Genomic DNA, 481,569 nt, shown 5'->3' with positions numbered 1-481,569 from the left:
GCAATGAAGTTGCAAACTGTTTTGCACTGTTTTGCAATGAAGTTCTACAGTAGCCTCAGCAGCACTGTAGGTGAGCACCATGGTGTAGCCAGATGACATTTGTCTTCTGTCCTCCTCTAGGTACATTGACTTCAATACAAAACCTAGGCTTACACTAATTATGACAACTTCTGGAGGACATCCTCTAACCTATCAGAGCTCTTGCAGCATGAACTGACAATGTTGTCCACCCAATCAAAATCAAAAGATCCAAGAACGAATCTAGTACTGAAAGCATAAACTACAGCTAGCTAGCACTGCAGTGCATAAAATTGGGGAGTAGTTGACTCAAAGAGAGAGAAAGACAATAGTTGAACCGTTTTGAACAAATTCATTTTTCCAAAATTAAGGAGAAGCAAGAGAGTGAGTGAGAGAGATAGAGAGAGCTGGAGAGATAGATGTATTTGGTAGAATTTTTTAAAAACTTTCACTTGCGAATGCAGCTATCTAGTTTAGCCTACTCAAACACCCGGCTCAAACAGAGAGGGGTGCTATGTAAGCTATCTGGCTATGGCTATCCAACACTGGAACTCTTCCAAGTCAAGGTAAGCTTTTGGTTTTATTAATTTATTGCCACTGAGGCCCACCAGTGTAACAAATAAACTGCTTTCTGACTGTACACTGTACCGCATGATTGTAGCTAACGGGTTTACTAACGTGTTAGTTCTAGTAGCTGTCTTGACTATGACGTGACAACAATGTAGGCTGTGCGTAGCAATTATAGCGGTCATGATATGAAGGTTTGGCTGGGTGGGTACGGGGAAAATGTGAGCATCAATCATGTAGTAGCCTAAACCTATTGACGTTACATTGAGCTGGGTAATTGGACTATGAATGACAGTCATCCAATATGCTGTAATAGAAATAAAGCCATGCTCATAAAAAAAATAATCCTCCCTGTCACTGTCACTGACACACACACACACACACACACACACACACACAATACACACTGCCTTTTCTCATTCCTGTTTGCTACCTAAACATTTCTGATATCCACAAGATGGTGCTGTTGAATGTGATTATTTATGTATGTAGAAATGGTAAAGCTATAGTGGTGAATGCTGAACCATCAGGTTTTGGCTTCGTACCGGCATGTCATATTAACCTGTGGTTCTGTATACATGCATGCTGAGAGGTAGACTGGGTGTCTGAATCTTTGTTACTACTCATAAAAATGTCCACAAATTCAACATACAAATACAGTTCTCACTAAAAGTTAGGTTTTTCATCCAGTTGGTGACAGTTTTTCATGTGAATATTCTCTATTCCGCATAAAGACTGATTGCGTGATGATTTAGTGCACATAAAATGGACTTCGTCGTTTACATTTTCATGTACTGAATGAAAATCTGTAGTTCAATGTTTTTCCATCGCATTTTCAACTCCACTGATAGTTTTGTCGTGAAATAGTAAATGTGCCCACTCTGGTTTTGGCACATTCTCTCTAGCCAACATCTCGCCCGGCTCGCAGATTTGGTGCAGGTAGGCCAGCCAACATGATGAGATTATTATGGCTAAAGTGGCGGCAGGTAGCCTAGCGGTTATAGCGTTGGGCCAGTAACCAAAAGGTTGCTGGCCTTACCTTGTCAACTCTGCCGTTCTGCTCCCGGGCGCCGAAGACGTGGATGCCCCCTGCACCGCTCTGATTCAGGGGTTGGGTTAAACGCGGAAGACACATTTCAGTTGAAGGTATTCAGTTGTACAACTGACTAGGTATCCCCTAAAACTAGATTATTTTTTATTTGTCAAACGGCAGCCATGATCAATCATCATGTCACCAGAATAAGACCCTCGCCCCCATTTATTGGAAACTGAGCATCAAAGCTCATCACCCTGCACTTTCACTACCCTATCAAAATAATTACAATGTATTGTATCTATAGTCTAATAAACTGCATACTCTCCCGAGTCGTAGTGGGACGACCACACAATATCTTATCGCGTGACTTTAAATTTACTTCGATATGATGGTTGTTTTATCAATATTTGCGCACCGACATTTCTCGAATAATTAATTTTACTGACTAATAGTCCCACCTTGTCTAACGTTTTGTTTTGTCACATTGGAAAGTTTACCGACAAAATGTGCTGTTTCCATAAGCCCTGTCGTGATATTTTTTTATTCGACATACACTAAGTACATAAAACATTAAGCACACCTGCACTTTCCATGACATAGACTGACCAGGTGAATACAGGTGAAATCTGTACTCCCTTTTTAAGTGAAATATTGAGTGTTATACAATGGGTTGGTCTAATCCTGAATGCTGATTGGTGAGAAATGCATTCCAGCCGGTGTCTATTCCACAAATTGGTTACATTTAAAAATAAAAAAAATCATATGATGGTTTACCTGAATAATGTCACGTGGATAAACCTTGAAGCTCATAAGCTAGCAAGCTCTACCACTCTAGTTTACTAGAATTGACTCACCAGCTAAGGTCATTTAGTAGTTCTAGCAATGGCAAACCAAATGTCAATCTATAGAGTGTGTGTCAGAAAATAATTTGGATCAATCTACCGATATATTCCAGAATGAGACATTAACAGGTGGCGCCAGGATAGAAACAACCGCAATCACAACCGCCAATGCCATGTTGATCCAGGCATGCTTGCCTACCCCACCGTCTCCTCTCCTCTGGAAGTGTTGCAACCCCTGGAGTTGGATCCCACTCTGTGTGTGGGTTTTTGTTTCGATGGCGCTTCAGTCATGCCAGGGAACAGATGAGGGGTACATGTCCTACTGAAGCAAACATTTAAGCAAGCGGTATACGTGCATTGCAACTCCCACCGTTTGAATTTGGTTCTGTGCACCGTGGCAAAAGTGTCGGGACATGTCAGTACTTTTTTTTGACACAGTAAACCAGCTACACACATTTATGAGTGGATCCCACAGACATGCTCTTATTCATAGAAGTACAGAAAGAGTTGCTTCCCGATAGACCATGTCTCGAGCTAGAAAGATCCACGGATGTACGTTGGAGTTCAAAATCAGGGTCAGTGAGTAAAGTGCTGTTACTGCTAGATGTCATTTTAGAAGTTCTTGCAGATTTTTAAGAGGCTTGTGGACAAACCAAATTAGAAGCCGATGCCCTCTTACAACAAATCCAGAACAAGAAGTTTTTATTCCTGTTTTGCTACGAAGGGATTACAAAGCTCTACATTATCTGTGACGGACTGTATTGTTTTAATTGAAATCCTCAAAAGCAGCTTTTCTATGTTCAGAGATAACTCAGGGAGACTTTGATAAAGTTCTCAAGGTAACTGAAGAGGTGATGATTAAGCATGATATTAATAATTGGGATGTGAGAGCATCACGGCAGCGAAAACTGCCTGTAAAATTGGCAGACAGTGTAGTCACAACTTCATTAGGGAAAACATCCAGCATCAAAGAGTGACAGTGACCTGAGGCAATTTTGGAACAATATTCTAGACAGACAGATTACTGAGTTAAACTCAAGAGTTCAAGAAGACACATATGGGATCATGCAAGAGGCCAGAGATGGGACAAAGTCATTGTTTTACAAGTCACAAGTAAGTCTCAAGTCTTAGCACTCAAGTCCCAAGTCAAGACAGGCAAGTCTCAAGTCCTAAACTTTGAGTTTCGAGTCCTAAACAAGTCATAATGTGCTCTTCACCAAATGTAATACCATTTCATATTTAACAAGAGTAATAATATATTACATTTACTCAAATCATAAATGCTTTTAAAATTATATATATTTATTACTTTCCAAATAAACTTTATATTTCCATGGAAGTACATGGGCAGTCATGAGAAAGACACATCAATATGACAACAAAAACTAAATATTGTAGTGCTCTCTCTCTTGCTCTCCAGATATACTCTAGACACGTAAAACAATCCTGCCATAAAGTTACAATCATTTATTAAAAGGTACATCAAACAACTGACACTGAACTTCAAGTAGGCCAACCATTTGAACGCCGGCCTGAATGTCTGAGAAAAAAATACAGATCCCAAAGATTGGAGATAAAACCTGAACATGGAGACTACGTGTGTGTGTGTAATGCATAAACAGTTTCATTTTTTTCTCTTATCTCAGGGCCCTATGATGCATTGCATTTTCAAAAGACCAAATTAGCTAAAAGTCAGTCAGTCATTTGTGCACGATGAGGCCACAGAATGATGCCACCATGGCTGAAGACACGCTCCACCGGAGCACTGGAGGCAGGCACTGCCAACTCGGATGGCCATTCGGGACAGCGAAGGAAGAGCCTTCCTGTTCATTGCCCAGAACAAGAGGGCATTCTGTCCTTCGCATATGTCAAGGTAGTGACTTAGCGGTAGTGCTGGAGTGGTATCAACAGCTTTCTTCTGCCTCTTACAGTATGCTGCAAACAGCCCTTCTTCTTGTCCAAGACTATGGTCCTCTCGCACTTCCTCATCAACAAGAGGCACAGCTTGCTCAGTCCCTGCAGCATCTTGCAGAAGCAGTTCTGGCAAAACATGTAAAAGCATAGCAGAAACAAAAAGGCCGGTATTAGAGCATTGGTGATGTAGTGGGTTAAACTGAATAATTATTATTGTTGCAGTCATTTGGATTAAATTATGAGAAAAAGTTACATTAAACTCAATATTTACCTTTCACTCTTTGTGCCACCTCCTCCTTGACCAGCACATGGTGCTCCACCCACATCAGAGAAAAATCCGGATCCAAGGCAGCTGCTTTGAGGTGGACTGGATCTGAAAAGGGGGCAGTGATTCCATCTTGTGTCCTGGCCATCTTCACATTGATGAAGATTCCAAGAAATCTTTTGTTCAGGGATGCCTGGAGACTTCTGACCAGGCCGCTCAGGAAATGGACTTGAGGCTTCCGCTGCTCCAGGTGGTGATTCAGGGACAGGACCGAGGGAACAACAGAACTGACTATGACTATCTTCACCCCCGTGTCATATCTGTTGCTTCTCCAATTGGCCTCAGGATGTCCACCAACTCCTTCAACTTACTCCACTCCCGTACTGTGAACAACAACTCCTTGTGCCCAGCCTTTTCTAGAACATGACTGAGCTTTAGATGGTCACATTGGTATAACTGCCTTCACTTGTCTCAGTGTTGAGTTCCATCTTGTGTTGACAGCAGCAGGGATGCCTCTTTCCCAAAATTCAGCCTCAAACACCTCTTTGAATGTTGTGCTTGTATGTAATAATGAGCTGATTTTTGATAACTTTGAAAGAGGAGTCACCACTTTTGTTTCTTTCAAGCCATCTCCCACCACCAGCTGGAGAGTGTGAGCAAAACACTGCAAGCGCTGCTTTTTTGCAATAGCAGCATTCCCTGTTTGCTGGTCTTCCCGGGTTAGGTCATTCCAGAGCTCTGGGTCATCAAGGTGATCTTCGTCATGTACTTCATCTTCTTGTTCAATTGGGAAGCACACCATGAAGGCTTTTCTCATGTTGGGAGCATTGTCACTAATGATATAGTCTAATTTATCTTTAACGCTGTACTCACCACATATGGCTTCAAATTGCTCACAGATTCTTTTGGCCGCGTGTGGGCCTTTGAAGCGGAGACAGGCCAAGAGATTGGACTTGAGCTGTATCCTCTCTCCATACAGTGCACAGTGACACCAAGGAACCCCGTCATCCTTTGGTCAGACCAAATGTTCACTGTGACTGAAACATGGTCTGTGTTGCTCAACTGAGATTTCAGTTTTGAACGTCTCTCTGTAGCGAGGTTCTCAACTTTTGATGTCAATGTTCTACGACACACTGGGCTGTACTTACTGTCAACCACTGACAGAATGTGACGAAAACTATTGTTTTCCACAATATACAGAGTCAAGTTGCAATCGATAACCAGGTCGGACAGTATTGCATGGTTGATAGCTTTCTGCTGTGGATGATTCATGCTGTACTGCCCTACACGGGTCTCCATGAACTGTGAGATTGGAGATTGTTGTGGTTCACTTGTGACACTTTTGTTCATCTGGTAATGTTCAAATCTGTAAGCATATAAAAAAATAATTGAGCGGGGCAGTAGCACAATCTTGCCTGGTCTCAATCTTGGGTGCAATGACCAAGTTCCCACACTGGCTGACTGTGTGGAGGCTCATTGATTTAACGTTATGTTAGCCTACATGTTATACTAGCAAAGTTATATATAGCTGTCGGCTATATTAGCCACGACTTACCGTTCTTTGTGCAGCTTCAAATGTAGAACAAAGTTGGAAGTTGTTGCACCTCCATCTGTAATTTTCTTCCCGCTTGTTTTGCAAGTTGCAATCCGTTTTTTTGTTGACTACAGCGTATTCTGTATATCCGAAAATAATAATTTGGGTATTATCTTTCCAATGGCTCAATCTGAATTCACCCGCTGACGTTCCTTTTTCTCCACTGGCACAATTTGATTGGCTGCTGTCCGATTCAAATTTTAATCCGTTAAATGAAGAGTTGATGCGCTGCACACTTTTTTTAATAGCATCATTTTTAATATTTGGGCTTGGGGAGGGTATCAAGTCAGGTCGAGTCATAAGGCTCAAGTCAAGTCACGAGTCAGTGGTGTTAAAGTCAAAGTCGAGTTGCAAGTCATCATATTTGTGACTCGAGTCCACATCTCTGCAAGCGGCAGCCTCCTTTTCCAAAGAATCCCAAACCTGCGGCCTTAAAGAGCAGCTGAAGATCACAGGCGATCATTATGCAATATAAATTGAGGATGCTGAATTCACTGTTTTTATTCAGCAGTTGAGTCGCAAAATGAACATGGGAAAGAGTGACTTTTCCTCCATAATGAGTAAACTTGACAGCTGCCCTGATTATATTTTCCTTAATATAAACTCTCTGTTAAGGATCATTGTCACACTTCCAATGACATGCAGTGTGGAGAGACTTTTCTCAACAACAACTAGGATAAAAAAATTGTCTTCGCACATCAATGACAAGCGCCCGGCTGAACCACTTCAGTTTGCTGTCTTTTGAGCGTGAACTGACAGATACATTGGATTATGATGAAATCATCACCACATTCAACTCAAAGCCTCACCGTCTGCGCCTTGTGATATAGGTCACGCCTTATGATACGTCTACTGAAGGTAAGGTACCTTTTTATAGTACTACTGCTTGTCATGGTATAAATGGTAACATCAAATATAGGCTTGTTTGCCCATCGAGATTAAAGTGTGCCTGAAGATGAGTTTTATGTTGTTGGCAACTGGTCTAAAGTTACTGTCTTATTTTAATATGCTGGGATAGGTCATTATTTGAATATGTAACGAGGTTGCTCCAAGTACTATGCACTAGTATAAAACGATTGTATTACAAAATAATATACGATGCACATCACAAAATAAATGTAATAAACAAGTAGAAAAAATGCCTTAACAAAGTTTTCTAGGCCTACCCCCCCCCCCAAAAAAATTCTGGCTATGCCCCTGGTTTGGAGGATATATTGGCACTGGTGTTGTTAGGCCTGAGTCAAAGCCAATATATCCTCCAAACACCGGCTTCTCGGGCATTATCACTTAAGTGTAAACGGGATGTGCTGATGAAGCAGCTGTAGCTGTATAGGTAATTATGGAAGCCAATCCCCCCTCCCAAAAAAATGTATTAAAAATAAAAAACAGAAATACCTTATTTACATAAGTATTTGGACCCTTTGCTATGAGACTCGAAGTAGAGTTCAGGTGCATCTTGTTTCTATTGATAATCCTCGAGATGTTTCTACAACTTGACTGGAGTCCACCTGTGGTAAATTCAATTGATTGGACATGATTTAGAAAGGCACACACCTGTCTATATGAGGTCCCACAGTTGACAGTGGATGTCAGAGCAAAAACTAAGCCATGAGATCGAGGGAATTGTCCATAGAGCCCCGAGACGTAGAGCCTCGACACCGGTGCACCCACAAATTGACTCTGTACCGGTACCCCCTTTATATAGCCCCACTATTGTTATTTTAATAATTAGTTATTCTTATCTCTTACTTTTTTTTAGGTATTTTCTTAAAACGGCATTGTTGATTAAGGGCTTGTAAGTTAAGCGCTTACATTTCACTGTAAGGTCTACTATACCTGTTGTGTTCGGGCACATGTGACAAATACAATTTGATTTGATTTGATTCTAGACAGGATTGTGTCGGGGCACAGATCTGGGGAAGGGTACAAAAACATTTCTGCAGCATTGCAGAATGGAAGAAGTTTGGAACTACCAAGACTTTACCTAGAGCTGTCTGCTCGGCCTAACTGAGCAATCAGGGGAAAAGGGCTTTGGTCAGGAAGGTGACCAAGAACCAGATGGTCACTCTGACAGAGCTCTAGAGTTCCTCTGTGGATATGGGAGAACCTTCAAGAAGGACAACCATCTCTACAGCACTCCACCAATCAGGCCTTTATGGTAGAGTGGCCAGACAGAAGCCACTCTTCAGTAAAAGGCACCTAAAGACTCTCAGACCATGAGAAACAATATTCTCTTGTCTGATGAAACCAAGTTCGAACTCTTTGGCCCCGATGGTCACTCTGACAGAGCGCCAGAGTTCCTCTGTGGAGATGGGAGAACCTTCACTCAACCAATCAGGCCTTTATGGTAGGGTGGCCAGACGGAAGCCAGTCCTCATTAAAAGGCACAGTTTGCCAAAAAGCACCTAAAGCACTCTCAGACCATGAGAAACAAGATTCTCTGGTCTGATGAAACCAAGATTGAACTCTTTGGCCTAAATGCCAAGTGTCACGTCTGGATGAAACCTGGCACCATCCCTACTGTGAAGCATGGTTGTGGCAGCATCATGCTGTGGGGGATGCTTTTCAGCGTCATGGACTGGGAGACTAGTCAGGATCGAGGGAAAGATGAACGGAGCAAAGTACAGAGAGATCCTTGATGAAAACCTGCTCCAGAGCACTCAGGACCTCAGACTGGGGCGAAGGTTCCCCTTTCAACAGGACAACGGCCCTAAGGACACAGCCAAGACAACGCAAGAGTGGCTTCGGGACAAGTCTCTGAATGTCCTTGAGAGGCCCAGCCAGAGTCCGGACTTGAACCCGAACATCTCTGGAGAGACCTGAAAATAGCTGTGCAGCAACGCTCCCCATCCAACCTGACATAGCTTGAGAGGATCTGCAGAGAAGAATGGGAGAAACTCCCCCAAATACACGTGTGCCAAGCTTGTAATGTCATTCCCAAGAAGACTCGAGACGGTAATCACCGCCAAAGGTGCTTCAACAAAATACTGAGTAAAGGGTTTGAATACTTACGTATATATGATATTTCCGTTTTTTATTTGTAATAAATTAGCAAACATTTCTAAAATCCTGTTTTTGCTTTTTTGTTATGGGGTATTGTGTGTAGATTGATGAGGGGAAAAAACTATTTAAGCAATTTTAGAATAAGTCTGTAACCTACCAAAATGTAGGTTACGTCGTAGGAGTTGGGACGGTTTTATGACTTAACGACTGGTCGTAAACTTTCTCTCTCTTACCTTTGCAGAATGGAGAAGTTAAAAATCCCTTTGTTACAACAGAGAGAGAATTTGCCAATAAAACTCCAACATCCAAAAGCGGATAATGAAACAATATTTCTAACGTAAAGAGTGTGGGAAATGGTTGGTGGGGATCCAAACATGTCAAAAGTGTATTATTTTGTGATATCATTAAGGATGGTATACTAAATAACTATGAGGATGTACACATTCTAGTTATCAGGTTTGCATCTAAATGTTGCATAAAATAAATGATTAAGTACAAGAAACTTTTGTGAAGATAAAATGTGATTTTAGCCTTCTAAATGAGAATTGTTTTTCAGTAAGCAAGCCCATGCGAGCACAGATTTTGTATCAACATGATGGAATGCTCCCTTTTTACCCAAGCATTAAAGGACTCATAGCGAAATTTACATTAGACCAGCATGACCGACAGCTTGAGCTGAATTTTACAAAATGTTGGGAACCTATGAAAACGAGACCAAAACATGCCGGGTTGCTGCCGGTGTGTAAAGTGGTCCTAGCTGCACCCTGAATAATCAACCATTGAGACCAGACAGCGTGGAGCGGTGGCTACATGGCTGGAAATGGTTGAAACTACAAGACCAGAAAATGGTAAGACCCTCTGAAACTCTCGATGAGTGATGAAGGTGAAGACTAGACTAAAACATGCACCGCCTGCAGCTCTGCATGTAACGAAGAAGCCTACAACTAGGGACATTGTGACCTTTGGTGGACAATCAGAGACTTACATCGAACCACTTCCATAGACGGATCGAGTTCAACAGAGAGACATCCACGTGTAAATATATACATTGCAATTATTTTCAAATGAGCAGTCAAAGTATTCATATTCCCATGAGCATAGCTTCCACATGTATGTATGATAAGCCCACTCTCTTTGTCTCTCCTTCTTTTTCTTTCCCCTCCCTTTCCATACCCCCTTTCCATCATTCCCCACCCCCTTTCCATTTCTACGTGAGAACTGAAATGGTCTATTCATTATTTTTTCATTTTAGTAGACAATTATATCCAGAGCAACTTACAGTAGTGAGCACATACATTTTTATACTGGTCCCTCATGGGAATCAAACCCACAAACCTAGCATTAGCAAGCACCATGCTCTTCCAACTGAGCCACATCATCACATCACATCATCAATTCATGTATTGTACTTTTTTGTGCCTTGTTTTTCCTCATGGTGATGGAAAGTCTACAGGTACAAACCTAGATGACCAACCTATGTACAATACTTCAATGTACATTTACATTAAATGGTTTGTAAGGATGGTAAATTAATACTGCACAAAAAGTGGTTGTTTTCCATGTGATTTGATCAAGAAAAATATTTTATTTGATGTGGATGTATGGTGTCTTTGCCCATGACTTTGCACCTTTTGATGTAAATGTTTGAGGACAATTTTTTTATTTTTCTTTCGGTCTGCTTTTGGTCCGCTAATACTGCTGCAGCACCCTCAGCACTCCTACTTCCCGCGCCTATGGCCCCATGGTGGCGGTGGGGTTATGCTATGGGCAGGAATAAGCTACGGACAACTATACACAATTCACAGAGAAACCGCGACAAGATCCTGAGGCCCATTGTCGTGCCATTCATCTTCCCCCATCACCTCATGTTTCAACATGATAGTGCACGGCCCCATGTTACAAGGATCTGTACACAATTCCTGGAAGCTGAAAATGTCCCAGTTCTTCCATGGCCTGCATACTCACCAGACATGTCCGCAAGTCCAGAACAGACTATGGAAAGCGCAAAGTACTACATAGAGCCGTGACTACACGGAACTCTATTCCACATCAAGTAAATCATGCAAGCAGTAAAATTAGATTAACAAAACAGATAAAAAAACACTTTATAGAACAGCTGGGACTGTGAAGCAACACAAACATAGGCACAGACGAATGCACACACACACAATAAAATACGCACTATACACACACGCACACATGTATTATATGCTGTATATATGTGGTAGTTGTGGAGTAGTGGCCTGAAATCTGTGTTGTGTGTTGTGAAAAGTGTGTTGTGAAATCTGTGAATGTATTGAAATGTTTTTAAAATTGTATAAACTGCCTTAATTTTGACGGACCCCAGGAAGAGTATCTTATGCCTTGGCAGCAGCTAATGAGGATCCATTATAAATACAAATACATCTCTTGAGAATGTTTGGGATGCTCTGGATCAACATGTATGACAGCGTGGTCCAGTTCCCGCCAATATCCAGCAACTTCGCTCAGCCATTGAAGAGGAGTGGGACAATATTCCACAGGCCTCAATCAACAGCCTGATCAACTCTATGCGAAGGAGGTGTGTTGCGCTACATGAGGCAAATGGTGGGCACACCAGATACTGACTGGTGTTCTGATGCACGCTCCACCTTTTTCAAAAGTTATCTTTGACCAACAGATGCATATCTGTATTCTCAGTCATGTGAAATGCATAGGGCATTAGGGCCTAATGAATTTATTTGGACTGACTGATTTCCTTATATGAACTGTAACTCTGATATGAAGTAAACTCTGAAATGGTTGCATGTTGCGTTTATATTTTTGTTCAGTATACATGTAATTAGAAAAATTGTATTGAATTAACTCTTCTTGTGATTAGGATCAGCACTGCTGCTCAAAATACCTCTCTTTCTTGCCTCGTAGGAAACTATAAAAGTCTTCAATCCCGCCTACACACATTTGACATGCACAATTGAACTGATGATTTCTTCAAAATGAAACAATGCCAGCATATTGTTACCTTAACAACCTTTCTCTACAGTCCAACACACAGCAAACCACTCGAAACCGGAGTTATAATTTACATGAAGTGGATATTATGCACTTTGTAGTCGGACTACAGATTATTCTCAATTCATTAATGAAAGTAAATTTAGGCTGACAAACTCACACGCACACACACACACACACACACACACAGCCACACACACACACACACACACACACACACACACACACACACACACACACACACACACACACACACACACACACACACACACACACACACACACACACACACACACACACATAAATACAATATAAAGTTGAAGTCGGAAGTTTACATACACTCGTTTTTCAACCTCTCCACAAATCTCTTGTTAACAAACTATAGTTTTGGCAAGTTGTCAAAATAGTAGACCTCCACAAGTCTGGTTCATACTTGGGAGCAATTTCCAAACGCCTGAAAGTACCACGTTCATCTGTAAAAACAATAGTATGCAAGTGTAAACCCCATGGGACCACGCAGCCGTCATACCGACCAGGAAGAAGATGCGTTCTGTCTCTTAGAGATGAACGTACTTTGGTGCGAAGAGTGCAAATCAATCCCAGAACAACAGCAAAGGACCTTGTGAAGATGCTGAAGAAAACAGGTACAAAAGTATCTATATCCACAGTAAAACAAGTTATATATTGACATAACCTGAATGGCCACTCAGTATGGAAGAAACCACTGCAACAAAACCGCCATAACAAAGCCAGACTACGGTTTGCAACTGCACATGGGGACAAAGATCGTACTTTTTGGGAAAAACGTCCTCTGGTCTGATGAAACAAAAATAGAACTGTTTGGCCATAATGACCATTGTTATGTGGAGGAAATAGGGGTAGGCTTGCAAGCCAAAGAACACCATCCCAACCGTGAAGCACAGGGGTGGCAGCATCATGGTGTGGGGGTGCTTTGCTGCAGGAGGGTTGGTGCACTTCACAAAATAAAAGGCATCATGAGGTAGGAAAATTATGTGGATATATTGAAGCAACATCTCAAGACATCTGTCAGGAAGTTAAAGCTTGGTTGCAAATGGGTCTTCCAAATGGACAATGACCCCAAGGATACTTCAAAAGTTGTGGCAAAATGGCTTAAGGACAACAAAGTCAAGGTATTGGAGTGGCCATCACAAAGCCCTGACCTCAATCCTATAGAACATTTGTGGGCAGAACTGAAAAAGCGTGTGCGAGCAAGGAGGCCTACAAACCTGACTCAGTTACACCAGCTCTGTCAGGAGGAATGGACCAAAATTCACCCAACTTATTGTGGGAAGGTTGTGGAATGCTACCCAAAACATTTGACCCAAGTTAAACTATTTAAAGGCAATGCTACCAAATACTAATTGAATAAACTTCTGGCCCACTGGGAATGTGATGAAAGAAATTAAAGCTGAAATAAATAATTATCTCTACTATTATTCTGATATTTCACATTTTTAAAATAAAGTGGTGATCCCAACTGACCTAAAACAGCGATTTTTCTTTACTGGGTTAAATGTCAGGAATTGTGAAAAACTGAGTTGAAATGTTTTTGGCTATGGTGTATGTAGACTTCCGACTTCAACTGTATATATCAAACCAAATGTTTCTGGTCACATACACATATTTTGCAGATGTTATTGCGGGCGTAGCAATGTGCTAGCTCCAACAGTGTAGTAGTATCTAACAATTCACAACAATACACAGCAATCTAAAAGTAAAAGAATGGAATTAAGAAATATATAAATATTAGGATGAGCAATGTCGGAGTGGCATTGACTAAAATACAGTAGAATAGAACGTAGTATATACATATGAAATGTGTAAAGCAGTATGTAAACATTATTACAGTTTTTTACCTATACTTAAGATACTTTTTCTAAACTTTAAACTCTTAACACAGCAACACACCTACATCACACAAATAGTTAATTTTCTGCTCAAATCCACATTTTGTTCATTAAATACCAACTACATTTCAAAATGCAAAAAAACTTTTTCTACATACACTAACTCTATCAAAACACGGCAAACCTGACTCAATATCTAATAATTCTGTCAAAACATTAGCACATGTTTTCTATCCAAGAGGAACATATAGTCAATCATAGCACAACGACTTTCAAAATGCTAACAGTTGAAGGCATTACAAAAACTTTTCAACGTTTCAATTCTACCTGCATACAATATACAATATGAAATCCATTGTTTTTATAATTCAGTTTCCTTTGACTGTAAACCACTCTAAATTTGTTGAGTGTCGAATGTGTGCATTTTTGGGAACATACTATCTAAAAGTGAATGAGTCATCTTTACTTTACAGAATGTACAGTAGAAAAAAATTGTGAGGCTAATGACAGAATTGCTGCAGTAAAAGCTTTATTAGCAACATGAAATTGCTGCCAGTGATCAACAAAAAACACACCATACATGGCCTTTGGTTCCAAATGTGTAAAAATGAAACACAATTATAGTAAAAAAAGGGGAAAATGCACAGTCCTGTTCTAATCTATACAATCTTCAGCATTATGGCCACATGTTCTCATCCCCATCACATCTCATGTCGTCTCTCGCTTTGCACCTTGGATAGAAACGCTTGGCACGCCTTATCCACCCCTGGCAGTCTTCAGCTGAGATGTCTCTGCAGCCGGCATCCGTTTCATCCAGGAGGGACATTTGGTCATGTGGCCGATGTTCGTACACTTTCTACCTTCAGGTTGAAAAAAGGCGAGTAGGGGGGAGGGAAAGGGAAACCCTTCTTAGGTGAGCTGCAAACCAGTTTGTGATTGCATGTGAATGGTGGAATGCTTCATTGTCCCCATGTAATCACAAATGTCCTAATGTTTCCTCCCACCTGTTCCCTTGCTGCTTCTGGCACCAGTTGTTGGTGGAGGTCATCTAAAAACAAAAGAAGGCGCTCAGTGTTGTTGGGATCAATCTGGCATTTCTGCAGGACCAAACCAGCACTCGAGATGGCAGCACACATTGTGATATTTACTCCTCTCTGACCCGACACGTCAACGGTGGCCCTTTTCCTGATGATGTTTCTGCCCCGCCGACGTGTTTTCGCCAAACCCTGCCTCGTCTACATAAATGATTTCACGTGGGGTCTGATTAGCATCCAACTCCATGACTCTCTGCAAGAAATCAAACACAGTATGTGTAAATGCTTTTCAGTATGTCCTACTGTATTTTTTTGAATTTTTATTTAACTAGGCAAGTCAGTTAAGAACAAATTCTTATTTTCAATGACAGCCTAGGAACAGTGGGTTAACTGCAGAACAACTACCTTGTCAGCTCAGGGGTTTGAACTTGCAACCTTCCGGTTACTAGTCCACCCCTCTAACCACTACGCTACGCTGGTCTAACTACTCCTCTGCCTGGTCCAGCTACTCCTCTCCCTGGTCCAACTACTCCTCTGCCTGGTCCAGCTACTCCTCTCCCTGGTCCAACTATTCCTCTCCCTTGTTTAGACATTTTTCTCTCTCTGCTCCTCTGTTGTTCTGTATCCACAACACCTGGCTATGTCTCCGATTGAGATTGGAATCAGCTGTAGTTGGTCTGTTTTACACAACTTACAGTAAATCAGCTATTTCTCAATTTTTCAATGACCTTTTCATTCAAAAATGCTTATCAGCTGTTTCAATACAACTTTTGAGCTGCTGTTGTTGCAGAAGTAGGTTATTTATACTATATTTAAGGTTTTGAATATTGGCTCTTCATTTCTGGCATGCTGTGTGCAAGCAATTGTAAATAAGACAAGAAAGATCCATAATTCTGGTATTGGGTAAGCTTGTATGTAAAGACAATTCAAGCATTTTAGAAACGTGTTAATTGACTGCATATTCTGTGAAAACAACATGAATTGTGTTAATGCTATGGTCCACAGCAGACGGATGTTGTGCTAATTGTGTTTAGAGTTTTGAAAATGTGACTACAAATTGGACAAAAGGATGACAGCGAATGTAAAAGACTGTAACGTGACTAGTGTTCCATTATTAAAGTGACCAGTGATTCCATGTCTATGTAATGGGGTAGAGCTTCTAAGGTGCATTGTTGAATAACCGGGTGGTAGCCAGCTAGTGATAGCTATTTAACACTCTGATGGCCTTGAGATAGAAGCGGTTTCTCAGTCTCTCGGTCCCAGCTTTGATGCACCTGTACTGACCTCACCGTCTTGAATGGTAGCGGGGTGAACAGGCAGTGGCTGGGGTGGTTGTTGTCCTTGATGATCTTTTTGACCTTCCTGTGACATCGGGTGCTGTAGGTGTCCTGGAGGGCAGGTAGTTTGCCCCCCGGTGATGTATTGGGCAGACCTCACCACCCTCTGGAGAGCTCTGCGGTTGCGAGCCGTACCAGTTGCCGTACCAGGCGGTGATACAGCCCGACAGGATGCTCTCAATTGTGTTTCTGTAAAAGTTTGTGAGGGTCTTAGGGGCCAAGCCACATTTCTTCAGCCTGAGGAGGCGCTGTTGCGCCTTCTTCACCACACTGCCTGTGTGGGTGGACTTTTTCAGATTGTCAGTGATGTGTACGCTGAGCAACTTGCAGCTTTCCTGAGTGGCGCAGAGATCTAAGGCACTGCATCTCAGTGCTAGAAGCGCCACTACAGACCCTGGTTCGATCCCGGGCTGTCTATGAACCAATTGCACAGGGCAGGGTTCAGACCCAGGGCTCAAGCTTAATGATGAGCTTGAAGGGTACTATGATGTTGAAGGCTGAGCTATAGTCAATGAACAGCATTCTTATGTAGGTGTTCCTCTTGTCTATTCAATGTATTTGACCTATACTGGCAGGGTCTACAGACAATCACAGATTACAAAGGGAAAACAAGCCACATCGCAGACACTGACATCTTTCTGTGACATCGGGGATAGAGCAGTGTGATGGCGAATGCATTGTTTGTGGATCTATTGTGGCGGTATGCAAATTTGAAGTTGATCTAGGGTGTAACGGTAAAGAAGAGATGATATGATCCTTAACTGGCCTCTCAAAGCACTACATGATGCCAAAAGTGAGTGTTAAGGGGCGATAGTCATTTAGTTCATTCACCTTTGCTTTCTTTGGTACAGGGACAATGGTGGACATCTTGAAGCAAGTGGGGACAGCAGACTGGGATAGGGAGATATCGAATATGTCTGTAAACACTCCAGCCAGCTTGTATGCTCATGCTCTGAGGATGAGGGTAGGGATGCTGTCTGGGCTGGCAGCCTTGCCAGGGTTAACACGCTTAAATGTCTTACTCACGTCGGCCACAGAGAATGAGAGTCCACAGTCCTTGGGAGCAGGCCTGTGTTATCCACAAAGCGGACAAAGAAGATGTTCAGCTTGTCCGGGAGCAAGACGTTGGTGTCTGCGACGTGGCTGGTTTTCCCTTTGTAATCCGTGATTGTCTGTAGACCCTGCCAGTGTAGGTCAAATACATTGAATCCAACACGCAGAGAACCATTCCATACTAAAGTTATATAAATGTCTATCAAAACTATCAATCCATAAAGTTAATATTATTTTGTCTCACAACAGATTATTTTGAAATCATTAAGTACATTTTGGCAGACAAACACAAGCATGCACACATACACACACAGAATGTGTAATTAACTATACATACCTGGAAGGTTATTGCTGTGCTCTTCTCTGAATCATGGATAGACGGAAATCACCACGCAATCTCCATTTTTTTTGATGGTATCTAGACATTTTGAGAATGTGTGTGTGTGCATGTGTGTATATGTTTGTTAGCCCATATGTAATTATGGAAGCCTATTCCCACCACATGGTTTTTTAATGTCGATATTTTAAAAATGTATACTATCTCCAAATTTCGAGATACTAAGTAAAAATGTCAAGATACGAAAGTAACATCTTTGAGATACTATCTAAAAATGTTAAGATACTACTTCGAAATGTCTAGATTACGTGAGTAAAAATGTAGAGATTCTATCTCCACATTTCTAGATACTAAGTCAACATTTTATGATACTATTTCAAAATATTTCTAGATACTAAGTTTATGTTTCGAGATGTATAAGTCACAATTCCGTGATACTACATCAAAATGTCGATATACCAAATAGAAATGATGAGATACTAAGTCAACATTTTGTGATACTATCTCAACATTTTGAGAAACAAAGTCAACATTCTTAGATATGTAAGTAAAAATGTCAAGATACTATCTAAAAAATGTTAGATACTAAATCGAAATGTCTAGATACGTAAGTTAAAATTTCTAGATACTATCTTAACATCTCTAGATACTAATTCAACATTTTGTGATACTATCTCAAAGTTTAGAGATACTAAGTAAACATTTAGAGATACTTAAGTCAACATTTTTAGATACTATCTAAAAATGTCTAGATACAAATCGAAATCTCTAGTTACGTCAGTCAAAATTTCTCAATACTATCTAAAGATTTTGAGATACTAAGTCAATATTTTTAGATAGTAGAACATACTTAAAGGATATGTTTCTTCATTTGTAACATTGTATGATTTCAGAGGTGGCACCACAGGTCCAAGATGTGGTGGGGGAGGAGGGGGTTCCTGGGACCCAGAGTTTTTCATGATCTGGTAGTTAGCCTCTCCTCGGGGACTGCCAGCAGGTTCATGTATTTGATCTATTCCAGAACGAGCACATCTGACTCATTGATTAAGTGAATCATGTGAACTAGTGAAACCTCTGGGGGTCTCAGAGGAGAGAAAGTTTGAGAACCACCGGGCTAACCTAGCCAGGTAAAACTCTGGACTCTAGTTGGAAGGTATGACAAAGTAATAAGTCAGCTGTAAAATGGTTTCATATAGGCTATGATGGGACCAAATGTTTTCTAATCAGGCCATATGGTTTAAAATAAATAGACAACAACTGCAATTGGACAATAGAACTAACAGGGCTGAGTTTGCTTTATGCAGGGTTGCATCGTGTAATTAAAAAGTGACTTAACGTATGTCATCACTATTGTGTTGATTGATTCATTTCAATGTCTAGGTTGCCTAGCCACTCAAAGTTTGAATATAAACCCAATTTGATCACATTCATATTTTCTCTTAACACAAATAAATAGGCCTATTTTAGGCTCTAAGTACATACAATAGCTTAGGCTCTAAATACAGGACGTTACTGCTTCGTTTCCCCTGGCCAGGGGGGGATCAGAGTGCATATCAGAGTGCTTCTCTAGGCTACCTGCAGTTGTGTTTGTTATCAGTAGGCTACAGTTGATCAGACTGAAGCACAGATTAATTGTGCACGAGTTGACAAATTATGAGGCAAATCAGTCTAAACAACAGTGCTTTGTCCCTATTTTCAATGCTTTTGTGTCAATATTTTTTATTAAACCAAATCAAAAGTGTTGGGGCATTGCAACATGGATAGATGGAAATCGCCACATAATGTTACAAATGAAGACACATATCCTATATGTATGTTTTACTATCTCGAAATGTCAAGTTAGTATCTTGAAATTCTGCGTTAGTGTCTCAATTTTGACTTATCTCGAAATGTTTGGATTGCATAAACTTTTTTTTTTAAAGGTGCGGGAAAGGGCTTCCATAGGTAATAGAGGGCCGCCTAAACAAACATACACTATTTCCGTTTTTGCGACTTGGAAAGACTAAAGCTCCTGATGCAATAGTAGCTGACATGTATGACCATTGAAAGCATGACATATTGTACTCCACCAAATAGATGAATATTATTACTCCACTTAGGTAAAGTGACAGCATTACAATGGCAATCAAAACCAAACAAAGTACGAATAAATCAAACAGTAAACAACCTGTGTGATTTCAACATGATTTAATATACAGCCATTCGCAAGGGTCCCATAAAATTATTTATTTGATTTCATCATATGCACATTGATGCCCTGGCTATTCATGGCATGGAATCACTATCAAAATCCATCAGCTTGCAAACAGAAAAAAAAGGCATTAAATAAACGTAGGATTTATAACTGATGTTGGAGAAGACATCTGTGGGCAGTTCAGCAATGGTTCAGACTGATGGTTGAAATCTCTTTGACCTCCTGCGGTTAGTATTTTCGTTTGCTCTTGAAGGTCACCAAGCTCAGACCATTGTCTAAGTCATTTTTTTTTTTACAATCTTGGTATTTCGGCTATAACGCAATGAGACAGATAGAGGGTGCTATATTAAAAAACAAAGCAGACAAATAGGATGAATTCTCTAGGGTGGAGCCAGGATAGAAGCAGCAAAGCAACTTATGCTGAGAAGAGGAAGCTTCTTTAAGACTATTCTCTTCTCATTTTGCAAAACTAAAGAAATGAAATAGATACAAATGCAAATATCTCTCAGGTGATCCCAGTTCCATTCCATTTCTACAATACAGTCAGTCAAAACTACGATCGGTTCCCAAAGCACCACACTGAGTCCATCTGTAACCTTTAGAGAGCAGGTCATCCTCAAGGAGACAACTCAATAGTAATCTGAAAACAATATGGCCGACAGGGAGGAAAGAAGGCATGAGAAGCAGGGGAGGATTTCAGGAGAGAAGTCGAAAAAAAGTTGATGAGGGCTTCTTGTTTTTACCAAATAGAATTAGCAAAGTAACAGGCAGAAATCAAGAGACAGCAACTAGAGTCACAGAATACAACTCAAACAAATATTGTATCAAACATTTCAAATATTCATATTTAATTGGCCTCAAACAATGACAATACCTTCAAACATTATTGATTTGCTTAAATATACTGTAAAATGTTTAAAGCTCACAGAGAATGTGTTCAGTCGGTCTTTACAGAATTGTGCTGCAATGAGAAATGTCCCCCTTTCCCATGAAGTATCCCAGGTCAGAATCATTTCATGTGGATTCACTCACATACTCATACACCATTAACATCGCAAAGGAATTATCATTAATGTTTATAGAAGATATGAAAACTGTACATAATAACAATACCTTGAACATTAAAAACAAGGTTTTTGAATGTATTACTTATCTCAGAAAAGGAGACATTTTTCAAGTAAGAAAATGATGACTGGAGCGACTCCTTTTTTTCCCTTTTTTCCTTATGGCTGAACGGAAAAAAATAAAACATTTAACCGCCAATGAAAGTAGTCCGTGAGAAATGATTGTGTTCAGTTTTTTTTTTTTTTTTTTTTTAAATCAGTGTTTTGTCTAAATGAGTCTTCATGCAGATAAAAAAAAGCTCAAATAAATAAATAAAAATGGTGCCATCAAGCCAGTTGCTGAATATCAGTCTACCAGATATCACTTGTGAGTTCCCTTCCAGATAGAGGGACGAATGTGCTGTTCAAGTGGATCTCCTGCTTGCTCTTTCCCATCGTGTTGTTCTGATTCACCTGTCCGTTGAGCAGCGTCATGGGGATATTGCAGTACATGTGACGGTTACTCAAGGTGGCTATCTGCAAGGGGGAACCGGGCATCTTATACTCATAACTACGGGTGCAGTAGTGTCTCATCTGGGGGTGGCCGGCCTGGTTAAAGTCTGGGATCTCGGCATGGTGGGCGGGCGCCAGCGAGGCAGACGTGGTCGTCATGGCGATGGTGGAGACCGTCTGCAGGTCGCCGAACAGGCCCTGCTCTCCGGAGTCAAGCACCTGCCGGCGAGACAGCATCTCCTTCCTCTTTACCGGCATCTCGTAAATCACCTGCTTCCAAAACTTGGACTTGAGCTCGTTGCTCTTAGGGCCCCTCCACTTGATGATGGTGAGCACTTTAATGGTGTTCTTCAGGGCCTCCACCTCTTGGTAGTTGATGACGCTCTTGAGGTCAGCACACTCAATCATAATGACCTTGATCTCCCCTGTCACCAGCATGCTGTGGAGCCGTGTCTCCAGCTGGAAGATGCTCCAGCCACGCTTGGCCACAAACTCAGGAGTCAACACGATGATCAGCCGCCTGCTTTGCTCCACACTTCGCGCCAGGTCCTCAATGTAGACTGGAGAAGAGAGAGAGACATACAAAGAGAAATAGGGACAGAGAGAGAGAGAGAGAGAGAGAGAGAGAGAGAGAGAGAGAGAGAGAGAGAGAGAGAGAGAGAGAAAGAAACAGAGATACAGAGAGAGAGAGAGAGAGAGAGAGAGAGATACAGAGAGAGAGAGAGAGAGAGAGAGAGAGAGAGAGAGAGAGAGAGAGAGAGAGAGAGAGAGAGAGAGAGAGAGAGAGGAAGAAAGAAAGAAACAGAGATACAGAGAGAGGGAGAAATACAGAATGATACAGAGAAAGGGAAAGAAAGAGAGAGCATGTCAAAAAATAGCATGTAACAAAACATTCATATTTGTCCATTTAGAATTGAGATAACAGCAGCATGAAGCTGCAGGTCTAAGACAACACCCCGAGACATTACAAAACACAGAAGCAACCAACACTCTGATCTACGTCACATTACACCCCCTATAACTATTCCCACTATAGCGCCAAACAGACAACATCAGGACAACACCACACTTTAAAAAAACATCATTTCAGTCAATATAGGCTTCTCACTACCCGGACGTATTAATCCTAAACCTGTACGTGAGAATATTCCAATAGCAATGTCATTAGCCTGTTGAAAAGCAGGCAAAACATGTACACTGCTAAATAGAGGGTGGCTATGAGTCATATAAAACAGGAAGTTGAAGGGTGAGAGAGAGACAGAGAGAGAGAGAGAGAGAGAGATGTAAAGAGGTAAATTCCATATTAGCTCTAAGCGGACGGCTGGCTCAGGCTGGGTAATGGTCCAGAGTGTCCTGCCTTCCCCCGCAGGGGCCCTGTCTTTTACACCTGCACGTGTCACATCACACATTGGCACTCCTCTACCTCAACCGTCCACCCCACTGCTACACACACATTGCTCCACACACCACACCACACCCTTAAACCCCAAGTCTTCCTTCCTGACACCCAACACCACCCCAGGCACCCGCGCCACCACACGACTTGTGCCCCACCTCCATATCCTACTATAAACGCACATTCCTATACGTACGACGATTAGCATGAACGTCAACATAAAGCCTAATCCCAATAATAGCATTATAACAGAGATCATGAGAAAGAAAAAATGAAAATAAACAAAACACTTGATACATCATCTTTTTATTGTTGGGCCAAACTAAGCAACCTAAAGTAGGAGTGCTGATCCAGGATCTGTCAATGTAATCCTATTCACTATGATCTATGGTAAAACTGATACTAGATCAGCACTCCTACTCTGAAATGCTTTGTGGACACGGGCCCAGATCTCCAACTTCCTTTACACAGCACAGTATCCAGACTGTGGTTAATGGAGCATGTATTTAAGAATAAACCCCTGAATATAGAAGGCTATTAAAAAAAAACACCACACTTCCCCTCAGGCAGCACACAATTGCATTATCTAGTCTAAAGAGTGAGTTAAGTCTGATGTAATTCCAACTAAATGTTACTCGGACCCAATTTACATTTGAATGATCATCCTCTACACCCACGCAGCTTAATCGATGTGGCTTACCATGAAAAGATGACATATACAAGATTGTCTTGTATTAGGCTATTCACTTAGAAATGCTTTTTTTTATGGGGGGAATGGGATCTCCCCTCGCACATATTAAGAGGCAGCGACCTCAGCTGAAGAATGTGCTGTGTGGGGGACTTTGTTCAAAGTAATCTACCACACACATTATGTGGCAGTGGCACCGGAGCTAAAGGAGCTTGAGACTGTCTATCAACCTTTTTTTCTGGCTTATGATGAAAGATAGCGTGTCAGACCTTTTTCAATATGGAGGTATTAGCGGCCGCCTGAAAATAGTACTCTGAGCACAGGGAGCACCAAAGCAAGCCTTCGCAAATGAGATCCTTTCTCCTTACTTGTGTATAAAACTTTAGCAATATGTAGTGGAGAAATAATGAGGCCAATGTTAAATAAAGGATACACTTAGCGGGGGTAGCAGCTCAACCCTTTGTTATGTGTTGTTTTTCCTGCAGGGCCCCAAGTCTCGTCTAGTATGGATATTGAGATAATGTTGTGTTTTTCATGGACATATCCCTAATAGATTCAACCATAAATATGGATTGGGGGTAATGTTCAGACTGCGAATACAGAGGCACCATACTGAGAGAGCTCAAAAAGGGTCAGATAGATTCATATCTCTACAATGTTACATTAACATCCATTGATATTAATTTAATAGACATTCAGATGTTTAATTGGCAATGAAATATGTATAAATATGTTAACCTTGCGATGTTGGTGGATTTGATTTGAAATGCTCTTCCTTTCATTTCTTGCCAGTTCCTAACCAAATTAATGATGGAAGAGCAACAACACATTGCAATTTCACGGTCAATTTGCTCTGCATAAATAGTACAATTTGTATGGGCGGGACTGAGCTAGAGTGCTATTTTAAAAAATGTCTCTCCCCGTTTTTCATATGCTGATGATTACATAAATCAATTAATATCTCTCTCTCTCTCTCTCTCTCTCTCTCTCTCTCTCTAAATGAGGCATTTAAACACGTTGTTATTTGGTCGTGTTGGCCTGATCTGTAAGTGCGTTGGTACTAATGATGGCAGCCTGCCTCTCAAGGAACTGAACACTTCTCTATAATTCATTACCTATGCAGCACTATCAATACACCCTACTGAGCCCCATGGTGTGCCAGCGAGCAAACACACTTAGAAAGCAGTTTATTTATGTAAGCATGGCTTTGACCAGCCTAAGGAGTTTTTGATTTATTTTGAATTCACTGCATGTTAAATTATGCAAGGAATGGACATTAGTTTGCAATATATTTGTAGTGCAAGGTGGGAATATAATTGAATATAATATAATAATTTTTTGGAAAGTATTCAGACCCCTTGACTTCATCCACATTTTGTTACGTTACAGCCTTATTCGAAAATGATTTAAATACATTTTCCACCCTAATCAATCTACACACAATACCCTATAATGACAAATTGAAAACAGGTTTTTAGAAATTTGTGCGAATGTTTTAAAAATAAAAAACTATAATAATAAAATAAAAATGCTTTATTTACATAGGTGCATCCTGTTTCCATTGATCATCCTTCAGATGTTTCTACAACTTGATTGGAGTCCACCGGTGGTAAATTTCATTGATTGGACATGATTTGGAAAGGCACACACCTGTCGATGTAAGGTCCCACAGTTGACAGTGCATGTCAGAGCAAACACCAAGCCATGAGGTCAAAGGAATTGTCCATAGAGCTCCGAAGGCAGGATTGTGTCGAGGCACAGATCTGAGGAAGGGTACGAAAAACTATCTGCAGCATTGAAGGTCCCCAAGAACACAGTGGCCTCCCTCATTCTTAAATGGAAGAAGTTTGGAACCACCCGGACTCTTCCTAGAGCTGGCTGCCCGGCCAAACTAAGCAATCGGAGGAGAAGGGCCTTGGTTAGGGAGATGACCAAGAACCCGATGGTCACTCTGACAGAGCGCCAGAGTTCCTCTGTGGAGATGGGAAAACTCCACTCAATCAATCAAGCCTTTATGGTAGGGTGGACAGACGGAAGCCAGTCCTCAGTAAAAGGCACAGTTTTCCAAAAGGTACCTAAAGCACTCTCAGACCATGAGAAACAAGATTCTCTGGTCTGATGAAACCAAGATTGAACTCTTTGGCCTGAATGCCAAGCGTCAGGTCTGGAGGAAACCTGGCACCATCCCTACGGCGAAGCATGGTTGTGGCAGCATCATGCTGTGGGGGATGCTTTTCAGCGTCATGGACTAGGAGACTAGTCAGGATCGAGGGAAAGATGAACGGAGCAAAGTACAGAGAGATCCTTGATGAAAACCTGCTCCAGAGCGCTCAGGACCTCAGACTGGGGTGAACGTTCACCTTCCAACAGGACAACGACCCAAACCACAGCCAAGACAACGCAGGACTGGCTTCAGGACAAGTCTCTGAATGTCCTTGAGTCGCCCGGCCAGAGTCCAGACTTGAACTCTACCGAACATCTCAAATCAAATCAAATCAAATCAAATTTTATTTGTCACATACACATGGTTAGCAGATGTTAATGCGAGTGTAGCGAAATGCTTGTGCTTCTAGTTCCGACAATGCAGTAATAACAAGTAATCTAACTAACAATTCCAAAACTACTGTCTTGTACACAGTGTAAGGGGATAAAGAATATGTACATAAGGATATATGAATGAGTGATGGTACAGAGCAGCATAGGCAAGATACAGTAGATGGTATCGGGTACGGTATGTACAAATGAGATGAGTATGTAAACAAAGTGGCATAGTATAGTATAAAGTGGCTAGTGATACATGTATTACATAAGGATACCGTCGATGATATAGAGTACAGTATATACGTATGCATATGAGATGAATAATGTAGGGTAAGTAACATTTATATAAGGTAGCATTGTTTAAAGTGGCTAGTGATATATTTACATCATTTCCCATCAATTCCCATTATTAAAGTGGCTGGAGTTGAGTCAGTGTCAGTGTCAGTGTGTTGGCAGCAGCCACTCAGTGTTAGTGGTGGCTGTTTAACAGTCTGATGGCCTTGAGATAGAAGCTGTTTTTCAGTCTCTCGGTCCCAGCTTTGATGCACCTGTACTGACCTCGCCTTCTGGATGATAGCGGGGTGAACAGGCAGTGGCTCGGGTGGTTGATGTCCTTGATGATCTTTATGGCCTTCCTGTGACATCGGGTGGTGTAGGTGTCCTGGAGGGCAGGTAGTTTGCCCCCGGTGATGTGTTGTGCAGACCTCACTACCCTCTGGAGAGCCTTACGGTTGAGGGCGGTGCAGTTGCCATACCAGGCGGTGATACAGCCCGCCAGGATGCTCTCGATTGTGCATCTGTAGAAGTTTGTGAGTGCTTTTGGTGACAAGCCGAATTTCTTCAGCCTCCTGAGGTTGAAGAGGCGCTGCTGCGCCTTCTTCACGATGCTGTCTGTGTGAGTGGACCAATTCAGTTTGTCTGTGATGTGTATGCCGAGGAACTTAAAACTTGCTACCCTCTCCACTACTGTTCCATCGATGTGGATAGGGGGGTGTTCCCTCTGCTGTTTCCTGAAGTCCACAATCATCTCCTTAGTTTTGTTGACGTTGAGTGTGAGGTTGTTTTCCTGACTGGGGTGAACGTTCACCTTCCAACAGGACAACGACCCAAACCACATCTCTGGAGAGAACATCTCTGGAGAGACCTGAAAATAGCGGTGCAGCGACGCTCCTCATCCAACCAGACAGAGCTTTAGAGGATCTGCAGAGAAGAATGGGAGAAACTCCCCAAATACAGGTGTGCAAAGCATGTAGCGTCATACCCAATAAGACTCGAGGCTGTAATTGCTGCCAAAGGTGCTTCAACAAAGTACTGAGTACTTGTGTATTTTTTTAAAGATACATTTGGAAACATTTCTAAAAATCTCATTATGGGGTATTGTGCGCAGATTGATGAGGGAGGAAAACGATTAAATCCATTTTAGAATAACGCTGTAACGTAACAAAATGTGGAAAAGTCAAGGGGTCCGAATACTTTCCGAATGCACTGTACATCAAGCTTATGTAATGTACTGGTAAACCATACATACAGTTGCTGAATTACAGTTCCTCGCTGCTTTTACCATACATGTAACTATTTTACACCAATTACACTCCCAAATAAGATGCCAACACCAATAAACGGTACAGTAGCTGCCTTGTGGAGATGGGAGATCCATCATTGACAGATAACACAGTATATGCAGGCCCTCAAAGCACACCACAACACACACCACCCTTATATTGGCGATGACAGAACAAATACAGCCACGGCAAAGGAGATTAAGATGTGCGTCTGTCTTGATTCTTCTTGACAGTCAAATGAATTCTGGGCAGTGGGTGGAAGCCTTCCCACTAGGGACAGAGTTGTGGAGATGGAGAGAGGGAGGGATGGGTGGATGGATGGATGGATAGATAGAGGGAGGGAGGAAGGAAGAGAGTGAGAGAGAGCGAGATGGATAGAGGTAGACCTAGATCACAAAGAGATGCCCTCCCATGACGGATATAGATGGGGGGGGGGGGGGGGCGAAGGGATGGGAGGGATCACTCACTGCTGTGACTGCTAGGGATGAGGTCCCGGTCGGGGATGAAGAGCTTGTATCCGTAGTGTTTCTCCAGAACATCTGGGAGGATCTCCAGAGCAAACTGCTCCTCTTCACTGGAGCCCCTGTTCATCGAATCCAGCTCCACTTTGGTGTAGGACAAATATGCATCATACTCCTTGTTGTCTGTGGGTGAAGAGACAAAGACAAAGAGACAGTTTTCTGTTACCAAATGAGAATTCTAGATGAATATGAGTATGACATGACATAGTTGTTTAACAACAAAAATGCTGTATGTCTCTATTGTGAATGTATAGCAAGGGGATCTATCCTAGAAAGTGACAACCATGTCATATAAATGTGAAACTTAAATCCTAAAACAAAGAAGTGTGGATACAGACAACTATGGGATAAGTGGCCAGAATGGTAAGTAATTCTGTGTCACTAAAATAAGGAGCATCAGCTCTAGTTCTCATGAATTTCAAACAGATACTTTTTTCTCTCGCATGAATCCTTAATACGGTGAGAATACCGCTTTTGTTACAGTCTCCGGGGGCGCTGAGAGCTGTGACTGACCTTTTCCCTGCTCTGAGAATCTCACTGGGTGGGCTATAGGCCCAGAACTGGTCGCGTAGGACACACCCAGCCCAGCCCCAGGTGACACACACTCACCGTCCTCTGTCTCGTCGCTCCCAAAGTGCCTCCGGTAGCAGAGCATGATCTCCACATTGTAGCACTTGTAGATGGCCGTGAAGAAGCCCAGAAGAAGCAGGATGGCCCCTAGTCCACCAGCCAGCTCTAGCCTGTACATGTCTGGTACAGGAGATAGAGACAGAACAGAAAGATAGATATGATACATGTCTGGTAGAGAACAAATATAAACATACAGAGAGTGATATATGAAGAGTCTGAGGAGAAACAGAGAAATAAGACACTTACTGCCACAACATACTAACATTACTCAAGACATTTTCCCCTACCACAATTCCTCTGTATCTTTCTACTAAAGAGTGTTTTCGTTGCAATGTCAACAGAAGCTTACGTTCACAGGTCTTGGGGGCCTATAGGGTTCAATTAAGTCATTTCCAAGTGTTCTGTGAGGAAATACTGCATGCAGAACCAAGCATTCATCTGAATTGAGTTCAATTGAACTGTCATATATATTCTTTATGAGAAACACAGCAGAAAGACAGAGATATGAGAACATTTCTTCGTTCTATGCTTTCACACGCAATATTGAAGGTGTGTGCGTGCGTACGTGTGTATGAAAGGGGGCCGAGGGGGTGCAAAACTAGCTATAATCGTTCATGTTTGCTCTGCTGCCATTCACCAAATATGAGCCATAAATCTTAGCTGCAGTCACTCCAGATGATAGCAGCATAATTTCTCATCCTGCATCTGTCAGACATTACACTATCTGTCGGGCCACTCGTCACTGACACACAGCACTCGGGTACTTGGTAGGTTGGTGTGTGAACGCACTCATCTGTGAAATCATAAACCCTTTAAGAAGAGAGGGATGATGGGTCGGTGTGCCATTTCCTTATACATTCTGTTTTTATCAAAACAGGTATATGTCCTATTGAGCTAAACCACTTCAGCAATCTGGGCCTATATTCATACAGCATCTCAGAGCAGAAGTGTTGATATAGGATCTATAGGCTAAACTGATCCTAGATCAGCGCTCCTACTCTGAGATGCTTTATGAACAGGGGCCCTGTAGTCATCCCTGTGAAACCACAATTCAGCTGCAGTTGAACAATACAAGGAGGTTCCATGCCATTCACTACAAGCATTACTCTAACATCCCACACGTATACAACACAGATCAATACTGTGAGTAGAGCCCTCAATGTTTATGCTTGATTATAATGTGCTCCTCCATTATGTTGCATGTGTTCTGTCATGTGTTCTATGGGCCGTGATGATTAGTGTTTAGCCCAGTGAGCAGTGGCCAGTAGAGGTCTCTGTAGCCTCACTCCAAGACCAGACAGTGTAGAACACAGGACCACTCATTCCTTCTCATGGAGAAACCTGAACTGAACTAAACTGATGTCCAAAGTAATAGTACAGTTCTGTACTTCCTACTAATACTTAAATACTGAATATTCATGACACTCATTTGCTGAGCAATATTTCAAAACTGGAGCGGTAAGGATTTCTCATGTTTTATGGGGAATTAAATATTTATGGACCAAATATTTGGATGCATTTTTTACCCCAACACTGATCTACTTGTCTGATCTAGTCTGTGCTGCCCTACATGCTATTTGTTTACATATTTTCCTCAATTTTAATGGCTATCAAAATTATACAGTACACTGTATGCTGACGAACCTAAAGTTAATAGGTACAAATTACGCTGTTTTCCTCATTCATGGCTATATGAATGTGCTCGAGGGTCTGAAATGCATTTTTGAATGAATTGTTTTCCTTGTGAAACGAGACACTTAAGCCACAACAATGCCTTGAGATGATGACTCAGCTCTTTGGGAGGTTAGGAGGGCATTTGGGATGAATCTTTCATGAAATATTGTAACATAAAATACATAAGTATTATATTTGATTCCATTAGACTAATTTTGCCCTTTTGTGACCTGCTACAATACTATGTTGGTGCATACGAAGCAGACAATTCACAGTTGTAGTTTTTCATTGTGCTGAGGCTATGAAACATACATTTGCTCTCAGCCAAAATCTAGTTTACAATGCACTTATAAAGCTGTGACTCAAGCATATCTGCCTTTCCAAGACAAAGAGAAACGGGGATCAAAGTCTGCTGTCTGCAAACTCATGCTCTTTCAGTACTCATGGTTTTCACTACCTACCTAGCAACATGCATCTCCATACGATCGCTTCCTAAATGTATTTCTCCAAATATACATCTCAGTTTAGCCAGGTTCCTTACCTTTACCCTCATTGAATGATACATATAGAATGACACAGTATTATTAGACAAATTTGGCAGGAGGAAATGGGGTTTTAATTAGTCACTGCCCAAATGGGAAACGGAGATAATGCTCTCACCCCTAATTGACTGTTACTTGCACGAATACTATGTGACAATGGTACCCCCTGTCTCCTCTGACCAATCTTAGGCTGAGTCTGAACTAAATTAACTGCTTAGCATGAGTCAGAGGTTGTGCTCCTCCCTACGCATAATCAGAGAAAGAGAGGGAGGGAGGGAGGGAGGGAGAAAGTGGGGGCAGAGAGAAAGAAAAAGGGGGAGGGAAGAAGGAAGGGAGAGAGTGAGAAAGAGAGGGAGAGAGCAAGAGCGGGAGAGGGAAAAGGAGAGTGAGGGGGGGGGGGTGAGAAATGCAGAAAAATAGTAAAAGAGAGATAGAAAGGCAGATAAAGACAGAGATATAAAGGCAGATAAAGACAGAGATAGAGAGATAGGGAGAGGGACACTGTCAGTGTCTCTCAGTGATCCTTGGGTGTTTACCCTCCTCTACTTAACCACTCCTCTGGAAGGACAGAACCAGAAGAAGGAAGGTCGTCATTAGTTGTGGCTTTAATCACCTGTCCCATTAGAAGAGACACAGCGGGACACCCCCCTCCAGGAGGGGATGGCGAGGGAGGTGGGATGGCGCTGAGGCCTGACGTTGCACCGCCGCACCCCTCCCCAGGGAGACATTACCCATAATCTGTTAGCCTAAAGTGTTGCTGTCATAGCAGCAGCTTAGGCAGAAGCAGCAGTTTTGAGGCCAAGCATACCTTTCTTCTGCAGGATGGCGCTGCCACTCCTCCGCCCGATATGATTCTCCACAAAGCAGGTGTAGTTGCCCAGGTCCGTCTCCTCCACCGCATCAAAGGTTAGGGACAGCTCCACCTCTTTCTCCCCTAGATACTCCTTCAACACCCTGTGTAGAGGAGGAGGAGGACGAGAGAGAGACAGACCTCAGGGGTGGTGCCATAGCCCGGAGCATAGAAGATCCTACTTAGATCCTACTTAGCAGGACTCTGCCCCGGAGTCCTGCTGTTGACTTTTGCCATTAGAGTCGAGCTGGAGAGCACGCACGCACGCACGCACGCACGCACGCACACACGCACACACACACACACACACACACAGCATGCAGATGCCAGCGAGCATGCGGTCTGTGTATATGTGTACATATACACACACTAGTGCTGTTATTGTGAAGTGAAATCCTCTAGGAGTAACAACGGCTCAGCCGCGAAGTGGTAGGCCACTCAAGCTCACAGAACGGGACCGCCAAGTGCTGAAGCACATACAAATTGTCTGTCCTCGGTTGCAACACTCACTACCGAGTTCCAAACTGCCTCTGGGAGCAACGTCAGCACTAGAACTGTTAGGAGCTTTATGAAATGGGTTTCCATGTCCGAGCAGGCGCACACAAGCCTAAGATCACCATGCACAATGCTAAGCATCGGCTGGAATGGTGTAAAGCTCACGCCATTGGAGCAGTGGAGACACGTTCTCTGGAGTGATGAATCACGCTTCACCAGGTGGCAGTCCGATGGATGAATATGGGTTTGGCAGATGCCAGGAGAACGCTACCTGCCCGAATGCATAGTGCCAACTGTAAAGTTTGTTGGAGGAGGAATAATGGTCTTGGGCTGTTTTTCATAGTTCGGTCTAGGTCTCTTAGTTCCAGTGAAGGTACATCTTAACGCTACAGCATACAATGACATTATAGACGATTCTGTGCTTCCAACTTTGTGCAACAGTTTGGGGAAGGCCCTTTCCTGTTTTAGCATGACAATACTCAAAGCAAAGCAAGGTCCATAAAGAAATGGTTTGTCGAGATCGGTGTAAAAGAACTTGACTGGCCTGCACAGAGCCCTGATCTCAAATCCATCGAACACCTTTGGGATGAATTGCGAGCCAGGCCTAATCGCCCAACATCAGCCCCCGACCTCACTAATGCTATTGTGGCTGAATGTAAGTCCCCACACCAATGTTCCAACATTTGATGAAAAGTCTTCCTAGAAGCAGCAAAGGGTGGACCCACTCCATATGATTTTGCCCATGATTTTGGAATGAGATGTTCGAAAAGCAGGTGTCCACATACATTTAAACTACATTTTTCACAATTCTTGACATTCTTGACATCCTAGTAAAAATTCAATTTCATAGGTCAGTTAGGATCACCACTTTATTGTAAGAATGTGAAATGTCAGAATAATAGTAGAGAGAATGATTTATTTCAGCTTTTATTTCTTTCATCACATTCCCAGTGGGTCAGACGTTTACATACACTCAATTAGTATTTGGTAGCATTGCCTTTAAATTGAAGCTTAAATCAGAAGCTTCTAAAGTCATGACATCATTTTCTGGAATTTTCCAAGTTGTTTAAAGGCAATGTCAACTTAGTGAATGTAAACTGGAATTGTGATACAGTGAAATATAAGTGAAATAATCTGTCTGTAAACAATTGTTGGAACAATTACTTGTGTCATGCACAAAGTAGATGTCCTAACCGACTTGCCAAAACTATGGTTTGTTAATAAGAAATTTGTGGAGTGGTTGAAAAACAAGTTTTAATGACTCCAACCTAAGTGTGTGTAAACTTCCGACTGTATGTATGTATGTTTGTTTGTTTGTATGTGCGTATCCTTATGCTTCACCCTCCCACCCCTCACCCTTTCTAGCCTCATCTCGCAGCCTGGGTTGGCCTGTGTCACGTGGTCTTGTATGTTTATCCAGGGAGAGCTGGGAGGCTGGCGGCCTGACGGCCCAGGCCTGGCTGATGGGGCGTTCTATGGCAACTTGCTTGCTGTGCGGAGGGGAGGTTGGAGGGTCTGTCAGGCTTGGATTGACTTGTGGTGCTGCCGGTCCGCAGGATGGCGAACGGGGGTTATTCGTGGTAATCCCCGTCTCGGGCCAAATCCATGGCCCATTGCCAGCAGATTGATGTGTCTCGGCAGTGCGGGGGCTGAGCTGTCACGGCTCAGGGAGGAGGGAGGTACGGGGGAGTGAGGGAGGGATGGGGGAGTGAGGGACAGGGGCCATGTGGGCGACACTGCGGCATCCGAACCTGTACATCTATGTTAGGAAGGAGGACGTGCTTCTAGTGGGGGAAAGGAGGCGATGGTGTAATTAGTGGTGGTGTTAGTGAGCCTGCTGCCTGGCAGTGTTCCTCCGCTTGGCTGGAGGAAAACAAAACCGGAGCAGAGGAGACATGGTCAGTCTGCGGCGTTAAAAAAAACTCTCCCCCACAGGAGCACTTCAACTCCTCCACCCCAAAATACAGAGCAGCTCTTTGCAGTGTCAGTGGGAACGACTGATGTGATGCTCGGCTCTGACAGGCGATTTGTGCAGTGTGAGAGGTCATTCTGAATGACGAGCCACTTGCTAAAACTCTCCAGAATATTCACAGTCGGACACACGCATACGTTTACGCACATCCTCACAAACACCCACGAGCACACAGGCACACACGTGCAGACAAAGACAGACAGAGACACATGTGCATGCCCGTGCGCGAGCACGCACACACAAAACACACACATGCACACTCTCTCTCTCTCCATCTCTCTCTCCCTCTGTCTCAGATTGCATTGGAGCGCTGAAAGAAACTGGGTCAGAGCATTTTACTGCACTAACCTGACCCGGACTTCTTTGTATGAATTCCCAAACATATTTATCCTGAAAACTGGCACAGCCTTTGTTCTTAGGGTTTATTAGACCCTCTTAAATAAGCAGCCTTTCCTACTCTCCCTTCTTAGTCATAATTCTGGGCCGTTCACCAATATTGAGGCAGACGGAAAATTACAGTCTGCCTGTCAACAAATTATAACTCTTCACTGTATCTCCTCTGTCTCAACCCCCTTTGACCATTCAAGTGCTTTTATCTGCTTTTCATAATTAATTTCAGTATCTTCCCGCTCTCATCTGTACAGCTGTAGACATCCAGCCTTGTTTGGTTAGTAAGAGAGAAAAATTGGTTGGTTTTGTTTTGGTCGTGTGTGGTGGCAGTTACAGGCATTGTTCCTAGCCAGTCCAGGGAGAAGACACTGGATGTTGATAGGAGCGGGAGCCAGGAGTAACGTTAGATAGCAGATGTCTAATTGTAGAGGTGGGCTCTGGTGTGGAGGAGTCAGTTCAGTTGTTTTGAAATCCATTGTGTACTTTATGACTCTGAAATGCTTCTCTCTACTCCAGGCTGGGGAGTTGAGAGACTTTTATTTGTAATTTAGTAGTATTGGTTCAATTTACACGACAGCTTTATGTGGTAATTACTAGCTTCCTTCTCTTTGTGGAGATCAACGTTTCCAACAAGAGGAGGAGCTCTCACTCTTACCACTTTCAATGGTAGCAGTCTGCTTTTGTTAAATTAATGTTACATGATTTCTCATTGTACGAGTGAAGATTTTGCTTCTGCCCCTTTAGACTGTAGTACAAATCCTGGGGCTGATATTGAAGCAGAACTCCCCCCTGCCGATGGAGGTATTATAAGCTGTCAGTCATAGTTAATACCTCACACTGGACAGCACAGGATGTGGCCGCTGGCACATCACACTCCTAATGACTCCTGATGATGTTTCACACCCACAAGACATTACTCCACAGACCTAAAGGGGATAATATTGGGGAGGATGTTTTTTTTCCTTCCTACAAGTAACACTGTCAGTCACATCCACTCTAGTATCTGTATGTAAGCAGAAACTACAATGTCCACCATCAGAAAAATAAAAACAGGAAAAGTTTGCAGTGATAGATACAGTACCTGACTTCACTTTCTTTAATGTGGCCTGCCAGCTCCTCCACAAACTTCTCCCCTTTCATCCAGTAGATGATAGGTCTGGACTCCCCGCTGTAGCCGAAGAAGGCCTTACAGTCCAGACTGAGGGGCATACCTGGAATGACAAGGAAGGAAGGACAGCAACATACTGGTCAGCGTTTATTTGAGAGGACTGAGGAAAGCACACACAGGTACACACACAGGTACACACACACACACAGGTACACACACACAGGTACACACACACACACACACACACACACACACACACACACACACACACACACACACACACACACACACACACACACACACACACACACACACACACACACACACAGGGCCGTAACAAGGGTTTGAGTTTAAATGAGGCCCGGAAAGGGGGCAGGGGATTTTCTGAAAGTTGTAGCTCATTTACTGCATTTCTATACAACTAAAACAGTTCAGAAAATGCTATTTGGAGAACAGCAAAAAAATGCTAAAATTACCCCAGCCATTATCACCTTGGCTGCTGTAGGTTCATTCACCTCAGTTGATCTACAAACACATAGCCTATTATCTGTACAATTGTAATGGCATACCCCTGAAAGGGGGAAAATATGATAAATGATTCACACTGCCACATGGCATCAGCGAATGTTCAGTCAGTTGTAATGATGTTTTGCATAAAATCATAAACTCTTTACATAATATCTATTTTCTCAAAATACAAAGTGTTCACGTTTGTATTCCTAGGCATGATTAATCAAGCTCCGCACAAACAGACATCAATGGAGCACACAGAGGTTATACGGACATGCCTGGTGCCCAAACTGATGACGTATGTCGCATAGCGAGAATAGAATTGAGACCAATGTATTCGGTTCAGTCAGTTGACCTGATGCGCCCTTTCCAGCTAGTTTATGTTTGTGGCTAGAAACTTGAGTTAGAATTTGAAACTTATCTGCCGAAGTTGGGACTTTTTTTCATACCGGTCTTGACGGCATCCCTAGCCGCGTACTCAGAGCATGCGCAGACCAGCTGGCTGGTGTGTTTATGGATATATTCAATCTCTCCCTATCCCAGTCTGCTGTTCCCAACGCTTCAAGATGGCCAACACCATTGTTCCTGTACGCAAGAAGGCAAAGGTACCTGAACTAAATGACTATCGCCACATAGCACTCACTTCTGTCATTATGAAGTGCTTTGAGAGGCTAGTCAAGGATCAAATCACTTCCACCTTACCTGTCACCCTAGACCCACTTAAAATGTACTTACCACCCCAATAGGTTCACAAACGATGCAATCGCCATAACACTGCACACTGCCCTATCCCATCTGGACAAGAGGAATATCTATGTAAGAATGTTGTTCACTTACTATAGCTCAGCATTCAACACCATAGTACCCTCCAAGCTCATCATTAAGCTTGAGGCCCTGGGTCGCAACCCCGCCATGTGGAATTGGGTCCTGGACTTCCTGACTGGCCGCTCCCAAGTGGTGAAGGTACGAAACAACATCTCCACTTCGCTGATCCTCAACACTGGGGCCCCAAAAGGGTGCGTTCTCAGCCCCCTCCTGTATTCCCTGTTCACCCATGACCGCTTGGCCATGCACTCCTCCAACACAATCATCAAGTTTGCACACGACACAACAGTAGTAGGCTTGATTACCAACAATTACGAGACAGCCTACAGGGAGGTGTCAGTGTGGTGTCAGCAAAACAACCTCTCACTCAACGTCAACAAAACAAAGGACTTGATAGTGGACTTCAGGAAACAGCAGAGGGAGCACCCCCCTATCTACATCGACGGCACAGTGGTGGAGAAGGTGGAAACTGAAATGGTCCACTCACACAGACAGTGTGGAGCAGGCGCAACAGCACCTCTTCAACCTCAGGAGGCTGAAGAAATATAGCTTGTCATCTAAAACCCTCACAAACTTTTACAGATGCACAATTGAGAGCATCCTGTCGGGCTGTATCACCACTTGGTACGGAAACTGCACTGCCCGCAACTGCAAGGCTCTCCAGAGGGTAGTGAGGTCTGCACAACGCATCACCGGGGGCAAACTACCTGCCCTCCAGCACACCTACAGCACCTGATCTCACAGGAAGGCCAAAAAGATCATCAAGGACAACAACCACCCGAGCCACTGCCTGTTCACCCCACTACCATCCAGAACGAGAAGTCAGTACAGGTGCATCAAAGCTGGGACCAAGAGACTGAAAAACAGCTTCTATCTCAAGGCCATCAGTCTGTTAAACAGCCATCACTAACACAGAGAGGCTGCTGCCTATATACAGACTTGAAATCACTGGTCACTTTAATAATGCCACTTTAATAATGTTTACATATTTTGCATTATTCATCTCATATGCATATACTGTATTTTATACCATCAAGACGAGGACATTCTGTGTTCTAGGAGAGTCCTAGGCAACGTAGATAGTCATTCAGTTTTAAACGGTTCTTTTAAGCTTTGAGAATCTCATTTCATGGTTCTAATGAAGTGAAATGCATTTCATTTTTGTTGCCTATGCCACTTTGTCATTGCTCATCCATATATTTATGCAATTGTTGCAATGCCCATTACTAGCCTGTTCAACCTCTCTTTCGTATCGTCTGAGATCCCCAAAGATTGGAAAGCTGCCGCGGTCATCCCCCTCTTCAAAGGGGGAGACACTCTAGAACCAAACTGTTACAGACCTATATCTATCCTATCCTGCCTTTCTAAGGTCTTCAAAAGCCAAGTTAACAAACAGATCACCGACCATTTCGAATCCCACCGTACCTTCTCCGCTATGCAATCTGGTTTCCGAGCTGGTCATGGGTGCACCTCAGCCACGCTCAAGGTCCTAAACAATATCATAACCGCCATCGATAAGAGACAATACTAGGCAGCTGTATTCATCAACCTGGCCAAGGCTTTCGACTCTGTCAATCCCCACATTCATATCGGCAGACTCAACAGCCTTGCTTTCTCAAATTACTGCCTCGCCTGGTACACCAACTACTTCTCAGACAGAGTTCAGTGTGTCAAATCGGAGGGCCTGTTGTCCCGACCTCTGGCAGTCTCTATGGGGGTGCCACAGGGTTCAATTCTCGGGCTGACTCTTTTCTCTGTATATATCAATGATGTCGCGCTTGCTGCTGGTGATTTTCTGATCCACCTCTATGCACACAATTCTGTATACTTCTGGCCCTTCTTTGGACAAGCTTCAATGCCATACAACTCTCCTTCCGTGGCCTCCAACTGCTCTTAAATGCAAGTAAAACAAAATGCATGCTCTTCAACCGATCGCTGCCCGCACCTGCCCGCCCGTCCAGCATCACTATTCTGACTTAGAATATGTGGACAACTACAAATACCTAGGTGCCTGGTTAGACTGTAAACTCTCCTTCCAGACTCACATTAAGCATCCCCAATCCAAAATTAAATCTAGAATCGGCTTCCTATTTCACAACAAAGCATCCTTCACTCATGTTGTCAAACATACCCTCGTAAAACTGACTATCCTGCCGATCCTTGACTTCAGCGATTTCATTTACAAAATAGCCTCCAACACTCTACTCAGCAAATTGGATGCAGTCTATCACAGTGACATCCGTTCTGTCACCAAAGCCCCATATACTACTCACCACTGCGACCTGTATGCTCTCGTTGGCTGGCCCTCGCTTCATATTCATCGCCAAACCCACTGGCTCCAGGTCATCTATAAGTCTTTGCTAGGTTAAGTCCCACCTTATCTCAGCTCACTGTTCACCATAGAGGCACCCACCCGTAGCACGCGCTCCAGCAGGTATATTTCACTGGTCACCCACAAAGCCAATTCCTACTTTGGCCACCTTTCCTTCCAGTTCTCTGATGCCAATGACTGGAACGAATTGCAAAAATCACTGAAGCTGGAGACTCATATCTCCCTCTCTAACTTTAAGCACCAGCGGTCAGAGCAGCTCACAGATCACTGCTCCTGTACATAGCCCATCTGTAAATAGCCCATCCAACTACCTCCTCCCCATACTGTTATTTCTTTTTTTGCTCCTTTGCACCCCAGTATCTCTACTTGCACATTCATCTTCTGCACATCTATCACTCCAGTGTTTAATTGCTCAATTGTAATTATTATCCACTATGGTCTATTTATTGCCTTATCTTACCCCATTTGCACACACTATACATAGACTTGTTCTATTGTGTTATTGACTGTACGTTTGTTTATTCCATGTGTAACTCTGTGTTGTTGTTTGTGTCGCACTGCTTTGCTTTATCTTGGCCAGGTCGCAGTTGTAAATGAGAACTTGTTCTCAACTGGCCTACCTGGTTAAATAAAGGTGAAATCCTTTTAATTTAAAAAGAATTATGTATATACTCTTATTCCATTCCTTTACTTACATGTGTGTCTATTAGGTAGTTGTTGTGGAATTGTTAGATTACATGTTAGATATTGCTGCACTGTTGGAACGAGAAGCACAAGCATTTCGCTACACTCGCAATAACATCTGCTAACCATGTGTATGTGACCAATAAAATTTGATTTGATTTTCTGTGAACATCACTACAATAAGTGTGCTTTAGTTGTCACCCAGGCCTGATATTGGCTACACTATCTAGCTACTTCACCTTTACTGCACAGCATGTGGGAGTAAAGGACACTGTGCCAAGTGTGTTTGTGTTGGCAGCTTGCGAAGCAAAATCTACCCATTGAGCAATATTGTCTGCTTTGTTGTTTGTTGCTTTGTTGCATTGAAGGTCCCCAAGAACAGTGGCCTCCAGCATTCTTAAATGGAAGAAGTTGGGAACCAACAAGGCTCTTCCTAGAGCTGGCCGCCTGGTCAAACTGAGCAATCAGGGGAGAAGGGCATTGGTCAGGGAGGTGACCAAGAACCCGCTGATCACTCTGACAGAGCGCCAGAGTTCTCCTGTGGAGATGGGAGAACCTTCCATAAGGACAACTATCTCTGCAGCACTTCAGGCCTTTATCGAAGAGTGGCCAGACGGAAGCCACTGCTCAAAAAAAGGGACATTATTGCCCGCTTGGAGTTTGCCAAAAGGCACCTTCTGTAAAGAACTCTGGCCATGAGAAACAAGATTCTCTGGTCTGATAAAACCCAGATTGAACTCTTTGGCCTGAATGCCTAGTGTTAAGTCTGGAGGAAACCTGCCACCGTCAATATGGTAAAGCATGGTGGTGACAGCATCACGCTATGGGGGATGCTTTTCAGCATTATGGACTGGGAGACTAGTCAGGATCAAGGGAAAGATGAACGGAGCAAAGTACAGAGAGATCCTTGATGAAAACCTGCTCCAGAGCGCTCAGGACCTCAGACTGGGGCGAAGGTTCCCCTTTCAACAGGACAACGACCCTAAGCACACAGCCAAGACAATGCAGGAGAGGCTTCGGGACAAGTCTCTGAATGTCCTTGAGTGGCCCAGCCAGAGCCCGGACTTGAACCCGATCAAACATCTCTGGAGACACCTGAAAATAGCTGTGCAGCAACGCTCCCCATCCAACCTGACAGAGCTTGAGAGGATCTGCAGAGAAGAACTGGAGAAGCTCCCCAAATACAGTTGTGCCAAGCTTGTAGCTTCATACCAAAGAAGACTCGAGGCTGTAATCGCTGCCAAAGGGGCTTCAACAAAGTACTACAGTAAGTACTTATGTAAATGTGATTAAAAAAATGTATATACATTTGGAAAAATTGATAGAAACCTGTTTTTGATATGTCATTATGGGGTATTGTATGTAGATTGATGAGGGAAAAAAACAATTGAATAATTTTTAGAATAAGGCTGTAACGTAACAATGTAGAAAACATCAAGGGGTCTGAATACTTTCTATAAACTACTATTTTTTTGAGGGGGGGGGGGGGGGGGGGTGTCTGTAGACACAACAGGAGTCGCAGCACGGTTTTAAAATTACCTCATGTTTCAACCCCTCGGGATGTGCCATGAGAGGGCCTTGTGACCTTGTGAACATAATGAACAAACCACTTTTCATGTTTCCACTTGTTCGGAAAAAGGCGAAATTAGAACTCAGTCAGATCAAGAATATGAACGATTTGTACAACGCTGGGAGCAATATTTAGTTAACCAGTAATTTATTTTCTTTATTGTGTACAAAATATATATTTGGATTATTATATTTTCTTTTTCAGTGTCCTCATATGTAGTTACGGCCCTACACACACACACACACACACGCACCCACTTACACATACACTCCAAATTCCATCCCAAACTCCCTCAAAACCACAGCCCATCTAAAACATTGTCAACTTCACTGAACAAATATATAAATGCAACATGAAACAATTTCAATGATTTGACTGACTTACAGTTCATATAAGGAAATCAGTCAATTTAAATACATTTATTAGGCCGTAATGTATAGATTTCACATGACTGGCAATACAGATATGGGTCTGTTGGTCACAGATACAATATATACACAAAAGTATGTGGACACCCCTTCAAATTTGTGGATTTGGCTATTTCAGCCACACCTGTTGCTGGCAGGTGTATAAAATCGAGCACACAGCCATGCAATTCTCATAGACAAACATTAGAATGGCCTTACTGAAGAGCTCAATGACTTTCACTTTGGCACCGTTATAGGATGCCACCTTTCCAACAAGTCATTTAGTCCAATTTTTGACCTGCTAGAGCTGCCCCGGTCAACTGTAAGCACTGTTATTGTGAAGTGGAAATGTCTAGGAGCAACAAGTGCGTAGCGCGTAAGAATCATCTGTAGCACTCACTACCGAGTTCCAAACTGCCTCTGGAAGCAACGTCAGCACAAGAACTGTTCGTCAGGAGCTTCATGAAGTGGGTTTCCATGGCCGAGCAGCCGCACACAAGCCTAAGATCATCATGGGCAATACCAAGCATTGGCCGGTGTGGTGGAAAGCTTGTCCCCATTGGACTCTGGAGCAGTAGAAACGCGTTCTCTGGAGTGATGAATCACACTTCTCCATCTGCCAGTCCGACAGATGAATATCTGAATTTGGCGAGATAGGTGTGGAAGAACTTGATTAGCCTGAAAAGAGCCCTGACTTCAACTCAACACCTTTGGGATGAATTGTAACGCTGACTGCGAGCCAGGCCTAATCGCCCAACATCAGTGCCCGACCTCACTAATGTTAGTGGCTGAATGGAAGCAAGTCCCCGCAGACATATTCCAACATCTAGTGGAAAGCCTTCCCAGAAGAGTTGAGGCTGTTAGAGCAGCAAATGGGGGACCAACTCCATTTTAATGCCCATAATTTTGGAATGAGATGTTCGACGAGCAGATGTCCACATACTTTTGGTTGTGTAGTGTACCTTAAAAGGTTATGGTGTGGATCAGAAAACCAGCCAGTATCTGGTGTGACGATAATTTGCCTCACATATCTCCTTCGCATAGAGTTGATCAGGCTGTTGATTGTGGCCTGTGGAATGTTGTTGACCCAGAGCATCCCAAACATGCTCAATGGGTGAAATGTCTGGTGAGTATACAGGCCATGGAAGAACTAGGACATTTGCAGCTTCCAGGAATTATGTGACAAGGGGACATGGGGCTGTCCATTATCATGCTGAAACATGATGTGATGGGCCTCAGGATCTCGTCACGCTATCTCGGTGCATTCAAATTGCCATTGATAAAATGCAATTGTGTTTGTTGCCCATACCATAACCCCACCGCCAACATGTGGCACTCTGTTCATAACGTTGACAGCAAACCGCTCACCTACACTATGCCATAAACAGTTTGTGCTGAAAATCCTTGGTTGTGCAGTTTCATCAGTTTCATCAGGTGTCCGGGTGGCTGGTCTCAGATGATCCCGCAGGGGAAGAAGCCGGATGTGGAGCTCCTGAGCTGGCGTGGTTACACGTGACCTGCGGTTGTGAGGCCGGTTGGACGTACTGCCAAATTCTCTAAAACGTTGATGGAGGCTGCTTATGGTAGAGAAATTAAAATTCAATTCTGTGGCAACCGCTCTGGTGGACATTCCTGCAGTCAGTATGCCAATTGAATGCTTCCTTAAACTTGATACATCTGTGGCATTGTGTTGTATGACAAATCTGCACCTTTTAGAGTGGCTTTGTATTGTCCCCAGCACAAGGTGCACCTTTGTAATGATTGAGCTGTTTAATCAACTTCTTGATATGCCACACTTGTCAGTACAATGGATTATCTTGGCAAAGGAGAAATGCTGACTAACAAGGATGTAAACTAATTTCTGCACATTTGAGATATGGACAACATTTGTGCATTTCAAACATTTCTGTGATCTTTTATTTCAGCTCATGAAACTTGAGACTAACACTTTACATGTTGCATTTTATATTTTTGTTCAGTGTAAAGCCACTACCCATTGCAAATAACCCACCGCATTCCCCCATCCTAGCAACACATGATGGTGGGTCAGCAACATCACAGGCTGGGTGTGTGATCAGTTGGAGAAGTAGTTTAGTTTATTGAGTGCAGGCTAAGTGCCCCCTGGCATCACAGAGAAAAATCTGCTGCATCCATCCAGCCCAGGGGTGTCTACAGAAACACAGGCCGTCGGTTGGTTCCAAACACCATGTGTATGACAATCTACAGTAATCCCTGGTTCCCGACTGTCAGCCTGTGCTGGATGTTAGCGTGGTGGCACTGCCAGAAATCAAAGGCTAAGATTAGGCTACTCGGATGATCCAAGAAAACAAGCTTTTGTAGTAAAATAAATGATTTTAACCATCGGTCTACACCTGCCTGTCCCCTCCACCACCCGTCAGTCAACCCCCCTCCCCCCAGGCTGTTTGAGGAAGCATCACTTTGGGTTTTGCAACTTTGTTTTCGGCAGCGGAGTGTGTGTGTGTGTGTGTGAGTGTGTTTTCTCTCCCCATGTTCACAAAGCTATAGGCAAATGAGGTGTGGCAGGTTAGTCTTTGCCGATGGCTCCGAAGGTTTTACAAGGTAGCAAAAGCGGTCACAGGTCAAGTCGTTTGAATAAACATCAGAATCAACATGACTTTGTGATGTAGAAGTGACAGCTCCGAGAGAGGTCTGGAGACTGATGATCTGTGCAGCTATCTGGAACCTGTCGTTAATGGCAACCATAACCATGAACAACCCTTAAAAACAATTATCTCTCTCTCTCTCACCCTGCATTGTGAACTAACCATGTGAGGCCCATTTTGCTTCAGAGAATGAGGGAATATTTGAAAATGTGCCATTTCCATATGTTTGAAATGGTGCTCTGTTTTTGCTGTGGTATTGTTGCATGGGAACAATTCCTCTGTATTTCTTCTGTGTTTCTGCCACTCTCTCCAGGTGGACAAAGCCACATCTCCTGTACCTCCAGATGTGCTGATTAAATGCAAATATTTTTGAAAGGCTCATTTGACTACTCAACAGCTTTACTAACAAATACGATAAAGGATCCTCTCAGTTTGCCTCCCAAATGGCACCCTATTCCCTATAGGGCCCCTGGGGCTCTGGTCAAAAGTAGTGCACTATGTAGGAAATAGGTCGCCATTTGGGATGTAGCCTCAGACTGACATTAGAGGAAATATTACAGAGAGGTTTTAAAAGAGGATAGTTAGGAAGAATCAAGCCAGTGAAAGAGGATGAGTGGGACCCCAGCAGTGAACACATCACACAATGGGCTCTGCTGATATTCACTGCGGCACTTACAGTGCCTTGCGAAAGTATTCGGCCCCCTTGAACTTTGCGACCTTTTGCCACATTTCAGGCTTCAAACATAAAGATATAAAACTGTATTTTTTTGTGAAGAATCAACAACAAGTGGGACACAATCATGAAGTGGAACGACATTTATTGGATATTTCAAACTTTTTTAACAAATCAAAAACTGAAAAATTGGGCGTGCAAAATTATTCAGCCCCTTTCAGTGCAGCAAACTCTCTCCAGAAGTTCAGTGAGGATCTCTGAATGATCCAATGTTGACCTAAATGACTAATGATGATAAATACAATCCACCTGTGTGTAATCAAGTCTCCGTATAAATGCACCTGCACTGTGATAGTCTCAGAGGTCTGTTAAAAGCGCAGAGAGCATCATGAAGAACAAGGAACACAACAGGCAGGTCCGAGATACTGTTGTGAAGAAGTTTAAAGCCGGATTTGGATACAAAAAGATTTCCCAAGCTTTAAACATCCCAAGGAGCACTGTGCAAGCGATAATATTGAAATGGAAGGAGTATCAGACCACTGCAAATCTACCAAGACCTGGCCGTCCCTCTAAGACTGATCAGAGATGCAGCCAAGAGGCCCATGATCATTCTGGATGAACTGCAGAGATCTACAGCTGAGGTGGGAGACTCTGTCCATAGGACAACAATCAGTCATATATTGCACAAATCTGGCCTTTATGGAAGAGTGGCAAGAAGAAAGCCATTTCTTAAAGATATCCATAAAAAGTGTCGTTTAAAGTTTGCCACAAGCCACCTGGGAGACACACCAAACATGTGGAAGAAGGTGCTCTGGTCAGATGAAACCAAAATTGAACTTTTTGGCAACAATGCAAAACGTTATGTTTGGCGTAAAAGCAACACAGCTGAACACACCATCCCCACTGTCAAACATGGTGGTGGCAGCATCATGGTTTGGGCCTGCTTTTCTTCAGCAGGGACAGGGAAGATGGTTAAAATTGATGGGAAGATGGATGGAGCCAAATACAGGACCATTCTGGAAGAAAACCTGATGGAGTCTGCAAAAGACCTGAGACTGGGACGGAGATTTGTCTTCCAACAAGACAATGATCCAAAACATAAAGCAAAATCTACAATGGAATGGTTCAAAAATAAACATATCCAGGTGTTAGAATGGCCAAGTCAAAGTCCAGACCTGAATCCAATCGAGAATCTGTGGAAAGAACTGAAAACTGCTGTTCACAAATGCTCTCCATCCAACCTCACTGAGCTCGAGCTGTTTTGCAAGGAGGAATGGGAAAAGAATTCAGTCTCTCGATGTGCAAAACTGATAGAGACATACCCCAAGCGACTTACAGCTGTAATCGCAGCTAAAGGTGGCGCTACAAAGTATTAACTTAAGGGGGCTGAATAATTTTGCACGCCCAATTTTTCAGTTTTTGATTTGTTAAAAAAGTTTGAAATATCCAATAAATGTCGTTCCACTTCATGATTGTGTCCCACTTGTTGTTGATTCTTCACAAAAAAAATGCAGTTTTATATCTTTATGTTTGAAGCCTGAAATGTGGCAAAAGGTCTAAAAGTTCAAGGGGGCCGAATACTTTCGCAAGGCACTGTACAAGGCGGGAGATGATTAGTTACTTACAACATTATGGAATTTACTCTTATTTTGTCTGATGGGCAAACAACAGTCAAAGTATAGGGCACTCTAAGAAAAAAGGGTTCCAAACGGGTTCTGCACCAGTACCCAAGGGAGAACACTTTTTCCATTCCAGCTATAACTCTTTTGGGTTCCATGTAGAACCCTCTGTGGAAAGGGTTCTTTATGGAACCCAAAAGGGTTCTACCTGGAACCAAAAGGGTTTCTTTAAATGGTTCTCCTATGGGGACTGCTAATGAACCCTTTTTGGTTCTAGATAGTACCGTTTTGGTTCCAGGTAGAATAAAGAGTGTAAGACCAAATCATTTATAATCACTGTAGAGCACACATTTATGCTACTTATTTATTTGATTGTGAGAATAGAGGTGTGGATGCTAAACATGATGAAGTGCTTTGAAGTACAATACTGATAGAGGAATGAACATCCTGCCAAGACGTGCTGCTGCCAACAAATCCAAACAAGCCCTTTTCATTGTGTTCTTTCAGTGTGTGGGAAGATCTGTTCAACTGCAGCTTCCTAAAAATTGAAAAGTAATATAGCACTGTTGTCGATGGTACAGTAGATGGCAAAGGGTGTGGAATGAATGGATACATTTGCAATATTTTTCAATCTTTACCATCACGAAGCAACTATTTCAGATAATTGAAATTTGATATTTTAAATAAAATCCTGGAGGAATGGATAGAGAAGATCACAATGGCTGCAACACCTCTTAATCACCTTGGTTAATGAGCAGACCCACTAATTCCACCTCTAAATATTTTGCCACCACATTAGCTAAATTGAATCCTGGGGAGTGCCCTGTTAACGCCGAAGAATAAATTATTGGGGCTGGGCGGTGTGCCTAGAAAACGTTTGCCAATGGAGCGATTCTAACACACTAAGACGAGGTTGATGATTTTAATAACCGTAACAGGGTGAGAACACGGCGGTCAAATCCTCTAGGCCCTTCCATGGACCACAACGCACAATAATTGCAAACACATCAGGCTATTTAACCGCTGGGTCCTCTACGTATTCTAGAACAATATCCATTCCAAAATGGAACCCTCTTTATACTGTACTACTGCATTGATGACTGTCTGCCTCATGCATGGGCCACTATGAGCACTATGAGCACACAATAGCATAAGCACAGCAGGTCTTTAATCAAACACTGCACAGTGCAGCTGTGTTTCAGGTCTCGCAGGCGCCAACCAACTCATATTTTTTAATATTTTTTTGACAGGATTTTGTAAAGTCTAATTCTCCCCTTAAGGTAGCCTTTGCCACTCCAATATTCTATCTGAGAGAGAGAGAGAGAGAGAGAGAGAGAGAGAGAGAGAGAGAGAGAGAGAGAGAGAGAGAGAGAGAGAGAGAGAGAGAGAGAGAATGAATGAATGAATTGTGCAACTCTTGTCTCCCTCTGCAATTATTTTTGCCCATGTAACAATCTGTCACAATGCCGAGGTGTTAAAATTCAACCGCTGTTAACAACCAGTCCTTATTTGAAATGGGGAGTCATGCCGAGAGAGAGAGGATGAAGACCGCTGATGGTGCCAATACCTCCAAGATGACTCATTAATACAATCTGTTGATGACTGCAATCTGCATAATCATTGCTATCAATATAATGATGAGATATTAACATCCAATTTAATGGCCTTGGCCGCATTAAATGCTAAATTAAGACAGACCATTTTATTGCTCGTCGTGGACCTTAGTGCAGTGACGCTCATAATGTTCACTGTAATGTTTTCTCTCTGCATACTGTAACATAAAACTGTTTATTGATCAGTTCTATGATGTCTATGTCCGAGTATCTTTTTTGCATTTGAGTACCATTTTACATAGAGGGATACTAAGGATAGCTTTACTGCATTTTTAGCATATAGTCAGTAAAAATTGCTGCCATATACACTGAGCGTACAAAACATTAAGAACACCTGCTCATGTCACTTGTTAAATCCACTTCAATCAGTGTAGATGAAGGGGAGGAGAAAGGTTAAAGAAGGATATTTAAACCTTGAGACAATTGAGACATGGATTGTGTATGTGTGCCATTCAGACGGCGAATGGGCAAGACCAAATATTTAAGTGCCTTTGAACAGGGTATGGTAGTAGGTGCCAGGTGCACCGGTTTGTGTCAAGAACCACAACGCTGCTGGGTTTCCCTGTGGAGCACTTTCGATACCTTGTAGAGTCCATGCCCCGACGAATTGAGGCTGTTCTGAATATTAGAAAGGTGTTCCTAATGTTTGGTATACTCAGTGTGCATCTTGTTGAGAGAGATTTATGACTTGTGAGTATATATCCACCATACTGAACATGCCCTCTGGTGCACTGTAATCTGACATGATTTACTGGCTGCCATTCCCAGCCATTTCCCTGACAACAACCTCACACAACTGTACATGCAATTAAATGCCTGGATGTATTTTTCCCCATTAGCCCCCGACAGTTTCACTTTGACTCTATGCAGTGGGTGGTCTACTGCAGGATTGAATGGTGGTTCAGAAAAACAAGGGCACCATGGCGACCGGAGTGGGGGTGGGTTGGTGTACTGTACAGCAAGAGGAGGAGATATTGGTATCAGAGCAACGTAGGGGGTGAAACTCGCTCATCCTGTAATGTATCAGCCCAGGTAAGGCAGTGTCATGTCAGGGACGACCTTGGCTTCATTTGACAGTGGTGATGTGGGGATGTGGCCGAGTCAACAGTCCAAGTCAACAGCCTGGATATATCAGAACGGCACTGTAAGCTCATCTACCTCTCCTGCTGTCCTTGCATGTCAGTCACTACCTTTACAACCCCAGCTCCTTTAGCCTCGGCCCCGGAGGATCGTCTTTGCAAACTAATCAAAAGGGACTTTTTCATCTTGAATTAGCTGTGATTAGTCTAGAGGGCCACTTGGCCTGATTAGAGAGATGGAGGAGGGCTGTGATAGGATATCAAGTGGGCCATGTTGTGTCAGTAGTCAGTCGATGTGTCCCAAATAGCACCCTATTATCTTTAATAGTGCACTACTTTTGACCAGGGCCCATTGTGCGCTTTCAAGGGAATGGGGTGCTATTTGGGATGCAATCAGTGTGTTTTGGGTGTTGTCCATACATAGTCGATAATGGACCTGTGTCTGAATGTATCAAATATAAGATATTGGCCTTACATAACTTAATAGTGATGAGTTGAGGGTCGGTAACGTCATATGACCTCTTCTTTACCTGACAGTACGACTACAATCAGTAGTCCTGTGCTTATCAGAGCAGGAAGCTGAATGTAATACATAATGGAATTGCTGTCATTCGGAAAACCATATCTAGAGACACTTTCAAAAAATAAACATTTCCGAATTGTATTATTATAACTTTTTTTTTCTCACCTTTATTTAACCAGGTAGGCAAGTTGAGAACAAGTTCTCATTTACAATTGCGACCTGGCCATAAATAAACAGGCATATGGCGGATAGTAGTCAGTTAGGGAGGAGAGCAGACTTTGTTAGTCAGAGGGCTCAGGGATGGGTGTGCTGTGTGCATGTGAAGGGCACGGCCGGGTTAAGGGGCATGGTGGGGGAACTACCCGGCTATCCTAACCCTGAGCCCCCAGATGGCCGTGAGGCACCTGAATGACTGAGTCAGTCCAGAGTCACAGGAGGCATGGCCAAGCAGACAGACAGGTGCCTACAAACAGCTGAGATCAGTGTCTCCCCGCCTGGCTGCCTTTCTGACACTGGGACCATGGGACAAGAGGGAAGGACTGGGCGGAGGAACTCAAATGTATCTCAGATGAACATGTTAAAAATGAATTTTAATCAATCTGCCACAACACCATAACAGAAGCATCATAACATAATGGATTTTGGTACACTTTTTAAACAAGATAGTTTATTTATACTGCAGGCATATCTATAGGGAAATGCAGGTAGAGAGGGGGATGAGTAAGATAACTAAAATTGACTTTGGCAAATGTTGTTTTGGTCTCTCCCTTAACAGGCAGAATGCTGTGCATCTGTTCACTTAGGGCCATTGATTAGCTGATAGTACCCAAAGTCAAACATGAAAGCAGCCAGCAGCAAAAACCACTGCTCAGAGCAATAGACCCATCCCAGCAGTATCACCCTCCCTTCCATCCACACGTTCGGCTCTGACAATCAATTGTGCAGGATTTGGCATGCTGAAATCAACATCTGCCTCGGTTGGAATCTGACTGCCCGTCCTCCCCACACAGTATCCTATAGAGCGGCTCACACAGCTCTCACACAGCTCACTCATACTAGACGAGACGGGTCCACAGACAAGCAGACAACGGGGGAAATTAACGAAGACCAGTCACCACTCACAAGCCTCATTAGCATAATTGTTATGACACCGCGGAGGGAAAAAAGTAGTGAATCTCCCAACCTAAATATGTTCAAGCCAAGTAATTAAAAGGGAAAATCCTCTCAGGCATTTGGAGATGTTTGTTCACACAATCGGTTGATAAACTCAACACTTTCAAATTATTTTCCCTAGAAAAAGTCTTATTAGTTGAGGTTGCAGGATGAAACGATCACATCTAAGGAATAGGGCATCTTTTAACGAGCAAGATAATAATCCTAGACACGTAATACATATTACTACATCCTAACGTGTTCAATATCAACATATTTGACATACTACTACATACAATAACGTGAAATAAACCTTGGTTTGAGGTTAAATGGGCCAATTTAGCAAATTATTCCACTTAAAATATAATTTCCTCCAAAGTGCAAGTGGTTGGGATTTAATCCTCTCTGAGACCATATTTGAATAATTGGTGGGACCATAATTCATAAGTGCAAAAATGTCTGATATGAAATGAGAGCCAGCCAGAAGAGAAATGCCTGAGTGTCTGGGAGACAGTCTGGGAGCGAGAGAGAGAAATAAACATTAATCTGAGAGAGAGAGAAAGAGAGAATATAAATAATCTAATGTTGAGCCAACAGTTACCAGATATGTGACTACAGAGGGTTTCTGTGGAAGTAAATTGATTTGCCCAACAACGATTACTTAATGCATTAATTCTGCAGTTCTGCAATTGTACTTCTGGAGAGTGTGAGGAGAGAGGTTGCCAAACAGTTGGGGATATGCAGGGAGTTTTGGCAAATGACGAATAGTGGGGACCGGCTGGTGCTGCAACTCTGGTGTAGTAGCCCAGATTCTCCTGGTGACTTGCTCATGAAATAAAAGTTAAATTGCTAATATTCATGCTCTATCACTTAGAGAAAACCCTCTTTAACCCTTAGAGAGACAGAGAGTGTGAGACATAGAGAGCGAGAGAGAGAGAGAGAGAGAGAGAGAGAGAGAGAGAGCGAGAAAGAGAGTGAGAAAGAAAGAAAAAGAGAGAGGGACACCGGGCATAATAATTGTTTAATAGTGCTTATTTTTCTAATTACATCTCATGCATACACTCATGATAAGAAAGAAACACATATTTAGAATAACGGACTACTGTGATTACAGTCCTATGCAGGTGAATCTCTTGCAGTCGATGATAAAAACACAAACCTGTCGGCAGGATAAACAGCCTGCCCACATTGCCCCGGCTGGGATGCTGATGAAAGGATGACGCAGAGGGAGATGAGAGCTGCGAGGTCAGTGATATGGATAATGTTGTAAACGGGGTCATGAGTTTACAGCCGGGTCGACCTGAGTTAGGACTTCAAACAGAACAGCAATGTGATACGAGGCCATGCAGCAGGCAGACGGCAGACAATGCATGGCTTGAGGCATATGTGTCTAGCGTTGTGGATTAGGGTCAACCAGGGGTGAGATGGCATTGATTTGAACGAGCATTGCTCAGAAAGGCACATCTCTAATTTAACACACAACACAAACAGAGCCTCCAGTGCCTCTGTTTACAGTACTCCAACAGGCGCTGGTGGTGAGAGGCTTTTGCCGTTGACAAACTGGGCCAACAGAAGTGGGACATTCGAGCACTCTCTGTACGTTTTCCTACATATTTTTGTATACTTGGTTTGTGTTTTTTTTTTTTTGCGGAGAAGCTCTCTCCCCCACAATCTGACCGTGGCATATGTGCAGAGAGCTAGAGAGCGGTGCAGTAAACAGCCTCCTAGGCAGCCAGGAAGCAAACATCTGAGATGCAAAGTCACCATCTGCACGGGCGGCTGCAGCTGTGCTCGCTGCCTGCTGTGGCGCTCAGCACATTACCCTCAGCTGCACCATCACAACCCCAGCCCCAGACCTCAGCCCCCCTCACCCCTACCTCAGACCGCTGAGTCACAGGGGCCACAGGGGTCAAAATAGGGGAGTTTTATTTTTATGTTTGCTTTGGGGAGGGTTGTGTTTTTATTGCAACACAATGTGATGAATAATTGCCGTCTTATCGGCTCTTAACCAACCATGCTATTCCCCCACCCCCCCCGCGTTGTTCATAACTTGTTTTGTACATAATGTTGCTGCTAATGTCTCTTAAGACCAAAAAGAGATTGTGGACATCAGAACTGCGATTACTCACCTCAGATTAGACAAAGAGTTTTTAATTCAATGAGTCGGACAAGAGGGATATACTACAGACACCCAACAAGGCCCCGATTTCCGTCATTCGCTTGAGAAGGAAAATAAGATTTTGTGGAAAAATATCAGGGTGCCTTGTGAGGATCAGGCGACAAGTGGCTAATCTGCCTTTGCCTTCCGTCCTGCTAGCTAGCGTTCAATCGCTGGAAAATAAATGGGACGAACTGAAAGCACATATATATCCTACCAACGGGACATAAAAAACTGTAATATCTTATGTTTCACCGAGTCGTGGTTGAACAACGACATTAAGAACATGCAGCTGGCGGGTTACACTCTATCGGCAGGATAAAACAGTGGCCTCTGGTAAGACACGGGGCGGGGGCCTATGCATGTAAACATCAGTTGGTGCATGATATCTAAGGAAGTCTCAAGGTTTTGCTCGCCTGAGGTAGTGTGGTCTACAGCTTATCATGAGATACTCTATCTACCTAGAGGATTTTCATCTGAATCTTCCGTAGCTGCTGGCACTAAAACCGCACTCAATGAGCTGTATATGGCCATAAGCAAACAGGAAAACGCTCATCCAGAGGCGGAGGTCCTAGTGGCCGGGACTTTAATGCAGGGAAACTTAACCCTTGTGTTGTCATAAGTGACACTCCACTATGTTTAAAAGCAGAGAAAAAACCCTAAATTATTTTTTTTCAACTAGAAATTTGAATGACTTTTCCTAGAGTGACTTCAACATTAGAAAAAGTGAAACATCGCCTTTGTTCATATTTCTATGAAAGCTGTACACCACCAGGGTACAAAGATTGCCTTAGGGTCATTCTTGACCCTGCAGTTATAAAATAATCGACACACCACAAAAACACACACACACACACACACACACACACACACAAGAAATTGAGATTGTGTGCTACTGATTGAGCTCAGACAGAACTAAAACTTTCTTGTTTTCAAGTTCACTGACAAATTAAAAACAATTTCAGACAAAATAAACAACATTTCTGACAAAATAAAAATGTTTTGAAAGCATTGTTTTCTAATGGGGAATGCAGTCAGAGGCTATAAAGGTGCTGCAGATGACAGTCCCCCCAGTTCTCTCTTTGCTGAAGCCCCGAGGTCACATTTCAGTGCCCAACAGGTCGTAGATCAGATTTTTCAGATGTTCAGGAGGAACAAGAGAACAATGATTTAGAAGAGGAGGAGAAAGGCACTTGTAACCCCACACATACAAAGAAGGGAGCGCATCTTCTGCACAGCAGCCTCTGCAGAGCTTGTGAAAGCTGTTCAGGGGGCTGAATCTTGTCCTGATTCTCCTGAGGCTGCAGGCGGGGCAGGAAAGAGGAGGAGATGCCAATGGTTCAAAAAATGGGAGAAGACTAGTATTCTGTAGTTGAACTCATTGTACAGAATATAAGAAGAATCCCTTCTATGTTGCTAAAAAAGACTGTTATTGTTTCCCTTCAATAAAATGCATTCAAAACTACTTTCTGCACATTTCTGCTACTTTATTAGGCCATACAAGTGCTATCTCTTGCAAAAAAAATATGTTTACACCTATGTAGTACCTTTTGCAATAATAATAATAAAATAAAAACTTTACTTTAGTAAAGGAAACTCTTATGAAAGGTGTGTTGTAATAAAAACGAGTGGTGTCCACTGATTAAATGCAGTCATTGTGAAGAGGGAAAACCCAGATATTCACAAAGTCCGTGATGAATGACAGTTTGTTTCTTCATGCAAAATAGATTTGGGGTTTAAAATTAAATGTAGCTGCTTTATTTTAGGGGTTTAGTGAACGCGGGTCATTTGACCCTCAGGACAAGGGGAGTGTACAGAATGTTAAGACTACACAAGAGTTAAATCAGTTTTACCTAATTTCTATCAGCATGTTAAATGTGCAACCAGAGGGAAAACAATTCCAGACCACCTTTACCCCACACACAGAGACGTGTACAAAGCTCTCCCTCGCCGTCCATTTGGCAAATCTGACCATAATTCTATCCTCATGATTCCTGCTTACAAGAAAAAATTAAAGCACGAAGCACCAGTGACTCGGTCTATAAAACTGAGGTCAGATGAAGCAGATGCTAAACTACAAGACTGTTTTGCTAGCACAGACTGGAATATGTTCCGGGATTCTTCCGATGGTATTGAGGAGTACACCACATCAGTCACTGGCTTTATCAATAAGTCCACTGAGGACATCGTGCCCACAGTTACTACGTACATACCCCAACCAGAAGCCATAGATTACAGGCAACATTCGCACTGAGCTAAAGGGTAGAGCTGCCACTTTCAAGGAGCGGGACTCTAACTCGGAAGCTTATAAAAAATCCCGCAATGGCCTCCGACGAACCATCAAACAGGCAAAGCGTCAACACAGGGACTAAGATCGAATCATACTACACCGGGTCCGATGCTCGTCGGATGTGGCAGAGCTTGCAAACTATTACAGACTACAAAGGGAAGCACAGCCGAGAGCTGCCCAGTGACACGAGCCTACCAGACGAGCTAAATAACTAATAACATGCACGAGAGCATCAGCTGTTCCGGGCGACTGTGTGATCACGCTCTCCGTAGCCAATGTGTGTAAGACCTTTAAATAGGTCAACATTCACAAATCCGCAGGACCAGACGGAGTACCAGAACATGTACTCCGAGCATGCGCTGACAAAGTGTCTTTACTGATATTTTCAACCTCTCCATGTCTGAGTCTGTAATAACAACATGTTTCAAGCAGACCACCATAGTCCCTGTGCCCATGAACACTAAGGTAACCTGCCTAAATGACTACAGAACCGTAGCACTCACGTCTGTAGCCATGAAGTGCTTTGAAAGGCTCACATCAACACCATTATCCCTGAAACCCCAAACCCACTCCAATTTGCACACCGCCCCAACAAATCCACAGATGATGCAATCTCTATCACTGCCCTTTCACACCTGGACAAAAGAAACACCTATGTGAGAATGCTATTCATTGACTACAGCTCAGCGTTCAACACCATATTGCCCTCAAAGCTCATCACTAAGCTAAGGACCCTGGGACTAAACACCTCCCTGAATCCTGGACTTCCTGACGGGCCACCCCCAGGTGGGGTAGATAACAACACATCCGCCACGCCGATCCTCAACACGGGAGCCCCTCAGGGGTGTGTGCTCAGTCCCCTCCTGTACTCCCTGTTCACACATGACTGCACGGCCAGACACGTGATAAAGACAAAGGAGGTGATCGTGGACTACAGGAAAAGGAGGACCGAGCACACCCCCATTCTCATCAACGGGGCTGTAGTGGAGCAGATTGAGAGCTTCAAGTTCTTGGCGTCCACATCACCAACAAACTAATATGATCCAAGGACACCAAGACAGCCGCGAAGAGGGCATGACAAACCTATTCCCCCTCAGGAGACTGAAAAGATTTGGCATGGGTCCTCTGATCCTCAAAAGGTTTTACAGCTGCACCATCGAGAGCATCACTGCCTGGTATGGCAACTGCTCTGCCTCCGACCGCAAGGGGGTAGGATGACAGAGGGTAGTGAGTACGTCCCAGTACACCACCGGGGCCAAGCTTCCTGTCATCCAGGACCTCTATACCAGGCGGTGTCAGAGGAAGTCCCTAAAAATAGTCAAAGACTCCAGCCACCCTAGTCATAGACTGTTTTCACGGCAAGCAGTACCGGATCACCAAGTCTAGGTCCAAGAGACTTCTAAACAGCTTCTACCCCCCAAGCCATAAGATTCCCGAACATCTAATCAAATGGCACTTTTTTAGTTGGTATTTTCTTAAAACTGCAATGTTGGTTAAGGGCTTGTAAGTAAGCATTTCACTGTAAGGTCTACTGTACTGTAAGGTCTGTTGTATTCGGAGCATTTGACAAATAACATTTGATTTGATTTGAGTTGTGGACTACTCTTGACAGTTTATACGGTCTAGAAAGGGACAGTAGCAGGCCAGTCTGACTGTATTTTTACTTTTACTGAGATGCCCTGTCTGTTGTGGATCATCATTATCACAGGTCGTCCTATAATACACACCTAGATCCTAATGCTTCAAACCATGATATTGAAACACCCGAGGTCGGCATAGACTGTGCCACAAAAGCATGCTGAAGTGGCAAAGTCAATATCCACGTTTATAAATACAGGGTCACTACAGTTATTGTTATTGTATTGCGACCTGTCCCTTAGACTTTATTATCATTTTACACAATGCTGTATGCATGTTTGAAGAAAGAAAAGTATATTTCTATATGTGACTCATTTCAGGAAACTAGGCGCGTCACTACTTCACAGGAGAGGCATTTAAACTTTTTTTTATCAAAATGCGTTTTTTGGCAGAAATGCCGTCTGAAACATGTGAATGTGCCTTAATAAACTTGTATGCAATCTGTAAACACGAATAAAATGCAGGAACCTTCCCGCTAGTGGTTGATTGGCTGAGATAATGGATGGGCTGGACATGCCGAGAGATGAGTTCGGATTGGTCTGCCATTTAGCACGCTTCTGACTATAACATGATCAGGTCTAGGTAAAGATGTTGTCAGCTATATGATTTGGTCATTATTTGAACTGGCTAGCCAACTAACTTAACATTAGATAGCTAGCTAACAAGATAGAAACAAACCAAAACATTGTTTAGAAAGTTGCTTTTAGTTGCCTGGTTTGCTAGATTAACATATACTAAATTCATTTTTAAACAGGTGGGTTTACTGGTGTTAAAATACACTAGTTATGCTATGTTGGATCACCAGGCAGCTGATGTCATGCAGCATGTAGTTTCTGTGGTTATACTTTTTCATAACAACAATGTGAAGTTTGATGTCAGATGACACTCAAATTGGTAAACCTGGCACCTACTACCATACCCCATTCAAAGCCATATTTGTCACACCCTGATCTGTTTCACCTGTCTTTGTGATTATCTCCACCCCCCTCCAGGTGTCGCCCATCTTCCCCATTATCCCCTGTGTATTTATACCTGTGTTCTCTGTTCGTCTGTAACCAGCTCGTCTTGTTTGTCAAGTCACCCAGCGTTTTTGCCTCAGCTCTTGCTTTCCCAGTTTCTCTTTTTCTCGCCCTCCTGGTTTTGACCCTTGCCTGTCCTGACTATGAGCCCGCCTGCCTGGCTGCTCTTTTTGCCCGTGACTCTGCCTGCAGTCCGGTACTGTTGCTCTGGTTTACTGACCCCTGCCTGCCTTGACCTATCTATTGCCTGCTCCTGTTGGATTATTAAACCATTGTTCATTCGAAGTTGTCTGCATCTGGGTCTTACTTTCATACCTGATAATATTTCAATATTTTGTCTTGCCCATTCACCACCTGAATGGCATACATACACAATCATTGTTTCAATCCTTCTTTAACTTTTCTCCTCCCCTTCATCTACACTGATTGAAGTGGGTTTAACAAGTGACATCAATAAGGGATCATAGCTTGTTATGTCATGGAAAGAGCAGGTGTTCCTAATGATTTGGACACTCAGTGTAAATTTCCACACTATGAGGTTGGAATAATACTGTGAAATTGTGAAAATCATTATAATGCCCTTTTAGTATAAGAGCTGTTTGAAAAGACTGCCTGAAATTTCAGCCTCTTTTGGTGGGATGGAGTTTTGTTATTAATTAATAGACCAAAAAGAAAGAGTTCCAAACCTCTCTGCAAACAACAGCTTGTTTTCAGTTTTTCCCTCCCCACTCAGACCACTCCCAAACAGTCCTAGAAAAAATATTCCTTGAGAAATTGCTCTTTGCTCTTTGCTTGTTTATTCTTTTTCAAATTTGATTGAAAATAATTGTTACACAGAAATTATTTAATATTGAGAAAAAAATTGCTGCATTGGTCCTTTAGTTTTGTTTATTAATTTGACCATTTTAAAAAACAAGCATACATAAAACATAATCCATACATGCACATGAGTAAAATCATCGAGGATAACACACAAAGCCTGGGACTTATTTTCATTGTGGCCCTCTTGAGATATGATGGCTAGGCAAGATCGAACACAGTTAAACACAGTATGGCATTGAGATAATAAAACATAAAAACAAAGAAGCAGAACATCTTTCTCATCATTGCAGTTACATCGTAGGGGTTATTCATATGGGCACAGAAGACATCAAACATATTTTTATTTTATTTTTAAAGCTGCCCAGAGAGGACGTCGTTTTTACGGACAGAGGCAACTCATTCCATTCTGAGGCTCCAGTTTACAAGAAAGTACCTTTCCCAGCATTACTCCTGAACCTGTATAAGCACACATCAACAACACCTGATCTGGTGCTGTGATTGTGTGTATCCCTAACACGGGGAAACTAATCAGTTAGATATCTGGGCCATAAATACTCCTGTAAACCAAACCTAGTCTAATCGGGGACACCCTAGCCTCAACAGGCAGCCAGTTTGGTTCCTGAAAGCAGCTCCTGCCTATGTGAGTACATGGACTCACCTCCAATACTACCCTGAACAGCTTATTCTGGGCTATCTGGAGCTTCCCCTTCATAAGCTTAGATATGCCCCCAAACCAGGAAGTACTAGCATAGTCAAATGGCATTGAATGAGGGCAGTGACTAGCACTTTCATGGAGTCCTCATAAAGCAGCATCGACTTTCCAGCCAAAAACGTAGTTCTGGCATTAACCTTCCCTAGCACTTTATTGGCCATTCTCACACCTCCCAGGCTTCCATCAAGGATACTTCCCAGGTAGCTATCAGAGGTTTACGTAGTCAGCACCTCACCCCCTAACTCCACTCTGATTTCAGAGGACCTACTCAATTTTGGTCTGGATCCAAAAATAATTGCCTCAGTTTTCCCTAAATGCAGAGATAGCTTATTATCTCCAATATATTTTCTAATGTTAGTAAGCTCTGTGCTAAGGATGCTCTCCAACAGAATTTTACTTTTGCGAGACACCAGAGTCATTCGCATAATGGAAAAATGGCAAGGACAAGCATCTTTCATATCGTTAATATACAGTAACAACAGTAGAGGCCAAAGCACACTCCCCTGCGGAACGCCACAACTCATTGGTTTTGCCTGAGACAGTGAACCAGTAACCTTTACTACTTTCTCCCTACCTGATAAATATGACTTTACCCAGCCTAGAGGGATACTGCTTAACCCCAGTGCCTCCATTTTGGAGATTAGGAGACAGTGGTTAACTGTATCAAAGGCCCTTTGTAGGTCGAGCAGTACCATTTCACAGAGATGTCCCTCATCAATCTCTTTCATGATGAAGTCAGTCAAGTCAAGTAGACATGAATCAGTTGAGTATGTTTTTCTAAAACCAGACTGAAAATCATATATTAGACTTTGTTTGTTGACATATTCATAAATTTGCTCATGTATAACTCTCTCCAGGATCTTTGATGTTATACTGAGCATAGATACAGGCCTATAATTCCCAGGGTCAGACTATGACCCTTTCTTATACAGAGGTATAACTTTAGCTTGTTTCATGTCCCTGGGAAATGTACCTTGTTCAAGAGAAAAATTAACGATATGCGTAATACAATTTGCTCGGCAGAATCTATAAACCTTGCAGGAATATTATCAAGGCCTGCGGCTTTGGAGCATTTAAGCTCTTCTAGCATGCTGACTATTTTGTCTGTTGCTACCCTTGCAAAGGAAAAAGAGTTTGGCTCCCCTAACTCGGCATAATACTTCTTGACTTGGTTGTTTCCATACAAACCAGAACTGGTGGGCAGCTTGCTAACCAGCTTGCTGACAACAGAAGTAAAACAAGAGTTGAATTCATTGGCAACCTCTGCTTTTTCATATACCATCTCCCATACTGTTTAGTTTGTTTTTAGTAGTACTGCTACAGCCTAGTTCCTTAACTGATTTCCACTGCTTTTTAGGGTAATTTTTGTTCTCAATGATTTTCTCAGCAAAGTAACCCCTATTAGCTTCATCCATCCTGCTCTGTGCTTCATTTCTGTGACGTTTATATAGGACAAAATCAGGCTGCTCTTGAGAGTTCTTACATTTCAGGCCTTATTCCCTGCTTGGATAGATTCTAGAATCTCATGATTAAACCAAGGGCTAGATCTCTGCTTTACCCTAACCAGTCTAATTGGAGCCATCACATTCACCACATCAAGGAATCTACATTTAAAGGTTTCCTAAGCACTGTCTACCCCTACACTATCCAACACACGTGACCAGTCAATTTTACCCACTTGCTCCCTAAACATTTCAACACAGTAGTTTTTGAGTCCTCTGATTCTAACGGTTTTGTGACACTTAAATATATCTTTAAAAACCATCCTTCCGCAAAATGTAATAAAATGATCACTGATTCCATATACTATTACTCCACTCTGTGATATTCTGGATTGATCAGACACCAATAATAAGTCAATCATACTTTGCACTGTTTCACATACCCTGGTGGGATCTTTTATAATTTTGGTCAGAGCAAGTGATCTACAGAAGTGCATAAATACATTGTGGATTGGGCTATCCTTTTTGCAGACATCAGTATTGAAATCCCCCAATAACATTATTTCCTTCACCAGGGAATCATTACAGTTTGACAACACAATTTCAAGATCTTCATAGAATGCATTCTGATTGGGCAGCCTGTAACACACCCCCATCAAAATCGGCTTGGTTTTTGGAAGGCAGATATCCAGCCAGACAATCTCCAAATCAATGCTTAAATCCGATCTGACGTTAAAAGCAATGTCCGATCTTACAAACGCACCCCCCCCCCCCCACCGTTCCGATTCCGATCCTTCCTGACAACAGAGTAATTGCCTATCTCAATTTCTGAGTCACAAACAGATGAATCCAACCATGTCTCAATAAAACATAAGACACCCACCTCTGATGAGATACGCCTGTTGGTTTGCAAATCAACCTTCGGTAGTAAGCTTTGGACTTTTTAAGTCCACAAAATGTACACCCTTCTTGCCAAAGGCCTCACTGAATTCCCGATCCACTTGTAACTCGCCTCCCACTGCACTACCATCTTCCCTCTGCACTGCCTCCGGTGGCCTCTCTGCCACCATGGAGCAACCCCTCCCCAGTGGCTGCGCGCGTTCCAAACATACCAAAGCTTTGCTGTTACTCTTTATCCAATGTTCGCAAGAGGAGCATGGGTGCATAGGCCGTTTAATGGTGTTTGTGATAAACTGAGGTCCAGGGCATTGATGGATATCACCCGATAAGAAAAGGCATAGAGTTATAAGATCTCCACCATTAATTTGAGATTTCAGACTGGCTTCGATGATCGTTTTGGTTTGTGCCAAGGTGCTATGAAAGTTAGGTATATAACATTCTTTCCAATCCGAAGTGCTTGATGCCATCAAAAGTGTTTGCATGACTGAGAAGTTGCTGAGAATTTACCGTTCTTTCATCTAAATTGCAGATGCAATTATTTCCAGTGATATTTAAAACAAACACAAAGTAAAAGTGCTGCCACCATGCAGAACGTGCCGGTCGCCATATTCTATATCATGAACCCATGACAGTTGAAGTCGGAAGTTTACATACACTTTAGCCAAATACATTTAAACTCAGTTTTTCACAATTCTTGATATTTAATCCAAGTAAAAATTCCCCGTCTTAGGTCAGTTAGGATCACCACTTCATTTTAAGAATGTGAAATGTCAGAATAATAGTAGAGAGAATTATTTATTGCAGCTTTTATTTCTTTCATCACATCCTCAGTGGGTCAGAAGTTTACATACACTCGATTAGTATTTGGTAGCATTGCCTTTAAATTGTTTAACTTGGGTCAAATGTTTCAGGTAGCCTTCCACAAGCTTCCCACAATAAGTTGGGTAAATTGTCCCATTCCTCCTGACAGAGCTGGTGTAACTGAGTCAGGTTGGTAGGCCTCCTTGCTCGCACACACTTTTTCAGTTCTGCCCACAAACTTTCTATAGGATTGAAGTCAGGGCTTTGTGATGGCCACTCCAATACCTTGACTTTGTTGTCCTTAAGCCATTTTGCCACAACTTTGGAAGTATGCTTGGGTCATTGTCCATTTGGAAGACCGATTTGCGCCCAAGCTTTAACTTCCTGACCGTCTTGAGATGTTGCTTCAATATATCCACATAATTTTCCTACCTCATGATGCCATCTATTTTGTGAAGTGCACCAGTCCCTCCTGCAGCAAAGCACCCCCACAACATGATGCTGCCACCCCTGTTCTTCACGGTTGGGATGGTGTTCTTTGGCTTGCAAGCCTTCCCCTTTTTCCTCCAAACATAACGATGGACATTATGGCCAAAAAGTCATATTTTTCTTCCATCAGACCAGAGGACATTTCTCCAAAAAGTATGATCTTTGTCCCCATGCATAGTCTGGCTTTTTTTTATGGCAGTTTTGGAGCAGTGGCTTCTTCCTTGCTGAGTGGCCATTCAGGTTATGTCAATATTGGACTCCAAAGTACGTTCATCTGTAGGAGCCAGAATGCGACTCCTTCCTAAGCGGTATGACGGCTGCGTGTTCCAATGGTGTTTATACTTGCATACTATTGTTTGTAGAGATGAACGTTGTACATTCAGGCATTTGGAAATTGAACCAGACTTGTGGAGGTCTACTATTTGTTTTCTGAGGTCTTGGCTGATTTATTTTGATTTTCCCATGATGTCAAGCAAAGAGGCACTGAGTTTGAAGGTAGGCCTTGAAATACATCCACAGGTACACCTCCAATTGACTCAAATTATGTCAATTAACCTATCAGAAGTTTCTAAAGCCATTACATCATTTTCTGGAATTTTCCAAGCTGTTTAAAGGCACAGTCAACTTAGTGAATGTAAACTTCTGACCCACTGGAATTGTGATACAGTTAATTATCAGTGAAATAATCGTCTGTAAACAATTGTTGGAAAAATGACTTGTGTCATGCACAAAGTAGATATCTTAACCGACTTGCTAAAACTATAGTTTGTTAACAAGAAATTTGTGGATTGGTTGAAAAATTTGTTTTAATGCCTCCAACCTAAGTGTATGTAAACTTCCGACTTCAACTGTATATTGTGGTAACATGGACTCTTAACAACGTGATTAACCTTTAATCATATTATAAGTAAATCCAAGACATTTGTATGGCTATTATTAATTCCCTGGACTTATTATTTATTGTCAGTGGGCAGGAGGGTTTCATCTCTCCCTCTCCTAACATCAAGCTTATTTTATTACAGAAACAAACAGATATCATTGCTTTGTTTGATTACCATGATTGGCAAACATAAACCCCGGATCAGAGGATAAACAGAGTTTTTTTTAAATCAAAGATGGCCTTACTAAAATAAGTGACACCATTGAAATAAAGATACTTTTCAGAGGTTTCACACACTTAAGGTACGGTACCAGAACCTCAAAAACACCCTAAACTATTTTAGGAGAGAACAGATAATCAACAGTTTATTATCTCTGGAAATGGATACAGTCAATATCCTGTATAACAGGAAATTAAGCTGCCATGGTTTGGAGCAATTCCTCGTATCTGTTAAACTAAACCAGGATGGGTGGGAGGTTGATATTTAGAAAACTTCCAGCGTTCCAGTTTGCTGTCTAAAGAAAGTCCACTACCATCTCCGTGTTGAGTCCAATCTTGGCAGACATCTAATTAACATGTACTTGATGGGTAACTTAAAAATGATGGGGTTCATGACCAACGTTAAAAAAATATTACATTCGATTCAACCTTATCTCCAATTTGTGCACAGGTTAATTACCTTCCCAGCCTTTTGGGCTATTTCAAACGCACAACTACCCAGATGAACAAAATGAAGAATCATTATGAATGGTATTAAATTGACAGTTTAGTCATTTAGCAGACACTCTTAACCAGAGCAACTTACAGTTGCATTCAAGATAGCTAGGTGGGACAACCACAAAAAAAGTCATAGTAAGTACATTTTTCCTCAATCAAGTAGCTATCAGCAAAATCAGAGTTAGTAAGGAACATTTTAAAAAAAAAGTCAAGTGAGAGTGTTAGAGGTTGCTGTGAGAAGGGGGTGCGAGGGGTGGGTGGGGGGGTGCTGTGTGATAATCTAAGATACTCTTTGAAGGGGTAGGGTTTCAGATGTTTTTTTAAAGATGGGCATGGACTCTGCTGTCCTAGCTTTAGGGGGAAGTTGGTTCCACCATTGGGGTTACAGGACAGAGATGAGCTTGGACTAGGCTGAGCGGGAGCTGCACTCACATATGGGTGGAAGGGCCAAGACACCAGAGCTGGCAGAACGGAGGGCTCGGTTTTGGGTGTAGGGTTTGAGCATCCCTTGAAGGTATGGATGGGCAGTTCCTCTTGCTGCTCTGTAAGCAGTAGTGGATGCGAGCTTTGACTGGAAGCCAGTGGAGTGTGCGGAGGAGCAGGGTGACATGGGAGAACTTGGGAAGTTTGAACACCAGGTGGGCTGCAACATTCTGGATAAATTGCAGAGGTTTGATGGCACAAGCGGGGAGCCCAGCCAACGGTGAGTTGCAGTAGTCCAGACGGGAGATGACAAAGGCCTGGATTAGGACCTGCGCCACTTCCTGTGTGAAGTAGGGTCGTACTCTACGGATGTTTTAGAGCATGAACCTGCAGGAGTGAGTCGCTGCCTTGATGCTTGCAGAAGACGACAGGATGTTGTCCAGGGTCACACCAAGGTTCTTTGCTCTCTGGGAGGCAGACACTGTGGAGTTGACAACTCCATCTTGAGTAGCTCTATCTTGTCTAGGTTGAGCATGATGTGGTGGGCCCACATCAAAGCTGAGATATCAGCCAGGCACATAGAGATGCATGTCACCACCTAGCTGTCAGAAGGGGGTTTAGAGAAAAGTATTTAAGTCATCCGAATAACAATGATAGGAAAGACCATGTCAGGATATGACGAAGCAGAGTGCCCTGCTGTCAAGAGAGAAGAGGACAGGGCCTACAACCGAGCCCTGGGGGACACAAGTCATCGGAGTATGTGGTGCAGACACAGATCCTCTCAATTAAACCTGGTTGGAGCGGCCTGCCAGGAGGATGCAAACCAAAAGTTTGCAGAGCCTGAGACGCCCATCCATGAGAGGGTGGAGAGGAGGATCAGATGGTTCACGGTGTCGAAGGCAGAGTCAGAGAGTCAGGTTTGGCAGTGAGGAAAGCCTCTGTGACACAGAGATGAGCAGTCTCGGTTGAGTGACCCGTCTTGAAACCTGAATGGTTAGGGTCAAGAAGGTCATTCTGAGAGAGATTGCGAGCGAGTTAGTTAGCGATAGCAAGGGATACTAGTCTGTAGTTTTTGACGTTACAGGAGTCGAGTGTTAGTTTCTTGAGGAGGGGACCGACTCTGAGATTTTTAAGTCAGAAGGGAGACAGCCAGTAGTCAGGGATGAGTTGATGAGGGAAGTGAGGAATTGGAGAAGGTCTCCAGAAATGGTCTGGAGAAGGGAGGAGAGGATGGGGTTGGGTGTGCAGGTTTTCGGAGGGCCGGACCTCACTAGGTCGCAAGATTTCATCTGGAGAGGTCAAGGTGTAGGGTAGTTCTGTGTGAATGGAACCAGTGGACTCAATAGGCTGAATGAATGGGAAGCAGATGTCGTCAACCTTCTTTTCAAGGTGGTTGACAAAGTCGTTCACAGAGATGAAGGAGGGAGGGTGTGGAGGACTAAGAAGGAAGGAAAAGGTGAAAAGGAGTTGCCTAGGGTTAGAGGCAGAAGCTTGCCATGTAGAGTGATAGAAAGTGGCTTTCGCAGAAGATATAGAGGAAAATAAGGTAGAGAGGAAGAGTGGAAGGATGATAGGTCCTCTGATAGGTGCCTGCAGCCCTGTAAGCTCGCAATGAGTCACTCACCCATGGAAAAGGAGGGGAGGGCCGACAGTGAGAGTCATAGGATGCGTAAAGGGAGGAGAGTAGGGTTGAAGAGGAAGAAAAGGGAGACAGGAGAAAGAAGGATTTAGCAGAAGGGAGAGATGATAGGATAGAAGAGGAGATAGTGGGAGAGAGAGAGCGAAGATTGAGATGGCGCATGACCATTTGGGTAGGGGCTGAGTGGCTAGGGCTAGAGGAAAGGGAGACAGAAAAGGAAACAAAGTAGTGATCAGAGACCAGGAGGGGGATTGCAGTGAGATTAGTAGGCAAACAGCCTCTAGTAAAGATGAGGTCAAGCATATTTCCTTCCTTGTGAGTGGGAGGGGACTGGGAAAGGGTGAGGTCAAAAGAGGCAAGGAGGGAAAGAAATTATTTGAAGGCAGAAGTCGGGAGGTTGAAGTCGCCAAGTATGAAGAGCAGTGAGCCATCATCCCGAAATGAGCTTACGAAGCTGTCAAAGCTCATTGAGGAACTCTCTAAGGGCACATGGTGGGCGATAGATGACAACAATGAGTGGACAAGTGACAGTGACAGCATGGAATTCAAATGAGGAGATGGACAGGTGAAAGAGGGAGAAAAGAGAAAATCTCCACCTAGGAGAAATGAGTAGCCCTGTGCCACCACTGCGACGACCAGTGTATATCTTGATACAGCATGAGTCACTACTGGGGTGTCACTGTAGATTCATAATTATGAGATAGAGTGAGTAAGGAAACTAGGGCATAAACTTAGAATAGCTATAGGACTGCAACAGATGGAGGGCAAAGCGATTTTATTGGGTAGCAGTGGTTGATTGACAACTCTCATCAGGTCTGACCACTGCAGGGTAATAGAAGCTTCTGTCCTCCATTATTGTCTGGTATATCCAGTCTATGAATGCAGGGGAAAAGTGGTGCAAGAAACAAGACAAAACATGTCACTTTGTAAAGATGTACAGTATGGAATGGTCAGACTGCACTTATGGGACCCAACAGTAAGTACTGAGAAACTCCTTGACCTCAGGTTGACTCCAGAGAGACTTACTTCATGGAAATGTATGTCAGAAGTACAGGTCTGACAGTGGAAGTGAGAGAGAGAGGGAACAGGGCTATGCAGATCTGTATGAATTAACCTTCAAACTATCGTGACTGAAAAGAGGGGCGGATTTAGGTCAAAATTCCATGTGGCAATCTAGAATTAAAACTATTCTGTGGCTGTCTGAAGTTCAGAGGTGACATTCTGAACACATTGGGTCAAGACTAATCTTCTTATTCACAATCACATCATGCGCCTCCTAGGGGCCTGCCAGGGATTTAATTTTAATACAAATCTAATTTCACTCAATTTCCTTTGGTTTTGGAAGAGATTGGTGCGGAATTTTAAACTTTGATAGGGTCCCTGCCATGTGCTGAAAAAGGAGAGTGCACTGCATGTGTGAGCTATTCATTCAAAATCAATGTTGCATAAGCAACTGTGAGGTTATACTATGGTGTTTTCATACCACTATATTACTGCTTCAAACATGATCCATCGTCTCTGTTGGGAATAGATAAACACACAAACCCCTCAACAAGAAATATGAATATATATCAAATACACTCACACTAGAGTACCTTTCCAGGTCAGAGATGCCAAAGGTGACATGCACCTTTCATTAGGAACGGTTTATGCCACAAAGTACTCATTGTTTATGTCAGACATGATCTATGGAAAGAACATTTGTGGTTACCACATGTTACACAAAACTGCCCCATCGAGGTCATACAGTGTGGCAAAAAAGTATTTAGTCAGCCACCAATTGTGCAAGTTCTCCCACTTAAAAAGATGAGAGAGGCCTGTAATTTTCATCATAGGTACCCTTCAACTATGACAGACAAAATGAGAAAATAAAATCTAGAAAATCACATTGTAAGATTTTTTATTAATTTATTTGCAAATTATGGTGGAAAATAAGTATTTGGTCACCTACAGACAAGCAAGATTTCTGGCTCTCACAGACCTCTTCTTTAAGAGGCTCTTCTGTCCTCCACTCGTTACCTGTATTAATGGCACCTGTTTGAACTTGTTATCAGTATAAAAGACACCTGTCCACAACCTCAAACAGTCACACTCCAAACTCCACTATGGCCAAGACCAAAGAGCTGTCAAAGGACACCAGAAACAAAATTGTAGACCTGCACCAGGCTGGGAAGACTGAATCTGCAATAGGTAAGCAGCTTGGTTTGAAGAAATCAACTGTGGGAGCAATTATTAGGAAACGGAAGACATACAAGACCACTGATAATCTCCCTCGATATGGGGTTCCACGCAAGATCTCCCCCCGTGGGGTCAAAATGATCACAAGAACGGTGAGCAAAAATCCCAGAACCACACGGTGGGACCTAGTGAATGACCTGCAGAGAGCTGGGACCAAAGTAACAAAGCCTACCATCAGTAACACACTACGCCGCCAGGGACTCAAATCCTGCAGTGCCAGATGTGTCCCCCTGCTTAAGCCAGTACATGTCCAGGCCCGCCTGAAGTTTGCTAGAGAGCATTTGGATGATCCAGAAGAAGATTGGAAGAATGTCATATGGTCAGATCAAACGAAAATATAACTTTTTGGTAAAAACTCAACTCGTCTTGTTTGGAGGACAAAGAATGCTGAGTTGCATGCAAAGAACACCATACCTACTGTGAAGCATGGGGGTGGCAACATCATGCTTTGGGGCTGTTTTTCTGCAAAGGGACACGGACGACTGATCCGTGTAAAGGAAAGAATGAATGGGGCCATGTATCGTGAGATTTTGAGTAATAACCTCCTTCCATCAGCAAGGGCATTGAAGATGAAACGTGGCTGGGTCTTTCAGCATGACAATGATCCCAAACACACTGCCTGGGCAACGAAGGAGTGGCTTCGTTAGAAGCATTTCAAGGTCCTGGAGTGGCCTAGCCAGTCTCCAGATCTCAACCCCATAGAAAATCTTTGGAGGGAGTTGAAAGTCTGTGTTGCCCAGCAACAGCCCCAAAACATCACTGCTCTAGAGGAGATCTGCGTGGAGGAATGGGCCAAAATACCAGCAACAGTGTGTGAAAAACTTGTGAAAACTTACAGAAAACGTTTGACCTCTGTCATTACCAACAAAGGGTATATAACAAAGTATTGGGATAAACTTTTGTTATTGACGAAATACTTATTTTCCACTATAATTTGCAAAGAAATCATTAAAAATCCTACAATGTGATTTTCTGGATTTTTTTCCTCTAATATTGTCTGTCATAATTGAAGTGTACTTATGATGAAAATTACAGGCCTCTCTCATCTTTTTAAGTGGGAGAACTTGCACAATTGGTGGCTGACTAAATACTTTTTTTGCCCCACTGTATCTGTCGAAACAGAACACACCTGACCTTCTCCTCTAAACGTTCACTCCTGAACTAGTGCTATGCAGTTCGTGAACGACTCATTCTTTTTGAATGATTCTTTTTACTGACTTGAGAGCCATGATTCCTTTTCTGAGTGACTCGTTCATTTTAGTCATTCGTTTGACCTGCTGGCCGCAATGAATTCTACAGCAGGATTAATACGTGCTCCTCCGTTGACTCAGAAGAAGTGCTCCGAGCAACAACTGTCTGTCATATATGCAAAATAGATCATGCTGCAGTTAGCATAGAGAAGAAAAATACATGTTCAGAACTGATAATTGATCGCATGGTGCAAGAATGAATGCAATTAATTGATTGTTGAATGTTATGATGGACACAGCTTTGTAAAACCAAAAGATACAGTTTAACCTCAACAAACTCGAACTTCGGAACGAATCATTTAGGGTGCTGCAGTTTTCAAATTATATTGTGCTTATCACCCTCATGGCAGTCAAGCAAGGCATTCCGCCAAGAGTCATTCACAATCTAGTCCGTTTGCGTCCACAACTAGACCTCGTTTCAAATGTACACTCTTAGACAAGGGTTCCAAAAGGGTTCTTCGGCTGTCCCCATAGGAGAACCTTTTTTGGTTCCAGGTAAAACCATTTTTGGTTCCAGGTGGAACCCGTTTGGGTTCCATGTAGAATGCTGGGTTCTACATGGAACCCAAAAGGGTTCGGCCTGCAACCAAAAAGGGTTTTTCAAAAGGATTTTCCTTGGGTGCAGCCAAAGAACCCTTTAAAATCACTTCTGGGTTCTACATGGAACCCCAAAAGGTTCGACCTGCAACCCAAAAGGGTTTTCCTTTGGGGACAGCTAAAGAACCCTTTAAGGTTCTAGATAGCACCTTTTTTTCTAAGAGTGTACCAAGAAATGCTCTTATTTGTATGCTTAGCTATTGACAAATGCATATTGTATTGAATGTTATGATGGACAAAATGAACCAAAACATACACACTTTCACAAGTCTCACTCACAAATGACAGCTCCAAAAAGCCCCTTATGGTGAACGACATGTGAACGAGAGGCTTGTAGAATGATGACTATTTCGAGTTTTCAGTTCATCGTTAGCCGGTAGGAAGTCCTGCGTGCTCCGGGCATTACTGACTCAAATGAACGAAATGAGTCGAAAGATTTGTTCATTTGACTGAACAAGTTGAAAAGGTCTGAGTCAGTAAAAAGAGCTGAACGTCCCATCGCTATCCTGAGTGCCACAATTCTTAAAGTGTAAAAACAACCAGACCACACACTGACACCACTAGAGGTCATACATGAAGCTAGCTGTACAGTATATAACTGATTAGTTGGTGACTTGGCATAGTCTTGGTGAGATGTCAAAATGTAGTCAAAGCTTCAATGTAAAAAAAATTATCAAATAATGCGGATACTGATTAACTGATTAATTCAAACCTTTAGGAAAAATATGGGTTTGTCACCACAGTACTAGTTTTTTTTAAGCATTTTTTTTCCACACATTCTGTAAAGTTCTGTATGATTAAAAAAATATATTTTGTAACGTTGCCTGTGGATACCGTAGCTACGTGTCATACTGTACCGCAGAGCTCACAGAAAGGTCATTAACATTAGGCCTTAAAAGGGCACACAAGCTCCTCATCCACAGCAGTATGTTGAATTTGACTTCACACACACTGATAATTGGATAAGCCTGCCAGACCTGCAGTCCACAATAACAAGTATATTTGGTCCTGCCCAATACATACACATATCTAATTTCACCCTATCATCAGAGAGCAACAAATGAGTCTGGATGAACGCTAAAAGGGGGTCTTTGAGCGTTCATCTAGTGCCATATCCTTGTAAAGACTTCCTAGTACTACAGATTCAAGGCAAAAGGTATCATGCAATTTCAATAAGGGATTTATTCATGACTAGGCTAGGCACAAAGAGCCTTTTCTGCAGCTTTCAACGTAAAAAAAAAAAGGGTCAGCATTTGCATTTTAAAAGAACACCTGTGATAGGCATAAATGTGTTGTGAAACAAACCGTGCAAATGGCTTGACATTTTCATTTCACTTGTCGTCCTTTCAAAGGGAGCTGTTGGAGCAGCACAATCAACTGCTGCAATGCACTGGCCTGTCAGGTGGATGTGTCACCTGGCCTGCGCTGTGCTGTGATGTAACCTAGCTCCCAGCAGCCTATAGAGGGATGTGTGTGTTAATACAGAGGCTAGCTTCCTGTTTCTGGTACTCTGGCCATGCCACAGGGTTACCTTTGACCCCAGGACCAGCCCATGCCCAGTGCCCATTCCCTTAGCGCCAACCGTTTTTATTTAATATCCACTTACTCTCTGGAACAGTGACCAAAAAGTTGATTCCTTTCCCACAGGGTGACAGAGAGAGGTAATTCCATTCCATTATCTCGGTTCTTTTCAGCACAGGATAGAGTTAGACCGATAGGATGTTTGACAATTTGGGACAGATTTTCCTCTGTAGATAGGGGACCTGGGGGATGGTGAGTGACCCTGGTCATATATTTATTTTCATTTTTTAACATTTTTAAATCAGCCAGATACAATCATACACATAAGAACATCAACTTACAGACTCACACATCTCATCTGCCCAGACCCACATGCTCACTCCCTCATCCCTGGTGCTTGCATTATGATTTGCTTTATAGTTGGACTGGTCTTTGAGGCCAGATGCATCGCAAACTGAGTTCTAGAGAAGTAGTGTGTGTGTTTGTGGTGGGGTGAGAGGGATAGAATGAGGTGGGACGAGGGTCTGATTTAGACACATCTGCACGTGTTAAGAGGTTAATGGCACTAATTTACATAAAAACATTGTTGAACTAGTTAAACGGGAAGATAAATTAATACTAAACATATTCATAGACAACATGGTACATAATGAATATGATATCTGGTCTCAAGACAGTGCTTTGTGTGCTGTATCAAACCGATAAAAGACAGCAGGGAATTTCAAAATATCTGTCCACAGAGGTGATTTTCACAAGATCCTTTACCCCATGTCAATGACTGTGATAGCTAGCTATCTCCCATCCATACACAACACACACTACCGCCTCCGCACTCTAGATGAGCGGCTGTATACTTAGCAGGCAGCACACGCAACATGAAAGGACTTGGAAGGTTGGACTTTTATACACATCCCTAATAGAGCTCTCATGGCTGCTCTCTGTGCTGCAGAGGAGAGGAGAGAAGCTCCTGTCAAGGACAAGTCATTATACCACTAATTAGCTGCCTTTATTATTATTTTACTACTGATGATCTGACTTGTGCATCTGCATGCTAACAACAGACACAGAGAGAGCCAAGCCTAGCCTGGCGATGTGGTCTAGCAACCAGGAGAAAAACATTTATATAGGATACCAAATAATTTCGTTTTTCTGATGTTAACAGGGTAATTACTGTCTTTATCAAGGCTTTGAAGACAGTGGCTTAATTAAGGACGAAAAGGAAGTTAATTCTGACTGAAACGAGGTTTGAGGTTCATTTGCTAGTTTGAGGTTCATACTCAACCATTATGGACTATGATCATGGCCAGTACATCTGTTCTATATTGTGAGGACTATCATATTTCATTTGATCAATGTTAGCAAACTGCCATGTCAAGTTAATCTTTGACTGACTAGTAACGAGTCATGAGGAATGGGACCTCCTTGGGCTTTTGTACACCAGATTGGCAATCTTTAATTATAAAAAGATCAAGAAATATTCCCCCTGCAATTAGAATGACACTGTGATATCCAGTTGGTCATTCCCCCTGCCTTCCTACCTTGTTATTGTAAACAAAAAAAATCTGCAGACCTTTCGGAAGCAATCACAAGTGACAGTTTTATTGGCAAGTATATTTTGGGAAACAGAATGACATGAAAGTTGAGAACAAAACAGAACAAAAGGATCAGCGAAATGGCAGAACGGAAATTGCAAATGTGGATTTTGGAATGAAACGTGCATGATGATCACTGTCTTTGTTCTTTCTTGGCTTGGTAAAAATGTTTTATACTCATACATATTTGATATACAGTACCTGTCAAAAGTTTGGACACACCTACTCATTCCAGGGTTTATCTTTATTTTTACTATTTTCTACAATGTAGAATAATAGTGAAGACATCAAAACTAGGAAACAACACATATGGAATCATGTAGTAGCCAAAAAAGTGTTAAACAAATAAAAATATATGTTATATTTGAGATTCTTCAAAGAAGCCAACCTTTGCCTTGATGACAGCTTTGGAATGCATTTCAATTAACTTTTGTTAAAAGTTCAGTTGTGGAATTTCTTTCCTTCTTAATGCATTTGAGCCAATCAGTTATGTTGTGACAAGGTAGGGGTGGTATACAGAAGAAAGCCCTATTTCGGAAAAGACCAAGTCCATATCATGGCAAGAACAGCTCAAATAAGCAAAGAGAAACGACAGTCCATTACTTTAAGACATGAAGGTCAGTCAAACCGGAAAATTCTAAGAACTTTGAAAGTTTCTTCAAGTGCAGTCGCAATAACCATCAAGCGTTCTGATGAAACTAGCTCTCATGAGAACCGCCACAGGAAAGGAAGAGCCAGAGTTACCTCTACTGCAGAGGACAAGTTCATTAGAGGTACCAGCCTCAGAAATTGCAGCCCAAATAAATGCTTCACAGAGTTCAAGTAACAGACACATCCCAACATCAACTGTTCAGAGGAGACTGTGTGAATCAGGCCTTCATGGTTGAATTGCTGCAAAGAAACCACTACTAAAGGACACCAATATGAAGAAGAGACTTGCTTGGACCAAGAAACACGAGCAATGGACATTAGAGCGGTGAAAATCTGTTCTTGGGTCTGATGAGTCCTAATTTGAGATTTTTGGTTCCAACCGGCGTGTGAGACGCAGAGTAGGTATGAGAAGGTGTGGGGGTGCTATGCTGGTGACAGTAATGTCAGTAATTTATTTAGAATTCAAGGAGTGATGGAGTGCTGCATCAGATGACCTGGCCTCCACAATCACCCGACCTCAACCCAATTGAGATGGTTAGGGATTAGTTCGACCACAGAGTGAAGGAAAAGCAGCCAACAAGTGCTCAGCATATGTGGGAACTCCTTCAAGACTTTTGGAAAAGCATTCCAGGTGAAGCTGGTTGACAGAATTCCAAGAGTGTGCAACACTGTCATCAAGGCAAAGGGTGGCTACTTTAAAGAATCTAAAATCAAAAATATATTTGGATTTGTATAACACTTCTTTGGTTACTACATGATTCCAAATGTGTTATTTCATAGTTTTGATGTATTCACTATTATTCTACAATGTAGAAAAATAGTAAAAATAAAGAAAAACCCTTGAATGAGTAGGTGTGTCCAAACTTTTGATTGGTACTCTAAATCATACTACTGTGTACTATACACATTGTTTGAAACAAATAAAGTAAATATGCCATATATAGCAACTTCAAAGGTAACCTGGCATTAAAAGTACATCATTGCTCTAACAAACCATCACGAATTAGCTTGCTTTTTATTCTGAGAGTTGTGTCAAAGGAATTAATGTTTCTTAATATTAGGCTCTGTTAATGTACTTCAGCTCCAAGAAGAGGTAGAATGACCTACTGCCAGAAGCTAAGACCTTTATAAATGTGTACTACATACTGTATGGTGCGTACAGTGTAAGCATGGGAATAAACACACAGCAAACACATCATAAAACAATAAGCTGAAGACAAAGCTATTCCTACTGCCATAATACCCTGCGGTTGATCAATGTTAAGTATTACAACTTGATTCTGTAGTTCTCAGATACACACAACACACAGCGGGATTCTGTACCCCACCCCACTGACTCCTCTCCTCCTCTTACTCTCCCCCTCACTCAAGGTTGCAAACACAGCTAATTAACATATTTATGAGTCTTGCAACCAACTCTGATGACAAATTATAGTGAGAGAGATATGTTCCTACACAGAGCGCAATCGCTCTGCCGTTACTCTATCATTCTGACACCCAGCTCTCTCTGCGCTCAACGGGATGGGCCTCCAACTCTGTTTCCTGTCACTCTCTGGATATTTATATCAAGCATAAATACCCAGACACTGATGGAGTGCCAATCCACCCCTCCGCATTACAGAGACATATTTGTCTTCCTATGTGTCACAAATTCCAAGAAACTGAAGAGCCAAGCAGAAGCAGGAGATGCTGGAGCCATGCTTGGTGCACTGTGGGGGAACTGAATGCATTCACATAATTGGATTGGCCTACGTGAGGATGACACTGCCCGTTTGTCACCGACCCTGTGATTAGATCAAGGTGAATATGTGGGAATGTGGCGTTCATTCAACAGTGGTATTTATGGTCTGCCATTTTGGGTTATTGCACACCTGAGGTCAAGACAAACTACAGATGTAGGATCTTAATTTGATCATCCTGTTGTTGCAGGAAATGCAAACTTGTAATGTATTCTAAGTTTAAAAATGCTTCTAAAGTTTGTAATTTGCACTTTTATTTTACTTGATTTGCCCTAACTAAAAATGTATCAGCCCCTACAAAAAGGTCCATTCATTTTAATCCACACAATAATTCACATTTCCTGTTGCTGCAGGATAAATATTTTTTCCTGCTCTGAAAAACTAGTCAAATTAAGATCCTACATCTATATACAGTATGAGGATTTTGCTCATGATATGACATTAATGCACAAAAAATAGGCACTTTTTGAGATGAATAATGTGCTTTCCTGGAACATCGTGCTAACAATACCCCCCCACCCTCCTCCTGCAGTGTATCCATCTAGCCAGGCGCCTCAGTGTACTCTCAGGCGTTCTGTCTTAATATGGCCTCTCCTCTCCTCCTCCTCTGCTGGAAAAGTCTTCGTGGCGTGGGGCTGTCTATGAAGAGTAGGCAGAACCCCAGACAGAGCAGAGACACAGCGGAGCAACGCTCTCCTCTCCTTGGTCCTCTCCTTTATCGTGTCACTCCTCTCAGATGCTCCGGTGGCTAATCAGGCGCCCTGTGGCTAATAATAGGCCCTTCTCGTGTAAAGGGTACGGGGGAGCTGATTTCCATGGAGCTATTAAATCTTCTCTGCACTTAGCGTCTCCTCAGCTAATAAACACTGACAGCTGTGGCCTAATGGTCCAGCCTCCAGAACTCACCACAGTGCCTGCCGCACAACAATTAATTACCAATTTTGTGGGGCTACAGGTTCTTGTCAAGGAGCCCTTTCCTTTTTCAGGGGACGCTGCTGTTTTGCCCATTTGAGGAGGAGCAGTTAACAGCTCACATTTAATTTGATGAGATGCGGATTGGATATCATATAGAAGGACTTAATTCAATCTGTTAGGTCTCTTGAGCCATAAGCATATTCACATTCACGTCATAAATGTTTTATATGGATTACAAGGTGTAATGGTAAGGGACAGGTTGATCAAATCTACATCCATATTTATTCCAGCTTTTGTTAATTTCAACACTCTCAATATTTGTTAGTCTATGAGTATAACAAAACTGTGTGTCAGTTAGAGATAGTGTCACTCTTCCTACTTTTTTGTTGTTGCAGATAAAGCAACAATGACAACAAGACTGGTTATAGTCATGGCTCACAAAGCTGTAAATATATTTTTGTTATTAGGGTGCCTATTTCAGTACAAATGACCAGTTCCTTAGCTTCAGAGGGAGAACGGATCCTTGAGAAAGACATTACTTTAGCAACACCCAAGGTTTATACTTTCTCTCCTTCAAGCAGCCCAGACCATTCCCTGTTCCCTATCTATTCATCATTCAAACAAACATCTTAACATAAAAAGGGCTTTTTTCATATCAAATACATAGCGTCGATATGAAATCCTTGTACCCATCATTGCTGTTGATTTAAAAAAAAAAAAACAACATAAGAGAAATTGACAATATTGTAGGAGGAAGTCGTGTTTACACTTTACGAACAATTCTTAACATACAGTGCGTTCACTCATACGGCAATGCCTTTGGAGAAAACGCCCACCACACACACACCCTGCCAGAGATATTTTTTTTTCCTGTATCAGGCGTAGTTAGGGGTTCTTTCTCCAGACGCCCAGGCACTCGATAAATCCTGATGCGCATGGATGCAATGCCTGTGACAGAAGGTGTGACATCCATTGTAGGGCGCAGGGGGCTTGCTGGATGAGAGAGATTTATGCTGTGTTATACAGACTGCTCACTCTATTAAGTTTAATTGGGTTGGGGCTGCCCGACTCTTCATCCTATCAGAAATATAATAACCGCGCAGAGAAAGGTAACGATTGAGAATGGCAAAGCAGTAAAGATATTTATTCCATAGGAAGAACTGCAATAAATGTCCTGGGGTTGTAAAGCAAGGCAAATAAGGTCCAGTTTTTGTATTATCCAGAAAGCTAGTATGCACTGATTGGGTAACAGGGTTGTTCTTAAACTGGGAAAAATACACATAATTTGTAAAACAGCTTGGATTCAGCCTGTTTTCGTCTAGCAAGACTACTGAACAATGAGGGTAATTGGTGTACCAAGTGCCAATCACCCACAGAACACCTTGGCCTAGAGCAGAGTATACAATTACTGTATCTGTAAAGCAAGGCTAACAAAAGTCCAAATGAAGTAACTTCTCATGGAAACCGTAAAATTACATGCAACAATGTAGTAGAACTGAATAGTGTTCACAATATGGCAGAACTGAATGTGAACACTGCACAAGGTAGTAGAGTGCTAAGCCAACCCATCATATTGTTGCCAGTTGTTAGGTGAAGTGTATTATTTAAATACTGAACAGTGAAGAAGAGGAAGGAGGAGGAGAAGAAGAAGAAGACAAAGACATCTCCTTGGCTCTGCAGGAGCTCGGAAACTCCATCTCTTCAGCTGTCTCCTCCCAGTCTCTGTGTTGATGCATGTGGAATAATGGCCTATAATTTACCCCAACTTGACAGCTTAAATATGCCTTCCTCGCACTTGTTTTGTTATTGTCAACTGGTCCTGAGCTCCAGAATAAGATTTGAAGAGTGTTTGTATGTCTCGCAGGCAGGGCTTTTTACATGGTAAGTGCCGAAAGCACATTGTAGTATGAATATGTGGTTGAAACGTTCCAGTAAAATGTTTTAAATTAAGTGTAATTTTGACACAATCATTGTATGGACACAGATTTGAAAGAATTGTGTTGTTTCACGCTGATAACAGTGGATTTTGGCCCTTTTATTAAAATGTTCTAGCCTACATTGTACAAGGTGCAGGAGAATGAGCTGAGAGGCTACGGCCGGGCACCTCCCCCAGGTTAGAACAAGCTCATAATTAAATATGGAAACAAGGGTCAGGGGAATACTGCATGCCAGTGGTAATGCTGTGTCCTGTTTTGATCTCTCTGAACATTTGCCTGCCTTGTGTGTTATACTTTCTCTTAGCCCCCAGATGTATGTATTGCAAATGCCCCCTCAGGCATATTTGGCTGATTGCAGCAACACTTTTTAATGGGGTTGACTCAGGCATTAGAATGCAGTGTTGGTGATCACTCTGCTGCTTTACAGTAGAGGACATTCCAACAAACAGAGCTCCAAAACTATATATTGACACAGCAATGGCAATGTATCCCCATCCAAAAGGCACTGCAGTAAAATGCATTTTGAAGAACAGGCCAGCCCGGTTGGAGAGAAAGCAGCAAGGAGCCCCTGACTATTGCAGTCTATAATTACACTTGTCTGCTCTATGGAGAGGAGACCGTTAGCACTGGCTCCCATGGGGAAGACTTACCCGGTTGGACATCTATAACACTGGCCTGTCTCTCAGTGGGGAACAGGACCTTCGGGGGTCTGGTTGTGAGGAGAGCTGTAAAAGAACAAGCACACATTGAGAGATAGGACAGACAGTAGGGGGAAAATAAACATATTGTTGTGTAGGCGATTACACAGCTTCTCATACTGAGCGATGTTGAGAGGATCAGTAATCCATGCAAATAGAATGTAGCTGTTTCAGTGCCGGCATAACTCTTCCACAAACATCATTTACAATTATCATTATATTATATACTGTAATCAGTTAGCTTGTGGGAACACCAGCAATTTGCTGAGGAGTGCTGAGTTGTATCATTCTAAAATGCAGATGCACGCACACACACACACACACATTTTTCAGTTTGAGGACACTAGAAAGGGGAAATGTGTAAATTAGAACCACTTCAGACCTCAAGAGACGTGTATTACCAGGACAGTTAGCAGAGTGTGGGATACAGAAGTGAGCTGAATAATCGTGGGCCACTTTGATCATGTAAAAACTCGGTAGATTAATTACATAAAATCATCTAGAGATATGCTCTAAAAACACTGAAAGTATTTGATCTCCTGGAGTTTAGTTAAGAGTGGTGAAGTGGTTTCTGTGCTTTAGAATATCCTGACAAAGGTAAATTAAAGCAGACACAGTATTTAAACGCTGGGTGCACACATGAGTGAGAGAACTTTGTGGTATAGGGCTAGCTATATTTGACCGGAAACATCGCAGCAGCAAGCTTTCATGTTTACAGTTTGAGAGACACACTTGGATAGAACTGTATTGGTGCTAGAACTGCCTGACACGCTCATTATATCTGTGAGTTTTAAAATGCTTGTTTTCTATGTATTTAGCTGCATAATCTATTTTTCTAGAGCATTAAAGCCAACATAAAGAAACCAACTTGTTAAAAAGAATCATTCGGAACTTTTCAAGCCATTTTCTAACGGTCAGAATATTAGCTACGAATGTAATCCTTGTACAATACAAGACAAACTTGCTGTGAGAAAAGTTCAAATTGCAGTTGCCCTGTACATAAAAATGGTCATAATGAATATAATGTGCAGAGTCAGCGAAAATATTGACACTGCATTCACTGTATACACAAACACTAATGATATAAACAGCAATGAGGTTAGTTTGTTCTGCATATCTGGCAGTGCACAGTTTACTCTGCCCATTCACTGGGAGAAAAGGGGCCAAAACCCTCAGAGCAACCTTCAATTCAAGGAGAGAGAAGAAAATTGTATGTTATGAACATTTTTATCTTTTTGGCCCCCACTTAATTTTCTCTCCATTGTATGAGGAGCGGCGGTAGCGGGAGTGAGGGATGAAGCTGGGACCCCTCATCCATCTTGGGGGGACAGCTGGAGCTTTAGCATGCAAATGAAAGCTATCATTCTTGTCAAGCAAAGAGCCAGAGAGAGCCCACACGCCTGCAGACCCACAGCCACTTAATATTCTCCACCCGGCAGGACCACCCTCGATGGGTGCCGACCCTTCCCGGCCCCTTTGCAGCCCCTGTAGGTCACCTACGGCCGGACCCCTATCTGCGGCACCACCTTGCTCCTGAGAGAGCAGCCCCCTCAGCTCAGGGGCCCTCTCTCCATAGAGAGAGAGATAACACTCACTTGGACACACAAATGAAGTATTAACATTTTGTATGTTGCCATGCTTGGCCTTATTGATAATACTCCTCAAAGGGAACACATCAAACACAGTGTGGCTATGGTATGGTCATGTTCTGTACATATCAAACACAGTGTGGCTATGGTATGGGAATGTCCTGTACATATCAACACAGTGTGGCTATGGTATGGGAATGTTCTGTACATATCAACACAGTGTGGCTATGGTATGGGAATGTTCTGTACATATCAACACAGTGTGGCTATGGTATGGGAATGTTCTGTACATATCAACACAGTGTGGCTATGGTATGGGAATGTTCTGTACATATCAACACAGTGTGGCTATGGTATGGGAATGTCCTGTACATATCAACACAAGTGTGGCTATGGTATGGGAATGTCCTGTACATATCAACACAGTGTGGCTATGGTATGGGAATGTTCTGTACATATCAACACAGTGTGGCTATGGTATGGGAATGTTCTGTACATATCAACACAGTCAACTCTTTAGTTACCACTGCAGTTTGAAACTTCACACCTGCATATTCCTAAGCAGAATTCTGCTCTGGAACTTGAAAGTAAGCAACCCTGAGATGATCATTCCTCTCCCTGACAAGTACTTAGCCTGGTTTGCTTTTAAATGTGGGGTAAAATTCTCAAATATTACGGTAATCTTAAAGATCTTCAAAATAATTTCCCCCCCGGCTGCACAATTTTACACTCTGTCCGTTTCCCCTCATGAATTTTCAGAGCCCCTGTTGCAATATTCAGTATACTTGACTTGTGTGTGTTTGTATCCACTTTGCTAATGCACTACAGAGGGAAATGCTGAGCTTTCATGTAGTTTAAATGGATTCAGAGTCAAATTTGCATTGGAAATAACACTACTGGAGCAGGGTGTGAAATGTTCCTTCAGAGTAGTAACATGTGTGATGTTTTCGATTGGTCTTCTGAAAACATGACAAAACAAGACAGTAAGTGTGTTGTCACAAATGCTTATTACGTACGTGAAGTGGTCAAACAATATCGGATATCTCAAAGCACACCTCTAGCCGTTCAAAGGCAGTTATACGCGTACAGCTGGACAAGCATAGATTTTTTGCCCTGCAATACAACTCAAGGCATTGACTGATGTCACTGTGAGAAAAAAGGCAAGCACTTAAAATGATTTCAATGGGCTATTAACAAGGAAGAGACTGATTTGGCCTTGTTTTGAAGATTGCTCATTAAGAAATGCTAGCGTCATGACTGAAGCCAAACGGGAGTTGTCTTGGGGGTGTTGTTAGATGTGGGTGTTTTATGTTCACATATCGTGCCCTGGCAGTTACTGTTGTTTGTCCCTCCAGAGCCACCGTAGCAACAACATAGCCACTACCACTTCCTAAAAATAGAACTGAATCGAAGACAAATCAAGAAATGTGTCATTAATGTAGATGTTTTTGCAGAGGTGGTCATAATCATGCAATTCTTTCCATCTAGCTAAAGTGCAGTATTTCTCAAGGGGAAAAAAACGAGTCACTGCATACAAATGTATCTAGTCGGGAAAGTCTGGCTGTGCGTTCAGGACTGATTTCTGAGAACAATTACATGTCTATAACTTCATAATCTGCAAGCTGTCAAACTATCGTAAATAAAGCACAAGCTACACGACTAGTTTAGTTAAAAGAACAAACCTTTCGACTCATTTCGTTCATTTGAGTCAGTAACGCACAGACCTTGCAGGACCCCCTACCAGCGAACGATGAACACTAAAACCTCGATAGAGTCATAGTTCTACAAGCCTCTCGTTCACAATAGGAGGCTTATTGGAGCTGTCATTTGTGACCGAGTCTTGTAAAAGTCTACTTTAAACAATGCATATTTGTTGACTGATAGGCATACAAATATGACTATTTCTTGATACATTTGAAAAGAGGTCTAGTTGTGGCCGGAATCGGACTAGATTGTGAACGACCCTTATTGCTTGACTGCTGTGAGAGGGATAAGCATCGTATTGCCGCTGAGCCGGAGTAGCGTATATCAATCCTACTGTAGGACACATTGCCGCCAGCTGGTCAGTTGAACGACTAAAATGAACAAGTCTGTCAGAAAAACAAATCATGACTTTCGAGTCTGTAAAAAGAGAGTTGTTCAAAAATAACTAATCGTTCGCGAACTTCACATCATTAACTAGCAAGCACATTTATCAGTCAGCCAGGCCACAATCAGCTTATCAAGTCACTGGCGAGTGGCGATGTGTGTGCTTCGGTGCCGTTTAGTTTTTTTTACAACTTTCTCACTATCTTGATTAAGAAACATTATAAAATAAATAATGTTTTGAAAATATTGTTTTACACTAATACAATCGCTCAGGTAGAGATTTTCTTTAACAAGTAATATCATTTTTTCCCTCTCAAATAGATAGGTGTCAAAATTATTGCCACCCCTAAAGATTCTTATAAATAAAATCAAACAAAATGAAATCTGCATTAACATTCTACTTTTGAAATGAATCTCAGTTTAAGGAACTGTATTGTGGCCTTACATGGCTTTACACACATATAAAATCCTTTTGTCATCCATCACCATGGAATTTGGCAAGGAACTCACAAACAAAAAAAAGAGACAAAATGGTTGTTGACCTTCATAAACCAGGCAATGGGTACAAAAAACATGAAAAAGGCATAGGCTTCAGATATGTAGGTAACCTCACTGTTTAGCCACCCCCTGGAAAGATCCGTATGTTTCTTTACCCCTTACTTTACGCACACATTTTTGTGGTCACCATCCCTTCAAATTTCTCACTGTCAATCGTGAACGATGAATGACTTTTCCTGGTGAAATATCCATCCAGTATCTGCCTGCTAACTATTTGATTTATATCAGTTTCATGGGAAGATGCATTTAGATCTTCTTAGTTATGTACAGTGTTGTTTTCAAATGATGTACAGTGAGCACAGTTTTGAGCAAATGGTGTTAACAAACTTTAGCATACCTGTGATTTGTTTCAATCAAAGCACATATTGTGCATAGTGGGGAGCGCTGTTGGGTTGTGGTCACATGAGGAAAAAAATATGACCTTTTGCTCCATCATCCTAAAATAAGTGGTGTTTTTTCTCTTACAGTAACATTGTACTATGCTATTATATTTGTTCTGTTATGTCGAATGCTATCATTATGTGATCTTGCAGAAATGTATTCAGATTTGATCTAACTTTATTAAACGAGCACCATTCGCCAGAGCAGCCTATTCTCTATGACTAAAATAGAGACTGTATGTAAAGTAAAGAATCCCGCACATGTGCAGAATCATCGGGACCTTTAGCTGTCAGGAAGAAAGGTCCAGAAAAGTCTGCAGCCAAGCCGAAAAAACAAATATACCACTTACCACTTTTAGGGCGACAATGTATATTGTCCCCACGCACAGTGAGAAGATGGTTCGGAGGCACAGAAAAATCCAAGGGCCAAAGTTGGAGAATTACAGAACTTGGTCGCATCTTCAGGTCACCACGTCTCCAAATGTACAATTAGACGCTAGCTAGTTCCATGCCAATAGGCTCTTTGGGAGCATCCAACAAATGTAAAACGGCTGGAGTTTTGCTTAAGGGCATTGGCACTTGGATTGGAACCAGTGCTATTGTCAGATGACAGGAAGATAAACGCTCTTTGGCCACGCACACCAGTGGTGGATTTGGGGTAGAAAAAAGGATGCATGTGCAGAAAATAACCTCAGACACAATATATATAAAAGTATATGGACACCCCTTCAAATTACTGGGTCCGGCTATTTCAGTCACACCTGTTGCTTACAGGTGTATAAAAATTGAGCACACAGCCATGCAATCTCCATAGACAAACATTGGCAGTAAAAATGGCCTTACTGAAGAGCTCAGTGACTTTCAACATGGCACCTTCATAGGATGCCACCTTTTCCTGCTATAAGTGCTGTTATTTTGAAGTGGAAATGTCTAGAAGCAACAACGGCCGCTCCTAGACGTTGCTGGTAACACTGTCAGTGATATATTTAGAATTCAAGGTACACTTAACCAGCATGGTTACCACAGCATTCTGCAGCGATACGCCACCCCAACTGGTTTGCTCTTAGTGGGACTATCATTTGTTTTCAACAGGACAATCACCCAACACACCTCAAGGCTGTGTAAGGGCTATTTGACCAAGAAGGAGAGTAATGGAGTACTGCATCAGAAGACCTAGCCATCACAATCACCTGACCTCAACCCAATTGAGGTGGTTTGGGATGAGTTGGACTGCAGTGTGAAGGAATGTGCTCAGCATATGTGGGAACTCCTTCAAGACTGTTGGAAAAGCACTCCAGGTGAAGCTGGTTGAGAGATTGCCAAGAGTGTGCATAGTTGTCATCAAGGCAAAGGGTGGCTACTTTGAAGAATCTCAAATATAAAATATATTTAGATTAGTTGAACACTTTTTTGGTTACTACATTATTCCATATGTGTTTTTTCATAGTTGTGATGTCTTCACTGTTATTCTACAATGTGGAAAATAGTACAAATAAAGAAAAACCCTTGAATGGACTGGTACTGTAGCTCAGTATTTATTTTATACAGTCTTTTTTGCTCATCTTTATCAAGAGTTCATTATAATTGCAGGTGGAGCAATTGTTGTTAGTCATATACTAATGATACTGTACTTTGCCTACGTTACTAAGGGAAAAGTGTAACAATTTAATAAAAACATTAGTAAACATTTTCAACATGCCACCAAACGAATGCTACCTGCTATTTTACCTGCTATTCTATCGACTACATTACAAGAATACAGTTGTATCGATCAATAGGGGAACTAGTACGCTATAGTGATGCGATCATGAGATTTAAAATCAGCTGCAATGAAACTCGTATGTTATAATGTATTCAAATCAAATGCACAAAGATCGCAGGCGAAGGACACAGCATTTGAACATGTAATGCATAGAACACTTTGTACTGAGAATCAAGGACACACGTTTAGATGTGAGCAAAATGTGTTTGAAGAGTAAACCATACCTAACCAAAGAGCTAAAATTATGCTAATGCCTTTAGACTACACATTTCTGACACAATGGCACTCAAGAGGATGCTAAGACTGCCGTTGAGGAGAGGGACTATTACAAAGTGGAACCTTGCCGGATCTGTACGTATGTCAACTCATGCAATAGCAGCAATGAACAGTGTGACTGTGTTTCAGTGCACTTTCAAATTACACACAGCTCTGACTAGCCTACCACATGCAACATTAACACAATCTCTTCTCACACTCTGTCTTAGCTCCAAAACAAAACGTGTCTGCATACAGCTCATTGTTTTACACAGTATTCAACATTATATTGACCTATGGTGTTACCTAATCTGCTTCTATTGTATTTTTAGCAGTGGCAGGGGGAATACTTTGAAACAGTTACAATGTTTCTGTCTTTGTCAGGTTATACAATCTGATAGGCTGGGATTTTACATCCACAGAGATCTGGAGAGCAGGATACTTACTGTATGTGCTTGTTTGATACCATCTTGCTACAGACATCAAAACACAGCAATGGACAAAGGACGACTTCTCGCAAATATGTCTACAAAGGTAACATTGTGCTTCTTGAAAGCTCTTTTCCGCACGAACATTTCTATAAAGTTCAACTGCTTTATAGATACACTTTACTTACTTGCCCGTGCTTCCAACAATGTTCTGGAATCGTGTGTGGGTCTTCTATCTACTTTTTCCCGGATCTATTATTTAGACAATGGTTGATTATAAGCTCTGGGCATCTAGAGAAACTTGGCTAAAGCTCAACATCTCTTCAAAAGTTTTGATTCAAAGCTATTACGATTTTTGTGGTCACCTGCTTCAGGCGAGGTACGACGATCACCCTCGATGAGTCGACATTGAAATGAAGCCCTTATCAACTTATAGAAGTGACATTAAATAAATAAAAAATCTGATTCTCCAACCCCTCCAGTTATCCCGAATAATGACTTTATCTCCATTTGTGAGAGTGGCCCCTGGTCTCCTGTTGGACTGGTCTGCGGGGAGGCCTTCTGTGTGGAATGAGATAGTAATGAGGCCATTCCAGGTACTAGGGGGAACTGGATACTTGACAGCTGGGCATAGCACTCAAACTCCATTACACAAAGCTTATGCTCATTGCTCCTCACCACAGCCTCAAATTGCAGTCCGAATCAGCTGTATTCAATGTCATTACCCTACAAATGTAAACACAAACTACAGATAATAGACACGATTACACTGCACAAAATAAAACAAATCTGAAGTGATACTTAGGGTCATTGTGTGAGAGAACTGCATGGTCTCAAACACAGAGTGAAGTAGCAGCAGCATCCAACCCACAACAAACTCAGCACCTCCACAACAAAAGTAGAATGCATTGCCTCCACAGAAAGAGGTCTTCTTAATTTATTATTTTGATTAAAAAAACTCACCACGACAAGAGGGGTCCTTGCAGAGTATTCCTCAAGTGTAAAAATATTCCAAGCAGAAGTGATCAATGCTTTTAATGTGACTCGGAGTGATCGGAGTAATCTTTCTGAGGTTAAACGTTTCTTGGTTTGGGTGTTTGATCTGATGCAAAGTCCTGCTTGCAGGCTATCTGCCATATCATTATTATCTGGGTCAAATAGCTAGTGATCAAAAGATGCTTATTGATCCTAAAAATCATTACCTTGGAGGATTAGGAGCCTTGTGGGACTAAGCTGGTGTTGTCTCACAGTAAGCTGTCGGGGAATTAGCTGTGGCTAAGCAAACAATGGAGAGAAAAAGAACATCTGACCACAGAGCAAAATCCGCACAATAGGGATCGGTTATCTTAACTCAACCAGATAGATGATCACACAAAGTTACATCTATTTTACAATACAGCACAAATTAGTGTGGATATGATTTACATTGCAGTACAGTAAAGAGGCTACAATATTTATGTGTAGCTTATGTAGGCCCTGAGTGTTTCTGGACCAATTGACCTGACTGAGATAAACTCTGGCCCTTAGATATGATCACCCACAGATCACCTGTTACATGTTTATTGAAGCTCTATGTTACATACTACGAATGCTCAAAATAATCAATAAAGCTTTATTTGGCAAGACATTAGGTTGAGTGCATGCATGGGGAGGGCAATGAATTGGCAAGCACACCTTAGGGACATCCTAACGACTAACTGAAGACACCACTAACAATTGTATACACTGAGTGTACAAGACATTCGGAATAGCTTCCTAATATTGAGTTGCACCCCCTTTTGCCCTCAGAACAGCCTCAATTCATCAGGGCATGGACTCTACAAGGTGTCGAAAGCGTTGTTGGCCCATGTTGACTCCAATGCTTCCCACAGTTGGGTCAAGTTGGCTGGATGTCCTTTGGGTGGTGGACCATTCTTTTTAAATTTTTTAAATTTCACCTTTATTTAACCAGGTAGGCTAGTTGAGAACAAGTTCTCATTTACAACTGCGACCTGGCCAAGATAAAGCATAGCAGTGTGAACAGACAACACAACAGAGTTACACATGGAGTAAACAATAAACAAGTCAATAACACAGTAGAAAAAGAAAAAAAAAGAGTCTATATACATTGTGTGCAAAAGGCATGAGGAGGTAGGCGAATAACTACAATTTAGCAGATTAACACTGGAGTGATAAATGATCAGATGGTCATGTGCAGGAAGATGTACTGGTGTGCAAAAGAGCAGAAAAGTAAATAAATAAAAACAGTAAGGTGATGAGGTAGGTAAATTGGGTGGGCTATTTACCGATAGACTATGTACAGCTGGAGCGATCGGTTAGCTGCTCAGATAGCAGATGTTTAAAGTTGGTAAGGGAGATAAAAGTCTCCAACTTCAGCGATTTTTGCAATTCGTTCCAGTCACAGGCAGCAGAGAACTGGAACGAAAGGCGGCCAAATGATGTGTTGGCTTTAGGGATGGTCAGTGAGATACACCTGCTGGAGCGAGTGCTACGGGTGGGTGTTGCCATCGTGACCAGTGAACTGAGATAAGGCGGAGCTTTACCTAGCATGGACTTGTAGATGACCTGGAGCCAGTGGGTCTGGCGACGAATATGTAGCGAGGACCAGCCGACTAGAGCATACAGGTCGCAGTGGTGGGTGGTATAAGGTGCTTTAGTAACAAAACGGATGGCACTGTGATAAACTGCATCCAGTTTGCTGAGTAGATTACATATACAGGAAACTGTTGAGCATGAAAAACCCAGCTGCTTAGCAGTTCTTGAGAAACTCAAATCGGTGTGCCTGGCACCTACTACCATACCCTGTTTCAAAGGCACTTAAATATTTAGTCTTGCCCATTCACCTTCAGAATGGCACACATACACAATCCATGTCTCAATTGTCTCAATTGGATTCACCTGTTAAGTCTGTGTCATGGAAAGAGCATGTTTTGTACACTCAGTGTATATCTGACAATTCCATGTATTCTTTTCCCTACAGTCCTCTACCTGTAGCTCAATATCACTGTGGATAAAACAGAAGGGGCTGTCATGCTCATGTCTCCATAAGCATCGTTTTTGTGAGCACTTAGTTTGAGAGTTTGAAAGCAAGAGGTGGGAAGCATATACCTTCAACGAGCTAGTTGAAGTACTGTAGGCTAGTGCCGGATTTCACAGTGATGAAGGGAGAGAGGATAATGGAAGCTTGACCAGACAAATTTAGCTGAGCTCAACAGGTAAGCTTGAGGGTACTGTATGTTGTTTACTCTTTCAATTAATCTCTCCCTCTCTGGCTCTGAAATAATTGAACATTTCTCTCTGAAATAATTGAAGATCTGGTGTCCTAACAAGTCCAATTTATATTTATTTAACCTGTAAAACATTCATATTCATTTTAATTCTGGTCTGTGTAATTAGGAATCTATTTTGGGTTAGCCATCACTAAATGTCATACAAAGTTTGAGCAACATTATTTAGGCCTACATTTCATAAAACAAAAAAAATGATGTGCTTGTCTTAGCATTTTTAACAGCAACTCTTACTAGGGACAATCAATGCTCATTATAAACAACAAACAACCAAAGTGTATTCAATGGCTAGACTATCATGAACTATATTACACAACATTTCCTCTTCCCCTTTCATATTACTTCTATGCACCAAATCATTTCATGCACAAATCTATTTTGGACCAGGCAATGCGATAAAATATTCACCTACCTCACAAGTAAGCTGATGATGCAGTTTCTAGGCACTTCATGTGCATGTTTTAGTGCAGGTTGATGACCATGCCACTAATGCATTTGATGAGAAGATGACTAATGAGTGATGAGCACTGAAAACCCACTTCAAATGCTGTTGGAGAGCCTGAGGCTGAAACCAAACTACAACTTTCAAAGCAGGATATTAGGGGAGAACAACGGCAAAGGCGTAGGAGCCTTTGCCATGTCGCCCCAATGTTAGAACATGCACTGTTTTCTTAAACACAACTGGAAGGATCCATAAAGAATTACTGTGGGAATAAATATCACTGAATGATGAATGAAGCAATCAATTTGTTGCTTACTGAAACTCCAAGTCATCCAATTTGGAGCAATAGCGGATTTGGAGCAATAGCCTACCCGCATGTAGCCAACTATTTCAGCACCGTTTCGCATTCCTTTGAGACAAGTGTGGGGACTGTGTCTCGATAAATCAATGTCAGATTTTTCTTTTCACTGAATCTCTGTTTGGATATTGGTTGGGCTACAAATTAGGCTGTGGAAACGTTAGCTGAGGTGAGTGCTGCTCATGATCATCTTGTCTTGCTGACTCTTTTATTAGCACTGATCAGAACATTTAGCCTTTATGTTACTTAACAAATTGATTATTTTGCTCTTCACTCGCAGTCGTTTAGTAGCCTAGTCCTACTCCCGACCAAAAGCCTGTGGCTTGTCTTATTCAATCAATGTGATTTTGTTTCACTGAATCTCAGTCTGTATATTTGGTTAATTCTCTGTCTGGGCAAATAAGTGGAGATGGTATCATCTATTTCTTTGCTCATCTATCACTAATCAGAAACATTTAGCATGCATTATACAACAGGTGGGTCTAATCCTGAATGCTGATTGGTTAAAACCACAGTCCAGCTGGTGTCTATTCCACAAGTTACCACCGGCTAAATCTATGACGTTAAATTGCCTATTTACTCTGTTCCAAGTGACTGCGCAATCCACTGTCTCATCAGCCCAGCCAGGTAATTTATAAACTTGATTTCCACTATAAAAATAATTTAGACATTATCTCACATTTCTTTTAGACTAACATTTCATTTTTAACATCGGAGATTTGAATAAACCTTGCTGTCTGTCTCTCCGACATTTGCAACATTGTTTCAATATTCAAATTAGATTTTTCCATCTGTCCCATATTAGTGAACGTGTTCGGGATGAGACAGACAATTAGGCGGCTTTTCTCAACCAGTCGAAATCTCGAATCAGCAATAATATTTATGGATATATACAAAGAACTATCAATATAAAAATTGGTAAAACGAAACGAAGTGCAGCTAGTTTGAAGTCTTTCCAGCTCCAGTTTGAAGTTATTGTGTTAGCTGTGTTGTAGGCTAACTCCTCTGAACAACTGTTGTCCTGATGAGAGAGCACATTTTCCATGTCATGTGAAATTGCGCATCATTAGCTCATTGTTATGTATGTGTCCAAATAAATGTCACTAGAAAACAGCTTAAACAAATGCAAATGCAGCTACTTCGTTGCTATTCTGGCCGCACTGTTTGACGTGACTGTAAGTCAGCTGTAGTTGGCTAGCTAGCAAGAAAGGGATACGAACGTTACCAGCAGCCAGTATGGTAATAGAACATTTAGAACGAATGACTGGGTCGCGTCCAAAGATACAGAACAAAAAAACTGAACGACTGGATCGCGTCTCTGGCAACCGAACTGATAGAAAGAACGACCAGCCTTCTTGGGTAGCAACCCTAGATTTGTGTCGGGACTATATATTGTAGAAGGATGAAATAGTATAAATTAATTCATCTAAATATTTATTTTTATGAAAATACTTCAATCATTATTTGAATATGTTGGTAACCCGTTGTATAAAAGTGATAATGCCTGAGAAGCCAGTCTCGGGCCTAACAACACCTGTGACAATACATCCTCCTAACACTGGCTTCTCTGGCTTTTTTTTATTTATTTATTTTTTTTTTTATTTATTTTTTACCTTTATTTAACCAGGCAAGTCAGTTAAGAACAAATTCTTATTTTCAATGACGGCCTGGGAACAGCGGGTTAACTGCCTGTTCAGGGGCAGAACGACAGATTTGTACCTTGTCAGCTCGGGGGTTTGAACTCGCAACCTTCCGGTTACTAGTCCAACGCTCTAACCACTAGGCTACCCTGTCGCCCCCCATTATTGATTTCATGTGTATGGCGCAGCCATGTTGCCTATAGGCTGCACAGATCAGTAACATAATCAAACTCAAAATATGCTATTGTATTTCTAAGCTTTCAGCTTAGATGTGTTTAACTTCATCACAGTGATTTATGGGTGATGAAGGTTCGTTCCATGTTTAAATACTTTGTTTGGTGTTGTCATGAGAGAGTGACAGCCATTGAACAGACAGACATGCAGAGAGGGAGAAAGAGGCGACAGTTAATAATGGAAACACCCGAAAGAAGCCATCAGACTGTTTCATCAGAGCTTGCGATGGGAAAAGATTTAGCTGCTGTGCTCATAAAGTACACCAAACAGCAGGCTCCCTTATCGTGCAGTCGCATTAGTACCCGGCCCCTAAATAATTCCACCAGGAACTGGGAACTTCACAGGCGTTCCTGGCGACAGACACATTACGCTCCGCACACATTCATCTTGAGAGTTACCTGATAACAATTGCTACTGAGGAAACCCAAATATGCAATGTCTTTACATTCACCCGAACACTTTGTCATTATAGTGGGTAAGGAATTCAGCAAACATTTCTTTCCTCTGCCGGGGTCGCTTCGCCACCATTCTGTGAACCCCTGACTGTGGAGGAATGAAATGCTGGCACATAGAGGCACAACATAATCATAGCTCTCATCATCGGTTCTCTAATATAAATGTATCCTGCAAGAGAAAAACTTATCTTCCTCTGTGCTACGGATTAACTTTCCTTTCAGACCTCTACAGGAGCAAAAACACAGAACTTGTGGCCTCCTGAGTGGCGCAGCGATCTAAGACACTGCATCGCAGTGTTGCAGCATCACTACAGCCTGGCGTTTGATCCTGACACAACCGGCCGTGACCGGGAGTCCCATAGGGCGGCGCACAATTTGCCCAGCGTCATTCGGGGGGTGGGGGGGCTTCGAAGGACACATGACTCGACCTTCGCCTCTCCCGAGCCCGTTGGGGAGTTGCAGCGATGAGACAAGAGCGTAATATCACGAAAAGATCGTAAAACAAAAAAAAACGTACTGTTAGTAAGCTACCTTTCCCATCACCACTAGAGGCCATAAACTTACTACAGAATGTGCCTACTATTCATTGAACAAAATTCTATTTTCTTGAAAGTTGGAGAAGAGACCAGAGACCACCCTGCTGTCACTGGTCTAACAGGCCCCATGTTAGTGCTTGGCTGTGTGGAGACTGAGGACGGCTGTGTGGAGACTGGGGTTGATAGGATGTTAGGGCTGGAGAGTACAGATGGCTGTGTGACAGTCTGAGGGCAGTAGGTCTTGTCAGTCAGTGTGACAGGCCTATCTCTCAGCCTGCCCATGGAGCACAGCGGCACACAGACGTCCACTGGGAAGCCACTACTGAAGTAGACAGGCCCGTAGGGACCACTGTCTGGGGAGAGAGGAAAGAGGGAACACTGACAGTCAGGGTAAAACAATAAAATGTACTGGAGATTGTTTACTATTTCTCTACAAAGTTTAAACTGATCTCAGTTGGTCTGTAGCATGTGATTGTTGGCAGCCAACTTTACTTCATTTTTAAAATAACACAGAAGAGGTTTGAAGAGCTGAAGCTCTGGAGCCGATAAAACATCCCATTGGTCACATTGAAGTAGCATCAGGCTGTGGAGGATGATGGCAGAGGATCAGTCCTACAACTGTATGTATTAACATTTCCTCATTTAGCACACACTCTTATCTTAAGTCATATGTACTAGCCAATCGGAAGAGCCTAGTCGTGAAAGGTCCTGGTCATGTCCCTACAGAAGCTATAGAGACATAGCGACTGTCCTCAGCTAGCTCCAGGTGGAGAGGGGAGCTGGGCTGGGCTGTGGAGAGCAGATGGGAGGTAACAGCAGGGAGGTTCCCACTTCTCTCTGTATGGGCCTTACAAAATGGTTACATTAGAACAGGGGGAAAAACAGACTTGGACAGTGGCTATTTTCCCTTTAGGCGAGTCTAGGCTACCCCCCACCCCTGTGGAGCCCATGTATAGGGTGACTAGTTGTCTGGTGGAAGCCTGTGCCAAAACCTGGCTTGGTACTTCTGTCTCTCAACTTCTGCCTCCAGAGCATACTGTACCTATCACACCTATCACTAGATACAGAGACAATGGAGACTCTGTTGGAGACGCCACAGCTCCTTCTGGCAGGCGAGGCGGTGATGTCTTCTTCAGCTAGAGCAGCTAAACGTGGTTATCTTTGGGCAGGGAGCTGTGCTCTACGTCAGAGCTGAGACAGAGTGGGAACACGGTTCCTTTTCCTGAAAATGTGCAATATTAGCTGCACAGGAATAAAAGTATGCTTAGGCAACATCCTTCTCTGACTAGACACAGGATGTGCCTCCCTCTTTTTGTGGAGATCTATAGAAGAGGGCGTGAAGTCAGTGCACTTGTGCTCACTCATGCAGAACGAGCTTTGATGCACTCTAATGTTGGAGAGGATGTTTTATAGAGCAGATGATTAGACACATATGCTCTGTCAAAAAACAATGACATCACAAGAGAGGAGACTAGGTGTTTGGTAGGAAATCGAGACTAATTAACCATAAAAAATCTGTCAATGTTAATGATAAACATAAAACATTTTTGGGGTTCCGTTTTGATTTAGATTTATAGCCTGAGAAAACCTTAACATTGACCCTTGTTTGATTTGCCCTCAAGCCTAAATGGAATAACACAAGAGCACAAAACACAATCCCTAGGGAGTGAAACATGAAAATAATACAACATTCAATCGAGTAACCTTTTGAAACAAATATACATGAAACTATTCAATGCTTTTTACAGCACAACATTGATTCCTGCTGATGGAATAATGAAAATGCATCAATACTGTAAACGTCTGAGTCAAACACATGAATTATAGTGTGGGGACCGATCATTTAATGAGCATTGATTTAATTCTATATTCTCTTACTTGTGTCAAACAAACGTTTGAATAATCTACAGCTATGTATCATAAAATAGGAAAGTTGTTATTACTGCAGAGCACTGAAGTCATCAATCAACTTATTGCTTTTCCCATTGGACTTGTAGCTGTGAGGAGTTGTGCCTCTGTGAGATGATAGATACTGTAACCTTGTTATTTGGCACCCAGGTTTATCCTTATTACATTAGCCTGCACTTCCTTTGCAAAGTATGGCTTCCAGAGCAGCGCCAATGAAACCATAAATATGGGATTGAAACAAATGACCCTGTGTTGAATGGTGGTCGGAGGGTGTGATTTCACACAACCAGCTCTGTTTGCTTCGTTACAGAGCTTTAGGATGGCTTGCAACTGGCCTAAACCCAACCTCATTCAATGAGCTGATGCTGCCATGGCAGGGGCACTCCTCACACATAGAGAGAGAGAGAGAGAGAGAGAGAGAGAGAGAGAGAGAGAGAGAGAGAGAGAGAGAGAGAGAGAGAGAGAGAGATAGAGAGAGAGAGAGAGAGAGATGGCAGCATCAGCTCATTGAATGAGGTTGAGAGAGAGAGAGAGAGAGAGAGAGAGAGAGAGAGAGAGGGAGCGAAAGAGAGAGAGAGAGAGAATAAGCAAAATAAACTATGAAGGCATAGAAAGTCCCTGTTGTTCCCGTATGAACACCAGCAGATGACAGTGTGCCTCCTCTCCTCAGGAAACAGACAGGAGTAATTTTTTTAATCATAAAATTACAAGTGTAATGATATAAGATTAATACCTCACTTCCCCCGTGCCACTAAGTGAGAAATGGGATGGCAGCGGCAGGGTCATTAGTTGAGTGTTATCATCACATTCCAGTTCCAACAGAGGGGTAAGTGAGTCACACGACAGGAAAGGACACTCATCAATGGCTGGCCTGGCTCCTTCTAATCAAAGTTCTATATAGGCCAAGGACCAAGTAATGGGCAAACACACCTCAAACCGCCCACTGGTAAAGTTATTGTACAAGTCTTTGTAGCACACTGATAATAGAAACAGTAGTTAGAGTACAGTACAACATGTTTACAGTATAAGTGAACTTGTTCTAACCTCATTCTAGCCTCCAGAGCAGACTGCTTGCCTCTCTCTCAGCCTCTGGGCCTTGTTGTTAACCTGAGCTTCTCTGGTAAAGAACATCCACACTGTATACATGAATAGAAAAGTATTAGCCTGTGTTGTCTCAGGGCCAAATAACAAATGTAAATGGAATCCCCCAGAGGTCGGAGAGATTTGATTCTTGCTACCCTTGCTCATGTGAACTCTGAAAGGACAAAGAAAACACCTCCCTCCCTCCCTGTTCTGTTGCAAAGGGCCGGGGCTGTTTCTGCTGTAGGAGGTGGTTTATCTCCAGATCCAATATTCTTGACCATATTGAGTGAGTGTCTTCTCCAGACATGCTGAGGTGGCAAAATGGCAGCTTTATGGACCTGTCACAAGGGGTGCAATTTCTTCTCCAGGAACACGCCCATATAGCTCCTCGACCTGACGCCCAGCTAGCCGAACACCAGGCCTCCATGAATAGACACACACATAAACATCCCCTCACACACACAAACAACAACCCTCATCCAGCAAATACCCAAATAGGCATGAACACATACACACTGAAAGAGCCAAGGTCCAGGGGTAAACTCTGTAACCCTCAAATTGCAATGAACAATACCCTATCAATATTCTGTGAAGCCAAACAAACTGATAGACCAACACTTCATGGTCCACCCGGGACAATGATAAAAGAAACAACAACGCAGTGCCACTGTGCATTAAAAAAAAATATGGAGAGGACATCACAACCTTCTGATGGTTTTTACACACACACACACACACACACACACACACACACACACACACACACACACACACACACTCCTCACTGTCAACAACAAACAAACAACAACTTACTCTGTGCACACACAACCATGCTATCCATACCACAGTGGAGCACACAAAATGCAAATACCAGCACATGAACTGCACATTACTGTGGTTCGATGTTTCACAATATCAAACAGACAGTCTCTTTAACCTTTGTTTTAACTTGTGTGAGTGTTTGCTGGCCCTCTTTAGCAGAGCATGATCATGCTTAATTCATTATATTTAACCCAAGTGAGTGATCTCAGGATGAGTGTGGGATTCCTTTTTGGATCAAAATGAAAGAGAGAGATCAAGTAATTAATAAATTGAAGACAGTGCACTCCGAGTCAACCCGTTTGGATGAGGAGATGAAACGATATCGAATTAAGGCTTGGATCTGTGTTTCAGCTGACAGGTCTGGTGGATATATAATGCTAGTTCTTCCCGAGTAGAAATCAAATGGAGAAGGGCAGATACAATTGGGCAGAATACAATTGACACTTAGGCAAATTGCCCTGGACTTCCTCGTAGATAATTCTTCACCTTTTGGTTTCGAAACCCACTATTGTTCAAGACAGGAAATCACTGATTATTATTTTGTCAATTGAAAGTACTGAAGAAATGCAGATAAAAGTGTGTCATTTAGCCTACATGGCAAGTAGGCATCCACATGAATGTTCCGCAAACTGTCACGACTTCCACCGAAGTCGGTTCCTCTCCTTGTTCGGGTGGCGTTCGGCGTCACCGATCTTCTAGCCATCGTCGATCCACTTTTCATTTTCCATTTCATTTGTCGTGTTCCTACACACCTGGTTCTCATTTCCCTCATTAAGTGTTGTGTATTTAACCCTCTGTTCCCCCCATGTCTTTGTGTGGAATTGTTTGTTGTAAGTGCTTGTGCACATGGTTACTGGTGCGTGTCAGGTTTTGTACCCATATTGGTATTTTCTTTATGCCGTTGGTTTTTGAAATTAAACTGGCCCGGCTATTACCTAGTTCTGCTCTCCTGCGTCTGACTTCCCTGCCACCAGTTACGCACCCCTTACACAAACGAAACATCTTGTAGTTTAATATCCATAACTAAGCAATGAATATCCAACTTTTTAAAATCTTTACAACAATAATTTCTGGCACAAAATAGCAAGCTCACAGTTACTGTAAACATCATGTTTCTTAGCAACTCACCATCTCTTGAATCAGACAAACCAAGGGTTACCTGATTAGGCCCCGTCCATGTCAGTCTGTTCCCATAACTGACACCACTGACAGCTAATGACAATGGCTTAACGATAATAACAAATGACGTCAGCCTGACATTTCAGCCCAATTGTCAATCATCTGATTGTTTTTTCTGCAATATGTAATTCATAATGATCCCGCTCCCGTATCCCTCCTGGCCTGTGGAAGCGGAGGTGCCTTGCCCTTTAAATCAGGCGGACATATGGCATCCTGCACCTGGCTGACAGAGTTCACCCCTAACAGATTGGATCTCGATATGGTCCAAGGATAGGTGAAGTACCATTTTACCATCTCACTGATACTAAGCCTCCACACCCACACCTATTATACTGACCAGATTTCAGCCACCTAGAGTACACAAGGATGGGATGATGTGTGTGAGTGTGCATGTGTTATGAGAACAATAGTTAGACACCTCCACATTCGTCCTTGTGGTTGAAACCACTTTCAGTCTATTATGAATTCATAGACTAGCGGAAGGGCTACATTTCCCAACATAATTCCATTTACCTAAATATATTAGTATTTTATCTCACTTGTAAATTCAGACAGCAAAAAATAAAGTATTGGACAATGGAGTTGTTTCTCCTTCATCAAATAGAGAGAATAGTTACCTGCAGACAGCTGTCAACAATATGGAAGTAATCTACAGTATCTCTAAACACCTTGTTTATGAGACAGAAATTATACCCTTCCTGCTTTCCAAAATGACTGAGGACTGTAACGCCAAGTGATGAAATGAAGTCAACAGTGTTTTTTTTGCAAGATTATAGACTGAAGCTGGGAGGCGAAACACTATTTATCATTATTTGAAATGCACAGAATATGCTTCTTATTATTACAATTTTCAACTAAGCAGCACCCATCCCTTCTGAGAGCGCTCTGTCCCCATCCAAGGCACCAGATTAATTCATTGACTGCTGTTTGAGAAAGTTGATTGGCATTTTGCCGTGAAAGAGCAGTCCAGCCAAAACACTGTGAAAATGCAGTGAAGTATTAAATATTTCCCCCCCAAAATTATTTAAAATGTATAAAGTCCATCCATATGTATGGTATTGACCCTGGGTCAATGTTATGCAAACCTTACCAAGGTCAGAAGGCAACACAAAATTATCATTTGGCACATCGTTTTGCACAGATCCTAGGCTAAATGTTTGAAGAGAAGATCAAATATGGTACTGATAATTACAGTCATGTCAGTTTGCCAGGTGATCATTTTTTAAATACACAGAATGTAGTCCATGGTGTCCCATACATACACTGACACGCACACTCACTGCACACGCACACTCACTGCGCGCACACTCACTGCGTGCACACTCACTGCGCACACACACACACACACACACACACACACACACACACACACCATAGCAAGCCTAAGTAGACATTTTATTGCTGCACATTTTGAAAGCCCATTACAGGACTTTAATAGAGGTCACTTAACTTTACTTATGTGGATAATTCCATTCCAGGCAACATTGTACTGAGGTTAAAAGTGGTAATTAAGTAATAATAATTTCAATAATTGGGTAAATGAAAAGATATAAAAGGGCCTGAGTGGATTTGTAAATTAGACAGACAATTAACTTTAACACTGTTTATAATAGCCCAGAATACACTATGGACAGCCGTGGACAGAGTACTTGGTGGACATGGCTTCGTGGTGTATTAGTGAGGAATTACGAGAGCCTTGCACATGCCTTTAACTTATTCGTCATATGATTTGTGTCACACTGCAAACCCCTTGCACCAATCATGTTGTCAACAACAAGCAGGCGTTTGCTGCTGAATGACCAGGACTGTGGCCTACATGCTCTGCTTCAGAGCACTGTGAGACCATGATTGGCAGGTACATAATGCGACATGGCTGTGAAATAGCTGTGGAGAACATCAAATCAAATCAAATCAATGTTTATTGGTCGCGTACACAGATTTGCAGATGTTATACTTGTGTTTCTAGCTCTGACAGTGCAGTAATACCTTGCAATAATAATATATATTTTTTAAACAATACACACAATCCAGAAAAATTAAGAAATATCAGAATGAGCAACGTCAAAGATCAGTGCATTCAGAAAGAATTCAGACCCCTTGACTTTTTCCACATTTTGTCACGTTAAAGTCTTATTCTAAAATGTATTAAATTGTTTCCCCCCCCTCATCAATCTACACACAATACCCCACAATGACAAAGCACTTTTTTTTTTTTTTTACGTTTGCAAATGTACCCCCCAAAAACGGAAATTACATTTAAATAAGTATTCAGACCCTTTAATCAGTACTTTGTTGAAGCACCTTTGGCAGCGATTACAGCCTTGAGTCTTCTTGGGTATGAGGCTACAAGCTTGGCACACCTGTATTTGGGGAGTTTCTCCCATTCTTCTATGCAGATCCTCTCAATCTCTGTCAGGTTGGTTGGGGAGCTTCGCTGCACAGCTATTTTCAGGCCCCTCCATAGATGTTCGAAAAGGTTCAAGTCCGGGCTCTGGCTGGAGTAGAACATATCCTGTTGGAAGGTGATCCTTCACCCCAGTCTGAGGTCCTGAGCACTCTGGAGCAGGTTTTCATCAAGGATCGTTCTGCTCTTTGCTCCGTTCATTTTCCCCTCGATCCTGACTAGTCTCTCATTTCCTGCTGCTGACAAAAATCGCCACAGCATGATGCTGCCATCACCATGCTTCACCGTAGGGATGGTGCCAGGTTTCCTCCAGACGTGACGCTTGGCATTCAGGCGAAAGAATTCAATCTTGGTTTCATCAGATTAGATAATTTCTTCCACCTCCTGAAGTTGCAGAGCCACTGTTGCACCTTCTTCACCAGGCTGTTTGTGTGAAGGGACCATTTCATGTTGTCAGTAATGTGCATGCCGAGGAACTTGAAGCGTTTGACCCTCTCCACTGCGGCCCGTCGCTGTGGATGGGGGTGTGTTCTCTCTGCTGTCTCCTGTAGACCATGGTCAGTTCCTTCGTTTTGTTGACGTTGAGGGAGAGGTTATTTTCCTCACACCACTCCGCCAGGGCTCTCCCCTCCTCCCTCTAGGCTGTCTCATCGTTGTTGGTAATCAGACCTACCACTGAGCACACACCCCTGTGGAGCACCCGTGTTGAGGATCAGCATGGCAGAGGTGTTGTTGCCTACCTTCACCACTTGGGGTCGACCCATCAGGAAGTCCAGGACCAAGTTGCACAGGGAGGGGTTCAGACCCAGAGCCCTGAACTTAGTGATAAGCTTGGAGGGCACTATGTTGTTGAAGGCTGAGCTGAAGTTGACGAACAGCATTCTTACACAGGTATTTCTCTTGTACAGTTGGGATAGGGCAGGGTGCAATGCAATGGCAACTGCTTTGCCCGTGGATCTGTTGGGGCGGTATGGCAATTGTCGTGGGTCTAGAAAAGGGGTTCCCAGACATGTTTGGCCCACGACCTCATTTTGATATCTGAAAATGATTGCGACCCCAACCATGTAAAAAAGATAACGTATTTAAGAGCCAATGTTGACTTTTTTATTTGAGGCTATGGCAGTCAATTTGGGGCGGCAGGTTGCCTAGTGGTTGGAGCGTTGGGCCAGTAACCGATAGCTTGCTAGGTCGAATCCCCGAGCTGACAAGGTAAAAATCGGCCATTCTGCCCCTGAACAAGGCAGCTAACCCATTGTTCTTAGACCGTCATTGTAAATAAGAATTTGTTCTTAACTGACTTGCCTAGTTAAATAAAGTTTAAATAAAATTCAATTGAAAAACATTCTAACAGTATTTCCGGTTGTCTTCTCAACTCATCATCACATACTATTAATGTGGGGCTATGACAGTCAATTGCAAATACAGTGCCTTGCGAAAGTATTCGGCCCCCTTGAACTTTGCGACCTTTTGCCACATTTCAGGCTTCAAACAAAGATATAAAACTGTATTTTTTTGTGAAGAATCAACAACAAGTGGGACACAATCATGAAGTGGAACGACATTTATTGGATATTTCAAACTTTTTTAACAAATCAAAAACGGAAAAATTGGGCGTGCAAAATTATTCAGCCCCTTTACTTTCAGTGCAGCAAACTCTCTCCAGAAGTTCAGTGAGGATCTCTGAATGATCCAATGTTGACCTAAATGACTAATGATGATAAATACAATCCACCTGTGTGTAATCAAGTCTCCGTATAAATGCACCTGCACTGTGATAGTCTCAGAGGTCCGTTAAAAGCGCAGAGAGCATCATGAAGAACAAGGAACACACCAGGCAGGTCCGAGATACTGTTGTGAAGAAGTTTAAAGCCGGATTTGGATACAAAAATATTTCCCAAGCTTTAAACATCCCAAGGAGCAGTGTGCAAGCGATAATATTGAAATGGAAGGAGTATCAGACCACTGCAAATCTACCAAGACCTGGCCGTCCCTCTAAACTTTCAGCTCATACAAGGAGAAGACTGATCAGAGATGCAGCCAAGAGGCCCATGATCACTCTGGATGAACTGCAGAGATCTACAGCTGAGGTGGGAGACTCTGTCCATAGGACAACAATCAGTCGTATATTGCACAAATCTGGCCTTTATGGAAGAGTGGCAAGAAGAAAGCCATTTCTTAAAGATATCCATAAAAAGTGCCGTTTAAAGTTTGCCACAAGCCACCTGGGAGACACACCAAACATGTGGAAGAAGGTGCTCTGGTCAGGTGAAACCAAAATGGAACTTTTTGGCAACAATGCAAGATGTTATGTTTGGCGTAAAAGCAACACAGCTCATCACCCTGAACACACCATCCCCACTGTCAAACATGGTGGTGGCAGCATCATGGTTTGGGCCTGCTTTTCTTCAGCAGGGACAGGGAAGATGGTTAAAATTGATGGGAAGATGGATGGAGCCAAATACAGGACCATTCTGGAAGAAAACCTGATGGAGTCTGCAAAAGACCTGAGACTGGGACGGAGATTTGTCTTCCAACAAGACAATGATCCAAAACATAAAGCAAAATCTACAATGGAATGGTTCAAAAATAAACATATCCAGGTGTTAGAATGGCCAAGTCAAAGTCCAGACCTGAATCCAATCGAGAATCTGTGGAAAGAACTGAAAACTGCTGTTCACAAATGCTCTCCATCCAACCTCACTGAGCTCGAGCTGCTTTGCATATAGGAATGGGAAAAAATGTCTGTCTCTCGATGTGCAAAACTGATAGAGACATACCCCAAGCGACTTACAGCTGTAATCGCAGCAAAAGGTGGCGCTACAAAGTATTAACTTAAGGGGGATGAATCATTTTGCACGCCCAATTTTTCTGTTTTTGATTTGTTAAAAAAAAGTTTGAAATATCCAATAAATGTCGTTCCACTTCATGATTGTGTCCCACTTGTTGTTGATTCTTCACAAAAAAATACAGTTTTATATCTTTATGTTTGAAGCCTGAAATGTGGCAAAAGGTCGCAAAGTTCAAGGGGGCCGAATACTTTCGCAAGGCACTGTAAGTCTGACAATGTATCTTATCTCACTACCACTAATGAGACGGGTGCAGCTCATCTCTGCGGTCACATCCAACCAGGTTCGATATTTGGTTTTAATGCAGACCAGAGCACTGCTGGTGTACTCAAGACAACTGGGAACTCTGAAAAATACGATGTTACATTATGAGGTCAGTGATATTCCGGTCAGAAAGTCAGAGCTCTAGAAAGTTCCCGAGTTGGAATTCCAAGTTGGACGACTGATCAAAGTGATTTTTCCCAGTCGGACCACACGAAGTCGGAGATTTCCAATTCCCTTGTTGTTTTGAAGACAGCATTAATACTCAGGGGGAGACGGCAGGGTATTTCCTTTGAGTCAGGAACCAAAACTCCTCAGTAGTGACCCGTAAATGGTTTTGGTCACATGACAGCTCTATCAGCTGTTCGATTTCACTTACTGGCATGTCAACTGAGCCAGGAACACAGTCAAACGGATTGGGAAGTAGGCCCCAAATTGCTCTTCCAAGCGATGGAGGTGAGCAGTCATCACTTATGTGGGACACTTACTGATGCTATTTTCTGTTTCCGTCACTCATCTGTAGAATTTTTTTGTATTTCCCCTGCATGCTTGCGTTCAGTTCGTTCAGTTTCCCAAGATACATTTTCTTTTCATTACACAGAAAGTCAACCAAGTCTGCTTTTTTACATCCATTGTGAATGACAACAGTTCCTCTCTCAATGCAGAACATTTTTCCAACACTCCCACCACCAAGCCTCAATGTGAAATAGAACATTGTCACGCTCTGATCCCATATCTGCACATAGTTTTGCAAACAGGCATGTACACAGTGGATGTGGTTTGATGTAGTTTATACAATCCAAGTTACCTGCTGAAGTATATCTCAGAGTTCTGTGCTCAGCTCTTTTGCCTTCAGTTGCTCTCGGTGTATCATGCAATGTGTCCATATGGCAGAGGGAGACACATTCATAACTCGAGTGCAGAGGCCTGCACGCTGTCCCGCCATAGATGGAGCCCCATCTGTGCAAAAGCCCACCATTCAATATAGCCACGCAGGAGACTGAACATTCCCTGTGCCATTGCATACTCGGGAATTGTGAGACAGAACAACATGTGCTTGTAAATAGCATCCCCCAACATGTATAGTGAACAAAAGTGAATGCAATGGGCATCTCGGGCCTCACAGCTAACGTCCATTTGGAGTGCATAAACTGGGGAGTTTTTGAGTCGTGCAGTCAGTTTCCTCTTGATTGCTAGCAATAGCATAAATTATTGTTTAAGAGTGTTATCTGACAAAGGTATTGATGAGAGTTTCTGTGCCTCTGCAATAGTGTGTGCTTTCATAGCGTATCAGGTCAAGCCATTCACTGTTCACACGTGTAATGGTCAAGTGCCCTCTCTGGTTGGATTTTATTTTTTAGAGTTGAATAATTTCCATTCAGATTTTTAAGGTTAACCACATTACAATGATTTTTAAATAAAAATATAATATTTTATATACAGTACCAGTCAAAAGTTTGGACACACCTACTCATTCAAGGGATTTTCTTTATTTTTACTATTTTCTATATTGTAGAATAATAGTGAAGACATAAACACTATGAAATAACACATATGGAATCATGTAGTAAGCAAAAAAGTGCTAAACTAATACAAATATATTTTAGATTCTTCAAAGTAGCCACCCTTTGCCTTGATGACAGCTTTGCACACTCTTGTCATTCTCTCAACCAGCTTCACCTGTAATACTTTTCCAACAGTCTTGAAGGAGTTCCCACATATGCTGAGCGCTTGCTGGCTGCTTTTCCTTCATTCTACGGTCCAACTCATCCAAACAATCTCAATTGGGTTGAGGTCGGGTGATTTTGGAGGCCAGGTCATCCGATGCAGCACTCCATCACTCTCCTTCTTGGTCAAATAGTCTTATGTAGTCTGGAGGTGTGTTGGGTCATTGTCCTGTTGAAAAACAAATGATAGTCCCACTAAGCACAAACCAGATGGGATGGCATATTGCTACAGAATGCTGTGGTAGCCATGCTGGTTAAGTGTGCCTTGAATTCGAAATAAATCACCAACATTGTCACCAGCAAAGCACCCCCACACCATCACACGTCCTCCTCCAAACTTCAGGGTGGGAACCACATTTGGACTCATCAGACCAAAGGACAGATTTCCACCTGTCTAACGCCCATTGCTTGTGTTTCTTGGTCCAAGCAAGTCTCTTCTTCTTATTGGTGTCCTTTAGTAGTCGTTTCTTTGCAGCAATTCGACCATGAAGGCCAGATTCATGCAGTATCCTCTGAACAGTTGATGTTGAGATGTGTCTGTTACTTGAACTCTGTGAAGCATTTATTTGGGCTGCAATCTTTAAAAAAAATGTATTTCACCTTTATTTAACTAGGTAGGCCAGTTGAGAACAAGTTAAAGCAAAGCAGTGCGACAAAAACAACAACACAGAGTTACACGTAAACAAACGTACAGTCAATAACACAGAAGAAAACATCTATGTACAGTGTGTGCAAATGTAGAAGAGTAGGGAGGTAAGGCAATAAATAGGCCATAGAGGCGAAATAATTACAATTTAGCATTAACAATGGTGTGATAGATGTGCACATGATGTTGTGCAAGTAGAGATACTGGGGTGCAAAATAGCAAAAAGATAAATAACAATATGGGGATGAGGTAGTTGGGTGTGCTATTTACAGATGGGCTGTGTACAGGTACAGTGATCGGTAAGCTGCTCTGACAGCTGATGCTTAAAGTTTAAAGTTATTTAAATGATGCTGATGCTTAAAGTTTCAGTGATTTTTGCAATACGTTCCAGTCATTGGTAGCAGAGAACTGGAAGGATAGGCGGCCAAAGGAAGTGTTGGCTTTGGGGATGACCAGTGAAATATACCTGCTGGAGCGCGTGCTACGGGTGGTGTTGCTATGATGACCAGTGAGCTGAGGTAAGGCGGGTCGTTACCTAGTATGGACTTATAGATGACCTGGAGCCAGTGGGTTTAGCGATGAATATGTAGTGAGGGCCAGACAACGAGAGCATACAGGTCGCAGTGGTGGGTAGTATATGGGGCTTTGGTGACAAAACGGATGGCACTGTGATAGACTACATCAGGTTTGCTGAGTAGAGTGTTGGAGACTATTTTGTAAATGACATCGCCGAAGTCAAGGATCGGTAGGATAGTCAGTTTTACGGGGGTATGTTTGGCAGCATGAGTGAATGAGGCTTTGTTGCGAAATAGGAAGCCATTTTCTAGATGTAATTTTAGATTGGAGATGCTTAATGTGAGTCTGGAAGAAGAGTTAACAGTCTAACCAGACACCTAGGTATTTGGAGTTGTCCTCATATTCTAAGTCAGAATCATCCAGAGGTGTGATGCTAGTCGGGCGGGAGGATGCGAGGAGCAATCGATTGAAGAGCATGTACTTAGTTTTACTTGCATTTAAAAGTAGTTGGAGGCCTCGTAAGGAGAGCTGTATGGCAATGAAGCTTGTTTGGTGGTTTGTTAGCACAGTGTCCAAAGAAGGGCCAGATGTATACAGAATGGTGTCGTCTGCGTAGACGTGGATCAGAAAAACACCAGCAGCAAGAGCGACATCATTGATATATACAGAGAAAAGAGCCGCCCTCCGATTTGACACACTGTACTCTATCTGAGAAGTAGTTGGTGAACCAGGCAAGGCAGTCAGAAGGTGTTTAGATCGCCCGGGACCGAGGCATCGGTGTCTGAGACGTGGCTGGCTTTCCCTTTATAATTTCTTGAGCCCCTGCCACATAAGCCTGTGTCTGAGCCATTGAATTCTGATTCCACTTTGTCCCTAAACTGTTGTTTTGCCTCCTTGATTTCTTTATGGAGGTTGTGCTGGTCTGTTTGTACACGTCCATGTACCCAGTCACCTTGCCATGGTTAAGTGTGGTGGTTTGCGCTTTTAGTTTTGCGCAAATGCTGCCATCTATCCACGGTTTTTGGTTTGGATAAATTCTAATCGTCACAGGGGGCACAAAATCCTCTATGCACTTCCTGATTAACCCCTTCACTGAGTCAGTGTATACGTTGATACTATTTGCAGTGGCGTCCCGGAACATTTCCCAGTTCGCGTGATCAAAACAATCTTGAAGCATAGATTCCAGTTGGTCAGACCAACGTTGAACAGTCCTTACCATGGGAGCTTTAAGTATATCTATAGGTGGGGAGGAACAGTATGGAGGGGAATATGGGGGAGGGTCATGTAGCCATCCTGGAAGGGAGAGTAGCAATGATCCAGGGTCTTTGTTGCGCATGTAGCACAGGAGATGTGTTGATCTAATTGTTTGTAGTGTTTTCCTCAGATTTAATTTATTATAGTCCCCAACTACAATAAATGTGGCCTCAGGCTATGCGGTTTCCAGTTTGCACATAGTCCAGTGTAGTTCCATGAGAGCCATTGCGGTGTCAGCTTGAGTGGGAATATACACGCCAGTAAAGATGACCAAAGAACATTTTCTCAGGAGGTAATTTGGTTGGCATTTGATAGTGAGGTATTCCAGATCGGGAGAACAAAAATTATTGAGTTCCTGTACATTACCACAATCACACCATGAGTTGTTAATCATGAAATAAACCCCTTCGTTTTTCTATTTCCCGAAGAGTTCTTTCTTCCTCTTCGCGCAATGGACGGAGAACCCCACTGGCTGAATGGATGGGGGCAGAATATCTGGAGAGAGACATGAGTTCGTAAAACAGAGTATGTTACAGTCCCTGATGTCTCTCTGGAAGGGGATTCTCGCCCTGAGCTCGTCTACTTCCTTGCCCTCAACATTGTAATGGAGCCGAGGTGAGAGCCCGCTCGCTCTGTGATGATGTATAAAAACAAGGGCCTTTTTTCCTTCATGCAGTCGCTGAGTGGCAAAAGTAAAGTTTTTGGCACGTGCTGGCGGCTTCACGCAGTGTCACGTTTAATGAGTTTATTCAGATTATGTACAAAATCAGTAATTGCTTGTGAAAGGTGTCTAATTGACTGCGATTCCTCCCTGAAAGAGGCCCATCAAAGGGGCCCATCTGCAGCCATTTCCATCATCCGTTTGGGCCACGGTTCAAAGGAGCTGGACTCAAAGCACACATGCTCACTCCGCTCTGGCCACAATACAGAGGGACATTTTGTTAGCACTTGAAGTGAATATGAGTGAGTAAATCAATGGTGGGACAGAATATGGAGCATCCGACCACGGCGAATGAAATATAAAACTGAAATCAATTAAACCACATCAAGGGAGTTCGCCACATCTGTGCTGGGGTCGTGTTATGTTGGAATTTGGAAAGTTCTCCAAAATAACTTATTTGTTGGTGACACACTGGGAAACATTCAAACCCAAACGTCTAGCATCTGCCATGCATTTATTTTCTCTAAATCGGTCTGCCACCTTTGCATTACTAATCAAGACAGCGCTCTATGTGCAAAGTTCCCAGTGAGGAATACTCTATCTAAAGAGCCAGCTCATGTGGAGAGAGTGTGAAGCGTCTGAACCACCACGAAACAGGGACTATTTTTCCTCAAGCTCACTGTTCAACTCTCTCCACATTCTGTTGGGTGGCCATGGAAACACATTTTTTTCAATACAGGCTTTTTTAAATAGTGTGGATTTTATTGATTTTTTATATTGATTTTTTTGCTTTACAACTGGGATGAAAGAGCAGGATGACATCAACTCTGTGTTTAATGGCATAATCTTCTAGCTCATTAAAGTCTAATGTGTAATTGGCAATACAGCTGAATGAATTTACAAATCTGAAATGACCCACGAGAAGCTTGAATGGAGACTCTCCGTCGGAAGAAAAATAAACGAAAGGTTTTAATAATATTAATTTCCTCCGCAACCTTTTTAAGTCACCCTGTGGTTCTGTGGGACTACAAATAAGGGCTTCAGGCGTTCAAAGTCCTTTTCAAATGCTTTCATATATTCGTCCCATTATGAGTAGCCTTTATAGCAGCTGCAGCTCTGTCTTATCCCTACAAGTTTAACTGTTTAAATTATCGTATGAAGTGTTTCTAAAATGTCAAGTACTGCCTTGAGTACGCTGCAGAGTAATGAAACAGTAAACATGCTGTCTGTCTCTAGAAATGTTAACTGCCGTTATGATAGCTAAAGGACTGAAGTGTCTCACTCTAAAATACATTCATTTCCACAAACTCATTATCATTGTCTAGTTCATACAGTATCCTCAGTCCAGTTTGAGCCTACAGTACTCATGACTGGTTTCAACAGAATCAAAGGAAAACATCTCCAATGGCAGACAAACCAATACATGCTGAGAAATTGCTTAAACTTTACAAGTATAAACACATCGTTTTGATTCAATATCAGAAATTAGATTCTAGCCATACAATTCCTTAAGCGGTTGACTCTCTGTGTCGCTCTATTATAATACCCGTGCATGTGTTTGCTTTCAAGACACTGACAAGGTAAGCAATGTGGCGAGTCCTAAATGATCATGCTTCATCTTTCTAATCAATGTGGCCTATTTGTGCCTGTCACCTCTCAGCCAAATTGATTTACTGTGTACAACTTCATCACACAGATGACATTTCCTTTGTGCCTCAGCAGCAGGGGAGGAGGCATTACGTAGCCTCCCATTCAATCAGCTGGCATCACAGTGCATCTGAAATGGCACGCTAACTTTTGACCTGTAGAAAGTAGTGCACTATATAGGCATTAGGGTACCATTTCAGACACACTGTGTGTGACCCTTAATGCCAGCTGATTGAATGGGAGGTCATATTGTAATGCCTCCTCCTCTGCTGCTGAGGCACAAAGGAACCGTCATCTGTTGGATGAAATTGTACACTGTAAATCAATATGGCTGAGACACAGACAGAGTCAACAGTACCACAATAGCCTTATCCACACAAGGGCTAGACTGCAGTACAATACAGTGGCATCCAGGCTAGAGGAAACGTCTGTAGGCCCTTCAGCACCATGTAACTGAGCAAATCCTTTTTGTCAGCTGAGCCCCATTAACTCCAACACATGCCTGTGGGATTGTTATGTGGCACTGCACATTTGAACAACTTTCAATAATTCTCTCTTACCATTAAAAATTTGACATTGTGCGTTGTCCTAGTGCTATACAACCCGGCAGCTCCCTCCCTCCTGTTGGGCTTGTCCTCTATGGTGACTCTCTGGTCCAGACCATGCATCACAGAATGACCTAAAGTACCCGGGTCAGCTCATGGAAAAGCAATAAACGGAACGTTCCACTTCCATGTTCCTCTCTCTAGTGTATCTCACCCTTGTCTGTAGTTTCTCGTTGCAGAGAACGCAGCTAGTCAAGACTGCTGTTGTTGTTGATTTTTTTAAATTTCACCTTTATTTAACCAGGTAGGCTAGTTGAGAACAAGTTCTCATTTGCAACTGCGACCTGGCCAAGATAAATCAAAGCAGTGTGACAGACAACAACACAGAGTTACACATGGAGTAAACAATAAACAAGCCAGTAACACAATAAACAAAGCAATGACACAGTAGAAAAAAGAAAGTCTATATACAGTGTGTGCAAAAGGCATGAGGAGGTAGGCAATAAATAGGCCATAGGAGCAAATAGTTACAATTTAGCAGATTAACACTGGAGTGATAAATGAACAGATGATGATGTGCAAGTAGAGATATTGGTGTGCAAAAGTGCAGAAAAGTAAATAAATAAAAACAGAATGGGGATGAGGTAGGTAGATTGGGTGGGCTATTTACAGATGGACTATGTATAGCTGCAGTGATCGGTTAGCTGCTCAGATAGTTGATGTTTAAAGTTGGTGAGGGAAATAAAAGTCATCAACATGCTGTAGGCTGGGAGGGAGGGTTGAGTGACACATGGACCACCTTCATTCATTGGATACATTATTTATTACATGATGGAAAACCTTTCAATGTAAAAATTGCATCCGTGAATCCTTTCCTATACATTTCAGAGTTACGCAATGCTAACCAAAAGTCTCTAAAAGTGTTTTATTATTCTTCTGAAACGTGCGTAATCTCAAAAAGGAGATGTTTACCCTGATGTCAAGAAATATAAATATTTATTTTTCATCTCAACACTGTGATGTCTGAAAGTATGTCTGTCATGGAGGACTTAGTCTCTGTGTCATCATCCCCTGACACAAAAGCATGATGCGAGTTGGCCCTCTGGTAAAGTAGGCAGCCGTCTCGTCTGGGGGCCTAATATCAGGGAGGGAGGGTTGCACTCATGTGGGTTGAGAGTCAGAGTCAGACGAGGCTGTGAATGAGCTGAAAGGGTGACATAGTCAAAACAATATTGGACTGGGCCTGAAAACGGGAGTAGCAAAGCAATCGCAGCAGAATATTGGAACATTTGATTGTCGCTGCAGATTGGACAACCTGAAGGGATGCTGTTCAACATATGCTATATCTACATACAAAAGCTATTTCAATGGGAGAAACAAAGGGCTTTTCCCAGTGTACTTCAACCAAAGGAAACCCCCATTGGCCCGAATACAGTCTGAAAAAATACTTTGGAATCGAGAAACAGCTCCCCAAAACATCTCTCTGTCTAGAGACAAAGGAACAGCAGCCTCCCTCAGCCTGTAATGTATTTACAGATCATAAGACTCAATCATTATTATGTACGCTCCCGGTTTCTTTTATCACCCGCCAAATTAAAAGGAGAGAAACTATTAGCTTTTTCAATAAAGTTGCTTGAATAATCCCACACTTCATTACTTTCTTGTCGATTCACATTCCCCTACCTGCTTCATTGGCATGAATGGATTCAAGGAGCAATTTCCAAGACAATGGGCTTGTTGAGAATGTGATGGATGTCAGTGTTATTAATTATCCAGCTCATTACGAGGTGAGAATACATTTTTTATTTATTTTTTATCTGGACACCGTCAGGGCCGATACAATGAGGTCACAGCAGGCCTCTCCTCCTCTTCCAGTTTACTGCTTTTCTTAAATAGCCTGTCATGTCCTCACTCTGCCACTAACCCAGCTAACAATTCTAGGGAGAGGCATATTTTTTTGTAATGTTACCCGTAATGTTTGAGTGTCTAGTTTTCCTTTAGTTAGGGGAACATTCTATCTATGTTAGCAAAAACATTGAGAACCTTTTTTAGCATGTTTTGGGTTTAAAGTTAGGAGAAAATTCCTTTATTGTCAAACATAACTTATCTACAATGTGGTTACAGTGTTCTCTCAGAATGTACAACATTAATGTTTACGTTTTATGGGACATTGCAAGAACATTCATGTGTCCAGTTTTCTGAGGGTTAGGAGAATATTCCATCAACGTCCCACCAAACATACACAGGACATGGTTGCCATGTTCTCACAATAAACAGTGCATTCGGAAAGTATACAGACTCCTTGACTTTTTCCACATTTTGTCATGTTACAGCCTTATTCTAAAATTGATTAATCAATCCCCTCATCAATCTACACACCATACCACATAATGACAAAGCAAAAACATTTTTGCAAAATGTCATGAAATATCATATTTACATTAATTTAAATAATTATATGGTTAATCATTGTAATGTTGTAATCATTTCGATTTTTAAGATGAACCACATTATAATGATTTTCAGATAAAATACGATATTTATATATATTTATTTATTATTATTATTTGTTTTATTCTCCCACAACCCTACTTTCATATCAGGCAATCCCTAGTTTGGGAACTGCTGGTATAAAGTGGAGGTGATATGGTCCTTAACTAGTCTCTCAAAGCACTTCACACTTCATGAGTGTAATGGCGTCGAAGGTTGGCTGACATTTTATGGGCTCTTAACCAGCCGTGCTATTTTGAAAGTTTTTCGCAATGTTTGTAACTTATTTTGTACATAATGTTGCTGCTACTGTCTTTTATGACCGAAAAGAGCTTGTGGACATCAGAACAGCAATTACTCACCTGGAACTGGACAAATCATTTTTCTTTAATGAGACAGACAAGAGGGATTTACCCATGACACCCGATGAGGCCATCATCCCCGTCATTCGCAAGAGAAAAAGACAGAGATATCGCGGAAGGAGATTGTAGTGCTTTGTAAGGATCCGGCAACTAGTGGCTAAAATGTCTTTGCCATCGGTACTATTGGCCAACGTACAATTACTGGATAATAAAGTGGACAAACTAGAAGCACGTATATCCTACTAACGGGACATTAATAACTGTAATATCTTATGTTTCACCGAGCCTTGGCTGAACGACAACATGAATAACATACAGCTGATGGGTTACACACTATATCGGCAGGATAGAACAGCAGCCTCTGGTAAGACAAGGGGTGTCAGTCTATGTATATTTGTAAACAACAGCTGGTGCACGATATCTAAGGAAGTATCAAGGTTTTGATCTTCTGAGGTAGAGTATCTGATGATAAGCTGTAGACCACACAATCTACCAAGAGAGTTTTCATCTATATTCTTCGTAGCTGTCTATTTACCACCCCAAACTGATGCTGGCACTAGGACTGCACTCACTGAGCTGTATACCTCCATAAGCAAACCCGAAAACGATCATCCAGAGGCGGCGCTCCTAGTAGCCGGGGACTTTAAAGCAGGGAAAATTAAATCAGTTTTACCTCATTTCTACCAACATGTTAAATGTGCAACCAGAGGGGAAAAAAACTCTACACCACCTTTACTACACACACATAGACGCGTACAAAGCTCTCCCTCGCCATCCATTTGACAAAACTGACCATAATTCTATCCTCCTGATTAATGCTTACAAGCAAAAACTAAAGCAGGATGCACCATTGACTTAGTCAATAAAAAAGTGGTCAGATGAAGCAGATGCTAAGCTACAGGACTGTTTTGCTAGCACAGACTGGAATATGTTCCTGGATTCTTGGCATTGAGGAGTACACCACATCAGTCAATGGCTTCATCAATAAGTGCATCGATGACGTCGTCCCCACGGTCACTGTACATACCCCAACCAGAAGCCATGGATTACATGCAACACTGAGCTAAAGGGTAGAGCTGATGCTTTCAAGGAGCGGGACTCTAATCCGGAAGCTTATAAGAAATCCCGCTATGCCCTCCGACGAACCATCAAACAGGCAAAGCATCAATACAGGACTAAGATCGAATCGTACTACACCGGCCGCTAGTCGGATGAGGCAGGGCTTGCAAACTACTACAGGCTACAAAGCGAAGCCCAGCCGCAAGCTGCCCAGTGACACAAGCCTACCAGACAAGCTAAATTATTTCAATGCTCGCTTCGAGGCAAGTAACACTGAAAGATGCATGAGAGCATAAGCTGTTCCGGAAGACTGTGTGATCACGCTCTCCGTAGCCGATGTAAGACCTTAAAACAGGACAACATTCACAAGGCCGCAGGACCAGACAGAGTACCAGGACGTGTACTTCGAGCATGCGCTGACCAACTGGCAAGTCTTTACTGTCAACTGTCTTTACTGCCATTTTCAACCTCTCCCTGTCTGAGTCTGTAATACCAACATATTTAAAGCAGACCACCATAGTCCCTGTGCCCAAGAACTCTAAGGTAACCTGCCTATATGAGTCCTGACCCGTAGCACTCACGTCTGTAGCCATAAAGTGTTCTGAAAGGCTGGTCATGGCACACACCAACACTATTATCCCAGAAATCCTAGACACACTCCAATTTGCATACTGCCCAAATAAAACAACAGAAGATGCAATCTCTGTTGCACTCCATACTGCCCTTTCACACCTGGACAAAAGGAACACCTATGTGAGAATGCTATTCATTGACTACAGCTCAGCGTTCAACATCATAGTGCCCTCAAAGCACATCACTAAGCTAAGGACCCTGGGACTAAACACCTCCCTCTGCAACTGGATCCTGAACTTTCTGACGGGCCACCGCCAGGTGGTAAGGGTAGGTAACACCACATCTGCCAAGCTGATCCTCAACACAATGGCCCCTAACGGGTGCGTGTTCAGTCCCCTCCCGTAAGTCCCTGTTCACTCATGACTGGATGGCCAGGCACGACTCCATCATTACGTTTGCAGATGACACAACAGTGGTAGGCCTGATCACGGACAACAACGAGACAGCCTATAGGGAGGAGGTCGGAGACCTGGTCGTTTGGTGCCAGAACAACAACCTCTCCCGCAACGTGTTCAAGACAAAGTGGATGATTGTGCACTACAGGAAAAGGAGGACAGAGCACACCCCCTTTCTCATCGACTGTAGTGGAGCAGGTTGAGAGTTTCAAGTTCCTTGGTGTCCACATCACCAGCAAACTAACATGGTCCAAGACAGTCATGAAGAGGGCACAACAAACCTATTCCCCCTCAGGAGACTGAAAAGATTTGCCATGGGTCCTCAGGTCCTCAAAGGTTTCTACAGCTGTACCATCGACAGGTTGCATCTAACTGGTTGCATCACTGCCTGGTATGGTAACTGCTCGGCCTCAGACCGCAAGGCACTACAAAGGGTAGTGCATACGGTCCAGTACATGACTAGGGCCAAACTTCCTGCCACCTAGGTCCTCTATACCAGGCGGTGTCAGAGGAAGGCCCTAAAAAGTGTGATAGACTCCACCCACCCTAGTCAAAGACTGTTCTCTCTCTGCTACCGCACTGCAAGCGGTACCGAGCGCCAAGTCTAGGTCCAAGAGGCTTCTAAACAGCTTCTACCACTAAGCCATAAGACTCCTGAACATCTAATCAAATGGCTACCCAGACTATTTGCATTGCCCCCCGCCTCTTTTATGCTGCTGCTACTACTCTCTGTTTATTATCTATGCATAGTCACTTTAATAACTCTACCTATATGTACATATTACCTCAATTATCTCGACTAACCGGTGCCCCCGCACATTAACTCTGTACCGGTACCCCCTGTATATAGCCTGACTATTGTTATTTTACTGCTGCTCTTTAATTATTTGTTACTTTTATTTAAAAATAATTTGTAGCAAATGGGGATAATAGACTGGGATATAGAGAGATTGAATATGTCTGTAGAGCAAGTGCAGACCAACATCCCACCAAACATACACAGGACATTATGACAAAGCAAAAACAGGTCTGAAATATCAAATTTACATACAGTAATAGGGTTTTTCTTAATTTTTACTATTTTCTACATTGTAGAATAATAGTGAAGACATCAAAACTATGAAATAACACACATGGAATCATGTAGTATCCAAAAAAGTGTTAAACAAATCAAAAAACATATTTGAGATTCTTCAAAGTAGTCACCCTTTGCCTTGATTACAGCTTTGCATACTTTTGGCATTCTCTCATTCAGCCTCTATGGACAATTCTTTGACCTCATGGCTTGTTTTTGCTTTGATATGCACTGTCAACTGTGGGACCTTATACAGATAGGTTTGTTGCCTTTCCAAATCATGTCCAATCAATTAAATTTATCAGAGGTGGACTCCAATCAAGTTGTAGAAACATCTCAAGGATGATCAAAGGAAACAGGATGCACCTAAGCTCAATTTTGAGTCTCAAAGCAAAGGGTTTGAACACTTATGTAAATCAGGTATGTTTTCATTTTTATATTTGCTTGTTTTTGCTTTGCCATTAAGGGATATTGTGTGTAGATTTATGAGGATTACATTTTTTTTAATCCATTTTGGAATATGGCTGTGACGTTAACAAAATGTGGAAAAGGGGAAGGGGTCTGAATATTTTCCGAATGCACTGTAAGATATTAATGTTCTAGGCACGCTTCATGAGAACGTTGCAAGAACATTCCGGTGTCCAGCTTTCTGAGGGTTAGGAGAATATTCCATCAACGTCACATAAAACATACACAGAGCATGATTGCCATGTTCTCAGAATGTAAGATACTGAAGTTCTAAACACTTTTCATGGGAATGTTGCAAGAAGATTTCTGTGTATCGGTTGTCAGGGCATCACCCGTTGGTCCCAAATAAATCTTCTCCCACTCTCCAAACATGAATTACACATCACTCATTGTTTCTGTTGCCAAGCCCATCAAGGCCTTGATTGCTGAACCACTGACCCATTCACAGCTCCTATGTCTGTTGGAAAGTTTAGGGTTACACTCACAGTGATTTTAACATAGTGTTTTCAACTTTTCAATGTACATATTTGACACACATGATTACATTGTGTTCATTGTATCCCTTAGTCAACATGTTCTCATCTGGGATTTGATCTTGCCAAATCATTATTTGGCAACTGTTACAACACACTACAACACATTAACCATGTTTCCATACACAGTTTTTACGGGAGTAAAGTCATACCGTATTTAAAAAAATGATGGACACGAGATTTCAGTACAATTTTACAAATGCTGACAGATAATTTGATCGTTCGACATGGTGGGATTTTTTTGTGTCTGTAAAATGTATTATGCGAGAAATGGCGGTGGAAACGCATTTATACGTAAATGTTGTTTTAATAACTATCATGTCGAAGTAAACTTGGAGTCATGCGATGACATGGTGTGTAGTCCTCCGACTACAATTTTTCAGTTAAATAGGCTACAAACTAAATACTGTACTGTAAATTACGATGAACTTCACAGGGTGGTGAAATTGCAAGGTATGCGCTTGGTTCTCCTTTACAATAAATGCTGAGGATCTTATTCTGGTGGCAGTATGATCGATGCTTGACTGCAGTTTGACAAATAAAAATTCATAATAATCTCATTCTTGTAGACTAACCTTCCCGCAGGGTCTACCCACACCATATCTGCGAGCTGCTATTTATATATTTTTTTATATTTATATAAATATATATTTAACGCAGGTGTTTTTGTGTCAAACCTATCGGTAAAGTTGAAAATGTGATGGAAACATTGAACATAAAACAAATATTCGGTACATGAAAACTAAAGCAAAAAAGTACACTTTGTGTGCATTATGTCATCACACAGATATTCATTTGCAAGAATTCAGTTTGGTGGAAACACAGCACTGGTGGGAAATTCACATATTTTCTTTATTCCGTTTTTAGAATATTTGCATGAAAATCTGTCTCCAATTGGATGGAAACCTAGCTATTGAAAAATGGGAATCGGTGGAATTCTAGATAGCTGAGCATATCAAAACTATTTTTTTAATAAGAATAAGAGTAAGAGTAATAAGAGTTTTTTGACTAAGGGGTCTGGCAGAATGCCATGAGCTGAATCGGGCATTGTGCATTTGAATTACTGTAATAAACGCACAAATAAAAAGGAGGTATTTGGACATAAAGATTAACTTTATCGAACAAAACACACATTTATTGTCTAACATGGAGTCCTGGGAGTGCCATCCGGTGAAGATCATCAAAGGTTAGTGATTAATTTTAACGCTATTTCTGTCTTCTCCTTCTTTGGAAAATGGCTGTATGTTTTTCTGTGGCTAGGCGCTGACCTAACATAATCGCAAGGTGTGCTTTCGCCGTAAAGCCTTTTTGTAATCAAACACTGTGGCTGGATTAACGAGAAGTTTATCTTTAAAATGGTGTATAATACTTGTATGTTTGAGGAATTTTAATTACGAGATTTCTGTTGTTTAGAATTTTTTGCCCTGCAATTTCACTGGATAGCGTCCCATATATCCCAGAGAAGTTAACATACAGTTTATTGCTAAGAATGTGAGAGTAGGGTGACTCCCCTAGGGGGTCTCGAACCAAGGCCATCAGCATCAATGATGAACGCCATAACATAACATTCAGGCATATCATTAAAACAAGTTAATATGCCCCACCAACATCAGACAACTATACAAAAGGCCCTTACATTTCTGAAATAAATGTAAAAAATCTACAATGAGAGATTAATCAGATTAATTGATACCTGACACGGAAATGGTGGTGTAGCAGGAAGAACGGCGTACTGTGAATCAAGAGGTTTTGAGTTCAAATTTCAGGTGAGGACATGTTGAATAATAATTTTGGTCTAAATGAACATGCACAATGTAATCATGTGTGTCAAATATGTAAGTTGAAAACATTGTGTCTTAAAAGTACTGTGTGTGAGTATATCTAACCTTGCCAGCAGACAAAGAGCTATGAATGGATCAGTGGTTTGCCAATCAGGGCCTTGATTGGCTCGGCAACAGTAACACAACATGATGTAGGAAACAAAGATGTTCTTGCAATCTTCCCATGAAACGTGTCTAGAACATTAATATCTTATATTATGAGAACATGGCAAACATGTTCTGTGAATGTTTGGTGGGACGATGATAGAATATTCTCCTAACCCACAGAACATGGTAATCACGATTTTGGGTAATTTCTATTTGACATTAAGGGAATGGTCTCTTGGAAAAATTCATTCTACATCACGGGAACATTCCTATGAAAATGTTAGTTAATGATCTAATGAGACTCCTAAGGGAACGTTCTCTAAAGTTGTGGGAACTTTTGTTGTTAGCTGGAAAGACACTCCTCTTTGGCCTAGGGCTCCCCACAGTTGATTTCTAACTTAGTCTGCCCATTGCCTGATGTGGCACCACCACCAACCCACCCCTCTGACTGCCCCCCTGTAACACTATTACCTTGGTAATCCCTGGATCAGGGCTGAAAGTGAAAGAAAACAAAACAAGTCCCTTTATGATGAGAGTCCTTTTAGTGCAGAATTAGCAGATGATTGCAGCTTTAATAATCCACTTATTTATAAAAGTCCTCAGTGCAGTGATTAAGCCTGGCCTCAAAGTTACTTTCCCATTAGTGGAGCGAGGCAGGGGCTAGGGCTGGGGAGGAAGACTGGGGCTGAGGCTGGGGCTGGAGCTGGGGAGGGACGCTGGGGCTGAGGCTGGAGTTGGAGCTGGGGAGGGAAGCTGAGGCTGGGTATGGAGCTGGGGCAAGGGCCAGAGCTGGGTAGGGAGGCTACTGCTGGGGCTGCTGATGGGGCTGGGGAGTTAGGCTGGGGGTTATCGGTGTCCTCCTGCTAGGAGTGAGGGCTGAATGCAGTCTCAGCAGTGCAGGGAGGCCTACCTCCATATGGCCCTGCTGGAGCTTCGCACCCACAGCAAGCAGGGCTAGAGCCCTAGCAGGGGGATACATGGAGGATTCTGTGCCTTCCTGACGGTCATGCTACAGCACATACAGTAGGAGGGGGAGGTTCATGTAACAGTGATGGGAATCCTCCTTTCATGGGAGATTCTGTGGTTTATCAGTTTGTTTCTTGTTTCCCTCCCTCTCCTCTGGCAGAAACACACAGTGACCAATGGTGAGGATCAAAGAGGAATCCTGAGCTCCATGAGATACACGAGACACCTCTGAGGGGGTTGAGGGTTCATTAAATCCTCCTCATGTCCCCCTCCCACCACCACAGAGTGGGTTCCAGTGACAGTGCCTTCGTTATCCCGTGGCCTCACCTCTGCACCCCCAGCTCAGGGCCAGCAACGTCCTACATGCAGCGAATGGTAATGTGGGAATCTGTCAATAAGCTCATAGTCACAGCCGGCTAGACTGAGGGGCCAGCCCAGAGACTGGTGCCCTATTGAAGAACCCCAAGTAGGCAAAGTGACACAAAACTAATGAAGAGATTGAGACTGTGGAGAAACTTCTCCAGGCCACCACGAAGATAAAGAGGCAATCAATATGCACACACTATTATCTTATTGAGCTTAAATTGATGCAAATCTAAGATTGAATCAGGAAAGCAGACGCTTTCATTATTTGTGGACTACTGAATAATACAGGACGACCACAGTCACTAAACCCACACAGAGACACAGGAAAGGTTTAATATATTGATAGCCCAGGACAACAAGATAATTAATTGAATGAGCACTTTTCTCAGCCACAATTATGTGGAACCTGATGACAGGGTGAAATACCATGTACATATCTTCCCAGAAGACTGAGCATTGCTCTTATCATTATCTCAAGCTAGTCCAACTGAATAATTACCCAATGCCATCAGCCATATGAAATCCTAGTAGCCTCCAGTGATCCCTTGCTGAATATTTCAGATTGATCCGGGTGTGTATTGATGGATTTGGTGAGGTAAATATCTCTACTTCAGGGTCTCACCAGCTGTGAGATGAGCACTTCACACTAATTAATTATTAAAAAGGAAGAGATGACAAATGAAAAGGGGAATTAAAGTTTAAACAAAAACTGTAGAGATGGGATGTTAGCTCTCTGAGCAAACCTGCCTTCTCCTCACAATGGCTGAAAAAAAACTACAATGAACTACAGAAGTGTACCGGATACGCTAAAACGGCTAGCTTACCCAGCTTTATAGCCAACACTAACAGCTGATAAGGAAACGATGACAATGAAATGATGAGAATGGTCATGACACAACTTAGCACACATTCGAGAGATGGAGATAGAGAGCTGTTATTTCAACCAAAGTTTCTACACTGTAGTTGAGATAAGAATAAATTAAATCAGATTGTTGGTCATCTGCTGGGCCAGCATTATTAATATATTTTCATAAGCGATCAGTTTAGGGTGACAATGGTTTAAAGGGATAGTTCACCCAAATTACAAAATTATATTTTGATGTCCTTACTTTTTAAAAAGGTTTTTACCCCCTTTTTTGTGATGTCCAATTGGTAGTTACGATCTTGTCTCATCGCTGCAACTCCCCAATGGTCTTGGGAGAGGCAAAGGTCAAGAGTCATGCGTACTCCGAAACATGGCCGGAAAAAGCCACGCTGATTCTTAACACACTGTTTGCTTAACACAGAAGCCACACCGTCCCACTGGCAACCTGTCACGTTCTGATCTTAGTTCTTTTATTATGTCTTTGTTTTAGCATTGGTCAGGGTGTGAGTTGGGTGGGTTGTCTATGTTAGTTTTTCTAGGATTTGCTATTTCTGTATTTGGCCTGGTATGGTTCTCAATCAGAGGCAGCTGTCAATCGTTGTCCCTGATTGAGAACCATATTTAGGGAGCCTGTTTTCTATTGTGTTTGGTGGGTGATTATTTTCTGTTTTGTGGTATTCACTAAACAGGACTGTTTCGTTTGTTCGTTCTTCCTAGTTGTTATTTTGTTTAGTGTTCAGTTTTGATTATATTAAAAATCATGAACACTTACCACGCTGCACCTTGGTCCTCACCTTATTCCACCGACGACGGCCATTACACAACCAAGGAAATCGCCCCGGGCTAAAACCTCCCCTAACCCGGATGACGCTAATATCGAATATTGAATGGAATTTGTGCCACAAATGCTAAAATGTTAGCATGTGGAAACAGTGCCAGGGAAACTAAACCAAACCAAAGCATGGATTGCTGTCATACCTTGTCCATAGACTGCTTAAAGGGTAATGAAACCAACGTGCCATTTTGTTTTTGGTTGAACTATCCCTTTAAGAACATAAGCTGAAAGTATTGACGGAGCTCTGATTATAATAAAGGTTACTTCAGGATTTCTTGAAAAAAACATTGCTGAGGCCAACTGGGAACATTTCCGTTTCTCTATTTCTTCCTGAGCAATATTTTCTTTCTGAGCAAACTAGCCAGACCCAACACTATTATTCAGTAGTATCCAAATGTACTGGATTCCTTGTTCATATGAATACATTTGTTGTTACATAATTCAACGTACATCCCATACAATAGACCTACCACAGATATTTATGAGTGGTACAGGACGGCAATAACCCAGTCACAGGCATTAAGGAAGAAGCATATTAACTTGTTGATTTCCAGTATAATGTCGTGTGTGGAGGATTGGTGGTGGAGTGAGAATGTGCTGACTCATGGGCGATCCCGCCTGCCCTGCTACACTCCTCCGCCTGCCCGGCCTGGCTTGTGGGGAGAAGGTTGCATGCCCCCCTGATAAATCACACTGTCATTGCACATCAGTGTATATCAATCTGTGCTCCAAAGCTCCCCCATTTAGAGAATTGCTGAAGTGTTACTGCAGTGACATTGGGGATGACACTGCAGCATAATGGGACTATTTTCCCCTCATTCTCTCACTCCTCTCTGTACCCCACCAATACCATGCCCAAATCCAACACAATGCCACAGAAGAAAAGTTAATCTGCTGTTTCTCTCCGGCAGCCAAAACAGGAAATACTGAGACATTGTCTCCTGAGCCCTCTGGGATGGGACCTACCTTGTTATTGCCAACATATGCTCCCAGGATATTGTTTGTGTGCATGGGGGGTAAATCCCTGCATTACCAGAACATTCTGTTAACTTTAAATGTTGTTGTCGCCGTCTTCACTATTTGTGGGAAATATGGAGTTACTGTATGATGGCTAATGTGCAGGCTGTTCATTATGCAGTATATTGTACATTCTGAGTGTTTGATTCAGTGAGTTGAGTGATATGCTGTCCCCCAAGTTATAGGGAAAATCAAAGATGGCGTCTTGCCTCTACACAAGAAATGATCTCAAAACGCTGTGATCTTCCAGTGGAACCGGACCAAACTGAAATGGTGACCCCCTTGGCTTGGGTATAGAAACTCCGTCTGTTTGGGCACTCAGCTATGCTGTCGGTAATGAGCGATCAGGCAGGCCATTGAAGGAGTGTAATGGGACGTACAGATGGATGTAAATGTCCACATTACAGCTAGTAAGTCTCTTAGAGCAGCACCACAGAACATTACTCTAACGGCAGCAGGCTCTGCACTAGCCTTCCATCACTGTGACAAATGAGCACAACATAGTGGCTGGATACTTTCCTGCTCCCAACAGCCAACAAGATCCTCTCTAGGATTTTAGAGTGTACCACTATAGCCCTGTTTTGCTATGGACTGGCTATAAATTGACATTTAGATGAAATGTGGTCTTTATTATTATTATTGTTACATGCTTCAAAGCAAGTGGAAGTTAACTGCAGATAATAACGTAGCTATATTAGATCCATAGAGTAGTACAACACTTACAACTTAATTGTGATATGAAAATGTACTTTGATAGAGCATGTATTTTTTCTATTCAATGCAGTATCTCTTGGCAATAGTAACAGAGCAGCTATGATTTTGGGGTTATTGTGCTCTGCAGAGAAAGATAACATTGTCTTCTTCTCTCAGAATGTGGAGGAGAAGTAAGGGGGTGTGGAATCAAGCTGTCAGAGCGAGCTGTCTGTGTCTGTCTGTACAGCAGGCAGGGAGGCAGGCAGGGAGACATGGGGCTGTGGTCTGTTACACTATGAGGCTCTAGGATTGGAAGAGAAAAGAGAGTCAGTCCTCATGGTGCCCGATTGAGGAAAAAGTGGTTATAATCAAGCGTGGCAGTCAAAGGTAATAACAAGGTCAGTGAATTGTGAAAATCAATAGGGAATTAATCAATATAAGTAAATACCACAGTTTCGAGCAGATTGTTTCATTTTTTTAAATACAGGACCGTTCTGACTCATATGCAACACCAAAGGCTCTATTAATGTAAAAAATGCAATTTCACAAACATGTTGAAAATGTCCAATAGCAAACCCCCAAATATCTTTTGTCACCCAATATACAGCAAAACATTGATCATGTGGACTGGGACATGTTCCGGGTAGCCTCAGAAAATAATATTGACGTATACGCTGATTCGGGGAGTGAGTTTATAAGGAAGTGTATAGGAGATGTTGTACCTATTGTGACTATTATAACCTACCCTAACCAGAAACTGCGGATAGATGGCGGCATTCGCGCAAAACTGAAAGCGCAAAGCACCGCATTTACCATGGAAAGGTGAGTGGGAATATGGCAATCAAACAAGTGAAAAGTCAGTATAGAGACAAAGTGGAGTCGCAATTCAACGGCTCAGACACGAGACATACAGTATGTGATAGGGTATATAGACAATCACGGACTACAAAAGGAAAACCAGCCACTTCACGGACGCCGACGTCTTGCTTCCAGTCAAACTAAACACTTCTTTGCCCGCTTTGAGCATAATACAGTGCCACTGACGCGGCCCGCTACCAAGGACTGTGGGCTCTCCTTCTCCGTGGCTGACGTGAGTAAGACATTTAAACGCATTAACCCTCGCAAGGCTGCCGGCCCAGACGGCACCCCTAGCCGCACGCGCAGACCAGCTGGCCAGTGTATTTATGGACATATTCAATCTCTCTCTATCCCAGTCTGCTGTCCCCACATGCTCCAAGACGGCCACCAGTATTCCTGTTACCAAGTATGCAAAGGTAACTGAACTAAACGACTATCGCCCCGTAGCACTCACTTCTGTCATCATGAAGTACTTTGAGAGACTAGTCAATGATCACATCTCCTCCACCTTACCTGTCACCCTAGACCCACTTCAATTTGCTTACCGCCCCGCCCCGATAGGTCCACAGACTATGCAATCGCCATCACACTGCACACTGCCCTATCCCATCTGGACAAGAGGAATACCTATGTAAGAATGCTGTTCATTGACTATAGCTCAGCATTCAACACCATAGTATCCTCCAAGCTCATCATTAAGCTTGAGGCTCTGGGTCTCAACCCCGCCCTGTGCAATTGGGTCCTAGACTTCCTGACAGGCCGCCTCCAGAGGGTGAAGGTAGGAAACAACATCTCCACTTCGCTGAACCTCAACACTGGGGCCCCACAAGGGTGCGTGCTCAGCCCCCTCCTGTACTCCCTGTTCACCCATGACAGCATGGTCATGCAAGACTCCAACTCAATCATCACAACAGTAGTAGGCTTGATTACCAACAACGACGTAACAGCGTACAGGGAGGAGGTAAGGGCACTCGAAGTGTGGTGTCAGAAAAACAACCTCTAACTCAATGTCAACAAAACAAAGGAGATGATCGTGGACTTCAGGAAACAGCAGAGGTAGCACCCCCTATCCACATCGATGGGACAGTAGTGGAGAAGGTGGAAAGTTCCTCTGCGTTTACATCACGGACAAACTGAAAATGGTCCACCCACACAGACAGTGTGGAGGCGGAATAAATTTGGCTTGTCACCTTAAACCCTCACAAACTTTTACAGATGCACAATTGAAATGTATTGGCTGTATCACCGCCTGCTACGGCAACTGCACCATCCACAACCGCAACGCATCACCAGGGGGAAACTACCTGCCCTCCAGGACACCTACATCACCCAATATCACAGGAAGGCCAAAAATATCATCAAGGACAACAACCACCCGAGCCACTGCCTGTTCACCCTGCTACCATCCAGAAGGTGAGGTCAGTACAGGTGCATCAAAGCTGGGACCGAGAGACTGAAAAACAGCTTCTATCTCAAGGCCATCAGACTGTTAAACAGCCATCACTAACACAGCAAGGCTGCTGCCTACATACAGTCTTGAAATCATTGGCCACTTCAACAAATGGATCACTAGTCACTTTAATAATGCAACTTTAATGATGTTTACATACTGTATCTTGCATTACTCATCTCATACTGTATGTATAAACTGTATTTTAAACCATCTATTGCATCTTGCTTATGCCGCTCTGTAATTTCTCATCCATATATTTATATTTATATATTCTTATTACATTCCTCTACTTAGATTTGTGTGTATCAGGTAGTTGTTGTGGAATTGTTAGATTACATGTTAGATATTGCTGCACAGTCGGAACTAGAAGCACAAGCATTTCGCTACACTTGCAATAACATCTGCTAACCATGTGTATGTGACCATTACAATTGGATTTGATTTGAAAACCAGACAGAATTAGAAAGGAAACTGTCTTTTCAATTATACAAATCTAACACAGGTCCTGCCAGACCCCGCTTGTCAAAAACAAAAGATGATAAAGTTGGAAGTGAGGCTGCCATAATGATATTCAGGTCATCAAGCTCATCCAAAGTTCCTAAATTATAACGAGAGCTGCGCTGAGGATGACAGAGCTCTAATTCACTACCTTGTCATGCTAAATAATATAGACGTAAAATCAATACCAATATGCTGTTTAAAAGCTTGAAGTCAACCACCAGGTCGCTGGCAACACCAGACACACAATACTGCGAGGCTACAATTAGGCTGTATTGATTAACCAATTATCCCTCAGTGGACCACTATGGATGGTAATGATCTATTAATACTAATTTCATTATTCAACTGTTCGTCAACAATATTAAAGAGTCCCCCTTTTTAATAATGCTGTATTCATTAGAATTGTCACCAGATCTGGAGTGACTGGGCCTTTCTTTCTGCTTATCGTGACACAATGTGAATCCTAATGAAAAGAAAAAGAAGCAAGGAAAGAGAAAGAGAAGAAGAAAGAGACGCAGGAGGGGTCCAAGGCCGATGCTGCACTGTGTCAAACCATAGACTCCCTCAGTGACTCAGTTTATTCAGTGTTAAAAAAACACTGCGATGGCCTCTGGATTTAAACACGGTAGGAGTTTACTAATTCTACTTTGGATAGGGTGCACTCTCAGATTGCAACACCACATTAGCGTTACACACTCTTATCTATTATCTCTTCCGATTTGCATATTTGCAGTGAGACATCAAAGTTCGTGTAATGCAGCTCTTATGACTGAATTGATATGTGTAGACAGATTTGCATATCTGCTCTGTTTCCTCTCCTAAGATGATCTTTTGAGAGTAAAAGAAAAAAAAAACTATTCTCAGGAGGAAATGTCTCTAGGTGACATAATGCAATTAGCTTGACCAGTGACTGAGAGTGTTTCCTGTCGATGGACAAATGAGCCTATTCATGCTTCTAATTTTCCAACTCACTGAGCGAATCAAATTGAAGAGTCCCCACTGTGCTGCTTCCATCGGTAATCACTGGGTATCAACTCACCTTCAAATAATACATCTCTCCTGACCCGGATAGAGGTCTCTGATAACTTTCTATACCAGGTTTATTAGAGCTGTTAACACAGACAATGAGCGCTCACTTCAACTTCCTTTGTCACCTCACCTGACACCTATTCATATGAGACATCCATTAGAGCGGGCGTTTAAGAGGTGCCTCCAGAGTAAAAGTCCTCCAATGGTACTGTTCAGAATGTTAATGGGTAAACTTGAGATAATATAAGGTATTGGGATTCAACTAAAGTAAGTAGGCCTATAGTGTTAATGCTACTCAGTATGGCTCTGTGTAAAAGCCCAAGTCTAATTTAGTCAAATCTCATGTTTGCAACAGTTTCTGAATTTCACATAACTCTTTCAGTCAAATCTGCTAAAGGTGTAATATATAATGCACTCACAAAGGCAGTTGCTTGGGGACAAGGTTTAGGGACATGCCCTAAACTATATTGCCCAGTACAGTGGTATGTCCCTCACAAATGTGTGTGTGTAATGTGTGTGTAATGTGTGTGTGTGTGTGTGTGTGTGTGTGTGTAGTGTGTGTGTGTGTGTGTGCGCGCGAGAAAGGAGAGAAAAGGTAACCCCCTCTGGCAAGAGAGAGTGACAGGCAATCGATTCCTCTCGACGCCAGCCCTGTCATGCCTCATCTGGGGAAGACGCCTGGCCGTCGTGTGTGTCCTGACAAGGTGTGGACTTATTTAACATGAAACCCAAGTATTCCAGAGCTTTTGACTCTGCTGAAACAAATGTGTTTATAGTCCGGTGGCGTCACTTGGCATATGAAGACAAACAGGACACGCTGGTGTCTAGGGACAGGCCATACATCCTGCTCTTTCCCTTTAGCTTATTATCAAACACCCTTCTCCTCTCCTCTCTCCTCCCCTGTCCTCCTCTCCACGACTGCAGTCTCGCCCTCCTCTCGTCTCCTCAGCAGGAACAACGCGTAGCTGCACTACTTTAGGACCCGTGACCACACGCATTTAGATATGGGACCACTTCAATCTGCTTTAGCAGTAGGCTTAACTCCTAATTGAATGTATCTGCTTCACCTGCTTGCAATGTGATCTATCCAAGGTTTGACCGCAGTGTTTTGGGTTGTATGTGTCCGGTTATTCAATCTTAATGCATTTTCAGTGTCGAAACAAGTCAAATCCATTTTGGGTATCATTTGATATGCATATGCTGGTTTACAGATATGTGACACAGCTCAGATTCCCTGAGTAAAGGAGGGAGGATAATCACAGGTAATGTACTGTACTACAGACATACTTCACAAGCATTTAAATGTTTCAACGTTTACAGCCATTTATAAACATTTATAGTATATAAATATAGCAATCACAAATATTTCTAAACTGCAATATACTTTAAATACAGTTCATTGGAAGTATTTAAAATGGTTTAGTGCATATATTTTATAAACGGCATATATGCCCTACATCTTTTCGGCTGTTTTCAGTGGTATCTGTATAGGTACCATTGACAATAATTTCCCTTACCACAGAAATATAAATTTAGTTTAGAATCATGCACGTCTTATTTTTGTTCTGTAAGCTTCTTAATATTTGATGGACTAACCTTTCCTTGAGGACATTCAAGCACCATTTGTAAAAAAAAATCATACTCTCTCTGACGCACATAGTTTTCTGTTGCCAGAAAACCACTTAATATTACTTTTTTTGGGGAGGCAATTCTATCTGCTGGATTGAACTGCTCCTTACTCTTAACATGTTTGGTAAATTAATGGGCTCATATTTTCCCCCAAAAGACCCAAAGGATACTTTTTCTTGTTCTCCATTTCACTTCTCCTAAGAAAATAAAAAAAAGTAGTCACGCTGATCTTGGGAAAGAGCAGGACAAAGCCCATGTGAACACAGACAATTTCATGATGAATTATGAGGTAATAAAATAAATAGGTCATGGGGTTTCCACATGGGTAAAAAGGTAGCCAAGAGGCTCGAGTCTAAAGGCAGAACTCGCAGGCCTAGCTGAGAAGGAGGGAGCCAGGAAGAGAGGATTCAGGATTCATGCACGGCACATCATCTCTCCCATTGTTGACTTAACCGGCTGCGGAAGGTGTTACCATATTTGAATGAGTTTCGGAGACGCATGACCGTGGTAACTCACCTCTCACAGTAACTGTTAAATTTAGCCTGAACGCAATGTTCTTTCATAAGAGGAATTTTACTTTGAAATGCATTTTGAAATATTTATGACCAGGGTGCTGACTATGGAGAGGGAGAAGAGGCTTTTCTTGGTCATTCTGGTTTTTGGGCACAAATCTGAGCCTTTGCCAAGGTTTAGCCTCCTCTACACTCTGCGTGAGTTCAGTACTGTATTGCTACTATACTGCAGGCCATTCAGTAGCAGATTGTCCCTACAGGCTCCTTCCAAGGACTTATCGTTGGCTCTGTTGTTGCCTCTTACCATGTCACATGAGGATAGTGAAATACATTTTATTCATTTAGCAGATGCTCTTATCCAGCAATAAGGGTTAAGTGCATTGCTCAAGGGCACATTGACAAATCTTTCACTTAGTCAGCTCGGGATTCAAACCAGCGACCTTTCGGTTACTGGCCCAATGCTCTTAACTGCTAAGCTACCTGCCGCTCGTTGAATACTGAAATAAACAAAGGTGTCATACAATGCTACAGTAATACAAGTCATATGGACCCAAACACGGTAGCTTAAAACAGTTCCTGACCAGCAACCCCATTAATATCCCTCCTCTAAGAAAGTAGGCAAGCCCCCTGCACCCTGGAAGCCTGAGTGTCCTGATTGACCTCTCTGTGTGCTTAAAGCTAACTAACCCAGGCCTTGTCTAACCCTGGCTTGGCTCACCACCCAACCAGCAGCCTACTAACATGGCATCTGATCCTACGGGTCAGCGCCCCAGGCAGGCTGTAAACCATGTGGAATCCAGCTCCAACATTACACCACTCACTGGAACTAGCCCGCCTAGCGCTTAGCTTAGCAGAAGGCATGTGAGTAAGTGAACAAACAATGGCTCAGTTAACCGACAAGACAAGCATATTCTTCAAATATCAGTGAAGCAGATGTCTTTCATTTTAGCAGATAATATTAGCCTCTGTTCTTGCTTTGTAATGCTAGCTCATTGAATACTGTTGTTTAGTGAAGCATAGTACTGTGTCTGTTTTGGTCCCTGAGTTGCATGTAAAATAATGTGTGTGTGTGTCTGTCTGTCTCTCTTTCTGAGTGTGTGTGTGTGTGTGTGTGTGTGTGTGTGTGTGTGTGTGTGTGTGTGTGTGTGTGTGTGTGTGTGTGTGTGTGTGTCTGTTGAGAGTTAGAATAGTACAATACACAAGGTGCAATTTAGAAAATTGCATCAGTAGTTTTCGTCTTGTTATGCCACTCACAGACAGTCACTCAATTAGCCCATGTCAGCAAAAGAAAAATAGATTGGTCAATTTGTCTAGTTAATCTAGCCAGCTATCTAAACTTGTAGTAATCGTGGCTGAATTACCGACCGGGCACGCACGGAACGTGCCCAGGGGCCCTGACCTCCAGGGGGCCCCCATTGATTTTGTTAGTCACTCTCGTTCAGATATAAACCTCATGAATGATATGGCAAACTGTTGATTTCCGCCTAAATAGACATACCCAAAACCCAATTGTTTTTCATGAGATGGCAATAAACAATAACTGGTAATGCTGCATAGTTTCAAAAAGGTCTGGAACTCACATTTCTGGTAAAAAAAAATAGTTATACATTGCTGAGGTATACTCACTGTTGAGGACACAAGCTCAAGTCATAATACAAATATTATGAAAATATAAAAAATCATCAGATTTTTTTCCTATTCAACAAAAGTGGGTCAATATAGTTTTAATTATAAATGACTTACTTTCAGAGTTCAACTTTTAACTGTCAAATAAATATGATCATACTTAGTGACGGTACAATATTGGGCACCATTTCATATAAATGACAGAGACTTTTCTGCCCAACGTTCTCTGAGCTGCCCCGAGACACCATTCAAATATGTGCAGACACGTTACAACTTCAGCTTTAAAGACAAAGTGATCTCGTCCGCCGGTGACCAAAAGAAGGTGGCGCTGTTCAAATTCTATGAAATGATTTGATATGTTTCCCTGATGAGAGCTATAAATCCAACATTACAGCGAGATGAAACTACTATCGTTGCATCCACAAGACTCTCCTGTTCCATATGCGCTTCTGCAAGCACAGCTATGAGTTTCACAGGCACAGGATATCTCACAGCTGCGGATTGCAACAGCATACAGTATATGAATCAGGGACAGGTAGCGCTTTTAGGGAGTTGTTGTGCAATTGATGTTGTGCCGTTCACAGTCGGAACCTGGCCAGAACCGCTCCAAGTCCCCTATACAAAAGGGACTTAAATATGGGAAAATGTGTAGAAAAGCAGCAATGTAGGTATACAACTGCAACAACAACAAGACGGTCCAATAAAGAAAATATATTTGTTTACCTTTTGTTAATAAAATACTTTATCTGCTTAGAGAGCCCTCTGTATGTATTAAATTATAGTTTTTAATCCCAGTGCTGAGTTAATCGTTGTTAGTTGCTTTTCCTTCAGTCTGTAGTCCAACTCATCCCAATTGGGTTTAGGTCGCATTTAAATCTTTATTTAACTAGGCAAGGCAGTTAAGAACAAATTCTTATTTACAATGATGGCCATCCAGGGAACAGCCTTGTTCAGGGGCAGAACGACAGATTTCTTGTCAGCTCAGGGATTTGATCCAGCAACCTTTTGGTTACAGGCCCAAAGCTCTAACCACTGCCGCTACTTGTGTAGCTAATAGGCTATGTGTTTGTAGATCGACTGAGGTGAATGAAGTTACAGCAATCAATGTGATAATGTCTGGAGTAATTTTCTCTTGTTTTTGCTGTTCTTCAAATAGCATTTCAGAGGTTTTTACAGCCCTGTGTGTATGTGTGTTGCAGTTTGCATGGTGTTAGAACTGTCTTTCACTCTGTATTGTCTGGTTAAGGCTCCTATCTGTTTCAGTTTCATTGCTGTATGTCTGTGGTGGACTCGTAGCTGGGTGTAGTTTCCGTGTGTTTCTGTTCTGTTTGTAGTGTAGCTACAGTCAGAGTCAGTGCTGCCTGCCTAGTGCAGTCTTGGGGCTCCAGCAGATTGGCTCCGCTCTGTTTCAGAGGGGGGCTAAGCAGGCAGGCAGGCAGGCAGGCAGGGTGAATGAGCTGGGGGGTTGATTTCACACTGCAGTTGGCAGCTGCTCTTCCTGCAGTCAAGACCCAGCACACACCCCAAGGGTCAGACTCACTGGCCTGGAATCCCAGCCTGCCTGCTTGCCTGCCTGCTGCATGACAGAGGCAGCAGAGGAGGAACAAGCCCAAAATGTGAATAAATAAATCCATCTCACGTCACAGTGGTTGCCAGCGTTTACACTGAAGGCTGATGCATCACAGACACACAGTGACGCTCCACTATGCTCCTGTGATAAATGGTGTGTCTCCGCAGTGCATCCGGTTTACAGCCGGTCGCACAGTGTTTTATCTTTGAGAGGAATGGGCATGAGAATATTAAGTGTAAGAGTGCAAAAGTGCAAAAGTGCATCCTGCGTTTGGACGTTGATGTACATTTTTTACGTTTTACGTTTACGTTCTGCGTTTCACGGCAGCTAATTTCAGATCACGTCATTCTGAATGATGATCGTGGCCAGCTGTCAAACGCGTTTTAGCATTGTGCACATATAATACAAACATTCACACAACAATATCAAACAAAATCATACTATACATGTAATCAGACATATACATACAGTATGTGCACACCCACATGATATGAGGGGCTCACCTGTGACTTTGAGCTCTGTGGTCCTTCTCACCACCCGGCTGCCATACTTGAGCTCACAGGTGTAGTTCCCCCCGTCGTCCTCCTGCACCTCAGGGAACCAGATGTTGGTGGTGTTCACCATGATGGAGCTCCGCCATGTCTTCTTCTCACACTCCTAGACAGACAGGACACCACGTCAACAGCACACCATGTTATATCATGTCACTTTCAACTCTTTTTAGTTTAGTTTAATAAGATACCCATTAGTCCACCAGAGCTAACCTTCATGGGTTCATATACAAAGACTAGCACTGCATCCCAAATGGCATCCTATTCCCTATACAGTGCACTAATTTCAACCAGAGCCCTATGGGAATTTTCTGAGAATAAGGGTTGTTACCTTATACCAGGTCATCTGGGGCTGCTTGTAAGGGGCGAGGTAATCCTCGATGTCGGGGCAGTTGATCATCTTGCTTTTAGTGATCTCGGCTTTCTCCAGGTGGCGTATTTTACTGTTGAAGCACAGGCCCTCGTCGTTCTCCTCCACCGCCAAGGACATGGACACCTTCATGCAGTAGGTGGAGTTTCTGCAGGCAGGGAGCATAACACAGGAGGCTTTATGTTTCCCCAAGTTCACCTCTAGCCAACAGTCATCACACACACAAAAGCACACATCGATTTCTCCAGGGGGTTTCATCTGTAAACCAGCAGAGATCTTAAACACTGCCATTCATTCCATCAATGCCTCCCTGCCTACCTGTGATGATGTGAAGTGGGGGCTCTTTTTACTTTTTTAGTTTCCAGTTAACCACATCAAGAACAATGGGCAAGTTGAACATGGAGGTTACCTGAATGAAATAGTTCAAAATGCTTCAATTAGTAAAGAGATGTGGCTCCCCCTGAAGTGGCAAGAGCACATGCTGTATGGAGAATGAATTAGCATATTATTTCAATAGGCACCAGCCAGAAGTACAAGTCTCCTTCAGGGAGGCATGTGTCAGGGCAAGTGACACCCAGTTCTGCACGCAGCTTCTGCCATGGTTACCACACAAGGCTACAGTACGTAGAGAGTGACTGCTGCATCCCCCTCCAATTGAAAATGCATGAGGGACTTCAGGCATAGGATTGCCCTGCAGTGGCATTGTGTGTCAGCCTCTCAAACGCTAAGGCTCCCTGAACCTCCACTAGTGAATACAGTCTGTTTGATGCAAAGATTTAACATTTCGGCATGAACCATTTAGTTGGTTTTAGACTGGGACATCAGACGGATTTGTGTGTGTGTGTGTGTGTGTGTGTGTGTGTGTGTGTGTGTGTGTGTGTGTGTGTAGATTGTCTGACATATCCGCTGTTTTGTGTGTGTAGAATTCCTGGCTGCGGTCCCAGGCAATAGAGATAGAGAGTACAGCTGTCCTGGGCTACTTTATTTACTCGAAGAGAAAATGAACTATGACTAAAATACTGTTCACAAGGGCGCTCACTGTGTCTGGTGACAACAGTCTCATATCGTGACAAATAATGGACAAACAGAGGACAGATGTGTGAAGTCACTTAGGACAAAATGAGGAGGCTATTCTCACTGGTCTGTTACTGACAATTAGCTGGAAGTTAATCACACTGCATAACTATTGTGCAAGCCTGATCCGACTGCTTCCACTGCATTAATAATTAATCACTCTCCTCCTGCAATTACGTTCATATGAAAATGCTCAGGTTACAGCTCGCCAATTTAATTATATGCTCAATAAAGAGGTATTTCGGTGTTTTTCGCGGTTCATGTTTACGTCTGTTAATGTGAGCTTCAAATTAATTTTACAATGAATCTAACACGCCAACTTTCAAGATGCTGCCCACCCAGCTGAGTCCGTCCGTCCGTCTCATGGGTCAGTATGCTCGGGCTATTAACACTCTTGAGACATGAATGAATAAGCATTGAGAACTTCCATTAGCCTGCATGACTTCCTTCCAAGCTGATTTTACATGTAATTTCCCCTACACAGGTTTCTGTGTGAGCCGGGGCACAGAGAGCCAAACTGTGTACATGCTCTCATAGCAGAGGTCAACCGGGCTTCAGGCTCTATCCACAGTGGATCTCAGTAAATGACCATAACACATTAACGGTGCTAAGTAGTTTCCTATATCGCTGGAGGACCAGAGGTCAAAGTAGGAGCCCTTAATTGCAGCAATCTGATCTTGGAGCTCTATGGGGTAAACATCCATAGACGACCGAGAAAGTGACTGAGGCCCTGCTGCAGGCAGGTCGGCCATGTTGTTCTGTTCTGCTGCTTTGTCTCAGAACCACCTGAGAAAGTACATGGCCTGCGAACAAACATCTGGAAGAGGCTTGTCTGTGGAGATCACTTGCGATTTGTGTCTCAGCAGCAGTGACATCACAGCTCCCAGCCCTGGAGGAGAAGACATACAGTACACAGGACAGCTCTCCAGGGCACCCTGCCACGGGCATTCCACTCACACAGGGAGAGGATAAGGAGGAAGTTGAAGGTGAAATCGTATGATTAATTCACTGATAATGAACCTTATTCTCTGCCTTTCCTCCACAAGCCCTAGCTCTCATGTAACACTCTCTGTGGATGGAAGATGGGCCTAGGTGGACCCAAGGGCCAATTAAACTGACTGACAAAAGTGTTGCTCTATGAGCGTCATAGAAATGAGTACTGTCTGCCACTGTGATTTGACCTGTTTTCATTATGGATTGTCTGCTGAGATGGCCTATACCACAGAGAGCAGAATCATGGCACTTAACACAAATTTTTCATAGAGATTAAACATTATATTTAATTAGAAGGCACTAGTCCATCCATTTGTCGATGACGGAAAAGGAATAAAAGTGAATTATGTAGTTTAGTTTGAAATGGTTGATCCTATTGGTATGAATTATGATGCATTGCTAAAGCTTTCTGAGCTTATGAATGGTTTTATCGGGTCCCCAGATGCTATTGCAAGTCTCTAAAACTCTATATGGGGAAACTTTCCTATGCAATCTCCCGCCTCGCTTGCACTGGAGTTTGAAAATGACACAGTAAACTCTTTGAACTTAATAAAGGGGCTTAATAAAGATGGATTTCAGAGAGGGAGAATTTTACATGCAACAGTTTGAATCTAAATGTAGGCCAATTCCATTGATCAAAATGGGGTAGAAATTCTATTTCTACCATTTCCACGTAAGAGAGGGAAGAAGAGGGAAATTTAATAACGTTTTAAATAGGTGTGCTAAATATTTCACAGAGAGCATGAACCACCAATTTCATTTCAATAGAAACCACTCTAAGAATGAACCATGATGGCCCGACTCCTTTAGCTATTAAACCTCCGATGTAAATGACCTTTAAAAAATATATATTTTTTAAACCCTCTCGCTCTCTCTCTCTTTCGTACGACACACCGAGCAGAAACAAAATGCTACAAGGAAATGAAAAACAGCCTTGGAAACAAACAGGTCAATGTGGAAAAGAATCAGAACACCTTAACACAACAAACAATGACGTTTCTGTTGACTCATGGGCCATTGTTTGTGATAAAACCTTCCAGATCACCAATCTGCAGTGGTTGGTCAGCCTGGATCAATGGGGTTTGTGGGATGTTCAAGGTTAAATGGGTGCGTGGGTTAAAAGGGTTAATAAGTCGGCCCCTATGGGGCTGCTATGTAGAGCAGCACATCAAAGATAAGAGGATTTTCTCCCGTCTCAAACCTGCTTACTGTGTGGTTGTCACGCACGCACACACACACACGCACACACGCACGCACACACGTACGTACGCACGCACGCACGCACGCACACACAGTAGTGTTCTTATACAGAGGGGGCAATAGTCCATGACCATCATTGTGGGGAGTCTCTAGAAAGACAGCTTTTCATCAGACACGCTGGAAAGAGAGAATGAGTCCAACCACACATCTCAGACGTCAAAACATTTCAAAAATATTTTTCCTCAAAATGCCAATTAGGAAGTATAATTAGGGGGTTAGGACAAGGACAGAGGGCAGTGGTCCAGCAAAAGACAACACTTTCACTCACCAATCTCTGGAGACCTGACCAGTTAATGGCATGGACACCCCAGTATTTCAGATGACAGGAAAAGTGTTCAGACAGGGGGAATAAAGTGGGTGAGATTACCCCGTCCCGATGAACACAGAACACAAGGCTTCACACCATGTAGTAAAGGTGCTGTGCACCATGACAAGCGGGTGGTCGTTCTTGCTAGCTATCTATCTACCCGCAGCCAGAGTCAAGGTGACTCCTCTGCTGGAGAGATAACATGCTATATGTGACCCGTTTCAAGAAACTAGGCATATGTTGCACGTCACTACTTCACAGGAGAGGCATTTGAAAGCCTTTTAAAATATTTGTACCAAAATGCGTTTTTTTGTTGTTGCAGAAATGCCTTCTGGAACATGTGAACTTTCTTATGCCTTAATAACAAATGTGTATGCCATCTGTAAATACAAATCAAATTGTTAAATGATGAGCCTAGTTAATTTAGCCACGAAAAAAGCCAGGAACCTTCCCACTAGCCCTGATTGGATGGGCTGGACATGCCAAGAGATGAGTTCAGATAACGTGAGTTGCTCAGTATATGAAGATAATTCTGGCTACTGCAGATTTTTGAAAGATATAACGTTGGACTGTTCTCAACATCATGGCTGCCCTGAACAGCTGAGCTGTAGAGGTTCATTCGTAGATTCCTTCGTAAATCATGTACCATTTTCTAGCTCTGAGTCTCTACTTATCCAACTTATCCAATGTAAAAAAAAAAAAAAAATTAAAATGTTGTTACATAAGACTGAATCGAGGCAGTGAGTCATATATGATGTTCTGCATGTCAGAGGCTTACAAATGAACATCTCAGCCACCCTGCCTAGCTGCCTCTCTGTGAGAATCTCTGTCTGTCTGACTGAACAAAAAAAGAACAATAATTTTTTGGGGGAATCTGTCTGAGAAAATAACTACATGGTTTTAGTTCTCAATAATACTGTCTCAGAAGGTATTTTTCTGGAGTCTAACATTCATTCACAAGAGAGATTATTGAAAAATAATGATTTTCTTATGTTTGGATTGATTAAAAAAATAAAATACTATCTACCTTAAGCGCAGTATCATATTGTGAAGCTTCACATTTCAAAACGATTACTCCTCGTCTAGTATGTTGGAACACAGTATTTTAACAGTGACTGTTTAAGTCTCGACCAGTAGTAATGTATTTACTGAAAACCTTCTGCTCAACCATTGTTTATAAGTTTAGTAAGACACACATAGATAAAACAAAGACATCTTAAGTAAGATTCGCTTAGATGTGACTCCATGAAAGCCAAACCGATCACTCTCCATTCCCTCTTTGTAGACATTTAGAAAAATAGTCTCAGCCCACAACAAATATACATTAGGTTTTGAGAGAGCTTAAAAGTTGATTCATGTCAAAGCTAAAGCCTGTGTGTTTAATATTTGAAAAGAACTGGCAGGCGTGGTAGCGTGGATTCAGACTGTGCCAAGCACCTAAGCGCCTTTCTCTCTGGCTCTCTCTCTAACGGGGTCCTAGATGGCTAGATTAATAGAAAGGTTAAAAACCTGGACCGCTTTGTAAGAAGAGGTCTGTGACACCCGGGCGATTGTAGAGAGGAGAATTATCTTATGAGGGGAGAAAAAGACAGGTGGCACAGATTACTCTTCAGACCTCTGGGGGAATAGCCTAGCTCAGGCTTGGCCACAGTTTAGTGAGAACACAGAAAAAAAACATGAGGCAGCCAGCCTGGCCGTACACAGTGGAAGATAATGAATATAAAAGTGCTCGGGAGTCTTTCAAGAGGCATCACTCAGACACTGGCAACGTGTTGTATTTTTCCTCGCCATAAAGTTATTGAACAAAGATAAATGCGTATCCATTGTTAGGGGGAAGGTGTGAAATGCTTCTACCTCCTTCAGTGCTGCTCAGACTAGCCTCGCTGGAGAGAATGAGAAATAAAGGGGTGGGGAATCTGTCTCTTGCGGCGCATTAGCCGGGCAGATTGCATCGACTCGTTCACTACAGCTTAACATGCCATGTTGGTGCTGTGTGTTTCACTGGCATGCAGGCATGATTAGTCATTGTTCATGTTCTAATAAAACAGAGGGCATTGCTGGAACTCTATATATCAAGGCTTTGATGGCAGGGCTAGTGTGTGTGTACGTGTACAAGTGTGTGTGTGTGTGTTTGTTTGTTTGTTTGTTTGCATGCATGTATGTATGTATGTATGTATGTATGTATGTATGTATGTATGTATGTATGAATGTATATGTGTGTGTGTGTGTGTGTGTGTGTAGTTTATGTGTATACGTGTGTGTGTGTGTGTGTGTGTGTGTGTGTGTGTGTGTGTGTGTGTGTGTGTGTGTGTGTGTGTGTGTGTGTGTGTGTAGTTTATGTGTATACGTATGTTTCTGTGTGTATATACAGTATGTGTGTCTTTGTGTGTATGTACAGTAGGTATGCATATGTGTTTTATTCCAAGTGGTCTTTGTAGGTGGCCTGGGCATTATCCTGAGTATTATCCCTCCTATGATTCCTCCATTCCAGAGCAATCCTGTCATTTCAGGCATAGCAGCCTCTGCAAATGTTATTTTACAACAATTCTCTCAGAAGCGTGTCACAGCTCCTGCACAGCTCCCCCATTTCACAGAGAGTACCTACCTACCTGCTTCTCTGTATGCTGATCATATTTTTTAACATTTATTATTATTAGGAGCTCCAATTGTATTCTTGGATATTATTCAAAAAAGCAGCATGGGAATCATCCAAAGGCCAAAACACCACTTATTTGGATTCCTGCTTCTTTGGCTCCAGGGATCAATCACCATTAATGGAAATAAAAACATGCAAAGAGACTCGTCTTCTCTTTTCACCTTGAACGCCTTTCACAGACAGTTAATTCAATTCGGAGGATATTGAGATGACTTCATAGAGATACAGCACTGTATAGATTACATTCAATAAGACATAGCACAGGGACAGGCTATTTCAATTTCAAGTGTTTTTTTTCTTCTTCTTCTCCTTCCAAATCTGTCGTTCCCAAGGCAAAAAAGAAAGTTCAGCTTGATGACTCTCTAGCTAGCTAACACATTGGAATGCATTGCACTTGGCTGTCTGAGCTGTGGCAGCTATGTCCAACTGGGTGGGAAAGTAAGTATAATAAGAGGCCCAGTGAAAGTGACAGGATCCTGCTCCTAATTAGACTGTCAGCATAGCGTGAGGGGAATAAAGTGCTGCACTTCTTTCCAGAGGAAAAAAACCTTATTATTGGCCAGGAAGAAGCATCAGCTTTGTCAGAGAGGAGCTGGATTATCATCTGTGGAAAGAGGATTTTTTTTGCTGAAACCTCTGTAAGATAATTGAGTAAGATATCCTAATTTCTTATTCCTCGACGAGGTACCTATCTTCTAGTAGCTAAGAAGCATGAAAATATATTTTTCCCTAGATGTTAGAAAGAGACCTTGTTGTTTGATGTCATAATCCCAGGAGGGAACTCCAACAACAGAACTCCTCGCATGGGACCTACACGAAAATGATTGATTTGATGTTAACTATTGTGGCAGAGCCTATTCTTTTGTCGAACGCCAGTTACGTGTTCCACAACACAAGTCAACCACAGTTCAGTGTTCCTGTCGAGCCTTGCAGGGGTGAACCAACCTCACAAGGCCAGTCATGCATTCCTCCACCAGGAAACTGAACATGGCATGCGATGAGGATGAGGATCCCTTCCGCCTCCTTATGCCGTGTGCCATCTCAGGGCTTGCTTGGCTGTTGTCGCGGTGTGTGTGCAAAGAGGGGGCTGTTTAGCATTACAATAGACACACTGACACACTACAGTAGCCTTGGAAAGTAGATGTAAAGTAGGTAAATAGGTCAATTAGGGCCTCTCAAACTACTGTACTGTTTGTGGGTGGGACCACGGGGGCCAGGATCCGTCATAATCTGTTACCCAATGAATTCCATTCCTGAAAAAGTTAGGCTGCCAATGGACTGTGAATGATTGGGGGGGGGGGGAAATGGTGTTTGTTTGGTTGAGGGTTAAGAAAAGCTTAAACGTTTGATTAAACTCCTCAGAGACGGAGTGACTAAATAAACCCACCTCAGGACACAGGTGTAGAAGCCGTTGTCCTCCAGCTCGGCTGAGCGGAACCAGATGGAGTCATCCTCCTTGCTGAGCCGATGGCCCGAGAAGATGATAGGCTCCTCCGAGTCCCCTTTGTTTTTGTACCAGATGAGCCGGAGCTTGGCGCTCTGGGCCATGGAGTAGTTGGTCCTGATGTAGCTGTAGAACAGGGCGCACTTCACCCTCACTGGTTCCCCTGCTAGGACCCGGTACCTCTTCAGGTCCACCGACCAATCAATGCAGCCATCCACTATGGAGGAGGAAGTTGTACATGGTTAGGAACTGATGGTTTGTGGAGTATGCTGTGGTACGCACACTAAAACACGGAACTAAGAGCCTAATCCTTATCCTACATATTGGAGCAATGCAAACCCAGCAGCATAATGGATCTATAGACAATGGAAGCTACTATACTGTCGGGGTAAAAATTCAAATGAAGCCTAAATAATTCACACTAGTTCCATGCATTTGGATGATTGTCATCTTATCACACGTTAATCTCCTCCATTTGGATTTTCATTTGCATCCACAAATCGCAGCTCTCTAGCTAGACTTCAAAGGCATTTCATGTTCTACTCTGTAATATGCAGCCTCTCTCGCCTCTCTCCATTGTCATCCATAGGTGAGGAGTGGTAAAAAAAATAGGGAAAAAAGTAACAACAGGAACCTGTAATGACAAGTCAATCAAGATTGCCTTTAATGGTGGTGAGCTTTTGAACCCGTGACACATGGTGAAACAATAGCATATGACAAGGAGAGGCAGGGAAGGTCATAGCCACTGTCACACTAATGCAGGGTTATTTAGGATACACCAGTTAGCAGCAAAGGAACTGCTGTTGTAGAAAGGCAAATAAGGCCTCGAGGCAAGGCAAAGAAGGCAATATACTTGAAAACACAGTTCATTTTCAAATAATGTTTAACTCTACTGTAAAAATGTTTACCTGTACTGTATATCTATGGACAAAAATTACTAGTGAATTGCCTAAAACAGAATGCTACACTCCCCATTGCGTGACTACTGTGCAGTATGTGCTTTCACGTTCCAAACCCCAAATGCCAGGTCAGCCAGTGACATGGCTGGACAACACATTCAAGACATGAAGTCAGTCTTTTTGTCATCAGTCATAATGGCCATTGACTCAGAGGAATAAAAATAAGGAGGTAAACTAGAAGAGAAAAGTAAGGTATCCCTCATTTTATGCTGGCAGCACCAATCGACACAGAAACGTAGTTGCTAATCAATGCAGTGCAGAAGTATGTTCATACAGACTTCAGGCAATACATCTCCACGCTCTCTGTGTCCCATAAAAATGTTATACATTCAAAATCTGTCCACTATCATTTGCGTTGAGGTCTCCTACCACCAACGCCGATTTACCATATAGATTTTGTTATTTACATTTTACTCTGATCATTTTTCTCACGCCAGGTTGGAAATTAATTACAGACATAGCCAGGAAATAAAAATTGATGTGGGGAAGTGGCATCAATCAAATGAGGATGGGGTGATGGCTCCAAACGGCAGGCTGGAGCCAAGGGGAGGGGTTACGATGGGAGGTGATGTTCCCGGGGTTTATTCGTGAGAGCTCAGACGTGTGGAGGATGAGATGCAAGAAAAGCAGAAGCAGCACACATTAGTTCGGTCTGCTAGGTTAATGTGTTGTCTTTCAGACAAAAGGCACAGCGAACCATCGCTGAGTGCACAGGTTACAGATTACGTAAACAGGCGCCGGAGAAGCAGCCATATGTTGCCCGGGGTCATAGCCGCAATGCACTTTTCTGGATGATTCAATCATTGTTGCCTTCTTGTGTTTGCCACTGTGGCAGGGTTTAGGAGGGGAGCTATTAATTGCGACGACAAGGCCTAACACGGCCAGATATATCATTCCAGTCAGCTGCTGCACCGGATCCCTATTTGCACAGTGCCACCTTTAATATTTGCATATGGATGTGGCCCAAATTTGAGTCCGAAAATAACTTAGAATTAAGTATGAGTGAAGAAGTAAGGAAAGGGCAGTAATCAGAAAGATAGCTGCAAAACCTTAGCAGCCCACTGGTGTGGACAGAGTGGACTTATGTTATATAATAACCCAATGTCCTGAAACTGTCCATGAACTTTCTCCCCTTTTCAAGTCAAGCAACCGAAAAACTGAAATATATCCCTGCTAAAAAAAAGTGAACAAAGGCAGCGGACGAAATGGAATAATGAAATAAAGAGGCTGTCATCCAGTACATGAGGTGTTAAGTTGCTGGTCGTCAGCCCTCACAGTTACTAAGCCCAACACAGAACCAAAACGCATTGTAAAATCCTGTGTAGATCTCAGCACCTGCTGCAATAATAATAGCTTGACCTGGCTGCTGCACACTGGCCAAGTCTATCATGAAGCAGTATAGCAATTTCAGCCATGACAGCTGAGAGGAGGAAAAAAGTCAATGTCAGAGCTATAGCCCACAAAATACTTTGTGCTGATGTGCAATTTCAGTCCCCGACTTGCATTTGATAGCTTGTTTATTATTTTCTTGAAAAATGTGAATGACTAGCTTTCAGTGGACACGTATCTTTACACAGGTATAAAATGGGGACCAGGGGTAGCAGCCATTTCAATATGAACCCAGAAATGAGTTACACTCCGGCGCAGACAAAACCAATCTTATCAGAGGGAAATAAATATGGAGATGTGGGGAGGGTTATGGCCCACTCTCTGTTATTGAGCTGGAAAGGCAGTTTATCAACCCACAACTTAGGACATTTTAAATAAATCGACTTGACCACAGAGGCCCGTCGAGACCACAAAACGGATTTGAATTTATTTGCCATGTCAAACACCTAAACACTCTGTAGGGATATTTGATAGGGTATTACACTGTTTTGTTTTCCCAGGCTCTCTCATTTTAATATGGCTAAGGCACATTATTATACAGCACATTACTCAGTAATGCAGAGGGACTAGTGAGTTAAATAATGCCACAGCGTATTGTGTCTAGGATACTACCGTACAGAGGGAAAAGACTTGTTGTCCACAGTTATATAATCTCTTCATTAAATTACTGATCTCCAGCACATTGAAGTAACAGCCTAAATTTGAAAATGTTATTAGTTGTATGACTAGTGAATTGCATAAAAATACGACAGCGATATAATGTATGTAGGGTATATGTATTTCTCAACAAAAAAAAAGACGCATACTATTTAAGGGCTTTTTGATCCTTGTAAATGTAAAATGAGTATTGTAGTCCATAAAATGATTAACCTGCAACTTTGTCAAACCATTACTTAGGATGTGAAGAAAGCAGGACACAGCCAACATGTCTCGATCAAGGAGCTAGCGGTGCAGGAGGCATAAAGGAGAGACGGGGAGCCCCGGGGAGACGGCAGGATGTCGAGGGAGAGAAACAGTGGACGTCAAAGACACGTCAAATCGCTGTGTACTCAACCCAACATGATAATCACGCCCTGCTACATCCGCTGGGACGGAGTGGCTTGTTGAGCTTTGTTGCTCTTTCAAATGTCTGCCAATCAGGCGTGCATGTGTGTGAGCTTTGTTTGTCTGACTGAATATAATTAGCCAACATGACAGAATGCTGTTGAATATGTGAAACTAAAACATATAAAAACATTTCACACTTGAGGAGTGTGCCACTCTAAGCTATTATTTTTAATGATCCGCTATGTCACGGTCGATAGGAAAATCAAAAGCCATTCCAATTGTGATTTCTATGTAGATAGCCAACCTTCGTTCTACCTGCTCAAATGCCTTTTCATTTGAGCTTGCTATAAGAGGTGTAGAACAGAAATCAGGTCAAAATAACACAATCAGACGATAATGATACTGAAATAGAAAGGCAATCATGTCGCAGAGAGGAGAAGAAAAAAAAAGCGACATCTTCTGAAGAGGTCCGTAATGAGAAAGAATGAGTTTCATTTCAGTTTTGGTCGGAAACAATTACCCTGTTCATTTACATCAATAATCAGGGAATAATGGCTGGAAATAAAACAAGGATGGAGGGGAAACCAAACATTTCCTTCCCCTGTTTGTCTTGGTTATTTGAGTGAATCCCGCAGTCCATTACCAGAGCATCAATACATAACTGTTCCAGAGTCAGCAGCCGGCAAAAAAAGACAAAGCGAGGGTAGAGAAAGCTAGGGAGGACGAGAACAAGATATTTAAATCACCCTGCAAGACAACTGATGAATGTCTCTATAACTGGCAGCTTAAGACTGCTTAATTAACAAATGCTGTAATAATCAAATGCACACTATAGACAGTAATTGCCTGGAGTTGATTTCTGTTGACAGAAATAGATTTGCATTGTATTTCACCCAACATGCTGTTTTTCATTCTGCTGGGCATGCCTGTTCTAAAGAGGAACCACACAGACAAAGGCATAAAGACATCTAACTCCAGCTTATGTCCTTAGTGTCATTCTGCTCTGCACTCAGATAGCAGGATGTGTAATAACGATAATAACACAGTAAGCCTACATAATATAATCTGTTGTTATTACGCTACCGAAATGTCGACATGCAGATGCCTTAAGATAGATGTCTTCATTAAGATTCCTTGATAGAGTTAGGATTATTATCATCAGGTTTTTTTTTTCCTTCAGAATAAAATGTATTTCTGTTAAATGGCTTAAATACAGGGGTTACAGAGTTTATTTGAGGCCATGTGTACATCCTTACTGTATTATTGTACTTACTTTGATCAATGGCGAGGCCTCTGAATGTACTAATCCCTCTCACCTGGGACAATAAAACAACCGGTGGAAAAGGAAAGGGATTGTTATGTCCACGAACAGGGAGCCCTGGCTTTTACGAGCTCAGTCACCTCAATCCACAAACTTCATCAGACATTGCCTTTCTAAAACCATTGTCCTCTGAGGAACTCAATCCCTCCTGTGTTTTGTGTGTTCAAACCCCATTTGTCACAGTGGCGCTGGAGTGTGGTGGAGTAGCCTGGGCATTTGTCACAGTGGCGCTGGAGTGTGGTGGAGTAGCCTGGGCATTTGTCACAGTGGCGCTGGAGTGTGGTGGAGTAGCCTGGGCATTTGTCACAGTGGCGCTGGAGTGTGGTGGAGTAGCCTGGGCATTTGTCACAGTGGCGCTGGAGTGTGGTGGAGTAGCCTGGGCATTTGTCACAGTGGCGCTGGAGTGTGGTGGAGTAGCCTGGGCATTTGTCACAGTGGCGCTGGAGTGTGGTGGAGTAGCCTGGGCATTTGTCACAGTGGCGCTGGAGTGTGGTGGAGTAGCCTGGGCATTTGTCAGTTCTAAGGTGCGTGGCTGCATTCCGCCGTATACCCTCCTCCCTCCACACTCCACCCTCTCCCCATCCTCCTCCGTTTCCGGCCCCAGTGCGTATGGCTGGCTGGCAGCCAGCATAGCTCCTTGTGCAGGTTGCTTTACTTTGCTTGTCATTAATAAAGAGAAGTGGCCCTGCACCTGTCCACTGACAGGGCCCCCACAGAGACCGGAGCCTCAGAGAAAGAGAGAGTTCCGAATACACTGGGCTGCTTAATGAACTAGTTCAAACCACATTGTCATATTGCTGTTGGACAGCCTGCCATTTCCTCCTTGGTTACTGACGTTTCCTCTCCTCGCCGTGCATCACTGTTCGAGTGACATTTTTCTCTGACAGTCAATCAAGTCTAACTGAGGGAGCCCTACTGTAGCAGTGAGGTTGGAGACCCAAGGATAGGAGCTCAGTGAGGATTCAGCTCAGCTGGGCAGATGGCAATGCTAATCATTTACACTACCTGTTTAAGTTGAAAGACCTTTAATTTACAACACAGTTGATGGGGGATTTGGTCTCTCTCTTAGAATTTACTGGGAAACTAAATCAGGATGTATGGCTACTGTACAATTATTGAAACAGCAGAATTTATTTCCCCCCTCCTACTCTCTCTACTGTAACATAAACAGTGGAACCTAAAGTGAACTCTATAACTAACCTCACTTTGAAAATGCTTAACACTAGCAAAAACCCCTCCCAGAATCGATAGCATACATTATGCCTATGTGCACATCTTAATCTATCTAAAATCCCCCTGACACTATGTCAATATACTAACCATTTGAACGATAACAAGGGATTAATGTTGATTCCCTCATCACGTCCCTCCCCCATCCTCACCAAGGCTGACATAACCTTTACACTTTACATGGCTAACATCCAAAAGATCTTAAATACTGTATGCCGCTGGGAGAGAAGAGCGAGTCATAGTTATACCATCAACTACATCAAGTTGCATCACAGTCCAGAAACAGAGGGAAAGGCTTCTGCCCTATGGGACATTCTGGCTCGGACTAGGCTTACTTATTTATACCATCTACAGTAATTAGGATAACATACAATGTGCCAACACACAGTCAATACTGTACCATCTGTCTATTTATGAAGAGCATTAACTGGTTCCCTGATGAAACCGCTCACTCACAGACATAATTCTGCTGTCTAATAACGATGGAATAATGAAATAATCCTGTTTTTTTTAATAGAAAGATTCAAGGTCTCCATAAAGCTGGTTTATGTTCATCACTGTAATGATGTACCGTAGTAGATTAATACAATACATTCTTTAAGCCCTTTGAGAACTTAAATAAAAGTCTTAGATCCTGAACAGAGTGAAGAGAGGCCAACGATTATCAAGCGAAGGCCACCTGACATCAAATATATTTACTGGGAATTTAGCAAGAACATTCAAGCTAGTCATCCGACCAGCCTTTTAATCTACGTCGTACACATCCAGGTCTTCCAAGTGCACAGAATTAGTCACACTGCTCTAAACTTCATCTAAATCCAGGCGCGTGTGTGTGTGGGTGTGCGTGTGTTTGTCAATGCCATACTTTTAAAGCGGGTGTTGTCCAAGAAGTAGGGAGGCACAGAGCAATAATATCACAAGTTGGCAGCAGAAGCACAGCTAGTCGTGTCACCTTGCTACCTGCTGCTTGTCTGGGCTGCAGCATTCTCTCGCTGACCCACCTCACAACACACTACCTGCTCAATGCCAGGCCAGCCAGGTAATAGAACGAAATGATTCATAACTTTATTAAAGGGTATGAAATATCAAGGAGTTTCTGTCTACTGTATCGTTGATCTCATAACATTAGTTCATCACTCTGAAATGGTGAGCATTAAAACCCCAATAAAATCATGTAAATATAGTCTACCTTGGAAAATCCAATTGCATTACCTTAATTTGAGTCATTATTCAATTATAAAAATCATTCAAGGGCTTATTGTGAACACTGATGATATTGATATTGTTATGGACACCAATAACACATACACCAAAATTGATAGAAATGTGAAAATAATACATATTCAGCTAACAAGTGACCTGAGATGAAGTGAAACTAGCATTGATGTAAAAACAACAGCATGAGGATATGTTGAATTTCTGAGCAGAATATAGCCTGGTACTCTGAGAATTTGTTTTGGCTGCTACTGTCACGTGCTGAATGTGTGGTTCCATGGTGTCATGCTTCAATGTCCTCATTAGCTAGCCGCTTCTCATGAGACATTTGATTTTCTGTTGGAGCCGGAGCTGGCACCGGTGCCAGAGACACTCCGAAAGATCCCTTTCATATGTGGCCAGCCCTCATAATTCAAGGACAATTTAACATTGCCCCACAGACACAGTCACAACTCCAACCAACATGTCCTGCAGAAAAACTTCTGACGTGTTTTATCATTATTAACCAGCTAACCTTGACCACCTGTCGGAGAAAAAGGTTTGACGCCCCAAGAAATGCAGCTAGTTCCTTTATTTACATCAACCACAGATCACAATCAACCACGTTCGGTCATTCCATAGACCACAGGGAGAAACAGATCATACGAAGTTGAATTATGCTCATTATTTAACGACTGAGAATGAGTTTTAATTCATAAATAAAAAAAATCATTTAATTCATAAATATGCTTCAATGTACTGTACCTTTCTGTACCTTTCTGATCGAATGCCTGTAGGAATGTAAGACTGGACTCTAGCCTCTCTGCCTCTCTCACCAACGGTTGTATTTACATTTTTCATTTCTCCCAGCTATGTACCGTAGTATTATCTATCTATTTAGTGGTGAACCATAATGTGAGTATCGGCACCTGTTTCCGTTCCTTTACAAGTTAATGAGGAAACGAGTTGGCCTAATTACCAAATCTCCCTGCGGATGTTCTCCAGTTTACACTGATCAAAACAAATAACTCTCCTGTTCTGTTCCCTCTCCGGATCACTCAGAGGCCTTTAAGTAACCCAGCCACAGCTCTCACTTTGACGTTGTTATTTCAAACACAGTAGATCTATTTAATTGCATGTGTTCTCTCTAATTCGAACAACAAGCCTGTTATGGAGGAATGATTGCATAGCTCAGTATTGCATCTGAGCTGCCAGAGTGTGCTGCTCTCTTTCTTTTTCACCCATAGCTCAATAACCACAAAAGGCCTGTGTTGGTAAATGAATATGGTGGGTAATATACAGCATAGCATTACAGCAAAAAGTGAATTGCAACACATTGACTGCCATTGCACTGTGGCAATTACCAAAGGTGTTTGGGATGTGCAAGGCTGACGGCTTTCGGCTGTTAGGGAGCACTGTTTATACCAGGAGGACAGCACATGTCATACTGATGACACCCACTGTGGTGATGGGGGAGCATGGGGCATAGAGAAAGAGAGAAGGATGAAGAGAGGGAGGAGGAGGGAGGGAAAAAGAGAGAGGGGGTGAAGAGGGAACGAGAAAGAACGAGAAGAGTACGGAGAGCAATAAGAGAAGGAGACAAAGAGGAAGGCAGATATAGATGGACTGTAGGAGGAAAGACTTGACAAATGGGGAAAGAAGGAAGAGGGAAAGAGAGAGAAGGGACCAGAAGGCAAGCGAGAGAGAGATGTTTGAGAGGCCCGTCCAGAGAAGGGAAGTCAAAGGGGGTGAGCGGAGGAGAGGAGAGGAGTCTCAGAGGGCAGCTCTGAGTGGGAACAGATGGACTGGTTCCAACTCCTCATCAGCATCAGACCTCTGTGGCGTTCTCCCCAAACCTCACAGCTGACATCTCGGGCCTGGCCGTGTCTCTGTCCGCGCCGAGCGCTGCAGCCTGCAGACATGGCTGCCTGGGTCCCTCTGTGAGGCTGTGCTGTTGCTGTGGCTCTGACAGAGAGCAATCAGCCCAGTCAGCCTTCAGGGGAGATTAGCTCCACATTGCAGCCCTATGGCTGGACAGGACCCACTGTACACAGCCCAGTCACAATGAAATCCACCTGGAAACAGGATACACATACTGCCTACTAGCCGTGACCACAGTGTGTTCTAGCTAACTGTCAACGTGGGTAACATGCATCACCATCTGCTTGGTGAAACGGTGTTGCAATACAAGGTAAGCATTGGTTTATAGAAAATAGGGTTTACCTGATAACATCCAAATGTGATGGAAGCACAGTAGCACAATCTCTTCAGCCAACAGTAAATGTAATTATAGAGTATGGAGAAGTTGTGGCTTTTGCAGACAGAGGAGCTTACGCACTATATAGGGGGAAAAAGAGACTCTTAATTTCCGATGGGATCTGAGTGACTGGGAGACTTGCATACGGTGCAGTTAGGATCAGATAACTTTTCTACTCTCTCAGCTGGAAACCTTGCGTCATCAGGCTTTTGTGGAGCAGAGAGCATGGATGGCTGAAAGGTTTTGTCAGCTATCAGATAAGGCTGCAGCTGTATCTCAGGCTGTCGTTCAGCATCAATAAAAGATTCACTTCCTCCATACAGCCCAGCAGCCTCCAGAGCCAGGGACCGGGCGATGTTGCCACAGAGACCCAGGTTCATAAAAGGAACCCAGTGTTGGGTTCAGAGAGAGGAGGGCCGTTTTATTTATCTGCCTTGATGTGTCAAGTGCCCTGGCTCTTTCTAGTAGCGATCTGTGTAATCCTATACAACAGCAAGGTTGACCTACAGTAACAGCAAGGTGACCTACCTCACTAGCGTACATCAGAACCTGGCCACGGCTCAGTCACACAGAAAGACATGGTGGAGTGTAAAAAGTCCACGGGAATGGGAGTCATAAGGGAAGCCAGAGGGCAGCAGCCGTAACGCTCCACATACGCTGTACATTCGCAAATGTGCTGAGACAAAGGAAGATTAAATCACAATCAAAAGTGGAGAAGACTGAGCTACCTTCGGTATCCCATGAAATTATGCTTTTGCAACAGAGGTTTCAGTAAATTGACAGATGTATCTGTCAATACTAGAGGCTGTGCTTCTTGTCTCCAATCATTCTGAAACAATATTTGAGGAGCTATTGAGCATGTTTGATAAGTAAAACAGATGTGGCAGACCATATTTGAATTACCTTAATATATCATCACCAAAAATCAGGAAAGGATTAACAGAGGAACATGGGAACAATGGTTTTAGTATTCCAGTTTGACTGTGAGCAGACTGGCCGTGCTGTAGTGTGCTGCCTGTGTCCCTGGTCCTCTGCGGCAGCAGCAGCAGCAGCAGCAGCGGTAGTGTGGAGCGGCTCGGAGCGGCGCTTTGCTCCGTGGCATGCCCTGCGGGACTGGAGCACACAGACTGGCTCTGGACGCATCGGTCACATGGGAGCCTGGCCCAACAAGAACATCCATCTTGACTGGCACCTGGTCTCAGGGAGAGTGCCCCGCCACACAGACAGAGAGGCCGGTAATGGTCTGTGGGCTGAGCACTGGCAGGAAACAGCACAGGGACCCGGGGAATAGGGAAGCCAAGACCAGGGTGCACACAGCATCTTAAGAGATACCGCATGGCTACTCTTTTATCCACCGTCCAGCCATAGCTTGTGTCTGCACGAGCAGATGTGAAAAATTGTCATATCGCATACTGTATCTGCTTGTTAGGAGTGTGTCTCGCTCTGTGATTGTAATAATACCAATACTCTGGTTGCATAACTGCATCCTTTGTTCAGCTATGTACTGTAGTTGCAATCTACATTTTGGATAGCATAATGTCTCTGGGCAATGCAGTAGTGATTCACTGATAAAACAGTGTGCAAAGTTGTTAGCTGCAGCTACAGAAGGACTATGCTGATCTAAAATCCATTTACTCGGCTGCATTAAGGCCCTCCACTCCTGATGAAAAGGACTTTCATTAGGCGTTGAATTAGGTATGAGGCACTTATAGCACCTCACAAAAAAAGCCTTCTGCTTGAATAAGCGTAACTTCATGAACTGTATAAGCAAAGCAAGCAAGTGTAAAACAACTACAATAGGGCTGACTTAAAGTTACATGGCCATCTCATAATCTGCTCTGTGTTCATGAAATATGCATACAAGGGAAAATCAAATGACTTCCTGGCTTCCGTGGAACAGTGCTTACTTTGCATAGCCCATTGCCAAAGACCCATTTACCTGATCAAAGCACAAGCAGGAGTGTTTACCACAGCTGACTATGACGAATAAAAGAGGACAAAAAGGAGCCAAAGAAAAATCTAACCCCCCCCCCCCCGACAAGTAATCTATATTAACTCCATCGACAAGGGTAAAGTCAGAGAAACAACAATCCACAATGCAATTGCTTGCTCTACTATGTTTGTATAGGAGTGTGGATGAGTGGTAACTAGCAGAATGTTGCATTAGTCCATTATGAGTTTCCACTGGTCAGCTGTTGCCATAAAGGTGTGATAATACACTCTGATTGAGGATGACAGAAATTAGTGTAGCCATAATACGACCATAATATAATATTCAGTCTCTCCATTATCATGTGAATGCTATGCCCATAAGCGTATTCGATGGGTCTAGCCAAGGTAGCAAGCCTTGCATCACCACTCGGAATACTATAAGTTACTGTACATGTGTCCAAGATAACTGCTATGCTATTAGTAAGAGGCTAAGAGACAATGAGCTAATATCTCGTGATCAATGTCCTAGCATTAACTTATTGACTTAACCTTAGCTCAGAGTGTCATAGCTAGATACCAAGCATATAGTAAAGCTCTCTCCCCCCCCCCCCCCCCCCCCCTTACCAATCAGTTACCAACCCTTAGTGAACTTCTGGCAAAAATTGTGCTTGACCAGATACAATGCTATTTCACAGTAAACAAATTGACAGACTTTCAGAACACATATACAGTGGTTCATCCTTTTAAAAGTTGCAGCGTACTGCGGACTACCGTTCAGTCATGAGGTGCCACAAAGAGGGACTTGGGAAAATTGCAGTTGGCTCAGAACAGGGCAGCACGACTGGCCCTTAAAAGTACACGGAGAGCTTAATGACATGCATGTCAATCTCTCATGGCTCAAAGTGGAAGAGAGATGGACTTCCTCATTACTTGTTTTTGTAAGAGGTGTTGACAAGCTGAAGGTACCGAGCTGTCTGTTTAAAATACTAGCACACAGCTCGGACACCCATGCAAGACATGCCACCAGGGGTCTCTTCATAGTCTCCAAGTCCAGAACAGACTATGGGAGGTGCACCGTACTACATAGAGCCATGACTACATGTAACTCTATTCCACATCAAGTAACTGATGCAAGCAGTAGAATCAGTAAAAATACACATTATGGAACAGCGGGGACTGTGAAGTAACACAAACACAAACATAGGCACAGACACATGCATACAGCACACACACATGATAACATACACATATGTACACATGGATTTTGCTTGGAGATATGTGATAGTGGAGTATGGGCCTGAGGGCACACACTTAGTGTGTTGTGATTCTGTAATGAATCTATTGTAATGTTTTTAAAATTGTATAACTGCTTTAATTTTGCCGGACCCCAGGAAGAGTAGCTGCTGGGCCCCAGCAAGAGTAGCTGTCGGGTCCCAGGAAGAGTAGCTGCCGGACCCCAGGAAGAGTAGCTGCCGGACCCCAGGAAGAGTAGCTGCCGGGCCCCAGGAAGAGTAGCTGCGGGGCCCCAGGAAGAGTAGCTGCCGGGCCCCAGGAAGAGTAGCTGCCGGGCCCCAGGAAGAGTAGCTGCCAGGCCCCAGGAAGAGTAGCTGCCGGACCCCAGGAAGAGTAGCTGCCAGGCCCCAGGAAGAGTAGCTGCCGGGCCCCAGGAAGAGTAGCTGCCGGGCCCCAGGAAGAGTAGCTGCCGGGCCCCAGGAAGAGTAGCTGCCGGGCCCCAGGAAGAGTAGCTGCCAGGCCCCAGGAAGAGTAGCTGCCGGGCCCCAGGAAGAGTAGCTGCCGGGCCCCAGGAAGAGTAGCTGCCGGGCCCCAGGAAGAGTAGCTGCCAGGCCCCAGGAAGGGTAGCTGCTGGGATCCATAATAAATACAAATATATTCTATGTCTAGTGTGAATAACATTTACCATTAGACCTTCCAATAATACTTCCATTTAAAAGTAATCAGATTTACTAAAGTTAAGCAATAAGAAATGCGATTAGCAAATGGTACATACCAGAAGTCTTCAATGTCACAAAATATCTAAAAGTATAAAAGACACTATAGTGTAACGGAATGCTACATCAGGGGATTGGTTTACAATGACTCCATGAGCAAAGTTTCTACCGATCTTCTATTCTCACCAGTGGGCCAAATTTCAGTATCTCCCATCGTCGATTTAACATCACTTTGTTCGGCCAAAACATGAAACAAAATGCATAAAACACCACACGCATTCTTTAACCTCTCTTATCTAAATGATAGGCACGCACATCTGTGTCGCTCCCTCTTTGAACTGACCGCCGTCCGACGGACAGAATAACACAGGAATTCTGTGAAAAGAAACAATGAAATAGGACATATCACAACTCTTGAAACAATCCAATCACAACCATTTAATTCATACAATCTTGCGAATTGAATTATTCATCTGTTTTCACACCCCGACGATGTCCGTGTTCCCAGGGTTCTATGTTAAAGTCCCGCCCTGGAGAAAGCCATGGATAAGGTGTGTTTGACTTTTGTGATATCCTTCATATGGTCAGCCATCCAGACAATGCCATAAATCGTGATAGAGTACTCACGCTGGGCCTTGGCGCATGCAAGTCGCTAGACGCATCTTCATCACTGGCCTCCATCATCATTCACATTTGTTCATTCTATTCTTCCACTACACCCTGGAGTTACTATATGCTAATAGTCAGGTGACGAGGGTCTTTGTTTCCTTTGTAGCGTCTGCTCATTGCTTCTCAGGGGTAGAGAGGCTCGGCTCTGCGTTATGCAGCACTGACACAGCCCGTGGCGCCACGAAAGGCCATCCACAATGGCCCGTGAACAGGTGTTAAATGAAATCGAGACAAATGCTGAGGAGACCTGTGCTTGACACCTATCCATCATCAGTGGCGCGTGTGGCAAAAGCCAGTTCAACAATTCGCCCACCGGAGACACCTGTGTCGTCAGGGTTACCGAGCTGAGTGGCCCCGCAGCCCCCACGCCTATTATTGATGTCCCAGTCGTATCACAGAGCCATGTGTGCCCATCATAGGGGGGCAATGATAAACAACAATGTTGTACGTTCTTAATTATCGTCCCCTGTGCTGTATTAAAATGTAATTTGGTCCTAATAAAAGTAATATCCTGTAGGTCAGACAATAAGGAGATCACCTGATAGCATCCCTTTTTCCAGGGAAGCGTGAGCCTCTGCCGACGACAACCTCATTACGGATTATAATGAATCAAGTACACAGCAGGACACAATTGCATTTGTATAGTGCTATTTGATCAGAATGATGTGTGGATCTCTACCCTGCATTGTACCAAATAAAGCGGCTAGTGCCATGTCTTTACTATCATTAAATGTGAAGACTGCTATTTTATCAAATCAATTCTCTGTGTGTAATCATTATTACGTGATTAAACTAATCATGTCAACTTAATTAACTAGGAAGTCGGGGCACCAGAGAAAATGTTGAATTACAGGGCTATTATTTTCCTGAATATAACTCTTAAGATATTTTAATATCTGATCGATTAGTCATTCTCATTCATGTATTATTATTACCTTGTTAGTCTCATTCCAAACATCGTAAAATTCTTGGTTGTCTGCACGAACCCTAGCATAAATTATGAATCAGCGACATACAAATTGGCTTAATTATTTATTTACTAACTAACTAATAAAATCACAGAAATACATGAAAACACACACAATTAGTTCATACATTGGGTTGCTACATGATACAAAGAAAAAGTCCCTAGCGGACGAAACCAATATGACGGCTTGGTAGACAAAGAAAAGGGGTGTGGCAGTTCAAGAGCGGGAAAGGCAAAATGGATTCATTACACACAGTCTATAATTATATTAATTTAAATGCTAATCCTTTGCACATGTATGGCCACTCATTCGAGAATAATTGCAATGTATATATATTTACGCCAGCATGTCATTGTTGTCTTCTCTGTTGGAATCCTCAATAGTTCTGTAAGGTTCATCAGAGTCTCTGGTTAGTCACAAAGTAACAAAGTATTTTGTGGTTGAAGGTGGTTAGAATGGATACTTCAGAGTACCATTCCTAAATGTTCTCATAGATGCTTCGGCGGTTGTCGGTATTCTCATTCTAGGTTTACGTAAATAAAGCTACAGACTAGTAGTTCGTGTTGTCTAGAATTAGCTCCGTCTGTAGTGAATCGATAGTCTCAGAGTTAAACCATTTCCAGCCATGTAGCCAATGCTCCACATGGCATGGTTTTCTAGTCTTATGGTTTGCCTGGTCTTAACCATTCGAGACGTCCGGCTTACCGTGGGTCTCTTTGGCTCATTGTAGTTTAAACCACTTCACACACCAGCGTCACCCGGCATATTTTGGTCTAACGTGAATTTCTTCAGGAGTGGGTTTTATCATTTGTCGAAGAAGGGGCGGTTCTATGAAGGCTAATGTAATGTCTGTGTTCACCTGGTGTGGATTTACTGACTTGGTTAACTTTATATGAAAACCCATATTTTCTCATTTAGAAGGTTAACATCATATTACATATTTTCACAAATAGTTTCATATTTAATCACATACGTTTCACAATATTTAGATGTAAACCTGACAGCTGGGAAATGTACACTGTAAGAGATACCGTTATGCGTGTTTCCTGTCCTTCATGATATTACCAAATGAAAAACACACAACGTGACTGTCCCTTAAGTGTCCACGGACCATTCCCACATTCTCAAAAGTAGAAATATTGTTTAATTCTCCCCTTTTGGGGATTTAGGAGTTTGGCCAAGTCTTTATTTGTTCTCTCTAGGCTTTCTACCTCCATACTGCATGGCAGTTTCTACCCGGTATTTATGACCTGAGGTACTAAACCTGGTTTAAGAGAGAGAGTAAGAGGGGGTGAGCCACGATTTACACCCAGAAAGGGCCACGTCATGACACTAGTGTTTGACATCATGTTGAGTCATCTAAATTAGTAATCTAAGGCAGGTAATATATTTATATAGTAGGCTATATATTGTACAGTTTATGTAACCACATTAACCCTATATTTATAGATTAATGCACTCAGTCCATGGCCACTGCCCCGATAGTCCCATATTTCCAGACATGCCACTTTATTGTCTTATGAGAATCAGAGGCATGAAGATGCCTAAATGGTTGGGGGCGAGAATACTGCCATGAACCAGGTTTCTCTAAAGGTGTAATTTGTTTAAGCCAATTGATCTCATTGTCAATTTTAAAAGTCAGCAAGACAAAGAAGCTGACATGGACTACAGGAAACGGAGGGCTGAGCACACCCCCATCCACATTTATGGGGCAGTAGTGGAGCCCCAAGGAAATATCATGGTCCACACACACCAATACAGTCTTGACGAGAGCAAAACAATGCATCTTCCCCCTCAGGAGGCTGAAAAGATTTGGCACGGGCCCTCAAACCCTCAAAAAGTTATACAGCTGCACCATTGAGAGCATCTTCACTGGCTGCATCACCTCTTGGTATGGCAACAGCTTGGCATCCGACTGCAAGGCACTACAAAGAGTAGTGCGTATGGCCCAGTACAAGAGTAGTGCGTATGGCCCATTACATTTAGATGCAGAGGAGCATCTAAATTCACTCTATGCAGCCCGGAGAGGCAAACTTGAAGTGTGGACATGCAAAATTCATTAAATAAAAGTCCTTCTTGTTGATGGAGGAAACATTGAAACTGTGGATGAGAGTCTTGAAGCATTTGATGCTGTTCTCAATGAGAAAGCTCAACTGAATGTTAGGATGGAAAAAATGGCACTGGAAACGGACATAGCAGCATATAATGCCAAACTGAATGTCCTGGAGAGTGTTGAGTCAACTTCTGCTGTGGCAGCCCATTTTCTAAGCCAAGAAGATGGAATGAACTCTTATTTTGAGAACCAGGAACCTGAGGTCTATGAGGAATCTGAACCATCACCTGTTGAGTTTGCTACATTAGGAGCAGTTCCAAAGACCCCACTACAAAGAGTTTTACAACAACCGACCACAAAGCCATCAAAACCTATTCAGAAAACGGTCATAAACCACGCCCTTCAGCAGCCAACAGCAAGGTCTAGCAATCAACACAGAATCAACACTGCGGGTATCAGCCATAATACCAGCCATGATAACCTCTCTACTGTGTCATGGTCACGGTTCCTCCTGCAGGCAGAGGAGGGTCGTTAGTGGTTGGAGTCACCTGGACTCAGGGTATTTAAACGGCTTCACTAATCACTCTCTCTCTCTGCTCCTCCTGGTATGATCCTGTTTTGTTTGTCCCTTTGTAGTTTTGCATAGTTTTCACTCAGTCATTCACACACACAGAATCACGCATCCCTGCACTTTACAAACACCTTACATTATGATACTTTCACACCTCATTCCTTTTTCTTTGTTTAAAGTTAATAGTTTGGTTTATAATAAAGAACCATTTTGATTGGCCTATACCTGTTGTTCGTGTCCCCTCATTTTTGCCACAGGCTATGAGCCGGCCTGTGACAACTATCATGCAAAGGCAGATTGAAATTGCTGACCGCCTTGTACTACAGCACAAACAGGCCACACTCCCTGTTAGGGAGATACCTATGTTTGACGGTGATCCTCTAAACTTTATGCCATTCATGCGTGCATTTGAGCATGGTATAGAAGATAAGACAAGCAGTCACCAGGATATTACCTGGAACAGTACACCTCTGGTCAGCCCAAGGATCTGGTCCGTAGTTGTCTGCATATGGAAGCCAGAAGAGGCTATGCAGAGGCTAAGAGGTTGTTAAAGGAACACTTTGGCAATGAAATCAAAGTTGCTTACATGGAAAAAGATGGAAAGGGACTGGGTGGCTATGCACTCTATCTTAGAGGTTGCTGTAACACTATGCAAGACCTACAGAACATGGAAGAGCTTAATCTTCCCTCCAACATAAAGTTGATCATGTCAAAACTTCCCTACAAACTAAGGGAAAAATGGAGGTCTACGGCATGTGATATTTTTGAGAGAAACCACCTGAGGGCCCAGTTCAGTGACCTTGTGACATTCATCGCAAAACAGGTCAAAATACTGCAGGATCCGTTGTATGGAGATATTCAAGATCCCCTGACCAACAGAACTTTTTTTTAAACCAAAACAGATGCTGACTTTAAACAGCAGTTCAAGTCCAAGAGTAGGGGAAGCAGCTTTGCCGCTGTAGTGGCAGATTGTGACTCTGAAAAACCTCTAAAAGAACAAACATTCAAAGTCAAGAAACCAGGCACCTACCCTTCTGATGCTCCCAGTATCTCATCTGTATTTTGTGCTGGTGAGCATTTCTTGGTCTACTGCCAACAGGTGAAGGCACAGCCACACGAAGCCAAGGTTGAGTTTCTGAGATCAAAAGACCTTTGTTTTGGCTGTTTGATGAGAGGACACTTAAGCAAAGAATGTAAAAGAAGGATGACCTGTCAGAGCTGTCAAAGAAAGCACCCCACTATCCTGCACATTGAAGGAAGAGAGAGATTTAGATCTCTGAAGGCAGCTACGAGGGGTGGAACAGTAAAGCGGGAGGAGACTGTCAGCAGTGCTCTTGTTTCACTGGAAGCTGGTGAAGATACCGGGGCAGGTACAGATTGTGCACTTGTAATTGTGCCAGTTCAAGTAAAGATGGCAAATGGAAGCAAGTCTGCATTAACCTATGGGTTTCTCGATTCTGGTAGCTCAGCAACATTTTGGACGGAGAGACTCATGAGGCAGTTGCAAGCTAAAGGCAGTGAGACTGAAATTCTGCTACGCACAATGGGGCAGGAGAGTCCTATCAAGAGCTTTGAGATATCTGGATTAGAGATTGGCAATGTGGAAGGCGACACATTTCTTGCATTACCAAAGGTCTACACCCAAAATAAGATCCCAGTGACAAGAGAGAATATTCCCACTCAGAAACATCTCAAAAGGTGGCCATACCTGAAAGAGGTGTGGTTGAAGGAAATTGATGCCGACGTCGAACTCCTGATTGGCGTAAATGCTCCAAAGGCAATGGAACCCTGGAAAATCATAAATAGTCAAGGCAGTGAAAACCCTCTTTGGATGGGTGATGAACGGTCCTCTTAACAGTTGTACCATGTCAGAAGAATCTGGGCATCCTACGGTGATAGTCAATCGTATCTCAATGGCCAACCTGGGGTTTCTTCTTGTAAATCAGTACAACCATGACTTCCCTGAGAGAGAGTATGAAGAGAAAAGTGAGATGTCAGCTGAGGATCGTAGGTTTATGGAGATCATATCAAGCTCCATAACCCTCAAAGACCATCACTACTACTTACCGTTGCCCTTTCCCAACAAAGATGTAGTCCTGCCAAACAATCATGACATGGCAAAGCAGCGGGCTCTAAATATTATCAGGAAGTTCAAGAAGGACAAAGATTACGCTGCAGAGTACAAAGGCTTCATGGAAGAGATGATAACAAAAAGCTACGCCGAGAAGGTACCACAAGAACAGCTCCTCAGAGAGAAAGGCAAGGTATGGTACATACCACACCATGACATTCACCATAAGCGCAAAGGAACGATACGAGTGGTGTTTGACTGTTCATCATCCTATAAAGGTACATCTCTTAACAGTGAACTCCTTCAAGGCCCTGACCTGGCAAACACGCTTAAAGGAGTCTTGCTAAGATTTCGGCAAGAGCACATCGCCATGATGGCAAACATCGAAGGAATGTTCCATCAAGTACGTGTCCATGAAGATTACTTAGACTTCCTGTGATTCCTATGGTGCCCGGATGGTGATATTAACAAAAGATTGGAGGAGTACAGAATGACGATACATATTTTAGGTGCTATATCCTCTCCAAGTTGTGCAAACTTTGCACTGTGAAAGACTGCAGAAGACAACTGTGAGAGGAATGATGACAAGGTGATTCAAACAGTCAAGTCCAACTTCTATGTTGATGACTGCCTCAAGTCAGTGGCCACAGAAGAACAAGCCATAGCTCTCACAAAAAACCTCAGGGGTGTGGGCTCTCAGGGTGGGTTCAAATTGACCAAGTGGGTCAGCAACAGCCACACTCTGCTAGCTTCTATCCCTGATGAACACAAAATCAAGCAGATAAAATAATTGGACCTGGACAAATAAAAGCTGCCTGTTGAAAGAGCACTTGGAATCCGATGGAACATTGAAAGTGAGAACAAGAACAGACCCCTTACAAGAAGAGATATTCTCTCAACTGTCAGCTCTATTTATGATCCATTAGGTTTCCTCGCCCCATTTGTATTAAAGGAAAAGCAAATTCTTCAAGTGCTCTGCAAGCTAAAGTGTGGATGGGACGAAGTCATCCCTGAAGAACACTCTATTTCATGGAAGAGATGGCTCTCAGAGCTGGACCAGCTCTCCAGATTCCAGATAGACAGGTGTATGATGCCTGAGAACTTTGGTCAAGTCAAGACCGAACAGATGCATCACTTCAGTGATGCAAGTGAACAAGGTTATGGCAAGGCAAGCTACCTTAGGTTCACAAACGGTATGGAAACTAGGGAAATCAAGGGTGACATCACTCAAGCAGATGACGATCCCCAGACTGGAACTTGCTGCAGCAACATTGGCAGTGCGAGAGGACAGGATGTTAAGACTGGAGCTCCAGATTGAACTTGAGGAGTCAACTTTCTGGACAGACAGCCAGTCTGTGCTAAAATACATCCGCAACGATACCAAGAGATTCCATACCTTTGTGGCTAATAGGGTTGCTATGATCCGTGACCTATCAAAAGCAAAACAGTGGAGGTATTTTAACTCCAAACACAACCCAGCTGATGATGCCTCAAGAGGATTACATGTTTAAATTTTTCTGAACTCAAAGAGATGGCGCAAAGGACCAGAAACTCAATGGGCGAAAGTCCCCGAGGAGCTTGGCTCCATCCCTCCGGATGATCCAGAGGTGAGAAAAGACGTAATTGTAAACAGTACAAGTGTGGAAGAAAAGAGTCCAACCAGCAAACTATGCAACATGGAACAGCTTGAAGAAAGCAGTTGCCTGGATGCTGAAACTGAAGAGACTTCTTCTACAGTTAAGCCAGAAAAGGAAATTCTCTCACAAACGGATCCAAGATCAGATCAGAGTCTGACAAACTCACTGAAAGAAGAAATTGCCAAGTTCAAACTGACGTTTGGAAAAGAAAGTATATCTGTGGATGACCTAGATGAAGCAGAAAAGGTCATCATTCGATTTGAGCAACGACAGCACATTAAACAAGAAATTGCACTAGTTGTGAAAGGAAAACAATGTGCCAAGAGAAGCGGCTCAATCTGTAAGCTTGATCCAATTGTTGACAATGGCATTCTGAGAGTGGGAGGAAGGTTAAGCAAAGCTGCTATGCCTATGGAATTAAATAATCCTATGATCCTGCCCAAAGACTACTACATCTCCAGACTGATCTTACTCCACATCCATGAGCAGGTTGGCCACTCTGAGAGAGGTCACATGCTTTCTAGACTTTGCCAGCGATATTGGATACCCTGTGCCAACTCCTTAGCAAGGAAGATCCTTAAGAGCTGTGTCTTCTGCAGGCAGATGCAAGCTAGAGCTGGAGAACAGAAGATGGCCGACCTTCCACAAGATCGGGTGTCACCTGATTTGCCGCCTTTCACCCATGGGGGCATAGATTACTTCGGCCCCATAGAGGTGAAGCGAGGCCACGTTCATGTGAAGCGGTATGGTGTGATCTTTACTTGCCTTGTGAGTCGAGCTGTCCATCTAGAAGTTGCTAGTTATCTGGATACTGATTCCTGCATCAATGCCCTGCGCAGGTTCATCTGTCAAAATATCCTCTATTCAGTCCTTAAAGAGCAAGTACTGGATGATGAGGCTTTGCAGACAGCCTTGTGTGAAGTTGAGGCGATTATGAACGACAGACCAATCACTCCTGTAACAAATGACCCGAATGATCTAGAACCCCTGACTCCGAACCATCTGCTTAATCTGAAAGTTAAGCCAGTCCTGCCACCAGGACTATTCCAGAGAAGCAACCTATACTCACAAAGGAGACGGAAGCAAGTACAATATATCACTGACCACTTCTGGAAGAGATGGATAAGGGAGTATCTTCCACTTATGCAGGAGTGGAACAAGTGGAACAAAACTAAGAGAAACTTCAGTCCTGGTGACCTTGTGGTCATCGTCAAAAACACCGCCCCAAGGAACTCTTGGCTAATGGGGCGTGTGGTGGAGGCTTTGCCAGGGGCCAAAGGTCTTGTCAAGAGCGTCATGGTTAAGACTAAGAACAATATCTTACAGAGACCTATGTTTTGTGTATTGGCTCTACGTTTGAATATGAAGTAATTGTTGTGCATTCAGTGCAGTTAACAATTAGGGGCCGGTATGTTAGAGCCGATTTGGACATATTTGTATAAAAGACTGAACATACTGAGCTCCATGTACATTTGTGTAAATATATTAAATATTAATGTACATGATGAAATATTAGGTACGTACCTTTATGATTTATATTTACCTGATTGAGGTATATTCATTTGTTGTTAGTGTAACTTAGTTCCCCCCCCCCTCTTGCCCATTCATTGTACTGTGGTAAGTGTGTTAGGATAAAGGCAGGAAGTTGGGCCTTTTGGGGGAAGGAGTCCTTGCAAGATGTGGGAGCGATATAGTTTTTTGACCATACAGACAGGTCATATTATGTATTTTCCATATCAAGTAATCTATGCTTTAAGTTGATTGGAGAATAATTTCTTCGTTAGATATAAGAATAATAAACATTTTTGTTGCACCATATCCCTGGATGTCATTGAATGTTTGGCCGTTTGGAAACCTTGAGTGTGGACTGTATGCGTACCAAACAACCCCACTTCAGGCTTGGGTAGTAGCTATGGTAAAGAGGAAAGGAAGCCACTACACTTATATAGTGATCTACTTTTGAACTGAGCTCTATTCTCTACATAGTGTTCTACTTTTGACCAGAGCCCTATGGACCCTAGTCAAAGGTTGTGCACTATATAGGGAATAGGGTGCCATCTGGGACACTGTCCCAGTCCCTCTGTGCCATCAGCAGCACTGTCCAGCAGGTCATTAACATATAGTCAGTGATTCTCTGAGCCAATCATCCAGCTCCACCATGCCATACTGACTCACTATGAAGTCGCCCCACTGTGGGAGCAAGATTGATATTTCCTCAACCCAAAACACTTCAATAGAACATAAAAACAGATCATTCCCTCGCCCGGCTTGGCATGCCGAGGACTCGTCAAGACATGGACTCCACTTGGTCCAGATCCAAGACGGAGTTGATTTGGTGGGGGGCTTTGTTCATTTCACTCCCTGTGTGTGTGGCTGGCTGGATGGTTGAAGCCTAGCATGTCACAGCACCTGAATATGTGCTGACAAGTCTTGGCTCTTGGCTCTGCTCCACTAGGCTGGGTTGGTGCTGGCTGTGCCTGGGTGTTCAGCTCCATCTACAGTAATCGATGTGTGGATTGGTGGGTGACCAATCCACAGCAGACACAGTTACAGCTAGCTCCTCCAAAGAACGGAATGAAGATTGGCTACAGGTGTGAAGCAATGTGATGCTCCAACTAAACACATTTCCCCCCTCGTTTCCTAAGCTTCTTTTCACCTCAATGTATGACCAATCGCCCTCTTCAACAATATGGACTATACCCACTCTATTTTCAACATGCGCATTCAATTGGCTGTGGAAGAATGAGTATTTATATTCCACTATTGCAGTTTTCCTATTGCAGAGGTATTGCAATATACCTCGCTAAGCAGCCAGAGATGTCAAGGTATTCAGGCAGCTCATCCATTGGAATGACAGAAAGACAGTGCCATCTTTTGACACCGATTTAGAGGTTTGCAGTCAGGGGCTTCGCCTAACACTCCTCTGTCCATCCATTGAACCCTGAGCTGCTCCTTAGTGACCTATACACTGTAATAGGTGTCTTGGCTGCCACATGTCATGGAGGCACATGTCACAGGGTGACACAAAAGCAGCCACTGCAAACAGGACAGAGATTATTTTTAGCCATGTCTTTGTCTGGGTTGGTGAGCAGAGCCGGAGGGTAACAGACTGCAAAACGCATCATCAAGATGATGTGGCAAGTGACACTTTGTCCAATATCTTGAAAACTTGACTGCTGACATGCAAAACATTGGGACTGTATTAACAGTGGACTAATGAAGAAAATACCAAAAGATCGTTTTTGAGTGGATTTATTTCTTTAACGCTCCTTATTAGGTATTTATGAGTTAATTCAGTTTAGTTAGCGTAGTCTGTAGCACTCTAACCTACAATGGATCACTGTCGTATTATGTTCATGTATTGTTTTTCTTGAATTTAAATGCATTATTCTTTTTCATTCTGATGCTGATATTTCCTTTTGAAAGCCAGGTGCTGAACAGAAAATTTGCGCCACATTTACATTCAGGAGAGCCTGTCTGTAGAGCAGTAATATTATTCCTTCTCCCTCTTCTATTTTTAATGGTTTTATAGTACTTATCCAGCGATCTCATATTTCAAAGAATGCTTACACACACAGGAGATAATCTAATGCTGAATGAAATGCTACATAAAATATGCAAGGAGAAGTGTGAAAAGTCAATTTTAGAATATGTGCATTTTACATTGAGGCTGGGCTGGAGGCAGTTGGGAGAGAGAAAGCTTTGGACTGCCATCTCCATCTCTACTAGGTGAGATGGCTCTCAGAAGAACTCACAGGTGAGCTGACATTTGCAGAGGGCAGAGATGCCCCCCCTTATGTGAACCTCTTATTGGTTAACGACGCTACATCCATACGGGCAGAACGAGAGAAAGCAGCAGCATTGCCACTCGCTCACTAATTGCTTCCTAGTTTCACTGGTGGAGGGCTGGAAGGAAGATATTGCAGTGTAATGGGATAATATTTGATTGGTAGTGCCTTCAGAAAGTATTCATACCCCTTGACTTATACCACATTTTGTTATGTTACAGCCTGTATTCAAATTGGATGAAATATATTTATTTTCTCACCCATCTACACAAGACTATAGAAATGTTTGCAAATGTATTGAAAATGAAATACAGGACTAGAATAAGTATTCACACCCCTGAGTCAATACTTTGTAGAAGCACCTTTGGCAGCGATTACAGCTGTGAGTCTTTCTGGGTAAGTCTCTAAGAGCTTCTTCAAGAATTCTTCAAGCTCTCTCAAATTGGTTGTTGATAATTGATAGACAACCATTTTCAGGATTTTCAAGAAGATTTAAGTCAAAACTCTAACTCGGCCTCTCAGGAACATTCAAGGTCTTATTCGTAAGAAACTCCAATGTAGATTTAGCCTTGTGTTTAAAGGTTATTGTCCTGCTAAAAGGTGAATTAATCTCCCAGTGTCTGGTGGAAAGCAGACTGATCCAGGTTTTCCTCTAGGATTTTGCCTATGCTTAGCTCCAACCCCTTTTTTCTTTCTTTCCGATAAGATCCCCAGTCCTTAACGATCACTAGCATTCCCAAAACATGATGCAGCCACCACTATGCTTGAAAATATGGAGAGTGGTACTCAGTAATGTGTTGTATTGGATTTGCCCCAAACATAGCACTTTGTATTCAGGACAATTTTTTACAATATTACTTTAGCGCCTTGTTGCAAACAGGATGCATGTTTTGGAATATTTGTATTCTGTACAGGCTTCCTTCTTTTCACTCTGTCAATTAGGTTATTATTGTTGAGTAAATATAATGTTGATGATCCATCTTCAGTTTTCTCCTATCACGGCCATTAAACTCTGTAACTGCTTGAAAATCACCATTGGCCCCATGGTGAAATTGTTGAGTGGTTTTCATCCTCTCTGGCAACTGAGTTAGGCAGGACGCATGTATCTTTGCAGTGACTCGGTGTATTGATACACCATCCAAAGAAGTGTAATTAATAACTTCACCATGCTCAAAGGGATATTCAATGTCTGCTTTTTTTCAATATTACCCATCTACCAATAGGTGCCCTTCTTTGCGAGGCATTGGAAAACCTACCTGGTCTTTGTGGTTGAATCTGTGTTTGAAATTCACTGCTTGACTGAGGGACCTTGCAGATAATTATATGTGTGGAGTACAGAGATGAGGTAGTTATTCAACAATCATGTTAAACACTATTATTGCACACGTAGTGACTCTATGCAACTTATTATGTGACTTTTTTTTAGGCTTGCCGTAACAAAGATGTTGAATACTTATTGACTCAAGATATTTCAGCTTTTCATGTATAATTAATTTGTACAAATTCAGAAAAACATAATTCCACTTTGACATTATGGAGTATTGTGTGTAGGCCAGTGGCAAAAAAAATCTACATTTAATCAATTTTAAATTCAGGCTGTAACACAACAAAATGTGGAAAATGTCAAGGGGTGTGAACACTTTCTGAAGGCACGGTATATTATTTATACCTCACATGTGACCTGTAATAAGACTATGTAATGTGTATGTTAACAAAGTCTATTAAATTAATTATCTGACTCCATAAAGATGATTTAACAATATGCAAGAGGCTATAGTTGAGTTACAGTAATTGAAAGGTCAAGAAATGTCTGAGAGTATTCTATATCAAAGGCATTGTAAAATGAATGAAATCACAAACAAGGCATACAGGTTCAGTTACAAAGCATTAACAAGCATTACAATGAATTATTCTAGGCATGATCGGAGAGGGAGAGAGCGAGAGAGCGAGAGAGAGAGTAGTCATAGCCTGAAAGGCCATGCCCCAAGAGTCCCTGGGGTGGAGAAGAGAAAGAGAGAGAGAGTGTATCTCACCAGCGCAGGTCAGGAACAATGAGAAAGATGATAAACCTAAAACCCTTTGGGCATGAGTTGTTAGGATTCAAAATCTGAGTTACAGAATTACTGTAAAGTTAACCTCCAATAAGATACTGTGTCAGACCTACAGGACGTTATCACAACAGAACATCTGCATTAAAGAGGTGTGGGGAATGGCAAGAGCAACACAAAGACGGCTGAATTCCTGACAAGACAATAAAACCTCTTGCGTACAGTTGATCAGAGTCACTGACAGTTGATCTTCTGAGTCAACAAGAACAGAGAGACCTGTTAAACTATGAAACTATGAAGGAGCAAAAGGTTATGTAAGGTATCATGCAAAATTGAGGTGCATTAACCATGCCAAGGTTTAACAAGGCTATCATAGTGGTGTTATGTTACCTACTGTGCATTCAGAAAGTATTCAGACCCCTTGACTTTTTCCACATTTTGTTATGTTACCTTATGCCATATTCTAAAATTGATTAAATAGTTTTTATCCCAAATCAATCTACACACAATATCCCATAATGACAAAGAAAAAACAGGTTTTTATAACTGTTTGCAAATTATTGTAACATAAAAACTGAAATATTACATTTACATAAGTATTCAGACCCTTTACTCAGTACTTTGTTGAAGCACCTTTGGCAGCGATTACAGCTTTGAGTCTTCTTGGGTTTGACGCTACAAGCTTAGCACACCTGTATTTGAGGGGTTTCTCCCATTCCTCTCTGCAGATCCTCTCAAGCTCTGTCAGGTTAGATGGGGAGCATTGCTGCACTCCTATTTTCAGGTCTCTCCAGAGATGTTCGATTGGGCTCAAGTCCGGGCTCTGGCTGGGTAACTCAAGGACATTTAGAGACTTGTCCAGAAACCACTCCGGCGTTATCTTGGCTGTGTGCTTAGGGTCATTGTCCTGTTGGAAGGTGAATCTTCGCCCCAGTCTGAGGTCTTGAGCACTCTGGAGCAGGTTTTCATCAAGGATCTTGCTGTACTTAGATCTGTTAATCTTTCCCTTGATACTGACTAGTCTCCCAGTCCCTGCTGCTGAAAAACATCCCCACAGCATGATGCCGCCATCACCATGCTTCACCATAGGGATGGTGCCAGGTTTCCTCCAGACATGACGCTTGGCATTCAGGACAAAGTGTTCAATCTTGGTTTCATCAGACCAGAGAATCTTGTTTATCATGGTCTGAGAGTCCTTTATGTGCCTTTTGGCAAACTCCAAGCGGGCTGTCATGTGCCTTTTACTGAGGAGTGGCTTCCGTCTGGCCACTCTACCATATAGGCCTGATTGGTGGTGTCCTGCAGAGATGGTTGTCCCATCTCCACAGAGAGCTCTGTCAGAGTGACCATCAGGTTTTTGGTCACCTACCTGACCAAGTCCCTTCTCCTCCGATTGCTCAGTTTGGCCGGGCTGCCAGCTCTAAGAAGAGACTTACTGGTTCCAAACATCTTCAATTGAAGAATTATGGAGGCCACTGTGTTCTTGGGGACATTGAATGCTGCAGACATTTTTGGTACCTTTCCCCAGATATGTGCCTCGACACAATCCTGTCTCGGAGCTCTACAGACAAATCCTTCGACCTCATGGCTTGGTGTTTGCTCTGACATGCACGGTCAAATGTGGGACCTTATACAGACAGGTGTGTGCCTTTCCAAATCATGTCCAATCAATATAATCTACCACGTGGATTCCAATCAAGTTGTAGAAACATCTCAAGGATGATCAATGGAAACAGGATGCACCTGAGCTGAATTTTGTGTCTCATAGCAAAGGGTCTGAATACTTATGTAAATAAAGTATCTTGTTATTTTTTTATACATTTACAGTTTTCACTTTGTTATTATGGGGTATTGTGTGTAGAATGAAGAGGAAAAAATATATTTTAATCCATTTTAGAATAAGGCTGTAATGTAACAAAAAGTGGATAAAGGGAAGGTGTCTCAATACATTCCGAATGCACTGTAATTAGGGGTTGGTTCCCAGCGAAGCAGTGAAGCCTATTGTTATTGTCTGAATTTGACTTTTTTTCTTCTGGACATGGTCAAATAACTCAAGCATAGATTGGTAACTATTTTTCTAATTTGGCACAGAGGAAACTAGGCGCCATTAGTAACTTGGTCAAAAAGATTGACACCGGTTGGCAGTGTTGGGGAAGCTACCCTGAAAATATAGTTCTATATCGTAGAGCTCCGCCCCATAGGGGAGCACTGCTCCTAGTGGTTTACCCCGCTGCCTAGGCAGCGAATAGCCTGAGAGAAATTTATGCACACACCTGCAGCCAATGGGAGGGGTGGTTTCAGGGAGGATACCCCTTTAGAAGACGTCATGTCTATGTTAGCCTCAGGTTCTGAGGCGTAAGACGACGACGGCGGCCCGAGGTTGAAATTACACATCCTTGTACGAGGCAAATGCCTCTCTGCGCTCTGATTTTACAGGGTTCATTGAGCGGGACGCGAGCCGTCTGGAGATTACATTGCCCCCCATTCCCTCCATTCCGGAAGTGGATGTGATAGTGGGCAGTCCCTACTCCAGATCAAGCTGGCTGTGCCTTTGGCACCGACCATGCCCTCGCTCGCTAACTATGTGGAGGGTGCATAGGAGACGCCTTTAACGGCCAGAGCGCCGGCGAAGACGTACACCCCACTCACCAGAGTGGACGGAAAAAGGACCTCAGGAGATCCCTAGGCACGAGGACACACTAGCTGTGTACCTCGTCCCAGGTTCGAGCTCTGGCTGTCATCCAAGAAACCCACACTACCTAAGACCAAGGACCAGCTCACAGCACAGCTGGTGGAGAAGTCCTACGCTCTAGGCGTACAAGCTATAGCAGCAGCTAATAATATTGCCCTCCTGGCAGCCGCTCTATCCCTGTCTCACCACGGATAGGACTGAGCTGTCAAGAGAGGAGATAGAGGAAGCGTAGAATATTTCCGGCGCCATCCTCCATCTCACACAGGCGTCGGCTGTATGTGCGGCGAGGTCTATGGCAAATTTGGTGGTTGTGGAGCAACACCTCTGGCTGTCTTTGACGGCTATGAAGGAAACCAACAAAGTCGCCCTATTGAATGCCCCCATCTCTGACAGCGGTCTCTGCGGAACCCCCGTCAAAGATGCCACGGTGCGTTTCGGGAAGATTGAGGAGGAGAAGAATTAGCTATCTAGACACCTGGTGGTGTCTAGAGCAGCTTCAAAGGAACCCCCTCGCTCCACCGTCTCCAGTAGACCCGGGTCTACTGCCAGACGGAGAGCCCGTCGAGCAGCAGCACCTGGTGTACCAAGGCCGGGCCACGTCCCTGCGACAGCACCAGAGAAGACAGCGGCTCGACCGACGAGAGAGGTTTTCATTTCGTCGCCCTGGCAGCCGAGAGGCAGTCAGAAGAGACGACGACCATGACAGGACGAGGGGGAGAGGATGGAAGAGAGCGCAGTACTTCTTGTGACAGCACCCACTGTTCATCCCCCACCCCTGCAAAGGGATGGAGGAGCCAATGCGTCCTTTGTTAATAAAGAATGTGTTCCATCTGACTGTCACAAGAGAACCTCTTTTCCATAACAAAACTGAGACTGCTTCCTTCTCTCTCTCTCTATCTCTCTCTTCCTCTCATCACTCTGCGTGTAGCACAGCCCACTATGAGTACGTAGCTGAGCACACACAGAAGGACGTTGTGAGTGGGAATGACATGAGGAAAGCAAGACGCTCTGAATGAGCTGTCATGCTATACCTCATAAAAACCCTACACTACATACTCGTAGGAGCGAAGTAGCTAAGGGGTTGTAGAGCAGCCTGCGTACACAGCCCCATGTTGGGCCGATTACGCAATCGCTGTTGGGAGACGGCATACTAAATCAGGCAGACGCTTCAGTTAGTGTAGCTCCGACCCGTGCTACATTCACGGAGGGCTGGAACCACAAGGTTACACGTATAACCGAAGTGTCGGTGCCCCCGCTTCTCACAGAACGTGTCAATATTCCCTCCCCCTTTCGAAGGGGGCCCATCCTGGGCTGCCCTACCGCTTCAGTGTCAGGGGACAGCGTCGGCTGTCGGTACCACAGCTTCGCACTTTCCCGCTCACAGAGCATTATTTAGAGTGGCAGCGAAGCTGCACCCTTTCCTCCTGGCTAAGCTGGACGCTGGAGAAGGGTTATGCCATCCAACTCCACCGAACTCCTCCCCCGTTTTCGGGTCTGATGGAGACGGCAATGAAGACGCCAGAGAAAGTCGCCGCTCTTGTGAAAGAGATTATGGAACTTTTGGCGAAGGAGGCGGTCACAGTAGTTCCCCAGGAGCAAAGGAACAGCGGGCTATATTCACCCTACTTCCTAGAGTCAAAAAAAAACCTGGGGTATTGAGGCCAATATTGGATTTAAGCACTCTCAATGAGAGCGTAGCCAAACGGCCCTTCCGAATGCTCACAATAAAATATCTGTTGGAATGTATCCACAACAAGGACTTTGTAGACCTCAAGGATGCATATTGCATATGTGCCGATACATCTGCGTCACAGGAAGTTTCTGCGTTTCGCCTTTCAAGGGGTGGCATATGAGTATGCAAGGATGCCATTCGGGTACGCCCTGGCACCTCGCACCTTTTCCAAATGTGTGGAGGCGGCATTGAAACTGTTGCATCATCAAGGGATAAGGCTACTAGCCTACCTAGATGACCTACTGGTTCTAGCCCCATCAGCAGAGCTGGCAATGGCACACATGACAGTGATTCATCTCACACGTCTTGCGTTCTCTGGATTGTCTACCTGGGGTTACAGCTAGACACTATGACTATAAAGGCTTGCATTTCGGATCCTCGACGGGCTGCCCTGTTGCTAGCCCCACAAAGGTTTTATCCGAATCACATGGTGACGGCGCATTCCGTCATGACACTTTTGGGTCTCATGTCGTCTGCCCAGTCTGTGGTTCCACTGGGACTTCTGCACATGCGCAGAACACAGCGATGGTTTGTCCAACTACGACTGGACCCAGTGAGAGGACTGTTGTCGGCTGTTGGTATTTCCCCTCTCGCTCAGAGCGGACCTGAACTATTGGAGAGACCCATGCGTTTTGACGCAAGGGGTCCCAATAAGCAGTGTCATCCTACATTCCAGTGTATACAGACGCTTGTCTGACTGGATGAGGAGGGGCATGTCAGGCTCGGGCAGTCCCTCGGGACGCCACATCAACCTTCTGGAACTGGAGACAGTCCTACTGGTTCTTACCCACTTCATGTCTACCTTACGTCGTGTGCTGGTCTGTTCGGACAACCTAACCACAATAGCCTATATAAATCGCCAAGAATTGTGGCTGTGGGCTCACGAGCACCTTCGCTCGTTGACAGCAGCAAACATTCCAGACTATCAGAACGTCGGAGCAGACCTCATGTCTCGAGGGGGTCACCGAAACGACGAGCGACAGCTGTGCCTCGACATTATTCTCCAAATATGGGAACAGTTCGGGAGAACCAAGGTGGACCTGTTCGTGTCACCTGTGAGCGCTCAATGTCCCCTATGGTTTTCTCTACGAGCCCAGGACAAATTGCCACTAGGGATAGATGTTTTTGTGCACCGGTAACCAGATGTTCTCCTGTATGCATTTCCACCGCTGTCCTGCATTCTCCCACTGCTAGCCCCTCCATTATATTCACCAAACACTCAAGTGGCCGCTCTAACAATTAAAATAAATGTCTTCAAAAATAGAAGGCATTAAGCCTGGGTACCAGTCTCTTTAGCTAATCCACTCACTGTACTCCATGTCAAGAGTGGCCTATCTGCCATCTTCAAATATGAACATTCTATCATTAATGAGCTCAAGGAGAACAGAGGATTTTATCCTGATTCGATAACCCTCAAAGCTATCTTCCAATCCAAACGATTATGCAAATTTTGGAACTTTTTCTCCACAGAAAACGTTAGGTTTCCGGTTGCTAAGCAACCCTTTTTTGTTTGTCCAGACAAAACCAGTCTGTCAAAAGTTGCTAGCTCATGTCTAAACTCTCAAAGTAAATACATACTGCAATTCCAAACACAAAATGTCTTAGTTGCCTAACTAACAATTACATGTTTCTTTTTTACTTTGTTATCAATTCACATTTTGTCAACACCACATTTTGTCATGGAAAACATTAATTTTATTTACAACAACAAATGAGCAACTCCGCCATAAATCCAGTGCATATTTAACGTTGAGATTTCCGAAAGGCCTGTCTCTTTGGCAATGACAAGGAGTAGCAAGGAGTTGAACGTAAACTACAGAGACTGGTATTGTTGCCGCGTTAACATGCTATTTGGAACTAGGAAACTCTGACATTTCTGACTTGCTGATTCGTTCCTAATTCCAACTAGCACGTGAACACAGCATCAGATTGATGGTGTTCGATTAATCTCGCCCAGGCGCCAGTGTAGGTGTATTTTGCACGGACTGAAAGTTGACTACATTCGATTTGATACCGGCTGCCTCCCGGGCATCGAAGTCGCCTCAAAAGTGACATAATTAAGCATATGTAGTATTTGGTAGGCTTCTGTGTTTTTCCATGCAAAAGTGAATGCTTTTCATAAAAAACACTTTATATTGAATTCCCAATGAAAACTAGTGAGAAAATTTCAAGATATAATTTATGAAAAAGAGATATTTGCATTCATGACAGTAAATGTCATTCCTGTTCATCATGTTAAGTTTGTACACTGCAAATATCCCTTTTTCATCAATATTTTTGCACATTACTCATTTTAATATTAAATTAATAACATTATTATTTAAATACAGCATATTATAACAAAGTGGTAACTTTCCCAACCTTGGGACATGCATAGGTAGTCATACTCCTGGGTAAGCCTCACAAAAGCCACAATGCTGAACATACAGATAACTGATTAACCGGGATGTAATTTACACTCATAGGTTGCCACCCCAAAAAAATATTTTAACGCCACGCTCCCACTAAACCACGCTTATGCTCAATAACCCAACATCAATAATCCAACAACCCAACTGAGTGACCAAACTTGTGTAGGCTCAGCCCTACTTTACGTGCTATTTGTCACCTGGAGCTGCATGGAAAATGATCCAGGAAAACAAGGAAAGCACGAAGGACAATTCAAAAGGACTAGTCAGCCCTTCCCACTCTGCCTTGTATGTGAATCCATTCATTGTACAATGTTAATTAAATATCTGCCTTTTTATATAGACAATTCTCAGACCAATTCTTGCTAGTCACTCAAATCATTGCCTAATGCTTACTTGTATATTTTGTATTATCTTTATGGAGTCAAAAAAACATTTGAATAGGCTAATTGCTTAGTCTTATGAAGAGTCCCATGTGATGTGTATATATAATATACTGTATATACACATATGAAATATTACTGCCTACTACAGTAAGTGGTGAACCTGATCATTAGGAACTTGTGGATTATATTGATAAAGTTGGCGGTACAGTAAATGGCGACTTCCGACTTGTCGTATTTTCTGGATACTTTGGACTAAATTTGAGTTTATTCCATTAGATTCTCCGATATATAACGAATACGTAGCTTACATGATGGTGAATATGCAAGCAATTTATATTTTTGAGTTAGAAATCGACTCATATTAATGATTTGATCAAAAAAGGCAAGAATGGTCTTACATTTGATTCGATGGAGGATTAAATTCTTCATTATTGGCAACATAAGAACATGCATAAGAAGAAAATCAGAAAAATATGTTCATTCTAGAGCTAGTTGTGTTTTTACTTTGGAAAATGAATTGCGACACACCAAACTATGAAAATGCTTGAAAATGCTTGATATGACTGTGTAGTTCCAGAAGAAATCAGAGTGCAAAATAGGCTAATTTCTTTGTCTTATTATGAGTCGCATGTGAGGTATATACTATTGAAGTACCGATATGACATTTTTGTCCGATACCGATATCCAATATTTTCCTTGCCCCCTAAAAAAATATACAGATACCGATAACCAAAATGTTAATTTTTAGCGTCCTTTTAAGCATTCTAGTACAGTTAAATAGTTAACAAACACACACACGGACGCAGTGGTCTAAGGCACTGCATCCCAGTGGAAGAGGCATCATTACAGTCCCTGGTTCAAATCCAGGCTGTATTACATCCGGCCGTGATTGGGAGTCCCATAGGGCGGCGCACAATTGACCCAGCGTCGTCCGGGTTGGGCCGTCATTGTAAATAAGAATTTGTTCTTAACGGACTTGCCTAGTTAAATAAAGGTTACACACACACACACCACACTGACCAAAAAGTTATTTTGTTGGCATTTACGCATGTCCCTGTTACCAGTAAAACATAATCAAAACCTATTTCTTTCACTTACTTGCTGTGCTGTTTCGTTGTTCATTTGTTCAGTCGTTTCATTCTCAACCAGGATTATTTCATCCTGTCAAGCAGTGAAGTTTCAGCTCTGTCTGTCCGTGGCCTCTCTTCCTCGGTGCGCACTGTCACTGTGTCCGTTTCCATCTTGTCCGGCTGCGTATGTAACATTTCACGTAAACCCTCTTTCTTGTCTGCATCAAAGTAGCGGTCCTTGTACATAGCATCGAGCATGGTGGCGACACAGTAAAGAGAGAATACCACTGAATCACTTGTTCACAGCCTGTGTCTGCAGTTTTGTTGAGCAGGCGTTTCCATGCCATGACAAAGGGTATCACGTCTGCTGTGGGCGCAGTTGATGAGCTCATTTCTCGAGTCAGTTGTTCGAATGGAGCTAGCTAATGTGTTCAGGTTTCCAAGTTTCAAACAAGTTCTCAAATGCCATTGAAATGGCAGCAGCGGTATCCTCGACGACCCTCTGTGCTGTCAGACTCAGCATGCTCATGGGTTTGATATTGCTGGTCCAAATGTCAGTTGTGAAGCTAATAGCAGTGACACTATTACTGTGTAACTCCGGTACATCTGAAAAATAGCGCACTTGGTAGTGTGTACCGGTGCTCGACCATTCGGCAAAGGCCAACATCACCCACGACAGAGATTGATTGTCAAGGGAAATGAATTCCATTATCTTGGCGTTAATGGATTTCACTTTTGAGATGTCTTGCTGAAATTCTCTTACTCTTTCAAATGACTGCTTTGACTTGTTGACTGCTCGGTCCACACAGCAGACATTGTGGGCTAGGTTAGGAATGCTGTGTTGCACGTGTAGCGCTACATTTTACGTGGCATCATTACGTCATGTACCTACGTTATATAGGTATGCACGTCAGCTTTGACATCGGTTTTGCACATCGGCGTTAAACTAGACATAACGGGCCGATGCCGATGTTGGCATTTTTAGCTAATATCGGCCGATTCCAATATGTTCACCGATATATAGTGCATCACTAGTATACAGTATAGTATATACACATATCAAATATTAGTGCGCACCAATGGCTGGGTCAAAATAAACCAATATGTGTTCTGTCCAATATTTACCCAAATTGGGTTGTTTTTAAGCAAGCATTTTTGTAGCGATCTGTGTGTTTTGGTAATAATGTGTGTTTGTTTGGACGTTTGTTTGGGTAATCGTCTGTGTGTTTGAGTAATACTACCAAATAGGATTTCATTAGGTAGAGGTACATAAGCCTTTCTAATAAACATACTAAAGAGGAACCCCATTTGGAGGGTCAACAGTTTACTAATTAACTAGCAAATGGGCCTGTAAGTGGCACGAGTTCCAGGGAATCTCTCTTCATTAGACTAAACCATTCAGCAGCTCTCCAAAGCCACGTATGTTATTGCTCCCTTCCCTACCTCCCCAATAACATGCAACAAAATATGTCACTTTTGCTGATGGGGGACATCTATTGAGGCGGTGTGCCTGGGCCTTTTCTGATTGTCAGCAGGTTTGAAGAGGCTGAATTTATAGTTGGCCAACTACAGGAGAAGGCAGGGTGGCACAGTGAAATAATGCCACTGGGTCTCTGGAGTTCACAGCAACAACTGGGACGTTGACAAGTGTATATCTCACTCGCTTGCCTAAATATACAGACAGTACATGTTGCCATTTAGCCACTGCAAAATATATCTCGCATTCATTCATTTTTCTTGCAGAAATATTCCAGATTTGAAAAACAGGTTTAAACAGTGTATGTTTGCAAGAAAATACTAAATTGTGCATTGGAATATCTGCACTGATTCACATTCTATGAATAATCACATGCAACTTTTCAGTCACTTGTACCTAATAAGTAAAAGTGTTATGCACTTTATATACAAAGAAGTGAATGTCATTTTCTTCGGCATGAAAGGCGTGTGCCATAGAACTACACAGAGTAGGTTCACATTGCATTCCAACCCACATCCTTTCAAAGAGCCTCCACAAGCCTCTACCAAAGTATTTTGTTTGTTCTGATGAATTAACTTTTTCTATCTCCTGTTGAATGTTTTACTCATAAATAAAAATGTCCTTGATAATATGCACACTTAAAGAAGAGTCCATCAATAAAAAGCCGCACATAAACAAGCAAACTCTCACAAAGGTGGTCTGAAAAATTCAACATCAAGACATAATCCCACATCAATGAGACAACAATAGGATAAAACACATCGCTTTAATTATGTCGCTAAGATAAATGTCTCAAACATTGACACAGACACAAATTATTTAAAGTTTATTTTCCCAATAATGCCGAAGTGATGGCATGTTTGAGTCAGTCCTGGTTGTTCTGCTTTGATTTCTAAAGAGAACCCTGTCTTCCCTGCTGGGGAGGCCTTCACTAGAGATGTTCCATACGAGTGTGATTAAGTCACATCCTTACTGAGGTAAATGAGGAATTAACTCCTCAGTCCTGTTAGGAGGAGAATTGTGTTTGATACATATTCGAATCATCATTAAGAAGTGTAAACAGGCTGCCTGCTGCAGAAGTGTTGGCTGCCATCTACCTCGAGGCGTATGTCTCAGAGCCACAACAGATGGCCAGCATCACACACTTGAAAAGAAACTCCACAAATAAGCCTTTTTGCCTTTTCTTTCTATTTTCCCCGTATCTCTTAACAGGGGTAAAAAAAAAAAAAAAATGAATAGACAGGCTTTCGCAAGAGTATTTACCATTCCTTAACAGAAAATACATTATAATACCCAGGGAGAATGTTTGTTTGTAGAACACAAATCTGAACCCACCGAGAATCATACATCTTTTCTAATCTAGAAGAAACCTATGACTTAATCTGAGGTCCATCTATGAATTGCTTCCTGTCTCTCATGGATCCAGAAAATAGATTATTAGAACACAATGTAAAACCAAAATAATTTACGCATACAGGGAGGAACAATTAAAAAGCTGCAAGTAACACGACCTGGAATACAGTGCAACCTGGAAATCTCACCGTGAAAAAAAACCTCAAATTGGATTTCAGTGCAAAAAGAAATGATTTGATGAAAGTCATACTGAGCTAAGCCTTGGCGCGTACATAGAGAACAGGACTTAGAGTTTCCAGATGAGTGAATTAGGGTTGTGTTCATTTACTTCTGACATGACAAAAAAAAGGTGTTTAGCAGAGGAGCCCTGCAGTGGGGTATTTTGAGGTAAATTTGGGAACAGCCAGGGCAATCTATCAGCCAGAGTCAAGGTAAAGCAGCATGTAGGCACTTTCGAGGTCCATCATTTCCTGGTTGAAAAAGTAATTCAAGAAGTCGTCAAGGTTGTTGAGGTTTAACGAGGTTAAAAGGCAGATCATCATCATGACAGCCAAGCCAATGCTCTTTAATCTTTAATATATTGGCTGAGCACAAGACAACACCTCTCTCTCATCTCATCAAATCAGCTTGTCATCAACATTAGATAATGACCTTACTGTAAATCATCTGAAGGAGGGTACACAGCTAAGAGAAGAGGGCTTTAGAACAGCTTATCCTCACAAACAAATATTTGGAAACTATCAAACTGGAAACTAACTATAAAAAGCCTGTTTGAGCACCTTGCTGAAATGAGCTCTAAATAATGAACATTAATAATGAACATTCTATATCAACATTACGTCACGCTCATAATTATTCATCATGCATGACAGCTCATGACAAAAAAAGTATGCAAAAAAAAAGTATGTGGACACCAGTGGTGGTCAGTGCAAGTTTCAGATTAGGGAGGACACATTTTTTTTTCATGAGCAAGGCCTTATTTCTATTACAGCATATTGGATGACTGTCATTCATATTCCATTCACCCAGTTAAATGTGACAGCGATAGGTTTAGGCTACTACATGATACTAACAATTCCCCTCTACCCATTATGAGGTTACTACAACTTAGCCTATGAATGAAAGTTTACAATGTAGCTGAACAGAGGTTGAGAGACAAACCTGATGTGACAGTGACACCTCAACAGACAGTGACATTCAATACAACCTTGCACACTCTTGCCTGCATCTAGCTGATATTGTGTTTAATCATTAGTACAACAGTTGCAAACGGTAATTTCTATTGAACAAATTCAGGTATGTTTATCCTGTTTTGTTCCGTTTGCTTCGGGTTTCAACAGAATAGGCTGAATGAATACACCCCTGATCACACGTTGTATTGCTTCTCGCATCTACGTTATGTGGACTACTCCTTTCACCTCTTCCCTTCGCTTGTGGACTTCAATGCACAACACAATAGCTGTATGTAAACAGGCAAAATAAACTTTCGAAGCCAAACTGCTACACACATCTTACATCATTGTCACCATATTAGCTAAAATAATGTTATAGTCAGCATAGCTAATATAACTAACATGTTAGTAAACCTGCTACAATCATGCAGTAACATCACAGTGTACAGTCAGCGAGCAGTTACACCAGCGGGCCCCGGTGGAAATTAATTAGTATAACCAAAAGCTTACCTTGACTTGGAAGAGTTCCAGTGTTGTGTTGAATAGTCATAGCCAGCTTGCTAACATACTGTAGCATCCCTCTGTTTGAGCAGGGTGTTTCAGTAGGCTAAACTAGCTAGCTGCATTTGCTTGCTAAGTAAGTGAAACTGAAAGTTTAGCACTGGCTACACCATGGTGCTAAATCTCTCTCTCTATTTCTCTCTTGCTTCTCCTTCATTTCGGAAGAAATTAATTTGTTCAAAACTGTTCAACTATTTTATTTCTCTCTTTGAGTCAACTACTCACCACATTTGAAGCAATACAGTGTTAGCTAGTTGTAGTTCATGCTTTCAGTACTAGATTAATTATCTGATCTTTTGATTGGGTGGACAATATGTCAGTTCATGTTGCAAGAGCTCTGATAGATTGGAGGACGTCCTCCGGAAGTTGTCATAATTACTGTGTAAGTCTATGGAAGGGGGTGAGAACCATGAGCCTCCTAGGTTTTGTATTGAAGACAATGGACTCAGAGGAGAACGGAAGCTAGCTGTCCTCTGGCTACATCATGGTGAGACCCTAGTGCTGTTGAGGCTACTGTAGAACCTCTTTGCAAAATAGTGTGTTTTAATCAATTATTTGGTGACGTGATTATATTCAGTATAGTTTATCTAAAAATGATACCTTTTTAAATGCTTTAAAAGTCAATGTTTATATAATTCACTGAGGAGGATGGTCCTCCCCTTCCTCCTCTGAGAAGCCTCCACTGGTGTCCACCCAAATCAGTGGATTTGGCTATTTCAGCCACACCTGTTGCTGAAAGGTGTATACAATCGAGCACACAACCATGCAATCTCCATTGACAAGCATTGGTAGTAGAAGGGCCCATACTGAAGAACTCAATGACTTTCACCGTGCCACAATCATAGGATGCCACCTTTCCAACAAGTCAGTTCATGAACTTTCTGCCCTGCTAGAGCTGCCCTGGTCAACTGTAAGTTCTGTTATTGTGAAGTGGAAGCGTATAGGAGCAACAACGGCTCAGCCATGAAGTGGTAAGCCACACAAGCTCACAGAACGGGACCGGCGATTGCTGAGGCGAGTAACACATAAAAATGGTCTGTCCTCGGTTGCAACAGTCCCTAGTGAGTTCCAAACTGCCTCTGGAAGCAACGTCAGCACAAGAACTGCACGAAATGGGTTTCCATGGCAGAGCAGCCACACACAAGCCTAAGATCACCATGTGCAATGCCAAGTGTCGGCTGGAGTGGTGTAAAGCTTGCCGCCATTAGACTCTGGAGCAGTGGAAACGAGTTCTCTGGAGAGATGAATCGCCATCTGGCAGTCCCCTGGACGGATCTGGGTTTGGAGGAAGCCAGGAGAATGCTACCTGCCTGAATACATAGTGCCAACTGTAAAGTTTGGTGGAGGAGTAATAATGGTCTGGGGCTGTTTTAAATGGTTCAGGCGAAGCCCCTTAGTTCCAGTGAAGGGAAATCTTAACGCTACAGCATACATTGACGTTCTAGACGATTCTGTGCTTCCAACTTTGTGGCAGAAAATGGTTTGTCGAGATCGGTGTGAAAGAACTTGACTAGCCTGGACAAATGCCTTTGGGATGAATTTGAACGCAGGTCTAATCGCCCAAAAGACCCGTAGCACTCACGTCCATAGCCACGAAGTGCTTTGAAAGGTTGGTCATGGCTCACATCAACACCATTATCAGAGAAAACCCTAGACCCACTTAAATTTGCTTACCGCCCTAATAGGTCCACAAATGATGCAATCGCCATAACACTGCACACTGCCCTATCCCATCTGGACAAGAGGAATACCTAAGTAAGAATGTTGTTCATTAAAAATAGCTCAGCATTCAACACCATAGTACCCTCCTGGGATCCTGGGACTAAACACCTCTCTCTGCAACTGGATCCTGGACTTCCTGACGGGCCGCCCCCAGGTGGTGAGGGTAGGTAGCAACACATCTGCCACGCTGATCCTCAACACTGGAGCTCCACAGGGGTGCGTGCTCAATCCCCTCCTGTACTCCCTGTTCACCTTCGACTGCATGGCCAGGCACAACTTCAACACCATCATTAAGTTTGCAGACGACACAGTGGTAGGCCTGATCACCGACAATGACGAGATAACCTATAGGGAGGTCAGAGACCTGGCCGGGTGGTGCCAAAATAACAACCCATCCCTCAACATAACCAATACTAAGGAGATGATTGTGGACTACAGGAAAAGGAGGACCGAGCACGCACCCATTCTCATCGACAGGGCTGTAGTGGAGCAGGTTGAGAGCTTCAAGTTCCTTGGTGTCCACGTCAACAACAAACTAGAATGGTTCAAACACACCAAGACAGTTGTGAAGAGGGCACGACAAAGCCTATCCCCCCTCAGGAAACTAAAAAGATTTGGCATGGGTCCTGAGATCCTCAAAAGGTTCTACAGCTGCAACATCGAGAGCACTGCCTTGTACTGCAATTGCTCGGCCTCTGACCGCAAGGCACTACAGAGGGTAGTGTGTATGGCCCAGTACACCACAAGTGCTAAGCTGCCTGCCATCCAGGACCTTTACACCAGGTGATGTCAGAGGAATGCCCTAAAAATTGTCAAAGACCCCAGCCATAGACTGTTCTCTCTACTACCGTATGTCAAGCGGTACCAGAGTGCCAAGTCTAGGACAAAAAGGCTTCTCAACAGTTTTTACCCCCAAGCTATAAGACTCCTGAACAGCTAATCAAATGGCTATTTGCATTGTGTGCCCCCCCCAACCTCTCTTTTTACGCTGCTGCTACTCTCTGTTTATCATATAAGCATAATCACTTTAACTATACATCCATGTACATACTACCTCAATTGGGCCGACCAACCAGTGCTCCCGCACATTGGCTAACCGGGCTATCTGCATTGTGTCCCGCCACCTGCCACCCACCAACCTCTCTTTTATGCTACTGCTACTCTCTGTTCATCGTATGTGAAGTCACTTTAACCATATCTACATGTACACACTACCTCAATCAGCCTGACTAACCGGTGTCTGTATGTAGCCTCGCTACGTTTATAGCCTCGCTACTGTATATAGCCTGTCTTTTTACTGTTGTTTAATTTCTTTACTTACCTATTGTTCACCTAACACCTTTTTTTGCACTATTGGTTAGAGCCTGTAAGTAAGCATTTAACTGTTTCACCTGTTGTATTCAGCGCACGTGACAAATACACTTTTTTTATTTGATAATCAGTGCCCGACCTCACAGCTCTTGTGGCTGAATGGAAGCAAGTCCGCGCAGCAATGTTCCAAAATCTAGTGGATAGACTTCCCAGAAGAGTGGAGGGAGGCTGTTATAGCAGAAAAGGGGGGACCAACTACATGCCCATGATTTTGGAATGAGATGTTTGACGAGCAGGTGTCCATATACTTTTGGCCATGCTTCAATGCCATACAACTCTCCTTCCGTGGCCTCCAACTGCTCTTAAACGCAGAGAAAACAAAATGCATGCTATTCAACCGATCCTTGCCCGCACCTGCTCGCCCGTCCAGCATCACTACTCTGGACGGCTCTGACTTAAAATACGTGGACAACTACAAATACCTAGGTGTCTGGTTTGACTGTAAACTCTCCTTCCAGACTCACATTAAGCATATCCAATCCAAAATTAAATCTAGAATTGGCTTCCTATATCGCAACAAAGCATCCTTCACTCATGCTGCCAAACATACCCTCGTAAATCTGACCATCCTACCGATCCTCGACTTCGGTGATGTCATCTATAAAATAGCCTCCAACACTCTACTCAACAAACTGGATGCAGTCTATCACAGTGTCATCCATTTTGTCACCAAAGCCCCATACACTACCCACCATTGCGACCAGTACGCTCTCATTGGCTGGCCCTCGCTTCATACTCGTCGCCAAACGCACTGGCTACAGGTTATCTATTAGTCTCTGCTAGGTAAAGCCCCGCCTTATCTCAGCTCACTGGTCACCATAGCAGCACCCACTCATAGCACGCGCTCCAGCAGGTATATATCTCACTGGTCACCATCAAAGCCAATTCCTCCTTTGGTCGTCTTTCCTTCCAGTTCTCTGCTGCCAATGACTGGAACGAACTGCAAAAATCTCTGAAGTTGGAGACTCATATCTCCCTCACTAGCTTTAAGCACCAGCTGTCAGAGCAGCTCACATATCATTGCACCTGTACATAGCCCATCTGTAAACAGCCCATCTATCTATCTACCTCCTCCCCATTCTGTATTTATGTATATATCTTGCTCCTTTGCACCCCAGTATCTCTACTTGCACATTCATCTTCTGCACATCTACCATTCCAGTGTTTCAATTGCTATATTGTAATTTACTTCGCCACCATGGCCTATTTATTGCCTTAACTCCCTTATCTTATCTCATTTGCACTCACTGTACATAGACATTTTGTTTTCTTTTGGTCCGCTGTATTATTGACTTTGTTTTGTTTATTCCATGTGTAACTCTGTGTTGTTGTATGTGTCGAATTGCTCTGCTTTATCTTGGCCAGGTCGCAGTTGCAAATGAGAACTTGTTCTCAACTAGCCTACCTGGTTAAATAAAGGTAAAATGAAAAAAAATAAAAAATAAAATGTAGTGTATGTGTAGTAAAAATTGCTAAAAAGCCCTTCTCAACCGGAACAGATAGACCAACACCTCAGTAGATGCAAACACACATGTATTTTCTGCCAACATTCTAGTGCCAGAGAAATTCCAGTATTCATGTATTCAAAAGACCATGACCGGATGAGTTAGGTCACATGACACAACCATACAGTAAACATGTGGCCAACCCCGGCTCACCATGGACAGGATGGCAGCAGGTCAGTGCCCTTAAGCGAGAGGACTGCTGGCGCAAGGCGAAGCTATGCCACCGGTGGAGTCAAGGAGTGCAGGCTGTACCCCCACTGATAAGGTCAGACAGGGTAAAGCTGACTCACTGGTCTGAAGTGGCAGCTTATCACTGGGAATGTTCATTGAAGTTGACAATTTAACCAGTGGAGGTACCGGACTTAAAAGGTGCAATTTGCAGAAATCGATCCGCCATTTCCTGGTTGCTAAAATTCTTATAGTTTGCCTAATTTCAGTTTATGTGACAAAGGAAACCGCACACTGCTCTTGATAGTATCACTGATCTTTAATAAGCTTACGTATCGGCCTCACGGCCTTCGTCAGAGCTTTTTTAAATTAGCACGTTCCACGCATGGAAAGGGGTTGGAGGCGAAGGAAAAACAAAGTGCTACCAAATATAACAATATGCATTTCAGAAATATTAGAATAAAGTGTGTAAATAAGACGCATTGAACACGTCTGTAAAACCACAATGAGGACATAGCAAGTTTACATTAATCATTGGGTACATTGTTCGAAAAACATCAGAGTAATCTTAAATAGGGACATAATTCATGTTCAAATTCACAACATAACATACATAGGCATTTCATCATTAAGTCCTTTAGGAAATAATGTCTGGAGGGTGAAAATCCCAAAACATTCTCTTTTACTCAGTGTTATTATCTAATTGTAGAAATGTGCATAGAAATTAGTGAACATAAAAGTTCAATCAGGAGAAACGACAGGGACTATCCAGTCGCAGTACATTTTAATGACCTAAAGCATGACATTTCTACCTTTAGATTTACATTTTCATTTACATTTTCTTAAGGCTTATATTATCATATGTGCTGTGCTGTTCATTATGTTCATTGTCAACAGTGAAAACAAGCGTTTACTTCAATACCGTATTACTCCCCAGTGTGATTTGTTAATTGCAATTCCATCATATTCTACCTATCATCATTTCACTGCAGGTTTCTGGCAAGTGCACAGGAAAGAATTATACTGGTAAATAGATGTTGTCGATTTATTTCAGATTAAAGAATGGCTCGGAATTAGGACAAGAAACTGATGAAGTCCTTTGTGGTAAGGAGATGTCTTTTTGTTTCATTGAATTAATTGGACGCCAAGAAATCTATTTAATGAAGGAAAAAGACGTGGGAGTCATCCTACATCAAAACAACCCTTTGAAAATAGCTGACATATTCTGGTATAACTTCTTACGTTTTCTACCAATCACCAAGAAAGAAGCAATTTCCTTTAATAGTTATTTATATTTTCCTTGGCATTCTATGACAAGATGTAAGATCAGTGTTAGAAGTTTAGTTTAGACTTCTCTGCTATTTCTTTGAGATTCAAAAACTCAAGACATTTACAGTTCACAATGTGACGCGTTTAATTCTGTACCTCTAAGTTACACACCTTTTTATCTGAAACCCAAACCTAAGGCATCACTGCCCTCATCACTGTGCTATCACGAAGTTCGGGCTAAATGTAAAAAGAAGATCACAAAACGAAAGTTTCTCTAACTTCTGACCACTGTTCCAATTCAGCCCGTTCTGAGGTTAAAGGGGGTGAGATGCTAAGGGAACCTGCCATTGTCAGAGCCTGTGCCAAATTTAAGGGCGCACTGGAGTTCTTCATAATCTTTAGTGAAGGGCAGTGAGGGGACAGCTGAGCCCAGATAACCCAACAGCACCTCTCCTCACGTGGGCTAGAATGTAATCTCTTTCCCCATTAGCCAGTTGTGATTTCAGACAGTCACTTTACCTGACAGTGAGCTCTGAAGTTCATTATTATGTTGAAGCAATTATTCAGCATGGAGAGGGAATGTATACTGGCTGGCTGTCGCCAAGGTCTTGTCACACATCATTGAGAATGGTAGTTACTCAAAGTGTTGAGAGCCTGATCTGTCCAGTTCGCTATGTCCAAAGGCAATAAGTGTTACCACTGGGGTCCAATTTGTGCCCTCGCTGTCATAGTCTTGCTTGTGTATGTATTTTCTACAAAAGAAATCACTCATGAGAATAACACTGGCGTCTTTTCTATGGATCAATATATTACCAGTGTTTACTTTGGACTACAGCAAAGTACTACAGCCTTTGAGCAAGTATAGCTACTTCCTATTTTCAAGCAAACCAAGGTGTGCAGAAAATCCCTAGAGTGCTAACACATTTTAAACATTAACTTCCATAATTTGTGAGATGAGCTTTGGTTATGAGGTTGCTATCAGAAATTGGTTGCAGATCACATCAAAATGTTAAGTCTACTTAACAGAATGAATACAGGCGAGCAGCCCCTGAAGTGTTTTCAGAGTGATTAAAAACAAAACTTCTCATGTTGGACTCTGAGGGAGATAGGCATACCCTGCAGACCTCAGACAACTCCTCAGTCTTTCATGCTTTAATTGTTACGATATCCCTCTGTAAGCATGGCAGATGTTTTCCTCAAAACAACAAGGAAACTATAATTATTACAAATCTGGCATGTGCTGCCCATTTTCATTGCTATTCCAAATAAGACGGAGGCAATTATCATGTGGAAAAACCCAGGCGCAGACACAGACACTGACTCACAGCACAGTACAGAAGTATACTTATCTCAGATCTGACTATTCCCAGCATTACTACAATTGTTTATTTCAGTAAAGGATGCCATTTAGAGGATGTGCTGGGAGGTTTCATAATCAGACAAATGGCTCCATACCTAGGGGATTACACATGGCTGAAATTATGGCAATGATGATGAAATTACAACACTCATTAGGATTTATTTCAGTCCAAGCAGTGGTGAACCTAGTATTTGGTGGGTGCATGCATACCCCCCTTCCCCCTCCACCCATTAAATCTTCTAGCAGGTAACCTACTGTATGCCTCCCTTTCACTTCCCGCTGAAGGTACCTTACTGTATTAGCGCTAGATGATGGACAGCTAGGTTTGAACGCCTGGCTTCCTAGCGGGGCAGCGCACAATAGGCAGTCCCTGACACATTAGCTTCTGAACATCAAGAAAATGTCTCTATTTCAGAAAGTTAAGCTGCCCACAAGCCAAAACGTCTGCGGTGCACAGAGTGGTGTCAATACAATAGGCTTATAGTGGCACTACAATGAAGTGAATCTGTGCAACTGTGTAGTGCCCAGTGTTAAAGCACTATGGAGGTTTAAAAAAAAAATAAGACATCCACTACACAGTGGATGTCACAGACAAGACACAGACAAGTGGAACAGGCCAAGTCATGGCTGCTCTGAATTTTGGCTTCGATGCTGTTTTAACTAGACAAGTGTGGGGCAGGGAGACACACTAGCATTTTCCAGATGGCCGGACCCTCCGTCCCTGAAAGTTGGATGCCTTTGCCATGTCACTATGTAAAAGTCAGCCTGTTCCACAACTGGAGATAAGGCTAACGCCATGATATAATTAACCAGCACACATTTTCATAGAATCTTGATAAAGATTTTCGTAGAAACTTGACTCTTGATTTCTTGATGATGTATAGAAGTGTCAATGGCAGTCACCATATACATATTTTCTTTATACTGGGAATTATAGGTTGCAGTGGTGCTTATCGACCCAATGGTATCTATGCAACGATTTATCACTATTTCTCTGGTTGATGTGGCATTGTGTGTACAGCACGTAGTCAATGATCTATAACTGGTGAAAAGTCAGTAATCCATATTTGTCCCTATCTACTCAATTTATTCACTGATCTGAAGAAGGTGACTATTATGTGGAACGCATATCAACACGGGATGTACAAATGCAGTAATTTCAGCAAACAAACAGAAACAAAAACACATCTGGATACAGGTTGAATGGGAGGATTAATTGCTGCCTGTATACTGTAGGTTACATTATGTACAGTGGGGAGAACAAGTATTTGATACACTGCCGATTTTGCAGGTTTTCCTACTTACAAAGCATGTCTGTCATTTTTATCATAGATACACTTCAACCGTGAGAGACGGAATCTAAAACAAAAATCCAGGAAATCACATTGTAAGTAATTCATTTGCATTTTGTTGCATGACATAAGTATTTGATCACCTACCAACCAGTAAGAATTCCGGCTCTCACAGACCTGTTAGTTTTTCTTTAAGAAGCCCTTCTGTTCTCCACTCATTACCTGTATTAACTGCACCTGTTTGAACTTGTTAACTGCATAAAAGACACCTGTCCACACACTCAATCAAACAGACTCCAACCTCTCCACAATGGCCAAGACTAGAGAGCTGTGTAAGGACATCAGGGATAAAATTGTAGACCTGCACAAGGCTGGGATGGGCTACAGGACAATAGGCAAGCAGCTTGGTGAGAAGGCAACAACTGTTGGCGCAATTATTAGAAAATGGAAGAAGTTCAAGATGACGGTCAATCACCCTCGGTCTGGGGTTCCATGCAAGATCTCACTTCGTGGGGCATCAATGATCATGAGGAAGGTGAGGGATCAGCCCAGAACTACACGGCAGGACCTGGTCAATGACCTGAAGAGCGCTGGGGCCACAGTCTCAAAGAAAACCATTAGTAACACACTACGCCGTCATGGATTAAAATCCTGCAGTGCACGCAAGGTCCCCCTGCTCAAGCCAGCGCATGTCCAGGCCCGTCTGAAGTTTGCCAATGACCATCTGGATGATCCAGAGGAGGAATGGGAAAAGGTCATGTGGTCTGATGAGACAAAAATAGAGCTTTTTGGTCTAAACTCCACTCGCCGTGTTTGGAGGAAGAAGAAGGATGAGTACAACCCCAAGAATACCATCCCAACCGTGAAGTATGGAGGTGGAAACATCATTCTTTGGGGATGCTTTTCTGCAAAGGGGACAGAACGACTACACCGTATTGAGGGGAGGATGGATGGGTTCATGTATCGCGAGATCTTGGCCAACAACCTCCTTCCCTCAGTAAGAGCATTGAAGATGGGTCGTAGCTGGGTCTTCCAGCATGACAACGACCCTAAACACACAGCCAGGGCAACTAAGGAGTGGCTCCGTAAGAAGCATCTCAAGGTCCTGGAGTGGCCTAGCCAGTCTCCAGACCTGAACCCAATAGAAAATCTTTGGAGGGAGCTGAAAGTCCGTATTGCCCAGCGACAGCCCCGAAACCTGAAGGATCTGGAGAATGTCTGTATGGAGGAGTGGGCCAAAATCCCTGCTGCAGTGTGTGCAAACCTGGTCAAGAACTACAGGGAACGTATGATCTCTGAAACTGCAAACAAAGGTTTCTGTACCAAATAGTAAGTTCTGCTTTTCTGATGTATCAAAAAATTATGCAATGAAATGCTAATTAATTATTTAAAAATCATACAATGTGATCTTCTGGATTTTTGTTTTAGATTCCGTCTCTCACAGTTGAAGTGTACCTATGATAAAAAATGACAGACCTCTACATGCTTTGTAAGTTGGAAAACCTGCAAAATCGGCAGTGTATCAAATACTTGTTCTCCCCACTGTATATAGTTTTGTATTTGTATAGTCCATCTATACAAATACTCTACAGACTATCAGTAACATGTGAACTAAGTAGCTATTAACACTAACCTTAACCCTTATCCTAAACCTAAACGTATCCCTGACCATAACCCTTACCCTAACCCAGTCGTCAGTCAAGATCACTTTCTGAATCAAAATCCAATCCGAGATCTACCGCTCAGATTCTTTTTTTCTTTTAAACATGACTTCAAAAACTTAAGCCTACGCCACATGAATCCATTCAAAATATTTCTGTAGGCTATAGGCCCATTACATTATCACCACATATGGGCTATTCTTGAATTGCCCTGCCAATGTTGTTCTTCTCTGACCATTTTGAAATTATAATATATAATAGATCATTTGTTGTATTACTTGTGAGGCACAGCTTTTTACTGGACTGATGGCCTGTATCTGATGGTCAGTCTGAAGGGAGGGAGCAGCAGTGAGGCTCCCTCTCACCCAACTCATTGCCCCTCCTCTCTCCCTCCCTACGCTGAGAAAAGGGGACACGGTCTTGCAGTTGATGGCAAAACTTAAGTTACTTCGGCATTACTTCTGCATCATGCACCAATTCATGTTGTTACTCCTATGACCAGAGAAAGTGAAATATTCCTTTACATTAAAAAAAGCAACACAAATAATAACAATGCAAGCTTATCGAAACATGTTGCTCTACTCATTCATTGCCGCTGCAGTGCTGGATGTAGCATGAGTAGAAGTAGGGAGATCGTACATTTTATGGCATATAAAACTGTTGAACAAAATGTTGACAGTGCTGAATAACAACATAACATCATTTTATTCATAAAAACAGCAGCTCTTTTCTCTCTGGGCAGAGTTCCTCCTTCAGACACATGAAATGTTTCAAAATGGGAACAATTTGCCTTCCCGACGCTAAGGCTAATGAATCAAGTGCACCTAACGCCAACAGAGCAAAACAAATTACAAAAACAGGCTTTATTTATCATTGTTTTTTTTACAGAAATGTTTGATGATCGACTAGGAATGGCTTGGAGATCGACCAGTTGATCACGATCAACCGGTTGGTGACAACTGCCCTTAACCTTATTCTAAGCCTAACCCTAACCTTAGCAAGCAGTTGCTTGTCAACAGATACTTGTAGTTTGTTGATAGTATGTCCATCTGTAGAGCATCTACAGATGGACAACCCGGACTAAATAAATTGTGAACTTTTTATTAGACATTTATTTTTTTTACCAATTATGCCTTTGCAGAAAATATTAATCCAATCTGCCTAATTTCAGAGGATTTCAATGGTAAACTTTAGGATAGTGTAGGATGCACAAACAAAAACAAAATCCCTGAAGAACCATCTCATACCTTTGAACCCAATACCCACTGTTCAGAGCTAGCTACTGTACTGGAGGTTTGAAAAAGCACAAAACAGCTTCTCTCCCCCCCCCCCCCCCCTTCTCTTTCCACCCACAATGATCATGGCAACGCTGCATATTGTTTCAGAAGGACTGTGTGTGTCAGTCAGTCTTCAATCTCTTGCTCTCTTCTTTCCCTAATTCAGGGAGACATCCCGGAGCATTTTCAGCTGTGTGCTCAAATCCTGGGGGTGGACCAATCAAAATAACATTCTATGTTCCCTCCAACAGCTTGTAATTGTGTTCAATAGAGATGGGCTGCAGGCTGAATTTCATGCTTACAAGCAAACAGCACACGTGACCCCACTTTCCAGCAGAATTATTAATATTCCTCAGAACTAGGGATTGTTTAAAGGTAGGGGATATGACTGGCATATTGAGATTTAAGATCAATCAGGTAAACAGATTTACTCCCTCCTGAACAATTAGGAGAAAAGAGAGGAGCATATAAAATTTCCAACTGCTCAGTACTGAACTATCACATTCAATTCAATAAAAAAATATATCTGTACAGCAATAGATGAGAGAAATATATAATCATTGATTGTGCTTCAATATTATGTAAACTGACATTTTCAGGTAATAAAAAGGGAGGAAGAAAAATGTCATCTTTATAAATGCTTGGTCAACTGTGAATTGCACTGTGAAAAGTCTATTACTTATGGTGTTACTTAAAAAGTATAGAATTCCCCGAAAGCTCAATATTCAACTTAATGTCAGTGATAGAAACGGAACATGATTTGTAAACTGCTTCAAAAAATGATCTATGGACATAAATGCCACTTTTGCTCTCAAACGGACGGGGCTGACTGAGGGGCCAGCAGAAAAAAAGTGACACATTTAAAAGCCATGTTGTCTGTTATTCCTTTAGGAAGGAAGCGTGTGACAGGCCCATATTGGTTACTCCATGAACTAAAAACGATAGAGCATCATTTGACGGAGCATTCAGAGGTGCTCTTCAAAACGAACCCGCTCCCACTGTCACTCTTGTTGCCAATTACCTCTATGAACTGGGAGGCAAAGACGTTGGCTAATGTCATGTGAAGCACTGCCTCTCTACCAGTTTGCACCGTCATTCAGTGTCATGTTAAATGTAATTGAAAGGGAAAAGGATGGCATTAATAATATAGGCATCTGCTCTTTCCCTCTCCCATTAGTGTCAACATGTTCATTTAAAGAAGTCAGAGAGAGAGAGAGAGAGAGAGAGAGAGAGAGAGAGAGAGAGAGAGAGAGAGAGAGAGAGAGAGAGAGAGAGAGAGAGAGAGAGAGAGAGAGAGAGAGAGAGAGAGAGAGAGAGAGAGAGAGAGAGAGAGAGAGAGAGAGAGAGAGAGAGAGAGAGAGAGAGAGAGAGAGAGAGAGAGAGAGAGAGAGACTAGGACACACAGTACACAATAGGCTAGAACACACACACTACACACTATATGATGCCGAGGCACCTTTGGAAATTACCATGAGTTGTGGTAACATCCATGAAATAAATATGGGCTCCCTTTGACGAGGAGGGTATGGTTTTATAATGTCCATCATAGGCTACCTTTTCTGCTGACAACATGCTCTTTGCCCTGTACCTGTTTAACGAATTCTGTCAGAAAAGAAACCACAGCTCAACACTGGAGTAGATAAGGCCGTATTCTGTATATACCATATACCGGGGTTTTGGAAATAGCCATGGGAATGGTTTTTCAATACTGTCAATACCGTTGAAACTATTCCTTTGAAGTCTTTCAATACATTTGAATATTTGTAGCTACTTTTAAGTGAAAACCTGCAGTCAACTTGCGCAATATGTCAGGAGATAAAGCAGATCGGGTTCTTCATTTCACTTGTCACATTATTTTACATATTGAAGCTTAATGTTGTTCCCCAGAACAGTTGAGCCAGTCACGTGTGTGGGTTTGTAAATAGCACAAGAGAAGCGGGAGCAGGTGAGTCCAGCTGTGTATGGACAGGGGTCGCGTTTTATATTGAAAGTCAACAGTTCTTTATTGCTTCAATACAGTGATCAAGGACGTGCAACTATAATATTCCTTCACAGAAAAGACATTCGCGCAACACATTCGGAAGGAAAATAGCTTCATTGTCATCAGATGACAACACAAGTGCAACGCTATTTGGCTGGCAGCCACACAAGTAAATGAGCTCACAATGAAAAAGCAAGGTATTCTTTACAAAAACAACGTAAGGCCATCAAATGTCTAATGTTTATCATAGAAAGATAATTATTAAAGATAATCTTGTATTTTACCAGAGAAAAGTAGGCTGGCCAAACCAAGAAAAGTACCCCCAAAAAAGTACAGGAGAAAAGTAGTTACACATCAGTCAGATCGCTGTCTGCTGATAGAATTCCCGTTCGTGAATTCTCATCTGGGTGGAGAAGGGCAACTGAAGCATGAAATTATTCTGATGCCAGGCAGAAATTACAATAAGAACCATTTTATATCTGCATTTACAAAACGCAGCAAGATATTTCTTATGCCTTTTTATCTTTTTTTCCTGTGTGAAAAATGCCTCATTCTGCATTAATGCGACCTCTAAATGTAACTGGCTAGTTAATCTAAGTAAGTGGCTGAATGAATAAGGTGATGGGGCAACATATTGTGTTGGCTTTCTGCTGTGTTTGAGAAGTCAAAGCCCTTTGGATGAGTTATTTGTACAGCTTCCTCTTTCTTGAATTCCTTGCATTTTCCTCCTCCCCCCTCTTCTCTAAGCAGATCAGGCAGGCCCGTTGACTCCACACAGACAGCGTGTAGCCTACACATGCTGCTCCAGAAGCAGTACTGTTCCTCCTTCAGACAAGCATGCATCAAAACATTCTTAATTTGCACAATGTCTCTCGTTCAAATTCGCTTGTAAATGTCCAAACTCACCAAAAATGACATTCAGAAGCTCCTACCAATATATGTATAACTTTATGAGCTGGATTGTCTGTCTTTGAAATGTGTTGATTTTCGTTTGAGCTCGTTAGCATATTTAGCTAGCAGCTGCTATTACTTTTTCAAATTTTGTTAGCATTTTGGCACCACCATTGTGTACTAGGCCGGTAATACCGTATAGAGGTGAGAGAAGGACCGTATGAAAATCTTGATACCTCCCACCCTAGTGTCAACTATCCAATGAGAGTGTGTGTCTCTCCATATGGTTCTGGTTTAAAGTGCACTATTTAGGGAATAGGGTGCCATTTAGGATGTATCCTGTGTGAGCTGGGATCATCTGATCTCTACCTTCAAATAAACCTGTTAACTAGCCTATTTTAATGAGATGCTTATGTAACAGATGTCCAGCAAAGACAAGAAGAAAACAGGTCTTGGTGTAACAGATGTGATCGTACTTTGTAACTCTCTTGCGTAGTGTTTTTAAAGAAAGTACTGTCCAGCCAGAGATCCCAGTTGATTGGTGTTTATTCTGACGATAGACATAAGGAAGCACATTAGATGTGCAGGACACCAGTATGTGTAGCTGTAGATTCGTGATTCATCTGACTGCATGGAAATAACTGTGAATTAGCAGGGTGGCTAATGAGATCATTACAATTAGAGCATGCTAGCCAACTCGCTCTTAAAGCAATACAAAAGCACACCACAGAATGCCCCCGATATATAAAAGGTACTGTACACAAACACATAAATAGACATACAGTTGAAGTCGGAAGTTTACATACACCTTAGCCAAATACATTTAAACTCAGTTTTTCACAATTCCTGACATTTAATACTAGTAAAAATCCCCTGTCTTAGGTCAGATAGGATCACCACTTTATTTTAATAATGTGAAATGTCAGAATAATCGTAGAGAGAATGATTTATTTCTGCTTTATTTAATTCATCACATTCCCAGGGGGTCAGAAGTTTACATACACTCAATTTGAATTTGGTAGCACTGCCTTTAAATAGTTTAACTTGGGTCAAAAGTTTCGGGTAGCCTTCCACAAGCTTCCCACAAAAAGTTGGGTGAATTTTGTCCCATTCCTCCTGACAGAGCTGGTGTAACTGAGTCAGGTTTGTAGGCCTCCTTGCTCGCACATGCTTTTTCAGTTCTGTCCACACATTTTCTATAGGCTTGAGGCCAGTGCTTCATGATGGCCACTCCAATACCTTGACTTTGTTGTCCTTAAGCCATTTTGCCACAACTTTGGAAGTATGCTTGGGGTCATTGTCCATTTGGAAGACCCATTTGCGACCAAGCTTTAACTTCCTGACTGATGTCTTGAGATGTTGCTTCAATATATACACGTAATTTTCCCACCTCATGATGACATCTATTTGTGAAGTGCACCAGTCCCATCTACAGCAAAGTACCCCCACAACATGATGCTGCCACCCCTGTGCTTCATGGTTGGGATGGTGTTCTTCGGCTTGCAAGCCTCCTCCTTTTTCCTCCAAACATAACAATGGTCATTATGGCCAAACAGTTCTATTATGTTTCACACCATAGGACATTTCTCCAAAAAGTACGATCTTTATGGCGGTTTTGGTTGCTTCTTCCTTGTTGATCAGTCTTTCAGGTTATGTCTATAAAGGACTTGTTTTACTGTGGATATAGATACATTTGTACCTGTTTCCTCCAGCATCTTCACAAGGTCCTTTGCTGTTGCTCTGGGATTGATTTGCACTTTTCGCACCAAAATACGTTAATCTCTAGGAGACAGAATGCGTCTCCTTCTTGAGTGGTATGACGAATGCGTGGTCACATGGTGTTTATACTTGCATACTATTGTTTGTACAGATAAACATGGTACCTTCAGGTGTTCGGAAATTGCTCCCAAGGATGAACCGGACATTTGGAGGTCAACATTTTTTTCTGGGGTCTTGACTGATTTCTTTTGATTTTCCCATGATGTCAAGCAAAGAGCCACTGAGTTTGAAGGTAGGCCTTGAAATACATCCACAGGTACACCTCCAATTGACTCAAATGATGTCAATAAGCCTATAAGAAGCTTCTAAAGCTATGACATCCTTTTCTGGAATCTTCCAAGCTGTTTAAATGCACAGTCAACTTAGTGTATGTAAACTTCTGACCAACTAGAAGTGTGACACAGTGAATTCTAAGTTTAATATTCTGTCTGTAAACAATTGTTGGAAAACAATTAAGTAGATGTAACGCACAAAGTAGATGTCCTAACCGACTTACCAAACCTCTTTGGGCTAGGGGGCAGTGTTCGGAAGTTTGGATAGTCTGATATGTCCAAAGTAAACTGCCTGTTACTCAGGCCCAGAAGCTAGGATATGCATATAATTGGTTGTATTTGATAGAAATCACTTTGAAGTTTCTAAAATTGTTAAAATAATGTCTGTAAGTATAACATAACTGATATGGCAGGCGAAATCCATTCGGAAAATGTGTTTTTTGAGCTCCGAGACCATTCCTATATTGGATTTTGAATTTCCAACCTAAAAGCACCCAGATTGCAGTACCTATGACTTCCACTGGATGTCAACAGTCTTTATAAAAGGTTTTAGGCTTGTTACTAAAAAATTAACAAGCAATTTTAGTTTTACCAAGGTGTCCCTCATTAGGACTCAAGTCTTGTGAGGCGCGTGAATGAGGGCGCACACTTTGTTATTTATTGAACATACTACATTCCGTCTTAAATTTTAAAGTTAATTTACATATTAGGGTACATGAGGACTGATTAGAAACGTTGTTTGACTAGTTTGGACAAGGTTTACCGGTAACTTTTGGGAATCCTTTGTCTGCATGCCAAATAAACAGACTTTTTTGGGATATAAAGAAGGACTTTATTGAACAAAACAACCATTTGTTGTGTAGCTGGGACCCTTGGGTTTGCAAACAGAGGAATATTTTTAAAGGTAAGTGATTTATTTTGTCTATATTTCTGTGACACCTCTGCTGGTTTGAAAAATGTGTTTAATGCTGGTGTACGCGGGGCACTGTCCTCAGACAATCAAATGCTATGCTTTTGCCGTAAAGCCTATTGTAAATTGGACAAAGCGGTTCGATTACCAAGATTCTAAGCTAAAGAATGATGTATGACATTTGTATTTTCATGAATGTATTTTGAATTTCGCGCTCTGCAATTTCACCGAATGTTATCGTAGTAGCACGCGAGCGGGACACCTGGCCCAAAGTTAAAGGCACAGTCAACTTAGTGTATGTAAACTTCTGACCCACTAGAATTGTGATCCCGTGAATTATAAGTGAAATAATCTGTCTGTAAACAATTGTTGTAAAAATTACTTGTGTCACGCACAAAGTAGTCCTAACCGACTTGCCAAAACTATAGTTTCTTAACAAGATATTTGTGGAGTGGTTGAAAAACAAGTTTTAATGACTTCAACCTAAGTGTCACGACTCCGACCGAAGGTGGCTCCCCTTCCCGTTTGGGTGGCGCTCGGCGGTCGTCATCGCCGGCCTACTAGCTGCCACTGATTATTTTCTCCCCTCCTTATGTGTTTATTGATTACACCTGTTTTGAGTTGGTTGTAATTAGTTGGGCTTTATTAGTCTGTCGGCCCGCCCGTTTCTTTGTGTGGGAATGATTATTGTAACCCTGGTGTTTGTTACAGACGAACGTGTTGGTGTATGTTCGTATATAGTGCTGGACTGTTTTCGTTCCCCATGTCTGGGGCATTTTGGTTTTGAGCACCCAGTGTTTAGTGGGGTGGCCGTGGTTCACCGTGTGTGCATTAAAAGAGCACTATATTGAACTCTCTGTTTTCCCTGCGCCTGACTTCATACTCACGACACCCAGTACGTTACACTAAGTGTATGTAAACTTCCGACTTCCACTGTATATACATTGCCTTCAGAAAGTATTTAGACCCCTTGACTTTTTCCACATTTTGTTACGTTAAGTCTTATTCTAAAATGGATTTAAAAAACAATTCTCAGTAATCTACACACACATTTTTGGAAATGCATTAAAAATAATTGAAAACAGAAATACCTTATTTACATAAGTATTCAGATCCTTTGCTATGGGACTTGAAATTGAGCTTAGGTGCATCCTGTTTGGTCATCCTTGAGATGTTTCTACAACTTGATTGGAGTCCACCTGTGGTACAGTCAATTGGTTGGACATGATTTGGAAAGGCGCACACATGTGTATATATAAGGTTCCACAGTTGACAGGTTGAAGGAATTGTCTTTAGAGCTCCGAGACAGGATTGTGTCGAGACACCGATCTGGGAAAGGGTTCCAAAAAATGTCTGCAGCATTGAAGGTCCCATGAACACAGTGGCCTCCATCATTCTTAAATGGGAGAAGTTTGGAACCACCAAGACTCTTCCTAGAGCTGGCCGCCCGGCCAAACTGAGCAATCGGGGGAGAAGGGCCATGATCAGGGAGGTGACCAAGAACCCAATGGTCACTCTGACAGATCTCCAGAGTTCCTGCGTGGAAATGGAATCCCCTTCCAGAAGGACAACCATCTTTGCAGCACTCCACCAATCAGGCCTTTATGGTAGAGTGGCCAGACAGAAGCCACTCCTCAGTAAAAGGCACATGACAGCCCACTTGGAGTTGCCAAAACGCACCTAAAGAGAGAAAGAAACAAGATTCTCGGGTCTGCTGAAACCAAGTTGGAACACTTTGGCCTGAATGCCAAGCAAGATTACACTCTTTGGTCTTAATGCCAAGCGTCACGTCTGGAGGAAACCTGCTACCATCCCTACATTGAAGCATGGTGGTGTCAGTATCATGCTGTGGGGATGTTTTTCAGCAGAAGGGACCTGGAGATTAGTCAGGATCGAGGCAAGTATGACAGGAGCAGGACCTCAGACTGGGGCGAAGGCTCACCTTCCAACAGGACAACGACCCCTAAGCACACAGCCAAGACAAGAGTGGCTTCGGGACAAGTCTCTGAATGTCCTTGAGTTACACAGCCAGAGCCCGGACTTGAAGCCGATCGAACATCTCTGGAGAGACCTGGAAATAGCTGTGCAGCAATGCTCCCCATCCAACCTGACAGAGCTTGAGAAGATCTGCAGAGAAGAATGGGAGAAATTCCACAAATACAGGTATGCCAAGCTTGTAACGCCACACCCAAGAAGACTCGATGCTGTAATCACTGCCAAAGGTGCTTCAACAAAGTACCGAGTAAAGGGTCTGAATATTTATGTAAATGTGATAGTTCTTTTTTTAATTTTTTTTTATAAATTTGCGTTTCTAACCTGTTTTTGCTTTGTAATTGTGGGGTATTGTGTGTAGACTGATGAGGGGAAAAAAACAATTGAATCAATTTTAGAATAAGTCTGTAACGTTACAAAATGTGGAAAAAGTCAATGGGTCTGAATACTTTCCAAATGCACTGTAAGTGCAGCCACATGGGAAAAAAATGTGTTTAACCATGACAGAGAGGTGGGGGTTTTCATTTCATTTGGAATAAACATGTATTTTCATATTTACTACTGTATCTGTATAAACTGCGTTTTAAACAAATAGAATAATAGTTACATTTGCATTATTTATACCCCCCCCCCCCCCCCCCCCTCCCAAAGTTAGACTTTTGTTGCATTTAGGGGAGCTCATGTGTCCCTCGGGGCAGCTGAGACCCCCTCGCTTCCCAGTAATTCTCACACTGGACTGGAGTCATTTAGGCCTTTCATAAGCCAACTAAGGACACATTGTTGAATGTTTGGACAAGGCCTCTTGTGGAGCTGATCGCTAGTTCCAGGATGTCACCACAAGGACTCATCAACCTCTACTGGGACTATATAAAACATGGTTGCTATCAACTGAGGTCAAATGTCATCATCATTGTTGAGCGAAAGTATTAATGGGTAAATTTCCATGGCATGCATGTTTGATAAGGTAGTGAGGGCATGCAGTGTAACATTCAGCATTGGGGCCATAGGATGACCCTCCCTCAGGATTCACTGTTGACCCCAGTGCATTTTGAAGACCACCAACATGCTTTATTGATTCCACATCCCCATTGATTCCCCACCTAGCTCCTCGCTGCTATCCTGCTCTGAATGACCAAAATCCACATTGAAACAACCACATCTAAAGAGCACTATTTAGGCCAGACAAAATTGATTCACCGTTTAACAGATGTTCTCCCCAGAAAATTGTAGGCGAGTGAGCAAAAAAATAAAAATAACACTGCCGTTCCAAAGTTTGGGGTCACATAGAAATGTCCTTGTTTTGAAAGAAAAGCACTTTTTTTTAAATCAGAAATACAGTGTAGACATTGTTAATGTTGTAAATGACTATTGTAGCTGTAAACTCCTGGATGCTGGCCTTGTAGGCAAAAAAAAAGCCATATCCCAGACTGGCCAATAAAAAGAAAAGATTAAGATGGGAAAAAGAACACAGACACTGGACAGAGGAACTCTGCCTAAAAAGCCAGCATCCCGGAGTCGCCTCTTCACCGTTTCTCAAACTAGACACTCTAATGTACTTGTACTAAATAATTGTAATCAAATTAAAATGTTGATGCATAATAATGAGTTCATTACCTGAATACATCTCTATAGCCTAGGCGTTAACAAAAGTATCATACAAATATTATTAGGCCTCTCATAGGCCTTGTAGGTAGAGGGTCAATCAAGTTAGGTCTGCCAAACTAATGTAGCATTGGAAAAAAAACACATAAATCCATCCATAGAGTATAACCTTTCATCATCATCCCCAAAAAATGTTGTTTATAACATGCACAATAAGAAGCATCAATCTATATAGAGCAAGCGTGACTAAATTTGAGCCCAGTAACTTTGCTCACCGCATCCTCCTTCGATTGTCTCTTCTGGCTGCCACGAAAAGTCCCCACCTGCTGTGTGTGCCACTGGCGATGTACTGTACTTTGCTGGACATGCTAGCTGTTCTTGGCGGCGCATCATCACTTCAAACGCATTTCGTCGTGGTTATCGGTTGGCCTACTACTACCGGTGGTACCGGTAAAACGTAAGTTATGAATCGCAAATCCCCATACAGCTGACACACTTCGATTTCATCAATCATTTTGACTTCAATTTGGTAGTCCAAAATACTATCATCTTGCACTGCATCTTTGCTGATGAATACCCTGATCTCTGGCCAGTCAATTGGTTAAATTACATTGTTGTTTCGAATTTTAATCGCTTCTAATATATCTGAAAATGATGCAATAACCATGAATTTAACCGATTGTTTGTTATAATGAGGGACGTCCCACGTTTAACCTGGACACATACATAGTAGGAATTTGCGCTAGCTTCAGCCATGACAGCATGAGATAGAAACGAAACGACTGCACATTGCCTGCAGGTGCGAGCGTGTGTGTTTCACTGTCCAATCCGAGGCTCAAGTATGTTCTGAGCGCGTGATCTGAGGCTGTTTGGTCTCTTGGGCATTAACTTTGGAAAGCCTCAAAGGAGCAGACAGTGTCTTATAAACAAAGAGCTGCATATATTTGCCAAAAAAGAACACATCTGATTTTTTTTTTCGGGGTTTGGAGAAAAGTGATGCGGGGCATCCGTTAAACAGTAATTCAACTTTGTCCGGCCGTACCTTTTTTTGCAGTTTCCCCGACATACTCTCCAAACAAATGTTGGGGTACAAAGTAATCACATCTGATACTTTAAAATAACTGCCATACCAGTTATAACTGTTTTATATTATCCTTAGTTTAACTGTGTGTTGGTTAGTTGTTTGGTTATATAGTTTTCTATTTTGAAGCTACATTGGGGGTTGCAGGGAGTGGTTGTGGGTCATCAGCCATGCCAGTCTCCTCCCTGTTCCCCCTGCAGCTGAACCATGGTCTCATTCTGCTGGCTGCAGAGCCCAGGGAGAGTATAGCAGCCATGGGGAAAGGGCTTCAGGATTAGAAGCAGGATTTTAGCCTGTGGAGATAAGTCTGCTCCCTACTCATTTGGAGCAGGGAGTTTTGAAGAGGAAAGAGAGGAAAGAATGCCATGTTGCACAGCCAGAGGGAGTTATTGGGCCTGAGTTTAGTGTAGTGTGCTGTACATGTATGGGAGAGACAAGAGCATGGAGCATATAGGGTACTGAGGAAAACAGGGAAGCCTTTCAGAGTTTGTGCAACAGGCAATAGAGATACCCATGTGCTCAAATATTAATTGAATGTTGAAATGGGAGACAAAACAGAGCCACCACTGAAATGGAAGACATGTACCCTGACTAGCGTGTGTAGGCCTCATTATGCTCTCTAGGACTAGAAAGGAGACAATTATATTGCTGTTTATTTTCTTGAGTTTGACATCAAAACATCACAAATATAATTGATCATTTAGCACTTATTTAAGATTTTCAAGAGGTCTGAATCTGTATTTCCAATCATACATATTACAACAACATTGAAGGAAGAAAAACCTGGTAGCTATAACACTCAGTCCAGCTGAAAGCTGCGACAGCATCTGCGTGTGGCAGGAGGGAAGCTCAAAGCTGCGACACTGATGTATGACCAGGCTAGAGCTTCCTGTAACTATCCTAACAACTGACTCAACTGACTGAGGGAGGGAAGGGACTTCTCTTGGCAGTAACCACTGGACCAAGCATTGATCATGTCATTGTTGGCCACCGAGTGCCACCTCTCTCGACAATAGCCCAATTCTTTGCCCTCCTATCGCTCATTGGCTCACATCAGAAACACTGAGCACGCTGTAATGGAGAAACAAACCACTTCCCAAATCAAGTGTGACTCTGACCTGCATCTTGGGGAAAAGGAGGAACAGTAATTCATTCCCTGCTCCCTAATTAATTATCACCCAGATTGCTTATTGATTTCTTTTATTCACTCCGATGGCTTATGAAACACATTCTATTCACACAAAATGCTGATGGGAGTGCAAAATGTGGGAGAGCAGAGCTCAGAGAGACTACAGTGCATTCAGAAAGTATTCAGACCCATTTACTTTTTCCACAATTTGTTACGTTACAGCCTTCTTCTAAAACGTATTACATATTTTTCCCCCTCATCAATCTACAATACCCCATAATGACAAAGGGAAAACAGGTTTGTAGAAATTTTTGCAATTTTATTACAAATAAAAACAGAAATACCTTATTTACATAAGTATTCAGACCCTTTGCTATGAAACTCAAAATTGAGCTCAGGTGCATCCTGTTTCCATTGATCATCCTTGAGATGTTTCTACAACTTGATTGGAGTTTACCTGTGGTAAATTCAATTGACTGGACATGATTTGAAAAGGCACACACCTGTCTAGATAAGTTCCCACATTTGACAGTGCATGTTAGAGCAAACACCAAGCCATGAGGTCGAAGGAATTGTCCGTAGAGGACCGAGACAGGATTATGTCGAGGCACAGATCTGGGAAAGGGTACCTAAAAAAATTCTGCACCATTGAAATTCCCCAAGGACACAGTGGCCTCCATCATTCTTAAATGGAAGAAGTTTGGAACCACAAAGACTCTTCCTAGAGCTGGCAACCCAGGAATAGCTTCGGGACAAGTCTCTGAATGTCCTTGAGGGGCCCAGCCAGAGCCTGGACTTGAACCCAATCAAACATCTCTGGAGAGACCTGAAAATAGCTGTGCAGCGACGCTCCCCATCCATCCTGACAGAGCTTGAGAGGATCTGCAGAGAAGAATGGGAGAAACTCCCCAAATACAGGTGTGCCAAGCTTATAGCGTCATACCCAAGAAGAGATTTGAGGCAGTAATCACTGCCAAAGGTTCTTCAACAAAGTACTGACTAAAGGGTTTGAATACTTATGTAAATGTAATATTTCAGTTTTGTTTAATACATTTGCAAAAATGTCTAAAAATTATGGGGTGTGTGTAGATTGATGAGGGGAAAATACTATTTCATCCATTTTAGAATAAGGCTGTAACGTAAAAAGTCAACGGATCTGAATACTTTCCAAATGCACTATATATCCAGGAGGTAATAAGTCACTTTGAGACTGTTGCTCCTGTTGGAAAACCTAGCTGGAAGATTAGTTCATGCTGAAATATAGCACAGGTCTGCCATCTTTGTTGGTTTGAATATCAACTATTGTCACACCCTGATCTGTTTCACCTGTCTTTGTGATTGTCTCCACCCCCCTCCAGGTGTCGCCCATCTTCCCCATGATCCCCAGTGTATTTATACCTGTGTTCTCTGTTTGACTGTTGCCAGTTAGTTTTGTTCATCAAGCCTACCAGCGTTTTTCCCCTTGCTCCTTTCTCTAAAGTTTTCCCGGTTTTGACCATTCTATCTGCCCCGACCCTGAGACTGCCTGCCGTTCTGTACCATTCTGACTTTGTTTCGGACCTGTCCTTGACCTGTCATTTTGCCAGCCCCTGTTTTTGTAATAACCTTTTGTTACTTCGATACTGTCTGCATCTGGGTCTTCTCATGTAACATGATAACTATTGCATAACCAACAATATACAAGGACAGAAGAGTAATTTTTGCCTAATTCATAGGCACACAAAATGCACAGGTTCCAGTCTAGTACAGAGTTCACAAAATGGTAGAACATCAAAATATGCCGAGGAGAGTATTATCGCAGTGGAAATACATCTGGATTAATATTCAGATTTCCCTAGACAGCCATCTGAAAAGGTCCAAATCTGTGTACTGTATACTGTAAGTATGTGTATACATTGTAGCAGCCCTAATCCACTTGGTCTTTATTACAATGTTGACGATGCTAAATGGGATTTGATCTGCTTGATATGGGTCAGCAGTACTCTGACAAAGCAAACAAAAGATCCGAGAGACTTCTCAGAGGGATAGCGTGCATAGCTGATCAATATCTGTGTGTAGGCTAACCAGTGTCTGCAACCAACCAGCACACACACACATGTTAATTTCTTATTCACTTGAGTCAGAGAAGGGAATGAAGATATAATCCTCACCACAGTGAAAGTCTTAGTATTCATAATTGATATCTTCTGTTTGGCCTGCATCATAACAGGCATGTGGGTTAACCTGAGGTAAAACCTAACACAGCACTCCAAATCTGAATTTAGAATAGAAGCACAATGACAGATAATTGTCATCATTTCAGAAAAAGCTGGCATTTTAAATATTTTCCTGTGGAAAGTTCAACCTTTTACTTCTCCGATTTGGTACCAACAGCATAATGAGATGACCGCAAAATAATTGCTAAAGTTTCGATAGTGGAAAAAGTGGGCATCTTTGAACCAGCATGCCAACTGACGAAAGCCTTTGCCTCCCGGGCAATCTATGAAACGATGTCATCTTGTAACAAATTATTTTGGTTCTGCCTGATTTTGGAGTGTGCAGAGGCATGAAGATTTAATAAAGTGTTTCTTCTTCAGCCCTCGGGAAACCACATACCTAACCTAGCAATAACCTACCAAATCACCCAAAACAGAAGTTTATCTTTTAGCACTCCAAATCTATGAAAAGTAACATAACTGTCTTTAAAAAACTGTGACAAACATCAGAAGCAGTAAACAGTACCAGCAACAGCAGTAGTAACAGTACCAGTAACAGCAGTAGTAACAGTACCAGTAAGAGCAGTAGTAACAGTACCAGTAACAGCAGTAGTAACAGTACCAGTAACAGCAGTAGTAACAGTACCAGTAACAGCAGTAGTAACAGTACCAGTAACAGCAGTAGTAACAGTACCAGTAACAGCAGTAGTAACAGTACCAGTAACAGCAGTAGTAACAGTAACAGCAGTAGTAACAGTACCAGTAACAGCAGTAGTAACAGTACCAGTAACAGCAGTAGTAACAGTACCAGTAACAGCAGTAGTAACAGTACCAGTAACAGCAGTAGTAACAGTACCAGTAACAGCAGTAGTAACAGTACCAGTAACAGCAGTAGTAACAGTACCAGTAACAGCAGTAGTAACAGTAACAGCAGTAGTAACAGTACCAGTAACAGCAGTAGTAACAGTACCAGTAACAGCAGTAGTAACAGTAACAGCAGTAGTAACAGTACCAGTAACAGCAGTAGTAACAGTACCAGTAACAGCAGTAGTAACAGTACCAGTAACAGCAGTAGTAACAGTACCAGTAACAGCAGTAGTAACAGTACCAGTAACAGCAGTAGTATCATAATCATTTCAAAAGGATAAACATCATTAGTAGTTTTCATGATAATCTCAAAATACCTTCACTTTGGGCTGAAAACAATTATTTTCATAATCACATGAAAATCATTATGAAGAGTGACATGAACGTATATTATTATTTTTAAGAATGTTCTTTAATGGTCTCATTAATTCGCTAAATCATGTTCAGGTAAATGAACTGTGTTACTTGCCTGGTATCCTCCAATCCATTGCACTGTGCATTAGAGTACAGTAGCTCCCTACTAGAACACCAGTACCTGTGCTGTCTGACTCAAACTAGACTGACTATTTATTCAATTTAAGTAATCTCCTCAATGGCATGACGTGGTTGCACTTTTCCATTATGCTTACTAATCTTTTCGTGTAACAGATGTTGGGTTGTTTGATGTCAACATTTGACTCAATCACTCTAAACCACTACAAATGTGTTCAGTAGGACAAAAGGGTCATATTGAAAGCCTTCCCCTTTAGATTTCTTATAATGGCCATTTTTTTCCGCAAACATCCTTTCTGAATTGCACGGCAGGTAGCCTAGCGGTTATGAGCCGTAGGCCAGTAACCAAAAGGTCGCTGGTTTGAGTCCCTGAGCCAGGAGGGGGGCAAAATCAGACGTTCTGCCCTTGAGCAAGGCAGTTAACCCCCAACAACTGCTCCCCAGGCGCCGATGACATGGACGTTGATTAAGGCCTCCTGATTTAAAGGGGTTGGGTTAAATGCAGAAGACCTATTTCGGTTTAATGCATTCAGTTGTGCAACCCCTTTCTCTGGAATTAAAAGTAATCCAATAAATAATCATCTATTTTTTCAAAAGTATCTGTACCCCCCCCCCCCCCCCCCCCCTAGTAAGTACACTGCCACTGCCGCAACCATAATAATGAAAGGGTCAAAGAGTTCAACATATGCATAAAGATGTCCTTTTATAAAACTCATTCCCTTAAGTTTGACAAGAGATAGAACTGAATGAACAGAATAAAAATGTGTCAGTGAGTTGGGAGAGGAGGAAATGGCTGACTCACTGTGATGATCTGGTATATAATCACATTTACGTTCAAAGGAATGAGACAATTAAATGGCTATGTGAAATAAATATGAAGTGATTCAATGTGCATACTGTATACATCATCTTAACAGTGGAGCGGAAAAGGCATTATGCTCCGTCACTTCCCTTATATTTGTATTACACTATTTGGTGTAATATACAATGCAATTACATAAACATACAAATTGGCTCCTAGTTCAATAGAGTGTCTGCTATATATACTTAAATTATTTTATTAGCACGTAATTCAACACAACTCACCATCCCATTCTATTTTACTCTTGGAAGAGCTATAGGATTTAGCTAGTTAATATATTTTATACCTTGACAAAGGTCTATGCTGTTGTTTGGGTTTAGTTTGAGTGTGAATACTGTGTGCACTGTGCATGCACTCAAGTACAGTGAGATCAATAATATGCACAGCCAATGGACAGGCTTGGAAGGGTCTACCAATGCAACAGGGAGTAAGTAGCCTACTGCTGCAAATGTGTGTTTATGGATGTGTGTGATTTGAAAAGGCAAGGCATGATCAATATTCAATAAAGTAAAAAGCAAGTGTGTATCATCTTGTGCATTAAATATAAATGAGTCCTATCAACAATTTTAAATGAATAAGTACATTGTTATTTTGAAACAATACTGGCCTACCACCAATACTCACTGACCATTTAGGGTTCACTAGTAGGGGGTCCATTAAATCAAAACCTCACCCATTTAGGTTTCACTAGTAGGGTCCATTAAATCAAAACCTGGCCCATTTAGGGTTCACTAGTAGGGGGTCCATTAAATCAAAACCTGGCCCATTTAGGGTTCACTAGTAGGGGTCCATTAAATCAAAACCTGGCCCATTTAGGGTTCACTAATAGGGGGTTCATTAAATCAAAACCTGGCCCATTTAGGGTTCACTAATAGGGGGTCCATTAAATCAAAACCTGGCCCATTTAGGGTTCACTAGTAGGGGGTCCATTAAATCAAAACCTGGCCCATTTAGGGTTCACTAATAGGGGGTTCATTAAATCAAAACCTGGCCCATTTAGGGTTCACTAATAGGGGGTTCATTAAATCAAAACCTGGCCCATTTTGGGCTCACTAGTAGGGGGTCCATTAAATCAAAACCTGTATCCAGATGATTCTGGATAATGGCAAAATGCAAGGCAGAATGCATGTTAGGCTTTATATCAATACAATAATATTCACTAAGTGAACCATAAGGACACTAACTAGATATAAATTCACATATGCTATCTCACTACTGGCCTCACCCCAGTGTCTACATGCTGTGATACGCCTGACTGAATAGGCCCTTTTACTCTGTTTACTTTGAATTTTCTCAAGTCTGGAGAGAGTGCTCAGAAAGAAGTTGGCAGCTTGTTAATGAGGAACTAATGAGTAGCCTTTAGCCTTGATTTTCCTCAGCGAAGGACAACACATTTCAAAATATCAAATAACAAAATACATGCTTCCATTGACAGGCCAGTAGGTATAGGCACTGGGGCCTACTCAGGACATATTTATGGTTCATTGAGGCCTCTGATGTATTTTCAATGATCTATGTAGTAATTCTTGCTCTTTGGGACTTTTTCTCCTTCAATTGGAGCTGGATGTGACGACAACAAACAATCAAGACTGCTACTGTACGTCTTTTCAAGGACAGGGAAACAATCAAGTCATTTTTATTGCATGTTAAAGTCAAATAGAAAATCAATGTGCCCTTTGAAAGAACATACTACATTTGTATGTCTACTTCAACCCATATAGTCATAAAAGGACTCAATGGGGATTATATGCAAAAAGGCTGTTCTTAATTTGACAAAGCAAGGATGACACATGCAACTTTCATGTGGTCTTTGCTTACATTATTTAAGTGTGTTCGGTGGCACTTATGGTCAGGCTATTCTGTACTCTACAATATGTACAGTGAATATACCGTATATAAAAAAAAGTGTCTAAATTGTTCGTTCCCAGAGAGACAGTGTGTGAAGTCTCTATTTTGCAGAAACAACACTCTAAATGGCCTCAGTGTTTGTGTAACAGCCACCAGCAATGTTGCTGCTCCTTAGAAAATTGTTCAAATCCAATGGAAATAATGTTTTCCTCTGACAATAACCACCTTTTTTTTTGTATCGACAACCTACATCTTGGGTTTGATCCTGTTATTCCACACCATCTAAAAGTACAACATCTACAAAACGGTTTAGGGAAAAAAAGTCTTAAACTGAAGGGAAAAAAAGTCTTAAACTGAATGAAATGTTCGGGGAAAGAGGTCATAGTCAGAGCCACGTTAATACCTATTAGCCATATTACACAACTAATCCTGACAACAGGAATCTGTTAACATCACGAGTCAAGGTGCAAAAGAGATAACCCTGTTCTTATCATTCAATCCTAAATGTGATATGCTAAATATTTAGCTCTTTTCTTATCAAAGACACGTTGATGAAAAAAACATGCTATTTTTGTAATACAGAGCAGAGTAACAGAAATAGATACATTATGAATAACGTTTGAGAGTTTTGTTATAACATTGTTTGCTTCAGGGTCAAACTCGTAGTGTAAATAATTTGACACTTCTGTCAAAATCTGAAACGCTGAAGGATCATCATCATTGCTCATGTCAAACAAAGAGAAAGGTCACACGGTACACTGGAGCTTATTGGCAGATATGGATATGAGTGATAGTGTGTCTAAGCTAATCTATTTTCAAAAAAGATCATAATATTGGTATTATCTCCCTCTTATGTAGTTCTAAGACATAATTACCATTTCACCCGTTTCATTAGCTTACCCCAAACATCTTCAAGGAAAGCAGTCATTTTTATTCAAGTGAACCGCCTATATTTCCCTATCTTAAAGCATGGGCTCTTTTTGTTTAAGCTTTATCCATTTCTAATGCAAGCCATAGCTCTTCTAATGCAATTAGAGTCCCAAGTCCTTCCAGAGCAATTAAAACATGCGAGGAGGAAAGGTTAAACAACCTAGCATATTTCCTTCCCTTTTGAGTGGAAAAACTACTGAACTAGTGAACTGCTTGAGATAGCACCGCAGGGCAGGCAATGTGGAAGGAGGGAGTCAGAGAGGGAGCTGAACGGAGCTCTCAGCTCAGGAGGGAGGCGCCGCTGTTTACCAGTTAGAGTCAGTGATTCACTGCACAATTCACAGGATGGGATGTGGAGGGGTCAGGCAAAGATTTGAGATATTTCTAGGCAGTGACCCAGAGGGAGAGAGAGCACAATTCATTATCAGAGAGAAGAAGAATAGCAGATACAACGACGTGCTGAATATACTCCGAGGCACTGAATGATTATAATTTCACAGGAAAATATATGTGATTTCAAAAGTAGAAATGTTGAGCGTATTTTTTTCCAGACATCTTGGATGCATGTAGGCTACGCAGTGGCACATTATGTACAAACATATTTTCGGGGCATCACACAATGTCAGAAACAATGCCTGACTATGGAACTCCGTTTGGGTCTCTGCATGTCAAAAAAGATACATGTTAAATAACACTATTTGAAGCGTCAAATAAGCTTACTGACCAATCAGGACTTGAATATGACTGCACGTCACTTTATATTTTAACACATGCATATATTTTTATGTAGTGATTACACTATCACTTGCATTTCTTTAGAATACCTGCTGCTTTAACGGTAAAATGGCTGTATGAAAAAGTCCTAATTTAAGTAAACTAAATTAAAATCTCCGTGTTCACCGTTATAAACAGGTCATATAATCAGGCTGTAAATTCTTAAAAGCATAATATGCACACATTAGATTTTCTCTATGTTTTAATCTAAATGTATATTTAAACCCACAAAAATGAGTTAAGTACTCAATTTGATTTATTACCAGACACAACTCACTACTGCTAGGAAGACATCACAGGTGCCAGAGGAAAACATTACCTCCATCAAAGGGGTAAAAAAGGTGAAGAACTAAGTTGGTTTGTAGAAAGCAAATGGAATTGTAATACTGTTTATTTGAAGGAAAACCTTTTTGGATCCCTGAAATATATAGGCTGCCTTCACCAAAGAAGCAGTAGTCTAGTAATAAAGAAAAACATGTTGTATAACTTGGTTGTTACTCTGTGAAAAACAACAACTCTGAGTCTTTCAATTCTTCACGCAATCTCTCAATCCTCACCTACCCGTGGAGTTATCTTAACAGAAATCTGCAGAGAACCTAGAGATTTAGAGAAACCTAAATAGAAAAAACACCTGTTTTCAGGAACTAACAGCATCTTGGAGGCTTCTTTGTACTTGGATGAATCTGTAACTCAGAGAGTCTGTTTTTCGAAGGAGAGAAATGCCTGTCCTTCTCCAGTACAATCACAGTGAGTGTTAACGCTTTGAGTTTCATATTTCTATTTCATGCTATGGGTACACTTTTAAAAACAAGGTTGATGGGATGGGATTATGTCTAATAAAAGTAGCTTTAAAAGGCAGCTTTAAATCTATCGATGCACTCTCTTCACATGGCGCTTCATCCACCAGGAGTATGAGGCACACTGGCACTTTCTAATGCCTTCAAGTAAACATGACACGGTTCGTGTAGTTGTAGTTGTCTACTCAATAAGCGCCGCTCAGGAGTGGATATTACTTATGTAAGAGTTCTTTGAAAAAGAAGAAACTTGAGCCAAGAACAGTGCTTTTAGCATAATCCACATCAAGCAGAATGAACGCCCAATCTTATTAGATCCAAGACTGCACTGATCTCCAAACTGAAGTTGTGTGCAATCTGGCCCATTAATTAATGTAAAGCAAAGCATCTGAGGTGAACCCTCACGGGACTCTTACTGAAAAATACATCTTAACTCACAGTAGGTCAAACATGTTGGCAATCTTGCATGATTCACTATTTATTATAAAATAAGTTGAAATTGAAAAATGATTGTGGTGTTCACACATGTATCTGTTTGATTTACAACAGCACATGTCCAAGAAAGAAAAACGAAATCTAAACTGAATGCGATTTTTCAGTTTAAAGACCAAATTGTAAAAAAATCTAATTAATGTGGTTGGAGGCAAGTGATTCTCATTAATACTGGTAATTTATCTCACCTGTGGTAAGTTACTTAAAAAAAGCACCTTTATTTAACCAGGTAGGCCAGTTGAGAACAAGTTCCAATTTACAACTGCGACCTGGCCAAGATAAAGCAAAGCAGTGCAACAAAAAGAACAACACAGAGTTCCACATAAACAAATGTAGTCAATAACACAATATAAAAATCTATGTACAGTGTGTGCAAATGTAGAAGAGTAGGGAGGTAAAGGCAATAAATAGGCCACAGAGTCAAAATAATGACAATTTAGCATTAATACTGGAGTGATAGATGTGCAGATGATGATGTGCAAGTAGAGATACTGGGGTGCAAAAGAGCAAGAATATAAATAACAATATGGTGATGAGGTAGTTGGGTGTGCTATTTACAGATTGGCTGTGTACAGGTACAGTGATCGGTAAGCTGCTCTGACAGCTGATGCTTAAAGTTAGAGAGGGAGAAATAAGTCTCCAGCTTCAGTGATTTTTGCAATTCGTTCCAGTCATTGGCAGCAGAGAACTGGAAGGAAAGGCGGCCAAAGGAAGTGTAGGCTTTAGGGATGACCAGTATTCCTGCTGGAGCGCGTGCTACGGGTGGGTGTTGCTATGGTGTTAAGCATATCCCAGTTTAGGTCACCTAACAGTATAAACTCTGAAGATAGATGGGGGGCAATCAATTCACACATGGTGTCCAGGGCACAGCTGGGGTCTGAGGGGGGTCTATAACAAGCAGGAATGGTGAGAGGCTTGTTTCTGGAAAGGTAGATTTTTAAAGTAGAAGCTCAAATTGTTTGGGCACAGACCTGGATAGTATGACAGAACTCTGCAGGCTATATTTGCAGTAGATTTCAACTCCGCCCCCTTTGGCAGTTCTATTTTTGTTGGAAAATGTTGTAGTTGGGGATGGAAATTTCAGGATTTTTGGTGTCCTTCCTAAGCCAGGATTCAGACACAAGCAGTGAATAAAACAAACTTAGGGAGGAGGCTTCTGATGTTAACATGCATGAAACCAAGGCTTTCACGATTACAGAAGCCAACAAAACAAATGAGGGCGGCTGGGGAATGGGAGTGGTGTTGGGGGCTGCAGAGCCTGGGTTAACCTCTACATCTCCAGAGGAACAGAGGAGGAGTAGGATAAGGGTACGGCTAAAGTCTGTAAGAACTGGTCGTCTAGTGCGTTTGGAATAGAGCGTAAAAGGAGCAGATTTTTGGGCGTGGAAGATTAGATTCAAGGCATAAAGTACAAACACAGCTATGGTAGGATGTGAGTACAGTGGAGGTAAACCTACATGGTAAACATAGCCATTCAACCAGTTTTTAAAAGAGGAAACATTCCATTCCATTGTGAATCCCAAAGGTGCCAACATTTTTGACAGCATCTGTTGGTGATGTGAATATCTTAATGATGGAATTATAAAGGCAAATTGTCATCACTTCCATTATTTTGCACTACACAGGCAAAGTAGCTGAAAGTTAGGAAATTGAAGAACTTTGAAGTTCCAGTGATGATCTAATTGGTCTGCTTATTAGCCATATGGGTGGTGGCATTTAGCGGGACCCTGATTAAATGAGGCCTGCAGGTACACTTTCGATGTACATTTCAACATAGCAGTTAACCTCTCAGCGTTTTATTTTGTGGCTTTTATCAAGGCTTGTTTTATGAGTTCATAACGTTTAGCCCTAGGCACTGGAGCTCTATTTACTAGTGAAGTACACGACATGTGTCTTGTTTCTGTGCGTTTCCATAGCATCTTCAGATATGTTTTTACAGACGCACTATCTATGGCGTGGTAAGCTACAATGAATCTGTAAATGACATACATAAAAACAATGACACAGAAATGAGAAAAATATTGCAGATGTTTGCCCTGATGACCTATTGACAAGAGGCGACCCAAGGAAATCCCTTTCATCAGGCTATACAGAGTGTGGTGAAACATAACAGTATAAGGACAAGACGGATCCAGTCTTTTCTCACTGTGCAGAAGATGAGGCCAGAGAGAACATTGCACTATGAAATCTTTCTAGGGGCCAAGCAGCCACTAGCTTAAGTGGGACTGCCCACAGGGCCACAGACTCATATACTCCACACAGAAGAGACTCAAGCTATTTACAGGACACTGACACACAAGACAAAGAGCACAGTGGCTAAAATATTTTTAGCAGCCCGCCAAGAAATGCCCAAATCGGTCCTTTGTAATACGCCTGATGACTGCTTATTCCCTAGCTGCAGAGTTTAGCGCAACCCACTCTAAACCGCTCCACTCACTGGAAGAAATGTAACTAATCTGACACTGAACTGTTTTTCATTCCTCTTCTCGTGTTCAATTCAATCTTATTGCAACAAAAATGTATTGGGTTGATAGCGGATGTTATGCATAATTTTCTTTCTGTGATAATATTTATCTGTCTATAGGGTAGTCGTATTACGAATATCACAGACAGACATTCTTAACATAGTCAGCCCCCAGAATACCTTAGCATAATATGACAAATTTTGTTCAGACATTTTTGCATCATAAGGGATTGTTATGTTCGTAATTAAAATATTCAATCTGGGACTGAAAGGAAATGGGTCTGTTTGTTTAAAGCCCTCATGCAGTCTTTTTACTTTTATTTCTAAATCATTTATTTAAAACTTTATTTCTAATAAATCACTGTGTATGTTTATTTTTTAATATAACTGCATTCCCCAGTAAGAACATTATACCAACGGACAAGCATGATGGTGGTAGTGTGATGGTTTGGGGATGGACCTATATAATTTTCAATAATATAATCTATAGTGGCCTGGAAATACGATGGCATTGCTAAATTAAGCAAGTAATTAACATAAACTCACGTAAACTCGTACATTGCCTTGGTCTGTACAATTGCCCTTATTTTAGCGCCCCAAAAGCGCAATACTACCAGATCAACTGTAATGTCAATACCATTGTAAAGCACAATTTCTCCCCTTTCCAACAAAATCAATTACATGACCTAAACGCTGCCCGTTTCTGCATAATTCAAGCAGGCAATGAGCCCGTTGGGTCTTTTTAAAAATGGCGGGTGGGGAAGCGAAACTAATGCGTGATAGTGAGAAGGAGAGATGTTGTGTGGGAAAATTGCTTTTTTTCACTCGATCTGTCCAACTTATCACATTATTGCCTCTAAAATGTAAATAAAACAATATAAAGAGTTTATATAATGTGTCATTACATACCTATTTGAAGGTTTGTGTCGAATTTGAATCTGGTTTTTATGGCGGTGCTAAAGTGATCTTAGAATGATGATCGCATGCAATGATGACAAAAAAAAATGACTAGGTATCTCCCCTTACCCCCGTCACTGTCCATTTCTTGTTTTTAAAGGATGATAGAAGTGCTACACCTGGTGGAGAGAGATTGTAAGACAGAAATAGTTGCTTTATTTTATATGTTACGACGACATGACACGTCAAGATGTAACGGAGAGCCAGTTTTTTCAACTTTTCTCCAATACCATAGAGCCATTACCATGTCGATCAACGCTTGAATAGAAACGTAGTTCACACCCCCGATTTTGACGTCAACACAGTCGCTACAATCCCATTAGTTTTCTTTATAGCCTCGTTTGAATGTTGCGGTTCCGCACATTTGTACGCAATGAAGTGAGTTTACGTTAGTAGGAAACAACTAGCTAAAATCTGGTCCTGTCCCTTAATGTGAGCTAGCTAGCTAAAGTTATACTCCATCGAAAGTCTGGCAACATCACACGTCATTGTTGTTATTCAGCACATGGAGGCTCAGAGAATGCCATTGAGTAGCTAGTTTAATGTTAATTTGGGCATCGGTTTTCAAGAGAACGCTTTGTCGCAATATTGTGATGAAGCACGCAAACAAAGAATATAATTTCCTTTTACTTATAATAGAAAAATAACTATCTAAACACTTACTTTAGGAATGGTTGCTGCTGCTGCCGATTTCAAGATCCATGCGATGCTTGGTGGAGCAGCTGGGAAATCTATGTTTATCTAGCTTGATTTGAAATGTAGTCCAATGCAAAGTGTGCTGTGCAGGAAATTTGTCTGAACTTCTCTGACAGTTGGTTATGAAAAATGTATCACAAATCAGACAAAGTGATTGTTCGGATGGAATATAGTGCAAAAGCAGCATTTGGGCGGGACCAGCACCAAAACTTGGAGGGAATATTTAAATAAACAATGAACGTTAATTGGTTTCTAATAATCAGATCGAAGGGGGACGTTATGTGTCGGGCCAAAATTACATCCCACCCAAACAGGCTGAAATTCCAGTTTTTTTTTCTCTCAAACAGCCCTTACACAAAAAGGGCATTATCATAATTTTCATGACAGAACTATCTAGTATGGAACTATCATTACAAAAAACAAATGTTTAATGGCACTGCCCCTTTAACTTCAGACATCCATACTCCAGGCTGGCTGCAGTTCCTATGTGTCCTCTGTTTTGCAGGGACACAACAACAATACTATTCTATTATCATGCATGAGGCAGGTGCATAACAGCAGACTGGCTCGGCAGGGGTCCGCCACTGCATTTCCGCAGAATCCTCAAGCACTTTTCCCATCCTCCATTTCAAAGCTAATGCTCCAACAGAACCCGATTCAAACACATTGATTTGCAACAAGGAGCCAAATATGTGTGTTGTGGCTGTGCAGCAACGTGGTTCCCCTCTGTTTCAGGGGAAGCAGAGCCAACACAGTCTGTAACAACTGGAATGGGAGGTCTAAGTTGGGTCGAATGGCTGTGTGGGAATATTTTTGCATAATCACAGGATTGTGTGGAGCTCTCTGGAGGAGTAAAGGGAACAGCGGGAGCTGGACTGGAGTGTAGCCTGTCTTGCAGCACCTGACGGAGGCACAGTGAGCCACACATACGCCGTCCCTACAGGGAGTCCCCATTCCCTCCCGCCCATGCAGGCCCCACATCCACCTCCTTTCCCATGTGGGCTCTGTGAAGTTTTCATTTTCCCTTAAGGTCCTCTGTCACGATACGCTTACCTCCGCAATCTGGGGACTTTCCCAGGAGGCCCCCACACAGCCAGCTTCAAATCATGTGATGTGACAATTTAACAAGGCCCTGCCTTGTAGAGATACCGCTGCTCTTGGATGAGGAGCCAGCCCACAGGTAGCTAGGCACTACAGGTATTTAAGATGGGACCAGATTTAGGATAGAAACCTCTCCGGTAAGTGGATGGAAGAAGAACATGCAACGCCATGCTCTGGTAAGATGGAATTTTCGTGGGCTTAGATTGCTAATAAGATAAGTTTTCCTGATGTGAAGAACCATGCTTGAGGAAGGTGATGTCACATTGGTATATTCTCTCTAAATACAGTATACAGATGTTTGGTTGGTAAAATACTACGTACAGTACTGTAACGTCAAAAGACAGTATTTTTGTATTTTTAGACAAAGGTTAAATACAACAAATCTGCGCTCGCTGGCTACCTTGAACCCCAATCAATTAAAAACAGGCTATTCTATTTACAAACAAACAAACCGACGATTGCCACAGCCTGCAGCCCTGTGGCGAGTCACTGATGATGTCACAGCGCCTGGCTAACCTTGGCCGAGGCATGTGGCGTAGGGAAGTGCCATCTCAGCACAGCGCTGACAGCCATCAATTCTCGTGCCCTGATGAGAGCAGAGACCTGACTGGGGTGAGCCTGAGCAGCATAGACAGTCCTGACACAAATTCTCTCCGTCAGGCACTCCTGCCCCTGCTGGCACATGGGTGTCTGCTGGCATTGGGGTGATCTGGGAACGCTTACGGAAAACTCCCAGGAATAGGGATGCTCCATTCTAACACCAAAGATAAGATAGTGGAGGACCTTCCACTTCCCTAAATGGACAACCCAAGCACAAACTCTGGGAAAAACAATCAAAGGAATGTTGCATTGAAAACTGAAGAACACCACTATACCCCCAAAACCACTATACCCCCAAAACCACTATACCAATTTCTGTTGTTATTTATCAAATAACAAGTAGTTACAATACAAAAACACAAAACAAATCAACTAAGATCTCATCCTGATTAACTTTGGAACAAAACGTAGTCGCAGATTAACCTACGCCTAAAATAAGAATGTCTCTTGACAGGAAAAATCCAAGCTGCACATTTTCATGCATACTGTACATCACGAACTAGTCCTCAGAGATCCAAGCTGCGAGTTACAGATGTCATGGGGCTGCTACCACGCACAGCGCTGTGCTTCCTGCTTATTAAAGAGCTGTATTAAGCTCCATGTTCCTCACAAGCCCTTATCCCTGATGACTCTTAATTAGAATCAAGCCTCCTGTTGAGTAGGTCTCCCGTGAAACACTTACTGAGCTGCTTCAGTGCAGATCTGCTACAATATCACACAGTAACACACTGATGCTGCTACTAGTGAGAACTTATGTGTAATCTTCTGTTCTCACCTTGCAACGTATACGTCAGCTGACCAAACCCCCTGGGAGCGAGAAAGGTCTGGGAGAGGTCATTGTGGGGCCAGGCTGATTTCCATAGAATAATGCCCTCCAACGTAAACGTCAGCGTTTATGGACCACGGGCACTTCTGACTCACGGCAGGAGGTAGCTAGCTAACCGTGTGAACAAATAATGTACGCTCTCTTTCCAGAGATTTTTCTGTCATTGAAATAATATGGTGGGCTGTCTTAGTCCAAACAGTGTAAAAAATAATGTATATACACTGCTCAAAAAAATAAAGGGAACACTTAAACAACACAATGTAACTCCAAGTTAATCACACTTCTGTGAAATCAAACTGTCCACTTAGGAAGCAACACTGATTGACAATAAATTTCACATGCTGTTGTGCAAATGGAATAGACAACAGGTGGGAATTATAGGCAATTAGCAAGACACCCCCAATAAAGGAGTGGTTCTGCAGGTGGTGACCACAGACCACTTCTCAGTTCCTATGCTTCCTGGCTGATGTTTTGGTCACTTTTGAATGCTGGCGGTGCTTTCACTCTAGTGGTAGCATGAGACGGAGTCTACAACCCACACAAGTGGCTCAGGTAGTGCAGCTCATCCAGGATGGCACATCAATGCAAGCTGTGGCAAGAAGGTTTGCTGTGTCTGTCAGCGTAGTGTCCAGAGCATGGAGGCGCTACCAGGAGACAGGCCAGTACATCAGGAGACGTGGAGGAGGCCGTAGGAGGGCAACAACCCAGCAGCAGGACCACTACCTCCGCCTTTGTGCAAGGAGGAGCAGGAGGAGCACTGTCAGAGCCCTGCAAAATGACCCCCAGCAGGCCACAAATGTGCATGTGTCTGCTCAAACGGTCAGAAACAGACTCCATGGGGGTGGTATGAGGGCCTGACGTCCACAGGTGGGGGTTGTGCTTACAGCCCAACACCGTGCAGGACGTTTGGCATTTGCCAGAGAACACCAAGATTGGCAAATTCGCCACTGGCGCCCTGTGCTCTTCACAGATGAAAGCAGGTTCACACTGAGCAGTCTGGAGACGCCGTGGAGAACGTCCTGCTGCCTGCAACATCCTCCAGCATGACCGGTTTGGCGGTGGGTCAGTCATGGTGTGGGGTAGCATTTCACCTCCATGTGCTCGCCAGAGGTAGCCTGACTGTCATTACGTACCGAGATGAGATCCTCAGACCCCATATGCTGGTGCGGTTGGCCCTGGGTTCCTCCTAATGCAAGACAATGCTAGACCTCATGTGGCTGGAGTGTGTCAGCAGTTCCTGCAAGAAGAAGGCATTGATGCTATGGACTGGCCCGCCCGTTCCCCAGACCTGAATCCAATTGAGCACATCTGGGACATCATGTTTCGCTCCATCCACCAACGCCACCAAGGTTGCACCACAGACTGTCCAGGAGTTGGCGGATGCTTTAGTCCAGGTCTGGGAGGATATCCCTCAGGAGACCATCGCCACCTCATCAGGAGCATGCCCAGGCGTTGTAGGGAGGTCATACAGGCACGTGGAGGCCACACACACTACTGAGCCTCATTTTGACTTGTTTTAAGGACATTACATAAAAGTTGGATCAGCCTGTAGTGTGGTTTTCCACTTTAATTTGGAGTGTGATCAAGACCTCCATGGGTTGATACATTTGATTTCCATTGATAATTTTTGTGTGATTTTGTTGTCAGCACATTCAACTATGTAAAGAAAAAAGTATTTAATAAGAATATTTCATTCATTCAGATCTAGGATGTGTTATTTTAGTGTTCCCTTTATTTTTTTGAGCAGTGTATTTAAAAAAAAATACATTTTCAGAATAGAAAAATGCTTTCAGTGTAAACTTAAAAGACTGAAAACAGATATCAAGTTCCGAAATGGATCTGTGGCTTTTCCACCCGATCCAATATGCATAAATTAGTTGTAAAAAACAGATACCTGTTCTGAATGGACGCGAGGACATGGACAACAGACCCGAACAGACCCGTGCTGTTTCGGATCCCAGAGAATAGAAACAGAGAGAGAAAGAAACCTCCAACTGGTCGTAAACAAGTGATATTGGAAAATGATCTACAGTTACTGTACGTGTCCTTAAAAACTGCCTATAAAAACTGCCTATAACATAATTTTTTAAAAAATATATTTGTTTTGTTTCAATGTGTAGCACATTCAAAACGCTATTTTGTTTTTTGGTTTTTACTTTCCTAAAACAATAATTGTCTACCTCACGGTTCAACTGTCTGAGATTTGAGTGCTAAAAGCATCGGGGCATTGCATGCATAGGCCTATTTGCCTAGACGTCCACTGAATGATATTCATATTTTTTTAAATAAATAATAAGGGAGACAAGCTTAGATCTGGTTTGAGTGTGAGTAGGATAGTAGGCCTACCAGTAATTATATAAAATTGCGGCAAACACAACATTACAGCTGGCACTTAATTTGGCCAACAAAAATGGCTCAACAGAATAAAACCTTCAAAAAGGTTTTGAACAGGCTAGGCCTATATTGCAGCTATTACCAACAAATGACAGCAATAGGCTAATGCTATTTATTTGACAAAAGGTCTACTTTTATCCTTAAACTAAATACGGAGTACAACATTTAAAAGACAGTTAGAATGTAATTTAGCCAACGAAAATGTTTCACCAAAATGAAACAAAATACTATTTGCATAGACTATTTAAAGAACTGGTTTAGATTATTAAATAGGCCTACAATAATAATAATGATTTACAATAATAATAATAATAATAATGATAATGATGATAAATTCGAAAAAAAATAAATGAAAGGTAGAAAATTGGATCAAACCTGAATAGCCACGCCAAATTCTCTTCTAATTGTTGTCCACTACAATATTAAAACGTGTCCCCGAGGACATTACCCTTGTCGGCTTCTTTTCACTATACTCTTTCTCCTCTAACTTTTTACTTAAATGAAAAAGGACTCCATCTTCACAGTTTCAGCTGGACATAAGCTACATGTTTTATTGAGTTGCAACAGATAACAAGCTTGCACAGTTCTCAACACACAAACACTGAATTAACAGAGGACAGGTCCAATCAGGTCCCGTCTGTAAATACATTTTTATTGCACATACCCAAGACCGGTGACAATTATATCAGACCCGATCCAGATCCGAGACAGAAGTAAGAATTTACAGTGCCTTGCGAAAGTATTCGGCCCCCTTGAACTTTGCGACCTTTTGCCACATTTCAGGCTTCAAACATAAAGATATAAAACTGTATTTTTTTGTGAAGAATCAACAACAAGTGGGACACAATCATGAAGTGGAACGACATTTATTGGATATTTCAAACTTTTTTAACAAATCAAAAACGGAAAAATTGGGCGTGCAAAATTATTCAGCCCCTTTACTTTCAGTGCAGCAAACTCTCTCCAGAAGTTCAGTGAGGATCTCTGAATGATCCAATGTTGACCTAAATGACTAATGATGATAAATACAATCCACCTGTGTGTAATCAAGTCTCCGTATAAATGCACCTGCATTGTGATAGTCTCAGAGGTCCGTTAAAAGCGCAGAGAGCATCATGAAGAACAAGGAACACACCAGGCAGGTCCGAGATACTGTTGTGAAGAAGTTTAAAGCCGGATTTGGATACAAAAAGATTTACCAAGCTTTAAACATCCCAAGGAGCACTGTGCAAGCGATAATATTGAAATGGAAGGAGTATCAGACCACTGCAAATCTACCAAGACCTGCCCATCCCTCTAAACTTTCAGCTCATACAAGGAGAAGACTGATCAGAGATGCAGCCAAGAGGCCCATGATCACTCTGGATGAACTGCAGAGATCTACAGCTGAGGTGGGAGACTCTGTCCATAGGACAACAATCAGTCGTATATTGCACGAATCTGGCCTTTATGGAAGAGTGGCAAGAAGAAAGCCATTTCTTAAAGATATCCATAAAAAGTGTTGTTTAAAGTTTGCCACAAGCCACCTGGGAGACACACCAAACATGTGGAAGAAGGTGCTCTGGTCAGATGAAACCAAAATTGAACTTTTTGGCAACAATGCAAAACGTCATGTTTGCCGTAAAAGCAACACAGCTCATCACCCTGAACACACCATCCCCACTGTCAAACATGGTGGTGGCAGCATCATGGTTTGGGCCTGCTTTTCTTCAGCAGGGACAGGGAAGATGGTTAAAATTGATGGGAAGATGGATGGAGCCAAATACAGGACCATTCTGGAAGAAAACCTGATGGAGTCTGCAAAAGACCTGAGACTGGGACGGAGATTTGTCTTCCAACAAGACAATGATCCAAAACATAAAGCAAAATCTACAATGGAATGGTTCAAAAATAAACATATCCAGGTGTTAGAATGGCCAAGTCAAAGTCCAGACCTGAATCCAATCGAGAATCTGTGGAAAGAACTGAAAACTGCTGTTCACAAATGCTCTCCATCCAACCTCACTGAGCTCGAGCTGTTTTGCAAGGAGGAATGGGAAAAAATGTCAGTCTCTCGATGTGCAAAACTGATAGAGACATGCCCCAAGCGACTTACAGCTGTAATCGCAGCAAAAGGTGGCGCTACAAAGTATTAACTTAAGGGGGCTGAATAATTTTGCACGCCCAATTTTTCAGTTTTAGATTTGTTAAAAAAGTTTGAAATATCCAATAAATGTCGTTCCACTTCATAATTGTGTCCCACTTGTTGTTGATTCTTCACAAAAAAATACAGTTTTATATCTTTATGTTTGAAGCCTGAAATGTGGCAAAAGGTCGCAAAGTTCAAGAGGGCCGAATACTTTCGCAAGGCACTGTATATGACCCGGACCGCTTGGGTCCCAGGAATTCCCTTGGAATTGCTTTTGGATCTGTGAAGACCGCTACTACTCTGTATGAGAGATCATATACTCTGCCATGTTTTCCACTTCAATAGAGAAAGTAGAGGTATGATGAAAGTGAATATAGTACAGTGACAGATCGAAACTTGCCGTTGTCATGTCACATTATGTTATGCTGTCTGTCTGACATACAAATGATCTTATGCAGTCTGACATACAACAGGCCTCATCTAAATAAAACTAGGGAAGAAAGAAATTAGCGCTGATCTGATTTATTCTACGGTGAAATACGCATTTAGGAGCAGACTGCGTTTTGAATATTACAGGGAGAGAACGAGAAAAGGGGACATTATGATATATTCTAAAGATAATATGAATCAGAGTGTTTTTGATGTGACAATGTTATGTAAACAATTTTCTTGGCAGATCCTGAGCTCTGTTCTGGTGCTTTTGACTGTGATGATGGTGAGTCACTAGTCCAGGTAGTATAGTAAACTGGCCTCTGAAGGAAAAAGATTTGATTGGCTTTTCCCATTTCCTTTTTTCCCTCCACAGCAAATCGAAGCTATGGAATTTCAAAGCGTAGGTGACATAGAATTTATATCTCAATAAGTCTTGCCTTGAGGGAGGTCTTCTCTTCCATTTAGACATTTCAAAGGAAATGTTTCCCTCTACACAGGAGGACGAGTGCGATTCCCTCCGTTTCCTTTCACGGGCTGCCAAACAAAGCACACCACATCACAGCGGAAGACACTCTGCGGATTACCCTTCCTCGCATTTGAAAGGATTTGTATACCCAAATGCCCAAATCTAAAAGGAATTAGAATCAGAAAAACGTCAATGCAATGTTTTGTTATCCCCAGATCTCCACAGACAACTGTTACATGAGTTCATGTACTCATCACAATCAGGCAAGAGAGAAGAAGATTTTTAGGATAAATAATGTATAAAGATAGAGAGCCTCCTGAATAGTAGCCCTGGTCCATAGCCATGATAAGAATTACCAACAGACGGTTCTCTATCACAAGTGGTGTCATACCGAGGGCGGGAGGCTGGTCTACTGCAGGCAGGATGTGTCGAGGCAGGAGGGGAGGTGGGGGGGACTCCCAGGGTGAGAGGAGAGAGAAACATAATGCTCTTTCCCCAGTCCAATTAAAGTCCAACGAGCTGGTATCAGCCGACCTGTCTGACTCTCCTTGAGCAACATTTGCCTCGGCCTCCTGGGACCACTCTTGCTCAGCTGACATAATAGAAGGGGCACCGTTGCTGCTTCCCAGTACTAGACCAGCATAGCAGACACACGACTAACTGACAAGGGCCCAGTGTCATGATTTAGTATATATTACAGATCCAAATGGGACAGTAAATCTCATTAACATCCCATATGCCACATCTGTATGCAAAAAGGTTTAATCCAAAATGACAGTATGGCAGCCATAAAAAACTTGATCTAATGTTGAACCAAGGTCACTTGACTCACATATTTTACACATTGCATGCAAGCGCTATTGGTCCACATGAATAAATATAATAATTTTTCCTTTTAGTTTTTAATAATGTGTGTGGTATTTTTAGTGGTTCTTTGTTTTGCTTCAACTCTACTATATTGAAAGATTAATAAACACACAATGCATGCTCCACATACAGGACATATCACAACATGCCGGTCTACCAATACTAACCCAGAAGTTGTACAATCGCAGCTGAACTTTGTATGCTAAAAAAATATATTGATGCTTTTACTCTATATTTACTTTCTATACATTGCAATAGAAAACCAATTAATACTGGTGTTTGTGTGTGGCTGGGCATAGGTTTCTGCTCAACTTTAAATTGGCCAAAAGTTATGTTATGTCCCTCTCATTATCCACCTATGATTTAATTGCTGGTGTGTATTGGTCACTAACATACAGTTGAAGTCGGAAGTTTACATACACTTAGGTTGGAGTCATTAAATGTCATTTTCAATCACTCCGCAAATGTCTTGTTAACAAACTATAGTTTTGGCAAGTCGGTTAGGACATCTACTTTGTGGATGACACAAGTCATTTTTCCAACAATTGTTAACAGACATATTATTTCACTTATAATTCACTGTATAACAATTCCAGTGGGTCAGACGTTTACAAACACTAAGTTGACTGTGCCTTTAAACAGCTTGGAAAAATCCCAAAAATTATGTCATGTCTTTAGAAGCTTCTGATTGACTCAAATGGTGTAAATTAGCCTATCGGAGGTGTACCTGTGGATGTATTTCAAGGCCTACCTTCAAACTCAATGCCTCTTTGCGTGACATCATGGGAAAATCAAAACAAATCAGCCAAGACCTCAGAAAAAAAAAAATTGTAGACCTTCACAAGTCTGGTTCATCCTTGGCAGCAATTTCCAAATGCCTGAAGGTACCACATTAATCTGTACAAACAATAGTACACAAGTAGAAACACCATGGGAGGACCCAGCCGTTATGCCGTTCAGGAAGGAGATGTGTTGTGTATCCTACAGATGAACTTTGTACTTTGATGCGAAAAGTGCAAATCAATCCCAGAACAACAGCAAAGGACCTTGAGAAGATGCTGGAGGAAACAGGTACAAAAGTATCTATATCCACAGTAAAACGAGTCCTATATCGACATAACCTCAAAGGCCGCTCAGCAAGGAAGAAACCAAAGCTGCAAAACCGCCATAAAAAAGCCAGACTATGGTTTGCAACTGCACATGGGGACAAAGATCGTACTTTCTGGAGAAATGTCCTATGGTCTGATGAAACTAAAATATAACTGTTTGGCCATAAAGACCATTGTTATGTTTGGAGGAAAAAGGGGAGGCTTGTAAGCCGAAGAACACCATCCCAACTGTAAAGCACAGGGGTGGCAGTATCATGTTGTGGGGGTGCTTTGCTGCAGGAGGGACTGGTGCACTTCACAAAATAGATGGCTTCATGAGGATGGAAAATTATGCGGATATTTTGAAGCAACATCTCAAGACATCAATAGAAGTTAAAGCTTGGTCGCAAATGGGTCTTCCAAATGGACAATGACCCCAAGCATACTTCCAAAGTTGTGGCAAAATAGCTTAAGGACAACAAAGTCATGGTATTGGAGTGGCCATCACAAAGCCCTGACCTCATTCCTATAGAAAATTTGTGGGCAGAACTGAAAAATTGTGTGCGAGCAAGGAGGCCTACAAACCTGACTCAGTTACACCAGCTCTGTCAGGAGGAATGGGACAAAATTCACTAAACTTCTGACCCACTGGGAATGTGATGAAATAAATAAAAGCTGAAATAAATCATTCTCTCTACTATTATTCTGACATTTCACATTCTTAAAATAAAGTGGTGATCCTAACTGACCTAAGACAGGGAATCTTTACTAGGATGAACTGTCAGGAACAACAACAATTTCAAACTTTGAGCTTGGAATCAGTTTTTCCCTTTCAATCACAAGTCCTACATGATAGAGACAAATAATTGAATATACCTTTGGTAAGGTACAGTTAAGGGCAGTACTATTGTTCAAGAGAGACAACTATAGTTCAAAGGTCAGGTCAGGTTCAACACCCTAACCCTAACCCCTAGCCTAGTTAACGTTAGCCACATAGCTAACGGTAGCCGCAACTAACGGTAGCCACAACAAATTCGAATTCATAACATATCATACGAATTGTAATTCGTAACATATAATACAAAATGGATGATGGACATCCACAAATGAATACATACCATTTGAAACGTAACATATCATACTAATTGGAGTGTACCAGATTTACATTTACCATGTTACGTCTACCCCTGAATCCAGTTTGGGTCAATAGTTCATTTTTTTTCCCACACCTTTATTTAACCAGGTAGGCCAGTTGAGAACAAGTTCTCATTTACAACTGTGACCTGGCCAAGATAAAGCAAAGCAGTGCGACAAAAACATAAACTCAGAGTTACACATGGGATAAACAAACGTACAGTCAATAACACAATAGAAAATCTATGTATGAAAATGTAGTAAGATTCGGGAGGTAAGGGAATAAATAGGCCATAGAGGCGAAATAATTACAATTTAGCACTAACACTGGAGTGATAGATGTGCAGATGATGATGTGCAAGTACAGATACTGGGGTGCAAAAGAGCAAAAATATAATTATTTACAGATGGGCTGTGTACAGGTACAGTGTTCGGTAAGCTGCTCTGACAGCTGATGCTTAAAGTTAGAGAGGGAGAAAAAAAGTCTCCAGCTTCAGGGATTTTTGCAATTTGTTCCAGTGATTGGCAGCAGAGAACTGGAAGGAAAGGTGGCCAAAGGAGGTGTTGGCTTTGGGGATGACCAATGAAATATACCTGCTGGAGTGCGTGCTACGGGTGGGTGTTGCTATGGTGACCAGTGAGCTGAGATAAGGTGGGGCTTTACCTAGCAAATACTTATAGATGACATGGAGCCAGTGGGTTTGGCGACGAATATGTAGTGAGGGCCAGCAAACGAGAGCATACAGGTCACAGTGGTGGGTAGGATATGAGGCTTTGGTGACAAAACGGTTGGCACTGTGATAGACTGCATCCAGTTTGCTGAGTAGAGTGTTGGAGGCTATTTTGTAAAAGACGTCGCCGAAGTCAAAGATCGGTTGGATAGTCAGTTTTACGAGGGTATGTTTGGCAGCATGAGTGAAGGAGGCTTTGTTGCGAAATAGGAAACCGATTCTAGATTTAATTTTGGATTGGAGATGCTTAATGTGAGTCTGGAAGGAGAGTTTACAGTCAAACCAGACACCTAGGTATTTGTAGTTGTCCACATATTCTAAGTCAGAACCGTCCAGGGTAGTAATGCTAGTCGGGCGGGCGGGCGGGCGGATGCGGGCAACAATCTGTTGAAGAGCATGCATTTAGTTTTAATAGTCTTTAAAAGCAGTTGGAGGCCACGGAAGGAGTGTTGTATGGCATTGAAGCTAGTTTGGAGGATTGTTAACTCAGTGTCCAAAGAATGGCAAGATGTATACAGAATGGTGTCGTCTGCGTAGAGGTGGATCAGAGAATCACGAGCAGCAAGAGCGACATCATTGATATATACAGAGAAAAGAGTAAGTCGGAGAATTGAACCCTGTGGCACCCCCATAGAGACTTCCAGAGGTCCGGACAACAGGCCCTTCGATTTGACACACTGACCTCTATCTGAGAAGTAGTTGGTGAACCAGGCGAGGCAGTCATTTGAGAAACCAAGTCTATTAAGTCTGCCGATAAGAATACGGTGATTGACCGAGTCGAAAGCCTTGGCCAGGTCGATGAACACGGCTGCACAGTACTGTCTTTTATCGATGGCGGTTATGATATAATTTAGGACCTTGAGCGTGGCTGAGGTGCACCCATGACCAGCTCGGAAACCAGATTGCATAGTGGAGAAGGTACGATAGGATTCAAAATGGTCGGTGATCTGTTTGTTAACTTGGCTTTTGAAAATTGTAGAAAGGCAGGCCAGGACGGATATAGGTCTGTAACAGTTTGGGTCTAGAGTGTCTCTCCCTTGGAAGAGGGGGATGACTACAGCAGCATTCCAATCGTTGGGGATCTTATATGATGCGAAAAAGAGGTTGAAAAGGCTAGTAATAGGGGTTGCAGCAATTTCCGCTGATAATTTTAGAAAGAGAGGGTCCAGATTGTCTAGCCCAGCTGATTCGTAGGGATCCAGATTTTGCAGCTCTTTCAGAACATCAACTGTCTGGATTTGGGTGAAGGAGAAGCGGAGGGGGGGGGGGGGGGGCTTGGGCAAGTTGCTGCGGGGGGTGCAGAGCTGTTGGCCAGGGTAGGAGTAGCCAGGTGGAAAGCATGGCCAGCCGTAGAAAAATGCTTATTGAAATTATCGATTATAGTAGATTTATCGGTGGTGACAGTGTTTCCTAGCCTCTGTGCAGTGGGCAGCTGGGAGGAGGTGCTCTTATTCTCCATGGGCATTACAGTGTCCCAAAACTTTTTGGAATTAGTGCTACAGGGTGCAAATGTCTGTTTGAAAAAGCTAGCCTTAGCTTTCCTAAATGACTGTTTATATTGTATGAAAGGACTCTGAAAACTATCTCTGCAGTAGATTGCAACTCCGACCCCTTTGGCAATTCTATCTTGTTGGAAATGTTGTAGTTGGGGATGGACATTTCTGATTTTTTGGTGGCCTTCCTAAACCAGGATTCAGACATGGCTAGGACATCAGGGTTGGCAGAGTGTGCTAAAGCAGTGAATAAAACAAACTTAGGGAGGAGGCTTCTGATGTTAACATGCATGAAACCAAGGCTTTCACGGTTACAGAAGTCAACAAATGATAGTGGCTGGGGAATAGGTGTGGTGTTGGGGGCTGCAGGGCCTGAGTTAACCTCTACATCACCAGCAGAACAGAGGAGGAGTAGGATAAGGGTACGGCTAAAGGCTATAAGAACTGGTGCGTTCGGAACAGAGAGTAAAAGGAGCAGATGTCTGGGCGTGGAAGAATAGATTCAGGGCATACTGTACAGACAAGGTGGATGGTAGGATGTGAGTACAGTGGAGATAAACCTAGGCATTGAGTGACGATGAGAGAGGTTTTGTCTCTAGATGCACCAGTTAAGCTAGGTGAGGTCACCACATGTGTGGGGGGTGGGACAAAATAGCTATCTAAAGCATGTTGGGCAGGGCTAGGGGCTCTACAGTGAAGTAAGACAGTAATAACTAACCAAAACATAAGTAGACAAGGCATATTGACTTTAGGGAGAAGCATGTGTGATCATAGGGTCCAATGAGCCGCAATAGGTGAGTCAGGGAGCCGTTCGGTAGTTGCTACTACACTAGGCGAACTGGAGACACGGCGATTCAGAAAGCTAGCGGGCCTGTTGAAATCACCTCGGATGATTACATCGGCAGACCAGTCGGGATGGATCGGCGGGGCTCCGTGTCAGCAATAAAGGGTCCAGGCCAATTGGCAAAAGAGATATTGCAGCCCAAGAATAAGCTGGTAGACCTCTTCAGGCTAGCTGGGTGATGGGCCAAGCTCGAGGCTAGCTCAAGGCTAACTGGTGCTTGCTTTGGGACAGAGGCGTTAGCCAGCAGTAGCCACTCGATTGCAGCTAGCTAGCTGCGATGATCCGGTGTAATGGTCCAGGGCTTGCGGCAGGAATCCGTTGATGTGGTAGAGAAAAAGCAGTTCGATATGCTCTGGGTTGATATCGCGCTGTGCAAACTGGCAGGTATTGACCGAGCTGGAGCTGGCTGGTGTCCGAGTTAACGGTTCTGATTCTAAAGTATAAAAATAGCAGATCCGTACCACATTGGGTGAGGTGGGTTGCAGGAAAGTATATTCAGTTCGTAGATGGAAAGTGAGATTAAAATATTTACGAACTATATACGATAACTACTATTTACACGGGACAAGACAAACACATGTCCGACTGCTACGCCATCTTGGAAATGTAATAGTCGTCCACTGTGTAGTGAATAGGATGCCATTTGGGATGTAGACTCTAATCAAAAGGACCCAACACTGACTCATCTATAAGGGATAGGTAATTTACACTCTATGGACTGGCAGACATTATTATCTCTCACAGTCAGAAGCCATGAGTCACCACATCACACCAGCAGCACCAGTGTCAGATCTAGAGGAGCGATGAAGATTTCCAATTCCTCCAGTAATGACTAACTTTGCTTCAATGTCATTCTGGGCTGCGGGAGATTGAATGGGGAAGCAAGTGTGGAAAAGGGCCACACCAGCATCTACAGTACCGAAGTCTCTTAATAAGTAAAGGGAAAGTGAACTTACAGTTCAGCTAGTGTAATGTACTGTATAATAAGCCATAGAGGGCCAACAGGGGGGGGGGGGGAGTCTTCCTTACTTCTAAGAAGTTGACTTGACATGCAACACATTTCTCCCATCACAACTAAGAACACACTGCACCATTTTGCTGACAACAAATGCACAACGCTCCCCAAGGAACTATAGATCTACTGGCGAAGAAAAGGAAAGGTAAGGCAGAGGGAGAAGTGTCTAGTCTTAGAACTGCCAAAGAGGTATACATTACACACCCGCTCAGACCAGTGTGAAACAGGCCTATCAGCATCAACTATCGCCTGGGACATACAACATCCCTCAGGATTATCTCTGCTTTAATATTCAATTTGGAACATTTATTTTGTGAGCAGTATATTATAGCTCATGATTTGTCCTTATCTGTATCACTTTGTGAAATTGCCTTTGTGATGTTTCTAATTACAGATGTATCCATTCCACCCTCAATTTCAAGTGGTAAACACATTTCCCAAATAAATGTCATTTAAGATACTTGTATAATGTATTTTGTGAAATGCCTTTTTATGTATTGATGATTATGACCTGATGAGCATCTACCAGTGCAATCAAACATTTCTTCATCGTTTAATAAATGTTATGGTGTTTATGTTACAGTGTGTTTTTCATCAAAGGCACTTTATCACAATTCAGACATGTATAAATTGCATTATGGTTATGTTGACCGTAGCCTCAACATACCCTTCTTATAGTTGATTACATGATAATATAAATTCAATATCTGGCTCGATATGATTTGTATCAATTATCCACCATATTGATTCTGAAGAAGTTGGGATTTATCTTGCATTTCCCCTCTCTCCCAAAGTTATTACAGATGGAAAGACTAATTGATGATTTCACACCCCTTAAAGGTGCCACCAAGACCGCGAACAGATGGAAAATATTGGTGTGCATTACGGTTCCATATTCTCCTCTATTTTTGGCTCATGATTTGCTCGCCACCCCTTGTAACAATTCACTTTCCTAACAGAGCAAAATGGAGCGTAAGAGGTGAAAACGCAGTGAGCAGTGAATTGAATAAGCTGTCCCAGCCCATCTCTCAAATTCCTCAACCATAGCGGAGCCCATGGCACTTCTCAGGTGCACCACCATCACACTACTACTCTCCTGTGTAAGTGAAGATGAATCCTCAGTGAATATGGTCAGGGGACAAATGGGGTTCAGGCTAGTGGGGAGCAAGCAGAGACATTTTTCAGAAAAACAAAGATAAGCCAGTGGCATCGACCTGCTGGGAATACATTCACTGTTGGCTGCTCCATATAATGCCAGCCATTTCCAGGCAGTTTGGAGTAAATAGGCTGGGCCGTAATAGTCTGCATGTAAAATCCATTCTTGGTGTGGGGCTCAGTTGTTCCAGCTGACTGACTTCCAATTGGAATATGATTACATTGCCCCCACCACTGGTCCCTGTCCTCCCCATCCCTCCATCCCCATTCCATCCATCCCCACCTCTTCTCACCACCCACACTACCTCTTCTCCCGCTCCCTCCGACACGCTCTTGTCCAGGATGGGAAAGGTGAGTTAGTACCAGCAGCGATGTCATAGCTTTTCTCCCAGACAGCGATAAGATGAGATGGACCTGTTTTGATTGGTTTTTGCCTCTCTCTGCCCAACTTCATACACCGGCAAGCGCCTTTTCAGGTGATTTCACCACAATGACATCTTGTAGACGTCTCTAGCACCCTCTCTCTGTCCATCCCCACTGTCCTATAGTGGATTTGTATTGAAGCCGAGAACCACAACAGTAGATAATTTGGGAATAAGGGAGGAAAGAGGGGGAGAAGTAAATCACACTCTATATGAACTAATAAATGAATGAATATGCAAATATACTACATTATTTCATGAGCACGTCCCTTTGAAATAAAGCTGCTGATTTGCTGGAGTGACAGTATAAAGCCATAGCTGTAATTTCAGTAAACAGAGCTGGGCTCAAACCTAGTTTATTTCCATTCCCATAGATTTTGTGTGACCTTTAAAGAGGGGGAAAAAGACTAGATTTAATGAGGTGGACTGGATGACAATTTGGGGATTGGAAAGTCTCTGAGAGGAGCGCTAGATGGTGTCATTTGAACACCAATATGTGCCCTCTGCGAGTGTGTAATCAAACTTATTTCCTTTGGCATTTAGATGTATTTTCCTAGCATACAATGACTCTATGTCCTGATGACAGCACCACTGATATATGCTGCGAGAGACTGGGCTAGAATGGCCTCACAGGGCACATATTGGTTGAATCAACATTGTTCCCATGCCATTTAAATTAAATTACATTGAACAAATGTGGAATAGACGTTGAATTTACGTCTGTGCCCAGTGGGGCTCCTCTGCTGATGGACTGACTGGCTTTATCCGCTCCTTAGCCTTGCTTCTCAGCTCAGCCACTCTGAAGCTAACGGTTTTGGAAATCTACTTCCTCTCTTTAAGTTTTTACGTAATGTTTTGGTCTTGTGACATTAATGGCAGACCTAGCAAAATCACATAGCCACAAGCAGCACCGCAGATATTGAGATGAGTGAAATGCAAGACTTCGCTCTAACACAGCCACACACAGTATCTGTGCATGTGCATGGGTTCGCTTCACATTCTTACAGCGTGGGAGCCACGGAATCACAACAGCGGAGAATTTGAGCCTTGTACTTCAATGCTCTTAATTGTTGTGGAAATTGACCCACTATGCTGTTTACTTTCTATGCTGTTTCTACGTCATATCGCTGAGTCTACCTTTAAGTTCAAACTTGTTAAATCTTTCAGCAGTCTTTAGTTCTGCATACTTTCATGCCAGCTGCTATTGTATTAAATGTTTAAACATTTACCCTTGGTCTTGTAAGGCTGTTTTTATTTAGTATGATAGGCCTCTTTGTGATGTAAAGGAAACAAAGGGACAACATGACTTGATGGCGCCGTACTGCTCTGACCCAACTTTGCTATTTTGTGATTCTGTGTTGATCTTTAGTTTTTTTTTGCACTAAATGTATCTGCTATCATTTCTTATGATCAACAAGAACTTTAGAAAATCGGATCAGCAGTTACTAACCTCAATTCCGGCTTCAACTTCGACTCACCTGCCCTGGGTTCTTTGTGTAATTCCGACCCAGAGGAAAAGCCGGTAAAAAGAGTCAGGAGAGGGGAGTCCTGCCGAGATTAAGGCAAAAGGAAAACCGGCCACCTCTTCCCTCTATTCTATTAGCCAATGTGCATTCACTTGATAATAACTGCACCGCCCTCAACCGCAAGGGTAGTGCGGTCTGCACAACGCATCACCGGGGGCAAACTACCTGCCCTCCAGGACACCTACAACACCCGATGTCACAGGAAGGCCAAAAAGATCATCAAGGACAACAACCCCCCGAGCCACTGCCTGTTCACCCCGCTACCATCCAGAAGGCAAGGTCAGTACAGGTGCATCAAAGCTGTGACCGAGAGACTGAAAAACAGCTTCTATCTCAAGGCCATCAGACTGTTAAACAGCCATCACTAACATAGAGAGGCTGCTGCTAACATACAGACTCAAATCTTTGGCCACTTTAATAAATGGACTTAATAAAGGTATCACTAGTCACTTTAAATAAGGGCACTTTAATAATGTTTACATATCCTACATTACTCATCTCATATGTATATACTGTATTCTATACCGTCTACTGCATCTTGCCTATGCCGCACGGCCATCGCTCATCCATATATTTGTATGTACATATTCTTATTCATCCCTTCACATTTGTGTGTAAAGGTAGCTGTTGTGAATTTGCTGTTAGTACTTGTTAGATATTACTGCATTAAGAACTAGAAGCACAAGCATTTCGCTGCACTCGCATTAACATTTGCTAACCATGTGTATGTGACCAATAACATTTGATTTGATTTGATTTGAAGATGGATGACCTCTGGTCGCGGATTTGTTATCAACGGGACCCTCGTAACTGGAATATTCTCGGCTTTTCTGAAACATGGCTTTCAAACAAGATACCCCCCATGGCTATCCAACCCAATGGATTCTCCATTCACAGAGCTGACAGGACATTAGATTCAGGGGGAAAAAAAATATATTTTTTATTTCACCTTTATTTAACCAGGTAGGCAAGTTGAGAACAAGTTCTCATTTACAATTGCGACCTGGCCAAGATAAAGCAAAGCAGTTCGACACATACAACGACACAGAGTTACACATGGAGTAAAACAAACATACAGTCAATAATACAGTATAAACAAGTCTATATACGATGTGAGCAAATGAGGTGAGATAAGGGAGGTAAAGGCAAAAAGGCCATGGTGGCAAAGTAAATACAATATAGCAAGTAAAACACTGGAATGGTAGATTTGCAATGGGAGAATGTGCAAAGTAGAAATAAAAAATAATGGGGTGCAAAGGAGCAAAATAAATAAATAAATAAAATACAGTAGGGAAAGAGGTAGTTGTTTGGGCTAAATTATAGGTGGGCTATGTACAGGTGCAGTAATCTGTGAGCTGCTCTGACAGTTGGTGCTTAAAGCTAGTGAGGGAGATAAGTGTTTCCAGTTTCAGAGATTTTTGTAGTTCGTTCCAGTCATTGGCAGCAGAGAACTGGAAGGAGAGGCTTCACCCATTTTGGAATACCTGATGGTCAAATGCCGACCCTTAACATCCTGAGAGAGTTTTCAGCTGTTATCGTGACTGCTGTATATATTCCACCCCAGGACAAGAAAAAACACAAGTTGGCACTTAACAAATTGTACGAGGCTATAAACAAGCAAAACCATGCACCCGGAGGCTGCTTTTCTTGTTGCCGGGGATTTTAATTCTGTGCCATTAAGACACATGATGCCTTCCATCAACTTCCATCAACACGTCTCCTTTGCCACTAGGGGAGATAAAGTTCTAGACCACTGCTACTCTACCCACAAGCAAGCATACAAGGCCCTCCCTCGTCCACCCTTTCTGCAAATCAGATCATGACCATTCTCCTGCTTCCTGTCTACAAGTAGAAACTCAAACAAACTCTACGTTCTCCGTAGAGAAATGGTCCTCCGTATCGGAGGCCATGCTACAGGACTGCTTTGCTAGCGCTGACTAGAATATATTCTGGGACTCCACCAATAGCATCAACGAGCTAACCATTAGGAAGTGCATTGTCAACGTTGTCGCAACAGTGAAGGTTCACTGCTTTTCCAATTAAAAGCCCTGGATTAACACTGAGGATGACGCTAAACTAAAGGACAGGGCTACCGCACACAGGGCTATTGCAGCCAACGCTACGGCTACGGCTGAGGACACAAACAAGTACAAGAAGTCCCGCTATGATTTCCGCAGAGCCATCAAACATGCTGGAATCTTATTACACTGGCCCGATGCAATTGGCAGGGGCTACAGTCCATTACGGATTATAAAGGAAGACCCAGCCGTGATCTGCCCAACAATGCCTTCCTACCTCCCTACCAGGGGGGGCGAGCATGCCCCCATCCACATCGAAGACGGGTTGCCCTCAAATCCTCAAAAAGTTCTACAGCTGCACCATTGAGAACATCTTGCCTGGCCGCATTACTGCTTGGTGTGGCAACTGCACCACCCTCGATCGCATGGCGCTACAGAGGGTGGTACAGACAGCCCAGTACATCACTGGGGCCGAGCTCCCTGTCAACCAGGACCTCTATCTCAGGCATTGTGAAAGGAAGAACCCAGCCACAGACTGTTCTCTCTGCAAGTAGTACTGGAGCTACAAGTCCGACACCAACAGGCTCCTGAACAGCTTCTATCCCCAAGCCATCAGACTGCTAAATAGCTAACAAAATGGCTACACAGACTACCTGCATTAACCCTTCTATTTTATTTGTATTTTTGCACTGACACACTCAGAGTACTCTACACACTCACTCACACACACTCACTCCGACACTCCAACACACACACACACACACACACACACACACACACACACACACACACACACACACACACACACCTACAGTAGCCACAACACTAAACTTAACCCTAACACTAACCCTAACTCCTAACCCTAACCTAACCATAACCCTAATCCCAACCTTAATTGTAACCCTAATGCTAATTGTAAACCTAACCCCTAAGCCTAAAATAGCATTTTTCCTTGTGGGGACAGGCAAAATGTCCCCACTCGTCTGAATTGTCCTTGTTTCACTATCATTGTGAGAACCTCTGGTACCCACAAGGATATTAAAACAAAAACACACACACACACTTCATTTGCTCACATAACAAACACACACATTCATTCTGCTACACTGTTTATCATATATGCCTAGTCACATTACCTCTATAAATAGAGCGCACTTGGAAAGTATTCAGACCCCTTTACTTTTTCCACATTTTGTTACGTTACAGCCTTATTCTAATATTGATGAAATAGTTTCCCCCCTCAATCTACATACAAAGCAAAATACAGGTTTTTAGAAATTTTGCAAATGTAATAAATAAAATATATAAGTAATCAGACCCTTTACTCAGTACTTTGTTGAAGCAACTTTAGCAGTGATTATAGCCTCAAGTCTTCTTGGGTATGACGCTACAAGCTTGGTACACGTATATTTGGGGAGTTTCTCCCACTCTTCTCTGCAGATCCTCTCAAGCTCTGTCAGGTTGGATGAGGAGCACAGCTATTTCCAGGTCTCTCCAGAGATGTTTAGCCAGATTCAAGTCCGGGCTCTGGCTGGGTCACTCAAGGAGAATCGGAGACTTGTTCCAAAGCCACTCTTGCGTTGTCTTGGCTGTGTGCTTAGGGTCGTTGCCCTGTTGGAAGGTGAACCTTGCTCTCGAGTGCACCCCAGTCTGAGGTCCTGTGCACTCGAGAGCAGATTTTTATCAAGGATCTCTTTGTACTTTGCTCCGTTCATCTTACCCTCGATCTTGACTATGCTCCCAGTCCCTACAGCTAAAAATGATCCCCACAGCATGATGCTGCCACCACCATGCTTCACCATAGGGATGGAGCCAGGTTTCCTTCAGACGTGAAGCTTGGCAGTCAGGCCAAAGAGTTTAATCTTGGTTTCATCAGACCAGAGAATCTTGTTTCTCATGGTCTGAGAGTGCTTTAAGTGCATTTTGGCAAACTCCAAGCAGGCCGTCATGTGCCTTTTACTGAGGAATGGCTTCCGTCTGGTCACTTTACCATAAAGGCCTGATTGGTGGAGTGCTGCAGAGATGGTTGTCCTTCTGGAAGGTTCTCCCATCTCCACAGAGGAACTCTGGCTGCCCTGCCATCGGGGTCTTGGTCACCTCCCTGACCAAGGCCCTTCTCCCCCGATTGCTCAGTTTGGCCGGGCAGCCAGCTCAAGGAAGAGTCTTGGTGGTTCCAAACTTCTTCCATTTAAGAATGATACAGGCCACTGTGTTCTTGGAGACCTTCAATGCTGCAGAACTGTTTTGGTACCCTTCCCCAGATCTGTACCTCGACACAATCCTGTCTTGGAGCTCTACAGACAATTCCTTTGACCTCATGTCTTGGTTTTTGCTCTGACGTGCACTGTCAACTGGAGGACCTTATAGACAGGTGTCTGCCTTTCCAAATCCTGTCCAATCAATTGAATTTACCACAGGTGGACTCCAATCAAGAGCTCAATATTAAGTCTCATAGCAAAGGGTCTGAAAACTGTGTTTCTGTTTTTTTATTTGTAATACATTTACATACATTTCTAAAAAAAACAGTTTTTGCTTTGTTTTTATGGGGTATTGATGATAAGAAAAAAAATAATCAATTTTAGAATAAGGCTGTAACGTAACAAAATGTGTAAAATGTCAAGGAGTCTGAATACTTTCCGAATGCACTGTATATACTCCTAACACTCCAGTATCCCTGCACATTGGAACTATGGTATTGGCACTGACCTGGTACAGTAGCTTACTTACTTTCTCGTGTTCTTCTCATTTCTATTTCTTGTGTGTTTTTGTTCTACTTTACTTTTTGTAATAGTACTAGCGATATTGATTACTGCATTGTTGGGAAAAAGCTTGCAAGAAAGGCATTTCACTCTACTTTGGCAAGTGACAATTAAAAACTTGAAACCTTCCGTGGCAGATAGGCCTATACTCTTGTTATTGAATCAAACACATGAGAGTGTTTGTAGTCACTGAGCCAGACAACCTTGTTGTATTGACAGCTCAGGAAAAAAATGACCATGGTGACCATATGACCATGGTGATATTTTACCTCAGGAGGCAGAAAAGACACCAGTGGTCTGTTTGTGAAACAGGGAATAAAAATACCCATTTTAATTAGCATCTGTCATTGATCTTAGTTATGTAACAAGAGGACTAAGTGTGGTGTGTGTGGCCGGAGAGAACGCTGACCTATTAAGGTCCCTCTGCTCAGGGAGAGGAGGGCCCCCCCACCACTTGGTGGGTTCGATACTCTGCTGAAAGCCACAGAGCTGCCGGTAATTATCACACTGGAGGAACGGGCTGGCAGAAAGCCCTCTTAATTGGCACACCTGTCTTATACCTCGGGGAGCGAGAGCTCAATCCCACAAAACTGCATTAGTTTAGCTAGCCGGCGCTAGTGGTAGGGGACCTCCTTCCGCCAATGCTAAAGTTACATAATTGTATAAACATTCTTACTGCAGTCAAGGCTGGAAAATACAACTGATATGGAAATGTAGTGGCTCTCTGTCTCTAAATATTAATTTTAAGAAGAATGGGAATGAAAATGTGTTTATGCTGAGTCTGTTTAGTTTGTGTAAATGAGAGAATCATTGTGAATTGAACAGATGGCTTGACCTTGGATTCCCTATCCTGACCAGCTGCCCCAGAGTAACATTCCTCCCAGAATCTTGGAAGCACAAAAAGCACAGGCCATTATTAAAATTGTATATAAGTGGCATGTATTATACATGCTTAGAGAAGGCAAACAGAAGGATCTGAGGCGCTGTTTCTGCCACACTCTTCCCACATTCGCTACCGGTCACGTTGTAACACAAGGTGTATGTTGGTAGCGGAATTCACCCGCACAGTTGGAATGTGGTTGGTTCCGTGGCCTGTGTTGTGTTAAGTTCTGTGAGAAATAAGACAAGCATTATGTCTGAAATAATGTTCACACTTAGGAGCAGTACTCTAGCGAGTTTAAGTATGCAGTGGAGACAATGCAGTCCCCTGGGTCTCTTAGTCCATTCTGTGAATGTACTGGGAAGATTTGGAGGGCTGCAACAGCTCAATGTTGAGTGGGCTAACATTATCACATCTTCCTACCAACTGCCAAAAAATACACTACAAGAGTTTTTAGAACAACAATGGCCACTTTAAATAAGTGGAAAGTACTGAAAGCAAACAATAAATCTGAGTCAACACAAACAATTATTCTAGTGGTTAGAGCGTTGGGCCAATAACCAAACGGTTGCCGGATCGAATCCCTGAGCTGACAAGGTAAAAATGTGTCGTTCTGCCCCTGAGCAAGGTAGTTAACCCACTGTTCCCCGGGTGACGAAGACATGGATGTTGATTAAGGCAGCCCCCCCCCCGCAACTCTCTAATTCAGAGAGGTTGGGTTAAATGTAAAAGACATTTCAGTTGAAGGCATTCAGTTGTACAACTGACTAGGTGTCCCCCTTTCCTAATTGTAAAAGTTAGTGTTACATATGCCTGATATCCATGAAGAGCTTTTGCGCTTGGGTAAGCTGCTCATTTGCCAGTACAATAATTCTGCAGGATATTTTCAAAAACATTTGCCTTGATAATGGAAACATATAAATCATAAGTGCTAAATGTAAACTCCAACAAGGTTCCTTGTGTATGATGATAGTGTGAGAAATTATGATTTCCCTGTAACAAATTATAAAACGTACAAAAAATTGGTAAGAGATAAATTGTTGGTCGGTCTATGACATAAATTGCAATCTGGAGGACAACATTTTGAAACAAAGACATATTGTTTGCCCGGAAAATTCACTTGAAGCTAATTAATCACACACAGCAGCAATGTGGGAATGCATTAGGCAAAAAGGGTTAAACTACATGCCTCCTCCCCTGTGACTGTGCATTCTCCCCATGCAGTCTAATAGAGCTAAGCCTCTTTCAGTGTTGCCATGAAGATAAGTTAAACTGTACTTTACTGACCTTACCTGATCTCCAGCTGAAACCACAGCCCGGGTCATAATCCATCATTTACTGCATGTGGAACAATGTCAAACTGAGTGTGGTGGATAGTGTGTGATTATGAGTTATATTCAAATTATTACTATTATAAATGTCATAAAGATGAACCTATAGTATATGAATTATTGTATATTATCTGGGATAGTTTGAAGTTGCAGCAAGACAGCACACTGCAAAGAAATGTGATCTTACTTATATATCTCTTACCATTAGAATGCATTGACTCGACCTCTTACCAAAGTAAATTATCATAAGGCCTACGCACGCCTTTTCCTTGCACTTCTCAGTAGTTGGTATTCAGACTTACCTAATGCAGGTGCGGAATTTTGCTCTACAGGTGTATGTACATTGCATGCACTGAATACATTTAATTCAACTGCTAAAAACCCTCCCATTTTCTGGCCAACAGATTTTCTCGTTGAGTTTTCGTTCAATAGGGTTGTCTGTACATTTACCTTCAACCATCTCTTTAAATATGGTGGCTCATAAGTAAAAATCATCTCACACAATTGCTATGTGTATTTACAATCCCCTTCTCCAAACATATTACTCATTTACCTAGCTCTTATTAATGTATAAATTACAGTGCATGGGGAATGCTTTTATTTCTATCAGAAAAAAAAAAGTAGATGGTGTCCCACTTGGAACCGGCAGGTCACTCGACCTTATTCATGGTTTCCTCGCACGTAATGGTGCTGGAATTATGAGAGGTCAGAATACGGAGAACCACCTCCACCACACCTTAATTTCGTTGATCTCCACATCAAATGAATAGAGGGTGAATAGCATGCTATACTCATGCTTAAATTCAAGGTCAGAATACACATAGAGAGGGAAAGGGGAATTAAGTTCAGTTTACACAGCTTAACTCGGGTCGGAATTCCCCCCCAGTGCACTTGACTTCTTTTAACCTAAAAAAGGCTTGATACAAGTGGGGTGAGATCAATTATATTATTTCAAGATACTTTTGTAAGGTTCTGTATTTATTTTCTTAGTCAACCTTGTGTTCTGTTTCATTGTTGTTCTGAACGTAGCCCTGTCTTTAATTTTTGTTCATTGATTTCACCTGTGTTAGTTACTCACCTGGTCTCATCAGCTCCTTATTTAGTTCAGTTCATCCTGGTTGTGCCTTTATGAGGTATTTTTCATTTTGACTCTACTAATCCTTTTCCTAGCTCGTTTGTGAGAACTGGGACTGAAGGTCTATAACTGGTTTTGATTGACCTGCCTGCTTGCCTACCTGGTTATGACCATTGCCTGCCTGTGACCACGACTCCTGCCTTCTGCGAAGGTGAAATAAACACCTGCCGTGTGAATCTACACCTTTTTCTCCCTGAGTATCCATTACAATTTTATCTTAATATTACATCTTAACAAGACAAAATATCTGCACTGGCAGCGTAAGAGCTGTTTGAAAATACCTGACATTTCAGCCAGTTTTGGTGGGATGGAGTTTTGGCCTTCCATGGTGACATCACCATGCTGTAAATTAGTTAATAGACCAATAAGAAAGATGATTTTATTTTTGACCATTTTAATTGAAAACAAGCATAGCAAGGTACTTAATTGCTACCCAGAAATGATTTGAGATAAAAATGTCTTTATTGGACCTTTAACCTAAAGACTTATTCTGACTAGTTTATCTTAAAACAAGACAAATGATCTAAATGCATATTCTGGGTAAGCAAGATCAACTCAAAACAAGTCATTCTAACTTTATTATCTCGATACAAAACAAAAAACACAAGATTCCCCCCCCCCCCTGCTGGCTGCTGGATGAATGTGAATGTCTGAATGACTTATACAATTTGTCTATTTTTAAAACAGAACAGGTTAGTGTTATTTTCATCTTATTTCCAAGGACATCCTGGAAATTACATAGTGGATCTTGTCATTTAAAACGAGCAGGCCGAAACCTTATCTCCTTTTAAAATTAATTCTGAGTACTGTCCTTTTCACTTAGCACATTTTTTTGTTGTTGTTGTTGTTGGGTTTAGCTTTAAATGTGTGGCTTCACATTATCTGCAATTACGGCCTTGAAATCCTATCCCAGTACCTTTTTAAAAACTCAGGTGACTAGTCTTAGATCTTTAGACATCACAGGAGGTTGGTGGCACCTTAATTAGGGAGGACGGGCTTGTGGTATTGGCTGGAGTGGAATTTGTGGAATGATATCAAACACCTGGTTTCCACATGTTTGATGCCATTCCATTTGCACCGTTCCAGTCATTATTATGAGCCGTCCTCCCCTCAGCAGCCTCCACTGTTAGACATTCATATCAGTCTAGGTAAAAAGAGCAAACAACATCTCACACCCAGACCCCCCCCCCCCCCACACACACACACACACACTTCCTGCCATAGTTATGGCTACCAATCTGCCCTCCCTTCAGAATGCTCCATCACACTGAGGGTCATGCTCTAATGTATCTGACGTAATGCAAATAGGCAAGTGTGAAAGTGCACACTTCTACAAGGGGGCTGGGCACAGACAGTTCCAAGTTCACAGTGAGGTAAAGTGCTGCTATTTTTAATCCGCTGCCACATGAGGCCTTCACATTCCCCTTCAGGCTCCTGATTAAACATCATACATATAAATCAAATAAAAAATATATTGGTCATGTGTAAAATACAACAGATAGACTTTACCATGAAATGTTTACACATGTCTGATTTGCTTGTCACCAGAACGCTAGACTCACTTGACGAGATACAACCTGTAAAGGAGCCTGGACTATTTTTTATTAACTGCAGAGCAGACTCTGCTTTGGTAAAGGCAGTGTTATCCGACAGTCACGATCTTAGTCAGCTAAGCCCAACATTTCTTAAGAAAAATGCTACAAGGTAGGGTGTAAAGACCTGCGTCTCCGAGATAGGAGGGTAACTCAATATGCCCGATTTCACTTAACCAATGATCTACTTTAATGAAGGGAAAGAGTATCTTCATAAATTGTATTTAACAAGGTGAAGAGGACTGTTGCTCTCTTTGGTCCGACTAATTTGGAGTGTTGTACTTTAAATATTGGACATAATTTAACCGCACCGTTTTAAGTAGTGGATTAACACCTATGTTAATGTAATTGACAGCACTGACCTTATTAAGAGGTGGATTTTGTGAAGAATCCTATATTTATTTTTGTTGAACCTTTATTTAACTAGGCAAGTCAGTAAATAACTCTTCTTATTCTAATTCTTATTTACAATGATGGCCTACCACGGCAAAACCCTGCCCTAACCCGGACGACGCTGGGCCAATTGTGCACCGCCCTATGGGACTCCCAATCACGGCCGGTTGTGATACAGCCCGGGATAGAACCAGGGTCTGCAGTGTCACCTCTAGCACTGAGATGCAGTGCCTTAGACTGCTGCACCATGCGGGAGGCCTATACCTTGATATATATACTATATATCAAATACAGTTATTCACTAAGGGGTTAACACATGTTAGATACAGAAAATGTGGATCAATGATCATATAAATACTGCATAGATAACTACATCCTCTTATTTGTTGGCATCATTAAACTTAAGCGATGATGACTGACTGAATGCTTCCTTCATTGCGTCTTTCTAGCTTCCTCCTCTCCCTGCACAGGGAACAGCTCCAGGAAATGGTGTGGGTGGTTGGTGTGAAAAAGAAGATGGAAGAGGGGGAGGGATCTGACCTTAATACTTTCATCTATCTCGCTTTCTCCTACCATTCGAATTACGCAGCAACACAACACAGAGCTAAAGCTAAACACACACAATCACCATCGTCACCTTAACCTCAGGTTAAAACAACACCTTTGTGCCTTTGTGCATTGATATGCCAGGGGCAGGCGTGGATGGGAACAGTAACAACCCAAGGCCATCGTTGGCTTGCATAAGAAAACATTTCCCTGCTCAATCATACTCTTGCTTTTATCCAATGCGGCTCTTAGAAGTCGACACAGGGAAGACGCGGAGCAACATTTACTTCAAAAAGCTCTTGAAGGAGGCAACCTTCCCAGCTGGATTCAAGTCAAATATATGCATAGTTGTTTTTTGTGTGCAATAGAATCAGTTTGAAGCATAAACAGGCACATTTGAGGATATTACGGATCATTTTTTTCCATGATAGCTTGAGTTTCGTTTGAGCAGAGGGCCCGCGTTTTATCAATCAGCATGAGTGTATACTCACAGAAACAAGATTAGTGTGGAAATCGTTTTTTTGTACCTCTGTTTAAAACTGTCAAATTGCTCCAGTAGTTTTGGTCATTTGTATCATCACCTCATACTACATTTTTACATTTAATTTCATAGGAACATATCAGTTGGATTATTGTTGGTGGCTTTTACAGAATGAATGTAATGAAGAAAACAAATGGAAAGAAATGTTAACCTACCATATTAACCTACCCTTAATAATCTCCTCTTATTTTTAGTGGAATATAACAGAGATTGACATTTTGACATCACCATGGGTTTCAATTAACTCATCCACTCTGAATTTAAATTCCCTTATGGGATCTCAGAGACCCTGCTGAGATAAAATGTGTGAAATAGGCATTTAAACTTATTCCATATTAAGTAAGTAAAATGGGTTAGGTTGTAAGCGTACTACTACACTGGTAATCAACATCAAACTAATATAGTACAATGACGTAGAGGTTTGATTTCTATATCCATATACATGTCTTGTAAATAGAACACTATAGTAAAAAAAAAAAAAAAAACGTACAAAAAAATGCATCAACCGAGAATGCGTTATAAAAACAGGCAAGCATCATACAGACCACGGCGGCATCGCTGCAATTGATATGAAAATGTGTGAGTAATAGCTGTGTCTGTTCAAGTCACTGCATTAGATATTTTGCATACATTTACTTTCCTTCCCTGCATGGCACTCACATTAAGATAATTCTATAAGCACCCACTTTGGACTCAGGGGACTCCTAATATAAAACAGAAGACATTACATAAGTCAATTATTCTGTGTACTGCCAGGTACTTGAAGCTAAATAACCTTTGAGCACATGGTAATCATGCAAACTGTTCCCTGCGGATGAAATATCAGTGATTGCATGAAGTAAATGCGCATCCTATTTACTGGACCACTTCACACTAAGGATGTCGAAATTCCTTCACTTGACCAATGAGAAGTTGTTAAAAATACAGTTTATGTATTAATTTTGCCACATTGTATGTGTTTGTCTACTGTTTGTGTGCACAGCCACAGGGGGAATCTGCAGACTCACCCATGACAAATTCCTCCCCAGCTGCTCTCGTTTCATCCACACTTAGACTTAGGTATCTGCCTTTCTCAGTCTCCTCCTTAAGAGGATTTAGTGAGTGAGATAAAATAACCTAATTTCCCTTTTAAGAATTCCTATATATTTGTAAGTGCTTCTTTAATGAATGGATTAATGCCCTGAATGTACTGTATACTGACTGTACAACACAGCATGGGGAATGTTCTCTTCAAAATGCATGTAGTATGATTTTCCTTTTTAAACATTATGGTTTAAAATGCTGATGAATTGAAGTGTGTCCAAACAGGGGATATGGAGTGAGGATGGGCTGGGTAAAGAGCTTATGGTGTATGCCCAATGCCTCAGTGTAAACAAACACTGTTGGTGTACTGTAACAGGGGCTTGGATATACAGTACAGAGGTGTATTAATATAGGTTTAGTACAGAGGTGTATTAATATTCAACAGATCATTATTTATCCTGTGGATTTTGGGCAAACTATCTGATAAATAGCCATAGCAACGGCATAGTTCTAGTCCATGGCAGTCCTTTGGCTCCCGGAGCAACCTAATTAATCTGTTGAATTGATTGATCTGATCTACAGTAAATGAGCAAGGCAGTTAAATGTGTTTTTCATCATCCTGAGTTATGAGGGTAGATGACGTGGGAATAAATGTTTCTTGAGGAGCTGGGATTTTGACAGCAGGTGACATTACTTCCACCTGAAATATTGCCTCCTGTGGAACTGCAGATGACTAAAAATGACTTTGATTCAATAAACGATAAAATCCAGCTATGTTAATGAATTGCCCTACATAATGTCTCTCTCTTTGGTTAAAAGAGGAATCATGAGAAAGTCTGCAGGTTGATATCGAGGCAAAAGTAATAGAGTAGCTAATGTCTTCCTTTCCATGGCTTTTTTTGACCTAAAACACAATACAAGGTCAGACTGTAAATGAGGATGACACTATGCTGAGAGTAGATAACAGAAGACAACACTGTTTAGTTATTTTGTTGGATGCAAAGGTTTCAACAGGAGATGTGTAGCAGTAAATGCAAAGACGTGGATCCTCAATCAGTAAAGCATGAACACTTCTTATAGCTGAACTGCCTTATAAACTCTTCACTGAACATCAACCATGCGTTAAGAAAACTGGATACAAAAAAGGTGATACACCTTAGATTAAAAGATACACCTTATGGAACAGCGAGGACTGTGAAGAGATACACACACAGGTTATGACACATGCATATGCATTCACACACACACTCTACACACACGTACATTGCAATATTGTTGTATGGTGGTGTTATACATGTTGTATTGTAGATAGGTAGTGGTGTAATAATGTTATATGATATACTGTTTCATCTTTTGTTTTATGTGTGATGTATGTGCCCCAGGAAGAGAAGTTTCTGCCTTGGGATCCCTAATAAAAAAAATAAAAAAGACAAATACAACAATGGGCCTCAGGATCTCGTCACGGTATCTCTGTGCATTCAAATTGCCATCGATAAAATGATATTGTGTTCATTGTCCGTAGCTTATGCCTCCCATACCATAACCCCACCGTCACCATGGGGCACTATGTTCACAACGTTGACATCAGCAAACCGCTTGCCCACACAACGCCATACAAGCTGTCTGCCATCTGCCCGGTACAGTTGAAACTGGGATTCATCCATGAAGAGCACACTTCTCCAGCGTGCCAGTGGCCATCAAAGGTGAGCATTTGCCTACTGAAGTCATTTACGAAGCCAAACTGTAGTCAGGTCAAGACCCTGGTGAAGATGTCGAGCATGCAGATGAGCTTCCCTGAGACAGTTTCTGACAGTTTGTTCAGAAATTATTCAGTTGTGGAAACCAACACATATTGATGGCTGGTGACAGACGATCCTGCACGTGAAGAATCCGGATATGGAGATCCTGGTTGGCGTAGTTACAAGTGGTCTGCAGTTGTGAAGCTGGTTGGATGTACTTCCAAAATCTCAAAAACTACATTGGAGGTGGCTCATGGTAGAGAAATTAACATACAATTATCTGGCAACAGCTCTGGGAGATATTCCTGCAGTCAACATGCCAATTGCACACTCCCTCAAAACATCTGTGGCATTGTGTTTTTCAGACAAAACTGCACATTTTAGAGGGGCCTTTTATTGTCCCCAGCACAAGGTGTAATGATCATGCTGTTTAATCAGCTTCTTGATATGCCACACCTATCAGGTGGATGGATTATCTTGGCAAAGGATAAATGCTCACTTACAGGGATATCAACACAACACACTGAGCAAAAAGGGTCCATATCAGGGGATATCTTTACATTACACGTTTTTGATATTCTCAAGAATACAGTGCCTTGCGAAAGTATTCGGCCCCCTTGAACTTTGCGACCTTTTGCCACATTTCAGGCTTCAAACATAAAGATATAAAACTGTATTTTTTTGTGAAGAATCAACAACAAGTGGGACACAATCATGAAGTGGAACGACATTTATTGGATATTTCAAACTTTTTTAACAAATCAAAAACTGAAAAATTGGGCGTGCAAAATTATTCAGCCCCTTTACTTTCAGTGCAGCAAACTCTCTCCAGAAGTTCAGTGAGGATCTTTGAATGATCCAATGTTGACCTAAATGACTAATGATGATAAATACAATCCACCTGTGTGTAATCAAGTCTCCGTTTAAATGCACCTGCACTGTGATAGTCTCAGAGGTCCGTTAAAAGCGCAGAGAGCATCATGAAGAACAAGGAACACACCAGGCAGGTCCGAGATACTGTTGTGAAGAAGTTTAAAGCCGGATTTGGATACAAAAATATTTCCCAAGCTTTAAACATCCCAAGGAGCACTGTGCAAGCGATAATATTGAAATGGAAGGAGTATCAGACCACTGCAAATCTACCAAGACCTGGCCGTCCCTCTAAACTTTCAGCTCATACAAGGAGAAGACTGATCAGAGATGCAGCCAAGAGGCCCATGATCACTCTGGATGAACTGCAGAGATCTACAGCTGAGGTGGGAGACTCTGTCCATAGGACAACAATCAGTCGTATATTGCACAAATCTGGCCTTTATGGAAGAGTGGCAAGAAGAAAGCCATTTCTTAAAGATATCCATAAAAAGTGTCATTTAAAGTTTGCCACAAGCCACCTGGGAGACACACCAAACATGTGGAAGAAGGTGCTCTGGTCAGATGAAACCAAAATTGAACTTTTTGGCAACAATGCAAAACGTTATGTTTGGCGTAAAAGCAACACAGCTCATCACCCTGAACACACCATCCCCACTGTCAAACATGGTGGTGGCAGCATCATGGTTTGGGCCTGCTTTTCTTCAGCAGGGACGGAGAAGATGGTTAAAATTGATGGGAAGATGGATGGAGCCAAATACAGGACCATTCTGGAAGAAAACCTGATGGAGTCTGCAAAAGACCTGAGACTGGGACGGAGATTTGTCTTCCAACAAGACAATGATCCAAAACGTAAAGCAAAATCTACAATGGAATGGTTCAAAAATAAACATATCCAGGTGTTAGTATGGCCAAGTCAAAGTCCAGACCTGAATCCAATCGAGAATCTGTGGAAAGAACTGAAAACTGCTGTTCACAAATGCTCTCCATCCAACCTCACCTCGAGCTGTTTTGCAAGGAGGAATGGGAAAAAATGTCAGTCTCTCGATGTGCAAAACTGATAGAGACATACCCCAAGTGACTTACAGCTGTAATGGCAGCAAAAGGTGGCGCTACAAAGTATTAACTTAAGGGGGCTGAATAATTTTGCACGCCCAATTTTTCAGTTTTTATTTGTTAAAAAAGTTTGAATTATCCAATAAATGTCGTTCCACTTCATGATTGTGTCCCACTTGTTGTTGATTCTTCACAAAAAAATACAGTTTTATATCTTTATGTTTGAAGCCTGAAATGTGGCAAAAGGTTGCAAAGTTCAAGGGGGCCGAATACTTTCGCAAGGCACTGTACTTACCATTTCCAATGCATATTTTGAGTTTTTTGGACATACACAAAATCCTGACAAATTCTGAAATCAGATGTGTCTTTTAGACATAATGACACAAATACTGACAGTAGGCCTACATTGTATATTTTACCAGCACAATACAATGCAAAAGCTCTTGACTGAGGTCCATATCAGGATCTTGATATGGTAAATAAGGACAATTTCTAAATCTTAATTGAGTTTTGAGGACATGCTCAATTATTGCACAAATATTAAAACTTCTTAGGGCTGCAATCCCGTTAATGGGATCGGAATGACAACAGCCAGTGAAAGTGCAGGGTGCCAAATTCAAAACAACAAAAATCTCATAATTAAAATCTTATACCGTTCGAGTCCGATTTCAAATAGGCTTTACAGCGAAAGCACCACAAATGATTATGTTAGGTCAGAGCCATATCACAGAAAAACACAGCTATTTTTCCAGCCAAAGAGTGGAGTCACAAAAAGCACAAATAGAGATAAAATTAATCACTAACCTTTGATGATCGTCATCAGATGACACGCATAGGACTTCCTGACACTCATAGGACTTAATGAAACCGCTGTGTCGGATTTCAAAAAAACTTTATGGAAAAAGCAAACCATGCAATAATCTGAGAACGGCGCTCAGGAAAAAATATATATATATCCGCCATATTGAAGTAAACAGAAATCAGAAATAACATTATAAATATTCCCTTGCCTTTGATGATCTTCATCAGAATGCACTTCCAGGAATCCTAGTTCCACAATAAATGTTTGTTTGTTCGATAATGTTCATCATTTATGTCCAAGTAGCTACTTTTGTTAGGGCGTTAAGTACACAAATCCAAACGCTCGTGCAGGTCCAGCCGAACGTCGGACGAAAGCTTAAAAAAAGTTATATTACAGGTCGTAGAAACATTTCAAACTTAAGGATAGAATCAATCTTTAGGATGTTTTTATCATAAAACTTCAATAATGTGAAATGCGGGTGACCAGGACCTGGCTCTCTGCCAGACCACTGACTCAAAGAGCTCTCATCCGGCCCCACATCACAGTAGAAGCCTCATTCAAGTTTCTAAAGATGGTTGACATCTAGTGGAAGCCCTAGGAAGTGCAACACAACCAATATCCCACTGTGTATACGATAGGGCTGAATTCAAAAACTACAAACCTCAGATTTCCCACTTCCTGTTTGGATTTCTTCTCAGGTTTTTGCCTGCCATATGAGTTCTGGTATACTCACAGACATCATTAAAACAGTTTTAGAAACGTGTTTTCTATCCAAATGTGCTAATAATATGCATATATTAGCAACTGGGAACGAGGAGCAGGCTGTTTACTCTGGGCACCTTATTCATCCAAGCTACTCAATACTGCCCCTGCAGCCATAAGAAGTTAAATCCATATAATTCTTTCAGACACTAGCTATAATTGTAGAATTCCCTCTGAATAAGGGCACGCGCAAACCACAAGCTAAAAGCACTGTAACTCGTGAGTTTAGCAACAATAATCATGTATTTTCTGCTGTGGAGTTCCGACTGTCATTTTTTTATTTGGGCGCCACAAATGTGTGTAAACAGTGTGTGGAGAAACAAAGAAGTGAGAAACAAAGAAGTGAGAAGCTGTTCATAAAATAACACAAATTGAGTAGCTAATCTGAGATGTTTTATTTATCTTAGTAACTAGCATCAATAACGTTAGCTAATTTGGCCAGTAAAAGCTAAACAGTACTATAATCTAGCAAGCTAACAAATAGTGAAAATGCCTTCACTTCAGGGACAGGTGACAGCTAACTTTTAAAACATTTAGGCATATGTTGTATTACTGTTTAATATAAGCTAGCTAGCTAACTAGTAAACTGGTTAGCTAGCTTGTAGTATTATATGAAATTACAATATTTTCTTGCAATAATCGACAAAATTTGGATTAATAATTGATGTATTGATGTTTTGGTAGTGTTGATCTGTGATCTACTCCAAACTGTTGAGTCCGGGCTGCAAGGGACCGCCGCTGATGACCTAATCTTCTCCCATCGTATTCCTCGTCCATAACAAACAGGGCATGCAGGGGTATTGAAGGAGTGTAACTTTTTTCTTCTTCTGTCAAATAAATAAAATACATTTTTAGGAACTATTGGCCTAAGTCTGCATCTTTACAGAAAGCAAGTGTGATAGGAACTCTGGATTTGCTATGCTGATCTTTTTTTTCTTTACAGAAATAGGAGAGATGTGCTTTGGAAATAGCAACTTGGATGAAATAAAACAATGCCTTTCTGTGCCTTGTAGACTACTACTGAATATGGTGTAAATGTATGCTCAGATATTTCGCCTCCATGTGAAGAAGCACAATGATTTTCGGCACATGAACAGGTAAAATAATTTGGCCAGTGCATATTGATCATGAGTCAGATTTAGCCCATTTTCAATCAGACATTCGAGGATGAATATTACACATCATGTAAGGATATCTATTGAAATTATATATTTTTTGAGGTATCGACTACTGATACATTTCTGAAAATATGTTTATGCCTAAATATTAAAGCTTAGATGTACCAGCATGTTGATACTTTCCGGAGTTAGAAAATTCTACAAATATATAAGCGGGTGCACGCGCAACACCCCAGATATCTCATTGGACTCATACGGTAACAAAGGACATTTCTGAAGTCCGGATTGGATGCACTAGAAACAGTCCCATTACGGATAATATCCTACCTTCGTATATGAAATTAAGAACATGCAGGAACATGTCTACTCTTTGGATCTAATAAAAGGTCAGATATATGGGAATATATACAGTACCAGTCAAAAGTTTGGACACACCTACTCATTCAAGGGTTTTTTATTTTATTTTTACTATTTACTACACAAAACTATGAAATAACACATATGGAATCATGTAGTAATTAAAAAAGTGTTAAACATATCAAAACATATTTGATATTTGAGATTCTTCAGAGCAGCCACCTTTTGCCTTGATGACAGCTTTGCACACGCTTGTGCCTTGAACCTCACCCGCTTTCAGTGGATACAGCTGGAGAACTGCAATGCAATCCCATTGTGCGCTGCTCGTGAGCCATGACCAATGTGACCAATATATATTGTCCTGCTAATAACAGGATTAATAATATCTGTGAGAATATCCAACAATATAATTCTAAATGAATAATAATAATAATAATCGCTTTGTTTAAAAAATAATATTTTGGAGATGATTTTGTTTTCAAATAACATAAAATGAGTGAGAAAAAGGCCATTCTTGAACACGGGATGAGACATTGTTACTAATTTGTAAATGAAGCCAGTTTGTTATTTGGAATGATTTATTCTTGTTTTTAGAGGGAGAGAAACCAAAAACCTACAATCATCTCATGGGTCTGCCAGTGGAGGGCGGCATGGGTATTGAACCAGCATCTGTAGCAACACAGCTTACACGGATGCACCATTCAGGTGCAGTATAACTGGTCACGTTATACAGCACCTGAGTGGCGCATCCGTGTATAAGGTGACCGGTCAGGAGTGGCCTACAGTACTGCAGTAAGAGCAAAATAATCCATACAAAATTAAATAATGAAAACCTTAGTGTAACAACAGTTTTAGTAAGTAATACTGAAGTCGTGCACAAGTATCAGTTTCTATTTAGGTTCATGGTGCCCATTCATTGTGAGTTAGAGACACAGTAGGACCCAAAAGCATAATCAGTGCTCTAACTCCCCCTTGCGCTGGTCTGGAGCAATAACGTGGTGGCGCAGGGTACCGTACAAAAACATAAATTACCTCTAAATCCCGCAGCATAATTGCAAAAGTTTTAGTGGAGCGACCACTGTATGATCCTTTACTGATATCACTTGATAAATCCACTTCAAATCAGTGTAGACAAAGGTGAGGAGACAAGTTAAAGAAGCATTTTTAAGCCTTGTGAAAATTGAGACATGGATTGTGTATGTGTGCGATTCAGAGGGTGAATGGGCAAGACAAAATATTTAAGTGCCTTTGAATGGGGTAAGGTAGTAGGTGCCAAGGCACACCAGTTTGCGTCAAGAACTAAAATGCTGCTGGGTTTTTCACGCTCAACAGTTTCCAGAGTGTATCAAGAATGGTCCACCAACCAAATGACATCCAGACAACTTTACACAACTGTGGGAAACATTGGAGTCAACATGGGCTAGCATCCCTGTGGAATGCTTTCAACACCTTGTAGAGTCCATGCCCTGACGAATTGAGGCTGTTCTGAGGACAAAAATGGGGGGGGGGGGGGGGGGGGGGGGGGGGGGTGCAACTCAATATTATGAAGGTGTTCATAATGTTTGGTATACTCTGTGTATATTGTCTTGGGCTAAAGCCATTGCTTAAAGAAAAAAATAAGCAAACACATTTAGTGTTCGCCAAAAGGCATGTGGGAGACTCCCCACAAATATGGAAGAAGGTACACTGGTCAGATGAGATAAAAATTGAGCTTTTTGCCATCAAGGGCAAGGCTATGTCTGGCGCAAACCCAACACCTCACATCACCCCGAGAACACCATCCCCACAGTGAAGAATGGTGGTGGCAGCATCATGCTGTGGGGATGTTTTTCATCGGCAGGGACTGGGAATTGAAGGAATGATGGATGGCACTAAATACAGGTATATTCTTGAGGGAAACCTGTTTCAGTCTTCCAGAGATTTTAGACTGGGACAGAGGTTCACCTTCCAGCAGGACAATGACCCTAAGCATACTGTTAAAGCAACACTCGAGTGGTTTAAAGGGGAAACATTTAAATGTCTTGGAATGGCCTAGTCAAAGCCCAGAACTCAATCCAATTGAGAATCTGTGGTATGACTTAGAGATTGCTGTGCACCATTGGGACCCATCCAACTTGAAGGAGCTGGAGCAGTTTTGCCTTGAAGAACAGGCAAAAATCCCAGTGGATAGATGTGCCAAGCTTATAGAGACATACCCCAAGAGACTTGCAGCTGTAATTTCTGCAAAAGTTGGCTCTACAAAACAGACTTTTTGGGGGTGAATAGTTATGCACGCTCAAGTTTTCAGTGTTTGTCTTATTTCTTGTTTGTTTCACAATACAAAAATATTTAGCATTTTCAAAGTGGTAAACATGTTGTGTAAATCAAATGATTACAAACCCCCCCCAAAATCTATTTTAATTCCAGGCTGTAAGGCAACAAAATAGGAAAAATGCCAAGGGAGTGAATACTTTCGCAAGCCACTGTACTTGTTAGATACAGTGGCGATCCATCATTCAGGGCAGGTGCTCCACCAGTTCTGGGCGCCATATTTTTAGCAAAAAAGAAAAAGCTTGTCTGTTTTGCATGTGATTTTTGCATTAATACGTGTCACATATCAGTTAATAAAACAAATGAACTGCTCCTCGTCATCATTGCGTTCCACCATTTCTGTAAAAATTGTAGTCACATTTTAGAATTCTCTGCAGCACAAATATTCCTTATTCGCAGCATTGGAGCGCAATTGCACCACCAGTCTGTGTTGATCCTGGGGATGGGTTGGGGCTGTGGTCCAGCTACTGCTGCAACTTCGGTGGCGGAGGACAGCCATCTGAAGCTCAATTTGCCTCAATTCTTCGTCGGAATTCTCAGGCTCAAATACAGTTCAACGACTGTAGTTTTCTTCCTCACTGGCAAGTATTTTGTCGTCAGACATATTTGTAGGTTGTTGTTGACTTTTTATAAATAATGTTCAACAATGTCTTCACTTCTCTGCCCCCCCCCAAAAAACTTGAATGAAGGCATAACATGCAGGTTCTACATAGCAGGGATTCCTCGGAGAGCGGACATGCACAGTTGTTACCCATCTCCGCTGCTGTGGCAGTCGGCTACATAAAATACTCATGTAAAATCATCGAAAATGTTTCAGGTGGAAAAGTACACATTTCCTGACTCAAAACTGATAGTAACAAGTTCGACCGTACGCTTTCAATAAAACAACACATTTTTGCACACTTTTCTGAATCATGAATTCACTGGCAATGGAGCAGAGTGATGCCTGCATCCAGTAACGTAGCAGAGTCACGTAACCATTTTTCTGCAGCAGTTTCAGTACAGCACTACAGGGAGGGAGCGGGGAGAGGGAAAACTCCACTGAACTATACCGAACAGAAATATAAATGCAACATGTAAAGTGTTGGTCCATTGTTTCATGAGGTGAAAGAAAAGATCCCCGAAATGTTCCACACGCACAAAAATATTATTTCTCTCAAATTGTTGGCACAAATGTGTTTACATTCCTGTTAGTGAGCATTTGTCCTTTGACAAGATAATGCATCCACCTGACACGTGTGGCATACCAGGAACCTGATTAAATGGCATGATCATCACACAGGTGGGTCAATATCACAAACAGTACCATTTGGACCATGCAACATTTAACATTTTTATTTCAGAATTTGTATTCCTTTAATGTTTTAATACAAAAAGGAAATATTAGACATGTAGAAAAACATGTTGGCCAAACTCCAGTACTTAAGAGTTAGATAATTACATTGTCAGTGAATCAGCCATATGATACTGTATGTCCACCCTGTTACGGACATGCGCTGTCTTTAATTTCTTAAAGCTATTGTGTCCCCTTGTCAACCCTGTCCATGTGTTCTGGTCAAATTATAAAGAAATAACAGATTTTGTACACAATGTGTGGTTTTATGCAGAACTTCATCTAATTTGCACCTTATCTTTCTAAATTGAGACAGGTATTAATTATATTTTATTCAAGTTTATAATTGTGTGGTATTGGCTGTGTCTTACTCTTTGAAATACAATACACAAATTATTGGTATTTGACAATGTAACTGAATTAATATGAATAAGATGCCAGGATAACAGGGTAGACCAAGGTATAATAGGGTGGACAGCTATAACAGGACAGAACATAAATTAAACCCTGAACACTGAATAGACATCTACATAGTAATTACATGAAGTAACCACATTGGAACTGCTATTTCTATACATATTCATTGTGAAAAACAACAACACAAAAATACATTGCTGGTACAAAATAATTGGAATTAGCATTAAAACACATTCCTGTCCCTCCCTTCCTCTCCCCCTCTCTCCATCCTCCCCCTTTTCACCCCAAATGCTCTTCCACATACAGTACTTCCAGGTGGATTTTTCCATCTGCACAGAGCGTTTATAAACAGCCTGTGGCTCTGGCATCAGACAAATGATCTGTCCATCAGAGTACCAACAAATATCTTCCTTTGGACTTGGCCAGAATAATTTGTTGATGCCATTCCGGTGCATGCACTTCACCTTAATGTGATGTTCCTCTACATCCATGATGATGCCAGGGTATCCTTAATTGACAACACACCACTCCCCTACGTGATTAAGTTCAATGGTGCCAGGTCACCATGTGGTGTCAACCTTGTAATGAGATGCAGTGAGCTGGTTAAATGCTGTAGTGTTACCCAGAGTTGACTCTTTGAGCTGAAAACAAGGGACAGTCCAACATGCCACTATCCTTCTTGCACAGACAAGTAATATCCCTGTATTTTATCTGGCCTGGTGAGACACTGACAACCTGATGAATCTTCATTGTTCCTTTAATGGCATCTAAGGCAGGCATCTGAGGTGAGAAGAGATAGCATATGATAAGATATAAAGAGTAACAAACACCTTATACATTTCAATACTCAACCAGCTACTGTACAAGAAAAATGTATGTATGTGTGTATGGGGAGGAAGGAGGGTTACCTCTGCTCTTGCCTCAACATCACTCTCATTAATGAAGAACATCTCCACAGAGGAGGTAAGAACTTTTAGGACATTGTACAGGGCCCGTGCATCTGGGATATGCTTTCCATGGTGCACAGCTCTATCTGCAGATCTCTTCTTGAGGGCCCCTACAACACCATCTGGTGCCCCCTTGCCATGACTAGCCTCAAATAAATTCTAGTTGACCCCTTGAAAGCCTTGTTTGTGTGGTTCTGTGGTAAGTAGGTAGAAGTTCCCAACATAGCAAGAACCGGATCAAGGTGTGCCCAAATGGCGGGTGGATCATGTCTCTGTGATGGCGAAATGGAGCAAAAAGCAATTGGTGGTTGGTCTACAGCAGTGTAGAGCACTCCAGTGTGGAGAGTAGCTTGCTGGTGAGATCCACCAAAATGCATGGACTGAATCTCTTGACTGTATTTGCATGAATAGTTTTCACTGAAATCAATGTGCAGCAACCGTTCATTGTTCTTCAGACTCTCCCTAAGCTCCCTATAGGCCCTGTATTGCCACTTGATATTAAAGATGTGTTGCCTAAACCTGGCGAGACTATCTTGAAACTGAATGACCAGTTCAGTTTATGTTATTGTGACCTCCCTCTTCACGATTATCATGGAGCACTTCTCTTCATCTTTTGGATCTTCTCCATGGTCCATTGTGTCAGAGGAACTTCTACATTCCCAGGAATTTCAGAGTTGGATGAGTGGTGAGGAAGCAATCATTACATTCACCATAAGCACATAGCTTCAATTTCAGGTCACACATACTTGAGTTGACCATGTCCTCAAGGTTTTTGTTGGACAAAATCCCAAGGCTGTGAAGAGAATTTGCCATGAACTGTAAATTCTCATGGGTTTTGCACTGACAAGTTTCACGATCAGTGTCATTGGGCGTAACAACCCAAAATGGCCCGAGGCGGCAGAAGGAGGTATAGGACAAATGACCTAGTTCCTCAGACAGGAATTTCCTGTGCAGATTTTTCATTGTGTCAGTCAGAAGACTCTTCTGCATTTTGTTCTTTAGTTGTGTGATGGTTTGTTTGCGACCGGTCGTTATACGACTTACATCATCACGAAGAAAGAAATCCTTCACTTTCCTTTTGATTTCTGTTCTGCTTCCCTTCCTCGTCAAAAAAAAGCAAAGGTCCCCTTCCAACTTATCTCTCTTATTTGAAAAGCCCAACACCGTCTGGGCATACTTCTGAAGTTTATACTTCTTCAGTATATTCACAAAGGTCACTTTCACAATGATTTGCTTGTTCTTCTGTTTCCTTGCATTTCTGTATTTTGTTTTGATATCTTTAATGAGAGATGTGTGAAAGAGAAGAGCCCTCTTAATAGGTGATGTCACATTCTGATGTCTCAGCAATGCTTTGACTGTTGAACGAGACGATACAGATGCCTGTTCTCCCCTAATCCTTGCATACCTCTTCTCCCCTAATCCTTGCATACCTCTTCCTGTATTTTTCATTTTCTTTCCTCTCCTTTGCCACTTGATTTTAAATGCTCCATCTCTTTTTGGAGTCTTCTGTATGTTTTCTTTCTAATGCGTTCCCCTTGCTGGAGTTGCCAAAAACACATCAAATGCATGGTTAGGATTAGGTAAAGTCAGAGATAAAGTTAAGATTACGGGTTAGTAGATCGGGATTAGGGTTATGGGTTATGGTTAGGGATTACGGTTAGAGTTAGTAGTATGTTTAGCAACTAATAATCTTAGATGCCTTATCTTAAGTATATTCTAACCTTGAAGGCCCAGGCTGATTTTCAGTAGGTGAGGGGGGTGTTTGGGACTGCAATAATGCACTAGCCTTGGCCCTGGCTCTGAGTATTATTTTTGAATCTCTCCATTTCTTCCTTTCTGCACACTGCACTCAGTCACTGAGTTCAGCTATTGCCTTCTTCCCTGTCTCTTTATGTTTCCTCCATTTCTCCCTCTCTTTCTCTAGAAACTCTGTATTGCCACTGTCTTTCAGTTACACTAAGAGGTGCCATTCCTTCAGAAAAACCTGATTCAATTGCTATTTATTTATTCTTAAAATACTATACATGATATATATATATATATATATATATATATACTGTAATACAATTTATGAACAAAAACACATATTTTGCAACACATTTCTGCAAGATATCCATTTGTCCACCCTGTTGAGTGCATGTCCACCCTGTTACGTGTACATAGATAACAGGGTGGACAATAACAGGGTGGACATTTTGTGCTAAAATTAGCAACTATGCTCCAAGTGATTGTGATGAAGCTAGGATAATTGAAAAGGAAATTGCATTGTTTGACAAATAGATTTTGGAATTACAAAATTCGATTAACGTCTTTTGTATTTTTACTTAACAGGGTGGACATGTTATGCTTTCCCATATCACATCCCCAAAATATAATGATGAAAATGTAATTGTATGAAAATCTAGATACTCACAAAGTTCACCACAGTTGTTTTCCCACCAAGGAAGTTACATCATTTCCTGTTTGTGATGTCATTGTAGAGAATATATATTTTCTTAAAGTGCCAGTAACCACAATGTAACAGGGTGGACAACGACTTTGATGACGTACAGAAAATAGTCAATATTCTTATAGAAAGTGCAGCATTTAACATAAAAAGACTATACATAAGATAACATTAATGAAGGAAAATCAGGAAATATTTTCTAAAATGTATTCCTAATTATTCTCGTTGAAGTTTATTGAGCAGCACTTGGGACATTAAAAATTGCCTCCTTCCACTGAAATAAAATAGTCTAAAATATATCAAATTGACTTTTGTTGAAACTTAATGAATCACTAACCATCTGAATTCTTTAGCAATACAAGACCATCGCTTAATGAGAGGTCGACACGTCTGGTTGGCAGATATCACTGAATTTGTTCAGGAAATGTGTCATTCTAATGCCTATGTTATTATGCTTCTATTATCATGAAGGCATACACACATAAGGATCCTTTAGAAATTTGATCCATGTACATTTTTTATTTACAATTTTGAATGATATTGACCCAGGTGCACCTTGTACTGGAGACAATAAAAGGCCACTCTAAAATGTGCAGTTTTGTCACACAACATAATGTAAAATATGTCAAAAGTTTTGAGGGAGGGTACAATTGGCATGCTGACTGCAGGAACGTCCAGCAGAGCTGTTGCCAGAGAATGTAATGTTAATTTCTCTACCATAAGCTGCCTCCAACGTCTTAGAGAAATTTTGAGAATTTGGCAGTAAGTCCGCCCGGCCTCACAACCGCAGACCAAGTGTAAACATGCCAGCCCTTGATCTCCACATCCGTCTTCTTCAGCTGTGGAATCGTCTTTTATCGGCCACCCGGACAGCTGATGAAAAAAGTATTTCTGTCTGTAATAAAGCCCTTTTGTTGGGTAAAACTCATTCTGATTGGCTGGGCCTGGCTCCTTAGGCCTGGCTCCCTAGTGCGTGGGCCTTGCTCCCAAGTTTTTTTTATTTAACCTTTATTTAAGCAGGAAAAGCCAATTGAGAGCCAAAAACCATTTTTCAAGGGAGACTTGGCCAAGAAGGCAGCAACAATCAATACATTACAGAATTAAAACATACAAAAATACTATACAATTCAACAACATAATCCAGCCTAAGAAAAGCATGGTTAAATTCATTCAGTGGCACTAATATATCTAGACGAAGCATGGGTTGAAGACTATTCCATGCCTCTTGTGCACAAGACGAAAAGGCAGCCTTGCCTAATACTGTAAATGTCCTGGGGTTAAGTAGCAACCACCTAGCAGACCGGGTATGGTAACTGATGGTGGTGAAGGAAACCAGACAACAGAAGTAAAGAGGGAGTTTATCTAAAAGGCTTTGTAGATGAACACATACAAATGTGTAAAAAAAAGCTTTCTGAGCATATAACGTGAGTGGGCATATGCCCTCCCAGGCTCACCCATGGCTGAGCCCCTTCCCAGTAATGTGAAATCCATAGATAAGGGTCTAATGAATTTATTTCAATTGACTGATTTCCTCATATGAACTGTAACTCAGTAAAATAGTTCAAAATGTTGCATGTTGAGTTTATATTTGTGTTCAGTATAGTTTGAATGTATGGAATTAATGTGAATTTCTGGATTTTGGGTAAACGTCTTTAAGAACCAAAGATGTGCTCTTTTTGTACCATTTCTGACAATGTTAACATATATATTTTTTAAGTTGATCGTTTATCAATCTACAGTCCTACACCTGTCAATCAACTGATCAACGCATCCTACTGCACGGCTGCCTATTAATAAGGTAGTAACACAAGACCATTCATGAGGTCTCACACAGATACATGTTCAGATCATTCAGTCCATTAAGGGTGTGTTCATTGTCATAGTGAAAACTGCAAATAATACTTCAAAGTAAATGTAGGCCTAATGAAAAATAATATAGTAACTCATATTTTAATGTAGCAATTCAACAACAAACACCATTTAGCCTGCACATCTTTTACAGCATATCATTGCCTCATTGCTCCAGTGGTTTGCAAGTGATTTCCATTTTTCTAATGGTTGTCAATTCATTTAGGTCTTCTTTTTTTCACTGTGTCATCTCTGTATGTCCTCTGCAACTATTTGCAATGTATCTGTGCAACAATGTTATCATAACCTGCCAAAAGTGATCACACCAATACACTTGCTCTCCTCAACTTTCCCTGACATACATTTTTTATGCTGTAGGTCTGTTTTACATTCACAGCCACAGAAAGCCTGCTTCTTAGCCTGAATAGGCTATTAGGCTTAGTATAAAAAATTATCAAAATAAATCTCCTATAGTTTCTGTGGCCTATAGCTTTTCCTAGGATTTCACAAAAAGAGGAATGGATTATTTCGGAGAGGCTTGTGTAGCCCATAGCCTGTTGTGCATGGGAACAGCTGGAAGAGAGAGGTTAGTGATGTGTAGATATTAGCCCATTCATTTTCTAAATATTAGGGCTATAAGCTAAATATTTACTTGTCAAAGTTTAAAAAAAAAAAGTAAATGAACAGATGATAATTTTTAGACAAGAAAGTTAATATACCTGGGCTACAATAGCACAGTGCAATGAGGAATGTACTATTCCAGCGTTTCTTAAACTATGGGTCGTTACCCAAAGTGGGCCCTGAGAGGTGGGTTGCGAGTTGTGAGAATACATCTATAATCACACACTATTTCTACTTAATTTGGCTATTTGGTGTACCATTTGGGTCAGGGGAGGACGGTCAGTTTCTAATTTGTGTCACGAGCTGGAAAAGTTTACGAACCTCTGTATTATTGTTATCAAGTGAATATACAATTATTGTCCATAGGCTGTAAACTGTAGTGATGTAGGCTAATTAGAATAACCGCTTATATTCCCTGCTTTGTTTCATGCTGAAATAATTGCAGAGGCCAACAGATTAGGCCTGATTATGCAACCATTTGGATCAGGGTCGATTCTCAACAGTTTAGAAGGTTCAGAAAGATATGCTTATGAAAATATGTATTTACGAGCATGCAACGCCAGCTGAATATGACCGGTATCAGTAGACGTAGGCAAAACAAGTAATAGTTACTCGTGAACGCTCTAGATAACATGTAAACTGCCTAGCTAAGCAGCTCTGCTAGGGCGAGTAAAATGGTCAGAGTGAGGTGTGCTAGCTTGCTAGAGAGCTACACACAGTGTCGTCTCTCGTGTACCAGAGTCCTCTATAGAACTAGCTGGCTAAGCTAGCAGACAGTGTACTTCACTCCTGTATGCCGAACACCTGGCCTCGCTGTCATTAATGGAACTGCAGGAAAACAGTGCCCGACTGGTGGGGGCGAAGGACACTGTCTACCGGTGTACGTCTAGCTAGCTACCATTGTTGCCCCCGCCCCTTCTTCTGTGGGGTTTATTGGCGGCTGGCATCCAACGTTATTGTGCATTAATGCCACCTATTGTACAGTTATTCTATGCTCTGGCACACTCAGACGAGAGTGCTCTGAAATTGAAGAAGACACCCAGAGTGAACGAAAGAGATATGCTAACAAGATAACAGTCGTTCAAGTTCTTGCTAGCTAACCAAATGACACCTGCATCTAGCTGTGTATAGCCACCGAAAAACAATATGAGGGTCAAAAAGTCAGTCACTCACCCACTCTTCCAATGACATGACATGACCTCCTCTTAGCAGCTAGCTAGCTAGCTAGCTAATGATAGACTCTGTGTTTTTAGCTTGCTACATAAATAGATACGCTAGCCACGTTATGACTGACTTGTGGTCATTGCCCTTGCTAGTTTGATTGTATTGATATTCCCAGCCTTACAGTAGTTACATTCGTCAGTTTTTGTCCTAAATATGAAGTCATTGAAACTGAAATAGTGTATCCCGAATGGAGGCAGCAAGCAATGCAGCAGGCCAGCTGTGATTTACAACCTGATAGCAATATTTTTTGGACTACCCAGGAAATGTATTGGTGAATTATATGAATTATGCATTGAACTGCATCCATCTATTCTGCCAACAATGCCTTAGTGTACGTCATGGAATGTTGAGTCAAATACAGTATTTTGAAAGCCTCTTATACAGTTAGTTTTGTAGCATAAACTAGGAATTTGATATTTTCTACATATATTGTGATTGTCTGTTTGTTTCATATCTGCAAAGTAGTTAAATCTCTGTCAGTTCCACTTGAACTATAAGGCTTCGTTGAGACAATGACTTATCAATGACTTAAACCCAGCTCTGCTATTCCCTACCATTGTGACGCAGAGTTGTCATAATGCTTCAGCAATTGTACATTACACCAGGAGCGTCAGTAGACACAATATAAGTAACCTAATTTATGTCCATTTAACTGCCCTGAACGCCTCTACTGATCCTACAGCTATTGTGTGCAGTAATTATGTGCCTATGAACCAGATTTAAACTGTTAGCACTAAGCCGGTGTGCCCTAGGAGGAAGTCCACTGTGAGCAGCTCACCCTGCACTAACATAAAGAACATGAGCACATCTACTGCTGCTAAGCTTCCCAGTAAAGAAATGAAAGCAAGTAAGCATCCCAGAAGAAAAGTGCTAAAAATAGCCCACGTTAATATATGTAGCTTAAGAAACAAGGTTCATGAAATCAATAATTTGCTAGTAACAGATGACATTCATATTCTGACTAGCTCTGAAACTCACTTAGATAATACCTTTGACGTTATAGTGGTAGCAATACAAGGTTATAACATTTATAGAAAAGATAAAAATGCCAATGGTGGAGGCTGTTTATATTCAGAACCACATTCCTTTAAAGATTAGAGAGGATCTCATGTCAAATACTTTTGAAGTAATATGGCTACAGGTTCATCTGCCTCACCTAAAGCCCATTCTGGTGGGAAGCTGCTATAGACCACCAAGTGCTAACAGTCAGTATCTGGATAACATGTGTGAAATGCTTGATAATGTATGTGATATCAACAGAAATATATATTTTCTGGGTGATTTAAATATTGACTGGCTTTCATCAAGCTGCCCACTCAAGAAAAATCTTCAAACTGCAACCAGTGCCTGCAACCTGGTTCAGGTTATCAGTCAACCTGCCAGGGTAGTTACAAACAGCACAGGAATGAAATAATCGACATGTATTGATCACATCTTTACTAATGCTGCAGAAATTTGCTTGAAAGCAGTATCCAGATCCATCGGATGTCTCTAGGAAAACCAAAGTTCCAAAGGCTGGGCCTAATATATTGTATAAGAGGTCAAACAATACGTTTTGTAGTGATTCCTATATTACTGATGTAAAGAATATCTGTTGTTCTGTGGTGTGTAATGAGGAGCAAACAGACCCAGCACTTGACACATTTATGAAATTGCTTATTCCAGTTGCTAATAAGCATGCACCTATTAAGAAAATGACTGTAAAAACTGTTAAATCCCCATGGATTGATGAGGAACTGAAAAATTGTATGGTTGAGAGGGATGAGGTAAAAGGAATGGCTGCACAACCGATTGGCAAACCTACTGCAAATTGAGAAATCATGTGACTAAACTGAATAAAAAGAAGAAGAAACTACACTATGAAACCAAGATAAATGAAATAAAGAATGATAGTAAAAAGCCTTGGAGTACCTTAAATGAAATTCTGGGGTAAAAGGCAAACTCAGCTCCATCATTCATTGAAACAGATGGCTCATTCATCACAATACCAACTGATATTGCCAGCTAATTTAATTATTTTTTTCAATTGCAAGATTAGCAAATCTAGGCATAACATGCCAGCAACAAATGCTGACACTACACATCCAAGTATATCTGAGCAAATTATGAAAGAGTGTAGAAGAGTTAGTGTAGAAGAGGTGAAAAAACTATTGTTGTGTAACAATAATGACAAGCCCTCGGGTCTGACAACTTAGAAGGAAGATTACTGAGGATAATAGCGGACGATATTGCCACTTCTATTTGCCACATCTTCAATTTAAGTCTACTAGATAATGTGTTCCCTCCGGCATGGAGGGAAGCAAAAGTCATTCCGCAACCTAAGAATAGTAAAGACCCCTTTACTGGCTCAAATAGCGGACCAATCAGCCAGTTACCAATCATTAGTAAACTTTTTGAAAAAATTGTGTTTGACCAGATACAATGCTAATTTAGAGTAATAAAATTGACAACAAACTTTCAGCATGCTTACAGAGAAGGACATTCAACAAGCACAGCACTTACACAAATGACTGATGATTGGCTGAGATAAATGTATGATAAAAAGATTGTGGGGGCTGTTTTGTTAGACTTCAGTGCAGCCTTTGACATTATCGATCATAGTGTGCTGCTGGCAAATCTTATGTTATGGCTTTATACCCATGCTATATTGTGGATAAAGAGTTACCTGTCTAGCAGAAAATAGAGGGTGTTCTTTAATGGAAGCCTCTCCAACATAGTCCAGGTAGAATCAGGAATTCCCCAAGGCAGCTGTCTAGGCCCATTACCTTTTTCAGTCTTCACTAATGAATTGCCACTGTCTTTGAGGAAAGCCAGAGTGTCTATGTATGCGGATGACTCAACACTACGTTTGATTTTTTTTTAAAATTTCACCTAATATTTAGGAATAACTTATTCCTTGCCACCAACTCTGATACCAACTGCAACTCTTTGTAAGTGTTGCACTCATTTCAGCTAACTACTACAGCGACTGAAATGACTGCAACACTTAACAAAGACTTGCAGTTAGTTTCAGAGTGGGTGGCATAAATTAATTTAGTCCTAAATATTTCTAAAACTAAAAGCATTGTATTTGGGACAAATAATTCACTAAACCCTAAATGTCATACTAAATGTGAAGTAAATAATGTGGAAATTGAGCAAGTTGAGGTGACTAAACTGCTTGGAGTTACCCTGGATTGTAAACTGTCACGGTCAAAACATATTGATACAACAGTAGCTAAGATGGGGGGGGGGGGAGTAGGCGCTGCTCTACCTTCTTGACAGCACTGTCAACAAGGCAGGTCCTACAGGCTCTAGTTTTGTCGCACATGGACTACTGTTCAGTCATGTGGTCAGGTGCCACAAAAAAGGACTTAGTAATAGCACAAAATTGCAATTGGTTCAGAACAGGGAAGCACGGCTGGCCCTTGGATGTACACAGAGAGCTAATATTAATCATATGCATGTCATTCTCTACTGGCTCAAAGTGGAGGAGAGACTGACTTCATCACTGCTTGTATTTATGAAAGGTGACATGTTGAATGCACCGAGCTGTCTTTTTGAACTACTGACACACAGTCGGACACCCATGCATATCCCACAAGACATGCCACAAGAGGTGTCTTCACAGTCCCCAAGTCCAGAAAAGTCTACGGAAGGCGCACAGTACTAAATAGAGCCATGACTACATGGAACTCTATCCACATCAAGTAACTCACGCAAGCAGTAAAATTAGATTTAAAAACCAGATAAAAAAACACCTTATGGAACAGTAGGGACTTTGAAGCAACACAAACACAGGCGCACACACACACACATACACGATAGCATACGAGCTATACACACACGTACACATGGATGCAATGGCGGCCCACAATTCGGGGCATTCCTGCAAGAAGGGGCAGGGGTGACAATGGTAGCTAGCTAGCCGTACACCGGTAGACAGTGTCCTTTAACTAATTATGACAATTAATTAGCTACGCTATCCTTACGAAGAACATAGCATATTTTTACAGCAGTATGTACCAGAATGTTAGCTAGCTACCTAATGTTAGTGGCTACTAATACATCGAACTTGCCAGGCAGTATATTAAATATATGCTATCTAACTAACTACCCAACGTTTATTGACTTGATTTGCCCTCTGAGTGCACTCTGGCAATCCAGATTGAATTTACGAACACACCCAAAATCGTAAAATGTCAAGCTAGTAATTTCTTATGCTAACAACAGCATCAACTTTTGGTAGACAGGTTCGTTTACAGTATACTAAAATGAACTAATAGTATATAGTGTGTAGTATATACTCATTAAGTATGTAGTATACATTATGTTAATATGGCTATTCGAACACAGCTACAAATTATTTCAGCCATTAGCTAGCTAGAGCCAGACAACAACAGCTGACCTTGAATCAGAAACTAGCTAACACTAGCTAGCTCATGTCCAAAAGCCAGTCCTACATTTTCCAACAAAACATAGGTTGCTAGCTAGCTAACGTATATCAGTTCAAAACCAACACCAAACTTTGGTAACAGCTCGCTAACATTATAGCTATGTAAACAGTGCATCTGTTGTGCACTGACTGCACTGACTTTTACAGATGCACAATCAAGAGCATCCTGTCGGGCTGTATCACCGCCTGATACAGCAACTGCTCCGCCCACAACCGTAAGGCTCTCCAGAGGGTAGTGAGGTCTGCACAACGCATCACCGGGGGCAAACTAACTGCCCTCCAGGACACCTACATCACCCGATGTCACAGGAAGGCTAAAAAGATCATCAAGTACAACAACCACCCAAGCCACTGCCTGTTCACCCCGCTATCATCCAGAAGGCGAGGTCAGTACAGGTGCATCAAAGCTGAGACCGAGAGACTGAAAAACAGCTTCTATCTCAAGGCCATCAGACTGTTTAACAACTATCACTAACATTGAGTGGCTGCTTCCAACATACTGACTCAAATCTCCAGCCACTTTAATAATAAAAAATTGGATGTAATAAATGTGTCACTAGTCACTTTAAACATTGCCACTTTATATAATGTTTACATACCCTACATTACTCATCTCATATGTATAGAACTGTACTCTATACCATCTATGGCATCTTGCCTATGCCGTTCGGCCATATTAAATTGATTTGATTTAAACGGGGCCCTATTGTTTCATCGCCCCTAACACGATCAAAGGATCATGGACATTTTTGACTGAAAAGCCCTATACGGATTGACCAACTATGGTTTGCATGCCCTGCCGAAAGACCATATCATGTGGATTAGGTGGTTGGAGTTTGTTGGTCCCCAGTGCAGTGGTGGTGGGGAGAATACTGGTAGCCAGACTATAGACTGCTGATTATGCATATTTGAAAGGTTTTATTAAAAACAATACCCAGTTTGATAAACTATTCGGCTAATTCACCAGCCAAGCAGATACAACTAGTAGAGTATATTTGGTTGTGAGGTGCATTAGTAAAAAGTTTGGTTCTTTCTTTATAACAAAATGCAATTGAGCAATTGGCTGTCTATTATATCACCCTGTCACAAGCCCTTCCAGTCAACACCACCTTATAAGATTGCCTGCTGCAGTTGTTCGGGAGATGTCCAGTTTGCAGCCAAACATGCAGCATAGAGAAGACCAGCAAGGGGACCCTCATCATCATCATGCAGACATGCCCTCACTGTGTGCATTCTTATGAATGGAACAGTCAGCAACATGTTGCAAGTATCTGGCCAACAACCTTCACCTGTCTGTGGCAACAGCTTTCACAAGCTCATCATATCTACAAATACAGAATGTAACCCACTTCATTACTTTAATACATTTGATAACCCAATTGTGAAACTTTATGTACATTTGATGTAAACTGACATTATTTGTTGCATCTTTTCTTCTTAAATGCATATCTTGTCCAGGGCATAACCTAGCCTGGTGGAATCAGCCTGATCGCTGTGTTCACCATTCTATTGAATTTTATGATAACTGAAGTGAAATATAAAAGGTGAACGCAACGATCAGGTTGGTTCTACCGGGTTAATCATAACCACCACTGATAATGGGGCTCTGGTAAAGACCTTACCTCCAGCCACACCTCTCCAGCCACAGAATTAGGTAGGTTTAGTCTGACTTGTTCAAACTTCAACATAGTATATGTTTTTGTGTGAGATATCACCTATCCCTAACTGCCTTTGGTAATAAAACAGTGACCGAGTGTATGTGTTCACAGAAACATGTATCGAGCCAGCACACGGAGACTTGCAAGATAATGTGATGAAGTCCAGACTGAATGACAGGCTTGATACTGATGTCTCTGAATGGAGAGAGACCTGGCACTTGGCATTACAATTTCACTAGACACAACTTTTACTTGTATTGTCTTTTTTTAAATTATTGAATGGAATGGTAGTGTAGTAGGCCAAAACTGGGTGCTGGAAAACCTTGGTAGAGCATGGGTGGAGTAGGCATTGTGGCGCTCATGTGAATTTCCTTTCTTTTTCGGCTTCAGACCAATGCCTACTTCTAACTTAAAACATATTTTTTTTGTTTTTAATATAACATGGCCTTAGGGTTTCATGTTACTAGTGTACATCTTTGGATCTAACAGCCCTTTAGACTCTACTATGAAAACAGAGCAGGCCAATATGGAGGTTGTTGGCTCTCTTGCCTGGCCGTTTGTTGAGCTTAATGCCCTAGTGTGTCTGTACATTCATTACTTTCCTCAGCGCTGGCTGTGGTAACGATACCCAGAAAAGCCTGTACTGCAGAGAGAGAGAGAGAGAGAAAGGAAAGGAAGTGTCAGGACGAGTAACGATTGTGACTGGATGACCTTTCTGCTTTATCTCTCTGTCAACAGCAGCTTCTGGCCAGGTCACTGTTGATCATTTACATTTTGATTCAATATACAACATGTACAGTATGAATCTTGAAGACAGCAGGAAATAACATCTAAAGGGGCGCAGGAAAAAAGCTCTACATCATTTTAATTGAACATTTCAAAACCATTTTCTGCTCTGAGTCAAATGGCACTCCAGAGGAATGTTCTGATAAATAAAAGGGACTGGCTGTTATGATTTGGCATCAACATTATTTCTCTTTTATTCAGGGAAGGATATTGGGGGCACACAGTCTTCATCGGAGAGAAAATAACTAACATAGCCAGAGTGACTGTGCCCTATAAAACGTGGCCTTTACAATGCCCAGATGCCTGACAAGCCTAACTGTCACAAGCCTAACTGTCACAAACCTAACTGTCAGCTCACTTCAAGGGAGTTCAATTACTTTTCATGTCTCGGAAGGTGAGAGCTCTACCGGACGGGCGCTTAGAGACAATTAACAAAAACTGGATGGATTTTAATGAGCCAAAGCCCTATTCTGTCACTAATTCCCCCAGTGTACCTCCATATTAGCAGAACATTTTAATTAGGCACAACCCAATTGCCCCTTTTTTTTGTCTTGACCTCTAAATATGTCTTTCCTCTACTGAGGAAAAATACCTTGAGGTCAGCTAATATAGTAGGGCTTAGCTTTCTGCGAAACAGGCCTGTGTGACCAGTGGGTTTCAGAGAGTGCCCCTGGTCTAATTGAGTTTTCAAGGAGCACTTATCCTCTAAGAGTATAGGTCCTGAAGTATACATCAAATTATTTCCCCCTTCTGCTCCACATCAAGGCTCACACATACAGTGGGGAGAACAAGTATTTGATACACTGCCGATTTTGCAGGTTTTCCTACTTACATTGTATGATTTTTAAGTAATTCATTTGCATTTTATTGCATGACATAAGTATTTGATCACCTACCAACCAGTAAGAGTTCTGGCTCTCACAGACCTGTTAGTTTTATTTAAGAAGTCCTCCTGTTCTCCACTCATTACCTGTATTAACTGCACCTGTTTGATCTCGTTACCTGTATAAAAGACACCTGTCCACACACTCAATCAAACAGACTCCGACATCTCCACAATGGCCAAGACCAGAGAGCTGTGTAAGGACATCAGGGATAAAATTGTAGACCTGCACAAGGCTGGGATGGGCTACAGGACAATAGGCAAGCAGCTTGGTGAGAAGGCAACAACTGTTGGCGCAATTATTAGAAAATGGAAGAAGTTCAAGATGAGGGTCAATCACCCTCGGTCTGGGGCTCCATGCAAGATCTCACCTCGTGGGGCATCAAAGATCATGAGGAAGTTGAGGGATCAGCCCAGAACTACACGGCAGGACCTGGTCAATGACCTGAAGAGAGCTGGAACCACAGTCTCAAAGAAAACCATTAGTAACACACTACGCCGCCATGGATTAAAATCCTGCAGCGCACGCAAGGTCCCCCTGCTCAAGCCAGCGCATGTCCAGGCCCGTCTGAAGTTTGCCAATAACCATCTGGATGATCCAGAGGAGGAATGGGAGAAGGTCATGTGGTCTGATGAGACAAATATAGAGCTTTTTGGTCTAAACTCCACTTGCCGTGTTTGGAGGAAGAAGAAGGATGAGTACAACCCCAAGAACACCATCCCAACCGTGAAGCATGGAGGTGGAAACATCATTCTTTGGGGATGCTTTTCTGCAAAGGGGACAGGACGACTGCACCGTATTGAGGGTAGGGTGGATGGGGCCATGTATCGAGTCGTCCTGTCCCCTTTGCAGAAAATCCGAAACACACAGCCAGGGCAACTAAGGAGTGGCTCCGTAAGAAGCATCTCAAGGTCCTGGAGTGGCCTAGCCAGTCAACAGACCTGAACCCAATAGAAAATCTTTGGAGTGAGCTGAAAGTCCGTATTGCCCAGCGACAGCCCCGAAACCTGAAGGATCTGGAGAAGGTCTGTATGGAGGAGTGGGCCAAAATCCCTGCTGCAGTGTGTGCAAACCTGGTCAAGAACTACAGGAAACGTATGATCTCTGTAATTGCAAACACATTTTTCTGTACCAAATATTCAGTTCTGCTTTTCTGATGTATTAAATACTTATGTCATGCAATAAAATGCAAATTAATTACTTAAAAATCATACAATGTGATTTTCTCGATTTTTGTTTTAGATTCTGTCTCTCACAGTTGAAGTGTACCTATGATAAAAATGACAGACCTCTACATGCTTTGTTGGAAGTTGGAAAACCTGCAAAATCGGCAGTGTATCAAATACTTGTTCTCCCCACTGTACATGGTGCTGTTGCCCAAGCAAGCCACAGATAAAGCCTCAAAAACATCCAGCCAGTGGCAGCCTGGCATGCCAGGATGTAGGCTTATCTCCAGACAAAAAATTGTATTTCTTTAAGATGGAGAGTGTATCATAGAATATCTCTCTCCTCTTAATCTTATGACCATAGTACAGTACCAGACAGTACCATAAATATCTGGAAGATCAGACACAGGGCTTAGCCTCTCAGAAACCTTCCATCTCCATCTGGCAGTCCACTCCTGAGAGAGATATACTATAGCAGAGGATTTTATCTCAATATTCTTTCAATATAAGTGCATGATTATTTAATACAGTCCCTTCCTCAGTTCTACTATGGAAGGCAATATATTATACTTGAACTTGGCTGTCAGTCCTCATTCATTCCATCAGTGTTGCTCCACTGCAGTTCATCACATGGATCTGCTCACAGCAGTGAGAGAGAAGGAAGAGTAAGTGAACATGCACACCAATGTACAGCAAATCATTCAGCAATTTCCTGGATGCATATTGCGAGTAAATGTGGTTTAGTGTGCGGTGACTGTGAGGTCAGGAAGGGGCAGGTTGGTTGTTGGTAGAGAGAGGCGTGAAATCAGTGTTTGACTGCAGAGTGTTTTGGATGAACGGTACACACGTGACCACTGATTTACACTCTGAGAAAAAACTACATTGAGAGCTGCAAAAATGAGAAAATAAATTCCCTTTGTTACTATACTCTGATAGAAAATGTTTGCAGTAGTGGTGCGTGTGTAAAATCACTGGGGAGGCCAAGCCCCCCAAAATTATAATATTACAACCTACTGTATGTGTTGTGATTATTGTGTTGTTTGCTCTATAACCTGTTAGTTCAAATACCTCGCAACCATGATATATAGGCCTAAGGCCGAGATAATCAGAAGACACAGTGGCAAAATAAATTCAACCACACCTTTGTTTCAACACAAAACCGAAGAGCATCCTCTGTCGGGTAAAGTCCACAAAGAATATTGCATGTAACAAACAGTTACATGACCTACAGCATGGTCAAGCAAGTTAATGTTTCCAACATTTTCAGACTACTAACTATTGATTTAGAAGATTTACCGCAAGTTGCAAAGAAAACAGGAGCTGCCTCCATAATTCCAGCACCATTACAACTTTAACATTTCAACATCATCAAATAACCTATGCTTAGTCTAATACAGTGACAACTAAAAGATACGAAAAACAATTTAGTGCAATCAACGTAAGCTAAATATCATGTGGCTCTCAACGGTTCCGATTTCTGTGTGTGCACTTGTGTTCGTGCTCGTAGAAAAAATATGTTGACTCACCCTACTTGTAGAGAAACGCCAATGCCATCCTCTATTTCATGTTGACGAAACGGTTGAATACTCTCTCATAAAGTACAGGCTTTTATTTTTTGTTGTCCTAGGCTATCTGGCTAAAATGCTTGCTCGCTAGCCTAACTTCCTTTCATGAGCAACGTTAGCTAGTTAACATCGGCCTTCTACATCTAGCTCCATATTCAACTTCCATCCTCTCAGGCCAAGGTCACAATGTATGAATTTATGGTTGGATCAGAACCACTGTTATAATCATTGGCCAGTATGGAGAATTAAGTAAAGCCACAAGTCCAAATCCCTATCTCCATCCACGGCTAATTTAGGAAAGGGAAAATTCAAGTTGTTTTTGTCAATGATGTATTGCTCTCGCTCGATGTGATGTGATAGGAGTGAAGCCAAATCCAAACTGGCTTCCATTGACACTTTTTTGGGGGTTCACCAGGATCATTCACGGTTGAGCTCACTCAGTTTAGCTCAACGCTGATTGGTTATCATTTGATACTTTTTTTATCAGCTGGGGCCAAATGCTCACTGGCTTCCCTTGCATTCAATGCTACGGGCAGCACCAATGTCATACTCTTTTTGACCAAACAGCCTCACATACAGAGACAGAGTCTGTTTTGCTAGCTCAAATGCTTTCTCCGGTGAGATACATTCAGCCTCTTGCTATGAATTATTTTTGTATTTTCTGGGGTTTTTTCAATTTTCTTGGTACATTTCTTTGGGAAGCCTGACTTCCCTTGGAATCCATGAATACGGCATGCTGCAAGTTCGTGCTAAGCCATTTCAATGAAAGCTTTTTGTTGGAGGCTTTCAGGTATAATGTTTTTCAAGTACATTGAACAAAAATATAAAGCAACATGTAAAGTGTTGGTCCCATGTTACATGAGCTGAAATTAAAGATCCCAGAAATCTTCCATATGCAAAAAAAAACATTTATCTCAAATTCTGTGCACAAATTTGTTTACATCCCTGTTAGTGAGCATTTCTCCTTTGCCAAGATAATCCATCCACCTTCCTGTTTAATCAGGAAGCTGATTAAACAACATGATCATTACACAGGTGCACCTTGTGCTAAGGACAATACAAGGCCACTCTAAAATGTGCAGTTTTGCACGTGCAATTGGCATGCTGACTACAGGAAGGCCCAACAGAGCTGTTGCCAGATAATTTAATGTTAATTTCTCTACCATAAGCCGCCTCCAATGTAGTTTAGACAATTTGGCAGTATGTCTAACCGTAGACCATGTGTAACCATGCCAGCACAGGACCTCAACATCCAGCTTCTTCACCTGCGGGATCGTCTGAGACCAGCAACCTGGACAGCTGATGAAACTGTGGGTTTGCACTACTGAAGAATTTCTGCACACACTGTCAGAAACCATCTCAGGGAAGCTCATCTGTATGCTCGTCGTCCTCACCAGGGTCTTGACCTGACTGCAGTGGGCAAATGCTCACCTTCGAAAGCCACTGGCACGCTGAAGAAGTGTGCTCTTCATGGATGAATCCCAGGTTCAACTGTATGGCGTCACATTGGCAAGAGGTTTGCTGATGTCAATGTTGTGAACAGAGTTCCCCATGGTGGCGGTGGAGTTATGGTATGGGCAGGCAAAAGCTACAGACAACGAACACAAATGCATTTAATCAATGGTAATTTGAATTCACAGAGATACCGTGACGAGATCCTGAGGCCCATTTTTGTGCCATTCATCCCCTGCCATCACCTCATGTTTCAGTATGATAATGCACAATTCCTGGAAGCTGAAAATGTCCCAGTTCTACCATGGCCTGCATACTCACCAGACATGTCACCCATTGAGCACGTTTGGGATGTTCTGGATCGACGTGTATGACAGCGTGTTCCTGTTCCCACCAATATCCAGCAACTTTATACAGCAATTGAAGAGGAATGGGACAACATTCCACAGGCCACAATCAACAGCCTGATCAACTCCATGCAAAGGAAATGTGTTGCGCTGCATGAGGCAAATGGTGGTCACACCAGATCATTTCTGATCCACGCCCCTATCTATTTGTAAGGTATATGTGACCAACAGATGCATCTGTATTCCCAGTCATCTGAAATTCATAGATTAGGGCCTAATGAATTTATTTCAATTGACTGATATCCTTATATGAACTGTAACTCATTGCATTTCTATTTTTTTGTTCAGCATAAAATCAAATAACAAGCCACAAAATATTCCCATGGAATCCCATGGAATACTGGGAAAAAAACAACCAAGCACGACCACCATTTTGTGGTGGACTTTAAGAAATGCGTCAGTTGCTCCATTCCCATACTCCCCACTCGCCAGCCCATTTGATGTTATCAGAATATGGCAGGGTAGTAAGGCTCTTATGATGATGTCCATTTTCATGGGGCATGACTTCTGGCTTATTGTTTCTGCTCTAAAATGTTAAGCCCCGGTCTGGACTTCAGCATAGGTCATAACCAATTAACCCCCAGTTAGATTACCTTGAATCTGGACATCTGCACCATGGCTACCAGGGTAAGGGACACAATTTCCATTTAACTTCAGAACAATTGATTCTTAAACCACTCAGGTACTGTAACTATCACAACATAGGAATGAAATAGGGTCACACCTCTAAAGTGCTAGTCTATATTGCTCTAATAGGTATCATATAAATTCAGCTCAGATCTATGAAAGTCCAATTTGAAAAATGTGTCAATAATGATCACAACTGTATGACAGCCTTTAGAGCAATTATTCACAATACAACTTTAGAAGATCATATAAAATCCTCATTCTGAAGTTTTTTTCTTTCTAATAATGAGCAGTTGGTGGACAAGTGCCACATAATAATTTGCCACAGCATGAAATCCCCTTGAACGACACTATTGATCTACAGTTGACATTCACCTGTCAGGATCGTCTCTTGGCTAAAAACTATGTTTAGGTGACATTGTCTAAAAAGGTCAGTTGGCAATTAAACACAGAATCCCTGCCCTCTGGACTAATAGCAGTGTGACTGGGCATTACGTGACTTGAGAAAGCCAGGCAGAAAAACAAGCAACACATCCTGCCAGCCAGCCAGCCTGCCAGCCCTCTGGAAGTATTTGAACTGTCACTCAGATGGTTCAAGCTGACAAAGTCCTCGAGTAATAATAAAGCTGGAATACATTTAAAAATCCTCTAGTCACTTGAAACGGTGTATTAATGAGTCATGTTTGCTGTTATTATTTGAACATTGCATGCTGAATCATAGGACATTATCTATGCAATTATTACATGTACCAGTAGAGTAATTATGATGTACTCCTTTGTACGTATACCAGAAATTAACTTTCAAACTACTGATTATTAAACCACTCAGGTACTGTAACTATCACAACTAGAGGTCGACCGATTAATCGGAATGGCCGATTAATTTGGGCCGATTTCAAGTTTTCATAACAATCGGAAATCGGTATTTTTGGACACCGATTTGGCCGATCTTTATTCAACTAGGCAAGTCAGTTAAGAACACAATCTTATTTTCAATGACGGCCTAGGAACGGTGGGTTAACTGCCTTGTTCAGGGGCAGAACGACAGATTTTTACCTTGTCAGCTCGGGGATTCAATCTTGCAACCTTACAGTTAACTAGTCCAACGCTCTAACCACCTGCCTCTCATTGCACTCCACGAGGAGCCTGCCTGTTACGCAAATGCAGTAAGCCAAGGTAAGTTGCTAGCTAGCATTAAACTTATCTTATAAAAAACAATCAATCAATCATAATCACTAGTTAACTACACATGGTTGATGATATTACTAGTTTATCTAGCGTATCCTGCGCTGTATATAATCGGTGCGGTGTGTATTCACGAAAAATGACTTGTCCTTGCACCAATGTGTACCTAACCATAAACATCAATGCCTTTCTTAAAATCAATACACAGAAGTATATATTTTTAAACCTGCATATTTAGCAAAAAGAAATCCAGGTTAGCAGGCAATATTAACCAGGTGAAATTGTGTCACTTCTCTTGCGTTCATTGAACGCAGTGTCAGGGTATATGCAACAGTTTGGGCCGCCTAATTTGCCAGAATTTTACGTAATTATGGCATAACATTGAAGGTTGTGCAATGTAACAGGAATATTTAGACTTATGGATGCCACCCGTTAGATAAAATACGGAACGGTTCCGTATTTCCCTGAAATAATAAACGTCTTGTTTTCGAGATGATAGTTTTCGGATTCGACCATATTAATGACCTAAGGCTCGTATTTCTGTGTGTTATTATGTTATAATTAAGTCTATGATTTGATAGAACAGTCTGAGCGATGGTAGGCACCAGTAGGCTCGTAAGCATTCATTCAAACAGCACTTTCGTGCGTTTTGCCAGCAGCTCTTCATTGTGCTTCAAGCATTGCGCTGTTTAAGACTTCAAGCCTATCAACTCCTGAGATTAGGCTGGTGTAACCGATGTGAAATGGCTAGCTAGTTAGCGGGGTGAGCGCTAATAGCATTTCAAACGTCACTCGCTCTGAGACTTGGAGTAGTTATTCCCCTTGCTCTGCATGGGTAATGATGCTTCGAGGATGGCTGTTGTCGATGTGTTCCTGGTTCGAGCCCAGGTAGGTGCGAGGAGAGGGACGGAAGCTATACTGTTACACTGGCAGTACTAAAGTGCCTATAAGAACATCCAATAGTCAAAGGTATATGAAATACAAATGGTATAGAGAGAAATAGTCCTATAATTCCTATAATAACTACAACCTAAAACTTCTTACCTGGGAATATTGAAGACTCATGTTAAAAGGAGCCACCAGCTTTCATATGTTCTCATGTTCTGAGCAAGTAACTTAAATGTTAGCTTTCTTACATGGCACATATTACTTTTACTTTCTTCTCCAACACTTTGTTTTTGCATTATTTAAACCAAATTGAACATGTTCCATTATTTATTTGAGGCTAAATTGATTTTATTGATGTATTATATTAAGTTAAAATAAGTGTTAATTCAGTATTGTTGTAATTGTCATTATTACAAATACATTTTAAAAAATCGTCCGATTAATCGGTATCGGATTTTTTTGGTCCTCCAATAATTGGTATCGGTATCGGCGTTGAAAAATCATAATCGACTGACCTCTAATCACAACATAAGAATGAAATAGAGTCACAGCTCTAAAGTGCTAGTCTATATTGCTCTAAGAGGTATCATATAAATTCAGCTCAGATCTATTAAAGTCCAATTTGAAAAATGTGTCAATAATGATCACAACTGTATGACAGCCTTTAGAGCAATTATTCACAATACAACTTTAGAAGATCATATAAAATCCTCATTCTGAAGTTTTTTTCTTTCTAATAATGAGCAGTTGGTGGACAAGTGCCACATAATAATTTGCCACAGCATGAAATCCCCTTGAACGACACTATTGATCTACAGTTGACATTCACCTGTCAGGATCGTCTCTTGGCTAAAAACTATGTTTAGGTGACATTGTCTAAAAAGGTCAGTTGGCAATTAAACACAGAATCCCTGCCCTCTGGACTAATAGCAGTGTGACTGGGCATTACGTGACTTGAGAAAGCCAGGCAGAAAAACAAGCAACACATCCTGCCAGCCAGCCAGCCTGCGAGCCCTCTGGAAGTATTTGAACTGTCACTCAGATGGTTCAAGCTGACAAAGTCCTCGAGTAATAATAAAGCTGGAATACATTTAAAAATCCTCTAGTCACTTGAAACAGTGTATTAATGAGTCATGTTTGCTGTTATTATTTGAACATTGCATGCTGAATCATAGGACATTATCTATGTAATTATTACATGTACCAGTAGAGTAATTATGATGTACTCCTTTGTACGTATACCTACACAAAGGACAAATTGACACAACAGAGCTGCATTACCAACATTTCACAATTTCCTCTGCGAAACATTGTTTAATTGTATGGAGAAAATATTAATAATAATGGGAGCATGTCAAGCTACAAATTGCATAGGTTCTGTCCTGAATAATTATCCCACACACACTGGTTGCAGAGAATATAATAAATACATTGCAACGCAACAACTCAATTGTGTATGCAGTGGAGAGGGCCACTTGGCACAGTAGCTAAAGACAATTGTGTTTGAGGAAAAAAAGTACAACTCCTGCTTCAGTTTAACAAATTCAATTAGCTTACCCTCTTTATCTCTCTCTCTCTCGCTCTCTCCTTCCCCACATCCCTTTCTAAACCCTAGCTGCCTTGCTGACTGTTGGCGATCAATGTGCCCTAATTGCTGCAGAGCTAGCAACAGTTGAGAGTATTCCTTCCCAGGGACTTCTTAATTAAAGATGTCAACCTCCTTCTATGTGGGTGGCAACAGAGGCAGTAGTGTTGAGACCAAAAACACCTTTAGGCTTAGATTCAATCAACACGCTGTCAGGGCTACTGCTACCACCTACAGTATACTGTATATGCAAGTGTACTTTTCTACAATCTCACACACACGTGTTCACTTTGGCACTCAAGGAATGGAAGATAATCAGACACTGAATCCATATATACTGAACTAAAATATGAACGTAACATGTAAAGTGTTGGTCCGACGTTTCATGAGCTGAAATTAAAGATCCCAGAAATCTTCCATATGCACAAAAAGATTATTCCTCTCAAATGTTGGCAAAACGTTGTCGACATCCCTGTCAGTGAACATTTGTCCTTTGCCAAGATAATCCATCCCCTGACAGGTTTGGAATATCAAGAAGCTGATTAAACAGCATGATTGATCATTACACAGGTGCACCTTATGCTGGGGACAATAAAAGGACACTCTAAAATGTGCAGTTTTGTCACACAATACAATGCCACAGAAGTATCAACTTTTGAGGGGGCGGCATGCTGACTGCAGGAATGTTCACCAGAGCTATTGCCAGAGAATTTCATGTTAATTTCTGTACCATAAGCCACGTCCAACATTGTTTTAGAGAATTTGGCAGCATATCCAACCAGCCTCACAACTGCAGACCAACTGTAACCACGCCAGCCCGGGACCTCCATATCCGGCTTCTTCACCTGCGGGATCGTCTGAGACCAGCTACCCCGACAGCTGATGAAACTGAGGAGTATTTCTCTCTGTAATAAAGTCCTTTTGTGGGGAAAAACTAATTCTGTTAGGTGGGCCTATGCGCCCCGTCCCAGTCATGTGAAATCCATAGATTAGGGCCTAATGAATTTATTTAAATTGACTGATTTCCATATATGAATGGTAAAATATTTATTTTTTTGGTATTGTTGAATGTTGTGTTTATATTTTTGGTCAGTATACATAGGCCTACTGTGTGTAAAAGCACATTCACATTTTATATGACAGAAACCAGCCTATACAGTATATTCTGTGCTGTAGTAGCAAATTGTATGCATGTTCTTATGTGGTTCAGTCCCCCATTATGTATTTGCAAAAGGTGTAAAATGGCATGTCATATTGTAGGATCATCTGGGTTGCAGGCCTATAGGTGTGTTACCCCCAATGGCCTCTGTGAAAAGAATGCTATCATGGTGAGATGTTATCTTTCCCAAGTAATTTTAGGTGGCCATGGCCCAAGGGCTTTAGATGTTCACAAATAAATAAATAAATATACAAACACCTGCATGCAAGGCTGTTATTTTTTGGTAAGATGTTTGTATAACATAAAAGCAAAGTCCTTTATCACACCACTAAAGTAAAGTCTTATCTTTAAAGAGTAGCTATTCTAGCCACATTTACAAGGCAGAGAGAGGGCAAGGTCAGAACTGACACAGGTCTTTACTTTGAATTTCCTTTCTTTCAGAATACCCACATTAACCTTGGCTTTCTATCAGATCACTGATTTGAATAATGTTTCTTTATTCTGCCTCAGCACTTCCTATTGAATTGTATCAGATGACTGACACAAAGTAGATGTAAGGATTTTGCTCTATAAAAAGTACATGAATGGTCAGAATGCCTCTGGTGCACTGACATTTCAGGAATCTTGTTTGACACTTTATTTCCATATTTTTTCAGCAAAGCTGAATTGTTAAATGCACTTTTAATTTTCTTTGCATATATTGTAATCATTGCATGGTAAGGTTTCAATATCCCGTGAGGTATATTTAATCATCATGCATTAAATCAAAATGGGACCATACTAATGCCACAGCAATTCATGCAGACACTAATTGCCAATTCTTAAACGTTACTAAACTACTTCGATTTCAAAATATTTTCTGACAAATCCTATTGGTTTGAGTGAGGCTTTTAGAGATTGCATAAAAAAAGTAATGCCATGAGTGAACCTTTGTGCCCTGAGAGCGTCATGCTACAACCATTACACCAAGTACAGTATGGCCTAGTGTGGCTCGGCCGATCTTCTTAACCAGGCATTGAGTAGATCAATCACATAACCCAGGGTATCTATGGCAGCTTACACTGAGACATGGCGCATGTCCTGCAAATGCCTGGCAGAACTCTGCCTTCTAAAAGGAGTATAAATACATTTCATAGTGCCTACAAAGAGAGATAGAAAAAAAAAAGATCCACTCTCTCTCTGTCTCTCTGGATGTAGCATGTTCACGTCTTCTGGCCCGACTGTTCTATAAAGGTGTAATGGAATCTGTAAATCTGCTTTCACCACAGATAGAGAGAGTGAGAGAGAGAGAGCGACACCGCACCTGACGCTGGAGCCATCCTTAGCTGCCACTTCGATCAAACGTACAAGCCTAAAATGATGCATCTTATTATAGCTAAGGGGATTGCTGTTTGTCACTGATTAATTTAGCCATTTGAGGTGAGCATAAATAAAGCACCGAGATCCCCCTAACACATCCATTTTCCTCCCTCTGAATGATAGGCTACGGTGGACATTTAGGTTTGGGAGGGGGGTTATGCAGTTGCGGACATCCAACCATCCACCACAGAGAGGGATCCAGATCACCATATGCATCTCCAGCAGGGCTGTGGCAGCCTCGCCTGTGTCACTGGGCCTGCTAATTGATCTGTTGTGTGAGGCAAGCGAGCGCCGCGGCTGACTGATGCAGTAACATGGAGTTTGTGGGTGAGCGGAGGAGCAGCTGCTGTGCTCAGGTACATTAAAATGCAATTAAATGGGCATCATTAGAGGAGTGTCTTGTGGGTGTTCAAACCCCCCCTCCCTTCTTCCCTGGGTTCACATCTCTCTTCAAGAGCACAGCATGTCACTCTGACAAGACACTGCCACCTTTCACTTGTTAAGAAATAAACAAATAGGAAAGGGATATAATTAAAAACAGCATAGTTTAACCAAAATAGAAGTGTTTAGCATATTGAGCATTAAGGTATAAAGCTGGTTGCAAATAATAAGTAACCATGGTAACAACTACCACTGAATTAAGTCTAAATACCGTTTAGAATTTGGTTTCTATAAACTTGCAAGATGCCTCATCCATGCAATCTGTCTTAAAACTGCAACAGCACATCCACATAATACATGATCCCAGACAGTGCAAGTCTCCTGGAGTAACTGTGTTTCCTAGCATAACACGGATGCCTGCAAATAAATGAATCTGCCTGCAAAGACAAAAAGATCTCAAAATGGACACCGACTGGCAGGCCTTCCCCTCTCGGCCTACTCCTCTCTTTCTCCTCTCTCTTTCTCTTCCATCCCCTACCTTAGGCCATGTCACTCTCTCTCTACCACAGCTCACAGTCACTAATAGGTCCTTTCACTTCAAATTAAACTTTGTAATGAAGTGTAACAGATAAGGTTCTGTTATTAAATAGAAAGTGTCAATGTTGCCTGGCACTGTGGTGTGAGGTGGTAGCTACCTGCTGTCTAACTAATCATCTTTATGATGCTCAGTCAGACATGGGCATAGGAACAGAATCTCATTCTGGTTCTGTGGACAAGGGGCTCTGCTGAATAGAATGTAGTCAATGGATTATCCTATAGCTCTAGAATGGAGCAATATGGATGGTCCAATCATTGTATCATGCTCAGCATAGTCAACGTTTGACCTTATCATAATTCAACATTCCCCCCATCCCCTGATGGATATAATACCAACTCAGCGGTCACAATACCTGTTTTTAGCCAATGAAGCATCATACAAGTACTGTATCACCAACTGCATCATACTCCATACCACATACCAGTGTGGAGAGAATAAAAAACGATCAACATTAGGTCTTTTACCCATAAAATAGCGACATAAACACAGAAAGAAAACACCAGAGCTTTTCTGTAACAATGCAATTTCTCATCAGATCTGGTATGGGTCCCCATGTCCAAATCCCTTAAGCTATTCCACAGCCAATATCCAATATGCTGTGAGGAGAGAGCAACAATAAACAGAGTGACTCTGTATCTCTGTATTATGGCTCGGTTATTCACCGAGCAAAGATCTCAAATGGACCTCGGAGAGGCCTCAAACCCAGGCTATTGAGAAGCACTGAACAAGAAAACATTCAAGACTCTACATTTCTATTCCATTATATTCCCTTTTCACACAATCAACGTCTAGCATATGGCTATGACCTGTGGGCAACCTGTCTAACAGACGCGATCTGTCTTCTGCCAGTAGCTGCTTGACAGTAGCTGCCTAGGAAATGCCTGCTTCTCTGAAAAGGGGTGGTAGGGCAGATCCCCAATAGACAGCCTAGCTGACTCTTTGAATGGCCTCAAAGGCATCTGAAGGATTAATTAGCAATTAGACATGAGATATTGAGCCTGGTTTGGCTATGTATTGTATGGCACATGTGATACGCTGCTGGGTCTGGCACTCGCACAATGCCATGGCCAATCCATGGAACCCATCTATCTCCTCCAAACATTTTGTAAATCACTTCTCAAAGTTTCCATCAACGGACCCACATCCCCTCAGTGTGTCCTATTGGATTTACTTGGGACTTGTACGTCTTTGAATACACCCTACTTTTGTTCATTAGAATAAATCAGAAAACCTCTGGGGGGATTTAGGAGTCCTTAGTTAAACTGGCGTCCTTACTAAAGCTTGTCTATCAATGCTCCCATCACGAAAGCATCTTCTGGCATGGGATGTTCAATCCCTTAGAGAGAGGAGAGAGCTTTTGTCTGGCTTATAATATTTTCCCCATTAAATTCCATCAAGAATGAGAGGGGAAAAAACAGCAAAACAAAACCTGAACTATCTTGCGGTGAGTTCAGCTGGAAGACAAATTATTTCCTTTTGGTTAAACACTTTCTGAAGAAAATCAGACGAAAGCGCATCTGTCTGTAACGCTTCCATAACTAACAATTGACTGCTGTAAGATAGTTTCCTGCTATTTTTAGATTCTCCCTTTGATCCCCCAAATGCTGCATTGAGTGTATTACTTACAACAATACTTTTATATTGGCAAAATAACACTCAATTGGCAATCTCTTACAAAGTGTCCTTTCAAACCACTATGGTGCCTCCTTTTCCTTGTCTGAACCCCTGCCTAGAGCGAATGACTCGCTGAAACAATGTAATCAGTTGTTGCAGGCACCATGTGGTTTCTATGGGAACGATAAAGGCAAGTAAATTATATCCAGTCCATCTTATTTGGCAAAACAATGGGGGAGGAGCTATAGTGCTTGAGATGTTGATTACATAGTATACAGGAAAAACAACGATGAGCTGCATGAAATGGGTATAGTGGTACATAACCTATTTTACAAATGCAGTTTTAAAGACTATAGCATGTGAAACACTTTTGTGTGTCTCTTCGCCGGCTGTGACGCAAAGGTGAGCACATATGCATGATGTGTGATTGCTAAAGGCTGCTTGTATGGTGTACATAATGCACAAGGGCAATCAGCTGGACATCACTGTTCATTGGCTCCACTGACAGGAGCTACAGACATTTCACTGGGGAAACGTGGCTTATAGGGCTGAGCGATTAGTGCTTTTTGAGGTCGGTTCGGTTTCGGTTCGATTATTAAAAAATAATCACTGTTTTCAATTTCGGTTTCCATTATTATTTTTAAACATTAAATGCACAACGCATTATGTGGGTTGAATGATGCAACAACACAAAATAAAACAATTAATATAAGTCCCATGACGGTAGTGACTGTACAGTACCAGTCAAAAGTTTGGACACACCTACTTATTCCAGGGTTTATCTTTATTTTTTACTATTTTTTACATTGCAGAATAATTGTGAAGACATCAAAACTATGAAATAACACATATGGCATCGCGTGTAACCAAAAAAGTGTTAAACAAATCAAAATATATTTTATTTTTGAGATTCTTCAAAATAGCCACCCTTTGCCTTGATGACAGCTTCGCAAACACTTGGCATTCTCTCAACCAGCTTCACCTGGAATTCTTTTCCAACAGTCTTGAAGGAGTTCCCACATATGCAGAGCACTTATTAGCAGCTTTTCCTTCACTCTGCGGTCCAACTCAACCCAAACCGTGTCAATTGGGTTGTGGTGGGGTGATTGTGGAGGCCAGGTCATCTGATGCAGCACTCCATCCTTCTTGGTCAAATATCCCTTACACAGCCTGGAGGTGTGTTGGGTCATTGTCCTGTTGAATTTTTTTTAATAGTTTGTCATCATCTGAGAGTCCTTTAGGTGACTTTTGGCAATCTCCAAGCAGGCTGTCATGTACTTTTTACTGAGGACTGGCTTCCGTCTGGCCACTTTACCATAAAGGCCTGATTGGTGGTGTGCTGCAGAGATGGTTGTTCTTCTGGAAGGTTCTCCCCCACAGACGAACTCTGGAGCTCTGTCAGAGTGACCATCGAGTCACCTCCCTGACCAAGGCCCTTCTCCCTCGATTGCTCAGTTTGGCAGGGCGGCCAGCTCTAGGAGGAGTCTTGGTGGTTCCAAACTTCTTCCATTTAAGAATGATGGAGGCCACTGTGTTCTTGGGTTCTTCAATGTTCCAGAAATGTGTTTGGTACCCTTCCCCAGATCTGTGCCTCAACACAATCCTGTCTCGGAGCTCTACGGAAAATTCCTTCGACCTCATGGCTTGATTTTGCTCTGACATGCACTGTCAACAGTGTGACCTTATATAGATGGGTGCCTTTCCAAGTTATAATTATTATTATTTCTTTTTTTACCTCTTTTTCTCCCCAATTTCGTGGTATCCAATTGTTAGAAGCTACTATCTTTTCTCATCGCTACAACTCCTGTACGGGCTCGGGAGAGACGAAGGTTGAAAGTCATGCGTCTTCCAATACACAAGCGCAGCGCACATCCACAGCGCACATCCAACCCGGAAGCCAGCCGCACCAATGTGTCAGAGGAAACACTGTGCACCTGGCTACCCCGGTTAGCGAGCACTGAGCCTGGCCCGCCACAGGAGTCGCTAGTGCGCGATGAGACAAGGATATCCCTACCGGCAAAACCCTCCCTAACCCGGGCGACGCTAGGCCAATTGTGCGTCGCCCCAAGAACCTCCCGGGCGTGGGTGGTTACGAAAGATCCTGGGCGCGAACCCACAGCTGGCGCTGCAGTACAGCGCCCTTAACCACTGCGCCACCCGGGAGGCCGCATGGTGAAGTTATTAATTACACTTTGGATGGTGTATCAATACACCCAGTCACTACAAAGATACAAGCGTCCTTCCTAACTCAGATGCCGGAGAGGAAGGAAAATTGTGACTTTAAAACAGTTACATAGTTTAATGGTTGTGATAGGAGAAAACTGAGGATGGATCAACAACACTTAATCCACAATACTAACCTCAATTACATAGTGTACAGAATACAAATATTCTAAAACATGCATCCTGTTTGCAATAAGGCACTAAAGTAAAACTGCAAAAATGTGGCAACCAATTAACTTTATGTCCTGAAACACAGCGTTATGTTTGGAGCAAATCCAGCACAACACATTAATGAGTACCACTCTTCATATTTTCAAGCATGGTGGTGGCTGCATCATGTTACTGGTACACATTCACCTTTCAGCAGAACAACCTAAAAGACCAGGCCAAATATACACTGGAGTTGCTTACCAAGACAACATTGAATGTTTCTGAGTTACAGTTTTGACTTAAATAGGTTTTAAAATCTATGCCAAGACTTAAACATGGCTGTCTAGCAATGATCAACAACCAACTTCACAGAGCTTGAATAAAAATAGTAATCTAAAAAAATATTGCACAATCCAGTTACGCAAAGCTCTTAGAGACTTACACAGAAAGATTAACAGCTGTAATCTCTTCCAAAAGTGATTCTAACATGTATTGACGCAGGGGTGTAAATACGTGTAAATTAGATATTTGTGTATTTCATTTTCAATATATTTGCAAACATTTCTAAAAACATGTTTTCACTTTGTCATGATGGGGTATTGTTTGTATATGGGTGAAATATATGTTTTAAAAAAATCTATTTAGAATTCAGGATGTAATATAACAAAATGTGGAATAAGTCATGGGGTATGAATACTTTCTGAAGGCAGTGTACTTTCAGGAACACTAATGATTTTAAAAGCTAGGTTTCCAGCATGTTATTCCCATATGCACACACAAATTCTACAATCAAAGAAGAATCAGGGTTATGTTTTAGTCTTTGTGGCATCTGCTGCTCCAGACCACCACTGCCGGTTAAGCAGTGGAGGCTGCTGAAGGGAGAACGGCTCATAATAATGTCTGGAAATCGTGTGTTTGATGTATTTGATACCATTCCACCTATTCCACTCCACGCCATTACCATGAGCCCTTCCTCCCCAATTATGGTGCCACCAACCTCCTGTGCTGCGTAGGTGTGTTTGTGCACCAGTGAGTGATGAATTGAACATGTCTTTTCCCTCCATGTCATCTGCATTCAGAGCATGCTCCGAGCTTCACTTCAGATGAATACCCAAACACAGCCGCGGTCAGGAAGCAAACAGTTGCTCTGTCATGTGGGGTTAAATATCTTAACAGATAACTGGGAAGGCCGTCTCAGGGTTCAGGCTGTTTGCAGTAGAGAGGCAGCCGTCAGGATTCACAGGTGCCTGGATTTGACAGAGATGCATGACACCGAGACTGCTGTCAGTTTCTGCCAGGGCCTGAATCTCCAAATCAAGAGTTGCCATCACTGATCTGTTTCAATAGCTCCCTGTCATATCCAATTCCTTGAGACACAGAGAAGAGAACGGGTATTTGTGAGTTTTTGCTCCTTTGGGAGGCATAACAAAAACAGCTCATGAGGAGAACCACAAGCAGGAAAATGTAATTAATAAATGGCCAAAATGAATCCACAGAAATAAGCAACATAGACTACATTGTTATAACAAATCGACAGTAAACATGTCACATCTCAGCTTTATTTAGAATTTCAGTAATAGTTTTTACTTTTGTATTTTTGAAAATCTTTTTTCTGTGTTCTCACAACAGCAACAATCTTAGGGGACATCTGTAATTCAATTGTCTGGAAATGTTTTCATGAAAGAAACTAATAAGGAAAGTGAGCCTCAGTCACACTGCAATTACATTTGAGTAAGGAGATTTACCAAATGTACAATAGAGTAAGTAAAATAATGAGAATCAGCGCGAAACAGTAAAGTATATTCCCTATAGTCTGTATACTATAGGAAAAACAACAAGAGGGAAATGAGTTAAGACTTTTTCATGTTTACGTTTCAGCTCTGAGGTCTTTCTCAAGACCGTTAAACAGTCTTTACTATAGCCCCCTTTCTTGTTTTTCCAAATGTAGAGTAAAAACTGTGATATCAAGACCGCAAAATGTCCCAGATCAACTCAAATTTTTCAAGAAAGCCTTACTCTGCAACCACCATTTTTCAGTTTTCAATATAGGACATTATTTCCAGCTACTCTGAATGGCCTTTCTTACTTGATAAAAAGTGTTTTGTATTTTGCAACATATATTTACAATAAATCATACGAACTGTTCCATGAAAAAAAGCCATAATCACAGATCAGTAAGTGCAGTAGTAGACCATACTCAATCTACTGCTAGCCTTGCATTTGAGAAACTTCTTAATTAGCCATTCTCTAAAAGGATAAATAGATAATTCCCAATTAATTACATTGCCAATACAATGCTATAGGCTACTGTTTCCCCTTTACACTAAATGCCCTTTACACTAATTGTCCTCGTCAGATGAGTGCTGGCATGAAGAGCCATGCCGCTGATGTGCTTTGTGGCGTTACACCTTTACACTCTTCTCTCAAACTCCCCCTGGAAAGGCCTGCCACAAAGCACTTATCATCCCCCCATCCCGAGGTCAACAGCTCTGTAGCGAGTTCAAGTGTCAACCTTTTTCCAATGTATCCCCGTGGGGATGGAATCAACATACAGTACAAGAGCATTTTCTCTTCTTTCCATTAGCTCTCTCTCTGTCTCAGTAAGACATTCTCAAGCTCTGTTTGCCAGTCTATCCTTTACTCATTTGAAGAGAAAAAAAACAACAAACACAATGTAATTAGTATTGGAATAGAGATAAACAGCTTGACGCACACACACCTCAGATGTAGGCCACCTTTAAAGGCTCACTGACTCCCTCATTATGTCTAGATAGGGAATAATGTGTATGTTTGTTCTAGATGCTGACTATATGGTCTGGTCAACAGGGAAGGCTTTCTGTGACTGCCAAAATTACAATACTGAACAAAAATATAATCGTAATCCCCGAAATGTTCCAAACGCACAAAAAGCTTATTTCTCTTAAATGTTGTGCACAAATTGGTTTTCTCCTCAGCCAAGATAATTCATCCACCTGACAGGTGTGGCATATCAAGAATCTGATTAAACAGCATGATCATTACACAGGTGTACCTTGTGCTGGGGACATTACAAGGCCACGCTAAGATGTGCAGTTTTGTCACACAACAAAATGACAAGTTTTGAGGGAGCGTGAAATTGGCGTTCTGACTGCAGGAAAGTCCACAAGAGCTGTTGCCAGAGAATTGAATGTTCATTGAAATCTATAGATTAGGGCCTAATGAATTTATTTCAATTGACAAATGTTCTTATATGAACTGTAACTAAGTAAAATCATTGAAATTGTTGCAAGTTGCATTTATATTTTTGTATCGTTTACATAAATAGGAGGCTAGAAAGTTTGGCAAGAGAGGACTCTGTATGACGATGGCACCGCTGGAATTGAATAATCAATCCAGATGAGCGCTCAGGCATGGCAAAATTACAAGGCTAAGGACAGTGAAAGTGCACAACTTAATTACATGGTGGTTGACAGTGGGGCTGCGCAGCCACACTGCTGCATTCTGTATTGGATTTTTAGATCCTAGGAAATAGAGAGGGTGCAAATTAGGAGAGTTTAACTCTGACATTGTAAAACTGTGTTCTTGTATCATTGTGGAGAATGAAACATATGCTAATTTTCCTGAGATTTTTGGTAGATCAAATAAACGGGCTAAATTATTTATTTCCTCCTGTTTTGCATAACGCCACTTAGCTGTTTGAAGCATCACAAAATTTCACTGTTCAGTGTTATCTGTAGGTCTTGGATACAGGGCACTACTCACTATGATGTTCAAAAGTCTGACTGCATTACAGGGAGATCACAGATTCCTAAGAAGCTGGAAAATGAATCATATGGGCAGCGTTTACTATTGTACGGGTGAGGCATTCAGTGTTAATTTGTTTCTGAGCTTATTTACAAACTGCTGCTGTAATCAGGTTATGTATTAGCCCTGTCTCCACTAGAATACATATCACATGCTGAGGCAGACCCACATAGACAGTTGTTTTTATAATGAATTCCAATCTAATATATTGTACTGTCATGTCGGGCCAACGTGGCAGAGTAAATGAACAATTATTAATTTACAGCACGTTGTTCAAGGAAATAATTGACCAAGGAAGTGACAGAGTGGTAGAGGAGGAGGGCAGGGCTTCTTGAGTCAAACTTGTGTTGGCATTTCCCCTTTTGTGGCACGTTGCCATGGGGATAGCAGTGCACTGAAAATATGTTTTCTTAGTAGAGTGACTCATAATCTTAACTGCTTCGCTTTGACGGAGAGAGAAACACTTGGTCCCAGTGGAATATGCAGATTTAAGGTAGCTCTTGATGGGCTGCAGTTGTGACAGGTGGAATGGGACGAGGGAGGGGAAAAGGACCTCATTCACTGAAATAAAAAAAATGCAACCAAATGACAGAGAGAAGAAATGCTGATTCATCAAGATTGCTGGCAAACTGTAAATGTGATAACTGTCTCCGATAAGGGGGGAATAAGTTGGGGCTTCTTTTATTAATGACATGATTATATGAATGATGTCACACGCAGGGCAGTGAAGCAGAGCCGGCTCTTGAAGAAGAATACTAGGACAGTAATTAATCGACATCCACATATAGCAACATCCCCAGGGCATCCCGTCCCAACACATTACTGTCGCGTTTTATTGCTCTTATGTTCACTCACTTGCACACGACCACATTTACATTGTCACTCAATCTACACGTTGGCATTATAGGAATGTCAATAGAGTGAGCGGCCATAATTGGGACGCGTCTAATGGCAAAGCTCATCACACTGTCAAGTACGTAGGTTCGTCTCGAAACGCCAATGCCGAAGGATCCTGGTAGCTAATTGCGATGCCAGGTCTTTGTTTGAACAGTAGGCTAACCACTAACCAGTCATTGGGGGCTGGAACTCAAATGGTGTTAAAGCTATATCAATAAATCAGTGTAGGAATAAAGAGCGGATACTTTTTCTATGCAATCTTGGACAATATCAAAGTTGAGGATCGTGGAAAGGGTTTTCTGACTATATGCATTGGGGCGTTTTCCTGGGAGAATCCCGTGCGGCAGACAGACAGACAGTGGTGTTCAGATTCGATGGTGAGTTGAGAGATCTTTGCTCAGCAGTTTGCGCTTTCTTGCTGACTGACTGAATAGCTTGCTGCCTATTAAATATGTCATTCTCTGGGACAACAATAGAGTACAATCACATTCCATCTATAATACAATCAATTAAATCCTTTCTATGTACGACTTGAGTTCCCACAGGTATCTTCCACTGGAAATACATTTCCCTATGTGTCAGAATTCACTTTATGTTAAACACTTAAGTACATTTAAAAGATTGAAATGCAATTAACTATACAGCCATGCCAATTAAATATCATAAAACTGCTTAATATCATCATGATTATGATCTGAATGGGAAGGATTGGTCTAACTTGTGTATAGTCTGTATTTCACTCACATACTATATGCATGAAATCAGCTGTAACATTACTACTGCCAGAATTTAAATTGACAAGATAATCCCTCTAGATTTAAGAGACCATGCATGTCATATACTCGCGTGTGTGTTATTTCTGGTGGTATAAGTACACTATTCATCTTTGGGTGTCATTAAAAAGGCATGTATGCCTATACTTTCATACAGCAACCACCGTGGTTTACCTGGTTGTGGGATTGGCACAGAGAGTACGCAGATAGTGTTTCTCTTGACTTCAGGGAGAAGTGAAAGTGAAAAGCCTGCAGGAACGAAAGCACAGAGGCACTCTGACAAAGTCAGCACTGAAAAGGGCCTTTGAAGATCTTTTTTATTTAATTTCTGTCTTTTATCTGACTTGCATATTGGCTGGCACAAGCAGCAAGTAGCAGTCTGATGCGGATTACTAAAGACTATTCCCAGCTTTTTAAAAGACAGGGGGAACGGTATTGTTTGGGTTTCATTTCATATCACTTTGGCGGGTTTCAGAAGCAGAACCTCCTATTTTGAAGCGGAGCGCTTAGACATAGGCAGAAATGAGTGACACATTGTGGAGCTGAGGCCTTTCATATGCTAAGCTATTGTGTACTGGTTGTGAAATCAGTAACCTTTACTCTCCCATGGTATCTTTTCTTTCTCTGTGTATAGTTTAATGAAAATAATTCAAAGGAGGAGCCTGGCTGCCATCTGACAGAATGGAGGAGAAGTCTCCAGCGGGGCTGCTGAAGGAGACTAGGCTACAGGAGAAGGAGCACTAAGGGGATGTCCTCGGCTTCTCAACGTTTCCCTTTGTTGAAAAGGTAAAAGTCCGTGTAAGAGCAGCTTCCTGGAGATCTGTCTGTATGGCTCCTCAGACATACAGATAGCAGACACACATACATGGCTGCTGCCTCAAATGCAGTCTGAGAGGAAGGGTCTGCAAGACGTTCATTGATGGTGCTGCACGTTTATTCTTAAGGCCAAAGGATGAGTTTTCATATGGGTTTTTATGACAATGGGGCATAAATGACTGCACTTCATGTCTGTGTTGAAATGGGAAATGTTCCGTTAGATTAAACGGGACACCATCACAGGGTATTTGGCTGTGTTGGAATTGTTTGACCAAACCTCAACTGTTAGCCTTTCAGACTTTCCCCTTAAGTATTATCACTAGTGGTTTTGCTAAATGTATTTACTTGACTTTGACTAGCCTCTGACGGTTGCACTATTGCCGTGGCACCCTTTGTTTGCCCCCCATTTGCATCAGACATCTAAACACAGAACATAGAACAATTATTACCAAGTGACACGAGCTGCATCTTTTAAGTTGCTAATTGAGTTCCTGTTCATTAAATATAAACGGGAGAATTATGATGTGGAAAGTTTATTGCCGGGCTAAGAACCCTTAATAATGGAGATTCGCACTTGCTAAGAAAGATAACAATGACATGGTCGTAGAGCTTTTAAAACCTCGTCATGTCATATGAAAAACAGAAAAATGTATATCCTGAGAATAATTTACATGGTGTGTAACCATGGATATTTTCCCCCAGACAGGTTCAGCATTATAGAGCTGAATGCACAATACAGCACTCAATCAAAAGGAGAGAAGTAAGCAAGAGCAATATCAAACAAAAGTAGAGGTTCTCACGCAAATATTTCACTCTCAATTATACAGACGATGAATGGTTCAATGGGGGGATGTTCCTTTAAAAATCCCTGTGGCGTACAATGACTACGTTTTGATGAAACACATGACGGGCCCCAGTGGTATTGTCTTAGAGAATCTAGGAGCAATGACTTAACTCTGTGTCCCAGGTTTCAAGTGCAGCCATGGAGTTTCCTTAAAAATATAAAATAATAATAATGATATATATATATATATATATATATATATTTATATATATATATATATATATATATATATATATATATATATATTTATATATTTCCTCAGAAATTCACTCAGGATGCTTCAGGCACAGAGCGTTCTATTACACTTTAAAGCATTAACCAAGGGACTCAAGTGTCCTGTCGTTTCAAGATCAGAAAGATACTGCGCCGTTTGTTGCCTGCTTACCACTAACCTTCCCGCAATGGAAATGCAGAGCCTAAAGGTGAATGAACAAGATATATCAGGAGCACACATTCTCCCCGGACACAGCTTCCTGGGGTGACGGGGGGAGGTGAGATCTTAACAGGAATGACCAGACAAAACAATTAGATTATTCTTGCACAACATGTTATAAGGCTGGCTTTATCTGGATTGCAGTTGATCAGATAATATTTGATAAGCCACGACTTGCTTTTTTTTCTCCAGAGTGGAAAATTGTATTGCCTGTGGGGTTCCTTAATTTTTTTTTATTTAAGTAGGTCAGTTAAGAACAAATTCTTATTTACAATGACGGCCTAGGAACAGTGGGTTAACTGCCTTGTTCAGGGGTAGAATGACTGATTTTTACCTTGTCAGCTCGGGGATTCGATCTAGCAACCTTTCAGTTACTGGCCCAACACTCTAACCACTAGGCTACCTGTCGCCCCTATTCAAAGTATTCCGGGGTCCTGTTTTCATTGCTATTTTATGACATGGATAATGACATGAAGGCACAAAGGCAGAATAACTTTATAAGCAAACAAAGTTTGCCCGTGTGTAGTAACAGTTTGTGTTTTTGTTTTTGTTTTGATCATGTAGCAAGTCTAGCTATATTTACGCTTGTCAACGTTTTTTAAGGCCTTCGCCTAAATTTGCTGCAGGCCTACATCTGAAGTAAGTTAAGCTTCACTGTAGCTGCATCATTTAGTTTTCAACCCCCATAACATCATGCTTATATCGGTCCTAAAACGATCTAAAAATAAAGCCAAGCTGTCCTATATTATTCATAGTCTGCTTCTCATTGGATGTACTGTATTTTTCTGCCATGGAAAGGGACAATATTACGGTGTTAAACAGTAGCCTATGGCAACACTAAACAACTTGACTTGGATCATATCACAAAACTATTAATTATACAAACACTGTTTAAATTGCTTGACTGATTTGTACAAAAAGCAATTTCAGCTTCATTGTTTCTGTGGACCAAATGTCCACAAAAGTTCAAGCATCTTCAAGATAAAATAAACCATTGATTGAATCAAAGCTGTCTCTGTCTGCAGACAATTATCACTATGTTTGTGCAATTCCTCTCACACAGGGAGGTGTTACATCAAATATTAGCAGGGAAACAAAATAACATGCAGTCTCTGTCTGATCATCTGGTACTGCAAGGAGAGAAAATGCCAAACAATTACATCTCGCACTGGGTGAGAAACTGACAGACAAGATTGCCTCGATGTTTTTGCCGCCCACATAAAAGCCCGTTTGGCACTGGTAACATAATTGCTCACCACACAACATCACCCACACGCAAACAGACATTCAATGATGAGTCCAACTAAATTAGTTGGGCCTGTGGAAAGCCTGAAATGACTGAGTTTTTACATTAACTCTACTCCCTCTGTGGAGAAATGAGTGAAGGACCAAACAAGACATCACTATGGCACAAAGATACCATCAAAAGCACTCAATCACTATAAGAAGGAAAGAAAATATACCGCTCAAACTGGATATCTGGTGGCCCCAAACATTCAACACATGTACCACAGAGGTGGAGCAGACATCTAACAAAATACCACCACACAGAATATTAAACTGATTCACTCACACTCGCAAATCAAGCCCTGGACATTTATTGTGAAAACACAATAGTGCGTCGGTGAATAGATATGAGGAAATTAATTTCCTTTCAATGAGAGGAATGTGATGAAAGAAAAGTCAAATTAATCAAACTTTTGGTTGCTTATAGATTGGGCATGATTAAAATAGAGACTTGTGGACTTACCCGAGTTCCTCTTGGAGATGTATTTGAGATTGATGCAGGCGGCTGAGCTGATAAGGAGGAACATGAAGGCTGAGGGCTTCATCTTTCACACTTTTGGTGGCAGCTGGAACACAAAGAAGAATGGAGTTTGGATATCTAGTCTTATGACTGGGCCGACATCTCTGCTCTCTCCCTCCATGAAAACATATGGGGTGATATCAAGCAAGGGGATTTGCCATTTCCTTCCATTTCCAAGACAGAGCGATCTGTTCATTAATTTATCCTTCAGACAGAACACTACCAAGTAAATATAGCAAAAGTAAGAAACTATCGACCCATGCCATACACCCCATTTTCAATGTTCACAGACTGAAAACACACAGCTGTAATACTTGTGTATAAAGGAAGCACAGCTTAGGTGGCAAAGGGGTACGTCTGAAGCTGGTTTAAGAGTCGCTGTATTACCAACATCAGTATTTCAAAAACAAACAAACAAATAAAGCAAAATAAACACCCGTTTTCAAACTAGCTACACTTCTATCCTTTCCAGCCCTCCTTCTCTGAGACTCAAGTAAGACTGGTGTTGGGTCGTGCACATTGCACATTGATCTGTTTAGAGTGATGGCTAGAGAAATGATAGAATAGATAGAGGAGTAGAAGACAGAGATTACCACCACCTGATGTGTTGCTACATAATCCAAATGAATAGAAAGCTAGGGTTTATGGCCCCTATAGATTTCCAGATCGTTCCTCACTGGCTGTCCATTGACTGGGGTTAGGAGCTCTCAGTACATCATCCCACAGAGTGCTCTCATCCACACTCCCTTAAAAGGGCCAGCTGAGCTGCCAATAGTGATACTGAATTACATCTGTTCCCAAGCTCTCGTCTAGACAACACACACACCAACAGTGCACAGTCACATTGTTGTTCAGGGTATCAAAGCCAAGGGAAGTAATACCCTACTGTTTTGATGACAAGGAATAGACATGTCTCTCAAACATGTTATTGGTCTTGAAATATATAGTGAATTCATTGTTCATTGTGTTATCAGTAACCATCAGGGCACATAAATATGGTGTATGCCATGCATGGTGTTAGTCTATGTAAAATATTCTTTCTATTCCGCCAAATTAATTAGGGATCTCTGACAAGAAATGTAATTCAACAGTTTTCTCCCACTACACTATATGACAGCATTGCCCACAGCTGGACAGGAAGGAGGAAGAAACACATTTAAATAGTTTTCAGAAATAATAGGGGAATCGGAAAAAAATCTGGATTTGTGGGCTGTCACAAATAGGAACAAATATCTCTCCAAAAACATTCTCTATCTGCAGAAATGTCTTTCTTTATGCTTATTTATTTTCTGCTACCGAAGGCAATTCTTTGTTAAAAGATTACTACTGACTGCACTTTTCTTCAAACATACTGCATTTTTCTCTCTCCAAATAATCCATACCATCTCAGACATTGAGTGGTGGTGAAAAACAAACCTTTACTGTTGCACGGAAAAGTTAGCAAGAACTAAAATAAACTTCTGAATGTGAGTGAAAAAATCCAGATCACACACATGCTCTCTCTGACAGAGGCACAAATGAACACATTCACACACACCGCACACACCAGTGGAGGCTGCTGAGGGGAGGGCGGCTCATAATAATGGCTGGAACGGAGTTGATGGAATGGCATCAAACACATGGAAACCATGCGTTTGATGTATTTGATAACATTCCACTAATTCCATTCCAGCCATAACCACGAGCCAGTCCTCCCTAATGAATGTGCCACCAACCTCCTGTGGCACACACATGCATGGTGCAAGCACACGCATGCAGGCACCCGCACGTTCACACAATTGTGACAACATTTTCCACACTCAAGTGCATGCATCCAAACAACTAAATCCATATCCTCATCAAATCTACATAAAAGATATAATACACAGATGGTTAATGATTACTACTGCACCTATGGTTCTTACTAGTGTATAGAGGCCAACTAATTTCCCCTCTCTGTTCCATAGTCCTATTGTTTTCAGTTAGTCTTGTGAGTCCCTTCCCCCTCCCATCAGTACAGCATGCATCTGGAATAAGAAACGTTATTTCCTTGTCTTGCTCTGGGAGGAGGAAGAGGCTTGTAGCAGTTACATTAAACCAGAGAGAGTGAGGAACAACAAGCGTTAGCCTACATATAGCTTTTTCTCTTTGAGCCTTTTAAAGAGAGGAGAGAGAGATGGGCAGGGGCATCATTTGAAGGATGTGCTTGCCTCACTCCAACTTTAAATGCATACCTAAAGATTTTAGGAGGGAAAGTTGCTCTCTCATGCAGAGGAGCTTATGATCTCAACATGCATAATTTCACAGCCCAGTGGACTATTCCTGCTGCAGGACATGTGCCTTTTGTCTCGCTCACTGTCTCTTCTTTTCTACTATTTTCTGTCTCCCAAGACTCCTACGTTTATCCACGATGAAATAGGTTAGATCCTGCCTGGCTGGATATAATGTGTGTAAAGCCTTACATTCCCATCACTGTTTTGATGTGTAGAATGATTCACAACAAAAAGGATACTAGCAGTATGAACATATAAAATTATGACATGACAATTTGAAAAGTCAAATGTTAGCAAAACCAGTCATTCTTTCCTCTAAAAAGAGCTGAATCAGTCATTGGAAAGTTCCACTGTAGTTTCACAGTCACCTCTGGGCCAGAGTTTGTTTTCAATTTATTTCACCTGCTGTGAGGGACAAAAACGTAGTTCCATTGTAATTATAAAGTTGAACCCCTGCCACGGCAGATTTGGTGCCTCGCTTTTACTGTGCAGGATATGAGTTTACATCAAAGCAAATAGGGGCAGCGCATCCAGTGACTATAACAAGTGTCAGGGATCGCCTCCCTGAATGCAAACAGCATCTCTAGAGATAAAGGGACTGTTCAGGTGCCAGGACAAGGCCTGACCTATGATACTACATGCCCCCTACCCTCAGCTCTAAAATGTAAATGTAGCCCTTTAAACACCACACACATATCATCTACTCACAGAACCATGAGAGCAAATACAACAACAAGGTGCTATTTCTATCCCAAACAGTGTACATGGTGTATAGACTGGGGGCCATTAGGTCCTCTTTCCAGGTATCTGGCTATCAAATATTTAAGCATTCCCACTTTTTAAAACAGTCCCATGAAGACACATGCTGTACTATCCCACTGACCCCTGGTATTAAAGTCTTATGTGATCTCTAATTGTACTGATCTCAGTGTCTTATCTCTCGGAATGGAGAGGATTGTGGTCTGCAGTCTGCACACAGAAACATCAAGTTTTTCCGTAGACCTTTCTCTCATAAACTAAATTGAAGAACCTCTAAAACTTCAAACATGGCCAAATCCCCAGGTAAACCTAAGCTTGAGTGCCTCCTGTAGTCCAAAATGCAGTCATCCTTTCACTACAGTAAGAGGAATACTCACTAGTGCAAGAGAGCCGGTTTTCTCTTCAGATCATTGAAATGTGAAGCCGTCGCTCCTCTCCCAAAGCATTTCTATGACTATACGGCTTCTTAAGGTTCTCAAAGTGAATCATCTTTTGGAGTCCTCCATAAGATAGGTAACAATTCCCAAAGTGGCATTTACCACAAAAGAGATCCCCATGAATCCAGGAATTTGTGAAGTCTAAATTGGGGTGTAACATGCAGATTAACTCCATGCTAAAGCTCAGTGAGTCCACACCACTGCCGTGGCCTGGGAGATTAGCTGGCAGCGTGACGGTGATGGTGGTGCCACTGGCCCAAGCAGCCAGGCATTAGACCGGCTTAGCTGCCAACCCATTTTCTGTGGACAACAAGTTCTTCAACCAGCACACTCCGAAAAGCCAATGGCGTAGCCCACCGTCTCCCATGACTAGCAGCCTGGCATAGGAGAAATGTACCAGCGGTCAGACTGTACAACCATCTGGCTCCTCCACGCTCCACTCAGACCAAGAGGAGCTGCTGTGTGCTTCAGACAGCTCTAGCCCTGGAGACGGAAAAGCCAGCCATGTTCCTCAAGAATACAGTCACAGTACAGCCGGCAGGCCATCAGCGGTGCAGCCTACTCCATCTGACAGGACTCAACCAAACCAAAGTCCAGCTACTGACTGGGCCTGTTAAGGGAAAATAAATCACTTACTAATTGTTAAGTTGAGTAACACATCCCTCCATATACAGTACTAGTTAAAAGTTTGGACACACCTAGTCAGTCAAGAGTTTTGATTTATTTTGTATTATTTCCTACATTGTAGAATAATAGTGAAGACATCAAAATATGAAATAACTCATATGGAATCATGTAGTAACCAAAAAAGTGCTAATCAAAATATATGGCTGCTTTTCCTTCACTCTGCGGTCCAACTCATCCCAGACCATCTCAATTGGGTTGAGGACGGATAATTGTGGAGACCAGGTCATCTGATGCAGCACCATCACTCTCCTTCTTGGTCAAATAGCCCTTACACAGCCTGGAGGTGTGTTGGGTCATTGTCCTGTTGGGTCACCTCTGTTACTATCCAGAAGATTATTGATATATGTTCTTCCTCACTTCATCTAACCTGACCTCTGCCTCAAAGTGCTCAATCCTCCCCAAGTCATGGCTGTCATATTGACTCGTACCACACTATGTCTCTTCTCCTCCCATAGGATCCCTGTTGGCTAAAAATAACATATCTGGACAGAATGTAAATGTTAGACATTCCCCTCTCTCCCTCAGTGACATGAATAAGTATATTTCATATTTTCAGAACCAAACAATATATATTCAGTGCATTCAGAAAGTATTCAGACCCTCTGACTTTTTCCACATTTTGATATGTTACATCCTTGTTCTTACAACAACAAAATACATTCTCGTCAATCTACACACAACACCCCATAATGGAAAAGCAAAAAATGGTTTTAACATTTTTTAGCAAAGAGTTACCTTATTTCTATAAGAATTCAGACCATTTGTTTTACAGCTCTAAATTGAGCTCTGGTGCATCTTGTTTCCATTGATCATCCTTGAGATGTTTCTTCAACTTGAATGGAGTTCACCTGTCGTAAATTCAATTGATTGGACATGATTTGGAAAGGCACACCCCTGTCTATATAAGGTCACACAGTTGACAGTGCATGTCAGAGCAAAAACCAAGCCATTAGGTCGAAGGCATTGTCCATAGAGCTCAGAGGTACAGATTTTGTCGAGGCACAGATCTAGCGAATTGTACCAAAACAATTCTGCAACACTGTAGGTCCCCAAGAACACACTGGCTTCCCTAATTCTTAAATGGAAGAAGTTTGGAACCACCAAGACTCTTCCTAGAGCTGGCCACCTGGCCCAACTGAGCAATCGGGGGAAAAGGGACTTGGTCCTGAAGGTGACCAAGAACCCGATGGTCACTCCAACAGTGCTCCAGAGTTCCTCTGAGGAGATGGGAGAACCTTCCAGAAGAGCAACCATCTCTGCAGCACTCAGTAAAAGGCACAAGGCAGCCCACTTGGAGTTTGCCAAAAGGCACTTAACCATCCCTACGGTGAAGCATGGTGGTGGAGCATCATGCTGTGAGGATGTTTTTCTGGGAGACTAGACAAGATTGAGGGAAAGATGAACAGAGCAAAGCACAGAGAGATCCTTGATGAAAACCTGCTCCAGAGCGCTCAGGATCTCAGACTGGGGCGACCCTTAGCACACAGCCAAGACAATGCAGGAGTGGCTTCGGGACTGGCTCAACCAGAGCCCGGACTTGATCTGCAGAGAAGAATGGGAGAAACTCCCCAAATACAGGTGTGCCAGGCTTGTAGCGTCATACCCAAGAAGATTTGAGGCTGTAATTGCTGCCAAAGGTGCTTCTATAAAGTACTGAATAAAGGGCCTGAATACTTATTTTTAATACATTTGCAAGAATGTAAAGAAAACTTTTCGCTTTGTCATTATGGGATATTTTGTGTAGATTGATGAGGGAAAAACCTACTTAATCCATTTTAGAATAAGGCTGAAAAGTGATAAATGTGGAAAAAGTCAAGGGGTCTGAATACATTCCTAATGCATTGTATAAGTGTGTATATATATACTGTATATATACAGTGGGGAGAACAAGTATTTGATACACTGCCGATTTTGCAGGTTTCCCTACTTACAAAGCATGTAGAGGTCTGTAATTTTTATCATAGGTACACTTCAACTGTGAGAGACGGAATCTAAAACAAAAATCCAGAAAATAACATTGTATGATTTTTAAGTAATTCATTTGTCACAAATGAGTCTTCCAAATGGACAATGACCCCAAGCATACTTCCAAAGTTGTGGCAAAATGGCTTAAGGACAACAAAGTCAAGGTATTGGAGTGGCCATCACAAAGCCCTGACCTCAAACCTATAGAAAATTTGTGGGCAGAACTGAAAAAGTGTCTGCGAGCAAGGAGGCCTACAAACCTGACTCAATTACACCTGCTCTGTCAGTAGGAATGGGCCAACACCCACCCAACTTATTGTGGGAAGCTTGTGGAAGGCTACCTGAAACGTTTAACCCAAGTTAAACAATTTAAAGGCAATGCTACCAAATACTAATTGAGTGTATGTAATCTTTTGACCCACAGGGAATATGATTAAAGATATAAAAGCTGAAATAAATAATTCTCTCTAAAACAGGGCATTTTTACTAGAATTAAATGCCAGGAATTGTGAAAAACTGAGCTTAAATGTAGTTGGATAAGGTGTATGTAAACTTCCGACTGCAACTGTATGTATGTTTTAGGAACTCAGTATTGAGAGTAAGAATAGTAGAATACACCAGGTGCAATTTTGAAGTTCGGTTGTGCAGTTTTTCTCTTGTTATGTCATTCACTCAATTAGCTGAAAATCAGCCATGTCAATTTTTGATTGGTAGTTAGTCTAGACAGCTATCTAAACTTGACGTAATCATGGCCGAATACCGATTTAACCCTAACCAAATCACATCCCTGAACAAACATTCCACAATGAAATACTATTTAGTTCAATTGCATTCGGGAAACCACCTATTTTTTTTATGTTCTCAACTCAATTTAATGTTATTAGACATTCAAATCAAGCACATTATCCAAAATCAAGTGCAGTCAGAGTACATTTGACTTATCAAACAGAATACTGTCTGAAGACATTCACAAAATGTACTAGCACCAGTTATACACTGAGTGAACAAAACATTAAGAACAACTTCCTTATTCTGTGTTTTGCCCTCAGAACAGCCTAAATTTGTTGGGGCACAGACTCTACAATGTGTCGAAAGTATTCCACAGGGATGCTGGCCCATGTTGACTCCAATGCTTCCCACAGTTGTGTAAAGATGGCTGGATGTCCTTTGAGTGGTGGGCATTCTAGATTCACACAGGAAACTGTTGAGCGTGAAAAACCCAGCAGCATTGCAGTTCTTGACACAAACCAGTGCGCCTGGCACCTACTATCATACCCTGTTCAAAGGCGCTGAAATCTTTTGTCTTGCCCATTCACCCTCTGAATGACACACTTACACAATCAATGTCTCAATTGTCTCAAGGCTTAACATTCTTATTTTGCCTGTCTCCTCCCCTTCATCTATACTGATTGAAGTGGATTTAACAAGTGACATCAAAAAGGAATCATAGTTTGCACCTGGATTCACCTGGTCAGTCTATGTCATGGAAAGAGCAGGTGTTCTTAATGTTTTGTACACTCAGTAGAGCATGCCTGGAAATAACAAAAGAGTAGCAAAATAATAGTATGCTGAAAATAAACATGTGCACAACTGCCTAATAATAAAAACAATCCAAAACACAGAACAAAGAATACAGACAATAAACAAATCATCAGATCCAGAGGACATGAGAACAGAATTCCTCGAAGGTCCAGAGGTCCTCGAAAGCTTTTCTGAACAGCACGGTCTTGAGCTGTACGTTAAACGAGGACAGAGACTCTGCAGCCCTAATAGTGTCTAGAAGTGCGTTCCACAACTGGAAGCCCTGCTGAAGGGAGACAGACCTGGAGTAGCTAAGGGTGTGTGTGGGGCAGGAGGATAGAATGACGTCAGACAGGTAGTCGGGTACAGAGTTGTGGATAGCTTGGTAGGTGTGAACCAGGATTTTGTCGTCGAATTGTGAGCATTGGGGAGCCAGTGGAGAGCATTGGAGTGATGTGCTCATGGGGGAGGTGTGAGTGTGTAGACGTGCAGCACAGTTCTGGCCTGTTTAGGCGATTGGCAGATACGCCAACAAACAGGGCATTCCAATACTCCAGTCGGGATGAAATAAAGGCATGGATGAGTCGCTCAACTGCAGGTTTTTTTTATTCAAGTCATCTACAAGACCCTGCTAGGTAAAGTCCCCCCTTATCTCAGCTCACTGGTCACCATTGCATCTCCCACCTGTAGCACACGCTCCAGCAGGTATATCTCTCTAGTCACCCCCAAAACCAATTCTTTCTTTGGCCGCCTCTCCTTCCAGTTCTCTGCTGCCAATGACTGGAACGAACTACAAAAATCTCTGAAACTGGAAACACTTATCTCCCTCACTAGCTTTAAGCACCAACTGTCAGAGCAGCTCACAGATTACTGCACCTGTACATAGCCCACCTATAATTTAGCCCAAACAACTACCTCTTTCCCTACTGTATTTTATTTATTTATTTATTTTGCTCCTTTGCATCCCATTATTTTTTATTTCTACTTTGCACATTCTCCCATTGCAAATCTACCATTCCAGTGTTTTACTTGCTATATTGTATTTACTTTGCCACCATGGCCTTTTTGCCTTTACCTCCCTTATCTCACCTCATTTGCTCACATCGTATATAGACTTGTTTATACTGTATTATTGACTGTATGTTTGTTTTACTCCATGTGTAACTCTGTGTCGTTGTATGTGTCGAACTGCTTTGCTTTATCTTGGCCAGGTCGCAATTGTAAATGAGAACTTGTTCTCAACTTGCCTACTTGGTTAAATAAAGGTGAAATAAAAAAATAAATAAAAAATAAAACTGCAGGTTTTGATAGAATAGGTCATAACATGGCAATGTTTCGTAGATGGAAAAATGAGAATTTCGTCACACTCTTGATGTGGGCCTCAAACTGATTGGTCAAATATCACACCCAGGTTGCGAACCTCATTGGATGGGAGGACCTTGACACCATCAATATTGAGGCTATAGCTGCTGATGTTGTTTATGATGGTGGGACTGCCAATCAGGTTGACCTCTGTCTTTTTGCAGTTTAACTTCAACTGCATCCACAACTTGATGTCCTGCAGGCTGCTGACCAGGAGCGCAGTGGCATTGGCAGTGTTTGTGGAGACATACAGCTGAGTGTCATCTGCATAAAAGTGAAAGCTCTGTCTGTGTTTCCTCAAGATGTTTCCCAGTGGCAGTATGTACAATACAAACAAAACAGTAGTGGCCAGAGAACCAAGCCTTGAGGAACCACCTGTCGGACCACAACTGTGTCTGACCTACTAAGACCGATGGCTACAAACTGGTAGCGATCAGTAAGAGAGGACTTAAAACAGTCAAGGGCAGTGTCTGACAAGCTCAGGAGCTTCTTCAGGATGCTGCATTGAGGTCCAGCAGTATGAGGATGCTGGCAGCCGAGAGTCAGCATTCATGTGTCTAACTTTGAAACCAGAGTGTAAGGGCTCGACTATGTTGTGAGTGGCCAGACGGTTTTGGAGTTGGCTAGAAACAGAACATTCGAGGAGCTTGCTCAGAAAGGGCAGGTAGGGCTGCCGTCTTATCGGCTCGTAACCAACCATGCTATTTTATTTTCGCATTGTTCGTAACTTGTTTTTTACATAATGTTGCTGCAACCGTCTCTTATGACCGAAAAGAGCTTCTGGACATCAGAACTGGGATTACTCAACTCAAGTTGGACGAGGATTTCTTCTTCAATGAGTCGGTTGTGAGGGATATACTACGGACGCCCAACCAGGCCCAGGCCCGTGATTCGCTGGAAAAGGAAACGTAGGTTTTGCAGATAGAGATCGGGATGCCTTGTGAAGATCAGGCGACGAGTGTCTAATCTGCCCTTGCATTCCGTTCTGCTAGCTAACGTTCAATAGCTGGAAAATAAATGGAACGAACTGAAAGCACGTATATCCTACCAACAGGACATTAAAAACTCTAATATCTTATGTTTCACAGAGTCATGGCTGAACGACGACATTAAGAACATACAGAAGGCGGGTTATACACTCTATCGGCAGGACAGAACAGCAGCCTCTGGTAAGACACAGGGCGGGGGCCTATGCATTTATGTAAACAACAGCTGGTGCACGATATCTAAGGAAGTCTCAAGGTTTTGCTCGTCTGAGGTAGAGTATCTCATGATAAGCCGTAGACCACACTATCTACCTAGAGAGTTTTCATCTGTATTTCTCGTAGCTGTCTATATACCCCCACAGACAGAGGCTGGCACTAAAACCGTACTCAACGAGCTGTATTCTGCCATAAGCAAACAGGAAAATGCTCATCCAGAGGCGGCGCTCCGAGTGGCTGGGGACTTCAATGCAGGGAAACTTAAATGCGTTTTACCAAATTTCTATCAGCATGTTAAATGTGCAACCAGAGGGAAAAAAATTCTAGACCACCTTTACTCAACACACATAGACGTGTACAACACTCTCCATTACCCTCCATTACCCTCCATATCCGAGCTGCATTTATGGCCTGTATACAGTGCCTTGCGAAAGTATTCGGCCCCCTTGAACTTTGCGACCTTTTGCCACATTTCAGGCTTCAAACATAAAGATAGAAAACTGTATTTTTTTTGTGAAGAATCAACAACAAGTGGGACACAATCATGAAGTGGAACGACATTTATTGGATATTTCAAACTTTTTTAACAAATCAAAAACTGAAAAATTGGGAGTGCAAAATTATTCAGCCCCTTTACTTTCAGTGCAGCAAACTCTCTCCAGAAGTTCAGTGAGGATCTCTGAATGATCCAATGTTGACCTAAATGACTAATGATGATAAATACAATCCACCTGTGTGTAATCAAGTCTCCGTATAAATGCACCTGCACTGTGATAGTCTCAGAGGTCCGTTAAAAGCGCAGAGCGTCATGAAGAACAAGGAACACACCAGGCAGGTCCGAGATACTGTTGTGAAGAAGTTTAAAGCCGGATTTGGATACAAAAAGATTTCCCAAGCTTTAAACATCCCAAGGAGCACTGTGCAAGCGATAATATTGAAATGGAAGGAGTATCAGACCACTGCAAATCTACCAAGACCTGGCCGTCCCTCTAAACTTTCAGCTCATACAAGGAGAAGACTGATCAGAGATGCAGCCAAGAGGCCCATGATCACTCTGGATGAACTGCAGAGATCTACAGCTGAGGTGGGAGACTCTGTCCATAGGACAACAATCAGTCGTATATTGCACAAATCTGGCCTTTATGGAAGAGTGGCAAGAAGAAAGCCATTTCTTAAAGATATCCATAAAAAGTGTCGTTTAAAGTTTGCCACAAGCCACCTGGGAGACACACCAAACATGTGGAAGAAGGTGCTCTGGTCAGATGAAACCAAAATTGAACTTTTTGGCAACAATGCAAAACGTTATGTTTGGCGTAAAAGCAACACAGCTGAACACACCATCCCCACTGTCAAACATGGTGGTGGCAGCATCATGGTTTGGGCCTGCTTTTCTTCAGCAGGGACAGGGAAGATGGTTAAAATTGATGGGAAGATGGATGGAGCCAAATACAGGACCATTCTGGAAGAAAACCTGATGGAGTCTGCAAAAGACCTGAGACTGGGACGGAGATTTGTCTTCCAACAAGACAATGATCCAAAACATAAAGCAAAATCTACAATGGAATGGTTCAAAAATAAACATATCCAGGTGTTAGAATGGCCAAGTCAAAGTCCAGACCTGAATCCAATCTGTGGAAAGAACTGAAAACTGCTGTTCACAAATGCTCTCCATCCAACCTCACTGAGCTCGAGCTGTTTTGCAAGGAGGAATGGGAAAAAATGTCAGTCTCTCGATGTGCAAAACTGATAGAGACATACCCCAAGCGACTTACAGCTGTAATCGCAGCAAAAGGTGGCGCTACAAAATATTAACTTAAGGGGGCTGAATAATTTTGCACTCCCAATTTTTCAGTTTTTGATTTGTTAAAAAAGTTTGAAATATCCAATAAATGTTGTTCCACTTCATGATTGTGTCCCACTTGTTGTTGATTCTTCACAAAAAAATACAGTTTTCTATCTTTATGTTTGAAGCCTGAAATGTGGCAAAAGGTCGCAAAGTTCAAGGGGGCCGAATACTTTCGCAAGGCACTGTATATTCTTTCTGATGTTGCTGATCCATCTACACATGTACTGTACAGTTAGCCCAGTTTTCTTATACTGTCATTGTCGATGACAGCCAGTTGCTTTGAGAGAGCGTAGCTCCTCAGTGTACCAGGGAGAAGATTTGGAGAAAGACACCAGTCGGGTTTTCAAAGGAGCAACTTGATCCAGTATGGAGGCCAAGGCAGTGTTGTTTTGAGCCACAGAGTCAGGAACTGGCAGGTAGGTGATGAATTTAGTAAGATGGGCAGTGTTTCTTATTATTTGTCTCTTGGGCCGAGTGGGAAGAGGAATAGCTATGTTGAAGTGATGACTTATTGGTCGGACAGCCGTGACACATTTCCTTCCACACCTTTGTTGTGGGGGGCAAAGTCCATGTGCTGTTGGAGTCCAAAGTTGTCAAGGACATCAGCCAGGCCAGTAGAGAGAATGCAGTCAGGGGAGTCGACGTGTATATTGAAATCACCAAGCACTAGTATAGCAGGGGAAAAAGGGGCTCAGTGGTGTTAGTAGCTCAGATAGTTCAGCACGAACGTCAGAGTTGAGCTTAGGAGGTCTATAAATCATCACAGCCAGTACTGATACAAAGCCAGTGATCTTGAAAGCCATGAATTGAAAAGATAAGACAACTGGTACTGGAATAGACTTCACAGTGCAGTCAGTCCTGTAAATCAGAGCCAATCCGCCAGTAGGCTTGGGTGGCACACCGTATACCGGGGTATTTGGAAATGACCACGGGATGGTTTTTCAATACCGTCAATACCATAGTAGATACTTTTTAAGTAAATATCTGCAGTGAATTTGCGCAATACGTTAGGAGATAAAGATGATTGTGTTCTTCATTTCACCTGTAACATAATGTTTCATTATGAAGCTTACCGGTAGTCCCCAGTCACGTGGTGTTGGTTTACAAGCTAACAACAATGAGAGACCAGAGCCTTATGAGTGACTCACTGTTGTGCAGCATGCACCAGGTGATCTAGCTAAAGTATGGAATTGACAATTAAATGTTTGCCAGTTAGATATATATCATAACTATTATATATATCATAACTATCAAAAATGTGCTAAATGCTCTGCAGTTGTGCATTTGGTTTGCTAATTTATTACCTAGTTAGCTATCTAGCTAAGCTGTTAGCTTCTTCCAAAATCAAGCTTTGTTCGGGTAACAGCAGAGAATCCCCTCCTGGATCGAGAGCCTTGCTATCTAATATTTATTTTGTGCGTGTGTGTAACAGTATAACTTTAGACCGTCCCCTCGCCCATACCCGGGTGCGAACCAGGGACCCTCTGCACACATCAACAACAGTCACACACGAAGCATCGCTAACCATCGCTGCACAAAAGCCGCGGCCCTTGCAGAGCAAGGGGAACCACTACTTCAAGGTCTCAGAGCAAGTGAAGTCACCGATTGAAACGCTATTTAGCACACACCACCGCTAACTAGCTAGCCGTTTCATATCTGTTACATGTGCAGCAAACTGTGAGTAGCATTTTTTTGTTACTTGTATAACTTAATGAGAAAGGTTATCGGTCCTACCAATACTTTAGGTCAGAGACTATGGGTGTTTCTCAATATCTATACTACCGTGCTCCACACTCTCATGCTCCAAGTGCATTCTCCAATGACATTATCTTGAGGACATTTTGTGAGGATGAGAGTGTAGAGAATGCATAAAACATTACATTCGAGAAGTACTGTATTACCTCCGCTGCACATCCCCATTCACTGAACCTTCTACCAGCTAGGACAATGGCAACAATAGACGAAACAAGATATATACAAAGCAAACGTTTACTTCATAATTATCAGCTAGATATGTGATTCGTAATAATCTAGCTAGCCAGCTAGTTAAAAATGGCAAAAAATGACCTAAAACAAATGTTATCCAAGGTAGATGTACATTTTTCGTAGGTAGCTAGCTAACAAATATTTGTGCCTATCTGGCTAGCTAGCTAACAGTAGTAGCTAGCCAGTTTGCCCGATTGACATATTATGGGTTTGCAATCTACGGTAAATAGGCAGGTAAACATGCCAAAATGACCACAGCATGTATTTATTAACCTTTCAAGATAAAATATTGTTGTCAGGGAACATATGAGATGTGAATGAGCAACATTTAATTATGAAGTCAGTGTATTTACTCTCGCTTCAGCTCAAATAATGTCCGCCGTTGATTTCAAGAAATGTTGCGTAATTTTTACGTGGTTGCATCATATTTCTTTGCATACTTTCCGTTGAAGCTTGCATTGATGCATGCTTCAAAAAAGTACAAACGGAGTACGCATTTGAGAAGTGGTCACCATGCTCCGTTTCGCATACTTCGATGTGGACTCATACTCCGACCCCTTACAGAAACTCAATGTGGGTTGAAAATAGCGCCCTGTGTGTTCAGTGTCGGTATTACTGAATATCCCGGTATGGCACGAGGTCGGTATGAAGGTATGACAATCTGGATACCACCCAAGCCTAGGTTGATGCAAAGTCTCAGTGAGGCAGAGAAAGTCTAGACCTCTATCAGTGGTGATGTCATTCAGTAGTAAGCCTTTGTTGTTTATGGATCTTGAAGCCCCAGTTGAATGCCTTTGGAAGTTGCCTAAGGGACAGCCTGCAGAACTGGCCAGTGTCCTTTATCATCCACCTAAGTGTGTTCAATATGTACAAAACTTCTGAGGAATCATTGGGTGTAGTGAGTTATAGTCTGTATCTTTTGGTCCAGCCTTTTTGTCTAGTAGATGGGAGATAAGATAAGAAGAATTTAGATGAGGATCTAGTACGATCTGACCTGGTTTTTGAATCCAAACAAAGAACTAGTTGATTGGAAAAGTAGTCAAATATGTTAACTAATTTGACATTGTTGATTAAAAAAAAAAGATTTCTTCATTAGCTATATAAATAAAAACATAACAGTAATATCTAAAAGTACTCCAACAAAGATGTTGCAGACTGTGTTTTATCTGTACAAATTAAAATGTTTTATTTAAATTAGCCCTGCTGGGTGATTTGAAGAGTCATAGTCAATCGATCAATACTATAATAATACTTTTGGCAAAACATTTTATCTTTAATTTACAATCTGTAGAAACTATGAGAATAGAATGGTTCAGAACTTTTGTGAAACATTACAGGACAGTTGAAAAATATATGGTAAATATAAATAAAAATGGATGGTGTTAAGAGATATATGGGAGTGGAGTGGAGCTGAAGGATGGGACTAAAAACAACAAGATAACTAATGTAAAATATACTGTGTATGTAGAATGCATATAGGTTCAGAACTTTTGTGAAACAGCAAAGAAAAAAATATCTGGCAAATAGAAATCAAACTTGATGGTCTTCAGAGATAGATGGGAGGGGTTGAGGGTAGCTGAAGGATGCAATTAAAAACAAACAAAAGATAACTATTGTAAAATACATTGTGGCCATAAAATGCATATAGTATGCATAAGCTGGAAGTAGAAGCCTAAATGTTTTTGTCCATTAGTTTACTCCAATTAGGAGAGGGGTGGTAGGATTAGGAGAAAATAATAAAGGAAAATACATGTATATATATTAAAATATATATACACTACTGTTCAAAAGGGAGTAATACACAGCATTGTACGAGATCTTCAGTTTCTTGGAAATGTCTAGCATGGAATAGCCTTCATTTCTCAGATCAAGAATAGACTGACGAGTTTCAGAAAAAAGTATTTGTTTCTGGCCATTTTGAGACTGTAACCGAACCCACAAATGCTGATGTTCCACATCCTCAACTAGTCTAAAGAAGGCCATAATTGTCTAGCCCTACATTGTATGAGTCTGGCAAGTCAAATTCAACTGGTCTATTTCCAGTTCTTCATATTATAATTCATCAAATGGGCCATTGCAAAAACCAAGAGGTTCAACGATTTATAACACACTCCAACTTCTGCTGATGTGGCTCATCGAATATTTATGTACAGCTTTCCCAAATGTACAGTATTTTGTTTTTATAACACAACAAATCCTTTTTGTGGAGCTCAGCTGAAGAACGTGTAAGGGAAAAAAAACAAGTGTTCCCAAGAATAGGTATAAACATGTTCAAAAGGAATATTTCAATACCAACAGAACAGAACAGTATCTACGTTTTTCAATACACACATTCACATGTTTTTATTAGTTCACATCAGAGAAGCTTTTACTCCCTCTATAGTGTGCGAAAATGTTTGTTTTACCTGTTAAATTCTGCTCAAATTGCTTGGCTATGTTCACTTGTTTTGTGTTACAAATACCTGACCTCAGTTTGGATAATCTATTCAGAATCAATTCAGTCTTTAGCCATTGCGTGTAGCCTGGAATTGACTAGTATGCAGCCGAGTAAAAAAGCATCTGCCAGGTTGATGAATCCCAGAATAAGTCATGTTCTGTTGTGTAAATGAAATAAAACTTGGCTGAAGTCTGCAAGCAGGGCCCACGTCTTCAGGGAGCGGTGAAAAAGGACCACCATAAATATGTTTAGCCGTTTTGTTTTCAATATTCTCCTCATAATTGATTTATCATTGGATCAATACCTGGTTGATACATATATACTTAAACAGACGGAAGCTAAGGCAAGATTGGGAATAGTGGGAGAATCATGGGGTAAAGTGGTGGGTGAGCTAGTGACACAGCCTGATGTGTGACAAATTCAATCTATTGGTTTGTTTGTGATATAGTTAATAAAACATTTCAATTTGAGTCCACTGTGTGAGCAAACAAATCTGCGTTTTCTCCTTACTGCATTCTGCAGTGAGAAGCTGTCCACCCCTCTGATGCTGAAAGCTGTGACAGCCAAGCAATGTCATATAAAAAAGGCTACAACTCCCATTTCCCATTTTATGAGAATGAATATGTGCATAAACTAATGTTGCTACACCCTAGCATGCATAAACACACAATGCTTTACAATGTTAAGGCAAAATCAATGCAGAAATGATGGCTGGGGAGATGATTTATTACACCGAAATAGGAGGAAGTATCTAGGAAATATTTAGCCCCGCACGCATGTGTGCGCACACACACACACACACACACACACACACACACACAGAGAGAGAGAGAGAGAGAGAGAGAGAGCGTCTGGCGCATCTATGTCAAGACCTGAATGTGGATGGCTGCAGGTAATATGTGACATTTGGACAAACATGCACTTGGCTCTACGAAAGGGAATGCAGACATTGATCTACTGGTGCACCCCAAGAGCTCTCTTGAGAAGCTGTAAGAAGACATAACAAGGCCTATTTCCTGCTGTTACCTTTTATTCTGACTATGCTGTGAGTTTTGTTCAGACACAAGAGCTAGCAGAGGCACATGAGATCACACTGTGCGTGATTTTCTATATTCACCCGTTTCAAAGAAAATCCAAGAGACGTGAACATTTCTAACATGTACAGTAATAACAAATCCAAATCAAATCTGCTCACTTGGAGATGTGTTTATGAAGGGATAAGGGGGCCATTTGCAAACACATGCACACACAGAGCCCCCCTCATGTAAATCCCAGCCGCGCAAGGTTAATCACTCGCCTTAGCAAGATGACAAATAATTTGTGTCAGATCATTTTCCTGATATAGCCAGAGGACTGGAGAACATATGCTCCAACCCCTGTCTCCTTGCCGGAACATTTCATCCTCCTTTGCCCCTATATCACAGCAGTAGCTAGCTAACGCTCATCCTTCTCAGCCTTCATACAAAACGCTAATCTAGGGGAGCTGAGGAGAGAGAGGGGAGAGAGAGCGTAGCAAGGACCGTATTCACAGCTGCAGCAGCCGCAGTAGCAGCACTCTGCCCCTCTGACTGGGCTGACCTGCCCATGCCCATGCCAGGCTGGCAGTTCCATTGGCCCTGGGCTGAGGGGGCTACTGGAGAGAGAGGTGCCGTGGAGAGCTCTGTCACAGCAATTTGCCACTGCTGAACAACTCTGGAGCAAACTAATACAACTATTAGCATGGCATGCGCCAACACGCATTTACAGCCGTCATGACCTGCGCCGGCCTGCCTGGGCTCAATCACATATTCAGAGATACAGCCTACACTTGGCCGAGCAATGAAATGCAGTGTGGACATCATCTGAGGAGGAGGGAATAAGAAGATTAAAAAGGCAAGCATACAAGAGGTGCGTTTATGGGAAAACAAGCCCCATGTTGTAGGGATTGGTATAGCTATAAGGCATACATCGGTTTGCATCATTGTAATCCAATGGCATTCCATTCCAGAGTTAAATTACAAAGAGCTTCGTGCAGTTACCTGTGAGGCCACAGTGAGCCCAGTCCTAGTCATGCCTGCTCACACACAAAGGAAAATCAATGCCTAAGCATTCCGCTCCACATCAATCTCTTGATTAGTAGCCAGGAATAATTATATGGCGTTGCTTGCAATAATCTCACCAATGGCACAACTAAAGACCCAACCATCCTGTCAGTCAACCAGCAAACATACAGTATTTGGCCATTGTTTTGCTGCTGATCTGACATAATTACTTTTATAGCTCATCATTCCCTGAATCCCTGCAGGAATCTGCATCTTTCTATGTGTTTTATGCAGCTTTAAAGTGCATTACTGTATGCATTAGCAGTATGAGATTAATGGGAAGATTAGAATGCATTCATCTGACATTTTCTCATACTCCATCAGTTCATTAGTAAGGATCTCAGTAACAACTGAATTGGATTATTGTAATTTCCTGCCTCTCACCTTTTGTATCTGAGAACAATCAGCTGTAATTACTTTGAAACCTACTTTGAAATGACTGCTTAAGCCAGGAGGCTTGAGTCCCTGTGATCATCTCCTTTGAGTAGCCCTGTGTGCACTCTGCAGTGATTCCAGTGCAGTGAATGGCAGCCTTGGACATGCGTATCCAGGTGACACAGGGTAGTGGAGGAACACATCATGGCACCATTAAGCCACTTCTAATGAAATCACAGCCAATAGGCAGGCTCTTTAGTGAGTGGCCTCGGAGCACCTAGATGGAGAAGAGCGGAAGCTGCACAAAATGTGGGTGGCAGCAGCAGTGCACATTAGCAAATATTCAACATGAACAATAGACTACCCAGCAATTGTGTGTCTGTTCTGTGGCAGGTAGAAACTGAACAACCTCCCACACAAGGCAGAGATGGAGATGTGTAGCATATACAGTCAGGTCCATAATTACTGGCACCCTTGATTAAAAAAAAGACTGTATAAAATAAATAATACAAATACTGAGCTATATTGTATGCTCAAATAAATTGGGAAATGATATTATTTATACTAATACAGTTGCCCAGAGAAAGAGATTTTGTTTAACAAGTGATAAAAATAACCTAAGATAGGGGTCAAAATTATGAGAGGGGTTCATGCAGACATAATTTCTATATATTGTTGTTTGTATTGTAAAAAAATCTAGCGCACAAAAGTAAAACTATTCGTAGTGGGAGGACCACTATCATCTCATGACTCCAGATTTACTTCAATATGATTATTATTATATCAATGTTTGTGCATTCATGCGCACATCAAAATCCACAAATAAATGGTTAATTGACAACAAAACCAACATTTTGCAATGGCAATCTCAGTCTACGGACTTGAACCCCTTTGAAAACCTGGGGTTTGAATTGAAGAGAGCAGTCCATAAGCACAGGCGAAGGATATCAAGGATCTGGAAAGATTCTGTATGGAGGAATGGTCTAAAGATCTCTCCCGATATGTTTTCCAATTTAATTTTTTTTAATTGAAAACAATCCTAGTGTCGTTATCCTAGCAAGGGTACAGTAGGATTTTTATTGATTTTATTTTATTTAACCTTTATTTAACCAGGAAGGGCTCATTGAGATTTAAAATCTCTTTTTCAAGAGCGCCCTGGCCAAGATTGGCAGCACCAAGTCATTACAAAAATGACAGACAAACAACATGAAAAACTACAAGTAATCTAGTAAAAACCATAGAATTCACAAGAGTATAACAAAATCAAAAACAGCAAGTTAAAAACATTGACAGGTCAGGGAATCAGTCTCAAGATCATTCATCAGTGATTTAAAAATACCAATCGGGACAAGTTCTTCCAGTTTAAAAGTATTTTGTAAGGCGTTCCAAGACAATTGCGCAGAGTACTTAAAAGCCCTTTAACCAAATTCAGTTTGGACATTTTGAACAGTTAGCAGGATAAAGTCCAGCGAACGAAGAGAGTACCCACCACATTTCTGAACAATAAAAATGCCCAAAATAAAAAGGTAGTAAACCCCAAATGATGCTGGAGTACTGAAAACAGGGGTGCCGATCATTTTTACCCCTGTCGTTATGAGATTTGTTTTATTACTTGTTAAACAAAACCTCTTTCTCTGAGCAATTGTATTCAAATAAATTTATATAATTTCATCCTTTTTATAGCATGCAATATAGCTCAGGATTTGCATGATTTATTTTATACAGTATTTTTTGCACATCTTCATCAAGGGTGCCAATAATTATGGACCTGACTGTATGTTCCTGGCTGGTTATAACTCCTCTGTACCATGCTCTATTTAACAATGACTCTCTCTTTAAGAGAGAGAGAAAGAGAGAGAGAGAGAGAGAGAGAGAGAGAGAAGGTGTTTGAGAATTATTCATGGTGAACGTTCCTGCTGTAAGCTGTCTCCCTGTAGGGGCTGGGCAACTGGAGTGGAGCTGCACAGATTGTTCCCCCGTTCCTCAGCGACCCTAGAGTCAGCCAAGAAGGAGAAGAAACAGCCAAAGACACAGCAGATGGAGGCTTGAGAAGGATGTGTAAAACCGCTTCAAAAGCACAAAACCAAAAAGGAGAGAAAAAAAGAAAAATCCTGTGGGTGAAAGAGAGGAGACTAAACAGTCAACCACACTATCATCGCTATACTGCCTCTGATAGGATTGTTCTTCATCCAATCCATAGATAAAACCATGAAACGGAGCTCTAAATGAAAAGCTGGTGATAACCAATTTGGTTCCCTTTCTAAATGACATAGGCTAGTGTATAGCTCTGCATGTTCCTGCATGTGTATCTAAGTGACCCTGTTTGTTTTTTTTTCTACTGGAGGAACACAAATACTGCCGATGGTATATGCAACAGACATTTGTTACTCTTGTTTCAATTATCTTTCTAGCCATGTCTTTCCCATATGGAAGCACCATATGTCTCATGAATATATCATACTTATCTATAATGAATATGCACATGCAGATCAACTACAATGAAATCTGCTGCCACACGGTTTTGATGATTCTTGTACATTTTTATGACCCATTTGGCACTGTGCTGCAGATGTTAATCACTGCAAATGGGATGTTTATATCAGTATTTCCTTACAACAGGTATTCTTAGAATGTTCCAAAGGCTGTACAAAGACAACTAAATGAATTCTATATAAACTCCACACAAATACTCTCTAGGGGCCTGCTGTAGACGATGGTGTGAAACGGTGGGGTCAGAAGCGAGGCTGCGTGGGTGTCCAACAATGCCCTATTGCAGGTTCAGAGCGGACTGCCTGGTGAAAGATTTTTCCTGAGATGGCATACCTTTCATTGACAGCTTTCCTGTAGACCTTCTGTGGCACCTCTAGCCACCCTATTTATAGGCTGTAATGACTGACTTCCATTTGCCCGGGATCATTGTTGCAGAGCTGGAGCTATTAACTTTGTGGCCTGCAACTTTAGGTGTCATGCTGTGCCATATCTCTCTCATCAGATGTAGTCCTAGAGAGCCAGGCCGGACTGCTGATGTGGCTGTGCTGCGTCTGACCGACAGCCAGTCAACCCAGAACCCAGCCTCCTCCATCTTGGTGTCAGATTCAAAAGGTTGCAAATCATCATCACACTGAGTTTTTGATGACTTGTGTCGAGTTATCCATTATTGATGGGCTGCTTCTCTCTATTACCAATTGACAAGAGTGTCATGATACAATTAATATTTTAATTAAAGAAGAAAAACAGTATAAAGGCTCCACTGTCGACATTCAATATTCCCCTTTATTCCAAATGTCAACATAATTAAACCTGACATGAAGAGGGAAAGGCTTACGAAATACAGCCATAGAAGCAACACCTATAGATTTCAACCCTTCCTTAAAATGTGATTATATTATTATGAAATCCATAGGTATTGCTCATTATAAAGATCACTATATTAACTTGATGAAATCATTTTGGATGATATACATTTGTAATTGGTGTATCCCTATTCCTTTCTAATTGTGAATTTCACAGCAACAAATTCTCCCAGAGGTCCAGATTCAGTTCATTCAATTGACACATTGTCCCTTGAGCATAAAGAAAGTGCTGCACATGAAATAATATGTTGCCCTCCAAATGTTTATCTTCCACACACTGGCCTGTGCCCGCCCGGTCTCCGCCACAGCACAGGCCATTTAAATGCTAAGTAAACTCTCCCTTTTGGATTTGGACTATTCTTTGCTGTGATCTTATAAAGCATGCTTCAAAACTGGATTTGCACATGTATAACTTAATTATAAATGCCTGATTACAATATTCATGTGAAAAAAATTATATTGAGCCACTGGTTAAAGCTATTACCATGTTCTGGGCAGTGGCTGCTCACCTAGGAGTAATTCCTCAGCACTTTGGTGGGTGATTTATGTTTACATACACAACTTCATCCACAACTTGCCCTGGTTTGAAGTCTGATCCTGCTTAAAGGCTCATTCCTAATGAGAACTACATTTCAATTATTATGCATATAAGCATGTCAGCACAGCAGCAGGCCCCAGGTAGGTAGCAGTGTGCGCTGTGCAGGTACTGTACTAGGGGCCGCTACCCATTGACACACCATAAAAAGCATATTGGCGGAAACTAATTTCAACCTGGTTTGAGATAAAACCCAAAGAGCTCAATTCAACCTAATAAATTAGAATTTCAGCCGTGATCTTGCCCGGGCTGGGCTCTCCCCTCCCTTTAAAAGTAAAGTCTTTATGACGAACAGGTTGACGGTGATAAATGGTCACAGGCAAGGCGAGCCTGCTACCACTCGGGGATATGCGCCTCCATCTGTTTTCATTTAGCCACAGTTTTGCCTGATATTGTTGGAGGGACTGGGAGAAACCATTGCAGTACAGGGTGCTGGAACGCTCTCCTGAGGACACAGACTCAATGTCTTCGTATGCAGTAGGCTTCAGCATTCACTGCGTTGTTATAGAGTTCTCAATGTCTTCATATGCACTGCCTAGGCATTGTACGCTGAAATATTCATTACTCCTGTCCGATATTTTACTTTTTCTCTCTGTTGATTCTTCCTGCTTAATCTACAGGGATGGCTATAGGTCTATGTCTCTGTTAAATCTTCATGTGTAATCTACACGGATGGCTGGTAGGTACATGTCATGCCATGGTAATTGGATGATATATGAGCTAAAAGTCTTGATAGATCCGGTGGTACCTGAACTCTATCACACGGGCAGCTTAAAGCTCTCTAAATTTCATCTGAGGAGGGCACAAGGTTTAGCAGCGATGTGAGCATCATTGCCCGGCTCATGCCAAAACTGCTTATTGTCTTTGGCCTACAAAATAACATTTTGTACTTAAACTGAAGTAAACTGACCTAACACCCACAGAGAAGAGAAAAAATATATACTTCAGATAACCTTTCTGGAATCCAGACTGGAACTTGCACATTGTGCCCAGAGGAAGTGTTAAAGTTGGCCTCGCTCCATGAGCACCAATGTGTGTTTATCTCCGATGATACATACTCTCAGTTTGAAACACAATGTGGTAGTAAGTAACGCTGTAATTTTCACACAAGAGGCAGAAAATATGCTCAACCTTGCATAACTTTGCTCATGCAGACAAGGCAATTTAGTGAATTAATATTCCTTTTTTTCATACTTATCCTCACATATAATGTAATGAATGTACTCATCAGATGACAAAATATTACTATTTCAAATCAAATCAAATGTTATTTTGTCACATGCGCTGATTACAACAGACCTTACAGTGAAATGCCTACTTACAAGCCCTTAACCAACAACGCAGTTCGAATTTATTTATTTTTTTTTACATCAAAAATAAATAAAAGTAACAAATAATTAAAGAGCAGCAGTAAAATAACAATAGCGAGACGATATACAGGGGGTACTATATACAGGGTCGATGTGAGGGAGCACAGGTTAGTTGAGGTAATTTAGATAATATGTACATGTAGGTAGAGTTATTAAAGTGTCTATGCATAAAAAATAAACAGAGAGTAGCAGCAGCGTAAAAGGGGGGGGGGGGGGGGCAATGCAAATAGTCTGGGTAGCCATTTGATTAGATGTTCAGGAATCTTATGGCATGGAGGTAGAAGCTGTTTAGAAGCCTCTTGGACCTAGACTTGGTGCTGCGGTACTGCTTGCCGTGCGGTAGCAGAGAGAACAGTCTATGACTAGGATGAATGGAGTCTTTGACCATTTTTAGGGCCTTCCCCTGACATCGCCTGGTATAGAGGTCCTGGATGGCAGGAAGCTTGGCCACAGTGATACACTGGGCCGTACGCACTACCCTCTGTAGTGCCTTGCGGTTGGAGCAGTTGCCATACCAGGCAGTGATGCAACCAATCAGGATGCTCTCGATGGTGCAGCTGTAGAACCTTTTGATGATTTGAGGACCATTGCCAAATCTTTTCAGTCTCCTGAGGGGGAATAGGTTTTGTCTTGCCTTCTTCATGACTGTCTTGGTGTGCTTGGAGCATATTAGTTTGTTGGTGATTTGGACACCATGGAACTTGAAGTGCTCAACCTGCTCCAATACAGCCCCGTCGATGAGAATGGGGGTGTGCGCAGTCTTCCTTTTCCTGTTGTCCAAAATCATCTCCTTTGTCTTGATCACATTGATGGATAGGTTGTTGTCCTGGCACCACATGGCCAGGTCTGTGACCTGTGATCTCGTTGTTGTCGGTGATCAGAAAAACTTAATGATGGTGTTGGGAGTCGTGCCTGGCCATGCAGTCATGAGTGAACAGGGAGTACAGGAGGGGACCGAGCACGCACCCCTGAGGCGCCACCGTGTGGAGGATCAGCGTGGCAGATGTGTTGTTACCTACCCTTACCACCTGGCGGCGGCTCGTCAGGAAGTCCAGGATCAAGTTTCAGAGGGAGGTGTTAAGTCCCAGGGTCCTTAGCTTAGTGATGAGCTTTGAGGGCATTATGGTGTTGAAAGCTGAGCTGTAGTCAATGAATAGCATTGTGAAAGGGCAGTGTTGAGTGCAATAGAGATTGCATCATCTGTGGATCTGTTGGGGCGGTATGCAAATTGGAGTGGGTCTAGGGTTTCTGGGATAATGGTGTTTATGTGAGCCATGACCAGCCTTTCAAAGCACTTCATGGCTACAGACGTGAGGGCTACGGGTCGGGAGTCATTTAGGCAGGTCACCTTAGTTTTCTTGGGCACATGGACTATGGTGGTCTGCTTGAAACATGTTGGTACTACAGATTCATACAGGAAGAGGTTGAAAATGTCAGTGAAGACAGTTGCCAGTTGGTCAGCGCATGCTCAGAGTACACGTCCTGGTAATTAGTCTGGCCCTGCGGCCTTGTGAATGCTGACCTGTTTAAAGGTCTTACTCACATCAACTCAAATCAAAGTTTATTTGTCACGTGCACTGAATACAACAGGTGTAAATAGTGAAATGCTTACTTGCAGGCTCTAACCAATAGTGCAAAAAAGGTATTAGTTGAAGAATAGGTAGGTAAAGAAATAAAAACAACAGTGAAAAGACAGTGAAAAATAAAAGTAGCGAGGCTACATGCAGACAACAGTTAGACAGGCTTATTGAGGTAGGATGTACATGTAGATATCGTTAAAGTGACTATGCATATATGATGAACAGAGAATAGCAGTAGCGTAAAAGAGGGGTTGGCGGGTGGTGGGACACAATGCAGATAGCCCGGTTAGCCAATGTGCGGGAGCACTGGTTGGTCAGGCCAATTGAGGTAGTATGTACATGAATGTATAGTTAAAGTGATTATGCATATATGATAAACAGAGAGTAGCAGCGTAAAAGAGGAGTTGGGAGCACACAATGCAAATAGTCCGGGTGGCCATTTGGTTACCTGTTCAGGAGTCTTATGGCTTGGGTTTAAACACTGTTGAGAAGCCTTTTGTCCTAGACTTGGCACTCTGCTACCGCTTGCCATGTGGTAGTAGAGAGAACAGTCTATGACTGGGGTGGCTGGGGTCTTTCACAATTTTTAGGGCCTTCCTCTGACATGGCCTGGTGTAAAGGTCCTGGATGGCAGGCAGCTTAGCCCCAGTGATGTACTATCCTCTGTAGTGTCTTGTGGTCGGAGGCCGAACAATTACCGTACCAGGCAGTGACGCAACCAGTCAGAATGCTCTTGATCTTGCAGCTTATAGAACCTTTTGAAGATCTCAGAACCCATGCAAAATCTTTTTAGTGTCTTGAGGGGGAATAGGCTTTGTTGTGCCCTCTTCATGACTGTCATGGTGTGTTTTGACCGTTCTAGTTTGTTGGTGATGTGGACACCAAGGAACTTGAAGCTCTCAACCTGCTCCACCACAGCCCCATCGATGAGAATGGGGGCTTGCTCGGTCCTGTAGCTCGGTCCTTTTCCTGTAGTCCACAATCATCTCCTTCGTCTTGGTTACATTGAGGGATAGGTTGTTATTCTGGCACCACCCGGCCAGGTCTCTGACCTCCTCCCTATAGGCTGTCTTGTCGTTGTCGGTGATCAGGCCTACCACCGTTGTGTCTTCTGCAAACTTAATGATGGTGTTGTAGTTGTGCCTAGCCATGCAGTCGTGGGTGAACAGGGAGTGCAGGAGGGGACTGAAAGCGGCTACGGAAAGCGTGATCACATAGTCGTCCGGAACAGCTGATGCTCTCATGCATGTTTCAGTGTTACTTGCCTCGAAGCGAGCATAGAAGTAATTTAGCTCGTCTGGTAGAGCATAGTGGGATTTCTTATAAGCTTCGAGGTTAGATACCCGCTCCTTGAAAATGGCAGCTCTACCCTTTACCTCAGTGCGGATGTTGCCTGTAATCCATGGCTTCTGGTTGGGGTATGTACATACAGTCACTGTGGGGACAACATCATCTATGCACCTATTGATGAAGCCAGTGACTGATGTGGTGTACTCCTCAATTCCATCGGAAGAATCCCGGAACATATGCCAGTATGTGCTAGCAAAACAGTCCTGTAGCTTAGCATCTGCTTCATGTGACCACTTTCTTATTGGCTTAAGTTTTTGTTTGTAAGCGGGAGTCAGGAGGAGATAATTATGGTCAGATTTGCCAAATGGAGGGCGAAGGAGAGCTTTGTACGCGTCTCTGTGTGTGGAGTAAAGGTGATCGAGAGTTTTTTTTCCCCTCTGGTTGAACAATTAACATGCTGGTAGAAATTAGGTAAAACTGACTTGAGTTTTCCTGCATTAAAGTCCCCGGGGCACTAGGAGCGCCACCTCTGGATGAGCCTTTTCCTGTTTACTTATGACCGTATACAGCTCATTGAGTGCGGTCTTAGTGCCAGCATCGGTTTGTGGTGGTAAATAGACAGCTACAAAAAATACAGATGAAAACTCTCTTGGTAAATAGTATGGTCTACAGTTTATCACGAGATACTCTACCTCAGGCGAGCAAAACCTTGAGACTTCCTTAGATTTCATGCACTAGCTGTTGTTTACAAATATACATAGCCCTACCCCTGGTCTTACCAGAGGCTGCTGTTCTATCCTGCTGAAAAAGCTTACAACCCGCCAGCTGTATGTTATTCATGTTGTCGTTCAGCCACGACTTAGTGAAACATAAGACATTACAGTTTTTAATGTCCGATTGGTAGAATAGACGTGATTGTTGTTCGTCTATTTTATTATTGATTGATTGTACGTTTGGTAATAGGACCGATGGTAAAGGTAGATTACCCTCTCCGCGACGGATCCTAACAAGACACTGGGATCTTCGTCCACGATACCTTAGTCTCTTTCTCCTGTGAATGATGGGGATGAGGGCCCTGTCGGGCGTCTGAAGTAAATCCCTTCCATCTGACCTGTTGAAGAACAAATATTCCTTCTGTATGGGGTGAGTATATGCTGTCCTGATATCTAGAAGCTCTTTTCGGTGATAAGTTACGGTGGCAGAAACATTATGTACAAAATAACTTAGAAATAACGTGAAAGAACATACACAATAGCACAATTTGTTACGGAATCGTAAAACGGCAGCTATCTACTTCGGCGCCATTTGCTCATACTATTGGATTGCCTTCACCAGGCCTTTGGCCTTCACCAGGCCTTTGTAAGCCCCTCATTATAGGTAATATACAGTGCACCTGACACCTAAATGGACATCTAGAAGGGGTTATACTATGATATGTCATTGCTTGGAAAAGCTATTCTTCATGGCAACCCCTGTAGCAATGTGAAAGGCACTGGAAATTCAGGCAGCAGGTCTTGTACCCGGTCAGATATGGAGCAAATATATGTCATAACACTCCTGTGACGATTTGAAGGATCAGGTTACAGTGGGTTTGCTCTACAGCGTGCTCTCTCTCGTAGAGGGGGAGAACGGGAAGTCGGCTGTTTTATGGCAGTGATAAAATACGCTGTCTCTATGCTCTGTAGTGCTCGAGGTGGGAATGTAAACTGTGGAACACAGAGAAACCCTTGGACATTAAACGTTTGAATAATAAAAAAATATTTATATTTTAAATTTTAATAAATAATGTGGGAGTGGTCCGTGGACACTTAAGGGACAGTCATGACGAGTGTGTTTCATTTGGTGATCTCATGAAGGACAGGAAACACTCATTACTTTGTCTTTGGTTGTGTACACTTCTTAAATTATGGGGTTTACATCTAAATATTGTGAAACGTATGTGATTAAACATGAAACTATTTGTGAAAAGATGTGATGTTAACCTTCTAAATGAGAAAATATGGGGTTTCATATAAAGTTAAACAAATCACGTGAGAATAGATATTACGTCGGCTTCATTGGACCACCCTTTTCTCAGAAGTGTAGAAAACCCACTCCTGATAAAATGTACATTAGACTAGAAAACATGGAGCTGATGCTATATATTGAAATGGTTCAGAACTACAACTCTATAGGCCCAGGAAAACAAACAGCGTGTAGTGTTGGCTACACGGCTGGAAATGGTTAAACTATGAGACTATCGATCACTACAGAATAAGAGTAAAATCCTAGACGTAGAATTAGTAGTCTGCAGCTGGAAATGACATAAATCTAGTATGAGAATACCGACAACCACGGAAGCTTCTATCTTTGCAACGACCATCTGACGTGTCCATAACAACAGACACTGTCCAGAACCTCGGAGAAAGCGACAAATAGGAAAGAAATTGTGACTTCTGGGGAAGTTAACCAGAGACTCACTGATGAATTGACTCTGCAGTAGCTTGACCGGCGATTCTAATAGAGAAGAAAACAACGACATACAGTTGTAAATATATACAGTTGAAGTCAGAAGTTTACATACACCTTAGTCAAATACATTTAAACTCAGATTTTCACAATTCCTGACATTTAATCCTAGTAAAAATGCCCTGTCTTAGGTCAGTTAGGATCACCACTTCATTTTAGGAATGTGAAATGTCAGAATAATAGTAGAGAGAATAATTTATTTAAACTTTTATTTCTTTCATCACATTTCCAGTGGGTCAGAAGTTTACATGCACTCAATTAGTATTTGGTAGCATTGCCTTTAAATTGTTTACCTAACGTCAAATAGTTTTGGGTAGCCTTCCACAAGCTTCCCACAATAACTTGGGGGAATTTTGGCCCATTCCTCCTGACAGAGCTGGTGTAACTGAGTCAGGTTTGTGGGCATCCTTGCTCACACACACTTTTTCAGTTCTGCCCACAATTTTTCTACGGAATTGAGGTCAGGGCTTTGTGATGGCCACTCCAATACCTTGACTTTGTTGTCCTTAAGTCATTTTGCCACAACTTTGGAAGTATGCTTGGGGTCATTGTCCATTTGGAAGACCCATTTGCGACCAAGCTTAAACTTACTTATGTCTTGAGATGTTGCTTCAATATATCTACATATTTTCCCACCTCATGGTGTTATCTATTTTGTGAAGGGCACCAGTACCTCCTGCAGCAAAGCAACACAACATGATGCTGCCACCCCTGTGCTTCATGGTTGAAATGGTGTTCTTCAGCTTGCAAGCCTCTCCCTTTTCCCTCCAAACATGACGATGGTCATTATGGCCAAACAGTTCCATTTTGCTTTCATCAGACCAGAGGACATTTCTCCAAAAAGTACAATCTTTGTCCACATGTGCAGTTGCAAACCGTAGTCTGCCTTTTTTATGGCGGTTATGGAGCAGTGGCTTCTTCCTTGCTGAGTGGCCCTTCAGGTTATGTTGATATAGGACGTGTTTTACTGTGGATATAGATACTTTTGTACCTGTTTCCTACAGCATCTTCACAAGGTCCTTTGCTGTTGTTCTGGGATTGACTTGCACTTTTCGCACCAAAGTACGTTCATCTCTAGGAGACAGAATGCGTCTCCTTCCTGAGCGGTATGACAGCTGCATGGTCTCATGGTGTTAATACTTGCGTACTGTTGTTTGTACAGGTGAACGTGGTACCTTCAGGTGTTTGGAAATTGGTCCCAAGGATGAACCAGACCGCAGTGAGGTCTTGGCAGATTTATTTTGGTTTCCCCGTGATGTCAAGCAAATAATCACTGAGTTTGAAGGTAGGCCTTGAAATACATCCACATGTACACATCCAATTGACTCAAATGATGCCAATTAGCCTATCAGAAGCTTCTAAATCCATGACATATTTTTCTGGAATTTTCCAAGCTGTTTAAAGGCACAGTAAACTTAGTGAATGTAAACTTCTGACCCACTGTTATTGTGATCCAGTGAATTATAAGTGAAATAATCTGTCTGTAAACAATTGTTGGAAAAATTACTTGTGTCGTGCACAAAGTAGATGTCCTAACCGACCTGCCAAAGCTATAGTTTGTTAACAAGAAATTGTTAAACTGTTAACAAGAAATGTGAGTTTTAATGACTCCAATCTAAGTGTATGTAAACCTCAGACTTCAACTGTATTTGTTCAATGACAGATATGTATTTGTTTAAAATCTATCACTTGAATGTTTTACTTCAGAGAGAAATAATCACGTGTTTTTGCAAAATGCTATACAGTTCAGGTAAAAACTTTGTACACACCTACTCATTCAAGGGGTTTCCTTCATTTTTACTATTTTCGACCTTGTAGAATAATAGTGAAGACATCAAAACTATGAAAAAACACATATGAAATCATGTAGTAACCAAAAAAGTGTTAGATTAAATGTATTTAGTTTTGTTTATCTTCAAAGTAGCCACCCTTTGCCTTGATGACTTTGCACACACTTGGCATTCTCTCAACCAGCTTCATGAGGTAGTCACCTTGAATGCATTTCAATTAACAGGTGTGACTTATTAAAAGTTAATTTGTGATAATTTCTTTGTGTGTTGTGACAAGGTAGGGGTGGTGTACAGAAGATAGGCCTATTTGGTAAAACACAAAGTACATATTATGGCAAGAACAGCTCAAATAAGCAAAGAGGAACTACAGTTAATCATTACTTCTTATGGCTGCAGGGGCAGTATTTAGTAGCTTAGATGAAAGGTACCCAGAGTAAACGGCCTGCTCCTCAGTCTCAGTTGTGAGTATATGCATATTATTATTATTATTATTATTATTATTATTATTATTATTATTATTATTATTAGTATTGGATAGAAAACACTCTGAAGTTTCTAAAACAGTTTGAATGATGCTTGTGAGTATAACAGAACTCAAATGGCAGGCAAAAATCTGAGAAGAAATCCAAACAGGAAGTGAGAAATCTGAGGTTGGTATATTTTCAACCCAGGCCCTATTGAATTCACATTGGGATATGAATGAAGTGCACGTCCTAGGGCTCCCACTAGATGTCAACCGTCTTTAGAAACTTCAATGAGGCTTCTGCTGTGTTGTGGGATTGAATAAGAGCTGAATGGTCATCTGGTCATCCGCATTCCACATGAAATCGACTTGCTTCTGTAGACACAAAGGAATTCTCCAGGTTGGAATTTTATTGAAGATTTATGATAAAAACATCATAATGATTGATTCTATACTTAGTTTGAAATGTTTCTTCAACCTGTAATATAACTTTTTGAAGTTTTTGTCCAAAGTTTTTGTGTACTTAACGCTAACAAAAGTAGCTACTTGGGCATAAATAACAGACATTATCGAACAAATCAAGCATTTATTGTGGAACTGCGATTCCTGGGAGTGCATTCTGATGAAGATCATCAAAGGGAATATTTATCATGTAATTTCTGGTTTCTGTTGACTCCAAAATGGTGGCTAATTTGATTAATTTTCTGAGCGCCGTCTCAGATTATTGCATGGTTTGCCCTTTCACAGCGGTTGCATTAAAGAGATCTATAATCTATAATTCCATGTGTATAACTTGTATTATCATCTACATTTATGATGAGTATTTCTGTTGAATCGATGTGGCTATCCACATCGTTTTTGGAACTAGTGAACATAACGCGCCAATGTAAACTCAGATTTTCTGATATAAATATGAACTTTATCAAACAAAACATACATGTATTGTGTAACATGAAGTCCGTTTCTGGTGCTTTCGCCGTAAAGCCTATTTGAAATCGGACACTGTGGTGGGATTAACAACACTATTACCTTTAAAACGGTATAAGATACATGTATGTTTGAGGAATTTTAATTATGAGATTTCTGTCATTTTGTATTTGGCGCCCTGCACTTTCACTGGCTGTTGTCAGATCATCCCGTTAACAGGATTGCAGCCCTAATAAGTTGTTTAAGACATGAAGGTCAGTCAATCCCCAAAATGTTAAGAGCTTTGAAAGTTTATTCAAGTGCATTTGCAAAAACCATCAAGCATTACGATGAAATTGGCTCTCATGAGGGCCGCCACAGGAAAGGAAGACCCATAGTTACCTCTGCTGCAGAGGATAAGCTCATTAGAGTTACCAGCCTCAGAAATTGCAGCCAAAATAAATGCTTTACAGAGTTCAAGTAACAGACACATCTCAACATCAACTGTTCAGAGGACACTGCATGAATCAGGCCTTCCTGGTCGAATTGCTGCAAAGAAACCATTACTAAAGGACACCAATAATAAGAAGAGACTTGCTTGGACCAAGAAACACAAGCAATTGACATTAGACCGGAGGAAATCTGTCCTTTGCTCTGATAAGTCCAAATTTTAGATTTTTGGTTTCAACCGCTGTGTCACACCTCCAGGCTGTGTAAGAGCTATTTTACCAAGAAGGAGAGTGGTGTTGTAATGCATCAGATGACCTGTCCTCCACAATTACCTGACCTCAAACCAATTGAGGTGGTTTGGGAAGATTTGGAACACAGAGTGAAGGAAAATCAGCCAACAAGTGCTCAGCATATGTGGGAACTCCTTCAAGACTGTTGGAAAAGCATTTCAGGTGAAGCTGGTTGACAGAATGCCAAGAGTGTGCAAAGCTGTCATCAAGGCAAATGGTGGAAACTTTGAAGAATCTCAACTATAAAATATGTTTTGATTTCTTTAAACATTTTTTGGTTACTACATAATTCCATATGTGTTATTTCATAGTTTTGATGTCTTCAGTATTATTCTACAATGTCAAAATAGTAAAAATAAAGAAAAACCCTTGAATGAGTAGGTGTGTCCAAACTTTTGACTGGTACTTTATATCTGCCTCACTCTCAGAGAAATAAGTAGTACTGCTAGGTTTTACACAGTCAAATGTCACAAATAACTACATTTTTAATAAAGAACTGTGCAAATCATATCAAATCCAAATGTATTGGTCGCGTTACACAGATCAGCAAACTTTATCGTAGATGCAGCGAAATGCTTGTGTTTCTAGCTCCAAATGTTACATTTGTGACATCAATATTGTTTTTAAAATTAGTAAAAATTATTCAATACATTAATATATCTACATGCAAAACAATTAAATTTGACATTTTAGTCATTTAGCAGATGCTCCTATCCAGAGCGACTTACAGTATGTGCATTGATCTTAAGATAGCTAGGTGAGACAACCACTCATCACAGTTAAATATACAGGATACGAACAGTCCATTCCAGCTAAACAATGTACACTGATTATACAAAACTTTAAGAACACCTGCTCTTTCCATTAAATAGAATGACCAGGTGAATCCAGGTGAAAGCTATGATCCCTTATTGATGTCACTTGTTAAATCCACTTCAACCAGAGGAGATGAAGGGGAGGAGTGGGGTTAAAGAAGGATTTTTAAGCCTTGAGACAATTGTGACATGGATTGTGTATATGTGCCATTCAGAGGGTGAATGGGAAATACCGAATATTTAAGTGCCTTTGAACGGGGTATAGTAGTATGTGACAGGCACACCAGTTTGAGTGTGTCAAGAACTGCAACGCTGCTGGATTTTTCACGCTCAGCAGTTTCCCGTGTGTCTCAAGAATGGTCCACCACTCAAATAACATCCAGCCAACTTGACACAACTGTGGGAAGCATTGGACTCAACATGGACCAGTATCCTTGTGGAATGCTTTCGACGCCTTGTAGAGTTCATGCCCAGACAAATTGAGGCTGTTCTGAGGGCAAAATGGGGTGCAACTCATTATTAGGAGTGTATAGCGTTAGGCAAAAAAACTAAAACATTTTCATATAATATGAATAAAAAATCTGAGAACAGTAATATTTTACACACACATGATACCCATAATCAATCATTTCTTGTGAAAAAACACAATGTGAAAAATTGGTGGATATACAGAAGCATTTTTTAAATAAACTCTTCATATAGTTCGACCATAGTTTATGTCCCTCACAAATATATAGGCAAAATACCCACCGGAGGGAAGGTAAAGTTGTCCAACCACACTCCAGGTGTGCATAAAATATTTGCTTACATGGTGAACATTGCACAAATGAACCTCAGGAGCCGAGCGCATCTATAGTTTGTTTGTGGTAATCTATTTGCTGTTAATCCGTTTCCTCTCCTCTCTCTCCCCACCTCCCAGCAGAGGTAAAGGATGGGCAGCGGCGCTGAAAGTGACAGTTAGAGTCTGGCTGCAGTCGATCTTCAGTCCGGAATCTGATCTATGGAGTTACTTTATTGTATAAATCAATGTGGCCAGACAGCCTGCTTCACCGGGAGACCGTATCTCTGGGTGAAACGATTGATGTGCGCCCTATCGTTAAACGACCACAATAATTAAACCCTCCGCCTCATGCAGCCTCAACCTGCATCGACACCACCACCGCCATACAAACACAACACCAGCCTGCATGCGGTGGTGCTAAAACGAAATTAAACAATCACCATATCTATGTTGGGACCACTTTTACAAATTAACAACGCAATGCAATAGGTTTTTAAATAAGGAATCTACAGGATGTGCAAGAGCAATCACTTTACTTCCATGGTCTGTTTTCTAATTCTCATAACTTCTACAGCATTACGCGCGCACGGGCGCGCAATAACACACACTTAGATGCACATTTTGTATTATTCAGGTTCAGGTTGGCACTCACCTGATGATGATAATCCGTGCAAAAGAGGCAGATTATCAATCGAGGCTTGTTTCAATAAAGTATTTCCACTCGTCTGAGTATGTTTGAGTTTGTTTTCAAAATGTATTAGAGCATAATTCACGGTCTCTCCAGTTCAAATCAGCTCACAACGTTTGAAATGAAATTGTTCGAGCACAAGACAGTATTTTCTTACTTCTGTGAGGACGGATTCCTCGGACTATTTCAAGGATATTCGAATGGCAACATTAGTCGACAGAAGGCTGCAATTAACTCATCTGAGTTACTTCGGCTCTTCCTGCCCCTTGTCCGACGGAATTTTGAAGATTCGCTCTACTTTAGATGGCCAAAAATAACTTCCATTTCCCGGAATCCTGGACTCGTAAACACCAAGGGGTTGCAAAACGGTTCTCTGTCCTCCCCTGTTCTACACCTTCCCCAGTGCTGTCTCACCCCTCATGAGTTGAGTCACTCATATTGCATTGGAAAAGCTCCACATCTGATTTGTGTTGTGCTGGATGGAGTGCCTTTGCAGACTCCAGCAATCGATGATGATCTCTCGCAGCAAGAGTTCGATTCCAGACCCCTCCCGCGCGCTCCTTCAACACGCATCTAGAGACAGTGACAGCCGGCTGTCTCCGCGAGGACGCAGTTCTTCAGTCCCACGCGTCTGTGGAGAAACAGATAGCTCGAAAAGTGCTGTTGATTGACTCAAGGGAAGATTCGATGAACTCGAACTCTTGATTTCAAGACAGCATTTTAAATTAGACGGACTACTGAAACAGGCTAGACCAAGAGTATATGCCTAAATATATTTTAAGGTGCGTTGGTTTTGAAAAATATATCCCCCCTATCGCCTCCTTGTGGCGGTGAGGGATGACGTGCCTAAAACACCAGAGAGAGAAGACAGATTTTAGTTTTAACACAGTAACAGACCTAGAATATATCGCCATAATACAAAAACAAAAAATTGTCCCATCATGAAGACACAAAAAAGTGAAAGTTAAAGCAACCAGGCAATAAGATGAAGAGAAAAGGAACATTGGAAGCGAATTGGAAAAAATATGATTTAGGACTCAACCTAAATAGCAGTCATACCTCACTGCACATAACACAAGGCACATACATTCATAGACTTGTATGAATTACAAGTGCACAATGTAGGCTATGACATTCTATGATGTCAACAACTCATAGGGTTTGGGGGGGGGTCTCTGATCAGGAAAAGTGATGCACAAGAGTGTTGGGCTAGTAATCGGAAGGTTGCAAGTTCAAATCCCCAAGCTGACAAGGTACAAATCTGTCGTTCTGCCCCTGAACAGGCAGTTAACCCACTGTTCCTAGGCCGTCATTGAAAATAAGAATTTGTTCTTAACTGACTTGCCTAGTAAAATAAAGGTAAAAATAAAAAACTATAAACTCCAAAACATGATGGAGGATTGTGATGATACACTTAATATGTAAATGTTGCCAATACACAAATCACATCAAAGCTCAGTGTGGGAGCAACAAGCCAGTGTGGCCCATTACAGCCACAAGTCAAATGTTTAGATACAATCTCTCCATTGTGAAGCTGATGATTTATCAATCATGCTCAAATAATTCACAACATTTTAGTAATTAAGTTCTGTTCCAGAGTAGGCTGAGCCACATGGGCTGAATGTAGAAGCTTTCTTCACTAACAATGGTGATATGTTTTCTTTTGTTGAAGTAATTAATAATGCAATGAGTTAGGAGGTGTTTGTGTGGTCTGATTTTCTTATCTAAAACTATAGATTTGCTCAATTTGCACCTTTAGATAACTTCACTCACAAGTAAATACCTTGAGCGTTTTTAAGGATTTTCACCAGCATGTTCTGCATCTAAAGTACGTATGCCATTGTAGTGTGTTCTGTTACTCTACTGAATTTCCTGTACATTACCTGACAGATGAACTATATGATCACTGAGTAGTTTGATTTCACTGCACTGCATGTGCTTGTCTGTTATTCAGACAGAATATTTTTAGTAGCATACACTTAGAGTTGAACAGTACATAACAAATACCTTTTCATTAAGCTGATGGACAGAAACTCAGAGCAGCCATGAAGCCCATCTCACAGAGTGGGCGTAAGGAGGCAGTCATGTACACAGTACAGAGGTAGCTGTGTGAGTGCTCTCTCACCTCTGCACATGACTTGCTGTCCTGCTGACAGGCGGCATGGCACGGTGTGGCACGGTGGTGCAGCACGATCTGTGTCGGGTCTGATATAACTGCCACGGATATGTGCAATTAAAATGTATTTGCCGACTGGACCCGTCCTCTGTTAATTTAATGTGTGAGGTGATGAGAACTGCGTGAGCTGATATCTGTGACAGCCAATTGCAACTCAATAAAACTTATAGCTTATGTCCAGCTGAAACTGGTTTCAGCCACTGCTGCTGAGGAGAGAAAAAGAGCTAGTGAAAGGAGCCTTGGCCTAGACCACTGTTGATTGCGAAAATGGAGGCCTTTTTCATTGAAGTAAAACTAAATTTAGAGGAGAACGATGGGAGGGCCTTCCCTCCCTGAACACTATACTATGTGATTAATCATTCAAGAGTGACAACCATCATGCTGGTGGGCTACATGAATCTGGTCACACAGACACATGCACACACACATGCATGCACCCGCACGCACGCACTCTGCAAAACCCCATTATCCACTCGTCTAGTGCGTGTGTGTATGTGTTTCTGTGTGTGGTCAGATTTGACAGCTATGCGGCAGACAGGCTTGCGTCCAGGGAAAGATTTTCAAAGGGAGTTTGCTGCCTGCAGTTGGAATCAATAGGGCTAAGACAAGCACATCATGAAATATTTATGACACTAATTTCACTGTCAGTGGTGTCTACAGTACAGAACAGTGAGGGCTACAGTGAGGGTTAAAGACGCCACAGTCATGGTGGACATGTTAGGCTGACTGCTGTGTGGAGGCCTGGCCTGACATCACCTGGAGGCTGCCCATGGGAGAAGCTGGAGCTAGACAAGCAGCCATGTAAGGACACTGCTGTTAATAGATAGCTTGTTCCCCTCATTCAAATAGTGTTGTATTATTCAGGGGAGGGACATTTTTCAGGGTAGCTTTGATTGTATGCTGTGTTGATTGTATTCCATAATAATCTATTTCCTCCATGTTCATGTGTCACCAAGTGATTAAACATGCTGATACAGTGCCAGCATTACAAGCACCAAGAAATCAGATTAGGAATATGTTACACAAGTATAAGTGTAAGAGTATAAGTGTAAGAAGTTAAGGACTGGCAGACAAATCTCTTCTCACCCTCTCTATCACTTGGCACTGGTTCTAGACTGCTCTGCTGTGCCACACTCATCCAGACCACTGACATGTTGGTAACACACAACTTAAAGATGTAGTGAAAACTCCAGGGTGTTAACAGCAAAAGGAGCTGTGCTGGTTAGCAGAGCCTTTAAGAATACGAATATTAACCTCTTTCAGGGAGTGCTGGTGAACTGCTGTTTCTTGGAATCTAAATACCATGCTAAGCTATTGGAGAACTGTTATTTTAAAAGCTATTACAGAATGGGTCAGCTGTTTCTCCATGGCACTTATAGTCTATAACCATATCTTCCTCCACTTCACGCATTCCTCAGGCCTCAGAAGATTCAAGGCTCTTTGAACCTTTGAGACTCTAAATTGAGCTCAGTTACATCCTGTGCCCATTGATCATCCTTGAGATGTTTCTACAACTTGATGGGGGTTCACCTGTGGTAAACTCTATTGATTGGGCATGATTTGGAAAGGCCCACACATGTCTATATAAAGTCCCACAGTTGAGAGTGCAAGTCAGAGTAAAAACCAAACCATGAGCTTGAAGGAATTGTCTGTAGAACTCCGAGACAGGAAAGTGTCGAGTCACAGGAAGGGTACCAAGAAATGTGGCCTCCATCATTCTTAAATGGAAGATGTTGGGAACCACCAAGACTCCTGGAACCTTCCAGAAGGACAACCATCTCTGCAGCACTCCACCAATCAGGCCTTTAATATACAGTTGAAGTCGGAAGTTTACATACACCTTAGCCAAATACATTTAAACTCAGATTTTCACAACTCCTGACATTTAATCCTAGTAAAAATTCCCTGTCTTAGGTCAGTTAGGATCACCACTTTATTTTAAGAATGTGAAATGTCAGAATAATAGTAGAGAGAATGATTTATTTCAGCTTTTATTTATTTTTATCACATTCCCAGTGGGTCAGAAGTTGACATACACTCAATGAGTATTTGGTAGAATTGCCTTTAAATTGTTTGACTTGGGTCAAACATTTCCGGTAGCCTTCGACAAGCTTCCCACAATAAGTTGGGTGAATTTTGGCCCATTCCTCCTGACAGAGCTGGTGTAACTGAGTCAGGTTTGTGGGCCTCCTTGCATGCACACAATTTTTCAGTTCTGCCCACACATTTTCTATAGGATTGAGGTCAGGACTTTGTGATGGCCACTCCAATACCTTGACTTTGTTGTCCTTAAGCCATTTTGCCACAACTTTGGAAGTATGCTTGTGGTCATTGTCCATTTGGAAGACCCATTTGCGACCAAGCTTTAACTTCCTGACTGATTTCTTGAGATTTTGCTTCAATATATGCACATAATTTTCCTACCTCATGATGCCATCTATTTTGTGAAGTGCACCAGTCCCTCCTGCTGCAAAACACCCCCACAACATGATGCTGCCACCCCTGTGCTTCACGGTTGGGATGCTGTTCTTCAGCTTGCAAGCCTCCCCCTATTTTCTCCAAACATAACGATGGTCATTATGGCCAACCAGTTCTATTTTGGTTTCATCAGACCAGAGGACATTTCTCCAAAAAGTACGATATTTGTCCCCATGTGCAGTTGCAAAACATAGTCTGGCTTTTATTTATGGCGGTTCTGGAGCAGTGGCTTCTTCCTTGCTGAGCGGCCTTTCAGGTTATGTCGATACAGGACTCGTTTTACTGTGGACATAGATACTTTAGTACCTGTTTCCTCCTGCAACTTCACAAGGTCCTTTGCTGTTGTTCTGGGATTGAGTTGCACTTTTCACACCAAAATACATTCATTTGTAGGAGACAGAACACGTCTCCTTCCTGATTGATGAGAAACAAAACAAATGATTCCATTTTAGAATAAGGCTGTAACCAGTGGCGACCGGTCATTCAGGGCAGGTGGGGCTGTTCTGTGAAGGGAGCAGTACACAGCGATGTACGAGATCTTCAGTTTCTTGGCGATTTCTGGCATGGAATAGACTTCATTTCTCAGAACAAGAACAGACTGACAAGTTTCAGAATAATTTTCTTTGTTTCTGACCATTTTGAGCCTGTAATCAAACCCACAAATGCTGATGGTCAAGATACTCAACTTGTCTAAAGATGGCCAGTTTTATTTCTTCTTTAAAACTTCTTATGGGCAGTATAGAGTAGCTTGGATGAATAAGGTAAAGATTAAACTGAGTAGAGTAAACTGCCTGCTCCTCAATCCCAGTTGCTAATATATGCATAGTATTAGTATATTTGGATAGAAAACACTCTGAACTTTCTAAAACTCTTTGAATGATGTCTGTGAGTATAACAGAACTCATATGGCAGGCAAAAACCTGAGAAAAAATCCAAACAGGAAGTGGGAAATCTGAGGTTGGTCGATTTTCAACTCAGACCCTATTGAAGATACAGTGGGATATTGGTCATCTTGCACTTCCTAAGGCTTCCACTAGATGTCAACCGTCTTTAGAAACTTGTTTGAGGCTTCTACTGTGAAGGGGGGCTGAATGAGAGGGGAATGAGTCAGAGTGTCACGATCGTCGTAAAGAGGAGACCAAAGCGCAGCGTTATTAGAATACATGTTATATATTTTAATAAAGACGGACACTAAACAAACTACAAAAACAACAAAACGAACGTGTAGCTATACTATAAATGTGCATGCACAGGCAACTAGACATAGACAATAACCCACAAAACACCCAAAGAAGATGGCTGCCTAAATATGGTTCCCAATCAGAGACAACGATAAACACCTGTCTCTAATTGAGAACCAATCTAGGCAACCATAGACATATATAAACACCTAGATGATAAACAACCCCATAAACCTACAAAACCCCTAGACAGTTCAAAAACACATACATCACCCATGTCACACCCTGAACTAACCAAAATAATAAAGAAAACAAAGAATACTCAGGCTAGAGCTTGACACAGAGGTCTGCCAGCAGTCAGGAGCTGGTCATGCGCATTCACATGAGAGGTAGCTCCTGTTCCATTTGCTTTTCTGAAGACAAAGGAATTCCCTGGTTGGAATATTATTGAAGTTTTATGTTAAAAGCATTCTAAAGATTGATTCTATACATCGTTTGACATGTTTCTACGGACTGTAACGGCACTTTTTGACATTTCGTCTGCAACTAGTGAACGCGCTTCATGAGTTTTGATTTGTTTTCCAAACGCGCTAACATAAGTAGCTATTTGGACATAAATGATGGACATTATCGAACAAATCAAACATTTATTGTGGAACTGGGATTCCTGGGAGTGCATTCTGATGAAGATCATCAAAGGTAAGTGAATATTTAAAATATTATTTCTGACGTCTGACTTCATGGCATAATATGGCGGATATCTTTTTGGCTTGTTGGTTCTCTGAGCTCCGTACTCAGATTATTGCATGCTTTGCTTTTTCCGTAAAGCTTTTTTGAAATCGGACAGAGCGGTTGCATTAAGGAGAAGTGTATCTATATTTCTATGTATAACACTTGTATTTTCATCAGCATTTATATTGAGTATTTCTGTAAATTGATGTGGCTCTCTGCAAAATCACTGGATGTTTTTGGAGCTACTGAACATATCGCGCCAATGTATACTGAGATTTTTTTATATAAATATGAGCTTTATCAAACAAAACATACATATATTGTGTAACATGAAGTACTATGAGTGTCATCTGATGAAAATCATCAAAGGTTAGTGATTAATTCTATCCTTATTTCAGATTTTTGTGACTCCACTCTGGCTGGAAAAATGGCTGTGTTTTTCTGTGATATGGCTCTGACCTAACATAATACATAATCGTTTCTGGTGCTTTCGCTGTAAAGCCTATTTGAAATTGGACACTGTGGTGGCATTAACAACAAGATTACCTTTAAAATGGTATAAGATACTTGTATGTTTGAGGAATTGTAATTATGAGATTTCCATTGTTTTGAATTTGGCGCCCTGCACTTTCACTGGCTGTTGTTAACGGGATCTCAGCCCTAAGATATTTTTAATCAGGACAACAGTTTTCAGCTGTGCTAACATAATTGCAAAAGGGTTTTCTAATGATCAATTAGCCTTTTAAAATAATAAATTGGATTAGCGAACACAACGTGCCATTGGAACACAGGAGTGATGGTTGCTGATAATGGGCCTCTGTTCGCCTATGTAGATATTCCATAAAAAATAATCCGTTTCCAGCTACAATGGTCATTTACAACATTATGCATTGACGTTGTCCTGTTGAGGGAGGTTTATGACTCCCCATAAATACCTTTCCACCTTTTTCTCTCCACTCCACAGAATGGACTCTTGGAAAGCCCTTTGTTAACATAGAGAGAGTATTGTAACATCAAAAGGTTGGGGAAAAGAACAATCTTTATGTAATCCAACCTGGTTAAAATATCTGTTGGTACATAAAGAATATGATGTCAGATCAGTTGTCGCCTGAGATATTATTACTGATGATAGGACAACATAAACTATATCTTGGAAAGTCCACACATTCTAGTTCAGATTCACATGGAATTGTTGTGCAATTTAAATGTTTAAATATGGAACTATTTGTGAAAACATGAAATGTAATTTTAGTTTTTAAAATTAGGGAATTGTTTTCATAAGTAAAATAGGCTCAGTCAGTGGCCACGACCCACGTGAATAGGCATTGGTTGGAAATTATGAACCAAACCCTTTTCTACATTTCTATTAGAGCCCCCGTGACCCAATTCATGGCGAACTAAGCCAACCTCAGCGTGAGCTCTGGTTGCGGATGGTTGAACGACTACAACCTAATGAAATTAACATTGTGTTCCCGATGACGTGATGATTGATGTCCATACGTTCAGAAGGGAGAATTTCAACGTGGAGGTGACGATCGCCATGCTGGAAGGATGAATGTGACTACACCAGCCAGAATATAGCATGAGTTTATAGTATGGCAACTTGGTATGAACTTTGAACTCTTATTCACTATGAAGTGATACATCCTAGACGTCGAGTTATCAGCAGCAGCTGTAAACGTGCGTGACCTAGGAAAGAACGAACAATCTCTTTAGAACGACAGTGTACTACAACGTATCTGCCAGAAATATTCTTCAAAGGACAAGGGAGATCTCTGCTGGGTAACCCAGCCTTCGATCTTTGACCAATCTATCGAAGTACAGCTCAGAGTAAATATGTTTCTTGCATTTTCCTTTTCCGAATGGGTGGTTATTTAGAATGCATATGATTCTGTATTTACGATAGCATAGCATCATAAGGTCCGATAGAGACCCAATTATTTTGCTCCTCAGTCATCCCGCGCTTTCATTCAAACCTAACCCCCTTTCTTTGTGTAACCAGCCGTCATATTGGTTTCGTCTGCTAGGGCACAGACTTTTATGACATAATTAGTAATCAATGTATGATCCATCCTGTGTATATGTAATTATGTGTGATTATTTAGTTATTTAGTAAATAAATAATTAAACAAAATGTTGTATTGCTGATTCAACTTGTTAGCCAGGGTTCGTGAAGATAACCAATCATTTTACGACGTTCAGATGAGACTGAATAAGGTGACAATTAATAATTGACTGCTATTGATATAAACGATTACCAGGTCTTTAAGAGTTTATTCGGAAGACAACAGCTCTATAAACATTCTTCCTTGGTGCCCTGGCTTCCTAGTTAATTAAATTATTTACATGATTAGTTTAATCAGATAATATTAATTACAGAGAACTAATTTGATGTCATATATCACTTAATCCATAGTAAAGACACGACAATTAACTATGTCTACACTGTATTTCTGATCAATTTGATGTATTTTAATGGACAAAAAATAAGCTTTTCTTAAAAAGCATTGGACATTTCTATGTGACCCCAATATTTTGAATGGTAGTGTATATACTGTACATATATATATCGATTTATCAGGGGGTGCTGCAGTACCTTCAGGTCCTCTACGACTGCGTGGCCAAGCACAATTCCAACATCGTCATTAAGTTTGCTGACGACACAGCAGCGGTCGGCCTGATCACCGACAATGATGAGACAGCCTATAGGGAGGAAGTCAGAGACCTGGCTGTGTGGTGCCAGGACAACAACCTCTCCCTCAACGTGATCAAGACAAAGGAGATGATCGTGGATTACAGGAAAAAGAGGGCCGAACTAGCCCCCGTTAACATCGATGGGGCTGTAGTGGAGCGGATCGAGCGTTTCAAGTTCCTTGGTGTCTATATCACCAACAAACTGTCATGGTCCAAACACACCAAGACAGTTGTGAAGAGGGCATGACAACACCTTTTCCCCCTCAGGAGTACAGCCCAATGCATCACTGGAGCCAGGCTTCTTGCCACCCAGGACCTAGGTGGTGTCAGAGGAAGGCCCAAAAAATTGCCAAAGCCTCCAGTCACCGAGGTCATAGACTGTTCTCTCTGCTACTGCACGGCAAGCAGTACCAGAATTTCCAACTCTAGGTCCAAAAGGCTTCTTAACAGCTTCTACCCCCAAGCTCTAAGACTGCTGAACAATTAATAAAATGCTACTCACTGTTTATTATCTATGCATAGTCACTTACCCTTAGCTACATGTACAAATTACCTCGACTAACCTGTATACATAGACTTGTTTAAGGGCTTGTAAGTAAGCATTTCAGGGTAAGGTCTACAACTGTTGTATTCAGCGCATGTTACAAATAAAATTCCATTTGATATGATTCCCGCAGCTAAGGACATGCCAGGGACAAGCGTAGACCTGCTACATTTTGTATGTTACAAATTAATTAATGTAGACGTGTTGTAAAATTGCTCAAATGTTAATCTTTGTGCAACGACTTTAAGTACAAATAGCCTTGTAGAGATACCCAAATAAATCTCAGGCCACATATAATGAAAACTATGACCACTAGCTGTATGAAACTGAACAGGAAACATAAATACACCTCCACTTTAAAGTGTGTGTACTCTCCTGTAGAGCCCATCTCACTGGTGCTGGATGCAGCACAGCAGGTAAGCAGACTTACAGTGGCCACTGGATGCTGTACCAGGCAGTAAGGGCACTCTATGGAAATGACTTCACATCATTAGAACTCACCTCCACCCACTGCTCTCAAGTCAGTGGATTCTAGTAGTGTGGTGAAGAGTTTTTCTGTCATAACAACAGATTGTCACCTCTGCCTGTATCATATTAATTCATGCAGATATCAATCGGTTAGCTCATCTTTCCTTTGACGTTGTAACAAAGGCAAGATATATATAATTCACCAGCCTGATGGGTTATTTCTCCATAGTACACGAGTACACAGGGATGTCATTGTAGCCCTATTTCACTGGAGTTCACTGGCTTCCTCACCTCCCACTATCTCCATGTCTATTTTCATTTGCTCTCTGAACCCAAGGACAGCATGTGTGATTTTTCTTGTTGAAAGCAACATTTGTCTCGTTTCTAATCTCTGAACTTCACACTGTGTCAGGAGACCAAGAACCTCAGTGTTTGTAGGTCTCTCATTCCAATTAAAAGTGGACTGCAAATGTACAGTAACAATACAGTAACAGTGCAGTTTGACCCTGTGATCTTGAAAGAACCTTTACCACCTTACATACAGTACATACTCCATATGTTTTAGTGTAAAATGTTATCTGTTTTTTTGTTGCAGTGAGATCAGATTGCTCTCCTCTGTGGCTGATCTCAGAAGTTTCATAACAGGTATATGCATTTCTTCCCACCATAATAAGCATAATCCTAGTGAAATGAACCTCATCCACCATAAAAAAAATAGGATTATTGTCTTCACAAAAAGGAGCCTCACCATGAATACTTGGATGGCAAAAAAATAACGTTTTGTGTCAACGTTATACACAGAGGAGGATATATTGCCACAATTGAGAGAAAATCCATTTAACTGCCTTTTCATCGGCGCTCTTTTTATCCCCATATTTTCATTTATACTGGGATCGCTCTCCTCGTAGGGACACGTAACACCAACACACCAACAGAAACTGAAGCTGTACATAGTCTATTGGTAAATAGCCCACCCATTTTCACCTACCTCATCCCCATACTGTTTTTATTTATTTATTTTTATTTTTCTGCTCTTTTGCACACCAATCTCTACCTGTACGTAACCATCTGATCATCACTCCAGTGTTAATCTGCATAATTGTAATTATTTGCCTACCTTCTCATGCCTTTTGCACACAATGTATATATAGACTCCCCTTTTTTCTACTGTGTTATTGACTTGTTAATTGTTTACTCCATGTGTAACTCTGTGTTGTCTGTTCACACTGCTATGCCTTATCTTGGCCAGGTCGCAGTTGCAAATGAGAACTTGTTCTCAACTAGCCTACCTGGTTAAATAAAGGTGAAATAAAAAAAAATAAAATAAAAAACAGAAACGGATTACATAATTTGACATAGATTACATATTAAATTAAATGTATTATTATTCAAAAGTAATCATTTTCCTGTGTCTTGATGCATGGATAATATTGATAGAAACATACACTGTCACATCTGCTCCTGCTACGCCCTCTGGTGTTTATCTGGTGTCTTCTTGACCTGCAGTCAGAGCAGATCCCTACCAGCTGCAACTTATTCCATAATCAAGACCTCTACAAATACAGTGCCTTGCGAAAGTATTCGGCCCCCTTGAACTTTGCGACCTTTTGCCATATTACAGGCTTCAAACATAAAGATATAAAACTGTATTTTTTAGTGAAGAATCAACAACAAGTGGGACACAATCATGAAGTGGAACGACATTTATTGGATATTTCAAACTTTTTTAACAAATCAAAAACTGAAAAATTGGGCGTGCAAAATTATTCAGCCCCTTTACTTTCAGTGCAGCAAACTCTCTCCAGAAGTTCAGTGAGGATCTCTGAATGATCCAATGTTGACCTAAATGACCAATGATGATAAATACAATCCACCTGTGTGTAATCAAGTCTCCGTATAAATGCACCTGCACTGTGATAGTCTCAGAGGTCCGTTAAAAGCGCAGAGAGCATCATGAAGAACAAGGAACACACCAGGCAGGTCCGAGATACTGTTGTGAAGAAGTTTAAAGCCGGATTTGGATACAAAAAGATTTCCCAAGCTTTAAACATCCCAAGGAGCACTGTGCAAGCGATAATATTGAAATGGAAGGAGTATCAGACCACTGCAAATCTACCAAGACCTGGCCGTCCCTCTAAACTTTCAGCTCATACAAGGAGAAGACTGATCAGAGATGCAGCCAAGAGGCCCATGATCACTCTGGATGAACTGCAGAGATATACAGCTGAGGTGGGAGACTCTGTCCATAGGACAACAATCAGTCGTATATTGCACAAATCTGGCCTTTATGGAAGAGTGGCAAGAAGAAAGACATTTCTTAAAGATATCCATAAAAAGTGTTGTTTAAAGTTTGCCACAAGCCACCTGGGAGACACACCAAACATGTGGAAGAAGGTGCTCCGGTCAGATTAAACCAAAATTGAACTTTTTGGCAACAATGCAAAACGTTATGTTTGGCGTAAAAGCAACACAGCTGAACACACCATCCCCACTGTCAAACATGGTGGTGGCAGCATCATGGTTTGGGCCTGCTTTTCTTCAGCAGGGACAGGGAAGATGGTTAAAATTGATGGGAAGATGGATGGAGCCAAATACAGGACCATTCTGGAAGAAAACCTGATGGAGTCTGCAAAAGACCTGAGACTGGGACGGAGATTTGTCTTCCAACAAGACAATGATCCAAAATATAAAGCAAAATCTACAATGGAATGGTTCAAAAATAAACATATCCAGGTGTTAGAATGGCCAAGTCAAAGTCCAGACCTGAATCCAATCGAGAATCTGTGGAAAGAACTGAAAACTGCTGTTCACAAATGCTCTCCATCCAACCTCACTGAGCTCGAGCTGTTTTGCAAGGAGGAATGGGAAAACATTTCAGTCTCTCGATGTGCAAAACTGATAGAGACATACCCCAAGTGACTTACAGCTGTAACCGCAGCAAAAGGTGGCGCTACAAAGTATTAACTTAAGGGGGCTGAATAATTTTGCACGCCCAATTTTTCAGTTTTTGATTTGTTAAAAAAGTTTGAAATATCCAATAAATGTCGTTCCACTTCATGATCGTGTCCCACTTGTTGTTGATTTTTCACAAAAAAATACAGTTTTATATCTTTATGTTTGAAGCCTGAAATGTGGCAAAAGGTCGCAAAGTTCAAGGGGGCCGAATACTTTCGCAAGGCACTGTACTAAGTCCTGCCACTGCCACTCTGCCAGATCATAATATCTGCTCATTACCACTCTGTCTCTGGCTCCTGTCTCCTGTTCCACGTCTCACCACCCAACTACCTTGCTCTGGATTTTACTCACCATCACTACCTTGGATTCACCTCAGGACCTGTTTACCCTGTTCTACTCAGTTAACTCCAACCTCAGCCTCCACATCTGATTTTTCTGTTACTCATCCGAGCTTCCCTGGATCTGCACTCTATATCTCTGTGTAACAATAAATATTTTGGTTCATTCATCCCTGTTTTCTCATCTGAGTCTGCTCTTGGGCTCCCCTGTGTCGCTCTGCTTAACAAACTGAGTGTACAAATTAGGAACACCTTCCTAATATTGAGTTACACCCCCTTTTGCCCTCAAAACAGCATCAATTCATCGGGGCATGGACTCTACATGGTGTCAAAAGCGTTCTACAGGAATGCTGGCCCATGTTGATTACAATTCTTCCCACAGTTGTGTCAAGTTGGCTGGATGTCCTTTGAGTGGTGGACCATTCTTGATACACACAGGAAACTGTTGAGCGTAACAAACCCACAGCATTGCAGTTCTTGACACACTCAAACTGGTGCGCCTGGCACCTACTACCAAACCCCGTTCAAAGGCACTTAAATATTTTGTCTTGCCCATTCACCCTCTGAATGGCACATATACACAATCCATGTCTTAAACTGTCTCCTCCCCTTCATCTACACTGATTGAAGTAGATTTAACAAGTAAAATAAATAAGGGATCATAGCTTTTACCTGGATTCACGTGGTCAGTTTTTTTGTTATTATTTCCTTTTTCTGACCAATTTCGTGGTATCCAAGTGGTAGTTACAGTCTTGTCCCATCGCTGTAACTCCCGTACGGACTCGGGAGAGACGAGGGTCGAGAGCCGTGCGTCCTCCAACACATAACCCAGCCAAGCCGCACTGCTTCTTGACACAATTTCCGCTTAACCCAGAAGCCAGCCGCACCAATGTGTGGGAGGAAACACCGTACACCTGGAGATCGTGTCAACGTGCATTGCGCCTGCCCGCCACTGGAGTCGCTAGAGCGCAATGTGACAAGAACATCCCTGCCGGCCAAACCCTCCCCTAACCCGGACGACGCTGGGCCAATTGTGCGCCACCCCATGGATCTCCCGGGCGTGGGCGGCTGCGACAGAACCTGGACTCAAACCAGGATCTCTAGTGGCACAGCTAGCAGTGTGGTGCAGTGGCTTAGACCACTGAGGCACTCGGGTAGCCTGGTCAGTTTATGTCATGGAAAAAGCATGCATTGCACACTCAGTGTATAATTAACTATTTGAACTTCGATAAAAATACCCATTTGGACACACCACTTCCACACTCCATTCCCCCAGGGGGCAGCATTAACCTTGTCCAGATGCTGAGGCCGATTGATAAGCACTTCAGGTGCTGCTAAGGTGTCAGTCAGTGTCCCAGCTTAGTTTGGGCTTGCCTTTGGTATTTTTAGTTTTTGTGCATATTCATGTTTTGTCACCATCTGAGACTGGCCGACAAAGAGGTCAAGAGAGACAGAGCTGGCCCTGGACCAAGTAAGGTTGCTGTCTCCCTGGGCACATGTACATTCAACACCTAAGTGCATACTCACATAAATGCAAACATTCATTCAGGTTACAGACCATGTAACTAGGCCTAGGTCCCCTAGACAAAGCGAATATAAGAACATTGGTTTCGCAACATATGAGAGCTCGTCTGGCATAAATGTTAATACATGTTAGCATTTGTGGTTGTAGTCCGAGTGGTTGTGAACTGGTATGGTTCGGTAGTGTGGTTGTGCATTTGTTGAGAAAGTTTGTAGCAGCTGTTTGTGTTGAGCTAGCATGCTAGAAAGAGTGTTGAAGCAGTGTTTGTGTGAGTTTCAGTTTGCTGGCTAGCAAAATAGCTCATGGTTTTTGTCAACAGAAATTTCCCGGGCCACAAGGTAAGCTAATGGCTTGCGGCTGTTAGTCGTTAGCTACTGTAGGGCTGATAAGGTGTTTTGCTCAAGGGCCAGAACATTTTGTTGACTATTTTTGGCTATAGTTTTGATAGCTGTTTAGGTGCTGTTTACAGGATTTGATTTCCCAGATTGGAGTCTGGAAGACTCTGCGGCACATGCTTTTGTGTAAGCGCTAAGCTTTTGTGTCTAACGTTTGCAATGGTTTGTAGCTTTCGTGCATGCATTTGTGTTAGCTATAGGCTAGTGGCTAACTCTGGCTACATTTTTTAGCTTTGTGCATGCGTTTGTTAGCTCTAGGCTAGTGGCTAACTGCAGCTATTGTTTGTAGCATTTGTGCATGGCATGCTGATTTAGTTTTGACTGGTTATATCTGGGGCTTTGAATATGTGCATGTTTTGGTTAGTGTACTGATGTTGACTATGGGGGTGTTTGAGCATTGGTGTTTTGTGCAGGGTAGAGGATAGTTGGGGTTTTCTCAAGCTAACAAGGATAAGTTATGTCAGGTGGCAGAAATGTTGGAGGTTGAAATAGCAGAGGAGTTTAACAAGTTAGGTGTTGCAGTGCTGTTATGAGAGAAGTGGACTGAGTTCTTGTTGCTAGTTCGGGTGAAAAGGAGTCAGGAGGAAGAATACGAGGCTAGAACAAGAAATATAATTCCTAAAACAGGATAAACCAATTCAAACCAAATCCAAATGTATTGGTCACATACATATTTAGCAGAGGGAAATGTTTGTAATCTCCACCAGTGATCAGGTTTGTGTAACCCCTTGTGATAAGTCAGGTGTGCCAGGAGGTGGAGTCTCTCAAGGAGAGTTTTGAGGTATCCCCAGTGTGTGAAGTTACTCAGGTTCAGAAGAGTGCTGATGGCAAACCAGATAGGAGGAGGATGATTTGTGTGGGGACTTGGAGGAAACATTCTTTGCCAAACTAGACTGTGGGTCCCAGGAAATGGTTCTCTACAGTGATGAAGGGGATTCTTGTGTGTCTCTAGCTGAGAATTATTAGGCAGAAATATGTGACCCGTTTCGGCGTATGTTGCAAGTCACGACTTCACTGCAAAGCCGTTTGAACGTTAAAAATATATTTGATCAAAATGTGTTTTTGGGCAGAAATGCCTTCTCGAACATGTGAACTTTCATGTGCCTTAATAACAAACTTGTATTTTTTATTTAAACAAAATTAAATTAAATATATATTTCACTTTTACAGTATTTAACTAGGCAAGTCCATTAAGAACAAATTCTTATTTACAATGACGGTCTACACCGGCGAAACCCGGACGATGCTGAGCCAATTGTGTGCCGCCCTATGGGACTCCTAATCACGTCCGGTTGTCATACAACCTGGATGAGTGGGCTGGACATGCAGAGAGATGAGTTTCAGAATGTTCTGCGGTGTAGGATCTTGTGTCTATAAAATGAGCTGCTCGTTAAGCGTATATAATCCTTTCTACTGCAGTTTCTTTAAAGATACAACGTTAGCCATGGAGAACTGCAAATATGTTGCTACTGCTCTCAATAACATTTCTGCCCTGAATTTATCAGGCGCTATCAACAAAGGTCAGTGGGAAAAAGACTACTTTCTGGAGGACGATCGTGCCGATCGTGCCATGCGGACTCTCTCTGACTGAAAAATGTATCAGACGATGAGGATTTAGGTTAAAACATTTTCATTGAAGAAGACATTGTAGAGTCTTCTGATGACAGAGATGGGGAAGAAACGGCGATCCACGTGTATGAACCGTGTGTAATGGTAGGGATGTTTTCTTAGAATGCCATTTCGCATTCAAGTTATAGCCTAACGTTAGCTAGCTAACATTGAACTTATTTGGTTAACTTTAGCTAGATATGACAATCGGCTTGTATTGCTAGTACTCTATGGTTTGGGATTATGGTTCATTATTTAGCTAGCTACACATCTGAACAAAACAAGTTAAAGCTAGATAACATTAGCTGACGTTAGATGTCTAGCTAGCTAGCTAACATTACGTATATGAACTGTGTGGTGATATCTCAGAATTCCATTTGGCATCTATTGTATAATAACGCAAAAATATTTATCTGGAATTTGTCTTTCGGCATCAGTAGAACACGCATGGCTCTCCTCCACCAGTCATACAAGGAGAATGTTCTAATGCCTACCATCAAAAAGAGAGCAAAGATTACTTGCAGCAAGTGCTGAACTTCATCAACAACTACTAGGATCATGCAATAGTATTACCAAGACGCCACCCAAGACACAAACACTTTGGTGGAAAGGTGCTACCCTCCCTTGTGACAAAGGCAGCAGTGTGGCGTCTCTACAAGGAATCAATGACAACACTTGGTATGTAAAGCATAAAGACGTTTTGATTATTTAATTGACCTCCAACATGATTGGCACTACTTTTATTGATCTCACATTATTTATGTCTCTGGGGGCCCCTACTGAACCAGCAAACAGTCTGGACCTTCACTTCCTGATCACAGGCCACAGCAAGTTTGCCCCCGATTGGTGTTTCATCAAGCAGAGCTTCAAGCAGAGCTTCAGAAAGACCAGAGTGAACACTTTGTCTGAAATTGCTGGTGTTGTGAAGGACAGCACTGTGACAGGGGCCAACATCCCACCGCTGGTTGGACTGGATGATGATACAGTGCTGGTGGAAAGCTATGGCTTGCAACGACACCTGACACTGTACTTCAGGCCGCTGCCACAGATCAAGCAATACCAGCACTTCAGGTGAAAATAATTTTAATTGCATTGTACGAGGTTATTCTTCGTATCTAAACTTGGGAGGTGAATTGATGTTGTGCAAGGTTGTAATATCTTCTGATTTTTTTTGTTATTCTCTGTTTTACAGCTTCGATGCTCTGAAACCTGGTGTTGTTGTCGCCAAGGAGCGTTCGGACTGTCGGCACCAGGTTTCAGCTGCTGTGCAACGCTGACATCCTTCCTCTCATAGATGGTTTGCCTGTACAAGCACCACCTGGACTGGACACAGCTAGACAATAACTGGTTCGGACGGACTAGTTATCAGCACTATCTGCAGTGCCTCTATTCAAATGACTCTTTCAACACATATGGTACTGCTACTATTTGTTTTGTTATCCTGCTGCTCAGCCACTTTACCCCTGATTGTATGCATATAACTTACCTCGTATATCACTATCGTTATTGATATTGTTCTTGTACATACTGTATGTTATTTTATTTATATTGACACCATCTATTTCTGATATTGCTACTATGCAAGTAACCATTTGGCTGTACCGTTTACACCTTCTGTAGAGACCCATCCACTTAGCAAGAGTTAGCAAAATATTGATATATAAAATTGGTCGTAACATGATTTTGTGACATACCACAACAATATCATGTGACCGTATCAAGTGTCCACCACATAAATATATGGTGCATGCATCTGTTTATGTACTGTACATGTGCACCTCACTCAGGTTTCAACTCGGGTTGCATGGCCTTAACTTATGGATACGTGTGTAACAGTATATCAAGTATGTTAATGTACTGGTATGAAGGCATTTGGGCAGTGGTGTAAAGTACTTCAGTAAAAATACTTTAAAGTACTATTTATGTATTTTTGGGGGGTATCTGTACATTACTTTACTATTTATATTTTTGGCAACTTTTACTTCACTACATTTCTAAAGAAAATAATGTACTTTTTACTTCATACATTTTCCCTGACCCCCAAAAGTACTCGTTACATTTTGACAGGAAAATTGTCCACACATATCAAGAGAACATCCCTGGTCATCCCTACTGCATCTAATCTGGCAGACTTAAACACAAAGGCTTCGTTTGTAAATTATGTGTCGGCTATCCGTCAATAAAACAACAATTTAAAAATTGTGCCGTCTGGTTAAATATAAGGAATTTGAAATGATTTATACTTTTTCTCAAGTATGACAATTTAATACTGCAGTATCTCCAGAAGGAACCAAAACATTCAAAGGCCCTTTTCTCAAAGTGAGTTTACAAGTTTATCAACTCTCAAAGCAAAATTACTTTCCAATTGTTCCTCAAGAATGCAGTGTATGATATACCATTTTGTTGCTCTGAGTCTCTACTTGTATCCCCCCCATTGAAAAAAAAATGTTGCTACATGAGACCGATTTGAGACAATCAGTCACATACACAACAGAAGTTTGGGGTCACTTAGAAATGTCCTTGTCTTTGAAAGAAAAGCAAACTTTTTTGTCCATTAAAATAACATTAAATTGATCATAAATACAATGTAGAAAGTATTCGCACCCCTTTACATTTTCTGCATTGTTTTTTACATTGGAAAAAGTAGAGACAGAGCTAGAAAATTGTATATCATACACTACAGTTGAGGAACAAAGGGAAAGTAATTCTGCTTTGAAAATGGATGAATTTGTAACCTGACTTTTGAGAAAATGGCCCTTGAATGTTTTGGTACACCTACTGCAGAGCTGATCTTTGTCTACACCCATTCAGCATCGTTCACACCCTCTTAAGCCTTAGCCCCACCCATCTCTTTAAGGATTCACATGTGAGGCCATGAGCTATGCAGAGTGACTACGGTAGTGTACTATACAACCAAAGATTTCAAGACTAAAGGCATGTTTATCAACACGTCTGTAGACAATTGCCGCAGTGACATTATTAACATATTTGTCGTTGTCGTTATGGAAAAGTATAAACACAAAAATGACAGGCTGCATGACATCAGCAGCCAGGTGGTCCAAAAATGGCATAACTGGTGTATTTTAACAACAATAAACCCATGGGTTTAAACATGTATTTATTATTTGTCAATCTACCAAATAAGGCAATTAAAACCAACTTTCGAAGCAATGTTTGGTTAGTTTCTAGCGTGTTAGCTAATTAGCTAATGTCAAGTTAGCTGGCTAACCATTTCAAATAATTACAATATCATATAGTTGACAACGACTTTAACTCATTTGTATTCATTATTACAGGAATATCAACTCACAACAAGATCATTGTTAATCAAGTTAATGGCGAGCTAAGTTAACTTCATTAGGGTAGGGTGCACTATTTTCACCTCCGGATGAAAAGCATGCCCAAAGTCAACTGCCTGCTACTCAGGCCCAGAAGCTAGGAAATGCATATAATTGGTAGATTTGGAAAGAAAACACTAACGTTTCCAAAACTTTTAAAATAATGTTTGTGAGAAAAACAGAACTGATATGGCAGGCATCCAGGAAGTGGGATTTTTTAATGTTTGTAGTTTCTATTGAATGCCATTACAGTGTCCGTTGACTTAGGACTCAAATTTGCACTTCCTATGGCTTCCACTAGATGTCAACAGTCTTTAGAAATTTGTTTCAGGCTTGTATTCTGAAAAATGAGGGAGAAAGACCACTTTGAATGAGTGAACCATTCACTGTCCCCAAGGTTTTTCATGCACACGACCGAGAGCACGACTTTCTTGTTTTCCTTTTATATTGACCAAGCATTTGTCCGGATGAAATTGTATTGATTATTATGACTAAAAACAACCTGAGGTTTGATTATAAACATCGTTTGACATGTTTCTACAAACTTTATCGATACTTTTGGGGTTTTTCGTCTGTCTGTTGTTACTGCCTTTGAGCCTGTGGATTGCTGAACAAAACTGAGGTTTTGGATATAAAGAAGGACTTCATTGCACAAAATAAACATTTATTGAGTAAATGGGAGTCTTGTGAGTGCAATCATATGAAGATCAAAGGTAAGTGATTCATTGTATTGCTATTTCTGACTTTTGTAACTCTACTTGGCTGGTAACTGTTTGTAATGATTTGTCTGCTGGGCGCTCAGATAATTGCATGGTATGCTTTCGCCGTAAAGTATTTTTGAAATCTGACACCGTGATTAACAAGAAGTTAATCTTTAAACCGATGTATAACACTTGTATGTTTTAGGAATTTTTATAATGAGTATTTCTGTTTTTGAATTTGGCGCTCTGCAATTTCACTGGATGTTGGCCAGGTGGGACGGTAGCGTCCCACACCCCCTAGAAAGGTTAATGGCAAGCTAATTAACACATTTTTTATTTTATTTTACTTGGACACTGTCTTGTTGGCCAAGTGTTATATCCTAATTTGACTTGGGAGCAGGTCATGTTGTTCGTCACATTACCGTCTCTGGTAAACACACACTATATCAACTAAAATAGTTAGTAATGCTAATAATGTAGGTAGCTAGCTAGCTAAACAATGAACCATAATCCCAACTCATAACATTACTACCCTGCATGATCTACAGGTAGCTAAAGCTAACCAACTAGCTAGGTTCAATGTTAGCTAGCTAGCTGACTTTAGGCTATAAATAGCAATGCAAATGGCTCTGAATGTAGCAAGTTAGGCTCTCTTACATGTATACATGGATGAATGCTTCTCCCTCTCTGTCATGGATGCCATGGTTGCCCATAGTTTGAAGATGTATAAAACCCCTGTCTCCAGATTACAACAGCCTTCTTCTGTGTGTCCTCTTTTAGACTCCCTCTGCATTATTTACAGTCAAACACCAGACTTTTCTCCATCTCCTTAGCTATCATACTCTGCTTCCACCGGGCATTCCACTGATTTCAAAACTCGGTCCTCCAGAAAATGGAAAGCATTAGCAACACTTATGCAGTTCTTCGTAATATCTTTCAAAAAAGCAGCTTTAGAAAGGATTACCTACACATACTGACCAGCTCATGTTATAGACAGAAGCATGCCACATGGCAGACCAATCCGAACTCATCTCTCGGCATGTCCAGCCCAATCCATTTTTTGCTTTCTTGAGTAAGGTAGCTCCAAAATGCATGTGTTTCAGCCTAGCTCAGTGCTTTCTGTAGTAGTGGGGCAGCCAGTGGAATATACGGAGCATAGGGGTTGGTAATGTTCTCTAGTTGCACCGTGATTGGCTCAGTGTTCTGTCACACTACGTCACCGCAAAATCTATTGGGAGAGCTTAAATATTCAAGCCCCTCGGGTGCTGCCATAGAGTTACATTAGAAGTGCTGATCCAAGAAGTCGCAAGGTCATTGGCCACAAATAAAAGGATGTCAAATCACACTATATCTACCGTAGCTTTGATTGGACTGATCATGTTAACATCATACTTTCAAAACCGTAGCTAGCAAGCTAGCAGTCATCATGAATCAATTTGACAATCTACTGGCAAATCCTTTTCAATCATTGTCAAATGAAGAGAAATTATGAAGGGAAATCACAGATGAAACATATCAGTGCTCATCGGCCATTGGACATATACATTACACAACACGTTGAAAATCTCAAATTCAACAATGAGGGGTTTTGAAGGAATCAGAGGCTAACTGCAAGCCTTGCAAAGCAATCACTAGCCTCCTATTCAGTGGAGTGGGTGTGTGGTCCATGTTTGGGTTTAGGGGTCTCTTTTCCAAGCTTAAAAGGATAAACATTCAACATTGGCATTCTGTCAATCCAGCATGACTTCTGCCGCATTCAAAACAACTGGAAACTCGGAACTGGGAAATCTCAGACTTTAATGAGTGCAAGACTGCGAAAAACGAGATCCGACTGGGAAAATATGTTTTGAACAGTCATCCAACTCGGAATTCCAAGTCAGGAACTCAGGCCTCTTTCTAGAGCTCCGACCTGAAGATCACTGACGTCATGATTCAACCTTGTTTTTTCAGTTCCCATTTGTTTTGAAAGCACCATAAATCCAGAGAATGTCAGACTTTGATGACAAAGTTTGATGACAAAATTTGTCCATGAAGGACCGTCGCTCCACCTTCCTGTTCAAGTGGGCACAGCACAACAAGGTGAGTTCAAAAATGTCTTGTATGCTGCTGCATTAATGATGTAATATGCCAGGGAGATACTGTATATATACTGTAGCTAAGAAAGCAATACTAAGTGTATATTGTGTAGTAAACTTTTATTTGTTGGTGTTGCACATGTAGCCTGTAGCCTGTCATCATTGAATATTGTAAGAGCTTTCATTGTCTGCTTACAGTACACATCCCCTTTATTTATCCTACGGTTCTGACTTGGTGTACAGGGAGAATACTGTACATACTCATGTACTCACTCATTGTCTTAATCGAAATTACGGATCGCCTCTTATCCCCTCGTCATCACCTTATGCAATAGTTTGTACATCTCAATTGTCAGAAGAAAGCACATTTGTTTAAGAAAGTCAGCCATATCAACTGTGTTTTTTAAAAGGCAGTAAATGAGGCTGAATGACAAGGCTTTGCTGATAGCCAGGTGTAGCAGTGGTAGCCTCCAGTATTTATGCTGCAGTAGTTTATGTGTCGGGGGGCTAGGGTCAGTTTGTTATATCTGGAGTACTTCTCCTGTCTTATCCCGTGTCCTGTGTGAATTTAAGTATGCTCTCTCTAATTCTCTCTTTCTTTCTCTCTCTCGGAGGACCTGAGCCCTAGGACCATGCCTCAGGGCTACCTGACATGATGACTCCTTGCTGTCCCCATTCCACCTGGCCGTGCTGCTGCTCCAGTTTCAACTGTTCTGCCTGTGATTATTATTATTTGACCATGCTGGTCATTTATGAACATTTGAACTTCTTGGCCATGTTCTGTTATAATCTCCACCCGGCACAGCCAGAAGAGGACTGGCCACCCCTCATAGCCTGGTTCCTCTCTAGGTTTCTTCCTAAGTTTTGGCCTTTCTAGGGAGTTTTTCCTAGCCACTGTGCTTCTACACCTGCATTGCTTGCTGTTTGGGGTTTTAGGCTGGGTTTCTGTACAGCACTTTGAGATATCAGCTGATGTACGAAGGGCTATATAAATAAATACATTTGATTTGATTTGGTAAGGATTCACTGCTGAAAAGAAAGCTCTGCTGTTGGGACAGCTTTATGTAGGCTCTAACCGTTTCTGGGCACCGTTTGTCAACATTATAGTGCAATTAATGCATTGTTTAGTGTTGTGCTATGTAGTGGCTTTGCTGGCATGCATAAAAAAATGTGGCGGGGGATTCACCCAACAAGATTTACATGCTAAAATCGGCACTGGTGACAAATACAATTTGATTTGAATACAGACCTCTGATGACTAAGATCATGGGCATGCATCAGACCTTAGAAATACTCTGGCTCACACAAACGCCTCAACTCCTCAGGGCTGAACAAGACCCATGTCTGCTGAGCAAGCCCTGTGCTTGCGCTCTCTCCCGTTCTCGCAGTCTCTCGCTCTTCCTCTCTCTGGTGCCCATCCCACAATCCCGTTGCCTGTTGAGGGGGTGATACAACGTGCTTTTCACAGTGCCAGATTTCTCTCTCTCTATCCAACCTCTCGCTCTCTCTCATCCCTCCTCTTTCTCTCCACCCCCCCTCTCTTCCGCTCTCACTCTCCATGTACCTCCTTCACGCTCTCTCTCTCTGCTCCTGAAACGTGTATAAGCTCCTCCACATGCAAGACAGTCTCTGCGACTGAGATAGGACTTAATCCATTCAGGGATTCATTTCGACAATAAAGCTGTCTTGTGAGTCAAATGCTATTGTGATAAAACTGCTTCATGGGCAATAAGGGAGGACCTTTCACTCCCACAAGTTTTATTGGGCATGTTCCAAGAAGTGCTTGGCTAGGGTAGCCTTTATTTGCCACAAGAAAATATGCAACCTCAATACAGTAGGCTACATTGCAGCCAGTCAAGTGGATTAAGTTATACATAGGCTGGATAGTTTTTTTTCTAATGTTGTAACTGGCTAATTTATGTATTTTAGGTGATACAAGGGATGGGTTGTCAATGAACAAAAATACAGTCAGGTCCATAATTATTGGAACCCTTGATAAAGATGTGCAAAATATACTAAAATAAATTATACAAATACTGAGCTATTGTAAGGGTGCGTGCTGGTGGCAGGGAAGTCAGGCGCAGGAGATCGAACTTGGTATAAAAGGGAGCAGTTCAATAAATACTCAGAAACTAAAAAAACAAAATATACAAAATAATACAAGTGGGTACAAAACCCGTAGCACACCAGAACATATCTTGCACAGCTTACAAACAAACAATCACCAACAAGGACAATGAGGGAGAACAGAGGGTTAAATACACAACATATGATAAATGGGATTGGAACCAGGTGTGATACAAGACAAGACAAATCCAAAGGAAAAAGAAAAGAGGATCAGTGATGGCTAGAAAGTCGGCGACTTCAACCGAACGCCGCCCGAACAAGGAGAGGGACCAACCTCAGTGGAACTCGTGACAAGGTTCAAGGTTTCACCCCGCAAGTAATGGGCAGGTGGAGAGAGTGAACTAGGATGTGGGCAGGTTTCTGCGGTCCTATTGCCAGGACCGGCCGGGGGAGTGGGCGGAGTTCGTGCCCTGGGCCGAGATGGCACAGAACTCGCTCCGCCACTCCTCCACTAACATCTCTCCCTTCCAGTGCGTACTGGGGTACCAGCCGGTTCTGGCGCCTTGGCATCTGGGTCAGACCGAGGTTCCTGACATGGACGACTGGATCAGGCGCGTGGAGGAGACATGGGAAGCCGTCCGTGTCCACCTTCAACAGGCCGTGACGTGCCAGAAGGTTAATGCAGATCGCCACCGCAGTGAGACCCCGGTGTTCGCACCGGGGGACCGGGTCTGGCTCTCGACCCGAAACCTGCCCCTCCGCCTGCCCTGCCGGGAGCTGGGTCCGTGGTTTGTGGGGGCCATTTAAAGTCCTGAGGAGAGTGAACAAAGTTTGTTATAGGTTACAGCTTCCACCCGATTACCTTATTAACCCCTCGTTCCATGTGTCTCTCCTCAGAGAGCTGTGTCTCTCTGTGTCTATGCTGCCTCTGCTGCCTCGATCCCCAGAGGAACCAAGCCGACACCGACCGGCAGTGTGACCTCTGCGGCCATAGATGGTGCACGAGTGGGAACCCCCTCCGGTTTCCCTGCGCACCGCCCCTCTAAGCTCCATGGGTATCAGAGAGGGGGTGCGGGAGGATGGAACCACCGGACCACAATCATAACGTCCGCAGGTAGCCAGCAGGTTGTCTAGCCGAATGAACAAGTCCACCAGCTAGTCGAACGTGAGGATGGTGTCTCTGCGGGACAACTCTTGACGGACATCCTCGCGCAGACTGCAGCGGTAATGGTCGTTCAGGGCCCTGTCGCTCCATCCCGCGCCGGCAGCCAGGGTCCTAATCTCCAGGGCGAACTCCTGGGTGCTCCTCGTCTCCTGCCTCAGATGGAAGAGGCGCTCACCCGTCGCTCTACCCTCGGGCGGGTGGTCGAAGACTGCCCGTAAACGGCGGGTGAACTCCTCAAACTGGTGCAACGCCGCATCTCCCTCTCTCCACACAGCATTGGCCCACTCCAGGGCTTACCTCGGTGAGGCACGAGACGAGGGCGGACACCCTCTCATGGCCCGATGGAGCCGGGTGGACGGTGGCCAGGTATAGCTCCAGTTGAAGTAGGAACTCCAGGCAGTTCGCAGTCTCTCCGTCGTACTCCTGGGGCAGGGAGGAACAAATCCCACTGGAACCAGGTGGAAAATGGGCGCTCAGAGAAGACTACGGTTGTGGGTCGCTGGAAGATGGAGGATCAGCGATGGCTAGAAGGTCGGAGACTTCAACCGCCGAACGCCGCCCGAACAAGGAGAGGGACCAACCTCGGCAGAAGTCGTGACAACTATATTGTAAACAATTTTTGGAGGGAAATTCTATTGTTTTATACTAATACAATTGCTCAGAGAAAAACATTTTGTTGAACAAGAAATAATAATACAATAAAACAAATATTATTGTTCCTCCTGTTTTCAATACTCTAGCACACTGGTGTTTCTGGCCAAAGAGCTTTATTTTTATGTCATCTTTATTATAATATTTTTTTACCTTAATTAAACTAGGAAAGTCAGTTAAGAACAAATTCTTATTTACAATGACGGCCTACCCCGACCAAACGCTAACCTGGACGATGCTGGACCAATTGTGCACCGCCCTATGGGACTCCCAATCACTGCCGGTTGTGATACAGCCGGGAATCAAACCAGGGTCTGTAGTGATGCCTCTAGCACTGAGATGCAGTGCCCTAGACCGCTGTGTCACTCGGAAGCCCCATCTGACAAAAGCACCGTCTAGTTTAATAAATGGCATTGGTACTTGGATTGGAACATGTACTATGGTCAGGTGACATGAAAATAGAGCTTTTTGGCCAGACACACCAGTCGTGGGTTTGCTGTTGACAAACAGAAGCATATGCAGAAAAGTACCTGCTACCTACCTACAGTAAAATATGGTGATGGATCTTTGATGTTATGGAGCCATTTTTCTTCCACTGGTCCTGGGGCCCTTGTTCAGGTCAACGGCATCATGAACTTTACCAACTCCCTGTATATTTTATCCAAAAACCTGGTTGGCTCTGCCAGGACACTGAAATTTGGCCACAAGTGGATCTTCCAGCAATACAATAACCCCAAGAACTAATCAAAATCCACAAAGAAATGGTTTATTAAGCACAAAATAAACATTTTGCACTGGCCATCTCATGCTCCAGACTTGAAACCCGTTGAAAGCCTGTGGTTCGATTAGAGGGCAGTCCATAAGAGCAGATGAAGGATATCAAGGATCTGGAAAGATTCTGTATGGAGGAATGGTCTAAGATCCCTCCCAGTTTGTTCTCCAATATCATAATACATTTTAGAAAAAGGCTCAGTGTTGGTATCCTTGTGAGCGGAGGGTGCTAGAGTACTGAAAACAGTGGTGACAATATTATTACTATTTTTGTATTTTATTATTATTATTATGAAACACTTTTTTTTATACCCCTTTTTCTTCCCAATTTCGTGAAATCCAATTGGTAGTTAGTCTTGTCGTATCGTTGCAACTCCCGTAAGGACTCGTGAGATGCGAAGGTCGAGAGCCATGCTTCCTCCGAAACACGACCCCGCCAAGCTGCACTGCTTCTTGACACACTGCTCGCTTAACCCGGAAGCCAGGTGTGCATGCGCCTGGCCCGCCACAGGAGTCGCTAGAGCGCGATGGGACACGAACGTCTCGGCCGGCCAAACACTCCCCTAACCCAGACGACGCTGGGCCAATTGTGCATTGCCTCTTGGGTCTCCTGGTCGGATCTATAGTGATGCCCCGGGTGACAAAAATGTTGACCCATTTATATTTTTTTGCTCATCTTTATTTATTAAGGTTGCCAATAATTATGGACCTAGGTTGCTATGAATTTATGCATCAAAGTAAAATACAGTAAAGTCACACATGATTAGGGAAATAATCGATACAGTTACATATCGGGATATTATTTTAGAGAATACTGTATATTGTAGAGTTTTGACAATATTGCAATGTTACTTTTGCGCTATGTGGCTGTACCTATTCCAAAACTCCAGTATTTTTCCTTCACAGCTTATTCACCATTGTCTTTTTAAATAAGGAGCCAATTGGTTTTCAGCACTTTTATTTCAATGACTGATCAAAACTCGTTTTGTCGTGGCTTTCTCTTGTCCCTCTGCCTCAGACATTCTGTATGGTGAACAATATGTTTGGGTCATCAAATTGTAAAAAAAAAGCACAGTATTGAATTGCAATACATATAGAATTGTGCCAATTGTGAGAATTTCAATGCATATCATAGTATCGTGATATCGTATCGTGAGGTCCCTGGCAATTTCCAGCCCTAATAGTCACATGACAGCCTACTGTACGTATTGACATATGCAGACACAAAATAGTTTGACGTTTGGAAAATGAAACGTTCAAACCTCCCATAACCAAGGCTATGGTAGGCGGCTCTTCTTTCCACAGCTTGATGGATGTTTCTCATTTTAAGACCTCTCATCTCTGAAAAGCTATTTTGGTGGGGAGACACTCCTCCAGTGATTTCTACACTGACAATAGAAGCAACATGAACAGATGAACACTCAACAACAACAATAAAATGTATGTGATATTGCAGTGGAACAGTGCATTCGAGAGGTATTCAGACCCCTTGACTTTTTCCACATTTTATTCTAAAATGGATGAAATTGATTGTTTTGCCTCATCAATCTACACACAATACCCGATAATGACACAGCAAAAACAGGTGAAATATCACATTTACATAAGTTTTCTGACCCTTTACTCAGTACTTTGTTGAAGCACCTTTGGCAGCGATTACAGCAGTCTTCTTGGGTATGACGCTACCAGCTTGGCACACCTGTATTTGGGGAGTTTGAAATCATAATCAAATCAAATGTCATTGGTCACATACACCTATTTAGCAGATGTTATTATGGGTGTAGCAAAATGCTTGTGTTCCAAGCTCCAACAATGCAGTGTGTCTAACAATTCACAACAATACACACATCTAAAAGTAAAAGAATGGAATTAAGAAATATATAAATATTAGGATGAGCAATGTCAGAGTGGCATTGACTAAAATACAGTAGAAAAGAATACAGTACATACATATGAAATGAGTAAAATATGTAAACATTATTAAAGTGAGTAGTGTTCCATTATTAAAGTGACCAGTGATTCCATGTCTATGTATATGGGGCAGCAGACTCTAAGGTGCAGAGTTGAGTAACCGGGTTGTAGCCGGCAAGTGATGTCTATTTAAGTCTGTTGGCCCTAAGATAGAAGCTGCTTTTCAGTCTCTCAGTCCCAGCTTTGATGCATCTGTACTGAGCTCAACTTCTGGATGGTAGCGGAGTGAACAGGCCGGGACTTGGGTGCTTGATGTCATTGATTATTTTTTTGGCCTTCCTGTGACATTGGGTGCTGTAGGTGTCCTGGAGGGCAGGCAGTGTGCCCCCGGTGATGCATTGGGCAGACCCCTTCTGATGTGGGCGGAGCAGTTGCCTTGTCAGGCGGTGATACAGCCCGACAGGATGCTCTCAATTGTCCATCTGTAAAGGTTTTTGAGAGTCTTAGGGGCCAATCCGAATTTCTTCAGCCTTCTGAGGTTGAAAAGGCCATATTGCGCCTTCTTCACCACACTGTCTGCGTGGGTGGACCATTTCAAATTGTCAGTGATGTGTACGCCAGAGAACTTGAAGCTTTCCACCTTCTTCACTGCGGTCCTGTCGATGTGGATAGAGTCGTGCTCACTCTGCTGTTTCCACGATCAGCTCCTTCATTTTGTTGACGTTGCGGGAGAGGTTATTTACCTGGCATCGCTCTGCCAGGGCCCTCACCTCATCCCTGTAGGCTGTCTCGTCATGGTTGAACAGGGAGTACAGGAGGGGGCTGAGCACGCACCCTTGTGGGGCCCTTGTGTAGCGGAACAGCAAAGTGGATCGGTTGTTTCCTGCCTTCACTACCTGGGGGCAGCCATTCAGGAATTCCAGGACCCAGTTGCACGGGGAATTCCAGGACCCACTTGCTTCAATATGTCCACCATTGTTCCTGTACCCAAGAAAGCAAGGGTAACTGAACTATATAACTATCGCCCTGTAGCACTCACTTCTGTCATCATGAAGTGCTTTGAAAGGCTAGTAAAGAATCATATCACCTCTACCTTACCAAACACCCTAGACCCACTTCAACTTGCATACCGCCCCAATAGATCCACAGACGATACAATCACCATCACACTGCACACTGCCCTATCCCATCTGAACAAGAGGAATGCATATGTAAGAATGCTGTTCATTGACTATAGCTCAGCCTTCAACACCATAGTATCCTTCAAGCTCATCATTAACTCGGGACCCTGGGTCTGAACCCCGCCCTGTGCAACTGGGTCCTGGACTTCCTGATAGGCTGCCCCATGGAAGCCTCCAACTCAATCATTAAGTTTGCATATGACACAACAGTAGTAGGCCTGATTACCAACAATGATGAGACAGCCTACAGGGAGGAGGTGAGGGCCCTGGTGGAGTGGTGCCAGGTAAATAACCTCTCCCTCAACGTCAACAAAATGAAGGAGCTTATCGTGGACGTCAGGAAACAGCAGAGGGAGCACGCCTCTATCCACATTGATGGGACCGCAGTGAAGAAGGTGAAAAGCTTCAGATTCTTTGGCGTACACATCACTGACTAAATTGGTCCTCCCACACAAACTGTGTGGTGATGAAGTCGCAACACCACCTTTTCAACCTCAGGAGGCTGAAGAAATTTGACTTGGCCCCTAAGACCCTCACAAACATTTACAGATGCACAATTGAGAGCATCCTGTCAGCCTGTATCACCGCTCAGTATGGCAACAGCATTGCCAGCTCTCCAGAGCGTGGTGCGGTCTGCCCAATGCATTACCGGGAGCATACTGCCTGCCCTCCAGGACATCTACAGCATTCGATTTCACAGGAAGGCCAAAACCATTATCAAGGACATCAACCACCCGAGCCACGGCCTGTTCACTCTGCTACCATCTTGAAGGCGAAGTCAGTACAGGTGCATCAAAGCTGGGACCGAGAGAATGAAAACAGCTTCTATCTCAAGGCCATCGGACTGTTAAATAGCCATCACTAGCTGTTTACCACCCGGTTACTCAACCCCGCACCTTAGAGGCTGCTGCCCCGTATACAAAGACATGGAATCACTGGTCACTTTAATAATGTTTACATACTGTTTTACTGATTTCATATGCATATACTGTATTCTATTCTACTATATTTTAGTCAATGCCACTCCGACATTGCTCATCCTAATATTTATATATTTCTTCATTCCATTCTTTTACTTTGAGATTTGTGTGTATTGTTGTGAATTGTTAGACACTACTGCACAGTTGAGCTAGGAACACAAGCATTTCCCTACACCTGCTGTTACTTTTTTATATGTATTTTTTATTTATTTAGTAAATGTTTTCTTAAATCTATTTCTTGAACTGCACTTGGTTAAGGGCTTGTAAGTAAGCATTTCACGGTAAGGTGTACCTGTTGTATTCGGCGTATGTGACAAATACAATTTCGTTTTATTTGACCTGCAATAACATTGTGACCAATACATTTGATTTGAACTGGGACTGGATACATATCGCTCTGATTTGTATTTCAAACAACATTGTTGTGTATTTTAAATGTTTCATAATTACTGCATCAAATATACATTTGTATCAGATGCTTACATGACACCAGAAGAGAGTGCATCATCAATTATTTATTCCAAACCAATCCCATTCAAAATTAAATATTGCACAATTTTGGCTGTGCATGTTCGCTCAAAACATAACAAAAAGGCACCTGACTGTCAAAAATTCAGAGGATACTTTATGGAGTGGGGAAAGAAATACCACTTCAATACTCCAATTGCCACCCTTATATGACAGGGACTTAGTTGAGGGGTTGTGGAGTGCAGTGATTTAAAATGTCTTTCAGGAGAACCAAATGGGTCTCAAATGGCCAGATGCACTATCTTTCTCTAAAACAGCCTCTCCCTTCTCACTCTGTATGGGCTGCTACACCATCCCTTTTATTACACAGCCCCAGATTATTGCAGGGGCTTACCGGGGATGAAGCCCCAGGGCCCAAGAGAAACAAATATATAAATATATCGAGGAAATATATGCTGCATATATTATATTGTATATATACAGCATATATTATATATGTAGTAAATATTTGATATTTTTTCACTGTAACCACCAACCAGGAAGACTCTCTGTGTCGACAGCCTGCTGCTGCCTCCTTCCGCTCTGCTAATCATCAGATGGTGGGAGGAGGTTACCCATGTGGGTAACTGGGGGGCCCTGCCTTGTTTGGGAAACTATATATATATATATATATATATATATATATATATATATATATATATATATATATATACAGTGCCTTGCGAAAGTATTCGGCCCCCTTGAACTTTGCGACCTTTTGACACATTTCAGGCTTCAAACATAAAGATATAAAACTGTATTTTTTTGTGCAGAATCAACAACAAGTGGGACACAATCATGAAGTGGAACGACATTTATTGGATATTTCAAACTTTTTTAACAAATCAAAAACTGAAAAATTGGGCGTGCAAAATTATTCAGCCCCTTTACTTTCAGTGCAGCAAACTCTCCAGAAGTTCAGTGAGGATCTCTGAATGATCCAATGTTGACCTAAATGACTAATGATGATAAATACAATCCACCTGTGTGTAATCAAGTCTCCGTATAAATGCACCTGCACTGTGATAGTCTCAGAGGTCCGTTAAAAGTGCAGAGAGCATCATGAAGAACAAGGAACACACCAGGCAGGTCCGAGATACTGTTGTGAAGAAGTTTAAAGACTGATTTGGATACAAAAAGATTTCCCAAGCTTTAAACATCCCAAGGAGCACTGTGCAAGCGATAATATTGAAATGGAAGGAGTATCAGACCACTGCAAATCTACCAAGACCTGGCCGTCCCTCTAAACTTTCAGCTCATACAAGGAGAAGACTAATCAGAGATGCAGCCAAGAGGCCCATGATAACTCTGGATGAACTGCAGAGATCTACAGCTGAGGTGGGAGACTCTGTCCATAGGACAACAATCAGTCGTATATTGCACAAATCTGGCCTTTATGGAAGAGTGGCAAGGAGAAAGCCATTTCTTAAAGATATCCATAAAAAGTGTTGTTTAAAGTTTGCTACAAGCCACCACGGAGACACACCAAACATGTGGAAGAAGGTGCTCTGGTCAGATGAAACCAAAATTGAACTTTTTGGCAACAATGCAAAATGTCATGTTTGCCGTAAAAGCAACACAGCTCATCACCCTGAACACACCATCCCCACTGTCAAACATGGTGGTGGCAGCATCATGGTTTGGGCCTGCTTTTCTTCAGCAGGGACAGGGAAGATGGTTAAAATTGATGGGAAGATGGATGGAGCCAAATACAGGACCATTATGGAATGGTGGAGTCCTGATGGAGTCTGCAAAAGACCTGAGACTGGGACGGAGATTTGTCTTCCAACAAGACAATGATCCAAAACATAAAGCAAAATCTACAATGGAATGGTTCAAAAATAAACATATCCAGGTGTTAGAATGGCCAAGTCAAAGTCCAGACCTGAATCCAATCGAGAATCTGTGGAAAGAACTGAAAACTGCTGTTCACAAATGCTCTCCATCCAACCTCACTGAGCTCGAGCTGTTTTGCAAGGAGGAATGGGAAAAAATGTCAGTCTCTCGATGTGCAAAACTGATAGAGACATACCTCAAGTGTCTTACTGCTGTAATCGCAGCAAAAGGTGGCGCTACAAAGTATTAACTTAAGGGGGCTGAATAATTTTGCACGCCCAATTTTTCAGTTTTTGATTTGTTAAAAAAGTTTGAAATATCCAATAAATGTCGTTCCACTTCATGATTGTGTCCCACTTGTTAATGATTCTTCACAAAAAAATACAGTTTTATATCTTTATGTTTGAAGCCTGAAATGTGGCAAAAGGTCGCAAAGTTCAAGGGGGCCGAATACTTTCGCAAGGCACTGTATAAACACACAGTATTTGATACACTGCCGATTTTGCAGGTTTTCCTACTTACAAAGCATGTAGAGGTCTGTAATTTTAATCATAGGTACACTTCAACTGTGAGAGACGAAATCTAAAACACAAATGCAGAAAATCACATTGTATGATTTTTAAGTAATACATTAGCATTTTATTGCATGACATAAGTATTTGATCACCTACCAACCAGTAAGAAGTTCGGCTCTCACAGACCTGTTAGTTTTTTTTTAAGAATCCCTCCTGTTCTCCACTCATTATCTGTATTAACTGCACCTTTTTGAACTTGTTACCTGTATAAAAGACACCTGTCCACACACTCAATCAAACAGACTCCAACCTCTCCACAATGACCAAGACCTGTATAAGGACATCAGGGGTAAAATTATAGACCTGCACAAGGCTGGGATGGGCTACTGGACAATAGGCAAGCAGCTTGGTGAGAAGGCGACAACTGTTGGGGCAATTATTAGAAAATGGAAGAAGTTCAAGATGACGGTCAATTACCCTCGGTCTGGGGCTCCATGCAAGATCTCACCTCGTGGGGCATCAATGATCATGAGGAAGGTGAGGGATCAGCCAAGAACTACACGGCAGGACCTGGTCAATGACCTGAAGAGAGCTCGAACCACAGTCTCAAAGGAAACCATTAGTAACACACTACGCCGTCATAAATTAAAATCTTGCAGCGCACGCAAGGTCCCCCTGCTCGGGCCAGCGCATGTCCAGGCCCATCTGAAGTTTGCCAATAACCATCTGGATGATGGAGGAATGGGAGAAGGTCATGTGGTCTGATGAGACAAAAATAGAGCTTTTTGGTCTAAACTCCACTTGCCGTGTTTGGAGGAAGAAGAGGGATGAGTACAACCCCAAGAACACCATCCCAACCGTGAAGCATGGAGGTGGAAACATCATTCTTTGGGGATGCTTTTCTGCAAAGGGGACAGGACGTCTGCACCGTATTGAGGGGAGGATGGATGGGGCCATGTATCGCAAGATCTTGGCCAACAACCTCCTTCCCTCAGTAAGAGCATTGAAGTTGGGTCGTGGTTGGGTCTTCCAGCATGACAATGACCCGAAACACACAGCCAGGGCAAGTAAGGAGTGGCTCCGTAAGAAGCATCTCAAGGTCCTGGAGTGGCCTAGCCAGTCTCCAGACCTGAACCCAATAGAAAATCTTTGGAGGGAGCTGAAAGTCCGTATTGCCCAGCGACAGCCCCGAAACCTGAAGGATCTGGAGAAGGTCTGTATGGAGGAGTGGGCCAAAATCCCTGCTGCAGTGTGTGCAAACCTGGTCAAGAACTACAGGAAACGTCAAATACTTGTTCTCCCCACTGTATATATATATATATATATATATATATATATATATAGTATATGCAGTCGTGGCCAAAAGTTTTGAGAATGACACAAATATTAATTTCCACAACGTTTACTGCTTCAGTGTCTTTACATATTTTTGTCAGATGTTACTATGGAATACTGAAGTATAATTACAAGCATTTCATAAGTGGCAAAGGATCTTATTGACAATTACATGAAGTTGATGCAAAGAGTCGATATTTGCAGTATTGACCCTTCTTTTTCAAGACCTTTGCAATCCTCCCTGGCATGCTGTCAATCAACTTCTGGGCCACATCCTGACTGATGGCAGCCCATTCTTGCATAATCAATGCCTGGAGTTTGTCAGAAGTTGTGGGTTTTTGTTTGTCCACCCGCCTCTTGAGGATTGACCACACGTTCTCAATGGGTTAAGGTCTGGGGAGTTTCCTGTCCATGGACCCAAAATATCAATGTATTGTTCCCCGAGCCATTTAGTTATCACTTTTGCCTTATGGCAAGGTGCTCCATCATGCTGGAAAAGGCATTGTTCGTCACCAAACTGTTCCTGGATGGTTGGGAGAGTTGCTCTAGGAGGATGTGTTGGTACCATTCTTTCAATTTATTCATGGCTGTGTTCTTAGGCAAAATTGTGAGTGAGCCCACTCCCTTTGCTGAGAAGAAACCCCACACATGAATGATCTCAGGATGCTTTACTGTTGGCATGACACAGGACTGATGGTAGCGCTTACCTTGTCTCCTCCGGACAAGCTTTTTTTTGGATGCCCCAAACAATCGGAAAGGGGAGTCATCCGAGAAAATGTCTTTACCCCAGTGCTCAGCAGTCCAATCCCTGTACCTTTTGCAGAATATCAGTCAGTCCCTGATGTTTTTCTTGGAGAAAAGTGGCTTCTTTGCTGCCCTTTTTGACACCGGGCCATCCTCCAAAAGTCTTTGCCTCACTGTGCATGCAGATGCACTCACACCTGCCTGCTGCCATTCCTGAGCAAGCTCTGTACTGGTGGTGCCCCGATCCCTCAGCTGAATCAACTTTAGGAGACGGTCCTGGCGCTTGCTGGACTTTCTTGGGCACCCTGAAGCCTTCTTCACAACAATTGAACCACTTTCCTTGAAGTTCTTGATGATCCGATAAATTGTTGATCTAACTGGCAGCAATATCCTTGCCTGTGAAGCCCTTTTTGTGCAAAGCAATGATGACGGCACGTGTTTCCTTGCAGGGAACCATGATTGACAGAGGAAGAACAATGATTCCAAGCACCACCCTCCTTTTGAAGCTTCCAGTCTGTTATTCGAACTCAATCAGCATGACAGAGTGATCTCCAGCCTTGTCCTCGTCAACACTCACACCTGTGTGATGGGATGGCATATCGCTGCAGAATCCTGTGGTAGCCATGCTGGTTAAGTGTGCCTTGAATTCTAAATAAATCACAGACAGTGTAACCAGCAAAGCACCCCCACACCATCACACCTTATCCTCCATGCTTCACAGTGGGAACCACACATGCGGAGATCATCTGTTCACCTACTCTGCGTCTCACAAAGACACAGCGGTTAGAACCAAACATTTCTAATTTGGACTCATCCGAGCCAAGGACAGATTTCCACCAGGCTAATGTCCATTGCTCATGTTTGTTGGCCCAAGCAAGTCTCTTCATCTTGTTGGTCTCCTTTAGTAGTGGTTTCCTTGCAGCAATTTGACCCTGAAGGCCTGATGCAGTCGCCTCTGAACTGTTGATGATGAGATGTGTCTGTTTCTTGTACTCTGTGAAGCATTTATTTGGGGTGCAATTTCTGAGGCTGGAAATTCTAATGAACTTATCCTCTGCAGCAGAGGTACATCTGGGTCTTCGTTTCCTGTGGCGGTCCTCAGGAGAGCTAGTTTCATCATAGCTCTTGATGGTTTTTGTGACTGTACAGTTCTTGACATTTTCCGGATTGACTGACCTTCGTTTCTTAAAGTAATGATGGACTGTCATTTCTCTTTGCTTATTTGAGCTATTATTGCCACAATATGGACGTGGTGTTTTAACAGATAGGGCTATCTTCTGTATACCACCCCTACCTTGTCACAACACAACTGATTGGCTCAAACTCATTAAGAAGGAAAGAAATTCCACAATTTCCACTTTTAACAAGATTACCTCATGAAGCTGGTTGAGAGAATGCCAAGAGTTTGCAAAGCTGTCATCAAGGCAAAAGGTGGCTACTTTGAAGAATCTCAAATATATTTTGATTTGTTTAACACTTTTTGGTTATTACATGATTCCATGTGTGTTATTTCATAGTTTTGACGTCTTCACTATTATTCTACAATGTAGAAAATAGTAAAAATAAAGAAAAACCCTTGAATGAGTAGGTGTGCCCAAACTTTTGACTGGTACTGTATTTTTGCCTCCTAAAATAATACAGTTTCTGTGTTTCGCTTCAGTGGCCTGTGCTATTGTTTGTTTGAATTCAAGACCAGATTGATGTCAGTCTTTCAGTGTCAGAGTAGCCACTCATTCCGGTAATTTGTGTGTGTGTGTGTGTGTGGGAGCCCCCCTGTGAAAATATGACACAATCAGTAAGGATTCACTACGCAGAACACCCATCAATCCAGCAGCTAATTACAAAGTGTCCAAATATAACCAGTAGGCCATACTTAACTGTCCTAGTATGTGTACTCTAATTTACTACTAGGCCCTAAAGCATTACTCAGTGCCTCCGCTTGAGGGTTTTTCAGCCAGAGGGTGTCCTACAGTTAAACTCAACTATGGTTTAACCCGCTATTGGTATTCAGTAGAGTGTCTGCACTTTTTTGAATTGCTACAATCACATAAATGTGTTCGTTTAGCAAAGTACAATGTAAAAGAATGTAGACCAGAATAAATGTGAGAGATGGTTACTGAAGATATATGGAACAAGTTAAGTAATCTGAAGCATAGTATATGGGGCAAATGTTAAGTCAGAGATTAAGTGTTTGCAAACATTCCATTTTAATACTGTATCTTTACATTCTTTGTTCATATCGATATGAAATAACTACATTTGCTGTCTTTTACAGACTGAATATACTGAGCAGCAGGTGCTCCATTATAAAAAATACATGCTCTATTGAACCCATTTTGGCTTCTGCCCAAGTAATGATTTGAAACAGCAAAATAGTTTGGATAAGAGAGATTTATTTTCTTCCAGACTTTCTTTGTCCTCATTGGTAGTGTGTGGTTGGGGTGAGCTGTTTCCATCTGTGGGCAGGGTGCACTAGGTGGGCAGGATGCACTACGTGGGCAGATACTGCTGGGTGTTAGGGTGTGGGTGGATTCCTATCCTTTCTGTGGGGGTGGATGGAACCAAAGGGTTCCTCGCTACCTCTGCATTTCAGTTGAGAGTTCCTCATCTCCCAAAACTCAGAGCTACCTTCCACTTTATCTGAGTTTCTTAGAAATGTCTTGTAATTTTATAAATCAGAGAAAATTATAAACGTATGATTTTACGGTAAAAGGCAATACGATTTTCACCACTGGGCATCAAGGCATTTTCACAAGGTATAATATCATTGTCACAATGTATGTAATGTTCAAATCTATCACTCTAAAAAAACAATGAAAACCACAATGGACAACTTCAATGATAAAAGATTCAAAGCATTTATAGAGGAAATGGATACGATGGTCATTGGAGAAAATGACTAATTCTCCCTGAGTGTTTCAGACTGAGATTCTGGTGGGTGACAGTCAGATCTTCAAAGGTTGCTTCAGGAGGGAGGGGATTAATAGCTCACAGCAGATAGGACCTGGCTAACATCCTCTCTTAACACCAGGGACACCTGCTCTGAGTGTGCTACTATATAAACCTTAACACCAGGGACACCAGCTCTGGGTGTGCTACTCTCTAAACCAGGGATCATCAACTAGATTTAGCCATGAGACAATTTTGTCTTGAGTGGATGGTCGGGGGGACGGAACATAATTACAAATAATTTGTACACTGTAAATTGAGCGCAAGAAGCCCAAACAGACACAATATTTGACTAAAACATAATCATTTTAAATCTTGCTTACATTTGTATACAATCTCTATGCGTGGCAATACTTGGGAACAGATTTCCGAAATTAAAATCACTTGGAGCTGATTTCCTGGTGTTTTTAGTCTTTTATGCACCAAAGTTTTTTGTTTTGCTCAGAAAACTTGGGGAGTCAAATATAACCACTCGCGGGCCAAATTCAGGCTGCTCTAAACCTTCCGACTGCCCTGAGTGTGCTAGTTTTTAAACCTTCCCCCTCTGTGGTCCCCCCTTAATAAAGTCCTTGTAGGTTTGGACAAAAGGGTAAGTGTGCGCCAGGTGGCTCAAATTGACAGAACAAAAATACAAACTTCTGCTCAAGAACAGAAATACAAACTTCAAGTCTCATCAGAGTGCATTTGGAAAGTATTCAGACCCCTTCACTTTTTCCAAATGGATGAAAAAATTGTAATTCCCCATCAATCTATACACAATACCCCATAATGACAAAGCAAAAACAGGTTTTTAGAAATGTTTGCTAATTTGTATTAAAAAAAACAGAAATCCCTTATTTGAGTATTCTGACACTTTGCTATGAGAAATTGAGCTCAGGTGCATCCTGTTACCATTGATCATCCTTGAAATGTTGCTACAACTTGATTGGAGTCCAGCTGTGGTAAATTGAATTGATTTGACATGATTTTCCCAGGCACACACCTGTCTATATAAGGTCCCACAATTGACAGTCTATGTCAGAGCAAAAACCAAGCCATGAGGTCAAAGGAATTGTCCGTAGAGATCTGAGAAAGGATTGTGTCGAGGCACAGATCTGGGGAAGAGTACCAAAAAATGACTGCAACATTGAAGGTCCCCAAGAGCCCAGTGGCCTCAATCTGGCTTCCGTCATTCTTAATTGGAAGAAGTTTGGAACCACCAAAACTCTTCCTAGAGCTGCCCACCCGGGCCAAACTGAGCAAGCGGGAGTGAAGGGCCTCGGTCTGGGAGATGACCAAGAGCTTGATAGTCACACTGACAGAGCTCCAGAGTTCCTCTGTAGAGATGGGAGAACCTTCCAGAAGGTCAATCATCTGCAACACTCAACCAATCAGGCCTTTACGTTAAAGTGGCCAGACAGAAGCCACTCCTCAGTAAAAGGCACATGACAACCCCCAGGGAGTTTGCCAAAAGGCACCTAAAGACTCTCAGAACATGATAAACAAGATTCTCTGGTCTTATGAAACCAAGATTGAACTCTTTGGCCAAGCGTCACGTATGGAGGAAACCTGGCACCATCCCTACAGTGAAGCTTGGTATTGGCAGAATCATGCTGTGGGGATTATTTTCAGTGGCAGGGACTGGGAGACTTGTCAGGATCGAGGGAAAAACGAATGGAGCAAAGTACAGAGAGATCCTTGATGAAAACCTGCTCCATAGTGCTCAGGACCTCAGACTGGGGCCAAGGTTCACCTTCCAACAGGACAACGACCTTAATCACACAGCTAGACAACGCAGAAGTGGCTTCGGGACTAGTCTCTGAATGTCCTTGAATGGCCCAGCCAGAGCCCAGACTTGAACCGGATCAAACATCTCTGGAGAGACATGAAATTGCCTGTGCAGCAATGCTCCCCTTCCAACCTGACAGAGCTTGAGAGGATCTGCAGAGAAGAATGAGAGAAATTCCCCCAAAACAGGTATGCCAAGCTTGTAACGTCATACCCAGGAAGACTCGAGGCTGTAATCGCTGCTAACGGTGCTTCCACAAATTACTGAGTAAAGAGTGAATACTTGTGTAAATGAGATATTTCCGTTTTTTATTTTTTTTATACATTTGAAAAAAAAATCTAATTACCTGTTTTTGTGTTGATTGAGGATTGGGGGGGAAAAACTATTAAATCCATTTTAGAATTAGTCTGTAACGTAACAAAATGTAGAAAAAGTGAAGGGTTCTGAATACTTTCCGAATGCACTGTAAGTGCTATTATCTACAAGGTTCCCTGATCGACATGTAGTAGAAGAAAAAAAAATGCAGTGGATTAGGTCATGTTTTAGAAATCTAGCTAATACTTATCATACACTTTACCTCTCAATAGGTTATATTTCCCTAAAGGTTGAACCTCAAATTGAAAGACTAGTAGGCTATGAAAACAAATTGAAAACTGGTGAACAATAAATTAGCTAAATTCCCTTTGTGTATTGGTCTGAAGAACCTTCACAAATAAATCAACTTGCAAGCTGTGGTCATGGTTCCACATGTAAAGCTACAATTGTTATTAGGGTCATTAACATTGACTCAATACTAATTTATGTTATTCTACCTCATTCTGTGCCAATATGATCAAATGGAATTGTTAAAACATTAAAACAAATAGGAAACATTAGGTTTCAACATGGCACCACTGTGGGTGCTCAAGTCTGAAAAACAAATGGAAATCGAAAAATAATGTCTCATAATTATTGAAGGTTGAGCTATTTCTGAATTGAGTTGGGCACTTATTTTTTCCCATTATTGTTGAGGAAATATTTATTCATGTATATCCTGAGGGTTTTCCTTAATAAAGGCTTAACTACAGAAAGGATAACTCTGAATACTATATCAATATTTAGTTTAACATTTGATGAAGAAATGTTTCATTGAATAGCCTGTGGGTGATGAATATCAGTAAAACATGTTTATATTTGGTCAATAAAATACTAACCATCCACTCATTATCCATTCCTGTACCATGACTGAAAGGTAAAGCTTATTGTTTGCAGGTTCAACTCTCCCTACAATCTCCTTTTTTGGAGAGACATTAGTCCTTATTTATCCTTGAACCATGCTGAGGTTGTACAGAAATATGTGGGGAAAAAACAAAATGGATGAACTTGCAAATTGACCAGCTAAAACGGAAAGTCACCACTTGACAGCTGAGCAGGTAAAACAGGATGAAAATCTAAAGATGCTGACTAACTCAGAAAAAACTTGATAGGCAGTGAGTTTCTACTTGACTATTCAGTAGAAAGTGGTCTTGGATAAAAGAGTTTCATAATCATCACTTTCTACCATAACGCCACCTGCAAACGCCACAGGCGAAAACAGTTCCTCCATGACTCACTCAACACATTTCTACATTGTGGTCACAATTACATTTACATAAATTAAACTGACCTAAATTATCTATAGGGAAGGCATATTGGTCTTCATATGAAATAGCAAGATTGTCCTTTTTGGCTGCACACCCAAAGATGCTTGTGAAGTTGGTCTGACCAGGCCTGCTGTGAAGCGTTCCGATCTGTGGCCCACAGGCATTTCACTGGCTAGGCCTAACTCAGTTCTGTTATCACAGAGTAGAAATCAACAGCTATGTCCTCAGTCCTCTGGCTCCATTTAAAATCCACTGATGCTGACCTAAACCCATTACGGGCAATGAACACAAAGAGCCCTGGCTCAGATGATAGGATTAAAACTAGGACCATGCAGTCAGTGTCCTTGGTATCCTTTCAGGAGGAGCCCCTCTCAGCAATGTCACGTATGAGATTCTGATCTGGTCCAATCTAATTGAGTGTAGCCACTCCTCTCAACCCTTTAATCTACTTTATGGATGAACTGACGCCAGACTTAGGAGACATACTGTAGTATGCTATGATTTCTGATATGGTGTTATTTTGAAATGTCTGTGGTCTGTGTTGTGTTGCTGTTGACTCTGTTCTTCCCCACAGATGACTGAAATAAAATAATGATTAAAATGTTGAACTTCTGAAATAACTCAAATGGATATCAAAATGATGATCGTTAACACTTCAGTGCACATACTCCCAACGAGAAGTCTCAACATACAGTATGTACTGTGTAATGACATCAAATAATAAAATCAAATACAAGGGCAACTGAGCTGGACACTTACCAGGTGAATGAGAATGTCGACATATTTGTTCATCCAAGTTCAAAGGCACTTAAATCTTAGTCTTACCCATTCACCCTCTGAATGGCACATATTCACAATCCATGTCTCAATTGTCTCAGAGTTTAAAAATCCTTCTTTAACTTTTCCCCTTCATCTACACTGATTGAAGTGGATTTAACAGGTGACATCAATAAGGGATTATAGCTTTCACCTGGATTCACCTGGTCAGTCTATGTTTTTTATCTGATGGCTGAATGGTAAATAACATCTAGCCACTCGAGAGCACCCTTACCTGCCAATCTATAAATGATGTCTCTGTAATCTAGCATGGGTAGTTTTAACCTTAGCCTGCAGCTTTGATATTTGCAGAGAGAAGGACAGTGTACCGTATAGCCATACTCCCAAGTACTTGTATGACGTGACTACCTAAAGCTCTAAACCCTCAGAGTTAATAATTACACCAGTGGGGAGAGGGGCAATCTTCTTATCAAAGTTCATAACCTTTGTTTAGGAGGTGTTCAGAACAAGGTTAAGGGCAGAGAAAGATTGTTGGACACTAAGAAAGCTTTGTTGTAGAGCGTTTAACACCAGATCTGGGAAGGGGCCAGCTGAGAATAAGACTGTATCATCTGCATATAAATGGATGAGAGAGCTTCCCACTGCCTTGGCTTTGTTGTTGATGTAAATTGAGAAGAGTGTGGGGCTTAGGATCGAGCCTTGGGGTACTCCCTTGGTGACAGGCAGTGGCTGAGATAGCAGATGTTCTGACTTTATACACTGCACTCTTTGAGAGGGGTAAGCAGCATACCACCCTGCATACCACTGCTGGCTTGCTTCTGAAGCTAAGCAGGGTTGGTCCTGGTCAGTCCCTGGATGGGAGACCAGATGCTGCTGGAAGTGGTGGAGGGCCAGTAGGGGGCACTATTTCCTCTGGTCTAAAATAAATAAATATATATCCCAATGCCCCAGGGCAGTGATTGGGGACACTGTGTAGGGTGTCGTCTTTCGGATGGGACGTTAAGCGGGTGTCCTGACTCTCTGAGGTCATTAAAGATCCCATGGCACTTATCGTAAGAGTAGGGGTGTTAAACCCGGTGTCCTGGCTAAATTCCCAATCTGGCCCTCAAACCAACACAGTCGCCTAATAATCTCCAGTTAACAATTGGCTCATTCATCCCCCTCCTCTCCCCTGTAACTATTCCCCAGGTCGTTGCTGCAAATGAGAATGTGTTCTCAGTCAACTTACCTGGTAAAATAATGGATAAATAAATAAAAAATACTAAGCCAAAGACCCCTCAGAGACATCAATACTCCTAAGCCGGCCCACAAGAATGGAATGGTCTATTGTATCAAAATCTTTGACTAAGTCAATAAAAATAGCAGCACAATATTGCTTATAATCAAGGGCAATGGTGACATCATTTAGGACCACATCCATAACCTGAGTGGAAACCAGATTGCATATCAGAGAGAATACTGTAAAAAGCAAGTCAGCTGATTATTGACAAGTTTTTCCAACACTTTTGATAAACAAGGCAAAATGGGCCTATAACAGTTAGGATCAGCTTGATCTCCCCTTTAAATAAAGGATGCACAGTGGCTGCCTTCCAAACAATGGGAACCTCCCCAGAGAAGAGACAGATTAAAAAGGTCATAGATAGGCTTGGCGATGATAGGGGCAGCAACCTTAAAGAAGAAAGGGTCTAAACCATCCGACCCAGATTGTTTTTTGGGATCAAGTTTAAGGAGCTCCTTTAGCACCTCGAACTCAGTGACCGCCTGCAGGGAGAAACTTTGTAGCGGGGCAAGAGAAAAAGAGGGAGGAGCATTGGGTCTAGTCACATTAGAAGGGGTGGGAAATGTTGGTCGGGCAAGGAGGCATGGCTGAGTCAAATAGGAATCCTGACTTAATGAAGTGGTGATTAAATAGCTCAGCCATGTGCTCCTTTTCAGTAAAAACCACATCATCAACATTAAGGGACATGGGCAGCTGTGAGGTCATGGAAAGCTATGTGTTATGGAAAGAGCAGGTGTTCTTAAAGTTTTGTACACTTGTGTACATCTCGCTGGATTTCCATGCATTGTCAAGACCAGTCTGCAGCCTTGGGTAAGACAAAGGGGTGAGGGGTTTGTCTCTTTGTTAACAGCTGTTGCGCAATCTCTAATGTTAAGGAAGTCTCAAGTTTTTGCTTGCCTGAGTTAGAATACCTTGTGATTAGTGGCAGACCGTACTATTTACCAAGAGAGTTGTCATCTCTATTTTTCGTAGCTGTCTATATTTACCACCACAAACCGATGCTGGCACTAAGAATGAATTCAACGATCTGTATAAGGCCATAAGCAAACAAATGCACATCCAGATGCGACGCTTCTCGTGGCCTGTGATTTTATTGCAGGGCAACTGAAATCCGTTTTAGAAAATATTTACCAGCATGTCACCTGTGCAACTAGAGGTGATAAAACTCTAGATCACCTTTAGTCCACGCACACAACACTCTCCCTCGGCCTATCTTTGACAAATCTAATAACTCTATCCTTCTGATTCCTGCTTACAAGTAAAAAATCAAACAGGATTTAATAGTGGTTCGATGAAGCGAATGCAAAGCTACAGGTTTGTGTCGCTGGGACAGACTGGATTATGTTCTGGGATCCATATGATAACATTGAATTTACCACATCAGTCACCTGCTTCATTGATAACTGCACCAACGACATCGTCCCAGAAGTGACTGTGCTTACATAGGCCGATCAGAAGCCATGGATTACAGGCAACATACTCACTGAGCTAAAGGTTAGAGCTGCGGCTTTCAAGGAGTGGGGCACTGATCCGGATGCATTTAAGAAATCCCGCTCGAGCTCTGCCGAGCCAATAAACAGGCAAAGCGTCAATACAGGACTAAGATCGATTCCTACCATGCCGGTTCTGATGCTCGACAGATGTGGTAGGGCTTTCAAACTATCATGGATTACAAAGGGAACCCCAGCCGCAGGCTGCCAAGTGTCGCGAGCCTACCAAACGAGCTTAATGCCTTTATGCTCGTTTTGAGGCAAGCAACACTGAACCATGCATGAGTGCAACAGTTGTTCCAGACGACTGTGTGATTTCGTTCTCAGTAGCTAATGTAAGTAAGATGTTTAAACAGTGTCACAAACTGGCTCAAAGCCCGTAACAAAAGGGAGACAATCGTGGAGATAAGGAGTAACAAAATATATATTTATTAAATAAGTAACTAAGTATAATATACAATGGTGTGTGTAATCAGTAGTGTAAGTGAGTGTTTTGCATGCATGAATGTGATAATGAAGGGTGTTGAAAGGTGCCAAAGCAAACAACCAAAAGGCTACCAAGAAACACAACAAAATCTATAAAGGTGTCTGCATGGAGAGAGTCTCTTCCATGAATGTGGAAGAGGTCTATTTGTCCTGGGACACACCTGGCCCAGGTGTTTCCCATGTAGCTGACAACCCTCCCAACTCCGCCCACCGGCATCCTAATAAGGAAACAAGAACAAAGAGAGAATACGGCAGACAGAGTGGGAGGGTCATCACACCCCCCCCCCCCCCCCCCCCCCCCCATAAAACCGGGGACCAACAAGGGCCCCGGAACAACGACACAGCCTCTTCGTCCCAAATTGACACAGCCAATGCGTCCCAAATTGATGAGGGGTTATGTGCTCACACCTCCACCTGTCCCAGCCAACCTCCTCCTCCCCAGACCTCAGCAACCTTTACGCATAAGAAGCAATGTTTAAGAGGAAAGAACACAAGACCAGGAGGGAACAGACAGGAAAGAGAACATGACAACCCCAAACCATGGTCAGTCACATAAACATTCAGGAACATGGCACAAAAGACCACAACAGCTACAAACTCCAACGAAAAGAGCATCAGGGTCCTTCTTAATTTTTACAACAACTCCCAACGATTCAGTCACTTCCAACGATTCATAGTCACTTCCCAACGTAACAGAATTTCACTCATTTCAATCATTCAACCTTGTAGTGTTCAGCGATCTTCAACAGCTGTTCTTTAGTACATAATTCTAACAGTTCCTCTGATGGAAAGTGAATGAACTTGTCTACATGAGACACCATAGTCATAAGTAAATAATCTTACGCAACCCCTCTGCTGAGCACATCAGACCACAACCAGAGAAATGACAATCACCCTGAGCACCACAGGAGAGAGATGAGATACGGAGCTTCCCCAAAACCTACAATAACTCAACCCTAGTCTTCGTGCGGATTTGCGGTGGGAATTTACACACTGTAGCCCGCTGGCCACCAAGCCACGGATGTGCCCCCGAGACAACTGCTCAGTCCACAGACACCACACAAAAATAAAACATTTAACCATGCCCAACATGTCCAAAATTGAAACACGTCGCTAAGCCTATTAGGGGAAAAAGGCTATGGCTCCGGGTAGCAAGTTCCAATGCCCTACCCAAATCTCCCACCGAGGTACACAGCCGATTTACTCACCTCAGACCAGGGCCTGGAAACCAACCATTATACTCACTTCAATGCATCACACAAACCAAACAACAAAAGCAACCAATACTGGGCCTATCAAACTCAATCAAAATATGCAAACCAAACACGTACCTCCACGGTCTCCCAAACCAATATGTTCAAATATCCCGGATGAGCCCCCACTTGTCACGAACCGGCTCAAAGCCCTTAACAAAAGGGAGACAATCGTGGAGATAAGGAGTAACAAAATATATATTTATTAAATAAGTAACTAAGTATAATATACAATGGTGTGTGTAATCAGTAGTGTAAGTGAGTGTTTTGTATGCATGAATGTGATAATGAAGGGTGTTGAAAGGTGCCAAAGCAAACAACCAAAAGGCCACCAAGAAACACAACAAAATCTATAAAGGTGTCTGCATGGAGAGAGTCTCTTCCATGAATGTGGAAGAGGTCTATTTATCCTGGGACACACCTGGCCCAGGTGTTTCCCATGTAGCTTACGACCCTCCCAACTCCGCCCACCGGCATCCTAATAAGGAAACAAGAACAAAGAGAGAATACGTCAGACAGAGTGGGAGGGTCGTCACAACAGGTTAACATTCACAAGGCTGCAGGGCCAGACGGATTACCATGACAGGTACTCAGAGCATGTGCTGGCCAGCTGGGAAGTGTCTTCACTGACATTTTCAACCTCTCCCTGGCCCAGTCTGTAATACCTAGCAGAACACCATAGTCCCTGTGCCGAAGAACGCCAACGTAACCTGTCTAAATGACTACCGCACCATTGCACTCACATCTGTAGTCATTAAATCCTTTGAAAGGCTGGTCATGGCTCACATCAACACCATCATCCCAGACTCACTGGACCCACTTAAATTTGCATACCGCTCAAACAGATCGGATGCAATCTCTATTGCACTCCACACTGCCCTCTCCCACCTGGAAAAGAGGAACACCTATGTGAGGATGTTGTTCATTGACTACAGCTCAACGTTCAACACCATAGTTCCCTCCGAGTTCATCCCTAAGCTCAGGACTCTGGAACTGAACACTTCCCTCTGCAACTGGAACCTGGACTGCCTGATGGGCCGCCCCCAGGTGGTGAGTGTAGGCTACAACACATCCGCCACACAGAACCTCAAAACGGCTGCCCCTCAGGGGTGCATGCTTAGTCCCTTCCTGTACTCCCTGTTCACCCACGACTGCATAGCAGTGCACGATTCCAACATCATCATTAAGTTCGCTGATGACACGACGGTGGTAGGCCTGATCACTGACAACAATGAGACAGCCTTTAGGGAGGAGGTCAGTGATCCTGGCAGTGTGGTACTAGGACAACAACCTCTCCTTCAATGTTAGTAAGACAAAGAAGCTGATCATGGACTACAGTTAATGGAGGGCTGAGTAAGCCCCCATCCACATCGACGGGGCTGCATTGGAGCGGGTCGAGAGCTTCAAGTTCCTTGTGTCCGCATCACTAAGGATTTATCATGGTCCAGACACACCGCCACAGCCATAAAGTTTGCATGGAAACACGTCTTCACCCTCAGGAGGCTGAAAAGATTTGGCATGGTGCCGCAGATCCTCAAAAAGATGCACCACTTCCACCCAGGACCTCTATACCAGACGTATCAGAGGAAGACCCTAAGAATTGTCAGACTCCAGCCAGCCAAGTAATAGACTGTTCTCTCTGCTACAGCACAGCAAGCGGTACCGATGCATTAATTCTGGAGCCAACAGGACCCTGAAAAGCTTGTACCCCCAAGCCATAAGACTGCTACCCGGATTATCTGCGTTGATCCTTTTGCACTAACTCTTATCAAATATGCACTAACTCTCATCAAATATGATGCTGCTAATATTTAATATCTATCCTGCTGCCTAGTCACTCTACCTGTATGTACATATCTACTTCAATTACATTGTACCCCTACAGATCGACATTGTACAGTCTATACAGTTTAAGTCGGATGTTTACATACACTTAGGTTGGAATCATTAAAACTCGTTTTTCAACCACTCCACAAATTTCTTGTTAATAAACTATAGGTTTGGCAAGTCGGTTAGGACATCTACTTTGTGCATGACACAAGTCATTTTTCCAACAATTGTTTACAGACAGACTATTTCACTTATAATTCACTGTATCACAATTCCAGTGGGTCAGCAGTTTACATACACTAAGTTGACTGTGCCTTTAAACAGCTTGGAAAATTCCTGAAATTTTTGTCAATTGGAGGTGTACCTGTGGATGTGTTTCAAGGCCTACCTTCAAACTCAGTGCCTCTTTGCTTGACATCATGGGGATATCAGAAGAAATCAGCCAAGATCTCAGAAAAAAATTGCAGACCTCCACAAGACTGGTTCATCCTTGGGAGCAATTTCCAAATGCCTGAAAGTACCACGTTCATCTGTACAAACAATACTACGCAAGTATAAACACCATGGGACCACGCAGCCGTCATACCGCTCAGAAAGGATACGCATTCTGTCTCCTAGAGATTAACGTACTTTGGTGCAAAAATGCAAATCAATCCCAGAACAACAGCAAAGGACCTTGTGAAGATGCTGGAGGAAACAGGTACAAAAGTATCTATATCCACAGTTAAACAAGTCCTATATCCACCTAACCTAAGGCCGTTCAGCAAGGAAGAAGCCACTTCTCCAAAACCGCCATAAACAAGCCAGACTACGGTTTGCAACTGCACATGGGGAAAAAGATTGTACTTTTTGGAGAAATGTCCTCTGGTCTGATGAAACAAAAATAGAACTGTTTGGCCATAATGACCATCGTTATGTTTGGAGGAAAAAGGGGGAGGCTTGCAAACCGAAGAACACCATCCCAACTGTGAAGCACAGGTGTGGCAGCATCATGTTGTGGGGGTGGTTTGCTGCCGGAGGGACTGGTGCACTTCACAAAATAGATGGCATCATGAGGGAGGAAAATCATGTGGATATATTAAAGCAACATCTGCAGACATCGATCAGGAAGTTAAATTTTGGTCACAAATGGGTCTTCCAAATGGACAATGACCACAAGCATTCTTCCAAAGTTGTGGAAAAATGGCTTAAGGACAACAAAGTCAAGGCATTGGAGTGGCCATCACAAAGCCTTGTTCTCAATCCTATAGAAGATCTCTGGGCAGAACTGAAAAACGTGTACGAGCAAGGAGGCCTACATACCTGACTCAGTGACATCAGCTCTGTCAGGAGGAATGGGCCAAAATTCACCTAATTTATTGTGGGAAGCTTGTGGAAGGCTACGCAAAACTTTTGACCCAAATTAAACAATTTGAAGGCAATGCTACCAAATTCTAATTGAGTGTATGTAAACTTCTGACCCACTGGGAATGTGATGAAAGATTTTAAAAGCTGAAATAAGTCATTCTCTCTACTATTATTCGGACATTTCACATTCTTAAAATTAATTGGTGATCCTAACTGACCTAAAACAGGGATTTTTTTACTAGGATTAAATATCAGGAACTGTGAAAATCTGAGTTTAAATGTATTTGGCTAAGGTGTATGTAAACTTCCAACTTTAACTGTAGCTAAGTTATTACTCATTGTATTTATTCCTTATTATTTTTCTTTCATTTTTTTTTCTTCTCTGCATTGTTGGGAAGGGCCCGTAAGTAATCATTTCACTGTTCGTCTGAAGAATATGACAAATAACATTTGATTTGATAAAAGATTCTAAGCTTTTGAAGAGTAAAAGGGTCTGTCTGTAGTTATGCACGATAACCTCAGCTTTGATCAGGAGTTGTTAATCATCCAGGCCACATCAGCAATGGTCTACAGGGTTTACATCGCCATTCATAAGTAAAGCCCTTTCATGTTCACAAACTTACACCCCGGAGGGCTGCCAGGCACAAGAATTTGCACCAGGCCTTTGACACAGTTCCCTCTGAACAGAAAGTTGGCCTAGAGGAGATGGTATTGTCCAGTTTCCCTCTGTCGGCCCAGGCCAGCGCCTCTAAGTGCTCGTTAAGAGGAGGAAAAGACAGGACTGCTGGGAGAGAGCAATTAATCTACCGATTACATCCACTGCATTGACCGGTTTTTCCTGGACATGCTTTTCCTCTGCTTTTCTCTCTGTCTCTCTCAAGTTCGCGTTTCTCAGTTCTTCTGACTAATTGGAGAGACATCGCTGGAAAGCAAATAATGTTGTTTGAAATTCAACGAGAGATACATAGTCGTTTGTCTGGGAGCAAGTCCACACTGCTTTCTGTATACTTTCACTAAAAGATCCATCTGAGTACAGGAATAGCTCCTGGATTAGCTCAGCCTGGGTTGGCTGGGGCTAACTAATGGATATGTGTGCAGTGATTGGATAGGCAATCAGTCTGTTAGTGGAGGCAGTAAATATTTATACTACTCTGTCTAAGTATTTTCTTTGGTCAGACAGCCCATTTCATATGCCCGTTGAACACCCATCTATCTCACTCTTCAGCTGTCCATCTGCATTAGATGATAATTGATATGTAAAGAAATGGACGTCTCCCACCATCTCACATGTGGGATCTGCATTGCATCGAAGTGTATATTCCCTTGAAATTAATGGAAGTTCAGTGTAGGGTCACTCTTCTCATTGCTTGTATTACATCCTATCTAGCTGCCAGTCAGTGTCAGTAGCCTGTGGCTCTAGAAAATACGATGATCATCTCTCTGCAGGGGCAGGGGTCACAGAGCTCTCTGGTAGATGGATGAGCTATAGGCTAAACCTGCACATCTCCTCTAACCCTCCACACATCACCTCGGCCAATCACAAGCCATCAAGAGTCAGCTGGGTTACGATTCACTGTGATACCCGATATTTTATATTTATTCCCCCCACATACTCAAACACACATAGGAGGCGGTAGAGAGAAATCCTCACTTTGACTAATTAAACCACACCACGGTTGGCCAGGAAATGAGTATGAAAGCATTCGCCCCCACATTTGCACATAAGATTTGCCTGCCCGACACTAGCCGTGTGATTTTATTCATGTCTATTGGTCTTTGCTGGCCCCCCTTCACACTGTGCTGAATCCAGGCCACGTGTGTGACTCATGGCCAGCCAAGCCCCATTGCTGTTGCTCTGGCTCTGGAGCTCTGGCTGTAGACCTAAAGGCCAGTGACTCAGTGGTGTTGAATCACAAAGGCCAGGCTGTGGGAACCCACAGGCCGCACAAAGACTTGCATTCTCTCCTCAGCCCTTTGTGAGCCAGGCCCAGCTCACACATCTGTCAGAAAGATATGTCCTGTCCGTGAACAACGCCCCTCTTCACGATGCGGCGGCCACGGCACAGGGCTCGCAGGGAAGTTTCCTGACAGGAGACTGAAAAGCAAAGTCCGGGCCATTAACATGCAACCATTCTACCTACTGTACATATGCCCTAATTGCTTGTGTTCTTATCTTCTATGTAGGATTGTTGAGCAAGGAACACAACAAATAGAGTAATACAAGACATAACATGAAATGGCTTTGGAACCACTCTGAAGAAAAACTCTCAACATTAACTTAATGTGGGGATAATTTAATAGCAAAGTGGTTAAAAGTGGCTGGTATGGTCTACATAATGCATAACATAATGGTCTCATTGGTTTACTATAGTAACTCCAGAATCATTACACATAGAAAAATAATAAGATTAGATATATATATATTTTTTTGTAAATTCCTAACCCAACATTCCGGTGTTGGAAGGGATTAGATGGAATCGCATGGGAGAAATAGTGTTTGAATAATGCATGTATTATATGAATATTGATGCACTCAAAAATGTTAAACCCCATGAACATTAAATCACATAAGAGATCAACACGTCTATATAAATAAGAAAGAGTCATTTGTAGCACTTCTTTTTCCACTTTCCTATGAGACTCAAAATTGAGCTCAGGTGCATCCTGTTTCCATTGATCATCCTTGAGATGTTTCTACAACTTGATTGGAGTCCACCTGTGGTAAATTCAATTGATTGGACATGATTTGGAAAAGGCACACACCTGTCTAGATAAGGTCCCACAGTTGACAGTGCATGTCAGAGGCAGAAACAAAGCCATGAGGTCGAAGGAATTATCCGTAGAGGGACAAGACAGGATTGTGTCGAGGCACAGATCTGGGGAAAGGTACCAAAACATTTCTGCAGCATTAAAGGTCCCCAAGAACACAATGACCTCCATCATTCTTAAACGGAAGAAGTTTGGAACCACCAAGACTTTTCCTAAAGTGGGTTGCCCAGCCAAACTGTGCAATTGGGGGAGAAGGGCCTTGGTCTGGGAGGTGACAAAGAACCAGATGGTCATTCTGAAAGAGCTTCAGAGTTCCTCTGTGGAGATGGGAGAACCTTCTAGAAGGATAACCATCTCTGCAGCACTCCATTAATCAGGCCTTTATGGTAGTGGCCAGACCGAGGCCACTCCTAAGTAAAAAGCACAAGACAGCCAGCTTAGGGTTTACCAAAAGGCACCTAAAGGACTCTCAGACCATGTGAAACAAGATTCTCTGGTCTGATGAAATCAAGATTGTTTGGCCTGATTGCCAGACTGGAGGATACCAGGCACCGCTCATTACCTGGACAATACCAACCTTACAGTGAAGCATAGTGCTGGCAGCATCATGCTGTAGGGATGTTTTTCAACAGCAGGGACTGGCAGACTAGTCAGGATCGAGGGAAAGATGAATGAAGCAAAGTACAGGGAGATCCTTGATGAAAACCTGCTCCATAGCGCTCTGACTGGGGCAAAGGTTCACCTTCCAACAGGAAAACGACCCTAAGCACACAGCCAAGACAATGCGGGAGTGCCTTCAGGACAAGTCTCTGAATGTCCTTGAGTGGCCCAGCCATAGCCCGGACTTGAACATGATTAAACATCTCTGGAGACACCTGAAAATACTTGTGCAGCGACGCTCCCCATCCAACATGACAGAGCTTGAGAGGATCTGCAGAAAATAATTGGAGAAACTCCCCACATACAGGTGTGCCAAGCTTGTAGCATCATACCCAAGAAGACTCGAGGCTGTAATGGTTGCCAAAGGTGATTCAACAAAGCACTGAGTAAAGGGTCTGAATACTTATGTTAATGTGATATTTCCACAAAAAACATTATATATATTTGCAAAACAATTCTAAACTTTGTAATTATGGGTTATTGTGTGTAAATCGCTGCATTTTTTTTTCTCCAAATGTAATCCATTTTAGAATATGGCTGTTATGTAACAAAATGTGGAAAAAGTGAAGGGGTCTTAATGCTTCCCGAATGCACTGATTAGATAAGTATTCAACCCCCTGAGCCAATACATGTTAGAATCACCTTTGGCAGCGATTACAACTGTGAGTCTTTCTGTGTAAGTCTCTAAGAGCTTTCCACACCTGGTTTGTGCAACATTTGCCCATTATTCTTTTCAACATTCATCAAGCTCTGTCAAATGAGTTGTTGCTCATTGCTAGCCAACCATTTCCAGGTCTTGTAATATATTTTCAAGCAGATTTAAATCAAAACTGTAACTCGGGCACTCGGGAACATTCACTGTCTTCTTGGTAAGCAAATCAATTGTATATTTGGCCTTCTGTTTTAGGTTAATGTCCTGCTGAAAGGTGAATTAATCTCCCAGTGTTTTGTGGAGAGCAGACTGAACCAGGTTTTCCTCTTGGATTTTGCCTGTGCTTACCTCCATTCCATAATGTTTTTAATCCTGAAAAACTCCTCAGTCCTTAATGATTACAAGCATACCTATAACATGACGCAGATCCTTTTTTTTAACCCATCTACCAATATGTGCCCTTCTTTGCGAGGCATTGGAAAATCTCCCTGGTCTTTGTGGTTGAATCTGTGTTTGAAATTCACATCTCAACTGAGGGACCTTACAGATAATTGAATGTGTGGGGTACAAAGATTAAGTAGTCATTCAAATATAATGTTAAACACTATTATTGCACAGAGTGATTCCTTGCAAATTATTATTTGTATCTTTATTCCTGAACTTACACTAAATGACCAGAAGTATGTGGTCGACTGCTCGTCGAACATCGCATTCTGAAATCATGGGCATTAATATGGAGTTAGTCCCACCTTTGCTGCTATAACAGCCTCTACTCTTCTGGGAACGATTTCCACTAGATGTTGAAAAATTGCTTGTTTTCATTCAGCCATTCAGCATTAGTGAGGTCGGGCACTGATGTTGGGTGATTAGGCCTGGCTCACAGTTGGCTTTCTAATTCATCCCAAAGGTGTTCGATGGGCTTGAGGTCAGGGCTCTGTGCAGACCAGTCAAGTTCTTCCACACCGATCTCGACAAACCATTTCTATACGAACCTCGCTTTGTGAACGGGGGTATTGTCATGCTGAAACAGGAAAGAGCTTTGCCCAGACTGTTGTCACACAGTTGGAAGCAGAGAATCGTCTAGAATGTCATTATATGCTGTAGCATTAAGATTTCCCTTCACTGGAACTAAGGGGCCTAGTCCGAAGTCATGAAAAACAGTCCCAGACATTTATTCCTCCTCCACCAAACTTTACAGTTGGCACTATTCATTGGGGCAGGTAGCATTCTCCTGGCATCTGCCAAACCCAGATTTGTCTGTCGGACTGCCAGATGGTGAAGAGAATGCGTTTCCATGGCTCCAGAGTCTAATGGCGGCAAGCTTTATTTTATATCACTCCAGCCGACGCTTGGCATTGCACATGGTGATCTTAGGCTTGTGTGCGGCTGCACGACCATGGAAACCCATTTCATGAAGCTCCTGACGAACAGTTATTGTGCTGGTGTTGCTTCCAGAGGCAGTTTGAACTCAGTAGTGAGTGTTGCAACTGAGGACAGACACGCTTCAGCCCTCAGTGGTCCCGTTCTGTGAGCTTGTGTGGCCTACCGCATCGCGGCTGAGCCATTGTTGCTCCTAGATGTTTCCACTTCACAATAACATCACTTTCATTTGATGAACTGACTTGTTGGAAAGGTGGCATCCTGTGACGGTGCCACGTTTAAAATCACTGAGCTCTTTAGTAAGGCCATCCTACTGCCAATGTGTGTCTATGGAGATTGTATGGCCATGTGCTCGATTTTATACACCTTTCTAATTCAGGCTATAACACAACAAAATGTGGAAAAAGTGAAAGGGTGTGAATTTAATTTTATTCCCATTGTGTTACTATTTTCTTTTTTATCTTTAAACTCTGCATTGTTGGGAAGGCCTAGTAAGCAAGCATTTCTCTGTAAAGTCTACACCAGTTGTACAGTACAAATTTGGCTATGTCATTAGAGCACAAGAAAGCTTATTTGAAAACGATCTGTTCTTCTCTATTGACTTGATTACCAAATGGGAACAATTCACATGGTTATATCATGAAAAATGTAGGCCTACTAAATATCCCCAGAAATATTATTCAACAAATCAGCATTCCAAAGGACTACATAATTGAGTAAAACAATTTTGACAATTATAAACTGGGCTTTTATTTCTCATTAACACACTATTAATTAATTGAATTTCAAATAGCGTTTTCACAAAGCTCTTTCTATCAATTTCACCCAAACTGTACAGGATATATCTTGGGTCTTTTCTGTCTTTTGGTAATTGTCCAGTGTCAATTTACTTTCTCAAAGACAATCAAAATATATTATCTTCTATCTCCTGCTGCAGTGCAGAATAACATTTGTCCAAGTATTTATAAAAGTAATATGCCCACTCTACTTTACTGCAACATACACAAAGTATAGAATTGGATATCATACGAACACACTGACATTGCATGCCTCTATCTATAGGCAGTGTAACACTTGACTTTGCGTGAAGTCTAATGAAAGTTCAAGTGCAAGTTCTCTGTACTGTAATACTATTAGGGGTAAAAACCTCATTGATCCTATGTGTTGTGGGGCACAAAATGTAGGTAGTGGATCTGACTGAAATCAGATTGAAATCTCTGCTGTATGAGACCGCTGAGGGGGATGATCTGAAATGTGAGTAAACAGTGTTGGACAGACATGGTTCACCACACTGTAATGCCAAACTGGCTCAAACCCTCTTGTGTCAAGCTTTAATAATATTGTCTGTTGACTGTTTCTTTGAAAAAGAGCGAAGTCTGTTTGTACTGTCAAATCCATTAGGCTTTTGCTCATGAGGTATCTTGTTTGAGAATTGACCCCATTTCTCATTGATCAAAGGGTACTCGTGTCAAGAGATCGGCTGGCTAAAGGGTCATGTTCTATGTGGATTATCTAATTTCAAGACAAGTAAATCCACACAGATAGAGGAAATGACAAACCCTGCAATCTTTCAACAAGTCACACTCATAACACTGCAATTATCATATAGGACTGGGTATTGTTGAAAGACAGCTGAGTTGACTGAAATATAGTAACATAGCATTGCAATTCTTGTCTGAATGCTCTCATTCTTTCTTATTTTCATCCTAACCTTACCATAACCTTGGAGGTGGCACTATCCTGTCTAGATTCCAACACCGTCATAGCTGTTTGATTTACATCAATGTTATGTGGACAACACAATACCTGACTCACATGCCTGGCTGGCTGGCGAGGGCTGTGATGTTGTTAAACAGGGTGTGAATGCCTAATGTGGATGGAGGGGTATAAAGACTAGAGACTAGCTGACAGAGGCAATGATTCACTCCCACATGTCTGATCAATTAACCTATGCGAGAGAATGTGCTGTGTTCACACAGTAATCCTTATTCAAACACTATGTGCAATTAACTGAATGTCAAAATCAACATTTATTTGGCTATAGGCTGCTCCCAAACGAGTAAATAAATGGTTGTTTCTTACACCCGTGCCCTTTGCCATAATCTATTTCCCAAGCATTTTAATTAGGCTGGGTTTGTGATGGATGCGTTCAGGGTATTTTGATCATTCTGTCAACATAATCCTAACTGGAGACAACAAGCTGTAACATCCAACATCACAGCTCCCAATGTCTCTTCATTATGTAGAACAATGATCTTGGTGGAGCTCCTGTTTTCAGCACATTATCACATTTGCCTGATGTGACATTATAACCTGTGAAAAATAGGCTACATCTTAAAACGTAATTATGTAACACCTTTGAAGAATTCACAGTGGGATTCATGGGAGTGTATGAAGTCACCCAGATAAAAATAATCCCAGCGGTGGATGGCTAAATGCTATCTGTGTCACACCCTGATCTGTTTCACCAGTCTTGTGTTTGTCCCACCAGGTGTCTCATATTTTTCGCCATTATCCCCTGTTTATTATTAACTGTGTTTTCTGTTTGTCTGTTGCCAGTTTGTCTTGTTATGTCAGGTGTTACCAGCTTTTTTTCTGTTTCTCCTAACATCTGGTTCAGATACGGGCAGCAGACGAATGGAAGACAGCCTTTAACACGGCATGTGGGCACAATGAGTACCTGGATATGCCATTCGGACTGACCAGCTCTCCCGAAGTGTTCCAGGCCCTGGTCAATTCGTGCTCAGTGACATGTTGAAACGGTTCGTGTTTGGCTACCTTGATGATATCCTTGTCTTTTCCCGTTCGGCTCAAGAGCATGTTCCCCACGTCCGACAAGTCCTCCAGCGCCTCCTGAAGAACCAGTTATTTGTTAAAGCTGAGAAATGTGAATCTCTTTTCTGGGATACATCATCACTGCAGGGAAGATTCAGATGGATCCTAACAAGGTGAGAGTGGTGGGGGAATAGCCCCAACCCACATCCAGAGTGCAGGTTCAACGTTTCCTGGGTTTTGCTCATTTCTAACGCCGCTTCATCCGGCGCTATAGCACCCCTCTCTGCACCCACCTCACCCAAGGTAACATTCACGTGGTCCCAGACCGTTTTCGGATCTCAAGCTTCGATTCACCATAGCCCCCATCTTGGAGATCGACGCCTCAGGTGTTGAAATGGGGGCTGTTCTGTCCCAGCGTTCTGCCAGGACCAAAAGCTGCATCCATGCGCTTTCCTGTCCCATCGTCTTAATCCCACTGAGAGGAACTATGACGTGGGAAATCAGGAACTTCTTGCGGTCAAGATGGCGCTGGAGAAGTGGAGACACTGGCTAGAAGTGGTGGAACATCCATTCTTAGTGTGGAGCGATTCTAAAAAAAATCGGGAATATCTCCGTACCACCAAGCACCTCAACTCAAGGCAGGCTCGTTGGGCTCTGTTATTCACTTGTTTAAATCTCCTACCACCCTGGGTCCAACAATGTGAAGCCTAATGCCCTCTCTCTCTAGGATTGCTCCGCAGCTACACCGTCTGACCCAGAGACCATCATTCCTACCTCCTGTCTAGCAGCTACACTTGTCTGGGGTATCGAGAGCCTGGTCCGCAAGTCGCAGCATTCCCAGCCGGACCCCAAAGGCCTGTTTGTTGTCGCCTGCACCTTCCTCGCCGCCTGCACTGCGTGTGCACAGAATAAGACTTCGCGGCAAGTTCCAGCTGGCCTCCTACAAAATCTAATGGCCAGTTCCTTACCGCCCCTGGTCCCATATATCCCTGGACTTTGTCTCTCTCCATCCGATGGCAACACCACCATCCTTATGGTAGTGGATAGGTTTTCCAAATTCCCCCATTTAATTACCCTCCCAAGTTACCCTCAGCCAAGGAGAGGGCCCAGCTCATGTTACAGCATGTCTTCCAGATCCATGGACTTCCGGTCGACATGGTCTCCGATCGTGGTCCTCAATTCTTATCCCGATTCTGGAAGGCGTTCTGCACCGTCATTGGGTCATTGGCCAGCCTGTCCTCCGGGTTTCATCCACAATCTAACGGCCAGTCGGAACGAGCCAATCAGGACCTGGAGAAGACTTCGTTGCCTCGTCTCTGCCAACCCCACCACCTGGAGCCAGCAACTCATGTGGGTGGAGTACACCCGCAACACCCTTCCCTGCTCAGCCACTGGTCTCCAAGCCTTCGAGTGTTTCTTGGGTTACCAGCCTCTGCTCTTCCCGGAGGAAGAAGTCAGCATATCCTCGGCCCAGATGTTCGTCCTCCGCTGTTGGTGTACCTGGAAGAGAATCTGGTCTGCTCTTCTTAAGACCACCTCCAGATATCGGCAACAGGCGGACCGCCACTGGACACCCGCTCCCTGCTATCGTCTCAGCCAGAGGATATGTCTCTCCACTCGGGATCTGCCCCACCAAGTGTAGTCCCGTAAGCTTTCCCCCGGCTTTTTCAGGCCTTTTCCACATGTCCAAAGTCCTTAGCTCCACTGCTGTTTGTCTTCTGTTGCACTTTCCATGTGTCTAGGATTAAACCTTTGTCTCCTATTTTCTCATCGACGGCCATCCGGTGTACACAGTGAGGCGCCTCCTGAGTGTTCGACGTCGGGGCAGGGGATTCCAGTACCTGGTTGATTGGGAGAGTTATGGCCCGGAGGAGAGGTTCTGGGTCCCCACTAGGAACATTCTGGACCCAGCCCTTGTTGTTGAGTTCTGCCGCCAACACCCCGGTCAGTGTTTTTCCCATTTCTCATGTTCTCAAGTTTTGTTTTCTAGTCTTCCCGGTTTTGACCTTTCTGCCTGTCCTGACCCTGAGCCGGCCTACCCTCGACCTGCCCTTTGTGTGCCCCTTTGTTATAATAAATATTCTGAGAATCTAACTATCTGCCTCCTGTGTCTGCATCTGGGTCATATCCTGTAGTGAAAATCTGAATGGTAGATGGATGTGCTACTGACAAAAAACATGGTTTCTATTGTCACAGGTGAGACCTTAACAACAGACCTGAACAACAATCCTGATAAATTATTAGGATGTGAATATTTGACCAAATAACATTACATTCTTAGTAGTAGGTGTTTAAAGGCCCAGTGTGGTCAAACTTGATTTCCTGTGTTTCATGTATTTTTCCACACTATGAGGTTTGAATAATATTGTGAAAATTATGATAATGCCATTTTAGTGTAGAGCTGTTTGAAAATACTTTTGGTGGAATGGAGTTTTGGCCTGCCTGATGACATCACCAGGCAGTAAATTAGTTAATAGACCAATAAGAAAAAAAGTTCCAAACCTCGTTTTCCGTTTCCTCCTCCTCACTTGTTACACTCCCAGACTGTCCTAGCAAAATTCTTGCTTGAGAAAGGCTTTTTGACCATTTTCATTGAAAACAATCCCAGCAAGGTGTATAGAAATTATTTGATGTTGAGAAAAAAATGTCTGCATTGGACCTTTAACCAGGTTTTCAGTGGTTTCGCTACAAGCTTTTCCAGAGATTAATAATTGCTGCCCCCTAGATGTCCGTAGCCCCTCTAACCTCTTGAAACTAGGGGGCACTATTTTTACTTTTGGAAAAATAAAGTTTCCAAAGTAAACCGCCTATTTCTCAGGATCAGATCCTATAATATGCATATAATTGACAGCTTAGGATAGAAAACAAAATATTGTCTGTAAGTATAACATAACTGATATTGCAGGCGAAAGCCTAAGAAAAATCCAATCAGGAAGTGGTTGGAAGCAAGTTCAAGAAGTGAGTGTCCTCAAATAATCGCAACATAATACAAAATGAGAAACACGAACAAAGCACAGACATGACACTGGAACATAAACAATAATGCCTGGGGAAGGGACCAAAGGGAGTGACATCAAGTAGGTTATTTAGTGCAGGTGAGTCTGATGAGGCGCAGGTGCGCGTAACGATGGTGGCAGGTGTGCACCATAACGTGCACACCATAACGTGCCATAACGTGCACAGGCTGGAGAGGGAGCACACGTGATGGTACCCCCTCCCCGGTGCGTTCGGCTCCAGCCGCAGGACACCAACCAAAGTGACGATCCTGGAGATCAGGAGCGGATCGGTCACCCCTCCTGAAGAGCGGGAACCTGTCGCTGGCTGGGGCGCTGGAACCTGACAGACCGGCTGAGGCATGAGAGCCTGACGAGCCAGTGGAAGCAGGGGAGCCTGGCGTTCCGTCTGAGGCATGAAAGTCTGACGAGCTGGTGGAGGCAGGGGAGCCTGTGGATTTGAGGCATGAGAGTCTGTAGTGGCTCCCGGATCTGACATCATTCCCACTGACACAACAAAAAAAAAACACTCCCTAAAGCTTCCCTTAGGAGAGGCGTTATTCTGTAACGATGTGCGCTGAATGTCGGGAAGCAAGTTCAGGGAGTGAGTGTTTTAATACATAAACACAACATAATACAAAACAAGAAACATGAACAACGCACAGACGTGACACAGAAACAATAACGCCTGGGGAAGGAACCAAAGGGAGTGACATAAATAGGGCAGGTGAGTCTGATGACGTGCAGGTGCGCGTAACGATGGTGACAGGTGTTCGCCATAATGAGCAGCCTAGTGACCTAGAGGTCGGAGACGGAGCACACGTGACAGAGTCCAAGAGTTTTTATCTAATCTACACAATTTATAGATTTCTCCTTCAATTAGGATTATGCCCAATATTCTCCAGACTACACTTGAGGATCCAGTAACTTTAACTTGTTTAATTTTATTTCACAGGCAGGTGGAAGGATTGGGAGAGTTGTTCATGTAATGTGTGTAGGTATACTGTATCTCAAGACCACAATAACTTGAACTACCTGTAAATCCACATTCCAACATAATTGAGTTCCAAACAGTGGTGTGTATTCATGGATGCCAAGGGAAGCCAGATTTCCCTCAAAAATTGAAAGAAAAAACACATACAATTATTTATCTTTCCTCTCTGTGATAGTCTATAAGTATTTGGTTTGAAATGTACTTAAGTATCAAAAGTAAAAGTATACACATTTCTTATATTTTTTAATTTACGGATAGCCAGAGGCACAGTTCAACACAGACATAATTTACAAACGGAGCATTTGTGTTTAGTGAGTCTTCCAGATCAGAGGCAGTAGGGATGACCAGGGATGTGCTTGAATTAGACAATTTGCCTGTCCTGCTAAGCATTGTGTGTCAGGGAAAATTGAAGGATAAAAAAAGTACATTATTTTGTAGTAAAGTAAAAGTTGTCAAAAATATAAATATTAAAGTAAAGTACAGACACCCCAAAAAACTACTTCAGTAGTACTTTGAAGCCTTCCGGCGCTGACAGAGATGGACGCTTCGCGTTCCTAGGAAACAAATCAGTATTTTGTTTTTTGACGTGTTATTTCTTACATTGGTACCCCAGGTAATCTTAGGTTTAATTACATACAGTCGGGAGGAACTACTGAATATAAGAGCAACGTCAACTCACCATCATTACGACCAGGAATATGACTCTCCCGAAGCGGATCCTGTGTTTTGCCTTCCACCCAGGACAATGGATCGGATCCCAGCCGGCGACCCTAAACAACAACGCCGTAAAAGGGGCAAACAAAGTGGTCTTCTGGTCAGGCTCCAGAGACGGGCACATGGCGCACCACTCCCTAGCATACTACTCGCCAATATCCAGTCTCTTGACAACAAGGTTGATGAAATCCGAGCAAGGGTAGCATTCCAGAGAATGTTCTTTGCTTCACGGAAACATGGCTCACTCGAGAGACGCTAACGGAGTCGGTGCAGCCAGCTGGTTTCTTCACGCATCGCGCCGACAGAAACAAGCATCTTTCTGGTAAGAAGAGGGGCGGGGCGGTATGCCTTATGATTAACGAGACGTGATGTGATCATAACAACATACAGGAACTCAAGTCCTTCTGTTCACCTGACTTAGAATTCCTCACAATCAAATGTCGACTGCATTATCTACCAAGGGAATTCTCTTCGATTATAATCACAGCCGTATATATTCCTCCCCAAGCAGACACATCGATGGCCCTGAACAAACTTTATTTGACTCTATGTAAACTGGAAACCACATATCCTGAGGCTGCATTCATTGTAGCTGGGGATTTTAACAAGGCTAATCTGAAAACAAGACTCCCTAAATTCTATCAGCATATCGATTGTGCTACCAGGGCTGGTAAAACCCTGGATCATTGTTATTCTAACTTCCGCGACGCATATAAGGCCCTCCCCCGCCCTCCTTTCAGAAAAGCTGACCATGACTCCAGCCTGCAGACAGAAACTAAAACAAGAAGCTCCCGCGCTCAGGGCTGTTCAACGCTGGTCCGACCAATCTGATTCCAGACTTCAAGACTGCTTCGATCACGTGGATTGGAACATGTTCCGCATTGCGTCCAACAACAACATTGATGAATACGCTGATTCGGTGAGCGAGTTCATTAGAAAGTGCATTGCTGATGTTATACCCACAGCAACGATTAAAACATTCCCAAACCAGAAACCGTGGATTGATGGGAGCATTCACGCAAAACTAAAAGCGAACCACTGCTTTTAAGCAGGGCAAGGTGACCGGAAACATGACCGAATACAAACAGTGTAGCTATTCCCTCCGAAAGGCAATCAAACAAGCTAAGCATCAGTATGGAGACAAAGTAGAGTTGCAATTCAACGGCTCAGACACAAGAGGTATGTGGCAGGGTCTACAGTCAATCACGGATTACAAAAAGAAAACAGCCCCGTCGCGGACCAGGATGTCTTGCTCCATGACAGACTAAATAATTTTTTGCTCGCTTTGAGGACAATACAGTGCCACTGACAAGAATTCTCCGGTTGGAACATTATTGAACTTTTATGATAAAAACATCCTAAAGATTGATTCTATACTTAGTTTGACAAGTTTCTTCGACCTGTAATATAACTTTTTGAACGTTTCGTCCGAATGGACCAGATCGCGCATTTTGATTTGTTTACCAAACGCCATAACAAAAGAAGATATTGGACATAAATGGACATAAATTATGGACATTATCGAACAAAACAAGCATTTATTGTGGAACTGCAATTCCTGGGAGTGCATTCTGATGAAGATCGTCAAAGGTAAGTGAATATTTCTAATGCTGTTTGTGAATAATGTTGACTACCCAACATGGCGGATATTTCTCTAGCTGGTTTGGGCTCTGAGCACCGTTCTCAGATTATGCTTTTTCCGTAAAGTCTTTTTGAAATCTGACACAGCGGTTAAAGATATTGGTTCCCATTTGGGACTCAACCCTCCCACGTTCAGCTGAAACGGTGGCGCATGGAACGCAAAAATATTCTTAGAAATATTTAACCTCCACACATTAACAAGTCCAATAGCTCAAATGAAAGATAAACACCTTGTTCATCTAGCCAGCAAGTCAGATTTCTAAAATGTTTTACATATTTATGTCAAACCACCACCAGACACAGCTCATTTGAATAGCCAAAACATGCTATCAACAAACGCAGGATTAAAAAATAAATCATTCACTAACCTTTTGAAAATCTTCATCAGATGACAGTAATAGGACATGTTACACAGTACATTTTTTTTCTTCAATAATATGCCATTTATATCCATAAATGTCCATTTACATTGAGTTCATGTTCAGAAATTACTCAAAAATGTCCGCAGGAAATCTAGGTAGCGCGGCAAGATAACGTAAATAGACATCATAAACTTTGACTAAATATACATGTTCTACATATAGTTAGAAATATACACTGCTTCTTTATGCAGTCGCTTTGTTACATTTCTTTTTAACGTTACAGAAATCGCACACTATTCAATATTCTGAGACGGCGCTCAGATACAAGCTACATTTCTCCGTAATGTTGGAGTCAACAGAAACACAGATTTCAGCATAAATATTCCCTTACCTTCGATGGTCTTCGTTCAGAATGTTCTGGAAGGCTTCATACTTACCCAATACATCGTTTGGTTTCAAGTCTTGCGTCTTTGTATTAGCTACTGCTAATAACATCAGCTGAAATGCACCCAAAATGTCCTCTGGTCCGGAAAAGTTGCGCATCAAAACTTCAAAATTACATATTATATGTCGACTAAACAGGTCAAACTAAGTGCAGAAGCAAGCTTTATGATGTTTTGAACACACAAAACAAACTTCAATTCAATCGGTCATCGTCTGTCCTTCTCTTGAGTGCTGGAACAAAGGAATGGCTGGGACCAATTCGCGCCACAACGCACAACATATTTTCTCATGGCACGCACTAATTTCACTCCCATAGGGCCAATTCTCACGGGATTTGAATGATTTAAAGCTCTACTGAATGAGGACATCTAGTGGAAGACATAGAAAGTCTCCCCAGAATCATAACTGGTTGGGAAGGGTGGGGGCGATGACGTCAAAGTTGCTCCAACTTTCATGACCACAAAAACTAGTTTGGAAGAATGCCTGCCCTGTGAGTTCTGCTATACTTACAGACATAATTCCAACGGTTTTAGAAGCTTTAGAGTGTTTTCTATCCAATAATAATTATTATATGCATATATTAGCAATTTTTGACAGATTTTTTTTTCAGTTTACTAGGGGTACCCAATCCCTCCAAAGGGGGCATATGTCTGCCATATCCTTAACAGGATTTATGGAGAAGTGTATCTATATTTCCATGTCTAAAAATTATATTTTCATCAACGTTTATAATGAGTATTTTTGTGAATTCATGTGAATTCATGCAATATCACTGCATGTTTTGGAAATACTGAACATAACACGCCAATGTAAAATATGATTTTTGGAGATAAATATGAACTTTACCGAACAAACCATACAGTACATGTATTGTGTAACAAGAAGTCCTATGAGTGTCATCTGATGAAGATCATCAAAAGTGACAGAGTGATAGACAGAGTGATAGACCATTTTGTCAACGCGAAAGAGAAAATGGCCTTTCACTAAAAGTAGGGTGTCAACATGTTTTCTCTACTTGCACGAACACGCACAAACACACACACACACACACACACACACACAAATAAGAAACATGGACAGCCACGTCGTATTTAGCTTACGTTGATTGGACTAAATTGTTTTTGGTACCTTTTTGTTGTTACTGTATTTGACTAAGCATAGGTGATTTTTTTGTTTTTTTGTTTGTTGAATTTGTACCCCCTTTTTCTCCCCAATTTTGTGGTATCCAATTGTTGGTAGCTACTATCTTGTCTAATCGCTACAACTCCCGTACGGGCTCAGGAGAGACGAAGGTCGAAAGTCACGCGTCCTCCGATACACAACCCAACCAAGCCGCACTGCTTCTTAACACAGCGCGCATCCAACCTGGAAGCCAGGCGCACCAATGTGTCGGAGGAAACACTGTGCACCTTGCGACCTTGGTTAGCGTGCACTGTGCCCGGCCCGCCACAGGAGTCGCTGGCGCGCGATGAGACAAGGATATCGCTACCGGCCAAACCCTCCCTAACCCGGACAACGCTGGGCCATTTGTGCGTCGCCCCACGGACCTCCCAGTCACGGCCTGTTGCGACAGAGCCTGGGCGCGAACCCAGAGTCTCTGGTGGCACAGCTCGCCCTTAACCACTGCGCCACCCGGGAGGCCCAAGCATAGGTGATTTGATTATGTTGAAGTTGAAGTTGAAATGGTGCTGGAATAGTGGAGGCAGCTCCTGTTTTCTTCGCGACTTGCAGTAACTCTCCATGTTTCTAAATCAATATTTGTTTAGAGGTCCGAAAATGTTGGAAACATTAACTTGCTTTACCATGCTGTAGGTCATGTAACTGTTTTTTTTTTACATGCAATATGCTTCATGGACTTCAATGGACAGAGGTTGCACTTTTGTGATAAAACAAATGTCTGGTTGAAATTATTCTGCCACTTTGTCTTCTTATTGTCTCGGCCTTTAGGCCTATATATCACGGCCACAAGGCATATGAACTAACAGGTTATAGAGCAAACAATGCAATTATCACAACACGTAGGTTGTAATATGGCTTTTTTCCTGGCTTCCCAAGAGATTTTACCGATGCACAGCTACGGGTTCCAAAAGTCTTTAATATGCAATCATAGACCTGTCTTGCACCCTATTCCCTATATAGTGTACTACTTTTGACAATAGTAGTGCAGAGAAGGAGCCTTTTTAAAATTTCGCCAGAGCTCGCTTTGCTGCTGAACACTGGATTCCATGTTACTATAACTCTTTCGGTGGTGGTGTCCTCTCTGACCTTTAGATGTGAACCTATTCGATGTACACAGCATAATGAGATGTACCTGGGAACATCTGCAGGGCATCCATCACTGACAGCCCAGCGAACTAGTGCTAACTGCTTTTACAGCCATTATACTACAGGTTGAATTGTAGAAACCTCTGTACTGTACTGTAATTTAAATAACACCGCTCTCTCATGTTATTTACAGGTAATTATTATTTTTTTCACTTCCTGTACATTTGCCGCCGGCAGTGCTCTGGAATAGGAATGATTAATGCCAAGCATGTCCTATGACATTGTGCTGGTAGTTACAGTAAAATCACGGATGAACACATTTGGCATAATGATATGAAATACCTAGGCTACATTGTTTCACTTACACAACTCACACAAAGGCACAGACGCGCACCCATGCAAGCACTTCCACCCTTGCACACACTACTACTATGCAGGAGATAATGTAAAAACAATGGATAATTTCTGACAACGGGGCCATCCAATGGATGTCTGTCCTCCAGGAAGAAAGTTTGAGTTCATTGTGAGCGAGTTGTGATGCTGGAGTGACGGCCGTCCTAACTTGTCCAGACATGCTGTTTCAAGTAATGAAGGGGCAGTTGGAGAGGTAGGGCAGGATGAACTGACAGGTGCCACAACCAGCCATCCAAGACTGATCCGCCGGCTAGATTCTGTGCACATATCACGCCACCACATATCCCACTCCACTCAACTGTCAATGGCAGGGATTTCTCCACAGTGTCGACCTGCGACAGACCCCTTGATCTCGGGTCCAGTTCTAGAGTGATGCTGTCACAGTAGCCTGCCCCAGTTCCACACCTCCCCAATCCTCTGTGTGGTCTAGTCTACAGGATACACCAGAGACAAGGGTCACTGTCTCTCTAGATTTCTGCTGTATGGTTGCCACATAGACAATGGACCATGTCCCATCACCTCACTTTCACAAGCCACAGTGAACTGACAAGCAAAGAGACAACAATGTTGTCATGAGACCACATTTCATTTAGTTGGAGTCTGGATCTTTTAGCTGAACACCAAGTTAACAATATCTCATTCCAAATCATGTTTATATAAGTTTGAGCTTTTCTTTGTAGCAGCTTCCAGAAAGCTAGCAAGACAGTGAAAAAAACATGTGTCCCCCCCCCCCCAGGCATAAGTAACCAAATATTTGTATCATTGGTAGAGTATATAATTGTGTTCTGCCATTCCTGCCCTGTTGAAGAAGCTGGTTCTCCTTTTCCCAATGATTCACTCAGTTTCAGTTTTAGGACTAGTTAGTATGTGTTGTATTACACTATGAGTACATTCATAGGGACTTGGATATTTTACTCACAGCACAGTTAGAGGCAAAGAACAGTTAAAACTCATCATTAGGAATATCTGAGTGTGATGCGCAAACTATTTGCCCCAATTTCACAGCTTCACCTTTTGGATAAGATTGCCAACATATGATTACAAATTTGCTCGTTATTCAACTGGGAGGAAATATGTTAGCAGAGATCCTCTGATAATTTACAGAGAAGCATTATTTTTTTAAATGATTGGCATGATATCCATAGACATGACATGAGTTGCTCATAAATCTATTGGAGATGGAACTGTTACCCTCTAGCTTGGTACAAAACAAATTTTGGGGAAAATCTTAGCCTATAATGCACCATACAAAGTAGCGGTAAACTAAAAAGGAAAATGTGCTTAATGGTTTCATTTGAACTTTGAAACAACTTGGGCTTTGCGGTAGAGGAGAGGACAGCTCCATTGAGGGCGATGAGGTAAGCAGCTCATTTGTTCTACTGTTCTTACATTCCCCACTCCCATCCATACATAGACCAGAGGGTCTGCCACCACCTGTTCCCCACCAACACTGCAGCATCAGCCATGCATCTTTAATGGTGGCACAGTCACACACCCCACATTTAGGCTACTGTAACTTTAGAAGTACGGTATTCTGAAGATTCCGTCAGACATTACACAAACTCCAATTGTGAAACAATAAAAAAATTTAAAAAACACTGGCTAGATAATTAGAGGTGATTATACAGTATTTGACGTCTGGAATTAAAATAATATTTAAATGAACCAGCAGTCAATCCTTGAATATTCTACAGCAAGGTTCCTAAACTAATCTCCAAGTGATTTTTATTCCCACTCATAATAGAGTGACACATCTGATCTATACATGATGATGTTTTAGTCAAATATTATATATGTTTATCTTCTTGTGGTCAATTTGTTATTATGTGTTTCCCTTGTCCAGATGATGTCCGTATTCTGTTTCATGTCTGTTATTTATTAAATATTCACTCCCTGTACTTTCTAGTCTTTTTATCCAGAATACAAAGTGTTATGTTTGGGGCAAGTCCAATACAACACATTACTGAGTACCATTCTCCATATTTTGAAGCATAGTGGTGGCTGCATCATGTTATGTTGTGGTTATAATCGTTAACGATTGGGGAGTATTTCAGAATAAAAAATAAATGGAATGAGGCAAAACACAGGCAAAATCCAGGAGGAAAACCTGGTTCAGTCTGCTTTCTATCAGAAACTGGGAGATAACCCAACACAAAAGGCCAAATATACACTGGAGTTGCTTACCAAGAAGACAGTGAATTTTCCTCAGTGCCAGAGTTATATATTTAATTGAAATCTACTGGAAAATCTATGGCAAAACCTTAAATTGGTTGTCTAGCAATGAGCTACAACCAATTTGACACAGCTTGAATAATTTTGAAAAGAATAATGGGCACATGTTGCACAATCCAGGTGTGGAAAGCTCTTAGAAATGTACTCAAAAAGACTCACAGCTGTAATCCCTGCCCAATGTGCTTCTACAAAGTATTGACTCAGGGGTGTGCAAACATTTGAAACCATGTTTTCACTTTGTCATTATGGGGTATTGTGTGCACAGTACCAGTCAAAAGTTTGGACAGACCTACTCGGGTTTTTCTTTATTTGACTATTTTGAAGACCACATTGAAGAATAATAGTGAATACATCAAAAATATGAAATAACACGTAGGGAATCATGTAAGAACCAAAAAAGTGGTCAACAAATCAATATACAATATATTTTAGACTTGATAATCTTCAAAGTAGCCACCCTTTGCCTTGATGACATCTTTTGGCATTCTCTCAACCAGATTCATGAGGTAGTCACCTGGAATGCATTTCAATTAACAAGTGTGCCTTGTTAAAAGTTCATTTGTGGAATTTATTTCCTTCTTAATGCATTTGAGCCAATCAGTTGTGTTGTGACAAGGTAGGGGTGGTACACAGAAGATAGCCCTATCTGTTAAAACACCATAAAGTCCATATTATGGTACAAACAGCTCAAATAAGCAAAGACTTTAAGACTTCATTACTTTAAGACATGAAGGGCAGTCAATCCCTAAGATTTCAAGAACTATGAACGTTTCTTCAAGTGCAGTCGCAAAAACCATCAAGCACTATGATGAAACAAGCTCATAAGGACCGCCACAGGAAAGGAAGACCCAGAGTTACCTCTGCTGCAGAGGATAAGTTCATTAGAGTTACCAGCCTTGGAAAATTGCAGCCCAAATAAATGCTTCACAGAGTTCAAGTAACAGACACATCTAAACATCAACTGTTCAGAGGAGACTGCGTGAATCAGACGTTAATGGTCAAATTGCTGCAAAGAAACCACTACTAAAGGACACCAATAAGAATAATAAACTTATTTGGGCAAAGAAACACGAGCAATGGATATTAGACCGATGGAAATCTGTCCTTTGGTCTGATGAGTCCAAATTTGAGACACAGAGTAGGTGAACGGATGATCTCCGCATGTGTAGTTCCCATCGTGAAGCATGGAGGAGGAGATGTGATGGTTTGGGGGTGCTTTGCTGGTGACACTGTCAGTGATTTACTTAGAATTCAAGGCACAATTAACCAGCATGGCTACCACAGCAGTCTGCAGCAATACACCATCACTTCTGGTTTGCGCATAGTGGGTCTATTGTTTGTTTTTCAACAGGACAATGACACAACACACATCCAGGCTGTGTAAGGGACATTTGACCAAGAAGGAGAGTGATGGAGTGCTGTATCAGATGACCTGGCCTCCACAGTCACCAGACCTCAACCCAATATAGATGGTTTGGGATGAGTTGGACAGCAGAGTGAATGAAAAGCAGCCAACAAGTGCTCAGCATATGTGGGAACTCCTTCAAGACTGTTGGAAAAGCGTTCCGAGTGAAGCTGGTTGAGAGAATGCCAAGAGTGTGCAAAGCTGTCATCAAGGCAAAGGGTGGCTACTTTGAAGAATCTCCTATATAAAATATATTTTGATTTGTTTAATACTTTGTTGGTTACTTCATGATTCCATATGTGTTGTTTTATAGTTTTGATGTATTCACTATTATTCTACAATGTAGAAAATAGTAAAAATAAAGAAAACCCCATGAATGAGTAGGTGTGTCCAAATGTTTGACTGGTACTGTAGATGGGTGGGATGTGGAATAATTCAAGGGGTATGAATACTTTCTGAGGGCACTACTGTAGTTGATCGTCCCTGTTCTAGTTGTGAAGAGAAAGGTCCAACTACCCTCCTCCATCTGTTGCATAGACCCTGTCCACAATGTCGCAATTTTACACGGACATCACATCAAGTCAAGACAACCTTTACCCTGCACAGGAAAAAACACTGGCACAAACAAAAAGTTAAGGGTGACAAGTTCTGACTCTTCTTTAGTTGACTTTGTTGGACTTGTTTTACTTTTTAGCAGAAGTGACATAGAGAGCTTATTCACACGTTGGGCTGTCCTTATCCTTCAATCAGTGCCCTTGCTCACCACGGTGTATCATTCCCAATTTGTGGAGCATGACTAACGGCTCCCTGTACCACTGTGCAGTAAAACACTGGTACATTCACATTTTAGGATTTGGGACAAAGAGAAGGAATGAAATTAGCATTTTATGGAAATCACTTTTCACCTTATTCAGTGTTATAAAAACATGCTGGAATTTAATTTTAATTCTGATGCTTAATCCTACGCAAACAAAGATGTGTCCCCTATTCCCATTCCCAGCAGGGGAGCATCTTCTCTCTTTGTTCTAGAAGAAGAGGGACAGGCTAATTAACGTGCTAGAGGGAGGGTGTTTGTAGAGACTACTGAGAGAGTCACCCCACACTCTCTCTCTCTCTCAACTGTTGATTTGGAAAAAAATTGCCATATGGACAAAATGAAGAAAATAACTACAGTACAGTGGACCTACAGCAGACCTTCCCATTAATTAGATTACATATTTTATCATTTCCCTGGCATGGAGCATTTTTCATTAACAAGGCCAATGGTGGGTAAACCAGCAACTCTCATCAGAGCCTCGCTCTCTCCTCTCACACATGGGCCACAACAATAGAGAGCGGGAGAGAGAGAGAAAGACAGAGATAGACTGACCCGACGGTTTCTCAACCTGAACTAGACATGATCTAAAGGAATGATTTCACTTTGGGAGAGATTCACTTTCGGAATTCCTTGTCCAGAGCAAGTGAAATAATAATTTTAAAAAAAAATCTAGCTTCATGCTTCACTGCATGTGAATTCGGAACCATAACTGAGAACCCTATGACAACAAGAGGCAAAAACATATCTTATGTTCATAGGTGGCAGGCAGCTTTTGAACCATTGTTCTGATAATCTAAATGATTGCCCTGTATGTTTGAATTACTAAATGCACACCCAAACCTGAAATGTAAGTTGATGTCAATTTGTTATTGTGGATCCCTTGAGTTGTATCCCCCAAGCAGCCTGTCCCCATCCAAAATAGCTTGAATAATTGTATGGATTGTATACAGACAATCTTTTGCGGACTACATATGGATTACTGAAGGAATAAGGTTTAATCATTAATCTGTGGTGGTTATTTTCTGTCTTCAAAAACAATCTGCTTAGAAAATAGCCTTTAATCTTAATATTGTTGTCTTTACCTAGATACATGCTTTATTGTGAGCCATGCAAAGGTGATTTTTGTTAAACAGTAACTCATGACCAATGATCTTCTTGCAACTCTCATTGATGAAATATGAAGGTGGGCTTCAGCCAGGATAACACAGAGGAACTGTGCCTGATGTATTAAATTCGGATCAACCAGCCCATCTGTTGGGCTTTTGAGAATATAGATACATGAATGTTTCATAATTAACTAGTGTAAATAATGAAAAGGCCAAAAAGTTATATTGCCTTTTAATGCTGAAGAAATCATAGTGTGTGTGGTTTTGAGTGGTGTACTTTAACTGCAAAGACCAGAATCACATTTCAGCCTGGTCTGAGAATAAAGAAAAAAACATTTCTGGGATTGTCACGACTTCTCTGTAGGCCGTTATGACTACTGATAACATCTGAAGCTGGAACGAACTGTAGATCCTGGATAACACTTAAGCAAGGGTAATGCTATGCAAGTCAGTGAGCTGCTTTGATTCACATTCTGAGGTGCATAGCCTCTACAGCTTCCTGTGTCATACAAAAAAACTTCCCCCAAAAATATAAAGTATAGTGGATGGATACATAAAACAACAAAGTGATACCAATGTCAAATGAATTACAGCACTATAATATACGTTATGCTTATCGAAGAAGCCTTTCTGCTCTGCCATGTGTCAATCAACCAGAATGTTCTTAGTATGCATCCACTGTCTCATCACTTGTGTCACGATTACTTTTGCCTGATGAGATTTGTGTTGACTGGTGTTGACTGGCATGGCCTACTATCACAGCGGCTGGCTTTGATCATCCCTGAGTAAAGGTGCTTAAACCAGCCATTGGCAGTTAGAGTCTGGAAAATAATCACACTCAATCAAAGCCGTAATTCCCTCCCCCTGCAATTATAATCACTGGGGGAATATTGATTAATTCCACTAATAAGTGTAATCTCTCACTGTCCTAAAGGTTCAGTCAATATCAGAGGACAACATTTGAAATTGCTTTGTTTAGAAAAGTAATGTGCGAGTGCGGGAGAATACTAGACACAGGCAAACAATCATTTATTTAGATTTGATAGTACTCCTCCCCAGTCTAGCTCCTGCAAAAGTCTAGCCTAAGAATACCCGATACCTGTTTTTTTGTGAACCTATAACTGTAACAGAGGAACCAGTCCAGTGATGTGTGACGCCATACATCAGCCAGTGTTGGGGATCACAGAGGTCATTAGATCGCCTGCATCACACTCCAGCTCCTATAATAAAGGAGAAAAGCAAATCAATCAAATGTATTCATAAAGCCCTTTTTACATCAGCAGATGGCACAAAGTGCTATGCAGAAAACCAGCCTAAAACCCCAAACAGCAAGCAATGCAGGTGTAGAAGCACGGTGGCTTGGATAAACTCCCTGGAAAGGCAGGAACCTAGGAAGAAACAGAGAGGAACGGCTCTGAGGGGTGGTCAATCCTCTTCTGGCTGTGCCAGGTTGAGATTATAACAGTACATGGCCAAGATGCTCAAACGTTCATAGATGACCAGCAGGGTCAAATAGTAATAATAATAATAATCACAGTGGTTGTAGAGGGTGCAACAGGTCAGCAATTAATGAGGAAATGCCATTTGGCTTTTCATAGCTGAGCATTCAGAATTAGAGACAGCAGGTGCGGTAGAGAGTGGCACGTCCGGTGAAGAGGTCAGGGTTCCATAGCCGCAGGCAGAACAGTTGAAACTGGAGCAGCCGCACAACCAGCTGGATTGGGACAGCAAGGAGTCATCAGGCCAGGTAGTCCTGAGGCATGGTCCCAGGGCTCAGGTCTTCCGGGAGGGGAGGGAAGGAGAGAGAATTAGAGGAAGCATACTTAAATTCACACAGGACACCGGATAACACAGGTGAAATACTCCAGATATAACAGACTGACCCTAGCCCACCGACACAAACTATTGCAGCTTAAATACTGGAGGCTGAGACAGGCGGGGTCGGGAGACCACTGTGACACGTATTTGAAGGAGTCCTCCTTTATTGCCCTCTCTGTTGCCGTCAAAGTAATCAGACTCACTAGCTAATTAAGAGAAGCCTTCATACCACAACATTAAGTGACATCAGACCCATCCGAAGTGTCCCCTCATCTGGTGACACCCTCCTGAGCAGGGAGCCGAGATGGTGAGGCCCTCTCCACAGTAAGTGTGGGCGTACGAGAGAGCGAGAGCGAGAGCGAGAGCGAGAGAGCTGTCATTAAGTTGTCTCTAATGTGTCAGTTGAGGTACTGATGGTGGTGACATGACACCACATCGACCACCACAGGCACGACAGCTTTGAACCACTGGCTCTTTATATCATTAAACCTACTTCACTCAGGCATGGAGCTCAAGAGGCTGGTTGATAGACATTCTCACCTTTCATATGGCTTTATGTTCCCCGAGCTTGGCATTTATGTTCTGTAATGGCATCAAGTGTAATTATACTGTATGTATAGGCTCTGCAACAGCATAAAGCTAAAACAGTTTTATGATGTTTTATATATCTATTAATAATAATGTGAGAATTTTTGTGTGGGTTGCCTGGGAGGTAGCCTAACCCAGGAAACAAACAAACAGCAGCAGAGCTCCTGATAGAAACCTGATTTGTGTTCAAATGAAGAATTTCTAAATATACAGAATACACTCTCATGGTGTGTTGCACAAACATGGTTTAAATAAATCTTGGATTAGACCAGATCTAAATTTTGACTTTGTGTCTGTGTTATCTAGTGGAAGCCCAGTAGTTGGCCCTGCAAACGCCCCTGGTGTGACATGGTAGCTGCTGTGATTGGTCAAGATTTCACAACACAGTGGACCAATCACATCCCATGACCCCTCCCCCGCCCCTACAGCACGGGTTAGATGTCAATGTCACCATTCAGCAAAATGCCAGTCACTCTGTCAGAGTCTGAAGTATAGCAAAGAGCAAATATTGGGTGTCAGAGTTATTTAACAGTACATATATTTTGTGAATGGGCAAGCTAAGAATGTTGATATAAGTCGCGATATTAGGAAACGTTTTTATTTACAGGTGTTGTTTCTATAACTAGCTTGTCTGTGCAATGCACTTTGGTAGCTACTGGCTTGCTAGCTAGCTGAGACTGAATAGTAGAGAAAAAGTTCTAACTGAAGTGCATACTGTTTCTTCTGACAGTGACACATTGCCACCTGTGGACTGAAGCTGAACTTTACTACAACATGATATTAACCCTGATTAAAATGGGCAATGTTGAGGTGGTACAACTGACAAAATTAATCATAGAGGTCTTATGTCCTATTCTACTGGTAAGCATGCTTGATACCATGTCTGTTATTTCCATATAGTCCATGTAACTATTTGTACAAATATGTCCATTTTATACATTTCTGAAATTATTTCATTGAGCTTTTATTTGTATTACTCTTTTTATTCACTTAGCTATTTACTTGTTCTGTTGTTGTTGCATTGTCAAATGGTTAATCTGCAAGTAGTCATTTTATTTCACTCTGTACTCCAAGTATATATGACAAATAAACAAACATGAATGTAGAAGGGAAGGGGGAGGACAGCCAGAAAGAGTGGGGAAAAGATGGCCAGCTTTGTTGAAAACAGACAGGCCCTTAGATGACAACCTCTGAGGACGCATCATTTACGCATCATTTAAAAATCTCAAATTAGCTGGTAGAACTTATGTAAATTAAATTAATCATTGAGGTCTTATATCAATTCTACGGGCAAACTCTTTTTGGGGATGTGTTGCTCTATTATGCGAACCCTTACGTTTTTCTTTACATTTCATCGACCTTATTATCTAGGAACTGAGGAATACCTATGTAAGAATGCTGTTCATTGACTACAGCTCAGCCTCCAACACCATTGTACACTCCAAGCTCATCATTAAGCTTGGGGCCCTGGGTCTGAATCCCACCTTGTGCAACTGATTCCTGGACTTGCTGACGGGCTGCACCCAGGTGGTGAAGGTAGGCAACAACACCTCCTGATCCTCAACACAGGGCCCCACAAGGGTGCGTGCTCAGCCCATTCCTGTACTCCCTGTTCACCCACGACAGTGTGGCTCGCATTCAACACAATCATCAAGTTTGCAGATGAGACAACAGTGTTAGTCCTGATTACCAACAACAACGAGACAGCCTACAGGGAGGAAGTGAGGGCCCTGGCGGAGTGGTGTTGGGAAAATAACCTCTCCCTCAAAGTCAACAAAGTGAAGAAGCTGATCGTGGACTTCAGGAGACAGCAGAGCAAGCCCGCCCCCATCCACAACGACGGGGCCGCAGTGAGAAGGTGAAAATCTTCAAGTTCCTCGGGGTGCACATCGATGACAATCTGAAATGGTCCACCCACACACACAGAGTGTTGAAGGCACACCATCATACTGTTTACATACTGTTTTACCCATTTAATATGTACAGTGGGGCAAAAAAGTATATAGTCAGCCTCCAATTGTGCAAGTTGTCACACTTAAAAATATGAGAGAGGCCTGTAATTTTCATCATAGGTACACTTCAACGATGACAGGCAAAATAATTTTTTAAAATGTTATTAATTTGAATTTATTTGCAAATTATGGTGGAAAATAAGTATTTGGTCACCTACAAACAAGCAAGATTTCTGGCTCTCACAGACCTGTAACTTCTTGTTTAAGAGGCTTCTCTGTCCTCCACTCGTTACCTGTAGTAATGGCACCAGTTTGAACTTGTTATCAGTATAAAAGACACCTGTCCACAACCTCAAACAGTCACACTCCAAACTCCACTATGGCCAAGACCAAAGAGCTGTCAAAGGACACCAGAAACAAAATTGTAGACCTGCACCAGGCTGGGAAGACTGAATCTGCAATAGGTAAGCAGCTTGGTTTGAAGAAATCAACTGTGGGAGCAATTATTTGGAAATGGAAGACATACAAGATCACTGATAATCTCCCTCGATCTGGGGCTCCACGCAAGATCTCACCCCGTGGGGTCAAAATGATCACAAGAACGGTGAGCAAAAATCCCAGAACCATCTAGTGAATGACCTGCAGAGAGCTGGGACCAACGTAAGAAAGCCTACCATCAGTAACACACTACGCCGCCAGGGACTCAAATCCTGCTGTGCCAGACGTGTCCCCCTGCTTAAGCCAGTACATGTCCAGGCCCGTCTGAAGTTTGCTAGAGAGCATTTGGATGATCCAGAAGAAGATTGGAAGAATGTCATATGGTCAGATGAAACCAAAATATAACTTTTTGGTAAAAACTCAACTCGTCGTGTTTGGAGGACAAAGAATGCTGAGTTGCATCCAAAGAACACCATACCTACTGTGAAGCTTGGGGGTGGAAACATCATGCTTTGGGGCTGTTTTTCTGCAAAGGGACCAGGACGACTGATCCGTGTAAAGGAAAGAATGAATGGGGCCATGTATCGTGAGATTTTGAGTGAAAACCTCCTTCCATCAGCAAGGGCATTGAAGATGAAATGTGGCTGGGTCTTTCAGCATGACAATGATCCCAAACACACCGCCCAGGCAACGAAGGAGTGGCTTCTTAAGAAGCATTGCAAGGTCCTGGAGTGGCCTAGCCAGTCTCCAGATCTCAACCGCATAGAAAATCTTTGGAGGGAGTTGAAAGTCTGTGTTGCACAACAGCCCCAAAACATCACTGCTCTAGAGGAGATCTGCATGGAGGAATGGGCCAAAATACCAGCAACAGTGTGTGAAAACCTTGTGAAGACTTACAGAAAATGTTTGACCTCCGTCATTGCCAACAAAGGGTATATAACAAAGTATTGAGATAAACTTTTGTTATTGACCAAATACTTATTTTCCACCATAATTTGCAAATAAATTCATTAAAAATCCTACAATGTGATTTTCTGGCCTCTCTCATCTTTTTAAGTGGGAGAACTTGCACAATTGGTGGCTGACTAAATCCTTTTTTGCCCCACTGTATATACTGTATTCTAGTCAAGTCCATCCTATTCAATTATTGCTGAGATATACGATTCTATCCACGTATTCTTCAGATATACTATATATTCTATCCATATACCGTCCATAATTTCTATACATCACATACAGTACCAGTCAAAAGTTTGGACACACCTACTCAGTCTATGGTTTTTCTTTATCTTTTCTCTTTTCTACATAGTAGAATAATAGTGAAGACATCAAAACTATGAAATAACACATATGGAATCATGAAGCAACCAAAAAGGTGTTAAACAAATCAAATTATATTTTATATTTGAGATTCTTCAAAGTAGCCACCCTTTGCTGATGACAGCTGATGACAGCTTTGCAAACTCTTGACATTCTCTCAACCAGTTTCATGAGGTAGTCATCTGGAATGCATTTCGATTAACAGGTGCACCTTGTTAAACGTGAAATTGTGAAATGTCTTTCCTTAGCCAATCAGTTGTGCTGTGACAAGGTAGGGGTGGTATACAGAAGATGGTCTTTTTCCAAATAGGGCTAAGTCCATATTATTGAAAGAGCAGCTCAAATAAGCAAAGAGAAATGACAGTCCATCATTACTTTAACCTCAGTCAATCTGGAAAATGTCTAAAATTTTGTAAGTTTCTTCAAGTGTAGTTGCAAAAACCATCAAGCGCTATGATGAAACTGACTCATGAGGACCGCCACAGGAAAGGAAGACCCAGAGTTACATCTGCTGCAAAAGATAAGTTCATTAGAGTTAAATGCACCTCAGATTACAGCCCAAATAAATGCTTCACAAGTAACAGACACATCTAAACATCAACTGTTCAGAGGAAACTGTGTGAATCAGACCTTCATGGTCGAATTGCTGCAAAGAAACCACTACTAAAGGACGCCAATAAGAAGAAGAGACTTGCTTGGGCCAAGAAACACGAGTAATGGACATTAGACCAGTGGAAATATGTCAACTTTTGAGACCATGTTTTTGTGAGACGCAGAGTAGGTGAACGGATGAACTCTGCATGTGTGCTTCCCACCGTGAAGGATGGAGGAGGAGGTGTGATGGTGTGTGGGTGCTTTGCAGGTGACACTGTCAGTGATTTATTTCTGCAGCAATGCGCCATCCCATCAGGTTTTTGCTTTATTGGTCTATCATCATGAGCCTCACGGGTGGCGCATTGGTCTAAGGCCTGTGCCACCAGAGATTCTGGGTTCGAGCCCAGGCTCTGTCGCAGCCGGCCGTGACCGGGAGGCCCATGGAGCGACGCACAATTGGCCCAGCGTCGTCCGGGTTAGGGAGGGTTTGGCCGGCAGGGATATCCTTGTCTCATCGCACACAAGCGACTCCTGTGGCAGGCTGGGCGCAGTGCACGCTGACCAGGTTGCCAAGTGTATGGTGTTTCCTCCGACACATTGGTGCGGCTGGCTTCTGGGTTTGATGTGCATTGTGTCAAGAAGCAGTTCGGCTTGGTTGGGTTGTGTTTCGGAGGATGCATGGCTCTCGACCTTCGCCTCTCCCGAGTCCATACCGGAGTTGCAGCTATGAGACAAGACTAACTACTACCAATTGGATACCACGAAATTGGAGAGAAAAGAAAAAAATTAAAAAATTACAAAAATAAAAATAGTTAGTCTATCATTTGACCCAACACACCTCCAAGCTATGAAGGGCTATTTGACCAAGAGGAGAGTGATGGATTGCTGCATCAGATGACCTGGTCTCCACAATCACCCGAACTCAACCCAATTGAGATGATTTGGGATGAGTAGGACCACAGAGTGAATGAAAAGCAGCCAACCATATGTGGGACACCTTCAAGACTGTTGGAAAAGTTAAGCTGGTTGAGAGAATGCTAAGAGTGTGCAAAGCTGTCATCAAGGCAAAGGGTGGCAACTTTGAAGAATCTCAAATCTAAAATATATTTTTAAAAATGTAACACTTTTTTGGTTACTACATGATTCCATATGTGTTATTTCAATGTAGAAAATAGTATAAATTAAGACAAACACTTGAATGAGTACTTTTAGATTTGTGTGTATTATAGATATTACTGTACTGTTGGAGCTATGAACACAAACATTTCGCTATACCTGCAATAACATCTGCATGTGATCAATACAATTTAATTTGATGAGAAACTTTCGCTAAAAAACCTTTTCTCATTTAGAAAACAACAGAATGGAGTTAGAAACATTTATACAAAACTACAAAGTGTAAATAGGATACTTTTGGTCATAAAGTCATCTCGTCCAAAACTGAGTTCTGCTAGACTTGCATCACAACGTAAATTAAGGTTGGGTTTGTTTAAATTCTGCCGACATAAACACAACTGGCAGCATACAAGTTAATATCACTTCGGAGTGCAGCAGAATGTGAAACGACCGTAATGCATGTGGTAAATTTGGGTTGACTTTGGATATCCCTATGGGGCTAGTTAGGTACCATCGGTAAATTACACAATGTACATGGGAAAATGTTCCAATAGCTCAACATTTCAATGAATTAAAAACCTCAAACCAACTATTCAAATATTGAAAGCATTTAATAAGACAACTAAAAGATGTGCAACACGAAAATATTGTCCCATGTAATTTATTGAGTCCCTAACTAGCCCAGAAGATAGGCTATCAGAGTCAGGTCGCACACCAGCCGAAAATAATTGGCGAAATCATTTGGCTAACTCTTCCCACCTGCAAACACACAAGACACTCCCATCAAACCACACCCCGAAACCAAATCACGTTTGAATTCAGTCATGGCAGCTAGCGTCTCTTAATGTACTAAATTTAAAACGAAGACAAAACAGGAAGTGCAGTCGCCCTTTAAAACTAACAAATGACATGGTGTCCTACCTTGCTACCTTGCAGATGAGCCAAGGACAGGGATAGATGAGAACAGCCAGTGGAGCACTTAGAACAGCAGCAGCCAGGGGCAACTGGTAGGCAAGAGGATGATTTAGGTGACCCAGACACCGGCCCAAAACAAGTTAACCTACCCCAGTATCCCATTGACTGTTTTTGGATTGCAAAACTAAAGACACACGAGACAAGACACAGAGATAGCAACAGAAGAGTAGGATATGATGGCGAGAGACACACCAGACAAGACACAGAGACCGCAACAGAAGAGTAGGATATGATGGCGAGAGACACACCAAACAAGACATGGAGACCGCAACAGAGGAATAGGATATGATGGAGAGAGACACAAGAAAAACTGAACATTCCATAACAGAAGATTATAAACAAAGGAGACCGTAACAAACAAGAACACAAGACAGCAACAGACAAGACACAGACAGTAACAGGCAAGACACAGAGAAAGTGACAGAAGGGAGGGAGAGAGAACAGAGGTGGGTTGAGCACACAGTAGACTATCATTTCAAGCTGCTCTCTAGATTCTAATTTGTTTGATTTATTTACACAAATTATAACAAGCGAAATACAGACAGTGAAAAAGTCAAACATGGTTTACAAAGAACTTGCAGATGATGTGAAAAATCATGTGAAATTTCTATTAAAACAATTCTTTACTTTTACACTATATACACAACCAGGACAGGATGAGAGAGGATGGTAAACAAAAGAGACAGTAACATAGAAGACTAAAAGACAGCAACGGACAACACAGAGTGTGTGTGTGCATGTGCGAGAGAGAGGGTGTTTTGGGTACTGTGGGATTCTTTAATCAGTTTGGCTCATTGGACAGGTCAGAGTTTATGTTTGAAGTTGTTGAGTGGTATGGAGGTTTTTGGCAATACACCGTAGATGTATGTGTTCCAGAGTAGAGTGTTCCAGAGTAGAGAGACCCACAGTAGCTACTGTAACTTAGGACTGGCAGTTTCTGCTGTGGCAGGTGGGAAGATACAAGTTACCTGAAAAATATCTAATCTGTCATTGTTCATCTCAAAGTATACCAAATTCATGCATTTAGCTGTTGAAATTACTTCATTCTTTGGATGGGGGAGGATGCCCCTGCCTTTGGGTTAAACCCCTAATGTCTTCAAATCCTAAAATCACCCCTGGGCTAAGGATGAAATGAATTGCACTTTTTTGCCAAATGAGTTAGCTAGCTAGTTGAGTTTAACAAACATGATAAGCCACAGGAGCTAAACTGTTTGATCACCATCTAAAATAAAGTGCATACACTGATATTTAATGAACTTAATCCTCCTCCAGCAGCAGTTTAGATTTAATCCCAAAACTACATTTAAATTTGTTTTTCAAACAATGGAGCAACAACATTACATTCGATCTTGGTCAAAAGTCAAAATTAAAAACTTAGTTTGGAAGAAGGATTAGATTTAACTAGGATTTATTTAAAACTAGGTATAAAGTTTGGTACAACAAGATTAATAGATAACCTGGGTTAAATCAAGGTTTAAGAGTTAATCCACAATGGTGCAACCCACCCTAAATGTACTATTCTTTTTATCTACATATCATAAACTACAAATGTATATTTTTTTGTAAAAGGAAGATACCTTTTTCCAACAACAGGAACAATTACAGGATTTATCAACTTCAGGAAAAGCTAGCAAATCACTGAAATCTTCCGAGAACAACTATATGGACTGAAGGACTACAGGAAAGGACAAAAGTATTGACAATCAAGTGCTCAAAGAATTTACAAGAGTAATTCATCTCTGGAGGATAATAAAATTACAATCAGTAACCATCTGTGCAAGGAAACTTGTGAGGAAACTTGAGACACTTGAAGGGGAGGTAGGCCTACTCCTATAATGACACTTAACCGAGCATAATTGTGTCTTACTATAAGTCAGTATTATTATATTTCATAATATTTTATTATTTCAATAATTGTATAAGCTACAATTCAAATATTTAAAAAACAAACAAAAGGCCTTATTTAAAAAAACAATCATCCCAGCACTGTTCAAGAGAAGCATTGTCCAATGAGTTGCCATGGAGATTGTTTACCCTGAAGAATTACAAAATACAGATGCCAAGAATTACAAACAACTTTGAGTCCCTTTATGCTGAATTTTACCAAGACAAAGAACAAAAGGACTAACACAAATATGAAATTCCACACTGATAGATCAGCCATATGGATGATAGTGCAGTGGAGATCCTATCCTAACGTGTGAGAAAAGGATATCAATAATGGATCTCAAATTATTATAAATAAGGACACAGAACTTGATATTCCCAAATTAACCATGAACATTTATGACAGTGGAACTACGGTAGTTCATGAGGAGCCACGTCCAACCTTCCACCTCATCCAGAGGAGCCATGTCGAACCTTCCCCCTCTCATCCAGACGGGCCACATCGACCCTTCCGCCCTCATGCAGAAGAGCCACGTCGACCCTTCCGCCATCATTCCAGAGGAACCACGTCGATCCCCCCTCTCATCCAGAGAAGCCACGTCGACCCTTCCCCCCTCATCCAGAGAAACCATGTCGACCCTTCCACCATCAATCCAGAGGAACCACGTCGATCCTTCCCCCTCTTCCAGAGAAACCCCTTCGACCCTTCCCCCCCTCATCCAGAAGAGCCACGTCAACCCTTCCACCCTCATCCAGAGAAACCACTTCGACCCTTCCCCCTCATCCAGAGAAGCAACGTCGACCCTTCCCCCTCATCCAGAGAAGCCACATCGGCCTTTCCCCTTTATTCCAAAGGAGCCACCTCGACCCTTTCCTACTCATCGACAGAATATGCAATACCATCCCATACAGAAGAGTTATGCAAAGGTGAAATCTAACCCTTCACCTGCATTACCTGCCAACTCTGAACTAGAGGAGAGAAAGAATCTTCTGGGGATCCTCTGCAACAGACTACTGAAATAAGAGAAGAGAGAGAAGTCTGCTACTAGATAGAAAATGTAGGAGACTTGAACATTATACATATAGTCATTAGAATTCACAGCGCATTTGGAAAGTATTCAAACGCCTTGACTTTTTCCTCATTTAGTTGTTACAGCCTTATTCTAAAATTGATTTTTTTAAAAGCTCATCAATCTACACAGATTACCCCATAAGAACAAAGCAAAAACAGGTTTGCAGAAATGTTCACATTTACATAAGTATTCAGACCCTTTACTCAATACTTTGTTGAAGCACCTTTGGCAGCAATTACAGCCTTGAGTGTTCTTGGGTATGATGCTACACATTGCACATCTGTATTTGTGGGAGTTTCTCCCATTCTTCTCTGCATATCCTCTCAAGCTCATTCAAGTTGGATGGGAAGCGTTGCTGGGTTCAAGTCCGGGCTCTGGCTGGGCCACTCAAGGACATTCAGAGACTTGTCTCAAAACCACTCATGCGTTGTTTTCGCTGTGTGCTTAGGGGCATTGTCCTGTTGGAAGGTGAACCTTCAACCCAGTCTGAGGTCCTGAGAACTCTGGAGCAGATTTTCATCAAGGATCTCTGTGCTCCGTTCATCTTTCTCTCAATCCTGACTAGTCTACCAGTCCCTGCCACTGAAAAACATTCCCACAGCATGATACTGCCACCGCCATGCTTCACTGTAGGGAATCTTGTTTCTCATGGTCTGAGAGTCCTTTAGGTGCCTTTTGGCTTCCGTCTGGCCCCTCTAACATCTGGCCGTTCCGAGACAGGATTGTGTCCAGGCACAGATCTGGGGAAGGACACAAAAACATTTCTGCAGCATTGAAGGTCCCCAAGAACACAGTGGCCACTGTCAGTCTTCAATGTCTTCCTCTGTGAACTCTGCAGATGACAACCATCTCTGCAGCACTCCACCAATCAGGCCTTTATGGTAGAGTGGCCAGACAGAAGCCACACAGTAAAAATCACATGACATCCCGCTTGGAGTTTGCCAAAAGACACCTAAAGACTCTCAAACCATGAGAAACAAGATTCTCTGGTCTGATGAAACCAAGATTGAATGTTGGCCTGAATGCCATGCATCACGTCTGGAGGAACCTTGGCACCATCCCTACGGTGAAGCATGGTGCGGCAGGTAGCCTAGTGGTTAGAGCATTGGACTAGTAACCGAAACGTTGCAAGATTTAATCCCTTAGCTGACAAGGTGAAAATCTGTCGTTCTGCCCCTGAACAAGGCAGTTGTTCACTGTTCCTAGGCCGTCATTGAAAATAAGAATTTGTTCTTAACTGACTTGCTTAGTTAAAGGATAAATATAATAAATAGTTTTGATGTCTTCACTATTACTCTACAATGTAGAAAATAGCAAAAAAATAAATAAATAATCCCTTGAGTGAGTAGGCGTGTCCAAACTGTACATATTACCTCGACTAACCTGTGCCCCAGCACATTGACTCTGTGCTGGTACCCCCTGTATATAGGCTCGCTATTTTATTGTTGCTCTTTTTAATTATTTGTTTTTATATTTATTTTAGTAAATACTTAACACTTAACTGCTTTGTGACCCTAAGCACACAGCCAAGACTAGGTTGTTTCAATTGATCTCAGATTCTCAGTTTGTTGTGATTTCCTTTCCAGGATATTCAGTGCTTGGTTGTATAGAGATAGAAAGGGTTAAAGTGTTGTTTCATTGGCTTGAGACCAGCTGTTGATACAATAGGACAATCATTGCGTATATTCCTGATGTATCGAATATTTGAAAGAATATATCTAAATTTGCTGGACAATTTTGTACGTGTTTTTTAAATTTCAAAGAAGGGTCTATCCTTAATTATTATCCTTAATGCCCAGATATTTAAACTCGGTGATCCTATATGAGGAAATCAGTCAATTGAAATAAATTATTTGGGCCCTAATCTATGTATTTTAGATGCCTGGGAATACAGATATGCATCTGTTACTTTAAAAAAAGGGCCTCACAATGGGCCTCACGATCTCATCACTGTATTTTTGTGCATTCAAATTTCCATCAATAAAATGCAATTGAGTTCGTTGTCCGTAGTTTACGTCGGAATTTCTTTAGTAGAATAGTGAAAAATTAAGACTTTTCTAAACGCATCTCATGCAATTCTGACTGGAGACTTTGGCGGAATCTTTTTTAATACCACACAAATGATTGAAATGGCACTGACAAACTACCACCACTGTAATGTTCTCCCAAGTAAACACATGTTTTTCTCAGATGTATGTCTAGGTTATAAGGTTATCAACAATGTTGCATCCTACCCTTTGAAAGATGTTGTCATAAAAAGCTCTTAAAAAAACAGCAGTTACCCTGACCTCCACAAGAGGATGCCATTCCTGAAAGGGAAAGCACCTTCAGGAAATGGAATTCTCTGCCTTCCACCTTAAGAAGTACGGGCAACTTTAAATCCTTCTCCATGGAGGTCAAAGCATAGATCAAGGTGCATCAACCCTGCACACAATGACCTATTCTTAATGCACTCAAGTCTCAATGTGTTTTATGATGTGTCCTATACGTATTGTATCATTTGATGTATTTTATGTTTCCTGTATTTGTTTTAATCTGTTATATCCTACAAAAATACTGTATGAGTGATGTGTACTTAGTATTTAGTCACTGTGTGTTTAGTTAGGGACTGCGGATGAACATTTGCTGTGTTTAGCTAAATGTATGAAATGCATGTTTTTATTAGCACCATAAAATAAATAAACTACTACTACTACTCTCCAATGACACAGACAACAACAGGAAACTAATACCAGCTGCAATAACAGAAGTAAACAGCCTAGTTATGTTGTACACTGTGAGACCTGAAGGGGCACAGATCTGTTGCGGCGAGAGCAAAAGGTGTTTGATGGTTGTAATTAGTGTTCAATTATTTGAAACACAGACAGAACCTGAGAACAAAGGTGGCTCATAAGGTCTGAGACTCTTCTAAAACACTGGTCCCTAAATCGTATTTAGCTAGATGTACAGCCAGTGCAACACATTTATTAAAAGAAACAATTGTATTTTCCCTCAGCAGACAGTGTATTATACCCACCTTATTGCTAAAGCTAGGAACATCGCTCTAATCAAAACGTAGCCCAGCTTGTCATGAAATGTATTAAGTCCAAAGAGTGGGAGAAAAGCCCAGACTACAGTATGTGTCTCTAGCCTAAATTGCATTCATTTTAGATAAACAAAGACAGCAGAAATACAGTTGTTTAAACTGCTGCCTCGCCATGGCTGGCTTCAGAGACCACAGATTACTGTCAAGATTAAGAAATATATACAGAAAATGAAATTGAATGTGTAGTTCTTCGTATCTGCACTGAGGCTGAATCCTGCTTCTGAATTCATTTTCACAGCCGGAAATATGACTATTGCTTGTGTTAATTACTTTTCAATTATGTAAGCTACAGCAAAATGTGGGGTTTGCCTGAAGAGGAAAAACTCTTGTTTTCCCAGAGAAAACAAGAGGAAAGGGGAACTTTCTGTTTAGATATCGATGATAGACCGCTTCTGATGTGTGATGTAGATTGATAATGTAGCCTAATTTCTCCATTCCATAATTCACAATCCAATAAATATACTGTACCTTGAGGGTATAGTGGGAAAGAAGAGTTACAGCCGTCATGGATAGAACTACACAAGGAGTAGTCAGGGTTTATGAGTCAATACGTCTCATGATAATTAAACATGTATAGATGCTACAGAGAGTGTCATTCACATGAAAATGCAGATTGTATTGTGTAAACTATGACCAATAGAACCCTGACTTAAAGATCCAATGTAACCATCTTTTAGCTCAACAAATCATTTCTGGGTAACGATTAAGTACCTTACTGTAATTGTTTTCAATTAAAATGGTCAAAAATAAACAAAAATAGTTTCTTAGCAAAGAGCAATTTCTTAAGCAAGAATTTAGCTGGCTGGGAGTGGTCTGAATGGGGAGGGGGTGGGATGGGCTTTTGACATTTTGTTGTCTGTTCGGGTACTTACATTTTTTTGAACTAAAAAAGTATATACATTTTTAGAACACAAGGCCCGCACTAGAAAACAAATGTGCGCACATTTATCTATATACTAACAGTGCGCAACAATGCCTAATTTATCAAAACCATTACAGATAACAAATCCTAATTGCCCCATACATATTCAGTCAATAAATAAAGCAACTGCCATTTAAGATTAATTTAATGGAACTGTAATATCAACTGGTTCTATTATATCGTGGAACACAATCTTCAAAAAGCCAGTAACCTCAGCAGTGGCACTTCCTTGTAGAAGCCTATGGCTGTGCAATGGCATAGCCTTGTTTTGTTCATTTAGCAGACAAACCATCTTATTTTCCGAGCCCTTATCACTGTCAAGACACACCAATTTTATAGTAAAGCAGGATGTAACATAACCGAATGAAATAGAATCATTTTCCAAATGAAAAAAAGTTGCCAGTGTGAAGTGATGGGTATCTCTCGTCTGGAACAGTCATTCTCAAAGAGGGATCATTTGAAGGGGGGCTCAATTTGATGAGTTGAAAGACAAGTTTTTCAGGGTTTACCAACCATAAGCTGTCTTCTTTTCGATATACAGACGTTCAATTTAGTTTATTCTGCCTGTTCATTGGAATTTTCTAAATGGATGAACAATTCCACATTGAACACTGCATGGTGGTGAATTATGGCCACACCAACTGTTTGGTGAGTAGGCCTATGCTTAATAATTCTGATTCAAATATGCTCTTTGTCTTTATCAAGCTAATATTATAACACTTTCAGTGTGCAACCTGTCTAGCTTAGGCTAACCAGTTCTAAATGGCACTTGCAGTTCGCAAAGTAGCTTAAGCGGAAAATAGACTGGATGCAATTATTACAAAACTATTTGTAATAAACTAATAATAAATAATAAATAAACTAATAAACTATACTAAACTGCAGCTTGTTGTTTTTTGGTATATTCGGATCCCCATTAGCATTTGCAGAAGCAGCAGCTATTCTTCCTGGGGTGCACAAAAAAACACCAAACATATTGGAGCACATATTTTCCTACTTCAATGAACCAGTTCTTCTAAAATTTGTGTTAAAATAATCATTTGGCAAGGAATGCAGCTTGTGTATCCCATCAGTTAGACACGCTTTTATAGGCATTTCATTGTGTAGGCCTAACGGGAGCTTGTGTGCGCAACTGCGCACTCAGCGCCTGTGTGGAGGTAGTGGTCAGAACTCAATTGAATGAGACACAGAGGGGAACGTGAATTTAGCAGGAAATGTGTGATGCTTGGCTTGGCTTCTTTTTTTGTTGTGCCCCACAAATGTACAAATGGAACACTAGAGTCAGAGCAAATTAACGTTGTCTTCAAGACAAAATTCAAGACATTCCACCAAATAGTTTTAGAGTATTGGAAAAAAATGTAATCTCAGTTATACAATTTCACAGTAATACTACGGACTCCGGGTGTGACTACGGGTGTGAAAATATATAAGACACAGGGAAATCACGTTTTTGACTGCCCTGGCCTTTAAAACAACATACTGTGTATACACTTGATGCTCGTTACTGTAGCTACAATCATTACACAACATGTGCGATGTTGAGGAGTTTTAAAGCAAACACACGGAAAACAACCCACAGAGAAGATAGATAAAGTACAGTTAACAAGACTCTCAATGAGTTATTGCTCTTACACTGAGAGTATCTTTGTCCTCACTCAACCGTTATTGCATATTAAAGATGTTGTAATGCACCATCAGGTTTATGGCACACTAAGTGTGACTCCCTGCTGCCCAGCAAATCAGCATTTTACAGCCCATAAAGGGCCAATAATCGGCCCTAAATGAGTGTTAGAAAAACTGTGTCAAACACATGGTTGCCTTCTTCTATCAGACTTTCAATGGAGAGAGACAGAATTTCCAATGACTTTGTTCTGTATCTCATTCAGTATTAACCATCAGAGAGCTGCAAAATTACACGATATTTAAACCTTTCAAAACAGTTCAGACCAATGAAAACCAATGTATATATAGCAAAATATGGGATGTAATTGAACCAACATTGCCTTGGGGCTAATTGTACGGAAGGCCAATTGACAGTGGTGTTTTGAGGTAATTATTAAAGCAAACACTTGTAGTGAAATATGAGAGAGTGGGTTGTAATAAGGAGATGTGCCTGGAAAAGGAACCAGCGTGAGATTAACACCTGGGCCTCATTCATATGCATGACAACCTGCTCCCATGATAAACAATGTGATTCTTGTAAACCATTTAATATAAAAAGCTGTCATGCAGAGACATAAAACTACCTAATTCACACCAAGTTTTTAATTTGAATTCCGACAGCAAATTGGCGAGTGATCAAGATGACCCAGCAGTATTTTGAGGAGGAAGTCTCCTATGTCCCTCTCTCTGTCTCTCATCAACCAGACCACCTGGGATGGAGAGATAGAGGGATGGAGGGGGAGGACACCCAGTGTAGCGCAGGATGACAGGAAAGGACGAGGACACACTCTGCAGGTCAGTCCTCACAGAACTCTAATGGGGGAATCGTGAATGCTGCCATGGGACAATATGCTGATCTGAACACACAGAAACATAAGCTGTGAAAGTAGAAAAGTAGCTGAAGCAAAAAGAAACTGCAGCGCCAGCTGTGCCACCAGAGACTCTGGGTTCGCGCCCAGGCTCTGTCGTAACCGGACGCGGCCGGGAGGTCCGTGGGGCGACGCACAATTGGCATAGCGTTGTCCGTGTTAGGGAGGGTTTGGCCGGTTGGAAAATCCTTGTCTCATTGCTCACCAGCGACTCCTGTGGCGGGCCGTGCGCAGTGCGCGCTAACCAAGGTTGCCAGGTGCACGGTGTTTCCTCCGACACATTGGTGCGGCTCGCTTCCGGGTTGCATGCACGCTGTGTTAAGAAGCAGTGCGGCTTGGTTGGGTTGTGTATCGGAGGACGCATGACTTTCAACCTTCGTCTCTCCCGAGCCCGTACGGGAGTTTTAGCGATGAGACAAGATAATAGCTACTAACAATTGGATATCACGGAATTGGGGAGAAAAAGGGGGTAAAATTCAATAAAAAAAATTTGTCGTCAGACATTACAGGAAAGAGAAGAGTGCACAGTGGTGGATTGGGGGTCAGTATATTGAATGGGACTGCAGTTCAAACCTCAACAGAAAATAACTTGTTTTTCCACAGTCTTGGAGCAAGGTGTAAGAATCCATGCTGTCAGAGTCTATAAATCTGACTTTCAACACTTGTTTTTTCCTACCAAGAACCCAAGGAGTCACCCCTTCTCTTCCCGTTCTCTCGATACACATTTACATTTTTCCGCTTAACGTCTTCGTAAGGGCTCAGCATACTGCCGTCTTCAAAAACCCAGATCCCAGAGGTGTTTGACTGACTGCCACTTGGGCAGAGCACGGATATGGTTCTGAGCAATGATCCAACTTTACTTTGAAGCATTCGTATTTTGGCTTGGTGACAAAAGTAGTACGTGTCAATGTGAAGCAAAGAGGTTTCCTATCTCACAAGAGAAGAGAAATCTAAGGTAAGCCCTTATGAGCACTACCATTTTGTGAATATTTATGTATTCACTGTGTGCTCAAGTTGCATTTTAAACACAAGGGTCATTCCTGTGGATTAAATGTAAATTCTAAATGTATATTTGAATGATTTTAACTATGACATTATTCCACATGGTATACTACTGCCATCCAGTGGCAATGAACCACAGTAACTGTTGGGACATTATTATTTTACCCTAACAGCAACATCATAGGACACATTATAATAATATGACATAATCTGGTAGAAAATGGTTCAGATTGGTTGTTTTTGAATTTGTTGACTTGAAAATCAAACACGGTGATGCACTACACACGCACGCCCACCTGCCCGAGTGCCCACACACACACCGCACACACTCACCGATTTCACATTATCCTCAATGATTCAAATTATGTAAAATATCCATTCCAGTGGCATGTTAATTCAAAAATATGATTTGCATAAGTGAAGCCATGCTGGTGCACATTACCACTTTTCACATTTCAAGCATTCACACATTGGCCAAATGAACAGCATCCTTCTAACATCAAAAAAAAGAGTGCTTGGTCAATTAGTCAGTCGGTATGCTGGTATTTTCAAAGTGGAAGCAAAAAAAGCTGTGCAGCATGGAGCAGGCTATAGCTGGCTAATTGAAGGACAGGCTGGCTGGGATTCCAAATGGATGTGAATGGCAATATTGACACCCTGTGTCTGCATGACAAATTGAGGTCGGGGATTTCAAATTGGAGCCCTTCCTGCTGCTTCCCTACAAATAGTCCTTGTCATAAATCATGAAGAGGCAGAGTTCTCCTGTACATTCATCAGAGCCCCCTCCATGCTTCCATTAAACAGCATTAACACCTCATTTTAGGCTGGCCTCCATATGTCTGCCTCCTCACTGATCAAATTAAATAAGCTGATTTTCATATTCCTTTTTTCAAATAGCCCCAGGACTGTTTGGAATGTATCTATTAATGTGGGTGTCCAATGTATGTTTGAATAATTAATGACATTATTCTGGGAAAGCCCTCCTATGCTTTGACTGATTTGTGCTGTATGGACAACGACCAGTCACAACATTCTGAATTCTGCACCAATGAGCAAGCTTTGAGACTGAGCTTACTTGATGAGCCTATGTGAGATCCTTGACTCACCAAAAGCTCTCTGCAGCACAGCAGCACGGTACCTGTCGATGGAGAATGCTGCAATGATGGAAACCTCTGTCCTGCCACTGCCAGCATGACATACCATGCTCAAGGTAATAAAACATATTTATAGATAGAATCCATACAGTCTCACTTGTAAAAAATGTACAAGAGGAAAGAGTTCCATCTGTAGCCAATGGTCTGATTTATTGACAAACGGAGCATGTAGAAATGCAGGCAAGAGTCACTTCAGACTTTATAGGACTATTTGTCTCATTGGATCTGGTGTTGAATGTATACAAGACAAATATGTGACTGATTTCAACAAAGATATGCTTAATTTGGACATGTATGTCACTGCTAAAAATGATGTACAATAATCATGCTGTTCAGATCTCATCCTTTTTCGTTCCACACTCAGTTCCACGGGTGGCCACTAGGCAGCACCCATCTCCCATCATCAATAAACGTTCTTATTTAGTGTTATAAAAGTACTAATTGGGTGAAATCATATTGCAAGTAAACGGAAGTCCTCCATAATAATATATTTAGGATCTATGATTAAATAACCTATGACAACTTAATCTCAAAGAGAAAGCTTCATTTCTACTGTTTGCTGCTTCCACTTTTACTAGAGCTGCTACTAAAATGTATTTTAGTATTGATAGTAGTATTACTTAGTTTTGCACAATAATGATAAAGTAGGGCTATCAATAGACATTCACAAACAAGTGGACACAAACATCTTCCTCCTACCTTACTGTTCCCTTTCCTGCCAAATGGAAAAGTAAAAATGCTAATGACATTGTTAACACTACAGTGATGGGCCAATAAAGAGCCGCACAGTTTCCACTATTAGAGAGTCAATGCTTTGTAGACAGCTGACTCTGTCAGAGTAACTGTGAGATCTGTAAAGGACAAATGATTGAGGCAACTATGAGGGGGTCTACTAAACCCCAGTCATCACATGGGCTAGAGAAATTGCCATTTGCATCATCTTATTTGATTGATTCCATTCTGAGCAAAGGTGTGAGGATAGACACTGGGATCAGCAGAGAAGGTACGTGCCATTTGTTTCAAAACCAAAATTTGGAAGATTGTCAATTCCCTTTTGTAAGTGGCGCAGGGGAAATTGTGTTGGTGAGATTTCCAAATAGGTGAAGAGAATTCTGTTCACATGATAGATAACTGTGTACATATTTTAAACAGTGGATTCCATGGGTCCAACATCTCTCAAAGAGACTGAGAATCAATCCAACAAGTCCGAGCAGATATCAATAGCAGATCATACTGCTCCTGAGGAGAACAAACGCACTTTACAGCCACAAGATACTAGGAAAGAGATGACAGTAAATACTAACAGAGGGACAGAGCTTGGCTCCAACAGAAACCAAACAGAGCAGCTGAAAACACCAAGTTCGGGTGGACACTCAAGGAAGCAACGACGTTATCGCACCACTTTTACTAACTTCCAGCTGGAACAACTGGAGAGGGCTTTCTGCAAATCCCACTATCCAGACATTTTTGCCAGGTAAACACATTATATTCTATCATTACTACTAGTTATTGACATTAGTAGTGAGAGTCTGTTACTCTTAGTTTTATACTACAACATATATTTACTGTTCAATCATGTCAACTATAAAGGACTGTTTAAACTGTTCATAGATCAATGTCTCTTTATTACCCTAGAGAAGAACTGGCAACGCATCTAACTTTAACAGAGGCAAGAGTCCAGGTACAGATACTTGCTCAATCATTTGTTTTTGCCATTCATAAACTTCACAAAGATATGTTGCTTGGCCTTGGAGCTGGTTCTTATTTGGTACTGAGTTAATATGATGCTGCAACAGATATTATTCAGTCATGGATCCATCAATACACTCTTAATCTCGGCAACTCAGAACCAAATCTCTAAATGCACGCTTGCTTCCGGCCAGCTAATGTTTTTGTTGTCACGAGACCATTATAGACTGTTGGCTTTTCTCCACTCTTGTGTCTAGGTTTGGTTTCAGAACCGCAGAGCCAAGTGGCGCAAGAACGAGAAGGTTGGAGTGTTGAGTTCCCTCCCTGGGCTACCTTTAACCAACTCCCTGGGCGTTTACCTGGATGTCCCCTTGCACCAGGCCTCTTTGGTGGAGCCATCCTGGGGGGGAGCCCGATACACGGCCTCAGTGTATGCGCCTGACTCTGTTGGAAACCTGGGTATTAACACTCTGGCCTGGGCCTCACTGTGTGGACATCCTTTTATCCATCCTAACTTCAGCAGGTATATCAGACTTCTGGTTCATATGTTATACTGTATACCGACTAGGTTACAAGACTTGGGTTAACTCAGCAGCGGATTTAAAAACCACTTAGTTGTTTTTCTCTCCTTAGGTTTTTAACCTTGTTAAATCCATTGGGTAACACTCCAACCCTGATGACCAAACCTACCAGAATATCCCAGGTCAGCCCAGCCGACAATGACAGGAGGCTACTTAGCACTGGCCACAACAAGGAGCACTCTGTCCACATGCAGTAGTCCAACACATTGCGGGACATTGTCCTGTCCACCTTGTCCATGCCTGGTTACAATTTGTGCAATGCTTTGTTCACGTATGCTAGAGTAATAAGATTATGTTTCAATGTTTGTGTTGTATAATTTACTGGACAGCAAAACATCTTTCCTAAATATTTTCGATAAATGATGTAACTATATAAACATTTTAAAAAATGTGTGTACCACTTGAACATGATCTTTTCAATATGCACCTGACATTTCCAATGGCATCGTGTCAGAGGGTTAAACATACCTTCATTCACACAGCTAACACAGGTTATGTTCAGTTGTAAATGATAGTGACCAAGCTTTCACATAAAGTGTGTATGACTTTGTTAAAAGGGAAAGAGGCATTAACCTATCACTCTGTAATTGGTCCATCAAAACCTCCTTAAAATGCCTTACACATAAACACACATCTGAAAAGCAATATACCAGCTAACAAGGGGACAGGACACCATGATACAACAAAGATATAACTAGACAAACACTTTCTCCAGATGAGTCCATTAAGGTCCTCTATCTAAACAATAGTTAGGTTGGATTTCAGGAGCAGCCTGCCTGTCAACGGAAAACACGTAAGGCAATAACTGATTGAGCAAAGCTTTAGATGCCTGATGAAATCAGATGGGAATGACTTTGGTCCTACCTTATCTGTTGCCCAGAGCCACTTACCAGACAAATAACACACCTATTGTGACGATTACTGCTCAACTAGCCAAGAAGACAGGGGCCATTAAATTGTTTCATGGGTGAAGAGACTCACACTCACCACCACATCTGGACTCAGAGCATTATCAAAATAAACTTGACTCATCCGCTTCTCTGCCGGTTCACCCTATCAGTTCTAACTGATACAATCAGCACTACAGTTCCTACACATGTGCAAGTTTGATTACGTTCTCCTAAAAAGTGTATTGCCTCTGATATTGGTTGGGCGCTTAATATTCAGTAAGAAGCACAGGAAGCAATGTGTGGCTCTGTCTCACCTATTCTCTTGGATGGGGACAAATAGAACCATCAGAAAGGCAATGGTGCATGATGAAATACTTATTTCTGCTGTACAGTCTGTGTACACCACAGAAAACAAAGATAGCTGCTACATTGACAATAGGTTCTTCTCATGCAGATTGTTTTCTCAGATTATGCTGACTTGGCAACATAGGGCTCAATCATAGACCCACTTAGCTGAATTCAGAGAAATTGTGGGTGCAGCAGTACTGTATCTGATGACTTCGTGGAAAAAGGGATGTGCTCATTTGAAAGTGGACCATCCCTTCTCAGTAAGATTTTTAAGGTTTCTTAGTAAGCAATAATCACAATAAATTAATAAACTGGCATAATCTGTTCGGTAACACTTGAGTTAACCTATTACATTAGTTCATCAAGCACTTGTTGTTGGATGCTCCATAAATTGTATACTATTCATTTGCTTGGGCTCCATACATTACCTCGTCCATTAAATAAGGCTGAAGGCATTGGTGTAGCAGTGTTGATGGCTTAACTGTGTAACAGTCCCATTCCCTGGCAGCAATTCTCAGCCCAGCCTGCCTCATATGATGGGAGAATGGTCACCTTGTTCTTGTTTATTGGCTAATCACCAGCATGCCTGGAAGTTAATTACTGTAAAAAGCCCCTCTACTGAAATTTGCACCTGCTGCCAATTACCTTCAAGGTTTACTTAAAACCATCCAATCAAAAACTATGGCAGTGGGATAGTGGAAAATACTTGCCAGAATTTATTCCCAGTCCAGACAAAAGAACCAGATTTGGTCCAAGAGCTGGACTGAGTTTCAGGCATCATCGTATTTGAGGGAAATGGACCTCTAATTGAGTAGGTGTCAGAAACATTGATAGGCTACATTAACTATAACTTTTTTGATTAACATACATCTTAATCAAATATAAAATTACAAGAGCCAAGTTTATTCAGATCATTTTGCATCCAGTTTAATTTAGTGGTTGTAATAGCTACTACATAGGATCCAATCAAAATGATATGAAGCATCTATCACCATTACTGTCCAGCTGAGGATGTGCTTGTATCTATTCCAGATAACACTAATGTAGCTAAGCAAACACATTTCTAATGTACCCTGGACTGTGGAGTCACTAAGACACTATGATTAATCACAGATCTATTTCACTGCCTTCATTTACACGCTATCTTTCCCTTGCATAACTGTTCTCTTGGTTTATACCTATAATGTATTTGTTCTAGCTAATGCACTACCTATTGACCTTCAGTCTCCGATAGATGAAATTGATTTGCAATGAAGCTCAAATGATGAACTCCTATGCCACTGTATGCTGTTCCACATACTGAACTGATGTGTAAACACAACAATAAAATACATTAGTCTTAAATGTTAGTCCCAGGCATGTTACCACCACATTAAGTACTACTTCTAATAGGCTTGTAAAATGTACTAATAAGATAAAACTACTACATTTTAGGATTAGTTTGACTGTAACGTAATAGACATATTTAGCATTCATTTTGTGAATTAATAGCTTTACAATGTGTAATTGTAATTTCTGTCAGAGGTTTTGTATATTGCCCTCGTAAGTGGCTTTTGAGTGAACAAATATTGGAGGACATTGCTCCATTGCAGCCATTTTGTGTTGCAATAGCCAATCAAGAAGTATGGTTTATCAACGTATATAGTCAATCAAGGTGATATCGCTCTCTCGTGAAAATTAAGACACAAATCTGAAGGAAAATTTGATGCGATGACAATTTATTTCTAATTTTGCATTACATTATTGAGTAGATCACACAGAAACAACTGCATTCTGGTATGCTTCTGTTCTGCAACTACATTTCCCAATATCTCGCTCATGTCAAAAATACATTGCAGTGGCATATACAGCAACTTGAAATTGGACACCCAAGAAAGCAAGCAATGAAGACTCCCTAACTTGGTGCAGCAACCTTTTTTTCCACCGAATGAATGGTATTTCATGGCTATTCATTTATTTATTCAAAATAAAGATCTACTCACAACATCTAGTTGATCTAATATATTGTTTTTATAATTACTCAAAAGGGGTAACTTTATACAGGAAAAAGACAAAGCGACATATACAAGTGATAAAGCTTCTTTAGGTAAATACATTTTCTAATGTACAGTAGTTAGTGTTGTGTTCATGTTGAAAGAGTAAATACTGTCGCTCCACCACAATATCCAAGGAGATTAAGCAAAGATGTCAAGAAATACCTTCCCATCTAAAGAACATGCAGTCATAGTACAGTTCAATAGCATTCAATATGGGAAGCTCTCTAATTTGCACTGGATAGCTGCATTATTTGACATTTCTTTTTCAAGTCTACCCCCCCCCCCCATGCACAAAATACACACAAGGAAAACAAAACAAATTCATGTGACTTATTAAATCACCTTTGACAACGTAGGATTCAATGCTTCATTTCTATGTATTTGTTAGAGCCCAAGTCTGTATCACCACTTAACCCTGTTGTGTTTATGAACATGTAGGCCTTAAGTTAAGGGGAAACAATGTAAAAACAGTTCTTTATGATTTAACTGCATTTATATACAAAAACCACAGTAAGAAGCCATTGAAAATATGTTAAGCATTTACAACTTATAATGCCAACTGTTAATTCACCATAATGCCAATGGTGATGACTTCCCATGCATTGATTCAGTGTTCCCTCTATGCCTTCAAGATTAAGTTAATCACCAGAATGAAGTTAGTCTTGGTAGTTTTTACTTGAACTCATTTTCAGAAAAATACTCCAATGTTTATAGAGCTTCAGTTTAGAATTCTGTGCAGTTCTAAGGACATAAAATAACTCCAGACTGATTCCAATAGTGCAGCTTCGCTTCAACGTAAACTAGTCTCTAGGATGTGGGACCACCTGCGACGTTTGTGGAAGATGTTATTGTGAGGCTTAAGATTAAGAAGGAACACTGACTCATTCACTCTTGTCACATCAAGACGTCGACCACATCTTCTCCACGGTCCTCCTCCTCTGTGACTTTGAGTGACAGCACCTCTTCGTTGAGGAAGAGGCCACTCAGCCTCTCCTTTCGGGCCTGTCTCTGCTCCTTCAGCTGTCTCTTACGCAAGGCTTTCTGCTGCAGCTTTCTCTGCTTAGAACGTTTCTACAATAAAAATAGGAAAATAAATAAATGTGTGGCAGTGACACACCAAGCACACAAGATGCAGGGTTCTCACCAAAGAATGTAAGAGGCACTGCACCACTTTCTGGACTGAAGTGGATTTAACAAGTGAAGGATCAAAAAGGGATTATAGCTTTCACCTGGATTGACATGGTCAGTCTATCATGGAAAGAGCAGGTGTTCTTGATGTTTTGTATACTCAGTATGTATGTATGCATGCATGCACGCACAGAGTATTCGGGAAGTATTCAGACCCATTGACTTTTTCCACATTGTTACGTTACAGCCTTATTCTAAAATGGATTAAATTGTTCCCACCTCTTCCTCAATACACAACACCCCATAATGACAAAAGCAAAAATGGGTTTAGACATCTGAAATGTGAACTTTTACCTAAGTATTCAGACCCTTTAATCAGTACTTTGTTAAAGAACCTTTGACAGCGATTACAGCCTCGAGTCTTCTTGTCTCAGAGCTATACGGACAACTCCTTAGACATCATGGCTTGGTTTTTGCTCTGACATGTACTGTCAAACTTAAACAGGTGTGCCCCTTTCAAAATAATGTCCAATCAATTGAATTTACCACAGATAGATGTTTACACAACTTGATTGGAGTCTCAAGGATGATCAATGAAAACAGGATACAGCTTTTTACATGGCTCTTCGCGCAATAGCAACTCCTTGTGGCGTGGCGGGCCGGGCGCCTGCAGGCTGACATCAGTCATCAGTTCAATAGTGTTTCCTCCGACACATTGGTGTGGCTGGCTTCCGGGTTAAGCAGGCAGGTGTGAAGGAGTGCGGTTTGACGGGTCATGTTTCGGAGGACGCATGACTCGACCTTCACTTCTCACGAGCACGGTGGGGAGTTGCAGCGAGAGACAAGATCGTAATTGGATTGTAAATTGGGAAGGAAAAAGGGGGTAACATATAAAAAGATACAAATAAAGTACTTTCCAAATGCATAGTACACACATACATACATACAGCACCAGTCAAGTTTGGACACCTACTAAATCAAGGGTTTTTACATTGTACATTCTAACATAATAGTGAAGACATCAAAACTATGTAATAACACACATGGAATCGTAGTAAGCAAAAAAAAGCATTAAAAACATTAGATTTGTCAAAGTAGCCACTCTTTACCGTCACAGCTTTGCACTCTTAGCATTCTCTTAACCAACATCACCTGGAACGCTTTCCAACAGTCTTGAAGGAGTTCCCACATATGCTGAGCACTTGTTGGCTGCTTTTCCTTGACGCTTTGGTCCAACTCATCCCAAACCATCTCAATTGGGTTGAGGTCAGGTGATTGTGGGAGCCAGGTCATCTGATGCACCACTCCATCACTCTCCTTGGTCAAATAGCCCTTACACAGCCTGGAAGGGTGTTGGGTCATTGTGCTGTTGAAAAACAAATGGTACTCCCACTAAGCGCAAACCAGAAGGGATGGCGTATCACTTCAGAATGCTGTAATAACCAGCATGGCTAAGTGTCTTGAATTCTAAATAAAATCACTGACAGTGTCACTAGCAAAGCACCGCAACACACCACCTCCATGCTTCACGGTGGGAACCACACATGGAGACCATCCATTCACCTACTATGCATCTAACAAAAAAAGTGTTAATAAAAAAGACACCGCTGTTGGAACCAAAATTCTCAAATTTGGGCCCATCAGACCAAAGGACAGAGTTCCACCGGTCTAATGTCCATTGCTCGTAAACACAAGCAATGGACCATGGCCCAGGCAAGTCTCTTCTTATTGTTGTCTTTTAGCAGTGGTTTCTTTGCAGCAATTCAACCATGAAGGCCTGATTCACATTCTCCTCTGAACAGTTGATGTTGAGATACGTCTCTTACTTGAACTCAAGCATTTATTTGGGCTGCAATTTCAGAGGCTGGTAACTCCAAATAACGTATTGTCCTCTGCAGCAGAGGTAACTCTGGCTCTCCCTTTCCTGTAGTGATCTTCATGAGAGCCAGTTTCATCATAGTGCTTGATTGATTGCCCTGGTCTTAAAAATAATGATGGATTGTCTTTTCTCTTTTGCTGTTCTTGCCACAATATGGACTTGGTCTTTTACCAAATAGGGCTATCTTCTGTATACCACCCCTACCTTATCACAACTGATTGGCTCAAAAAGCATTGAGGAAAGAAATTCCACAAATTAACCTTTAACATAGCACACCTGTTAATTGAAATGCATTCCAGGTGACTACCTCATGAAGCTGGTTGAGAAAATGCCAAGTGTGCAAAGCTGTCATCAAGGAAAAAGGTTGACTACTACGAAGAATCTAAAATATATTTTGATTTGTCTAACACTTTTTTGGTTACAACATGATTCCATGTGTTATTTCATAGTTTTGATGTCTTCACTATTATTCTACAATGTAGAAAATAGTACAAATAAAAACCCTTGAATGAGTAGGTGTCCAAACTTTTGACTGGTACTGCACATACAGCTGTGTCGGTTACCGACACAATGGTGCGGGAAACTTTGCAGCCAGTACAAGTTGATACAAATTTGCAAGTTCACTAGCGAGAGTGCAAGCTCAAGACAGAGAGGCAGAGTAGACAGGTAGAGTAAAAAGAAACTAAACCAACCTCCATGCATAGTCAATGTGTTTATAGAGGAGATTCAATTCCATCAGGATATTTTCTGCTGGGCAATGTGTCCGGCAATGTTTTTGTTTGTTGTTCTTTTGTGTCATTTTTATCTGCCAAAAGCCAGCAATTACTGGCAAATGAAAACACTGGTACAGTCCAAAGTATTTGATGAGGAGGATCACAATAACAGCCATGGTGTACTATTAACAGGCAAAGTGAAGCCCCTTCCTTACCTTGGAGTCCCGGATCCGCTCAGCAGCACTGGACAGGTTCCCGTCACTGTGGGCGCGGCTGATGTTAGCCACACTGCAGTTGGAGGCAGAGTTGCCGGTGGAGCCTGTGGATCCGGTGGAGCTGCTGGCACTGCTGACCATGCTAGCGTTGCTGCTGCTGGCCCCACTCACCCCGCTGTTGCTAGCACTGCTATGGCCACTCCTCTTCCAGCTGTCCCGGGTGCTGCAGGGGCGCAGTCGTGGACTGTGCTCCCGGATGTAGTTTCTCACCTGTTCGATAGGAACGTTTAGGCCTCAGGTTCAACACACTTCCAACAACATTTAGATTGGAGTATACTGCCCAGCATAAAGGGCCACAATCCAAGTACAAGAATGTGGTCATTTTGCACCTAGGGATGAAACGGTTATCGGTTTCACGATAAACCACGATAATTCACGAGTTAGTATGACTGTTTCCAATTTGAATTATCATTAAAACACGGTTTGAAAAACACACAGTAAATACTGTCCAGCATCAACAGTCTGACACAAGCGCAGCATGCAACGTAGGTTTTGTTTTGTGTGAAAACATGGCGGAAAGCAGTGACAACGCTCGGGAGATATTTCAGCCTTCTAAGGGGACCAAGTCTGAAGTGTGGTCGTATTTTGGGTATTACAAGAGTGCTGAGGAAAACTTAAATCGTAGATGGTCACCTTGTCTGCAGCACATGGAGAGGGGAAAAAATGAAAAAGTTGCTGCGAAAGGGGGCATCACTTCAAATCTTGAGTCATCTTCATGACAACCACCCACTACTTTATAGCAAATGCAAGGTAAGTTAACTTCTAGCTCAATTCATGATGTGGGACTTCGGAACGGGGGAAAATGTCATGGTGTGTGTAACTTGCTAATAGCTTGTCAATAATGTGAACTGAAGCTTTCAGCGTTACCTACTCATGAACCTGCAGACTATTTGCCCATTGCACGTTATGTAGTTTAGTCACCCAACCAACATATTTTGTTCATTTAAAACCCGGCAGACATAGACTTGGTTGTAAAAGTGTTCCAACAGGAGAAACACTTATAGACTCCTATACAAGACTCCTGTATCTATGTCAATTGTTGTGTCCATTGCAATTACTATCACTTTCTTAAGACTCATTTGTAAGTTGTGTAAATTGTGCATGGGGTCATTGCATAGCCTCAAATGCAACACAGAAGACAGTGTGCGTAAGTGAATAATACTTATAATGTAACACCAATAATAATACACTTGCTATTCCCTTGTTTACAGAGTGGGCACACAGAAGGCAAACCTGGTGATACTACTGGTACCTCACCCAACAGTTGTGACAGACACTCAAGCAAGCATTTAAAAGGCAGGCTGCTTATGCACCCACATCAAAAGAAAATGCTTGAGACCTCACTGCAGCCCTTTCATATTGCATTGCAAAGGACATGATGCCATCTCAAAATGTTGAGAGGCCCGGCTTTCTGAGGCCGATGAAGGTTGCCGTGCCTCAATACAAAGTGAGTGCTGATAATTTTATTTGTTGTTTATTTGCTTACTTAAGGTTGTGTTCATTTAAACCTGAACTAACCTTCACCTCATGGTGCCATCTTTAAATGTTATTATTTGAATGTTTATGCACACAAAAAGTGCATGGTGCTGCTAATTTTATGTGTTTTTTTTTGTTGATTTTCAGAATAAAACTTGGTGAAATTATTTCAGTGTGTGTGTGTATCAGTACTTCTGGAACATGTCCAGCACATTTGAACAATACCGCGATAATACTGATAAATGTGACAATTTTGGTCACTATAATCGTGATTTGAAATGTTCATACCATTTCATCTCTAATTGTGCCATTCACTCACCTGTTTCAGTTTCTCATCAGTCAGGCAGTTGAGCTCGATGATAAACTCGCTGTCTGTGGGGGATATCTGTGCACACGGGTCAATGATCTTGATGATATCCAACTGCTCTCGTAGCCCCATCTCCGTGCTGACCTTTCTGCTCAAATATTCAATATATTCCACCTGAGAGGCAGACAAAGCATGAAACACATCTGCAACTGCTGCTTTACAATTCCTGGCATTGTGAAATTGAGAGCAGGTTTCCATACCTGTTCATCATTGGTCATAGCACTCCAGGGGAGCTCATCCATATTTCTATGTGGTTTGGCCTTTCTCTTGGAGGAAAGGCATGGGGAGCTGGGAACACTGGGTATGATGTCAGAGAGCACATCACTTCCACTGGCTATGTCACTTCCAGGCAGCTGTGGATAAGCAAAAAACTTTTACTCCAAATGTAACAACTACCAACATACGTAAACAATAATATTTCTGTCATCACATTAAGTGTAGCCTACCTGCCACTCAAATTCACTGTCTGACCAGTCCCAGTAAGTGCTGATAGAGGAGGACACGTCGCTGCAGACACTGCCCTCTGGGAACAGATCGAAGGAGGTGAACTCCTGGTCGTCCAGGAGGGAGTAGCAGTCCTCCTGGTCTCCCACGGAGACGGAGGAGAACAGCTCCTCGCTGCATTCTGAGCTGGCCACACTCGTTCCACAGGAAGTCAGGTTCCATCTGAAAACAGTGGTTAGTTTAGCCTATATGAACAACTAAGTTACACTACCGTTTGGTTTTGAAAGCAGTTAGGCGTGCCACAAACAGGTATCAGGTCCTACCTGTTACTATGGAAGCGGCGCAGAGGGTCTGTCCGGTGACAAGAGGACAACTGAAAGCCAAAGTCACTGACATCCAAAGTGCCTGCCTCACTGAAGTTCCCTCGCTGCGACAGCAGTGGAAAGGGCTCCTCGGGGGCTAGGAACTTTCCATAAAGAGCCTCAGACATAACGATTTCTCCCCCTGAGGAAATGGTTAATAAGGCCAAATGTTAAACAAGGCTCTTTTCACTTACATAAACAGATTACCACTAGCGTGTTAGTTACTTGAGCTTGGTTGGCAAGGCAAGAAAGCTAGCGTAGCGACTAGCGGTCTGTTACACTAACAAAATATTGCTAACGCTACCAAGCTACGTTAACTTCTCCAGCAAACTTCCGAGCTGGCTGGTTACCTTGTCAATTTCAAGTGTTAACGAAATGGTTGACCCTAATAAGTTATTTGGGACATAAAACACGGAATAATCTTGAAGGCAAACAACGAGGCCTCGTTAGCTAACTTAGCTAAATCGCGTCGCGAAAGTTAGTCGTAAAAGACAGCAAGCCAGCGGGCTTGTTCGAGATAATCCATTATACCACGACATTATTGTTCGCATAACATCTTGCCTGGTTTACAGAAGAATAAATTGATCAAGCAACAAACCTGCCGTTGTTCAGAGAAAAAGCTCCTCCATTTGCAAATTCGCCTCGCCAGGCAAATTATTTCGACAAAACGACGCAACTCCACAACCACACACGTCAATGCCACGCTCCAAAAACTACAGCGCCCTCTTGCGAGAGAAAAATAAAAAGATGACGAAGATGGAGTAGCTTCTTCTTCTGTGGGTTTTATGGCGGACTACAATCCTAAAAGGTATATTGCCGCCACCAACTGGGCGGGTTGAAAAACCAAAACATGGCCAAAAGAAAATCCATGCGTAATAGGGAAATTAACTTAATCCACCCAAATAAAATAGTACGTTTACAAAAACAAAACAAAACTCCAATTTCTTCCTTCTTTCAAATCTCAATATCTCCCTTCTCAAGCTCTAGGGCCTGAGAGGATGCTTGTGACAATATCCCATGTAACTCCTCCGCCTAGAAATGTTTCTAGAAATCTGCCGTATCAACAATGATATCCTCATCCTGGAACTTCTCTCCACCTTGGCAGTGCCATCAATCACCATAGCTATAAAGGCCACAAAGTCCACCTTCTTAACAGTGTCAGGATCCTGCTTGTCAAAAGCAACCCCTGCAGTGAAGGCCTATCCACCACCATGGATTCTTCAGGTGCACCATTCAAAACCTCAACCCTTTTAACAGCTGCTGCATATGAAATGCTCTGGACAGCCCTGACTTTGGCCACCTCATTTTCTTTCACCCTTGTCAGGCAATCGAAAGACGTGGCTTCATGCACATTTTCATCACTTTTAAAACACGTGACATTATCTTTTCCACAACTTGGACATCTCGGTTTCTCCCTTCTGCAAACACTTGAAACATGACCAAAAGCTTTACAATGAACTAACTGCATTGGTCTTGGGATACATGCTCTGTAGTTTATATACCCCAACTCCACTTGAGTAGGGAGAGAGTCCATATAAAAAAACAAAAGAACAGATAGGCGTTTTCAGTTTTTCTTCATTCACCACACAATTCATCTGACGTGCATCACTCACTCCAGGAATATTTTCCATCTCTTCAACATCGACTTCCCACGAGATGCCAGATATAACCCCCTTGAGGGGTGCCCCGTTCTGAAGAGACAAACATGACACATCAAGCTTATCAAATCGGGTGAGACTAAACAAACGTTCCTTCTGATCCGCAGAAACACAAAAAATCCAAACAAGACCTCCTAACATGATCCTCACAGTCTTCACTTTACCCAATAGCATCTCATAGTAGTGGGGACGAAATTGACGAGAGGGTTGGAGAAGCAGCAGCTGTGCAGGAATGCGAACAATATGGGTGTCAGTTCTGATGGTATGGAACGGGAGATTGCGGGTCAAGGACCAGAATGGTTGGTAGTGGAAAGACAGAGGAAGAAGAGAGATCATGATACAGAAAGCAGTGGAGTAAAGAAAGCATAAAGAGGGCCAAGGTAGGAAGCAATAATAATAATATTTTGGAGTGGAAAGCGGTGATGGTGTTACAACCTATCCAACTAACTAATGACGTACAGAAAGATGTAAGATGTCCAATTAGCTCGGTTCATTGGAAATGGTAGACTATTAATATTTTGTGGTAGCCAGGCTCAGTAAGAGAAGATTTTGAAAATGGAAAAGCTTAATGGGAAGATTAAAAGCCATGTCCCTGATGCTTATGCTAGATTGAAGGGAGTCATTGCTGGGGTCCCAATATATATGTCCATAGATGATTTTAAAGAACATGTGAAGGGAGGCAGAGTGATTGAGGGTAAAAGGTGGATCAGTAGGAAATACAAAGTAGTGAATGCTGATGAGGTTTGGAAAAGTACAGATTGGAGCAATGTCAGAGAATTTGTCCCATCCCCATTGCAGTGTTTTAAATGCAAAAGAATGGGACATGTAGCTGTTTTTGAAAATGTATTTTACCTTTATTTAACTAGGCAAGTCAGTTAAGAACACATTTTTATTTACAATGACGACCTAGGAACCGTGGGTTAACTGCCTTGTTCAGGGGCAGAACGACTGATTTTTACCTTGGGGATTCAATCTAGCAACCTTTCAGTTACTAGTCCAACTCTCTAACCACTAGGCTACCTGCCACCCCATTTACAATGTAAAATAAGGAAATGTGCCAAGTGTGGAAGGGAACAGGATTACAGTGAATGTGGGAGCAATGTGAAGCTTAAGTGTTGTAATTGTGGGGTGGAACATAGTGCAAAAATTACGCAGAAATGCCAGGTTGAAGGTTATTGTGGAGATGGCAAAAGAGATATTGGGGGTAACAGATGTTACTGTTGAATTGGTTGTTGACATGCTGAACAATCCTAAGGGTGGAGAGATTCAGCACGATATAGATCAAGTTTAATTGGGTAGGGGAAGGTGTTTTTAGGGAGTGTGTGGTAGAAGTTAGTAAGGATTTATTCGGTTGTTATTTTAATTTCATGGTAGTACATAATTGGGCAGATCATGATTTATCATACGTTCCTGCAAAGTAGGTGGCGGCATGGACTTAAATCAAAGATTGTTATTGTTCTGTACTTAAATGTTTGTTTGCGGACCGCAATGATATCATAGAAGAAGAGGAAGATGATGATGATGATGGCATGTCATGTCATGTCATGTGATCTCATCTACCAATCCGGAAATGGTCTGAAATAAACTAACAATCTAGTCAGCTAAAATACATAAATAGAAAATAATTTACACAAATATAGGTTTATTCAAGAAGTGTAGATATATATGAAGTATCATGTCGTCAAGCCATGCCAAAGTCGCGGTTGGTACATCCACAGACTCAAGTTTTTTGGGAGGAAGGATTCCATCAGTAATCAAAATCATGGCTAAACAGCTGAAGGTTGTAGACCAATAATTGTTTAGAAAAATACTCAAAGGTTGGTAATTTAGTTGCATCCCATTCACTTTGGAACACTGAAATTAACTAGTTTCAAAATCAAATCAAAATCAAATAGTTTCCATTTCTCTCTTTGTCTCTAGCCACACACTAGCTCTCTGAAAACCCAAGTTGTCTTATATTGAGGTGGAGTTGTGTTTTGATAACATCGCAGGGTTTTCTAAAAACATTGAGGCACCATAAGTCAATTCTTGTAAATTCTGTAAACCCTTTGTCCTCTAAAACAGCGGTCCTTCCGAGCTGTGCTGAAATTCATACTTTCAGTAAAATCTTTTTGCGAATACAACCACCGACTTTTACCTCGTTGCTCATACTACGTAAGATGAGATTCAATTGGGACTCGGCTGTTTGTTCACCCGTACCCGCCCTCAATTGCTAATAACGCATTTGCAACTCGTGACTATATGTAATAAAGTGAAAATCTGAGGCCCCCACTCAACCCTAACCCACACATATAGAAAATGCTCTAGGCTACAGTCAAAGTCTTCAGAACAATTTGTTTACATTTTGGTAGGCTATTTGTTGGTCAACTTGTCTATAATTGGATACATGCAGCTTCTCTTTTGTCATTATATGTTGCCCTAGGCCTAGAAGATTAAATAAAACCTTGTTCAACAGAATAATGTAATATATTGATAGAATGAATGCTTCAATCTAGTTGACATTAGAGGTCGACCAATTAATCGGCATGGCCGATTTCAAGTTTTCATAGCAATCGGTAATCGTCATTTTTGGACGCCAATTATGGCTGATTACATTGAAATACACGAGGAGACTGTGTGGCAGGCTGACCACCACCAACATCAAAAGGACCTTGTGGCTGCAAGGAGCCAAGGTCAGTTGCTAGCTAGCATTAGACTCTTTTTAAAAACAATCAGTCTTAACATAATCACTAGTTAACTACACATGGTTGATGATATTACTAGTTTAACTAGCTTGTCCTGTGTTGCATATAATCAATGCGGTGCCAGTTAATTTATCATCGAATTACAGCCTACTTCAACTTTGCCAAGTGGGTGATGATTTAACAAAAGTGCATTAGCGAAAAAAGCACAATCGTTGCACAAATGTACCTAATCATAAACATCAATGCCCTTCTTAAAATCAATATACAAGTATATTTTTTAAACATGCATATTTAGTTTAAAAAAAATTCATGTCAGCAGGATTTATTAACTAGGGAAATTGTGTCACTTCTCTTGCGTTCAGTGCAAGCAGAGTCAGGGTATATGCAGCAGTTTGGGCCGCCTGGCTCGTAGCGAACTGTGTGAAGACCATTTCTTCCTAACAAAGACCGTAATTAATTGAACAGAATTGTACATATTATGACATAACATTGAAGGTTGTGCAATGAAACAGCAATATTTAGACTTAGGGTTGCCACCCGTTCGATAAAATCTGGAACCGTTCCGTATTTCACTGAAATAATAAACGTTTTGTTTTCGAAACGATAGTTTCCGGATTTAACCATATTAATGACCTAATGCTTGTATTTCTGTGTGTTTATCATATTATAATTAAGTCTATGATTTGATATTTTATAGTGCAGTCTGACTGAGCAGTGATAGGCAGCAGCAGGCTGGTAAGCATTCATTCAAACAGCACTTTCCTGCGTTTGCCAGCAGCTCTCAATGCATGAAGCACAGCGCTGTTAATGACTTCAAGCCTATCAACTCCCGAGATTAGGCTGGCAATACTATAGTGCCTATAAGAACATCCAATAGTCAAAGGTATATGAAATACAAATGGTATAGAGAGAAATCATCCTATAATTCCTATAATAACTACAACCTAAAACTTCTTAATTGGGAATATTGAAGACTCATGTTAAAAGGAACCACCAGCTTTCATATGTTTTCATGTTCTGAGCAAGTAACTTAAATGTTAGCTTTCTTACATGGCACATATTGCACTTTTACTTTCTTCTCCATCACTGTGTTATTGCATTATTTAAACCAAATTGAACATGTTTCATTATTTATTTGAGACTAAATTGATTTTATTTATGTATTATATTAATAAGTTAAAATAAAAGTGTTCATTGTTCATTCAGTATTGTTGTAATTGTCATTATTACAAATATATATATCAAAGAATCGTCCGATTAATCGGTATCGGCTTTTTTTGGTCCTCCAATAATCGGTATTGGCTTTCAAAAATCATAATCAGTCAACCTCTAGTTTGAACTCTGTATCTCAACACGAGGTTGAGACCATAAACTCACCTCCCGGCCATACTGGTATGGCTGATTAGCTGTCCTAAGTAAAAACTCTTCAAACCATCCTATTCTACTACTCTTATGAAATCACTTTTTTTTTAACCTTTATTTAACTAGGCAAGTCAGTTAAGAACAAATTCTTATTTTCAATGACGGCCTTGGAACAGTGGGTTAACTGCCTGTTCAGGGGCAGAACGACAGATTTGCACCTTGTCAGCTCGGGGATATGAACTTGCAACCTTTCAGTTACTAGTCCAACGATATAACCACTAAGCTACCCTGCTGCCCCATATTCTTCTACTCTCATCACCAATGGGTACCGTCAACACGGCTGGCCAGCCTATCTTCCAAGGAGCATCTTCCAGAGTGAACAACAGTAGAAGACGGGGGGAAACCCTTTTGGACAACCAGAGCCTTACAAGCATGCCGTTGAAAGGCCCAACACCCTTCTTAAGGAGGTCTGGTTCTAACAGAGATCCACGGCAAACAAAGGCATTTAAACGTAAATACATTCATGCTTTCTTACTCCAAACATGTGGCGGTTCGTGTGAAAGTATATGATTACTGTGAGAATAGTTTCTAAAATGTATCAACGATAAGTGTCTCTTTCTCTCTCTCTTCCTCCCTGTCCATCTCCAAGCCACCATAGGTTGTGTCAGTCCGCTAGGGACCTTTTCTCATGAACTAAGTCTGTATGTTTATCCTGTGTTATTATTTAGTTAGCTAGTATATAAATAATTAAACCAATTTGTCTAGTACTGAATCATAAGTAAGGCTGGGGTTTTTGCAGATGCAGGAGGTTATGAGAATGATGATATGATACGAGGTTATGATTAATATGTTGATTGTTTTATGGATGTGATAGGTGTAACCTTGAGTGTAATTTGGGAGATGGTAACTCCTTAAACAACCGCGCTTGTGGTGCCCCAAATTCCTAATGAGTTAATTGTTACATTATTAATTTAATCGGGTATCAATGAAACAAAATCGGGTAACATAACAAAATGTAGAAAAAGTCAATAAGTATGTATATCATTTCCACACCAATTTGTAAAGGACAGATGTAGGTTGTTTGTAATCAAGTTTTGAATACACTACCAAAAACAATTTCTGAAAACTGACGAAAAGGTGAAAGGTATTACGACCATCCGCGTTTTACCCTACGAGCAAGAAGGGAAAAGTCAGTGATTGTATTAGCTCAAATATTTTATTAAAAGTATGAATTTCAGCACCCAGAGGAAGGACCGCAATTTAATAGGACAAACGGGGTACAGGTAAGCGTTTTCAGAATTGACATTTTTATAAGACTCAACTGATTGTGACTCAATTTGTTGCTAGTAAATCCCGCTACCAGTCATCAAAACTCAACTCGGGCTCGTATATAAGAGAACGGAATTGAGTGTAATATATATAGCTAGGCTATACTCAGTTTATGTGGGTGTAGTAGTATAACTCGAGGCGTTGGAATACGACGATACCAGCGAGAGCCTGGCATGTTGCACTGAACACGTTTGAATATGGAGAAAAGCCTCTAATTTTACAGTAGTAGGCCTAAACAGGGAAAAAACGACAAGTCCCAGACAGTTCGCAATAGAACATACCAGTGGGGCATTGTTTACTACCTAAATTATTTAGATAATCTGGTTACCACCATTGTTTGGAATACATTAGAAATATAATTGAATGGTGTTTCCTTTGAAGACATTGGCCTGGCTGAGAATAGAACATTCCAGTTGTCTGCCTAAGTGTGGCGCTGTTTACCACAATTTTCTGGAAAAGTCTTTAATTAACCTATACAGCTCTTGATCCATTGTCCCACCTAACACTGCAACAACTTGTCAATGATTTGAGCTTTTATAGAATACCCCCCTTTTACAAATGACTTAAAGGTGTGTGACCATTAACATTGGCTGCATATCCACTGTCTCCCAAAGTTTGGACTTGCACATTTATTTTCATCTCAGGAATTTAACAATGGTGTGAAGTAGCTCAAGCCAATGTTTACACCGATCCAATGCTTGGATATCCATGAGGAGAGGAATGGACAATTGCTATGCAGCCTTTGGTTTCAGGTGGCTCCATCAACAGATGGAGTGTGTCCCAAATTACACCCTATCCCTATACTGTGTCTAGTGTGCAAATTTTGACCAATCCCCAGTTAACCTCAAGTTTCGATTGACGCACCGGTGTCGATGTGCCAATTTATGTTTGGTAGCGTCCGAACTGCTTGGGTTACAAACGGTTGGTGTTCTCAGGTTTGCTCTATGACCCTCAAACGTTCTTCGGAAGATAACCTGTACCGGTAAAAATAAAATAAAATGGAAGTGTGAAAGTTTTGTGCCTACCCAAAAAAATAGGTTAAATATGTGTAAAAATATATATATATACAGTACCAGTCAAAAGTTTGGACACCTACTCATTCAAGGGTTTTTCTTTATTTTAACTATTTTCTACATTGTAGAATAATAGTGAACATATCAAAACTATGAAATAACACATATGGAATCATGCAGTAACCCAAAAAGTCTTAAACAAATCAAAATACATTTTAGCCACCCTTTGCCTTGACAGCTTTGCACACTCTTGACATTCTCACAACCAGCTTCATGAGGTAGTCACCTGGTCCATAATATGACCATCTTAAAACAATTCCATATGTCAGCTCAGTGATCTCACTGTGATACTGTAGGCCTACTTACATTACCTTTCTGAGTCAATTCAGGTAGTGTTTAATGTTCTGTGTTTGTGTTAACCATGGCAGACGGCATTGCAAATAAAGACAATCAGCCTCTGTGTCTGTGGATCCTTTTCCTTTGATGTATTTTTCATGTCTGCCAGGCCCATCTTTTCAAAGAAACACAATTTATTTTAATCTCTAGTCGAGTAAAATAAGTTGTTTTGTTCTGGTCACAAGATCATTTCCGGTAAACAGCATCACGCTTAGGCAGAAAACGGAACGTTCTATTCCGATGCCCTGTCTAATCACAAAATTTCCTCAGGCGGCAGACAGCTTCATGAATAGAGGTACAGTGCATTCGAAAAGTATTCAGACCTCTTATCACGATCGTCGTAAGAAGCGGACCAAAGCGCAGCGTGGTGGGAATGCATCATTTAATAGATGACAAAAAACACGAAGTAAACAGTACAAAAACAATAAACAAATAATGACCGTGAAGCTATCATAAGAACTGTGCTGACACAAGCAACTAACATGGACAATCACCCACAAAACAAACAGTGAAACCCAGGGTACCTAAGTATGATTCTCAATCAGAGACAACTAATGACACCTGCCTCTGATTGAGAACCATACTAGGCCGAAACAGACTGCCCACCCCAACTCACGCCCTGACCATACAAAATAACGACAAAACAAAGGAAATAAAGGTCAGAACGTGACACCTCTTGACTTTTTCCACATTTTGTTACGTTACAGCCTTTTTCTAAAATTGATTTTTTTTTAAAATTCCCTCTCAGCAATCTACACCCAATTCCCCATAATGACAAAGTAAAAAATGCATTTTAAAATAAATAAATGAAATAGCACATTAACATAAGTATTCAGACCCTTTACTCAGTACTTAGTTGAAGCACCTTTGGCAGCGATTACAGCCTAGAGTCTTCGTGGGTATGATGCTACAAGCTTGGAACACCTGTATTTGGTGAGTTTCTCTTGCTGCACAGCTATTTCCAGAGATGTTCGATCAGGTTCAAGTACGGGCCCTGGCTGGGCCACTCAAGAACATTCAGAGACTAGTCCCAAAGCCACTCCTGCATTGTCTTGGCTCTGTGCTTAGGGTTGTTGTCCTGTTGGAAGGTGAACCTTTGTCCCAGTCCTGAGGTCCTGAGGGCACTGGAGCAGGTTTGCATCAAGGATCTCTCTGTACTTTGCTTCGTTCATCATTCCCTCGATCCTGAATAGTCTCCCAGTCCCTGCCACTGAAAAACATCCCCACAGCATGAAGCTGCAACCACCATGTTTCACCGTAGGAATGGTGCCAGGTTTCCTCAAGATGTGACACTTGGCATTCAGGCCAAAGAGTTCAATCTTGGTTTCATCAGACCAGAGAATCTTGTTTCCCATCGTCTGAGAGTCCTTTAGATGCGTTTTGGAAAACTCCAAGCGGGCTATCATGTGCCTTCTACTGAGGAGTGGCTTCCGTCTGGCCACTACCATAAAGGCCTGATTGGTGGAGTGCTGCAGAGATGGTTGTCCTTCTGGAAGGTTCTCCCATCTCCACAGAGGAACTCTGGAGCTCTACCAGAGTGACCATCGGGTTCTTGGTCACCTCCCTGACCAAGTCCCTTCTCCCCCAATTGCTCAGTTTGGTTGGGTGGCCAGGTCTAGGAAGAGTCTTGGTGGTTCCAAACATATGTTATATTAGAATGATGAAGGCCACTGTGTTCATGGGGAACTTCAATGCTGCTTAAATTTGTTGGTACCCTTCCCCATATCTGTGCATCGACACAACCCTGTCTTGGAGCTCTACGGACAATTCCTTCAACCTCATGGCTTGTTTTTTGCTCTGACATGCACTGTCAACTGTGGGACCTTATATAGACAGCCTTTACAAATCATGTCCAATCAATTGAATTTGGATGGACTCCAATCAAGTTATAGAAACATCTCATGGATGATCAATGAAAACATTCTGCACCTGTGATCAATTTTGAGTCTCGTAGCAAAGGGTCTGAATACTTATGTAAATAAGGTATTTCTGTTTTTAACATTTCTAAAAACCTGTTTTCACTGCACATGTCAGTAAGGTTATTGAAGAACTGATACAAATCTTCATACCGTAGATATGAAATATGATCAATTGTATTAAAATGGGAGTTTTATTAGCACTTGACTAAAATACAGTATTTAATGTTTTGTTTACAGTAAATGTAGTGTTTGTTTCATTATGGTACTTATAACCATGTGATTACCTATAGGACCATAACATAAAGTTGCCCAAGAATTGCAAATGACATTGGAAAAAGTTATGGTTCAGCCACAGGATTCGGGCAAAACCTCCTCATCCAGGCAACGAGCTAACTGGGTCACTGTCACATTGGAAGAAGAGGACAAAGGTGCAGCGTTGTGAGCATACATTTTCTCTTTATTTGGAAAATGACACCAAACAAAACAATAAACACTACCAAAAAAAACAACCTTGCCGCTAAAGGCTATGTGCCCTAAACAAAGTCAACTTCCCACAAAGACAGGTGGGAGAAGGGCTACCTAAGTATGGTTCTCAATCAGAGACAACGATATACACCTGTCCCTGATTGCGAACCCTACCTGCCCAAAACATAGAAATACAAATAATAGAACATAGAATACCCACCCCAAAACACACCCTGACCAAACCAAATAGAGACATAAAAAGGATCTCTAAGGTCAGGGCGTGACAGACACACCGATGGCCCACTTTCAGAGCCACTGTAAGAAAGTTGCCTTGGCCCTGATATAGAAACCTAGCTGTCTGAAAGTGGGATTGAGTTCATATGCAAGTTTAGAAGACCTATTTGTGGAGCAATTTGTGTAACCCCCTAGATGTATGCATTCAATGGACACTTACATTCTATGTCTCAGTAGGATGTAAAAAGACATATAGGCTACAGTAGCCATAATTACATATTATTAAGTTTTTTTTTAAACCAATTGTGACACATAATTAGGCAATGTGCTAGCTAGAGGCAGTGAATAAGAAGTAGAAGAATAAGACATTTGTTTTCAATCAATCAAGGACTAATGTTGGGTTTCCCAAACTCGGTCCTCGGGACAGTGTAGGTTTAGATTTTTTTGCCATAGCACTACACAGCGGATTCAAATATTCAACTAATCATCAAGCTTTGATCATTTGAATCAACTGTGTAGCGTTAGGGCAAAAACCAAAACGTGCACCCCTTGAGTTCCTGAGGACCGAGTTTGGAAAACGCTGGACTATATACAGTTATGCTCTGTTATCCGAGCGTCCCGTCATGGAATGCCTTCAGCCGAAAGAAATCTATTAAGCATTATTCCCATTTCAGGACATTTACCAATTTCTATCCACAGACAAGACGCTTTCTGTTTTACAACTGAATTATTAGGTAACAGGGTCCAATTGGAACATCTGACCGTGGTCACATGACACAGTTTACGTAAGATTTATTTTTTATTTTTTACAGCGAAAGTATCACTAATGGTGTTCTATGATATCGTCTCAGAATAGTGAGTTGAACAGGGGGAGGAGACCTCAGAAAATAAGATAAATAGAAATAGACCTGTTACTACTAAAAGGGAAGATTAATTTAGCGACTATACTACACAACCGCAATCATTATGGGAACGGATAGTACCGATTGTATGCTGCTTCTTGCGGCAGAAGCGTTTCAATCTAAAAACTTCGGGCTCGCGGCGGACATATACGAATGCCAACTGCTGCACCTCTGCGACCCTAGTACGCAGCAACATCTCTTGGTGAAACGGGCCGATGCCCTGGCATTCGGTGGTAAATTGACCGATGCTTTCGAGATCTATCGAAAAGCCGCAGAAATCGACAGACTACGACCAGTCCATCTGGATAATCTTATTGAATATCTCTCTAACAGTATTAAAATACAAGATGGGACAGACAGTCAAAACAACAGACAGGAGACACACTCTGATTGCGTTGGATATGATGCATTTACCTGCAAAATATGTTATGAATTTCTATACGAGCCTGTTACCTTGCCTTGTGGACACTGCTTTTGCAAAAAGTGCCTGGACAGAGAAAAAATGCCTGTCTGCTGCAAAGAATGTAATGACACTCGGCACACCAAACTCAATGATGTGGACAATTATAGAGTTAATGTTGTTCTTAGTAACTTGTTGTTAAAGTGGTATCCAAGTCAATTACTTGCTGTTAATCTGAGACGTGAGGGGAATGGACTATATTCAGAGAAAATAATGGATGCTGCTTTGGAAAAATACAACGAAGCAATACAAATAGGTATGGTATTTTTACTTTTCATTTAAACTAATTCGAAATGCAATTAAACACTTGAAATGGATGGCCTATATCTTATGCAATGTTGCAACAGCATTTAGGCTACTGTTTCCAGTGAGTACATGAGCTGGCCTAATTGACAGCTGAATCAGCAGGTGTGTGATGTAACTTCCGCGTGGGGTAAGCTGCTCTAAATTGTAACAATTCAGTGGGGAAATTATTATAACAGTGTATCATGTTTATTACTAGGCTATAATTATCCCCTTAATTCAGAGAGATTCATGCATATGACATACTTGGGCAGATGTATGGAGGGTGATTAGGGCCAGTTCGAAACTGCTAAATAGGAATGTGAAAGAATAAATCCATTTTTATTTTCATATCAGTGCGCAAGATTCATGCCACAATTAAATTGCAATTTTAAATGAAAATAGAAAATGGTTAAAGGAACATTGTAAATGGTAAACAGATTCTAAATAAACATGGTAAATGGAAAAAGCCAAATGGTAAACAGAAATTCGTAAATGCAATCTACATAGTGAAATTGAAATAGATATTTTAATTTGTCAACTACCCAATTAAGAATTCTATTTTCAATGAACAATGTCAAAGTGTATGCAAATTACTTATTGGAGGCATGAACCAGGAGAGCAACACACACCCCCATGTAGTAGTTCACCCTAGCCATGCCATGCTGTTCATTGATTTGAGACTAGTGTAACCAACAAACAGGGTGCGAACCCAGGTCTTCTGCGCACCAAAAAAGCATAGGCCCACTAAGCTGAAGCCTAGGCATTGATACTGGGAGCCAATGCAACTCTTCATGTCTCAAGTAAGGTTAGGCCTACTCATCATGCATGTGTGGTAACTGAACCAACTCAGTTACCGATCACCATTTGTTTGACCTTCTCCTCCTCCTCCTCACAGAGATCCATCTGAGCCACAACACATATATGATTAACAGGGTTTGAACAAGTGTCTTCTGCACATCAGAAGAGCACATTAGTACGCTAAACCAACAATTATAGCTAACTCTTAACGTTTCAGGAAAGGTTACTCATCATGCGAACAACTAGGAAAAAACTGGTTCGGTGACCACGCACATGTATTGAATAACTTTGCCTGAGACCAGAAAGTTTGCTTTGGCTCCCCAAGCTAAAGCTTTGGCTTAGCAGCATGTTCTTCTGGTGTACAGGACACCAGGTTTGAACCCTGTTGGTTTCACTAGTCTAAAATCAATGCACAGAGAGCGTGACATGGTTAGGATGTATCACTGTATGGTGGTGTTGTGTTTATCTCCTGGTTCATGCCTCCAGGAAGTAATTTGCATACACTTAAAACATTTTAGGAGAAAAGAGAATGCTAAATAGGGCAGTTAGAAAATGATAAAAGCCACTTTACATTTCACTTTGAACATTTCACTTTGAACATTGCATTTTCCATTTTCTGTTAGCCATTGAACATTTTCTGTTGACCATTTTCATTTAGAATTTATTTTTACCGTTTCCAATTTTCAATTGAACATTTTAGTTTTTTATTTTAACATTGCAGTTTAATTTTGGCATGAATCATGTGCATTGATATGAACATATAAATGCATTTATCATTTCTATATTTCAATTGAGCATTTAAGCGTTGCATTTTCATTTGGGCACTGACCACCCTACACACAGATGGGCGTGTGAAGGTTGAATAAGATGTTATGTAGGCTAGGGGACCAAACATTGCTTAAGGTAAAAAAACAATAAAACAAATGTAGGTCAAGGGTACTAAAAGTTTGACAGCAGACACAGTAGTTTTGGTTCCACTCTTGTGTGCCGCATTGATATTATTATTGATTATCAAATCAACAATGCGAGCAATATGAGTAAGAATAAGAAATAAAAGTAACAAGTAATTAAAGGGCAGCAGTAAAATAACAATAGCGAGACTATATACAGGGGGGTACCGGTACGGAGTAAATGTGCGGGGGCACCGGTTAGTTAAGGTAATATGTACATGTAGGTAGAGTTATTAAAGTGACTATGCATAGATGATAACAACAGAGAGTAGTAGCAGTGTACGGAGGCAGGGGGGCAATGCAAATAGTCTGGGTAGCCATTTGATTAGGTGTGCAGGACTCTTATGACTTGGGGGTCGAAGCTGTTTAGAAGCGTCATGGACCTAGACTTGGCGCTCCGGTACCGCTTGCCGTGCGGTAGCAGAGAGAACAGTCTATGACTAGGGTGGCTGGAGTCTGACAATTTGTAGGGCCTTCCTCTGACACTACCTGGTGTAGAAGTCCTGGGTGTAGAGGTCCTGGATGGCAGGAATCTTGACCCCAGTGATGTACTGGGCCGTACGCACTACCCTCTGTAGTTCCTTGCGGTCGGAGGCCGAGCAGTTGCCATACCAGGCAGTGATGCAACAAGTCAAGATGCTCTTGATGTTACAACTGTATAAATCCTTTTGAGGATCTGAGGACCCATGCCAAATCTTTTCAGTTTCCTGAGGTGGAAAAGGTTTTGTCGTGCCCTCTTCATGACTGTATTGGTGTGCTTGGACTATGTTAGTGTATTGGTGATGTGGACACCAAGGAACTTGAAGCTCTCAACCTGCTCCTCTTCAGCCCCATCGATGAGAATGGGGGCGTGCTCGGTCCTCTTTTTCCTGTAGTCCACAATCATCTCTTTTGTCTTGATCACATTGAGAGAGAGGTTGTTGTCCTGGCACCACACGGCCAGGTCTCTGACCTCCTCCCTATAGGCTGTCTCGTCGTTGTCAGTGATCAGGCCTACGACTGTTGTGTCATCGGCAAACTTAATGATGGTGTTGGAGTCGTGCCTGGCCGTGCAGTCAAGAGTGAACAGGGACTGAGCACGCACCCCTGAGGAGCCCCTGTATTGGTTATCAGCGTGGCGGATGTGTTGTTACCTTCCCTTACCACCTGGGGGCAGCCTGTCAGGAAGTCCAGGTTCCAGTTGCAGAGGGAGGTTTTTAGTCCCAGGTTCCTTAGCTTATTGATGAGCTTTGAGGGCACTATGGTGTTGAATGCTGAGCTGTAGTCAATGAATAGCATTCTCACACAGGTGTTCATTTTGCTCAGGTGAGAAAGGGCAGTGTGGAGTGCAATAGAGATTGCATCATCTGTGGATCTGTTAGGGCGGTATGCAAATTGGAGTGGGTCTAGGGTTTCTGGGATAATGGTGTTGATGTGAGCTATGAGCAGCCTTTCAAAGCACTTCATGGCTGCAGACGTGAGTGCTACGGGTCAGTATTTATTTAGGCAGGTTACCTTAGTGTTCTTGGGCACAGGGACTATGGTGCTCTGCTTAAAACATGTTGGTATTATAGACTCAGACAGGGAGAGGTTGAAAATGTCAGTAAGGACACTTGCCAGTTGGTCAGTGCATGCTCGCAGTACACGTCCTGTTAATCAGTACACGTCCTTGACCTGTTTATAGATCTTACTCGCATTGGCTGCGGAGAGTGTGATCACACAGTCTTCCAAAACAGCTGGTGCTCTCATGCATGTTTCAGTGTTATTTGCCTTGAAGCGAGCATAGAAGTAGTTTAGCGCATCTGGTAGGATCGTGTCACTGGGCAGCTCTCGGCTGTGCTTCCCTTTGTAGTCTGTAATGGTTTGCAAGCCCTGCCACATCCAACGAGCACCAGAGCCGGTGGTGTATGATTCGATCTTAGTCTTGTATTGACTCATTGCCCCTTTGATGGTTCGCCGGAGGACATAGCAGGATTTCTTATAAGCTTCTGGGTTAGTCCCGCTCCTTGAAAGCGGCAGCTCTAGCCTTTAGCTCAGTGCTCTCAGTGCTCTACAGCTTATCATGAGAGATGTAAATGTTTATCAACAATCACTTTCAACAATAATCCAAAATCTGCACATTTTCACTATGAACTAAAGAAAACTGGTCTTGTGTGACAGAATGATGGTTTAATGAATAGATGATCAGTTTCAGCCTCTATTTCAATTTCTATTGAATTTGACCTTGATGTTTTCGATGTATAGTTCAAAATGATTTTGAATCAAGATGTCATGTACATTTATACTTTTGGAACAAAGTAAATCTCTGAATATATGTTTTTTTGTATTTTCCAGCTCCAAGGGACCATGTGCTGTACAGCAACCGATCACAGATCCATTCCAGTCTGAGGAATTACGAGGATGCACTTCATGATGCAGAGATGGCATGCAAACTCATGCCTCTTTGGTCAAAGGTGAGAGTTGGATTTTTTTCCCCATGTTTAATTTAGATCTACCATCAGAGCTTCACAATGCAACATAATGATATTGTTCTACTGATGAATAAACATTTGTTTATTTTTCTTCCAGGGACATATTAGAAAAGCACAAGCTTTAGTCTGTCTTGGGAAATGTGAAGAAGCGTTAAGAGAGTACCTGGTCGTCATTACCTTAGATCCTGAAAGTAAACTGGCAAAAAGAAAGGCGCAAAAGATTCTGAGTGATCTTCTGGCCCCTGTCACTGATCAAGTACACAACAGAATCCTGGACTGCACAAGTCTACTGTCTTCCAGAAATAAAATCAAAGGTGGCATCCTGAACACCCCAACCTCAAGCTGCAACACCACCACTTCCTCCAAGTCTTACAAGGTAAGATAAATCGTCCATCTTTGAGGTTTTTAAATTACAATAACGTATTATCATCTAGTGCATTGAGTTGAGCCCATGAACTAATTCAAATGTTCTATCATCACCCTTTCTCACAGGAGTACAAGAATATTGCCTCTCATGAAAAGTTGACATCGTCACCTACGCTGAGTGAACCTAAGACAGGCGGCTTATTTGAGACAATGGAATGCGGCGAAAAGAAAGGAGAAGATCAGGTGGACCTGAATGTCTGCCATCCCACCGTCATTGACAGGAGCGTCTTCCTCAAACGCAAACGTAGCTCATCCGAGGACAGCCAAGTGGATAGTAGCGACACCTGCAAGCGCTCCAAATCTGGTAAGTTTTAAGACTTTTTTTGCCTCGCCTCTTAAATCAATGGAGCTATATTGGCATGATATTTACTATAAGTGAAGCAGTTGTTGAGAGTCACTATCTAACTCAAATGTTTCTCCTCCTTTACAGAAGTGACCCAGAATGAAGAGGCGACTTCCTGGAGTGCAGTGCTTTCTGACCTCATAGACCCGGCTGACCTGGAGTGTTCTCTTTGTATGAGGTGAGAACATCTCCGTGTAGCTGTCCATCCGTGACAAAACTTGTATCTGAATTGTAAGCATTTGCCACTTTGCCAATGATAGTAATATAGTGTTCTGCTTTTGAATCAGATTATCTATGATTAGTGAAACTCACAGCCTCATACAAGTCATAGTTATTTTGCAAGTTAACACAAGATATTCATCTTCCTTTCTGATAGTATGAAACAATAAAGATTCGGTATGACGCAATAAAGATTAATAGGTAAACATTTAGTCTTCTTTTCACAGTTATAGCCTACATTTAATTATCAAACAATGTAAACAAGAAAACCTGAACGTAAACAATAATAGAGTAGCGAGAGACATTGTACCACTCTATTGCACAATATTGTGTTCTTTATCTCCATGGTATACCCTAGGCTCTTTTATGAACCAGTCACCACTCCTTGCGGCCACACCTTTTGTATGAAATGCCTCGAGCGATGCCTGGACCACAACCCCAAGTGTCCCCTCTGCAAGATGGAGCTGGAAGAGTATCTGGCAGAAAGTAAATACAACAAGACTGTCTTGATGGAGAACCTCATCTGCAAGTATCTGCCAAATGAGCTCATGGACAGGCAGAAAGTCAACGCAGAGGAGATTGCAGATTTATCCAAGTACGATTAAAAGCAGCATACAGACATTATCCGATTGCTTCTGAACTGTGTAACAATGACATCATACACTTTATAAAATGTTACTTCATCTATAACTTTGGATATATTATATCCTCAAACCTTTCTTTTGCAGTCTAAACAAGAACGTGCCTATATTTGTTTGCACCATGGCCTTCCCCACCGTTCCATGTCCTCTTCACATCTTTGAGCCCTGCTACCGGCTGATGATCCGCAGGTGTATGGAGATGGGTACCAAGCAGTTTGGAATGTGCCTCAGCGATAACCTCAAAGGGTGAGTAAAGCCTGGACAAAGCAGAGAAACATTGTGTTTAGTGTTCCTTAGTCAGGCAGGGGATATCGGTGGCATCTGGCAGTAAATTTGAATAGCTGTTGTGTCAACTCTTGTTTGGGGCCATTGAGGAGGGCCTTAGGCTATAATCAGAGCTGAGCAGGTATTGCATGTTGTATTGCAGCGTATCCCAAACTCGGTCCTGGGGAGAGGTCTCCTCGTGTCCAAAAAGTTGGGCCTGTTCTGAAATTGACCCAGGGCTTTCTTCCCAGGACCCTACCCGAATACATTTATGTTTTAAATATAGATACCCGGTCCGAATGGATCCGAGGACAACCAGACCTGGCCCCGTATAGACCCAGTCAGGTCCAGAACCAGTCCCGATCCGAGTCAGGGAAGCAGCAGAAAATGTATATTTTTAGCCACGTTATTAACTGAAGCTGTTAATTCACACACCAAGGAATAGAAGAACGGAGCTAGTATCAGGCGGGGGGCAGGGCCATGCTGTGTCCGGCTGAGTGGTGCGAGGAGGAGGAAGAGGGAGACAGCGGCAACCAATGCCAATTCGCACTAGTTACTAACATCAAGCTGCCAAAGCTAGGTTATTTATCATCCAATCTGATTACATAGTACCTGTTTTGACTGCATCAAACCGAGAAGAGAAGCTAGTTAAGCTAGCTATCTAGCTAGCGGGGTTGCCTAATCATAGCTTCATAGACTGCGCTTTCCCCCGTCCTAAACGACAATAACAACAACTCCATTCAAATTATTAAGTAGCAGCATCCCTGTTGGCTCTTGGTCGTTGAAACATATCCTTCTCATTTAACCTTTAATTCCGTAATTTTAATTCCATCTTCCATTGATCTGCTAACTTGCTTACCACAACACACACAGAGCCAGAGGCCAATGCCCGCTTTGATGACTTGTGATTGACTGCCAAAAACAACAAGCTACATGTGCCGCTCTCGTGAAAATCCGCAGCAGAATAAATACGAAAATGTTCAATCTCTACTGTTCTGGTATTTACGGGTCCTTAACAGCAAATTTAGTACTAAAATATCAGAGAACCGTGACAATCAAATCTGACCCGGATCTGAGGGTCAACTACAGAATTAAGGACCGGTCTCGGGTCATTCCCGGGTAATGTCCTGGTGGACCTGTGAAGACCTCTACCAAACGGGTGCTCATTGTGGTTTTTGCCCCAGCACTACACAGCTGATACAAATAATCAAAGCTAGATGATTAGTTGATTATTTGAATCAGTTGTGTTGTGCTAGGGCAAAAAACAAAACGTGCACCCAGAGGGGCCCCAATACCTAGTTGTTTAAGCAGATAGTTTATATAGCCTCTTTTATTGTTTGTGTCACCTGTGAATGCCTAAGACACATTTTGGATCCATATCTACTTATTTGCCTTCCCCATAGATTTGCCGATTACGGTAGCCTCCTGGAGATCCGAAACGTGGAATTCTTTGCAGATGGCCGCTCCGTTGTCGACACCATTGGGATAAGAAGGTTCAAGGTCATTGAGCACCACCAGAGAGATGGATACAACACAGCGGACATAGAATACCTGGAAGACGTTAAGGTAATTATTCATCATAAACTAAAGCATTTGCATGAATGTTGTCTGAACTATTTTTTACCTGTATTAGTGTATCTTGTTGTGCTAATAAATGCATTTCTTGTTCTGTAAAGGTGGAGGTTGTGGCAGAGAAGGAGCTACAGAGTCTCCATGATGCAGTATACGACCAGGCCTTAATCTGGGTCAACTCCCTGAAAGAAGAACAAAAGGAGAGAATCGTGGAGCACTTTGGGCGCATGCCAGAGAAAGACTCTGAGCCACAGGTAAATATATGAATCCTGGACATACAGTGTATTCGGGAAGTATTCAGACTCCTTGACTTTTTCCACATTTTACAGCCTTATTCAAATATGTATTAAATACATTCAATACAATACCCCATAATGACAAAACAAAAACAGGTTTTTAGAAATGTTTACAAATTTATAGAAAATAAAAACAGAAATACCTTATTTACATAAGTATTCAGACCCTCTGCTATGAGACTCGAAATGGAGCTCAGCTGCGTCCTGTTCAGTTTATCATGCTTGAGATGTTTCTACAACTTGATTGGAGAATACCTGTGGTAAATTCAATTGATTGGACATGATTTGGAAAGGCACACCTGTCTATATAAGGTCCCACAGTTGACAGTGCATGTCAGAGCAAAAAACAAGCCATGAGGTCAAAGGAATTGTCCGTAGAGCTCCGAGACAAGATTTTGTCGATGCACAGATCTGGGGAAAGGTACCAACAAATTTCTGCAACATTGAAGGTCCCCAAAAACACAGTGGCCTCATTCTTAAATAAAATAAGTTCGTAACTACCAAGACTCTTCCTAGATCTGGCCGCCCGGCCAAACTGAGCAATTGGGGGAGAAGGGCCTTGGTCAGGGAGGTGACCAAGAATCCGACGGATTCAGAGTTCCTCCATAGAGATGGGAGAACCTTCCAGAAGGACAACCATCTCTGCATCACTCCACCAATCAGGCCTTTATGGTAGAGTGGCCAGATGGAAGCCACTCCTCAGTAAAAGGCACATGACAGCCCGCTTGGAGTTTGCCAAAACAGGACTCTCAGACCATGAGAAACAAGATTCTCTGGTTTGATGAAACCAAGATTACACTCTTTGGTCTTAATGCCAAGCGTCACGTCTGGAGGAAACCTGGCACCATCCCTACGGTGAAGCATGGTGATGGCAGCATCATGCTGTGGGGATGATTTTCAGGGACTGGGAGACTATTCAGGATAGAGGGAAAGATGAACGGAGCAAAGTACAGAGAGATCCTTGATTAAAACCTGCTCTAGAGTACTCAGGACCTCAGACTGGGGCAAAGGTTCACCTTTCAACAGGACAACGACCCTAAGCACACAGCCAAGACAACGCAGGAGTGGCTTCGAGAAAATCTCTGAATGTCCTTGAGTGGCCCAGCCAGAGCCCGGACTTTAACCAGAGACCTGAAAATAGCTGTACAGAGACGCTCACCATCCAACCTGACAGAGCTTGAGAGGATCTGCAGAGTTGAATGGGAGACAATCCCCAATTACAGGTGTGCTAAGCTTCTATACCCAAGAAAACTCGAGGCCTGTAATCACTGCCAAAGGTGCTTCAACAAAGTGCTGTGTAAAGGGTATGAATACTTATATAAATATGATATGTCATTTTTTTTAAATCTATGAATTTGTAAAAATGTCTGAAAACCTGTTTTTGCTTTGTCATTGTGGGGTATTGAGTGCAGATGAATGAGAAAACAACAACAATATAAACCATTTTAGAATAAGGCTGTAACGTAACAAAACGTGGAAGATTTGACACAGTTTATGATGAGCAGGTTGTGGCTGGATTCTTATGGTTATTCTCCTGCTCTCTCCCTCTCTAGGCCAGTGCCAATGGGCCGTCCTGGTGCTGGTGGCTGCTGGCAGTCCTTCCCCTGGAGGGTCGAGCCCAGCTGCCCTTCCTGGCCCTGACGTCCCTGAAGGACCGACTCAGTGGTATCCGCAGAATACTCCTCTTCATGTCCCGCAACCGCTCCTCTCGATGACTCCAACCCTCACACAACCATCTATCTCCTCCATGTGGGTGTCTGTTTTTTGTTTTTATCTGAAAGACCGCATTTCAACGAAAGCCTTTGTGTGAATGGGTTACTATTGGCAAGTGGACTTTAATTAGATTACTGAAATGTGATCCAAGGATTAGAAGAGGCTACTTATGGACTGAATATTTTAAAGTGTGCTGTAAAGGCGATTAGTGTTTGTTTTTGTTATTATTTATGAACTTCGCGTCTGCATGGAACATGTTTACACCACTGGGAGAAAATTACTATTACAATGATGACTTATTATTTCCAAAGGGTTTATTAAAACCAGTTAGAGCTCTAGGGGCGCTATTTCATTTTTGGATAAAAAACGTTCCCGTCTTAAGCGCGATATTTTGTCACGAAAAGATGCTCGACTATGCATATTCTTGACAGTTTTGGAAAGAAAACACTCTGAAGTTTCAGAATCTGCAAAGATTTTGTCTGTAAGTGCCCCAGAACTCATTCTACAGGCGAAACCAAGATGATGCATCACCCAGGAATTAGCAGAATTTCTGAAGCTCTGTTTTCCATTCTCTCCTTATATGGCTGTGATTGCGCAACGAATGAGCCTACACTTTCTGTGGTTCGCCCAAGGTCTTAGCAGCATTGTGACGTATTTGTAGGCATATCATTGGAAGATTGGCCATAAGAGACTACATTTTCCAGAGGTCCGCCCGGTGTCCTTTGTCTAAATTTGTGCGTAATCTTCAGGTGCGGGCATTTTCTCCTGGGATTCAGGAGAGAAAGCACACTTCCACGAACGATATATCATCGAAGAGATATGTGAAAAACACCTTGAGGATTGATTCTAAACAACGTTTGCCATGTTTTCAGTCGATATTATGGAGTTAATTTGGAAAAAAGTTTGCGTTTTGAGGACTGAATTTATGGATTTTTTTTGGTAGCCAAATGTGATGTATAAAACGGAGCTATTTCTAATACACAAGGAATCTTTTTGGAAAAACTGAGCATCTGCTATCTAACTGAGAGTATCCTCATTGAAAACATCAGAAGTTCTTCAAAGGTAAATGATTTTATTTGAAGGCTTTTATGTTTTTGTTAATGTTGCGTGCTGGATGCTAACGCTAATGCTAACGCTAAATGCTAACGCGAAATGCTAACTCTAGCTAGCTACTTTTACACAAATTATTGTTTTCCTATGGTTGAGAAGCATATTTTGAAAATCTGAGATGACAGTGTTGTTTACAAAAGGCTAAGCTTGAGAGATGGCATATTTATTTCATTTCATTTGCGATTTTCATAAATAGTTAACGTTGTGTTATGCTAATGAGCTTGCTGATAGATTTACACAATCCTGGATACAGGGGTTTTTTCATAGCTAAACGTGACGCAGAAAACGGAGCGATTTGTCCTAAACAAATAATCTTTCAGGAAAAACTGAACATTTGCTATCTGAGAGTCTCCTCATTGAAAACATCTGAAGTTCTTCAAAGGTAAATGATTTTTTTGAATGCTTTTCTGTTTTTTTGTGTAAATGTTGCCAGCTGAATGCTAATGCTAAATGCTACGTTAGCCATCAATACTGTTACACAAATGCTTGTTTTGCAATGGTTGAGAAGCATATTTTGAAAATCTGAGATGACAGTGTTGTTAACAAAAGGCTAAGCTTGAGAGCTAGCATATTTATTTCATTTCATTTGCGATTTTCATGAATAGTTAACGTTGCGTTATGGTAATGAGCTTGAGTCTGTATTCACGAACCCGGATCCGGGATGGGGAGATCAGAAAGGTTAACCACAAATGACATATTATAAAACCCAAAACCCCTTAGAATGTGTAGAAAATTAGAGGGGAAAATTGCAATACAGCACAGTACCTTGTTCTGATGACGCTTTAACTGTATCATTCAGAGGATAATGCAATTCTCTTCCTGTTTTGGTGTAGATGAGTGCAATACACCTGCAGTTAAAATGAGCCATCTCCTACTTACGATGGAATGTTTCTTGGTATTTATAGGATCTACTTAGCACTGTAGTTGCAGCAACAGCGTAACTGATAGTCACTGTTTTCCATGCATGGTGAGCAAAGATGGGTTGTGAGCTTTGCCTTCAACAAAGGACGACATTTTTAGTTTTGTTGGAAGTTACATATTTCTTTGTCCGCCAGACTTTTTTCCAGAGTTTTCTACAGTTCTTTTTATGTTAACGATGATCACCTTTTTATACAGACGATATTGAACCAGGATGGTTATGCTGTGAAATCTTGGGGAAATGTGTTAATTAACAAACAGATTTTTTTTATTGTAAGGGGCAATTTTAAGTTATTGCATTTATATAGGGCTTTCTTGGCTCGGCTATTATTTGCACCAGGTATGCTCATAAAGTAAGGGGTGACACAGACAAACAAAGTGATTGCAATAACTGTCACCACTTGTGCTGCGTGATTCCTGGCTATTATACAAAAAAAGACTACGACGTGAATGTGAAAATGCAAATAATTGTAGACAAGGGAAATATAAACTTTTAGAGTGTAGAGAGTGCCGGATTTATCAGCCCTGCTGTTTTTACCACTTTCCAAAATTCGAAAGTTTGATTTGCGAAGTTTTACGTTTGGTTGTCATGTCCCAAGCCGAAGACACTCTGAAATGATTTTCCTAACCATTCGAAAAACTCCCGAAGGAGTTGGAAGACTGCTTCCTGTCATTTGAACCTCATCGTCTTGTCTTTCAAGCTATCGTCCTGTGGAACCATAAACTGTAGCATCAAACACTGTGATTTCTAATCTTTTTCAACATTTAGTGCCTTAAGTTGGATTTCTTCCATGATGCCAGTACCAAGAAGAATCATTTAGACAAAGATAGCATTCCAGTGAGGAAGACTTGGCTGAAAAGTCCAAACTATTGAGCTTGAATATGTGGTCTTCTCTTTCGAGGACACAAACAGTAAATAAAAAAATTCCAGTCTTGGTTCATTGTGTGACGAGTCTTAAGGTTGTGGTTACAAATATTGGTAAAACTCAAATCCTGGTTCATTGTATGACGAGTCCTGCAATTGTGGTTACAAATATTGGTACTATAGTTCTTATATCTTATCACAATTAAATTAAAGTCTTCTCAATGCAAGGACACAATGTGAATATTTTCTATTGACTTTTGTATAAAACAACAACATTGAGACTTGGTTAAGGTTGAATAAATGTTTTTTGAATAAAAGTTGATTGATTGGCATGTCAATTCAAGTAGCTTATATTTCCTCACCAAAATCTCATACTTTTACATGTATATTAATTTGATCTGGCGGTTGCATGTTAGCCAAAATGTCATTCATCTATGTATTTTAGCCATTTACATCAGAAAATGCCAAAACAATAGAAATTCAAAGGTAGTACCTTTCTGACCTTTTTGAATTCCACATTGAACGTTGCACTAGTGATCTAAGTCAATCTACCTCTGACACTCCTGTAGCTCTTTCACCACAGAACATGCTTATTGATTCATATTGACATGTCATTTGTTTGTATGGAGATGACGTGACCATGGAGTCTTACTTTGGTGGTTGTGTAACACTTGTATAATGGCCTCTAACTGTATGTGTTTACAAAAATGAATGTATGTGGTTGTCATCTTATCATATGTTATATTTTGTTGTTTTTATAGAAATGTAGTCATTGCAATGTTATACAATGTACAAAAAACACAATTCTGAATAAAAAAGGTTATGCTCTTAATTTGTGGAATAAGGGCTAAACCGATGGTCTTTAATCTGAAGCTTCCCTAATCCTGTGTTCTATATTTCTCTACTTTGGTTACGTGCTTGTCCGTTGAAAGAAGTATCAATGTAGCTCTTTAGAAATGTCTAGAAAGCTTGGACATAACAAATGTCTTATGAAGCAGTGCATTGAGTTTACATAACACTGTGAATGTAGGTCACGGTTAGAAGGATAGACACGCTATTCTGCTCCCCCTGTCCCACTACCCCACATTCTGCAGCCCTGCCTTTTTTTTGGAGGAGATGACCTGACCCATACCAAACCGAATCACACCACAGCACCTCCATGACTGGGAGGGATGATGGACTCAGAGGAAGGGGGGGACAAGTAGTATACATTTGCAGGCTGTCTGTCTGGTGGGAGTGAGGGAGAAGCCAATGAGGATATTTTTAATAGGGCTTACATAACGGGGGCAGAGTCAGACGTTATGTAAACTTTGAAATCGGGTTAGCATCTGCAGAGTATCCGTGTATCTTGTTCTCCTGCCTTTGAGAGATGGCATGTTTCAGCAGTAGGTCCCGGAATATCGCCAAATATCGCTTACTTAATTTTTTTTTTACATAAGGTGTCCTGCTCTGTTTATTCAGGACCGAAAAATGCAGAAACAAACATCAGAGTGTCAAAGTGGGGTCTCAAAGGCGTGAAGAAAGGTATTATCAATTAAACTACAGAGTCCCACTGGAAATAGATTTTTCAGCATCGGCCTCAAATCAGATCCTTCATCAGTGTGCCCTGGCCAGAGACTGGCCACATAATACTAGTCTTGTGTTACACGCCAAGTAAGGTTATAACTGAAAGGTTAAGGTCACGAGATGCAGGGGTTGCTATGGGAACATGGCATATACACCTAACCCCCGATTTTACAAAACATGTAACACACTGACAGAAGTAGGGCAAAGCAGTGCATTGTGGGAAAACTGGTTACCTAACTCACCCAGAAAAGACATCTAGGAGGTTAAGTTCCCTGTCTGTGTGCCGATGTGATGACAGAACACCTGCTCAGGGCTAGTTATCCCATTGTAAACAGTGTGGGAAACTGCATGAGAGGGCTGTGTGTCAGAGGGCTTGAGTGTGCCCATGTGAGAAGTACATGACTGTGTGTGCCTCAAGCTCGTATGATACAGTGTGAGATGTAAGGAGGACTCTGTGCATTGATGTTCCTACTCGCATGATCAATGGAAAGCCTCACATGACAGGTTTGGGAGTGGAATTGCGCAGTACAGTGGCTGATGCCCTGTTGCTGCCTGTGGATGGATGGAACAGGGGCTGGGCTCTGGCTGCAGTACTGCCTCCTATCGCCTCACTTCTTCAAACACTTCCATACTGTCAGACTAACTGTGCTGTGCTTGTGTAATGTGCAGACAGCCTGCCCTTATGTCTCATCCTCAAGCTGCTGGCGAGGCTGAGGCGTCATTGCGAATGAATGCATAATAATTTTAATATGTTTGAAGTGTTGTATAATGGTTGGACATCACATTGCAGCAGATATTGTAGGGTTTGTCTTTGTATTCTTCAATGGAAAAGAAAAGCACAGATCCTTTAGACCTGCAGCTTGCTCCTCTAAAAATCGTTACACAATCATTTTGCAGTGTCTCCACGGCTGTGTAAACTTGTTCAGTGTACACTGAGTGTGTACAGGCCGGGCCCCTGTGGTGGTCATTATACAGTCATTATACACCTACTGTGTAAGGACCACCACAGGGGCATGGCCTGTACACACTCAGTTTGTACAATTGATGTACAACACATTTGACACAACACTTGTGATACAACAGAGAGTTTGTCTGCAAAAAAAGGAGACACAGACCAATGCTTTGTGGAAACTCTGTTTCACAAACATTTTGTATCACAGGATTGTGTCAAATGCATTTTACATCAGTTGTACAAGTTGGGCAGAGTGTGCATGGGGCAATAGTCTATCTTGTATTCCACTTGTCTACCCTAATTCAATAAAAATAAAGATGTACTCTTTTTAACACCAGGGGAGGGGGACATTAAAACTGCAAAGACGATTAAACAGTAAGATTTGAAAAGGCTATCAACATGAGCTAAAGCACAGGAAATATCTCTGACACTGAAACATTCCTGAAACATGCAACTGAATGTGTGATCTGTGCTTCCAACAAAACAGCTCACATGAGAGCTTAACCCATGGCCTGAAATGGAAGGTTGTGGAACTAAAAAGAGATTTCACGAGTTAGTGCCTCTGCTAACTCCCCTCTCCGATCCACTATTGTCATCTGAAAGTACATGGTATTATATGCATGATGTAACAAATACCTCCTCTCCGGTCAGGTCACTCACAGTCAGTGGGATACAGTAGTGGACTCAATGGACATTGGGCATACTGTAGAACAACACTTTTTTAGTGATGTGTAGCTCAATTAAATATATGTCAAAATGAAATAATACATATAATTTATGATGATTTTGGTGTGTAACCCTTTAACATTGTGACCATGGCATAGGGCTGGGCAATACATAGAATTCATTTCATTAATTCAAATGTATGCTTTTGCGGGATATTCCAAATTATGTATCGCAATAATTTAGGTTTTGTTATTTTATTTTTTTATGAGCGTTTATGTCCGCTTGTTCTCATGTTCTATTTTTGGTTACGTCTCTTTCGCTCCTCTGTGCTGTGTCAACCCAGTCTCTCATTAACTCTTTTGGGATAGGGGGCAGCATTTTCACTTTTGGATGAATAGTGTGCCCAGAGTGAACTGCTTCCTGCTCTGTCCCAGATCCTAATATATGCATATTATTGTTAGTATTGGATAGAAAACACTCTGAAGTTTCTAAAACTGTTTGAATGATGTCTGTGAGTATAACAGAACTCATATAGCAGGCGAAAACCTGAGAAAAATCCAACCAGGAAGTGGGACATCTGAGGTTTGTAGTTTTTCAACGCCTGGCCTACCGAATACACAGTGGGATATGTATAAAGTTGCACTTCCTACGGCTTCCACTAGATGTCAACCGTCTTTAGAAACTTGAATGAGGATTCTACTATAAAGGAGGTGCTCATGAGACCTGTTTGAGTCAGTGGTCTGGCAGAGTGCCTCAGATATTGACACGCGCTCCCGACAGTTACCTCTCGTTCTAGTGCTTTTCTTCAGACATAGGAATTCTCCGGTTGGAACATTATTGATTTTTAATGTGAAAAACATCCTAAATATTGATTCCATACATCGTTTGACTTGTTTATACGACCTGTAATGGAACTTTTCGAGTTTTTGTCTGGACGAAGTGCTTGCGCTTCATGAAGATGGATTACTGGGCTGAACACGCTAACAAGTGGCTATTTGGACATAAATTTATGGAACTTTATGGAACAAATCAGTCAGTTATTGTCGAACTGGGATTCTGATGAAGATCATCAAAGGTAAGTGAATATTTATGGTGTTATTTCTAACTTCTGTTGACTCCAAAATGGCGGATATTTCTCTGGCTGGATTGGGCTCTGAGCGCCGTTCTCAGATTATGCTTCTTCCGTAAAAATAAATTGAAATCTGACACAGTGGTTGCATTTAGGAGAAGTCTATCTTTAATTCTGTGAATAACAATTGTATTTTTTATCAATGTTTATTATGAATATTTCTGCAAAATCACCGGATGTTTTGGAATCAAAACAGTACTGAACGTAACGCCAATGTAAACTGAGACTTTTGGATATAAATATACACATTATCGAGCAAAACATACATGTATTGTGTAACATGATGTCCTATGAGTGTCATCTGATGAAGATTATCAAAGGTTAGTGATTAATGTTATCTATATTTCTGTTTTTTGTGACTCCTGGAGCAGAGTGAGCAGCCACCTCTGTGACCACATTAACCTTTCTAGTGCAGGGGTTCTAGCGGAACCCCTCGACAACATTCTGCTGAAAAGGCAGCGCGCAAAATCCAAAAATATTTTTTAGAAATATCTAACTTTCACACATTAACAAGTCCAATACAGCAAATGAAAGATAAACATCTTGTTAATCTACCCATCATGTCCGATTTCAAAAATGCTTTACAGCTAAAGCACAACATATGATTATGTTAGTCGAAAAAACACACAGCCATTTTTCCAGCCAAAGATAGGAGTCAGAAAAAGCAGAAATATAGATAAAATTAATCACTAACCTTTGATGATCTTCATCAGATGACACTCATAGGACAACATGTTACACAATACATGTATGTTTTGTTCGATAATGTGCATATTTATATCCAAAAGTCTCAGTTTACATTGGCGCCTTACATGCATTAATGTTTAGATTCCAAAACATCCAGTGATTTTAGCTCATCATCATACTCATCATAAACATTGATAAAATATACTAGTGTTATTCACAGAATTAAAGATAGACTCCTTCTTAATGCAACCACTGAGTCAGATTTAAAAAAACTTTACGGAAACAGCATAATCTGAGAACAGCTCTCAGAACCCAAAACACCCAGAGGAATAGAAAAAACACCTAGAGGAACACCCAGAGGAACACCCATTTTGGAATCAACAAAGAAACAACACCATAAATATTCACTTACCTTTGATGATCTTCATCAGAAGGCACTCCCAGGAATCCCAGTTTGACAATAAATGACTGATTTGTTCCATAAAGTTCCATCATTTTGTCCAAATTGCCACTTGTTGTTAGCGTGTTCAGCCCAGTAATCCATCTTCATGAGGCCCGAGCATTTCATCCAGACAAAAACACCAAAACTTCCGTTAGAGTCCTTTAGAAACATGTCAAACAATGTTTGGAATCAATTGTTAGGATGTTTTTAACATAAAACATCAATAATGTTCCAACCGTAGAATTCCTTTGTCTTCAGAAAAGGCACTGGAACGAGAGGTACCTCTGTCGGGAACGCGCGTCATGAGACCGAGGCACTATGCCAGACCACTGACTCAAACAGGTCTCATGAGCCCTTCCTTTATAGTATAATCCTCATTCAACTTTCAAAAGACGGTTGACATCTAGTGGAAGCCCTAGGAAGTGCAACCTCATCCATATCTCAATGTGTACTTGGTCGGCAAAGCTTTGAAAAACTACAAACCTCAGATGTCCCACTTCCTGGATGGATTTTTCTCAGGTTTTCGCCTGCCATATGAGTTCTGTAATACTCACAGACATCATTCAAACAGTTTTAGAAATTTCAGTGTGTTTGCTATCCAATACTAACAATAATATGCATATATTAGTATCTGGGACAGAGTAGGAGGCAGTTCACTCTGGGCATGCTATTCATCCAAAAGTGAAAATGCTGCCCCCTATCCCAAAAAGGTTAAGAAACTCATCACCACCACCTGGGAGGCGAGGGATCAGCAGGGCGAGGTAGGGTTGCAGCCTCGTAGCCACGTTTACGAGGTGCACCATGAGGGAGAGGGTCCCGAAAGTGCTTTGTAGCCGTTCATCGCTTACTCTTTCAGGTCCTGGTTTGAGGTGAGGCACCTTGCCAACAATCAATCAATCAATCAAATTTATTTTATATAGCCCTTCGTACATCAGCTGATATCTCAAAGTGCTGTACAGAAACCCAGCCTAAAACCCCAAACAGCAAGCAATGCAGGTGAAGAAGCACGGTGGCTAGGAAAAACTCCCTAGAAATGCCAAAACCTAGGAAGAAACCTAGAGAGGAACCAGGCTATGTGGGGTGGCCAGTCCTCTTCTGGCTGTGCCGGGTGGAGATTATAACAAAACATGGTCAAGATGTTCAAATGTTCATAAATGACCAGCATGGTCGAATAATAATAAGGCAGAATAGTTGAAACTGGAGCAGCAGCACAGTCAGGTGGACTGGGGACAGCAAGGAGTCATCATGTCAGGTATTCCTGGGGCATGGTCCTAGGGCTCAGGTCCTCCGAGAGAGAGAAAGAAAGAGAGAATTAGAGAGAGCATATGTGGGATGGCCAGTCCTCTTCTGGCTGTGCCGGGTGGAGATTATAACAGAACATGGCCAAGATGTTCAAATGTTCATAAATGATCAGCATGGTCGAATAATAATAAGGCAGAACAGTTGAAACTGGAGCAGCAGCACAGCCAGGTGGACTGGGGACAGCAAGGAGTCATCATGTCAGGTAGTCCTGGGGCATGGTCCTAGGGCTCAGGTCCTCCGAGAGAGAGAAAGAGAGAAGGAGAGAATTAGAGAACGCACACTTAGATTCACACAGGACACCGAATAGGACAGGAGAAGTACTCCAGATATAACAAACTGACCCTAGCCCCCCGACACATAAACTACTGCAGCATAAATACTGGAGGCTGAGACAGGAGGGGTCAGGAGACACTGTGGCCCACTCCGAGGACACCCCCGGACAGGGCCAAACAGGAAGGATATAACCCCACCCAACAATCTCCTTGTCAGGGAGGATCATGGCAGCCACCATGTCATCCATCACCAGATAGTGGTTTAGCCCTGAGGACTCTGCATCCATTAGGAGAGTCCATGGACTGGTCTGGTTGTCGATTTGGAAGCGCCCTCCCAATCTGATATTACTACAGTGCCTTCAGACAGTATTCAGACCCCTTGACTTTTTCCACATTTTGTTATGTTACAGCCTTATTCTAAAATGGATTCCATTTTTTTTAATCCTCACAATACCCCACAATGACAAAGCAAAAACAGGTTTTTAGAACATTTTGCAAATGTATATAAAAAAAACAAATACCTTATTTACATAAGTATTCAGACCCTTTGCTATGAGATTCAAAATTGAGATCAGGTGCATCCTGTTTTCATTGATCATCCTTGAGATGCTTCCACAACTTGATTGGAGGCCACATGTGGTAAATTCAATTGATTGGACAGGATTTGTATAAGCACACATCCATCTATATAAGATCTCACAGTTGACAATGCATGTCAGAACAAAAACCAAGCCCTAAGTTCAAAGGAATTGTTCGTAGAACTTCGAGACAGGATTGTGTTGAGGCACAAATCTGGGGAAGGGCACCAAAAAAATTCTGCAGCGTTGAAGGTCCCCAAGAACAGTGGTCTCCATAATTCTCAGCAATCAGGGTAGATGGGCCCGATGGTCACTCCAGAGTTCCTCTGTGGAGATGGGAGAACCTTCAAGAAGGACAAACATCTCTGCAGCACTCCACCAATCAAGCCTTTATGGTAGAGTGGCCAGACGGAAGCCACTCCTCAGTAAAGGGCACATGACAGCCCGCTTGGAGTTTGCCAAAAGGCACCTAAAGGACTCTCAGACCATGAGAAACAAGATTCTCTGGTCTGATGAAACCAAGATTGAACTCTTTGGCGTGAATGCCAAGCGTCACGTCTGGAAGAAACCTGGCACCATCCCTATGGTGAAGCATGGTGGTGGCAGCATCATGTTGTGGGGATGTTTTTCAGCGGCAGGGACTGGGAGACTAGTCAGGATCAAGGGAAAGATGAATGGAGGAATGTACAGAGAGATCCTTGATGAAAGACCTCAGACTGGGGTGCAGGTTCACCTTCCAGCAGGACAATGACCCTGAGCACACAGCCAAGACAATGCATGAGTGGCTTTGGGACAAGTCTCTGAATGTCCTAGAGTGGCTCAGCCAGAGCCTGGACTTGAACCCGATCTAACATCTCTGGAATAGCTGTGCAGCGATGCTCCCCATCCAACCTGACAGAGCTAGAGAGGATCTGCAGAGAAGAATGGGAGAAACTCCCTAAATACACGTGTGCCAAGCTTGTAGCGTCATACCCAAGAAGACCTGGGGCTGTAATTACTTCCAAAGGTGCTTCAAAAAAGTGCTGAGTAAAGGCTCTGAATACCTATGTGATATTTCAGTTTTAATATTATTTTTAAATAAGCAAACATTCCTAAAAACCAATTTTTGCTTTGTCATTATGAGGTATAGTGTGTAGATTGATGAGAAAAAAAACACAATTTAATCCATTGTAAAATAAGGCTGTAAAGTAACAAAATATGGAAAAGGGGTCAAGGGGTCTAAATACTTTACAAATGCACTCTTCGCCAATGCAACCTACTTGCAGAAGGAGCTGTCTGCTGGCACGGTGTTTTTTTTCTGGTGCAATGTCGGCTGCAAATACTGGCCATATTTACAGACAGTTGTACACTCTCCTGTCCGTTATGCATGCAAAGGCGCATTAATTGTCTTGTGAGGTAACTGTTTTCCTTCTTGACTTTTTTTTTGTTATGCAGAAAGGATATTGTAACGCTTAAAAAAAATAATAGAATGAATACATTATTAAAACATTTTTTTGTTCATTATGGCATTCTAGCTCAAATGGGGAGGCCGCAATCAGCCTGGTGCTGGCAACACAACTGGAGAGGAAGTCGAGCAGGTGAATAGTTTTATATCCAGAGCTGCTATCACGACAAAGTACACATGATAACATCAGCCATGTTGAAGAAGGTTTGTGATTGCAACATAATTCCCTTACTAATGTGTAACTATTAATTGTTGCTTAAATTTCAGTTCCAGCACACTTCAATTAGTAAGATAAACCTAACTGCCCCTCTCCTGGACTGTCACTTTGCCGCGGTGGAGAGGCTTGAGTACTCAAATGACCCTGAGAGCTAAGGCTGAGGGTGTATATACTCTGTGCAGGTGCAACCATGCCAGGCCAGGTCAAAGGGTAGGAGGCAGACAAAGCAATCCATAGTCCTCCATGTTGGGGGTTGGTCGGGGGTCTAATTATCCCACCCTAGAAAATAATGAACATTGTCGAATGGAAACCAAAGAAATTACCCCAAAGCAGGACATTTTCTTGGACACATGTTATTTCTGAAGGGAGAAGCTGACAGTGAAGGACATTTACTAAAACATCAAGCTGACTGTATACATTAAAGACACTTTTTTTGTGTGATTCACTTGACAAATTAGAACCTTCACATATGTTATTCCTTAAATTAAATGTATTTTTTTCAGAATGTCAAAAGACTGAAAGAGGAGACTAGCCTCCTTGAAGAAAAGCAGGCAGGGCTGGACATCAACGACACTGTGCTTCAGGGGTGAGTTGCTGAGCTGCAGCCGTGGCCTGAAGGTGTGTTAGGTTATGAAAAAATAGAGCAAAAACTAAAACGGACAACCAGAAAAAACTCAAACCAAGTTTATTCAACCCACAAACATTCCATTGCACCTGGCATGCCTTATCAGGAACTGAAACTAGCATATAGTTATACCTTCTGACTAGGTGGAGTATGTCTTGTATGTCTAAGATAAACAATCCGTCTCTGTTGTTAGGCAGAAATACAGTATGTTCCTCTCACTGGTATTGTCATGACCTGCCTAAGTCTAGGACCCTCATGGGTATGGTATGGGATATAACTGTACAGTCGGAGCCAAAAGTTTTGAGAATGACACAAATATTAATTTTCACAGTCTGCTGCCTCAGTTTGTATGATGGCAATTTGCATATACTCCAGAATGTTATGATGAGTGATCAGATGAATTACAATTAATTGCAAAGTTCCTTTTTGCCATGCAAATAAACTGAATCTCCCAAAACATTTCCACTGCATTTCAACCCTGCCACAAAAGGACCCGCTGGCATCATGTCAGTGCTTCTCTCGTTAACACAGGTGTGAGTGTTGACGAGGACAAGGTTGGAGATCACTCTGTCATGCTGATTGAGTTCGAATAACAGACTGGAAGCTTCAAAAGGAGGGTGGTGCTTGGAATCGTTGTTGTTCCTCTGTCAACCATGGTTACCTGCAAGGAAACAC

At 41.9% G+C, this 481,569-nt stretch overlaps 4 protein-coding genes, 1 long non-coding RNA gene and 1 pseudogene across 6 annotated transcripts; 2 read left to right on the top strand and 4 right to left on the bottom strand.

Annotated features, from left to right (window-relative positions):
* Positions 1-4,637: 4,637 nt before the first annotated feature.
* Positions 4,638-6,556, bottom strand: LOC149978243 (zinc finger BED domain-containing protein 4-like; annotated as a pseudogene).
* A 13,473-nt stretch (positions 6,557-20,029) lies between these two features.
* On the bottom strand, positions 20,030-338,664 carry LOC110488551 (X-linked interleukin-1 receptor accessory protein-like 2). Its single transcript, XM_036942676.2, has 11 exons — positions 337,772-338,664; positions 301,962-302,064; positions 143,630-143,903; positions 135,914-136,100; positions 135,535-135,688; positions 80,610-80,684; positions 35,952-36,081; positions 31,972-32,117; positions 28,927-29,067; positions 28,264-28,440; positions 20,030-22,169 (listed from the first exon to the last, which is right to left on the bottom strand). The coding sequence occupies exons 2-11, from the start codon at positions 302,041-302,043 to the stop codon at positions 21,469-21,471; spliced, it is 2,067 nt and encodes a 688-aa protein (XP_036798571.1). The 5' UTR covers positions 302,044-302,064; positions 337,772-338,664; the 3' UTR covers positions 20,030-21,468.
* Positions 261,027-264,886, bottom strand: LOC149978242 (uncharacterized). The gene is made up of 2 exons (XR_016486197.1): positions 264,818-264,886; positions 261,027-262,237 (listed from the first exon to the last, which is right to left on the bottom strand). It is a non-coding gene; the product is annotated as an uncharacterized LOC149978242 (long non-coding RNA).
* A 95,754-nt stretch (positions 338,665-434,418) lies between the features above and the next one.
* Positions 434,419-436,061, top strand: LOC110489459 (homeobox protein ARX). Its single transcript, XM_090198016.1, has 5 exons — positions 434,419-434,557; positions 434,707-435,028; positions 435,190-435,235; positions 435,501-435,766; positions 435,877-436,061. The coding sequence occupies exons 1-5, from the start codon at positions 434,419-434,421 to the stop codon at positions 436,019-436,021; spliced, it is 918 nt and encodes a 305-aa protein (XP_090054142.1). The 3' UTR covers positions 436,022-436,061.
* A 2,702-nt stretch (positions 436,062-438,763) lies between these two features.
* Positions 438,764-446,520, bottom strand: LOC110488550 (protein FAM199X). Of its 2 annotated transcripts, none has more exons than XM_021560796.3 (7): positions 446,341-446,520; positions 445,704-445,884; positions 445,383-445,602; positions 445,137-445,289; positions 444,889-445,050; positions 443,034-443,303; positions 438,764-440,169 (listed from the first exon to the last, which is right to left on the bottom strand). In XM_021560796.3, the coding sequence occupies exons 2-7, from the start codon at positions 445,868-445,870 to the stop codon at positions 439,993-439,995; spliced, it is 1,149 nt and encodes a 382-aa protein (XP_021416471.1). In that variant the 5' UTR covers positions 445,871-445,884; positions 446,341-446,520; the 3' UTR covers positions 438,764-439,992. The 2 variants fall into 2 exon arrangements, with proteins under 2 accessions (XP_021416471.1, XP_021416470.1); XM_021560795.3 differs by having other exon boundaries at positions 445,137-445,307; positions 446,341-446,491.
* An 11,051-nt stretch (positions 446,521-457,571) lies between these two features.
* On the top strand, positions 457,572-468,398 carry LOC110488549 (LON peptidase N-terminal domain and RING finger protein 3). Its single transcript, XM_021560793.3, has 10 exons — positions 457,572-458,420; positions 462,511-462,629; positions 462,745-463,023; positions 463,140-463,377; positions 463,504-463,594; positions 463,994-464,230; positions 464,364-464,522; positions 465,944-466,106; positions 466,217-466,366; positions 467,962-468,398. The coding sequence occupies exons 1-10, from the start codon at positions 457,769-457,771 to the stop codon at positions 468,121-468,123; spliced, it is 2,250 nt and encodes a 749-aa protein (XP_021416468.2). The 5' UTR covers positions 457,572-457,768; the 3' UTR covers positions 468,124-468,398.
* The last annotated feature ends 13,171 nt before the right edge of the window (positions 468,399-481,569 follow it).

This window comes from Oncorhynchus mykiss, chromosome 14, assembly GCF_057628025.1.
Source record: "Oncorhynchus mykiss isolate SJ-2025 chromosome 14, ASM5762802v1, whole genome shotgun sequence".
Lineage (NCBI taxonomy): Eukaryota > Metazoa > Chordata > Actinopteri > Salmoniformes > Salmonidae > Oncorhynchus > Oncorhynchus mykiss.
Note: the sequence above shows the minus strand (reverse complement) of the source record. Positions and strands in the feature narration are given on the sequence as shown.

Excerpts from the sequence above, each read along its gene's own strand:
- LOC110488551 (XM_036942676.2), bottom strand. The coding sequence starts at position 302,043 with ATGAAGCCCTCAGCCTTCATGTTCCTCCTTATCAGCTCAGCCGCCTGC. Across the intron at positions 36,082-80,609 it reads TGTTATAGATGTCCAACCGG|GTATGCCCCTCAGTCTGGAC; the intron begins GTAAGTCTTCCC and ends TTGTCATTCCAG. Across the intron at positions 22,170-28,263 it reads CATCCCTAGCAGTCACAGCA|TCTACATTGAGGACCTGGCG; the intron begins GTGAGTGATCCC and ends TCTCTTCTCCAG.
- LOC110489459 (XM_090198016.1), top strand. The coding sequence starts at position 434,419 with ATGATTGAGGCAACTATGAGGGGGTCTACTAAACCCCAGTCATCACAT. Across the intron at positions 435,029-435,189 it reads TATCCAGACATTTTTGCCAG|AGAAGAACTGGCAACGCATC; the intron begins GTAAACACATTA and ends TTATTACCCTAG. Across the intron at positions 435,236-435,500 it reads TAACAGAGGCAAGAGTCCAG|GTTTGGTTTCAGAACCGCAG; the intron begins GTACAGATACTT and ends TCTTGTGTCTAG.
- LOC110488550 (XM_021560795.3), bottom strand. The coding sequence starts at position 445,870 with ATGTCTGAGGCTCTTTATGGAAAGTTCCTAGCCCCCGAGGAGCCCTTT. Across the intron at positions 445,051-445,136 it reads CTATGACCAATGATGAACAG|GTGGAATATATTGAATATTT; the intron begins GTATGGAAACCT and ends TCTGCCTCTCAG. Across the intron at positions 440,170-443,033 it reads AGCGGATCCGGGACTCCAAG|AAACGTTCTAAGCAGAGAAA; the intron begins GTAAGGAAGGGG and ends TTTTTATTGTAG.
- LOC110488549 (XM_021560793.3), top strand. The coding sequence starts at position 457,769 with ATGGGAACGGATAGTACCGATTGTATGCTGCTTCTTGCGGCAGAAGCG. Across the intron at positions 463,378-463,503 it reads CTGCAAGCGCTCCAAATCTG|AAGTGACCCAGAATGAAGAG; the intron begins GTAAGTTTTAAG and ends CCTCCTTTACAG. Across the intron at positions 466,367-467,961 it reads AGAAAGACTCTGAGCCACAG|GCCAGTGCCAATGGGCCGTC; the intron begins GTAAATATATGA and ends CTCCCTCTCTAG.